Source organism: Cryptomeria japonica, chromosome 7 (genome assembly GCF_030272615.1).
Source record: "Cryptomeria japonica chromosome 7, Sugi_1.0, whole genome shotgun sequence".
Classification (NCBI taxonomy): domain Eukaryota; kingdom Viridiplantae; phylum Streptophyta; class Pinopsida; order Cupressales; family Cupressaceae; genus Cryptomeria; species Cryptomeria japonica.
The window spans coordinates 642,342,898-642,919,613 of NC_081411.1; positions in this window are offsets into that span (position 1 = coordinate 642,342,898).

Sequence of the window (576,716 nt, forward strand, 5' to 3'; positions counted from 1 at the left end):
AATAAATAAGATATCTAATCTCCAACAAAACATCATTAACATACTGGTCTAAAACCACCTCTACAGTTTCACATTTTTCAATCCCAGATGCACTATACGGATCACGGAAATATAATTTTAAAAAGAAGAATCTAAAAGGAGATAATCATTCCCAAAAGCATATCGTTTCAGTTTCTAATGATCAATGGTAAATTATCTCACTTACTTCTCGATTACTCAAATGATATGTTCTACGATAATATTTAACATCATCAATTAGTAATTACATCATATTTCAACGATTTTCCAATAACATATTATTCTCTATTTTGTTTTTTAAACAATACTACCTTAATTAGCCAAATGCTCTAATCATCTAGAAGGTAAGATCTAAATTTATTAATCCAAGATCAATCAGAATATAATCGACAATATTAAATTGCAATATTACAGTTGTAGAACTTAATTAAAAGGAGTGCATAAGCCATAAAATGAAATTGAATAATAGTTAACTTATAACTTCCATTATAAAATTAATTAATATCCAATTAACATAATCAAGATTCATGCAACCTTAATCATAATTAAGAACTAATTAACACTTAACATTAAAATAATATTTAACATATTATAAGCATTTTTTTTTTTGAATGGTAAAAAAAAATACATAAAAAAAAAACCAATTTAAAAACTATGTTTTAAGAAAAAAAAAAATGCATTAAAACACAAGAGGCGAGGGCGGGACCCACCTCCCAACTGGGATGGCTGGGCGCCCAACCCTAGCTGCAGGCGCGGGGAAAACTCATGGGCGGCGCTCACGGTGGTGCCCGCAGGTGTCGCGGCGCCCTGTGGCCTCCGCGGCCCCTGCGGCCACCACCGTGAGCCGCGACCGCCACGGCCACACACACCAATGCGGAGAACCAGGGAAACGGGGGGAGCAAGCGGGGGACGCGCAGGGGAAGGGACGAGGAGCGGGTGGAGCTCCGCTCCCCGTCCTCCAAACCCCAAACCCACGGTTCGCTTAAAATACAAATGCACAGTTCGGTCTTTTTTAATATATTTGCTATTGAATACACACAGTCCAAAACTTAACACAAACAAAACGTCCAGAAAGAGTTTGTTGAAGTTTTCGATTTAAGAAAAGTTCAGATTAAAAAGGGACTATGTTCTGGAATAATATTAAACATCCTTCCCAGTAACAAAGGGTTTCAAACACCCAAATAGAAATGAGGAAATGCACATCTCAATTAAAATCCCAGCCAAACTCATATTGGACAATCAAATTAATTTTTTTTCAATAAGAAATTCATTCCTTTCAACCAGAACAGTAAATTCTTTTGGCAACAAGAAAACAATTCAGAATCCTACCTTCATACGCAATCCTGGAATAGCTAAAGGAGAGCTCACTTGTCAGATCCAGCAAAATTCCTTCCCAAAACCCCCAAAATTTCTTTCCAACCAAAAATTCTCCAAAAATGTGCATCCTCCAAAATTTCCCCAAATTTTGGGTTATATGGAAGAGTTGACCAAAATTCCATTTTTGGAATTAAAATTTTCATTTAAAAATAATTCTCAAATTTAATACTTTTCTAACTATAGCAACAAATTAACTTGCTTTTCAAATCAAAATCGATTTCTTCCTTTAATTCAATTTAGCCTTTCTAATTTCAAAAGCCAACAGAACACAATAAAATCTATTGTGATAAAATACAAAACTTTCTTTTCAACAGCATATACGAAATGCATTTAATATTCAAAATCAGTCATTTAATCTAACTCACTCCCAATTTAAAACGAGTAATCCAAAATCACGAAAATCGCATAACGACATATCCAATTAATTTAATCCATTAATCTGTAATGCACAAATACATATTTAGTCAAAATAATTACTAAGGACTAATTAATCAATTTAACCATGCACACCAAGCACGCAAACCGAGAAAGTCAACCAAACAGACGACTCGCAAACCCAAACAAAAAGGGAACATCGACGACGACTGACGATGCTCACTTGAGCATGACGAAGGTCAACCAGGGTCTTACGACCACCTAATCCAACTCTAAGGATTAAAGAGGTACACTCAAACCTGTACATCCAGGTGAAGACGAACCTCGCACTCATGCGGCGTTGTACCTGAAATTTCCTACAACCAAGAGTCATACATGCATACATATAGAAACTTAATGAAAGCGTTAGCTCAATATTAATACCACGAAATAGGTACACTCAACAACTTGCATACAACTAGTGTGAAAACCACATCAATAGCTATGCGTTAAATCAACATCTGACTATAACATTATATTAAGATAAACTAACCAAAATTAAACCCAGATTAGAAATAGATTAGGGCAGGGGTACTACACAACACAAATAACTGATCTATTGGCAATTGACACTCATTTGATTGGTTTCATATGTTGTCATTGATGACAACATGCTTTGGCTTTATTCTTTGGTTTCGTACATTACCGAAAGACACTTCACCAACACCGACGGGTATCTTCACCAATAGGAAGGATTCTATGATTACTGGTATAGGAGGTCAATATCATTGGGAGATCCGACAATAAGCAATTCATTTTGTTGTTTATGTATATATGTAATGATCTGACATGTATAATCATTTTTGTATTATCTATGTAAGCCAACAATGAGTCATGAAGGACTGTAAGGGTATATAGTTTAGTTATTAGATCGTTTTATGACATGATGTTGTGTGATTAGATCAATAATGCAAAGATCATGTATATGGGGTCATTTATGTAGAAGATCAATATTTTGTAATGTTTTGTAGATGATTTTGGATGCACTCACAGAGAGAAGGTTAGTCCAGTAAGGGTTTAAGGGTTTCAGAACCAGAATAGTTAGAGCTTGAACTAGAACTCAATCAGGCATAACAGATGCATTAAATGAGTTCAATTTTATGTTTCATTATTCAAAGTGACTGTAGTCAGTGATACTCCTTTGTGTTGAGTAGTGTGCTCTAGGCAGTAAGCCTTCCTACATGTGCAAGCCCCCATATTATGTAATATCTTTTCATATGGCTAGTGGATTGATATTGTAGGTCACAAATCCCATTGTGCTTTTTCCTCTTTGAGTTTTTCCATGTATAAACTCTCTGTGTTATGGTGTTCATTTGTGTGATTGGTTCATTGATTTCTTTACTTCTTTCAATTATATATGTATCGGTTTACCAGTTGGTGAATGCATGTTATAATAAGGTTAAAACTGTACATTCTAGAAGAACATTGATTCATCCACCCTCCCAGTGTTCTTGGATTCCAACAATTAGTATCAGAGCCTTGTGCCTTGGAGGAAGCCTAACAACTTGAGGGAGATCTTGAATCTAGAATCCATGGATATGAGTATGGAGAACCAACTTGAGGTAGCACTTGAATATTATGATGTTGAAAGGATGAAGAACTTAAAGTTACAAGATGAATTAAATTTTGCAAAGGAATTCATTCTTATTCTACAAGAGAGGTTGTCATGTGTTCAAGCTAGGAGGAACTTCTGCAAAATTAGGATAATGAAGAGAAAGGTGCCCTTAATGAAAAATGTCAGAAGCCGAGTCAAGAGAATGTTTTCATGAGGAATGAAATACAAGTCCTAAATATGAGGATGTCAAAGGAGATTGAAGACTAGAAGATGAATGAAGAAAACCTTGGGAGATCTCTAAAAGACAGATCTGAAGAATGCATCTAGTTGGCTCATGAAAATGATGTGTTGAGAACAGAATTAGTACAATCCCAAAGAAATGAACAAGAACTTGAAAGACAGGTGATAATCCTAAGTGATGATCTAACTATTGTAAATGAGTACAAGGACAAATTCAAGGTTAGTTCAACAGAACTTGATGAACTATTGAAAAGCCAAAGATAGAACGAAGATTCTAGTGGACTTGGATTTGAACAAGGTCAAAGCTCTAGTACTGCAAATGAAGATTAGAACAACTAGAACCAGAGGACACTAGTAAGGCAGCTCAATGCTTACAAATTCAATGGTAGATGCTTTGTTTGTAATAAGTTTGGTCATATGGCTAGGCAATGTAGAAATAGAGTTAATCAAAACTATAATTCTACTCCCGGTCAATGTTCTAAATGAAATAAGTATGGCCATAAGATAGAATATTGTAGAACGAATGTAAAATATCATGCATGTGGAAAATTTGGACATATGGCTAATCAGTGCAAGTCAAGCAATTATTCTAGTTATAGCAAAGAAATTCAAAAGAACAATGTTACATGTTATGCATGCAACAAGATTGGACAATAGCCAAGTTTTGTAGAAGAAAAAATCCACCAGTTAGCAATGATGGATCAAACGATAAAGGGAAATAAAAGATCAATGAAATCTAGCAAGATCATACCAAGAAATGGGTAAGGAAGTGAGATGATCACTCAGCAAATGGAACTTTCTCTAGTTACTCAACTAGCAGAGCAGATTGCTCCTACACTGACATGAAGCTCATTCAGTAATTGAGGTAGATACCTTAGGGGTAGGCAAATTTTATGAAAATATTGCATAAGCCCCGGGAAGGAGATTTGGAAGAAGTTCCAGACATTGGAAAAGGTTTATCCGGCATGGAGATGTCCAATCAAGATCTGATATGTTCCACCAGAAGTCATTTATATCAATGACAGATTAGGGTTTCTTGAAGGTTAAAACGTTGAATCCACTTTATTATTTATCACCTTGTATTCAAATCAATTAAGAGAGATACAGAGCGATTCTAAGGTGATTCAGAGCGATAAGAAATATTCATCAATGATTCCTCTAGCACTCAAAATAATTCTTTAGGGTTATTTACCGGCAACCATTTCTCAGGTATTTATCACATTCATCTCTCATCATGGAAGCTAGATCATCCTCTACACCTAATTTCATTGCAAATTCAACTATTGTCTAGGTTAAGGATCGTCCTAGGCCAATTTTCAAGCCATGCCTACTTATTGCCACCTTGGATGACTCAGTTGGTGCATTTTCATATGTTCTGAAAGGAGTTGTTTATGTGGAAGACGTTAGAGCATATATTCATTTCCACATTGAGGATCTGGGTACTAGTGAGATCAAGAATATGTACATGAATGAGTTGATGGGTGACTCTGGAAAGATCAAACCCGAATATAAGCACATTGAAGATCTAGGGTTTACTGGCATTCTTGATATCCTTGAATTTGAAGATGAGATCATCTAATATGTACTAAGCAGGGTTCATGGAGAGTTCATTTGGTTGGGCAGGCCATATAAGATCACAAAGGAGGCCATTAGGGCCATCACTGGTTTGCCACAAATTGGTCAGTGTGTGGAGAAAAAGATTTCAAATGATCAAGTTAACAAACTTACAGGCACAACTTCGGATCATCGATCGATGAGGGTCAACACCATCATTGGTCGAACAACAAATTTGGTTGCATGATAATTGGGTATAAGGTAACTCAATCCAACCATTTCAATTTTGTTTCTAGCTCCTACATATATGTCGAACATAAAATTATGAGGGAAAATGAGAAAAATAGATCTATGTGGACAGATGAATGATGAGCTGATCATTAACCTTGGAAAGATTAAAAGAGAGAAAAAGGGGATATTCTAGTATGGGAATCTCATTGTCTACTTAATTCTATTTCCTTAATGAAACTTTTGGTTTTGGAAAGAGACAGTGGGCATTTGACATCTCAGTAGGAAGATAATTGAAAAAATCCATTGCTAGCTTGGGAAGCCTGTGAAATGATAAGGTTTGGGGTTATTTCAAGGCATTTCAGAAAGAAATGAAATCTAGAGAGATGGTTCCCAAACACATTTTTGATAAATACTCAACCGAGATATGCTTTATGGTCAAAAAGGATGAAACCTTAATGGAAGTAGTTAAACCCCGGAAGATATGGATAGATGTGATGGGGTATGAGGTTGATGTTGTGATTTTGGATGCTTATGCTAAAATTTTGATTGATGCTCCAATTGATGAGGCTGAAAAGACTTTTGGTACTGCAAAGCAAAAGAAGCAAGAGGTTCAAACTAAATTCAATTAGAAGAAGAGGGAGAAATAACAAGGTAAGGCCAACAAATTTGTTAAAAAAGTATCCCAAGACATCAAGGTCTTAATGGAAGTTGTTCTGACAAAAGGAAGGAAGAGGAAAGAGCCCAGAATCTTCATTGAACCTATTCCATCAAACTCTGGAATTGAAGATGACACTCCTCTAGCATTCAAGAGGGTATTGAGAAAGAAAGGTGAGGAGTCTAAGGAGGAGGCAAGGAAGCAACCGATAAGAAAGGTCACAATCAAGGTACCGGCCAACAAACCTGAAAAAAAATGAGCTCCAAAGGAAACATCTCTTACACCTTATGCACCATCTAGTACCGATAGAAGAAAGAAGAAGGAAGACATAGACCTTGCTATTGTAACCGGTAATGTATCTATAATCCCCCCTAAGACTTGTGTAGAACTGATAGATGAAATCACCAAATATGGAATTTTGAAAAATATACAATACTATTAGGAACTCTTAGATGATAATGTGCCGAAAGAATTTGAGGAAGCAGTCTTGTTACACCTAGATATATTTAAGAAGGCTTTATTAGGAATTGAAAAGAAAATATCGACATAACTGTATAATAATATAGATGCTAGGAGATTATCCGCTATGGAGGAGGACAAGTGCATAAAAATCCAAACGTTATTAACTACTTGTTGTTCAATTACTCTAAATGAATTGGATATGACCCTTGAACTTGCAGACAGAATAATTTTCCATAGCAACCATGGGATAATTAGTTCTATGGTAGGCAGGGTTAATGAAATAATAAGTGAAACTCACAAGGCATGGGTACAATTCTTTGTTGACAACCCTGGTTTCTTCTCTTCACTGAAAGCTAAGACCGACATTACTGACATCCTGACTAAAGGGAAAGGAAAAGGTGTAGTGGGTGCCCCACTCATACTTTTGAGAGATTCTAAGGAATTGGATGTAGAGCCCCCGACATAATATAATGTACATGATAGAGAGGAGATGCCAGAAAAAGTAAATATTGTATATATACCGGCAGATACACAAAATGTATAGGTTATAGATGTTGATGACAATAATCCTCCATATCAAAATGTATAGATTGTGGATACATTTAATGAGGAATAGGCAGTAATAGATACTGCATCAAGTGGCGAAGCAACTAGTGCAAAAGAGGATGTAATTAAAGGTAATCAACCATCAGAGGAAAAGGGAGAGGAATCCGACAAGGAACCGATAGCTAGCACATCTTTGTTGTCAATTGACACCTCCTAGGTAGAGAAGAAGAGCATAATTGAGATGAGTTCTACTGAGCTCATGATGATTGTTGCTCAAAATATGATGAAGGAAGGATCAGTGGACAAGGGAATAATTGATCAGTCAATTCCAATTTTGCACAGACTTGTCTCGGAGTGCCAGTTTGACAAAGGAGCAAGCCCATCCAGTAAGCTCAAAATATTTACTGAGCACATTTCTAAGGATTTTCAATCATTGAAGCAAATATCTAACCGTCAGGCATTGGAAAGATTCACTCAAGCTAAGAAAGCCACTTTTGATCAATTGATTGAATTAGAAAAGAAAGAGATTTCTGACAAATTGAAGTTAATTGATAATGCTTTAAGGCAATGTACAAATATATATAGAGTATGTTGTAACACTATATTACTTACTATAGATATAGATAAAGGCATTAAATATTCTCAGGATAAAATTGTAGGTATAGTCAATTCTTTTGATGGTTCCAATTCTTTGACTACAAATATTGATGGGCATATTTTGTTGTTAGAAGCTCAAATTTCAGCTCTTGAAAGGGATAGAGACAAAATAATTAGGAGAACCAAAGGGCTTAGAGGATTGGCGAGTCCCCGGTTGGACTCCTTGAGTGTACATAAAAAGGAATGCATAGATTTGGTTGACAAGCCCACACCAACAGAGATTAAGGAGAAAGAGTCACATGCACATATACTTAATGGACTTGTATGAGTATCCGACACATTCAAATCTAGTTGGAACACTTATCTAGAGATTTTGGAGAAAGCCTATCCAGAAATATTCAAGTATATTCAGCTCTGGTAAGGTGTTTTGGGACACATTCTTTGTACAAAATTTCATTCTTCATCTCGGTTTTTGGTGTGTTTTTTTGGCATTGATGTCAAAGGGGGAGGAGTATAGGTAAAAAATCAATCATTGACATCAACAGATAAGGAGTATTTGTATATATCATGATTACAGATGAATATTTAGCTTAGGGGGAGCAGCCTCAGGGTGAATCCGACAGATAGAAACCATTATCAGTTTTCACATGAGTGTTTCCATCAATGCCAAAGGGGGATATTATTGGTAGTTGACACTCATTTTATTGGTTTCATATGTTGTCATTGATGGAAACATGTTATGGCTTCATTCTTTGGTTTGGTACTTCACCAGCACTGACAAATATCTTCACCGGTAGGAAGGATTCTATGAGTACTAGTATAGGAGTCCGACATTGTTGGGAGATCCAACAATCAGCAATTCATTTTGTTGTTTATGTATATATGCAATGAGCCAACAAGTATAATCATTTTGGTATTATCTATGTAAGCCGACATGTGTCATGAAGGACTGTAAGGGTATATAGGTCAGTTATTAGATCATTTAATAACATGATGTTGTGGGATTACACCAATAATGCGAAGATCATGTATATGAGGTCATTTGTCTATAAGATCAATATTCTGTAATGATCTATAGATGATTTTGGGTGCGCTCATAGAGAGAAGGTTATTCCAGTAAGGGTTTAAGGGTTTCAGAACAGGAACAGTCAGAGATTGAACCAGAACACAATCAGGCATAACAAATGCATTTAATGAGTTTAGTTTTATGTTTCATTATTCAAAGTGACTGTAGTTAGTGAGACTCCTTTGTGTTGAGCAGTGTGCTCTAGGCGGTAAGCCTTCTTACATGTGCAAGCCCCCATTATATGTAATATATTTTCATATGGCCAGTGGATTGATATTGTGGGTCACAAATCCCACCATGGTTTTTCCTCTTTGAGGTTTTCCACATATAAAATCTCTATGTTATGGTGTTCATTTGTGTGATTGGTTCATGGATTGCTTTACTTCTTTCAATTATATATGTACCCGTTTACCAGTTGGTGAATGCACGTTATAATAAGGTTAAAATTGTACATTTTGGCAGAACACTAATTCACCCCCCTGCCCCCTCTCATTGTTCTTGGATTCCAACATGATCATCAAGTATCATAGTTATATCATCACCAATAGTCCTTTACCGATATACCATCATCTCCATCAGTTATGCCAACATGCCAACAACCCATTGTCTACATACTTATTTAGAGGTCAAAGTTTAATTTCTACAATTTAAAGATCATTTCAACACAAAAATCATTTAAGAGAAAATTTGATACAATTTTAAATTATATTAATTAAATCATATTAGTTGTAACATTTATACAATATAATTTTAGTAAAGACATTAAATAAAATCATTTTATTTTTTAATTCAAATTAAACTTTCTCTAAATTTCCTCATACAAAATATATTTTATTTGTTATAAAGTTTTTAAAATATATTCTAGTTGTTATAAATATTTAAAATTTATTAAAACACTCAAATTTCTTTAATCTAATTTCAGACTTTCACAAAATTTAACAAATAATATATATATATATAATGAAGTAAGTTGTTTAATTGCATAATAATTGTTGTAATATTTTTGCAAACATTCAATAGAAAAAGAAATCACAAAATTTAAGATAAATATATAAAACATATTATGAAAGATGCTATCACTATCTTTAAAAAGAAAACCTCTTCAAATTTCTATATGATATATTTATTATGTAATTTTTTTAATAAGATTTATGCTAAAATAATAACTAATGGCTAAATTATTATTAAAAAACTAATTCCCTAATCTTATATACATATTTCATAGAATATAGAAACTAATATACATCAAGATTTTCAAATATTTTTAAGGCCTATAATTTTCATAATTTAAAAACTTTATATTTCATTAAAATAACTCTTTTCATCAGAAATTTGTAGTGATTTGATTTTATTACACGGACAATAAATTATTCAAACTGAAATGGCAAGAAGAGAAGGCGAGTAAAAGGGTGTTGTAATTTTATGGGAAGGAAAACTGACAAAGCAAACAAACATTAAAGATGAGATAATTATAAATAGTTAATGATTTAAGAAGCCAATATGTCCTCCCTATAATTCTAAGTGAATGAGTCACGGAAAAGGACATGTGGTTTTCTAGGTCAGTGAAAATGAGCAAAGCCGTAAAACAAACATTATTCATGGTATAATCCGATAGACTTTGAACAAGTGCATAAATTTGCATAACTTCATTAAATGGTATTCATTGTATTATACGATAGACTTTGAACAAGTGTAGGAATTTGGAAAAATTTAATAAATGGTATTTATTGACTATCCAATAGACTTTGAACAAGAACATAAATTTATAGAACTTTAATAAACATCACACATTTACATAACTTCATTAAACATGACAAATTAAAAGAAATGTGGAAAATTGAATGGACGATATTTCACCCCACTTTCATCGGTATAATAAATGTAGAATAAGTTTCGAGTTTTGGGAGTAATACTATTATAAATCAACTTTATTTTTCTCTTCTTTACTGCATTCTCTACTTATCTGCAAAATTATTTTGTCTTCCACCTCTATTTTTACCTACTCTTTCTTCATACCTGATAATTAATAAAAAAGTTAAACCCTATCAACACAAATGCAAGTGCAATGGCCAAAATATAAGACTGAAAATAAAGATCAAGGAATATCTCCTAACAAAATCGCTACTTGGTGGATCAACCTTGAAAATATGAGCATCGACGGTCTCTTTCCATTCAATTTCTGAGAAAGGAGCCATTTTCTCTACAAACATTTAATTCCCCTACGATTATCATTTCCAATCTATTTAGAAAATGTGATAAGTTGAAGAATGATGAGATAATACCTGAATCTGAGGCACCCGATTGGCGACAATAAAGTTGCATCTTTGTATACTAGTTTTCCTTTCTCTCATGGCTTTCCTTTCACCGTTGCAGCTTGCATCACAAATGGGAGAAATTATTTTGAAATAGGTTGAGATGGAAAGGAATTTAAATTAGAAATTCCTACGTTGTTATCTATTGTTCCAGCTTGCCATGACCGTGAGAGTGGCCGAAAAATGTTAGCCGTGTGCAAATGGTTTCCGTCAACCGCAAAATGGCAATATTACTCCATGTCATCAAAATCCTGATGGTGGGTCCCAAACATGGGTCTCATGGTATCATGCAAGGGAATGCAATTTTGGAGCCGCATCATGGCATGGCATGCCAATTTGGAGCCAGAATAGCTACAGTCATGTATTACTACTCTTGGTGGGACCCCTCTAAAGACTCTTACATTCTTGGTTCAATAGATACTTACATACAAAATCTAACTTTGTGTGATAAGTGGATAATTTATGTACGAGATGGTAATTAGACTTAAAATACTCCTCTAAAATTTTATTATTTGGGTGCTACTCATCAACGAAAAGACTAGAAAGATTTACACTTTCATTCCATCATCATCATACAGTAACCTATGAAAATTGAAAGCACTTTTATTACTAAAAATGTATGTTAGGCTTAGGAAGACAACATGTCATTGCTTATCTATAATAGAAATAAAACAGGACTAATGTTTTTATTAACTAGTCATCTCTTTGGTGGTCTCCTCTAATTAATTTTTATGATACTTTTTCTATGGTTTAATATTTTGCAAGAATATTTTTTTACAATTTTAGACCTTTTTTATTTAGCTTCTTATAGCTGATTTTATTGGTTACAATTTAAAGATAAGTATAGGCTTGGTAATCATGAAATTGAATCATTTCAAGAAATTATAGAGTCAACATTTCTTGATACCAAGTTTGGTATTGATTACACTAAATCTTGTTAGAAAATTTGGAAATGTTATTTAGATGATCCTTTCATAGATTACAAGCCCTTCAAAGGATATGGTTTTGTTTCTCCTAAATCAACCATTTGGTTGAATCCTTATGCAAACATCTAACCTTTAGTCTATTGCAAATGAATGGCATCATAGGTTTCAATGGTATGGATAACAAATGTGAAGCTCAAACTAGCTTATTTTACTTGGTATATCCTTTATTAGTGTTGGAAGTATGTGGTGTTGTGGTTGTCATTGATGTCAAACTTGTTCTAGATAGTTGTTGGTCCATAGTGTCTATGGTATAGAGATATCTTGTTGTGTTGGTGTTGTAGTTCTTCTAAAAGTGTTGTTGATATTGTTTTATTTTTTTATCTTCTTTGGTTATGTTTTTGGTATTATGGATGAGTTGGTTTTGTGGTCCATAAATATCTTTGTGTTCTCTAGATGTTGTGGCCCATTATTCATACCCAGTTGCGATATTCTATGTTAAACCTATCGTTGGGTAAGGATATGATTTGTGGAATTTATTGGATGTGTTATGGGTCTCACTGTAGCATTTGGAGATCTAGAGTAGAGTTATTTAAATTGGAGGATATGTTTTGACTATTAATTACTTATATGGACATGTTCGGTGTTGGTATGTTGTTAGTTATGTTTCGATGATTGCAAATCGATGGGTTGATATTTGGAAGATGTGTTTTGGTCCCCTCTTTCTCCTAAAGTGGATCAACATGTGTGTTTTTGGTCTGGAAGGTATATTTTTGTTTCAAGCCAACTTGATTCAAGCATTGATGATCTATCTTGTATATAATAAAATGTTGTGTGTGTTGAGAGTATGTGTGGAAGAGAGAGGAAGTATGTGATGTGAAGATAGTCAGAGAAATTTGATGAAGAGAAGAGAAGAAGAGTTGTGATTGAATGATATGCAAGTTGTTTGAGACTATGGTAGAGGTATGAGACAGAGTGTTGATAGTTGAGGTTTGAGTTGTGTGAGTTGATGGTGGTCACTTCATGTAGTGTTCAAGGATAGCTTCATGATCAAATATGGACTTCTTTTTGAATCTTTTTTATATCTTTCCCTATTGCAATTAGCTTCAAGTTTGCAAGTAATCTTTTGCATCATGTCCCAAGAGCAGTTAGCCTTCGTTTGTAGTTCTAGAGTAGTGAGCTACTTCATTGTAATCAGATTTACATAGTGGATATATTTTTGTGGGTAAGTTCTCACCATGGTTTTTCCCTATTTGGGTTTTCCACATAGAAAATCTTAGTGTTCATGCTTGTATTTGTGTCATTGATTAATTGTCTATGTGTTGAATTAATTTTTGTTCAAGATTGATTCACCCCCCTCCCTCAGTCCTACCTTAGGTTCAACTATTGGTATTAGAGCTAAGTTCCTCTTCAGTAAGATTAATCACTTGAGGTAGATCCGGTATGGCATACGACATGCATTACAAGGTTCCGATCTTTGATGGTACAAAATTTCCATAATGGAAGGAGAGAATGGAATTTCATTTCGAGACATTGCAAAATGGAATATGAGAAATCATTCAGACTGGATATACTCCTCCGTAGGGTGGTCTTCAAACTCTAGATGAGATAATGTTAAAGGAGACTAATGAAAAGGCTAGAGCTATAATTTTTAGTTGTATAAGTGGCTCAATATTTGGAAGAGTAAAAGGATTGAAAGAATCTAAAATGGTGTGGAACATGCTATGTTTTCAAGTTTAAGGAGATCTGAAGATAAAATAGGCTAGGCTGGTGAATCTAAAGTAGAAGTATGAATATCTAAGAATGTTTGAAGATGAAGGTATTGAGAATTATACTCATAGAGTGATTGATCTTGTCGATGGTATTAGAGATCTCCATGGGCATTTGGATGAATTTGATGTTTTTCAGAAGATCTTACGACCCTACCAAAATCCTACAAAGCAACAAGGTGTGCCATTCTAGAAAGCAATGACTTGAGAAAGTATACTATTGATCAACTTACTAATACCTTAGCAACCTTTAAAATTATAAAAATGGAGGAAGAGAATGTTGGAATCAAGGAACACTGAGAGGGGGGGTGAATTGTAGGATTTGAGAAATACAAATCCACAGAACCCAAAGAACACCTGCATGCAAGAAACCTATCACAGAGAAAGAGAGAGAACAAAACAAGGGTTTTGGCTCTAACAATGTGCAAGATGTATTATCAGAGAAAAAATGAATCAAAAAGAAGAATACAATACAAGAGATCAATCCTTATAAAGGAGATCAACACCAAAAGGAAAAACTAACCCTAAGGTGAGTGCATTTAATAATTAAATATTAATTATTAAATGCCTAATATGTGTGCATAAAGTGAAATCTTAAGAGGAGAGTAAAGTTAATTAATTACTTTACTCTAACACCCCCCCTTAAGATGAGATACAATGCAGCTACAAACAATGCAGAAGAAAGCAAAGGAACTACAAAGCAATAGAGGGTCCCGGCAACATGGCCTGATCAGGTACCCGAATACAACAAAATCTCTATAAAGCGGAGTAAAGGAGAAAACCCAGTGGGAAAAAACTCCTCTCCAAAAAGAGATAAAGAAACATGCTGAAAAAACATGAAGGAAGGAAGGCCTCACTGAGACCCCCCAAGGACAACTTCCTTCACCCCAAGCATGGAGCACAACTACAGATAGCGCGGAGATGCCAAAAGTTTAGTGAAGATGTCTGCAACCTACTCCTCTATAGGAATGTACTCCAAGATGAGAGAACCATCCTGAATCAACTGCCTAATGAAGTGCATGTGGATTTCAATGTGCTTTGTCCATTTATGCTCCACTGGGTTGCGAGAAATGTGAATGGCACTTTGATTGTCACACCAAAGAATAGTGGGACAATCTGGAGGAAACCCAAATTCAGTCATCAACTACCGAAGCCATAAAACCTCCTGACTAGCTAACACTGCTACACGGTACTCAGCCTCTGTAGATGATAATGCAATAGCAGACTACTTCTTGCAAGACCATGTGATAGGACAGGAACCAAGGCAAAAAACAAAGCCAGAAGTAGACTTTCGATCATTGACATCACCAGCCCAATCGGAGTCAGTGAAGCCAATGGTGTGAGGGGATCCTAAAGTGTAGTGAATGCCATAATGAGTGGTGCCCCGAATGTATCTCAAAATACATTTGGCTACTTGCTAATGGCTCTCATGAAGATCATGGGAGAACCGGGAGACAAGGCCAACCGCAAAGGAAAGATCAGGACGAGAATGTGTCAAGTACAACAAACTGCCAACCAACTGCCTGTATAAAGTGGGGTCTACTGAAGGAGTAGAGCAAGTGGAAGACAAAAAAACACCTGACTGAAATGGAGTGGGGGAAGACTTGCAGTCAAGCATGCCAAATCATTGAAGCATATCAAGAGCATACTTCTCCTGAAATATGGAAATCCCATCCGAAGACTGAATAACCTGAAGACCCAGAAAGAAGTGCAAGAGACCAAGATCTGTCATCTCAAACTGCTCCATCAAAGCTCTTTGAACACTCTGAATCATGGAGGATGAGCTACCTGTAATGATGAGATCATCTACATATAGCATAAGAATCAAAAGATCACCCTCCTGACGTTGAATATACACTGTGTGATCAGAATGACAACGTGTGAAGTGAGAGGAAAGCAAGAAAGAGTCCATCTTCTCATACCAAGCCCGAGGGACTTGTTTGAGACCATACAATGAACGCCAAAGTCTGCAAACCAAAGAAGTGTCCTGCACAAATCCTTGAGGCTACTCCATATAGATCTCCTCATGTAGGTCTCCATGCAAGAAGGCACTCTTCACATCCATCTAAAACACTGCCCATCCCTGTGAAGTTGCAAGTGAAAGTACTAGGCATATAGAATTCATCTTGGTGATAGGAGCAAAGGTCTCAGAGTAGTCAATACCCTCTACTTGAGAAAACCCCTTCACAACAAGACGTGCCTTATACTTATCAATAGAACCATCTGCAACATATTTGGTACGGTACACCCACTTGCACCGAACCTACTTTCTTCCCTTAGGAAGAGGACAAAGATCCCAAGTATGATTCTTCATCAAAGAAGAATACTCCTCATCCATGGCCCTATCCCACTCAACGTGACCTATTGCCTCTGAAAACTTTTGAGGATCATCTGAAATGGCATGACTCAAAAGACTAGAACCAGATGTCTGAGCATGAGTACGATGAGTATCTGAAGGATCACCTGCCAAAGAACCAGCTGCATCAACAGTGACATGGGCCCACCTAGGCAAAGACAGAGCAACTGGTGGTGGTGGAGATGGTGGATCATCATCTACATCATCCTCAAGAGATAAGTAATCCTCAAGAGGTGAAGAGGGAGGAGTAGGCAATGAGGGAGAAGCTGGTGATGGAGAAGCCATCTGAGGATAGCACTCATCAAACTGGACATCCCACCGAAACAAGACCTCTCTGGAATCAAGATCAAACAACCTGTAAGCCTTAACATCCTCACAGTAGCCAACAAATATGAGTGGTCGGCTCTTCCTCTCCATGGATTTCCACTGAGCATCAGGAATAAATGCCCAAGCCTCACTACCAAAAACTCAGAATGTAGAAACATCAGGCTTGACATGGGTCCAAGCCTCCTCAGGAGTCATATGTCACAATGCCTTATGAGGCATCCGATTCTGAATATAATTAGCACAATTGATTGCCTCAGCCCAAAATAAAGAACTCATAGCTCAAGACTGTATCATACAATTTTCCATCTCCCGTAAGGTTCTGTTCTTTCTTTTAGCGACACCATTCTATTGAGGGGTGTAAGGGACTGTAAACTGATGCTGTAAACCATGCTCAGTGCAAAAAATTGTAAAAGCCTGATTAACATATTCCCCCCCATTATTTGTGCGTATCCTCTTGATAGAAAGTCCAGATTGCTTCTCCACAAATGTCTTAAAAGTCCTGAAAGAGTCAAAGACATCAGACTTGTACTTAAGAAAGTACACCCATGTACGTCTAGAGAAGTCATCAATAAAAGTGAGCACATAGCAGGCCCCTAAAAAGGAAGGAGTTGGAAAGGACATAAGATCACTATGTACCAACTCTAGGGGTGCCCTAGCACGAGTGGCTCGACCCTTAGGAAAAGGATCTCGATGATGTTTGCCAAGAACACAACCTCGACATACACCATCAGTACAAGAAATCTGTGGGAGCCCAATCACAAGTGCCTGAGTACTCATTTACTGTAGATATCAGTAATTGACATGGCCAAAACACTCATGCCAAAGCCTACTCACTAAATCAGCATGTGCTATAAGAGAGTAACCAATAGTGTCTGAACTCTCAAAGCCATCAAATCTGTATAAGTGTGATGCAAAATCCACACTCCCAGTAGCCACAACCAAGTCAGGATCATGAAGGTCTCGAATAACCATATCATGTGGTGAGAACTCAACTATCTTACTAGAGCCAGAGTGGCAAATCTGATAAATGGATAGAAGGTTTTTCGAAATGTCAGGAACCAGAAGCACATCCTGTAAACAACCACCATCCAATGAAACAGTACCAGAACCCTGAACTGTAAGTTGTGCTTAGTCACCAACTGCAATATGTCTAGTGCCTATAGGGGCAAGAGCGGTGACCAAATCCTCTGTGTGTGTCATATGGTGAGAGGCACCAAAATCTAGAATGCAAGTGGATTCTGAGGACAATGCTCGTGCAGAAAGAGCATGACCTTTCCCTGTGGGCTATGAAGGAGGCTGAGGTGCACTGATATTATGCTGCTACATGGCTTCCTCCAAAGCCTCTAAACATTTCCAACACCTAGAAATTGGATGTCCTTCCTTGCCACAAAAACTGCAAGGATCTCCTGATTTCTTCTTAGTCTTGGAGGAAGACTCACCAGACTTTGAAGATTTGCCCTATTTAGAATTCGACTGTGGTTTTGAATCAGACTTAGGTGGTGGCTTGGAGGGATTCTCACTAGCCCCTAAATCTTTCTTAGGCTTCAGTTTCTGCTTCTATTTTCCTTTGGAGGACTGGGCTACCAATGCTTGGTTCTGTGAACCTGAAAGTGAATCCAACTGCTTGAGCTTAGCTTGCTCATGAGTCAAACAATCACAAAAGACCTCAAAAGAAGGCATGACATGTCGAACACCCAAGGCATCCATGGTGGAATAGAAGGTTGAAGAGAAGATCTGAAATGGACCCCAAAGCTTGGAAAGAATCAGAAAGATGCACTCTGTATCAGTCTTAACTTTTCCACAACCCTGCAAGATAGATCTTTGTTGTTTGAACTTCATCAGAAAGTCCTCAATGGAGGGAAATGAATCAGGTACCAAAGAAGTTAACTCAGCCTCAAGCTACAAAGCTCTGAACTGATTAATAGCACCAAAAAGTCCATCGAACTTGGTCCAAATTGCTCGAGGAGTGAGACAACTTTCAAGATGAAACATGAGACTATCGGAAATGTGTAAAGCCATCAATCCCATAGCCTGATCCATATTGTTCCTATGCTACATAACCTCAAAGGGGTGAGTCAACTGAGGCTGAACCTCATCCAAACAAGACCATAAACCTCAAGATTGGAGAAAAGTCATCATGCGACCCTTCCAAGTGTGATAATTATGCGGTGTGAGAGGTTCAATAGATCTGTCGGCCATCTTGTGAATTGTGCCTCAACTGCTCTAAATTTTTTTTAATTATTATTAAGTGGTCTTTTAGAACTAGACGGAAGATGCAGAAGGGGTTTGTTTGCTTTGTTTTGGTGTTTGTATATTCTGGTTTTCTGATGTAAATGACAAAAAGCAAGAAAGAACACCCCCCCACAATGCAAAAATCCAATCCCTAGTACAAACTGAAAGCTAGAAAATGATAGAAAGTAGTAACTGGCTGAGACAAATTTTTGAGTACCTAAAGCATTTACTAATGAAATAGATGGAAGATCTGGAAAGTTCATGAAACCACCTTTCCGATGCCTATTCGTTTGCGAAAAAACGGAGTCCGTATGCAAAAGATATGGCTCTAGGAGTGCAAAAAAAAAGTTCTGAATTTGAATGAGGAAAACAACATCAAAATGGAAAAACTAGGAAATCAGACCTGATCCATCAGAATGGCACCAGAAGCAGCTTTCCAATGACTATTTGTTTGCAAAAAATGGAGCTCGTACGCCCATTTTATACCCAATTTCGTAAAGTTGCTCAATAAAGTCCAATTTGGCCCTTTTGGCCCTTGGGAGCTAAAAAAAATAGGACTTGGTCACTTGGGTGGACCAGGGGGCTGAAGTGTAGAGCTTTGGGTGCAGCCCCTGGTCACAAATATGACCGTCGTGGATTAGGAATGAGCCCGCAGGGCTTGTGCAGGCGGACTGACGAAGTAGCAAGCGGAACTCGGCAAAGCGCGGCGGGGAAGCTCGGCGGAGCGTGGCGGGGGTTGAGCAACGAGCTCCCGATCATGGATGTGACCTCATGGGAGAGCTACAGGGCCCACGGGGGCTGAAGCCAGGGAGTGGTGGAGCGGCGGTGGCTCCTCTTGAGCCCACTACTAGGGGTGGCCGCCAGGCGGTGCAGGGGTGGTCGCTGGGTGGTTCCCCCTTTTGAACGGCAAGCGCAGAAATGAAAACCAAAAAATTGGTGTTTTTTTTAAAAAAAATTTATTTTCGATGATTTTCAACCTCGATCTACGTGCCCTGGGGCCGTACGGCCTTGGGGCAAATTTTTTTTGCCTTCTGGAGCAACTGTGTCCGAATCGGACGTATATTATATGAAAATAGGGGTTTTTGGATGCTATGAGCTCAATGGTGAAGTCCGTTTGGGCTCAAAGTGCTCCAAAAAAAGAAACCCCCTATTCCAAATTAAAAAAAAAGACAAACTCAGATCTAATGCAACCAAAACCTAGATCTCTAAATCTTTGAAAAACTGAACAAGTTGCAGCAGATCTGGCTCTGATACCATGTAGGATTTGAGAAATACAAATCCACAGAATCCAAAGAACACGTACATGCAAGAAACCTGTCACAGAGAAAGAGAGAGAACAAAACAAGGGTTTTGGCTCTGACAATGTGCAAGATGTATTATCAGAGAAAAAATGAATCAAAAAGAAGAATACAATACAAGAGATCAATCCTTATAAAGGAGATCAACACTAAAAGGAAAAACTAACCCTAAGGTGAGTGCATTTAATAATTAAATATTAATTATTAAATGCCTAATATGTGTGCATAAAGTGAAATCTTAAGAGGAGAGTAAAGTTAATTAATTACTTTACTCTAACATGAATCAATGTTCTACATTTTTTAACATTCTTAATCTATCCTTTAAACCACTTAATGCAAATGAATAAAAGTAGAGTGCACAAACACAAAGAAAATAACCACAACACCATAACACCATGAATTTTACATGGAAACCTGGTTAAGGGAAAAACAATGGTGGGAGTGAGACCCAAAATATTAATATACCTTGTTAGAAGTATAATAATATTACATGAGGGGAATGCACATGTATTCAAACACACTTCCTAGAGCTCACTCATCAAATTACAATAAGGGCTACAACTCTAGAAGGCTCACTGCCCTACAAATGATTACAGATAATAATTGAAGTATTTGAACTAATAAACAACATCTAAATATTTCAAAAATAGTTTCGGTTAAGCACAAATTACATAGTCTTACTCTGCTCTACTACACTACTCTATTCTGATATTCTATTGTATTCCAGAGCTCAAATCTTTCAATTGTGCATTTGAAACTGCGTACAATCTCTCATGCACACTTCACACATAACTACTGATATAAAAAATGATCAAATCAATCAATCTTATATAAACGCAACACCAATTTAGGTCTTCTTCCTGTCAGCCCAAAAACACATAACACACAAATGAAACGTGTTACTCAAGTCAACTCAATTTGATCCAAAACAATCATGTGGACCAAAACAAATTGTCTACATGCTTCCCACATGTCAGCTTAACATCCTTGAACACACAAACAATCACCAAAATTTCTCTGCACGATCCACACAATGAATTTTCATATGTTACTACTGATGAACACTGTTATACCTAAAAAACCTATATTCGGACCTTCCAACTCTGTCAAGAATCATCACTAAAGGCCACAAACTTGGAATAAGGCATATTACACATCCATAATGCTCTCCAAGATCCACAACATAAAACGTTCAACACAGCTAATCTGCCAACCAAAATACTGTACAATGTCTGATACATTGCTCTATCTCATCGAACCTCACCGAACCTTAGTCTCTCTTTCGATGTGATTGACTCATGAGATGCAGATTGGATATCTGACTCTACTTGTCATCAATGACAATATCTGAACAATAATGCAATGTCTCTTTCCAACAAATAAAAGAGAAAAGAAAGAAGCAATATTTAATGTTTCAAGACATGATGATCTGGAATGTAGTGGAGATTTGGATGAAGCTAAAACAAGCATTGTGAGAATATTGCAATGAGGCACTAGAAAGTACATAGGTAAGTTACCTCTGAACTATTTTTCTTGTGGTAGAATTGGAAATTATGCTTCTCACTAGAAATATAGGGAAGATTATAAGAGATTGGATAATAATGAGAAGAAGAACAAAACTAGGAAACACAAATTTAATAGAAGAGAGAAAAAGAGCTTATGTTACATACAGGAACATACATCTAAAGATGAAATTGATGATGTATCGAATGAAGAATATTTTTTTTGAGGAATTGAATTAAAGGAGAATGCTTTGGAGAAACCAGAAGAGGAGAAGACATTCAAGACTACATTACATGCCAAGATAAAATCAAATGCATAGATCATTGAATCTAGATGTTCAAATCATACAATCAGTGATAAAGATAGGTTTATTAATCTCAAGAAATATGATGATGGATTAGTGAAATTTGCTGAAGAAGATGGTTCCTATATTTGAGGCATTGAAAGTGTTCTATTGATGGTAAGCATAAAACTGATGACATTTATCATGTTGAAGGATTAAGACATTGTTTATTAAGTGGTAGTCAGATGTGTAGAAAAGGCTATGAAGTTTTGTTTAGTAGCACTAGATGTGTGATAAAAAAAGATAAGATTGGTTAAAGAGTTGCAGAAGGAGTTAGAACATGTGGAAACGTATACTATATCAAGGATAAGAGAGAAAGAAAATGTCTTCTAGGACAAAAGTTTGATATTGTTCTAGTGATTTCAGAGAAGACAAGTGATTCGAAAGAGAGAAAGGAAAAGGAATCAAATGAAGAAGAAGAAGAGGAAGACCCAACAAAAGTTCTTGCTAAGTATGTTCAGTAGTGTCAATTAAAAAACCAGATAATTGGAGACAACAAAATGTTGGGATCTGAGAACACTAAGAGAGGGGGGGTGAATCAGTTTTCTACCAGAATGAAAAGTTTTTAACTTTTCTAAACCATGCATGTATGTACCGGTAAACAAATAAGCATGTAACAAGAAGGAAAAAAAACCATCCACATAAATGAACACCATAACACAGAATTTATACATGGAAAACCTCAATGAGGAAAAACCATGGTGGGATTTGTGACCCACAATATCAATTCACTGGCCATATGAAAAGATATTACATAAAACAGGGGCCTGCACTTGCAAGAAGGCACACTGCCTAGAGCATACTACTCATCACTAAAGAGCTTTACTAACTACAAGCTTTCTGCCAAAGTAAATTACTGAAATTGAACTCAAGAATCCATCTTCTATGCTAGATAGAGTTCTGGTTCTGGTTCTGCTCTGTACCGGTTCACAAATTTGAACTATTACCGGTATTACTTCTCCTCCAAGAATGCTTTTCAAGCTATTTATAGATCATTCATGATATAATGTTCGCATACAAAAATTATCTCCATAAATATATTTCACATCTCATGGTTCTGCTATACCTATATATGTTTATCTCTATTCCATAACAATACCATCATATATTAAATTGACCTAGCAGACTGACTTATATACCTATTACACATGATATGCCTAATGTCAGCTTACAATGCATTTACAAAAGATATTCAATGTCAGCCTCGACAATAATTATAAAATGATTTACTAAATAAATCTTCCTTGATGTCGGCTTCCTTGAAGTATTGGTGTCAGTGCCAGTGCCAGTGCCAGTGCCGGTGTCGGTGCCAGTCTAGGCCTGAATGCTTCCAATGTTGGTATCTGTCAGCATATGACTCCTAGTGCCAGTTTGTGACTTCCATCAGATCTTGTTGCCATCAATGACAACAAAATGAATCCAATGAGTGTCAATTGCCAACAATCCCCCCCTTTAGCATTGATGGCAACACTCATGTGAAAAATGGATTCCCTGTCGGTGTGCTCCCCCTGAGCAATACACTCCATATAATCCATCTGATAATATTTTCTTTGATTATTTTCACACATCTACATACTCCCCCTTTGACATTAATGCCAAAGATCGGTGAAAGAATAAAAGAATGAAAGAATACTATTAGTGTCACTCGAGCTTAGTCATCTTTAGGATTTCTGGGTATGCCTTTTGTAGCAACTAAAGATACGTGTCACAGCCTAATTTGAAAGTATCAGATACTGATGCAAGTCCACTGAGTAAGTGGACAAGTGATTCCTTCTCCTAGGTATCTATTGATGTGGGTTTTGCTAGCATATCCATGCATTATTTCTTGTAAACACCCAATGAATCAAGTCTAGGGCTTACCAATCCTCTTAAATTTCTTTCTCTCCTTATTATTTTATCTTTCTCCTTCTTAAAAGAAAAAATTTGGCTCTCCAAGGACAAAATTTGTCCATCAACAGATGTAGTTAGTGCAGTCAGTCCATCAAAAGAGTTAGCAATATTAACCATTTTGTCATATAACTATTTCAATCTACTATCTACATTGGCTATAAGATTTCCTAAATTACAACATACTCTGTAGATATTAGTACATTGTTTTAAACAAATTTCAATGGGAATAAGATTGTCTTCTATTTTCTTCTTCCTAGTTTCTATAAGCTAATCAAAAGCTACTCTTTCTATTGCAGAGAAATTGTCCAAAGCATGTCGATCTATAATCTATCTCAAAGATTGAAAATTATTTGATATGTACTTTGTTAAAGTCTTGAGCTTACCAGAAGGATTTTCTCCATCCTCAATCTGACAGTCGGGCATTATTGTGTGTAGTATAGAGACCAGTTGATCAATTAACCCTTTGTCTATAGTTCTTTCCTTTAGCAATTTCTGAGTGGCCATCATCATTAATTTTGTTGGACTTAACTCAGAGACTGATTTCTTCTCGACCTGAGAAGTGTCAATTGCCAAAACTCTTACCGGGGAATCAATTTTACCTGTCGTTATGGACTCAGTTGATTTTCCCTCGTCCATCTCAACCTCTTTTGCACTGGTGGCTTCGCCACTTGGTGCAGTATCAGTTACTGCCAGTGGAGTATCATCCACAGTGTTTCCAATGCCCTATACATTCTCTTGCTCAAAATTGGGTTGTGGTGGTACATACTTTACACTCCCTTTAACTACTGGTTGTGGTTGTGCCAAAACTGAAGTTGAACTACCCAAAATACCCTTTCCTTTTGATTTGTCAGGAATGGTGGAAGATGTTGCCCCTGCAAATTCTTCTTGAGATGTGAGAAAGTCTAGGTTTTTCTGAAAGAATTTTGTCCATCCCTTGCTTGTCTCATTTATCACCTCATTTACTCTTCCCATCATAAGGCTTATTTGTCGGTTTTTACTACCTAAAAATTATCCTATTAGCAGTATCTATACATCTTTTCATCTCTTCATTATTTATAGTACCAAATTATTCCAAAAGTGCAACTTCCTTGATTTCCCTATCCCTCTTGATAGCATAAAGTCTTCTAGCCTCACTTTATTATACAGGGATAAAAGTATCTCCTTCAAAATTTCAACTAAGGCTTTCTTATAGATGTCTATATATGATAAAATAGCCTCTTCTAACTCATTTTGCTCATTTTCTTCAAAATCTTCATAACACTTTGATATATTCTTTAATATTCCATCTTTTGTAACTTCATCAATAATTTCAGCATAGGTCATTGTTGTCTTACTAGTTACAGTATCATCACCCTTCTTCTTTTTGCTTGTGATTGCCAGTGTGACTAGTTTCCTCTTCTGCATAGGATTCCTTACTGGTGGCAGAGGTACAGTAGGTTGAGTTGCTTTTTTAACAAGTCTCCTCCTAGGTTCTGCCTTTTGTTTCTCTACCACTGGTTTTACCACATTCTTCCTTTACACCCTTCTGAAATCCAGAGGCTCATTATCCTTAGAGTCAAAGTTAGAAGTGATTGGGGAAATGTGTACTTGTGGCTTCTTCACTTCTTTAGTAGCAACCTTTGTCGGTTTGACTGCCTGTTTAGATTTGGAGCCCAGCTGAGTGTCTATCTTGTGGATCACATCTTGAACATATGTAGACATCTTCTCTATTTTCTTTTCTCTTCTTTTTCTGTTAAAACTTGTTTTTACTTCAAGAGCCTTGTCTCTTGTTGTACCGAAGTGCTTTGTTTTATCATCTAATGGGGCATCTAACAACATTTTTGCATAGAGTTGAAAAATGATGTCATCTACCTCATATATAAGCTCAGTAATCCAAATTTGCCTGGGTTCAACTACTTCCATGAGAGTTTCATCAGTTTTCACCATGAAACATATGTCAGTGGAATACTTCTCCACAATATTCTTTGTAATTCTTTCCCTTTGCCTCATGTTCTCCTGGAATGTCTTAAAATAACCTCAAATTTTCTCATCTCTACTCGTACCCAGACTGGTTATAGCTATCTTGATATGCATACCTACTGATATGTCATGAGCCCATTGCTTCTTTCCTAAACTAGGTAGCTCATTTAGGAAGTAAAGAATTAAATAAATAATTAAGTTTCCATATCTGAAGGTTCCTTTCTTGGTTCCTTTTGATCTTAGTAAGGTTTAACATTAATTCACTCCTCATCCATTCACATAAGTCATACTTCACATTATTCCTTAGCATCTAATATGTAAAATGAATGCATGAACTTGCAACAGAATTAAATCGGTTGGATTGTCTTACCTTATATCCAATGATCATGCTTGCAAACTTTATGTCTGTGTCGGTTATTGTGCTTATCCTCATTGATCTATTATCAGGTGTAGAACCGGTGAGTTTTTGATCCTCTGTGATGGAAATTTTCTTACCAAGTTCTTGTTCGACCCTGGGTAACCTGGTGACAACTTGAATAGCTTCCTTTGTGATCATGTAGAGTCTGTCTAACCAAATGAATTAGTTGTGAACCCTTCTTAGAATGTATCTGATAACTTCATCCTTATATTCTTGTAAATACAGAATACCAGTTAACCCTAGATCTTTAATTGCCTTGAATTATGGTTTGATCGTTCCTATACTCCTAGTATCATTGATTGATACATGATTTTGATGTCTTCAGTGCCCAAATCCTCAAGAGTGTAGTGAATGTATACCCTCACATCTTCAACATACATCACTCTATCAGGAACCCTAGAAAATGCTCCCGCAGAGTCTTCCTTCTTGGCAATTTCGAGAACCTTCTTAAAGACTAGCCTTAATCTATTCTTGACTTTGACGATTGTGTGATTTGAAATAAAAGTAGGAGTAGAAGATCCAGATGCCATTTCAAAAAATACGTGAAAGTGAATGCCGGTGGAGTAATACCTTTACTTCACTCTGATTGCTTGAATGCTCGGTGAGTGAAAATGAATTCACTTACCTTCTTTTATCAGTGAATAAAAACCCTAACTTTCTATAATTAATTCTTCACGAACAACCCTACGGATGTCAGTTTCATAGTTATGTGCCAGGGTAACCTTCATTGATGAGGAACACATTCTCTAGATCTCTTTCCAGATCTCCTTAGGTCTCTTCCGGGGTAATATGCAAAATTTAGCAATGACTTTGCCAACCCCTAAGGCTTATGCCTCTGTTACTGGTGGAGGAATACCCTGTTCTAACAATGGATTTATCGGTATAGATCCATCTCCACTTTGTTCTTAAGATTTTCTAACCCATCTCTTGGTGTGATCTTGTTGTATTTCATCTACCTTCTCCTTTCCTTTCTCATTGTCTTTATCATTATTAGCTAGTTGAGTCTTGCTTCTGCAATACTTAGCAATATGACCTATTTTGTTGCATGCATAGCATGTAACATTGTTCTTCTAAATTTCTTTGACATATCTGGTATTATTTCTTGACCTACAATGATTAGAAAATTTTCCAAACTTTCCACATGCATGACATTTAACCTTCATTCTACAATCTTCTGATCTATGACCATATTTCTTGCATTTTGTGCATTAATTGGGAACAAAATTGTAGTTTTGATTTTCCTTATTTCTACATTGTTTAGCCATATGCCCAAATGTATTGAAAACAAAACATCTACCATTGAATTTATAAGCATTAGATTGCCTTACCAATTTCCTCTACTCTAATGATTTCTACATACCGGTTGTCTGATCTTTATTAGCAGTACCAGAGCTTTCACCTTGTACAAATCCAAGTCCTCTAGAGTCATCAATCTATCTTTGGGTTTTTAATAAGTCATCCAACTGTGCAATACTAATCCTAAAATTTTCTTTATAGCCACTTGCAGTAGTCAGATCTGTTGGCATTTTGATGATGTTGTGATTGTCATTGATGGACACACACTTGTTTTATGATCACTTCCTTATGTATGAGTTATGCTTAACCGGTAATTTTTCCAACTGGTATTATGTATTATAGTCTTTAGACTATTGGTATGTTGCAGAAGGTGTTTACTGGTCACAAACTAGCTGAAGACCCAAAGCGGTATGAAGACCTCAAGAAGTTCGAGGATCCCAAAGCGGTACGAAGGAACAAAGTAGCGGTTAACATTTTTCCAGTCTTCATTGTGACAATCGATAATTGGTAAAATGTATGAACCGGTAATCAGTAATGAACTGGTATTAATCTATGATGAGTTACCAATTGGTATTTCTGTGATGAGTTATCATCCACCGACACTTTGGCGGTGATTTTGTGTCATGTTACCAAATGTGTCTAGATGCACTGAACCTAGCAACTTGCAATGTAATCCTATTGGACTGACATGAAATCAGATTCCTTTATAAGGACATCATGTTTAGGGTTTTGAAAGAGATAGGGTTTTAGTTGATGAGGGTTTTTTATGTGTGATCATAGAAGAGAAGATTAGGTCTATGTGAAGAAACAGAGTGTAGAAATATTGAAGACTGAAGTAAAGCTAAATGTGCATTAACAATGAGCTATCAAGGATCTAACCAAGAATATTGTCCTAGTATCTAGATCACTCACTGGTTGATTACTCACATCTTCGACAAGTCTGAAACCCTTAACCGGGTAGGCCCAACAAAGCCTTTGTAAATCCTCTAACAAGGTGGTTCATAGCTATGAATCTGAAATCCTCTCACAAGGTAGTCTTTAACAGTACTTATCTCCTAACAGAGATCTAGATTCCTAACAGGATCTATTCTGGTAAAGAACATTGTATGACCTTAACCGGTATGGTTTCTATTCTGCAGATAGTTACTTGTGAGTCTTTGCTCACCGTGGTTTTTCCCATTTGGGTTTCCACGTCAAAACCTCTTGTGTTTTGGTGATTGTGCTCTTGTGGGTGAATGCTTTATTTATTGTTTGGTTTGCATTTGTCTTAACCAGTTTGTTAGCAAATATGTTATACCGGTTAACTGGTAAATTGTTTAAGAGTTTAAGTTTAGTATTTTTTGGTATACTAATTCACCCCCCCCTCTTAGCATTCATCAAGATCATCTCTCAGAGTAGTTACTTGCCTTTCAAGTTCTTGTTCATTATTCCGGGAGTGTGCCAAATCGGTCCTCAACATATTATTCTCATGAGTCAATCTTCCACATTCATCAAACTTGTTCTTCAGAGATAAAATAAACTTATCTTCCTCCTTCTTTTTGTCCTCAATATCTTTTGATAACCTCATGGTCAGATCTTGCATTTCATTTTTCATGAGCATTTTTGCATGACTTAGTTTCTGACATTGTTCCTTATGAGAATTCTTCTCCTCATCATTTGGTTGTTGCAAAAGTTCTTTTCTCTTGGCTTGAGCAGATGATAACCTTTCTTGCAGGACAAGAATGAATTCATTTGCAGAATTCAATTCTTCTTGCAATTTCAATTTCTTCATCCTTTCAGCATCATAATCCTCAAGAGCCATCTCAAGTTGCTTCTCTGTAGCCATGTTCAAAGATTCTAGGTTCAGGATCTTCCTCAAGCTGTTAAACTTCTTCCAAGGTACCAAGCTCTGATACCAATTATTTGTTATTGAGAACTGTTGGAAATATGGATGGAGTAACTGAGAGGGGAGGGGTGAATCAGTTACCACAAAAATATGTCCACAAGTCCCTTAGATGTCTTAAATGTAAACTGATGAAACTCGGTAAATTAACTTATCATTGTTCATAAAACATTAACATGCATAAGACAAATAACATGAACATAAGTAACACCAGATATAACGTGGAAACCCAATTTTGGGAAAACCACCAATGTAACTAGTTACTGATTTTCACTCTTCTGAAGTGAGCCCTGTTAGGAGCCAACCCTGTTAAAGGTTACAAAACACACTATTAGGTGTGACCCTGTTAGAGGATTTGATCACCCTGCTAGGAGTGGCCTTGTGAAAGATCTTAAGAACAATTCAACCGAATTGTCACCTTGTCAGAGGATTTACAAAATGGTTGTTAGACCAACTCTGTTAAGAGATTTCGGTATCACTGCTACAATGGTTAGAAAGCAACAATGAAGTGATCTGAATTAAATACAACTTATCTTGCTGATACAGATCTCTGTTCTGCGCCAATAGATCCTTACTGATCACATATATCTTTTCTGCACCTCAAGGATATCACTGATCCTTCATCAGAATTCGCACATTTCTGCTCCTTCACATTTCCATACTTTTCATACTTCACCACACTTCGAAATCACAACTTGATCTCTCATATATACCATTCAGGTTACCAAGTCGGCCCAATTACAAGTTAAAATGAATATTACATAGGTCGGCTATATACAAGTTTCAATAAATAAATATTGCTTCGGTCGGCTGCATAAACATTTCACTGATGCTCGGTGAACACTGTTGATTCTTCGGTAACCGACTGAACTCGGTAAGTACTGCGAACTCGGTAAAGACTGACTTTCTTTCACATATTCTTTGAAGACCGACTTAACTCTATAAATACTGCGAACTCGGTATAGCATACTGGAGTGCTAGGTAGACTCTGTAACTTGCTTCTCTTACCGTCTGAACTCGGTAGACTCTGTCTAACTGCTTTGTCGAACATTCTGAACTCGGTAGACTCTGTCTAACTGCTTTGCCGAACATTCTGAACTCGGTAGACTGATATGACATTTGTGTAACATCAAAGACAATACACAATTAAACAATTGTATCCAACAATCTCCCTCTTTGGCATTGATGGCAACACAACATGTCATAGCAGAATGAAATTTGAAAACAGGTCTTTTCTTTTATGACAGCAACATGCCAACATATCACTCCTTCTTTCAATAATCTCCTTCTGTGAAGTAACTTCATCTTTGGATGGTAAAACTCTCCCTCTTTATCAAACAACTCTCCCTCTTTATCTTAATGAACTTTCTTTCAAATTTTAGTAGGATATGACAGTAACTCTCCCTCTTTGACAACACATGCCAAAGACAATAAGACTTCATCTGAGTTATAATGTACCTTTTGTACTGATTCATATGCAATATTTTCCTGATTATACTGCATCAACTAGTAGATTTTTCACTTAGGATGAGTTGATGCATCACTAAAACTTTTCTTTAGTGAATTTCAGATAGGGGAGTGACCCCTAACTTACCTCTTAGATACAAGAATGCATCCTTAGCCAATGGTTTTGTGAATATGTCAGCAATTTGTTCCTTTGTGTGAATATATTCCAATCTGATCTCCTTGTCCTGCACCAATTCTCGGACAAAATGATATTTTATTGCAATGTGCTTGGTTTTGGGATGCATTACTAGATTCTTGGACATGTCAATTGCACTTGTATTATCACAGAACATAACAATTGGTTCTTTGATTTCCATTTTCATGCCTGCCAATAGCTGTTTAAACCAAACAATATTTGAACAATTTACTGCTGCAGCAACATATTCTGCCTCTGTTGTAGATTGGGATATACAGTTCTGCTTTTTGCTTGTCTAGGAAACCAATCTCTTTCCTAGAAAGAATGCTCCTCCGCTTGTACTTTTTCTATCATCAATGTTTCCTGCCCAATCAGCATCAGTAAATACTTTCAAATCAAAATTTCCTTCAAATTTGTACCATAATCCATACTCTTCAGTTCCTTTCAAATATCTCATTATTCTTTTGATTGCCGTCATGTGACTTTCTCTTGGCTTTGCTGAGAATCTTGCAACAATACCAACTGCAAGAGCAATATCTGGCCTAGTATGAACAACATACTGCAGCTTTCCAATCATAGATCTATACAGTGTTTGATCTACTTCTTGTGATTCATCTTCCTTGGTAAGCTTTAATCCAGTACACATAGGAGTTCCAACTGGTTTACAATCTTCCATACCGAACTTTTTCAGTATCTCTTTGATGTATTTTGATTGTGTAATGTAGATACCATTTTTGTTCTGTTGAATTTGAAGACCAACAAAGAATTTGATCTCACCAAACATAGACATTTCAAATTCCTTATTCATTTGTACTGAAAATTCTTTGCAAAGATCATCATTTCCTGTGAAAATAGTATCATCTACAAATATTTCTGCTAAGACAATTTTGTTATCTGATCCTTCCTTGATATACAAGCTACTGTTATCATTAGTTCTTTGAAATCCAATCTGAATAAGATAGTTATGCAATCTTTCATACCATGCTCTAGGGGCTTGTTTTAGACCATACAATGCTTTATGTAATTTGCAGACCATGTCCTTCTTTTGTGGATCAACAAAACCTTCAGGTTGTTCAATATAAACCTCTTCATCCAATATACCATTAAGAAATGCAGATTTAACATCCATCTGATAAACTTTGAATCCTTTGTAGGCGGCATATGCAAGTAAGGTTCTGACTCCTTCCAATCTTGCAACAGGAGCAAAAGTTTCTCCATAGTCTATTCCTTCTTGTTGAGCATATCCTTTGCATACTAGTCTTGCTTTGTTTCTTGAAACTTTGCCATCTTCATTCAGTTTATTTCTGAATACCCACTTAGTTCCAATGACATTTTTATCCTTAGGTCTCGGTACAAGAGTCCATGTCTTGTTTTTCTCTATCTGTTCTATCTCTTCTTTCATAGCCTCTGTCCAACTATCATTTCCCAATGCATCTTTGACATTTCTAGGTTCAAAATCAGCAAGTAAACAAGTGCTTTTCAACTTACCTCTTGTCATGGTTCCTTCAGATTTGTCTCCAATGATCTGATCTGCTGAGTGATGTCGTTTGACATACTCGGCTAATATAGGTTTCTTGCCTTTAGAATGAATTTCATCATTGTCCTCTTGTTCTTCAACTGGTTGGTCCGGCTCGGTAAATATTGGCTCGGTTTCTTCAGACTCGATAGACACTGGTTCTGGTTCATCAGACTCGGTAGATACTGGCTCAGTTTGCTCTTTCTGTAACTCGGTTACTGATGACTCGGGAGTAGAAGATTCCTGATTTGCAGATGTATCTGGTATTGTATCAGGTTCAATAGACACAAATCTTCTATAATCTTCTGGTTCTCTTTTGCTTTCTTCTTCAGATCTTTCTGCAAACTCATCAACTTTCACATGTGCACTTTCTATAACTTTATGAGTAGACAAGTTCAAACATCTATATGCTTTACTCTTGCAAGAATATCCGAGGAATATACCTTCATCACCTTTCACATCAAATTTTCCTTTTCTAGATTCTTTCAAAATGTAACATTTACTTCCAAATACTTTTAGGTAACTTACATTAGGTTTGTAGCCATACCATAATTCATAGGGGGTTTTGAATGAGTCCTTCTTCAGCTATACTCGGTTCAAGGTATGAACAGCAGTGATGATAGCTTCCTTCCAGTATTTAATAGCAATATTCTTTTCAATCATTAAGGTTCTTGCACAATCCATGATAGATCTGTTCCTTCTTTCAGCTATTCCATTTTGCTCAGGAGTTCTAGGGGCTGATACTTGTCTTTTGATTCCTCTTTCAATGCAAAAGTTATTGAATTCATGAGAGATAAATTCACCACCTCTGTCTGACCTTAGACATTTAAGTCTTTTACCTGTTTCTTTTTCTACTCTAGCCAAATACCATTTGAACTTTTCAAATGCTTCTGATTTGTTCCTTAAATACATGACAGTCATCACTCTTGAGTAATCATCAACAAAAAGAATGAAGAACTTTTCTCCAGTATAACTTTCAGTTCCTATGGGTCCACATAAATCAGTATGCACAATTTCTAATATATCTTCAGATTGATAGTTTTTGCTTTTGAAACTAGTCTTTCCCATCTTTCCAATTTGACAATTCTTACATAGACCGACCTCAGGTTTCTTTATATCTGGAATACCTCTTACTTTTCTGAATTTACTTATTTTCACTAGGTTATCAAAATTTACATGACATAACCTTTTGTGCCATAACCAACTTTCTTCAATTTGAGCAATAAAACATAAATTTTCACTTGTTTCAAGTTGGAACAAATTACCTTTTGTTTGAGTGCCTGATGCAATCAGCTTTCCTTGATTATTTAGCAGTTTGGCCTTTCCATGCGTGAATTCCACCTTGAGTCCACTATTAAGTAGCTGTGCCACACTCATCAAGTTGTGATTGAGACCTTCAACCCAGTAGGCATCATCAAATACAAGTTCTTTGGTTATAGGGATTCTACCTCTTCCTTTTATGTAGCGAGGTTCATTATTACCAAATCTTACACTACCTCCTTCATAGTCTATCAGATGTTCAAACTTGGTTTTATCACCAGTCATATGATGAGAGCAACCACTGTCTATGATCCAAGTATCATTTTTGCTTATATGAGAAATAAGTGCCATCTTATCTTCCTCATCATTATCAGAATCATCTCTTATAGCAATATAAACAATTTCATTTTCACTATTATCAGAATCCTTAGCCATAAAGCATGTTTTCTTACCTTTGAATGATTTGTAGTCCTTTTTGCCATTCCATTTGTGATCTTTCTTCTCATCTTTGCTCTGCTTGTTTGGGCATCTAGCAGCAATATGACCGACTTCATCACATGAAAAACAGATTAGAGGAACTTTGCCTCTGTATTTTCCTCTGCCTTTGGAATATTTCTTTGCTAGAAGAGCTTCAATTATTTCAAGATCACTGTCTGAACTTGGTTCTGATTCATCTTCACTTTCTGACCGAGATTCCTTTTTCTTTTTGCCTTTCTCCTTGAGTGAAACCTTAGCTTCAAATGCTGATTCCATGTTCTTGGAAGCTGGAACATAGTTGTCATAGTTGTCTAACTCAAATGCAGTTAATCTTCCAACTATGGCCTCTAAATTTATCTTGTGATTTGCTTCACATCTTCTTTCCTGAATTGCAGAAACTCTGATTGCATAAATGGGTAGTAATGTTCTGAGAACTTTGCTTATGACTGTTTCCTCTGAGATATCACCTCCAGAAGCTTTGATTGCACTGACACTGGCTTTGACTCTTTCAACATATTTTGCAATATTTTCATCCTCACTCATTTTTAATTGATCAAACTGTCCTCTCAAGCTTTCTGTTTTGGCTCTCCTCACATTGTCATCACCACCATAGATATCTTTCAGCTTGTTCCACATTTCAAATGCAGTTTTGCAATCTTTGACATCATCAAACTCTTCATAGCTTAGGGCAGATGCAATGTCTATCATCATGGTGTTATGAGTCTTCTTTGCAGCAATATCAGCAACAGTTAGTGTACCAGTGGGTGTCACACATTCTGTGTCAAGATGTGTCAATCCTGTATCTCCAATGGAAGCCAAATAGAGTCTCATGAGACCTTGCCATGCTGAAAAGTAATTTCTGTTTAGCCTTGGAATTTCCCTCTTGTAAGACATCTTGATCTTTAGCTTAGATCCTTGAAATCCTTCCTATAAGCACCGAAAGCTCTGATACCAATTGTTGGAAATATGGATGGAGTAACTGAGAGGGGAGGGGTGAATCAGTTACCACAAAAATATGTCCACAAGTCCCTTAGATGTCTTAAATGTAAACTGATGAAACTCGGTAAATTAACTTATCATTGTTCATAAAACATTAACATGCATAAGACAAATAACATGAACATAAGTAACACCAGATATAACGTGGAAACCCAATTTTGGGAAAACCACCAATGTAACTAGTTACTGATTTTCACTCTTCTGAAGTGAGCCCTGTTAGGAGCCAACCCTGTTAAAGGTTACAAAACACACTGTTAGGTGTGACCCTGTTAGAGGATTTGATCACCCTGCTAGGAGTGGCCTTGTGAAAGGTCTTAAGAACAATTCAACCGAATTGTCACCTTGTCAGAGGATTTACAAAATGGTTGTTAGACCAACTCTGTTAAGAGATTTCGGTATCACTGCTACAATGGTTAGAAAGCAACAATGAAGTGATCTGAATTAAATACAACTTATCTTGCTGATACAGATCTCTGTTCTGTGCCAATAGATCCTTACTGATCACATATATCTTTTCTGCACCTCAAGGATATCACTGATCCTTCATCAGAATTCGCACATTTCTGCTCCTTCACATTTCCATACTTTTCATACTTCACCACACTTCGAAATCGCAACTTGATCTCTCATATATACCATTCAGGTTACCAAGTTGGCCCAATTACAAGTTAAAATGAATATTACATAGGTCGGCTATATACAAGTTTCAATAAATAAATATTGCTTCGGTCGGCTGCATAAACATTTCACTGATGCTCGGTGAACACTGTTGATTCTTCGGTAACCGACTGAACTCGGTAAGTACTGCGAACTCGGTAAAGACTGACTTTCTTTCACATATTCTTCGAAGACCGACTTAACTCGGTAAATACTGCGAACTCGGTATAGCATACTAGAGTGCTAGGTAGACTCTGTAACTTGCTTCTCTTACCGTCTGAACTCGGTAGACTCTGTCTAACTGCTTTGTTGAACATTCTGAACTCGGTAGACTCTGTCTAACTGCTTTGCCGAACATTCTGAACTCGGTAGACTGATATGACATTTGTGTAACATCAAAGACAATACACAATTAAACAATTGTATCCAACAGAGAACATTGAGAGGGGGGGTGAATCAGTGTTCTACCAGAATGAATAGTTTTTAACTTTATAAACCATGCATGTATATACCGGTAAACAAATAAGCATATAACAAGAAGAAAGTAAACCATCCACATAAATGAACACCATAACACACAAAATTTATACATGGAAAACCTCAATGAGGAAAAACCATGGTGGGATTTGTGACCCACAATATCAGTTCACCGGTCATATGAAAAGATATTACATAAAACGGGGGCCTGGACTTGTAGGAAGGCAAACTGCCTAGAGCATATTGCTCATCACTAAAGAGCCCCATTGACTACAAGCTTTCTACCAAAGTAAATTACTAAAAATGAACTCAAGAGTGCATCTTTATACTAGATAGATTCCTAGTTCTGGTTCTTCTCTGTATCAGTTCACAAATTTGAACTTTTACCAGTATTACTTCTCCTCCAAGAATGCTTTCCAAGATATCTATAGATCATTGCATGATATAATGTTCACATACAAAAATGATCTCCATGCATATATTTTGCATCTTATAGTTCTATTATACCTATATATGTCTATCTCTATTCCATCACAATACTGTCATATATTAAATTGACCTAGCAGACTGACTTATATACCTATTACACATGATATGCCTTATGGCGGCTTACAATGCATTTACAAAAGATATTTAATGTCCGCCTTGACAATAATTACAAAATGATTTACTAAATAAATCTTCCTTGAAGTATTGATGTCGGTGTCGGCGTCGGTGTCGGTGTAGGCTTGAATGCTTCCAATGTCAATATATGTATGTATATGCCTCCTAGTGTCAGTTTATGACTTTCATCAGATCTTGTTGCCATCAATGACAACAAAATGAATCCAATGAGTGTCAATTGCCAACAGAAAAAAAAAAGTGTTCAGACAAGAAGGAAGACTGCAAAAGCTTAAGAACAAGCCAATAACTATTTTCTATCAATGACTAAGTTGAAGACTTATGAAGAAGTGAGTAAAGATGGGAGTTGGGTAAAAGCAATGGAAGAAGAACTAAATCAGATACAAAAGAACAAGACTTGGGAGATGGTAATTAGGCCTGTGGACAAGAATGTGATAGGAACTAAATGGGTGTTTGGGAACAAGCTAAATGAGCAAGGAAAAGTTACAAGGAATAAGGCAAGACTGGCATGTAAATGATATTCTCATATGAAAGGAATAGATTTTGAAAAAAAATTGCTCTAGTAGCAAGGATGCAAGCTATACATATGTTTCTTGTATTTTTTACTTACAAGAACTCTAGAGTTTATCAGATGGATGTCAAATCAACATTTTTTAATAGAGATCTAGAAGAAGAAGTATACATTGAGAAACTAGATGGGTTTAGACTGATAGAAGACCTGGATATGGTGTGTAGATTGAAAACAACATTGTATGGACTCAAACAAGCACCTAGCACCTAGTATGAAAGATTAGACAAGTATTTATTTCAACAAAATTTTAGGAAAGTTACAAAAGATAGTAATCTTTATTTCAAGATTGATGGAGATAAGTTGTTTATTGTGATAGTTTATGTTTATGATATTATATTTGGAGGAAATGATAGCTTGTGCAAATAATTTGAAATGTCAATGATTAGTGAGTTATCCTTATTTCTTGGGTTGCAAGTTATTCAATTTGAAGATGGAATTTTTATCTCACAAAGCAAGTATGTGAAAGAGATGTTGAAGAAGTTTAGTTTTGATGATTGTAAATCGATTACAACTCCTTTAATTGTTGTATGCAAGATGAGAAAGGATGATAAGTATCCAAAGGTTCAATAGAAGAAGTATAGGTTGATGATTGGTGGATTTATATATCTAACTATGTCCAAGGTAGATATCATGTAGGTTGTTTGTCTGGTAGCTAGGTTTCAAGAAAATCTAAATGTGACACATGATTAAACTATGAAAAGAATTTTCAGATATTTAAAAGGTACTATGAATTTTGGACTTTGGTACAAAAACTGTGTAGATTTTATGTTGAAAGCTCATACTTATGCAGATTGGGCTAGAAGTAATGATGATCAAAACAATACTACTGGTGGTGCTTTATTTTTAGGAGACAAATTGGTCTCCTAGTTCAATAAGAAACATGATTTAGTTTCCCTATCTACTACTAAAGCAAAGTATATTGTAGTAGCATCTTGTTGTACTCAGGTAATATGGATGAGACAAAATCTTAAAGATATCAAGGTAACATATGATGAAACAATTCCTATTATGTGTGACAATACAAGTGCAATAAACATTTCAAATAATCCAGATATGTATTCAAGAACAAATCACATTTCAATCAGCTATCACTATTTAAGAGAGAAGGTTGCTAAGAATAAAGTTTGAATGGAATATATTTCTACAAAGGAACAGGTTGCAGATATTTTCAGTAAGGCATTGGCAAAGGATATATTTGAGTTTCTTTGGAAGAAGTTGGGGGTTATTGCCCCTCTTTCTTCTAGCTAGGTGCATTATGGAGATGCCTCTTTCCATGGGGAGCTTTCATGCCTATTTCTTTTCCTAGATTATTATTATGGCCGCTCTTAGGCGGACCACTGGAGTGTGTAGTTATGTTGTGGCCTTCATCTTTGATGACAAAAGATAGAGATATTGATTAGTTTTGAGACAAATTAAGTAGTTTTGGGAGAGATGGAGAAGTATTGTTTTGCAGGGAGGTTAAGTGTTGAGTTTAGTCAAGTGTTGTCTTCAATGACAAAGGGGGAGATTGTTCAAAGTAGTTGTTGTTGTGGTTGTCATTGATGTCAAACTTGTTGTTCTAAATAGTTGTTGGTTGGGAATGTTTGTGGTACAGAGATATCTTGTTGTTTTGGTGTTGCAGCTGTTTTATTGGTTGTTCCAAAAGTGTTCAGGTCCGAAAAGTGTTGTTGATATTGTTTGATGTTGTTATCTTATTTGGTTATGTTCTTGGTATTATGGATGGATTGGTCTTGTGGTCTAGAAATATCTTTTTGTTCTTTGGATGTTGTGGCATTATTCATACCCAATTGTGATATTCTATGTAAAACCTATCTTTGGGCATGGATATGATTTTTTGAAGGTTATTGGATGTGTAATGGGTCTCATCGTAGAATATGGAGATTCGAAGTAGAGTTATTTGCATTGGAGGATATGTTTTGATTGTTAATTTCTTATATGGATGTGTTGTGTGTTTGTATGATGTTAGTTATATTCTTGTGATTGCAGATGGGTGGATTGATATTTAGAGGATGTGTTTTGGTCCCTTCTTTCTCCTAGACTGGATCAGTGTGTGTGGTCTTGGTCTATAAGGTATATTTTTGTTTCAAGCTGACTTGATTCAAGCATTGATGATCTATCTTGTATAAAATGAATGTTGTGTGTGTTGAGAGCATGCATTGAAGAGAGAGGAATTATGTGATGTGTAGATAGTCAGAGAAATTTAGTGAAGAGTTGATTGAATGATATGTGAGTTGTTTGAGACTATGGTAGAGGTATGAGATAGAGTGTTGGTAGTTGAGATTTGAGATGTGTTCAAGTTGATGTTGGTTGCTTGATGCAAAGTTCAAGGACAACTTCATGATCAAGAGATCCTTCTTTTCAAATCATTTTTGTATCGTGTTGTGTTGTTGTTAGATTCAGGTTTGCAAGTCCTCTTTTGTATCTTGCCCCAAGAGCAGTTAGCCCCAAGAGTAGTAAGCCTTGGTCTACAAGTCCAAACTAGTGAGCTCATTCATTGTAATCTAATATACATAGTGAATGTATTTTTATGGGCAAGTGTTCATCGTGGTTCTTCCCTGTTTGGGTTTTTCACGTAGAAAATCTTGGTGTTCATGTGTTGTGTTTGTGTTGCTGATTAATTGTTTATGTGATGAATTAATTTTTGTTTAAGACTGATTCACCCCCCCCCCTCTCAATCTTTCCTTGGGTTCGACAATTAGGATTTCCCTATTGGATATCCTCATATCCATTAGGTTATTTTTATTCTCTTGTATCATTTGTGCATGAAAATTTGAAAATTCTAATCCATATTTTTTGAGTTTTTTTTCATGGGCCCAAGGCACTTGGACATATAACCATGACCCCTTAAAGCCTTTTAGACTAAATCATCTCTTGGCATATGATTCATTCAGTTCATTAGCTTAAAACACCTATGGTATTTATATAATTTTTTTATGCTTTTAGAATGAAGGTCCTTTTTATAACAAGAAAAGGTAGGATATTTTTCATTATTTTCTAGAGCTATTGTGGACACTTCTCTTTCTATGTACATGAAAACAATCACTTGCTATAATTTATGTTATAGTTTGAGGTCTAGGCTAATATAGTGACTCTATATATTTCACACCTGGGTGAACTCACAATAGTGGTTCCAACTTTTTTGCCACTTTTGACACTGAGATGAACATTTTTAAAATAATCTTCAACTTCTGAGAACTATAAATTTTAAACTATTAAAAATTTGAAGATGATGTAAATTAGTGATTTGTAGCATTTTGTTTGTAGATTCTATATTAATTTTTTTTAAAAATTTTTAAAGGATTTTTTTGAAAGTTTTCCATCTCCCTCGAAAAGTAGTTTTTTACAACAAACTACATTTTTAAGAGTGATGTGCCTCCCGAAACGTATAACTTTTTCTCCATAAATGATAAAAAACTAAATTCTTTCAAATTTTGGTTTGTAACATCAATATCCAGGGCTTGCAATTGGTTTGACAGCAATATGTTCAATTTTTTTCATTTTATGAAGTTTTGAAGTCCGACTAGTCATAATTCAGACATAGGTTTAAGTTTGAACACATAACTTGTTCTATATATATCTAAATTCAATTTTATTTTATTTTGTTAGAAAGAAGACATCAATACCTAGGGCTTACATATTTTTCAAAAAAAATTTGAATTAGTTTCCTATTTTTCCCAATGCGTTGAACAGAGAAGTTCATGTTCCGTGAAAAACCAATATTCCATAAAATTAAAAAAACAAGAACATAGTAAATTCAAAATATAACAAAATTATACTCGTTGGAAAGCTTTCTCCAAGTACTACCATCTAATATTTTTGGGTTATCAAGATTATTTCATTCGTGCTTTGAACCAGAGCTCCGAAGTCATATATTCTTCAGAACTTTGAAATTTTTTGGGAGAAACCTCTAATAGCACGGTTCGAATAAACACCGGTTCAAGCGAATTGGGTTCGCTCGAACCATAATGGGTTCAAGCGAACCCCTACACTTAATTGTGGCCTGTAATTTTTGGTAACAATCAGGTTCAAATGAACCCAACCATTTTTAACTATTGGGTTTTGTTCAAACCCAGGCCGACACAATTTTTTTTTTTTTTCATTTAAGGTGGAGTCGTATAAATGTCCATAATTTTTTTCATTTTTTATCACACAAATGATTAAAATAATTTGCTTTTTTGGATGAGAGAAGACATTTGAAAATTATTTTAAGGGCAATAATTTGAAGATATTTGAAGGTTTTTTTAAAAGCATGGGGAACAAGAAGAGAAGGCAAAATAAGACTTCAAGGAATTATTCTCCTGAAATGGAAGAAAGATATCGAGAACAAAGAAGACAAAGATATTATGTTGCAAGTATGTATTTTTATTTTTATTTCTATTTAATTTTATATGTATTACGTACCAAAAATAGTGTTTATTTGTTAGTATTAATTAGTTCAATATTTTTTATCTAATGTTTTTAATTAAAATTAATTTAAAAAATCTTAGTTACATTAATTGGAAATAGTCTACTAGGATTAAAAATAATCTCGTTTTAATTGGAAAGCATAATTAATTTGAGATAATATGTGTATTTGCAAATTTCAAATTCCATTAACTTTCTTGTTGTGTAATTGCATTTTTCTCCTAGTATATAATTAAGTCCATTTATAATAGATAAGACCTATTAAGTAATAAAATTAATAAGACCTATTATGTCATAATTTAGGTTCTAACTTAAATATATATTGAATATTTAAGACATGTACTTAATTTCATGTGATAGGAAGTTAATATCACATAATATATATGTCTTAAGGGGAGTCAAGTATATTAATGTGAAATGTTTTTGCATACGTGGTCATATTAATTTTAATAATAAGGCCTAGATTATGTGATAAATTAGGACTATTACATTGATTATAGGTCTTAAATGTGACATAAATTTAGAACCTATTACATGTCATAATTTAGGTTCTATTTATATGACTTCACGTATGCAAAAACATTTTAGATTAGGAGGTCTATTATGCAATAATAGGTCTTAAATACATGTATGTGACAAATTATAGTCCACCTGTTATGACAGAACAAATTAATATGAGGTCACCTTTATTGTATGCATGCATCAAAATATTTGTACTTTTAATTTTTAAAATTGGAATTTCTAATTTATATCAAAATTTCATTTTATGTGTTATTAGTGAGAGATTAAGGTTTTAAAAATAACTCATCAATATTTATTTCCACTTTATATGTTTATGTTTATTTGTTATATTAGCGCAAAACAAAATTTAACCTTAACACTATACGTAAGGAATAACATAAATTAAATGATAATAATTTAAGCTAATTATAATTCTTCATGTGTAAATCTAGAATTAAACATCAGAAAAAAAATTATTAAAATAATTATCATCTTCTTGAAATATTAATTACTGAACAAAATTTAACTCTAACTCTAAACCTACTCAAGCACACTAAATAAATTTGAGCCCTAATCCTAACCTGAGAAAAAATTGAACTTTAAACCTAAACCTAATTTAATTAGAGTTATAACTAAGGTCCTAAAAGTAATTAAATTTAATAAACCCAATTGAACCCTAATTTTAACACAAAGCTTTAATCCAATTTCACCCCTATCTTTAAACCTAATTGAATAATCTATTAATTTGAACCTTACACCAACTCTAAAATTATGTGCAGAACGGGCTCGAGAAGAAGGGAGTTTTGAAGTGGGAGCTGAGGCAAACAAACTTGTTGAAGAACATGATATAGTTGATGAACATAGGGAGGAGATTGTCCAAGTTGAACCAATGGAGGTTGAAGGAGAGGGGTCAGGCTCCTTACCTCCTACCACTAATATGGATGAGCATATTGTGGATCTAGCTAAACAGGTGAAGAGAAATATTTCTTATAAAAATTTAGATCATTTACTTGAAATGGATGTGGATGAGTTGAAACATCTCAGTGAAGAACCTAGACATACTAAAAGGAGGTTAATGAATAAAAGTGCAAAAGAAATAATGTCTCATTTCAACAATCTTGATACTACACTAGAAAAAGCTCAATTGTTATCAATTGTACTTACTCGTAAAGACTTAATAGATCCACTAAAATTGTTGGGTATAGATACAACAAGTCAAAACATGAAAACTTCTTAGCTACAAAAATCTATTGTTGATAATGTTAAGAAAGGTTTGGTGAACATTGCTAAAAAATATTGAATAGTAGATAAGACCATTTCAAGAAGAGTGATGTTGACATCTTTAGTAAATGAAAGATTGCCTCAAAAAAGACAAATCTCTTCACTCTCATCTGAGTTTGGTTTTAGTAGAAGGACAATATCTAAATATGTTAAAAGGAGAAAGAGTTTGGATGATACTACCTCAGAAGGGAATTAGGCAATTATGTGTAGAGCTCCCTGTTCTGATAGAATTGAAGATGTTGTTAGGAACTTTGTGACAAGTTTTTACAATGATAATTCTCGTCCTTCATCAAACAGTAGAGGTGTTATCAAGCAAAGAATTGGTCCTGATCGTTATGATCTCCATGTAAAACATTGGATAGACACAACAAAACATGAATTGTATGTGTTGTTTACTAAAACAAACCCTCATATAAAGATTGGACAAACCATGTTTGAACGATTAAGGCCATATTATGTGAAGTTAAATAAAGTATTTGAAACTTGTTGTTGTCGTTATCACATCGAATTTGACTTGTACTATCAGGTGTTTCGAAAGATTAGAGAAGATAGTGATGGTTATGAAAATGCTCCTCCTAAATGAACAAGTCAATTCATAGCATCCATCTTATGTGATAAATCAGATGATAATGCAACTGATCAAATAAATTGCATAAAAGGAATTTGTGGAACATGTGAGGACTTGGCTAAATTGCCTTTGAGAGATGAAGATACTGACATGAGGAAGATGGTAAATTGCAAGAGTTACAAGTACAAAAAATTTGAAACAAAATTTGGAAAGGAATCTACAAGGCTAGATTATGTAGAAGAGGAAATACCTATTGGAACATTTATGGAAAATTTTCATAATTTGATAAAACCATACATATGCTATGGTTTTTTTGCCAAGTGGCAAGCAGAACAATTTAAAAGATTAAGAGACACTTTCCCACTTGGAACTATTCTATCTGTATTACTCTTTTGCACATCAAAAAGAGATTCAATCAGAGTATTACTTTTCAAAGCAAATCACTATTTTGGTGCATGTGTGTTATCGACATGCACAGATGTATTTGGATGGTGTTGATAGTACATTTGAAAATTGTGTCATTAAGAAAGAGTACCACTTCTATATCAGTGATGATAAGGAGCATGAGACACTTTTTGTACAACATTGCTTTAAGAAGTTTTTTGAATATTTGAAGGATAGAGGCATAACAATAGTTAAACATTTTGTTTGGTTTGATGGATGTGCGACACAATTCAAATCTTCAAGGCCATTTTATGCACTATGTAGATATCATCGAAATGACAAAATACCACATGTTTGGAGTTTTTTTTAGAGTGGTCATGGAAAGGGCGAACATGATGGTGCAGGAGCTTGTATCAAACGTGCTCTAAGAAAGCATCAAATAAAGTACACAGGAGAATGTATAGAAGATGCACATGATGTTGTTGAATGGTGTAAGAAACACTTTGAGCAACCTAACTATCCTGGGGAATCATCATCGAGAACATACATACCCATTCCATATAAAGTTTTTTGGGAGATAACCGGTACGTGTTCTCTTTTAGTGTTTTATTTAAATTTTTTAAATTTTTTAAAAAATGTTCCTAGTTCAAATGTTTTAATTTAACAACTTGATCTACATGTACATGTTCTTGTACACATGTATAGTTTGCAGATGTGGATAGAAGATCAATGCATGGATGCAAGAGCGTGGAGAGGACAAGATCTTTGCATTGTGTCATGAGTATAAATAATCGCCCATGGACATTATACACTAGGGATTATTCATGTTTTTGTTTTGAATGCATTTTTGAAAACTATGTTCATTGCAAGAACCAAGAGCTTGGATATGTTAGTGAATGGAAATTGGTGCCACTAGATGTTTCTGACACATACGAGGATTCAAATGAGGATGAAAACTTTGAAGACATTCCTTTGATTTTTGGTGATTATGATCATATTTCAGGATTGATTAAAAAAGTTACATATGACATACACATGTATATATTTCCTTAAAATATGTTGCTTACATGTAAATATTTCCTTAAAAATGACATGTACAACATAGAATTTATTTAACTTGTGTCAAATTGCAGGAGATATTTTTGCAGTCATAGTAGAAGATGGAAATATAGAAGGTGTTAGTTATTACTTATTGTGTTGCATAGAAGAGAGAAAGAAGTTATCGAAATCTAAAATTAGTGTTGGAATGTCATTTCCCACAGGTTTGAACTGATTTAAATATGTATGTACAAATCACTTACGTGCAAATTTTTAATGAAGTGTGAGAAACTAAACGGTCCCTCAATGTTCGTAAACTAAAAAAAATGGATGTGCATGTACTCTTGTACACGACATCAATATAGGGGTCATCTAATATGACCCTCAACCTATGCAACTCAAGATCACTATACTGGAAAATAGTAGCAATGTCGGGCAAGGGGGGATCCTACTGTGGAGGATCAAAATCATCAATGTGTGGCTCCTAATCAGGAGCCTATGGAGGTGGATCTTGATCAGGAGCCTGCGAAGGTATATCCTGGGATGCCATCTATCTAGGTACATGTCATAAAATTAAAATAAATACGTAAGCACACATACACATGAAGTGCATTCAATTTAAAACATTAAAAATTAAAATTAGTTAAATTGTAGAGAGAGAGAGAGAGATCATTTTCATTTTCAAAAAATTAAATCTTCAAGAATACATAAAAAATTCAAATATTTGAGAGAGAGAGAGAGAGATAACATATATTTCAGATCTAGAGATAACATATATATTATTTTAGAGAGATAGAGAGATCTAACATGTGTATATTTAAATCTTTGAAATACATAAAAAATTCAAGAACATGATTTATAACACTAGGAATGTCATATGTACACTAGGATGTTATAAGGGGTCATATGTGACCTACTAAGGGGTCACACATGTTTTAATGCATGTGTGACCCCTTAGGACCACATACGACCCCTTAGTACACTATGTGATGGACTAAGGGGTATGCCGTTCACACTAGGATTTTATAAGGGGTCATATGTGGTTCTAAGGGGTCACGCATGTGTTATAACACACGCGTGACCCCTTAGAACCGCATATGACCCCTTAGGACACTATGTGATCGTAAGGGGAATGTCATATGTACACTAGGATGTTATAAGGGGTCATATGTGACCTACTAAGGGGTCACACATGTGTTAATGCATGTGTGACCCATTAGGACCACATACGACCCCTTAAGACACTATGTGATGGACTAAGGGGTATGTCGTTCACACTAGGATTTTATAAGGGGTCATATGTGGTTCTAAGGGGTCACACATGTGTTATAACACATGCGTGACCCCTTAGAACCGCATATGACCCCTTAGGACACTATGTGATCGTAAGGGGAATGTCATATGTACACTAGGATGTTATAAGGGGTCATATGTGACCTACTAAGGAGTCATGCATGTGTTAATGCATGTGTGACCCTTTAGGACCACATACGACCCCTTAAGACACTATGTGATGGACTAAGGGGTATGTCGTTCATAGTAGGATTTTATAAGGGGTCATATGTGGTTCTAAGGGGTCACACATGTGTTATAACACATGCATGACCCCTTAGAATTGCATATGACCCCTTAGGACACTATGTGATCATAAGGGGAATGTCATATACATACATGAGGATGTTATATGTGATCCTCTATGGTCCTAAGGGAACATATAGTGTCATTAGGGGCATATGTGGTCTTAAGTGGTCATGTTGTGCATGTAATAGGATGTGAATACATATATACAGTTATGTAATTTGAAAAACAAATTGACACATTTCAATCAAAACATTAAATTATCAAACATTTTTCTAAAATAATGAAAATCAATAAATTATCAAACATTTTTCTAAAATGATGAAAAACAATAACTATACAATTATTTAATTAAAAAAATAAATTAACAAACAAATTATTTATTAATTTAATGAAAAAAATACATTATTAAACCAAAAAAAGGGTTATTTTGTGCACCTGAAATAATGAAGGTCGAAAACTGAAATATGAGAGACGCTAGCTGCTACAGACAAAGCATGGTGACGTGATGCTGATGGCTGGTTCGATCTAACCCCTACTGGACAAGAAAAGACAAATTTGACAATGACACTTTAACTGTCAGGATCGCTATTTATAAAAGTTTTTAAAAAACCTAATTGAAATAGGGTTCGAGCGAAGGGGGGGTTCACTCGAACCCCTTTAAATATTAATATTTTGGGGGTTCGCTCAAACCAAAAATTCACCGGCGGTTCGAGTGAACCCACGACCGTAAGCAGGTTCGCTCAAACCGGGAGGGGTAGTTCGAGCGAATCATGGTGTTTCGCTCTAACCTCGCAAAAAATAAACTCCCTGCTTTCACCAATTTCCTTTGTTGGTGAAAGTGGGAACCATTAATGTGGGAGTAACCACCTATAAATACTCATATGCCATTGGACCAATACCCCTTGTATTATTTTCCATGTATTACCATCTATAAAATTCCTTACTAGGGACTGGGGACGGATTTTAATAAAATGTTTATGACCAGATTGTGCAGAGAGGTACTATTTAATTTAATCAGTGAATTTCATTGGTATAACCCATGCAAGCAAATTAATCTTCATGCTTGTTATTCAACATCACATTGATTGGATAGCTATTATATACATTCAATATTTAGAATCACATTGATTGAATAGACATTACATTCAATATCATTTGATTTAAGCAATTCTGGGTGCACTTGTTAATTCGCAGTGCTGACGATGCCAATTTTGTCATTGTGATCCTCCTAGAACGTCATCGTGTACTCACTGACTGGCTATGTGAAAGACTTCTACTCCCAAACTTTGATTCCATTGTTTGCTATTCTTACGCGGAGGGTATTATATCCTGATATCGGGCCTTTGCACACGTTGACAGTATCGTTTCCTCTGCATCCGGACCATCTCACCCCGTCACGGCATAAGTATGTGTTGTCAAGGACTTACGTCATTATAACACTCCACGATGTATGCCAGCACGGCTCCCGTCTCCACTCCACTGCTTACACAGGTTCCTCCTATAGACCAGTTCTCTAGTTGTCTGCAAATGAGGAGCACCTATATTCGTTGTGTGGTCACGATGTTCATGTTCTTCAGAGTCCTTTGAAGTAACAAGCGAAAATGGGATGTAGTCTGTGTGCAATATTTTACCCATGTCCACCACCAATGCCTTAATCTTTCTCTTGAATGGTGTGTAAAATAGACACGTCTCTGCAATCCCCTTCAAATGTTCACGCTAATATATTTCTTCTCGGTTCAACATTGTGATTCCAGTAGGCCAGGAATGACTAGCGAAAGGAATAATTCAACTAGTGTTGATATCATGTAGATATCCAATCTTCACTTCTAGGTCTTCTGTTTATTAAAAATCACATATCCCCCTCCTTATTTGTTAGACATTATTTAAAGGACAAAATGGGTAAAATTCCTGTAGGAAACCAACTCCCACAGATTAGATAATTAAATAATAGTTATGCAAAGTATTTAGGTAAATAATATTTAACTTTAATCTTTATAAAAATAAAATCAAAGAACTCTTATTATGATATATTAGTCAACATTAGTACTAATATAAAATAAGGAAAGTTCACTTTATTCATAATTAATACCAAATAGTATTAATTTGACGGGGACATCACAGTCTCCCCTGCCCCATGTTGTTTGCCCTCAATCAACTCCAAAACTCTTTCATTTTCCCAGGTGGCATCATCCTGAGACAGATTTTTCCATTTGATGAGATATTCCCTGATAATTGTGTTCCGCAGTTGCCTGTCTCGTGTGTCCAAAATTACTTTTGGAATCATTTCAAGCTTTCCTTCCTCATTCAAAGGAGGTAAATCTTTGGAAACTGACACTTGCTGCCCCAAAGATTCCTTGAGACAATATACATGAAATATATTGTGTATCTTGGTATCCACTAGTAAATTAAGTTCATAGGCTATTGCACCAACCTTCCAGACTACCTGATATGGACCATAAAACTGAGGTTTTAATTTTTTAGACCCACTATGTTTGAGAGAAGATTGTCGATAAGCTTGCAACCTGAGAAATACCAAATCTCCCACTTCGAAATGACGTTCAACTTGCTTTTTATTTGCATAGAGTTTCTATTGATTTTGAGCACATTGCAAATTCTCCTTAAGAGCTGACAAAATTTCTTAGTTTTCTTGAAGCCAATCACGAGATTTAGGTACATTGCTCTACTCAAAAGTGAGGTCAAGAAAAGAGAGTACATCATAGCCATATAATGCTTTGAAAGGAGACATACCAATTGACATATGAAAGGTAGTATTATAGCAATATTCACCCAAATATAACCACTGATCTTAAGCCTTCTGATGACCGGCTACATAGTTATGAAGGTAACCTTCGATCCACTTGTTCACTATTTCTATCTGTCCATTGGTTTGCGGATGATAGCTGGTACTATGATTCAACTCTGTACCTATCAATCTGAAAAGATTCCCCCAAAATATACTCAAAAACCTGCTATCCCTATCACTGATTATAGTCTTTGGTAAACCATGTAAATGAGAGATTTCTCTGAAGAATAACTCTACAATCTGAACTGCTGTAAATTCTGTAGTGATAGGAAAGAAGTGTGCAAATTTAGTTAATCTGTCAACCACAACAAAAATACAATCTTTACCTTGGGATCTCGGTAAACCTATGATAAAATCCATTGATATACTTTCCCATTTCTGATCTGGTATAGGTAGTGGTTGTAATAACCCCGCAGGGTAAGTTTTCTCTGCTTTATTTTGCTGACAAGTGGTGCATTCCTTGATATAGCGTAGAACATCATTTTTTAATCCTTTCCAAGTGAATCTTTCTCTTACCTGTCGATATGTTTTGAAGTATCCAGGATGCCTTCCTAGAGGTATATCATGCATAGCTTGGAGGATTTTTTCTTTCAACTTCGAACCTGGAATTAAATAAATCATGTCCTTGTAATAGATAACATCATTAACAACTTTATATTTGTCATCTTGTAAATTACCATCTAGCAAATCATATGAAAAAGAATCTTTTGAATATTCAACTAGCAATAAATATTTCCAATCAGCTATTACTACAGAGAATGTATTGATTTCAAGCCTTCTAGATAAAGCATCTGCAACAATATTATTTTTACCCTTTACATATTCAATCTCAAAATCGTAAGCTTGGATCTTACTGATCCATTTCTGTTGCCTGTCATTTAAATCCTTTTGTCCCAAGAAATATCTCAAACTGTTATGGTCAGTTTTCACTACAAATTTGCTATGAACCAAATTTTGTCTAAATTTTGTCAATGCATGCATGATTGCCAACATCTCTTTATCATATATAGAATACAATTTCTCAAGTTTATTAAGTTTCCTGCTTTCATAAACTATAGGATGTTTGTTTTGCATTAAAACCGCCCCTATTCCATCACCAAAAGCATCACATTCCAACACAAAAGGCTAATTAAAATCTAGAAGAGCAAGTACTGGGAAAGAACTAATTACCTCTTTGAGTTTCTCAAATACCTGTTGAGCTTCCTCAATCCATTAGAAGGCCCCTTTTTGGGTAAGATTTATCAAGGGAGCCCCAAGCTATGAAAAACCTCTGACAAATATCCTATAATAACTACATAAACCAAATAATCCTCTTAATTCTATAAGATTTCATGGTGGTGGCCAATCCAAAATGGCTTTTATCTTTTCTTGATGAACCTGTACCCCTGTTGTACTGATCATATGCCCTAAATATAAAATTCCAGTCATTCCAAATTCACATTTAGAAGCCTTTGCATATAGTGATTGAGATTCCATAGTACCCAAAACTATGTCAATATGTTTCAAATGCTCTTCCCAAGTTTTTCTATAAATCAATATATCATGAAAGAACACTAGCAAAAATTTCCTTAACTGTTTGTTAAAGATATGATTCATATAGGACTGAAATGTTGTCAGAGTATTTGTTAGACCAAAAGGCATAACCAAGAATTCATAATGACCATAATGACAGCGAAAAGAAGTTTTATGAATATCTTATTCTCTTAACTTAATTTGATGATACCCGGATCTCAAATCAATTTTAGAAAAATAGATAGCACCATGGAATTCATCTAACAATTCATCAATTCGAGGAATTGGATACCTGTTTTTGATTGTTTTCTTGTTAAGTTCTCTGTAATCAATACACATACAAAGAGTTCCATCCTTCTTTTTTACCAATACTACAGATGATGCAAAAAGACTAGAACTAGGTCTGATATGCCCCATATCCAATAATTCCTTAATTTTCTTTTCTATTTCATCCCTGAATGTTTTAGGGTGTCTATAAGGAGTAGTGATAACTGGTTGAGCACCTTCTTCTAATTCAATAGTATGTTCAAATCCTCTATCAGGTGGGACTCCTGAAGGAATATCATTAAAAACCACATGATGTGAATCTAATACTGTTAACAAATCATTTTGATAAGATTTAGATTCAAAGCCTGATACCTTGTTGGAGATTAAACATTATGCTGACCATGCCACATCTCCATGTCTGAAAATAGCCTCCATTCTTTTAGCACTGATGATCTTGGGACCACTGTTAGACATACCACGTAGGACTACCTTATCATCAATTTTTAAAGAGAATTCTATTCATTTAAAACTCTTTGTATATTCATCTAATGTTTCCATCCACTATATTCCCAAGACAACATTAGTGTCAGCCAAGTCAATCACATAAAAAGCATCAGTAACAGTGTAATTGCCAAGTGTAATATTTAATTTAGGAACTTTATGAGTACTAGATAAATTAGTTCCACCTGCTACTCTAACATCAAATCCCTCATGTTTTTTAGTCTGCAAACCACGTCTTTCCACAAGTATTGCATCTATAAAATTATGAGTAGAACCACTATCAAGCATAACAATTACACATTGTCCATTCAAAACTCCTCTAACTCTGAAAATATTATAATGTGGAGTTCCTATCATGGATGATATTACTCCTCCTTGTTTAGTACTTGTTTCTGACTCTATGTTTTGTGATGCTCATTCTATGTTAGGATCAACATTCTCTCCATCCTCACTGTCAGACATAACCTCAATATAATGAGATTTTCCCTTCCCTAAACATCTATGTCTAGGCTTCCATGCTTCCCTACAACTCAAACATAGTTTTTTCCTTCTGAGCTCTTCCCTTTCCTCTTTATTTGACCCATTTTTAGGGAAATTATCTTTATTGAAAGATTGTTTGTCTTTTTATGGTTTAGGAGGCGGTCCTTTATTAAAAAATTTCCTTTTGAAGATGGCTCTAATTCTCTTGCTCTTTTAACAGTGGTTTGTAAGGTAAGAGGGTTTAAGGACTTAACCCAACCTTTGAGGGAATCAGACAATCCATCTATAAATACTACAATCTTGTGTCTTTCTGAAATTTCAGTAACTAAGACTGCCAATTTTTCAAATTCAGAAATATACTACTCAACGTTTCCAATTGCTTAAGCTAAGTCAAATCTTTAAGATGTAATTCAGGATCTTTAGAATCACACCTATCAATAAGTTTCTCAGTGAACTCAACATAAGTACCTATCAAATTATGACCCAAGGTTATTTGTCCATGATGCCACCATTCATGTACTACACCGTCAAGATGTAATGCAACATATTTAATTGCCTCCTCTTCCAACATAGGGTTTAATTGCAAGTATGTGTCTAATTTTTGCACCCATGTTCGAGTAGTTGTTTTACTTGTTCCATCAAAATAAGCAATGGAAATTTTTCCAATTTTCCTTTGCAATTCACTATTGTTTCCTCGCTATCCTCTTGGCCTATGTTTCATTTTGACATCTAAATATTCTCTAAATGTCATTGTTGATTTGAATTCTTCTCTAGAACCTAACCAATCCTGGTGTATTTTGATAATTCAATGATGAACCAATAGTACCAGACCAGTACTGAGAGGGGGGGGTGAATCAATACAAACACAAATATAGTCCAAAACTGGTTTGACAGCAAATACTCCAAATGACTGGCAAACAGGGATATTTGTTAAAACAAAGAGCAACTGGTACCACCCTGAACAACTCAAATAGTCATAAACTGGTCACTCACTAAGCTTTCCTCTTAGCTCAATACTATAGTGCCATTACACTCTCATGCATGAACAGGTAAACTAACATCAGATTTTCATAACAATTAGTTCAATATGTTTTATAGATAGGCATAAAACATAGAACCATCATATGCTCAATAGGTAAAAACAAAGCATCACAAGATAAAAGCATTACACATGACACAAATATTTTTCACGTGGAAGCCCAATTGGGAAAAACCACAGTGGGGATGAATACCCACAAGTTGCTTTTGAACTCTTTAGAAGTCCGCTCTGTTAGGATCCTTGTCCAGTTAAAGACATTACAATAGGTTCTGCTAGGAATCGATCCTGTTAGGGATCACCCTGTTAAGGGATGGCTATAATACTCGGTTAAGGGTTAAACCTGATTAGGGTTACCTTGTTAGAGGATTTCAAGAACTCAATAGCTAAAGGATCTCCAGAGCTCTATAGCTTCTCAGAAGTCATTAACTTCGAGTTACCCTGTTAAGGGATTTGAATCAAGCCAGTTAAAGCTACCTTGTTAGGGGATTTGTATCAAACCCAGTTAAGGCTACCTTGTTAAGGGATTTCACAACTGTTGAAATGGTTAAAGATCAACAGGAATTACAATGATCTAGTAACAGCACTCAATGCTAATGCAGATCCATTTTGGCTCCTTTTCACCTTCTGCACATTCACTTTGCAGGTATCTCTTCTCTCCTTTGGTCTAGCAAGAGCAACATATCACTTCCCTTGGATACACACTCACAACTTTTTCCAACAACCTTAGAAAGAAACACAACATCGACCTTATAGGAAATAGATAGGTCGATAGAAAAAAATGTAAACCCTAAACTTGTTAGGTTAAGCAATTCAAGCGGTTCAATCCTGACCGTTGAATCATACTGCATTAAATGCAATAATCTTGAATCAATCTCAAGACATTCTCCATCATCCATTATCCACCGATTTCATTGCGGCTGATAACGCATCACGCGTTATCACCGTTTGACAAACTTCGCACATTCCCGAGATAGATAGAGATAGTCTTCTTCATGCAAGATCCTTCATGCGCACAGAGCTTATGTGGCAACACGATCTGTTCTCCATTATACTACTTACTCATCACACAAAGATCACCGATTGAGTCACACAGGCTTGAGATACTCCAACCCGAAATCCTGAAGTGGAAACTTCCTACCAACCACTAGTCACACAATGCTTCCATGTGTCGGTTCCCATAACTACATGCCGGTTCATCTTTGAACAAATATGTCGCTTCACTTTGGCATATAAACTGGTTCATACCGGTTCACATCATGTCACATATTGACATCAATGACAACATACAATATCATTATGTCTTCATGTCGATTCACATAATGCCAACAATCTCCCCCTTTGGCATTGATGGCAATTTACAAAGATATCTCTCCGCTTCACATCTTCTCCCCCATTTTCTGCAGATATCTTTTTCGCTTTACTCCTTCTCCCCCTTTGACAACAATGCCAAAGTGGAGGCACAAGCATCTCTATTTCATTATGCTACTCCCCCTGAGGAGTAGCATCCTTCAACACATCAATCAATAAAAATTTGATTATGCAATACGTGACTGATGTGGATCAATTACTTTTAGTTCACCTCCTGAAGGGGCAGTACCCCTAGTTCACCTCTTAAATGCTCAAATGTCATCTTTGGGAGAGCCTTTGTGAATATGTCTGCTAAGTGCTCCTTACTGGAAACATGTTCCAGTGCAATCTCTTTATTCTAAACCTTTTCCCTCAAGAAATGATACTTAAGCTCAAAATGCTTGGTTCTAGAATGTAAAACTAGATTCTTTGAAATATTGATAGCACTTGTATTATCACAGAATATACTTACCGGTTCAGATACAGGAATTTTCAAGCCTTCCAGTACATGCTTCATCCAAATTGTCTGAGTGCAGTTCATGAAAGCTGCAACATACTCCACTTCCGCTGTAGACTGAGAGATACAACTCTGCTTTTTACTCATCCATGAGACTAGTCTACCACCAAGAAAGAATGCACCATCGGTTGTGCTTTTCCGATCATCCACATTACCTGCCCAATCAGCATCTATGAACACTTTCAGATTGAAATCATTGTTGTATGGGTACCACAATCCATAGTCAACTATTCCCTTCAGATATCTAAGAATCTGCTTGACTGCAATCAAGTGGGATTCTCTTGGACTTTTCTGGAACCTTGCAGTAATGCCAACTACATGTGCAATATCCGGTCTGCTATGCACTACATAATGCAACTTGCCAATCATTGATCGGTATTCCTTCTCATTAACCAGTGCGAAATCATCCTCTTTTGTCAATTTGCAACCGGTCACCATCGGTGTACCAACCGGTTTGCTATCTTCCATGCCAAAGGTCTTCAACACCTCTTTGACATATTTGGACTGAGTGATAATGATTCCATCTTTCATCTGCTGGATCTATAGTCCAATGAAGAACTTAATCTCCCCTATGAGTGACATTTCAAACTCTTTCTTCATCTCATCAGCAAACTCATGACTCATCTTGTCATCTCCTCCAAAGATAATGTCATCAACAAAAACCTCACAAATCAGGATCTGATCTCCTTCTAACTTCAAGTAGATATTGCTATCTTCACTTGTTCTCTCAAATCCAATCTTCACAAGATGGGAATGTAGGCGCTCATACCATGCCCTAGGTGCTTGCTTTAGACTATAAGGCTTTATGTAGCCTACATGCCATGTCACTGTCTTCAGATAGGGCAAACCCATCTGGTTGCTCAATATACACCTCCTCTTCAAGTACACCATTTAGGAATGTAGATTTTACATCCATTTGATATACTTTGAACCCTTTAAAAGCTGCATATGCAAGAAGCGTATGAACTCCTTCCAATCTGGCTACAGGAGCAAAGGTTTCTCCATAGTCTTCTCCTTCTTCTTGAGCATATCCTTTGCACACCAATCTGGCTTTATTCCTACTCATTGTGCCATCCTCATTCAGCTTGTTTCTGAACACCCATTTGGTGCCAATGACATTTTTATGCTCTGGTCTGGGTACCAAGGACCATGTACCATTTTTCTCTATCTGGTCAAGTTCCTCTTCCATTGCCTTGATCTAGTCTTCATCTTTATGAGCCTCTTTGAATGATTTAGGCTCAAATTTAGAGATCATACATGAGTTTTCTCTGATTTTTCTTCTTGTAAGGATTCCTGCATCCTTATCTCTTATGATCTGCTTAGGATCATGATTCAACTTGACATACCGAGGAATGGTCTTGACTGGTTCTTCATGCTTTTCCTCTTCATCCTCATCTTCATCTGTATCAGCATTCATCGGTTCAGGAACACTGTTACTGGTACTTGGTTGACTAACAACCAGTTCCCAGAAGGTTGTAACTAGTTCATTTACAGCTTGCTCACTGTCGGTTTCCTCAGTTTTCTCAAAGGATTCATCAATTCTTACATTGATACTTTCCATAATTCTCTGAGTCCTATTGTTGTAACACTTGAAAGCTTTACTCTTGGTGGAATATCCTAGGAATATTCCCTCATCACATTTAGCTTCAAATTTGCCCTGATGTTCACTCCTCTTGATGTAACATTTGCTACCAAATACCCTAAATTAGCTAACCACAGGCGTCTTACCAGTCCAATACTCATAAGGAGTTTTGTCCTTACCTTTCTTAATGAGTACGTGGTTCATAGTGTAGACTGCAGTGCTCACCGCTTCTCTCCAAAAGGTGTGAGCTACCTTTCCTTGAATCAACATGGTTCTAGCTGCTTCAACCACAGTCCGGTTATTCCTCTCTGCTAGGTCATTCTATTGTGGAGTCTGGGGGGCAGATAGTTGCCTCTTGATGCCAAATTCTTCACAATACTTATTGAATTCACCGGAAGTGAATTCCCCTCCTTGATCAGTTCTGAGACACTTGATCCTTTTACCGCTTTCCTTCTCCACTAATGCTTTGAAAGCTTTGAATTTCACAAAAGCTTCAGACTTGTCTTTCAAGAATGTGACCCACATCATTCTTGAGTAGTCATTAGTGAGAATCATGAATTACCTATCACCCTGCACACTTCTAGTTTTCATAGGACCACACAAATCAGTATGCACAAGATCAAGCAAGTTGTCAGTAGTGAAAGATTTATGTTTAAAGGTTGAGGAAGACATTTTCCCCAATTGACACTCTCTACACAACGTATTATCTGGTTTGCTTAGCACCAACAACCCTCTAACTGCCTTGATCTTACTAGCCTTCACAATGTTATCAAAGTTTACATTATAGAGTCTCCTATGCCATATCCAACTATCATCAAGCTTAGCCATAAGACATGTACTTATATTTGCATTCAGATGAAATAGGTTACCTTTGGTCTGCATGCTGGTGGCCACTAGTTTACTATCTTTTCCTTTGATTTTGCAAACTCCATTCTTGAATTCCAGAGTGAGGCCACTATCATTCAGCCGGGCAACACTAAGAAGGTTGTGTCTGAGACCATCAACCTAGTACACATTGTCAGCACTGCTCTTTCCATTTAGAGAGATGGACCCTCTGCCTTTGACCATGCATGGTGCATCATTGCCAACGTGAACCACACCACCATCATACTCCTCCAAGGATAGAAACTTTCTCTAGTCACCTGTCATATGGTGAGAATAGCCACTGTCAATGATCCACTCATTGGAATTATCAAACTCGGAGACAAGAGCTTTCTTGTCTGCCACATCTTCCTTTACAACAACAAACATAATGTCTTCATTCTCTTCATCTTCTGATTCCTCATCTGTGACACCTTCATCAACTGCCACAAAATAGTTTCTCCTATTTACTCCTTTGAATTTCCTGAACCTTTGTGGTTTGTCCTTGTTATTGCCATTAGGACAGTTTATAGCAATATGTCCTATCTAGTTACAAGAATAGCATTTCAAAGGTAGCTTACCTTTGTATTTACCGGTTCCTTTAGGAAGCTTCCTGGCAAGGAGAGATTCAAATGCCATCAGAATCTCCTCATCATTCATTTCTCTGCTCTGACTAGGTTCCCCACTAGTGCTAGCCTCTTTTCCTTTTCTGGATGGTATAGCAGAGGCTTTAAATGCTGATTCAGTCTTTTGAACACTGCCATCAAAACTATTTAGCTCATAGGATGTTAACTTGGCTATGATGGAGTCCAAGGATACTTTAGACTTGTCTATTGATCTCAGCTCTTGAATAGCAGCAACCCTTATTGCATAGATCAGCAACAGGGATCTCAAGACTTTACTTACCACAGTGGAATCTTCTATTTTACCACCTACACTCTTGATTTCTCCAACAACCATTTTGATTCTTATTCCATACTGCTGAATGGTCTCACCTTCAACCATCTGCATATCTTCAAATTTCCCTCTTAGGCTTTCTTCCTTAGCCTGTTTTACATGTTCATCACCACCATAGATATTTTCAAGAGCATCCCATACCTCTTTGGGATTTGCCTTGTCTTGAACATCAATAAACTCAATGTCAGATAGACTACTAATGAGGGCTTCCATGACTTGCCCATTTTCTTGTATTTCTCTCTTTTGGTCATTGGTGAGAGTATCGGTAGGGACAACATATACATTCTCAACATAACTCCAGTGTTGAACACCCATGCTTTTGATGAATATCTTCATCCTGTCTTTCCATATACCAAAATTTTCCCTGTTAAACTTTGGACCTTCCCTCTTCATCATTTGACTAGGATCTTTACCTCAAGCAGTTAAGCTTACAACATAGAGGACCTAGAGCACTCTGATACCAATTGATAACTCAATGATGAACCAATAGTACCAAACCAGTACTGAGAGGGGGGGGTGAATCAGTACAAACACAAATACAGTCCAAAACCGGTTTGACATCAAATACTCCAAATGATTGGCAAACAGAGATACTGGTTAAAACAAAGAGCAATTGATAACACCCTAAACAGCTCAAATAGTCATAAACCGGTCACTCACTAAGCTTTCCTCTTAACTCAATACTATAGTACCATTACACTCTCATGCATGAATAGGTAAACTAACATTAGATCTTCATAACAGTTAGTTCAATATGTTTTATAGACAAGCATAAAACATAGAACCATCATATGCTCAACAGGTAAAAACAAAGCGTCACAAGATAAAAGCATTACACATGACACACATATTTTTCATGTGGAAACCCAACTGGGAAAAACCATGGTGGGGATGAATACCCACAAGTTGCTTTTGAACTCTTTAGAAGTCCGCTCTGTTAGGAGCCTTGTCTGGTTAAAGACATTACAATAGGTTCTTCTAGGAACTGATCCTGTTAGGGATCACCCGGTTAAGGGATGGCTATAATACCCGGTTAAGGGTTAAACCCGGTTAGGGTTATCTTGTTAGAGGATTTCAAGAACTCAATAGCTGAAGGGTTTCCAGAGCTCTATAGCTTTTCAGAACTCATTAACTTTGAGTTACCCTGTTAAGGGATTTGAATCAAGCCGGTTAAAGCTACCCTGTTAGGGGATTTGTATCAAGCCCAGTTAAGGCTACCCTGTTAAGGGATTTCACAACTGTTGAAGTGGTTAAAGATCAACAGGAATTACAATGATTTGGTAACAGCACTCAATGCTAATGCAGATCCGTTTTGGCTCCTTTTCACCTTCTGCACATTCACTTTGCAAGTATCTCTTCTCTCCTTTGGTCTGGTAAGACTCACGTATCACTTCCCTTGGATACACACTCACACATTTTTCCAACAACCTTAGAAAGAAACACAACATCGACCTTATAGAAAACAAACAGGTCGATAGAAAAATCCCTAAACCCTAAACTTGTTAGGTTAAGCAATTCAAGCATTTCAATCCTGACCGTTGAATCATACTACATTAAATGCAACAATCTTGAATTGATCTCAAGACATTCTCCATCATCCATTATCCACCAATTTCATGGCAGTTGATAACCCATCACACGTTATCATTGTTTGACAAACTTCACACATTCTCGAGGTAGATAGAGATAGTCTTCTTCATGCAAGATCCTTCATGTGCACAAAGCTTACGTGGCAACATGATCTGCTCTCCATTATACTGCTAACTCATCACACAAAGATCACCGATTGAGTCACATAGGCTTGAGATACTCCAACCGGAAATCCTGAAGTGGAAACTTCCTACCAACCGGTAGTCACACAATGCTTCCATGTGTCGGTTCCCATAACTACATGCTAGTTCATCTTTGAACAAATATACCACTTCACTTTGGCATATAAACCGGTTCATACATATGTCGGTTCTTTCTTCTCACCTATCACATGTGCCGGTTCACATCATGTCACATATTGACATCAATGACAACATACAATATCATTATGTCTTTATGCCGATTCACATAATGCCAACATATTTCCTCTTGTATTTCTCTTATTGTAGGTTCAATTTGAGGTGGCTAGTTTCTAGCAGTAAATGTGGGCATAAATGGTCTAGTTTTTTATTATGGAAAAAAAGTTTTGAGGGGACCTGAAACCCTCAGATTTTACCAGGATCTGGAACCCAAAGAACAACGCTGCCAAAGAAAATAAACCAAGAAAACCAGTAGCCTAACCAAAGCTGAGTCGACAAAAGCTAGCAAAAGCCAACAAACACCAACAAACACTAGCAATAAGAACCAGCCAAACACTTAAGATATAATCAAAATAGATCAAGTTGGCTACACCAACTAGGCTAAAGATTCAGACTATGATAAGGGCATACACCCTTAGCCAAACAACAAGGATGTTTCCGGCTCCCTTGATCTGAAACAAATACTTCAGACAACAAAAATGATGATTAGCCCATAACCAAAAACAACCACAATCTGGACTGGGCCCTTGAAAACTATCAGCAACCAGCCAAATAAGAAAAGACAAGGAAAAGGGATTTTGAAAGGCTTCCCTAACCTTAAAACTAGCTTTTAAAATGACTCGTAGAACCATTTCAAAGGGTTTTGCAGTGGTACCCTCAACCACCTTGAGTTGAAACAGAGGCCCTATTAGGAAAGCATCCATCCAGCCAAGCTTCCCCACATTCTCCACCTCAATAGGAGAATACAAAAAATAGCTTGAGAGAAAAGATCCAGCAACCAAAAAATCACTAGCCTCAAGAGAAAGGTCCTCCAAACCATGAGAGGAAGCACCAAAAAACTCCTTAACCACCCAAACACCAAGCAGCCACTCCACCTCCATAGGAAGGCACAACGCCTCAAGAAGAGATCCATGGGACTAAGTAGTAAGAGAAAAAGCCCTCAAAAGGAAACCATTCGTGGAAGCACCAAGGGCCCACATAGAAGAAACGAGACCACCAAAAGTGTTACCAAACTCCAATAGCATAGAAACAACCCCCACCTCAATAGGGAGATAACAAAGTTTCTTCAAAAGGAGAGACCACACCAACTGCAACACAATACCAGAACAACCTCTGCCCAACATAGCGACCTCAGAACAGTAGCACCCAACTCCTTCCCCGAAAGATATCTCCATCTCTATAGGAGATAAACCCTTCTTAATAGGCACATAGAGAGAAGAAGGTTGCTAAGAAACAACCCAAAACCAAGGCATATCCACCCAAAGGGCATCAGACAAGCTCCACAAATCCCAGCCCGAGATGAGGAAATGAAAGAAGAAGCACTGCAAGCACAAAATCCTTCGACCCAACAGGGAAAAGGGTGCAAAGAAGGGACACAAGCCAAAGCAGAGCAAAAAGGCCTTACAAGACTGACCCAGCAGATAGGAGAGGAAGAGAGAGCCGCCAAAAATCCCCACTAAGCCCGTAGTTGCAACAGCCCAAGCAACCACCTCAGAGAGAGACCCCAAAATCCAATGCACCAAAAAGAGGGAACGAAGGGGGCATCGTGAATCATCCACATCAAGCCAGACAACGATGCCCATAGCCAAGGCTCCCAAGCCATCGTCCTCATCATCGTTTGAATCCTCCCCTTCCTCCGCACCAACCGAAACCCTAGCTCCCGCGCTCCCGCTCCCGCTCCCGCTCATTCTTAACTATGTTTAATATTCATGTTCATGTTCTTTCTGGCTAATTATTGATGGACTGTTCATCTCTACCCCCAATGTTTCCCCCATTATTTTGATGTTGATTATTCTGTATTCCATTATTTTGGTGCTAACTTATATTATTAGCCATAAATTGGGTCATCAAGTTGGTCATCTTGTTAACATTATCTTGCATATCTAGCTGACTTCTTATTAATGGAGCCAATAAGTTCCTATTGTTATCTAGATCTCCCATGTTGGTTTCAAAAATAAATTCCTCGTCGGTTTCGGTGTGGCTATCCTCAATTTCAAGAGAAATAGATGAACTACTCTGTGCTAAAGGAGAGTTTTGAAATATGTTTTGACGGGCCCTAGTACTTCAGAAATTATAATTTCCCTGGTGCATACTCAACTATGCATTAAATTTTCATGAAGTTTCAACACCCTACAGGCTAGCAAGATTCAAAAGCTCTGATACCACTATAAAATTCCTTACTGGGGACTAGGGATAGACTGTAATAAAATGTTTATGACCAAATTGTGCAGAGAGGTACTATTTAATTTAATTAGTGAATTTCATTGGTATAACCTGTGCAAGCAAATTAATCTTCATGCTTTTTATTCAACATCGCATTGATTGGACAACCATTATATACATTCAATATTTAGCATCGCATTGATTAAATAGACATTACATTCAATATTATTTGATTTAAGCATTTTTGGGTGCACCTGTTAATTCGCAGTGCTGACGATGCCAATTTTGCCGTTAGGATCCTCCAGGAACATCATCATGTACTCACTAATTGGCTGTGTGAAAGACTTCTGCTCCCGAACTTTGATTCTGCAGTTTGCTATTCTTACGCGGAGGGTATTATATCCCGATATCAGGCCTCTGCACAAGTTGACGGTATCATTTCCTCTGCATCCGGACCATCTCACCCCGTCAGGCCATAAGTATGTGTTGTCGGGGACTTACACCGTTGTAACACTCCACGATGTATGCTAGCCCGACTCATGTCTCCACTCCACTGCTTACGAAGGTTCCTCCTATAGACCAGTTCTCCGGTTGTCTGCAAATGAGGAGCACCTATATCCAACCTTCACTTCTAGGTCTTCCGTTTATTAAAAATCTCATATCCCCCTCCTTATTTGCCAAACATTATTTAAAGAACAAAAACAAGTAAAATTCCCATAGGAAACCAACTCCCGCAGATTAGATAATTAAATAATAGTTACGCAAATTATTTAGGCAAATAATATTTAACTTTAATCTTTATAAAAATAAAATCAAAGAAACTCTTATTATGATATATTAGTCAACATTAGTACTAATATAAAATAAGGAAAGTTCACTTTATTCATAATTAATACCAAATAGTATTAATTTGACGGGGACATCACACCATCTCCTAAGATATGAGATGCTCTCCTTTCACTTGGCCATCAATGCACTGTTAATGACAATTCAATACATGCCTCTCATCATTTGTAGTGTTTCCCTATCAGCAAAGTTCTCGGTAGTCTTTGCCCACCATGTGGTTAGTCTTTTATTTCCATCATTAACGTGGAAATCTTGGTTGGCTTGATAAAGGGAAATTTTCACACCTAGACCTTGCTATATCTCTAGTTCATGCTAATCTTGTTCAAGAAGGAAAAGAAAATGATGATACCATTATGAGTTGGGAGCACATTTCAAATGACTAGGGTTTCTCAAATCATTGGTGCCCAACCTCTAGTAAGAATCCCCTTCCTTCTTATACTCATATAACCCTAGCAACTTAATGGTGCGATCTTTCTTCTTTGTGTTGTAATTCCAACCTTAATTTTTAAGGCGTCACACCTTATCTAAACAATTATTATTTAGTATAAACTACAACACTATTTATCAAATAATTAGTAGTCTAGTTATAAATTTTTCATTGAAAATGCCACATTAATGATAGTTTTATATAGCATGACAAATATAGAAATTTAGGGTTTTCATCTCTTTTACTCTATCGCTTGTCCATCGTGCCTTTCTGGAATTGTAATGTAGCGTCTCTATGAACGAGGCATTTGTTATCTTTGTACTGTCACCGTGTCTAGTTGACACATATCATTTATAACTCTACATTTACAACACGTGATTTGGCTCTTCGGAGAGCATCTCCATTGAAGCAGATGAGAAATTAATAGAAATCCATTTGAGCGGCCATTATAAATGAATCTCCACATCATTACCCTTGACAATGAATGCTCCCTCAGCAAAGCTATGCCCAGTATTGAATATCAATTTTCAAAAATGGTAAAAAAAGCAAACGCCTCGCTGTTTACTTTCGCTGAAATGGCGTCACAGCCTTATCTTTCTTCTGTCATTCTGCCTGTTAACTCATATAATTTGCCCGGTTCTCTCTGTCGAAGCAGTTGCGAAATAAATAAATAAACTCCAGTTGAGTGGCTCCTTTCTTGCCCCTCCGCATTATGGGCCTCTATAATAGACACTATTTTGCTTTGTATTGAATACCATGTTGGAGCTAGGTGATTCATTATTCACACTCGTGCCACCCATCATTAATTTGAATAAATACGGTTTCAATTAATTGGATTTCTGATTAGATTCTAGTTAGCCTTATCATTTAATCTACAAAATAGAAATACCATGCAATGCTGAAACTTTTCCATTGACATTTCTTATTTGATATCTTTAGTGTATCGGAATGCCTTAAGATATATGATATATAATCAAATATAATAATTTTGGCCAAATGTCATTTAAAAAATGAATTTCTTGGATCTTAGTTTTGTTGTGTGCATGTCATACGGGAGATTATTGTAGGGTTTTTTTAGCGCTTGTTTTATATTTATTGTGGATCCTTTGCATTTGTTAAGTTTGAAGACCTTTTTTATCCCTTTTTAATGGCCTTAGATTATCATTCCTCTGCAATTGTTGTTGTTGGAATTGAAAGCCTGATGATGATATCACATGGCTCTTTCACTCAAATGACCTTGAAAATTCATCATGAAGGTGTTTCATGATGTAAGTCCTAACCCACCTCCATATATTATTCTTCCAATTCTAGAGTTTGATGAAGCTTAAAAATGCTTTGAGAACTTCAATCTTGTTGGCTATTTGATAGGAAGGGTTCCCCCTAAAAGTGTGCTTTGTGATTGAGTTAACAAATTTTGGACCCCACATGGATTCAACTTGTCATCATAAAAACCTTGCAAAAGTATTTTTTCCTTTTCATTTCATCGTGTCCAATCACACTTAGGTTGTTCTCACCTAGGGCCCATAGCTTTTCAATTCTTCTCCATTAGTGTTTAAACCTTAGAGCTATGACTTGTTAGTCATAGATGAAAATTTTGTTGAACATAATGTACCACTGAGAGGGGGGTGAATCAGTGGTTCCCAAAACTCTTGAACCCTTTCATACTAAGAGAGAGTACCAGTTAGTAAAACAAACACAAGTAAACCTACCAGTGAGATAATGAAAGACTTGACAATGCAATCACACAAAGGCACATCACATGACACCAATATATACGAGAAAAACCAAAGATGAGAAAAACCTCAGTGAGAAGTGGTGTTGGAGTCTATTGCTCCAATCCAACCTCACAATGAAAACCTTCATTTACAACATTTAGGGCACCAACCCAAGGAGCACCAATCCTTGCACTGAGCTCCAACTCAGTGATCTATCATGTACATAATCAATTACAAAAGTAATAGACCGATTACAAGTGAATCTTGTAACCACTGCATACACTTTACCCTATCGATTTCTCACCTCCTATGCCTCACCAGTTGACTTCTACTCTTCCTTCTATCTCTCTTTCAATCTCTCTGCTCACCTTCACTTGCTGTTGTTGACACACTGGTCCTACCTCTACCTGATGGATGATTAGTCAAGAAATACACCTGATGTCGATTACTCTACTCATCGGTTTATCCTTTCTCTACTCACTACCTATCGGATCTTCTCTCTCATACACACACATGCAGCTGCTTCACTCTTCACTACCTTCCAGTTGGCTTGAACACTATCAGTTTCCACCTCTGCAAATCACTTTGCAGTTTGTTGGTTTGTTTGATCTTGCCGGTTAAGCCATTGTTAAACCCTCTCACTGGTTTAACCTTCCCTGCTAGCTCTTTTCTTTAGAAGCTGAGTTCCTTGACTCTTCTTAGTCTTATCTCCTATTTTCTATGCTCGAGATCACTCTCCTTCACTAACTAGCATCATTGAATATGGTCTTCTGCCTTTATTCTTATTACTGAGATTTCCCACCAAAATGCAGCTTCAAACTCTTGGTGCACAAGGGTTTCTTCCACTTAACACGAGGTCAATTAGATCCAATTAGATCTTGTTCTACATGAGGATGAACAACCTGCAAGCAATCGGGCATCACCTACCATATCTTCTTCCTTTCATGGCATGTTTGCTAAACTTAGCAAACACAGACAGTCCGTCGGCAAGGCACATGATCAATCACCATAAATGGTTCAATAGATTGCATCACCAACCTCATTCTGCAACTGGACACTTTGCATCATTCGATGCATCCCATTGATCACCTCTGTTCGACCTTCCTCGAGCTGCACACCTCTATAACACCTCCCATGATTTACGAGGTCTATAATTAATGTCGACTGAATATGTAACAACCTCTTCGATACACACTCCATCTATCGGTGCATGCATCTCTTCCACCTTGACACCACATGGCACCTTTATCGACATCCACCTTAGCTCACCAAGTCGGTCCGACTTGGTCACTGACAAGTTACACACAATTGGTGTGTGCATCATACCACCAGTCCCTCTTTGCCTACCGGTTCTCTAACCTTGGTGGCATGCCTTCCCTTACCGGTTAACCTTCCTGCCTTCTCCTTCCTTGTGCCGGTGGATCTTGTCAGCCCAGTCATCAACCATGTTGGTCCTCAGTAGAAATCTAGGATGACTCATCATGTGCATCTTCATCAGATTGAGAGCACTTCACTTTTGTCTCTCTGTTCACTTGGCTACATGTCGATATCCACCTTGTTTACCGATTGACATGTTGCTGCCTTCATATCGGTAATGTGCATGATATCTTCATGCCATCCATCTCCAACTATTATGCATTTGTGGCAACACAACTTTCCATCTGCATACCAATTACTCAATGTGTGCAACTATAGAGCCTTATCTTCATTTGACTGGTTCTCTTCTCAACCGTTTTGCCAAGGAGGCAAACTCACCATCTTAACTCTTCCTTCTCTGTCCTAGTAGGACATCATGTCTTTGTTGGCAATTGACACTCTATTGGTTAAGTTTCATTATAATGTCATTGATGGCAACATGTTTTTGGGTTGAGGCTTCATATGGTATACCAGCAGGCACTTCACATACTCTACACCGACACCGACAAAATAGAAGATTTATTTGGTCACTGACAATGTAGGGCAACATGGTATGAGAAAGGATATCGGTATTGAAGGCCGACACATCTTGGATTCGACATCGACACCTTCACATAGGCACTTCACATACTCTACATCGACACCAACACCGACAAAATAGAAGATTTCTTTGGTCACCGACAATGCAAGGCGACATGGTATGATAAAGGATATTAGTATTGAAGGCCGACACATCTTGGATTTGACATTGACAACTTTTTTAATGCTTATTCATTTATATTATAAGGTCGACATGTATTATGTAATTATATATATATCCGTGTAAGCCGACATAAGGCATAAATTTGTATAGGGTATATATAGGATATGCGTAGATAGAAAAAAGAATGGATATGTGTAAAGTTATGGATGTAAATGCAAAATATATTAGAGAGACTATGTATGTAAGGAATTCATTGTAAGGGTTAATCTGGTACTAAGGTTTTAACCGGAACAAACAGAGCTTAAACTGGAATTGTATTCTAGCATAGGAGATGCTATACTAAGAAGTTCACTATTCTCTGGATTGTAGTCTTGATTATTATGTAGTCAGTGAGACTCCTTTTGTGATGAGCAGTGTGCTCTAGGTTGTAAGCCTTTCTGCAAGTGCAGATCCCAACATATATTGTAATATCTCTATTGGCAATTGACACTCATTGGATTCATATGTTGTCATTGATGGCAATATGGAAACATGGTATCTTGGCAACAAGATTCATAAGGAAGCATACACCAGCATACACCGACAGACACCAGCATTGGAGTATCCATGGTTACACCGACACCAACATCACATCCAACACTTCAGTGAAGCTGACATCAGTCTTGGACCCAAAGGAAGTTTTATTTGTAAAATCATTTTGTAATTATTAAGGCTGATATTGTATATCTTTCGTAATGCATTGCAAGCTGACATAAGGCATATTGTTTGTTAAGGGTATATAGGTCAATTTGTTAAGGTCGTTATAAAAAGTGATGTGATAGATTGTAATAAGGACATAGGAGACTGTGTAATGTGAAGTATATGTATGTAGATCATTTGTATGCAATGATCTGTAGATAGTTTGGAAAGCATTCTTCGAGGAGAGGAGATACTGGTAGAAGTGTTCAGGGTTTATGAACTGGTATAGAGCAGAACTATAACCAGAACTCTTTTTGGCATAGCAGATGCATTTTGTGAGTTCATTATTACTATTTTATTTTAGTAGAAGCTTGTAGTCAGTGAAACTCTTTTGTGATGAGTAGTGTGCTCTAGGCAGTGTGCCTTCTTGCATGTGTAGACCCCCATTTTATGTAATATCTTTCATATGGTTAGTGAACTGATATTGTGGGTCACAAATCCCATTGTGGTTTTTCCTCTTTGAGGTTTTCCACATATAAATTATGTGTGTTATGGTGCTCATTTATGTGGATGGTTTATTTGCTTCACATTATATGTTTCTTCATTTACCGGTTTATGTGTATGTTATAAAAGGTTAAAATATTGTGTTACTAGCAGAACACTGATTCACCCCCCCCCCCCCTCCCCCCCCCGTCCCAGTGTTCTTGGGTTCATTGTATTGGTATAAGAGGCTAGTTCCTCGGAAGAAGTTTAATAGCTTGAGGAAGATCCTGAAATCGAAATCATTGAACATGGCTATGGAGAAGAAACTTGAGATGACTCTTGAGGATTATGATGCTGAAAGGATGAAGAATTTAAAATTGCAAGATGAATTAAATTCTATTAATGTATTCATTCTTTTCCTGCAAGAAAGGTCATCATCAGCTCAAGTGAAGAGAAAGGAACTTTTCCTAAACCAGGATGATGGAGAGAAAAATGCACTTAAGGAGCAATGTCAAAAACTGAGTCAAGCAAACATGCTCATGAAGAATGAAATACAAGACCTGACTATGAGGTTATCAAAAGATATTGAGGACAAAAAGAAGAAGGAAGAAAATCTTGTTATATCTCTGAAGAACAAATTTGATGAATGTGGCAGATTGACTCATGAGAATAATCTATTGAGAACTAATTTGGTACACTCTTGAAATAATGAACAAGAGCTTGAAAGATAAATAACTACTATGAGAGATGATCTGACTACTACAAGTGAGTATAAAGAAAAATTTAGGATTAGTGTTGCACAGTTGGATGACTTATTGAAAAGACAAAGGCAAAATGATGATTCTAGAGGACTTAGATTTGTACAAGGTGAAAGCTCTGGTACGACAAATGAAGATTAGAAAACTGGTATGCAAAACTCATCATACCTGAGGAAACCGATAAGGCAATCTAATTCTTATAAATTCAATGGTAGATGCTTTGTTTGTAATAAATTTGGGCATATGGCTAATAAATGTAGAAATAGAGCAAATCAAAACTACAATTCTATTCCCAGTTAATGCACAAATTGTAAGAAATATGATCATAAATCAGAAGATTGTAGAAGGAATGCCATATGTCATGCATGTGGAAAGCTTGGTCGTTTGGATAATCAATGTAGGTCAAGGAATGACACTGGATATGTTAAAGAAATTCAAAAGAACAATGTTACATGTTATGCATGCAACAAAATAGGTCATATTGCTAATTACTACAGAAGAAAGCCTCAACTGATTAGCAATGATAAAGCAAATGAGAAAGGAAAGTAGAAGGTAGATGAAATGCAACAAGATCACACCAAGAGATGGGTTAGAAAGTGTTAAGAACCAAGTGGAGATGGATCTACACTGGTAACTCCACCAGTAGAATAGAGCATTCCTGCACCAACAAGAAATTCCACCGGTAACTGAGGCATACGCCTTAGGGGTTGGCAAATCTATTGCAAATCTTGAATATTCTCCAGAGGAGATCTGAAAGAGATCTGGAAGAGATCTAGAGAGTTGTCTTCATCATTGATGAAGGTTTACCTAGACATAAGACTGTGAAACTGACATCCGGTAGGGTACATCACGAAGCATTTATGATAGTGAAGGATTAGGGTTTACTCATTGATAAAAGGGGAAAGTGAATTCATTTTCACTCACCTAGCATTCAAGCAATCTAGAGAGAAGCAAAGGTGAATCTCAGGCGATTAAGAGCGAGTAAAGTCATTCTGAAAGGATTTCCAACAATCATCTGAGAAGCAATCAAATCTTCACACCGACAATCATTTTCAAGTAATTCTTCGAAATGGCATCTGGATCATCTGCTCCTACTTTCATTTCAAATCCCAACATTGTTGAATTTAAGGATAGGCTAAGACCCATTTTCAAGGAAGTTCCCTAGATAGATAAGAAAGAAGACTCTGTGGGCGCATTCTCTAGGGTTCCTGATGGCGTGATGTATGTTGAATATGTAAGAGCATATATTCACTATACCTTGGAGGACCTAGGTACATAAGAGATAAAGGGCATGTATTGATCTGTGATACTGGGAAGCTCTGGAAGAATCAAACCGGAATATAAGATCATCGAGGATCTAGGGTTAATCGGTATCCTATACATAGTAGAATTCAAAGATGAGGTGATCAGATATGTTTTGAGCAAGGTTCACGATGAGTTCATCTAGCTGGATTGGCCCTACATGATCACAAAGGAAGCAATTTAAGTAGTCACCGGCTTACCTAAAGTCGGACAAGAACATGGCAAGAAAATTTCCAACACAGGGGTTGAGAAGCTCACCGATGCAACCCATGACAAAAGATCAATGAGGATCAACACAATCAAGGAAATAGATGTGAAGTTTGTCAGCATGATCATTGGTTATAAGGTAACTCAATCTATTTGACTGAACTCTATTTCCAGTTCTTGCATTCATGTTGCACACCAAATGCTAAGGAATAATGGAAAACATGACTTATGTGAATGGATGAGAAGTGAACTAATGTTGAATCTAGGAAAGATTAAGAGTGTTAAGAAAGGAAATTTTAGGTTTGGAAATCTCATTGTTTGTTTAATCTTTTACTTCATAAATGAGCTACCTGGTCTAGGGAAGAAGCATTGGGCTCATGACATACTGGTAGGTATGCAAATCAAGGAAGCAATCACCGGTGTTGGTACCAGTAGGGATGAAAAGCTTTGGTGCTATTTCAAAACATTTCAAGAAAATATGAGACAAAGGGAAAGAATATCAAAGCACATTGTGGACAAGTACTGCACTGATATCTATTTTATGGTGAAGACTGATGCAACTCTTATGGAGGCAGTAGAACGTAGGACCATATGGGTCACTAAGCTTGGATATGAAGTGGATGATAGAATTTTTTAACTTTATGCAAAAATGTTTCTTGAAGCTCCATTGGATGATAAGATAGAACACTTTGGTACTACTGAAGAAAAGGCTCTTGAAGTCAAGATTGGCTTTGACAGGAAAAGAAGAGAGAAGAAAATTGATAAAATGTCTACATTTGTACAGAATGTAATCCATAAGATGGACACTAAAATGGGTTTTGGATCCAAATCAGCAAAGGAACCGACAATGGTTAGTACTCTTGAGGAAAAGAGGCCTGAAACTTTCATTTCTTTTGTCACTTCTAACTTTGATCCAAAGGATAATGAACCTCTATAATTCATAAGGGTACAAAGAAAGAAAGCTAACCAGCCTCCGGTAGAGGAGAAGAAGGTGGAGCCAAGGAGGAAGCTTGTGAGAAAAGTAACAAAACCTACTGCACCCCCACCTCCAGCAAGGAAACCTATTCAGAAGAGGAAACTAGTCACATCCACTCCGACAACCCACAACAAGGAGAAGAAGAGTGATGATGCTACTGAATCTAGTAAGGCTACAATGACCTATTCTAAATTAATTGATTAAATAACCAAGGATGGAATTTTGAAGAATGTATCCATTTATTATGAATATTTAGAGGATAATGAGTAGAATGAGATTAAAGAGGCAATTTTGTTACACATAGATATATATATAAGAAAGCCTTAGTAGAAATTTTGAAGGAAATTCCTCTATCACTGTACAATAGATTAGATGCTAGAAGACTTGATGCAGTCATGAGGGATAGAGAAATTAAGGAAGTAGAAATTTTGGGTATGTGTGGTTCAATAAACAATGAGGAAATGAAATGATGCATTGATGTTGCAAACATAATAGTTTTTAGTAGCAAACCCCAACAGATAAGCCTAATGATGGGCAGGGTAAATGAGGTAGTAAATGAGACCATAGATGGTTGGACCAAATTCTTCCAAAAGAATCTTGATTTTCTCACCTCCCAAGAAGAATTTATAAAAGCAACAACTTCCACCATCCTGTACAGCTCTAGAGGGAAAGGTGTTTTGGGTAGTTCAGCTCCAATTTTGAATAAACTGACAGATATTATAAGTATACAAACACCACCGATAGTAAAGGAGAAAGTACAGTCAATACCGATAGAGACAACTTTTAAACAAGGCAATGTACTCAGTACTAACAATATTGTGGATAATACTCCATCGACAGTAATTGATACTGCACCAAGTGGCGAAGCCGTCGGTGCTAAGGAGGATAAAGTAAAGGGAATTGAGACTATACTGACAATTAATATTGATTCCTTGGCAAATGTTTTGGCAATCGACACTTCTCAAGTTGAGAAGAAATCAATCACTAAGATGAGTCCCACTGAGTTAATGATGATGGCTACTCAGAAACTAATAAAGGAGAGATCAACAAATAAAGGAATATTAGATCACTCAATCACAGTTTTGCACAAACTAATCCCTGATTGTAAGATTGAAAATGAAGCAAGCCCTTCCGGCAAGCTTAAGGCATTAACTGAGCATATATCTAACAACTTTCAATATTTGCAGCAAATTTCAGACCGACAGGCACTTAAGAGATTTACTATGGCTAAGAGAGCCGCTTTTGATCAGATTATTGAAATAGAGAAGAAGAAAATTGAAGGAAAATTGATTCTTATAAAGATTTGTTTGAAATAGTGTACAAATATCTACAGGGTCTGTTGTAACATAGAAACTCTTATAGAAAATGTAGATAGCATATTAAAGGAGTTACATGATAAGGTTGCCAATAGTGCAAATTCTTTTGATGGATTAACCTCATTAACAACATCTGTTGATGGACAAATTTTATCTTTGGAGAACCAAATTTTTGCTTTTGAAAAGGAAAGAGACAAGATCATTCGGAGAGCAAGGAGTCTAAGAGGATTGGTGAGTCCAAGATTGGATTCACTTGATGTACATAAAAGGGAATGTATGGATATGATTGCTAAACCCACACCAACAGAAGTCAAAGAGAAGGAAACACTTGCACACTTACTGAGTGGACTTGTATCCATATCTGGAACCTTCAAAACTGGCTGGGATACATATTTACAATTGCTAGACAACGCTTACCTGTAAATTTTGAAACTGGTCAAGCTTCAGTAAAGTAATTTGTATTTGTTCATTCTTTTTCTACACCAAATTCTTTCAATTCTTTCACCGGTCTTTAGCATTGATGCCAAAGGGGGAGTGCATATAATGTGAAAAATATCAGATAGAAAAATATGGGAAGATATAAAAAAGGAGTGTATTGCTCAGGGGGGCATACTTCAGGTTGAACTGGTAGGGAATCCATTTTTCACATGAGTGTTTCCATGAATGCCAAAGGGGGAGATTGTTGGCAATTGACACTCATTGGATTCATATGTTGTCATTGATGGAAACATGGTATCTTGGCAATAAGATTCATAAGGAAGCATACACCAGCATACACCGACATTAGGAGGCATTCACCTAAAGACACCGTCACCAACATGAGCATCCAACACTTCAGTGAAGCTGACATCAGTCTTGGAACCGAAGGAAGTTTTATTTGTAAAATCATTTCATAATTATTAAGGCCTACATTGTATATCTTTTGTAATGCATTGTAAGCTGACATAAGGCATATTGTTTGTGAAGGGTATATAGGTCAATTTGTTAAAATCATTATAAAAAGTGATATAATAGATTGTAATAAGGATATAGGAGACTATGTAATGTGAAGTATATGTATATAAAAAATTTGTATGCAATGATCTGTAGATAGTTTGGAAAGCATTCTTGGAGGAGAGGAGATACCCATAAAAGTGTTCAGGGTTTATGAGCCGGTACATAGCAGAACTATAACCAGAACTCTTTTTGGCATAGCAGATGCATTTTGTGAATTTTGTGAGTTCATTATTATTGTTTTATTTCAGCAGAAGCTTGTAGTCAGTGAGACTCTTTTGTGATGAGCAGTGTGCCTTCCTGCATGTGCATGCCCCCATTTTATGTAATATCTTTCATATGGCCAATGAACTGATATTGTGGGTCACAAATCCCACCGTGGTTTTTCCTCTTTGAGGTTTTCCACATAAAAATTCTGTGTATTATGGTGTTCATTTATGTGGATGGTTTATTTGCTTCAAGTTATATGTTTCTTCATTTACCGGTTTATATGTGTATGTTATAAAAGGTTAAAATTTTGTGTTACCGACAAAACACTGATTCACCCCCCCCCCCCCCTCTCAATGTTTTTTGGTTCATTGTATTCCAACAATCTCTTCATATGGCCAGTGAATTGGTATTGTGGGTCACAAATCCCACCATGGTTTTTTCTCATTGAGGTTTTCCATGTATAAATCTGCGTGTTATGGTTCTCATTTATATGTTTGGCTTATCGATTGCATTACTTCTTTCAATTTTGTCTATACCGATATACTGATTGGTGTATGTATGTTTTGTTAAAGCTAAAATATTTTATTCTGGTATAAGACTCATTTACCCCCCCCCCCCCCTCTCAGTGTTATTGGTTTCCAACAATTGGTATCAGAGCCTTATGCCTCAAAGGAAGTTTAACAGCTTGAGGAAGATCTTGAAACTAGAATCATTGAATATGGATTTGGAGAAACAACTTGAGATAGCACTTGAAGATTATGATGCTAAAATATTGAAGAACTTAAAGTTACAAGATGAGTTGAATTCTGCTAAAGAATTTATTCTTGTCCTAGAAGAGATATTTTCATCTGTTCAAGCTAGGAGGAAGGAACTTTTGCAAAATCAAGATGACGAAGATGCATTAAAGGAACACTCTCAGAAATTAAGTCTAGAGAACATGGTTATGATGAATGAAATGCAAACTATGACTATGAGGTTATTCGAGGATATTGAGGACAAAAATACAAAGGAAGAAAATCTTGTTGTATCCCTGAAGAAAAAATTGACTCATGAAAATAAGATATTAAGGTCTAATTTGGTACAATCCTAGAGAAATGAGAAAGAGATTGAGAGACAAATGACAGTACTAAGAGATGATTTTATTGCTGCAAGTGAGTACAAAGAAAAATTCAAGATTAGCTCAACACAACTTGATGAGTTACTGAAGAGACAGAGGCAGATTGGAGATTCTAGTGGCTTGTATTTGAGCAAGGACAGAGTTCCGGTACTGCTAATGAAGATCAAAACCATAAGACACTGGTAAGGCAATTAAATGCTTATAAATTCAATGGTAGATGTTTTGTTTGCAATAGATTCGATCACATGGCTAGGCAATGTAGAAACAGAGAAAATCATAACCCTGATTCTACTCTCGGTAAATGTTCTAAATGCAATAAAATTGGTCATAAGACAAAAGATTGCAGAATGAATATAAAATTCTATGCTTGTGGAAAATTTGAACATATGGCTAATCAGTGCAAGTCAAGTAATTTCACCGGTTTTAGCAAGGCAATTCAAAAGAACAATGTTACATGTAATGCATGCAATGAAGTCGGACATATTGCTAAGTTTTGTATAAGCAAAAATCCACTAGCTATCAATGGAGGAATAAATGATAAAGACAAAGAGAAGTTTAATGAAATCCAACAAGATCATACTCAGAGATGGGTCAGAAAGACTGAAGAGCAATCATCAGATGGAAATGTCCCAATTACCTATCTGGTAGAATAGGTTGCTCCTACACTTGCAGTGAGCTCATCTGGTAACTAAGGTAGATGTCTTAGGGGTAGGCAAATTTCATGAAAGATAATGCATATGCTCTTAGAGGAGATTCTTGAAGATGTTCCAAATATTGGAAATGATTATCCGACATTGATATATTCAGAGTGAGATCCCGGTATCATTCATAGATAGTCATTTATGTCAACAGAAAATTAGGGTTTTCTCAATGGATAAAAGGTTGATTACACTTCATTATTAATCACCTAGCATTTAAAGCAATTTCAGAGCAATTCAGAGTGACTTAGTGCAATCAAAAAGTATTCAGAGGCGATCAGATTTTATCTTGAATGATCACACTAGCATCTGGAAGGATTTGATAAGAGGTTTTTCATCGGCAGAGTTCTAAAGGTATTTTTCTTGAATCATGGAATCGGGATCATCTTCTGCTCCTATATTTGTTGCAATTCCAACTGTAGTAGAAATTATGGACCGCCCCAGGCCAATTTTCAAACTGTATCCACATGTGGCTACCAAGGAAGATTCGGTTGGAGCATTTTCTCACATCCTGGAGGGAGTGGAATATGTAGAAGATGTTAGGGATTATATTCATTGTTATATAGAGGACTTAGGTACTTTGGAAATCAAGGGGGTGCATATGAATGAACTCATGGGAGAATTTGGTAAAATCAAATTGGCATATAAACACATCGAAGATCTAGGGTTCACTAATATTTTAGATATTCCAGAATTCGAGGAAGAGATTGTCAGATATGTACTAAGAAGAGTACATGGGGAATTCATATGGCCAAACCAACCCTACAAAATCACTAAGGAAGCCATTTGGGCAATTACCAGTTTACCATCAATAGGGAAACATCCAAATAAGAAACTATCAAATGAATTAGTAAGGAAGATCACCAACACTACATCAGACAAGAGATCAATGAAGGTGAACACTATCACCAACACCGACATCAAATTTGGAAGCATGATCATAGGTTACAAGGTAACTCAGTCTAACCGACTAAATTCAATTTCTAGTTCATGTATTTTGGCCACTTATAGAATGATAAGAGAAAATATCAAGTTAGATCTCTATGACTAGATGCTTGAGAAGTTATTGATCAATTTAGGAAAGATTAAAGGTGAGAAGATGGGCACCTTTTGTTATGGAAATCTATTAGTGTGCTTAATTTTATACTTTCTAAATGATACCCCCGGTTATGGAAGGAAGCAATGGCCTTTTGACATCCCAGTAAGAAGACAACTTAAGCAATCAATTGTTGCATTGGGAAGTCTTAGAGATGATAAGGTATGGGGTTACTTCAAGGATTTTCAAAAATCTATGAGGTCTAGAATAAGGATACCTAAGCAAATTGTAGAGAAATACTCTATTGACATTTGTTTCATGGTTAAGAAGGATGTGACTCTCATGGAGGTGGTTAAGCCTCGAAAGATTTGGATAGAAGAAATGGGATATGAGGTGGATGTATTAATCCTTGATGCTTATGCAAAAATTCTGATTGATGTAGAGATAGATGAAGTAGAAAAACCTTGTGGAACAACACAACAAAAGACTTTTGAGGTTGAATTTGAGTTCAACTGGAAGAAGAGGGAAAAACAAGAAGGTTATCTGTAATGCAAGAAGACAAACACATTAAGATATAAGAACTATTATCTATATGTGTTATTATAACTCCAGATGAGATGGAGAAGACAATTGAGGCTCCAGATAGGAAAGTATTCAATAGCAAACATAGAATAACTAGCCTGATGTTAGGAAGGATGAATGAGATAATAAAGGAAACACAGAAGGATTGAATAAAATTTTTGGGAGATTATAGAGGATTCTTCACTTCATTGGAGATGAAGACTGATACTATAGATACATCGGTTAAGGGGAAAGGTAAAGGAATTATGGGTGCACCACCCTCAATTTTGAAGAATATCAAGATAGTGGAAATTGAGCCAAATGCACAGACAAATACAGAGCCACCGATAGAACTTTGTACATGATATTAACATTGTAAACACTTGTCCTCTAGATACTAATGTACGGGTTGAGGATATTGTTCCTAGAGAGGAACCGACAGTTGAACAGACTGCACCAAGTGGTGAAACCACTGATGCAAGTGAGGAGGTAATAAAGGATAAATCACCAAAGAAAATGGGGGATTCCGGTAGGGAACTAGTTGATGACACATCATTATTGACAATTGACACTTCTCTAGTGAAAAAGAAAAATGTCACAGAGATCAGTCCCACATAACTGATTATGATGGTTGCTCAGAAACTGATGAAGGAAGGAAACACAGAGAAAGGGATTATAGATCAATCCATAACTATTTTGCATAGATTGTTCCTAGAATGTAAGATTGAGAATGAAGCAAGCTCTTTTGGAAAGCTTAAGATAATAACATAACACATCCCTAAATATTTTCAATCATTACAATAGATCTCTAACCATCTAGCACTTGAAAAATCCACTTTGGCTAAGAAAGCCTCTTTTGATTAGATCATTGACAGAGAGAAGAAAAAAATTGAGGAGAAGTTAATTTTGATAAAAAAATCTTTGAAACAAAGTACAAATATATATAGGGTATGTTGCGATATAGAGATTCTAATAACAAAAGTAGATGAAAAGATAAAAGAGGTACATGACAAAATTGCTAATATTGCTAACTCTTTTGATGGACTAAATTTACTGACCACATCCATAGATGGACAAATTTTAACTTTGGAGAATCAAATTTCTGCTCTTGAAATAGAAAGAGATAATATCATTCAGAGAGCCAAAAGTCTCAGAGGTTTGGTGAGTCCAAGATTGGATTCACTTGGTGTTCATAAGAGGTAATGCATGGATATACTTGGTAAGCTCGCACCATTAGAAGTTAATGAGAAAGAATCACTTGCATATTTATTGAGCAAGCTCCGGTAATACATTTTTTTTGGGGAGATATTCAGTGTACAATTATCATTCTTTGACATTTATTTTTACAATTTTTAGGAATTGATATCAAAGGGGGAGTAGTATACATGTGAAAAAGAATGAAATGTTTCATAGTGAAAAATAATGAAGGGTTGCATACATTAGAGGGGGTTATAGATTTCTTGGAATTCTGGAATATTGGAGCATTTTGCATATTCAGCTCAGGGGGAGCAGGGCAAAATGAAATCAATAGTTGAAACCATGACCATTTTTCACATGAATGTTGCCATTAATTCCAAAGGGGGAGATTGTTGGCAATTGACCCTCTATTGGTTAAGTTTCATTATGTTGTCATTGATGGCAACATGTTTTTGGGTTCAGGCTTCATATGGCATACCGGTAGGCACTTCACATACTCTACACCGACACTAGTATCGACAGGATAGAAGATTTCTTTGGTCACCGACAATGCAGGTCAACGTGTTATGATAAAGGATATCGGTATTGAAGGCTAAGAAATCTTGGATTCGGCATCGAAAACTTGTTTAATTCTTATTCATTTATATTATAAGGCCGACATGTATTATGTAATTATATATATCCTTGTAAGCCAACATAAGGCATAAATTAGGAATAAGGAGTCCTTTGGGAACATCTTTGCTTCTAAAGCTACTATTCTCTTAGATTTGAAAGATATCCAGGATGAGATTCAAAATAATGGCTACACAAAGGTCTCTAGAGATGTTGAAGAGGAGATTCTCATGAAATATCATGACATAATAGCAAAAGAAGAAACTTTCTAGAAATAGAGGTCAAGAAATATTTGGTTGAAGGAAGGGGATAGAAATACCAAATACTTTCATATGTCCACTCTGAAACACAAGGCCATCAATAGGATATCCCATCTTAAAGTTAATGGTAGAATTGTTGAAGATAAAGAGTCTATGAGGAAGGCAGCCCTGAAGTTTTTCTCCAACCTTCTGACCAAGGAACAAAATTTGGACTTGCAGGCCCAAAAAGACCTTATGGACTATATCCCCTCTATCTTGGACGCAGATCAGAATTCATATCTCACTACTATTCCATCCAACGATGAGATTATGAAAGCCATCAATTCCTTTGAAGGTAAAAAGGCCCCGGGCCTAGATGGTTTTCCCATGTTCATTTTTTCAAATGTACTGGCATATTGTTGGAGGTGATGTTTCTAGTGTTGTGAAATAATTCTTTGGTGCAAGAAGAATTTTGAAAGAATTGAATGGCACTTTCATTGCCCTTATTCCCAAAAAGATGGGTCCTGATTCCATGGATCTTTTTAGACCTATCAGCCTTTGCAACTCTTTGTACAAGATCATCTCTAAGGTTTTGACTTCTAGAATCTTGAGTCTACTCCCCTCTATCATTTCTCTCTAGCAAAGTGGCTTTGTCCTTGGGAGACAAATATTGGATTCGATAATATCAGTCCATGAAAATATTCGATCACTATCTAGTGCTAAAAAATAAGGCTTTCTTTTTAAGATTGACTTATCTAAAGCCTATGATAGAGTGGACTGGGGATTTATGATGGATATTATCTCTGCTTTTGGTTTTTGCTCTAGAAGTATCTGTCTTATTATGCAATTGGTTTCTTCTTCTTTTTTTTGTCTTAATCAATGGGTCCCCTTCCCCCTTTTTCAAATCCTCAAGGGGTCTCAGATAGGGGGATCCTCTATCCCTAGTTCTTTTCATTATCATGGCAGAATGTCTGGGAAGATTTATTAGAAATCTTGATGAGAAGGGAGAGTTTTGTAGGTTGAAACCTTCTTTAGCGGATCAAGTTTTCTCCCATTAGCAATTTGTGGATGATTATATTATTATGGGGAATACTTCAGTGAAAAACTCTAGGAGCTTAAAGAAAGCATTGGATAGTTATAGGGTAGCTACCGGTCAATTGATAAATTGGTCTAAAAGTTTTGTCTATTTCATCAACACTTTGGAAAGAAGACAGATAAAAATTAGTAACATTTTGGGGTGTCAATTGGGGAATCTTCCAGCTTCCTATCTTGGGCTCCCTTTATGTCAAGTCCCTCCTGATACTTTCTAGGGTGCTCTTGTGGATAAATTTCATATGAGGTTAGCTGGTTGGAAAGGCTCTCTACTTAGCCAAGCTGGTAAGGTCCAGCTTTTGAAATCTACTCTTCAGAGTATTCCACTTTATGCCATCAGCCTTTTCAGAATTACAGCCAAGTTTGTGGAAGCTATTGAAAAAAATCAAAGAATTTTTCTATGGACAGTGGTTGAGGAGAAGAAGAGAATGAATCAGATTGCATGGGATAAGGTTTGTAAACCTATAAGAAAGGGAGGTCTTGGCCTTAGAAGAATAAGAGATATGGATGAGTTTCTTATAGCTAAGCAGATATGAAGAGGTTATAACACCCAGGGAGAATGGAAATTGATATGGGACAACAAGTATAAAAGACAATATCCTACCCTTCAAAGTTTCCTCAATGTTGAAGATATCCCAATTGGCTCTAATATCTGGAAAAATGTTTTAAGAACAAGAGATCTAATTGCCAAAGGTGTTAAATGGAAGGTGGGGAAAGGAAACTTTATTAAATTTTGGGAAGATTCTTGGTTGCTTGATTCCTCATTGAGTGAAAGTCCTAATTGGGGAAAATTTCAGAATAAGTGTAAGGAAAAATATGGCAATATGGTGGGTGACTACTGGAATGATGGACAGTGGAAGGAATTATCCCAAGTTGATCCCTCCCTTGGTAATCTAAACAAAATTATGAATTCCATGGTGGTGGTGGATGATGATGATCAACTCATCTGGAAACTTACAACAAATGGTAAATTTTTTGTTGCCTCTCTCTATAATCAACAGTTTTCTAATTTGGAGAGTCCTTGCTAGGCTAAGGCTTGGGTGAAAGGCCTAATTCCCAAAATTAATATTTTTTTTCTGGACTGTCCTTCAAAATAATTTTTTTACTATTGAGAACCTTAGAATAAGAGGAATATGTATTCCTAGTGTTTGTTTTCTTTGTACACAAAATGAGGAAACCATTAACCACTTGTTCTTCCACTGTCCCTTCTCTGCTGATATCTGGGCTAGATGTCTGGATTACTTCAATATCAGTTGGGTCTTTCCCAAATCTGTCCAAGAGGTTTTTAAGTCTTGGCATCATCCCTCAAGGAATAAGATAATAATTTTGTTATGGAGACTGGATTTACCCCATATTTGTTGGGGAATATGGAAAGAGAGAAATGAAAGAGTGTTCAGAGAGAAGGCATCTAAGGCTCAAATAATTTTTGAGAAAATCAAATGAAATATAGTGGAGAATATTAACATCATAGGTGGAATAGCCAACCCCGAAAATCAGGATGATCATATTATTTTCAAGAATTGGAGATTAAAGGGAAGAGACATCTTTCGGGCTAATCCTAGAGAAGATGTGAAATGGGAAAGCCCTCCTCATGGTTGAGTGAAAATCAACTTTGATGGCGCTTCAAAGGGTAACCCTAGCAATGCAGGGTGTGGAGTGGTTTTAAGGGATGAATGGGGAAAATGCAAAACCATTAAATGTATCCCTATTGGAGGTCAACCTAATCATTTTGCTGAGGCTATGGCAGCTTATCATGGGATGGTGCTAGCAAAGGAAGCCAATTATACTAGAGAATGGTGTGAAGGTAACTCTTTGAATATCATAAATTTTTTGAATAATGTGTTCCCGCCTTCTTGGTCAATAAACAATGCTATTAAAGAAGTGAAGAAAATAAGTGAAAACTTTGATATGTGTGTTTTCACACATGTGTATAGGGAAGCTAACTCGTGTGTTGACTGGGTAGCCAACCTGGCCTGCCGAACTAAGGAAATCATTACTATTAATGGGGAGATTAGACTTGTATGTGAGGCAAAATCCTTGTTTGATCTGGACCATATCCAGATGAGACAACGTGGCATCATCAATCATAATTCTTAATGCTTTTCCCCCTTTCTTTGATGAAGGTTTACAACGACGGTGATGAGCATTTATTTAATAGTCTTATCATATTAACAAGGCACAAATTTCAGGTTGTTTTTCAGAGCAAGAATAGAAACCACAGAAAAGAAAACAGAGCAGAGAATAGGAATTCCAGAGATTTTGAAGGAAAAATGGGAGGGAACAAAAAAAGGTTTGAACCAACCTCATGTTTGGATTGGAAGAAGAACACAGAGGGTTGGAAGATTCTACAAGAGTTGGGCTTCAGTGTGTCCGTGGAGAGGATATGTGATAAAGATCCCATAGTTACCAAGCACTTTATAAAGAATTGGATGAATGGCAAAGTTTTGGTGGGCACCCAGATGATGACGGTGGATGAAGATATTATTGCAGAAGCTACAAGGATGGTGACTGATGGTATTAAGTTCTATAGAGATCATAGCATCTCTGATAAGGTAGCGGAAAGATTTCCTATCATGGATGACGAAAAGATGAAAATGGTGAAGGTGGATAACTCCTATCACTACCCAAAATGCATCTATAGGCCATGGAGATCTATGTTGTTTTCTACCATAACCTACATTATGCTGGATGGAAGATTTACAAGAGCTTACATACACCATTTCATGTTGCTCAACCACTTCCACCATGGTGAAAAGGTAAGCTTTCCCTATTATTTAGCTTGTTCCATGGATCACACCATTAAAGAAATGTAGAAAGACCCTCAAGGCGATCATGCTTTTCATCAGGGTCTTATGGTTTAGTGTACAAATTGCTGAAAGGGAAATGCATAGAGAAACCAATTAAAGGTAAAAATACTAGGGATGATGACATAGAAAGTGAGTATAGTGGTTTCAACTTTGAATCAGAAACTGAAGATGAGTCAGAGGAGCTTAGAAAAAAGGGGAGGAATAAGGGGAAAAGAAAAAGGATTGTGGTCGATTCTGATCTCTCAGAATCCGAGGATGAGTCCTTTGAGGAAAAATTCATCTAAATAAAGGAAGGTAAGGGAATGGGAAATAAAACCCAGAGGAACAAGAATACCTATAGGGGATTTAACAAAGATGAAAAACAAATTCTGATAGCTTCTGATGAGGATGCAGAGGAGGAAAAAAATGACAATATGAAGGGTAAGGAGGGGGATGAGATTCTGAATGTGGGTCATGGTGAGGATTTGAGAACTCAAGGATTACAGAATGATGGCCAAGAGAATAAAAGGGGAAATCCTAGTGATTGTCATGGGGATAATGATAATATTAAGTGATTTTGTGATACTATCAGTAGAATTGTGAAAGATATCGACAACCTGAAGAATGATATTAATGTTATAAAAAATGCCACGATAGTTTAAAAGCCTCTTTCGGAAAATGTTAAAGAATCAGCGGTGGCAATCGACAATGTCGAAGCTATTGAAAACATGGTCGATAAAATTCTTGAAACTAAAAAGAAGGTTAAGGAAATGGAAGGGAATAGAGAGGTGAACAAGCTGGAAACTACCATGAAAAATCTAGGCAATAGAGTTGACAAGATGGAATTAACCGTGAAGAGGATAGCTGAATAGAATTTCCAGATTCTTAAAACCTCTGTGGACAATATGAATATTCTGATTAATAGATTTGATAACATTAAAGACAAAGAGGGCGACAATGACCAGATGGAGAAAAAAGGTCATGAGAAGAGACCTAGGGCCAACACCAAGAATTAGGGTGACATCAAGGGACGAGAGCTAGATGATTTGAAGACCTCTGTGGACAACATGAAGCAGATGGTGGTTCATGCAGAAGATATTATGAAAAATATTTAGCTATCTCAGTCTTTGTCTTTGTCTTTGTGCGGCTCTATGTGTTTTGAGATCCTTTTTTGGTTTGGATGGGATCTATTTTTTGTTGGTGTGATCAAGCAGGGTTCTTTTCTGCTTTAATACTTTATCTATTTCTTGATATGTAAAAGGTTCGGGTTCCTTTCAAAAACTTGTTTTTACTTATTCAAAACTTAAGGCATAAATTTGTATAGGGTATATATAGGATATGCATAGATAGGAAAATGAATGGATATGTGTAAGGTTATGGATGTAATGTAATGCAAAATATATCAGAGAGACTATGTATGTGAGGAATTCATTGTAAGGGTTATTCTGGTACTAAGGTTTTACCTGGAATAGAGAGAGCTTAAACCAAAACTATATTCTAGCATAGGAGATGCTATACTAAGTAGTTCACTATTCTTTAGATTATAGTCTGGATTATTATGTAGTCAGTGAGACTTCTTTTGTGATGAACAGTGTGCTCTAGGCTGTAAGCCTTCCTACAAGTGCAGGCCCCAACATATATTGTAATATCTCTTCATATGGCTAGTGAATTGATATTCTGGGTCACAAATCCCACCATTTTTTTTCCTCATTGAGGTTTTCCATGTATAAATCTACATGTTATGGTTCTCATTTATATGTTTGGATTATTGGTTGCATTACTTCTTTCAATTCTGTCTATACTAGTATATCGTTTTGTGTATGCATGTTTTAATAAAGCTAAAATATTTTATTTTGGTGTACACTGATTCACCCCCCTCCCCCTCTCAGTGTTATTGGCTTCCAACAGTCTTCACATGTTGATCCAGTGCACATCTCTGATCTCAACCTCAGGAGGCTTCCTCATCTTCTACATTAGCCATCTAGTCTATGTATCCAATCACCTACCTTTGTTTATTATAAATATCTTATCTTGGAGAGTCATGATGTATGCCATGTAAATTGTGGGATAAGCAAGGTATTATCACTTACCGGGGGGAGGAATAGACAACGACACTTCAACCGCCAAACACTGGTAGAGGAAGATCTATGTCACCTAGTAGTAATAATGTGACTCCACTAAGGAGAGGATACCTCTTCAACTTTACATATATCCCGATAGATTTTCCATATGTCATCCTTTCTCACTGAAGTAGCACACACTTTGTCAACCTTCTCTTTCTCGGTGGGAGTCCTGCTAGTTGACAACATACTAGCATACTGGTTTCACTGCTGACCCTTTATTAGTTCATACTGCAAAAAAATTTACCAGTCACAAGCTTGTCAGTTCATAGCACTCACCGATCACATCTCTATCATGTTTGTTTAGCATCAACATGCATACTCACAAACTAGTTCCTTCTTCCCAATACTGACATGTAAACTGGTTACTCCAACATGCTTACCTGGTGGCTTCACTATCCACACTATTGGTTGATAGCACTAACAACATATTAACTATTCTCCCATACCGGTTGTCCTTCTTTATGCTATACCGGTTGACATCAATGACAACACAATGCCAAAAAATTCTCTTTGTGTTTTGATTTGGGATGATTACCCATATCTCCATTTGTCTTTTTTGCTCTTCCTTTCTTAGATTGTTTCCATAGTGAGAAATGATGTTTGTGTAGAACCTAAAAATTTATATTCATCTCACCCTAATTTTTATGCCTATGTTGAGGTTGTCCTCTTAAAGGACCTCAAAGTGACAACAAATATTCAAATGGGCTATGCCCATTATTCTAAAAAAATCTAATATATTAACCTCATGAACACTTTCTATCGATGCCAAGAGTTTTATAATAAGATCAAGGATTGTCTACTTGTTTCATACTAGTCCAAACCTACTCCCTAGCCCTCTACACAATTTCCACCTCCTATAAAGGATGTACGCTTGTCTATAATAGTTAGCAACAAAACAAAAAATGCTAGTCACTTCAAAACCTACCCCAAATCCTTAAGGCAATGAGTTTCAATTCCATAGGGTTCAAAGTTGGTCAACACATCTGTGTTAGACATGACAATGAATTATAATTCCAAGTCAATGTTTGTTGCTTTGCAACCTTTAGCTATTTAAGCTCAAAATACTTCCCCATGTGTGACAAGCCAAAGGAAATCTTGTAGCCCATTTTAGAATTTAGAAGATTTTATGCCACAAAAAACACTATCAAACTAGATCAATTTTTAAATTGGTAGCTATGCAACTCCAAACACCATTGTTCAAAATAGCTATTTTTTCCATGATGGAATGTATAACGACATAATGCCTCTTGATTATTAAATGAATTGTATTTCTTGAAATGTGAGAGGTCTGATAGACCTCTATTATGTTAGTGTGAATAAGCTTATGTACCTAACTAATTAATTAGTTGGGATCTATTCATATGTTAACTTAGTTCCTAGGTGCTATTTCTATAGGTTAGTATTAAATGGGTTCATGCACCTCAAATTTACTTTTTGTGTCCTAGCTCATTTAATATTTGTTTGAGTTAGTTTTATCATTGCATAGGATTAGGAGAAGTTGCAATCTTCTCTAATCCTATCCTTCTACCTTGCCTATATAAGCAAGGCTTTTTATGTTCATTTTCATCATTGAAGCATCCATAATCAAGAAATTTGTTATTGCTATTTTATCTCATGGACTATTATTTTGTCTTATAGGTTTTCTTGTACTTTTAGTAGTTGACCATTAACTCCTACACATTGCAAATACTTTATTTGTGATGTTTGTGTAAATTTATTTGAAGTGGATATTCTTTTCCTCCAAGAGGTCAAACTATCTCATATTTTTTTGCTTGCTACACCATTTGTCCTTCTATTTTTCCTTCCTATTCCAACAATGAGATTGTCCATGGTAGAGTTGTCTCCTTTCTCTTACCTATGTATCATAAATTTTTGGCTGATCATGGTTATGACTTGACTAATTGTGTTGTTCAAGATTTCTTCCAAACCAATAATAATTCCTTTGGGGTGAACAATGTTTATTATTTTAATGATGTTAAAATATTTTTTTCTCTCATAGTGGATATTTGACTCAATTTTGATTGACACTTGGATCTTGTGCAAGGATTTTAGCATGATTGAGGTTTCCCATTATAAATTGGTAACTTTTCCCATGTGATAGATAGTAGGAAATAGTAAGGCATGGTTTTATATGCACAATAAATTGGATCCCTTTGAATCTAATCCTACCTACCATCTTAATCATTCTTCTAAGTATACATGGGCCAACTCATAGTTTGGTACTGAAAAAGTGTTAAAGTAACTGTATTATACCATGATCATGGAATAACATTTATTTACATTTTCTAGTTATTCCTTACTTGTCAAAGTATTGGTAGATGTTGACTTGTTTGATCACTTTCCCATATGGCTTTGCATTGAATGGAAAGTTTTTATCTCCAAAACTATGAAGAGTTAATTCTTCCTAAACACTTCTTTTCTCAATTGAAGGCCACACCTACTCATATTTACCATGTCCAGAATCTATATATGTTTCCCATTGATGGCATTAGGTGGATCAAGTTTAATAATGTTGTAACTATTAGAGTAAAGGTATTAGTTTACTTAATTACTTAAATCATATCGATTTAATAATTAAGTCACCTTTTCTCTATTTCACTTAAGCTAAATTTAAGAATATTAATAATTAATTTATTATTAATTATTAATGGCTTTTGGGGTTTTCCCTTTTTAGGTTTGATCTCCTTTTATAAGGATTGATCCCTTTGTATTCCTAAAACAATCTGATTATTATTATTGCATATTCTTGCTCTGGATTTTGAAAGCAATCTTTGTTTTTTGTGTGAATCTTCCATTGTTGTGATAGTTTATTTGCATACAGGTGTTCACTAGGTTTTGTGAGGTTGTACTTCACAACTTTAACATTGGCTCAAGTTTGCTTCTTTCTTTTATGCTAGATATATTTTATTTTGCAGAGATAGCTACAAAATTTTACATGGTATCAGAGCTTCAGACCTAAGGCTTTGATATTCTTCTGATTGGGAGATTCTACCCATAGAAGGTTTTTTGTGCAATTCGGGTTGATTTGGACCTCACCATTGAATCTGACACATGTCAAATAGTCAAGATTGACCTTTTATTTGTCAATTTTTTATTCATGGGGCCAGATCTATGAGGGTTTTAAAATTCAACTTTTTTTCTGCTCCAGGGGACACCTATTTTTTGGAGCAATTTGGGCCCAAAAGGACCTCATGGTTGGCTTCAGGAGGTTAGTTCCACGAATTTTTATTTAAAATTCAATAAATTTGGGCATCGTTAACGTTTGAGGCAAAAAAAATTATTTGTACGACTGTACCCTCTGTGCACGCAGTTCAGAAAAAGAATTGGTAATTTTCTTTGTGCCCTTTCTTATTTTTTAATTTTATTAAAAAAAATATAATAAAAATTAAAAAAAGCATATCAAAAAAAATTTTATGTAAAAGTTTTTTCTTTTTTTAAAAAGTTTTTAAGGGGGGAGTACCCCCTGCTGTAGTTTGTACAGAATATAGTCATCCAACTTGTAGCTGTATGGCCTACAACAGGATGAATGGTACTACCCCCACCTAGGCTGCCGCCTCCATGCACCCGACTAGTTTCTTTTTCCAGACCACTGTCACTAAAGCCCTGCTCCATCGCCTTCATGTCACTTGCCACCTGAGACTGTCGCCGGGTTATTTTTTCCGGCCATCGCACAAATTTTCCAGTTGTCACTAGAGTCCTCCACTATGGCCCTTTTCTAGCCCCTTACTGACTTTCCGACGATTGCCAAATTTTTGCGGTGAATATTTTTAGTGAAATTTTTTTTGGCAGGCAAGGAAGTTTTTTTGGCAAGCAGGGAATATTCTGCTAACGTCACCAGTATGGACCGCACAATGGCCCCACTTGACCCTCTTTGTGCTTTAAAAGAGGTGTTTTTTTCATTTGGCCATAACTTGGGCATACGATATTATCATTATATGTTGGTATTTTGGATATGTTGATATGGTTTTGTCATTGATATCAACACTTTTCAACTTTGGTCAGCCTACTGGCACTTGAAGATTTGACAATGTTCATCGACAAGCAAGTGACTTATGCATAGTCACCGGTATCTGGTTCACTGGCACTTGGAATGACTTGGAAAATACTTGGTTATGTCAAATACATCATTTGGACACTATGTCTTGGAGATTTATTCATTGGTATATTCGTGTTTGCATATTTTCTATTACCGACAAATAGGTCTAGGATAGGCACCGACAGGATTATCTATTCTAGATCAGCTCGGCACGCTATGGAGATGATTCATTATTGTTGTAAATGCATTAAGCCGACATGTTGAATCAGATATTGCATCGGTTATTGTTTTAATTGTAAATTGTTTTATTGTAATATCTTTTAGAACCGACCTACTTAATTGGTCTTAGGTTATGGTATAAATGTAAGATCTTATTTGTAAGATCAATGTGCGAATGTGAAGAAAGGATTGTAATTCGGTATATGCGAGAATAAGTAGAGCTATACACATAGATATCATTTCAAGCTTGAAGGAAGGTTTTTGTGAAGGCAATCAGAACTACATTGGTATTGAATCTAGCATGTGAAGATGTTATTTTGAGTAGTACATCATTATTGGATTTAACCATCCTATTGTAGTCAGTGTGACTCCAATTTGTGTTTGAGCAACGATCTCTAGGCGCTTGGCCTTTCTGCATGTGAAGACCCCCTATTGTATACACATACTATCTATAGTAGTATCATTTGATTGTGGGTAGGGTTTCCCACCATGGTTTTTCCACTTATAGGGTTTCCACGTACAAATATTGGTGTTATGTGTTGTGGATGTTATTGTCTTTCTATTTCATGCATTAATCTTTACCAGTACTACAATTAACTGATAAACTATCTACTAGAATTAGGTTTGGTCTTCAAAAAAATTTCTTCGGACATGTAGTGTTGTGGTTTAAACACTTAGTTGGTGAAGCAACCACCAAGGTTCAAATCCTTGCTGGGTCATTGTGCTCGCAAGGCCTTGTGCCTTCGCTGGGCCATTGTGCTCACATATTTGAACAAGTGAAGTGTGGGGATGAGGTCCCCCATTTGTGGCCTCACCGGTTCATAGCTCCGGGTCAAGAGATTCCACGTGGAGCTGGAGGGCGTGTCGTACCAGTGTCACCGGTCACATTAAAAAGTTTACCAAGCATAGTTCAAAAAACAAAACCCCCCAAAAAACTACATGTTTCATGATCCATATTACTGCATTTAAGATTAACATCATCTAAAATCACATTATACATTTTAACCATAATGTCATCCACACATGCTAAATAAAGAGGAAAAAGAATAACACAAACATCACATAACATCAAAATGATATCGGAGTTCACCCCTAGTGGGCTACATCTCTGGGTCTGCTCAACTGCAAGACCCCTCTAATAAAAATAGGTTGAAGAATACATAAGGTTCACATCAATTACATCCTACCATCAAGGCGTACATAAACCAACAATACATACGACTATATCAGTCCAATAGATACATGAATTATCCCAAAGAAAGGAAAAGGATCCATCTTAACATGATAAGAAGCAAATATAAAAGAACAACTCGAGCACCCATGAAACTAAATCCTTGAAACCCATCATGAGAAACCCATGGTCTAACATGAATATTAGGTTCTCACAAGGGCATAAACAAACGTATACGACTCCACAAAAGTGTTCATAATTAAGACAACACAATTGCACACTAGTGAACATAAGGGACATGTGTCATCACATAACTTGGTATGGATGCCCTAGCAGGTCTCCATAAGTTTCGGACCCACCTATTGGGTTACCTTGGTAACCTTTCCCAAACCTCTAGCCCATCCATGTCCCATGTGGACCCAACACATCCTTTCGTGAAGACAAGGTTGTTGGTTTGCCATTTCAGGCCTTCTCACTGCATGCTGAGTCTGTACTAGCACTCATCCCATGCGTGAGGCACAATTACCTTACTTAGTGTTTCATTAACTAAACTCTCAAATAGGCTATTAGTTTATTACTTATTTAGACACACTTTTGATAGGTTACCTTGCATCCACTTTGGGTGTGGACCCCACTCAAAAGCCACTTTCCCATATGACACTAGACCAAATCTAACGAACTCCTAAACCAAGGAATACACTAGGTCAAGCATACAAAGTTCAATACAGTAGGAATACCCACTTGGTCAAACAAGTCTTCATACGAGGTGCACTGACTGACGATACTCTGACTAGAGACATAACCAACTATGGTCAACCACACACCAACATTTCAACAGTTGCATAAAGGACATGACCAGATACAAAACCATCACATGAAAACAGTCAATACTCGAGATCAAGGACATAAGTAGATACCCAAATTGACATACAACAATATCCAACAGTCACAATCATGGACTTGCCATTTTTTTAAGCAAATGCAAATACAAGAAATTAAACATGCATAGGCATAAATCGAAAATGACAATCTTCCTCCATATTGTTTAAACACTACAATCGATCCAATTTTCTAATAGTTCTAATTTCCATATATAGTTTTAGACAAATCACCATTACATAACAATTTCAATACCAAAATAGCAATCATATGATTGTGCCTATAATCCAATACATAAAAAAAAATATTATTAAATGTATTTTCTCATCTAATATCCATGTTTTGTTAGGAGAAAATGTCATGAATTCTCTAACTCTATCCATCTATCTTCAAAATTCTCCAATTAACATATCATTAAAACTCAGAAATTTCCAACTAATATATTGTTTTAATTTCCAAGAATTAACCAATAATATACTATTTATTTTTCCAATATTCAAATACTATACTATTTCCTTTCTTAAGATTTTCCATCTAATATAAATATATCATTTCATTTCTTTGAAATTTACCAAATAACATAAATTAATTCACTTTGCAAAATTCATAAAAAATATATGTTATTTTATATTTTTACAAGCTATATTTAAAATATACAAATTTAATATCAATTTTAAAATATTTTAAATTAAAATTAAAAAGTATATATTAAAATATCTTTCTTTATTTTTTTTTATTTTCACGTTGCTGACATGGACAAATTGGTTCATGGCAAAAAGATTTAGCGGGGGAGGGAGCTACTACCATTAGTAGTGCTACTACCATATGGTAGCAGTCCGCTACCCTTGGTAGCGCTGCTACAATACAGTAGCAGCACGCTACCATTGGTAGCACTGCTACCATACAATAGCAGCATGCTACCATTGGTAGCACTACTACCATATGGTAGTAGTCCGCTACCTTTGGTAGCGTTGCTACCCTATGGTAGCTGCCTGCTACCATCCCACATGGTGGGGGGTTTTCCTTGCCATGTGGGGGTAATTATATTTATTTTATTTTATTTTTATTAAAAAATTTAAAATAGAATACCCCCAAATAATGCATAGTTATAGACTAAGGCCCCCCCCAAAAAAAACAATTTCCAGAACTTCATGGTTTTCAAAATATTTACATTTTCAGAATAACCAGACCCAGAAAATGTAAATTTTTCCAACCAAACACCATATTTGGCAAATAAGATTGATTTATACACATTTATCCAATCCATTCAACCAATCTTGCCCAGAACAAATTAATTTCTCAAATTAAAACTTGAATCTAAAAACATTAAATGGAGTTTAGACAAAATTTTATTGAGAACCAAACCCAATCTTTGGTTTCTAAAAATCAATCTGAGCAACCAATATTAAATTTGAAGGTTTGGAAAGAAAGCAATGAGGGTTTGGATTGGATATTTAATTACAAGTCTTCCATATTTCCCAAAATATATGGGATTTTCAACATTCACAACCAAATTTCTTCAAAATCCAAAATAATTTCTATTAAACAAAGAAACCCAAGAGATACACAAGAATCCTACCTTATTAAGCAATCCTGGAAATGATTTTGATGAAGAGCCCAACCTGCAAGCTCATGAAAATTCTTCTCCTCCAAATGCCCAGAATTTTCATTCCCAAAAATAATCTCCAAAAATATTTTTCAAACCTAGGTTAAAAGGAAATGTTTGACCAAAATTCATATTTTTGGATTTAAAATACTTTTCCCCAAATAAAAATGAAAATCATTCTTCCCAACAATTCAAATATGCAAAGACTTGCTTTTCTTCTAAAAATTGTTTTTCTTAATTGAATTAAAACTAACATTCTTTTTTCAAAATGCCAAAGAGGGTACATTATTTTTATTTTCGAATATAATTTAACCTTTCCTTTCAAAATGCATAAACTGAATAAGTTCATTATCTAAAAATAAACATTTAATCAAACTTGCTACAAACATGAATTGAGAAATTCTAATTAATGATCAATCACACAAAAAGGGGTCCTATTTAATATAGTCCCTTCATTACTAATGCATAAAAACACATTTAATCAAATTGAATACTTAGGATTAAATACTCAATTTTACCACATGCAAATCATGCAACCCAAGAAAGCCAACGAGATACACGACCCGCATACCCAATCAAAGGGGAAATTAAGGGATGACTGATGACACTCATTTGAGCATGACTAGGGTAAAATGAGGGTCTTACGACCACCTAATCCAATCTATTAGGGCTGATGAGGTACACTCAAACCTGTGAATCCAAGTGGAGACGAACCTTGTACCTATGCAGTACTATACCTACAATCTCCTACAATCATGAACCACACATGCATACATATATATTTAATGAAAGTGTTAGCCCGAGATTAATAACATGAATCAAGAGAACAAATAAACTTACATAAGAATCGATGTGAAAGAACATTTATGGGTACGCACAATAATCATAAAATCTGACTATAACATTACATCATTGTAATTCAACCAAGGTCAAACTAGAATTACAAATCTGATTAGGGCAGGGGTACTACATTGCAACTTCTTCATGCTTCAATGATTCTTGATGCTCGTCTTTTGTTCCTATCTTTCAGAACATTCTTGTTTAGAGGCTTCTTAGTCCTTCACTTGAGCGTTCATCTTTTCTTGGAGAGGAGTTTTGTTCCCACTGGGTTTTCTCTTTTCCTCCACTTTACAGAGATTTCATTGTACTTGGGTACCTCATCAGGCCTTGTTGCCAGGACCCGCTTTTTGCTTTCATGCATCTAGTCCTTAGTTGTTATTTATCTTCTCCCTAACTTCATCTTAAGGGGGGTGTTAGAGTAAAGGTATTAGTTTACTTAATTAATTTAATCGTATTGATTTAATAATTAATTCACCTTTTTCTCTATTTCACTTGAGCTAAATTTAGGAAGCTAAACTTATGAATATTAATAATTAATTTATTATTAATTTATAATTGCTTTTAGGGTTTTCCCTTTTTAGGTTTAATCTCGTTTTATAAGGATTGATCCCTTTGTATTCCTAAACCAATCTGATTATTATTATTATATATTCTTGCTCTGGGTTTTGAAAGGAATCTTTGTGTTTTGTGTAAATCTTCCATTGTTGTGATAGGTTATTTTCATACAGGTGTTCATTGGGTTCTGCATTTCTCATACATGTGTTCACTAGGTTCATACCTTTCTCATACCTTTAATAGTAACTTGTACATATCAATTTCTCTGCATTGCCCCAACTAATTTGCTTTCACCATTTCTTGTCCAAAGATAGTACTTAAGACCTCTATCAAACCACCACCTACTTTTAGCTATGATAACTTATAGAATAGAAGAAAAATATAGATGCTCAAATGACTATAATGTCCCAAATTAAATTAATTATGTAATTTAATAAATACACAACAAAGGGAAATCTAATGAATTTAATTTATCAATATGAAACCCTTAAGATTTAAAAAATCTTAGGAACTTCTTTATTAAATTCAACAAACATGAAAATAGGGCGAGTAAAAATTTTCATCGAACTTAAAAATGGAATTAAAAATTCATGCAATTAATTTTTTTGTTTAAAATCAATTCCCAACATGGAACACATCATATTTTCTATTAAATATTGCAGCCAACAACAACAAAAATCTGCAACAGCTTATCTCTCAAATAGATATCCAAACTAAGCCCAAAAATCACTCTACATTACCACAAACTTAAGGAAATATCACCAAACTTTATACCAAGGTTCTTATTGATTATACATGAAAATAAATATAAGAAATAGAAAACCTATAGCCTCCAACCTTCCATGAAATTCTACAACACTTATAAACTCAAACTAAAGAAATCCTTGGCAAATCAACATAATGATAACCTTCAAAATGAGATTATTCAATGGTAATCTTGTTGGAATCAATGAACACTAAGAGAAGGCGGGGGTGAATCGGTGTTCCAGTATTTATAAATTTGTCAATCTAATTCTTAATCAACTGAATGCACAAATAAGAAACTGAAATACAAAAACACAAAATAAACAAGCACATAACCATAACAACAATAATTTTATGTGGAAACGCGGAAAGGGAAAAACCACAGTGGTATTTGAACCCACAATATTATTATACTATGGTTAGTAGTAAAACAATATTACATGAGTTGGAATGTACATGCATTCAAGCACACTACGTAGAGCTCACTGCTCAATTACAAAAGAGCTACAACCCAAAGGAAGGCTCACTTCCTTAAAGGCTAATAGAGAATGATAACAATGAGTAATGAACTGAATAAAAAATCTAACTATGCCAAATAATAGTTCTTGTTAGGCACAAAGTGATCCATTTCACTATTATGATAAACGACTCTATTCTGCCTTGTTACTGATTACCAAATCAACAAAACTCATGGTGTGCATGTGAAACTATGCTCAATCTCTCCCAAAATCATCTCACATATCATATCCACACCCAAATGCATTAACCAAGTCGATCTTATATATCTACACTAGCAAAAATGATCTCCCACAAGTCATCTTCACAAAATATCAAAATATGAAATGTGTAGCTCCAAGTCAGCTCGAATCTTCTCAAAACAATATTTTGGATCCAAAACATATAGTCACATGCTTCCCATGAATCAGCCCAATTACCTCGAACTTACCAAAAACCACCAGAATCACCTTAAGAAATCCGGTCCACATGATACATCACCAATAATGAAGATAATCTTATTTTACTGCTCTACTAGATACCAGACTTTCTAACATGTCGAAGAATCAACACCAAAGGATAATATTGCATGATAATCTACTTCTCATACTTAATCAACTTAACTCAAATTATGGGAACCAAAAACACATCACCAGAAATGCAAACTATTCACCAAAACTGTACACAAAGTATCAATAACAGACTTGCACCAAAAATCCATACGGGATATCCCAACCTCCATACCAGATAAGATCAATAGGCTGAGTTGCCAACAATGACAACTCCTAAGAAATATCATGTAACAAACATCATCAATCTTCATAGGATAGTACCTTATGCCAACAAATCCTTGACTTGCATCTTAGATCACCTAGTAATCCTTTGACTCACATCCTTAGATACTTGGAAACCTTCAAAATCCAATTCTAAAGTCTCCTTCTTCACTATTTTATCAACCATTGAATAAACATGTCAAATGTTGGAAAAATTCTAAAAAGTGTAGAATAATTTCCCAAGCCCAAATTCTCAATATATATCAATGCAAACCAAAATTAGTGCCAAAATATAACTTCCAAGAAAAAGGAAACTTTCCTTTGCCAAGTGTCTCCAACTTTACCAAAACTGTAAATGAACACTAAAAGCCAACAAACCATCCAAGTGAAGTTTCCACATATCCTCATCCCAAAAAGGAGAAAAAATATTTAAATTAAATATCTTTTGAGAAGGAAACAAAATCAAACTTAGTCAGAGATTCCAAGAAAACTTTCCAAAAATCAATGCCAACAAATAACACATTAACTTAACATTTATTTGTTTGATAAATTTGGTTTGCATCAAAATAAATAATATATTTAAAATAATAGTCTTTTTTTCTTCAAACTATCCTATAACCTTGACTTACTATGTCTTGATAGTGGGGACTTACTATTTTTAGTGAGTTTCTATTTTTGGAAAAAAGGGACATGACATGTGCCCCCTTCCCAAATTTTCTTATACTCAATCAATTGCAATCATGATGCTCCATGATTATGGTTCCAACATAAGTAGTAATATCCAATCGCATATCAAATTGTGATCTTGTACCTATGTGATGTTGCCTCTTTCTCTAACACATTTGAAGGTTCCTTGGAAATTATACTTGTTCTCTGAAATAATGAGAATATGATGTTTTATATGCAAACTCTTACTCGATATTATCCAAGGTTTAATTCCATACCATGCATATTTTTCAATCAAAATCCTCCTCTTTTTAGCTTCTTTCCAATATTGTATACATGTACCATCACTAAGAAAACAAGTCTAAAATCTATTTCAACCTTTCTTTAAAATATAATTCTTATTTATGCAACACATGGAATGGTCACAACATAGATATTATTCTTTGTAATAATTACCTCTTTTACCTTGGAGCTGTGGAGACACTCCCTATTTGGTACATTACAAACCGCTTCAAACTTTGCCACTTCTTGAAGGATGCTTGCTGCAACTTTAGAAACTGATTTGGAATAGTAATGGCACATGTATGAGGGTCAACAAACAACATCATAAAATATAATTTCACACTACACCAAACTTTGGGTATTGATGTTGCAAACCACAACCCCTTTTGATGGATGACTATGCACTTTTAGAATCCTTCCACAAGCACAATTTGATCTCCACATAAAATATTCAAATTGAAAGTAGAAAACAATTTTAAGTCATATTCTACAATTTAAGGAAACTTACTAATATTATTCATCGTTTCCTCCTTCAAACACTTTCAAGACATTTTCTCACTACAATTCAAATAATGTCTTGGATATCTAGCAAGAAATGCATTGTCATTGGGAAACTTGAATCTAAGTCTTCTGAAACATTTGCTAATGCTATCATGGATCTTATTTTTTGTATCATTATCACTATTATAATAGACTTTGCAATCAACACCATAGCCAATACATATTGTATACACATAAAAATGGCTATTTGATTAAATAAATATTTCTATTTATTTAATATTTATTTTTCTATTAAATAGTTAATTTGAAAAGGTTAATTTATTTAATTCATTTTGTGTCTTTCTATTAATTAATTTAATTGAAATATTTTATTAATTAATTCATCTATCCTATTCCTCTAATTAATTAAATATCTAATATTTAATTATTCCTCCAATCATTTAAATATCTAATATCTAATGATTATTCTCCTATCCTATAGTCTCAAATATTAAATGATTTTTTAAATTATTTAATCTATTATCCAACTCACCTTCCATCTCCACTTCATCTTCCCTTTGCCAACTCATCCATCATGTGGCTAAAGATATTAATATTTCTTAAATATTAATTCATCATTTATCTTCAACCTCTAAACTTAATTAAATATTGTGTACGTACACATATTTCATAACCTCCTTCTATATTCTCTCCAACAACCCTACATGTTAGGAAGGACTTGAGTCCACTTGTCCTCTCATGCCTAAATTTTCTCCAACCATCCCTAGATTCCCTCAATCAGCAACCCAGTCAAGGTGAGACGAGTGACACTTGTCTTCTCCTTCCCCCTTTCTCTCAACCTTCACCTTTGCTCACAGCCATCCAAATCTCCAGATCTGATCATGACCGTTGATCTGAGCCACATCATCTTATCCTCTCAAGGTCTATAAAATCAAGAATTTGAGTTGAGAGAGAGTTAGACTTCAAGTGAATTTTCAAGCCAATCATTTGTAAAACTTATGCATCCATGAGTTTTAATCTTGAAGAAAATAGAATAATCATATAGCATAATCATTTTAGCATAATCATTTAGCATTGCATATCATAGTATCAGTTAACTACTAGTTATCAGTCCATTCTTCATATGCCATCTTGGAAGCCATCAGTGCTTGTCTAAGATCACACCATCTACAACTAGGAACAGTGGAGTTAGGACACAAGGAGATTTAAACCATGAAGGTAACAATAATGTTTTATTTTAATATGTATTCCATGTAGTTTCATTGGTTGAGTTTGGATTTTCTGTAGCATTTCCTTTGTATTTTGTGAAACTAACATGTTGCAGGTAGCATTTTGAGGATGAAATTCAAGTTGACACACATATTTTATAAGAAGATCTTTCATTCACCATAACATTGTTGAGATACATAACATGAAAGTGCATAGCCAAAGACCCAATTATTACCTCAATATACAAGAGGTCATTTTAAGCCTTTTGGATTGGTCTAATGTACCCAATATTTAGTAGAAGTGTGATCATATAGAAGGAAAATTCATTTTGTGTCATTCTAGGTACCCCAAAGATAAACAAGAATTTATTTTGTAGAAAGATGATGAACTCCCTAAAATCATCCTTTGGTATATGCTTGCCACACTTCATATTTCCATTTAAAATGTTAGTGGAAAAAGAAACATTAACAAAATATACCATATTGGAAATACCATTTCTTCTATGGAAGGTAAGCAAACACTAAGACGTAAACATACTAAAAAATTAATCTATTAACTTCACTTGTAATGGCCATCTCTATAGCTCATCACTCCAAAAATAACAAACCCAAAATATTCTTCATTTTAATGCAGCTAATCTCCCAAACATATCTAACATGAGACATGGGAAATATGAATAATTTCAAAGCACAACTAGTATTTAAGTCCTCAACATACCTTTTGAACCAACCTCTTGATATTTTGAACTTATTCAACTCAAATTCCTTGGTTTCCCATATTTGGATTGAAATCCAAACCATTCCTTTTCTTGAAACTTTACACTCTAAAGAAAAATCACATGAAATATATGGATTGGTTAGTACATGAAATGAGATGAGTACCTTATCAATAACCTTCCATGCTTCTTGTGTTGTAACCTGAATTCCTTGGATACTTTTGACCTTCAATTGGAATGTCAAGCTATAAGGAAAAAAATTGAACTTTGTGTGCCCCTTGCAATTAAATCTCAATAGATAGCTTGATAACAACTCAAAATATGAAGCAATATTTGTGTGTTCACAATTAATAACATATCAAATTCTCCTCTCTATAGATGATCCTATAAGAACATATATGTAAACTCTCCTTTATTGATTTGGAAGAAGAGGAATGATAGACTATGGATCACCTAAGAATAACAAAGCTTGCATATTCTTCACCACCAAAAAACTTGATCCCCAATTATATTCCCATGAGACACTATACTCTTCTATAAATGTATGTAAAAAATTAGAAATGTAAAGTAGAAAACATGAGTTGATTATCTCCATATATCAATCAAATGCCTCAAGCGTTGCATTCCATTGCAAGTCAAGATTTTGGATGTTATCAGTTGAGTATAAAAAGTCTATCACCCAATATTTTTTCTATCACATCACCATTGCAGACCTTAGACTCATGAAATAGAAGTCTTCAAATATCCTTTCTTCACTCCAAAGGATATACAATACCCTTTCCTTCATGATGCTAATGATTCATAGTATCTTTTTCTTAATGAATCCTCTTATTTTTTGGTAACTTAATTTCCAAAGAACCATTGAACAATAGGGATCACAAAATCTTGAATACCAAGATGAACCAACTTTTCCTACCATGGAAAAGATTCAAGCAATTCAAATTTGTTAGCTCCTTCTATTTATCACCAAAAAATCTATCTTCAATAGGGATATGTGGATCCCATGAATGATATATAAGATATGGACATTTATCCTTAACCACATAGTTAGAATAAAAATAAGACCCAATGTCATTCCAAATGTAATTGATAGAGAGGACAACAATAGTTCCTCTCTGAATCTTAATCTTCAAAACATTACTTGGATCCCATATATAAAAATAAAATAAAAAATTGGAGAATGATCTACCCCTTTAGCTTGCTCTCAAAAAAGACAAGAAGAAAGTGATGAATATGAAATATTATCATACCTTTGTCAGCAAATAGAAAGCTCATCCACATTTGTAAAAGGAGATTTTTAAACGACTCCATTTCTATGATCTAAAACCCATAAGGGCTAACCACAATGCTTCACATAAAATAATATTCATCCCAAGTGCTACTGTGAAGATCAATTGATGGCTCACCATGTACATGATTCAAAACATTTTTCTCTATCTTGAACTCTTCACTTTCAACAAGTGAATCTGTTTCTCTATGCTTTACATTAATATTTTGCTACCACATGCAATCCTTAGAAAATAAAAATATCTTTAACATATAATGGTTTCCTTTCTTCACCATTAGAATCCATTGACACAACTTCCTCAATTTTTGAGGCTTCGCATTCAACATATAATGATAATTTTCATTGCTTTCATCAAAGAGATTATTTCCTAATATGAAATCTTGTTAGATACTGTAGACATAAATCTGACCACTTTCCTAAATAAATATTTGATATTTATTTTAACCCCATCCCCCCTATTAATTAAATCTTATTTAATCAATTTCTTCATTTTCATTTATTTGATTAAATGAATTACTCAATTTATTTAATTAAATTCACCTAAACCTTTTCTAGCCTTTTATTTTTTTATTTTTTTTAAAAGGTGGCAGTGCCACTTAATATATTATTTATTTATATTTCTTTTACAAAAGTTGATTCAAAGAGCTCCCGGAGAAAAGAACTAGTAAGAAAAAATCCGATCCTTGCTCTATAATAGATAGAAAGGTTGTGAAACTTAAATCCCTAGTATGCCAAAAAATACAATATATCTTATAATGTCTAGAATACCGAGTGCCACAAATCATCCCCAAGTATCAAATGCTTTCTGGAATATGTTGAACAAGGTAAGGTTCGAACCAAAACATCACAAGAGCTGTACACATTTACATAGGAGTCCATAGTCTATCTCACTTATGCATTTATTCAACTTGCAATCCAAAATGCTTCTTGGATGCTCAAATCAACATCCATTCACATCATACAGATACAACATAACCACGAGACCCTACACTTATAATACCTCACATACCAATTTTTATCATTATGAAAAAGACTACTGCATAGCCATGTGTAATATTATCCTGTACCCATGTCCTCCAAAAATTTTTCCTTAAGAATTGGATAAGAATCTAGATATTCAAACCCATCATATTAAGTTCCACCTTGGAAATTCCCATATTTGCCAAATGATCTGTAACCCGACTCCCTTCTCTATACACATGTGAAATGGTAAAGTTTACAAATGTATCAATAAATGTCCATGCTTGTTCAAGTAAATATCTTATTTGCCAATTATCAATATTTCTCTTTATGCAAGTGTTGATAATAATAGTTGAATCACCTTCAATGTGTATATAAGAGATGTTCAATTTTTTTACTAGTAGAATTCCTTGAAGCAAAGCATATGCCTCTGCAAAGTTGTTAGTACCCGGTGGAATAGAAGCAGATTTCAAAGTAAAAAAACATCCTATGTGGTCCCTTATGCATACTCCTATCCCTACATCACCCAGGTTTCCTTTAGAGGAGCCATCAAAATTCAATTTGAAATGCATTGAATCCGGAGGACACCATTTCACTTTATTTCTATCAATTTTACTAGTTCTCACTCTCAAAAAACAAGGTGATACAGGAATAGAAATGCCCTTCCAACAATTAATAACTTGACCATCCTAAGAAGTAAATTCCGTATTTGGATTGAACTGATTTGAAACATGAGCATAAACCAGTTCTGATACTAAATTTTCAATATAATTGAAAACATCAGAAAGAGGAGATGTTTGCTTTCTAAAAATACGGTTATTTCTTTCCCACCAAAGTGACCATACTACTGTGGACGGGAACACTTTCCAAATGCATGCAAAAATAGAGGATGAGTATAAGACTAGCCATGACTGGAACAAATCCCATACATTATTTGAAAGAGGGATGCTAAAGGAAAGCTTATCAAGGACAAACATCCAACAATAATGAGAAAAATCATATTGGAGGAGGAGATGATCTAACATTTCACTATGCTTACCACAAAGTGCACAAGAAAATGGATGTGCAATATTCAATTTATCAAGTCTCTCACTGGTGAGTATTCTCTTGTGTAGTGCAAGCCAAGCAAACATCCATACCTTGGGAAAAACCTTGTCGTTCCAACATAAATTATAAGATCTTTGTGAATAGGATTGAACAGACATCTAATGAATTGCCTTATATCCTTCCTTGATAGAGTACTTTCCATTCTTCGTAGGGCACCATATCAATTTTTCCAAACCATTAGAGATAAAAATAATGTGATTCTTGAGAATCAAAGAAAATTTTACCTTTTGACCCAAGGAGATTGGGAGTAGAGATGGCTTCTTTCAAATGACATGATTTGAAGGCTTTTCAAGATCATCTATGTATTCATAAAGGTTAGAACCCCATTGAGCAATAAATATAGGGATCACATCTACTAGAGATTCCTCAAGATTAAGAGGGAGACCACTCCATGAATCATGCCAAAAGTTGACATCTTTGCCATTATGTACTTGCCACGATAAATATCTAGTAATCACATTCCTAGAAGCCATTATGAAGTTCCCAACTCCAAACCCTAATGGAGGATCAAGGATAGTAAATATATGTGATGAGGCAGAAGTATCTAAATACTTTTCTTGCATAATTTGACACCACAAAGCATTTGGTTTTACATAAATATTCCAAACCAACTTTCCCTCAAAGGTCTTATTCCTTTTTGAAAGATCATGCAGACCAACCCCGCCCGTAGCTTTACTGGGAGTCATTTTGTTGAGAGACACAAGCGATATCTTTTTATCTTCTAAAAGATTATCTTTCCAAATAAAATTTTGAATAATTTTCTCGATATGGGAAACAATACATTTCAGGGCTTGAAGGACCGAAATGTAATAGTTTGGAATTGTAGCCAAAATAGTTTTGACAAGAAGGATTCTGCCTGAAAAAAATAACCATCTATCTTTCCACACATAAATTCTTCTTTTTAATCTATCAATCACATAATTCCACAAAGAAGGTTTCCCTGCTCCCATAAAGAAAGGGATACCCAAGTACGATGATGGAAGAGAATCCACAGGAAAGCCCAGTGTCTGGATAATGTTGTTAGATACCATTTCAGAAGTATTGAATATGAATAATTTAGATTTCTGAGCATTGATTTTCTGTCTAGATCCAGAAGTATATATGTCCAATATTTTCTAAATATGCCTTGCTTGTTGAATATTGGAACAACCCAATAAACATGTATCATCTCCAAATAAAGTGTGAGCAATAGAAATTGAGGTATTAGGGATGCATACCCCCTTCCAAAGACCCAAAATCAATTTCTTATTGACCAATCTACTAAAATCTTCTACCATGATAATGAAGAGAAAAGGTGATAGTGGGTCACCTTATCGAACTCCTTGAGTGGCTTGAAAAAAATGAGAAGGATTACCATTAACAATAATTGAAAAATGTGCCCCAGAGAGACAATTTTTGATCCATTTGCACCACTTATCCGAAAAGACAAACTTTATAAGCACTCTCAAAAGAAAAGACCAACATACTTTATCATATGCTTTCAACATGTCTAATTTAGCTATGAAAGCAGGGGACTGTGAAGAGTTAATTGAGCGCAAAACTTCATGGGCCACAAGCACACCATTCCATGTTTCCCTACCAAGAACAAAACCTCCTTGTTGAAGAGATATTACTTTAGGTATCAAGGATTTTAACTAGAGGTAAATAGCTTTTGTGAAAATCTTGTACACTATATTACACAAGGAGATAGGCCTAAATTCTGGAAAAGATTGAGGGTTATTGGATTTGGGGATAAGAGAAAGATGGGTTAAATTGAAGTTCTTGAGAATAAAAGATTTTTTTCTTGACTCCTCCAAAGCCATTAAAAGATCAAAGCTTAAAACATCCCAACACTTTTGAAAGAATAGTATGGTGAAACTGTCAAGGCCTAGAGAATTTTCAAGAGCCATCAAAACTACGACCTCTTGTAATTCAGCAAGAGAGAAAGGTTGCATCAAATAACCATTATCACACTATGAAATCAGACAAGGAATGGAATCTATCAATATCTCAACACTGGACTCATCAGGAACAAAAGGAAGGGAGGGAACAAGAAGATTTTTATAGAAGAGTTCACCCTCTTCCCTAATCTCTTGTTCATTAGTTAATTTTACCCCTAAAGAAGAGGCATTTATAGAAAAGATAGTAGATGTAGCTTTCTCAATCTTTGGAGATGCTTGGAAGAACTTAGTATTTTTGTCCCCTTCTTTTAACCATGGCTCTGTTGATTTTTTTATCCAATACTCCTCCTCTCTAGAGCATAATTATTCCCAGTAACTTTGTAAATGCTTTGGTTTTGAGAAGGTTTCTGGATTACTCCTAGTAGAAAAGATAAGTTCATTGACATCCTTTAATTCCTTCTCTACATTTTATTTCTCTGCAAAGATATTTTTTGAATACTTCCCTATTCCAGACTTTGATATTTGCTTTTACAAACTGCATTTTCATATAAAGTTGAAACATTTTGTTCCCCTTACAGAAGGGGGCACTTACCCACCATTGACAAAGCAGAGCATGAAAGTGTGGGTAGCAAAACCACATTCTTTCAAACTTAAAAGAAGGTCTATGATAAGAAGATTCATGTTTATCCAAGCATAATGAGATAGGAAAATGGTCAGATCCAGAGAATGATAGAATTTTAGAGCTAAAAGTATATTTCTGAAGGATCCATTCATATGAAGTGAAAAACCTATCCAATCTACTTGCAATTTGAAGGGAAGTTCTATGGTTTGTCCATGTAAATTGATCATTAGAAGGTGAAATGTCAGAAAGGGCATTATCAGACACGAAAGATCTAAAGTCTTCAATCACCTTAGACATAGTAGGATTGCCTCCCCGTTTCTCATCCTAAGACAAGATGGCATTAAAATCACCTCCTAAGATGATTTTATGAACTCCCTATTGTTGGATCTAACAAGATAAAGTATTCCAAAGAGCATGTTTCTCTTAAGGAGCTATTGGACCATAGATATTAATGAGAACAAAGGATAAATCAAAATTTTCAATGAGAATAAGATGCCAATTTGTCCCTTGGTTTAAAGTTTTTGCTTTGATTGTCCTAGAATTCCACAAGGTCAAAATACCACCGGAAGCCCCTACTGCAGGAATATGTATGGAATCTCATAAAGTCCATTTTTTAAAAATATTTTGAGAGGCTTCATATTAAAGCTTTGTTTCTTGTAATAAAATGATGTCTTCTTGGGAGGAATCCAATTGTTGCTCGATCTGTCCCCTCTTGTCAGGGGCATTCAAACCTCTAACATTCCAAGTTATGATCCTCATTGCATCCAAGAAGAACAACATGTTCTTCTCGATCTTGTGTGGGGTGAAAACTTATCTACAATTGTAGTCTGGATACTTGTTGCAGTCTCTTCTTGGATTTTAAGAATCTTTGGCTTTTGAACTTTTTTTTTAGGTGTTTTAGATAACAAAGGAGATGAAGAGACTATTTGAGTAAGAGAGAGATGTTGAGCAAAATTGAAGTCAAGCTGTGTGGAAGGTTGAAAGGGCTGGATATGAATTTTCTTCAGCCACAAGGTGTTCAACATGACTAGATTCTAATAGGGGTGAGAAAATGGGTGGTGAAGTATTGAGAGCAAGAGGCATAGCATCAACAAAAGGGACATCCTGAATTTCTAGAAATTCCTCAAGAGCAATTTCATTTATCAAGTTCGATGCAACAGAGATAAGGATATCATATGCCATTAATTCAATATTTGGAGTATCAGATGAGGATCCAGCAGTGGGAAGACTACGATCAACCACATGGAAAGGTTGGCAATTAAACATCAAGCTATGAATCAAGTTATCCTTTGCATTATGTGATAAAGAGATTTCCTAGGATTGAGTATCTGAGGTTCCCATGGAAGTTAAACTCAGAAAGAAGAAGTGAGTTGCCTAAAGAGAGAGGAAGCCAATATTTTCTTATACAACCAATCAACTAGGATTGAAGGGCAGTGGATCTTAAAAGATTTTTTCTTGTATCGACCCCAAAAATTTTGCAGAGAACTTGAACCAAAAATAGCAACCTGATATTGAGGAGATTTCTTCCAATTTGTTCTTTTTTTTGCTGGAAGTAAAATGTCAGCCTTAAAACCCAAAAATAATTGAGAAGGAATCAGAGAAAGAGGAGGAACTGCCTAAAACTGAACACCCTGGAAAGGTCTTGTAATATTATCAACATTACTTAGAGGTACAGAGCTCTCTGTTGAGTCAACTATACTTATTGTCCCACTTGGTGTAGAAGGAGGAGAATAAGCAAACTGATAAAAGGAACATTTATGGAGATCAGTCACAAAATCCTTGTTGACCCTAATAGCATCAATACCTGATCCTTGACACTACGAATTAAAATGACCCAATTCATCTATACGGTCATCAACATCTCTAGTACCCTGTATGCAAATGTCTTGATTCGATTTCCCTGTGGAGGAAGTCATTATAATGGACTTGGGAAGTGGCTTTGTGAGGTTTAGCAATAAGCATACCCTGATGGTTAAATGGGAAAGTTCATATGGGATAAGATCATGCTTGATTAAAATACCCATTTGATTAGCCAAAATTTCCATAATATCTGGATCACGATATTCAAGCGAGAGCCCCAGGAGAGTAATCCAAAAAGGAATGAAAAGAGGGGGAACTGAATCTAGACTAAAATTTAGAACCCATGCCAAAGTGATAATACCAACACCCTTATAGAATCATCCCTTATATCTATGAACATAATTTTTATGTTCTTTGGAATAAAAAATGGCAATAAAAAAGAGAGATTGCTTATCCATCAAAAACATATCCTTCAAGCCTAGCCAATTTTGTTTAGCCCAAAATTAAATTTACATAAAGGAAATAGTAGAATGAAGTTTACCAATGAGGGTTGTGGCATGTAGCAAATCTATTTGAGGCTCAATAAGGTGGTCCAGAAAAATGATCCTATACACACCTTCAGATTTGCCCGATTTTCCAGTATTAGCAACAATCGTGATCTTTGGCGAGACTGGAGCCCGACTACACTCTTTAGCTGTATCATTTAAACATTTCCCATTACCTTCTGCATCTAAGTTTTGTGCTAGTGGATCGGGAAGAAATATGCAAGGGGTTTTCTTTCTCTAGTTCTATGTAATTTGTTTTGGTTTGAAGGGTGCTCCTTGGCGCAAGTTGTTTTGGAAGATTGTTTGGGATTGTAGAAATTTGGGGTTTATCAATTGGGTATTGTTTGGCCAAGTCACATATGATGGAATATTAGCAAGATTATCCTACGATTTGGATAGAGAATGATGTGACAATGGTGGTGTCCCCTCGCAAATGTCAAAGGGGGGCTATGGTGTTTGATCTAGTCAACATGCAAAATGATGTCGCAAGAATCTTATTTCTCTCCCCTTATCCTACAACCTGCCTGGAAACTGTAGGAATCCATCAAAAGAGTTCCTATTCTCTGATATACCATCATGTAGCTTCCATGAAGCCCTCCTAACTACCACGGGTCCAAATCCTAGCAACCCTAGTTGCATGGTTCTCCACATCACTCCGACTTACTCAATGCATGTTTTCACAATCAAGAGGCGATCTATGTTACTTGTTATCTCCACTGTTTGGTAGAGGGCATAAGTCTCTCCACCGCCACCCAATATCACTATCACCCAACCTGCAACTCCCGCTACCGCCCCCGTAGGTCTTGTCAAATCTCAACCTCTCAGTTTGGGTTTAGTATTATTGCAATGGCTTCATCATAACTTCCACTTACTGGAGAATACCCTAATAGGGTCTACAAGAAGAATACCTAATCTTGAGAATCACCGCAGACCCTAACAACCATTGATGTTGTTTAGTATCTTTTGCAATCACTCACCCTGCATCTTCCATTCACCTTGCAATGTTTGATTGCCTCTCGACCTCTAGTGATGGCCGCTCACCCTCCAGCTCCCGCCGCCATCCCTTGCAACTTCCGCTCACCCTGCAAGGTCTCGTTGCCTCTTGACCTCCACCAATGGCTTCCTGTAGCTCCCATCACCAACCCTGTAGGTCTCACCACCTTTGACTTAGGGTTTATGGCCACGATGGTTGTAGAGATTTTTCCTATTCACTTTATCTAAACATAACACTTTTTCTAGCCTTTAATTAAATATATCACTTTATTTAATTAATTTCCCTTTCTCCCTTTTTAATTAAATTGATCCTTGCAAATAAATAAATCTAATTTATTTATCAAATCCCCCATTTGTATTTATGCAAGTTACATCTATTTTGGTTGAAATAAAGTAATTTTATTTTAATTAAAATCCTTCTCCCCCCACTTGCATTTTCCTACATGTCCCACTTGCCTCCTAAACCCCTTCTAGATTCTTCTAATCACTCCCAATTTAGCCTAATTCATCTCCTAATTATTGTCACATTCCTAAGCAAAGAGAAGTCACTTCTCAAAGGCTCCAAAGCCTTCAATAACCATTAAAGGCTTTGTGTCTTCAAATGGTTAACCTCTAAAATTCTTCCAAACCATTAAAGGCTCTTACATAAACATTTATTATTAACTCAACCTTCTTGCATGGTTACATACTTTCTCTCTAACTTAACCCTCAGCTAACCCAAGGGTCTCATCAAGTATTCATGGATTTAACCTTGGTTATCCTATTAACCCTTGCACAAGAGTTTACCTCTTGGGTAAAAGTTTTCTCCATTGGATAAACCTAACCTAACCTTAACCCTTACCTCCTAGGGTAACCTTCATGTCTTCTCAGACATTTAATGCTTCTTGCATCTCCTCTCAAGAAACCCTTTGTTGACAATTGTCACCATTTCATTGGTGAGAATTGTAAACATGGATTGATTAACTTTCAATCCTAGTCTTTGTTAAGATTATTCAATCTTAACCATCCATTGCCCTATTTTTCCTATAAATAGAGCTCTCACTCTTCATTTTTCATATATCAAAGTTTCATTTATCCATATTATAGTCTAATTTACTAAATATTGTAGCCTCTTTGTTAGAATATCATCGTACAATTTAGGAATATTTTCCATATCATAAGATATCCATGTTAGGATAGTATATCATGCTAGGATATTTTTCTAATCTTTTATCATATCATCATCTTCATACTATCTTAATCATCATAGTTTTAGCATCATATATATCTTAAAATGAATTCATGCATATAAATCAAATATCACTCGTTCTTGGAGTTGTCATTCCTAAGTCATTTGGTCAATGATATGAGAGAAAAACATTGACTCTAGGGATCCGGTGATATATAGAACAATGGGACACCCCTTGGGAGGTTGAAATAATTGGATTAGTTCACATACTTGCACCAAGAGTCTCATTGGTGTGTTGGTCTTTTGGATTTGATTTATTAGTTTGCGTCACCACATTTTCCCGCATACATTTCTGGCACCCACCGTGGGTCACATCCCCATAAATAACATTGATTTTTGTGTAGGCTAAGGATTACAAGGATGCTAGAATATTGTTTTAGCACATCTAGAGTATACTTTAGCACATTTGTGGAAAACAGTAGAGCATTCATCGCACTATTTAGGGCATAGGACCCATCTTCTAGTGCTTTTAAACTTCCTTGTAGTGCATAACCTTCTTTATTTCTTTCTGACACATAGAAGTATCAGCATAGTGCATTCAAGAATTAGGGTAGCGCATAAGAGTCATCTTTTAGCCCTTTTATACTATTTTGTAGTGTACTGTGCAGAAGTTTAGCACATGATTCTGACAAATAAAAAGAAAGTTTGTAATAGAGTTAGAAAAATTAGGCTTGTCTAAGTCCACCTAAAGTTTTGATTTTTCACTAACTTCCTTTTATTGCAGGTTACTAATCATTTCTTGCAGGTTGGAGCAGTTAGATTTAGGAATTTTGATTTCTTTCTATCTTTTTAAGTTGGATTAAAAAGAACTCATTTCCCTTTGGTTAAAAAGAATCTCATTTTATTTTCGGCTTAAAACAAATCAAATTTTCTTTTTAACTTGAAAAGAACCTCATTGCAAGGTATAAAGAACAACAAATCAAACACATTTACTTTCTTGAAAGATTAGGGAAAACACTTCATTTGGGATATAAAAAGAACAACAAATTTTCATTTCCTTGCAAAAGTAAAATAAACAATCAAATTTTCTATTTATTTCGCAAAGTGATTTCCATTTCAAGTAAACGTGCTTTACTTTTTGTTGACCAGGATTTCAACTTCCTAGTTAGACAACAAATTGCTTTGTGGGGTAAAAATAACTCCATGCTTGTTGGAACAACATCTCCGAATAGATCTTAGCTAATTATTTCCTTGAAAGTTTAAAAAGAACATTGTTTGCCTTGTCATGAAAGTAGAAGGTATATGCTCTCCCATTAATTGGGTGACCTAAAAACGAAACCACTCTTTCATATTTTCTTTTACTTCAAGAACTTAAAACCTTTAGAAGGCCTACCCTCCTGAGTTTCCCATAGGGTGCCATTAATGGTCGGTGAGAGGGGAATGACCTAAGTGGGAAATGGTTTTATCATCAAGTGTTCCAACCCACTATAATCAAAAGTGGAGGCTGATGAAATCCCCTCCAATTATTTTTCTCAGTGATTAGTCTTCCCCCAGTATCTTTAAGATACGTAAAGCCTTTATTCTAAAGGTTGGGAAGCTTCCCGAGGGAGTTTATCACTAAAGATTGAATGAAAGCCCGATTAAGAACCTTATCATTAGAAAATTATAACCGAGTTAGTTGCCAAACATTGGCAATATCATAGTGCAAGGGTGGGGAAGAACCTACCCCCAAGATCACACCATATATCTCCCAAGATAACTACTCAATTGTGAAGCAATTCACTTTGGGTTAATTGCTGGTAAAAGGAAACAAAATGAGCACCCTCTAGAGGGTGACAAGGTTGTTTAAGCTAATAGAGTATCGAGACTAGTGGGCTATGATATTGTCAATGACCTTTGAATAAAGAGTCTGCTTGATGTGTCTTCTTTGTAATCCAAACTAGTGAAAACATCAAGGATTTGAAAACATACTCAAAAAAAAATACACTATTTGTTTAGCATAGGAAAGTTGTTAGCTCTTCTATATGCCGTGTTTTCAAGTCATTATTAGAAAATCATCCATCAAATCACAAGTGTTATTTTTTAACATCACAACAAAAGAATCAAATGGATAAATAAGGATAGTTAGCGCATAGGAGCAACATCCTAGTGCATCTAAAACATTTAGTAGCACATTCAAACCAAAAATTAGCACTTTCATCAATCAAATTAGTGCATGACTAGTATCATACTGGTGAGAATTTAGATAGTGCCTATCAACATCACTGTAGCGCATACAAGCATCAACCTAGTGTATTCAAAGCATATTATAGCACTTTCATACCAAACATCAGTGTGTAAAAGGGACATATTAGTGCATAACCTATCCCACAATTGTATTATCCAACAGTCTACAATAGCATGTTGGAGAGGCAGCATAGTGCATAGTGAATATTCTGTAGCACATTGAGAACATCATTTAGTGCATCAGGTCTTTGTCTTAGTGCATGGTCAATAGTAGTGAAAAACAAAGAGCAAACTAGTCACTTTGGAAAAATTTTATCAATAGTTTCAAATACCCTTTTGGGTCCTCTAACAAATCCAATAACAAAACTTAAAAAAAGGATCATAAGTGAGAAAATTCTGAATCCAACAAAGCACTCTTCAAAACAGTTTTCTAATCATCAACTAGCTTGAGATCAGATTTCATCCAACAAAATTAAAGAGTATCAGAACACTGATCAAAGTTACACCATCCAACGAATCCTATTAAAACAATACCTAGTTAGGTCCTCAAGTTGTCAAATTAAGTTTCTATAGCACGAAACTTGACTCATATCATTTGACACACTTTGTCGTGGAGGCGAATCAAACTAAACCTGTACTTGATAAAGTAAACTTGAGTTTTCAAATGAAGTATCCATATCCAACATCAACATTTGATCATTTGTGTATGACCACTCATATTTTGAGAAGAAGAAGTCTTCATCAAAAGACTAAGTTGAAGAAGGGGATACCTAGTTCTAAGGCACTTATCAAACAAAATAAATTTCTCTATATCAACCATCAACTCTTTGCATCACATCACACATTATTGCATCATATGTGGTTGTATTTCCAATGAAAAACAAATGAATTTGACAGAGAGCCTTTGAGAAGTAGGTCTTATGTTCAGAAAATGGCATTCAACCAGTGCCTTAATAGTGGAGGAAGGATTAACCCCGCTTTGTTTACAAAATTCCTTATCACTTACAACAAAGCTCGGTCTGAGCTACCAACTCCACCAAGAAACCCAATAGAAGAAGAGGAATTCATCACGGTAGAGATATTAATGCCCATTGTCACTCAATCTCAGAGAAACAAAAAGAATGAATAACAACCAGAATCAAGTATGGGTCGTAGACTATCCAGTCCTTTTGATGAGCATGCAAATATGGGAGAAACATAGATCACTGAAGAAATTCTCCAAGAATGTCAAGAGAACGCGTCTTTCCAAAAACTTGTAGAAAGACTTATAGAAGCAAATAACGAAAAATATCTACTCATGCTAACTAGCAAAGGAGTCAACATTCCTTAGAATTTCAACACAAAAAACTTAAGGAATATAAATGAGAGAATTTCAAGAACAAAATCAAGAAACTATGCCTATCAAGAACAATGAAGAGAAGAAGAGGCAAATGATCAAGAAAACATACGCAACCAAGATCGCACCCATGACCAAGACAACACCCACGAACAAGACCATGCTCACAATCGAGACAATCTTAATGAATGAGAGGAAGCTCCCCATTGAAGGACAAATGCACCCATGACTGCCCTCACACAACAACTACAAACACTGTAAAGACAAATGCAGGACATGCAACAAGGAACCATAGTACGATAATCCTTGGATGAAATTTGACCTTATCCTTTTGATAGGAGATTGAACATGGTACCTTTTCTTCCAAATTTAGATATACCAAAGTATGACAAATACGATGGTAAAAGTGATCCCCATGATCACATTCAGGAATTTTGTACCTTGAGCTTAGAGTTTTCTCATGATGACACATACTTAAAAAGATTATTGCCAAGAAGTTTGGGAGGGCAAACAATGGAGCGGTTGTCTAAACCTACACCTCCCATCAGATCATTTTTTGAGTTGGTAAACAAATTCATAACACAATACTCCTATAACATTTAATATGCAATCAACATGTTGGATGTGTGTAACACAAAACAAAAGAGAAATAAAACATGCATGGTATTTCTGCAATGGTGGAGGCACATGGTCTTGAGATATCCCTGAGATGTGCCTGAAAAGGAAAAGAAGGAAATATTCATCAACAATTTAAATAGTGAGATGAGTTATCAACTCAAACTCCAATGCATACCATCTTTTGCAAAATTGATAGAAAATGGTATCCAAGTAGACTAAGCTTGCATCATGAAAAGAACATTGAAGTTCTTTAAGAAAGGTGTTAATTCATCAGACACTAACAACTTTAATAATTGAAACAATAACTACACTTTAGACAAATCCATATTTTGGACAAGGAACAAAAACATTGTTAATGATGGGTTAATTGATGCCAACAATGTGAAATCTAAACAACCAGTGTTGACTTTATCAGGCAACCCACCATCCAATAATGATAAAAAGAGTGCTAATAAAGGCACTAACACTTATCAGTTAAATACCAACCAAGGAGCTTCAACGTCAAACACCAACAAAAATCATCAAGGCAACAACAACACCAACTAGGGAAACAAAACAAACTAGAGAGGCAACGCTAATATTCTCCCATATCGATGCATATACATGCCATTAGGACAAGCCTTAGAATCAACATTTTGAGAGCTAATTGCAAATAAGATCATCACATTACTAGCTACAAGCAACTTTGAACCCCAAGTCAAACCACGCTAGTGGAATGACTCACATTATTGTGATATTAATTAAAACAAAGGGGCATAACACAAATGATTGCATGAGGCTTAAGAACATAGTTTAGGACATGATAGACAATGGCGATTTAATAGTTTGATGGTCATAAAATGAATGGTGAGCATGAATCCTTAAAAAATCCTCTTCCAACTTACGACAAAAGAGGAGCATCGACATCAAACAATACCAAGAGAGATCGTATTAATCACATATATGAAAACACCATCAATCACATATCGGCATATGACAATCAAGTAAATGTCATAAAAATCAAAGACAAGCAAGAACATGTGTCAATAAACATGACAACTAGATCGCAGAAATATGTCTTGAAAGGGAACACATCAACATCGACAACTCTCCAAAACTCAATATAACTTGTTTTATCAACTACGAAGAACTCTCACTCAGAAATCTATACTTGAGTTACTCAAACTTTTGCCAAAATACAAGGATATCTTAGAACAAGAACTTATCGAAACAACCATTCCAAATAATCTGGATATTGATCGATTCCAATCCATGGTGGCCCATATGATGGTACTGCACAACATATTTTTTTTTGAACATGATGATGTCTCCTTGAATCATTCGCATTACACCCCGCTCCATATCGAATTATTAGTCTATAAACATCGAGTAAAAAGAGTGTTAATAGATGGAGGAGTTGGTCTCAATATCTATACTCTAAAGCTTATCCATGCATTGGGATTATTTGAGCGGTATATTGATCCAAAAAAGAAAATCACCATCAAAGCCTATGATTATGAAGAGAGATCATCTGAGGGAACTATAATATTACCCATTCACCTAGGTCTTGTACAAAGAGACACCATGTGCCAAGTCTTAGACATAGACTTGACATATAATATAAGATTGGGCCATCCATAGATCCATGAAATGCAAGCCGTGCCTTCCATGTACCATCAATGTATCAAGTTCCACTACAATAGACAAGAAATTTCAATATCTGCAGATAATAACCCTTTTTAGTATTGCAATGCTATGGGGGCAACTCAAGATATCCTAGTTCCACACAACAAGGAGGCCCAAGCTTCCTTATCATCCAATCATTATCAAGAAAAAGATGAAAATCAAGGACCAAGGCATGGGGGACTACTCTTTTGAACCCTTATGTCTATCTAAATTGCCCACGTCACCAAAATCTTATGGACAACCTTCCACGTCAAGACATCAGGCAACACAACCTATCACCAAGTTGATGAATAATAATGAACAGTAAATACCCAATAGGTACTGAGAGTGGGGGGGGGGGGGGGGGGTGAATCAGTATAGACAAAAATTTCCCTGACAACTTAAACTATAAAGACTCCACTAACTGGCAAAAATAATCATCAACCTAGATCAAGACAATACTGGTAAAACATAATAACACTATAAAAACATAAACTGGTAACACTTGGAACTCAACAAAAACTAATATCTCATCTCAACTTCACCCATATTCTTAAGCAGGCAATACATCAGAAATACAATGACCATTAGATTAGCATGCTTTACCGCTTAACAAAAAACACTAAATCATCACATGAAAAAGCATCACACATAACACATTGATTTTTCATGTGGAAACCCAACTGGGAAAAACCACGGTGGGGATGAATACCCACAAGTTGTTCTTGAATTCTTCTGAAGTCCACTCTATTAGGAGCCTAGTCCGATTAAAGACTTTAAAATAGGTTCTACTAGGAACCGATCCTGCGAGGGATCACCCAGTTAAGGGATGGCTAAATATCTGGTTAAAGGTTAAAACCTTGTTAAAGGTTACCTTGTAAGAGGATTTGAAGAACTTAATGATTTTGAGTCACACTGTTAAAGGATTTACAAAAATCCTATTAAAGCTACCCGGTAAAGGGATTTTCCATCTACTAAAATGGTTAGAAATCAACAGGTAATACACTGATATGATAACAACACTTAATGCCAAGGTAGATCCACTTCAGTTTCTTTACATCTGCAATCACACTCTGCAAATATTTGCTTACTCCTTTGGTCTAGCAAGAATCACCTCAGATATAGTCATTTGCCAACAACTTCAAATCAAAATCATCATTGACCTTATAGACAACAATTAGGTCGGTGGCCAAAACCTAAAACCCTAAGCATCTAGGTTAACGATACAGTCGGTTCAATCCTAGCCATTTAAACATATTACATAGGGTAAAATAATCTAGAACAAATCTCAAGATGTTCTCCATCGTCCGTTCTTCACCACTTCTAGAAGCTCATAACCCATCACACGCTCTCCACCATTTACTAAGATTTTGCACATTCCTGAGGTAGATAGAATCAATCTTCTTCATGCAAGATCCTCAAGGAGATCCTTCACGTGCACAAGGCTGACATGGCAACATGATATAATCTTTATTTCAATGCTAACTCATCATAGGATGTCATCCGTTGAATCACACAGACTTGGAATGCATCAACCGGAAACCCTAAAGCTAAGACTACCAACCGGTAGTCATATCAAATGAAACCCGATACAAACTTTGCATATACTAATTCACACTCCAACATAGTGGTTCACTTTTTGCATATACCGGTTCATACTCCAACATACCTATTCATACCATCATACTGGTTTACTTGCTAGGTTGCTTACTTCAATATACCGGTTCATACTTCAGCATATTGACATCAATGACAACATACAATCCCATCATGTCATCAAACTCTACACATATGCCAACAATCTCCCCCTTTGGCATTGATGGAAATACACAAAGATATCTCTACTTCTTCATCCATATAATATGTCTTCAATACTCCAGATATTTTTTCTGCTTCACATCTTCTCCCCCTTTGACAACAATGCCAAAGTGGAGGCACAAACATCCATGATCTACTATGTTGCTCCCCCGGAGGAGTAGCATCCTTCAACACATCAATTCTAAAAAGATTTGATAATGCAATACCTGACTGATGTGGAGCACATACCTTTAGTTCACCTCTGGAAGGGGCAACACCCCTAATTCTCTTCTTAAATAGGTAAATTTAGCCTTTGGTAGAGGCTTGTTGAATATATCTGCTAACTGCTCTTTACTAGAAACATGTTCCAATACAAACTCTTTGTTCTGAACTTTCTCCCTCGAGAAATGATACTTGAGCTTGAAGTGCTTAGTTCTAGCATGCAATACCAGATTCTTGGAAATATTAATTGTACTTGTGTTATCACAAAATATACTAACTGGTTCAGATACAGGGACTTTGAAACCACTTAATACATGCTTCATACAAATTGTCTGAGTGCAATTCATAAATATTGCTACATATTCTGATTCTGCTTCTGCTGTAGAATGAGAGATACAACCCTGCTTCTTGCTCATCCATGGGACTAGTCTACCACTAAGAAAGAATGCACCACCAGTTGTGCTCTTCCAGTCATCCACATTACTAGCCCATTCGACATCAGTAAACACTTTGAGATTGAAATCATTATTATATGGATACCACAATCTATAATCTATAGTTCCCTTTATATATTTAAGAATCCGCTTTGATTTCTACCAAGTGGGATTCTCTTGGACTTTTCTGGAAATGTGCAGCAATGCCCACTACATGTGCAATGTCCGGTCTGCTATGTACTACATAGTGCAACCTACCAATCATTGACTAGTATTCCTTCTCATTCACCAATGTTGAGTCATCTTCTTTTGACAATTTACAACTAGTCATCATCGGTGTACCAATTGGTTTGTTGTCTTCCATGCCAAAGGTCTTCAACACCTCTTTGACATGCTTGGACTGAGTGATAAAGATACCATCTTTCATTTGTTGAATTTGTAGTCCAATGAAGAACTTAATCTCTCCAATTAGTGACATTTGAAATTCCTTCTACATTTCATCTACAAATGCATGGCTCATCTTGTCATCTCCACCAAAAATTATGTCATCAACAAACACTTCACAGATCAGAATCTGATCTCCTTCTATCTTTAGATAGATATTGCTATCTTCACTTGTTCTTTTAAATCCAATCTTCACAAGATTGGAGTGTAAATGTTTATACCATTCTCTAGGTGCTTTCTTCAATCCATACAAGGCTTTATGTAGCATACACACCATATCATCGTCTTCTGATAGGGAAAACCCATCTGGTTTCTCTATATACACTTCCTCTTCAAGTATTCCATTCAGGAATACAGATTTTACATCCATCTCATACACTTTGAATCCCTTGAAGGTTGCATATGCAAGTAGCATTCGAACTCCTTCCAATCTAGCTACTGGAGTAAAGGTTTCTCCATAGTCTTCTCCTTCTTCTTGAGCATATCCCTTACATACCAATCTTTCTTTGTTTCTTACTACTATGCCATCTTCATTCAACTTGTTTCTAATAACCCATTTGGTGCCAATAAAATTTTTGTGCTCAGGTCTAGGTACCAAAGACCATGTACCATTCTTTTCTATCTGGTCAAGTTCCTCTTCTATAGCCTTAATCCAGTCTTCATCTTTGTGTGCCTCTTTAAATGTTTTGGGCTCAAATTCAGAAATCCTGCAAGAATTCTCTCTGACCTTTCTTCTTGTAAGTATTCCTGCATCCTTATCCCTTATGATTTGATTTGGATCATGATGTAGCTTTACATACCTAGGAATGATCTTAGCTAGCTCCTCTTTCTTTTCCTCTTCATCTACCACAACATCTATTGGTGTAGGAGCACTGTTACTTGTACTTGGTTGGTTTTGCAATTGTTTCCCAGAAGGCTACACCCAGTTCATCTACCGCTCACTCACGTCAGTTTCCTCAGGTATCATAGAGGTTTCATCAACTCTAACATTGATACTTTCAACAATTTTCTAAGTCCTATTGTTAAAACACTTGAGAGATTTTCTCTTGGTGGAATACCCTAGGAATATTCCCTCATCACATTATGCTTCAAACTTTCTCTGGTGTTCACTTCTCTTGATGTAACACTTGCAACCAAACACTCTAAAGTAGCTTACTACTGGAGTCTTACCGGTTCAATACTCATAAAGAGTTTTATCCTTACCTTTCTTGATGAGTACCCGGTTCATAGTGTAGACTACAGTGCTCACTGCTTCTCTCCAAAAAGTGTGAGCAACCTTCCCTTGAATCAGTATCATTTTGGCAGCCTCAACTACAGTCCAGTTGTTCCTTTCTGCTAGGCCATTATGCTAGGGAGTTTGGGGGGTAGACAGTTGCCTCTTGATCTCATTCTCTTAAAAATACTTATTTAATTCACTAGAAGTGAACTCACCTCCTTGGTCGGTTCTAAGGAATTTAATCCTCTTACCGCTTTCCTTTTCAACTAGTGTTCTGAAGGCTTTAAACTTTCCAAAAGCTTCAGACTTGTCTTTCAAGAATGTGACCCACATCATTCTTGAGCAATCATCAGTAAGAATCACAAAGTACTTATCTCCCTAAACACTCCTAGTTTTCATAGCACCATGTTGGCATTTCAGTAGAAAGAAAGATTGTTAGCATTTCAATAAGGATATTGAGAAGGTTATTGAAGATTATTGATATAACTGAAGAAGGATGATTACTATCTTAATAATATTATTTTGTCATTGATGTCAAGAAATTGATTTTTTGATTCAGTTTGATGTTGCCATATCTTGAGAAGTATGTTTTGATGAAAATTAAGAAGTCGGTAAGTGACACAGAAAGAATGTGATAATAAAGGGGAGAAATGAGTTATTCAATGGGCAACTATTACTGTACTATGTCACCGAGCAAAGAACCTAGTTGGTAGACCCTAAGGAACCTAGTTGATAAACCCTAAGGAACCTAGTTGATAAACCCTAAGGTTATCGATATCGGTTAAAGAAGGCAGAATGTCTACTGAGTGAAGTTCAGTGTTAATCGAGTAACAACTGAGTTATAACATATTGTATTGGATGAATACAAGCATTATTTAATGAAGGACAATGATGAGTTGGAGTTGATTAAATGATTGTTATGTCATGCATGAACTTTGTTAAGGATCTATGGCAATGGAAGGTCGGGAGGAAGATCTATAGCTCAGATTGAACCGCAATAATCTTGTGCAAGTTGTAAGAAAGGAATGCAAGTCCCAAGGCAAGGTAAAAAAATTTCAGATCGAAGGATACATTGAACCTAGTCAAGTTTGAAGATGTGATGGCTAAGATTGATCATGGGAAATGTGATAAAGGAGATTAAGTGGTTAGAATTGTTTATAAATAAGGAATTGTTGATGAACAATGTGTTGTTCACCAAAAGTGATAACCCAAGACACCTATAAATCTATCTATGAGATAGCCAATCTCAATCAATGAAACACCTCAGGGCTTGGACAACATAACATGGGATCCTAATGATCCTCCTGCACTTCAGGTTCTGCTAGACCTAGGGGGGGACACCCTTTTGATGCATTGAATACAACAATCACAAACATAAGACTGCATCAACAATGAGCAGACAAACCATTCCACAAGCTCACCAAATTAGGTAACATGTACAGATGGGCTGGATCTTATACAAATAATAGGTGAAATAGAGCTTTGGAAGGATAGAACATTAACCCCTAAACATAAAGGGAAATAGATTTATCTTTTAAAATGTATATCTGAGACCATTCCCAAATCTGTCAAAGACTAGTGCCTTGTTCATTGGGCAGTAGAGTCACTCACAGAACTACAAATATGAATCATAGATGCAAGTTTGTTCTCCTTAAACAAGATATTCATGCATCAATACCTTATATTAATGCACTATTTGATTCATTCACAAATTCATCAGATCTGGATACATATTTCATTATTTATGACTGACTATAGAATTTAAACTCTTCATTGAAGAATGCCTACAAACAATCATACAATCTCCTTGAGATGACAAATTTCATCCTCCTTGAGGATTGAATTCATAATAATGAAAAAAACATATCACAGAGACAATCTTGTGGGAAATTACTCATGCCTGACACCAGTAAGACCTGCAATTAAAACCATATTTACAACACTGCACTGCAATCTCTATACCCTGAAACCAAATAGAAGCATTTACAAACTTGGGTCAAGATCTTCAGAAAATGGAAGCCATCAAATCTGGAGCATTTTCCAAATTTCTGGAACCCTTACAACTGAGAAGAATTCGGAATAAAAAGAGGAGGGAAGAAAATCAAATCTGCAACTGAATTGCGAAGTGTCTTCTCTCTAATTGAATTTTGTTCCCATGAAAACTGCCTCCAAAATATCCCACATTTGTCAAAATTAACCTCATAATCAGATTCCTCACTTTGAGAGCTTTCCGGCGATATATAATACTTTATATTTTGGCCAAAATTTAGACCCTGGGCGAATTAATTCCCATTTGTGCTCAGTCATTTAAATATTTCGAATTTTAATATAGTTAGAATTATATCATTTATTCATTTTAATTTTGATTTTTGCCTCCATTTGTGCTCTGACGCCTTGCCACGTGGCGGCCTTTGATTGGTCGATGGGGTTGATCGGATGCCACCTGGGATGACACCTCATCTTTTGCCACCTGTCGGCCATGTCACTGCCACTGGGCTGCTTGCTTGTACGCCACTTCATCGGGACCCGCCTGCTGGACTGCCACCTATCACGACACGTGGATGGCTCTCGTTCACTTTCGCTATTTCGCTGGTTTTAAACAACGTGCATCTTCCTTTCGCGAAATAGCACGAGCTGTTGATCTCTCTCGAACCTGCTCACTCGTTAAGCTGACCTTCCTCTGCAAAATTTTGCCTATCTGCCTCGAGAAGCGTGCCTACGTGGGGTCCACCTAGTCGCCATCCAGTCAACTCCTCTATTGCCTCGAGAAGCGTGCTCACCCGTGGGCCCACCTTGGGCGCCCATAAGGCACCATCCATCAAAATCCTTTATGGCTTAGACATTATAGATGGGTTTGGCATTGCATTTAAATATTAAAAAAGACAATTTCTCAGCCAATGTGGGATATATGCATCTTCCTGGGAATGCATTTTTTGAAAGTTTTTTTTTGAGTCTTTTCATGGTTGCCTTTGCATTTGCTGAAGACTAAACGCTGCCCTTACCACTTTCTACGTAGGAGAATATTTGGCTTTAATGCCTGCCAATACCATTTGTTTGAAAAGTTTCATATTGTGCCCTCTTTACCCAGCCACTTCCATGCAGGGCAGATAAGAGATGCTGGCATTTACATCTGGTAATGTTGTTTGCTTGGGAGTTTTTGCAGCCTGTAGCACAAGGGATTCACATCCTGCACTTTGCGTTTACTGAAGACTTTTCTAAATTCTCCAAACACCCACCATTCTGCGTAGGGGAAAGCAATGGCTAATTTCATTTGCTGTTTGTTTAACATGGGGTTTTATTGCCTCTTTACATTGCTTTGCACCATACTCCATACACCACGCAGGAGATTAAGCATTGGATTTACCACTGCCAATGCATTTGGTTCTGTTTTAACATGGCCTCCAAACAACCACGTGAGGGAGGAGAGACTACAGCAATTGTTGTGGAGTTTGTTGCTGCTGTTATAAGTTGCATTTCAAATGCCCTTCTCCAGCTACCACATGCCATAAACAAGGAGGAGCTACCAATGTATTTGGTTGATCTCTCTGCAACTTCACACAGGGCCACGCACAGGAGGAAACAAATTCAAACTTTGGCATTTGCTTGATGGTTTTTATTTTTTGTTGCTTTCAATTGCTATGTGGGAGAGATGCTGGGATGGTTGGAGTCTTGCTTGCTGCACATTGCATTTGTCTGATTTGCTTTTGTTTGGGAGTTTTAAATTGCCCTCCCAGCCATCACACACAACAAAGAGGATAAAAAGGCACGTGAGGGAGGGAAGACACAATCTGATTTGCATTTGCTGTGAATGTATTTTGTAACCCCCTTCACGAAGCAAAAATAAAATCCTTCCAACTCCCATTTGCAAATGAAAACTATGCCACATCACATCATTGATTTGCATAAAGATCTTCTTCCAGCAAATCAGATTGAAAAATTTGAAGTTTTGGCACATTACTAAGTTGAAAACCTATTGATCTTCATTTTGGCTTATATGTTGTTGTTCAACATCATTATCTCTTGTAGGCTGGATGGACACAAATACTCTAGCTCTTATCTTATTCTCATAATTGAAGTCACTTTGTGGCATTTTAATCACCTCAAGACAAAATGGATTTGGTCTTCATTTGTTTGGAAATTTAAATGACTTCTCACATTTGCCACTTACCAACTTGCACTTGATTTTGAACTTTCTCTGCTCTCTCACTGTCCAACTGGCGAATCGCAGTCGAGCCAGGTCGGGCCCCAAAGTGGGTCTGACTAAAAAAAATTTCGTTTTCATGCAACTGACCCCTGGAATGCTTCATGGACATCAAACATACCTCTGGAAATGATCGGTGCCATTTTCGGATCATAAAATTGCATTTTACATCCTTCAGGCAATTACGCCACAATTTTCGCATTTAATCGCGAAGATGTATTTTTCAAACCTGTCAAAACACCTTTCTGGAGCTCTCCATCTGACAGGCATGTACTCTGATATACAAGGATGACATCTACCAAATAGTTTCTCAAGACAAGTCCCGAGCGACGGGATATTAATTTCTGAAAACGGCCAACTAGCTTTGTCGACACTGCGGACCTGATGAAGTCAATGTTCTGGCAACACATGATGCTTTTCTCAAAAATATCAAACGACCTCCGTGGGTCCTCAAATTTGAAAAATAGGTACCTTAAATTACATATTAAATCTTTGAATTCTCAGTTCGATCACCAGACTGACAGGATGCAAATGGTGCGCTCACCAAAATGGCTACATTAACTGATATAACACTGGAGTGCGGATAACTGAATTTTATGGCAAAATGACCTCTTTTGAAAACCAATCAAACGGATTGGTAGAGCCTTGAAATTTGAAACGTAGCTCACCATTTATACCAACATTAGCCCGGAACAAACATTCTGACATGACGCTCACCAGGACATTTTTACACTTGTGCAAACATCACAAACTACAAACGGATTGAGCTTTGAAAACTGAGCAAACGGATTCATAAGGACTTGAAATTTTGCATGTTGACTCACATTTATGCATAAAATTAAATCCATTTTGAAATTATTCATGATAATAAACATGGAAAAAGATATAAACACCCAAAGTAGGCTACTTAATAAAATTTGCACTTGTGCCTAGAATGCACTTTCAGCTCACCCCTCGAAATGGGTACCTAGTAAACTTATCCAAACTGAATTCTGAAAGTTGCACATCACTGCATAGGCCAAATGAAAGGTGTGGGACATGAATCTCGAGCCTTACCCTCTAAAAATCAACCGGCTCCATTTTACCCCCTTGCTAACTAGGCCATTCAAACTGACTTATTTTAATCATTTGGAAATGCAGGGCAAAATTTTGAAATGGGCCTATAAACTTGACTCAGTTTTAAATACTCCCAACACAATGAAGGTGGGAAAGTGTAAGCACATTGATGCTACAGTAATGTTTACCGAGCACAAAAGCTTGGAGATCTGATTGAAGAATAGATTGAGGAGCCCAACAAGCCCAACAAGGGACAAGATAAGTCTTATGACAATTTTTTTTTGAGAAAATAAGATCTGCTTTAGCATTTCAGATGTGAAGTTGCAAATTTATTTTATTACTGTTGTTTATGTTGTAAGTGACAAAAAATATCTTAACCGAGTGGACTTAATAGTCTTATTTGTAAATCCTCTAGCAAGGTAACATTCTAAATGAGTGTTTGAAATCCTTTGAAGAGGTCACTTCTAACAAAGTGCAAGATCCTAATAGATCTGAGGGAAATCCCTTAACCGGGTCACATCTTGCAATGTGTTTGTAATCTTTAACAGGATTGTCTTTTAACCGAGCATCCTCTAGAAGAGTATATTTCTTAGTGGGTCCAAAATCCCACAGTGGTTTTTCCCTATTTAGGTTTCCACATTAAATTTGGTGTTATATGTGTTGTGATGTTATATGTTCATGAGTTTAAATGTTTTACAGTTTTCTGTAGTATATGCTATCGAGGTTGAATCTGTTGAATATCTTGAATATTAAGTGTGTATGATTCACCCCCCCCCCCCCCCTCTCATCTTATTATCTATTGAATTAGAGCTTTAGAATTGGCATCTGTACTTAACAATTGGTATCAGAGCTTTGGACTCCGGAAGGAAAGTTTAAAGGAACTTGAGGCAAAGATTTTAAGATGTATAAAAGGGATGCACCAAAGCTGAACAAGTCAAGTTTCTCCACATGGCAGAAAAGGATGAAGCTGCACTTATCAAGAATTGGATAATATGCAACATATTATCTGTAGAATGATTACGTTGCACTGAGCACCTACCCTATGAAAATGGAGGAGATAAAAGCAAAGAAAGAACATACTCAAGCTATGATTGAAATAACATCAACATTGACCGACTCAGAGTTTAATGATCTAGAAGGCTGTAATGATGCAAAGGCAATGTGGTCTAAGCTCATATCTATATATGGTGGTGATGAACATGTTCAAAGAGAAAAGGTAGATAGTCTAAGAGGATAACTTGAACCCATGAGAATGAATGAAGGAGAAAACATAACACAATACAGTACAAGATTAAAGGAGATTGTCAATCAAATTAAAGGAGCAGGTGGAACTATTGAAGAAAAGGATGTAACAAGTAAGTTATTGAGAACCCTTCTACTAGCTTATGCCATTCGAGTCTCTGCAATCAATGAATTAAGGTTTGTACCAAACATGCTAGTCTCTTTGGATGCCACTATCGATAAGCTACATGCATTTCAATTAAGTAATTTTGATAACAGTGGGTCTTCAGTAAATAAAGTTGAATCTACATTCAGTTCTTTTCATCTTGGTGAATCTAATGATTATAATGATATAGCAAATAAGTATTCTGAAGGAAATCACAGTGGAGCAAGTGAAAGATTTCATAAAAACATGGAAGAAGTACACAAAATATATGAGGAAATAAGAAAGCAAGAAGAGTTTGAAGCACTATTGGCTAGGAGGTTACCGAGAGGCAAAGGTAAGTATAAAGGGAAGCTACCTTTTAAATGTTTCAATTGTGATAAAATAGGACATATGGCTTATAACTGTCCTGACAGAGAATCTAGTGAAAAGAGAGAATACCGATAAGACAGACAGAAAGACAATCACTACAGAGGACATCGAGACTTCAAAATGAGAGATAGAAAGACATGCTTAGTTGCTGATGAGGAATCCAATGATGATAAATCTGATAAAACTGAAATAGAGGAAGTTGTTTATGTGGCTATTAAAGATGGATCAGATGAAGAAAGGTATGAAGAAAAATCCCTAGTATCTCACATAAATAATAATGATTCTTGGATCATTGACAGTGGATGCTCTCATCACATGACAGGTGATAAACACAAGTTTGTTAAACTAGAAGATTATGATGGAGGTTATGTAAGATTTGGTAATGATGCCCCATGTCCAGTGAAAGGTAAAGGTTCTATCACACTTCTTGACAATGCTAAATGTAATGATGTATACTGGGTTGAAGGTTTGAAATACAATTTGTTGAGTGTAGCACATCTAAACAATACAAGATACCAAATAGAATTTCAGAAGGGAATTGTCAAAGTTCATGACAAACATGGAAAGTTAGCTGCTCCCTGGACTCAAACAAGAGGTAATACATTTTATCTTGACTCAACTTGGAACAAATGTCTATATGCTAAAATAGAAGAAACTTGGTTATGGCATAAAAGGTTTTGTCACGTAAATTTTGATAATCTGATCAAAATAAGTAAGAAGTATCATGTAAGAGGTCTACCGAGCTTGGAAAAACCTGAGAATGCTATGTGCCGAGGATGCCAGATGGGTAAGATGACAATATCAAGCTTTACATGTAAGTCCTACACCTCTAAAGGAATTTTAGATCTTGTACACACCGATCTTTGTGGTCCCATGAAAGTTCAGAGTTATTATGGTGATAAATATTTCATATTATTTGTGGATGATTACTCAAGAATGATGTCAGTAATGTTTTTAAAAGAAAAATTAGAAGCTTTTCAAATGTTTAAATGGTACAAGGCAAGAGTTGAAAATGAAACAGGAAGATAGCTGAAATGTCTTAGATCTGATAGAGGAGGAGAGTTTACTTCTGATGAATTTAACTTATACTGCAATGATCATGGTATAAAAAGGCAAGTATCTGCACTGAGAACTCCATAGCAAAATGGGATAGCTGAGAGAAGAAATAGATTTATTGTAGATTGTGCCAGAACCCTGATGATTGAAAAGAAGGTACCTCAAACATTCTGAAGAGAAGCAATAAGCACTGCAGTCTACACCCTAAACCAAGTACAACTAAAGAAAGGAACTATGAAGACACCATATGAAATCTGGTATGACAAGAAACCTAATGTAAGTTACTTTAAAATCTTTGGAAGTAGATGCTATGTTCACAAAGATGACAGAAATGGGAAGTTTGATCAGAAAAGTGAGGAAGGAACATTCCTTGGTTACTCTTCTAGAAGTAAAGCATTTAAATGTCTGATCAAATCATCTAACAAAATAGTGGAAAGTGAAAATGTGAAAATTGATGAATTTGCAGAAAGAAATGATGAAGGAAATTCCAAAGAACTAGAGAATTATGAAGAATTTGTGTATGTTCAACCAAGAAGTCCTACTGAGAAAGCTATTGAGGAACCTGAAGATTGTATTTAGTTACCGAGTGATGAAGAAGATCATACAAAGCCTACCGAGCCTATATTAGCCAAATATGTCAAAAGAAATCATGCATCAAGTCAAATTATAGGAGATAAGGATGATCCAGTAATCACAAGGAACAAACTGAGATAGAACACATATCTGATATCTAATTTTGAACCGAGAATAGTAAAAGAGGCATTTAACAATGAAGATTGGGTAAATGCTATGACAGAAGAGATTGATCAAATCAAGAAGAATGAAACATGGACATTGGTTCCAAGACCAAAGGACAAAATAATAATCAGTACAAAATGGATTTTTAGAAACAAGATAAATGAAAAAGGTGAGGTCATTCGGAACACAGCAAGACTAGTTTGCAAAGGTTATGCTCAAGAAGAAGGAATAGATTATGGTGAGAATTTTGCATCTGTGGCTAGACTTGAGGGAGTAAGAACATTGTTGGCATATGCTGCTTTCCAAAATTTCAAGGTATATCAGATGGATGTTAAATCTGCATTTTTGAATGGTATACTAGAAGAAGAAGTTTACATTGAACAACCTGAAGGATTTGTTGAAGACAAGAATAAAGATCAAGTATGTAAACTGAGCAAAGCTTTATATGGTCTAAAGCAAGCACCCAAAGCATGGTATGAAAGACTGAACTCTTACTCAATCAAGATTGGTTTTATAAGAACAAGTGAAAACAACAACATGTATATGAAAAATGATGAGAACAATGGTATATTTCTTTCAACCATATTTGTTGATGATATTATTTTTTGTGGAAATGATTTTGAATGCAAGAACTTTGGAAATGAAATGTGCAAAGAAGTTGAGATGTCATTAATTGGTGAGATAAAGTATTTCATAGGTTTACAAATACTACAAATGAAAAATGAGATTTTCATTACTCAATCCAAGTATATAAAGGAAATCCTAAAGAAATTTGGAATGGAGGATTCAAAACCAGTAAGTACTCCTATGACTACTAACTGTAAACTATCAAAGAATGATGAATCTGCATTTGTTGATGAGACACTTTACCAATCTATGATTGGAAAGTTGCAATATGTTGTTCACAGCAGATCGGATATACCACATGCTGTAGGTATAGTTGCAATATTTTCTGTGAAACCCAAAGAAACCCATATGACAACAATCAAGAGAATTTTTAGATACTTGAGAGGCACTGAAGATTATGGTTTAGTATATGAAAAGAGGAATGATTTTGATTTAAAAGTTTATACTGATGCTGATTGGGCAGGGAACATTGATGATCGGAAAAGCACAAGTGGTGGAGCTTTCCTCTTAGGAAACAGACTAGTAATTTGGTTTAGCAAGAAACAAGGATGCATTTCATAGTCAACAGTTGAAACTGAATGTCGCTACAGCATTGAATTGTACCAACATAGCATGGATCAAACAACTGTTGGAAGGTATAAATAAAAAGGTTACCAAGCCAGTAACTATATTTTGTGATAACACTAGTGCCATTAACATTTCAAAGAATCCAGTAATGCACTCTAAGACAAAGCATATCTCTATAAAGTATCATTATATCAGAGAAGAAGTTCAAGAGAAGAATGTTTTGCTGAAATATATTAGTTCAAAGGAGCAAATTGTAGACATCTTCACCAAGCCACTACCAAAAGACACTTTTGAGTATCTCAGAAGCAAGTTAGAGGTCCTACCCCTATCTTCTACTCACTAACAAAGTTCGGTGAAAGCATCAATTAAATGAATTTACAGAATATTATTTGTGGATTGATGCTGATTTACGCACTTTAGGAGATTTTCTAAAAGTGTGCAGGGAATTATGAATAGAGACAAGTTGCTCTGACTGAGTCTAAAATGATACATGTGTAACACAGTGAGAAAATCACTTCACAGGAGAAGGAACCCTGAATAAGTTTTCTTTTTGGCATTGTTGTCAAAGTGGGAGAAGACTAATTGGAGTAAATGGAGAAGATAACAGAAGACTAATGACTGAGGGAGAAGACTTCAGAAAAGACTTCAGACATAGCTAAAGAAGTTGATACAGCAATTAGAATCCGAATCAATTAAATCAAATCAAGATGGTTTTGCAATCAATGCCAAAGGGGGAGATTGTTGGTATTTCAGTAGAAAGAAAGATTGTTAGCATTTCAATAAGGATATTGAGAAGGTTGTTGAAGATTATTGATATAAATGAAGAAGGATGATTACTATCTTAATAATATTATTTTGTCATTGATGTCAAGAAATTGATTTTCTGATTCAGTATGATGTTGCCATATCTTGAGAAGTATGGTTTGATGAAAATTAAGAAGTTGATAATTGACACAGAAAGAATGTGATAATAAAGGGGAGAAATGAGTTATTCAATGGGCAACTATTACCGAGTTAGACAATGATGAGATCATGTTGTTTTGATATCCTAAATATGATGTTTAATACTGTACTATGTCATAGAGCAAAGAACCTAGTCAGTAAACCCTAAGATTATTGATATCGGTTAAAGAAGGCAGAATGTCTACCGAGTAACAACTGAGTTATAATAGATCATATTGGATGAATACAAGAATTATTTAATGAAGGACAATGATGAGCTAGAGTTGATTAAATGATTGGTATGTCGTGTATGAAGTTTGTTAAGGATCTATGGCAATGGAAGATCGGGAGGAAGATCTACAGCTCAGATTGAACCGCAATAACCTTGTGCAAGTTCTAAGAAAGGAATGCAAGTCCCAAGGCAAGGTAAAACATTTTTAGATCGAAGGATACATTGAACCTTGTCAAGTTTGAAGATCTGATGGCTAAGATTAATCATGGGAAATGTGATCAAGGAGATTAAGTGGTTAGAATTGTTTATAAATAAGGAATTATTGATGAACAATGAAGGCGGGCAGGTGTAAGCATATTGATTCTATAGTAATGTTTACCGAGCACAAAAGCTTGGAGATCTGATTGAAGAATAGATTGAGGAGCCCAACAAGGGACAAGATAAGTCTTATGACAAGATTGTTTTGAGCAAATAAGATTTGCTTTAGCATTTCAGATGTGAAGTTGCAGATATATTTTATTATTGTTATTTATGTTTTAAGTGACGGAAAATATCTTAATCGAGTGGACTTAACAGTCTTATTTGTAAATCCTCTAGCAAGGTAACATTCTAAATGAGTGTTTGAAATCCTTTGACAAGGTCACTTCTAACAAAGTGCAAGATCCTAATAGATCTGAGGGAAATGCCTTAACCGGGTCACATCTAGCAATGTGTTTGTAATCTTTAACAAGATTTTCTTTTAACCGAGCATACTCTAGAAGAGTATATTTCTTAGTGGGTCTAAAATCCCACAGTGGTTTTTCCCTATTTGAGCTTCCACGTTAAATCTGGTGTTATGTGTTGTGATTTTATATGTTCATGAGTTTAATTGTTTACAATTTTCTTTAGTATATGCTACTGAGGTTGAATCTGTTGAATATCTTGAATATTGAGTTTGTATGATTCACCCCCCCCGCTCTCATCTTATTATCTATTGACTTAGAGCTTTACAATTGGCATCTATTCTTAACAGACCACACAAATCAGTATGCACAAGATCAAGTAAATTATCTGTTGTGAAAGATTTACCTTTGAAGGTTGAGTAAGACATTTTCCCCAGTTGACATTCTCTGCACAAAGGATTTCCCGGTTTGTTTAGCACATGCAATCCTCTAACTGCCTTGATCTTACTAGCCTTCACAATATTATCAAAATTTACATGGCCGAGTCTTCTATGCCATATCCAGCAGTCATCAAACTTAGCCATTAGACATTGACTGATATTTGTATTTAACTGAAATAAGTTGGCTCTGGTCTGCATACCAGTGGCCATCAGTTCACCACTCTTTCCTTTTATTTTGCACACTCCACCTTTGAATTCCAGAGCGAGTCCTTTATCATTCAGTTGGGAAACACTCAAAAGGTTATGCATGAGACCTTCTACCCAATACACATTATTAGCACTGCTTTTTCCATTTAGAGAGATGGACCCTTTACCTTTTACCATACATGGTGCATCATTACTAAATCAAACTACACCTCCATTGTACTCTTCCAGTGATAGAAACATTTTCCGATCACCAGTCATGTGGTGAGAACATCCACTATCAATAATCCACTCATTAGAATTATCAAAGCGGGAGATGAGCCTTTTTGTTTGACACATCTTCCTTAACGGCTACAAAAACTATGTGTTCGCTTTCTTCATCTTCTGATTCATCAGGAGTGACACCTTCATCGACTGCAACAAGACAGTTTCTCCTATTTCCTCCTTTGAACTTTTTAAACTTCTCCAGTTTGTCCTTATTATCACTACTAGGACTGTTAATAGCAATGTGTCCTATCCTATTGTAAGAAAAAAATTTCAAAGGGAGCTTACCTCTGTATTTTCTAGTTCCCTTAGGAAGTCTCTTAGCAATAAGAGCTTCAAATTCCATCAGGATCTCCTCATCATCCATATCTCTATTTTGTCTAGGTTCATAGCTAGTACCAGCTTCTTTTCCCTTTCTAGATAGTGCAATAGATTCTCTAAAGGCTAATTCAGTCTTCTGAACATTGCCATCATAACTGTTTAGCTCATACATGGTCAACTTAGCAATGATGGAGTCTAGGGATACCTTTGTCTTGCCAATAGATCTCAACTCCTAAATAGCAGCAACTCTTATTGCATAGACCAGTAATAAGGATCTCAAAACTTTGCTAACAATGGTGGGCTCATCTATTTTGCCTCCTGCACTCTTGATGTCTCCTACAATAGTTTTAATTTTTATCCCATATTGTTGAATGGTCTCCTTCAACCATTTGCATGTCTTCAAATTTTCTTCTAAGGCTCTCTTCCTTAGCTTGCTTCACATGCTCATCACCGCCATAGATAGTCTCCAGAGTATCCCATACATATTTGGGATTGTCTTTATCCTGAACATCTATAAACTCAATATCAGATAGATTGCTGATAAGAGCTTCCATGACTTGCCCATTCTCCTGAATTTCTATTTTTTGATCATTGGTGAGAGTACTAGTAGGGACAACATAAGTATTCTCAACATACTTCTAGTGTTGAGCACCCATGCTTTTAATGTAGATCTTCATTTTGTCCTTCCATATCTTAAAGTTAAGATTATAGCACTTAACACCTGGAGGATGCTCTAATACCAATTACTGAATAATGATGAACAATAAATACCCAACAGGTACTAAGAGGGGGGGTGCATCAATATAGACAAAAATTTCACCGACAACTTAAACTGTAAAGACTGCACTAACTGGCAAAAATCATCATCAACCTAGATCAAGACAATACTGGTAAAACACAATAACATTGTAAAAAACATAAACCGATAACACTTAGAACTCAACAAAATCTAATATCTCATCTCAACTTCAACCAAATGCTTAAGCAAGTAATACATCAAAAATACAATGACCATTAGATCAACATGCTTTACCTCTTAACAAAAAACACTGAATCATCACATGAAAAAGCATCACACATAACACACTGATTTTTCACATGGAAACCCAACTAGGAAAAACCATGGTGGGGATGAATACCCACAAGTTGTTCTTGAACTCTTCTAAAGTCCGCTCTGTTAGGAGCCTAGTCCAGTTAAAGACTTTACAATAGGTTCTGCTAGGAACCGATCCTGCTAGGGATCACCCGGTTAAGGGATGGCTAAATACTCGGTAAGAGTTTAAAACCTTGTTAAAGGTTTCCTTGTAAGAGGATTTGAAGAACTCAATGATTTTGAGTCACCCTATTAAAGGATTTACAAAAAGCTTGTTAAAGCTACCCAGTAAAAGGATTTTCCATCTGCTGAAATGGTTAGAAATCAATAGGTAATACATTGATCTAATAACAACACTTAATGCCAAGGCAGATCCGCTTCAGTTTCTTTACATCTGCAATCACACTCTGCAAATCTCTTCTTACTCCTTTGGTTGGGCAAGAATCATCTCACATATAGTCATTTGCTAACAACTTTAAATGAAAATCATCGTCGACCTTATAGACAACAATTAGGTCAATGGCCAAAACCTAAAACCCTAAGCATCTAGCTTAATGATATAGTCAGTCCAATCCTGGCTATTTAAACACATTACATAAGGTAAAATAATCTTGAACAAATCTCAAGATGTTCTCCATTGTCCATTCTTAACCGCTTCTGGAAGCTGATAATCCATTACTCGCTCTCCACCATTTACTAAGATTTTGCACATTCTCGAGGTAGATAGAATCAATCTTCTTCATGCAAGATCCTCAAGGAGATCCTCCACGCGCACAAGGCTAACATGGCAACTCAATCTAATCTTCATTTTAATGCTAACTCATTACAGGATGTCGTCGGTCAAATCACACAGACTTGGAATGCATCAACTGGAAACCCTAAAGCTGAGATTGCCAATCGGTAGTCATATCAAATGAAACCCCGATACAAACTTTGCATATACTGGTTCACACTCCAACATACCAGTTCACTTTTTGCATATACTGGTTCATACTCCAACATACCAGTTCATACTATTATACCAGTTTGCTTACTTCAATATACCAGTTTATACTTCAACATATTGACATCAATGACAACATACAATCCCATCATGTCATCAAACTCTGCACATATGCCAACACAATTTTTATGGTAAATTTATCTAGCTAGACACACTGGCTAATGAATCACAAGAGAAAGATATCCTTAGCTAGTGATACAAAGATGAAGAAGAAGTCATGGCTGCTACCATAGAAGTGGTCGTACCAACAAAACAATATGGAAATGGGTTCTATATCATGCAACAGATGGGATACAAAGGAAAAGGACCTATTGGCAAGCACCAAGAAGGCATTATAGAACCACTGCAACTTCTTCACAATTTGCAAGAGACAAAACAAGACTTGGGTATGAACAAAAATGTTCCACCTAGGCAGAAGAAAAATCACTAGCAAAAACCTCAGTGGAGAGAGAAGAAAAAATATAATGAAGAATCATGGAAAGAAGCACTACACCAAGCAACAAAAATGACAAGGAAGGAACAAAAGCATCAAGAAAATGAGAAATGACAAGAAGAGCTCACTATTCAAAAGGAGGAATCTTCTTATAAGAAAGTACGTCATGTACAAGAACCTAATCAATCCAAGGTTGAGCCACAACCTAAATAAATTGTTACTCATAGAAAAGAAACAATGTACGAACAAATGCAAAGAGTACAAACCAGCACCAATCTCAAATCAGAAAAAGCTGCTAAACTGGTGTTAATCATTAATGATCCTTTCTCACCATACAACATACCTATCAGATACAATGAAGTAACCTGGGATAGTAATTCTAAAACTGATTCTAATGAATACGAGTGGGGTAGTTGTTTTGATGTGACTGAACAGATTGGGGTGGATACCATCCACACATGCACACCCATTTCTCAAGAGGGATGAAGCTTAGAATCTTGATCGCTTGATTTCAGACCACAACATATCTATGAGGCTAGTGAGAATGAGTAGTGACAATATGAACAAGGCAATATCGAAGATAATACCATCGAAGACCTTGAAAATATCATAGACCTCACCATTATCCCAAACAAGTATAACGATGACTCTATCATGACACTTACAACAACTGATCTTAACCCACCAAATGACTCCTTACCGCTCATATATCTCAATCTCATAGATTGGAAAGAACCCAAACATCATGATATACCAATATTCCCAAACAATGAACCAATTGTCCAATACCTATGCTCAATCAACCCAGAAATATGCTCCACTAGTAAACAAAGTAACAATATCTACAATCAGGGGAGTGCCAAGTATCTCAATCGTAAAAATGAATTAAACAAAGGATCTAATGGTGAAAACCAGTCAAAGGTAGTATTGGATCATGAAAAAGTAAAAATAAAGGATGCATCTGAAGGTGAAAACCTTTTTGAGGCACCTAAAGATGGGAGACTTGACACTCTTCCTGAACATTTTCAAGAAAGGTCATCAATATTTATTGAGCCAACTCAATCAATAAACATCAGCACTCAAGCAACAATCAAAACCATGCATTTAGCAGAATCACTCATAGAAGAAGAAGAACTATATTTTATAAAATTCTTCAAGGAAAAGAAAATCAATTTTGCTTGGTCTTATGCTGATGTGCTAAGGATAGATCCAAATCTAATCATGCATTACTTATCCATTGCTCCTAGAGCTAAACCAGTCAAGAAGAAACTAAGAAAGATGAATCCACATGTGGAATTGTTGGTCAAAGAAGAACTAAAGAAGTTATTAGATGTCAGATTCATCCAACCTATAGACTATGTTGAATGGATCTTGAACATTGTACCAATTTCCAAACCAAATAAAAGTATCAAAATATGCACAGACTTTAGGGATGTCAACAAAGCATGTCTGAAGGATGAATTTCCTTTGCTAAGCATTGACATTATTGTGGATCTAATATCAGGCCACACAATGTTATCATTAATGGATGGCTTCTCTTGTTATAATCAAATAGGATAGCCCCAAAGGATCAAGATAAAACCGCGTTCACCTATCCATGGGGAATGTATTGTTGGAACGTCATGCCTTTTGGCTTGAAAAATGTTGGGGCAACTTATCAAAGAGCCATGACAACAATATTCCATGACATGATGCATACTTTCATGGACAATTATGTGGATGATTTTCTAGCTAAATCATTCACCTGAGCATAACACCTGGGCATACTAGATAAAATCTTTCAATGATTGGATCAATTCAAGGTTAGACTAAACCCTAAGAAGTGTGTCTTTGGGGTCACATCCGGCAAAATTTTAGGCTACATTGTATCAGAAAAGGGCATAGAAGTAGATCCAACAAAGGTATTGGCTATCATGGAAATGCCACCTCTTAAGAATATTAGCCAACTCAGATCTCTACAAGGACGAGTGTAATCCATCAAATGATTTATCACTTAACTAGTAGATAAATGTCTCCCATTTAATCATCTACTTCATAAAAATACACCTTTCAGATTGGAAAAGTTAGGACAAGTGTGCAGAATCATTTCACTAGCTCAAACAATATCTGATAAATCTGCCAGTTTTGGTACCTTAGATAGAAGGCAAACCACTTATTCTATATATCAACAAAAAAAGTATCATTGGGGGCACTGCTAGCACAAGAAGATCTAGTAGGCAGAGAAAGGGAATTCTATTACATCTGCAGGACTATGAATAGATTTGAACTAAATTACACATTCATTGAAAAGGTTTCCTTAGCAGTGGTATTTCCTTCTCAAAAGTTCTACCACTATATGCTAGCCCACACAATCAAGCTGGTAGCAAAAATTGATCCTCTCAATATCTACTTAGCAAGGCAGCTCTCAGAGGATGATTACCTAAATGGGTCATGATTCTGAGTGAGTTTGATATCCAGTACATAGAATGTTGGGCTATCAAAGGACAGGTAATTGTAGATCAACTGGTAGAAGCACCACTACCAGACCAACAACCACTGCATGTGGAATTAATGGACATAGATGTACTCACTATCACACTCAAGTAATGGAACCTATAATTTGATGGATTCTATACACAACATGGATTGGGTGTTGGCATTGTGTTCATCACTTTAGAGGGGCACACAATTCCAAGATCATATAGACTAATGTTTCCATGCACCAACAACATTGTTGAATATAAAGCCTTGGTAATAGGAATCAAGGTAGCCGAGGAATGGAGAATCACAGAATTGAGAGTCTATGGAGATTATCAATTAGTTATCAACTAAATCAATGATGACTATCAGACAAAGGATGATATACTAATGCCTTACAAGATAATGGTGGATGATTTCAAAAAATACTTTGTAAACATCACCTTTGAGCAAATCCCAAGATTGGACAAGAGAGTTGCCGATTCAATGGCCACTATCACTTCACTTCTACAAATTCTAGATAAATAGAGTCGTTATGAGTTCTTGGTAGAGCAAATTTTTTCCCCAACCTCTGACAATTTGGCATCCCAAGTCATCTACGCCCTAACTGGTTATGACTCCCCTCTATATAGGATGATCTATAATTATCTCAAAAACAACACTTTCTCTTTCGACCTATCTCACAACCAAAAAAAAAGCTTCATTTGACAAGCCACCCACTATATCTTAACCACTGACACACTTTACCACCGAGGTCTAGATGGTGATGGACTTGAAAAGCACTAAGAGGGGGGGGTGAATCAGTGACATCAAAAATAAAAATACTTCAAACACTAACCGGTAGATGAACTTAAAAAAAATAATTAAACACAATGCATGTAATCCAAAATGATATAATAACATCCACAATAAGTAAAACATCCACCATAACACAAGTGTTTGTATGTGGAAAACCCAAATAGGGAAAAACCACAGTGAGATGGAACTCACAAGTTAACTATCTATAGTAATAGATAACTGATCAGTTAGGATCTATAAAGTGCTCTACTAGGAGCGAACCTTGTTAGAGATCCTAAAGCTTGATTAGAAGCTTATACCTTGTTAAAGGTAGTACCGTATTAGGAGTAACCTCGGTGGAGGATTTTTGAATCCAAACTAATGGATCACCCTATTAGAGGATTTGTACAAACAAGTTTGTTAGAGCTTACCTAGTTAGGAGATATGAATTTTGTTGTGATTGTTAGAAAACAATAGGATTGGTTTTATTTGTCTGAATAGCACAAAAATTGCTTGATTAGATCCTTCTAAACATATTCAACACTGCTCTTTTGCATACTCTGCAACTTAACTCTTTTTGTGTCTTGCACACAACAAATCACTTTTTCTCTTCATACATCATATAAAATAATTTATTGTAATGTGAATATATAGACATTAAGATTTCATGTCAGCCCAAAGAAATCATAACACAATTTCCTAGGTGTAGTGTATCTGGTCAAGTGATCATAATTCATCACAAAAATATCGCCAAAATTTGTCGGTGGGATAACTCATCACGATTTATGGTAACTCATCACAAAATCAACAAATACTGGTTGGAACAATCAATACCAGTTGGAATTAAATATATGAACCATTATCCTTGAATCTCCTGATATAATCTCAACTTGATCTTCATATTGATGCCCACTAGTGTGTATCCACTAGTTGTCTTCTATGCATATACCAGTTGACACAAAGTACCGGTTAGAGATAAACCTCTAAGTATAACCTCTAGCATACCAGTTGTAGTATAAACAACTTGACCTTATACTAGTAGACAATATAAACATATGTGTGTGAGTGTTTCATCAATGACAATATATGATGAATATATTACAATCATCATCAAGCTAACAATCTCCTCCTTTGGCATTGATGGCAAGACTTAGAAAATTTTACACTAATACCGCTAAGTGTGCATACAACAAAACTTTTTTATGCATATACACATGCTCCCCCTTAATACATACATTATACAAGATTTTCAAAAACACACATACATATTTCTACTCCCCCTTTGATAACAATGCCAAATTGAAAAAGCAATATATATATATATATATATATATATAGAAAATTTGTATCAAAGTGTTCAGTATATTCAACAATAACTTTAAAAAAAAGTTCATGCATTCATCAGTCTCATGAAAATATGATTAAAGTTCTGCTTCAACTGTGATATGGAATTTGTCCACATTGCTAGCACGTTCTCAGTGTAGTCTCTTGTAGATGTAAGCTATGTATGAAATTCTTCCATTGAATCCAGTGTACAGGTTTCTGGAGTTGCTAAGATAGCTTCCGCATTTGAGTAGGCTCTCTATAGTATATCCACTTGTGATGTGAGTAGACTCTTGAGTTCCTTTATAGACTGGAGTCTCTTTACCTTCTCATAACCATAAGTATCCAACCTGTTATGCAGATCATCTATATATTTTCTAAAAGAAAATATAGAGTCCTGAAGTGCGATATATGCACTGCATATCCTTTCTAGCTCTTGCTCTATTTCTGTTTGTCTTTTTGTGATATTAGAATAACAAAATGAAACATTAGAGGTAGAAGCAAGATACTTTCCTCTTGTTTCAATAGCTTTTCTCAACAAATCTTTATTATGTGATAGAGCTATTTTCCTAGTATCAATGTCCTTTGCAAGTTTCTCTCCATACTTCTTCTTGTGACTCTTCTCAGCATAGGTTAGTGTTGCTTCCTCAAGTGACCTGATTTGGTCAGATGTGTCGGTAACCAACTGACCAAGTTTGCTAATAGGGGATGTCAGATGTGCTGTAGAAGTTTCTAGTAGAAGAATAGATAGAATATCTATTGCATTCTGAATTATTTCAGCTTCAACCCTTTTCTCTTTAAGTCTCTTCTTATGTGCTCTAGATTGCATAAAACTTGCAATTTTCATCATTTCAGATGTGCTCATGTTGTCAACATCGATAGGCCCTAAAATGCCTAATGAATCATCATCATCCTCATCAGTTTGCGGAGTGACTAATGGCTTTGTTGGTTCAGAGGAAGTAACCTTAATGATTTATGTCTTTGGATTCTTCTCTGCTTCCTATTTAGAAGTTTGTGTGACAACATTTTCCATAGACTGGTGGAGATTGGGATTTCTTTGGTTGTCCCGTTGCTGATGGATTGTCTACTTTTGGTTGAGTTTCTGGTTGCTCAACTAAAGTAAGCTGTGTATCAACGATTTTAGGAGGTTCCATATCTGGTGCAACATTGTCTCCAGATAGATCAACTGAATAACAGTATCATCCTTCTTCTTGACAGGATAGACCACATCTGCTTGAACAATCTCTTCTTCATCCATTTTTGGTCAATTTACAACGTCTTCCTCATTCTTAGAGGATTGGATGAGCTCTTGCATTCACTTGATATTGTAGGCTATTTGATGGGTCTCAGCTTCAATAATTGACCTCTTTCCATTAAGAATCTTCAGTCTTCTTGCTTTGAAAGCAATCTGAGTTTTGTATTGATCAATTAAAGCACTAATCTCATCTTTAGACAAGTTGGGATAATATTGTACAAGGATCTCATCAATAATTTCTCTTTCCAACTTAACAGCTTCTTCCCATTTATTTACAAGAATAGTGTACAAAGATTTTGAAATATCCTTTTCAATATCTTGAGGCAATGTAATATAATGACACAAACGATCAATTACCCGATGAATAACTTTCTCTTTCTCATATTCACTAAAAGAATCAAAATGTTCTTTTACTAGTTCAAATCTATTCCTTTCTAATTGATTCATTGTCCTTTGTGTTGGCACATATTTTTACAAAATATTTTTTTGCTATATATGGATGCTTTTGCTTATGCTTCCATCATAGGAGAATTTATTGCTGGATTGTATGTTCAGTTGACATGATTACAGTGTCTTCATGAAAAGGCATCACTTGGGCATATTAAAAGGAAGTGTTGAGTGAAATAGTATTATGCTAATCCTCATCTTCACAATTAGTCTCACTGCAAGAGCACTTTTTGGAAAGTGAGCATAGATCAGGGTTGTGAGCATGTTCAGAGAGGTAAATGGTGTGGCAGAAACCCTTTACTATGATTATTAAAAGTTGCATCCATAAAGAGGGCCTTCTTTTGCAAAAATTACAAAAAATTTCTTATCGGCATAACTCATCCTAATGAGATCGCCTAAGGAGGAAATAGTATGTTAATCAGAGTAAGTCACGTCGATGGTGTTTCCTAAAAATTGAGTGGTGGGAAAAGGTGCGACTAAGTGGAAATCCATCAGGGCAAGTTATGGTGATGAAGTCTGAGTCATCGGAGTAACATACACTATTGGAAACAAGGAAAAAATGTCACTCTGATGCCCGATGAGGTTATCAGTGGAGCTCTTGCCGACAACCGATGGGGTGATGTCGTCATAGCAGTAACATCGAGTTATCATGAGGTCCCAATTTATGTTACCCTGATACCTGATGAACTAAATGGAGAAGGTGCCTCTATCGGAGAGACTTCTCTGATAAAGTGATACCAAGCAAGAAAGGGAGTTAGACTCATCGAGATAACATACATTGTCAGGGAGATGTGTTTTGGCTTATCCTGATGCCCGATGAGGAAGATGAGCTCAACACTAACAAAGTGACTATATCAGGAAAGCCTACACCGATAGACCAAAGTAGTCCAATAAGGAGAGTAAGATGCAAGAAGACTAGTCGGGATAGCTTACGCTACTGGAGAAACATTTTTAAAGTTTTTCTGATGCCCAATGGGCATAATGCCACAGAGGGTGGATCTATCAAGGAGATTATAACTATCAGAAGTAAGGGAAATACGCTACTCTGATGCCAACTGAAGCAATTGATGAAAGTTACATTGATCAAAAGAAAGTTAGATGTCATGGGACCATCAGATGAATTGTTAAGTGATTTCATTCCAAAGGTCGATGGAGCAACTGAAGGAATGAATAGAAGGAGGTTTCATCGAAGAGACATACCCCAATGTAATATAAAGAATCACTAACTAATAAAAAGGAAAGGTGGATCCATCATGATAAGTCAATCCTTGAGGAAAAAAGTGAAATAGAAGGGGCGAGATTAGATGGATTGATCGGAATGACTTATACTGATCAGAAAGACAAAAAGCTAATTAAAGGAACACAAAATATTGATGGTGCCAAGTAATTGAATTATCGAATGGGGTTATGCTGATTAGCTATTAGAATGTCTGATACAGCAACCATTATTTAATGCTCGCGATTAGGTGGGTTGGATCTGCATGAAGAAAATCTGATAAGTTTTGATCATTACAGACTCTAGCCATTGCATATCCAGCATAAAGAAGGAGTTTTCATGCCAAAACTATTCACATTTTCTTTAGTTGTCGACATTGAAGTTGTAGACAAGAAGCATGGGTAATTTAAGAATCCAAGCATTTAATCATTAAGGCTTCTTGTTCATAAGGAAAGAGAAAGATCATAAAATTTTTAGATACACATTCAACTAAATAAAAAGAAAAGATGAAGTCTATGGAGGGTGTGTAGAAGTGAAAGTTGAACTAGGACATGATTGAATAGATGGAGTCATCTGGTGCTAAGTCGAGAAGGTCTAAAACTAATTTTCAGCCCAAGGATTAGTTAGAAGATAAGTACAAAGGGGTTGGAGATATCTAGACAACCATAAGGGACCACAAATTGTTTTTATATCACTACCTCAAGAAGAACAAGGAGATGCCATTGTCAAACCCTTCGATGAAAAATTAGGGCAGATTGGTGGTCCCAAATTTTTTTTTGAATCTTAGATTATTGGAATTTCTCACTAGGAAATACAACAAAGAAAAAAGATACATCCCATTTCCCAATGGGGATCCATTCATTTGAATATCTTCTAGGTCTATTCAGGAGCTTTTCGTCATGACATATGAGCCTTACGTGCCCCTATCTTTTACAGAATTAGAAGGAGAATATACCCAAATGGACATTGCTCACATAGTGTGGAAGTTGGCGATTCACAAAAATGAGAAGGAATGACTCATGGAGTAGGATGGTCCCCCTTTTGAGATTACCCTGTTCAGACAATACTTGTAGTATACATATTGGGCATGTGGCTAGGTCTATGGGGAAGAAGTTCCCGATGTTACAAGAATAGGCCCATTGTTGTTGGCTGAGGACATTCAAATGCATGAGCCAAGGCCATTTGATTATGCAACTTACTTGGCAGAGAAGCTGCATGATGGGTTTTTTAGTTTGCAAACAGATCGTAACCCTACTTTCAAGTTTTACTCATTACTAATGCATATGGTTTTGTTTCATGGTCAGATGCAAGGTTTGTGTCTGGGACAATTGAAAGTGACTTCCAGGAACAAAGAGCGACATGACCAATCAATTCAATTATGGGTATCCCTATGGGACTCAAGGTTTGACAAATCACATTATGTGTTGTGTGAAGAACATTTTATCAAGCCCTTGTATAGATTGTTTGGGGTAGAATGTGAGGGGTCTATCTCATAGAATATTAAAATATTCTTGAGACCCCATACTTTTGGAGACACTAGGGTCAACTACAATTGGGGTGACTAGTTTGTATGCCAGAATTTCACCTTTTTCGAGTTTTATAGTTTTGAGGGTGTTCCATATATGTTGCCTACATTAGTTCCTGATAGGATTTCTTATCTATAAATTGTTAGGAAACTTAGTATGTTAAATGCAAAGCATTTGGGTGGTGCACACAAGTAGGTATTTGTTCCTGGCACTTTGCATTTTGGAGATTTCACCATTGTATCTACCAAGGCTTATGAGATGATAGAAAAGAAGCTGGTAGAGGAATACAATTTGTATGGACACCAAGCTCGAAAAAATTATGATCCAGAGCGATACATCAACCATTGTAGGAAGAGACAAAACTAGGGAGAATATTTGCATATACCCATGGATGCTGAGGATTTATTTAGAAACAAGGAACAGGGTCAGTCTGATGCAGTCTTAGAAGAGTTGAACCAAAAATTGGAAGAGCGGAAGTAGAGACTTCAAGAACTAAAAGAAGGAGACTCTAAGAGCGAGTAAGATGAGAATGTAGTTGTATCTACCATCTGTTTACCTGAATTAGAACAAGTGGCAGAGAGCTAAGAGCAAGCCATGGTGAGAATAAATGCCAACACATATGTGAGAATGGAAGAACATACAACTTTTGTTCCATATAAAGATTTTGTACAGTCCAAAGAGTTTAAATCATTCATGTACCATTACAAAGGGATGAAGTTGAGGGAAAGCATCCCAAATGTTACCTCAGAAAATAGCAGAAATGCTTAAGAAATTGAAAGGAGATACTGATGCAGAAGTCGCCACAATGACACCACAGAGAGGGAGGCAACTTATTAGTGAGGCAGGTATCATTTTGTTCCTAGGATGGGATCTAAGTGCTTCTTTCATTTTTGACAGCTTATTACATTCTGATGGAAAGGATGTAAAGTTAGACATATAGGGAGTTGAAGACATTTTTATTAGATCAAGATATGATCCAAATGAGGATGAAATGTTTCTTTGGGCCCTATACCCCCCAAATAAAAGACCCAAGATTATAGATGTAGATAAGGCATTTTGGCATATGATGAGGCTGAAAGTGGGAGAGGTTAATCCAATTGTCACTACAGATTTGGGGATTGATATTACAAAATTGAATAAGGCCTAAATGTAGTGGGTGTTAAAGGAAGGTCAAAAATATAAAAAATTATATGAAGACCTGTTAAGAAGTTGTGATCATGAAGTACCATAGATAACTGATATTGGTGTATAGTGGAAAAAGAAATATGAGGACCAAATGAAAGAGAATATAAAGCTAAGAAGGCAAATCAGGACTACCAGGGTTGATGCTGTTTGCATTTTGTTGACCAACTGGTTTGAGCATTTGTTGGAAGTTTTCAAAGAATTATTGACCAACTGTCAGAAGACTTAGGATAATATGGCTTCTCATGAAAGACTTTTGAAGAGGTTGAAGGCATTGTTGAAAGAGAAGAGTACCGATTATAAAATTGTTGAAAATATCTAGAGATGGTTGAACAAGCATAAGGCATTTGGTGTGGACATCAAGCAGGAATTTACCAATTGTAAGGATATTATTAGATATGGTGTACTAGATATTGTGGATGAGGCAGAGCAGTTAAAGGACAAAGGGATTTGGAATGCAGAATGCTAGAATGTACTCAACACATCCCTTAATGTTTCCCGGGCAGATGTTTTGGATATGAAGGAGATAGGTGAGAAGATGGAGAGAATGGTTACCATGGAGATCGCTGTCATGCATACTGTATTCAACACCAGCACTCATCAGAACAACAATTATTTGGAGCACATACAAAAGTGTGATAAAATATTGGACAACCAAGACTAAGTTTTATATTTTGTATCTAGTAGTTAAGTAGTTAGGTGTTAGGTTTTAGTCAAGTTTAGTTTAGCAAGATGAAAGGGTGTGTCCTTTCATTTGAATCCTTTGGCTCACATATATGTAATAAGTCATTTTTGTATCATAAGGAGATGGATAATATTCTGCCACTAGCTAGGACCAAGTGTTATGTTTTAGAAAAGTCTAATTGGAATTAGGAGTTTATTTTGTGCAAACTGAATATATTGGAGTATTTGTAAGTGTATTTTCTATGTACATTCTTATTCCAGAGGTTAATATACAAGATTTCATGCTTTTATCTTCAGACTATTATGTGTAATTTTTTGTTTGATGGAATCATATGTCTTCTTGAGAAATCTTTTAGATTTGTTGTGATGTACCATCACATGATGTTGTAACAAATATAAGATTGGGTTTTTTATTGTTCATGCAACACATAATGGAACTTTCATAGTAATGGTCTTATAATTGTCTCTTGAGTTGATAATGATTCTTCTCCACAAATTTATTCATTAATGGTCAGATAAGGCATTGGTCTATTATTAATCTTTATTGAATAAGTTTGTAGGTATTAGATCCTTATCAAAGAAACAAATCTTCTAATTTCTATTAGTACTTCTCTTTCTCATAGTGGCTTAAAGTCCTAATAGTAATCTTTTTCATAACACAACTATATTCACAATCATTTTATCAGTTTTAAAGATATTCAATAAAAGGTATGTTTATTAGCATAGTTGTAGGAAAACCTTTTTCCATCACTGCAATTGCTAATTCCCATAGTTTAAATCCACTGAAAAAAACCTCTTTTGTGCTTGAGAGTGTAAGGTACACCCACCTGGGTTTAGTGGAGCCTAAAGTACAGAGGGATTTGGTCTTTGACCATCCCCGTTCATTGGCCAAGGTTGAATGGGTCAACTAATGATTAGGCAAGTCTTTGGTTTTCCAATCTGTGTTTTTGGGAACCAACATATTGGTGACTCTATCGGGGAGTTGTCTTAAGAAGTATTCTGAGTCTTTGGTGGTTTGTTTTGGATTCTACTGGAGGAAATAACCTAGAAGATTAATAAAAGATATTGTTCCTCTTAGGAAGTGGTGACTACATTTTAATACATGAATAATGGTTGGTATTTTGTGAAAGTAAGAGAAAACCCTAGGCATTTATCAATAAAATTTATGCAGGGGAGAAGGTCTCCGCATAATGGACAAGATAATCTTGTTCAATTGAGTCCAAAGAAAAAGTATAAAGAAAAGAAATCAACAACAAGCATGGCATCTGGGGGTTATAAGAAGTTTCCTAGCAGAGAGGATGGCTCTTCATCTAGTGATAAGTTTGAAAATATGGAGGAAAATCCATTCTATGCCTTAAATGCAAAAGATAATAATGTTGGCCATGATGAAACCCTGACTACTGAGGAACATGAGGAAAGGCAATGGGATGAAATAATACTAAAAATGGCTGACTTAAATGGTGATGAATCCAAAATGGCAAAGGCTCTTAGGAGACAACCACATTGGATATTGCAAAAACTAGGGTTACAAAGAGATACAATTCAAATCCCTAGGTCAAAATGGATAGAAGACAAAAGTAAAGGTGAGGGAGGTAGACCAACAACTCCTAAATATAAACCTCCTCATATGAGAAGAATAGAGAATCCTTTTGTAACCTTTGATAACCCGTTATTGAATGGAGGTAGAAGTTGGAGGGATGTGCATAGGGATCAAAGTGAAGAAAGGCAGAGAAATGACCAGGATAATGGAGGAAGAAATGGAAATGGGGAAAATGATGTAAGATGCAATAACACAAATAGAGGTAACAATATAAATAATAGAGGAAGTAATAGGTATGGTAGCAACCAAAATAATGGAAATAATAGAGGTAACAATGACAATTATGGAAATGGTAATGGTGGAGATAGAAAAAAAATAATGGCAATGGAGGTAATAATAGAAATAATGGCAATAATAATGGTAGTGGAAACAATGGGAACAATGGTAATTACGACAGAAATGGTGGATTCAATAGAGGAAATATGAAAAATCAAAACAATAATCAGGGTGACAGACGGCCTATGATCATTGAAAGATATAGACAATTGGATTTCATTAGCATCGTTGGTTATCCAAATCAGATCACCAATGATTTAAGATTAGCCATCCCTAAATTCTTAGGAAATGGAATTGATTCAACAGAACAAAATGTAGTTAATGTAAAAAATACCATTGAAGAATTTGAGGTTCCTCATGAGGATGTATTCATGAAGTTGTTTTTTGAATCTTTGATAGAAGATGCAGGAGAATGGTATAGAAGCCTTCTCGATGGATGTATTGGTAGCTGGTAGGAATTTGTAACGTTGTTCTTGGAAGAATTTGGAGATCACAATGATCATTCATTTGCATCCTATGAATTGAAAAGTATAAAAAAAATCAAAATGAATTAGTGCTTTTGACAACAAAACCCATTATGAGATTTTGTCTCATAGACCTGATACTCTACAACAAGCATTCAAGACAACTTCTACCATTGAGAATAATAGGAAAGTTGCTGGGAAGGTTGCCAAGAGAGATGATCCAGAGTTGTACAACATCAGGGTTCCCAAGAAAGATGACCTTACTCAAATCATGGACATGATTAAGGACCTAAAGGGTAAAAAGAATCCTAATAAAAAGCCACCATATAGAAACAATAAACAAATGAATTACAATAGACGGAGACTACATGATATGCCATATAACACAAACTAGAAGGATGGGAAGCTAGTGAAGCCTAATGTAAGAAATGAAACTCCTGATCCACTAAAGAAGACCACAAATTTTGTAGATGAATATCCATGGTGTGATGTGTGTAATTTACCTCATGTTGTTGAACAGTGCATGATTTCCCAAGGTTTGATAGAGGAGGAAAATCATAATGAGGAGTGTGAACCTATTGTAAATTTACTTTCATTTGATCCATATTGGGGAAGGGATGAAGACTCATCTGAGGGGAAGCATTTTTCTGATGTGCAGAAAATGAGAGGAAACTAGCATTATAGTATACAATAGTTATTTTTAGATGATGATGATGAAGACATTCTAGCTTTGAGAAGATTATTTCAAGATGATACAATGTCTTTACTAAGGAACTTGAGTGAGGAAGAAAAGAAAGCCTTCACTATTGCAGCAGTAGAACAAGTTAAGAGCAATTATCAGCTAAGAAATAGGAATGTAAATAATAAGCAAGGCAAGCCAGCAAGTATGTTTGCCAAAATTAAAAAACCAGATGGAAACAAAGACAACACTTTTAAAAATAAGGATGCAAATGCCAAAAAGGGAAAGGAAGCAATACTAGAATAGACCAAGAAAGATGAAATGCCAAAACTAATTAAGCTTGTGGAGAAGAAGCAAGTAAGAAAGCCCACTTTAAATAGTCATTCTTTCATATCTCAGGCGTTGTCTCAAGTAAAGACATCTATGCCCCTGCTAGAAGTAATGAAATTCCCATACTACAAGAATGAGACGTTGAAAATTATATCCAATGTTGGAGAAGTAAGTAGGGAAGGTCTTAATACTAAAGAAGATCCTCCTGTGGTGTATCTTGGCATGTCTATTACCAAAAATATCACTCAGGTAGATCCTTTCTATTTAACATTGCTGATAAACACAAAAATGCTAAAAAATTGCATGATAGATTTAGGAGCAGCAGTAAATATCATGCCAAAGGACATCATGAAAGAATTGGGAATGCGTGTTGATTCACCTTCTGGTAAATTCTATCCCATGCACAATAGGTCAGTTCCTGTAGTAGGAATTATGAAGGATGTTGAGTTCAGATTCCCAGCCTGCCCAGACACTGCATACAAGACAGATATCATAGTTGTACAAGTACCTGTGAACTATGGGACGTTGTTGTCCAAGAAATGGTCTAACTTGGTGGGTGGATATGTCCATCTTGACTTATCATATGCCACTATTCCAGTGAAAGGAATAGAGGTGAGGATAAATAGAGAACCAAGATCTCCCTACCCAATAGAAGAAGTTGATCCTGATGAACTGACTTGCTTTTACCACATAGATATGGACAACTTTCAAGTAAGTATTTCTAAACCTTTAAAAGTTGATTACATTATAGAAACAGTTAAAGAAAATGAAAATTTAATTTGGAAATTATATTTTGGTGGTGCCTATAGTAAGGATGGAAATGGAGTAGGAGTTGTACTTATTTTGCCTAATGGAAAATCTTTTAAATACTCTTTCTTGTTAGCTTTTGAGTGTACTAATAATATTGCTGAATATGAGGTCCTATTATTAGGACTTAAAATAGAAAATAAACATGGAATTAAGTTACTAACAGTTTATGGTGATTCGGAATTATCTATTTCACAAATTAGAGGTAAATTTGCTACAAAAAATGCAAAATTAAGAAGCTACAGGAATGAGGTTTGGGATTACATTGAACTCTTTTATGCTTTGTCCATAAATTGGATTGAAAGGGCCAATAACATTTTGTTAGACTTCATGGCTAACCTAGCAATCAAACATAATGATATCCCTTTTAATGATATCACCCAAGTAGAAATCAAGACCAAACCATCAGTCCCTGATAATATAAAGAGTTGGCAAGTATTTGATGATGGCAGGGATTTGCTAAATTTTTTATTTTGTGAAATCAGTATGAGAACCAACTGATTGATTGGAATGAACTTGTGGAGGACAAGGATGGAAATGGGGCTGTACTTAGGCAAGAGGTGTTGCAGCTGAAAACAAATAAAATTCCAAAAGGATTGATAGAGCTTGAAAGAATGTTTGATGATAAAGATATAGAAATTTTTAGACCTAATTCAGGAGGATGTGAGGATGTTGAAAAAATAAACTTGGGAAGTGAAAGAAATCCAAGAGAAGTATATATTGGAAAAAGGCTCACACAAAAAATCATAATAGTATTGATTAATCTGCTAAGGAAGTACACACATGTCTTCGCTTTGTCATATGATGACCTTAAAGCATACATGGAAGACTTGTTCTAGCATGAGATACCCTTGAAGCCTAATGCAAATCCTTTTAGACATAAGAAAAGGCCAATAAACCCTACTTTGGCTCCCAAGATGAAAGAAGAGCTGATGAAAATGAGAAATGCTAGTATTATTGAGCCCATAAGGTACTCAACATGGGTGTCCAATTTGGTCCCAATCAGAAAAAAGAATGGTGATATCAGATTGTGTGTGGAATTTAGGAATTTAAATGTTTCATCTTTAAAAGATAATTATGCTTTACCTAAGATGGAGGCTCTTTTGCAGAAAGTCACTGGAAATGAATTGTTATCTATGATGGATGGTTTCTCAAGCTATAACCAACTCAAAGTTAGGGAAGTAGAAAAGTTCAAAATTGCTTTCACCACACCTTGGGGCACCTATGTCTATGTTAGGATGCCTTTTGGACTGACAGATGTAGGAGCCACATTCCAGAGAGCTAAGGATGTAGCCTTTGAGGGGTTGATTGATTACATCTTGCCAGTTTATTAGGATGATATGGCTGCTTATTCTAAAAAGGCAGAAGACCATTGTAATGACCTAGAAAAAATCTTTATTAGAGCATTAGAATATGGCATATCTTTATATCCCAAAAAGTTTCATTTTGGAATTATTGAAGGGAAATTGTTAGGTCATATTGTTTCAAAAGATGGTGTGAGAGTTGATCCAAAAAGAATTGCTGCTATTGATAAGATTCAAATCCCTAACACAGTTAAGGCAATTCAATATTTTTTTGGTCAAATTAACTTTGTAAGAATGTTTGTTTCAAACTTCTCTGAAATTGTAAAACCTATTGCTAAAATGTTGAAAAAGGGTGCTGAAATAAAGTGGAATAATGAAGTCCTTGAAGCTTTTGTAAACATCAAAAGAGCCATCAAGGAAGCCCTGTATTAAAATCCCATGATTTCTCCAAACCTTTCCAAATATTTTCATTTGCTTCATTACATACTATTGCTACTGTCATGTTACAAAAGAATGATGATGACCATGAACAACCAATGGCATTCTTTAGCAAAACATTGCAAACATCTGAGTTGAACTATGACTTGAATGAAAAATAGGCTTATGCTCTTGTGAAAGAAGTAAAATCTCTCAGACCCTACATGGTTGGTGGCAATGTTATTGCATATGTACCAAATGTTGTTGTTAAAGACATCTTCAGACAATCAGAGACTACTGGAAGGAGATGCAGATGGATAAACCAGATCCAAGAATTCAATATTGATATATAGATCAAAAAGTTGGTGAGGGGCCACGGTTTAGCAAAATTGATGATAGAATCCAATCTTGAAGCAACACATGTAAATCAAATAGAGTTGGAAGATGCCCAAATGAGCATTGAGAGGTTCCCTTGGTATACAAATATTTTTTATTACTTAAAATACATCAAGTGTCATAATAGCTAAAATGATAGTTAGAAAAGAACTTTAAAGCTTCAAACATCTAGGTATGTATTACTTAATGGAGATTTATACTGGAAAAATAGAGATGGTATTATCTTATTGTGCCTAGATGAGTGTCAAGCATATGTTGTTTTAAAAGACTTAAATGAAGGTGTATGTGGATGCCACTTCTTATCCAAAACCACTGCTCATTAAATTCTTAATGCCAGTTATTATTGGCCCCAAGTTTTCAAGGATTGTCATACTTATATCAGAAAATGTGAGGCTTGTCAAAAGTTTTTCAGGGAAGCTCAAGTATAATGGAGCTATTCCTCTTAGACCCATGCATACAGAAGAACCATTCTAGATGTGGGGTATTGACTTCATAGGGGAAATAGCAAACAAATCTAGTGGTGGGCATAAATGGATTTTGGTGGCTACTGATTATTTTACTAAGTGGGTTGAAGTTCCACAAGATAGGCTACAAGAAAAGTCGTGACAAAGTTTCTCTTGGAAAATATTCTAACCAAATTTGGAGTACCTCAGAAGATTGTGGTAGACAATGGGATGTGTTTCAAATCTAAGGAGTTCTCTGATTTCTGTGAAAATTATGACATCACTTTGTCCTATTCATCACCTTACCATCCCCAAGGAAATGGACAAGCAAAATCAAGCAATAAGAACATGTTGAAGATTATTAGATGGATGTTGGGTGAAAATAAAAGAGCTTGGGATTCAAAATTGATCTTAGCAGTATGGGCTGACAAAGTGACAGTCAAGAAGTCCACAGGATTTGCTCCATATGAGCTTGTATATGGAAAAGAAGCAAGATTACCCTTGAATAATTTTCTTACAGTTTATAAATTTGTTACAGAAGAAGTAGAGTTCATGGGGGATTGATGGTGTTGGCTGAGTTGGATGAATGTACAAAAGAGACTTAGGAAAGAAACATTAAGACAAAACAGATGGTTAAGACTTTACATGATAAAAAGGCTTGTGAAAGAACATTTGAAGAAGGAGAATGGGTACTTAAATGGAATTCCAAAGACCAAGACAAAGGAAAACATGGAATATTTGATGCACTCTAGATAGGACCCTATATCATCTTGGAAAAAAGTGGGGAAACTTCATATTACTTGCAGGATACTGATGGCGAAGTGTTGGAATTTCCAGTCCATGCTCAATACGTCAAGCATTTCTTCTCTTGATAATCAGGGAGTAATTCTTGTATCATAGTAATATAGTTTTTCTTTTGTTTCCTGTTATGTGTTTTCAATTTTCTATTTTTGGTCTTCTTTCCAAAGATAGCTGAGATCTTGCTATGTCCTTAAAGAGAACATACTGTTGTCACTCAAATTGCACCCATAATGCACAAGCTGAAAGCTCAAGCAGCTTGGTGCCACATGGGATAATTCTCAGGCCTATGGGTTGCCTATAGTGAGAATTAACCTCCAGATGAAAGGATGGTTCCCTGTGAATAACTCTAAATCTTTACTGAGAAAAGGGATAGGAAAACTAAAAATGAAAATAGAATGACTCGCAAATGATAAATGAAGGTGAAGCATCAATAAGATATCTCAAAATGAGAGAAATGCCATGTGTAAACCTCTGGTTATCTTGTGGGTCCACCTTGTTTTCCATCTGGACTGCCATCTTAACCACCAATCGACCTGGACCCACCTTGTCACCAAGTTGCAATGATAACTGGGCATGCAACTTTTCCTTATGCCTTAGTGACATCAATCGAATCTTGGTTATCATCGTTGACCTTTCCTGATCTGCATGCTCATTAACTTCTCTGAGTGGCTTTCTTTTATGCCACAGTGTCACCACATGTCACTTCTTGATTAGTTTGCTCATGAGATCCGCGTGTCTTGCCACTTGCACTTGGATCCACTAGAATTGGACCCACTAGACTTGGTTTGCCTTGGTTTTTCATCTACTCTCTATCACATGGTGCATCCTCACTCGTTCTTAGCCCACTTGGACGACCACCAAAAATGCCACATCATCAATCGCCATGTCGCGTGAGATATTCGGTGAGCATTTTCATCATGCGATATAGCAACGACCATTGATCTGCCTTCAAATTGCTTGATCTTTATCACCTTAGCTGCCAATCGGTCACAAAATTAGGACAACTTGAGATGTGCATGCATGCAGGGTCCACTGGGCGATGACCCTCTTCTTGCCAAAACCTTGTAAGCTTTAACACTATAGTTATATGTGACTTTAGTTTTAAATACAAAAATGCCTCCTCGTGACCAATGTGGGATAAATGTTCTTCATGCCTCGCGACTGAAAATGCTTTGAAGTTCTCTGGCATTTTAAAACCCTCTCTGGCGCCTAAGGAAAAACTTTACACAGGCCGATTGCATTTGATCTAAGTTTCTTTTGGCCTTACATCAGCAACACAGGGGATTAGGTAATATACCTGCCAACATGAACTTGCTTGAAGGTTTTAATAGGCCATGCTATTTCATTTGCAATGGAGCATAAATATCTTGGTGACTCTGTGACCTATAGTCTCCTAAGCTCAACCCTCATGGTAGCCACATTTTAACCCGCATGTTGTCTTATTCTCCTGTATCTACACAAGAAGAAAACAAGTTAGACAGAAAGAGTGCATTTCTGATTTCTCGTTCATGATTTGACCTTTTCAAAATGAATGAATGCAAGGCTTCATTAGGTCACCAAATTTAGCATGTGCAAAATTTGGTAACATATTTGGCGACCTCTCAGGGGTGTTTGTCTGCTAAACACTATAGACTAGTCATGGTTTATCCATTGGGCTTATAGAGTCATCTCAACCCTCTCTCAAAATGGAACTTGTTGAATTTCAGCTGCTCCATAGCATGACAACAAAACAAAAATAGGTAAACTAGGAAAAAGCAAATTGTGCTGCCTAAAATAGGAACCACAAAACTGTGCATATGCACTTATTGAAAAAAAAATAAAAAAATAGAAAACAAAGAGTGCATTGACACTTATTAACTAAAATGAAATCTCAAAGGAAAGCTTTGAGATGAATCCCATTAACAGGGATTGGAAGGGTTTCACCACTCATCTTTGAAAGCTGAAAAGCATTATGCTGCTTTTTCTCAGTAATGATGTATGGGCCATCCCATATGGCATCAAATTTAGTATGCTTTCTAGGCTTACTCTTTAATTCATCCCACTTCAAAACCAAATCTCCCTCACTAAAAACTCTCAAAGCTACCTTCCTGTCAAAAATCCTCTTCATCTGAGCTTGATGATTTTCAATAGACATCAATGCTTGTTTTCTTACCTCCTCCAACTCCATTAGTTCTGCCAACCTAAGTTGCATGGGTTCTTCTCACAATATTTCTATCTCTTTAATCAGAGTTAGTGTAGGCATTTCAACTGAAATTAGGAGTCCTGCCTCTTTACCATAAATGAGGACATAGGGAGATATACCTGTAGCTCTCTTAGGGGTGATTCTATTATCCCACAATGCATGTTTTAGCTAAGTGTGCCTAGTTTTCTGATTATCTTCAATTGTCCTCTTGATTAACCTAATCAAGTTCTTATTAGTAGACCTAACTTTTCCATTACCCCGAGGGTAATAATTGGACAAAGTACTAAAACATATGCTATTCTGGACAGCCCAATCAGTAATCTTAAATCCTACAAAAGCTAATGCATTGTCTGAAATAATAGAATCAGGGATACCAAACCTTGATACTAAGTCCTGATAAAAGTTTAGGACTGCACTTTCATTTGCCCCCTTCAAGGGTACAACTTTGGTCCACTTGGTAAAGTAATCGGTGGTTGTCAAGATCCATTTATGCCCAGAACTTGAAGGTGGATTGATAACTCCAATAAAATCAAGACCCCACTTCATAAATGTTGTTCAATTTGAATAGGTTGTAGGGGTAAAGCTGCCATCTTCTATTTGCCTCCAAATAGTGCACAATTCTTACATTTCCTTACCCAAGCATATGCATCTTTATACAAATCAGGCCAAAAACATCCTACCCTCATGATCTTTAATGCTGTAGTTCATGGTGCAAAGTGACCACCAATTAGTCCATTATGGAATTCCTCTAATATTCTCTCAGTTTGATCCAAATTTATGCATCTTAAAAATACACCATTACAATCTTTTCTAAACAAAATTCCATCCAAAATGATATAAGGGATAGCTTGAAGTCTATAATATCTTCATTTAACATTGTTTAGGCCTTTAGGACACTCACCAGTATGAAAAAAATTCATCATTTCTTGCACCCAACTTGTAGGAGGTGTTGCAAGAACAATTGGCTCATTATCTTCATGAACTAGGACAACTTCTTCATTCTCTTGTTCAATGTTTTGTGTGTGACCAGAAAGCTATTTGCATAATCCCTTACCTCTAATCTTCTTCATTACCTTTATATTGACATCATACTCCATCACTTTCATGATCCAACCAACTCTTTTGTCATTAAGATCTCTATTCAACAAAAAATCTTTTATACTAGGATGAGAAACCATTAGGTAAATTTTTTTATTTGAAAGCATGTGTCTAAATTTCTTTACACTTCTAATGATTGCTAATGCATGTTTCTCAATAAAAGAATAATTTTTTTCATACCCTTCTAGGCCTTGGTTGAAGAATTATATTGGCTGCTCCAATCCCTCATCATTTTGCTGAATCAACATAGCTGAAATAGTATCAAAAGTACCAGAAGCATATAATATAAAATCCTTTGCAAAGTCTCGATTAATAAAAGTAGGTGCTGATGCAATGGAACTCTTAATTTCTTCAAAGTTATTCTTAGCCTCTTTGGACTAGTTGAAAGTAACATTTTTCTTAAGCATGCTAGTCAATGGCTTCAAAAGAAATGCTATATTGGGGATGAATCTTCTTACAAAATTGATTTTGCCTATAAAGCTTTGAAGGCCTTTCTTATGTGCTGGTAAAGGAAAAGCTAAAATAGCACTTACCCTCTCCGAATCTATGGTTATTCCATGCTTGGAGACAATATAGCCCAACAACTTACCCTCATGTATAGAAAAAATGCACTTTTTTGGATTCAAAGATACTCCATATTCTCTACACTTTTCAAAAATCTACCTTAAGTGAGAAAAGTGCTCTTCCACATGCTTTGCAAAAATGGTTATGTCATCAAGATAAACCAAAACAAATTTATGTATAAGACCTTGGAAGGCCATATCCATTGCCCTTTGAAAGGTTTCTCTTGTATTAGACAAACCAAAAGGCATTTTCCTATATGCCATTGTTCCCCATTTTGTAGTAAAGCTAGTTTTAAATTGGTCATCCTCTTTTACCAGAATCTAATTATAACCAGAATAACCCTCAAGTAGTGAAAATATATTTGAACCTGAAACTACTAGTAAGATCTACTCCATTGAGGGCAGTGGGTAATGATCTTATAGAGAAGCTCTGTTAATATCTCTAAAGTCTACGCAAAGTCTAAGCTAACCATTCTTCTTTCTTATGGGAACCAAATATGAAACCCAAGATGTATGTTTTATAGGAAAGATAATATTACCTTGGATCAACTTGTTTAGTTTTGTCTTCATGAGATGCTCGAGTTTTCTATTAAGGGGCCTTTTCTTTTGTCTTATAGGCTTGGCATTATCTTCCAACTCTATGGAGTGTTTGGCTAATGCGGGGTTAAATCCCTTCAAATCTTCATACTGCAATGCAAAAATGTCATTGAACTCTTGACAAAGCAAAACTAATGTCTATTTCTCTTAAGCTGTACATACCTTTCCAAGCTTTAATAACTTATCTCTAAAGATCTTAATAGGTTCGTAGTGCTCTTCTTTAACCACCATGCTACCTTTTTCCTTTCTAACCTGATCATTAGTGTTAAATATTGACTCAAGGGTTACCAATCCCTTTGACAACTTATTACTTTTCAATTGAAAGATCTGATTTTCATATTGCTTTACAAATTTATGCTAATTACCAGCTGCAAATTCAGCCTCTTCAATAAGAAAATTAATAATTTGTTCATCTGAATCAAAGACTTGCCAATTAACACTAATATCTGGAATTGAAGGCCTAACAACCACTTTGACATATTGTTGTCTTTCAATACTGCTTACCTCATTTGGTATGTCAAATTGAGCATCCAAGGCAGCCAACTTATCTGCTTGCTTATTCTAATTTCTAGGCATGGACAACAGATTGAAAGCATCAAATTCTTCAATTAAGTCCCATATCCTATGCTTATACATTTTAAGGACATCTTTTTTAGTCACATTGACACCTCTTACATGATTTACCACTAGCTCACTATCCCCAAATACTTGCAAACATTTTACATTTCTTTTTCTAGCCCATTCCAATCCATGTGCAAGTGACTCATATTCAATTGTATTATTAGTACAACTAAAAGAAAATCTAAAGACTGAAAAGTATTTCTTACCTCCAGGAGAGATTAACATAACACCACCTCCGGAACCAACCTTGCTCCTCAATCCATCAAAATAGAGTTGCCACAATTCATTGTTCTGTTGTTCACTTTGCTGATTGGATAATTGATTGTCATCCTTTGGAAGATTAGGGACAATGACACCTTCTTCATGGATTATGTAGACACTTAGCTCTAATTCTTCCATATTCTTGAATGGATCTTCTTCATCATTCTCTACTGCCCATTCATCTAATACTACATCAGGTATCCCTTCTATTGGGGTGTTTAGATCTGGGATATCAGATTGTTCATTAGGTTCTTGTATAGACAAATTTACATTAACGACACTTGGGATGTATGGTTCTATATGATCATTAGCTAACAATTCTGATTTTATGGTCACTTTGGTAGCATATCTTGTTCTAAAAAACATGTGTGACCAATCAAAAGAGAAATAACCACCCAACTTGGTTGTGAAATCTTTTGACAAGCATAAAGCAAAGTAAGGTGGAAGATCTATGATGTAGACATCTTGTGAAATTGAGAAGTTTGGGCATGCATGCAATATGAGATCCAAATTTTTAATCACACCTATTGTGTTTACTGCTGTCCCATCTAGTTGGACTACTCCTTTTGAAAGAGGCTCATATGTCAAACCCAACTTATCAACTATCTTCTTTGGCATGCCAGAACTACTTGCACCTGAATCAATCATACAATTATGCACTAGGTGTTGACCTATGATTAAAGTCAGATAAAAAGGAGGGGGTTTAACCTTTTGAGTTTTTTGTTTGCCCTTGTTTTCTTGAGGGGCATTGGATAATACTACTTTGGGTTGCTCATTAGGAAGATCTTGTGACAAAGAGATGTTAGACAAGGTATTTCTAAGAAAATCCTTTTGCTCTGGAAGAGCTAAGAAATCCCACATTGAGACACTAACATGCATCTTTTTCAATTGAACCAAAACATTAAATGAGCTTGTAATAACCTTCTGCTGCTTTCTTTTAAAAACAACATCCTCTTGAACTTGTGCTGTATGTAATTGACCTCTTGGCTGATCCTTGTTGACCACTAGTTTCCCTTTTGGTAAGATTTGTATATTTAGAGTGGGTTGAGGTCCAGGTGGTGCTTGTTAGCTTGTAGAAGCCCAATTGATGCCTTTATCAACTTGTCCTATATCAATGGCTCTCTTTTTGGACCATGTATTGGATGCAATAGAGGTGTAGGACTAATTCTGATCTTGTGGCTAATTTACTCCACATAATTCTTCACCTTGCCAATTGACCAAGGTAATATCTGGGCCTTGTTCAGAATGAGAAACTTGTTGATCATGAGCTCCATGAGTACTATCTTCTGAGACAACAACATTATTTTGAACCATGAGTGCTTGATGTAGCATACCATTCAGACAAGTGGTCTGATTATGAGGTTGGTTGCAAGGATAACACCAATAATAATACAATGCCATGTTGTTTTGAGCTGGGACGATATCTTTGGATGTGCTGGTAGTGCTGGGATTGTAAGGTATATTGGATCTTTGGTTATAATTTCTTCTTTGATCCTGAGGGTCAACTTGATAAGGAGGCATGTTCTGCTGGTTATTCTAATAAGGGGCTTGATAAGGCTTGGTTTTCTAGTAAAATTACTTCTCAATATTGGTCATTTTGTTACCAAAGCCTTGGAACATGGTTTTCATTTCATTTTTAAACTCCTGAAACTCTTGATTTGGGAGTGTGACAGGATTTTCTTGGGCTGCAACTTGATAATTTAGTTTTGGTAAAGGTGGGACAATGACTAGAGGAGACTCTAAAAGAGGTACAATAGACTTTATTACTAGAAATATGGGCATTGGGGGCCTAGGAGCTATTTTACCAACCTGAATTAGGCAGTTTTATGCTCTAATAGCAACATCAAATGCATTTGGTAAAGTATTTGTACCCATAGACTAAATCATGACCAGAATGTGACTATTAAGGGCCCTAAGATATGATAGAAATGCATGAGCAGGAGTAGGCCTTACCATGACAGGGATTCTATTGTGAGTCTTTTGGAAATGAAAATTGAAGTTGGTCATTTGTTCTTGAGGGGATCTCTTTATGGTACTCGATTGTTCTAATAGTGACAAATGGTTAGATTTATCGTCAAACTGTGAATTTAATCCATCACCCAGCTGATTCGAGGTATCAATTGAGTTTATAGGTAGTCTTCTTAACCACTAAAGTACTTTCCCTTTAAATGAGGCAGCCAAGAGTTTGATTGCAACATTCTCTTGTGTGATATGACATACACCACATAATGAAGCTACATCCCTTATATGTTTGATTGGAGTGGTTTGATCTTCTCTTATGAAAAAAGGTAGGCTTTTCAATGCTGCTACAAGAATATCATCATAATGAGTAAGATTCAAAGGACTACCTTGATTAAAAGGTACAAAAGGCTAAGCTCTTGGTAGAGCGATTAGGATAATAGGTGGATTTATTTGTTCTATTTGGGTAATAGATGGTTGAATTGGAGTAGTTGCAAAAAGAGGATTTATGCAGGTGCCAAAATTAGGCTGAGAATTAGGTAGAGGAGAAGAATTAGACAAGAGATCAGAATCTGGAGTTTCTTGAAAAACTTTGATTGACAAACTTTCTGGAAACTCAACTGCTGAATTTGTTTCTTTCTTTGTTTTTTCATTGTCCTTGACCTTCTCTATGATGGTGGTAGCTCAATATGCTCAACTGGATCCTTGCTTTGTCTGGTTTGATACTTTTTCATATGCTACAAAATATCACTAGATCTGCATAGAAACCAAGAAAATGAGTTGCCAGGCATAAAATTGTTGCCTCTAAAGGTTGGAATTGCTGCTCCTCACACCAAAAGCAGCAAGAGTCAATATTTGTTGAACTGAGATATCTCAAACATGTCCTAACATGCATGCCAAAAACTGTTGTCACTCAAATTGCACCCATAATGCACAAGCTGAAAGCTCAAGCAACTTGGTGACACATGGGATAATTCTCAAGCTTGTGGGTTGCCTATAGTGAGAATTAACCTCTAGATGAAGGGTTGGTTCCCTGTGAATAAATCTAAATCTTTATTGGGAAAAGAGATAGGAAAGCTAAAACTGAAAATAGAATGACTTGCAAATGCTAAACAAAGGTGAAGCATTAATAAGATATCTCAAAATGACAAAAATACATTCATAAAAAACACCAATCTGCACAAATAGACTTATGGTTCATAACATATAAATATTTGATGTAAAGGATTTAAACTTCAAGAAATTAAAAGGAAAGAGAACTTTCACAATCAACCAAATGAGCCAATTTCTCACAATGCACAACCTATGACTTACAAATGAGATTGAAAATTTAAAGGTTATCTAGACAATAACACAATAAACTAACTCTCAATCATGAATAAGAAAATGAACTATAAAGACATAAGGCATAAGCTGGTAATTTTTTATTTAGAATTTTGTCATAAAACTACATATGAGCTACAAGAATGTATTCTCTTCTAAAACTAGCAAGAGAATCATCAAGAACTAGTGGAGAAAGATAAAACTTTTTCACTTTGTACCAAAACCTTCCAAAAGGTAGAGGAAAGATAACTCTAGAATGACTGAAGATGAACACCCACTAAAAATATCTCTACTGAACATTGATCCTCTCATAGAAATAAAAAGCCACCAAAAAAGGCTTCAAAACATGCAAAAATAACTCATGCAATTCAGTTCAAACTCTTATTCAACTAAAAGTTGACCCATATGGCACTCAAAATCAATCCTTATCACCTCAAGATCATGAGAAAGATTCATGTAGACTTTCTTTGAGCTGGGTAACTAAACCTCAAACTATCTGATGACTTTTCTTCTCATTTTGCATGGATCCATGGATGGTACTTTGCCTGCCATCACTTTTGGCTTCTGACTGTAACTAGCATTTCTTTCTTCATTGGGTCATAAGGTTAGCATTGAAGCACTTATTCTAATGGCTGATGATACACTTGCATTTCAGTAGCTTTTTCTATCGGGTCATTAGAGTAGCGTCAAAATACTTACTCCGATGTCTGATGACATTTTCCAAGCTGCACTCCCTCAACGGTTTCCATCGGGCCATTGGAATATCACTGAAATAATTATTTTGATGGCCGATGATGCACTCCCTCACTGAATGTTGTTGTATCGAATTATCGAATGACACCTAAACATGTTATATTGATACCTCATAGCTCCACTCCAGCTCACTCCAAATCCGTTGGTGACCTCATCGGGATATCAGAGTAGGTGGAAAATCGGTTGTTCCGATAGCCGATGGTAGCATTCCATAGATTTCTTTGATGGGCCCCACCACTTGGTCCCCAAGTCACAGTGAATGAACACCACTCATCTTTCAATCGCGGTATAACAACTACTACTATATCTTCTGGAACTTGTTTGGTATTTATCTCTTCTGAGTTGCTCTCTTCGTCTATGTAATGTGTCATCCTTTGGTTCACTTGGGGGTCCACCTTGTTTTCCATCTAGACTACCATCTTAACCACCATTGAACCTGGACCCACCTTGTCGCTAAGTCATAGCGATAACTAGGCATGCAACGTTTCCTTGCGCCTTAACGACAACCATCGGATCTTGGTGATCGTTGTTGATCTTTCCTGATCTGCATGCCTGTTAACTTCTCTGAGCAGCTTTCTCTTATGCCACGGTGTCACCACATCTCACTTCTTGATTCGTTCGCTCATGAGATTCGCATGTCTCATCACATGGACCTGGACCCACTAGACTTTGTCTATCTTGATTCTTCATCTACTCTCTATCTCATGGTGCATCCTCATTGGTTCTTAGCCCACCTGGATGGCCACCTCAAATGCCATGTCATCATTCACCATGTTGTGTGAGATATTTGATGAGCATCTTCATCATGCGGTATAGCGAAAGTCATTGATCTGCCTTCAAACTGCTCGATCTTTAGCACCTTAGCCACCAATCGGTCACAAAATTAGGACACCTTGAGATATGCGTGCATGCGGGGTCCACTATGAGACGAGCCTCTTCTTTCCAAATGCCCATAAGCTTTGATACTATAGTTATATGTGACTTTAGTTTTAAATACAAAAATCCTCCTCCCCGCAACCAATGTGGGATAAATGTTCTTCATGCCTGGTGACTGAAAATTCTTGGAAGTTCTCTAGCCTTTTAAAACTCTCTTTGGTGCCCAAGTAAAAACTTTGCACAGGCCGATTGCATTTTCTCTAAGTTTCTTTTGGCCTTACATCAGCCATGTAGGGGATTTGGTGATACACCTGCCAACATAAACTTGCTTCAAGGTTTTAATAGGCCACACTATTTCATTTGTAATGGAGCATAAATATCTCTGTGACCTACAACATGTCGAGCTCAACCCTCATGGGAGCCACAGTTTAACCCACATGCTATCTGACTTTCCTGTATCTTCACATGAAGCAAACAAGTTAGATAGAAAGAGTTCATTTTTTATTTCTCATTCATGATTTGACCTTTTCAAAATGAATGAATGCAAGGCTTCATTTGGTCACTAAATTTAGCATGTGCAAAATTTCGTAACACATACATCCCCCAAAAGAGCCACTATTAGCACATATTTTTATAAAATATTTTTGTGCTATATATGCATGCTTTTGCTTATGATTCCATCATAGGAGCATTTATTGTTGGATTGTATGTGTAGGTGACATAATTGTAGTGTCTTCATAAAAAGGCATCACTTGGGCATATTCAAAGGAAGTGTCGAGTGAAATGGCATTTTGGTAATCCTCATCTTCACAATTAGTCTCATTGAAAGAGCACTTTTGGAAAATTAGCATAGAGAAGGGTTGTGAGCATGTTCAGAGAAGTAAATGGTGTGGGAGAAACACTTTAGTATGATTATTAAAAGTTACATCCATAAAGAGGGCCTTCTTTTTCAAAAAATGCAAAATTTTGCTTATTGGCATAAGTCATCCCGATTAGATTGCCTGAGGGAGGAGTATGTTAATCGGAGTAACTAATGCCAATAGTGTTTCCTAATGAGTAAGTGGTAGGAAAAGGTTTGACTAAGTGGAAATCCATCAGGGCAAGTTACGACGATGAAGTTTGAGTCATTGGAGTAACATACACTATCGACAATGAGGAAAAAATGTCACTCCGATGCCCGATGAGGTTATCAGTGGAGCTCTTGCTGACAACCAATGGGGTGATGTATTCATAGTGGTAACATTGGGTTATCCCTAGGTCCCAATTTATGTTACCCTGATACCTGATGCACTAAATGGAGAAGGCAACTCTATCAGAGAGACTCTCTCCGATAAAGTGATATCAAGCAAGAAAGGGAGTCAGACTCATCGAGATAACATACATTGTCAGGGAGATGTGTTTTAGCTTATCCTCATGTCCGATGAGGAAGATGTGCTCGACACTAACAAAGTAACTACATTAGGAAAGCCTATGCTGTTAGACCAAAGAAGCCTGATAAGGAGAGTAAGGTACAAGAAGAGTCATTGGGATAGCTTACGCTACCGAAGAAACATTTTTAAAGTTGTACCAATGCTTGATGGGAAGAATGCCACAAAGGGTAGATCTATCGAGGAGACTATAACTATCGAAAGCAAGGGAAATACGCTACTCCGATGCCTGATGAAGTAATTAGTGAAAGTTATGCCGATCAAAAGAAAGTTAAATGTCATGAGACCATTAGATGAAGTGTTAAGTGATTTCATTCTGAAGGCCGATGGAGCGACTAAAGGAATGAATAGAAGGAGGTTTCAATGAAGAGACATACTCCAATGTAATATAAAGAAACACTGACTAATAAAAAGGAAAGGTGGATCCATCGAGATAAGTCAAGCCTTGGGGAAAAAAGTGAAGCAGCCTCGGCAAGATCAGATGGATTGATTGGAATGACTTATATCGATCAGAAAGACAAAAAGGTAATTGAAGGAACGCAAAATACGAATGGCACATAGTAGTTGAATTATTGGGTGGGGTTATGTCGATTACCCATTAGAATGTTTGATATGACAGCCATTATTTAATGCTCACGATCAGGTTGGTTGGATCTCCACGAAGAAAATATGATAAGTTTTGATCATTACAAACTCTAGTCATTGCATATCTAGCATAAAGAAGGAATTTTCATGCCAGAATTATTCACAGTTTCTTCAGCTGTCGATATTGAAGTTGTAGACAAGAAGCACAAGTAATTTAAGAATCCAAGCATTTAATCATGGAGGCTTCTGGTTCACAAGGAAAGAGAAAGGTCATAGAAATTTCAAATACACAGTCAACTAAATAAAAAAAGACGAAGTCTATGGAGGGTGTCCAGAAGCAAAAGTTAAACTAGGACATGATTGACTAGATGGAGTCATCTGGTGTTGAGTCAATAAGGTCTAAAACCAATTTTTCTCTCAAGGATTAGTCAGAAGACAAGTACAAAGGGGTTTGACATATCTGGACAACCATAAGGGGCCATGAATTGTTTTAATATCACTACCATAGGCAGAACAAGGAGATGCCATTGTCAAACCCTTGGATGACAAATTTGGGCAGATTGGTGGTCCCAAATGTTTTTCTGAATCTAAGATTATTGGAATTGCTCACCAGGAAATACAACAAAGAAAAAAGATACATCCAATTGCCTAATGGGGATCCATTCATCTGGATACCTGCCGGGTCTATTCAAGAGGTTTTTGGTATGACATATGAGCCTTACATGCCCCTATATTTTACAAAATTAGAAGGAGAATATACCCAAATGGACACCTTCCACACAGTGGATCTTATCGCCTCAACATAAACTGAAAAAATCAAGGAATGCTTATGCTTATTTTTAGTATTGATCCTTAAGAGATGCAGAAAGAGAACTACAATTGATACCAGTGCCTTATCCAGGCTATAGAGTCATCTAAATTAAACAAGGATTTCACAATTAAACATCTCCATATGTCTCATCACTTTGGCTTCTATCAACCCCATACATGCCTGACATATATAAGAGTCCTTCCTTGTTAAACTAAACAATGTTCATCAAATTCTAAGTCTCCAACAAAATAACCTACTGACAGAGATATTTCATGCATATTTAATTACCCTCCTAAAGAGGAAAGCTAAGAAACATATCTATGAAGACTGCATTACAATCCATGTTCAATTGAATAACCCTAGATTACCCAAATGAAACCAGTAAATTATTGAAAGCACACCTGAAGACAACACAAATTCTAGGATCGAAAGTTTATGGTCTGTATATTGATATTCATTTTGAAAAATCTTACAAAAACTCAGAATATTCTCTATAAACTTAGAAAAACCCAGATATATTTCTGTAGAGCTTCTTTACAAATTCTTGTGATCCCTTTCTAACTAGTCCTAGTGTAGACACCCAAAAATGGTCAACGCTTGCGAGGTCATACTTTAACATTTGCGCATTGCCTCATTTTAGGTTTTTGCGTCGCATTAACATTTCTCCTATGTCACGCACTTGATTTTTATCATTTGCGAGCATCGAGTCATTCTTCTACATTCTTCAATCATCTCATCTTCGAATTTGGTCTTGTCGATAACATTATCCAATCATGATTTTGATTAATTTTACCTTGTCGCATCAATGTGCGTATTCATTTGTCATCATTTTGGACATCATCAATCCTAATTAGGGTTTTGTCCTCCTGTCAATCTTATCAATCTTATCATCAATCTTATCATTTTGGACATTGTCAACCCTAATTAGGGTTTTGTCCTCTTATCAATCTTGTCGTTTTACGATCGATTTGTCATCGATCGTTGTCATGTTCGATCTTGTCATCTTGCGATCAATTTGTCATTGATCGTGGTCGTTATCAATTTTATCATTTTGCGATCGATTTGTCATCGATCGTGGTCATTATCTTATCATCTTGCAATCCATTTTGTCATCGATTCGTGTCCTTTTGTCAATCTTGTCATTTTGCGATCATTTCACTATCGATCATTGTTTGTCTCGATTATGTCAATTTGGATCAATTTGTCATTGTTCCTCGTCAATTGGCGCATTTTTCAATCAAATCGTTTATCGCATTGATCATTCATCAATTCAAAATCACGACATTACTTATCTTTAATCAAGACCTAATTGCCATTTTTCGCATTTCTAATTCGTCTTCTAGGGTTTTATGATTTATTCATTTAACCTAATTTGCCATTTCTTCCTCTAGGATTAAATAATTTACTTATTTATCCTAAGTCTTCTCATTACAATTAAATCTTTATTTAATTGTCTAATTATTCTTCTTTGTGAATTGATTAATAAATGAAAAATTATTAATTAATTCACTAATTCTTAAATCCTATTTTTCATCAATTTCTAATTCCAATTTCTTAATTTGTCATCAATTTCAATTTCCTATTTTTCAAATTTCTAATTCCTTTTCCCTCCTAATTCATCTCCTAATTCTATGGGAGTGGCATTTCAATTTGTCATGAAATTGTCATAATTGATTAATCAATCAATTTTGACATGAAATGTGTCATAATCAATCAATCAAATTGTGCATGGAAATGCATAATTTGTCATAATTTGTCATATTGATTTGCAATTTCTATTTGAATTGCATCATGCCAATCTTGTCACTTATCCAATTCTTCTATAAATTGGATGATTTTCTTGAATCAAAGCTAATAACCCTTCGAAATCCTTACCCTTGAATCTTCATGAACCCCGAATTGCTATCAAACTACCGAATTTTCGTTTCTAGTACTCTTGAGCTTTTTTTGCTTTCAATTGTGTGAGCACTTGTAGGTGAGATCCACAAACCCATTGAAGAGGAAAGAACAACAATGGAGCCGCATGGAAGAAGCATATGGTTTGCATGATATTTTCATTTTGAATGCTTTGTTTCCATACCTCTATTGAATGTGCTTTGGAATTAGGTTCATTTCATGAGTATTCTTTTGATTATGTTATCATATTTTGTGTTTTGATTGATTTACTTATCTTGTGATGATTCCTAATTTCTTACGCTACATTAAATGGTGAACCCGACGTGAATACTAACCTTCTAACCCCTTTACTATGTTTTGGAGTGCTTCTAAGTTGATTTGCAGGTCAAAAAACCCAAAAACAGGGCCGTGCAGTGCATTCTGGACACTTCTGCGCCTGTGTGAATCATTCTGCGCCTGTGTTGAGACATCTTGCGCCTGTGTTGAAACATTCTGCGCTTGTGTTAGACATCTTGCGCCTATGTCATGAGTTCTGTGCTTGTGTAAAGTCCAGAACAGAGGTGAAAAATGCAGTTTTTTTGCTTTCTAATTTTTCCAAAATTTTATATGTTTTAGTAAATTGCAATTTTGAGGGTCTTCGGTGCATTTTTGGACAAATATGGTGCCCGAAAACATGATGAGATTTCATTGATGTTTCCAAAATTTGGTTCTAGATTATTTGAATACCTTTCCAACGCATCAAACGGTTTGTAATTTGGAGCTAGGATGAGAAAGTTATGCCTTCTCAAAGTGGACTGAAATTTTGATAGTTTTCATAAATCAAATCATCTGTGCTTTGGATTTTGGTATTTGTGCAGGATCTTGACATACGCATGACAAAGACTAAAAATCAAACTACTAACATGTGTTATGCAGATTCGATGGTCAAAGACAACAAATCAAACATCTAACTAGGGTTTTGCAGGTTGCCTTGGAGAAACAACCAAATTGTGTGTTTGAGATTTTTAATTAGGCACTTAGTGATTTATAAATAGGAGGAAATGAACCTTTGTTTGCTTTTTTTGTTAAGTATGACATTGGAGTAGGAGAGTATGCTCTCATCCTTCATAGGGTAATCAGAAATCCAGATCTTCGATACCATGCTTGTGTTGTTGATTGTTTGTCTCCATTAGAGGGCCTGCCTTCCCGACCACTTTGCTTTAGCAAGCAAGTGATAATCGTGAGAAGGGAACGACCCAAAGTGAGTATGGCTAGAATTCCTAGGCATTCTAACTCACTATAAAAAAATACCCGATAAGCGAAAGCTTTCAAGGAAGTGTTACGTGGGAATTGCAGTTACTTGGGAAGTGATGACCCTTGAACTCTTTCTCATATCAACATCTAAGTAGGGCCTCTTGGTCTAAATCGCGCTTGCGCGACTACATTTGTTTGGTATCTTGATGGGCTTAATGTCTAAATCATGCTTGCATGACATCAAGGAGTAATGCTTAACAGAAATCCTTACTACATACCTTGTTTTTAGAGGCCAAAAACCCTTCTAGTTGCTTGAGAAGGACAAGTTCGGATACTTGGAAGAGATACTAAGTTCGCCATGGGGAGATTCCATGGGGACTGATGCTTGGCTTCCCTGAGAAGTGAGTGCCGTGGAGGGGAGCCCATGGGGTCAAGCATCTATGTATTCTCCTTGAATCCCATAATGAGTCTACCTCTCAAGTACCTAATGTCTTTGCCTACCCTAAGGAATGTGGAAATGAGCATGATTGTCTTGAGTCTAAGTTATAACATCTTGTATTCTTTGATTGTCAAAAGTTGAATACCATTTCAAAAGCAAAACACATTGATTAAAACAAGATTAAACCCAAGATATTCATCCAACAAACATTCAACAAGATTCAAAGATCATCTTCTTCAAACATGGTTATCCAACATTGTTCAAAAACTTGTCTCAACATTTATGTCACTTACATTTAGGTTCATCCTAGGTTGCATTTTGCAAAGTCATTGTCAAATATCAAGGTTAGGTTTCACCTAAGTCATACTCCTTTGCATATCAATAAGGGTCATCCATTTGCATGTGTCCTCTTACATTAAAGTCATACCATTGTCATACATTTGCATTTGCATATCCCAAGTCTCTTCATTAAGCCTAAGTCATTGTCATATCATATTAAGATCATTTGCATATTAATTGTCCTTTTGCATATAGTGCCAAAACTAGGTTTTGTCATACTTGAGTAATCCAAATCTTTGATAAACCCTAAGTCATTGTTAAGAAGTCTAGACCTTATCAAATCATTTGTCCTTTTGTCATCAATATCATTTCATCAAACCTAGCTTAGTATCCAAGCATATAGGGGAGACATCGTCATCTTGTCCTTTGTCCATTAAGTCCGTTTGTCCTTTGAGGTCTAGACATCATTTCAATTTCCTAAGGGTCTCTTTTAGATTTGCATTCCAAAAGTTTGTCAAAATCTTCAAAAACACCAAAAACATAGATTGCATTTTCATTTATTTAGGTTGCATTTAATTGCATATCATACATTATACTTGAAAAATTCCAAAAATATTGCATTTGCATAGTGACATGTCTATTGAAACAAGGTTCCAAGCACCAATGATGCAACAAAGTTTGACATATCAACAAGAAGTTACAAATCTTTTCCATTTTCTAATGACCCCCTTTCACCGGTTATCATTCTGCAGCTTCTTCTTGAACTTCTGCATCTAGCACCGCATACTTTCTTGTCCATTCTTGGTACACGTCATCAGCAGGCCATGAGAAGTTAATAACTTTCCCTTTTGTCTTGGCCAATCTCTTCTAAGAGTTTCTCATTTTATTGACCTTGGAGTTTAGAAAGTCATAGTGTGATTTTATTTTCTCTATCTCCTCAATTGTTCTAACAAATAGGGAAGTATCATCTATGTTAATGATTCCCTTTATCCTTAATGATAGGTTGTGTTAGGTCCTGAAGACAACTAAGAGGGGGGGGGTGGTGAATCAATTGTCTTAATAAATTTAAACCAAAAACAACTTAACCAATTTACTACTTAATACCGGTGAACTAGTCTGTTATACCGGTGGACAAATTTAATAGATAATTGCAATACCGGTAAATATTAATGCATGAAACAAGAAGACAAAGTCATCCACAACACATAACACCAATATTTGTATGTGGAAACCCTGTAAGGGGAAAAACCATGGTGGGAAACCTTACCCACAATCAGATGATATTACTGCAGATAGTAAGTGTACATAAATGGGGTCTGCACATGCAGAAAGGCCAAGTGCCTAGAGCTCACTACTCAAACACAAATGGGAGTCACACTGAGTACAATTGGAGGGTAAACTCACAATACTGGTTTCCACTTGTTGAACAACTTTGACACTTAGATGAACATTTTGCAAAAAGCCTTCACTTTTCGACACCTATAACTTTTAAACTGTTAAGAATTTGAAGATGATGTAAACTACTGATTTGTAACATCTTTTTTGTAGATTCTAAATGTAGTTTTTTCAAAAAAATTTGAATAAAATTTTATTAAGTTTTTCATCTCCCTCAAAAGTAGTTTTTAACAACAAACAACATTTTTTAAGAGTGATGTGCATCCCGAAATGTATAATTTTTTTTCTATATATGATAAAAACTTATCTTTATTAAATTTTGGTTTGTAACATCAATACCCAAGGCACGCAGTTGGTTTGATAGTGATATGTTGAATATTTTTTATTTTATTAAATTTTTGAAGTCTGACTAATTATAATTTAGATATAGGTGTACGTTTGAACACATAACTTGTTCTATATATATCAAAATTCAGTTTTATTTTTTTTGTTAGAAAGAAGACATCAATACCTAGTGCATAGATATTTTCAGAATTTTTTTGAATTAGTTTACTATTTTTCCCAATGCATTGAACAAAGAAGTTCATGTTCGGTGAAAAACCTACATTCATAAAAAATAAAATAAAAATATATTAATGAAATTAAATATATTAAAAATTATACTATTTGGAAAGCTTATAATAATGACTAAATCCTTATGAAAAAAAACTTCTAAATGAATTCGTTTGACCCCTCAAAAGCTAATGTAAAATTGATTTTTTATCAGCATTTGATAGATGCAAAGGAGACTCCATTGCAAGTATGATTTAGAAGTAGAGAGGTTCTATCCAATAAATTTTGATCTAAGAGCCTTTGATCTAACTGTCTTCAATTAATTACTTCAAATGGGACCTCTTAAAGCTTGAATCATTATATTTTCTAAAAAAATTATGATTTCAACAAAAATCAAGATGTACCAAAAAGTGGGAACCAACTATGTGAGTTCACCCTGGATGGTTAAATCCAATAAGAATGTACTTCTCAAAATAGCATCTTCATATGCTGGATTCAGTACCGGTGTAGTTCTGATATGCTTTCACAAAAACCTAGCTTCACCTTCAAATGATGTTTGCATGTATAGCTCTGCTTAATCTTGCATATACCTTCTCATAATTCCTTTTTGCATTCCACACTCGATCTTACAATTAAGACCTTACATTTATACCATAACCTAAGACCAATTATAGTAGGCCGGCTCTACAAGATATTACAATAAAATCATTTTACAAACAATACAATATCCGATGCAATAATTGATTCAACATGTCGGCTTAATGCGTTTACAACAATAATTAATCATCTCCTTAATGTGTCATGCTGATCTGGAAAAGATAAACCTGTTGGTGCATAACCTGGACCTATTTGTTGGTAACAACAAATATGCAAATACGAATATGCCAATAAACAATTGTCCAAGATAATATGTCCAAACAATGTCTTCGACATTACCAAGTGTTTTCCATGTCATTACAAGTGTCGATGTACCATATACCGGTGCCTATGCAAAAGTCACTTGTTGTCGGTGAATGTTGTTGGATCTCCAGAGTGCTAGAGTTTTAGTAGGTGTTGACATAAATGACAAAACCATACCAAAATACCAACAATCTCCCCCTTTGGCATTGATGGCAACACAAGATGGAAAAACCATCAAAGTGCCAAAACAGAAATGCCAAATACAAAAACCAACAATCTTCCTAAAGTAACAATCTCTCCCCCCGAGAGTAACATGAGTTTCCTTATGTTTTTCTGTACCAATCTCTCCCCAAAAGATAATGTGTTTTTCCATAGACATCACTCCGTCTTTGACATCAAATACCAAAGTTGCAACAAAACCAAGTTCATATGCAAAATACCAATTAATTTCAAAATACCAACTACTCCCCCTGAGAAGTAGTTTCCTCATCAAAGCCGGAGTAAAAATATTTCTTTGTTAATTCTGTCGGTTGATGACAAACATCAACTCTCTAAGTATCTACTGGTGGGGGTATGACCCCAAGCTGTTCTCTAAGATATTCAAAAGTCTCCTTAGGCAAAGGTTTAGTGAAAATATCTGCAAGCTATTCTTTAGCATTCACATAAACCAGTTTTATTTCTTTTGCTTCAACATTTTCCCTTAGAAAATTCAGTTTGATGGAAACATGTTTTGTTTTAGAATGTAATACCGGATTCTTAGATATATCAATTGCTATTGTGTTATCACAATAGATAGTTATAGGTTCCTTGTATTTTACCTTTAAATCTTTCAATATTTGTTTAAGCCATAGTACCTGTGTATAGTTAGGTGTTGCTGCTGCAACATATTCTGATTCTGCTGTTGATAAAGATGTACAACTCTGTTTCTTACTCAACCAAAAAACTAATCTGCTTCCAAGAAAAAATGCTCCACTAGTGGTGCTTTTTCTATCATCCACATCTCCTGCCCAATTTGTATCTATGTATGCACATAGTTCAAAGTTTTCATCTCTAGGATACCATAATCCAAGATTTGTAGTGCCTTGTAAGTACCGAAAAATCCTTTTTACTACTGATTCATGATTTTCTCTAGGATTACTTTGAAATATTGAAACAATACATACTGCATTCATAATATCAGGTCTTGTTTGTGTCAAAAATAGTAAACCTCCTATCATAGATTTGTACCTTGTTGGATTAACAAGTGTAGATTCATCCCTTAAAGATAGTTTGTCATTTGTAGTCATAGGTGTGCTTACCGGTTTAGAGTTCTCCATTCCAAATTTATTAAGTAACTCTTTTAAGTATTTTGATTGACTCAAGAATATACCTTTGTTAGTCTGTAAAATCTGCAATCCTAAAAAGAATCTTATCTCACCAATCATAGACATTTCAAATTCTTGCTGCATTTTAATAGAAAAGTCTTTACAAAATCCATCTTCTCCTCCAAATATTATATCATCAACAAAAACTTCTATAGCCAAGATGTCATCATTAGTCACTTTACAATATAAATTACTGTCAGCATTACCTTTAGAAAAACCAATTTTCAAAAGATACTTATCCAATCTTGCATACCAAGCTCTTGGAGCTTGATTCAATCCATACAAAGCTTTCCTTAACCTGCAAAACATATCTTTGTTATCTGTCAAAGAAAATCCATCAGGTTGTTCAATGTAAACTTCCTCCTCAAGATCTCCATTCAAAAATAAACATTTAATATCCATTTGATAGACTTTGTAGTTCTTATGTGCTAGAAAAGCCAAAAATAATCTAATTGCCTCAATTGTAGCTACCGGTGCAAAGGTTTCATCATAGTCAATTCCTTCTTTCTGAGAGTATCCCTTACACACTAGTCTTTCTTTATTCCTGATAACCTTACCATCTTCATTAATTTTGTTTTTGAATATCCATTTGGTTCCAATTACATTTTTATCTTTAGGCTGGGGAACTAATGTCCAAGTGTTATTTTTCTCAATTGGTTCTAATTCTTCTTCCATAGCTTTAGTCCAATATTTATCTTCACATGCCTCATTAACTGATGATGGTTCAATTTGAGAAATAAGACATACCTCTTCATTTGCCAATCTTCCTCTTGTCATAACTCCTTTATGCTTGTTTCCAATTATTTGATCTTTAGAATGATTCAATCTTACATACCGAGGTGTCTTTGTTTGTTGTTGTTCCTCAGTCACAGTGGAATTTTCAGATGATACCGGTGTAATTGGATCTTCACTCTATATCGGTGGATTCAATGTAGGTTCATTTGTTAGAATTTCTGTTGCTGGTTCATAATCTATATACCTTGAAGTTCCTCTGAATTCTTCATCAATCTTTACATTTTACTCTCAACAATTTTCTACAATCTCTTGTTAAAACATCTATATGCTTTACTCTTAGATGAATAACCAAGAAATATTCCTTCATCACTTCTAGGATCAAATTTCCCAATATACTCATCTCTTCTAATGTAACATTTACTTCCAAATAGTTTGAAATATTTAAGAGTAGGAGTAATACCAAACCATAGTTCATGAGGGGTCTTACCGGTTTCACCTTTGATGTGAACTTTGTTGAATGTATAGACCATTGTACTTACTACCTCTCTCCAATATACATGTGGTAGATTTGCTTCTGATAACATACATCTAGTTGCATACAAGATGGTTTTGTTTTTCCTTTCAACAACTCCATTCTGCTGTGGTGTCCGAGGTGCTGATAGCTGTCTTTTGATTCCATTCACTTCACAGAATGCATTAAATTCCATAGATGTAAATTCTCCTCCTTGATCTGATCTTAAACATTTGATTTTCTTACCAGTTTCATTTTCAACCATTGCTTTGAACAGTTTAAACTTCCCAAGTGCTTCTGATTTTTCTCTAAGAAAAGTAACCCAACACATTCTAGAATAGTCATAAATGATTAGAATGAAATATATATCACCTTGTAAGCTTTTAGTTCTAGCTGGACCACATAAATCAGTATGAATTAAATCAAGAGCATTATTGGATTTTTCTGGAATACTTTTGAAACTATCTCTAACTTGTTTTCAAAATTGACATTCCTTACATATTGTATTGTAAGGTTTGACAATTTTAGGTAAATCTCTAACTGCCTTAGTAGTATTGATCTTTACCATGCAATCAAAGTTTACATGACAGAGTCTCTTATGCCATAGCCAACTTTCATCGATATGTGCAATCAAGCATGTCTTTTTACTGTTATTCAAATGAAAGATATTACCTCTAGTTTGATTACCCTTTGTAATTTCTAAACCAGTTCTATTCATGATTTTGCATTTTCCATTTTTGAATTGTAACTGAAATCCTTTCTCAACTAATTGACCAACACTCAAAAGATTATGCTTTAAACCTTCAACATAGTAAACATTGTTAGTGTTATGCTTACCATCAAGAGATATTGAACCTTTACCTCTGATTTGACAGGCTTTGTCATCTCCAAATCTTACTAAGCCTCCATTATATTCTTGAAAGTTCAAGAATTTACCTTTGTCTCTTGTCATATGATGTGAGCATCCAGAATCAATGATCCATTCATGCTTAACTTCAATTTCAGCTACCAAGGCCTTCTCTACCAGTAGAACTGTAGGTGCCAATTGGTCTTTTGTTATAGCAACAAAAACCCATCCATTGTCTATCGGATCTTCATCAGAATCATCAGTCACTCCTTCATCAACAACATAACAAGATTTGCCTTTATTCTTCTTAAATATGTATCTCTGATATTCAGGGTTAGGCTTGTATGTTCTTCTAGCTTCTTCTCTTAGTCTAGCATGTCTATCAGGGCATCTTGAAGCCATATGACCAATCTTATTGCAGTTAAAACATTTAAAGGGTGCTTTACCTTCATACTTACCTCCAACTGGACCTTTAGGCATTTTCCTTGCAAATAGTGCTTCAAGTTCTTCATTTTCTCTCCTGCTTTCCTCAAGTTCTCTTGCATAAAAGTCTTTCCAATCAGATTTGTCAAATGATGATGCAGATGATGTTGATGCTTTGAAGGCTAAATCTATCTTTATAGTAGCAATAGGACCAAATTCCTCAATTTCAAAGGCTGACTGCTTTCCAGTCATTGTATCCCTAGTTACTGATGTATTAGGCATTGTTCTTAACTCATTTATAGTAGTAACCTTCATTTTATATGCCGGTGGCATTCCTCTTAAAACTTTTGAAACACTTTCATCTTCACTTAAGGTTCCTCCACAACATTTAATACCCAAAATAATTTCATTAACTCTTTCCATTAAAGCAGAAATCCTTTCATCTTCTTCCATTTTCTGATTTTCATACCTGACCGGGAAGCTTTCAAGTTTTGCAATTTTAACTATGGAATCTCCTTCATTCAGTGTTTCCAAATGATCCCAAATATCTTTATCAGTTGACCTGTCTAATAATCCCATGATTTGTTGATCTATTAATGCGCTCAAAAGTGCTTCTCTAGCTTTGTAATCATTTTCTTCATCTCTTCCTAAGGTAGGTGGATTAGGTTGACCAGGAGTAGCAGTAGTATAACCATTCTTTGTAACTTCCCAGATGTCTTTTCCAATGCAATTTAGATGTGTCTCCATTCTGATCTTCCATATGCCATAGTTGGCTCCATCAAGTTTAGGACTGTCCTTTCTGAAATAGTTAGTAGACATTGGATCTCCTCAAGCTGTTAAACTTCTGCAAAAAAGGACTATGCTCTGATACCAATTGTTAGGTCCCAGAGACAATTGAGAGGGGGGGGGGGGTGGTGAATCAGTTGTCTTAATAAATTTAAACCAAAAATGTAATAACCCACCATAATTGATTCAACAAAATTGAGTATTCTTTTTTTTTTGTGTGTTTAATTTAATCATTATGTTTTATTCAATTGCATACTCTGGGCACCCATCCATTAGGATTAGGCATTCATCCATCCGAGATGAGCATCTAACCATATGAGTTAGGCAATTTTCCATACGGGACATAAGATTCCATCTATCCAATATGGGATAGGCATCTACCCATACGGGGTAGGCATCTATCCAAACGGGATAGGCATCTACCCATATGGGGTAGGCATCTATCCAAATGGGATAGGAGATGCTTTGGCCAGAGACTTAGACTCATCAGAACCATTTGGGTCCTGAGCCACTCGCTAAGTACTACACTCTTCTAACATAAGTGCACCAAGGTCGCCATCCTTAGGAGTAATTAAATAATACAAGCTTGAATTCCACCTCGGAATTTGGCTTAAAGCCTCGGGAAGTCAAGCGAATCCATATGGGATTCCTTCCGAGTATGCATTGAATTTCTTTTTCCAATTTAATTATCTTATCTTTCAAATAGGATTCTTACTCAACCAAGCCTAGACCCCACCCACGAACGCCTGAGTACGAGGGACAACTCCATCCCAAGACTGCCTACATACCCGCTTCGGCACGGGATCAAGGCGTAAAGTATGTAGTTCTATTTTCTATTCTATGGTTTGATGTAAACTGATTTGTGGGTACGCAACCCTTTCTAGGGTCAATGTCCCAAATAGTTTCTCTATGGTTTCTACCCACGATGGTAGCGCTTAAGCGAAGGCTCAAGATGGCCTATTGCTTGTGGCCTAAAATAACTAGATCCTAATTCTTATCATGAGCGTCACCCTTGACCAAATTGCAAATCACCAATATCTCTTCAAGATTAAAAAAAGAAATCAATTTCATAAGAGCATTTAACTTGACCTTCCCTAAAAGGGATTTACTATGGTTTATCTCAACAGATGTGAAATCATTTAAAAGTTATCTTATTAGATTATCAATCCAAGGGGGATTACCCGCCCCTTGGATTTTAACTTCCAAGTGTCCCTTATTACTCCCCGATGATTTATAGGGATGATGCCACAGACGTCGTTGATGCAGCTTTATTAGGCGTTAAGTGTAGTAGTTCAACACGATGACATTACCCGTAAGCGTGACCCAGAGGCACCGTATATACCGAATGCTGCTAGTTTTGGTTTTCCAACTTCCTTTGTTTAGTTTCTAACTTATAATAACATCATGTTGAAAAATAATTATGAATTTAGACATTACAAAGCCAAATTAATTGAAATAACTATGGAATAAAAAGAACCATAACTAGAATCATTTATTCAAAAACTTGACTATAATTTGCGAAATAATGAAAGTTAGGTAACTTGTATACCAACAATTAAATGTATAATTTGCATGAAGATGGAACACCAATATTTGATTCAACGTAAAGATATATGCATGAGCGAAGGTAAGGTAAGTTGTACACGAGAATGCCGCTTATAAATCACTAGCCCCAACATAGAATTTAGCTTATGTCATTAATTGCTAAGTGGGTCTTAAGATGACTTAATATAAATTTATTAAAAATAGTTTATAAATTTAAAAAAAAAAAGATTTCTTAAGTTAAAAATTTTCATTAACTAAAATTTATTTACATATAAAAAAAAAGAATTTTTAATTAAACTAAAATTTTAAATATATATAAAAAGGAATTTCAAAAAAAAAGAGTAATCATTGCCATCGAACTAAGTTTGAATGGCATGCATGCGGGTTAATGGGAGTGGGACCCCACGGTCCCCTCCACTAACCTGCGGCCACTGCCGCAGCAGTGACCACAAGCTAGTGGAGGGTACCATAACGATACCACTCCCCCTGCAGAGTACTATCTCCATCCTCCACCTACGAACCGATACGCACAGGCCCGTTGTCATGCAGTGCGACATCAATCACTTCGCATTTGTTAATACAAAATGCATTAAGATTAAAATGCTAATACTATATATATATATATATATATTTATGTCTAAAGTTCCCAGTTTAATTTTATTTAAAACCAGAATATGAGAGGTAAAGTATTAATGTGAACAATAAGAATTTACTTACAGTAGCAAATACAGAGAGAGTAGTAATAAACCAGAATACAAAAATGAAACAATATGGATTTACATATTGGAGCGATCAACACAGAGAGTAGAATTTAACCAGGAAGCAATAAGGATTTACATATTGGAGCGATTAACACAGAGAGTAAAACTAAACCAGAATACAAAGATGAAGCAATATTTTTTTGCATATTGGGATAATTAATACAGAGAGTAAAACTAAACCAGAATACAAAAAAAAATGAAGCAATATGGATCTGCATATTGGAATACAGAGAGTATTTCACAGAGGGACTCATTCCTTGGTTTTCAACTGTTATTTTTCTAGAGAGGAGTAGATAACCAAACTAGAACAAATGAGAATATTGCAGAAAATTATTCACAGCGAATCCTATCCTTTCTTTCAACAATTTTTCATAGAAAATATATAACCAGATAATGGAAAATATGTATAGAATCAAAAGAGAAACCTAGAGAAATATCCACAGCGAGATCTATGAGATTCAGATTTTTATTTGAAAACTAGGGAGATGAATTAGAGGGAGAAATAAAAATTGATCTAATCTAGTTCTCAACAAGAATTGAAACAATTTGATTTAGTTGAAACAAGTTGATCTAATCTAATTTGCAGCAAGAATAAGATGCATGATAAAGTAAAACTAAATTGAAAGAACCTGGATGCTTGAAATTGATGTAGAATCCCCTATGAATCCTTCAATTAGTCTCCCTTGATCCTTCAAACTTGAAAGAAGTCCTCCAAAGCAATCTTAGTTATTTTCAAAATGAAATATGACTACAAAAGAAAAATTTACTTGAGAGAAGAATTTCTTTATGGAATAACCAACTCCCATTTTTGAAAACTTGCATATCATTTATAAGAAAAATCCCTCTATTCCACTACCTAAATTTTTAATTAAAAAAAGAGATTCTTTCCCAATTTTGGACTTCATGCAAAATTGATTAGACTTAGTGGGAGGAGTTACATGCAAGGTGGTGGAGAATCCTCTGGAAGCTTCTTATTCTTCCTACAACATGTGCCATAATTGGGTGAGGAAAATTAAATAAATAATTAAGAAAAAAGTATAATTTCCATGTGTGTGTGTGAGTTTTATTATTTTATCCTTTTATGATATTCATTCAATCATTTAAATAGTTTATCTAGAAATATAATAGAGTTTGTATTTTAAATCCAAAAGTGATAAAGGAGGGTTGTGACAAAAAACAACTTAACCAATTTACTGCTTAATACTGGTGAACCAGTCTGTTATACTGGTGGACATATTTAATAGATAATTACAATACCGATAAAGATTAATGCATGAAACAAGAAGAAAAAGTCATCCACAATGCATAACACCAATATTTGTATGTGGAAACCCTATAAGGGGAAAAACCACGGTGGGAAACCTTACCCACAATCAGATGATACTACTGCAAATAGTAAGTGTACATAAATGGGGTCTGCACATGCAGAAAGGCCAAGTGCCTAGAGCTCACTACTCAAACACAAATGGGAGTCACACTGACTACAATTGGATGGTTAAATCCAATAAGAATGTACTGCTCAAAATAACATCTTCATATGGTGGATTCAGTACCGGTGTAGTTCTGATATGCTTTCACAAAAACCTAGCTTCACTTTCAAATGTTGTTTGCGAGTATAGCTCTGCTTAATCTTGCATATACCTTCTCACAATTCCTTTTCGCATTCCACACTCGATCTTACAATTAAGACCTTACATTTATACCATAACCTAAGACCAATAATAGTAGGTCGTCTCTGCTAGATATTACAATAAAATGATTTTACAAACAATACAATATCCGATGCAATAACCGATTCAACATGTCGGCTTAATGCATTTACAACAACAATTAATCATCTCCTTAGCATGATGTGCTGATCTAGAAAAGATAAACTTGTCGGTGCATAACCTGGACCTATTTGCTGGTAACAACAAATATGAAAATACGAATATTCCAATAAACAATTCTCCAAGATAAGATGTCCAAACAATGACTTCGACATTACCAAGTGTTTTGCATGCCATTATAAGTTCTGGTGATCATTATATCCTGCCAGTGTACCATATACCAGTGACTGTGCAAAAGTCACTTGCTGCTGGTGAATGTTGTTAGATCTCCAGAGTGCTAGAGTTTTAGTAGATGTTGACATCAATGACAAAACCATACCAAAATACCAACAAGTTGGCCCCTAATTCATTAAGCCATACTTGATTGTCCTTCAATTGAGCTAGACTAGCAAAACCTCCAGGAAATAATTCAAATTCCTGCTTAGTGTATTCCTTTTTATACAAATTGATCTTCCTCTCTACATTATCTATTCCTTCTGCTAGTTTTGTCAAATCCTTTGTTATGTCACGGGTGGACTTGATAATGGGGTCAGCCCTTGCCTCATCATAGGATACACATATAAGTCCTAGGTCCACTGCCCTAGGCATCCACTTGTCCAAAATGGGCATTAGAATAGCCTTGTCTCCATTGAGCTCATTCCACATATCCAAAACTTTACTCATGTTGTTATACACTAATGAGGGTCCTATGGTGTCAGCAAAACTCAAAATTGCAGCCCTCACTATCTCTTCATAATTATTTACAAACAGGGTTTGAGCCTGTTTTAACTTTTCCAACTCTTGTTGAGTGATCTCAATTGATTGGGAACCAACAGGTGTAGGAGAAGGTGGGAATTCAATGATAGGGCTAGTAGATGGAGGCTATGCAGGAGAAGAAGCAATCATTAAGGTTGAGGACTCACCTTGATGGTATTGTCCTGCCAATTGGCTTTTCAATTTAGCAATAATGTTGTCTCGGTTTATTACCTCTCCTTTGGCATCATTGTAAGCTTTTAAAATAGTCTCTAACTTAACTTGGAGAGCTTCCTTTTCCATTGCTTCTTTCTCTGCCACTGCAACATTAAATTTTGTAGTTTCCAAGACTATGCTAGTAGCCTCCACCACTCCAGTATTTTGTACCCTCTTTACTATCATACCTCCAAGGTAGCTGGACTCTGGGGCATCCTTTGTCTTTTTATTTTCATCTCTTTTCAAGGACCACATGACTAGGGTAGCAATATCCTTGCTGAAGGTTACTCTTTCCATAGTCTTGGTCTCTTTCGTGACTACCTCTTAAACCAAGGCATTTGCCATATCCCATTCTGGGAGGATGAGAACACCAGCCTTTGCTACCATTTCCCTTCCTTACTCAGGAGTGATGGTCTTAAATTCAGTGACCATTTCTTGTTTTATTTTCTCCTCCACCATGGCTGCATCCTTATGCGGCTGGTCATTCTTCCTCTTCTCACATCTGGCATTAAACTTATCAATATTCTACTTCCACACAAATTGCATGAAAGCTCCTGAGGTAACAAAGTTACTATCAGCTAAGAATTCTTCACTGGCCTATTTAATAGCAGGATCCAGTTCCTGGCCTTTGAAATCATTGGTGGTTATGTCCATCTTAGCATCCTCTAGCTCCTTAGGCATTCCATCTTCTGCTTCATCATATGTATAGGTGATCTCCCTGAGACTCCCTAACTGCAACAATTGTTCAGCTACTGCCTACTCATCTCCTATATGAATGGGGGATTGAGATGGGGAATACAAGGGCTCATTAGTTTGCACTTCCTTTCCCACCCTTTGCCTTTTTGGGGAATCTTGAATGTCAATGACATCTTGTATTTTCCTCTTCCCTCTCAAAGTAGAAGGCTTCCTCATTGTTGGCACCAACACACTATACTTGGATTTTCTATGTAGAACATAATCACCAAAAGGGATTGCTTTAGTAGATGCAGACCTAGCTAGAACTAGTCTTGCCTTTTCAGTGTTGTTTTTAATCATTGCTTCCCTCTTCTCCTTTAGTGTTTGCATTACATCCTCAAAACAAAGAATTAGGAATTTATCCTTTTCCTCAAAAGGGTGAAAACTCGATAAAGGGTCATAGCTGCTGTCAAATTGGTGTACAAAATCAAGAGCCTTCTTGTAGGCCACTTATTTCTCTTTCCTCAGCTCTTGCTCATCCAAATCAAACTCATTTTTGATGAGGTCTTCAGGGGATTGGAATTGGTGAGGTTTGCCTTTACATACTACCCTTTTCCTAAACATACCATTAAAGAAGTCTTCAGGGTCAGAAAACCTTGACACTACAGTGGACAAATGGTATGGTTGAAAGAATTCCTCAAAGCACTTACATCCATCCTTAGTAATTACAAACTGATGTGCTATTGTTACTATTGGGAAAATGGTCCCTTTTCCTCTATTGGATAACTCCGCCTCTTGCACACCTCCAATCTGACTCAGGACCTTTGCAATTCCTATTTTCAATGGGACCTGATAAGGTAACTAAAATGGAGTGCCTTTGAAAACTGTGGAAATAGGGTACAAGTATATGTCACCCCAATTATAGAAAATTTTAATTTCTTCAACAAACTCCTTAGGCCTAAGAAACTCCAAAAGAGCTTTAGGGACCCTTGGATTCTCTAAGCGTAAGAGAATTCTAATTTTGGATGCAAAGCACTTATCAAACTTTAGGTAGCTGGCATCCTCCCTGTCTCGTGACAACACTGTGCTCCATAATTGAACTGGCATTTTCTCTCCATCCTTTTCCTTCACTAAATCCATTTCATTGGCAAAGTAGTCACCACCCTTGAATAGAAACAGATGCATGAGGAGGGAGTACCATCCAAAAGGCCTATCCACCTTACCATTCTTTATCCCTATCAAGCCTTCATGAATTGCATCAGTAATGTAGGGGGCATAATCAAATGTCACTGCCAAAGAAGGATTTAAAATTTGTCCTATCATTAACTTGTAACGAGTTGGCATGTTCACTTCAGAATCCTCTCCAAAAATCTGGCAGAGTGACCAGTATAATCCTTTGGCTCTAAGAGTGAACCAATTTAGGAAGAAAGGCTCCATGGTATTAGGTCCTACAACAGTCAATCCCCCTATTTTGACAAAAAATTCTTTAAGAGGCCCATATCTAAGATGATTCCTCTGTGTAGTGTAGACCTGAGAAAATGATTCAAATTTAATGGGCTCCAAATAATTGGACACCTCACTGAGCCCAAATTCATTTTTGAATTCATCATCATTGACTTCAATGAGGGTTTTTCCATTTATATCCCTAACACTTTTGGTGAGAGGGTCATAATTGTGTGCAATCTGAGTCAGGAGATCCACATCCATGAAAACTCCAGGGACCACCAATTTACCTACATCCAACTCCCAAATACTATTCATCGGGGTAGGGGAGTGTCTCATACCAAAACCAACCTTGATAAACCTAAACCAGACAACCCTATTTGTGGATCTCTCAGCCAATTGCCCTTGTCATACAATCATTCTCCTATTCTCAAACGAGGAGCGTTGGGCACTAATTCCTTAACTTTAGCTGCTACATTTGTGGATATGGACAATTGTTCTAGGAAGTCATCACAAATTTCTCTCTCCTGGTAATTAACCTTCCCTGTGAGGTCCCTTCTAGGTGCCATCTCAATGATTACAAGTATTTCAATTACTAATCAAAGCAATTCCTTAATAGAACAAAACCACAGTTCATCAATTTTTAGGTAACTGGTAAGCAAAACACAAGAAAACCTACTTTCAGCATGAAGAACTCTACTCTGCACCAGCTTTTCTGCAACAACTCTTTGAAATGATACCAACATTCAATTGATGTGAGCATATATATGGCAATCGGGCTCTTAACTATGACATTAACACCACATGCTTCGACCATCACCTCATAATTGAATTCACAAATGAATTCAAAAATTTGGCTCCAACAGATCACAAACTGTCTGAGTGTTTCTATCACTTTGTTGTTTTGCCATTTTGTGAAGCGTAAAATCTGCACATCTTCATCAAGCAAAACCACGCCAACCGTTAGATCAAGCGGAACTTGCACAACCTTTACCTTTTTGACTATTCTTCATTTGGCGATGGGCTCAGATCTCTTTCACTATTTTGTGAAAGCTAAACATCGTGCACATTCATCCAGCAAAACCACGCAATCCGTCTGATCAAAAAAAACTTGATCGGTCTTTACCCTTTCCTATGATTGATGGTTTACCCCACTAACTGTGCACCAAATGTTTAAGGCTAACAGTTTTTGCCACTTCACGAACGGTAATTACCCTGCATCTTCAGTCTACAAAATGGCACGAACCGTTAGATCCTCCTTGAGATACCCACCTTTTAACAAATCTAACCCGGGAAGTGGGCCCTCTGACTCAGCACCATCCAACTTGGCAATCGACTGGGAAAGGAAATAGATGTGTCAATCACCTATTTGCCAAAAAACTTCCATGGGATCCACTTCGGGACTGCCATGTGCATCTGACAAGTTGCCTTTTCATCCATAGTCTGATCCATCTATTCTGCCATGACATCGACCAATTGGCTACCATGTCACTTCAATATTATGCGAAGGTTAACTTTCGGTCACCTCAGGGCTACGAAATAGCGCCGACCGTCCGATCAAAAGGAACTTAATCGGCCTTTACCTTCAATCTTTACTACCTCATGGGAAAATTTTCCTTTTCACCATTTTGCAAAGCCTAAAACCTGTGCACTTTTGTAACTCATAGGCATCTTTGAATCACGAATTCACATGCACCGTTAGATTAAAAGAACCTATGCAATGGTTAAGGAGTCCGATAAAAAATTAAAATAGAGCCTAGCCCTACTTTCAAGTTTTACTCATTGCTAATGCATATGGTTTTTTTTTATGGTCAGATGCAAGGTTTGTGGCCAAGAGAATTAAAAGTGACTTCCAGGAGAAACCAATTCAATTATGGGTATCCCTATGGGACTCAAGGTTCAACAAATCACATTATGTGTTGTTTGAAGAATATTTTGTCAAGCCCTTGTACAAATTGTTTGGGGTAGAATGTGAGGGGTCTATCTCATAGGAGATTAAGAGATTCTTGAGACCCCATGCTTTTGGAGACACTAGGGTCAACCACAATTGGGGTGACTAGTTTGTATGCCAGAATTTCACCTTTTTGGGGGTTTATAGTTGTGTGGGTGTTCCATATATGTTGCCTACATTAGTTCCTAACAGGATTGCTTATCTAGAAATTGTTAGGTTGTTGGCAAATGCACACTCCAATGAGATATTGTAGGTGATTCAAGGTTTTGTCATTGATGGCAACCTTGCAATCCTATGACACTGGCAAGACAATTTACTGGCACTAGCAAGGATAGACTCTACACCGGCACATAGACCACTAGCAGTGAAAGAAAGTATACCGACACCTAGGTCGATAGGATTTTTGTTTAAAATATATTTTGTAAATTATTGTAAAACATTGTAAGCCGACTTGGCATGTCATGCCCTGCCAGGGAACTCGGTAGGACAAGAACAAAAGTTCCAAAATATGCTACAATATATTTTTTTAATATAGCATACATCTACCACCTCAAGAAATTAAACATACTTAATGCCCTTATAGGTTCCCTTTAATGTTCATCAACATAATTGAAAGATATAACAGCTTAACACATAACATAATATGCATAAAATAAACATACAATGATCTTCTTAATTATGAGCATGATATAATATTTCACAACACATTAACTTTACTATCTATTGAATGCACTACAAAGATTTTATCATTTCATTTGAGACCAAAGTAAAAGTACATAACAATCCCATTCCCACTATAGAAAGAAAATAACTATCCTTTGCATCATTTTCCCCTTGATTATTATTTACAACATCCATACAATTAATACTTTTCATTTGATAACAACATATATAATAATGCAATTGCAATTTCTATTAATGCCTTCTACTCAATTTTCATAACAACACAATAAGATCATAAAGGGATAGGTTAGGAAGGGTAACATAACTTTTAAAAACATTGTTTCAAATACAAAGTAATCATCCCTTATCATAGTTCCTATAAACTACCCTCCCTTTTACAATGTTTTTCATAAAATTACATGTTTATTATGGGTCCATTCGTGGCTTACAAATAATCTTTACAATATTTGAATGTACTAGCTCAAAAGAAAGGTCTTAAACATCTTCAATCAAGGGTCAAGAAGCATCATCAAAAGAGATCACGAACACACCTTGAAAAATATTTATCACCCAACCATGTGGAACCACAAAGGTCCACTCCCCCATGCTAGGAGATAAAACCAAGGTCCATGCAAGTACTAGGGCAATACTAAGGCCATGAGACATGTTTTCCCAAAACAATAAACAAGAACCACATATCACATAACAACATCAAATAACATCACAAGAGAGAGAGAGAACCAGAACACCTGCTAGGTGGGTGTCATCATATAGCCTTAATGTTGGGATCCACCCTGCCTACCATGTACCACGGTCCCCTCTCAAAAGGATCCACCCAGCCTGTAACAATGGTCGTGATACTCCAACGGGGCTATATGGACTAAAATAATCATTTATCTTGTATTATTGTGTTATAGCCCAACCCAACCCAAGTTCATTTTTAAGAAGGTTATCACTTGAATTAAACCCACTCATAGGATCTCCTAGCAACCACTTTGGGTCCTGGCAACCTATAGTGAGTCACCCACATAGGGTATCTAGTTACCCTACTCAAACATTCATCAAATAAAATAATAATAATTCATCTCACACAATAAGAATATAAGCTCAATTACTCTCCCATGTCCTCCAAATCATAAGGATGAGTCTGACCCTTATCTCTAAGCCACAATCAAGTATGAGAAGGAGGTGGCCAATGCATAACATATATAAAACATTTTATTTAATTTTTATCATGAACATCTCACATACATGAATTAGAGGTCTTTAAAAATACAGGTACCTACTATAGAAAACACCCAAACCCCTAAGAAGGAAAAGCAACCCAAAGAACAACTCAAAAACCCATAAAAATTGAACCATGTTTCCATAGATATTTATCTTGATAATGGTTTGAGTGAAGACTAAAATATATTTGATAAAATAGCATAATGATTTATATTTAATTTTAGCCTCAACCAAAGATTATAATAAAAGTTTAAATAAATTTTCTTATAACTATTTAAAACCCTATTTGATAGAGTTGTGTAAAAGAGTATGTTCATAAATTCATTTTAAACCATTAAAAGATGAAATATTTTGGATTATTATAATATTTGGAGTTATCTTTCATATCTATTTATTTTAGGATCATTCGGTTTTAGTTTGAGGAAGATATTTGATACCTTAGTGACACAAACAATGAATTTGTTTGAGTTTTGATTGACAAAAAATTAGTCTCGGTATGGGTAACTTAACTTTCAATCTAACCGTTGGATGCTCATAAATTTTGGATATGTTTTAGTACGCTTATATTTCTATGTTTTCACTAAAGTGATTTGACAAATAATATCCGTAGTGAAAGTTATGAATAACAAAATCAGAACTAACAAAACTGGGACAATCACAAGAATGGAAATCATGTTTGTTGGGTTGATACTTGACACTTGAAGAATTGTTGTTGGTTGAAATATGAAATTTAATTAGAGATGTATTTTTATATTTGAATCACTACAGATCATAAATAATTTTTATATATAAAAAATAAATAAAAATAAAACTAAAAACAAATACAAGAGTTATTACTCCCAACATGACACTCATTTTCTCCAGGCCAAAGCATATCCCTTACACAAATAAGGAAAGAAGCAGAAGAAAGTTTTTCCAAAATAACACTCAAATTTTTAAATTAAAATTTTCATCTAATATTTATTAAAATTATGCAAGCATAGTAGAAGCAAGCCACATGGATTCTTCCTAGAATGAGGCCTACCTTGGTTCCTGCGGAGAAAATCCTTTGAGAAAGAACAAGCAAAAATCCAACCTCTTCCTACAAATCTCTCTTCCTACTCCTAAACCTTCAAATTCCTTCTGATTACCTTCCCGGAAAATACCAACTCCCTTCTCCAAAAATACAAACTTCAATAAATAATACCAACTTGTATAGTTGGAAAGGTTGTTTTATGGGAAGCAACCGTTCCAACCTATGGTTGGTATTATTTATTAACACTAACTATAATGGTTTATTTAAAATTTAATAGATACCCCACGTAAATAAGCATACTAAATACTAGATAGCTAATAAAAATCTTAAATAACACATATAGATCAACGATAACTATCAAGACTCATACAAGAGAAGTCATAGGTTCAAAACTCATTGACTAATATAACATTTTTTTAAACCTTGATCTTTTTATTTTATCCTCTTTTTTTAATATATAGAATTAATAAAAACAAATCTTATATTACACATACATACAATATATATATATATATATATATATATGTAGGCATATATGTGTGCACCCATATATGTGAATATATATATATATATATATATATATATATATATATATATATATATATATATATATATATATATATATATATATATATATATATATATATATATTAATAAATCTTTATTACTATTTTTTCATCTTTTTAATGCAACATAACATAGACCACTTAAATCATTTAATGTGTAGGTATCCTATCAAAGAAATAATCAAACATTATATAAACATCATTACGAACAATATAAATCATAACCAATCAAAATACTCAACCCAATACCCATCATAAAAATGACATTGCCCAACCCTCAAGATAGGGTGATCTTCCTAAACAAGAGACCTACGTCCAATAGGTTTACTTGTGGGAACCTTGGTGTTATCTCTACAACAACAACATTCGAGGATTTAGAGGCACACTCAGACCTGTGTAGCCAGGTGGAGTCGATGCCCAGTACCTGCAATCCTACATCACCAAAATATATATCCATATACAAATGATAAACAAAGAGGGGGAGTGTGACATCATGTGGGTCTCTATAGAGTAACTATAGCTACCTCCCCTCATCCTACAAATATCTCATATAGTAATCTATTCCAAGCATGGTTGGGTTAGCATTGTTAGCTCAAGATAATAAATATAAAATATAGTAGCCATATGAAAAGATTATAATCAAATAATGTACATAAACCAATGAACCCCTAACTCACTAATGCATCAGATAACATACTGAACCATAAAGGTGAAAATATAACTAAATATGTCTCATCATCTATTCTAACAAGGAAATATAGAGTCCAACACCACCAAATATAACAAATAATTTCCATGCCAAGAAAATTCGCTAGGGTGGGCATTACATGGCATGTTGTAAAATGACTCATATATGTATGAGATCATTATAGAACCTTTTCTAAGGAAGAAGATAAGAGAAATAAGGCAGACCTATTATGCAAATTATAGGTTAAGGGTTTATGTATGAAACAGAGCTAAAACTGGTACTAGATCTGGCATAGTAGATGCTATTTTAAAGTAGTAAAACACATTGGATTTACATAATCCATTTTGTAAGTCAGTGAGACTTCCCATTTTGTAATTGAGTAGTGAGCTCTAGGCACTTGGCCTTCCTATTACTACTTATCAAATTTCCATTAGTTTTATATCCAAAGTCATTCTATATACTATAATCGGTTGCTACTACCGAAACATTCAGTCGGTATGCACAGAACAGTTGGTTATAGAACAAAGTAGTCACGGTGCCTAGTATGCACCGAGCTGTCTACCGAGTATCATTCCATGTCTACCAAGCAGCAATAATGATACACCGAGTTGATATACACCAAGTGAAATGTGTTACTAGATTCATTGAATCTACACATACATGGGAAAATGTGTTACAAGATCAAGGAACATAGAACCGTTATCACATTGGAAATTGCACTTAAAGATTGTGTATGATTTTGAGGTCATCTAACCAATGAAATATTTTATATAGTTATTCATTCGATAAATCATGTTTGTAAGATCAAAGCAATGAATCAGATCACTGACATAAGAGATCTATTTATATAGAGGTGTATGAAGCAAGCTGTGTGAGAGACAGAGTTATACAGAGGTGTATGAAGCAAGACATGTGTGATACATAAGAAAGCACTAAGTATTGTGATTGTTATAGAGACATAGAGGTCATCAAGAAGGATTTCAGAGAACAGTCAAAGAAGAAAGTAAACAGAAGGGTTTATCAAGTTATTCTATGGGTTACCGAGGTATGCTATAAGAAAGGTAATCTTATTTCGAGCACATAGAATCTGCTATAACATTCTAGATGTAAAGTTGAAGATATTTGTAAAGATTTTATTGAAATATTTTGAAGTTGTAAGAGAAACCTTTAACAGGGTAAAAGACTCTAACTAAGTCTATAAATTGTAAAGCCTCTAACCAAGTGCAACATTTAGTTTAAGTGTTGTAAAATCCTTTAGCAAGGTAGATCTAATAGATCTTGATACTCCTAATAGGGTAAGCTATCATAAATAGCTAAACATGTAGCTCTAACCGAGCACTCTTTATTATTCTAGTAGTGAAGTTGTGGGTGCTATCCCCACCGCAATTTTTCTCTCTAACCAAGAGTTTCTACGTAACCAAAATATATGTGTTATGGAGTGAATCATGTATGATTGTTATTTATTTGTTCTAGCTTTATGTTATGTTGCAGCTATTTTTGGTTTATACATAACAGTAAAATTATTGTTGATAAAAAGATTTAATGTACCTATTCACCCCTCCCCTCTCAGTACATTAGCTTTCCATATTGGGCCTAACAATTGGTATCAGAGCTTTAATCTTGGAAAAGGGTTTAATAGCCTAAAGAGAAAGATCTTATCAATGGAAGGCTATAAACAATCTCGGAGAATTGTGTATCTGCAAGAAGAGTTGGATCATGCTAATCAAGTGATTGTAGACATGCAAAGACAAATGCAAAAATAATTGAAAGTTAGAAGAAGATTATCTGATGATTTGCAGGACTCTCAAGAGTTAGTGGAACAAATTGAAACATCATCTGAGAACAGTATATCTAAAGATACTGAAGAAATGATTGGAGTATTGAAAGAAAAGAACAAATCACTGGTTGATCAGCTAAAAGCAATGAAAAGAGGACATGAACATTTCAACACACAGATGACTGAGAATCTTGATGCATTGAGGACAAATGAAGATAAAGTAAGAGATCTAGAAAGAGAAAAATAACAACTTGAAGCTTTAGTATTTGAAAAGAATGAAGAAATCACAAGGTTGACTGGGATTCAACAAAATCTGCTAGATCAATTAGGTTATGAACATCATGAAGCAAATCTGAAAGATGATGAGAATCAAGCATTGAAACTTGAAATATATGTTAGGTCCCGGAGACAACTAAGAAGGGGGGGTGAATCAGTTGTCTAATAAATTCAAACCAAAAACCATTTAACCAGCTTAATGCTTAGTACCAGTAAACCAATTAAGTATTCCGGTAGACAGTGTTAACAGTAAATTGCTATACCGGTAAAGATTAATGCATTAAACATAAACATAAAGTCATCCACAACACATAACACCAATATTTGTACGTGGAAACCTTGAAAGGGGAAAAACCACGGTGGGAAACCTTACCCACAATCAGATGATACTACTGCAGATAGTAAGTGTACATAAATGAGGTCTGCACATGCAGAAAGGCCAATAGCCTAGAGCTCACTGCTCAATCACAAATGGGAGTCACATTGACTACAGTTGGATGGTTAAATCCAATAAGAATATATTGTACAAAATAGCATCTTCATATGCTGGATTCAGTACCGGTGTAATGCTGATATGCTTCTACAAAAACCTAGCTTCACCTTCAAATGATGTCTTCATGTATACCTCTTCTTAATCTCGCATATACCTTCTCACAATTCTTTTTTGCATTCCACATTTGATCTTACAAATAAGATCTTACATTTATACCATACCCTAAGACCAATTTTAGTAGGTCGGCTCTACAAGATATTATAATAAAAACATTGTACAAATAATATAATATCCGATGCAATAACCGATTGAACATGTTGTCTTAATGCATTTACAATAATAATAAATCATCTCCATAGCGTACCATGTTGATCTGCAAAAGATAAACCCGCCGGTGTAACCCTAGATAACCCTAGACCTATTTGCCGGTAAAAGTAAATATGCAAATATGAATATACCAATGATTAATTCTTCAAAACAAAGTCTCCACATGATGTCTTCGACATTACCAAGTGTCTTCCATATCATTCCAAATACCGGTGAACCATATACCAGTAACTATGCAATAGTTGCTTGCTGGTGAATGTTGCTTAGATCTGCAAAGTGCTAGTGCTCCAATAGGTGTTGACATCAATGACAAAACCATACCAAAATACCAACAATCTCCCCCTTTAGCATTGATGGCAACACAAGATGGAAAAACCATCAAAGTGTCAAAACAGAAATGCCAAATACCAAAAACTAACAATCTCCTTTAAACAACAATTTCTCCCCCTGGGAGCAACATGTGTTTATCCAAAGATTTTTCAATACCAATCTCTCTACAAAAGATAATACATTTTTCCATAGATATCTCTCCCCCTTTGACATCAAATGCCAAAGTTACAAAAATCAAGTTCATATAAAAAATATCAATCAATTCAATATACCAACTACTCCCCCTGAGAAGTAGCTTCCTCATCAAAGACTGGAGTAAAAGATTTGTCTTTCAATTCTATCGGTTGATGACAATCATCAACTGTCTAAGTCTCTACTGGTGGTGGTATGACTCCAAGCTGATCTCTGAGATATTCAAAAGTCTCCTTAGGAAAAGGTTTTGTGAAAATATCTGCAAGTTGTTCTTTAGTATTCACAGAAACTAGTTTTATCTCCTTTTCTTCAACTTTTTCCATTAGAAAATTCAGTTTGATAGAAACATGTTTTGTTTTAGAATGTAATACCGGATTCTTAGATATATCAATTGCTGTAGTGTTATCACAATATATAGTAATAGGTTCTTTGCATTTTACCTTTATGTCTTTCAACATTTGTTTAAGCCATAGTACCTGTGTATAGTTAGTTGTTGCTACAACATATTCTAATTCTGCTATTGATAAAGATGTACAACTCTGTTTCTTACTCAACTAAGAAACTAATCTCTTTCCAAGAAAGAATGCTCCTTCAGTGGTTCTTTTTCTGTCATCCACATCTCCTGCCCAATTGGCATCTGTGTATGCACATAGATCAAAATTTTCATCTCTAGGATACCATAATCCAAGATTTGTAGAGCCTTGTGAGTACCAGAAAATATTTTTTACTGCTGATTCATGATTTTCCTTAGGATTACTCTAAAATCTAGAAACAATACATATTGCATTCATAATATCAGGCCTGGTTTGTGTCAAATACAGTAGACCTCCTATCATAGATTTGTATCTAGTTGGATTAATAGGTGTAGATGCATCCCTTTGAGATAATTTGTCATTTGTAGTCATAGGTGTGCTTACTGGTTTAGAGTTCTCCATCCCAAATTTCTTTAGTAATTCTTTCAAGTACTTGGATTGACTCAAAAATATACCTTTATTAGTCTGTGAAATCTGCAATCCTAAAAATAATTTTATTTCTCCAATCATAGATATTTCAAATTCTTGCTGCATTTTAATAGAAAATTCCTTACATAATCCATCTTCTCCTCCAAAGATTATATCATCAACAAATACTTCTATAATTAGGATGTCATCATTAGTTATTTTGTAATATAAATTGTTGTCTGCATTTCCTTTAGTAAAACCAATCTTAAGAGATACTTATCCAACCTTGCATAACAAGCTCTTGGGGCTTGTTTCAATCCATACAGAGTTTTCTTAACCTGCAAACCATATCAATGTCATCTGTCAAATAAAATCCATTAGGTTGTTCAATATATACTTCCTCTTCAAGATCTCCATTCAAAAATGCACATTTAATATCCATTTGATAAACTTTGTAGTCCTTGTGAGCTGCAAAAGCCAAGAATAATCTGACTACCTCAATTCTAGCTACCAGTGCAAAGGTTTCATTGTAATCAACTCCTTATTTCTGAGAATATCCCTTACACACTAGTCTTGCTTTATTTTTGACAACCTTACCATCTTCCTTAAGTTTGTTTCTAAATACCCATTTGGTTTCAATTACATTTTTATCTTTAGGCCGGGGAACTAATGTCCAAGTATTATTTTTCTCAATTTGTCCTAATTCTTCTTCCATAGCTTTAATCCAAAATTTATCTTCACATGCCTCATTGATAGATGATGGTTCAATTTGAGAAATAAGACATACCTCTTCATTTGCCAATCTTCCTCTTGTCATAACTCCTTTAAATTTGTTTCCAATTATCTGATCTTCAGAATGATTCAATCTTACAGACTGGGGTGTCTTAGTTTGCTGTTGTTCTTCAATTACTATGGAATCCTCTGATGGTACCAAGGTAATTGGATCTTCATTCTATACTGGTGGATTTAGTGTAGGTTCATTTGTCACAATTTCTATTGCTGGTTCAGAGTCTATATACCTTGAAGTTCCTCTGAATTTTTCATCAATCTTTACATTTGTACTCTCAACAATTTTCTGCAATCTCTTATTAAAACATCTATATGCCTTTCTCTTAGATGAATAACCAAGAAATATTCCTTCATCACTTCTAGGATCAAATTTCCAATATACTCATCTCTTCTAATATAACATTTACTTCCAAAAATTCTGAAATACTTAAGAGTAGGAGTATTACCAATCCATAGTTCATGAGGGGTCTTATCGGTTTCACCTTTGATGTGAACTTTATTGAATGTATAGACAACAGTACTAACTGCTTCTCTCTAATACACATGTGGTAGATTTGCTTCAGATAACATACTTCTTGCTACATCCAAGATAGTTCTGTTTTTCCTTTCAACAACTCCATTCTGCTATGGTGTCTGAGGTGCTGATAACTATCTTCTGATTCTATTCACTTCATAGAATGTATTAAAGTCCTTAGATGTGAATTCTCCTCCTTGATCTGATCTTAAACATTTGATTTTCTTACTGGTTTCATTCTCAACCATTGCTTTGAAAAGTTTGAACTTTCCAAGTGCTTCTAATTTTTCTTTGAGAAAAGTAACCCAACACATTCTATAATAATCATCAATAATTAGCATGAAATATCTATCACCTTGCAAGCTTTTAGTTCTTGTTGGACCACATAAATCAGTGTGAATCAAATCAAGAGCATTATTGGATTTGTCTGGAATACTTTTGAAGCTAGATCTAACTTGTTTTCCAAATTGACATTCCTTACAAATTATATTATGAGGTTTCACAATTCTAGGTAGATCTCTAACTGCCTTAGAAGTACTAATTTTTACCATGCAATCAAAGTTTACATGACATAGTCTCTTATGCCATAACCAACTTTCATCTATATGTGCAATCAAGCATGCCTTTTCACTATTATTTAAATGAAAGATATTACCTCTAGTCTGATTACCGGTTGCAATTTCTAAACCAGTTCTATTCATGATTTTGCATTTTCCATTTTTAAATTGTAACTGAAATCCCTTCTCAACTAATTGACCAACACTTAAAAGATTATGCTTTAATCCTTCAACATAGTAGACATTGTCAGTGTTATGCTTACCATCAAGAGATATTGAACCCTTACCTTTGATTGAATAGGCTTTATCATCTCCAAATTTTACTAAACCTCCATTGTATTCTTGAAAGTTCAAGAATTTACCTTTGTCTCATGTCATATGATGTGAGCATCCTGAGTCATTGATCCATTCATCCTTTACTTCAACTTTAGCTGCTAGGGCTTATTCTACCAGTTGAGCAGTAGGTGCCGGTTGATCTTTTGTTATAGCAACAAAAACTCATCCATTGTCTGTTGGATCCTCATCAGAATCATCAGTCACACGTTCATCAACAATGTAACAAGATTTGTCTTTGTTCTTCTTAAATCTGTCTCTTTGATATTCAAGATTAGGCTTGTATGTTCTTCTAGCTTCTTCTCTTAGTCTAGCATGTCTATCAGGGCATCTTGAAGCCATATGACCAATTTTATTGCAGTTGAAACATGTAAAGGGTACTTTACCTTCATACTTACTTCCAACTAGACCTTTTGGCATTTTCCTTGCAAATAGTGCTTCAAGTTCTTCAAGCTCTTCATTCTCCTTCCTAGTTTCTTCAAGTTCTCTTGCATAAAAGGCTTTCCAGTCTGATTTGTCAAATGATGGAGTAGATGATGTTGATGCTTTAAAGGCCAAATCTGTCTTTATAGTAGCAACATGACCAAATTCCTCAATTTAAAAGGCTCAAAGTTTTCCAATCAATGTATCCCTAGTTACTGATGTATTAGGCATTATTCTCAACTCATTTATAGTAGTAACCTTCATTTTATATGCTGGTGGCAATCCTCTTAAGATTTTTGAAACAATTTCATCCTCACTCAGGGTTCCTCCACAACATTTAATACCCAAAACAATTTCATTTACTCTTTCCATAAAAGCAGAAATTCTTTCATCTTCTTCCATTTTCAGATATTCATACCTGACTTGGAAGCTTTCAAGTTTTGCAATCTTGACTATGGAATCTCCTTCATTTAGTGTTTCCAAATGATCCCAAATATCTTTAGCAGTAGACCTATCTCAAAATCCCATGATTTGTTGATCTGATAATGCGCTCAAAAGTGCTTCTCTTGCTTTGCAATCATTCTCCTCATCTTTAGCTAAGGTAGTTGGAGCAGTCTGACCAGCTATAGCAGTAGTATAACCATTCTTTGTAACTTCCCATATGTCTTTACCATTGCAATTTACATGTATCTCCATCCTGATCTTCCATATCCCATAGTTGGTTCCATCAAGTTTAGGACTGTGCTTCCTGAAATAATTAGTAGACATTGGATTTCCTCAAGTTGTTAAACTTCTGCAAAAGAGGACTAGGCTCTGATACCAATTGTTAGGTCCTGGAGACAACTGAGAGGGGTAGGTATGCCAGTAGACAGTGTTAATAGTAAATTGCTATACCGGTAAAGATGAATGCATGAAACATAAACATAAAGTCATCCACAATACATAACACCAATATTTGTACGTGGAAACCCTGTAAGGGGAAAAACCATGGTAAGAAACCTTACCCACAATCAGATGATACTACTATAGATAGTAAGTGTACATAAATGGGGTCTGCACATGTAGAAAGGCCAACAACCTAGAGCTCACTGCTCAATCACAAATGGGAGTCACACTGACTACAGTTGGATTGTTAAATCCAATAAGAATGTACTGTACAAAATAGCATCTTCATATGCTAGATTCAGTACTGGTGTAATGATGATATGCTTCTACAAAAACCTAGCTTCACCTTCAAATGATGTCTTCGTGTATACCTCTACTTAATCTTGCATATACCTTCTCACAATTATTTTTTGCATTCCACATTTGATCTTACAAATAAGATCTTGCATTTATACCATACCCTAAGACCAATTTTAGTAGGTCGGCTCTACAAGATATTACAATAAAAATATTTTACAAATAATATAATATCTGATGCAATAACTGATTGAACATGTCAGCTTAATGCATTTACAACAATAATAAAGCATCTCCATAGCGTGCCATGCTGATCTCGAAAAGATAAACCTACCGGTGTAACCCTAGATAACCCTAGACCTATTTGCCGATAAAAATAAATATGCAAATATGAATATACCAATGATTAATTCTTCAAAAAAAAGTGTCCACATGATGTCTTCAACATTACCAAGTGTCTTCCATATCAGTCCAAGTGTCGGTGAACATTATATCTTGCCAGTGAACCATATACTAGTAACTATGCAATAGTTACTTGCTTGTCGGTGAATGTTGCTTGGATCAACAAAGTGCTAGTGTTCCAGTAGGTGTTGACATCAATAATAAAACCATACCAAAATACCAACAATATCAAGGTTGACCAATGAACTTGAAACAAAAAATAAATCCAAGGAAACACTGAAGAAGAGCTATGAAGCATCAAAAATGTTGGATGAGCAACTGAATACAAGAAGACCCAACAAAGAAGCAGGACTCGGTTACAAAGAAAAAGACTCTACTGAGAAGGGAATTCATACAACCGAGAGAGGAGAATCATCAAAGCAAGATGGAAACAAGAAGCACATCAAAAGAAAGAAGCCTATTTGCAACTACTGTGGAAATCAAGGACATATTGCTAACATGTGCCAAATCAGAAAAGGTAAGCAACTGAATATCACTAAGTCTAATGGTTATTGTTACAATTGCAATAAATATGGTCACACATTTAACCAATGTAGGACAAAGTCTGCCAACAATCATCAGAAGGCAAAATTCAAAGGGTTTTATAAAAATTGTAATAGATATGGACATAGTACCAAGGAGTGTTGGTTTAAGCAGAAAAACTATATGTGGTCTGCACACCAAGCAAATACTGGAGGTTACCAAACTCACATAGATCCTTATCGACAATATTCTGTAGTACCATGGGATTAGAATACAAGGATATGGTGTGAATGTTGTGGAAGATATGGACATATAAGTGCCAACTACTTTATAAGGTTTGGAATGAACAACTGAAGATCATGGAGAAATCCTGGTATGGCATGTTTTCATTGTCACAAAGTTGGACACTTGGCTAGAGATTGCAGAGATCAACCTAGAGGAGACATCGAAGAACTAAAAGACAAATTATAGATGATTTGGAAAAAGAAGGAAATTGTGTCAAATGAAGAAATCACCTTACCTACTGAGTTAGGTGCACCTATTCCAAATTAATCGGTAAAGGTATGAAGGGACTGCATTCTCTCAAAGATTAAATCTTAACAGTTCCTATTTTATTATGTACTTAATTCAAAATCTGCATAACTAAGATGCATTAGAAAGTTTGAAATTATATCAAAGTCTTTTGGAGCACTATACAGGAAAACTGTCAAGTTGGTGAATACAGGAAGCCTGTCAAGTCGGTAAATGAAGTCTGGTTACTCGGTTAAAGCACAAAAAGGAAAGAAAGTTTAGTGGAACTAAGTGCATTTAATGTTTTGACCTAACTTGCACGAAGCCAGACAAGGTATATTATGTACTTAAAGCATTTACGCGGTCATTTTTCACTCACCAATTTTTTGAGAGAGCAGAGCAAAGCGAATCAAAGGCGATCAAACCACCTCCAAAGAAAATTTCAAAGGTATTTACATCAATCTCAACACATTGTTAAGTTGGTTTACCAATCATATCAAGTTGTTATTACCTGCTAAGTGTGAAGCATCTGCCATTTGAAAATCTTCAAACCCTAAGGATCTTGTGTTAATTCATATCTAAAATCTGCAATGGCACCTAAGATCCAAGATCCCGTTGTTGTTGGGAACATCGAAAAGCCCTCACTAAAATACTCTTTAACCCCCAAATTGCATCTGAACTGGATGACAAAACTGCATTTTCACTCATTTCGGATAGAGTTTTATTAGTTGAGGATGTGAGATTCTTTACCAAATGTTGAGTTGAAGAACTAGGCCATGTTGAGATCAAAGACACATATGATGAATTATGCACCGATGGTAAAATGGATAGCAAGTATGAGCACATTAATATCAAGGGATTGACTGAAGCCCTAACCTATCACCGTGTCTTCAAACCCCAATGGGTCAAGTTTGTTTTGAGCAGAGTTCATGATGACTTCATGTGGCTAGAAGAGCAACTGTTTAAGATCACAAAGGAAAACATTCATTTGATCACCGGTTACCCTATTTATGATCATGCTCGAGCTCAGAAAATGATATCACAGAAGGAATTGATCAGTTTAACTGGAGTAGAATCTGATTGTAGGGGACTGAAATTGAACAATGTCAATGATGCAGAGCTAAAGTTTTCCATTAGAGTAATAGGTTATTGTTTCTTCCAATCAGCAAGGGAAAATAGTGTACCCTGTGCAGGAGTAGACTTAGCATATAAGATTGTGAAGAAAGGCATGAAAATTGGTTTATGAGAGGTATTGCTAAAAAGCCTGTTTGAGAATCTGAACACCATAAGGAAGCCAAAGAAGAACAATTCGGCCAATACACTAAAGTTTGGATCAATGTTAATGTGCATGTTTTTCTATTTTGAAAAATTCTTTCCATCAATCGGTAAAGTTGTTTGGGAACTACACCGACCAATCACCCATCAAATCAATGACTTCATCAAGAAGCTAGGTGATAACTTTAATGATATTATGGATGATTACATTAGAAAGTTTTAGGAAAGGATGCATAACAGGTACCGGATTCCACCCAAGCTAGTGGAGAAATACAAGGATGACATATGTTTTGAAGTGGACACTGATTACTATTATGTGAATGCTGTGGAACCAAGAATTCAATCTTTTCCACCTATGGGTTATGAGATTGATTTTGACATCTCACAATAGTAGATAGATGCATTTCTAACATTACCTAGGCATGCTACCGAGCTGAGGTATGGAACGTATGAAGAAGTAAAGGAAAAAGTAAAAATGAGCATTGTAGTACCCAAAGCTACAAGGAAGGCAACAAAGATGATTAAGACATTAACAGAGAAATTCAGAGAAGGTTCTTCCTCCACACCTATAAAAGGAACTATAGCCATTACCGAAGAGGAATCTGAAGCCCAAGAGGCAGCTATAACACTAAGCATTGAATTTCCTAAGGGAAAAGTATTGAAAAGAAAGAAACATGATACATCAAAGGTATCACTGACTCCTCCTGCAAAGTGACCTAACACCAAAGCACCTGTAGCTTCACCGAGTAAGAAAACAAAGAGTGTTGCCGCACCCAAGGTAACAAAAACTTACAAGAAATCTACTTGGAGACTCATTTTGACAAAAGAGTCTAGTGACACCGAATCTGAAGATGCAAGTAAATTTCAGATTGTCAAGAGCAAGAAGGTAAATGTACATAGTGTTGAAATTTTTTGTGCTAATCTGAAGAAATATGGTGGATTTGGATCATTCAGATATGTAAAATACGAATCCAGATCTAATGATGAAAAGAGACAAATAGAAGAAGCTGTCATCTGCACACTATTGAAATTCTGATTGGTCCCATTGGAAGTATGTAAATCTCTTCCAAATGAATTATATTTGCATATTGACAACATGTGGAAATATGCAATGGACTCAGAAAAATAGATTAGAGAAAGAAGTCTGGTACATCTTTTCCCAGACATGTCGGTAGATGAGATTATCGAACATCTGAAAAACTGCCACACAAAATTCCTAGTCAAGCAAAGAGCTTTGAAATTGATGAATGGACTTTACTTGGATGTAGAGAATGAGACCAAGGAAAAATGGCAAGAAATATTTCGAATCAAGAATGCTGATGAGAAAGATGAAGTTGAAATAGTTGATGTCACCGAGAAAGATCCTGATATCACCGAGCAAGACCCTGCTGACACCATACAAGTAGATGAAGATATCATGGATACAGAGGCACCGGAACAGGAAATGATAGAAGGGAATGCTTATGCCCAGCTTGTATCTAGTGAATCAGTTTTGGAACAAGTTCAGCCCTATCCTCCGGTCAATCAGCCTATTTCAACCGAGGCCCCTAAGGATATGGAGCAAGGCACAGAAGGTTACAAATCAACAGTAGGAGAAGGTACTTCTCAAGAACAGACCTCTCAAGCTCCCTCGAGCACTAAAAATGTTGTAACCGAGACACCAAAGGACACTACAGAGGCTAAAGAAACTGACCAAAGTGTTGCCTCTATCGAACAACCTACCAAGGGTCAACAAGCCTCAAAAGCCATTGTTTTAGTCTAATCGATGAAAGGTAAAGAAAAGAAGATGAAAAAGCATAGTTTCAAAATAGATTTGTCAAAACCAATAGTGTTGCCCAATGTTGATATATCCAAATTAAAGGGGCAAGAACTCATTGAATTCGGTAAACTATGCAAAGCCAAAGTTGAACAGGAGAAGCAAATGGCTATTCAAAAGAAAAATAAAGTACTTCAGAAGGTAAAAGCACTCTTAACCGATATGCTACCTGAAGCTACAATAACCAAAGATGCAGCCATCCACATTCAATTGGATGAACTCCTAACCAAGATAGAGACATCTGGAGTAGATGCATCTGAATATTTGAGCAAGTTAAAAGACAAGGAGCTCACTACAAAAGTGATTTAAGAAGTACAAAAATCTATTGCCATTGGCAAAGTTAAACTTGTCAAATTTATTGCTGAGTTGACCCCTCAACTCAAGCACATTCTTTATTTATTTCAGAAAATCTATACATTCTCTTTATTTATTAAAGATATCAAGAATAAAATAGAAGCAATTGAGAAAGAGATCACCAATCTCTCAAATAAGTTGACCACTGAGCCACATTTAATTCAGAATTTTTATACCAAGCTACAACAGCTCATGGCTCAACAATTGGAACTAAGGAATGAAGAACACAAGATAAGGATGGAGATAATGACACTTCAAACATTATTCCTTCCTCATCTTTCATCCGTCCAAGAGAAGATCAACAAAGCTACCTCCCTATCCACTCAACAAGAGGGAATCACCTTAGATGGACTCATTTCATTGTTAGCTGACATTACAAATCAGAATTCACTTATGGACAGTGTTAAGGATGCCCTCTCTGCCACCCTTACCAATGCCAAGACAAAGTACAAATCCATTTTTGACCAGTTGCCACCACCGAATGGTAACTAAGTTTAGATGTTTGTCAAAAAGGGGGAGTGAGTATCATATCAAAGTATACAGGGGATTGTAGAAAAATGGAGTATATACCGAGCAAAATGGAGTATATACCGAGCAAAACAGAGTATTATAATACAGAGTCAATTTTGAATAGAGAACAGAGCAGTGAACCGAACAATTTTCACAGAACATTGATCACCGAGCATGCAAACTCAGAGTTTTGAATAGTATATTGATAAGGGGAGTATATCTGAATATACTATTTCATTGACTAATGTATATATTGTCTGTTTAAGTAAAAATTTGTAAGTATATAGATTTTTGAGTTATGACTTTGAAAATAGTTTTGTCAAACATCTCAACTAATGTCAAAAGGGGAGATTGTTACTACTTATCAAATTGCCATTAGTTTTATATCCAAAGTCATTCTATATACTCTAGTCGATTTCTACTACTGAAACATTCAGTCGGTATGCACAGAACAGTCGGTTATAGAAGAAAGTAGTCATAGAGCCTAGTATGCACCAAGCTGTCTATCGAGTATCATTTCATGTCTACCGAGCATCAATAATGATACACCGAGTTGATATACATCGAGTGAAACATGTTACCAGATTCATTGAATCTAGACATGCATGGGAAAACGTGTTACAAGATCAAGGAACATAGAACCATTATCGCATTGGAAATTGCACTTAAAGATTGTGTATGATTTTGAGGTCATCTAACCAATGAAATATTTTATATAGTTATTCATTTGATAAATCATGTTTGTAAGATCAAAGCAATGAATCAGATCACCGACATAAGAGATCTATGTATACATAGGTGTATGAAGCAAGGTGTGTGAGAGATAGAGTTATACAGAGGTGTATGAAGCAAGACATGTGTGATACATAAGAAAGCACTAAGTATTATGACTATTATAGAGACACAAAGGTCATTGAGAAGGATTTTTGAGAACAGTCAAAGAACAAAGTAAACAGAAGGGTTTACTGAGTTATTCTATGGGTTACTGAGGTATGCTATAAGCAAGGTAATCTTATTTTGAGCACATAGAATGTGCTATAACATTCCAGATGTAAAGTTGCAGATATTTGTAAATATTTTATTGAAATATTTTGAAGTTGTAAGAGAAACCTTTAACAGGGTAAAAGACTCTAACTAAGTCTATAAATTGTAAAGCCTCTAACCAGGTGTAGCATTTAGTTTAAGTGTTGTAAAATCCTTTAGCAAGGTAGATCTAATAGATCTTGATACTCCTAACAGGGTAAGCTATCAGAAATAGCTAAACATGTAGCTCTAACCGAGCACTCTTTATTATTGCAGTAGTCACTAATACATTCGGGTCAAAATTTTGACGGCAAATCGTCGTAATTCTAACATAATTTCGTCGCACTACCGACAAAAAAAGCCATCAAAAACTTTGTGTCAAAAGTTTTGACTATCCTTGTGGTTGTCGCAATTTTGACATCACCTCCATCCTTTCCGATGGCCGCCATGGATGCTCATACCCTGAAAGAATACCATCGCGATCTCGGCCTATTGTCGGAATTCCAACTCCAAAGGATAAAATTCCGATAGAGGAGTGTTGTTGGATGCACAACATCCTCGTCGGAACTCTTCTGGAGTCCATCATTTTGACGGACTCCAAAAGAGTTTTGATGAGGATTTTGTGCATCCGATAGCACTCCTCTATCCGAATTTGGAGTCGGAATTCCGACGAAAGGCTGATTTTTTGGAAAAAAAATTTTTATAGAAAAAGATTGACATTGGTATCTCTCTTCTATCTCTCTTCTCTATCCCTCTCTACTATCTCTCTTCTCTCTCCCCTCTCTAGGTCTCTTTCTCCATCCCTCTCTTCTTCTCTCCCTCTCTACTTCTCTTTCTCTACCCTCTCCAGGTCATTATCTCTTCCTCCCACCCTCTCTCTCTCTCTCTCACCTCTATAGGTCTCACCTTCCATTCCTCCATCATTACCCATGTTGTCAAGTTGCAAGATATTTCCCAAAGTACTTGGTTGCTAAGGTTGATTTGCTTAAGTGTTGGAGTCGGAGTTAGATGAGACCTACATGATTAAGCTGTATTAAGTGATCAAGTCACCAAGATCTCAATTGTAAACATGACTAGGTTCTAGGGTTTTAGGGTATAACATAGGTCAAGATTGAGGTATGGTGGTCAAGAATTACCTTCCAATGATGAAAGACATCCAAATGATGAAGAATGAAGGTGATGAACTCATAGAAGTTTGGAGGAGATAATTTGACTAAGTTAAAATTTTGTTTAAGTCATGGTCATGATACTAGCTTGCTCATCAAGAGCAATTTGTGTGAATGAACCCTAGAAATGTGCCCATGCTAGAGAAGCAAGAATTCCAATAAACAATGCTAGTAAGGGGTCAAAATTAAGGAATTAGGGTACAAAAAACAAAATTTGGCTAAGTCGAGATGTTGCTCAAGGATGACCTAAATCATGGAGTGTAAATCAATCATGAAACATGAGAATGGATAGGTCTTGACCCAAGCAACGCAAGTCTACCTTGTGATTCCAGAAGATATCACATCACAATCATTGAGTCTATCTACAATATAAAGTCAAGACCTAACTATTGGAATCTTGGAGTCATCCCATTTGATCATGTAGTTTAGCACTTGGGAGGATTTTGTTCAAGAGAGGATATAATACTTAGTATTTTATTTTGTGTTGCATAGTGCATAAAAAACACATGAACAAAAACCATTGAAAGGTTTGGTTAAAGCCTTCAAATCACAATCTCTATGAGAAGTTATCAAGAGTGCCCAGAATTTGGAAACTTTAGTATCCAAGAACACAATTCATAAGGCACCACTTTTAGAGCAACCAAAGAAGCCTATCAATGTAATATTTTATTTACCTTGGATATGTTTTATCGTAAGTGTGATATTCCACTATTAAAAAGCTTAATTAGGTAATATTTTTACTTAGGTAGAATAAGACAATGAGTTGCACATTCTCCTTCTTTGATTGAGATTCTACTTTTTCCTTGTCACAAATTTGGAAACTTGGATAAGCAATTTCTTTTTTTGGTTTTCTACCTCTTCATGATCCTCATGGATTTGGAATCTTGGAAGCTATTTATTGTAGGTTTTTCCTCGATTAACATATCAAATGAAACTATTGTGAGCTTTAATATCTTAACATACCAAGGGCTTAAGTTTGGGGATGACAGGAGGATGACGAAGGGGGCGGGGTGGGATGCAAATATATACAACTTAGAAAATTAATTATAAAAGGATGTGTATAGAATAAGTATAACAACGGTAAATAAAACTTTGCCACACTATGTAAATTTAACAATAAACATTAAAAATATGTCAATAATTGCATTGAAATTTGAACATTAACAATGGTGGTAGAGTTTTGGAACTTTGGGAACAAACTAAGAATAAGTATAAGAATTGCATATGAAACTTTGGCATACTAAGTTTTTAAACTAGTCAACATAAAAAAAATGGAAATGATTGCGTTAACAATAAGAATGGTGGGTAGAGGTTTGGGGTCAATGGGTAGTGTCCCTTGTGAGGGGTTTGGGGCAGAGCCCCCATCAAGGTTAGGGGGCATTGCCAAACCTTTAATACGGATGACATTTTCACAATAATTTCACCATTTTTGTTTAGAATTGGAGTTTTTAATTGGGGGCCATGGGAGACTCATAGGCATCCTCAAGATGGCCAAGAGACTCCTTGGAGTCCCTAGGACGTCCCTAAGTGGTGCGGCAAGGGGATGTTTCCCCTAAGTATTGCATCTTGAAAAAATAGGGATTTTGGAGGGGGGAAAGGGGTCCCCATGTTTGAATGGTTTCAAAAGATTCTAAGTTTTTTTTTTATCTTGTCATAACAAAATATACTCCTCTTGCATCCTTGGATGATTTGAAAATTGAAAACAATTTGACAAGAAAAAACTAACTTCTAAAGTTTAGACTTAGTTTTCTTTTTTTATCAAAGTCACTACAAAATTTCAATGATCAAAGTAGCTTTTTTTTGGTGGTTTCAAAGCATCCAAAAGGCTTGAGAAATTCAATATTATCTTTCAGTCCACCAAAATTGGAGATCAAGAAGCATGCTCACAAACAAGGATTTGTTTGTAACTTAAGGCAATCGACTAGTTTTTGGGGCATTTTTAGGTCTAAAGAACCTACCATTGTGTCAAAAAGGCCCATAAGACCCCATTTTCATCTAAAACTTGTCTCTTTTGGTCGTAGAAGCATTTAAGGAAAAAAAAAATCACACAACCAATGATATGCCTATACCATACATATTTGAGTTAAAATAAAAATAAAAAATTGACAAGGTTTGAAGAACATTGAACAATTTGGGAGATTGCTAATACATACACTCAATTTATAAAGTCTCAATTTGATGTACTTAATCTTCAAGAGGCCTATACAAAAGCATTTTGTAATTGTGAACTAAGATAAATTTCCATTTTTGGCAGTTTTCATCATGGATTATGGTATTAAATTCCGACATTCTATTGTCAAGATAAATTCAGAGAACCATTTGTACTCGAAAAAAGGGATAGTGAAAAATTACATTATGTAGGATCTCCTACCCTATCTCATTGAATTCATTCCTACACCAAGTGACTATGAACAAAAGTGTAGGTATTTAACAATAATGACATGGTCCATGGACTATTGATCCTCCTCTTGATACTCCATCTACAAATGAGAACATCTCTTATACACGTTGCTACTTCAAAATTAAAAGTTGCTTCTTCTAGAACTTTCCATGATTCTTTGCAATAGGATTATATGTCTTCTAGATTCACCCCACTATGACACATTCCTATCAAGCATCTTTACTTTTTTGAAAAGTAGACCACATTTCAGATCTAGATGACACCATAATGACTTTGATTTCCTCTTGCAAGATATTCCTCCATCATGTATTGCTTCATCGAAGTTCAAATTTGCTTCTTCAAGGGCTCTCAATGATTCTCTATATAGGATTCTTCATGTCTATGAGACCCACTTAATTGGGAGGCATACTTAAACATTTCACATCTGTTTGTGGACTCTCACCTTTCAAATATTGATGAAACAATTGAGAATATTTGTCTTCTCATTGATGACAATGCCCATCGAGTTACATCGTCTCCCATTGTAAATTCACTTGTTCTATCCCCACCATATCATGCAACATGACACATTCTATTTCACATTAATTAAGGTCTCACACTTCAATGATTGTGGTCCCTCAATCTTCTATGGAACAATCATAGCTTAACATCAACATCAAGACACATGAGTTGCTTCAAAAGCCATACATATGAATTCCTTTCTACATTCCACTTGAATGGGAATTCAAAAATTTGACAACTCAAGATTTCCATATTGTGAAAGGAAGGTACATCATTTGTTGCAAATGAACATACTAAAACACTCACCATTCAACATTTTACATTTCTTTTATCTCTTCTTTGTGGAGGCACCAACTTTAGGGGATGGGGTGGGTCTATATTATCCTTCACATATGTCATTTGGGATGGAGTTTTGTCCTATGGATTTTCTAGTCTCTACTTCAAGAGGGTACACTCTCTTTATAATTTGGGGTTATTTCATACTTTACATGGATACCTAGCCTTGTGACCCATTTCTTCTTACCTCAATTGCACTTAAGGGGGTGTTCCAATGTACCATTTTATTCACCAAGTGGATATGTTTTATCATAAGTATGATATTGCATTTGTTTGTTTAGTTTACTTAAGTAATTTCTTTCAACTTGAGATAATGACTTGCACATTCTCCTTCTTTCATAGGATTATGTTTTTTTTCCTTATCCTCAAAAATTTGGAAACTTGGATAAACAATTCCTTGTCTTCTGGTTTTCTATATCATCCTCATCTTCATCCTCATGGATTAAAAATCTTGGATATCGAGTGAAGATATTGTGAACTTTTTCATTTTCTCTCTTATGAAATCAACTATGTTATGCTATTTTGATTTTATTATCATTTATATTTAACAATTTTAAAAATGTTATCACTTACATTAATTTCTAGGTTAATATTTATTTTGTAGATTCTAATAGAATTGAATACCATACCCAAACAATATCTAGTATGAACTAGTTAGTTACAGGCTAGGTTCCAAGCATACTTGGTAACACAATTTTTGAGCTTGTGTTTGTTTATGATTTAATGATTGATGCATCTAGCTTTGCTACGCATCTACTTTGAATACAATGAGAGGGTTATTTTGTCTAAGCCAAAAGACCCTGCTATCTAATATCACCCAAGAAAGATACTAATATTTTACCTTGGAAATATAAGCCTTTTGTAAGTATAATTCAATGAATTGTGATAATAACTTAAAATGAAGTGAATTAAAATTTGATTGAGTTCCCCATTGTATTTTAACAAATCACCTAGAAAGATGTTCGTTCCTAACAATTTCCAATTCTCTTTCCAAAAGGATGAAAAAGAAGAGAAAGGAACTAATTAATGTTGGGACAAAATTTAGAAGACCTATGTTTTGTGTCTGAAAGCTACTAGCCTAGAGAGCATGGAAACAATCTGAAGTCATGGGAGAGAGTTTCAGTTCTATCTCCAGAAATTATGTCTAGTACTCTTGTATTGAATTTTTAAATCCTTCTAAGTGTAAATGTTCATGAGGAAACTCTAAAATTTTAATAAAATACATAAATGAAAACCAATTTTGTTTTCATCGGAATACTTTTGAAAATCACATCACCTCAATAATTGAACTGTAACAATAAGATTGCATACAAAGTGTAGGTTTGCTATGAAACATGTTAAAAGGGTTAAATTGTTTCAATTAATACAAACACTGGAACTATTAAACAACAATATCTTGTTGGTAATCAAGATTTTGGACTATACCCACATTTTACACATTTTCATACAGTTACAAAGAACATAGAAAACATGTACGTGGAACTACAAATTCCAACATATGTAAAACTGCAACAATCTAAATAAGAATGAGAAGCATGTGGAGAATGGTTAAGACATGCATAAATAAAAGGAAAACAAAAATCTCTCAATGTGTATCACAAACAAATCAAGGAAAAAAGCTTTTAGGCAGGGGACCGATATGATCATAAAAATTTCAAAAGTTCCAAAGTATAGAGCATTTGAGATTTTAAAGAGAATGCGCTAATTTAGCTTTATTCATGATGAGGCATATTCACAACTTTTGCAGTCGCACCATGGTGTTGTTCGTGTTGGCTGTGTTGGACCCTACAATTAAGATTCAATATACGTACATTATTCAATAAGATTAACTATGCAACATAATGAAATATTGAAAAGTGTGTTATCTTATTGAGCTTCGCTTTGATTCGAGAATAGTTTAATATTCTCTAGTTAACAGGGCCAACCACGTGAAGGTGGCAGCCAATTTGGCCCCTCCCCCCCGACTAACATCACTCTAAATTCCCCATTAACATCTAACATTCATTCATTCATTCTTTCATCCATTATTAAAATATAACATTCATTCATTATCACATAATGTTCATTAACACATAAAATTCATTAACTTTCATTAACACACAACATTCATCAATAATCATCAACACATATCATTCATGAACATTCATTAGCACATAATTACATTTATTAACACATAAAAATCAGTCATTATCAAATAAGGTAGATTACAATCATTTCTTTCTTTGTTTTTTTTTTGAAGCTATGTAAAGTCTAAGTGGAGCATCGTCTTCTTCACCATTTCCCCCATCTTCAGATGTTCTGCCCTCTTCTCGTGCTCTTGATGTATGCCTAGTCCTATACAAAGGACGGGGATGCTGAACCAAAGTGGGGTCCTTTGCAATAACAAATAATTGGGTTGAATTCAAAACATTTCTTTATTATTGTTACAAGTATTTCATTAATTTAAAGAACACAACCATTACACTCTTTACCTAATGGGGCCACATCATCTTCCACATCATTTTTTCTAGCCTCAACCTCGACATGCTGAACACCCTCTAGATCCTCTGGAGTTGAAATACAAAACGTTACATTAATCAATACACCAATTGCAATTAAATTTGTTTAAAGGAATAACAGTGGTCTTCTTTACCTGATTGGGGAACATCACATTCCTAATGTTGTCTACCCAGATCATGCTCCACTTGGTCACCACTGACTACATGCTCTAAAATATTAACAATAAAGGTTACATTAATTACTACACTAATTTTCAATTTAAGATGTTTAATTGTATTAATAATTAGATAAAAAAATTTGAATAGCAAATGAATACCTCCACTACTAGGATGCACATCTAGACCTTCATGTACAAGTTCTGTTCCACGATTATCATGTTGCATTCCAATGTCACGCGCAGTGTTATCATTGCTTGCTTATTTTAAAAAAATATAGTCACTTTATGTTGAAACTTAACATCAAATAGATTATTGGTTAAGTATTCAATTTGAAATAATTTTCATTTAGCTTATTTACCATTGTGACAGATGCATAAGAATCTTGTGTTTGCCCACTCAATTCTCATAGCTGTTCAGCCATGGCTATATAGCCTTGCTGGTAGCCAATTCTCTTATCATCTTCTATGGGCACTCAATTGAATTCAGAGCCCTGCATTTTTGCTTAGTATTGTAAATTTTGCTTGTATTGTTTGATAAAAAAAAAATTGTTTACAATTTATAAATATTTTGATGTGATACTTAATTTAAAGATTCTTACAATTCATGTGGCAAGTTTCATATAACCACCAGAGCCGAGTTTGTGTTGCCAATGCTTTTCTTGTCTTGCCTTGGTTGCCTTTGACGTGTCACTCAATCTATGAAAAGTTTGAAATATGTTAGATTATATAAATATAATGAATAATTAGTACATATTCACATTCTTAATAGTATCACATACCTTCTTCTGGTGTCTGGTGGTGTATTTCCTTTTTTCCTTTCAATTCTCTCCTTTGCATCCAAAATCAGGTCCTTCCACTCCCTCTCTGGAATCATGGGGGGATGCTCATACTTTACGTTCTTCTCTAAATGTGTCTTGTATTGGTCCCTCACATACTTTAGATATGTGCCAACTTTTTCCAGGAGCTTAGTCTTGTCGAATGTGTCATTTCCAAACAACCCTAACATACAGTTTGTGAGTTCATCTTTTAACTTTTTTTCTTGGTCATTCCACCTTTAAAGCAAAAACAAACCTATTAGATTTAGAAAGAAACTGAAGCTACCTTTGATATAGTTCAAGAAATGGATAAAAGGAAAACTATTCTAGCAATGATATGAAATCAAAATAGTGGATAAGGGTTAGTTCACATATGATGCTTCACCTTTTACGCACGGTGGGCCCAAATATCTGCAATGTCATGTCATTAAGATTTTTATAAAAAAATATCATTTCCTGCAAAAAAAACATGGGATCATTAGTCCAAAATGAGTGATCAGTAAGTAAATTACAATTAGACTAGATATAATAATAATTTGTATTCATTCGTAGCCTATACCATTTGACGACGAACAAAACTAATTTGAAGGAATTAAAGTCACACTCAAGTATATCATCCAAAATGCCATAGTATCTATTTTGAGACTCTTGAGGATGTATGTCATTTCTAGATGAAATATTGGTCACCTCAAAGACTATAGTTATCCCAGAATCACAAGTTTTCTTCGTGTCATCCAACTGTTTGATGCAAAATTTATGACCATTGCAACACATAACCTTGTGGTATTTGACCTGCAATATGTCTAACATATTAAAATTATTGCATCATGAGTTGATAAACATATAGGTGATTAATAAAATTATACGTACCTGTTGATCTCTTAAACCATATGCTAAATCAATTTCCCTTTGTGTAACATTGGAATCTCCATTACGATGAGCTTCTTTAACCAATGAAGTGACACCATCCCATATTAATGTGCAACCAGAATGTTGACATCATTCAATCCACACCATCATCCAATCAAGCTTATTTGCAATATACAAATGTAGCGCATCCCACTCCTAACCAGCTGTACAAATAATTAATAGACCACTTACAACTAATTTATTTAGAAGATGAAGAATTAATTTACTACAATAACATCATATAATTACCTCTCACTTTCTTCAATCTACCTTTCCTCATCAAGTGCTCCCCTTTGAATTTATTAATGGGGTTGGGATCCCAAATGCGATCTACGTGGATTTTTGTTGCAAACTTAGGAAGATATTCAGTAATGTACACCATAGTTTGGTATACCATATATCCCTCCACCATAGAACCCTCAGGATGTGCTCTTTGTCGAACCAAAGCCTTCAAAAATTTCAAGTGCCTCTCAACCATCCACATTGACCTAGTGTGTACAGGTCCACACAATTCAATCTCCTCAACTTGGTGTATGAGGTAGTGTTCTTGTGCATTGAAAAAAGTTGAAGGTAGACACTTTTGCATTTCACACATTAGATGAGGGATTTTTCTCTTCCAATATTTTATATCTTCCTTGTGGATTTATTTAGATGACAACCACCTAAAAGAGATTGAAGACACAAAAATATATAAATGAGACTTTACAAAATAATATACAATATATTGCATAACAAGTAAAACAAATGGCAAATATAATATCTGTACAACAAATTGAACAAACATCACTAGTTACCTCATGTATTTTCCAAGATCATATATGACTTGCTTGATATTATTGTTGAAGTGGTCTAGGAGAGATAGAGGTAGAACATACTGCAACAATTATAAAATGATCTTTTCATTGTTTTCTAACATAATACAATGAAAAGTACATGTGCAGTATACAAATATATAGTAAATACACAAGAACGCGAATTACCTTAATGAAGGTATGCCAATCATGTGTTTTCATCCCTGGCCCAAATTCACTCTTCTTTGATATGAGATTGTTTATGTTCACAGCAAATCCTGTGGGAAATCGAATTTTTCATATGAATTCTTTTATAGAATTGCTTTGCTGCTCCGTTAATAACCAAGGAAGGGCACTTATATTAATCTGATCTCCATTGCTATTTGATTGAATGACATTTTTCATTACATGATTGGATTCCACAATGTCACTACAAATTTTGACAATTTTTTCTTTGTCACGCCTTCCATCCAATATTTTCCATAATGTCTTTGTTATATTCTTTCCAATATGCATTGTATCAAACAAATGCACAATTTGTAGCTGCTCATAGTAAGGCAACCTACTGAATTGTCTGGGATAAATTTTTAGTCCCTTTGGAAGGTGGTCATCCATGCCTTGACGACCTTCAATATCATCAATTACATCATCAGTAAACAAAACACGATAGAAAAATTCAAATTCCAAATATAAACCATTAGATGGAATGACATTACCTTGATGATTAATTCTATTATATTCCAACTTCCATAAGTGAGGAGTCATTCTTCGTGGCTTTGATGTAGTCTCTTCTTTCCCATTGAAAAGATGTTTTTCAGTATTCCGGTACTTATGATTTTTGTGAAGGAAGTGCCTATACTCATCAAACACCTGCTTTCCTAAACTTTTTGAATGACGGGATTTCATCTTTGGACCACAAACTGGACATGCAAATTTTCCCTTTGTTTGAAGACCTACAAGATAATGTATAATTCTATTAAATCTGTTAATTTTTATAATTATAATTATCATGCGCAACTTGAACACTATAACGTACCACAAAAATGTGTTAGCCCTAGGGCATCATGTATTGTCCATACAAGCATTGCATGGAATTGAAATTGTCTTTGTCCTATTGGTCTAGAGATGTCATACATGGTCACACCATTCCATAACTCTAGCAACTCATCGAGAAGAGGCTCAATATATACATTCATATCTTTAACTTGGTACTTGCCTAGTGGAATGAACAAAAACATTACATAATTATTATGACCATTTTACTGCAATATTTATAATTAAATGTAGATGACTATTAAATGATAAAATACCTGGAACAATCATTGCTAGCATTATGTGCTCCCTCTTTATTGACATCCATGGAGGAATATTATTATTGATAAAAAAAATAGGCCACACCGAGTAAACAGATCTCAACTCTCCAAATGGATTGACATCGTCCACTGCCAATGAAAGCCTGAGATTACGAGGTTCTTCTTTAAAGTGTGGCCACTTTTCCTCTATGTCCATAAATGTTGAACCATCCGTAGGCATTTGAATAATGTCATCTCAACTTCTATTGCGTGCATGGTAATCCATAAATTGTGCCAAGCTAGTGCACCTGAATAATCGTTGCATACGTGGAATAATGGGAATATAATGAAGAACCTTGCGAGGCACCTTTTTTGTTAGTTGATCTGTTCGATATCTACTGATATGACATTCAGGCATTCTATTCCAAATTCATGTTGTTTATAATATATAATATGATCATTGGGACAAGAATCTATTGTTTGATACTCCATTCCAATATCTTTCATAATGGCAGATAATTCTCGGTATGAGCGAGGTAGAATATTTGATGGTGGTAAGAAAAACTCACCTATCAATCTACAGCAAAAAAAGAGAAGTTTGAGGTGTTAATATAAAGAATATTAATGGTACATGATTCACCATTTATTAACTGTAATGACATGTATGACACACCTTAACATACGTGAGATTGTTATGTTGGATAAACCATTCATAACCTTCAAGTTCACTGACAACAATACAATAGAGAGAAGAGTTGTTTGGGAGCCTTTGTAAAGGGGCTCATATGCCTTCTCAAGAAGAGGTAAATCATGAACATCAAGGTCATCCTAATCATCATGATCAGTTGTGCCAGTATTGAATGTGTCATGGATCAATGTATTTGTACCGTCATCTTCAATTGTGTTTTTTGGTGCATGATCGTCATCTTCCATGGATCATTATCTTCATCTTCGATATTCACACCTGCATGTTCCTCCACTTCGAAAACCATATTCTTCGGGTTGTGTTGGTCCATATCATGTGCCCTTGGGTGTTCAACCTATATAAAAATGATCAACATAAATAAACCATGATCATGATCTCATTATCAAGTGATTTCTTATGTATATAAATTGTTAAAACGATATAATGAACAACTTACCAGTGGATGATAATCATGTCCCCCTTCAATGTGACCATGTTGCCTACAATGTTTCTTAGTTGTTTTGATTAGAAGTCTTCTAGTCTTTAAGCCCTTACAAATTTTGTAGGGACAATAACATTTCCCATCACCTTTTCTTTTCAAGTTAGACCATAATCTAGCAATTGTCTCCTTATTTTGTTCTTCGCTGATATTACTAACATGGTCTTTCTTCACAAGCAAAAAAATCAGGCTATGGAAACTTTAGTGCAAAAGCTTCACAAAAATTGCAAATCGAACCAAAACCATTTAACTCTTCTTTTTCATCTTAAAACATTGAACTTAATAGAGAATGTATTTAATGTAGCTGATTGTGTGAATTTCTGAGCATTGTGTCTACAAATTCTTACTAAAAGTTTGCCTATTGCAGACTTTCTGAGACACATTTTTGAGTATTCTAAGCCTTGGTTCTTGTATTTTCACTGGTGATAAGTTGGAAACTTTATGGCAGACCTGTAGCCAGTCGATCTAATTTTGACAAGTTATACACCAAGCAAACAAGCATCTAGAACTAGCATTGTTTGCAAGTCACCCCTACCCTATGCCATGGGTATATGACTACCCAGAACTCCAGTTTAAGCATCAATCCTGGAAATGATCGGTATATGACTACCCAGAACTCTAGTTTAAGCATTAAGTTACATCATTATTGACCTTACTTTGGGATGCTATGTATGAGATTGGAACCTTTTGTAAGGTGTGATCAATGTGCTATCATAAATGCAAAGCCAAAACCATTTTGATGAGATCATGATTCGACTAATACTATTTTGCCTTGTTAATTTTGCACCCACAAAAATGATAGAACCAGATATAATATGCCATCAATGCCCATATACCGACAATGCTCAAGATGAGCCACTTAGAGGTAGAGTTTAACCACTTTCCATATAGGTAGATTATCTCTAACCCCATTTTCCCTATAGGTAACTGATTAGGTTCATTTTAGAGTCTTACTTCCAAATATGTACCTCTATGTTAGCTTTTTGCTTTATTATTTTCCTGTTTATGCTTAATCTTGTCAATTTTGCATAATTTTACTTAGTTCTTGCATCTTCAATGAAATTATATCTAATCATATCCAATCACATCAAAATGGAACAATTAATCATATTGTTGGTCTCTCCTAGAGGAATTAAATTGAACCAAACTGACTATTCCCCAATAAAATGTTTTGAAATGGTGAATGTATAAGTTTGTAGTTTACTTTCCTAGACTAGGACCCCATTTCGTCAACATTTCACTATGAAAGCATAAATATTTTTTCTTGAAGAGAACATCTTACAGATTATGCTTCAATGTATAACACATTTTCATAATCAATCATTCGACTTCACATGGATAAAAGAATTCACATATTCTAAATTATGATCTGATGATGTGAACAACTCATATGCAACTATATGGCATGCAAAGAATTTATTTTAACATACACTTATTCATCCACATTGCAGGGATAACAATACAAGGCTCACATATTGGTCTAAGAGGATGCCATGGTCTCACAAAGTAACCAAGAACCATATGAAATTATGGTCTTGAATCCACACACAACTAGGGAGGATCCATACGATTATGTATGACTTCCCCCTTGTTTGTTTAATGGGATTAGCCTCCAAGACATAGCCATGAATAATCACTAAGAATGTACAAGTGGATCATAGCTACCCATACAACAAACACTTACCCCTATCCTCAAATTTTCCCAATGTTTGATTCCTTATATACACTCATCCAAGGTTATCTATGTCAATCTTGGTGAGGAATCACATCACAACAAAGAAGGCAACATTTAAAAATAGCAAGAGTTTCACTAAACTACCAAAGACCATAAATACTGAAAGAAAGAAAAAATAGTACCAATAATAAGTCAAATAAATGTGTTCAATTCCAATAGAAAATCAAACATAGCCACAATAACTACACAATAGAGAAAACTCACAATAGTGATTGAACTAATTCAAACAAGATAAAATAGAATTATTGGCCCATGCAACAAAGATGAGAGATCATCAATAATTGAAGGAAACTTCACAATCCTTAAAAGTGCACATTCCATAACTATACGACTAGAAATTGTGGCTAAATAGAGTGAAGATTCATCATGACTCCAATAATAGTCCCTCATGTGTGCATTTGTGGCATGAACACAAAAACTCCCACATGGCATGGCCATGTACCTAATGGAGAAGACATGCCTAGGCTACATGCCCAAAAAATATGACTATAATAATAGTCCCTCATGCATGCATTTGTGGCCTGCACACTACAAATGCTAACATATCATGGCAATACACCTCATAGAGAAGACACACCTAGGGCCACATTGCACATAGCAACATGCCTCACAAAGAAGACATGCATAGGGCACATGCCATATAGCAATGTGTCTTATGGAAAAATGTGCATGCATGTCACACACTAAAGCTATATGTATACATCATGAGGCACATTCATATGTTATCAAACACAACCTATTGTATCTAACATGAGTTCCTCTCTACATGTGTGCAAATCTTCTAACACTAATCACCACTAAGAAGGAATAATATAAAATGCATCTTCAAATATTTGTGTGTGTGTGTGGAATTGTGTCTTTGAACCCAAATCGCTACCATCAACAACATGTAACCATCGGCTACACTATATCAAAACATAAGTATGGTGTGACATCATATCTATTTGCATAATGTCAAAACACATGCAAACATGAAAATCATCATAGCATGACAAAAATCAATCTCCACATGTTGGAACAAATATATAAATAAGATAATAGGATAAGAGGAAACCCATACCAAGAACCACATACCAACTATCGGCAATGCCATCAAGATAAATGTAGGATAGGATACCACTGTGAGCCATCCAATGGTCCATTCTATGAGGAGAACTAGGGGATACTATCTTTGAAAGGTGTGGTCAATAGAGATAATCCCCACTAATGCCACAATATGTCACCATAGCTTCTTGAGTTTTCCATTCTTCTACTTAACACTACATTTATTGAGTTCCTCAACAATGAGGCTGGTTCTCAATAGGATGCACAAACATGTAAACACACAATCATGGTTTCATCATACTTGTACAACAATACAAATTCATTTTTCTAGTTAATTACTTAGTGTAAAAATAACTCCATTACATAACATAGGGCAATAATCACCATAAGTTTTCAAATAAACTACCCAAACATCAATTGGAGTTACCCTTTATAAGGTACAAACATAATTTATTTATAACTTCAAAATTAAAATAATCACAATACATCAAAATAAGTTCAATAGTGCATGGAAATAGACAACATGATCCATAATTAAACCCATAAATTACCCTAATTGGATATGCTAATAAAATGGTGTCTCAAATAATAGAGATTATGTTGGACCTATAATAGAGATTTGGACTTTGTTTCATCATACACAAGCATGGTTTCATCATACTTGTATCCAAATACACCATCCATAGATAGGTACTCAGTACCACAATCTCATGGGTACCCTTTTAGCTGAATTTACCCTATATTTAGGTGAATCTACCCTTGTATCATTCCTTGATCTAGTATGTCATTCCACCAATCAATAATTTTGCCATATTCTTGGGAGAATACAATATCCCATAGGTGAATATGCCATATCCTTAAATGAATCCTCCTTGTCATCATCCTAAGTCCTCTTTTGTTAAGTCTTATCCCTTCATCTTTAGGAAAATCCACCTATCCTTATGTTAATCTACTTTCTCTTAGGTGAATCTATTTCACATAAATCGTTTATCTTATCCATCTTTCTTATGCAAATGGTGAATTTTTCCTATCCTTAGATGACTACACTCCCATTTAGGTGAATCTATCTAGTTTTAGTCTCCTTCCATTATTTTGTCCAAATTTGTATCCTCTAGTTTACATGAATCTACTTGTTCTTAGGAAAATCAACCCTATCATTCTAAGGAAAATTCACCTTGTCATCATCCTTAATCATCTACCTTTCAAGTGTATAGTCCATCCATCCTTGGGAGAATCTAACATATTATTGAGTTCAAATCCTCATGAAATACAGTCATGTTTATCTCAATGATGGCTCCAAGTGCATCTACTTATTGCTTGATCTTCATGGTGATGGGATTCACTTTCATGAATATGATGGGGTGTTCAGCAGAATAGCATGTGGTGGGGGATGACAGAGGATGGGATCCTGCCTCAGATTTCAAAGGATGGGCTTCCTACAAGATCTTCCATGTTGGAGATAATCTCTATAATATTGCCCTTCCCTTGTTATAAATTTGTTCAGAAATTTTAGTAAGCCCTTTGATTAGGGTTTATAGGTTATATATGTATGGATGCTATTGGTTCTTTCATATCTTTTTAAATCCCATCTATACATATTAGATTGGATCTTTCACCATGCCCTAGGCCATGGTGAGTGCCTACTTTTAGATCTTGTCAATCTCTTTTGAGTAGCTCTTTTAATCGACTTATGGCAGTCAAAATTGGGTTTGTGGAGAACTTAAAGAATAGATCTTTCTTCTAATGAAAATTTTAGGTTAGATAAAGTTTGGCCTTTGTGCCTAGAAAAATGATGGCAAACAACTACATTTTGACATTTGATAGGGTTTGCTTATGCTTCCTCTCAAAAAAGCATATTGGAGCTGAAGAGCCGAGAAGAGTTTGAGAATTGTGATGTGAGCAATCCAATCAAGCTATATGATGGAGGGCTTGATGCAGTCCCACTCATTGAAATGGGTGACAGATATTTTACCAGTGGAAATGCAGAAGACTGTCAACGTGGAATGAAAGTGCACATTAATTTTTTATTTGATGGACTTGACAATGGCCAATCTGACAAATTCGATGTAGTTTCAAATGGGCTTGACAATGTGGCCAAAGATTTGGGTTTAGATTTATTATCAGATGGAATGGAGCATTATATTATTGCTTCTGCTAGTGATGATTTGATGGAGGAGGGGGAAATAAAGGAGGTAATTGTTTAAGGGCCCACATCATCACGAAGGCAATTATGTGATTGCCCTCCATCAATTCTCATAAACCTCACACTCTCCATTTGTGGCACTATTATCACCATGCTTATCTATGCCATGCTTTACCTTATCAACTCTTTATTTGATTAAGAACATATATATATGTATCTTGTACAATGTTTGCCAACATCCTCCCTACATGTGCCAAAATAGGAGCTTTGGAACAAGGTATGGACATCCATCAAAGCATAATCAAAGGGGTTTTTTTGTCAGAAATTAGTTGCAAATGCTCCAATAACAAAAATCACAAAATGGGGTAGCATACACATGGCATGTGAACTGTATGATGGAATACCTCAAAGAGATGTCATTTCATGGAATTTTAATATCATAGGATATGCACAAAATGGATTAATTCAAAAAAAAACTAGTTGCCCTTGATTGCGAAAAAAAATTAGTTGCCCTTCATTGAAAAACAAAGAGTTCCTTTGATTGCAAAAAAAACCTTACCTTGCTTGTGTAGAGATCGCTCCGGTGGGGGGGGGGGCAGGGAGGCAAGATGGTCACCACTTGCTTTGATTGGTTTGCTTTCAAAATGAAAATGCGTTGTGGTTTTTTTTTTAAATAAAATGCCCAAGGTCATCAGAATTCTGACGAACACGAGCATTTAAAAAAAAAAAAATCAAATTTTCACACAATGCTCCTTGTCCATCAAAAATCTCCATCGGAATTTGGCCCCAAATGTATTAGTGAGTGAAGTTGTGGGTGCCATCCCCAACCATAGTTTTTCTCTCTAACCAATAGTTTCTGCGTAACCAAAATATATGTGTTATGGAGTGAATCATGTATGATTGTTATTTATTTGTTCTAGCTGTATGTTATGTTGCAACAATTTTTGGTTTATGCATAATAGTAAAATTATTGTTGATAAAAAGATTTAATGTATTGATTCACCCCTCCCCTCTTAGTACATTAGCTTTCCATATTTGGCCTAACACTTTGTGCATGTGCAGGCCCCCATTGTAAGAGTAATATTCAGTTATCAGCCAGTAAGTGAATATTGTGGGTCACAAATCCCACCGAGGTTTTTCCCACACCGGGTTTCCTCGTTAAACTACTGTGTTATGGTGTGTTTTCTTGTGGTTTTTGCTATTCTTGTTTACTACACTATTTTTGTTTACCAGTAGATAGTATTGATATGCTTTTCATGTTTTAATTGAAGTAAATTTAATAAACTAGTAATATACTGATTCACCCCCCTGCCCCTCCCTCTTAGTATCTTTGGGAATCCTAATAATTGGTATCAGAGCCCAGTCCTCTATTTTTAGAAGCCTAACAACTTGAGGAAGATCTTGACATCGGTAGAGATGGAAAACTTGATGAAGCAATTAGAAGCAACTCTCTCAGACTATGATGCAAAAAAGTTAAAAAATATCAAACTTGAAGATGATCTAAAGGCTGCACAGGATATTATTCAAGCACTTCAAGAAAATCTTACCACTACAAGAAACAAGAGAAGAGAACTCTGTGAAAAGATGCAAAATGAGAATGATGAAAAGGAAACTCTTAGTGATCTGATAAACAAGCTGAAACAAGAAAACATGACAAAAAAGAATGAGATGCAGGATATGACTATGAGATTTTGTAAAGAAATTGAAGATAGAAAGAAGAATGAAGAAGACTTGACTAGAGGACTGAATGATGCTGCAAATGAAAATAGAAGACTTAGTTATGAAAATGATATGTTGAAAACAGATCTGATGCATGCACAAAATGAATCAAATGAACTCATGAGACAGAAAGGTATCTTGGAAAGAGAACTGGCTACTGCAAATCAACACAAAGAAAAATTCAAGAAAAGCTCAGAAGAACTTGGTGACTTGCTAAAGAATCAAAAACCAAATGGTGACACTAATGGCCTTGGTTTTGAAATTGGTGAAATCTCCAGTACTGCAAACATACAGGATCATAGCAAACCGGTAAGACAACCTAATGTTTATAAATTTAATGGAAAATGCTTTAATTGTAACAAGTATGGCCATAGAGCAAATCAATGTAGATCTAGAAATTATCAGGGCACTAATACACCCACCGGTCAATGTTCCAAATGCAACAAAATTGGTCATAATTCAGAGAATTGCAGAATGAATGTAAGATGTTATGTTTGTGGAAGATTTGGACACTTATCTAATCAGTGTAGAACACAAACTAACATAGGATATGGGAAGGCTATTTAGAAAAAGAATGTGACCTATTATGCTTGTAACAAAATTGGACATATTACAAAATTCTGCAGAAGTAAGGCATCACCGGCAAGTAACATTGGTGCTAATTTGAAGGGTAAAGAAAAGGTTGAAGAGGTAAAACAAGAATTCTCAAAAAAATGGATCAGAAAGTCAGATTTAAATAGTGATAGGAATACTCCTCCACTGGCAGAACAGAGTAACACTCCACCGACAGGAGACTCTTCATCTAACTGAAGAAAATTCCTTTGAGGGTTTGGCAATTAAATGTGAAACATGTTATTATTTCCCTCAGTTGATGGTGAGAAGTTAAAATTACTTCTATACTGGTAGATAAGTTAAGTCATTACTTAACCGACAAGCATTAAATGTGGTGGTTGGCAAAATTAACATTATAAAACAAGTGTTTTGGCTCCATTTTCATTTCACCGAGCATTCAAAACATCGAGAGCATGAGAATTCTAGAGCGAAGGCATTTCAAGCAAAAAAGTTAAGCAATTAATCAAGCAATCATTCCTAAGGAAGATAAAGGTATTTATAACTATGGCTTCTTCATCTGTTCCTAAATTCATTTCAAACCCTACTGTTGTCGAAGTTATTAAATGCCCTAGACCCCTATTCCAGTTAGTTCCCGATATTGCCAAGAAAGATGATAATATTGGTGCATTTTCTCAAATCCCTAAAGGAGTAGTATTTGTTGAAGACCCTAGGATGTATATACATTGTCATATAGAGGAATTAGGTGATGAGGAAATCAAGAATATGTATAAATCTGAAATTTGTGATGAATCCGGAAACATCAAACCTGAACACAAGATAGTAGAAACCCTAGGTTTCACTGAAATTATCAATATCCTAGATTTTCCCAAGGATGTCATAAGGGTAGTACTAAGCAAGGTACATGGTGCATTCTTCTGGTTGGACTTAGTTCACAAAATCACAAAAGAAGTAGTAAAGGCTGTGACAGGCTTACCCTCCACCGGTAACAGACCTGATAAAACAAAGGTGGTCTCAAATGACCTAGTGATTAACCTAACCGACGCAACATCTGATAAGAGATCCTTAAGGGTAAATGATGTAACAGATATCAATGTCAGATTTATTAGTATGATCTTAGGCTACAAAACCACACATGCAAATAGGTTAAACTCAGTCTCTAGCCTATGCATAAAGAGTGCCTATGACATGATTAATGATAATGCAAAAATAGATGTATGCGAATGGCTTAAAGATGAACTAATTGACAATCTGGGAAAGATAAAGAAAGACAAAAAGGGGACATTCAGATTTGGAAACCTACTTGTCTGTCTAATGCTACACATAACCAAACAAGTACCCGATATCGGTAACAAAAATCTTGGTTTTGATATACCAGTAGGCAAATAGTTGTCAGATTTACTAAACAACATGGGAGAGAACAAAGAAAAGAACATAAATGAGTATTTTTCAGGCATTGAAGGCCCGGATGAAGATCAAAGTTAAATTGTCACAAGCAATTGTGAACAAGTATAAGGATGAAATCTGTTTTGTTATAAAGAAGGATGAAATTTGGATGGAGGCAGTTATCCCAAGAACTATCTGGGTTACTGAAATGGGATATGAAGCTGATGACCACATAATAGAAACATATGCAAAAGCCCTCCTAGAAGCACCTAATGAACCTAAAGAAGAGGTATTTGGTAGTGCTGAGACTATTGAAAAACAAATTCAATCAAATAAAAATGTTAAAAAGGTTGAAGCAACAATTAGAAAAGGATCAAGGCAAGCAAAAACTATTAAGGAATATGTACATAAACAAACTGCTATTACTGAAGATGACTTAGAAGCACTTCAACCAAAAACTCACCTTTCACTGGTTAGAACTTCTTCAGAAAGTGATATACTAGCTGCATTCAAAAGAGTTGAGAGAAAAAGGAAACCTTCACTAGTATCTTCACCTTCTCCTAAAAGAATCAGACAGAAACAACAAGCAATAAGGCCCCCAGCAAAGAAATCAACTCCAAAGAAGAAGTTAACCCCTAAGAAGAAGACTCAACAAAGTGTTGCTCCAATTGACAAACTTCTCAATGAAATAACAGAGGATGGAAAGATGAAAAACATTAATAGATTATATGACTCATTATCAACTGATGACAAGGAGAAAGTAGAAAACAATGTAATCCTACACTTGGATATTTACAAGAAATTTTTGATGCAAGTTGTTGATGAAATACCGGCAGAACTGTACAAAAGACTTGAAGCTAGAAGGCAAGTTGTTGAACTTGATAAGAAAATAAAAATTGAAAAACTACTTGTTGTGCACCCTGTCAACTCACCTAAAGAGATAGATGAACTAATCTATGAGGCTAACCGGTTAGTATTTTCAACTACACACTGGCATGTAGCACTTATGGTTGGTAGAGTGAATGAGGTAATAGAGGAAATAGCTAATGCATGGGATATATTCCTTGTAGAGAAGGAAAAGAAGGAAGAATATCGAAGCCCTAAACCCATCAAGGTATATCAAAAGGATTAAGGAAAGGGCAAGGTTGGTGGACCACCTAGCATAAAAATAACAAATAACTTATCCCCACCACCTCTAGATACTCCACCAGTAGTTAGCACTAACAATCAACCGGCTAGTGAGAGTATGGGCATACCACATGAGGACAAAAATCCTGATTCTGAGGTGTTATATACAATGAACATTAACACTCAAAAAGTCAATATTGTGGTAGATAAGGATTCAACAGGGAAAACAAATGTGGCAAATGAGCCACTGGCAACAGATAGCACAGAAGATAAACCAACAGGTGAGAAAATTGAGAAACTGGCTCCCTTACTGCAACAGGTTCATGCAGAGACAGTACCACTGACAACAACTGAGCAAACACAAACTGACCTACCATAGGTCACTACAAGCAAAGAAATTACTCCCACCGGTGGATTATAGATTGTTGGTTCTTCTAATGCAGAATTCAAACCAACAAATGTGACATAAGTTATTTTGGATTCCATCAAGAAGATAACAGAGTGTAGTTCACAAACATACAAGGCAATTGATGAAACAATTCCAATTTTGAAAATGATAGCACCCAAGTGTAATGTAGATAATAAAGATTCTTTGAATCAACTTGACACATTGTCTAAGTATATTACTGACAATACTATGAAGTGTATGAGACAATTTGATGCTCTTTTACTGGAACTATGTAGTCACTAAAAGAATTTAAAACTTTGTACAGAGATACATGTAAAACTAACCTTTTGATAGTAGATATAGACTGGAAGATCAGCAAAGTACAGGAAGAAATAAATCAACTAGTTGATAATTTCATTAATTAATCTGAACCATTATCAGCTCTTGAACAAAAAATAACAGGTTTTGAGGAGGAACTTCTAAAATTGGAAAGAGAAAAGGAAAGAATTAAAGGAAAGGCAAAAGATCTAAAATGGAGACTTAGTCCAAAATTGGAATACCTAGCCTCCCTAAGAAAAGAGATATCTGAGGCTTTAATTCAAGGACAAAAAACACCAACACAACAAATGCAACACCTCACTGGTATAATTCAGAGGATAGAGGCTGCATTAAAAGATAGCAAATGGTTCACTGAGAGCCTGAATCTGGTATTGGCAGACCTTTTTCAGATTGTAACCAACTGGTTACAAGGATGAAACTGGTAACCTCACTCAATTGACACTTTGACAACCTTTGTCATTGATGCCAAAGGGGGAGTAGTGGTAATGAGAAAAATAATCAGCAAATGGCTCATCAACTCAGGGGGAGCACATATTCTTTTGGTACACAATTTTTGGTAAGACAATTCTAGCAGATTCTTTTTTGGATGACAATTTTTGGATTTTTCTCATGAGTGTTGCCATCAATGCCAAAGGGGGAGATTGTTGGAAAATGCACACTCCAGTGAGATATTGTAGGTGATTGAAGGTTTTGTCATTGATGGAAACCTTGCAATCCTATGACACTGACAAGATAATTTACCAGCACCAGCAAGGGCAGACTCTACACCGGCATGCAGAACACCGGTAGTGAAAGAAAGTATACCAGCACCCAGGCCGACAGGATTTTTGTTTATAATATATTTTGTAAATTATTATAAAACATTGTAAGTCAACTTGGCATGTTGTAAAATAAGTCATATATGTATGAGATCATTATAGAGCCTTTTGTAAGGAAGAAGATAGGCAAAATAAGGTAGACCTATTATGCGAATTATAGTTTAAGGGTTTATGTATGAAACAAAGCTAAAACCGATACTAGATCTCGCATAGTAGATGCTATTTTAAAGCAATACAAGACATTGGATTTACATAATCCATTTTTTAAGTCAGTGAGACTTCCCATTTTGTAATTGAGCAGTGAGCTCTAGGCATTTGGCCTTCCTACATGTGCAGGCCCACATTGTAAGAGTAATATTCAGTTATTGGCTAGTAAGCAAATATTGTGGGTCACAAATCCCACTGAGATTTTTCCCACAATGGGTTTCCTTGTTAAACTATTGTGTTATGGTGTGTTTTCTTGTGGTTTTTGCTATTCTTGTTTACTGTACTATTTCTGTTTACCGGTTGACAATATTGATATGATTTTCATGTTTTAATTGAAGTAAATTTAATAAACCGGTAAGATATTGATTCACCACTCCCCCCTCTCAGTATCTTTGTCAAGGATACTATATTCAACACTAGCACTCATTGGGACAACAAGTATTTGGAGCACATACAAAAGTGTGATACAATACTGACGACCATAACTAATTTTTATATTTTGTATCTAGTAGTTAAGTGTTAGGTTTTAGTCAAGTTTAGTTTAACAAGATGAAAGGGTGTGTCCTTTCATTTGAATCCTTTGGCTGACATATATGTAATGAGCCACTAGGGTCAACCACAATTGAGGTGACTGGTTTTTATGCCAGAATTTCACCTTTTTTGGGTTTTATGGTTTTGAGGGTGTTCCATATATGTTGCCTACATTAGTTCCTGATAGGATTGCTTATCTACAAATTGTTAGGCAACTTAGTATGTTAAATGCAAAGCATTTGGGTGGTGCACACAAGTAGGTATTTATGCCTGGCACTTTGCATTTTGGAGACTTCACCATTGTATCTACCAAGGCTTATGAGATGATAGAAAAGAAGCTGGTAGAGGAATACAATTCGTATGGACACCAAGCTCAAAAAAATTATGATCCAGAGGGATACATCAACCATTGCAAGAAGAGACAAAACTAGGGAGAATATTTACATATACCCATGGATGCTGAGGATTTATTTAGAAACAAAAAACAGGATTAGGTTGGTGCAGTCTTAGAAGAGTTGAACCAAAAATTGGAAGAGCGGAAGCAGAGACTTCAAGAACTAAAAGAAGGAGACTCTAAGAGCGAGTCAGATGAGAATGTAGTTGTATCTACCATCCATTTACCTGAATTAGAAGAAGTGGCAAAGGTAGGAGAAAGCCATGGTGAGAATAAACGCTAACACATATGTAAGAATGGAAGAGCATACAACTTTTGTTGCATATAAAGTTTTTGTATAGTCCAAAGAGTTTAAATCATTCATGTACGATTACAAAGGGATGAAGTTGAGGGAAAGCATCCCAAATGTTACCCCAAAAAATGAAGTAGAAATGCTTAAGAAATTGAAAGGAGATATTGATGCAGAAGGAGATATTGATGCAGAAGTAGCCACAATGACACCACAGAGAGGAAGGCAACTTCTTAGTGAGGAAGGCATCATTTTGTTCCCAGGATGGGATCTAAGTGCTTCTTTCATTTTTGATGGCTTGTTACATTCTAATAGAAAGGATGTAAAGTTAGACATATAAGGAGTTGATGATATTTTTATTAGATCAAGATATGATCCAAATGATGACGAAATGTTTCTTTGGGCCCTATACCCCCCAAATAAAAGACCCAAGATTATAGATGTAGATAAGGCATTTGGGAATATGATGAGGCTGAAAGTTGGAGAGGTTAATCCAATTGTCACTGTAGATTTAGGGATTGACAGTGCAAAATTGAATAAGGCCCAAATGCAGTGGGTGTTAAAGGAAGGTCAAAAATCTAAAAAATTATATGAAGACATGTTAAGAAGTTGTGATCATGAAGTACCATAGATAACTTATACTGGTGTATAGTGGAAAAAGAAATCTAAGGACCAAATTAAAGAGAATATAAAGCTAACAAGGCGAATTAGGACTACCAAGGTGGATGGTGCTTGCATTTTGTTGACCAACTGGTATGAGCATTTGTTGGAAGTCCTCAAAGAATTATTGACCAATGGTTAGAAGACTTAGGATAATATGGATTCTCATGAAAGGATTTTGAAGAGGTTGAAGGTATTGTTAAAAGATAAGAGTGTCGATTATAAAATTGTTGAAAAGATCTAGAGAAGCTTGAACAAGCATAAGGCATTTGGTGTGGACATCAAGCAGGAATTTACCGATTGTAAGGATATTGTGGATGAGGCAGAGCAGTTAAAGGACAAAGGGATTTGGATTGCAGAATGCCAGAATGTACTCAACACATTCGTTAATGTTTCTCGAGCAGATGTTTTGGATATAAAGGAGATAGGTGAGCAGATGGAGAGAATGGTTACCATGGAGATCGTTGTTAGGGATATTGTATTCAACACCAGCACTCATCAGAACAACAAGTATTTGGAGCACATACAAAAGTGTGATACAATACTGGATGACAACTAATTTGTATATATTGTATCTAGTAGTTAAGTAGTTAGGTGTTAGGTTTTAGTCAAGTTTAGTTTAACAAGATGAAAGGGTGTCTCCTTTCATTTGAATCCTTCGGCTCACATATATGTAATGAGTCATTTTTGTATCATAAGGAGATGGATAATATTCTTCCACTGGCTAGGCTACAAGTGTTATGTTTTAGAAAAGTCTAATTGGAATTAGGAGTTTATTTTGTGCAAACTGAATATATTGGAGTATTTGTAAGTGTATTTTATGTGTACATTCTTATCCCAGAGGCTAATATACAAGATTTCATGCTTTTATCTTCAGACTCTTATGTGCAATTTTTTGTTTGATGGAATCATATGTCCTCTTGATATATCTTTTAGATTTGTTGTGATGTGCCATCACATGATGTTGTATTGAATATAAGATTGGGTTTTTTTATTGTTCATGCAACACATAATGAAACTTTCACAGTAATGGTCTTATACTTGTCTCTTGACTTGATAATGATTCTTCTCCACAAAGTTATTCATTAATGGTCAGATAAGGCATTGGTCAATTATTAATATTTGTTGAATAAGTTTGTATGCATTAGATCCTTATCAAAGAAACAAATCTTCTAATTTCTATCAGTACTTCTCTTTCTCATAATGGCTTACAGTCCTAACAATAATATTTTTCATAACACAACTATATTCACATTCATTTTATTAGTTTTAAAGATATTCAATAAAAGGTATGTTTATTAGCATAGTTGCAAGAAAACCTTTTGCCATCACTGCAATTGCTAATTCCCAAAGTTTAAATCCACTAAAAAAAAACCTCTTTTGTTCTTGAGAGTGTAAGGTACACCCACCTGGGTTTAGTGGAGCCTAAAGTACAGAGGGATTTGGTCTTCGACCATCCCTGTTCATTGGCCAAGGTTGATTGGATCAACTAAGGATTAGGCAAGTCTTTGGTTTTCTAATCTCTAGTTTTGGGAACCAACACTTTGAAAGTTAGATACCAGCTTGTAGGTAGATATATCAAAAGGTATAGTTGCCTTTGACACTTCCTTTACTATCATTACTGACTTTGCAACTATGTTAGTTGCCTTCATTTTTTTAGGTTCTTCTTCAATGTTAGTTCCTTCATATTCTTCTTGAAGAATTAAATTTTGACTTCTCTTCTTTGTCACATTCTCCTTCTTTGTATAGACTTTAGGTGTCAGTTTCTACTTGGTTTGGAAACACTGAGTCACCCTTGTATTCTTTATTGCCAGAGGTGCTTCATCAATTTTCTTTTTCTTTCCTTTCCCACTTGTGGCAGGAGCAATACTAGTTTTGTCTTGTGCATCTTGGAATACTACAATATCCAGTTTTGCCTTCTTTTTATCTTTAGGAGATGCTAAAAGGTTATCAGCATAACCAACTAGTAAGTCATGGTTCACCTCATAACTCATATCTTCCATTTCTTCTTTTCTTATGTCAATTTCTTGCATCAAACAAAAATCAGTGGTAATAGTAAAAACAATGTCTTTAGCAAAATGACTTACCACATCTTTAGGCAATCTCATTCTCATGCTCATCTTCTTCTAAAACTCATTGAAATACGTATTCATAGCAGTAGGAAAAGTATTCTTTATAGCCTTGATGTTGTTCTTGATTTTTGTAGATACCGGTAGGTCCTTTGACCATTCAATATCACCTATTCCCGATAAAAAAATTTAAAAATAAAAGAATAACCCAACCAATAACTTTCCATACTTGAACTTTAGACTGTTGTCGTTCTTGATAGATTGTAGATTTAGAAACAATTGTCTCCTCATAGCCTCATAGAGATCATAATCTGCATTTTCAACTATCATCTTGCAAGCTGTGTGAATTGTTGTAGATGGAACACTATTTAGTGTACTCAAGTTAAATACTCAATAGCCTATCACCATTGCTACCATTTTCATAGCTAGGTCTCCAATATTGTTAACATAAAAAGCATGCTTGTCAGATGTTGAACCGGTTAGAGAGAATACCGTCTCTTTTGAAATTTGTCTTAGCTTAGGTACTTCACCAATTGAGAAATAACTAGTTACAACTTGAATGGCTTCCTTGGTGATTGTATGAGTTCTCTCTAAGTACATGTCCTCACCATGAACCCGACTCAAAATAATTTTGATATGCTCTTCCTCAAAATCTTCTAGAAAATAAGCGGAGTTATGAAAACTCTTCTCGAAAAACCCTAGCATACTATGTTTGAATCTTTCTATTCTCATCAGAGAGGGATATCAATTGAGTGTAAATATATAGTGATCCTAGATCCTCTATCTTAAAATCAATATAACCCGACAAATCTCCTTTAACCAAAAATCCACTAGAAACTTGTGATAATGCATTATACAACACAATTCATTCTGCTTCTACAACTTCCATTGGCTCAGATGTAATCATTAACCTTTCTATAGTCTTTGAAGATGATTCCATTATAGATGAACAAGATTCAAAGCTAGATTTTCAAAGAAATACCCTATTTCACACACACTGCCCCGTTTATCGGTTGAATGCTCAAGTGCACACTAGTTCAATCTTCTGCAACCTTCAAATCAACTTGATTGCAAATCACAATGAAACTTCAAAATTTATCAACCAACAAATTCTCTTAGCTCAGCAACTGCTCCAAATTTCTTTCTTGAATGCGTTAGGGTAAAATTAACAAAGCAAAAACTTGCTTTTATCCTTTTTACCTACTGCATTAAATGCTCACCTATTAGGATTACAAACCCTAATTTCACCACTCAAAGAGAAAACCGGTTGTTAACATATTGGCAAAAAGTTCCCAAAATTTCATGCTTCAAAAATCTTTTACAGCTCATTTATCTCGAGGGGTATGAAGGCTAGTTGACCGTTAAGGTCCCCTTGGCCATATGAAAAGGCTTAATTCACCAGTGCAAGGTTCTCTTCATTGGGTGAAGGAACCATTTCTTCTCTAGGTGAGTCATCACACTTTTTCTTTCATATCTAGTTCATTTCCTCTCTGGTTTCTTCAACATTGATTATTTGTCTTCCTTTCTAATCCTTAGAAGAATTGACCGGTTTGCTATTTCTAGATCTATAGAATTTTGCAAGGTGCCCTGGTTTGTTGCAGTGATAGCAGACCATACTAGATGATTTCCAAGGTCTTGCATTTCCTCTCCTAGTTCTTGTTCTGCAGTTCATAGCCACATGACCAAAGTTATTATAGATGGTGCAAATGACATTTGTTACTTTTTCCATCTCAAATGGACTAAACCGGTTGCGGTAGGGTCTTTTCTAGTTCATTTTGACCTGGTTGTCTAAATTCCTCATCCAGTTGCCATTTGGTCTTGGATGCATATGTGGTATAGGATTGTTCGCTCAATATCTGCACTCAACAAATCTATGTCTATACATTCCACATGTGAAAAAATGACCTTCAAATTTCTTGGACATGTACCTACCATTAGTATTGTAGCTTGCATTTCTGTTAGGTTTGTCTTTACAAACATTTGTAGTGTGACTAGATTTATGTTAAGTAAAACAAACAGGTTTAAAGACCTTCTTACCGGTAGGCTTCCTGATCTTAGGAGAAGATTTGTTCTTAAGAGTGTTACTCTTAGTACCAGAGGATTCACCTTTTTCAGTCATATGAAAACCAAGTCTAGAGGTATCACCTTTCATCCTTTGTGACTTAATTTGTTCTTCAAGAAAGGTAGAACTCTTGTTGAACTTTTCTAGTTTCTCATTAGCTTCGGTAAGCTGTTTGGTGAGATCTTCATTATGCTTTGATAGGTTCTCTCTTAGAGATAATGCTATTCAAGATCTAGTTGTAGGTTCTCCTTCTCTTCTCTTTCAGCATTCAAATTCTCATGCAAGGTAGCATTTTCTCACTTGATCTTGGAAATGTCTTGATCTCTTTCCTTGATGAGATCTTCAACAGCTCTCCTAGCTTCCAGTTCCTCACTCATGCGGATAGTAAGACCTTCCAGCTATCTCCTTAGGTTTATCTTATCATCATTTATCTTTTCAACCTCCTCAGCTAAAGCATCAATATTGGCCTCATCTGAAGAACTATTATCAGATATCTCTAACAGTTGTTCAGTTAGCTCTCTCCTTTTAACTTGTGAAGCTTTTAGTTTGATCCTAAGGGTTTCAAGCTCATTTATGCTAGCTTCTAGCTCTCTATCCGTCTCAAGGTAGCTCATGTCCCCCATGGTGGTTTCAAGGTTCCCTTCTAAGCGATAGGCTTCAAAGAAGTTAGGCTCTCATACCAACTGATAGACTTGAAAAGAACTGAGAGGGGGGGGGGGGTGAATTAGTGATAGAAAAAATAAAACTACTTCAAACACTAACCGGTAGATGAACTTAACAAAAAATTTAAACACAATGCATGTAATCCAAAATGATATAAGAACATCCACAATAAGTAAAACATCCACCATAACACAAGTGTTTGTATGTGGAAAATCCAAATAGGTAAAAAGCACGGTGAGATGGAACTCACAAGTTAACTATTTACAGTAATAGATAACTAACCGATTAGGGTCTACAAAGTGCTCTGCTAGGAGTGAATCTTGTTATAAATCCCAAAGATTGATTAGAAGCTTATACCCTGTTAAAAGTAGTACCCTGTTAGGAGTAACCTCAGTGGAGATTTTTTGAATCTAAACTAATGGAGCACCCTGTTAGAGGATTTTTACAAAGAAGCTTGTTAGAGCTTACCCAGTTAGGGGATTTGAATTCTGCTATGATTGTTAGAAAACAACAGGATTGGTTTGATATGTCTACAACTTAACTCTTTTTGTCTCTCGCACACAACAAATCACTTTCTCTCTTCATACATCATATAAAGTAATTCATTTTGATGTCAAAATATAGACATTAATATTTCATGTCGGCCCAAAGAAATCATAACACAATTTCCTAGGTGCAGTGTATTTGGTCAAGTGATCATAACTCGTCACAAAAATACCACCAAAAATTGTCAGTGGGATAACTCATCATGATTTGTGGTAACTCATCACAAAATTAACAAATATTAGTTGGAACAATCAATACCAGTTGGAATTAAATATATGAACCATTATCCTTGAATCTCCTGATATAATCTCTGCTTGATCTTCATCATGATGTGGACTAGTGTGTATCCATTGGTTGTCTTATATGCATATACTAGTTGACACAAAGTATCAGTTAGAGATAAACCTCTAAGTATAACCTTTAGCATATCGGTTATAGTATAAAAAACTTGAACTTATATCAGTAGACAATATAAACATATGTGTGTGTGAGTGTTTCATCAATGACAATATATGATGAATATATTAGAATCATCATCAAGCCAAGATGGTACTCTTCTTCGATGCCTCAATCATAACGAATCTGACTCTTCCTTACACAAGCTTCATGAGGGTATCTTTGGTGTGCATTCAATTGTCCTACTCTTGCCAAGAAACTTCTGAGAATGGGATATTACTGGCTGACAATGGAAAGAGAGTCTTATCAATTTGCTAAGAAATGTCCTAAATGTCAAATTCATGACAACATTATCCATGCACCAGCGTAGGAGCTACAGTCATTCACCACATCTTAGCCTTTCTATCAATGGGGACTTGGTTTGGTATAAAAAAATGATCCATCCTCTTTAAATTGGCATAAGTTCATTATCACCGCCATAGAGTATTTCACCAAGTGGATTGAAGCAGTCTCAATGACCACTATAACAAGAAAACAAGTCTCATCATTCATCCTCAACTATCTCATTTGCAGATATGGCATTCCTAGTTCCATCATGATAGATAATGGACATCCTTTCAAGAATCAAGATGTGCAAGAGCTATGCAAATGATTCAAAATCCAACATCACTTCTCCACACCATACTACTCGCAGGGGAATGGCCAACCGGAAGCATCAAATAAAACAATCCTAAAAATCCTCAAGAAAATAGTAAATGATGTTGGTAAGGGTTTGCATGTACAACTCAATCCAACACTTTGGGCCTACATAACAAGTATCCAGACACCTACAAGAGCTACACCATATTTATTGGTGTATGATTCAAAATAAATTCTACCTCTTGAGGTCAAAATCCCACCTCTCCAAGTATCTTTGAAGGGCCTCATACCAGATGATGAATATCGAGTAAACAGGTTGCAGGAAGTAGAAATTATTGATGAAAAATGACAACATTCCTATGACCATCTCAAGGCATATCAGTTCCAAATGTGTAGAAGATATTATCACAAGGTCATCCAAAGGGCTTTCAAAGTTGGTGATCTTGTCCTGAAGGAAAATCCCATAAATAAGCAAGATTGAGAAAAGAAGGGTAAATTTGAACCTAACTAGTTGGGACCCTTTGTCATCATATCATCCTACGGATCAAGAGAATATCAGTTGTCAACTTTAGAAGGGGATGTGCTTGGTGAACCAACCAAAAACATCCATCTAATGAAGTTCTACACTTGATTTGTTCAATGCACGAATCAAGCAAAAAAGCAAAAAAAAACAAAAAAAAAACAAGAAAAATACAAAAAAATCCAAAACAATCAAAAATTGCAATAAAAACAAGTGGTGAAAACCTAGCAACAGGCACTATTTGTGAGAGAATAGCTCTTCTATTTATTAGTACTCATATCTTTTATCCAGCTAGTCTCAGCTAATATCTATTGCCACACTTATGCACGCAACAGTATCCCAGACATACTTAGCGTAGTCCTTGTCCTTGATTATCTAAACAGTTATCCATATCATATCCCACCATGTCTTAGTCATCAACGTATATATCTACATCAACAAATATCCATAACTGGGGAAGAAATTCCTCTCACTTTAGCATTCAGACAACAAACAAGGATCACAACATACTGGGGAACCAATGTCAAAATTGCTCATTGGGCTAGAAAATAGGATCATTATCCAAATACAAGTTCATCACACACATGATGGATGATTTTTCTAAATTATAATTTGATTACATTTAGCATGAAGTTTTGACTATTTGTATATGGATTTGAATCATTCGATCTCCTGAGCTACTCAAGGATGCACTGAGATAGAGAAGCAAGGAAGGAATCTGACATTTCTTTGGTTTTTTGTTTGTGAGGCGATCATTTGTATGGTGTAAATTTGACTTAGGAAATGATTGGAAACATATCATTGAAGACATTTTCCACTTTGCACATAAAAATGGTTAGCTCTTGTCTATTTTATGCAAGCAACACTCAGGTCTTCTTGGTTCAATTATACCTTGATGCTTGTGTCATCTTGCAATATCAAAAATCATGTAAGTTATACTCAGGTCATTACGGTTCAATTATACCATGATTCTTGTATTAACTTTCAACATATCAAAAGTTCAATGATAGAGAAAAGAGCACAAACAAATGACTAATGAGATTGACAATGATAGAATAAAAGTGATCAGTTAGTTGCATATCATTTTAAACTTGCATTTAGTTGCATATCATTTTAATCCTCCATTAGTCTCACATCTCATTATCATTATCATACATCTCATTTTCAAGATACATCTCACATCATTATCATTATAATACATCTCATTTTCAAGATGCATCTCATATCATTATCATTATCATTTACATCTCATTTTCCAAATACATCTCATCATCATCATCTAGTCGCATTCATCATTGCATCCCTCACATGCATATCTATCGCATCATCACATAATCTTTCTTCACTTTCATATCTTCATCATTCATCCAACTCTCATCTATCATTCTTATACATGATGTATCTCTCCTGAAACCAAAAGTTTTGATGAAGTCTTATATAAGATATATCGTTCCTCCAACTAGACGTTTTGATCATCTTTGTCTTATACAGGAGGTTCCATCCCTAAAACCAAACTTGATCCCAATCTTATCAATTCTATCAATCCATTTCATTTGATCCATTCTATCATGTCTTATATAGGATGTATTTTTCCCGAAACCAGATGTTTTGATCATCTTTGTTTTATATAGAAGGTGTCATTCCTGAAACCAGACTTAATCTCAATCTGATCAAACTTATCAATCTAATAAATCTAATCAATTTTATCAAACCTGTGCATGTCATCAACTATCTACTCCTCTATCTTCAAAATAATATTCTTCTTCTTTCAAGAGATTATTCATGCCTTTGGCGCATGAACGATCTCCCGAGGGGGCATTATCATATCAAATCTTCATTCAATTTCATATCAGTTTCATATTGACACAAGCTTCAAATCAATTCTACATTTGAGGCATCATATCAACATTTTGATACACAATATCATATCGATCAAATTTTGGCAGTATATCCAACAAATTTTCTTTGAATCAACATGTGCACACACATGACTTCAAAGAGGGAAAAAATGTAGATGTATAAATCTGACAACTTTCCTAAATAAATATTTAATATTTAGTTTTACCCCACCCCCCATATTAATTAAATCTTATTTAATTAATTTCTTCATTTTCATCTATTTGATTAAATGAATTACTCAATTTATTTAATTAAATTCACCTAAACCTTTTCTAGCCTTTAATTAAATATATCACTTTATTTAATTAATTTTCCTTTCTCCCTTTTTAATTAAATTTACATTTAATTAAATCGATCCTTCCAAATAAATAAATTTAATTTAATTATTAAATCCCCCACTTGTATTTATGCAAGTTACATCTATTTTGGTTGAAATAAAGTAATTTAATTTTAATTAAAATCCTTTTCCCCCCACTTGCATTTTTCTACATGTCCCACTTGCCTCCTAAACCCCTTCTAGATTCTTCTAATCACTTCCAATTTATCCTAATTCATCTCCTAATTATTGTCACATTCCTAAGAAAAGAGAAGTCACTTCTCAAAGCCTCCTAAGCCTTCAATAACCATTAAAGGCTCTATGTCTTCAAATGGTTAACCTCTAAAAGTATTCCAAACCATTAAAGGCTCTTACATAACCATTTATGGTCAACTCAATCTTCTTGCATGGTTAGAGACTTTCTCTCTAACTTAACCCTTAGCTAACCCAAGGGTCTCATCAAGAATTCATGGCTATAACCTTGGTTATCCTATTAACCCATGCACAAAAGTTTACCCCTTGGGTAAAAGCTTTATCCATTAGATAACCCTAACCTAACCTTAACCCTTACCTCCTAGGGTAACCTTCATGTCTTCTCAGGCATTAAATGCTTCTTGCATCTCCTCTCAAGCAACCCTTTGTTGACAATTGTCACCATTTCATTGGTGAGAATTGTAAACATGGATTGATTAGCTTTCAATCCTAGCCCTTGTTAAGATTATTCAATTTTAACCATCTATTGCCCTATATTTCCTATAAATAGAGATCTCAGTCTTCATTTTTCATATATCCAAGTTTCATGCATCTGCATTATATTCTAATTTACTAAACATTTTAACCTCTTTGTTAGAATATCATCATAGCATTTAGGAATATTTTTCATATCATAAGATATTCATGTTAGGATAGTATATCATGCTAGGATAATTTGCTAATCCTTAATCATATCATCATCTTCATAATAGCTTAATCATCATAGTTTTAACATCATATATATCTTAAAATGCATACTTGCATATAAATCAAATATCACTTGTTCTTGGAGTTGTCATTCCTAAGTCATTTTCTCAGTGATCTGAGAGAAAAACATTGACTTTAGGGATCCTGTGAGATAGAGAACAATGAGAAACCCCTTGGGAAGTTGAACTAATTGGATTAGTTCCTATACTTGCACCAAGAGTCTCATTGGTGTGTGGGTATTTTGGATTTGAGTTATTCATTTTCGTCACCATTTTTTCCTGCATAGAAATATTGTTGAAGAATATATTCCAATTAATATGTCTTTACCTCCATAATGTTGGATACAAGTTTCTTGCGCTTCCTCCTTAATTGGCTCAATGATGGCCTCTATCTCTACTTTTATATTCTCTTTTTGTTTCTTGATATTTGAAGCCTTGTCTATTTTTCCTACTTCATTTCTCCTTCTAGTTAATTACTCATCAAATGGTACTTCAAATCTGCCCTCAAAAAGGTTCTCCTTGAAAGTTCTAAAAGCCTCTCCATCCTAAGGCATAACTTTTCTTGTAAGCTCTACAAATTTGTAAAATGTATGGGCTTCCTTATAAATTATAGGTTTCATTAAATATTGATCAAACTATGTAGAAATATTGGAAACTAAAATACCATTTTCCAAACCCTTGAAAATAGATTTCTGAAAACCTCTCATGATTAGTGACTCAAATACCTACAAGTTAGAATGATCTTAGTTGTGATACAATTGCAATATCCTAGATTAAATTAATTGAGTAATTTAATAAATTTGAAGAAAAGTGGACATCTAATGAATTTAATTTATCAATACAAAACATTTTACATTTTAAAACTCTTAGGGACTTATTTATTAAATTCAACAAACATGCAAATTGGGTGAATAAATTTTTTCACTAAACTTCTAAAAAATTCAACTAAAACTTCATGCAATTGATTTATTATATTTAGAATTGATTCCCAACAAGAAATACAATGATCATTTTTTTTATTAAATATTGCACTGAAAAATAATGAAAATTTGCAACAACTTATCTCTTAAAAAGAGATCCACAATGAGTCCAGAAATCACTTTACAACACTACAAACTTAATGGAATCTCACCAAACTTCATACCGAGATTATTATTGAAAAAATAGATAAAAATTCATATAAGAAATAGAAAACCCATAGCCTCCAACCTGTCATGAACTTCTACAAAATATATAAATTCAAACCGAAGAAATTCTTAACAAATCAACAAAATGATAACCTCTAAAATGAGATTATTCAATGGTAATCCTTGACTCCAATCTAAGATCACCTAGTAATCCTCTGACTCTTTTCCTTAGATCACCTCAAAACCTTAAAACTCTCATTCTAAAGTCTCCTTCACTAATTTATTAATGTGAGGCCCTACCCCAACTCATCCTAGCATTTCAGTGATTTTCATGTTGAGACTATTATGGATGCTTTATTTTTATGCATTATGGATTTAGAACTTATATGATTCCATGATTTGGATAACATTGATGTATATTGATGTTTCATCTATATGCATTATGGATATAGAACTTTATATGATTCTATAATAGGATAACTTCGAGATGATGTATGTCATTATTGGATTTGCAGGACTTTATTATGATGATAGAAATATGATGCATATCTTATGAATGGATCAAATTTTGAGGATTATGATAATTGCTTATGTGGATTTATTTGGATATAAGATGTATTGATTTGTTTAATGTCAATTATATGCAGAGTGTTTGATGTATATTCTTATTCATGTGCTTAATATTATGAGATTAATTGGAATCACTAATGTGTAATTGGGATGCACAGGAAAATTATCCATGTGACCATGGAAACATTATGGAGAACCAAACCTAGACCAATGTATGTTTGAAAAACCAGGGGTTGTCTATTTAGAGAGAAAACACCCCGTATGTATCATTTTTTATTCGTGAAAGTAAATGTTGAATGTGTGTTAAAGTGTATTTATTAATTTGTTTAAATCCAACAAGAGACAATTTCCATGTGTAATTTTGTAATGTATTTTATTGTCACTTGACACATGTGCTGATTAGTGTCTTGATTTTGAATTGTCTCTTGGAAGGAGTTTGTTTCAACCAAAGCCCTTTCCAAACATTTAAGTGTGGTCCCAAATTTGCCTTGGGTAGAGAGTCTTGGGAGTGGTCAACTCAGGTTTGACCCGTAGGTTAACTTCAGATGGGTTTCTAAGAGGTCAAATTGACTCCCAGGGTTAGTTTAAGGGTTTTTCCAAAGGTCCATAGGGTATACCTATGGGTTAGGGGTATTTTTAAACATGTAACTACTCCCATGTGACTATTTCGTCACCTCAAAAAGTGGTTTTCCCAATATGAGCGAAAATACAACATAGAAGGTTCCTCTTAGGATAGATAACCTTCCTTTCTTGTGTCAGTTTCTCTTCCCCACCTTCTCTTACCTTTTCTCTTTCCAGTTTTAGCAACCTGTAAGAGGTTGGGAAGACCAACCAATGGGAACTCTCACTCTATCCAAGGGATTGGGAAGAGTGAGAGAAGCCTTCTTAGGCAAGGATTAGGGACTTAGTGAGTAATCACCCACTCTCCATCTTTGGAGATCTTGAATTTTTGGAAAAGAATAGTTTTATGATAGAATTTTGGCTAAGCATTGGAGGAAATATTTGTGGAATTTGGTTGCTCTTCCTCAAACTAGTTCTAGCAAACCTTTGTGCAGATTGAAGGTTGGTTCATCTTCTCCCTTTCATGTTGTATATTTATGTTTAAAAGATTGCTTGAATGTAAATGTTGTTTTCTTGTAATTCCTTTCTAAAAGATTATGTGATCTTCCTTTTATTTCCTTTATTCATTTTTTCTTGTTTTGGGAGTATCCAAGGCCTTCTACCCTTGGGAGAGTAGAATGGTCTTGGGGGTGGAAGGAGTTTGATAGCCTTAGAGTGAGAGGCTCTCATTATGAGAGTGATCTCAAGGGTTGTTTATGATACCCTTGCTGCATACCTTTGTTTATGCATTCGGGGGTCATAAGGGGAGAAAGTATGGCATGTATGCCTTGGGTGGCATAAGAATGTGGGGTTAATGGACTTATGTTGTATTTTTGGTTGTCATGAGATGGCTTGTGATCTACCATTCTTGTAGTCTCCTCAAGGTATTTTGTCCACTTCCACCCTTGTAAAAACATCACATTTTGTGATGAAGTTTAGCCTTGGTTGGGAAAGTGTTTGTTGAGTTTTGTTTTTCCTTTCTTGTTGTGTTTGCCTGAGTGGAACCTGTCTAGGGCTTCGTTCTCTAAGCTCGGGGGCAGCTTCTAGTAAGCCTAGGCTGGGAGGTGAGCTCTCCATGGTCATAGCCTTATGATTTGTATGCAGGTTGCTTGGAAAAGAAAAGAAAAAGACAAACTAGGAGTTGCTGGTTTTACTTTAGTCGCAGAAAAAGAATAGGGAATGGGATATTGTATTTTAGTTGCAGAAATGTAAATGAAAAGTTACATGTAATTATTTTGAAAAAGAAATGTAATCTTTTTATTTTAAGTCCTCATTTACTAGGAATGAGGGACTAGTTGGGTATCTCACCCATTTGTAATGTTGACAATATTGTATTTTAAGTATTCTTCAAAGAAAAGCATTCTTTTGTTAAGTTGTTATTGCAAATTAAAATATATATTTATGGGTTAAGTTTTTATAGTATGGATAAGATCCATTTTCTTTTATTCATGAAAATAAAGAAAGGCATTTTATCAATTTATGCTTATTGAAAATAATGGAAAGGAATGAGTACAAAAACATAAAAGTTAGTAAACTAGAAAGGACTCTCTTAGCCCCATTTATTTATGTCCAAATACAGATATGGTTTACTAGAAATTTGGAGAATAATAGTTTTGCTTATTTAATGTTTTAAATGATTTATTTTAGGCTATTTTAGTTGTTGTTTTAATTTAATATATTCTATCATTTTTCTTTTCTTTTTTACTATTGCAGAAAATAAATCTAGGATTTATAGACTATCTTTAAAGTTAGCAACTAGATATTTAAAAGAAAAAAAGAAATACATTATTTAAATCAGTTAGTTTAGATAGTCTGCCTTTATGGGATTAGAAGATGCAGAAATCAGATATGGAGAAGAGAACTAAAGACTTTATTAGATTTAAACAAAAACAATAGATATATTTAAGATCTATTGTATCTTCATCTAATTGATTTGCACTTTAAATCTAATGAAATGAAAATGCATATCATTTTAGAGCTGCAGTTTTGTTTTTCTTTATGTCTTCATTTATTATTCAGACATATTTAGACAGCATGTAGTATATCCAAATGTATAACAAAAAAATAAATGTATATATTCCTTAATGTTGTGTAATCTAACTGCAGGATAAGAGGAAAAAACTAAAATAATAATATACACAGATCTAAACATATATATATATATAGAAATGTATATACATATATATATATATATATAAATATATATATACTGAATGTTGTTTATTTTAAGTTGTTAAAAAAATAATAAATAAATTAAAATTAAACTAAATAAAAAAATACCCCACCTGAGGGTCCCGCAGAGCCGAGCTCCATGCGGGAGTCCCTTGGTGAACCGAGCCCCCTCGGAGGCGCCGGCGGCGCCGCTATGGGACGCGACCCGTAGGGGCGGCCTTGGCCACCACTGCGAGCCGTGCCCCACAGGGATGTTGCGGTGCCACTGCGGGTCGTGACCTGCAGTGGCGTCTCAGCGCCATTGCGGGTGGCCCCGCCCTTGCACACCGCCTCTATGTGCGCAGCCCCCGCTGAAAACCACCACTCCCTGCGCAAACCCCCCCGCGGCCCCTCTCAATCGCCTCCACCATTGTGTCTGCCCATCCCTGCATAACAAATAAAAAACAACCCTAACCCGATTCGGATTAGGGTACATAGATATGATGGTAAAAAAAATACTAGGCTACAGATTTATTTTATAACTTCTTTTACTTTTTTTAGGGTTTCATATGAATATTAAATGGTTTAAGTAGGTAAAAAGGGGGGAACCCTATTCAAAATTTGAATAGGGTATCCCATGTTTATTTTGGATACTAATTGATTATATTGAAATTCTTCAATTGTATGAATTCATATAGACATAAATATATATATTTTAAATGTATATATATATATAAGAATATATAAGAGTGCACTTAGTTAAGGCATTTTCTAAATTATATATATAAATATATATTACATATATGCTATATATAAGCATATATATATATTCATAATAAGTTTAAATTGAAAACGAATGGGTTTTATTTTTTTATTAACGTGTTTTAATCAGTGCCTTGCTAGTATTTTGACCTTAGGAAAATTTTTTATTTGGTCAACATTAACTAGAGTTTATAGGGCAAATTTTATTAAAGATCATTTTAGCCTCTAGACGAATTTTAAATGCATTATAATTATCGCTCAATTTATTATTAAATTTGAATAATCTATAGACTAGAATTAATTTGATTAATTCTGGGAGCAATTAAAAGATTATTTGATGATTAATCTTACCCCTTGTCAATAAGTCGTAGATTATTGTATAATTAAATTTATTAATTAATGATAAAATAATGATTCTTTTTGAGAGTTAATTTTCCGTATTTAGTTTAAATTATTTTTTTGCATACTTGATTTAGTTGTTTAGATTATTCTTTGTTGAAAAGAATTCAAACATAGTTAAGACAAGACTTGTTATTGTGTTATTTTAGCAAATTTAGTTTTATTAGGTTATGTTTTAAAAAAAAAAATTATTCCGTTTGTGCCCAAAAGTTTGGGCATGACATTTTGGTATCAGAGCAAGGTTTACAACACTAGGAACCTTTCTCCATTATGTTTCGCTTTTTTCTCCAAAAGTTATTTATTTATTTCATTTTATTTTATTTTCTCATAAGGTTGGCTCCGACTACGCGACAAGCTTGTAAACATGATAGAGGTCCTAGGCATGTACGCATGACACGTGAAGAGGTCGATAGGGAGGAATCGGTTCCGGAAAGGAACATAGAGGCTCCTCCTGTACGGCCGGTTGACCCAAACCAAGACATCTTATTAGCACTTCAGAACCTGATTTGGATATTCTAGGATAGGCTTCCAGTAGTGGATCATCATGTTGAAAACTAGAACTCAGGGAGCCATAGATCAACAGATAGGGAATAGAGTAGGAGTCCACCTCCTAACCCCGTAGAGAGTCAGGCTGGGCATGAGCCTGATTCCATTCACCTACCAGGACCACCTCTAGTGGTAGCACCAGTGTATTATGAGAGATCACGTTGTGATCCAGGGGATTTGATTAGAGAGGTTATGCACCTCCAGCCACCATCTTTTGGGGGATCTACCGACGGGTTAGAAACTGAGGCTTGGCTTTTGAGCCTAGATAGGTGCTTTGCATTGCGCTCTTATGAGAGCAATCTGAAGGCATGTGTATCAGTCCACCTATTGAGAGGAATGACCTCCACATGGTGGAGATAGGAGGAATACAAGTGTGGCCTAGTCGCAGACACCTTCACATGGGAGATTTTCACAGAGAGGTTCAGGGAGAGGTACTTGTCAGAGCATTATTGATAGTGTAGGGTAGATGAGTTCCACGATCTCCAGCAGAAGGATCTCTCAGTGACCCATTACGAGAGCAAGTTCTTTGAGCTCTTACCATATGTGGACTACCTGAAAGATGAGATGCTTCTCATCAACTATTTCATTAGAGGGCTGAATGTGGGCATAGCAGGACCAGTGAGGATGGCCACTCTAGGGAGCCTTCGGGTTTCCATGGAGAAGGCCTTGATAGCAGAGGAGATTTAGGTCAGGCCATAGGACACAAGGGATTGGTTCTAGAACTGAAACCCTATACCCCAGACTTATGGGTTTCAGAAACCCCATTGGAAGGGTAATAGCAGAAACACATCGGGGTTCTCCAAACCCCCTCCTTCACAACAGTCATATTAGAACTAGAGGCAGAGGCCTCCACAAAGTCAGCAAGGTGCAAAGCCCAAGTAGTGGTAGTCTCAGGGTTAGAGGTGAGACCAACGATCCCAGGTTCCTTACACACCTTCAGCAAGGACTCAGCAGTCCTCGAGGGGTGGGTATAGTGGTTCTAGCAGGATAGGGGGACAATTTTTCTCTAGGCATCAGGGCGTACAGTTTCAGGCACATGGTGCTTGTTTCACATGTAGGGCTATGGGGCATATGGCGAGAGAGTGTCCACAGGGTTAGATGGTAGGTAGTCAGAGGATGATGGCATCAAAGCCTACAGTTGGGGATATGGGTAAGTCCCATAGGGTCTTTGCAATGGTTGACAACTGCCAAGCAGAGCACCACGCCATAGTTATCGAGGCTTCAAGTATGATCAATGGAAGCAGTGTATCTATATTGTTTGATTCAGGAGCTACTGACTCCTTTATATCTCCATTGGTTGTGGAGCATTGCGGGCTACTAGCAATTAGAAAAGGTGTCAGTTGGGAAGTGGAGTTAGCTTTAGGGGCTAGAGTGTCAGTGGAATCAGAGGTTAGGTGATGTCAGCTTTAGATCGTTAATACCACCACCTTAGTAGACCTTAGAGTTACACCACTTGAATCTTATGGCATCGTACTTGGCATGGATTGGATTTATGCCCAGAGAGCCAAGATGGATTGTCACCTGAAAGAGATTGAGTGTGAGGATGATCATGGTTCACCCATAGTAATCATCGGGATTCAGAGACCCATGTCTCTTCGTATGATTACTGCAATGCAGCTTAAGCGGAGCATGCAGAAGGGGTGTCAGTTATTTACCATCACCATCAGTGATAGAGAGGAAGAGGATGAAAAGGAAACATCTATTGACGACCATCCTATCCTTAAGGGATATTCAGACGTGTTTCCTTCAGGGCTACCTGGAATGCCACCCCATAGAGAGATTGACTTTCATATAGACCTTGTACCAGGAGCTGAGCCAGTTTTGAGAGCACCTTATAGGATGACCACAAATGAGCTTAATAAGCTCAAGGTGCAGCTTGAGGAATTCCAACAGAAGGGCCACATTCATCGTAGTGTATCCCCTTGGGGTGCACCAGTCATCTTCATGAAGAAGAAGGACGGATCTCTTTGGTTATGTATAGATTACCGTCAGTTGAACAAAGTAACCATCAAGAACCGATATCCTTTTCCCAGGATCGATGATTTAATTGACCAACTTCAGGGTGCCAAAGTATTTTCCAAAATTGATCTGAAGTCAGGGTACCATCAATTGAGAATAGTGGAAAGCGATATCCACAAGACCACATTTTGCACTAGATATGGCCACTATGAGTTCACCGTGGTTCCATTCGGTCTTACAAATGCTCCAACTATTTTCATGAGCCTCATGAATGGGCTATTCCACACATTCCTTGACCGTTTGTGATTGTGTTCCTTGATGACATATTGATATATTCTTGGAATGAGAAGGAGCATGAGGAGCCCCTGACACAGGTTGTGCAGTGTTTGAGTTGCAATCAGTTGTATAACAGTTTGTCGAAGTGTGCTTTCTTTAGATTAGAGGTCAAGTACCTTGGGCACGTTATATCTGGTGATGGGATCTTAGTTGACCCATCAAAGATCAAAGCTATTATGGATTGGCTAGCACCAACCATTATGACAGAGGTCAGGAGATTCATGGGCTTAGCAAGTTATTACCGATGCTTTGTTGAGGGATTCTCTAGAGTCGCACATCCTATTGTTGGTATTTGGTATGGTTTTTCCATTGATGTCAACACCTACTAAATACACCTACTTTGGAGATCCAGCAACATTCATCGACAAGCAGTAATCTATGCCATAGTTACTGGTATATGGTCAACCGGTAGGATATAATGTTCACTGGTACCTGGAATGACATGGAAGACACTTGGTAATGTTGAATACATCATGTGGACACTTTATTTTGGAGTAATAATCATTGGTATATTCATATTTGCATATTTGCTTTTATCGGCAAAAAGGTCCAGGTTATCTAGGGTTACACTGATAGGTTTATCTTTTCCAGATTAGCATGGCACGCTATGGAGATGATTTATTATTGTTGTAAATGCATTATGCCAACATGATTAATCGGTTATTGCATTGGCTATTATATTATTTGTAAAATGTCTTTATTGTAATATCTTGTAGAGCTGACCTACTAAAATTGGTCTTAGGGTATGGTATAAATGTAAGATCTTATTTGTAAGATCAAATGTGGAATGCGAAAAAGATTTAAGAAAAGGTATATGCGAGATAAAGTAGAGGCATACAGGAAGACATCATTTGAAGGTGAAGTTAGGTTTTTGTAGAAGCATATCAGCATTACACCGGTACTGAATCCAGCATATGAAGATGCTATTTTGTGTAGTACATTCTTATTGGATTTAACCATCCAACTATAGTCAGTGTGACTCCCATTTGTGATTGAGCAGTGAGCTCTAGGCTGTTGGCCTTTCTGCATGTGCAGACCCCTTTTTGTACACTTACTATCTGTAGTAGTATCATCTAATTGTGGGTAAGTTTTCCCACCATGGTTTTTCCCCTTACAGGGTTTCCACGTACAAATATTGATGTCATGTGTTGTGGATGACTTTGTGTTTATGTTTCATGCATTAATTTTTACCGGTATAGCAATTTACTGTTAACACTGTCTACCGACATACTAAACTGGTTTACCGGTATTAAGTATTAAGTTGGTTAATAAGTTTTTGATTTAAATTTATTAAACAACTGATTCACCCCCCCATCTCAGTTGTCTCTGGGACCTAACAATTGGTATCAGAGCTTAGTCCTCTTTTTGCAAAATTTTAACAACTTGAGGAGATCCAATGTCTACTAATTATTTCAGGAAGGACAGTCCTAAACTTGATGGAACCAACTATGGCATATGGAAGATCAGAATGGAGACACATCTGAATTGCATCGGTAAAGACATCTAGGAAGTTACCAAGAATGGTTATACTACTACTGTAGCTGGTCAAACTGCTCCAACTACCTTAGCCAAAGATGAAGAAAATGATTGCAAAGTAAGAGAAGCACTCTTGAGCGCATTATCAGATCAACAAATCATGGGATTATCAGTGTGAGGCCCTACCCCAACCCATCCTATCTCTTCAGTTATTTTCATTTTGGAACTATTTTGGGATACTAGTTTGGACACACTATGGATATAGAACTTTTCATGATTCCGCGATTTTGGTAACATTGATATATGTGGATGCTTCATTTCTATGCCTTGTGGATTATAGAATATTATATGGTTCTAGATTAGGGTAATGTTGTGATGATGCAGGTTATTATCTGAATTTCAGGATTTAATATACTGTTTGGGAAAATGTTTGCATATATTGTAGATGGATCAAATTTTGAGGATTATGAGGAAATTGCTTTGAATTGTGACAAATTATATTTCATAATGTCAAGTCTTTGTAGAATGAATGTATTGTATTCTGATTATGTGATTTTATATATTATATGAGGCTATTTGGGAAGTACTAATGTTTAAATTGAGATGTGCAGGAAAATATCCATGCGACCATGGAAACATTAGGGAGAATCAAGCCTAGGCCAATGTGCATTAGTAAAACCAGGGGTTGTCTATTTGGAGAGACAACACCCCGTATGTACTGTATTTTATTCGTAAATGTAAAATGTTGCATGAGTGTAATTTGTATTTATTGGATTGATTAAATTGTTTAAGGGACAATTGCCATGTGGTTATTGTGATGTGGAATTATTTTGTAGTGTCACTTGACACCTATGTAGTATGTTGTGTTGGCAATTGTCATGTCACCTTTTTTGAAAGTTTTATTTTTGTTAATGGTTATATCCCCTAATTATCCTTGAAGGAACCAAGAAATCTAGGTTAGAGAGCCACAAGGAAGGTCAACTCAGAGTTGACCCGTAGGTTAACTTCAGGTGGACTTTCTGAAGGTCAAATCAACTCCTAGAGTCAATTTTAGAGCTTTTCTATTAGGCCTCATGGGGTACCTATGGGTGAAGGCCAAAATTGGCCATGTGTCTTTCCCTTAGGACTTGTTTAACCACCCAAAAAAGTGGTTTTCCCAAGATGGACGAATTCCATCTATAGGAGTGCCATCCTTGGTAGGATAACCTTCTTGGAGATAGTAATCCCTCTTCCCCATTCCATTTCCCTTCTCTAGGCACCTAGGTTAGGGAGTGTGTAAGACCTAGGGAAGACCAACCCAATGGGAGATCACTCACTCTATCCAAGAGGTTGGAAGGAGTGAGAGAGGCCTTCTTAGGCTAAGAATGGAAGCTTAGTGAGGTAATCACCCACTCTCCACTTTTGGAGATTTTTGGAAAAATTTGAAAGGAAAAAAACCAGTTTTAGAAAATTTTAGAGGAATTTGGTGGCCAAGATTTGCAGAAAAGTTGTGTGGATTGGGCAGCTCATCTCCAACCAAGTTTAGAATACCTATTGGCAGAATAAGGTTGGTTGTTATCTCCTCTTGTTTATGTTGTTTATGTTAGCTATGTTGTTTTGTTGAAGGAAAGATTTGCTTGTAAAGGAAGTGTGTATGTATAATGTTGTAGAAGAAAATAATGTGTAGTTTTATTCTATGTTTTTCTGTTTTGTGTTTTTGTTTTGGGAGTGTCCAAGATCTCCTACTCTTGGGAGAGTAGGATGATCTTGGGGTGGAAGAAGCATGACAGCCTTGGGTGAGAGGATCTCCTTAAGGAGAGTGATCTCAAGGGTGTCCTTTGTGACCCTTGCTGCATAGCCTTGTGTATGCATTTGGGGGTCATAAGGGGAGAGAAATGGCTTTGAGCCTTTGGGGGGGCATAAGGTGGTTGGGATGAATTTTGATTGAGTATTTTGTGTTGCCATGAGGTGGCTTGTGATATTTTTTTTGGCTGCAGTCTCCCCAACGGTACTTGGTCCACTTCCACCCATAGATTGATCTCCACAAATGTGGTGATAGTGTAGCTTGGGATGGGAAAGTGTATGTGTTGTGTGTTTGCCCTATTGTTATGTTGTATTGCTTGGTTGTAACCCGTCTAGGTCTTGATTCTCCTAGCTCGGGGGTGGCTTCTGGTAAGCCTAGGCTGGGAGGTGAGCATCCCATGGTCACAGTCCTAAAACTTTACTTGCAGGTGGCTTGGGGAAAAAGACTAGGAGTTGCAGATTTTGGTGTTGCAGACTTCTATTCAGATTTCTTATTTTTTATTTAAATGCTGAAAGGAAGAAAGAAATGTAAACTTATGCTTTGTAGCAAAAGAAAAAGAAGAGAAAGTGCATATGTAGATATAGGGCTTAAAATGATTCTGTTTCTGTTTAAACAAATGTAATTATTATTTTCTGTGTAAAGATTAGAAAAAAAAAGGGGACTGTTAGATTATCTACCCATTTTCTTATTTGGGCTATTGTAACTAGCATTCTGGAAAAACAATGTAAATGTAATTCTTTTTATTATATTTTTATGTCTATTGTGTTTGCTGTAGTCTACATTTAAATCTGGTCTGTAACATGTTTATTTACTGCATTAGTAAGGAAAAGAAAAAGAAATGCAGTAGGGTTATTATTTACTTGCATAGCTTAAATTCTGTTAATTTTATGTCTGTTTTAAAAAAAAGAGTGAACTAGTATTGTTTTTTTATTTCTCACTATTTACTTGCATAGTCTAGATTCTGTTATTTTATGACTGTAAAAAGAAAACCAGAACTATTTTATTTCTGTAGCAAGTTTTAATGAAAGGAAGAAGAAGAAAATAGATCTATTCTAAATGCTGTTAGAAAACAAAAAAAACAAAAACAAACAGAATGTAGATGTTTGAAATCTCAAAACGATATAAGGGTTTTTAACCCTATTACTTCAACATTTAGTCATATATACATTTCTATATGTATATAAGTATATATATTGAAAATATATACCTATATATATAGAGAATATATATATGTATAAGCTCCCTGTATGTGCATACCCCTGTAACAACAAAATAAAGGATGCATTTTGGACTTGTGCATCTCTGTTTCAAACATACAAAAGAATTGCAGAATAAACTTCGTATATATATATATATATATATATATATATATATATATATATATATATATATATATATATATATATATATATATATCTGCATCTGAAAAAAAACATACCCTGTAGATGTCTGTAGAACAAAACCAACAAACACATTTATGTTATGATCTGATCATAACAATGGATATATGTGTATTAAAACATATATATACAAATATATATATATATATATATATATATATATATATATATATATATATATTCGATATATTCAAAAAATCACATCTTATAACATGTTTTTATCAACCCACGAATATATGTAAATGAATAACAAAAAAAAAATCTTGTAATAACATTGTTGGCCGAACCACTGTGTGTAAACACAGTGGACGGCTCTCGGGCCGCGCCACTGTGTTTACCCACAGTGGACGGCACGGCAAGGCCGAGCCACTGTGTGTAAACACAGTGGGCGGCGCTCGGGCCGCGCCACTGTGCTTACCCACAGTGGACGGCACGGAGGGTGCCGCCACTGTGTGTAAGCACAGTGGACGGTCCGCGGCCGCCACTGTGCTTATACACAGTGGACGGCAACTGCCGTCACTGTGTATAAACACAGTGGCGACCGGGAGAGCCCCGCGCCGCCTCCTCTTTGCGAAACCCTCCGCCGTGCCCTAGCTTGCCGTACCTGCAACCTCCAAAACCACAAAAAAAAGGGGACACTCAATAAAATATAGACGTTTAATAAACCCTAACCCATTTCGGGTTAGGGTATAAAAGGATAAAAAAATAAAATAGGTCAAGTGTAAATTATAAAAATGCAACCCTAACCCAATTTCGGGTTAGGGTTAGCATTATAAGAATTATATATATATATATATATATATATATATATATATATATATATATATATATATATATATATATATATATATATATATATATATATATATATATATATATATATATACAAATAAATGTATTTATATATATATGTATATATATATAAGTAAGAGAATTAAAGTAGAGCATCATAATTAATTTTGAAATTATAATGAGGGTTAGTATTTAAAAATATATATATATGATTTTATATATATATATATATATAAGGAACTTAAATGGGGATTTTTTTTAAACATTGATTTTAATATATATATATTTTGGGGGCAATTCAATAATGGGATTTTCTTTTATATGACCATTTAGATTGGAGTTTTAAACTTGGTTTTAATATATGAAATGGGGTTAATTAATGATAGGATTATTATACGTCCATTTACTCCTTAGGAGATTTGAAATTTTAAAAAGGGATTTAAGAATGAAGGGGTTATCAAAATCGGAAACACCATACATCAACTCGATTAATTTAATTAATTAATCAATAGACTTCCCTAATTATATTTGGGGTATTAGGAAAATTTAAAAAGGGGAATTTGTAGAACCAATTTTATGGACCATAAACCCTTGGGGGTAAGCTTGGGCCAAATTTAATTTAATCGACAAATTAAGAAGTTAGGGAAAATTAGAATTGGCCTTAGCTTATTGTCGGTTTTAGTGGACAAACGACATTGTAGTAATTCGAACCCTCATCAGTTGGATGTATATAATAATTTCGCAGGTGTATCAATTAATCAATAGCATTATCCTTATATGGATTGGGAATGATTTAATACCTTAAGGTAACCAATTATTCCTTGATTTAATTAGCGACAACTTGTCTTAGGTAATTGAGCTAGCTAACTAATCGGCAATGCAAATTAATCTTCACCAATCAAGTCACTCGCTCGAGTTGGTTATTTAACTTAACCTTAGTAAGTAAGTTAATTACATCCTAGATAAGACAAAACTTTAAATACAGTCGTTATGTATTAGGATTTATAGCGAGTTCATGACGTCAAAAAAAAATTTGTTGTTCTGTTTTTGTGCCCTAAAGTTTGGGCACGACAATCAGATAGGTCTACAACTAAAGCTATTTGGGATCATTTGGAAACACTGAATGAAGGAGATTCCACAGTCAAAATTGCAAAGCTTGAAAGCTTCCGAGTCAGGTATGAACATCTGAAAATGGAAGAAGATGAAAGGATTTCTAATTTTATGGAAAGAGTAAATGAAATTGTTTTGAGTATCAAATGTTGTGGAGGAACCTTGAGTGAGGATGAGATTGTTTCAAAAAATTTAAGAGGTTTGCCACCAGCATATAAAATGAAGGTTACTACTATAAATGAGTTGAGAACAATGCCTAATACATCAGTAACTAGGGATACATTGATTGGAAAACTTTCAGCTTTTGAAATTGAGGAATTTGGTCTTGTTGCTACTATAAAGACTGATTTGGCCTTTAAAGGATCAACATCATCTACTCCATCTTTTCACAAATTAGACTGGAGAGCCTTTTATGCAAGAGAACTTGAAGAAACCAAGAAGGAGAATGAAAAGCTTGAAGAACTTGAAGCACTATTTGCAAGGAAAATGCCAAAAGGTCCAATTGGAAGTAAGTATGAAGGTAAAGCACCCTTTAAATGTTTTAACTGCAATAAGATTGGTCATATGGCTTCAAGATGCCCTGATAGACATGCTAGACTAAGAGAAGAAGCTAGAATAACATACAAGCCTAATTTTGAATATCAGAGATACAGATTTAAAAAGAACAAAGATAAATCTTGTTACATTGTTGATGAAGGTGTGACTGATGATTCTGATGAGGATCTAGTAGACAATGGATGGGTTTTTGTTCCTATAACAGAAGATCAACCAGCACCTACTACTCAACCGGTAGAACAAGCCCTAGTAGCTAAAGTTGAATCAAAGGATGAATGGATTATTGACTCAGGATGCTCACATCACATGACTGGAGACAAAGGTAAATTCTTGAACTTTCAAGAATACAATGGAGGTTTAGTAAGATTTGGAGATGACAAAGCCTGTTCAATCAAAGGTAAGGGTTTAATATCTCTTGATGGTAAACATAACACTGACAATGTCTACTATGTTGAAGGATTAAAGCATAATCTTTTAAGTGTTGGTCAATTAGTTGAGAAAGGTTTTCAGTTACAATTTAAAAATGGAAAATGCAAAATCATGAATAAAACTAGTTTGGAAATTGCAATTGGTAATCAGACTAGAGGTAATATCTTTCATTTGAATAACAGTGAAAATGCATGCTTAATTGCACATATAGATGAAAGTTGGTTATGGCATAAAAGACTATGTCATGTAAATTTTTATTGCATGGTAAAAATTAGTACTTCTAAGGCAGTTAGAGATCTACCTAAAATTATGAAACCTCAGAATACAATTTGCAAGGAATGTCAATTTGGAAAACAAGTTAGAGCTAGTTTCAAAAGTATTCTAGAAAAATCCAATAATGCTCTTGATTTAATTCACATCGATTTATGTGGTCCAACTAGAACTAAAATCTTACAAGGTGATAGATATTTCATGCTAATTATTGATGATTATTCTAGAATGTGTTGGGTTACTTTTCTTAGAGAAAAATTACAAGCACTTGGGAAGTTCAAACTATTTAAAGCAATGGTTGAAAATGAGACCGGTAAGAAAATCAAATGTTTAAGATCAGATCAAGGAGGAGAATTCACATCTAAAGATTTTAATACATTCTGTGAAGTGAATGGAATCAAAAGACAATTATCAGCACCTCAAACACCACAGCAGAATGGAGTTGTTGAAAGGAAAAATAGAACTATCTTGGATGCAGCAAGAAGTATGTTATCAGAAGCAAATCTACCACATGTGTACTGGAGAGAGGCAGTAAGCACTGCTGTCTATACATTCAACAAAGTTCACATCAAAGGTGAAACTGGTAAGACCCCTCATGAACTATGGTTTGGTAATATTCCTACTCTTAAGTATTTCAAAAAATTTGGAAGTAAATGTTATATTAGAAGAGATGAATATATTGGCAAATTTGATCCTAGAAGTGATGAAGGAATATTTCATGGTTATTCATCTAAAAGAAAGGCATATAGATGTTTCAATAAAATATTATAGAAAATTGTTGAGAGTACAAATGTAAAGATTGATGAACAATTCAGAGGAACTTCAAGATATATAGACTCTGAACCGGAAACAAAAAATATGACAAATGAACCTACAATGAATCCACCGGTATAGAATGATGATCCAGTTACTCTGGTATCATCAGAGGATTCCACAGTAATTGAAGAACAACAATAGACTAAGACACTCCGGTATGTAAGACTGAATCATTCTGAAGATCAGATAATTGGAAGCAAATTTAAGGGAGTTATGACAAGAGGAAGATTGGCAAATGAAGAGGTATGTCTTATTTCTCAAATTGAACCATTATCTATCAATGAGGCATGTGAAGATAAATTTTGGATTAAAGCTATGGAAGAAGAATTAGGACAAATTGAGAAAAATAATACTTGGACATTAGTTCCCCAGCCTAAAGATAAAAATGTAATTGGAACCAGATGGGTATTTAGAAACAAACTTAATGAAAATGGTAAGGTTGTCAGAAATAAAGCAAGACTAGTGTGTAAGGGATATTCTTAGAAAGAAGGACTTGATTACAATGAAACCTTTGCACCCATAGCCAGAATTGAGGCAGTTAGATTATTCTTGGCTTTGCAGCTCACAAAGATTACAAAGTTTATCAAATGGATATTAAATGTGCATTTTTTAATGGAGATCTTGAAGAGGAAGCTTATATTGAACAACCTGATGGATTTTCTTTGACAAATGACAATGATATGGTTTGCAGATTAAGAAAAGCTCTGTATGGATTGAAAAAAGCCCCAAGAGCTTGGTATGCAAGATTGGATAAGTATCTTTTAAAGATTGGTTTTACTAAAGGAAATGCAGATAGCAATTTATATTACAAAGTAACTAATGATGACATCTTGATTATTGAAGTATTTGTTGATGATATAATCTTTGGAGGAAAAGATGGATTATGCAAAGAATTTTCTCTTGAAATGCAGTAAGAATTTGAAATGTCTATGATTGGAGAAATAAAATTGTTTTTAGGATTGCAGATTTTACAGACTGATAAAGGTATATTTTTGAGTCAATCCAGGTACTTGAAAGAACTACTAAAGAAATTTGGGATGGAGAACTCTAAACTGGTAAGCACACCTATGACTACAAATGACAAATTATCTCAAAGGGATGAATCTACACCTGTTAATCCAACTAGATACAAATCTATGATAGGAGGTTTACTATATTTGACACAAACCAGACCTGATATTATGAATGCAGTATGTATAGTTTCTAGTTTTTAGACTAATCCTAGGGAAAATCATGAATCAGTAGTGAAAAGGATTTTTCGATACTTACAAGGCACAACAAATCTTGGTTTATGGTACCCTAAAGATGAAAATTTTGATCTATGTGCATATACAGATGCAAATTGGGTAGGAGATGTGGATGATAGAAAAAGCACCACTGGAGGAGCATTCTTTCTTGGAAAGAGATTAGTTTCTTGGTTAAGTAAGAAATAGAGTTGTACATCTTTATCAATAGCAGAATCAGAATATGTTGCAGCAACAACAAATTGTACACAAGTACTTTGGCTTAAGCAAATGTTGAAAGACATAAAGGTAAAATGCAAGGAACCTATTACTATATACTGTGATAACACTGTAGCAATTGATATATCTAAAAATACGGTATTAAATTCTAAAACAAAACATGTTTCTATCAAACTGAATTTTCTAAGGGAAAAAGTTGAAGAAAAAGAGATAAAACTAGTTTATGTGAATACTAAAGAACAACTTGTAGATATTTTCATAAAACCTTTGCCTAAGGAAACTTTTGAGTATCTCAGAGATCAGCTCAGAGTCATACCACCACCGGTAGAGACTTAGATAGTTGATGATTGTCATCAACCGACAGAATTAAATGGACAATTCTTTATTCCGGTATTTGATGAGGAAGCTACTTCAAAGGGGGAGTAGTTGGTATATTGAATTGGTTGGTATTTTGTATGAACTTGACCTTTTGTGACTTTGGCATTTGATGTCAAAGGGGGAGAGATATCTATGGAAAAATACATTATCTTTTTGGTAAGGAAAAGAGATTTTAGGGGAGAGATTTTGAAAAACACATTTAAGAAGAAATTGGTATGAAAGATTGTTACTCCCAGGGGGAGAAATGGAGATTGTTAGTTTTTGTATTTGGCATTTTTGTTTTGGCACTGTGATAGTTTTTCCATCTTGTGTTGCCATGAATGACAAAGGGGGAGATTGTTGGTATTTTGGTATGGTTTTATCATTGATGTCAACACCTACTAAATACACCTACTTTGGAGATCCAGCAACATTCACCGGCAAGCAGTAATATGTGCAATAGTTACTGGTATATGGTCAACCGGTAGGATATAATGTTCACCAGTACCTGGAATGACATGGAAGGCACTCGGTCATGTCGAATACATCATGTGGACGCTTTATTTTGAGGTAATAATAATTGGTATATTCATATTTGCATATTTGCTTTTACCAGCAAAAAGGTCCAGGTTATCTAGGGTTACACCAGCAGGTTTATCTTTTCCAGATCAGCATGGCACACTATGGATATGATTTATTATTGTTGTAAATGCATTAAGTCGACATGATTAATCCGTTATTGCATCGGCTATTATATTATTTGTAAAATGTTTTTATTGTAATATCTTGTAGAGCCGACCTACTAAAATTGGTCTTAGGGTATGGTATAAATGTAGGATTTTATTTGTAAGATCAAGTGTGGAATGCGAAAAAGATTTAAGAAAAGGTATATGCAAGATAAAGTAGAGGCATACAAGAAGACATCATTTGAAGGTGAAGTTAGGTTTTTGTAGAAGCATATCAATATTACACCGGTACTGAATCCAGCATATGAAGATGCTATTTTTTGCAGTACATTCTTATTGGATTTAACCATCCAACTGTAGTCAGTGTGACTCCCATTTGTGACTGAGCAGTGAGCTCTAGGCTATTGGCCTTTCTACATGTGCAGACCCCTTTTTGTACACTTACTATCTACAGTAGTATCATCTGATTATGGGTAAGGTTTCCCACCATGGTTTTTCCCCTTACAGGGTTTCCACGTAAAAATATTGATGTCATGTGTTGTGGATGACTTTGTGTTTATGTTTCATGCATTAATTTTTACCGGTATAGCAATTTACTATTAAAACTGTCTATCGGCATACTAAACCGGTTTACCGATATTAAGTATTAAGTTGGTTAATAAGTTTTTGATTTAAATTTATTAGACAATTGATTCACCCCCCCCCCCTCTCAGTTGTCTCCGGGACCTAACACCTATTACTTCTCTTTAGTGTAAAGGAAATAAATTTGAGTGGACAAAGAAGTGCAAGAGGGCTTTTCAAGAACTCAAAAAGGCACTTACTAGCGCACCTATCCTTGTAGTGCCAGATCCCTCAGCTAACTTCATGGTTTGCACAAATGCTTCCCTAGAGGGTTCTGGAGTAGTCCTCATGTAGGATGGTAGGGCTATAGATTTTGAGTCTAGGAAACTTAAGACTCATGAGCTTAATTGCCCTACTCATGACCTTGAGCTTGCAGTAGTAGTGCATGCACTTGTGAGGTGGAGACACTTCCTTTTGGTTCATCATTTTGAGCTTCATTCAGACCATCAGAGCCTTTAGTACATATTCACTCAGCCGAATCTTAAAGCACGTCAAAGGAGATGGATGGAATTCTTATGTGAGTATGATTTTGATGTTCACTACATCAAGGGGAAAGAAAACATGGTTGCAGATGCCTTGAGTAGGAGATATCATGTGCTATACTCCATATCTATGGGCACAAATTTGAGAGATCGTGTATTGCAGCAATTGCTAGAGGATGGATGGTACTTAGAGGTTTGTTAGATGATTCGATCACACGAGACCCTGGAGGGAAAATATGTTGATTATTCCTTAGAGTCTGATGGACTACTACGCCATAAAGGGTGCATCTATGTACCTTCTTTCAGGGAATTGTGAGAGTTCATTTTCATGGAGGCTCATAGAGCTCCTTATGCAACGCATCCTGGAGTTAAGAAGATGCATGCAGACTTGAGACAGTTATATCATTGGCCAAGAATGCGGCAACTTATTGCTGAGTTAGTAGCCCAATGCCTTAAGTGTCAGCGAGTCAAGGCAGAGCACCGCCATCTAGGTGGGTTGCTCCAGTCTCATGCTATACCAGAGTGGAAGTGGGATACTATATCCATGGATTTCATCATTGGTCTCCCCATGTCATCTCGTCGCCATGATGCCATCTTGGTGACAATTGACAAGTTGACCAAAGTGGCCCACTTTTCACCAGTTTGGACTACCTTCATAGCACCAGCGGTAGCACAGGTGTTCTTGTGAGACATCGTTAGACTTCATGGCATTCCATGCAAGATTATTTCTGACAGGGATTCCCTCTTCACTTCTTCCTTTTAGAAGGCATTACAGGTAGCTATGGGCACCAAGCTCAATTTCAGTACAGCCTATCATTCGAAAATGGATGGTCAGACAGAGAGGGTTAACTAGGTGTTAGAAGATATGCTTTGCATGTACATCATGGATCACCAGACCAGATGGGAAGAGTACCTTCCCTTAGTGGAGTTTGCCTATAATAATGGGCATCAAACTTCCTTGGGGATGCCACCCTATTAGGCATTATACGACAGGCCTTGTAGGACACCATTGAGTTGGGATCGCACAGAGGACAAACTTTCTATTGGTCTTGAGATAGTTCAAGATATGGAGTAGCAGGTGGATTTGATTAGGCAGCATCTTAGAGAGGCATAGGATTGACAAAATAAGTATGTAGATGCGAAGAGGATAGATTGTAGCTACTTGGTTGGAGACAGAGTCTTCTTTAGAGTACGACCACAGAAGAATCCAATCCATTGCAAAAAGGGTTCTAAGTTCACACCTCGCTTTATAGAACCATTTGAGATCCTTGAGAGGATAGGACCAGTTGCCTATCATTTAATATTGCCACCTAGCTTGTCACGCATCCATGATGTGTTTCATGTATCAGTTTTTAGGAAGTATATCTATGATGAGTCTCATATTTTAGATTGGGATGCCTTGCAGGTGGAGTCAAATGTGCAACTATCTTTGGAGCCCATTCGCATTTTGGCATGCCATACGCTAGCCCTTTGAGGTTGACAGCTTGACTAGGTTAGGGACTAGTGGGATTGCTATGATGAGGTTACAACTTCATGGGAGGACGCAACACATATGAGATCACAGAACCCCCATCTTTTTGTTGAACTCCAGGAGGAAGTTCATGCCTAGAGTGGGAGAGTGTGAGGCCCTACCCCAACTCATCCTAGCATTTCAGTGATTTTCATGTTGAGACTATTATGGATGCTTTATTTTTTATGCATTATGGATTTAGAACTTATATGATTCCATGATTTGGATAACATTGATGTATGTTAATGCTTCATCTATATGCATTATGGATATAGAACTTTATATGATTCTAGAATAGGATAACTTGGAGATGATGTATGTCATTATTGGATTTGTAGGACTTTATTATGATGATAGAAATAGGATGCATATCTTATGAATGGATCAAATTATGAGGATTATGATAATTGCTTATGTGGATTTATTTTGATATAAGATGTATTGATTTGTTTAATGTCAATTGTATGCAAAGTGTTTGATGTGTATTATTATTCATGTGTTTAATATTATATGAGGTTAATTGGAATCACTAATGTGTAATTGAGATGCGCAGGAAAATTATCCATGTGACCATGGAAACATTATGGAGAACCATGTTGTTCACCAAAAGTGATAACCCAAGTATACCTGCAAATCTATCTATGAGATAGCCAATCTCAATCAATGAAACACCTCAGGGCTTGGACAACATGACAAGGATATGAATCCTTCTACTCTTCAGGCTCTGCAAAACCTAGGCAGGTATACCTTTGATGCATTTAATCAGACCTATTACACACAAGACTGCATCAATCAAAAGCAGATGGATCTCAAAAGGTTCAAAAACTAAGAGATAACTGTAGATGGGCTAGATCCACACTTGCAACTCAACATTTTGAATCATGAGATGGAGGGACACTTCCACATAACATAAAATATAAAAAGATATTCTGATTTTTTATTTTTAAAAGGTGTTCTGACAACCTTTCAATATTATGCTTTTGCCACGTGGCGGCATCTGAATGGTCGATGGGGTTGACCGGATGCCACCTGGGATGACACCTCATCACCGCCATGTCATCTGCTTCATCACTTCCACTTGGCCGCCACATCATCGCCATTGGACTGTCAACTGTGCGCCAACTATGTGCCACCTCACCGGGACCCACCTACTGGACTGCAACCTATCACGACACGTGGACGGGTCTCGTTCACTTTCACTATTTCATAGGGTGTAACTCGCGTGCATCTTCCTTTCGCGAAATAGCGTTCAACGTCGATCCATCTCGAACTTGCTCACTCGTTAACCCGACCTTTCTCTACAAAATTTTGCCTACCTGCCTCGAGAAGCGTGCCTACGTGGGGTCCACCTAGTCGCCATCCAGTCAACTCCTCCATCGCTTCAGGATCCGTGCTCACGCATGGGCCCACCTTGGGCACCATCCGTCAAAAGCCTTTAAGGCTTTGACATTATAGTATGGTGGAGTCTTATATTTAAATACCAAAAAGTTACACTTCCTAGCCAATGTGGGACAAATCGATTATGCGTGAGAATGCATTTTTGAAGCAATTTCTGAGTCTTTCATGGCTGCCATTCTTCTAAATTGGAAACTTCTTCAACTCCATTCCATCTTCAATGCTTTTACCTGTCCATACTGCTGTTGAATACATTGGTTTTAAAACTGAAACTATTTCATATTGTCTCTTCTCCAAACGCTACACAAGGGGGGGTTATGCATTTGCTGCTCTTTATTTGCTTAGTATTTCATTGCTGCCCTCCAAACTCCACGCAGGGAAGCCATTTCATTTGGTTTTAAAACTGTGATGTTCTCCCACTCTCCACTCAGGGACAAAACTGGTAATTGCACTTGGCTGAAAGTTTTTTTTTTAATGCCCTTTCATTGTAGGGAAGCTGCTGGCAAAGGAGACTGGGCTCTGCACCACGTTGGGGAAAGAGGACATTTGCAAATTGCATTTGATTCCATGCTTCACTTCCCATTTCATTTAGAAGGTTTATAAAGCTTCAAACATGCCACGTGAGATGGGAGGATCTGCCATTGCTATTTGCTTGAAAGATTTAATTAATTTTCTTCAATCACCATTCCATACAAAGGGAGAGTGCTGCCAATGTGCACTTGTCATTTGCATTTACTTCAAAGTTTATGCATTTTCTGAACTTTGAAAACCCCCATGTTGGACAAGGGAGGAGCCACGAGCTACTGGTATTTTCATTTGATAGAGTCTGAAAACCCCCACATAGCATTTGCTGAAAGTCTCTGTAGTCTACTCACCTTGCTACAACAGAGAGGAATTATGGTTAAGAGATTGCTTGGAGGCTTCATTGTGCTACTCCCACATGGAGGGATTTGCTTGGCAATTGAAACTTGATATCACATTTGCTTTGTTTGGAGCTGCTCACACATTTGCCAATATGAATGTTATTGAATTTTTTTTAAAAAAAACTTTACCATACTCCAGTCCACGGCTGCCAAGTGCATTTGCATCAAAACATGGCAGCTCTATTTAATTTGAAAACCTTTTGATTTTCCACATACCAATTTGCATTTGGTATTGGAGTTTCTCTTCTCTCTCACTGTCTGACTGGAGAATTCAAATTGATCCAATATGGATACACATATATTGCCAGGAGAAAAGAACATTTCACCATTAAAATTAAAGCACAGGCATGAGCCAGGTCAGGCCCCAAAGTGGGTCCAACTAAAAAAAAATTTCGTTTTCAAGCTACTGGCCTCTAGAATATCTTCACAGACCTCAAACATACCTCTGGGAACGATCGGCACCATTTTCGGATCATAAAATTGCATTTTACATCCTTCGGGCAATTACGCCACAATTTTTGCATTTAATCGTGAAGACGTAATTTTCAAACCTGTCAAAACACCTTTCTGGAGCTCGCCATCTGACAGGCATGTACATTGATATACAAGGATGACATCTACCAAACAGTTTCTCAAGATGATTCTCGAGCGAAGAGATATTAATTTTCGAAAATGACCAACTGGCTTTGTCGACACTGTGGACCTGATGAAGTCAATGTTCTGGCAACACATGATGCCTTTCTCAAAAATATCAAACGACCTCCGTAGGTCCTCAAATTTGAAACACAAGTACCTTTAAGTACATATTAAAACTTGGAAATCTCAATTCGATCACCAAACTGACAGGATGCAAACGGGGCGCTCACAAAAACGGCTACATTAACTGATATAACACTGGAGTGCGGATAACTGAATTTGATGGCAAAATGAGCTCTTTTGAAAACCGATCAAACGGATTGGTAGAGCCTTGAAATTTGAAACGTAGCTCACCATTTATACCAACATTAGCCTGGAACAAACATTCTGACATGATGCTCACCAGGACATTTTTACACTTGTTGAAACATCACAAACTATGAACGGATTGAGCTTTGAAAACTGAGCAAATGGATTCATAAGGACTTGAAATTTTGCATGTTGACTCACATTTATGCATAAAATTCAATCCATTTTGAAATTCTTCATGATAATAAACATGGAAAAAGATATAAACACCCAAAGTGGGCTACTTAATAAAATTTGCACTTGTGCCTAGAATGCACTTTCAGCTCACCCCTCGAAATGGGTACCTAGTAAACTTATCCAAACTGAATTTTGAAAGTTTCACATCACTGCATAGGCCAAATGAAAGGTGTGGGACATGAATCCCGAGCCTTACCCTCTAAAAATCAACCGGCTGCACTTTACCCCCTTGCTAACTAGGCCATTCAAACTGACTTATTTTAATCATTTGGAAATACAGGGCAAAATTTTGAAATGGGCCTCTAAACTTGATTCAATTTTAATCAGTCCCAACAGTGGCTCTAACTGGGGATGGTTGATTGCAAGATCAACACAAGAATCTGGATATCTTTGGTTAAGCAGACCGCCCAAAAACGGATCATCCTTCTCTCAAATCTTCTCTTCTCATCTCATTTCAAAAATAGGGCTTCCTTATTCTACCCAAACAGCAGGGCACCTTATTGAAAACCACACAATTGAAGCAAAGCGACTATACAATAGATACAAACATGCTTAAAACTGAATACAAGCTGCTCAAACAATCTTTAATATTTACCTCTATCAAAAATCTGATTCTCATCACTTAATACCATGATCCAAACAAAGGCACCTTCCAGTAGCAACTGAGCATAGCTTTTAAAATCCACCTCTTTTGTCTCATTACTGAAACAGTTAGTGTGCTTACCTCTTGTCTGATTCTGAACTTTGTAACCATGCACTACTTCAACACAAGTAAAAATATGAGACAATTCACCATAGAGGCCTTCCCACAAGATACCATGCATCTCATTATCCCAATCAATTCTACCATTTGCAAGGACATCATCATGCTGAACTTGAAAAATAAAACACTCATTCTCAACATTGCAATTCCTATCAGCACATGTCTTATTACCATTTAAATTAATAGAACAAGGGACACTACTAACCAGCTGATGCAAACAAGGAACATGAATGTTACAATTTGGGTGTGATACTTCACTATGCTGATCACACTCTATACTCTCCTTGTTTATCAAACTCAAAACTTCCGCATTCTCAAAATCCCATTTATGGAAAAGAATGCATACCTCCGGCTGAAGCAAATCCTCAGCTAAATCTTCTTCATCTAGACTTATATCCATCTGAAACACTTCCATTTGTGGTTTTAAATGATCATCACATAACCCATGCCTCTTACCTTCATCATGAAACAATTTTTTACAACCCATGCCATTGTTGTTCAGAATTTCATCAGTATTATGGACTGGTTCATCATTTACAACATCTGGCTGATCAATTATCTCTTCATACAAAGGGTTAGAAACCAAATGGACAATCCCTTTATGAACATTATGGCACTGAAATGGTTGGTCCATATCTATATCAACATTGAATAGAACATTAGTAAAATTGCTAAAGATACCATCCATTCGATCTTCATAATCATATTCATCAGACAAAGAAGAAAATGAAACTTGGCTGGAACAATCCTCAGTGTTCCATGTTTCACATTCATGAGATTTTATTCTATGACCATCATTCTGGAAATCAAGATAATCAAACTTATCTTGCCACAACTGATCTTCTTCACCAATTGAACACTCCTCATCAGCCAAAGAATGAAAATGAACATCGCTGCAATTTACTTCATCTGATGAGTTTTCAGCATGTTCACTAAATCTTTCTGTCATAAAACCATCTGTTAGATCAGCATGTTCATCAAGTATACAAACATTCAATTCATAGTCCTTTTCCGAAGAATCCTCTTCACTACATTGTAGAAGGTCTTCATCAATAGCTCGAAGGCTCTCCAACATTTGAACCTTCTTATCCACAACCTCAAGAGCTTTTCTAAGTTCTAAAATCTCCTTAACTTGCATTGCACTTTGCTGTTCCATGTGATATTCCCCAAAATTTTCTCCATCCATGTGTGTTATATCTTCATTGCAATCATGCATACCAACACAATTTTCTGAATTTACTTTGTGCATAACTTTCAAAATAGAAAGATTATCAACATGATTACAAGAAGTGAAATCTGAAAATAGATTTACTTCATCCTTAACACAATTAAGATTATCAATATCGAAGTGAGGATCAACTATTGTTTGCACTAGACAATTCTGATTTTCATCATATGGCACATTTTCGCTTGCAAAAACAGCAACACTTAGTAATCCCTTTGTATTTGGTATTTCAACATCAAATACATCAGCAACATGTAAAGATTGATGGTCATCACCATCATTATTTTCATTAATATTATCCTGAAGAGATGCATGATTCACTTGGTAATTGGCAGTCACATAATCAGCATAACTGACATACAAATCAAATGGTACATATCCCTTGTATATATCAATCTTCGTATCAACATTTTCACAACACTTCCCACTGATCATTCCATCACTACTGCGAGAGACAATTGACATTAACGGCAAAGGCTCTTGACTCTCATTTAAATCTGAAACACATGCATCATAAAAGCCATCTGGAACTGCAAAGCTTGATGCACCTAGACAAGGAATGATTTTCTCAACTTCGTATGGTATTCCACCATTGAAGGTGCTTTGGTATGAAACAACAGTAGACACGAATCTCTTCGAGATTCCAAACTTCAAGTTATTTTCCATATCCCTAGCTGTGTTAAAGGCTTCATACAAGGTTTTGGGTTCTTTGTTTCTCAATAGGAAACCCATCTTCTCATCAAATGCACTCATATAAACATCCAGACATACTTTATCATTGAGTTTATACTTTCTGGAAATTTTAGACAAAGCTTGTGAAAATCTGATATTAAATGTTGGTACCAATTCATCTTCCCTGATTTGTATACAGGTGAATTCTTTTAGCAAGTCGGAATCACTCACCTTCTCATCGAATTGATCCATGAAATCTGAAACCAATTCCTCCCATGAGGTAATAAAATTCATTGGCAAAAAAGAGAACCAATCTCTTGCATCCTCTTTCAATGACTGAATAAACAATTTCATGCATACATCTTCCTGACAAATTTCAAATTCTCCTACCAAATCTGAAAATCTTTTCAAATGTTGACATGCTGATTCTAATTTCTTCCCGCTAAATATGGGCAAATACTTTCTAATTTTTGTGGGTATGGGATTTGGGTAACCTGGAATATCTCTGAAATTTAGAGCAGTATAATGGTTCATGATGAAACTTCTCCTATTATACGGTTGTGACACTTCACCAGGCATGGCTCTATGTGGAAATACACAAGACTGAAAATCTTTACTATTCATTTTCTCCTACTCCCACAAATGATTATAAAATCTTGGATAAAGACCTCAAGCACATATCCTCATTCAAATCTATTCCTTAACATTGCTTGACTTAAATTTCTTCCACATTTGCATACTACGGAGGATAACATACACTGAATATTTTAGCAGCATAGATATGCAAATCAATTTTGAGATTCTCTCTTTCCCTCTAGACTAGTGTTGTTCACTAAATGGGAAAACGACATTACACATTCTAATTTTCAGAGCACATATCTTTGCATTTGAAACCTCTGAAAAAATACCTGGAGATTTACAGCTGTAAACTCTTGTAGATCTGGAGATTTACTTCCACTTTCAGCACTGTCTTTTACATCAGAGTCGCCACCTCTTGCATAGAGGATATTTTGAACAATAGAACGCCACTCAACACTTATTAAATTCTTTGTTACTCCTTCGATCTCGCTGCAATCAACACTCTTCTAGGCTTCTTAATATGAACCACAGAGTCACCACCCAATAAGGAATTGGGGAAAAATTCGCACACAATTGCAAGAGCTTCTTACAACTTTGAACAAATACAATTTACTGTTACTCCTTCATAAACTATGACATGATACACATATCATTATGCAGATCCAGAGCAAGGAGCATTTTCTAACTCATAAATTTACTTTCACACTCTGTGCATACACAATGGATAGACTAACTGGATGAATTTTGGCAATTTCCATTTAGCTTCCCCAGCAGAGTCACCATTTTTGTTGTTCACCAAAAGTGATAACCCAAGTATACCTACAAATCTATCTATGAGATAGCCAATCTCAATCAATGAAACACCTCAGGGCTTGGACAACATGACAAGGATATGAATCCTTCTACTCTTCAGGTTCTGCAAAACCTAGGTAGGTATACCTTTGATGCATTTAATCAGACCTATTACACACAAGACTACATCAATCAAAAGCAGATGGATCTCAAAAGGTTCAAAAACTAAGAGATAACTGCAGATGGGCTAGATTCACACTTGCAACTCAACATTTTGAATCATGAGATGGAGGGACACTTCCACATAACATAAAATATAAAAAGATATTCTGATTTTTTATTTTTAAAAGGTGTTCTGACAACCTTTCAATATTACAAGAGACCAGTGCCTTATCTAGGCCACAGAGTCATGCATAAAACTGGATGAGAAATCTCAGATGCAAGTTCTTTTCAACATTAAATTTTCATGTATCAATGCCTTACATTAATACAATCCTTTTCTCTGTCACAAAACCATACTTATATGTAGATATCCAATATGCATTCAAAATCATTAATGTTGGGTTTTAGGATTTAAATCCTTCCTTGAAGAATACCCAAAAGACAACATTACACTCTTAGAGGAATCTAAAAGAGACAACTCAAATTATCCTTGATAATATGAAATTATATGAATCTGAGTACATTTTGGAGATAATTTCATGGAAACTCACACATGCCTTGCATATGTGTGAACCTGCAAACTGAATCTAAACCTACAGTAAATACAACACTGAAAATATAGACGAACACACTGTCATTTGCATTGATAAAAGGATGCCATCACTCGAACCTGCAATTTTGGATTTCTCCCTTGGAGCAAATCTCTCAAAAACAGGAACCCCTACAACTAAGAAGAATTTGGAATAAGAAGGAGAGGGAAGAGAATCAAATCTACAACTGAAAATTGCCAAGTGTCTCCCCTCTAACTGAATTTTGTTCCCGTGGATACTGCTTCCAAAATATCCCATATTTGTCAAAATTAACCTCATAATCAGATTCCTCACTCCGAGAGATTTCCGACGATATATAATACTTTATATTTTGACCAAAATTTAGACCCTGGGCGAATTAATCCTCAACATGGATCCATCATTTAAATTTTTCGAATTTTAATATAGTTTGAACTATATTATTTATGGATTTTAATTTTGATTTTTGCCTCCATTTGGTCTGACGCTTTTGCCACGTGGCGGCATCTGATTGGTCGATGGGGTTGACCGGACGCCACCTGGGATGACACCTCATCACCGCCACGTCATCTGCTTCATCACTGCCACTTGGCCACCACGTCATCACCACTGGACTGTCACCTGTGCGCCAACTGTGTGCCACCTCACCGGGACCCGCTTGCTGGACTGCCACCTATCACGACACGTGGACGACTCTCGTTCACTTTCGCTATTTCGCAGGGTGTAACTCGCGTGCATCTTCCTTTCGCGAAATAGCGCGCACCGTCGATCCATCTCGAACTTGCTCACTCGTTAACCCGACCTTTCTCTGCAAAATCTTGCCTACCTGCCTTGGGAAGCGTGCCTACGTGGGGTCCACCTAGTCACCATCCAATCAACTCCTTTGTCACCTCGGGATCCGTGCTCCTGCGTGGGCCCACCTTGGGCACCATCGGGCACCATCTGTCAAAAGCCTTTAAGGCTTTGACATTATAGTATGGTGGAGTCTTATATTTAAATACCAAAAAGTTACACTTCCCAGCCAATGTGGGACAAATCGATTATGCCTGGGAATGCATTTTTGAAGCAATTTCTGAGTTTTTCATGGCTGACATTCTTCAAAATTGGAAACTTCTTCAACTCCATTCCATCTTCTTCAACGCTTTTACCTGTCCATACTGCTGTTGAATACATTGGTTTTAAAATTGAAACTATTTCATATTGTCTCTTCTCCAAACGCTACACAAGGGGGGGTTATGCATTTGCTGCTCTTTATTTGCTTAGTATTTCATTGCTGCCCTCCAAACTCCATGCAGGGAAGCCATTTCATTTGGTTTTTAAACTGTGATGTTCTCCCACTCTCCACTCAGGGACAAAACTGGTAATTGCACTTGGCTGAAAGTTTTTTTTTTAATGCCCTTTCATTGTAGGGAAGCTGCTGGTAAAGGAGACTGGGCTCTGCACCACGTTGGGGAAAGAGGACATTTGCAAATTGCATTTGATTTCATGCTTCACTTCCCATTTCATTTAGAAGGTTTATAAAGCTTCAAACATGCCACGTGAGATGGGAGGATCTGCCATTGCTATTTGCTTGAAAGATTTAATTAATTTTCTTCAATCACCACTCCATACAAAGGGAGAGTGTTGCCAATGTGCACTTGTCATTTGCATTTACTTCAAAGTTTATGCATTTTCTGAACTTTGAAAACCCCCAAGTTGGACAAGGGAGGAGGCACGAGCTACTGGTATTTTCATTTGATAGAGTCTGAAAACCCCCACATAGCATTTGCTGGAAGTCTTTGTAGTCTACTCACCTTGCTACAGCAGAGAGGAATTATGGTTAAGAGATTGCTTGGAGGCTTCATTGTGCTGCTCCCACATGGAGGGATTTGCTTGGCAATTGAAACTTGATATCACATTTGCTTTGTTTGGAGCTGCTCACACATTTGCCAATATGAATGTTATTGAAGTTTTTTAAAAAAAAACTTTACCATACTCCACTCCACGGCTGCCAAGTGCATTTGCATCAAAACATGGCAGCTCTATTTAATTTGAAAACCTTTAGATTTTCCACATACCAATTTGCATTTGGTATTGGAGTTTCTCTTCTCTCTCACTGTCTGACTGGCGAATTCAAATTGATCCAATATGGATACACATATATTGCCAGGAGAAAAGAACATTTCACCATTAAAATTAAAGCACAGGCATGAGCCAGGTTGGGCCCCAAAGTGGGTCCGACTAAAAAAAAAATTCGTTTTCAAGCTATTGGCCTCTGGAATATCTTCACAGACCTCAAACATACCTCTGGGAATGATCGGTACCATTTTCGGATCATAAAATTGCATTTTACATCCTTCGGGCAATTACGCCACAATTTTCGCATTTAATCGTGAAGACGTAATTTTCAAACCTGTCAAAAAACCTTTCTGGAGCTCGCCATCTGACAGGAATGTACTTTGATATACAAGGATGACATCTACCAAACGGTTTCTCAAGATGAGTCATGAGCGAAGAGATATTAATTTCCGAAAATGACCAACTGGCTTTGTCGACACTGTGGACCTGATGAAGTCAATGTTCTGGCAACACATGATGCCTTTCTCAAAAATATCAAACGACCTCCGTAGGTCCTCAAATTTGAAACACAGGTACCTTTAAGTACATATTAAAACTTGGAAATCTCAGTTCGATCACTAGACTAACAGGATGCAAATGGGGTGCTCACAAAAAAGGCTACATTAACTGATATAACACTGGAGTGCGGATAACTGAATTTGATGGCAAAATGAGCTCTTTTGAAAACCGATCAAACGGATTGGTAGAGCCTTGAAATTTGAAATGTAGCTCACCATTTATACCAACATTAGCCCGGAACAAACATTCTGACATGACGCTCACCAGGACATTTTTACACTTGTGCAAACATCACAAACTACGAACGGATTGAGCTTTGAAAACTGAGCAAACGGATTCATAAGGACTTGAAATTTTGCATGTTGACTCACATTTATGCATAAAATTCAATCCATTTTTAAATTATTCATGATAATAAACATGGAAAAAGATATAAACACCCAAAGTAGGCTACTTAATAAAATTTGCACTTGTGCCTAGAATGCACTTTCAGCTCACCCCTCGAAATGGGTACCTAGTAAACTTATCCAAACTGAATTCTGAAAGTTGCACATCACTGCATAGGCCAAATGAAAGGTGTGGGACATGAATCCCGAGACTTACCCTTTGAAAATCAACCGGCTCCATTTTACCCCCTTGCTAACTAGGCCATTCAAACTGACTTATTTTAATCATTTGGAAATGCAGGGCAAAATTTTGAAATAGGCCTCTAAACTTGATTCAATTTTAATCAGTCCCAACAAACCAAACCTAGACCTATGTACATTCGTAAAACCAGGGGTTGTCTATTTGTAGAGACAACACCATGTATGTATCATGTTTTTTTTGTGAAAGTAAATTCTGCATGTGTGTTAAAGTGTATTTATTAATTTGTTTCAATCCAACAAGAGACAATTTCCATGTGTAATTTTGTAATGTAATTTATTGTGTCACTTGACACATGTGCTGACTAGTGTTTTGATTTTGACTTGTCTCTTGGAGGGAGTTTGTTTGAACCAAAGCCCTTTCCAAACATTGGAGTGTGGTCCCAAATTTGCCTTGGGTAGAGAGTCTTGGGAGTGGTCAACTCAGGTTTGACCTGTAGGTTAACTTCAGATGGGTTTCTAAGAGGTCAAATGGACTCCTAGGGTTAGCTTCCAAAGGTCCATAGGGTATACGTATGGGTTAGGGGTATTTTTAAACATGTGACTACTCCCACCTCAAAAAGTGGTTTCCCAAGATGAGTGAAAATTAAACTTAGAAGGCTCCTCCTAGGATAGATAACCTTCCTTTCTTGTGTCAATTTCTCTTCCCCACCTTCTCTTACCTTTTCTCTTTCTAGTTTTAGCAACCTATAAGAGGTTGGGAAGACCAACCAATGGGAACTCTCACTCTATCTAGGGAGTTGGGAAGAGTGAGAGAAGCCTTCTTAGGAAAGGATTAGGGACTTAGTGAGTAATCACCCACTCTCCATCTTTGGAGATCTTGAATTTTTAGAAAAGAATAGTTTTAGGATAGAATTTTGGCTAAGCGTTGGAGGAAAGATTTGTGGAATTGGGCTGCTCTTCCTCAAACTAGTTTTAGCAAACCTTTGCACACATTGAAGGTTGGTTCATCTTCTCCCTTTCATGTTGTATATTTATGTTTAAAAGATTGCTTGAATGTAAATGTTGTTTTCTTGTAATTCCTTTCTAAAAGATTATGTGATCTTCCTTTTATTTCCTTTATGCAATTTTTCTTATTTTGGGAGTATCCAAGGCCTTCTACCCTTGGGAGAGTAGAATGGTCTTGGGGGTGGAAGGAGTTTGACAGCCCTAGAGTGAGAGGCTCTCATTATGAGAGTGATCTCAAGGGTTGTTTATGAGACCCTTGCTGCATAGCCTTGTTTATGCATTCAGGGGTCATAAGGGGAGAAAGTATGGCATGTATGCCTTGGGGGGCATAAGGATGTGGGGTTAATGGACTTATGTTGTATTTTTGGTTGCCATGAGATGGCTTGTGATCTACCATTCTTGCAGTCTCCTCAAGGTATTTGGTCCACTTTCACCCTTGTAAAACCATCAGATTTTGTGATGAAGTTTAGCCTTGGTTGGGAAAGTGTTTGTTGAGTTTTGTTTTTCATTGCTTATTGAGTTTGCTTGACTGTAACCTGTCTAGGGCTTGGTTCTCCAAGCTTGGGGGTGGCTTCTAGTAAGCCTAGGTTGGGAGGTGAGCTATGCATGGTCATAGCCTTATGATTCATATGCAGGTTGCTTGGAAAAGAAAAGAAAAAAGAAAACTAGGAGTTGTTGGTTTTACTTGAGTCATAGAAAAAGAATAGGGAATGGGATATTATATTTAAGTTGCAGAAATGTTAATGAAAAGTTACATGTTGTAATTATTTTGAAAAAGAAATGTAATCATTTTATTTTAAGTCCTCATTTAATAGGAATGAGGGACTAGTTGGGTATCTCACCCATTTGTAATGTTGACAATATTGTATTTTAAGTATTCTTCAAAGAAAAGCATTCTTTTGTTAAGTTGTTATTGCAAATTAAAATATATATTTATGGGTTAAGTTTCTATAGTATGGATAAGATCCATTTGCTTCTATTCTTGAAAATAAAGAAAGGCATTTTATCAATTTATGCTTATTGATAATAATGGAAAGGAATGAGTACAAAAACATAAAAGTTAGTAAGCTAGAAATGACTCTGTTAGCCCCATTTATTTATGTCCAAATACAGATATGGTTTACTAGAAATTTGGAGAATAATAGTTTTGCTCATTTAATGTTTTAAATGATTTATTTTAGACTATTATAGTTGTTGTTTTAATTTAATATATTCTCTCATTTTTCTTTTCCTTTTTACTATTGTAGAAAATAAATCTAGGATTTATAGACTATCTTTAAAGTTAGCAACTAGATATTTAAAAGAAAAAAAAAAACATTATTTAAATCTATTAGTTTAGATAGTCTACCTTTATGGGATTAGAAGATGCAGAAATCAGATACGGAGAAGAGAACTAAAGACTTTAATAGATTTAAACAAAAAAAAAAAAGATATATTTAAGATCTATTGTATCTTCATCTAATTGATTTGCACTTTAAATCTAATAAAATGAAAATGTATATCATTTTAGAGCTGCTGTTTTTTTTTTTTCTTTGTCTTCGTTTATTATTCAGACATATTTCGACAGCATGTAGTATATCCAAATGTATAACAATAAAAGAAATGTATATATTCCTTAATGCTGTGTAATCTAATTGCAGGATAAAAGAAAAAATAATAATAATAATATACACAGATCTAAATATATATATATAGAAATGTATATACATATATATATATACCTATATATATATATATACATATATATATATATATTTATATATATATATATGTATATATGTATATACATATATACATATATATATATATACATATATACATATATACATATACATATATATATATATATATATATATACTGAATATTGTTTATTTTAAGTTAAAAAAAATAAAAAATAAAAGTTAAACTAAACAAAAAATACCCCACCAAGGGTCCCGTGGGGCTGAGCTCCACATGTGAGTCCCTCAGTGGACTGAGCCCCCACAGAGGCGTTGATGGCGCCACTATTGGATGAGACCCGCAGGGGTAGCCTTGGCTGCCACTGCGAGCCGCACCCCGCAAGGATGCCTCAGTGTCACTGTGGGCCGCGACCTGTAGTGGCATCTCGGCGCCGCTGCAGGTGGCCCCACCCTCACACACCACCTCTCTGTGCACAACCCCTGACGAAAACTGCCACTCCCTACGCAAACCCCCCCGCAGCCCCTCTCAATCGCCTCCGCCATTGAGTTCGCCCATCCCTACATAATAAAAAAAAAACAACCCTAACCCTGGTCGAGTTAGGGTAGATAGATATGATGGTAAAAAAAATACTAGGTTGCAGATTTATTTTATAACTTCTTTTACTTTTTTTAGGGTTTCATATGAATATTAAATGGTTTAAGTAAATAAAAAGGGGGAACCCTATTCAAAATTTGAATAGGGTATCCCATGTTTATTTTGGATACTAATTGATTATATTGAAATTCTTCAATTGTATGAATTCATACAGACATAAATATATATATATATATATATATATATATATATATATATAAATATATATATATATATATATATATGTATATATATGTATATACATATATATATATATATATACATATGTATATATATACATATGTATATACATATATATATATATACATATATATATATATATGTATGTATATGTATATATATATATATATGTATATACATATATATATATATACATATATATATATATATGTATGTATATACATATATATATATATATACATATACATATATATATATATATATGTATATGTATATATGTATATATACATATATATATACATATATATATACATATATATATAGATATATGTATATGTATATACATACATATATATATATATGTATATATATATATATATATGTATATATACATATATATATATATATATATATATATATATATATAAAAGAGTGCACTTAGTTAAGGCATTTTCTAAATTATATATTCATAATAAGTTTAAATTGAAAACTAATGGGTTTTATTTTTTTATTAACGTGTTTTAATCAGTACCTTGCCAGTATTTTGACCTTAGGGAATTTTTTTATTTGGTCAACATTAACTAGAGTTTATAGGGCAAATTTTATTAAAGATCATTTTAGCCTCTAGATGAATTTTAAATGCATTATAATTATCGCTCAATTTATTATTAAATTTAAATAATCTACAGACTAGAATTAATTTGATTAATTTTGGGAGCAATTAAAAGATTATTTGATGATTAACCTTACCCCTTGTCAATAAGTCGTAGATTATTGTTTAATTAAATTTATTAATTAATGATAAAATAATGATTCTTTTGGAGAGTTAATTTTCCGCATTTAGTTTAAATTATTTTTTTGCATTTAGTTTAGATTATTCTTTGTTGAAAAGAATTCAAACATAGTTAAGACAAGACTTGTTATTGCGTTATTTTAGCAAATTTAGTTTTATTAGGTTATGTTTTATAAAAAATATTATTCCGTTTGTGCCCAAATGTTTGGGCATGACAATCAACCCCTAATGAAATAAGCTAAAGCTTATACAAAATTTACAAAGTGTAGAATGATTTCTAAAAGCCCAATTTCTCAATATATATAAATTCAAACCAAAATGGGTGAAAAAAATATAATTTCCAAGCAAAAGAAAACTTCCCTTTGCCAAGTGTCTCCAAATCCCCAGGATTTGCCAACTTTACAAAGCTGTCAATTAACACTAAAAGCCAACAAACCATTTAAGTGAAGTTTCCCCATATGTATCCTCCTACCAAAAAGGGGGAATATATTTAAATATATTTTGCCAAGGAAATAAATTTGATCTTAACCAAAAATTCCAAGGAAACTTTCCAAAAATCAATGCCATCAAATAGGACAATAATTTAATATTATGTGTTTAATAAATTTGGTTGGCATCAAAATAAATAATATATTAAATTAATAATTTATTTTTCTTCAAATTGTCGTATAAACTTGATTTACTATTTTTAGTAAGTTTCTATCTTTGGAAAAATGGGACATGATAGTGAATTAGTCAAGACCTTAACACTACTTAGTTATAATCCTTTGAACTTCAAATCACAATTAATTATCTCTACAATTATGAAACATGAAACCATCAAGCACAATACACATAGGAACACCATATTTATGTGGAAAACCCAAGAAGGGAAAACCATTGTGACAATCACACTCACAATATGAATAATTGATTATAATGTTTTAGGATCAAGGCCAAGGTAGTTTGCTGCACCCTATTAGACTTGTAGGAATAAGTCACACAACCTTAGGATAAGAAATGAGGGAATTGCATTAATGAGACTACTTTTGATTAAAATAGAATAAGATTATTAATTAGGACCTAAAACCACTTCCACACAAATATTGCAATAGGAAAACACCTAGAAGAGAGATCCTCATTGAATAACTCTTACGAAATATAGTCAGGGGATACTTCTAGTGTTTCTATTCCTATACTACTATGGAAATGGATGTGCAAAGTATAGGAGAATGTACAAATATGATGAATGTACAAAGAAAAGTGAATGTAAAGGTATTGTAGAATATTGACACATAATAGTATTAAGACAACAAGTATAGAAATGGTAGAAGGTTTTGAGAGTGCACCTAATCAAAATTTGGTATAAAATTTACAAGATTAGGGCACTAGACACCTTGGTTTGGTGAGTTGTGAACTAGGAATCTTATCTTTGATGTAGACTAAGTTGAAACCCTAAAATCTAGGATTGAACTACGAGTACTAGGGTGTTGGGAACCCTAGTCTTGGGACAGGGGTGTTGGACACCCTAGTCCCTAAAAATTGGGCTAAACTTTTCACAGTAAACCTACATGTGTTTCTTGAGATATCTTGGAATCTTCCTACTCTATTGGATAACTATTAATGCACCTATAGAAAAAAAATGGTTTAGTTCTGGCTATATAGAAGTTTTTCTTAGTCAACCCCCTTGTTTTGGTGATTTCCACTTCCACAAATAGTTAGTATTGTAGCTAAATATGTGTTTTCTCTTGAATATTATATGTAAGTTAGATTAGTATGAGATAAAATACAAACTATAGTTCTACCTAAGTGTATTAGTGTAAACCGTAAAATATTGTAGTAAAAATTATTTAAATCACAATCAAAATGTATAATGAAATAATATAAGTCTTAAAACTAATGCGATGTAGATCTAAAGGTCTGTGTAGAGGCATATGAACAACATGAAATCATATCAAATCCTATGGAAGAGGTGTTACAAGCTCTGGTTACCATTGCACCAAACGATTAACCCATCAATACCCAATACAATCACTAGACTTATAGAATCCACAAGAGGCTGTTAAACCATGTCATGAATCTTGACAAGGGACATTGGCCCAGTGCCAACAATCCCCCTCCCAGCATCACTCATCACGGCCTGCGTGATTCAAACCTGTGACCAAGCTTTGATACCACTTGTTAGGATTCCCAAAGATACTGAGAGGGGGGGTAAATCAATATCTAACTGGTTTACAGATTTTCCGATCTTATTAAATAAATTACATTCCAAAACAATGTACTGCTAAACCAAAATTAATGCAGTAAATAAGAACAATAAGCACAACATAGAAAGCACACCATAACATAATGTTTTTAATGAGGAAACCCAGTGTGGGAAAAAAATTGGTGGGATTTGTGACCCACAATATTCACTTACTGGCCAATAAATGAATATTACTTACTATAGGGGCCTACACATGGAGGGAGGCCAACTGCCTAAAGCTCACTACTTAATTACAAAAGGGAAGCCTCATTGACTTACAAAATAGATTATGCAAATCCAATATAATGTACTTCTTTGGTTCATCATCTGCTATGCCAAGTTCAGTACCAGTTTAAGCTCATACAATAACTATAAACCTTGCTCCAAAATCTGCCTTTATATTCGCATATTACTTCTGCAATAATCTAACCATGTCCACATCTTAAATGATCTACAAGATCTCATACCTATATATGAGTCCTATTAAAATTATCCTTTTCATCTCATAAAAAGATATTACAATTAAATATAAAATGTAATAAACAAAATCTTGTTGGCTAGGGTGTCGGTAATCATCTTTGTTGCTGGCGGTAAACTAACTGCCGGTGTAGAGTCTGTCGGTGCCAGTGCCATAGGATTGAAAGGTTGCCATTAATGAAAATACCTTCAATCACCTTCAATTTCTCATTGGAGTGTGCATTTTCCAACAATCTCCTCCTTTGGCATTGATGGTAACACTCATGAGAAAAAGTAAAAAATGTATCCAAAATTTGAAGTCCAAAAATTGTACCAAAAACTGTGTGCTCCCCCTGAGTAGATGATCTCTAAGTCATTTGTATTTTTCTCATTCCCACTACTCCCCCTTTGGCATCAATGAAAAAGGTTGTCAAAAATGTCAACTGAGTGTAGTTCTCAGCTAGAACCCTGTAACCAGTGGGTTAAAATTTGATATAGATCTACTAGTGCAAAATTTAAGCTCTTAGTGAACCTTTCATTGCCTTTTAATGTTGCTTCTGTACTTTTAATTGTACCAGTGAGTATGTGCATTTGCTCTTCCGGTGTCTTAATTCTTGGAACAAGTTCCTCTAAAATCTCTTTTCTCAAAGAGATGAGGATATCAAGTTTCAGACCAAGTCTACATTTAAATTCCTTAGCCTTGTATTGTATTCTTTCCTTTTTATTTTTCAATTTTTCAAGTTTTTCCTCAAAACCTACAATTTCTTGCTCTACTACCAATATGGGTTCTGATGAACCAATGAGATTTGTTAGCTATATCATTTATTTTTGTATGTACCATGCTGATCTCCTTGTCTATATCTACTGTCAAAATATTTATCTTACATGTGTCTCTGTACAACTCCTTAAATTCTTTTAATGTTTTTTTTAGTGCCGATAGGAGGGTGTCAATGTGTTCCATGCACTTCTTTATTGTCTCATCAAAGAATTTTTCTTTTTCCTCAATCATTTTCTCACTAAAAGTCTCCTCATTAATTTGATCAATTGTCAAAATATTATTGGTGATATACTTAGACAATGTGTCTAGTTGACTCAAACAATCTTTTTTTTCACATTGCACTTGGGTGCAATCAATTTCAATAAAGGAATTGTGTCATCAATAGCCTTATATGCAAGTGCATTGTAATTTGTGATTTTCTTGATGGAATCCAATAAACCTCTGTTACATTTGTCGGTCTGAATTCTATCATGGAAGAGCCAGAAGATTATCCAACTACCTTAACAATTTCCAATCTGTCAGTGTGAGTAACCTCTTTGCTTGAGTTGACCTTTGGTAGGTCATTCTATGTCTGCATCTCAACCAGCAAAGGTTTGGGTTTGTCAGCTATTGTCAATGGCACTGTCTCTGTCTCAACCTTTTTCTCTTCAAGTTTCTTGGTGTGTACCTGAGTATATTTCTCTGTGCTTTCTTCTGCTGGTTTCTCTGATTGTGATTCAGTGTTATCTATCGGTTTCTTTGTATGTACCTCTGAACTATCTACTGTCGGTATCTCAACAGATTTCTCTATGTTATCAGCCGGTTGCTCTAACTCAGTAGGTTTTTTAGTGTGAACATTAGTGGTATCTGTCTTTCCTGTATCCAGGGGATCAGTTGATTGTTTAGTGTGTGTTTCAATCTCAATCTCAACATTTCCAACTGTATCCTTAATATGTGTTTCTACAACAATATCTTCAGTCAGTGGCTCAGTTGCCACATCTTTCTTTTCAGCAATTTCCTTACCAACCACAATGTTGACCTCTTGTGTGTCAATATTCATAGTTTATAACACCTTTTAATCAGGATTGGTGTCTTCATGTGTTGTGTCCATACTCTCAACATTATCAGTTACCGGTGGTATATCAACAGTCTCAACTGATGGAGTATCAGAAGGAAGTGGGGGCAAATTGTTAGTTATTTTTATGCTTTGAGGTCCACCTACCTTGCCTTTACCTTTATCCTTATCCTTATCCTTTTGATAGACTCTGAAGGTTTTGGGCCTTTTAAGTTCTTCTTTCTTTTCCTTCTCCATAAAGAAGATACCCCATTTGTCCGATGTCTCTTCAATGATCTCATTCATTTTGCCAGCCATTAAAGCTACATGTCGATGACTAGTGGAAAATATAGTCTTGTTTGCCTCACTTATCAGTTCATCAATTTCTTTCACTGATTTCATTGGGTGAACTGTAAGTAATTTTTCTACCTTTATCTTCTTATCCAATTCCACAATTGCTAATCTCTTTTCATCTAGTCTTCTATACAAGTCACTTGGTAGATCATCTACAACTTCTATCAAAAATTTCTTATATATGTCAATCAATAATTGGTGATTCCCTTATTATCCTTTAATGTCTCTTGAAAATTACATGGTGATGATGGATTGATAATAGATGAATTTTCAAGTCTAAAACTTCACTTAAAAGAAGTACTTTTACCCCATAAGGATCTCCTCTTGAATTGCTAGATAAAATCCTAAAATGGGGAAAAGACTTGCCCTAAATATAAAATTGTAGGTTTGAATTTAATGAAAAGCTGACCTAGAATTGATATAATTTAACACAAAGAAGGATTTGAATTAGAAAATACTAACAAATTATCCTTCCAAAATTCAAGGAAAAAAGTGTGGGAATAGGTAGTATACTACCTAGTCCTATCAACATTTTTTTGAATATCTAGGGATGCAAGATAATGGGATTGTAATGTCAAATCCATTTCGGTGCCTCAAACCATAATGTGTAGATATGTGGGATGTTCTTTGAATATTTAAATTAGGGTAAGATTAGGATTAAATAAAAAGGGGTGCACCTAGAATCAAGGGCCCAATTTTATGATATGTGTGAATTGATGAGAGAGGACATAGGTTTAATTAAATTATTAATTAAATGCCTAAAGAATTCATTTGATGCAAAATGCAATGGGACACTCTAAGGTGAGTGATAACTAAGCATGGAATTGGACAACCTAATTCAGGGTGTACAATTTATGACACTACATTTATCCTCTAGTTTAGTAGTCATATGATGTGCTATGTGCATTTGCAAGCTAAAGTACAAAAAAGTAAGTTCACTAATGAGAAAATGGATATGTTTGTAAATTTTGAAAGCAACCGCCAACAATATTTGTAGTACAACGTTCAAAATTTACAAAACCATATTGTTATTTAAAATCACAAAATCTTCAAAAATGTTTACTAAGAGTGATGAAATCTAAGGGTACCTATATGCCCCCTATTTCAGCTTGCTAATTAGGAGGTTAAAATAATGTATCATGCTTACCACTTCGAATTGTGAAGGACAATTGATGACAAATTCTTGCAAAAAGGTTTGATATAAGATAAAAACTAATTGAGGATCATTTGGTAAGATAGAGATCTAAATCAGAATTCTAATGCAACCAATAGTGTAGGAATCAAATCTCCTTAACTAAAGATGTGAAAGATAAAGTGCAAAATGTAGAATTAGGCTTTTAAAAAATAATTACTTTTTAAAGTGACAAAGACACTATTCATTTTTCTTATTCAAATTTTATCTCAAAGTGTAGAAGGGGAGCCCACAGAGTGAATAATGCCACATTGATGATTAGATGTACCCACAAGGATGGAGAACCTGAGGAAATCAATCTTAGAGGACCTTGTACTAGACAAGGTAAGCTTGCTAACTATACTCTATTGATTTGATTTCATTTGATTGGTTGATTTGTTGTTTATAGCCCTAAATTAAACATGGGCCACCCAATATGGGCACCATTGTCCCAAAAAAGAGGCAACAAATGGCACTCATGGGGCTGGGATGGGTTTTGAAGATGAGGATATTGATGTATATTGTGTAGGTTAATTTGGGAATACCTACAAAGAACCATTAGGCAACCACGAAATCAAGTTCTAAGAAAATAACCTAAACAATAAATGAAATATGAATTCAAAATTTGCATTTAAATGAAAATCAAAATGATTATTCCTAACATCAAATTCATGGCCTCCATTGTTCTTCTTAATCTTCTTATATGTTGGCTCTCAAAAATTATGTGTGCATACAACAAATTTAATAGCAAGTTGTTGATTTGACAACATGAAGATATTGAGTGTGGTTGTCAAAAATGAGCAATGAGAGCTCAATTTGTAGATAAATTTGATTGATTGGATGACTAAGATTGATTTGGGATTGAAAGTAATCAACATATGATATTAAATTAGAGGACTTGTCAAGTGATCATAAAAAGGAAATTGCACTTCCAAGTGGAGGAAGAAATGGAAATGAAATAGAGAAGTGAAAAAAACTATTGGAAATTTATTTTCAACAAAATATTCCATTTGAAAGTGGAAGAAAGGAGTAGTAATGAATAAGTTGAGTGGAGAGTTAAGTGAGAGCGGAATTAAGAAGTGGAAGAAATAAGTGGGAATGGAAATTGGAAAGTTGAAGAGATAAGTGAAAGGATATGGAAGAGTTAAAGGCAAATAGAAATTAGAAAGTGGAAGAGTTAGGTGGGGTTATAAATAAATAAATAAAATTTGTTTATTTCACCCACACATGTAATCAAATAAATTAAAAATTTATTTAATCAGAATATTCTAGAGAAAGGGATTAAATAATTAAAAAATTTAATCATGGAAGAGTAATTAGCTTAGAATAAAGAGATTAAATAATTAAGTTAATTATTTAATCGAAGTGAAATAGTTAGGATTAGTTGATTAAGATCAAAATTAATTTATTAGAAAGAGATAATGATGAATATTAATTAAATAATGAAGATTTTTTATTAATGGTATAGAAAATAATTATTCAATAATAAAAAAAATTTAATTATAGGAAATTAGAAGAAGAATATTAGTACTAATTAAATAATTAAAATTATTTAATCCATTTAGATGAAAAAGGTTAGTGAAAAGTGTCATTGAAGACTTAGGACAACTTTTAGTGTCTACATTTTTCCCCTTTTTGAGACAATACGATTTTGAGCATTGTTTCAAAGAAAAACAAAAAAATCATGCCCCATCAAACCGCGAGATGGAGGTAGGATGCCCCCCATAGAGATTGGTTATGTATGAAAGAAATAAATGATCTATCAAAAGTAGAGAAGAATGTTAGATGAAAGAGGAAATATGATGAAAGAGAAAAATGGTTAGTAAGAAGTGAATAATGTTAATTGATTGTAGAAAAGGGTTGATTGATATCAAATGAATAAAATTATCGATTGATTAGCTAGAATATATTTCATGATATTGATTGATTTGATGAATAGATAGAATGATTGATGGGATAGAAGATATATTAGCCAAAAGAAATGCAAGTGAGAAGTGAAGAATGATTAGTGTGATGAAATGAGCTTACAAATTAGTGCACTTTTATCATCACTGAGATTTATTATGCGGCAAATATATACGTCACATCATGACATAGAAATCCAGAGCAATAATGTAATCCCTTTGTGTAAAAACAAACACTTTGCAGAGAAGGAATGTTTCAATCCATCTTGAAATGTGGCATATATTAAAGGTCAAGGTATGTAAGACAGTCACAAAGTGAAATGCCAACATAGACACCCAAGACATACTTTCCCTAGAATGTTATGAAAACATCCCAATAGGAGAAAAAAGAAACAAAAGATCTTTAACCATCTTGACCACTCTCATTACTTGTGGATATCATTGAGTAGCATAGGAACATTGATCAAAGATAAATCAATAAAATTCTAAGACTCACCAATCCAATGAGTCAATAACCTTTCTGATCTTATTGTCAAAAGTGATAATTTATGTTTGATGGATTGTGTATGATTGATAGGATGATCATGTTGTCTAGTTTCAGGAGTGAAGTGACCCATCTAAGAGAGGACACAGTCTGGTTTTGAGTATACAACACCTTGTATAAGACTCATTATAATTGACAAAAGGATAGACAATGTTGATTGATTGATAAGACAAGTTGACTAGTTCAAATGTTGACTAGGTTCGATAGTTTGTATGTGAATGTGTGATTTGTGAAGTGTAATGTTTTAGGTGTTTTTTCATCTATGTCTCCTTAGATGTTTGTATTTGCAAGAGATGATTTATTGATGAAATGAAAAAAATCATTTTTGTATTTTGATGATTTTTCAATTTTTATGTGTTTTTGGACTTTGATTGTTTTCCAGCTTTTAGGGTTTTATAGGGTTATTTGTTTTTTTGTGCTTTTTTAGGACATTTTACGAATGTTTTTGGATTATTTTTTTCATGACATTATTTGACTTTTAGGATTTTTTAAGGACTTTATTTTAATTTTAAATATTTTAATTATTATTATTTATTTTTTGTCCCCAGTGTCTAGCAAGGCAAGGAATTTGACAAATGGATAAATAAGCTTGCTGAAATGTTGGTGGATAGAGGGAAGACAAAGGCCATTTATTATGGAGATAGAGTGGATTCAATTTACAAGAGCTATCACATGATGGGATAAGGGATAAGGGGTTGGATATGGTCCAATGTAAAGCAATGGCATGGCATGAGGGACATGTCAAGAGGTTTTTAAAACCATGTTTTTCATTTTACGTCCTCATGTTGGATCAAAGTCAAGAGATGGAAAAGAGAGTATGGATAGTGATAGGATATGGATAGGATAAGAAATATTAAAAATGGATAAGGGACATGTATAGGATAAGGGATACGGACAAGGTGAATCCCATAAGATGTATGATGCTCATAGAAAATCCCCAGGCTTGTCAAGATCAAAGGTGAAATAAGGGATATGGATAATGGATAATAGATAATAGAGGATGATGGATGATGGAGGATGTCAACACCTTGGAGGCAACTGAGAGGGGTTTGGGGGGAGTGAATCAGTTGTCCTTAAAATTTAAACCAAAAATAGTTTAACCAATTTACTGCTTAATACCAGTGAGCCAGTCTGTTATACCAGTGGATAGATTTAATAGATAATTGCAATACCGGTAAAGATTAATGCATGAAACAAAAAGAAAAATTCATCCACAACACATAACACTAATATTTGTACGTGGAAACCCTGTAAGGGGAAAAACCACGGTGGGAAACCTTGCCCACAATCAAATGATACTACTGCAAATAGTAAGTGTACATAAATGGGGTCTGCACATGCAGAAATGCCAAGCACCTAGAGCTTAGTGCTCAAACACAAATGGGAATCACACTGACTACAATTGGATGGTTAAATCCAATAAGAATGTACTGCTCAAAATAGCATCTTCATATGCTGGATTCAGTACTGGTGTAGTTCCGATATGCTTTCACAAAAACCTAGCTTCACCTTCAAATGATGTTTGTGTGTATAGCTTTTCTTAATCTTGCATATACCGTCTTATAATTCCTTTTTGTATTCCACATCTGATCTTATAAATAAGATCTTACATTTATACCATAACCTAAGACCAATTTTAGTAGGTTGGCTCTACAAGATATTACAGTAAAAACATTTTACAAACAATACGATATCCGATGCAATAACCGATTCAACATGTCGGCTTAATGCATTTACAACAATAATTAATCATCTCCATAGCATGTCATGCTGATATGGAAAAGATAAACCTGTCGGTGCATAACCTAGACCTATTTGCTGATAACAACAAATATGTAAATATAATTATGCCAATAAACAATTCTCCAAGATAAGATGTCCAAACAATGTCTTCGACATTACCTAGTGTTTTCCATGCCATTCCAAGTGTCGATGATCATTATATCCTACCGGTGTATCATATACCGGTGACTGTGCAAAAGTCACTTTCTTGCCAGTGAGTGTTGTTGGATCTCCAAAGTGCTAGAGTTTTAGTAGGTGTTGACATCAATGACAAAACCATACCAAAATACCAACAAAATAAGGGATATGGATAATGGATAATAGATAATGGAAGATGATGGATGATGGATGATGGAGGATGTGTTAGGATATCATGAATGAAACATGCCTCCGAGTGTGAATTCAAGGAGATGAAGGATTACACATGATGCCCGTTTGCTAGGTTTTCATCATGGCACTTGCCCAAGGCACTTGTTTGCCAGGTTTTCACCAGTGAATGAATTAATTTTCTTTACTTTTTTTTTCTTTTCGATATTTTTTTTTGGTCATGCAAGATGCCTATTTGTTAGGTTTTCATCATGGTGGCAATTTTTTTTTAGTGTTATTTTTTTGTATTTTTGATATTTTAGTAGAAAATGGACACATGATATAGGATGGAAGAAGGACTCAATCATCTTTTTGTCTGGATAGTAGCCTTGAAAAATGGACCGTGACTATTAAAAGTTTTGAATGGTTGAATGAATCAAAATACTAAGAGGGGGGGTGAATCAATATTCTCACACTTTAAAACTTTTACTGAATTGTTAACTTTAGCAATTAATCTCAAAAACATGAATCAACAAATACATAATATGCAAACAACACAACCATAAATGAAACATGAGATTTTATATGTGGAAAACCCAAAAGGGAAAAACCACAGTGAGGGATAACTCTCAAGATAATATAACTAGTTATATGGTGTTTACAAAATGGGTGGCTCACTGTTGAATGACTCATTGTCAGATTACAAAGTGGCTCACTACCAAAATGCTCACTACAATAGAAAATAAATGAACTAAGGAAAATTGCATCTCCTAATGCATGAGGTTAGTTCTAGTATAAGAATAGATATCAACTCACAGAAACTCATAGTAGATCTAGTAAAGGATCTCTTCAACCTATCCACAACTACCTACAATAGATCTAGTAAAGGATTACTGCAACATTGTTTGTACTCTGACTCTTCTTCACACACACCTTTTCTCATATACTGCTCACACTGTATACTGCTCTCCTATTTGTAACTTTTTCATTCTTACACTTCATACTCTGCTACACATACTACACTCTTAATTCCAAATAATACAACATACTCACATCCTCACATGTTGTATGTATATATTTATATATCAATAAGCACATACACCAAGATAATATGGCATCCAAGCATAAATGATTTACACAATAATACACTGCTCAAATTAACATGTTATCCAAAACATTCCTTGACCAAAAATAGGATAATCGGGTCAACCTTTAGAGATTTTCCACATGATTCCATCACACACTTCATTTACCAAAATGTACGCCTCAATTACTAGAATTGAACAAGGGTTTATCAAATCCATGGACTCAGACCCATAAGCTAAAATTCAAATCACAACAACTCCCAAACTTCAAGATATAGATGGCACAAATTCTGAAAAATATAGTCATCCTAATATCAATACCAACTAATACAACTAATATAATTGATATAACTAATCATATAACTAATATCGAAACTAGATACAAACCATGATAAGAAAAACACAAAATTTCAAAGAAGAGGATCTTCTGGAAATGATTCTTGTGAATCTTACATACCTTACTACTCCATGCATATCTTCAACTATTGCTCAACATGCCATATCTGGTCCTAACTAGATTATTGAGTTTGACGTCAATGACAACATTCACACAAATCTAACAATCTCTTCCTTTGTCATTGATAGAAAAAAAAATCTCAAAAACATATATGCATATTAATCATGAATGTAACTCCCCCTTACTCGTATATCTCTATTTACATTTCTCCTTCTCGCTCCATCTCCCCCTTTGGTATTAAGGACAAAGGGTTCCTTTGATCAAAAAATAAGGAATGAAAAAAATGAATGTGTTCATCAATAAAAAAGAATGTCAAAATTATAAGCCAACAAAAAAATGATTCTTAACTGATTTTCTTTTGAAATATCTTCTTGTATTTCTCCTTGAGCTCTGAAAGGAGATCCTTTGAGGACTAAACAACCAATTTAATGCTAATCGATAAACTTCTGCACTCTACCAACACATCAATAGCATGGGAAAAATTGTTTGTAATAGATGGATTCTACTCATACTCATCTGCATCACCGAGCAATGCTAAAAAAATTTCCAGCTTAGCTACAACAATCTCCTTAACTTTCCAAAAAAAACTTACATAATCTTCCTTTTTCCTCTGGAAAAATAACAACTTAGAATTTAGAGAATTTACCTTTTTCCTTTGCGCATCATCTTTGTCACTTAGAAATTCAAGTCTTAATTAAAGAATTCAGTTCTTATTCAACTAAATCAACTTTTTTTTGTGCTTCATCATAGTAGCTAGCCATTTTAGACAGTATCTGTAAAATTTGTTGTCACTGTTGATACAATCTCTCATCTCATTTATGCATGTTTCTAAAGTTCATTTAGCATCATTACATATTTCCAACATATCTTGCATGCTATCTGCTTCATCTTTTGAATCATCTTTTTCTTGTTCTACAAACTCACATTATTTCTTAAGCACAGGGGATTTCAGATTATCTAGCTCAATTACTTCTTCCTATTTCTACTTCTTCTCAGGTTCTGGAGAATTAGAAGACTCAATCCCCTCTAACTTCCTCTTTTTGGAGGTCAGACCCTCCTTAGCTGAATCAGTAGCAGGGGATATCATACCAATACTCTACATATCCTTAAATGATTTGAAGTAATCATCAATAGCTTCTTCTCTTTTTCCAATCCATTAAGATATCTCTAATTTTGAAAAAATAGGGTTTCCACCACAACATATAGTAAAAACCACTAATTTTTAATTAGAGACCATTACATTCAAAAGAGGGTTATAATCCAATAGATTCAATCACAAAACTAGAAGGATTAGGACTAAATACTAATTGGATTAAACATATGAATTTGTTTAACCTTCTTTGTAAGTTTAATTGCTGAAATTAGGGTAAAGTGTTGAAAATGAAGGTAAAAACATAGATACAACAAGTTGTACGATCGTTTGATTGAGCCATATGTTAGATTCAATGATAGTCCCAAAGACACTGAGAGGGCGGGGGGGGGTGAATCACTGTCTAACCGGTTAATGGAATATTTAAACTTATTTATAACTTTGCAACCCAAATCAATGTACAAGTAAACAAGAAATAATGTAGTAAAGAGAAACAACAGAGACAACATAAATGCAAACCATAACACATAATATTTTGGTCAAAAAAATTGGTGTGGGAAAAACCTCGGTGGGATTTGTGACCCACAACATTTACTCACTGGCCAATATGAATAAATATTACTTACAACATGGGCCTGTACATGTAGGAAGGCCAACAGCCTAGAGCTCACTGCTCAATAGAAGAGTCTCATTGACTACAAAATAGATACTTAAATCCAAGATAATGTACTACTCAAAATAGCATCTCTAATGCCTAGTTCAGTACCATTTTAAGCTCAGTCAAATACCTTAACCAAAAGCCTTTTGTTGTTTTTACATATACCAATAATAACAACCTATCCTACACTTCATCATATAAAATGATCTATAAGATCTCATACATATATGAGTCTTTACAATACATCATGTCGACTTACAAATAATTAATTACATTTACAATACAATTTTTATAAACAAAACTTTGTCTCATGTCAGCCTAAGAGATGGTATGCTTCATTGTCGATGTAATCTGGATGCCGATGAATGTGCCTATCGGTGCTAGTGTCTGTCGATGTATGATGTCTACGATGTTGGTGCCTATGTAGAAACTTGTTACCGGTTAGTTGTCATCAATGAAAACATCAACCATATTCTTATAAATTGTAGAATGCCAATAATCTCCCCCTTTGGCATTGATTGAAACACTCATGAGAAAAATCCAAAACTATTATCCAAAATTTGATCCCAAAAAGAGTGTGCTCCCCCTAAGCAAGTGACTTCATCTATGCATTATTTTTCTCCATACTAATTCCCCTTTGACATCAATGGCAAAGGATGTCAAAAAGAATCAAAGAATACAAATTTTTTTCCTCATATCGTGTAACTAGTTAATTATAATTTGAAAGATATCAACCAAAAGTAGATTTAGGCTCTGTATGAATTTGTTACTATCAGAAAGAATAGTTTTTGTTTGCTGGATCATGTCGATCAGATAGTGCATTTGCTGCTCCGGTGACCGTTCTCCTTGAATTGTTGCCTTTGATAGTTCAACCCGTTGAGTGATAAGATTATCCAGTCTTGGACCAAGGTTTCTTTTTAGTTCCTAGGCCTTTGACCTTATCCTTGCTTTCTCTTTCTCAAGTTTTTCTAACTTTTGCTTAGAAACTACCATTTCCTGCTAAAAAACTGAGATAAGTCCCAAAGAACCTATCATATTATCCGTAATGTCATCTATTTTCTTCTGTGTCTTGTTAATTTCCTCATCAATATCTTCAGTTAGGTGGTGAGGTTTTCAAGGTTCTCTATACAATTCCTTATATTCCAAAATTGTTGAGTTAAGTACCACTAATAATGAATCCATGTGTTCAATATAGTCTTTGATGGTTTTCTCAAAGAATTCACCTTTCTCTTTGTCTACTCTTTCCTCTACAGTTTCCTCATTCACCTTATCAATGGTTAGAACATTTTCAGCAATGAATTTGGACAATGCGTCCAATTTACCTAAAGAATCATTAATGTGATTTATCTTATAGGTTGGTGCAATCATCTTCAAGATAGGTAATGTGTCATCAATATCCTTAAATGCTAAGGCATTGCAATCTATTATCCTCTTAATAGAATATAATAGAACATTTGTTACATTAGTGGGTTTGAATTCTCCTGTAGATGTGCTTGGTTTTACAATAGATTTCCTTTCAACGGATACTTTCCCAGTTACCTTCACTATTTCTTCCTTATTTCCATCAATTGCCTCCTATTTATTTACATTTTCAAATAGTTTATCTATCAGTGTAATTACTTCTGCTTCTTTTGGTTTTTTAGTTTGTATAAGTACCTCTTCAATTGTCGGTTTCTCTGATTCCAGTTTCTCTGTGTTAGTTACCTTATCCTCTATCAGTTTCTCAGTCTCCAATTTCTCAGCTTGTGTCGGTATCTTAGTGTTCTGAGAGTCAACAGTGTGTGCCAGTGACTCAGAGATCTCACTGATCTTAGCATCATCTACCTTAACCTCTGTAGTCTCTTTATCCATAACAATATTAACATCTTGTGTATCTATATTCATGGTGAAAAGAATTTCAGAATCAAGGTTAGTATCATCATGTGTAACTTCTTCAGTTGCCTTATCCGATTGATTTTCTGTATGTATCAGTGTCTTAGAAGTTATTGTTGGAGTATCCTGTGTTGGTGGAGGAATTTTATCTGTGACCTTTATGACAGGTATACTACCAATTTTTCTTTTACCTTTGTCCTTCTAGTATACCTTAGCAAAAGATTTGTCCATTTTCTGTCTCTCCCTTTCCTCTTTCATTTATTTTTCCACAAAAGATGTGTCGCATTTGTCTACCGTTTCATCAACAATCTCTTTCACTCTCCCAGCCATTAGGCTAACCTGCCAATGTCCACTCACAAAAACTAACCGGTTTTCTTCATAAATTATTTCATCAATTTCCTCTTTAGAGTTTATAGGGTGTACTACCAATAATGCTTCAATCTTTAACTTTTTCTCTAGTTCCATCACTGACATTATTTTAGCTTCTAACCTTAAATACAAGTCATTCAATAGATCATCTACAACTTCAATCAAAACCTTCTTGTAGATGTCCAAATGAAAAATAATACTAGCCTCTATATTCTCCTTGTCAGAGTCTTTGAATGAATGATAATATTTATTTACATTACAAATATTACCATCTTGAGTTATCTCATTTACCAGTTCCTCCGGTGTAAGAGTATCTGATGTCTTTGGTTGTTGTTTCTTCTTTCGTGTTAGCTTCTTCTTAGGCTCCCTTACAACATGCTACTTTTTCCTTAATGTCCTTGCCTTTTTAGGAGCAGGAGAAGGTACTGGTGAGGGTTTTCTCTTCTTCCTCTCTACTCTCTTGAACTCAACTTCTTTTCCACTATCTGTATCCGAAGATGTGACAACTGGTGAAACATGAGCTTCTGGTTTCAGTCCTTCCAGTTCACTAGCAGATATACCACTCAAGCTCATTACATTTTCTTTAACCTCCTTAGCCATCTTGGATGCATCTCTAATAAACTTTTCTCTTCTTTTTCTGTGCTTCTACATCGAAACAACACTCTCAATAGTCTCAGCACTACCAAAAATTTCTTCAGATTGTTCTTTAGGTACATCAAGGAGTTTTTTAGCATATACTTCAAGAATATTTAGGTCAACTTCATAACCCATTTCTATTATCCAAATAGTTCTAGGAGTAATAGCTTCCATCCATGTTTCATCTCGTTTGATTACAAAACAAATTTTATTATCATACTTATCTACTATGCTCTGATACCAATTGTTAGATTTAATGACAGTCCTAAAGACACTGAGAGAGGGGGGGGGGGGGGGGTAAATTAGTGTCTAAATGGTTAATGGAATATTTAAACTTATTTATAACTTTGCAACCCAAATCACTGTAACGGTAAACAAGAAATAATGCAGTAAAGAGAAATAAAAGAGATAGAATAAATGTACACCATAACACAGAATATTTTGGCGAGGAACCCTGATTTGGGAAAAACCTCGGTGGCATTTGTGACCCATAATATTTACTCACTGGTCAATATGAATAAATATTACTTACAACATGGGCCTACACATACAGTAAGGCCAATAGCCTAGAGCTCACTGCTCAATAGAAGAGTCTCACTGACTAAAAAATGGATAATTGAATCCAAGATAATGTACTTCTAAAAATAGCATCTCTAATGCCTGGTTCAATACCGGTTTAAGCTCAATCAGATACCCTAACCAAAAACCTTTCATTGTCTTTACATATACCAATAATAACAACCTATCCTACACTTCATCATATAAAATGATCTATAAGATCTCATACATATATGATTCTTTACAATACATCATGTCGGCTTACAAATCATTAATTATATTTATAATACAATTCATATAAACAAAACTTTGTCTCATATAGACCTGGGAGCCGGTATACTTCATTGCCAGTGTAATCTAGATGCCGGTGTATGATGTCTGTGATGTCGGTGTCTATGTAGAAACCTGTTACCGGTTGGTTGCCATCAATGACAACATCAACCATATTCTCATAGAGTGTAGAATGCCAACACCATACACCTAGATCTGAGAAATATAAGTAGACTCGGATCTGATCCCCAAAGGAGCTCCTAAAATGTCAGGACGATGGTGGTGGTCACCCTGGTCCTCCAAACTTTTTGCACAACAAAGGGGGATTTATTTGTCACTGTTAATAATGCTTATTCTAAATATGTAGCTCTGTATCTATTTCCTACACATAGAAATAAGGAGAAATATGTTGGTAATAAGGGTTTGCCTAAGTCAAACCCAAGTTTAGGAATTAACCATGATTGAAATATTGCAAATTTTATAATAAATAATGGAAGGATATACCTTAGATCTGCAATGACTAATAATGATTCTTTGCTTCTTGAATGTGATCACATTGTTAGAATAACCGGTGGACACTGAGAGGGGGGTGAATTAGTTGTCAACAGATTATTAAATTTAAAGCACACAAAATATTTTACTGGAATAGAAGATATAACAATTAAGCATAAACATAAATCATAGAGTAATTACCAACCATCCATAACACATAACACTAGGATTTGTAAATGGAAAACTCAATAAAGGGAAAAACCACAATGGGAAGCCTACCCATAGTCAGATAATACTTCTGCAATTAGCATGTGATTACAATAAGAGGGGCCTGCACATGTAGGAATTCCAATAGCCTAGAGTGAACTGCTCATCATAAAAGGAGCCTCACTGACAGCAAAAGAAATCCATACTACAATCAGGAAAGATGAATGAATTGCAAGAATAACATCTCCTATGCTCGAGTACAATTTTGGTTAAGCTCAATATCAGAGGTCTTAAACCTCTTACACAAACCCAACTCAATCACCTATGACTGACCAAAACCTTTGCATATGATTACAACTTTATTCGCACACAGATGATCCCATGATCCACAAAGATATCTTACATCATATTTATACCAACCCGTGACCTAAACAATTAGGTCGGCCACCTAAAAGATAATACAATTGTGATGCTAAAAATGTGGTAAATAAAAAGTCATATATAATAAAATTGTGATGCTAAAAATGTGGTAAATAGAAAGGCATACACATATAATGAGACAATAAAATACAATGGAAAGCTTAATTGAAAACTAAATTTAAGATGCAAACCATAAGCCTTCCTTGAATGTCCCATTTTTCTCTATTCTTGAGGACCTTGAACGTGTTAGATTGATTGGCTCTCAGCGGAGCAATGACCTCCAAAGTGGCAACTCATGAGTTAAATAGCTACCTGATCATGATTGATTATGCAAATGACATGAAATGCATGATCTAAGAAACTATATTAACATGCTATGATTAATCCAAAATGATAATTACTAGATGATTGAAATCAAAAATTCCTATAGTAATGATGCTAAAACTTTGAATGCAAGGGATCCTTATTGCTCCAAAATGGGGGATATTTATAGGAATTCCAAGGCCAAAGCTGAGGTGGTAGGAATCAACGATCCAAATCTGATATGAAGATATCAAGGGCCAGGATTAAGGAAGTTGGAGAAGAGGTTGGAGGAAGGGACACTTGTCATCTCTATGGTGACAAGTATCAAGGATCCTTGCTCATGATAGGGAAAGTGTCCAAGGGAGGAGACATGTGGAAAATGTTCCATGTGTCTTAAGGGGAGAATATCCACACCATAGGAGGTTAGGATAAGGAGGTTAGAATGTGCAAGATATGACAGGGTTAGTTAAACCCAAGGTTAGGTGGAATGGGTTAGGTTAGGTGGTTAAAAGGTAGGGGCCATGTGCTCATTTGAATTTATAAATTCAAATAATTTAGAAAATGATAATTAATCTCAACAAACTTGAGTTTTTTAATCTTAATTAGGAATTAGAAGAATTGATTAAAATAAGGGGAATTCATTAATTTAGAATTAATTAATCAAAGGGGATATGAAATGAACTATATAAATAAATCCTGTAGATTTATTTACTAGTAGATGAATAGAGAGATTAATCAAATTGCTTGTGAATTCAATTAATTGGGAAGGGGGATTAATCAAATAACTATGTATTTAATTGTAGCGTCCTGAAATTGCGACACTTGCAATTTCGACTGCATTTTGGTCTTCACGATGGCGACGCAACACGCAACTTGAATGGAGACCCCGAAACCTGATTATGACACTGAAAACTGCATTTTTCAAGTACCCTGGCCTGAACCTCCTTGCACCCTGCTGTCCCGGGAGGTGGGACCAGAGCGCCCAGCGCCTTGGTCCTTCAGGACCAGGGCGCCCAGCGCCCTGGTCCCTGGGTCCTATTTTGGGCCCGGTCTCCTAAGGGGTCTCGGGTCATTACGTTTGCAATTTGGAAATTATCTTTCCTGGTCGGCCTAAGGTCGGGAAAATCAGTCTATCAGCCCTAAATGACAAGTATATAAACTACATTTTTCTCTCTCATTTGGCATGAAGAGGATATGTGTACAAAGAATGGAAACTATACTCAAGCATTCAAGCATTCAAACATTCAAGCATTCCTTCTAAGTCTCCATTCAAGGCTAAGTGTTGCATTCAAGACAAGGATTCAACCATTGAAGAGGAGATCACATACAACATACTACAACAACATACAACATCTATACCTTCACACATAAGGATACAAACATCCTTAGAACAAGGTATTAGTACTTGTTTTACAGTCATTTACATTTACAGCACTTGCTCATTTCTTGGTTAATTCCAAAACCGGGGTTTGACCTAAAGGAAAACCCCTAATCCCTAACCCCCTAATCGTCTTCGCTTTTCTGTGTGTAGGTTGCAGGTATGCGGCTGAAATTGAAGATCTAGAATCCTTGTGCAGAGACGAACAGATCCCCCTTCGTTTCGTGGATTTTTCGGAGGACCGTGGCGCTGGGCGCCATCGTCCTGACAACTTTTGCTCAAATTTGCAGGACAGCGCCGTATCGACATTTTACTGCTAATTCCGGGTCCGCAGCTTCATCCTATATCCTTATCTCAGTTTATAAGCGAATCTTTGTCACTTTCTATGCATTCCTAGCTTAATTCTTCTATGCACTTTCTTTACAAAAGAGGGTAGCCTTGCTTTCTTAACCCTTGAAACACATTTAGCATCCAATCTTGCATTGCGTGGGATTGGATCTTTTGGGTTTCAACCCCTCTTTTGAATGTAAAGTCTCTCCCCTAAGTGAAAACCATCAACCCTAGTGAATCTCCCTTCTCTCTCCTCGGAGTTGGAAGAGGGGAGAGCAACTAGGGTTCGATCGCGATTTTCCGCTTTACATTTTGGTGAACCCAACGTGAACATCCTTTCTGATTATTCATGATTAGATCTGAAAATTGGATTCCTTGATTACATTTCCATGTTTGATCTTTTGCAAAATTTTAGAGGTGATTGCATAAAAACCCTAAATTTTCTTTTTAAGTAATTAAACTTGTGAAATGTTTAATTATTAATGCTTGTTTCAGATCTGCACTTCTATTACAAATTATCAATTCATATTTGTGCTTTAATTTTGAAAATTAAGTGGTTAAGTGTCAAAACCCTAATTTTTTAAACCCTCTTGATTCAACCTTTGTCCGACAATTTCACTAATCTAAACATCTCCAAATCAGCTGTAACTTTGGATTCCACAATAAAATCACAATATCTTTCATCCCTGAAAATTTGGAAAAAAGTTGCGAGGACCGTGGCGCCGAGCGCCATCGTCCCTGACATTTTTTCCGAAATTTCGGGAGCTAGATCTTACTGTATTTTCCTGCTAAAATCCAGAATTTTGGCTGATTTTATCAAATGTAACACTTTCAAAATTACAGTCAAAGTTGGTCTTGTGATTGCTTGGATTAAGGCTTCTAAACATTCAAAAATCATCGAAATTGAAATTTTGTGTCAAAATTGTGTTCTTACTATCCTAAATCTGAAAAGTGTGTTAACATTCATTAAAAATTTCAGTGCTTTATTCAAATTCTTGCATTTTGTGACTTTTGAAATTAAGTGCTTAATTACAACAACTTTAATTTCCGCTTTCAAAATTGAATTTTGCGTGAAATTGAGTCAATTTTTAAATTTCAAAGTTTGCATTGCTCTTGGCATTCCCTTTAAAATCATAACATTCAAAATTTCAGTTTCCCTCTCTTTTCCAAAATTCAAATTTTTGCATTTTTCGACAATCTTGGTAGGGTTCAATTTCGAGATTACAACTTTAATTTGGCCTATCTACAGATCGTAAAATCACTCAATTTTTTCAGATTAGCTCTAAAATCATCATACCTTTCATCCCTGCAAATTTCGGAAAAAGTTGCAAGGACCGTGTTGCACTCCGAGCGCCACGGTCCCGGACATTTTTTCCGAAATTTCGGGAGACTGTCGTGATTGCATTTAACAGCTTAAATCCAGAAGATTGGCCGATTTTACTGAAAATTGCTACCTCTAAATTCAAAACTTTCTCTCTCTCTCTAGTGCATGAGTTTTACAACAATAAGCCCTACTTACACTATTCCCGTTAGGCGAAGCCTTAGAATTAAATCCTTCCAAGGTTTAACTACTGAGGAGATGGAACCTAATTTGAATAGCCTTTTTAACGAGGACATGGGTAATTCCTCTAATCCTCCTAATGATGAAGAAGCTCTCCATGAGGTTTCTGTAGAACAACTTTCGAAATTGGATAACCAATTTGACGATTTTCGACAGTGGATGTCTCAAGAATACCCTGATAGTCAAGCTCTTCCTTTAATTGAGGGTCTAAAACGTATGCTTCAAAGTGATAAGAATGGAATTGATATTTTGCGTGGTATTGCACACATTGTGGATTCGAATGTGATGCCTATGAAGAGTTGTGCTGAAAATTTGGGTTATACACAACCTCCTACTCAAGTCAATCATTCTATTCCTTTGATGACTTCTATTGCTAGCATACCTACCTTTACATCAAACATAATGGCTACTTCTACACAAGACATTCCTCCTATGATCACCAGTCATGGGAGGAATCCTTCCTCTTCAATTAACACTATTCCTGTATTTAATCCGATTTCTTCATTCATTCCTTCAATGAGTGTTCCTATTACATCTTCACAAATGAACATGACGCAAGGGGGCAATTCATTTAACCATTCCATTCCTCCTTGTAGTGTTCCTCCTGTCCAATCATCTCCTATGACTAATTATCATAGAGTCCCACCACCTTACTCTTTACCTTCTTTCAATAACATAACACCTCCATCTCAATCTAACACATCTAATATGAATTCTTCGACTGAAGCGACCATTAACAATCTTGCACAAACTGTCTCCTCTTTACAGCAACAAATTGCCTCTATGAATCAATCTAAGTTTAGTGTGCCCACATTTGATGTTGCGAGCCCACTTTCTCTTGACATTGTTTGAGCTATTCCCCCTAAACATGTTGAAATCCCGCATTTGGAGCTTTATAATGGTAAGGGTGACCCTCTAATGCATGTTAAGACTTTTCAAACAATATGTACTGATTTTGCTTATGACCAAAGGTTGCTTGCAAAACTGTTCACTAGAACATTAAGAGACAAAGCCCTACAATGGTATTGCTCGTTGCCTTCTTATGCTATTACTTCTTTCGAACAACTTGCAAATGCTTTCATTCAGCAATTTCAAAACAATATAAGTCCTAAAGTTACTTTGATTGATTTAATGCATTGTAAACAAGGTGTTAAAGAAAAAGTGACTGATTTCATTGGTAGATATAAGCATTTGTATGCTCAAATTTCTTTTCCAGTGCCTGACAATGATATTCAAAGAATCTTTATTTCTAATTTACAAAAAGATATTCGAGACAAACTTCTATTTTCTGAGTTTACTTCTTTCCAACAGTTGTGTGCAACTCTTCACAATTATCAACTAACTGTGAGTCAAATGGAACAATCACATCCTATGGCTCCAAGTGATAAGGGTGATAGCAGTCAACAACCATTTGGAAAGTTTAAACCAAACAGAGATTCCATCAAATTCAATGAAAACATCATCAACAACAATGTGAATGCAGCATCAGGTGTGCCTCCTATTTCTAAATTTTTCAAGAAAGAAAGAAAGTATACTCCTTTGAATGAATCATTGCATAGTATCATGAATAAATTATTGGAACAAAATGTGCTTACTCTTCCTCCTATAAGACAAATTGATCTTGCAAAGATTACTTCACCTTATTTTGATAACAAATCTTTTTGTCAATTTCATCGTCAGCCTGGGCATGATACTGAAAAATGTTTTTCTTTAAAGGGTAAAATTCAAGATTTGATTGATAATAATACTATCTCTGTTTCTGGAGTGAATGATAAAGGCAACACATCTGTAGCTCCTCCTAACCAAAATCTTCAGATTTTCACTGATCCATTACCTTCTCATACCTCTAATGCAATTGAGGCTAATGATTCCTCTCTCTCATCTGATGGTCTTGTGTCTATGACTCTGAATGTGATTAACTTTGTAGAGCAGCAAGAAATCCCTAAAGAACCTTCCATCACATTTGATTCCAGTGAAACCATTAGGGCACCTAATGGTCCTTTATACATAGTTGCAAAAGTCAAGAATATACCTTGCCGTGGAGTGCTTATTGATCCTTCGTGCATGATTAATGTTATTACTGAAGAATTTCTTTTTACTTTGCAATTGAATCAAGTGATCTATGACAAAAAAGATGTGATTGTGAAACTATTTGATGCATTTTCTTCTCCTACAATTGGTTCTATTACATTGCCTATTGAGGTCCATAACAAATCTCTTGATGTGAACTTTGCTATTATTCCTTCATCCGAACAATTTCGTGTGAAGCTTGGCTATCCTTGGCTATCTTCCATGAAGGCTATTGCTTCTCCTATTCATAAGTGTTTGAAATTTCCCCATAATGGTGAAGTTGTTACTGTCAATCATAGTCTCTTTAAACCAGCTGAAAGAACCTCTAGCGTTCCTATTGATTACTTTTGGCCTAAACAATTCCAATCTCTTCCTCCGTGAAGTGATCATCTTTTCAAATCTTATCAAAAGTGGAAAACAGATATGATCCTGTCTCTAAGTGAACCTAGAACACCTAAACTTGATATTCCTATCATTCTTGAGAAGGAAGTTCTTCCTTTGAAAGATAAAACTAATGTCTTTCCTCAAGAAGATTCCCAACCCGTCCCTATGGATGTGACTATGTCTATGCCTAATAAACTTCCTAAGAGTAGACCTATACCTCCTTGTCATGATGGACTTGGTCTCCTTCCTAAACCAAAAATTCCTCCTTTATATGGAGCAGTTCCTCCTCCTTCCTTTTATAGAGAGAAGAGACTTTCTTCTTCTCCTATTATCCAGCCTAAGAGACCTCAACCTAAACACCCAAGTGATAAGGATGAGAACATCCCTCCTCCTCAATCTTCTCAACTTCCTACTAAGAATAGACGAAATCGTTCTGCACGTGAACGCCGACGAAAGCGTCGTCTTAGGGCTCAAGTAGCTGCTTCTCAAACTTTACAATCTCCAAAAACACCTTCAACAAGCATTACTCCATTTTCTCCTCAGCCGGAAATTGAGCCTAAATCTCCTAAACATAAGATGCATGATGGTCTTGATCCTGTGCGAGTTAAAGATCCTATTTTTATAAATCTTGATGATGATATAGATGAAAATGCTACTTCTCCTGTTCATTCTGATAGTGAATATGAACTTGTTGATATTGATAACCATTTATCTAATGAATTTTCTAAAGCACTTATCCTAGCTCCTAGACAAGAACACCGCGGCTTGGGATATGAACATAGCCCTTGTTTGGATCTAGTGATAGCTCCATCTGCTATGTTGGATGTTCTTCCTCTAGCGTGTTCCCTGCCTTCCCGAAACATTGATCAGCAAGATCGGGGGGCAGATGACGTGCTAGACTAGTTACATTACCATAGCAGATTCTCTCCTCCTCTCTTGTGTTACTTCTTCTATATGTTATTCTCATTTCTTCTATTTGTTGTCCTTAGTGTTGTCTACTTGAGGACGATGCAAAGCATTGAGATCTCTCGATCTCTCTCATGTTGACTCAAAAGACACATGTGTTCCCTTCTTCTAGGTGACCTTCCTTGATTGGGGAATGAAGAACAATTATGCATACATACATATGATATACATGAATAATCATACAGCATACTGACCCCGAGGAAAGCGAAGTCACCTCATGCTTTGTGTTTTGTGTCTATTATCCTTGGGTTTATCTCACACTTAGGGGCTAAATCCCTGTGATAACGTGCTCCTTTCCCTTCTCATTCTTATATGTATCACTACCTTAAACCAATCACCCCCGGTGAGGCGTGTGCGATCGCTTTAACGTAGGGGGGCATACATCCCGTTCATATCTTTTCAAGATACTTGAAAATTTCTTGGCAAATTTAACCTTGCCTTGAAAATTTTTGATATCTTTCTTGCATGACTCATAGTGAGGGAACCTTACTACTGACAGTCATGGTTCTCCCTCGTGATCTTCCCTTTTACTTTGTCAATCGAAGTTGTAAGATCCTTAGTCCACTGGGGGCTTGGTGTATCTTGCCTCCTTGACGTGGTGAAAGTCTTTCAATGTTGTTTCCTTGTACTTTACCGGAAGTATGAGCATACATACTCCCGCTAAAGTGGGGGCTAAATGTAGCATCCTAAAATTGTGACACTTGCAATTTCGACTGCATTTTGGTCTTCACGATGGCGACGCAACACGCAACTTGAATGGAGACCCCGAAACCTGATTATGACACTGAAAACTGCATTTTTCAAGTACCCTGGCCTAAAACTCCTTGCACCCTGCTGTCTCGGGAGGTGGGACCAGAGCGCCCAGCGCCCTGGTCCTTCAGGACCAGGGCGCCCAGCGCCCTGGTCCCTGGGTCCTATTTTGGGCCCGGTCTCCTAAGGGGTCTCGGGTCTTTACGTTTGCAATTTGGAAATTATCTTTCCTGGTCGGCCTAAGGTCGGGAAAATCAGTCTATCAGCCCTAAATGACAAGTATATAAACTACATTTTTCTCTCTCATTTAGCATGAAGAGGATATGTGTACAAAGCATGGAAACTATACTCAAGCATTCAAGCATTCAAACATTCAAGCATTCCTTCTAAGTCTCCATTCAAGGCTAAGTGTTGCATTCAAGACAAGGATTCAACCATTGAAGAGGAGATCACATACAACATACTACAACAACATACAACATCTATACCTTCGCACATAAGGATACAAACATCCTTAGAACAAGGTATTAGTACTTGTTTTACAGTCATTTACATTTACAGCACTTGCTCATTTCTTGGTTAATTCCAAAACCAGGGTTTGACCTAAAGGCAAACCCCTAATCCCTAACCCCCCAATCGTCTTCGCTTTTCTGTGTGTAGGTTGCAGGTACGCGGCTGAAATTGAAGATCTGGAATCCTTGTGCAGAGACGAACAGATCCCCCTTCGTTTCGCGGATTTTTCAGAGGACCGTGGCGCCGGGCGCCATCGTCCCGACAACTTTTGCTCAAATTTGCAGGACAGCACCGTATCGACATTTTACTGCTAATTCCAGGTCCGCAGCTTCATCCTATATCCTTATCTCAGTTTATAAGCGAATCTTTGTCACTTTCTATGCATTCCTAGCTTAATTCTTCTATGCACATTCTTTACAAAAGAGGGTAGCCTTGCTTTCTTAACCCTTGAAACACATTTAGCATCCAATCTTGCATTGCGTGGGATTGGATCTTGTTGGTTTCAACCCCTCTTTTGAATGTAAAGTCTCTCCCCTAAGTGAAAACCATCAACCCTAGTGAATCTCCCTTCTCTCTCCTCGGAGTTGGAAGAGGGGAGAGCAACTAGGGTTCGATCGCGATTTTCGGCTTTACATTAATTAACTATCTTCAAACCATTTTTAGGTGTATACATTTTGCCCCTCTTTGAAGCGATGTGTGAGGACGCATTGGTTCAAAGAAAACTCAATTGATGATGGTTTTGATATTGATTTTGATAGGATGAATATTTGATCTTGATTTGATGCAGATTTGGTTTCGATATGATACTGATTCAATTTTGAGATGATAAATCTCAATATGATGCAGTTTTGATGTTTGAGATGATAAATCTCAATATGATGTCTCAGACGCTGACTGATAGATATTGATGCGAGGATGCCCCCTCGAGAGATGAATCGGATAATTTATTCAATGCTTTTGAATTTTTCGCAATTTTTTAATTTTATTGAATTTTTTGAAATTTTTACGATATTTAGATTTTTAACGATTTTCTGATTTGTAGAGATTTTTAGAGTTGATCCGATTCATTTCTTGATAAGAAATTTGAAAACGTTGCCTTGCGAAGTTGATTAGATGAATAAAAATTAGTGGAATAAAAATCCCACTTAAATGCCTCATTGGGAGCTTAAAAAGGTGAATTCCTTTTACCAGTCTTCATCTGTTCACTTTAGTTGCCCTAGAGGAAGAAATGGCAATCTCGTACCACTAGCATAGGTTCGCGTGAGTTTGGTGACACGAGCATCCTCTGCCCTATGGTACATCGATACGTACTTTGAGAAAACCTAACTTTATTATTTTTTAGTTGATTTTTGAAAATAGCTATTTGTAGAAAAAATCATGTTTTATCATTTTCTCCATGTGGGTTTGTAAAAAAATTACATTTTTGACATGGGCTTTTTGAATTACAAAATGGGTTTTTAGGATTTTTCTTTTGATTTGCGAAAAAATCTTCAAATTTTTGAACTTTCGCTTTGATTTTCTAAAAAAACCTTCAAATTTTTTAAATTAAAAAAAAAATAAAAAAGTTAGCCTTTGGAAGGGGGCGGTGGTGCCATGGCAGCTCCACTGTGGGGGTGGTGGATGCCACAGCAGGTGCCATTGCTAGCACTATGAGCAGTGCCACTGGCATCATCGCAAGCGCCAAGGGAACCATGGGCAATGCCACCTTGAGCACCAGGGGGGGGGGAGGGGGGTAGGCCCAACCAAATTTAATTTTTTTTTTGGGTGTTTTTCTAGAGTTGTCTATTTGTTTTTGCATTTTTCTCGATTAGTCGGGTTTTTGTGTTTTTTCCGATTGGTTGGTTGATTTTTTGATTGGTTAGACAATTTTTTCTCAATTTTGGCCATTTATTGAATTTTTCAATTATTGATGAATTGATTTGATTTTTGATATCAACTTTTGATGACTTGATCACTTAAGTGTTTTTTATTGCGATTGAATTTTGGTGTTTATCTGATCCCCAACTATCATGATGCTCCATAAAGAGGTTGGATTGCTATCGATTCGATTTGATTTTTTTTTTCGATAGGGTAAGATTTGATTAGCTGTCTAATTGATAAAATTAGACACTCTTGATTGATGAAATTTGATGATCAATTCTGATTATCTTGATTTATGCGTGAGATGAAATAGGATTGATAATGACCTCATGATAGATGAGTGTCATTGATAGGGGCCCAACGAGATTTGATAAAAATCTCAATTGAGAAAGATAGACTGATAGATAGATTGATTTGATCGATAGATAAATCAAGAGACTGATATGATGAGAGGATTTGATTGCAGGAGAACTTTAGTGTCCTCCGGTCTTGAGAGCGCTTCACGAAGACATGGATGTTGATACCCCACCTTAGCTAGGTGTGTTTTATCTTCCCTTCTCGACATGCCCCGACCCTTGATTAACCAAGGATTATTGATAGCCTTAGCAGAGTGTTGGCATAATGAGAACAACACTTTTCACTTAGTGACGGGCGAGATGATGGTTACACCTAAGGAAGTATACCGGATACTTTGCATCCCCATGATGGGCGAGCTAGTATACTATAATCTTAGTGAGAAGGGTGGGATAGATGCACTTCACCGAGTGTTCGAGGATGATGAGATAGGTGGATATGACATTGTGTGGTAGGAGATGCTAGAGCTAGGTTATGCCACATTACTCACTATTCTTGCTAGATTTATTGGAGGTTTCATTTGTTCTGATCATAGGTTGAAGTGATTATATGTTGGATGGGGTCGTCTCCTTGAGAAGATGATGACACAAGGGACCCAATTTTCATGGGGGTCATGTATGCTGGTGCACTTGCATCATGACCTACACTGAGTTGCGTACGAGAGATCGGCTGCATTATCAACAGGAGTGACAGTTCTCTAGATATGGGCCTAGGAGCACCTACCTATCACATGACTATTGGCTGATAGAGATAGGCCTGTAGGCAGGCCTTATGCTGATGGGTATCCAGACATCATTGTCTAGTGAAAGATAGGAAAATTGGAGTATTGGCGACAGACCCTAGATGATCTGGATACTGTGATATGGAGACCATATAGAGATTGTGAGATCTACCCCGAGGTTGTAGTGGAGATGTCATATGTATTTGTGACGTGATACCTGATTGGACTGATACCCTATGTTATCGAGTGATTCCTTTGTATGAGGGTGTTGAGACAGTATGGCATGATACAAGGGATACCATAGGGTACAACTCATTATGCTCGCAGGAGACTGGATGTGGCAACTTGGGGGCCCTCTATTTTGTATGACTAGGCATGTGCAGAGTATCGATCATTGTGGCCATTGGATTGGGATTATCTTTTAGGTATGATAGATAGTGGGATGACAAATGAGTATGACATATATAGTACTGTACATAGATTTTTGAGGCTGACATGTCGAAATGAGCCAGAGCTAGTTCTAGATGAGGATGATGAAAGGCTATGATGCAAAGCTCCTAGATGACCGAGGGATGGTGGGGGGAGAGGAGGTAGGGGTAGAGATGATGGTGTGGATGCAGGAGATCATGGTGTTGGAGATGCCGATGGAGGAGATGATGATGGGGGAGATGATGATTGAGGAGATGGCCAAGTAGTGGTACTGGTAGTGGCATACACACTAGGAGCTAGTAGTTCTAGATCCGTTAAAGATGTATATATGGATTAGATGACCCAGGTAGTCAGACGGAGGAGATCAGGTCCATTAGGGAATTAGGTCCCAGAGCAGGAGGTTCCTGAGGTTGAGTAGGTATCTATGGTAGTATCACAGGTTGAGCAGCCACAAGAAGAGGCACCTCGACAGATCTTCATTAAGATGTCATATCATTAGAAGTAGGCTCAAATTATTGATTTATAGTGTCAGGCTCAACAACTAGAGAGTCAACTAGCAAAAAGGGAGTCTCAGATATCCTAGCTAGAGGTTAGGATGGTTTCACTCATGGTCGAGAGAGATATAGCTAGGGATAGGTGATGGCAGGCTGAGGCATAGGTATAGGTATCAAGAGAGTCTAGTTCAGGGAATGCTGCCCTGAAGATGATGCATTAGACAATCTTAGAGGCTGAGTATTACAGGACCTTATACTATACTATTGTTCCTGCTGATCAGAGGGCTCCAAGATTTTCATAGCTGAGTAGGAGATCAGGATAGAGCCATTCTGAGAGTCGAGGAGTGACAGGGACACTTCAAAGAGATCCTCTAGGTGGGGACCCAGGTACAGGGTTATCAACTGGTGTTACTAGACCCGCCACATCAGGACAGAGTTTTGCTTCATGTCCTAGTGGTCACATTGATATGAGACATTGATCCATTTATGTACACACCTTTTGTGATGAGATATTGATGATTCTCATGATGTATACTTGCGATGTATCTCATATATTTTTGTGATATCATTGTACCTTGGACATTGATCTTTTTTATGATATGATATGTAGTCAATCCTATTCCCTCTACATGACCTATGAGATGATGGATGCATTCTATTTGATATGTGATTATGTTGTGTAGTTACCTTCATGATGTATGTTTTATTTTCTATATGCTTATGGATTCTAGATGATGGATGCATACTTCTTATATGATGATGTAGTATTTACATGATGTTATGGAAATGTGAATATGTATGGTGATGCCTATAAGTACTATGTGATGTATGTGCAATGCAATGATTTCTATGTTTATGATATTTTTATGGTTTTCTCATGCATTTTAATACAAGATTGATGCAATGCATTGCAATGATGTTACTTCATTTGATTTGAGATAAAATAGATGCAATTCAATAATCTAACTAAATGAATGAATTATTGGATGCTTTATATGATTGATGTATTAATATGCAATGGTTATATGAGATGAACTAACTTATCATGCAGGATGAATGAAATAATTTTTTTTGTTATTGTCCAATGTAATCAATCACGTAATAAGAGAGATAACACCATGTTGAAGTCTTTGGCCTTGGAAAAGATGAGTGTTGTGATCCCATAAAAAATGAAATGCAAATCTACTTTAAAAATGTAAATGCAATATAAAATGCAATATAAAATGCAATGCGGCGATCAGACTGGTCATGTTGTCATAGCTTTGTTTTGTCATTGAGCCTTTAAAATGTGGGGAGTGAGTGCAAACATCAATTGTATAATTGAACCATGGTGACCTGAGCACTACTTTAACCAAGATGACCTAAGTGTTGCTTGCGTAAAATAGACAGTATTAACCATTTCTATATGGAAGTCCGAAATGTCTTGTATGATACTTCGATGATCATGTCTTGAGACAACTTTGTAGATATTAATGATTAATTTATAGACAATAGACAAGAAAAATATCATGTTCCTTCCTTGTTCCTCTAGTCAAAGACATCCTGGAGTCACTCAGAAATCATGATAGTGAAAATCAAGATAAAATAGTTGAACCATTATTGTCAAAGTGTTAAAATCATGAGTCAAGATATATCATCCATTGATATGTGTTTGTCATGTTTAGAATGATATGTGTTGGTATTATGGATGACTTCTTCATGTGTTGCATTGGTTTTCCATTGATGTCAACACTTATCTTCTTGGAGGTCTACATTGTATTCACCAGTATGGATATTGGCTTATGCACAATCACCGGTATATGATCACCAATAGGTTAATTTGTTCACCGACAATGATGATGACTTGTTATCATCTAGAGATCAATTGGTTATGTCGAAGACATGGATTGGATGTTTGGATTTGGTGTTTTTCTTATTGGTCTAATCAGGTTGATAGATTTGCCTTTACCGACATAGAGGTCTAGGTTATGGACCGGTACATGTTATCTATTCCAGATCAGCACGACATGTTTTGGAAATGGTTTATTGATTGGATAAATTGGTAAATGTATTGAGCCAACATGTTGTATCATATCAAGACATTTGTAATTGATTTAATTGTAATATCTTTAGTGAGTTGGTCTTAGGTTTTGTATATATGATTGTAAGATCTTATTGAAGATCGAGATATAGGATCATATGAGTGTGTTTGAATATTGAAGAGCGAAAATAAGCAGATCCTTGTGCAAATCACACAGACATTATTTGAAGGTTGAAGGAAGGTTATGAAGGTGTTTGGCACTCATGTTTAGAGCTTAAACCGGTACTGAATCCAACATTACAGATGCTATTTTGAGCAATACATTGTTATTGGATTTAACCATCCAGTTGTAGTTAGTGTGACTCCTATTTTGTGATTGAGCAGTGAGCTCTAGGTGGTTGGCATTTCTACATGTACAGACCCCATTTGTATACACTTACTATCTATAGTAGTATCATCTAATTGTGGGTAAGGTTTCCCACCATGGTTTTTCCCCTTACCAGGTTTCCACATCAAAATCTCTATGTCATGTGTAGTGGATGTTGTTTCTCTTTCTGTTTCATGCATTAAGTAAAACCGGTACTACTATAATTGTTAATTTGTTTTACCAACACTTTAGTTTACCAGCACTAAGTTTAAACTAGAATAATTTTCATTTGGATTATAATTATTTGACAACTAGTTCACAACTAATTTAGCCCCCTTTCTCTCAATTGTCCTTCTCAGGTCCTAACAATATGTGATAGTTGATGGTTGAAAATGTGATCTTATGTTCAATGTTGGATGTGTCTCAATTTTTGTTTGACAAGTGTTGCCTAACTGTTGTTCTACCTATTTGATTAAGCTCAAAACGATGAAAATTTTTGCCCCCATCTAGGTTCAAGATTTTGCCCCCAGTCTAGAAACAAAATTTATTATGATATATACAATGATCCAAACCATGACAAGAAATCACTTGCGATGCCTATGTATGTACAAAGGCATTATGATGGATATGAATAGAGCTGATGGAAATGAATGCAAGTGGAAGGATGCATGAACCAATAGATGAAAGAGTTAGCTGACAGATAGCACTTATTTGCTAGGTTTTTACCATCTGTTTTTATTGCACTTTTTCTCATATTTGATTTTTTAAATTATTTTTCATTGTTTTTCACTATTTTTGTATTTTTTTGTTTTTTCACTATTTTTTAATTTTTCGCTTTTCCACTATTTTTGAATTTTTCTTCTTTTTCAGTGTTTTTGGAGTTTTCTTCTTTTTCAGACATAAAACTTCTTCAGATGCATGCTATTGATGGGTTCCTCAAGCTGATCCCCATCATCTATTGATAGCTGATATGCTCCTGACCCAAATACTATTGTGACCACAAATGGACCTAACCAGTTTGGTTCAAACTTCCCTTTCTTATCTCGATCTGACTAGTTTCATGGATTTTCCTTTAGTACTAGTTCACCAACTTGAAAGACTCTTGGTTTAACCTTATGATTATAGCTTCGACACATTCTTTGTTGATATACCTTTAAATGATCAAAATCATTTTGTCTTCATTCATGGATTAATTCTACTCCTGCAATCTAGATACTTGTTGTTCTTCATCTGGGATAAGACCTTTTAATGATACTCGTAGAGAAGGTATCTCTACTTTTATTGCCAGTATTTCTTCTGATTCATAAACAAGAGAGAAAGGTGTGGCATCTGTTGGTGTGTGGATACTAGTACGATAGGACCATAGAGCAGGGTTCAATTGAATATGTCAATCTCTGCTAGCATCATTCACTGTCATTTTGAGGATTTTCAAAATAGTTTTGTTTGATGCTTCTGCTTGCCCATTTCCTTGTGGATAGTAGGGTGTGGAAAATCTATGTTGGATCTTGAATTTCTCACATAGTTCTTGGACATCCTGATTCTTGAATGGTCGCCCATTATCAGTGATAATGGTCATGGGTATTCCATAGTGACAGATGATGTAATTCCAGATAAATGCAACAATTTTTTTTCCTATGATATTGTGAGAGGTAATGCCTCAATCCATTTTGTAAAATGTTATGTAGCTACAAGGATGAATTTGTGACCATTAGATGAAGAAGGATTTATCTTTCCTACTAGATCAAGACCCCATTGGTAGAAAGGCCAAGATATTGCCAAAGCATGAAGTTCTTGTGTTGGTACATGAATCAAATTCCCATGGATCTAACATTGTTTGCATGTTTTAGCTATCTGAAAAGAATCTCGTTCCATAGTTGGCCAATAATAGCCCAAGCATATGAGTTTTTTTGAAAGGGTAAGACCACTTGAATGAGTGCCACAAATGTCATTGTGGACTTCATTTAAGGCCTTCTCAGATTCTTCTTATTTGAGACATCTTAAAAGAGTACCATCCAGACCTCATTTAAAAAGGGTATTCACGAAAAGAGTATAATGGGAGGATTGGCAAATAAAGTTTGTCTTTTGATTTTTTGACAAATCGGGAGGTAGGGTGTTATCTTTCAGGTATGTATAAGTTTGACCATAGTAGGAAGAATCATGCCCAACAAGGTGACATATAGTTTGGAAATTAGGACAATTATGAGCAGGGTAAAATAACTCTTCCACCAATAATTCACAATGCTCTTGATTTTCCTGTGTCTGAAGTAGAGAAGCAAGTGTTGCCATGGCATCTATTGCTTTGTTGTCATTCCTTGGAATTTTCTCAAAAGTTATTTCTACAAAATACTTCTTGAAATCATCTACCATCTTTTTGTAAGGCATTAGTTTATCATCCTTTATTTGGTAATCATCATTAATTTGATTGATGATGATCTGAGAGTCTCCAAAGACTTGGAGTTGTGTAATGTTCCATTCTATAGTCATTTTGATACCTGTAACCAAAGCTTCATATTTTGTTGTATTGTTGGTGCATGGAAAGCTTAATTTGTATGCTTTTAGAATTGTATGACCTTGTGGTGTGATGAACAAAATACCTTCTTCTAATCCATGTTATGTATATGAACCATCAAAGTATAATTGTCATGCTTTTGTGGTGACCGTTAGGATATCAGCATCGGGAAACTTAATGTGTAAAGGATGATCATCTTGAAGTGGTGCCTTAGCTAGTTGGTCTGCAATGACTTTCCCCTTGATAGATTTTTTGTCTACATACTCAATATCAAACTCACTTAGGATCATGATCCATTTTGATAATTAGCTTGTTAGTGTTGCCTTGCTAAGCAAATACTTCAATGGATCAATTTTATCAATCAACTTGATGGAGTGAGATAGTAGATAGTGTCTTAATTTTTGAGAAGTAAAAACTACCGCCAAGAATGCTTTTTCTATTGGGGAATAGTTGAGCTCATATCCCACTAGTGTTATGCTGATGTAGTAGATAGCCCATTCTTTTCCTTCATTATTCTATTGTGTGAGCTAGACTCCTAATGATACTTCGGTGGTCAATATATAGAGTAACAATAATGTTCCTAGAATTGGCAACATTAGGACGGGTGGTTGTATGAGATATGCCTTGATTTTGTTGAATGCATCCTCACATTGATGGTCCCACTTGAAATGAACATTTTTGTGCAATAGATGAGTAAATGGTTGACATTTATCTGCTAGTTGAGAAACAAATCTTCTAATTGATTGGAGTCTTCCTTGGAGTGATCTGAGTTGACTAGTATTCTTGGGAGATGCCATTTCCATGATTGCATTGACCTTATCTAGATCTACTTCGATACCTCTAGCTGAAACAATGTATCCCTATAGCTTGCTTGAAGTGACACCAAAGGCACATTTCTTAGGATCTAGCCATAGCTTGTACTATTCTAACCAGTCAAAGATATTTTTCAGTATCCCTATATGTTCTTCTCTGTTGTATGATTTTGCCAAGATGTCATCCACATAGTCTTCCATGAATGTATGCATCATGTCATGGAATATCATTGTCATAGCTCTCTAATATGTGGCATCTACATTCTTTAGTCCAAAAGGCATGATGTTTGAGTAGAAAGTACCCCATGGACATGTGAAAGTTGTCTTTTCTTGATCTTCAAGTGCTATTTTAATTTGATTGTATATGGAGAAACCATCTATTAGAGAAAACATGGAGTGTCCAGCAGTTAAATCTACAATGATGTCAATGTTAGGCAAAGGAAAGTCATCCTTTGGACATGCATTATTAAGATCTCTAAAGTCTATGCATACTTTGATACTTTTGTCTAGTTTGGAAATAGGAACGATGTTTCATACCCATTGAGGATATGCTACAGGTCTGATGAATCCTACATCTAGTAATTTCTTAAGTTCTTCTTTGACTAGGAGAGCAGTATGTGGATGCATCTTCCTTAATTTCTATTTAACTAGTTTGGCTCCTGGACTGACATTTAAGTGATGCATAATAAGCTCTGGATCCAATCATGGGATGTTTGCGTATGGCTAGGTGAAATTGATTTTCCATCATTTGAAGAATTCTATATATTGTTGCATTTCTTGTTCTGACAAAGAAGTTGTTGGATGTAGGATCTTTGGTTGCTCTGTTGTCCCAATGTTAATTGCCTCTGTTGGTTCAATCAAAATTGATGACCTTTCTTGATAGTACTCAGGTAAAGTATCAAATCTCCCATCTTCTGGCACCTCAAGTAGGTTTTCACCATTAGATGCGTCCATTCTTTTCACTTTTTCCTAATCTAATGTTGCCAAGAAATTGTTTTCAGCATTAGACCTAATATTGTTTTCTTTATTTTCCTTTTTGCAACTGGGAGATTTGGCACCCACTTGACTAGAAGATGCGTTGTTGAAATTCCTGGTGAAATTTGTTGCGGGTTCGATTGCATTAAGGTATACAGATATGGCTTGTTTATTAGGAAAGGTATCAATGGTAGTATGTCTTTCATTTTCCCAATCAATAAGTTTGGGGTGGATTAGAGGTAAGGGGTCCTTAGGTTGAGATGTTTCGAGGGTATCAAGGGTCATGATAGATATGTCAAATTTTTTGATATGTATGTCAATGTCTAGAATGGTACTCTCATTAGAATGACCTTGCACAAGGAGCTCCTGACCATCCTCGATTGAGTCTAAGTCACCTAGATGTGATTCTAATTCAAGTGGGCTAGTTCCTAACATTTTCCCTACATATGTGTGAACTACATCGACTCCTACATCTTCTTCAAAGCAATTTTCTTTAGCTGATTCTTTAGAATGATAGGAATCTAATTCCAATTCATTAGAATATGTCTCACTTGTAGCTTACAATCTATAGATTTATTCATATAGTGTTTGATTTGTTTCTTCTATTTTTCTTGCTATATCTTTTCTTCTTTGATATTTAGCTTCTTCTGGACTGAGATTGAGTTTTTTCAACCTTTTTTATGAGCTCTCCTTGATTATTACTAGGTTCATGCTTCTTTTGATTGAGGGTTAAGGATGCTTGGGAGGTACCATTAGTTTGTTTTTCCTGTTGATTTGAGGCTTGTTTCTTTTGCCATTTCATGTTTGTTTGTTCTTTTTTCTTGGTATATGCTTCTTCCCTTTCAATTGCAAGTTGTTCTTGTTTATTTTCATATTCCTCTTGTTGCTGGCTAGAAGATGTGTCTTTTGGTAGAGTAACTTTTCCATACCCTAAACCTACTTTGTCTATAGCCTATTGAGTGTGAGGTTGGATAGGTTTTGAGATACCTTCTTTTCTTCTTCCTATAGGACCTATTCTAGTGTATCCCATTTTTTTAAGAATGTTAAATCCTTTTCCATACAAGTTTCAGTGGGTATTCTAACACTATTGATCTTTTGTTGGACTTCATCTTTGTATAGCCACTGTAGCACATCTTTGTCTTTTGTTTCCCCTGATAAGGTCCCAGTGCTAACAAATGCTCCATCAAATATTGGAAGATGTTTCACAATTGGTTGTTGTTTAGAGTTTGATGGTTTTCCATAGGTTTTATGAGAAAGTAGTAATTGCGATAGTGAATATTTTTTGTTCCCTCAATCTTTTAGCTACATTTGTTAATCCATACTTGACAAAAGTGAGACAAATGATTTTTCTTTGGATTGTGTGTTCAAAGATGATGCCTCCCTATTATGAGGAACAATGACCTCTTGAGCTAGTTTTAGATTACTTAAGTACTGAAATGGATTTGAATCTACTGAGATTGTGATTTCCTACCCATTGTAGGGAAATTTTAGGCACTGATGATATGTTGTTAGAACAAATTGTATGTCATGTATCTAGGGTCTTCCCAAGAGTTTGTTGTATGATAAGTCCAAGTCTAGAACTTGGCATGTTGTGTCTCTCTGCAAAGGTCCCACTCTAATGGGTAATATCACAATTGCTTTAGAGGAACATTATTCTTCATCATATGCTTTGATGGTGATCTTTTTTTGGGGATCCACTCCATCTTGTGAATAACCTAGAGCATAGACAAGACTCAATGAGAAAATGTTTAAGCTAGCTCCACCATCTATTAGGACACATTTAATGCATGTCTTGTGAATAAGGACTTCAATATGCAAGGAGCGTTATAGGGATGTTGCAAGGACATGTCATCTTCTTTGGTAAATGATAAGCAGTGAGGGGTTGTGAGGTGTCCCACCATGGTTTGGAATTGATCCATATCAAGATCTTTGGACATTGTTGTATCTACTAATGCTCTTTCTAGAATTTCTTTGTGTGTAGGTGAAAGCCTTAAAAGTTGTAAGATGTATATTTGTGCGGGGGTCTTCTATAGTTGATCTACTAGACTGTATTGTTTTGTAGTGGATGACGTGTTAGTTGTAGGACCCAACAAAACAACTTTGGCTTTGCTTCTTGTGATAGCATGAGTGGGTTCTTGATGTTATTTCTCTTTAACCACATTCACATTACCACATTGTCATATGCATGAGCATAGTTCACCTTTGCTTTACCTTGACCATTATGCTCTGTTGATGATTCACCTTTCTCATAGTTAGGAAGTAGAGTTTTGAAAGTTGTGTGAGATTTGTTTGGTGTATGTCTATCCACAGTTATCACTCCATTATCAATCAAATATTGGATGACATATTTTAATCATTAACAAGCATCTATTTGGGTGTCCTTTATTTCGATGGAAATCACAATAATGGTTGTCATTCCACCAAGAATGTTTTACCCTGGGTTCAAAGTTTCTTGCTTCTGGCAAGGTACTTAACTTGTTTGCGAGAAGCGTCTATAATGCTGACCCAAGTGGTTCACCAATGTTTGTAAATTTCTTTTTAAAGAAGTTGTTGAGAGTTAATTTTTGGTGATTGTTGTTTTGTTGAGCCGCTGCTGAGTGATTGGATAAATTAAAAACTGATTGTTTTGGTTTTACATTGTTGTTATCCACTATCCCATCATTGAAAACATTATGATTTCTATTTCATATTTTTGGCTTATCATTGTTGTTGTTGTCAGTGTTGTTAGGAGGATGAACTCCTTCTTTGTATATTTTCAACTCACCCTTCTTTACAAAGGCTTCCTCCATTCTGATTCCGTTATCAATCATCTTTCCAAAACTTTCATGGCCTTGCATTTTTAGATGATAACTCATTTTATCATTTAGGTTGTCGATGAATATGTCCATTTTCTCATATTCTCATATCATAGGAGGATATCATGAAGATAACCGTCTCCACCTTTGTAGAAATGTCATGAAAGGTTCTCCACTCTTTTGTTTGGCATTACATAGGTCTAGCATTGTTACTTCATGTTGTATGTTGTAAGAGTATTGTGAAACAAACTTATCCACCAATTCTGAGAATGATCTGATTCCAGGTGGAAGTTTGGAGAATCATTCCATAGCTAGTCCACTTAAGCTTTTTGGAAATAATCTCATCAAGTAGGTATCCTTATGTGAAAAATTGTCGTATATGATCTTGGGGATCAGTGCTTCCATCATATTTTTTGCATCTAGGAGTTTCACACCCTGTAGGAAATGGTATCATGTTTAGATTTTTGTTGAATGGGTAAGGACAAATTTCTTGAAGTGAGTATCTTCTAACATTTCCTCTCTACATATCTTGAATCTGTGTTTGTAGTGTTTGTATTTGTTGTGTAAGAGACATGATAGGATTATCAACATGATATATTCTTGTATAACAATGAGTTTGCGTTCTAGTGGGATCTTGATCTCTTCTTGTATCTTCCTGACCCTTGCTTGTATCTTCATTGGATTTAGCTTTGTTGAGAATTTATACATCATCCCTTTTGGGAATGTAAGTTTCCTCATTAGTTCTTGTGTTATTAGGAATTGACGTGTCATCCTTTTTGTGACCAAAAATATCCTCATGTCATTCATTATCATGGAAAGGGTCACTTCTCTTTTGTCATAAACTATTCATATCAAAATCTTGGGGGACTATAGCACCAGATTTAGCTAACATTAGGAAGTATTTTTCTTTTTCTCCCTCCAATATTTTTTCCATAAATTTATCTAATTTAGGATCTTGTTTGATTTCTCTGAGATATTGTTCTGTTATTTCTCCTTCTTGTATTTCATCTTCTTGTCCCATGTTCCTATAATCTTCAGTTATTTCAAATGTTTTAATTTCCATTTCTGCGATCTTTCATCTCTGAGACCTGGTTAAAACCGGCATACATGTGTTCTGAATGTTTTGTGTGGTTTAAATCTTCTATAATGTTTCAGAATAAGTGATCAATTGTTTAGGTAAATAGTATAGATGGATAAGACATGAAATGATCTTTTCAAGTATTCGCTTGTTTGCAAGTTTTTCGATCTTAGTTTTGGAGTGAAAATTTTGTGAGTTTTGATATGACCAAATTCAATAAGAATGATATATTGTATGATAAAGAATGAGGTTATTCTAATCAAGCATTGTAGTTTCATGATAAAGGATGATAGATCTTGATGAGAAACTAAGTTTGAACGACGAGTTTATTAAATAAAATGTGATGTTGCACTTTAAGATGTTAGATCTTGAACTTGTTTGAAGTGAATAATTGAGAACCTTTAGCATGTCTAGTCTTGAATTTATTTTGATAGAAGATAGCCTGATTGAATGACCTAAGAAGATGACCTAGTGTCTATGTTTGACTGTTTGAGAAATGGGTTGTTTTTGTTTTTTGATTTCAGTGCAATTTACCAAAATCACTGATTAAATGACTAGGAACACTGCTATACTGACCGGAAACACTGACAAACTGACTAGAATGCTACTATATTGACCAGCAACACTGACAAACTGACCAGGAATGCTGCTATACTGACCAAATATGCTATTATGCAATGCAATGACTCTAAAGTTCAAAATAATGATGTGTAGACTCAGCAAATTGAGTGTTTGAACTTAGGAGATTGTAATTTTGACCCAACTTTGTGATTTTTAGACTCAAAGAACTGATATTTAGACCTAGAAAGTACAAACTAGGAGATCTAATATTGAAACATGAGCAATTTGACATTCAACTCAAAAGAGTTATTGATTAGACCAAGGGAGCTAACATTTAGACCAAGAGAGATACTGTTTAGACTAAGAACTTTGTTGTTTAGACAAGGAACTCTATTGTTAGGACCAAGAGATTTGTTTGATCTAGAAACTCCATCATTTGAACTAGGAACTCTATTGTTTAGACCAGGAACTCTACTGTTGAGATGCAAAGAGCTGCTATTTGGACTAGAAACTTTGTTGTTGAGACCAGGATCTTTGTTGTTTCAAATTAAGATGTTGGAACTTAGATGAAGGTTGTTTTGACTCCAAGAGTTGATGTGTAGATAGAGAAACTTGATTCTAATACCTAGCAAGTTCAACCTTGGAAAGTTAATGTTGAAATATGAGAAAGTGAACATTTATACCAAGAGAGTTGACATTTGGACCAAAAGTGTGACTGTTTGAACTGAAAAAGCTACTGTTTGGATTGAAAGTGTGACTATTTGGACTATAAGTGTGAATTTATAGACTGAAAGTGCAACTATTTGGATTGTAAGTGTGAGTGTTTGGACCGTAAGTGCGAGTGTTTGGACCGTAAGAGCTAATTTGCTATGAAACTTGTGAATTTGACAATTTGAAGTTTGAGTTTGCAATTTTGGTTGTATTTCAATGGATAATATCTTGACTTGACTTACAAATACAAAATTTAGATTGTATTTTTGTCCCAAAGAACACATAAAGTGTATGTTCAAGAAGCTTTAAAGAAAGCCCAATTTTTCATGGGTTTTGAACAATTGAAAACAAATCATTCAATCTATCCTAAGGAGATTGGATTCATTATTAGTTCTTAGCCCACACTTGGTACCCTATCAGCTCACACAGCCTTGTCAGCCCCTAAAGGGCACCCGTGTTTTTGCCTTTGCGAGAGCTAGTGGAGTCCCATTATGAGCCTAGCAATAAGGTCTCAAAAGGGGAGTTCACACATACGCTCAAGAGGGACATATGGTGAGTATCTTAAGAAGAGATTATTCCCCCTCCATGCACTAATAATTTAATAATGTTCGGAGGTAAAATGGGTATCTTCTAATTTTAATTGGAACTAGTAAGGGATCCGTTCGGTGCATCGGGGTATAAACTCAATTAAGAGGTCTCCCAACCTTGAAAACCAAGGTTTGATATACCCAAAGGTACGAAGGAGAGATATTCTCAAGCACTATCATTAACTTGATTTTCATCAAATCACATATATTTTATAGTGGGTTGGAGTACTTGGCATTAGCCATTCACACCTGGGTCATTCCCCTCTCACTAGGCTTAATGGCTTTGGCCTTATAGGCTCCTCGAGAGGGCAAGCCCACTAAAGATATGCACTATTGAAAGAAAAAGATGAGTCTGTCTTTCTGATCACCTAAGAAAGGTGAGAGAATACTCTCCTATCATCAAAACACATAAGACATGTTTGTTCATTTCCATTGTAATTAGTCTATGTGCCTAATTTAACAAAAATAAGTGCAAAATCCCGCAGCTACAAAAAAAAGTTAGTAGTTTATATTGCATTTTTATGGCAAAATCATTTATGCCTTCGGTCTCTCACAATGAAATGAGTACCTACAAAACCAATAATATGCAAATTAGGTTTAGGAAATTGATAGTCCAGAAGCAGAAATAAGGAATGCAACATACAACATTTGCAAAATCAATAAAAACTGAAAACATCATCCAATTGACCAAGAACACCATCATATGTGCCAAGAAAGATGCCAAATGGACCCAAAATGCTATTATGCACACAAAAAATATTGTTAAACCAACTGAAAACGCTATCAAATATACTAGAAATGCTACAAAACATACCAAAAATGCTAAGGTACAGACTGAAAAAATGCTAAAAAAGAGAAAAACACAAAAACAGAGCTGAGGAATCTCCCATAAACATCATTTTAAGTGTCGGGATGCTACAATAGAGACCAAGAATGCATTTCGAGAGCCCGAGAGAGCTAATCTACCCACCGAAAGAGCTAATCAACCTATCAATAAAATTTCTTGAAAGCAAACACGTTAAATATCAAAGGGCCTAGGCCCCATGGTGGGCGCCAATTAATGTGATGGTAAAAATGTGGTAAATAGAATGACATACACATATAATGAGACAATAAAACATAATGGAAATATTAATTAAAAGCAAAATTTAAGATGCAAACCATAAGCCTTCCTTGAAATGTCCCATTTTCCTCTATTATTGAGGACCTTGAAGGTGTTAGATTGATTGGCTCTTAGCAGAGCAACGACCTCCAAAGTGGCAACTCAAGAATTGAGTAGCTAATTGATCATGATTGATTATGCAAATGATATGAAATGCATGATCTAAGAAACTAGATTAACATTCTATGATTAATCCAAAATTCTAATAACTAGATGATTGAAATGAAAATGCCTATAGTAATGATGCTTAAACTATGAATGCAAGGGATCCTTATTGCTCCAAAATGGGGGATATTTATAGGAATTCCAAGGCCAAAGCTGAGGTGGTAGGAATCAACGGTCTAGATCTAATCTGAAGATATCAAGGGTCGAGATTGAGGAAGCTGGAGAAGAGGTTGGATGAAGGGACACTTTTCATCTCTGTGGTGACAAGTGTCAAGGAGCCTTGCTGATGAGAGGGCAAGTGTCCAAGGGAGGAGACATGTGGAAAAAGTTCCATGTGTCTCAAGGGGAGAATATCCACACTAGGAGGTTAGGATAAGGAGGTTAGAATGTACAAGATATGATAGGGTTAGTTAAACCTAGGGTTAGGTTAGGTGGTTAAAAGTCAGGAGCCATGTGTACATTTGAATTTAGAAATTCAAATAAGTTGGAAAATGATAATTAATCTCAACAAACTTGAGTTTGTTAATCTTAATTAGGAATTAGAAGAATTGATTAAAATGAGGGGAAATAATTAATTTAGAATTAATTAATCAAAGGGGGATATGAAATGAACTATATAAATAAATCATGTATATTTATTTACTAGTAGATGAATAGAGAAATTAATCAAATTTCTTGTGAATTCAATTAATTGGGAAGGGGGATTAATCAAATAATTGTGTATTTAATTAACTATCTTCAGACCATTTTTAAGTGTATACAACAATAAATCCATTACATAATCCCACAAACCAATGATAAACCAAGTCGGCCTAAAACCGAAACAACATAAAGAAAACAATAAATCTAAATGGTAACGCATCAAGAGCATCAACCAACACATTATATAAACTAGTGCATAACCTAATAGAATAAGATTAAGATAGAATAGGTCCATTCCTAAATGCAAACACCACCGATCAACTAGAACACAAACAATATAACCATTAGCATCCTGATAACCTTCTAGAAGTTGCACGAACACCACTTATCATATTCACCAAAAGATCTTCAACAAAGCTCTACTAGTAAAACCCTTACAGGTAACCAAAAGGATCACTAGAACAATTGATAGCATTCTAATCATCAAATACAGAACCAACTGAATGTGATACACATCAAGAACACATAAATAACCAATCGAAACCAATTACAATAGTTGAAACATATCCTTGGTATGTTCATCACAATCCAACCACACTACTGGAACCTAGTAGACAAAAAAACAACTAGTGTTGACATCAATGACAAACATCAATGTAACACATAATCAATTCCTCCAAAATTCCAACAATCTCCCCCTTTGGCATTGATGGAAGCACTAGATGTGAAAAACATCCAAGTACCAATAAATGCCAAACAAGTCTCCCCCAAAGGAAGACATCCAACAATTTCCCCAAAATGAAATGACAATGAAGTTTTGAACCAACAAACGAAACTGCCCCTGTGAAAGATATCCCTATTAAGCTCTATTTTTCACATAAACATCTCTCCCCCTTTGACATCAATGCCAAAAATCTGACGTAAACATCAAATAAAAATCATTAAACCTCTGAACCACATAGCTGACTACTCCCCCTGAGTAGTAGCACCAACTCATTAATCCAAAATGAATGATAGCTCTGATACCAATTGTTAGGATAACCGGTGGACAACTGAGAGGGGGCGGGGGTGAATCAGTTGTCAACATATTATAAAAATTTAAGTACACAAAACCTTTTACCAAAATAGCAGATATAACAATTAATCATAAACATAAATCACAGAACAATTACCAACCATCCATAACACATAACACTACGATTTGTAAATGGAAAACCCGATAAAGGGAAAAACCACAATGGAAAGCCTACCCACAATTAGATAATACTTCTGAAGGTAAGTATGTGATTACAATAAGAGGGGCCTACACATGTAGGAAGACCAACAACCTAGAGTGCACTGCTCATCACAAAAGGAGCCTCACTGTCTACAAAAGAAATCTAGACTACAATCCAGAAATATGAATGAACTACAAGAATGGCATCTCATATTCCTGAGTATAGTTTCAGTTAAGCTCAATACTAGAGGTCTTAAACCTCTTACACAAACCTGATTTGATCACCTATGATCGACCAAAACCTTAGCATATGATTAAAACTTTATTCACACATAGATGATCCCATAACCTTCATCCCATGATATACAAAGAGATCTTACATCATATTTATACCAACACGGGAGCTAAACAATTAGGTCAGCCACCTAAAAGATAATACAATAAATATGTTACATAATCCTACAAACCAATGATAAACCAAGTTGGCCAAAGACCAAAACAACATAAACCAGACAATAAATCCAATTGGTAACACATCAAGAGCATCAACCAACACATTACATAAACTCGTCCATAACCTAACATAATAAGATTAAGATAGAATAGGTCTAGTCCTAAATGCAAACACTAGTGATCAACTAGAACACAAACAAGATAACCATCAGCATCCTGATAACCTTCTAGAATCTACACCAACACCACTTATTGAATTCACGAAAAGATCTTCAACAAAGCTCTATCGGTAAAACCCTTACTGGTAACCAAAAGGCTTATTTGAACAAATGATAGCATCTAGATCATCAAATGCCAAACCAACTGAATGTGATATGCATCAGGAACACATGAATAACCAATCTAAACCAATTCCAAAAGTCAGAACATATCCCTGGTATGTTCTTCACAATCCAACCACACTATTTGGAACCCAGTAGACAACAAGACAGCTAGTGTTGACATCAATGACAAACATCAATGCAACACATAATTAATTCCTCCAAATTACCAACAGACATATGTTGCATGAAATGGCATGAACATTACAAACCCCTAACCACAAACACATGCTTGCATATGAATTGTGTAATGTCACTCCACAACTGATGAATGAAGAATATGCAACCTTGAAGACCTCTAGAACACTAATACATTTGGTCTAGATTTTCGATGGAGGTTTCTGATGGAGAAGGTATATTGTGACCAAATTTGATTTTTTTTTTTGAAAATACCCGAATTCATCAGAATTCTGATGGTAATTTGACATTTGGTTTTGACAGAGAAGGCATTAGTAATGAAATTTGTTTTTTTTTCAAAAAAGTGTCTGCATTCATTGGAATTCTGATGACAATGGGCATTACTTAAAAAAAAACAAAAGAGGGCAAGTCATTTGTGCATTGCAATCCCACATAGGCATCTGCATCGACTTCAACCCTTGACAAGATTAAATCCATGCGGGAGGTATATTCTTGACCTTAATTTCATCATGCAAAAAATTACACCATTCAAGAGATTCCTTTCAAGAGATTCTACAACTTTTTCTTTTATACATGCTAGATATGCCTACATTCTTGTGGGATATTGATCTCGTATTTATATTAATTATCCAATCTCCATTCGGATGGCTCCTAGTCAAAGGTGTGGTTCTCTGAATACGTAATCCCTGTAGGAATCTACTCCTCATTAAATCATAGATTTGTGATTGAGGAGTGAGCGTTCAACTTTGTCAGAGCAATACCTTCCTCATGTATACGTGTTGATTGATCATTATTGTATGAGCTAATATATAGGGCAGTGTCTGCCTTTGGCTGCTGAATCAATGGAGATCAAACCAACACACAAGAAAAAAATGGGAATGAATATTATTTAAGTGATTCACAACCTTCATTCAGTGTTGTTCAGGTAAGCCTTTCTTTCTCTTGCCAGCCAGCCTAACACACCTGACCTAGAAGCTAACAGGAAGGAAGCCCTTCTTCAAAAATTTCATTGTTCTAGGATTGTTGTTGGAACCTTGCATTTCACCAAAACCTATGCAATTAGATGCAAATTCTTCTCAATCCTAGCTTTGGGCTTCCCCCTTTATCACTCTTCAAGGAAGACAATTGAGAATCTACTAGTGAAGAATCTTGCCACAATGAGATGTATGGAAATCTTTTGATCCTTCCACCTAGCTTGTAGGAAGGATCATTGCAAAGACTATTAGAATGGATAATGACTCGTTGGCATTATTTGTGGGGAAGTAGCTTTCCTTATATTGTCCCCATTACACCTCATCAATCTTTGTTAAATAATTGAAACTCTAGGGAGATACAATTGTGTTCAGTTCAGCAAAATCCCAACCTAGAAGGAGTGAACTGAAAATCTCCAACCACACAACTTATCACTTTGTGTTTGTCTCTATTCTAGCCCATGCTCTCAACAATTGTTTTGAAACCTAGAGAAGTGTGTGGTACAACATAGGAGTCCCATCCTGATCCACAAACTAAAGAAATGACAGTTTAAATGCTCAGAGTGGGAGGTAGATTAATATCACATCGCATGCCAAAAAGTATTAACCACATTTTCATCATGAAAGATATCATTAGAGTAAAATATCACACTACAACATTAGTGATTAATTGTTGAGGGTGGTTGCAATTTCTAGGTGGGCAATAGCTAGGTGGATGGATTCATATTTGCTCTAGGTCAATAGGTATGTTTGGCCTTTAAGAATTTCCAATCTCTTATAAATCTTGGTGTTGGGGTCACGATTTGTAATTAACATACAACATAAAGCTAGTCTATATGAGCCCCAAACCATTTTCTTACTGTCTCAAGTTACCCTAGTTTAGGGTATTGGCAGTTTTTACTAAATCTTCTCTAGTTTAGGGTATTGGAAACTATCTCTCCTTTTGCATAGTTTTAGGTGGCATACAAATTCATTGCATTCTTTGTCTTCCTTGTGGCCTCAACCTCAATGATCATCTTTTGAAAAATTACTTTCTTCAATACTCTCTTCTTGATCCTTTCAAAGTTGAATTGTAGCCACTTAGGAGAATCTAGAATCTCGTCACTTTGGATGGATGGGTTCATGGTAGTTACAACCTACTTTGGTCTTTGTTCTTTATCTTGTTGCTTGTGCACCTAAGTTTAAAATTTTGGAGGAGTCATCTTGGGGGTGGGGGCCTAGATAGATCCTCTTTTTCTTGTTCTCCATGCTTCTTTGACTCCATATTCTAAGTTCCTTCTGACTAATATTTCATTTTCATGAGTCAACTTATAGTTCTTAATTGAGTTATAGGCTAGTATCTTGTGTGTTGATTTTACCTCTTAGTTTGATAAGGTTTTAGGTGGATTTAATCTCTAATTTTGAGGAAAAAGTTTCCCTATAAATTAATTTCAAAATTCATTTTGAGGGTCTAAGAATTGATTATTTAAGGTCCAAGTTTAGTAACACTACTTAGTTTGTTCTCTTTCAAAAGACATTTAGCAAGAGGTTGTAGATTTAATACTTGTGCTTTGCTGGTATATTTTGAAGAATTAATGGAAACGAAGTTCATAGTTTGCAATGGTATTGGTATTCTTTTTTCATTGCTTGGTATTCTTCTATTTCTTTCATTTTACTTAGACCTGAATTAATAGTTACATTTATGAAACATCTTCTTTGTTATAATGAATTTTTGCATCTTTCATGGTGATTGAGGTTAATAATGAACATGTGAATGAATAGTAGTAGTTATTCTAGAGTTTTCCTTGGTCTCATTTTCATGTTAGAATTGGCAATTTTGGCATGATAAATTATTTATATATAAGGTTATTTCTAGATTTTGTTGATAATGTGGGTTTAGGTAATACTGATGATTCATTTTCTCATAGCCTTATTATATCTTTTGCAATTTATTTTAACCTTTTCACTTAGGCAGATTGAAAAATTGACATTTCAACTTGATTAGTGACATTTCCCCCTTGAACAAACTGGCCACATGAACACTTTTTTATCTTGTATCATTGTTCCCTTGGGAGGTATGGTTTCCTAGGAAATTATAAATTCTAAAGGAAAGCTAACTTAACTCAAGGGGCTGAGATGGTATCCTACCATGAAAGATGATAGTTCTAAGCAAAAGACTACCTAGTGATATGAAAGTTGATGCAAGATAGTAAGGACAACAAGGAAATTTATTTTTAACTTTGACAAGATTGAATCTTTGGGTGGAAGTTTGAATGGATTCATTGGAAAAAGGCATGGTGATGTAGGAGAATCCAATAAGCTCGACCAACTAGGGAGATATTTCTCCCAACTCACCTATTCAATTAGGTGTCAACCCTCAATCACTCACAAGACCCCTTACAAGGCCACGAGTTACTCAAAATGATTCAATACCCAAAAAACACCCATACTCACCAAACCTCACCCAACCATTGAATCACACTCAAATAAGACAAATAAACATGTCTAAGTCACAATCCAACTCTCCAACATTCAGTCACCACCAACACCCTCAACCCTTATTCATACAAATCCTCCTTCAATTGGGTCTTCTAATCCCCTCTGGTACTCAACTCACAAAATGTATTCTATATCCAAAAACAAATTTACTCTTAGACACTCTTACAAGGACCATTCAACATATACCACCATGGGTCTTTACCCTCCCAACCACCCAAAGGTCAAAGGAAGATTCACTACTGCAATACTCACTTTTTGTGATAGTCTCAAGCACTTAGGATAGTCACTCCTTTCAGGGCCATTCTTCTTCACAACACTCTCTAACATTAATTATTATGATAGTGTACATCCTTAAACCTTCCACCAACACCAAACTCAATACCAAACTCATTCCCAATCTTTCGAATGGACTAACTCAACTCACTATCAAAATATGATAGTCAATGCAAGGTTTAGGACAGTCATACACCCTCACGGATTGATGGGTTTTTTGGTCACCAAACAATTGGATTATGTTTATAACTCCCTAAAAAATTCCCCAATCCCTTAAAAAGACCATTCAAGGACCCTTGAGTCAATTACATCATCCAAACTCCATGCATACACTGTGTTCTCAAATTAAGACACAAAAATCAACACCTTCCACATATTTGCATGTGCCAAAATGATCATGAGACCCTGCAATGATTAAGAAAACAAAATACATGATTTTATGGGTCATCCCATGCCTTGAAATGGATTTATCAACATGGAAATGACCCCTAATGTATTTTAGTTTGCCTCGGGTTACCCTAGACTAGGTTTTTTATAGTTTTCACCAATTTGGCTATAAATTTTGCAATACATAATGGAACAAGATGAAACCAAAGGGATATTGAAGATTATTTACCCCTATAACACATTAAAGATATTTTTCAAGAAAAATAGCATGCTAAGGAACGCCAAACTCCAATATAGAAGTTTGCAACGTTAAAGAACTTAGAAATTACAAGGTAAAACTAAGATATTCATTAATTGTGCTTAATTACAATGCTCAACCGACCCTTGGTCATGGACAGTACCTTATGAAACAACTAAAAATCCTCCCTCAATGGTTATAACCACCTTTTAAACTTGTCTCAACAAACTAACACCTAATTGCTCATAAAATGCACAAAACGTTGCTTTAACAAAGTTGAAAATATTAGCAACTTTGTCAAAAGTTGTTCCTAGACTCAACCCAAGACCACTATAACTCAAAAATGATAGAAATAGGTTCAAATATGTCTATAATATTTTTACATATCATTAAACATCACATTTGACCCACTGAGACATATTTGCAACATAGTGACAATTTTGTCAATATTGATCATCATGACCCCCACTAGGACTCAATACACCATCTAATGGTCTTAATGAAAATTATTATGTAAAATATGGTCTTATAAGACATAATTCATAAACAAACTCAAAAACCTTGACCTATTACTAAATTGGCTTCATGGTGGCCATCTTGTGGTAGGTGCTCTTTCTCAAAATGATGATATGATATGGTGGAGAGAAATGTGAGGGGGGAGGGGTAGGAAATGTTAAGGGTATATTCTACATGATGTGTGTGGGGAAAGGGGGACATAAGGGATATAAATTATGGAAGAAGGAGATACATGGGGGGAAAGAGGTTTAGGATGTGGGAGGTAGAAGGGTTTAGAAATAGGATATATTGGGGAATAAAGTGGAGTGGGAGGTATAAGGGGGTAGTGAAAGGGTAAAGGGGATGTAGGTTATAATGGGAGTTATAATGGGAAAGGAAAAGGGTAAGGGGGTAGGGTGGTAGGTTAGGATAGGGATAGGATATGGGTAGGATAGGATGGGGCTAGGTGATAAGATGGAAATTATAGGTTAATAGGTGTGTGGTAGAGGTAAGCTTGGGGAAATAAAGGAAGTAAGACTTATGGGATGTGGGTTAGAATATGTGATTTTAAGGGAATAATGGGGTAGGTATTATGGAGGGTACTGTGAGATATAAGGTATGAGGGGAAGGGAGATTGTAGGGTAGAATAGGGGTAGGGGTATGGTGGAAAGGAAGTTAGTGGAGGGCGGTTAGTGGAAACAATCTTCAAGTGTTAGGGGGTACGCGGCCTTGACCAAGGGATGAAAGTATCAGGAAAGTAAAAGTGATTCATGTGTAGATCAATGTATCATTCACCTATTAATTCCTAGCAACATTCTCAAATAAACAAGAAAAGAGGTATGTTGAGTGCATATATACATTTTATGTTGCCATGATATAAGTAAGATATCAAACATGTAACTTAGATTGATTTGCAATTTCATTCATAAATATTAGATCTTCCTTGTGGATTTTTGAATGCATAATGTCTCGTTGATTTCAATATCTTTATTGCAAGTACTTTTTTCATCATGAAACTCCACTCATTGAGGTCTCTTACTAAATGCAAGTCAGTTATCCTATCAATGATGATATGTTTTGCATGCATTTAATGGGGAAATCTTATTAATAGCTATGGTTGGGTTGTCCATTGATTTGTGAAAATATATATAAGTAGATTGGGACATTAGAGTTATAATGATATTACATTATCTAGAAATTCAATAAATAGAGTAGTTTAAAGTTAGATAAACATAAACATCTAACTCATGTGGCAAAGTTATGTGACAATCTCTTCTTACTATAAAGGGCTTGGTATCAAAACTAGATAGGCTTTATAGCTTATAAGTCCTCACTAGATAGTTATTAATTAGTGAGTATATTATTAGGAGGGCATGAAAAAAACTTATGAACAAATTAATAGAATGATCATGTAGTGATGTATCAAGTATAACACAATATATGACCGTGATTGTGCACTCAACTAATTGTTTCAATATTGTAATTTATAAATGATTATATAGTATAAGTTATATTATTCTAACTCATATTTTTAGGGATATATAAGATATGATAAAATAAGAATACTATATATATATATATATAAATGAGGTAGAGTAAATATTTAAAGATGATGAAGATGTAGAGTTGGTAAAATTTAATGATGGGGCATAGAGCTATGACTCTTCTCAAGTCAAGACTTCATGACTATGTAAACATTACACCTTATCAAGTACAAGGGTGGAGCACACCAATGTACCATTACATTTCAGTTGCTCATGGTCTTAGAGAGGCCATAAATTTATTACAGTCCAACTCCTACAGAGGTGATGGTCTTGTAAAAATAAGTAAAGACTAAATCCTTGCTATGCATAGGTTGTTATGTTGGCATGCCATGGAGTAGATAAGGTTGAAATAGGGTTAATGTAAGAGTGATGGACAACTAAGAGAGAAGGAAATACATAGGCATTTAAGGAAATCAATTTCCTCGATTCCAATGGGCAAACATAAGGCATTTATGAGGCATGGAGTCCCACGATTGGGATAGGGGGATTTTCTAGGTCAAGGACTAAGGATACTGACAATGAGCATGTAGGGGATGGGTGCCCTATAACTCAGTATGGTCTACTTAATTTGATGGGATATGAACAAAGAAGTTTAGGGGAAGGAGATTAATGGTTGATAGTGAATTGTAGGAGACAAATTTCCTCCGGGGGCATCGACTTAATAGATCACATTGCCCTACCTATGCTTCCACGTTTTGCATACATGTCTGCCAGGACATAGGAACAATGCTAGCAAGGGTTGTTGAATCTGGTTTTATACCTGCCAATCACATTTTCTTGAAATATTCTAAAGCCTTTTTAACAAACCCATCCTATGCTTATCTTGCAATCGTAACGTTTCATGAGGTGACAAAAACTATGAGTTTTAGGGGTGGGTACTTTGAGAGTGTCGTCTGGTGTTGGTGTAGCATTCAAGCCCATATTCAAATATTCTAAACAAAAGAGGACTTTGGAGCCATCATCAAGTGACCCCTTCAAATTTACAAGGTAGGCTTTGTCTGGAAAACCTTATTCTCTATCAATATCATAAGCTACTCATGCATAATTAAAAAAAATAAAAAATTAAAATAAGGTTTTAAGAAAATCAATTTATTAGTACCTATTCTGGTTATTAATGGAAAGTGTGTTTATTATAACAATGGATCATATGGGTCCTGGCCCATGATTTATCAACAAAATGAGACTAAAATATTGTGTATTACTAGTTGGACATGACTGGAAGAATGTTTGAAATGGTCATGGCCGGAAAATAAATTATGTAGTGTGGAGTTAGACTAAATGTGTGGGTGAAACTAATTAATTCCCTAGTTGTCTGAAAAATATATAATGGGCTCTAAGAATTGAGAAGCATATCACACTGTCATATATCTTGACATTGGTTAGTGCTTCTCAATGAGCATTTCTAGCAACCATTAAATATCAACTTTGTCATAGACACCATTGCTTAAGAACCCTCCCTGTGTTGTTAGTTAAGATGTTATGACAATCAGTGACACTATTTTTATAGAACCTTCCATACTTATGGTAAAAATTCTATTATCTACTGAGAATTGAAACCACATTTAATATGATCTCAAGCAATGCTGATTTTGTATTTTGAGCAAGAAAGCTAAGTACACAATAGTTCGCATTCAATTGGACTAATATTTAAAGTCATAGAAATTAATTATTATTAAATCTTGACACATTATCATTCTTTATCTTTATTATAATAAGCTTTTATTCCAAGTTTGAGATCCTTAATAATTCTCATTCTTCTCAAGGTTCCTATGTAGCAGATTCATAATGTCATATGTTGATTTATTATGATGGTCTTGGACCATTGCTTTCTACTAGATGATTGAAATGATGTCAAATTTAGGTATATTATATTGATATCATTTTGATTATCAACATTATTATATGATGTCATGATGCAAATTGAGTGAGGTATTCATTAGGGGGTATCTAGTATTGGTTAATGATCATGTTTTATAGATATGAGCATAATCATGTACTTTATATCACTTGAAAATTGTATGATTTAAGAGTCATTCTTATCATGAGAGTTGTAAGAATCAAAATTGTGTTGATAACTCTTGGGAGATCACATAAGTATGGTAGAGATAATCCACTAATGAAGCATATAGACTGGTTTTACTTTTATCACTATTTTACAATCAACATTGGTTTATGGGTTATAGATGGAACTTTTGTTTTAGCTAGGTCATCATCTCTATTTCACCTAAGTGGGTGGCAGCCGATGAGAAAACTGTCTAGAGTAAAGGGAGCCTAGAAAGGGTTGCATACCCACTCCTTTATATACCATCATGTTAGATGGGTTTTAAATAGTTTCAAGAACTACAAAGTCTACGTGCCTTCACATAGGCAAGGCCATCTGTGATGAGCCCCCGAGACACTAGGTCTGGCCCTTAGGTTTTGCAATTCTAAGTTTTGTTTAGTCTCACCACTCCTTCAAAATCTTATGTATTCTCTATTTATCTATGCCCTCTTGATTCAATTGTGATATCTTTTTGAAATAAATTTCTCTATCCTTTCTATCGAATCGCTTTATCAATGTCTCGCTGAAATTGTCTAAGGTAGTGATTAAATCTTTCCCTTGGGCCATCATGCCATGATACTACCATTTGTGAGTCATCCCCTCAAGATGCAAGTTGGTAAAATTGATGGCCTCTTCTTCAAACTTAGGATTCAAAAGGAAACATGCATCCAATTTTTGCAACAAAGCTCTTGCTGAAGAGCTATCAGATACAGTAAAGGTGGGAATGGTGATCTTTCCAAAGTAGTGTTGAATGTCCTTTTGGGGCTGCTCATCACAACTTCTCCTCCTATGCCCATTCCTTGTCTTCATCTCATATTATTTTATAAAGGAAGTGTCTCTTCATATGCTATCACTTAGGGCATTGTATTTATCATGAAGTCTTGTCATTTCATCTCCCTGATTGGGTTGCTCTTCTTCCATTGGTGTTGTCCCTTCCTTTTCCAAAAAATTAGCTTTAAAGGCTCTTGTATTTGGGTTAGCTAATTCCCTATCATCACTAGAGCTTCTCCCTTTGATCTCATCTTTAATAGGTTTACCAGTACTCAATGGTTGATATAGTCCTCTTAGGAGTTGGACCATCTCTACCATGTTGCCCCTCATATTAGCTTGAAACCAGTGTCCCTCATATGTGTATTTTATTATTTAAAAAAAATAAATATCCATCAGAATTCTGACAACAACTAAACTTTGCACCAACGGCCAAACCGTCAGACCAACAACATCCTCATCGGTGCAAATTTTCTAGTAGCTGTCGTAATTGCGACACCAATTGAAGAAACATTCAACAAGCATGTTGTAGTCTGATGACACTTTCTTGTCAGATGTTTTTCGATGCATTTCATGGGGAGCTTTGGAATTATGATGTCCATCCGATGATATTTTTGGCTAGAGGAGCAATCATGGCCATCATTGGAAGAGTTCACAATGTCTTTAGAATTCTGATGTTAAATGACATCATTGGAAAGTCTGACAACAAGTTTTTGATGGTTTCATTTGTCGGTAGTCCGATGAAAAGTAGTCAAAATTCTGATGATAGGCTGTCGGAAATTAGCCCTGAATGTACTAGTAGAAATGCTTGATGATGAATACTTCAATGCTTGATTCCTTGTGTTATAATTTTGTTGTCCTCTTCAGAATGAGAGAGGAGGTCCTCCTTATATACTTTCCTATTGGGAAAACATCTTAGTTATCTGACATGGGCCTACATGGAGATCACATTCCCTCCAACTCATTATGACCATTATGAGGGGCCAAATTGAGGTCCCATTTGGGAGGAGGAAGACACCATTCCCTGGTCCCAATGAGGATGATAGTGCCATGCCCTATTCCTACCCCATTTTAGTGTTACTACTTATCAGATTGCCATTAGATTTATGTCAAAGTTATACTATATACTCTAGTCAGTTATCTATTACCAAAATATTCAGTCGGTATGTACAGTCTAATCAGTTACAGAAGAAAGCAGTCACAAAACACTATATACACTAAGCTGTCTACCAAGTATCTTTACATGTCTACCGAGCAGCAAAGATGACACACCGAGTTGATTTACACTGAGTGAAATGTGTTACCAGATTCATTGAACCTGGACATGCATATGAAAACGTGCTACAAAATTGAGGTACATCTAACTGTTATCACATTGGAAATTGTACTTAAAGATTGCGTATGATTTTGAGGATATCTAACCAATGAAATATTTTGCATGGTTATTCATTCAATAAATCGTGTTTGTAAGATCGAAGAAATGAATTGGGTCACTGTCACAAGAGATCTATTTATATAGCATCAGTTAAGAGTTAAAGGTGTGTGTGCATGAGTGTAAGAAGACTATTATAGAGACACAGAGGTCACCAAGAAGGTTTTTAGAGAATAGTCGAAGAACAGAGTAAATAGAAGGGTTTACCAAGTTACTATATGGGTTACCAAGGTATGCTATAAGCAAGGTAATCTATTCTGAGCACATAGAATTTGCTATAACATTCTAGATGTAAAGTTGCAGATATTTGTAATGATTTTATTGTAATATTTTGAAGTTGTAAGAGAAACCTTTAATAGGGTAAAAGACTCTAATCAAGTCTATAAATTGTAAAGCCTCTAACCAGGTGCAACATTTAGATGAAGTGTTGTAAAATCCTTTAGCAAGGTAGATCTAACAGGTCTTGTTACTCCTAACAAGGTAAGCTATCAGAAATAGATAAACATGTAGCTCTAACTGAGCACTCTTTATTATTCCAGTAGTGAAGTTGTGGGTGCCATCCCCACCGCAGTTTTTCTCTCTAGCCAAGAGTTTCTGCGTAATCAAAAGATATGTGCTATGGAGTGAATCATGTATGATTGTTATCTATTTGTTTTGGTTTTATATTATGTTACTGCACTATTCGGTTTATGCATAACCATAAAGATATTGTTGAAGAAAAGTTTTGAAATACTGATTCACTCATCCCCTCTCAGTACATTAGCTTTCCATATTGGGCCTAACAATTGGTATCAGAGCACAAATTTTGGAAAAGGGTTTAACTACCTAAAGAGAAAGATCTTATCAATGGAAGGCTATAAACAATCTCGCAGGATTGTGTATCTGCAAGAAGAGCTAGATCATGCTAATCAAGTGATTGTAGACATGCAAAGGCAAATGCAAAAATCTCTGAAAGTGAGAAGAAGATTATCTAATGATTTGCAAGACTCTCAAGAGTTAGTGGAACAAATTGAGACATCATCTGAGAACAGTATATCTGAAGAAACCAAAGAAATGATTAGAGTATTGAAAGAAAAGAACAAAGCACTGGCTGATCAACTAAAAGCAATGAAAAGAGAACCTGAACATTTCAGCACACAGATGACTAAAAATCTAGATGCATTGAGACTAGCTGAGGATAAAGTAAGAGATCTAGAAAGAGAGAAACAACAACTTGAAGTCTTAGTATCTGATAAGAATGATGAAATCATAAGGTTGACTGGAATTCAACAAAACCTATCAGATCAACTAGGTTATGCACATCATGAAGCAATTCTGAAAAATGATGAGAATCAAGCATTGAAACTTGAAGTATCAAGGTTGACCGATGAACTTGAAATAGAGAAGAAATCCAAAGAAATACTGAAGAAGAGCTATGAAGCATCAAAGATGTTGGATGAGCAACTGAATACAAGAAGACCCAACAAAGATGCAGGACTCGGTTACAAAGGAAAAGTCTCTACTGAGAAAGGAATTAATACTACCGAGATAGGAGAATCATCAAAGCAAGCTAGAAACAAGAATAACATCAAAAGAAAGAAGCCTATTTGCAACTACTATGGAAATCAAGGTCACACTGCTAACATATGCCAAATCAGAAAAGGTAAGCAACCGAATGCCACTAAGTCCAATGGTTATTGTTATAATTGCAATAAATATGGTCACACATCTAATCAATGTAGGACAAAGTCTGTTAACAATTATCAAAAGGCAAAATTCAAAGGGTTTTGTAAAAACTGCAATAGATATGGACATAGTACCGAGAAGTGCTGGTTTAAGCAAAAGAACTATATGTGGTATGCACACTAAGCAAATGCTAAAGGTTATCAAACTCACAGACCCTTACCGAGAGTATTCTGCAGTACCATGGGATTACAATACAAGGATATGGTGTGAATGTTGTGGAAGATATGGACATATAAGTGCCAATTGTTTTATAAGGTTTGGGATGTACAATCGAAGATCATGGAGAAATCCTGGTATGGCATGTTTTCATTGTCACAAAGTGGGACACTTAGCTGGAGATTGCAGAGATCAACCTAGAAAAGACACTGAAGAAATAAAAGAAAAATTAAAGATGATTTGGAAAAAGAAGGAAATTGTGTCAAATGAAGAAAGCACCTTACCTACTGAGTTAGGTGCACCTATTCCAAATTAATTGGTAAAGGTATGAAGGGACTGCATTCGCTGAAGGTTAAAATCTTAACAGTTCTTATTCAATTATGTACTTAATTCAAAATCTACATAGTTAAGATGTAATAGTAAGTTTGAAATTCTATCAAAGTCTTTTGAAGCACTTTACAAGAAGCCTGTCAAGTTGGTAAATGAAGGAAGTTTGGTTACTTGATTAAAATGAAAAAGGAGAGTAAATCGGTTAAAGAGGAACCGAGTGCAATTTAATGTTTTTAACCTAACCCGCACGGAGCCCGATAAGGTATTTTGTGTACTTAAAAGCATTTTTGCAGTCATTTACACTTACCAAGTTTTCGAGAAAGCAGAGCAAGCGATTCAAAGGCGATCAAATCTCCTACAAAGCAAATTCAAGGTATTTACATCAAATCTCAACACATTGTTAAGATGGTTTACCGAGCATATCTAGTTGCCATTATTTGCTAAGTATAAAGTGTCTGTCGTTTGAAATCTTGAAACCCTAAAGACTCTTTGTTAGTTTTTTTATCTGAAATATTCAAATGGTGCCCAAGATCCAAGATCCAAGATCCCATAGTTGTCAAGAATGTAGAGAAGCCCTCACTGAAATACTCTTCGACCCCCAAAGTCACTTTTGAACCGGATGACAAAACTGCCTTTTCACTCATCCAAGATAGAGTGTTACTAGTCGAGGATGTGAGATTCTTCACCAAATATCATGTTGAAGAACTCGGTCATGTTGAAATCAGAGACACTTATGATGAGCTATGTACTAATGGTATATTGAACAGCAGGTATGAGCACATCAAGATCAAGGGATTAATTGAAGCCCTAACCTATCCCCATGTGTTCAAACCCCAGTGGGTCAAGTTTGTTCTGAGCAGAGTTCACAATGATTTCATGTGGCTAGAAGAACAACCATTTAAGATTACCAATGAAATCATTCATCTGATTACCGGTTACCCTATCTATGATCATGCCCAAGCCCAGAAGATGATATCACAGAAGGAATTGATCAGTTTAACTAGAGTGGAATCTGATTGTAGAGGATTGAAACTGAATAATGTCACAGATGAAGAACTAAAATTTGCCATCAGAGTAATGGGCTACTATTTCTTCCAATCGGCAAGGGAAAATAGTGTTCCTTGTGCAACAGTAGACTTGGCATACAAAATTGTGAAAAAGGGAATGAAAATTGACCTATGTGAGTTGTTTCTGAAGAACCTATTTGAAAATCTGAACACCATCATGAACCTGAAGAAGAACAACTCAACAAATACTCTAAATTTTGGATCACTACTGGTATGCATGTTTTTCTACTTTGAAAAATTCTTTCCATCAGTCGGTAAAGTTGTTTGGGAGCTACACCGACCTATCACCCATCAGATTAATGACTTCATTAAGAAGTTAGGTGATAATTTCAATGATATCATGGATGATTACTTCAGTAAATTTCAAGAGAAAATGCATAACAGATATAGGATTCCACCCCAGCTAGTAGAGAAATACAAAAATGATATATGTTTTAAAGTTGACACTGATTACTGTTACGTGAATGTTGTGGAACCGAGGACTCAATCCTTGTCACCAATGGGTTACGAGATTGATTTTGACATCACAAAACAACAAATTGATGCATTTCTTACATTGCCCAAACATGCTACCAAGTTGAGGTATGGTACCTATGAGGAAGTAAAGGAAAAGGTAAAGATGAATATTGTAGTACCCAAAGCTACAAGAAAGGCAACAAAAATGATAAAAGCATTATCTAAGAAATTCGGAGAAGACTCTTCCTCTACACCTGTCAAAGGCACCATTGCCATTACCAAAGAGGAATCTGAAGCCCAAGAGGCAGCTATAACATTGAGCACTGAATTGCCTAAGGGTAAAGTGTTAAAGAGAAAGAAACAAGACACATCAAAAGTCTCACGGACTCCACCTCCAGTAAAATGACCTAACACTAGAGCATCTGCAGCTTCACCGAGAAAGAAGAAAAAGAGTGTTACTATTCCCAAGGTAACAAAGACATACAAGAAATCTACTCAGAGACTCATTTTGGCAAAAGAGTCTAGTGATACCGAATCAGAAGATGCAAGCAAGTTTCAGATTGTCAAGAGCAAGAAGGTAAATATACATAGTGTTGAAAACTTCTATGCTAATCTGAATGGTGGATTTGGAGGATTTAGATATGTCAAGTATGAAACCAGGAACAATGATGAAAAGAGACAAATTGAAGAAGTTGTCATCTGCACACTTCTAAAGTTCTGGTTAGCTCCATTAGAACTAGCTAAGTCACTTCCAAATGAGTTGTATCTACATATTGATAATAGGTGGAAGTATGCAATGGAATTAGAGAAACAAATCAGAGAAAGAAGTCTAGTCCATCTCTTTCCTAATATGTCAGTAGCTAAAATAAAGGAACATCTGACAACCTACAATTCAAAGTTTCTTGTCAAACAAAGAGCCTTAAAACTGATGAATGGGCTATATATTGAAGTAGAAAATGAGACAAAAGCAAAGTGGCAGGAAATCTTTAAAATCAAGGATGCGGGTGAGCAAGCTACAGTTGAAATCATTGATATCATCGAGCATGATCCTAATGTCACCGAGCAAGGTCCTGATGCTACCGAACAAGACCCTGCTGACACCATTCAAATAGATGAAGATGTCATGGATATAGAGGCACCGGAATAGGAAATGATAGAAGGCACTGCATATGCAAAACATGTATCTAGTGAATCTGTTTTGGAACAAGTTTAGCCTTATCCATCGGTCAAGCAACCTATCTCAACCGAAACTCCTTAGGATACAGATCAAGGCACCAAAGGTCACAAGTCTGCAATAGGAAAAGGTACTACTCAAGAATAGACATCTCAAGCACCTTCTTGCACTAAAAATGTTGCAACTGAGATACCAAGTACCGAGACATCGAAGGACTCTACAAAGGCTAAAGGAACCAATCAAAGTGTTGCCTCTACCGAGCAACCTATCAAGGGTAATCAAGCAAAACAAGCCATTGTCTTAGTTGCATCGGTGAAAGGTAAAGAAAAGAAAGTGAAGAAGCATAGTTTTAAAATTGATTTGTCAAAACCCATAGTGTTGCCCAATGTAGACATAGAAAAATTAAAGGGGCAAGCACTCATTGATTTTGGTGAACTGTGCACAGCAAAGGCCAAACAAGAGAAGCAAATGGCCATTCAAAAGAAAAATAAAGTACTTCAAAAGGTAAAAGAACTCCTAATAGATATGCTACTTGAAGCTACAATATTAACTGATGCAGCCATCCACATTCAACTAGATGAACTCCTAACAAAGATAGAGACATCTGGAGTAGATGCATCGGAGTATTTGAGCAAGCTGAAAGACAAAGAGCTCACTACCAAAATGATAGAAGATGTACACAAAGCTATAGCTATTTGCAAAGTTAAACTTGTCAAATTTATTGCTGAGTTGACTCCTCAACTCAAGCACATTCATTATTTATTTTAGAAAATCTACACATTTTCTTTATTCATTAAAGACATTAAAAATAAAATAGAGGCAATTGAGAAAGAGATCACCAATCTCTCAAATAAGTTGACCACCGAGCCAAATTTAGTTCAGAATTTTTATACAAAGTTACAACAGCTCATGGCTCAACAATTGGACTTAAGAAATGATGAGCACAAGATCCGAATGGACATAATGATCCTTCAGACATTATTCCTTCCACATCTTTCATCAGTCCAAGAATAGATCAACCGAGCCACATACTTATCTACTACTCAAGAGGGAAGCACTCTAGATGGCTTAATATCACTATTGGCTGATATTCAAGCGCAAAATTCTTTAATGGAAAGTGTAAAGGATGCATTCTCTATTGCTCTCACCGACGCCCAGACCAAGTACAAATCCATTTTTGATTAGTTACCACCCCCAATTGGTAATTAAGTTTTTGATGTTTGTCAAAAGGGGGAGTGATACTATACTTGTGGAGTAATATGTTACAGTACTAGGGGAGTGATATAGTATTAATTCAGTATTGAGAGAATGGTATAGTTTTCAGAGTATAGTATATAGGGGGAGTATACCGAGCAGTGTAAGCAGAGTATCCAAGAGCAGTGAACCAAGTAGTATACAGAACAGTAAGCAAAGCACAAGAACAGATCACCAAGCATGCAAAATCAGAGTTATGTACAGTATATTGATAAGGGGAGTATATCTGATATATTATTATTGACTATTGTATATACTGTCAGTATAGTCAAATTTTGCAAGTATATAGATTATTGAGTTATAACTTTGAAGTAGTTTTTGTCAAACATCTCAACTAATGTCAAAAAGGGAGATTGTTACTACTTATCAGATTGCCATTAGTTTTATGTCAAAGTTATACTATATACTCTAGTCGGTTATCTATTATTGAAATATTCAGTCGGTATGTACAATCTAGTCAGTTACAGAAGAAAGCAGTCACAGAACACAGTATACACCAAGTTGTCTACCGAGTATCTTTACATGTCTACCAAGCAACAAAGATGACACACCGAGTTGATTTACACTGAGTGAAATGTGTTACCAGATTCATTGAACCTGGAAATGCATATGAAAACGTCTTACAAAATCGAGGCACATCTAATCGTTATCACATTGGAAATTGCACTTAAAGATTGTGTATGGTTTTGAGGATATCCAGCCAATGAAATATTTTGCATGGTTATTTATTCAATAAATCATGTTTGTAAGATCGAAGCAATGAATTGGATCACCATCATAAGAGATCTATTTATATAGTATGAGTTAAGAGTTAAAGGTGCGTGTGCATGAGTGTAAGAAGACTGTTACAGAGACACAAAGGTCACTAAGAAGGTTTTCAGAGAATAGTCGAAGAATAGAGTAAACAAAAGGGTTTACCGAGTTACTATATGGGTTACCGAGGTATGCTATAAGAAAGGTAATCTATTCTAAGCACATAGAATCTACTATAACATTCCAGATGTAAAGTTGCAGATATTTGTAATGATTTTATTGTAATATTTTGAAGTTGTAAGAGAAACCTTTAACAGGGTAAAAGACTCTAATCAAGTCTATAAATTGTAAAGCCTCTAACCAGGTGCAACATTTAGATGAAGTGTTGTAAAATCCTGTAGCAAGGTAGATCTAATAGATCTTGTTACTCCTAACAGGGTAAGCTATTAGAAATAGCTAAACATGTAGCTCTAACCGAGCACTCCTTATTATTGCAGTAGTGAATTTGTGGGTGCCATCCCCACCACATTTTTTCTCTCTAACCAAGAGTTTTTGTGTAATCAAAAGATACGTATTATGGAGTGAATCATGTATGATTATTATCTATTTTTTTTAGTTTTATATTATGTTACTGCACTATTCATTTTATGCATAACAATAAAGATATTGTTGAAGAAATGTTTTGAAGTACTGATTCACCCCTCCCCTCTTAGCACATTAGCTTTCCATATTGGGCCTAACATTTAGGACTAGAACCAAAGGGCCATGCAAGGTGTAAGGTTAAAATAAGGCATGTTTTGCATGATATAAGCATAAGTAGGTCTTAATTAATAATTGGGGTACAAACACTAAGGTGAGGGCCCCAAATGTGGACCAAATTGTAAGGGAGTACAATTTAGGATGCTACATTTATCCCCCACTTTAGGGGGAATATGAAAATACTCATTGTAAAGTACATGAAAAAGAGATAAATAAGAGGAGCAATGAAGAGAAAAATCACAAGGAGTATAGATTATCACTAATTTTAAGGAACCAAGCCACAAATCTTAGTATCTTAACTCCTCAAAAATATGAAAGGGCACACAAAAATATAAACAAAGACAAAAGAAAAAAAGACACACATGACACAAAAGATAAGAACCAAAAACAAGACCTCGGGTCAACTAGCCCAAGAGACCTCGATATCAAAATATCTCAATCACTTATATAATTATTGAAAAATTCCATCTCAAGAACACATGTGATCACATAAAAGAGAAAAGCACGCATCATCCATGAACTACAGATAGCTAGGCTATGAGCTCATGAGAAGAAGGAAAGAGAGAGCATGGATACACAATCTAGATGTGTTTTTCTAGGCAATCCATGAGAAGAAGAATGAGAGAAGACACAAATAATTGCCCCTAGATTTGTTTTTCTAGGTGATCCATGTTGGGGAGGAGAATAGGAATAGTTTAGCTATTTTTTTCTAGTTCCAATCATCCTCATGCATGTGTGCAAGTGATGTCTAGTTTCAAGTATATAACACCCCATATAAGAGTTTGTTTCCTCTAGTTTTGAGCGTGTATCAACCTATTTAAGACATGTAATGTAAATGAAAATGCCAAGTAGGAAATTTGTAAATTCCAAGGGGCGAATGTGTAAATGCCAAGAGGTGAATGTCTGGTTTCAAGAACATCTCTCTTAAGATTTTTTTTTCTCTAGTTTCGAGGTTGTATAGCCCTATTTAAGATAGATACATGCCTGGTTTCAAGGACATCCAATGTAAGAGTTTGTTTTCTCTAGTTTTGGTGATGTATAACCCCACTTAAGACATAGATCAATGTTGCATCTAGTTTTGGGCATGAAGCATCTCGTATAAGAGTTTTTTTCTCTATTTTCCAGGATGAACAACCCATTTAAGAAATGCAAAGATATGATACAATATAATACAAGGGAGGGATATGGGATATGGGTGCCCCCCCCCCCCTTAAGATGTCAACATAGCCCAATGTTGATATCTTAAGAAAGCCTAGAGACAAGGGTACCTAAACTTCAACACCAAAGAGATATCCTTTGGGTAGAAATCTTCATAAATCCAAGCCAAAGAGGGAATAATATTAAATAAAGTATAAGATATTTGAAAAGATATCTTGCAACAAGTGTAAAGAGGATACTTGGAGGAGAAGAGATCTTAGCTTAAAATACATCTAACTCCAAAAGGAGTTTTGTGAAAAATATAACATCTTCTACCAAAAGAAAGGAAGGGGAACAAGGATTCATACCTTCCTCCTATTGCTCGGTGGAAGAGATCCTTGATGAAGGATGACATACTTTTTACCTATTTCTAGGTGGAAGAGATCCTTGATGAAGGATGACATACTTTTTACCTAATGCGATGGGTAAGTTAATGATAGATGTATATTTCCAAGTGAAAAAAAGGTTGTAGCCAAGGAAATACACCCCTTGCATAAGAGAGAACCCTTGGGAAAACAAAAACATCACACAAGGAATGACATCAAATCATAAGAAAACACCACCCAGGAAAGGAACAGTAGATCCTTAGAAAGGATAGGAGAGAGAAATCATAGCCCCCCAAGTGTAAGGACAATGAGAATAATTACACAACTTCCAAAGAGAGATTGTTTATAAGAGACGTACTATTTAAAACAAAGAATATGTCCTAATTAAGGAACACACATATACTCACATGAAGGATAACTCTATGCAATAAAGGACATCACGTTATGAAGAATGCAATAAAAAAGAAGAGGTAATCTTTAAAAAGGAGAGAGAGGGAGAGAAAAGGAAATTCCATCCTTTCCCCCCAAGCAAGAGGACAAGGAACAATTAGGATGAAGGATTACACACTCCCTAAGGAGAGATTATTCATAAGAGATGTGTTGTCTATGTAATGACCACCAAAATGCCCTAGAGAAATAAACATAATCTAACCACAAATAGAGAATTTTTTTTTAAACATCTACTAATCAACATATTCAACTATGAACAAATACCATATATATATACCAAATATATCATTTACTAGTTACAAGGATGCATATAACATTATAAACATGATCATAGTATCATATAATGCAAGTGGAAGTAAAAATAACATAGCATCCATTCCCCTAGTGTATCTCAATGTCACTACTTAATGAATAACATCTTCATACTATTATACTTTCCATTCATCCTCAATCTCTAAGTTCATCATACAAAACCAAACCAAATGTTCCAAATAACCATTATTACATCATTCATCTAGAAAATCATAAATATATATATCCATTTCTATGAATACGACTAGATCCTTTCCTTAAGAATTACATTACATATCATCAAGATTACTATTCATATGCATGTACATGAATCATAACAACAAGTATTAACCTTTTCTAAACATGATTCTATATAGGTTTACATATAACAAGTCTATCTCAATCCTAAACATAATGAACATTTTCATAATATAAACCATATGATATTATATCATCTTATTACATTCCAAGATCATAGTCTTTACAACATCATATTACATGATATTATAAATACAAGAGTACATAATCTTCTTTAACATTTACAATGCCATCATGAATACAATATTGTTTTAGTTACATAGAAATCAGCTCCATAGATCACCTGCTTAAAGAAGAATAATAGAATCCATAGCCACACATACTAATACCAAAGAAGAGCATCCCAATGGAAGAAGTCATCAAACCATCCTACCATGTGGAACCAAATAGGAACCACCCCGGTGCTAGGAGATGACATGAGGTTCTAACTCTCACTCAAGACAGAAGATGACACCTAACTATTGGTGTAATTATTTATTCTTATATGATATAATTACACTTTACTTAAGTTAACTTAGGATAATGCATCTCATCATAGTTTGGATATGAGACACTTAGGGAAGTGTGCACATAGGGATGTAGCTTGTAGGATAAATTCCACCTTTTGTGGTCTTATCTTGCTGTTACACTCCACATTTTGTGGGTTATCCACCTCATGTAGAATATTATATTATTTGTCCTACCTACCCCTCTTGTTTCTCATTGAGCCACATGTCATGATTGTGTTCTCACATATCCATTTGGCCTTGCCTATATATGCAGGCCTATATTCAGTGTATTGATTAATCCACTTGATCATTTGTATATTGATGAGAATACAATTTGTTCTTGTCATATTGTTGTCTTTATTATATGCTTTTCATTGTGCCCTTGATTTTGGTAAAATCTCACATGGTATCAGAGCCATTGGAGCTTCATTGTTTGGTTTTGGGAGACATCTTAGAAGGCTTCTATTTTAGGATCTGAAGTACTGCGCATTTTGTAGGCATCCTAGAGAATTTTTGACCTCACCATTGCATCTCAGAGGCCGTTTCCATAAAAATCTAGTATAAACTTGACCTATTTTGGCGAAAGTCATATTTTGGGTGTTGGAGGAATTTTTTACCCAATTTAGGTAGTACGGTATGAATTTTCAGAATTTTTTTTTTATTTTGTGAATTTTTTTATTTATTTGAAAAAAATATAAATATTCACAGATTTGTTTTAATAAAAAAAAAGCGAAAGAAAAAGTTGTTTTTGCAGGGGTCGTACCCTATGCAACACGTAGGGCCATACCACCTGTAGGTAGCTTGTAGCAGCAATTGCCATAGTTTGTACCAGTAGTGTTGTCCCAACACTCGGCGGTGTTGACACCAATAACTTTTTGATAGCTCTATCCCCATCTCGCTCCTCTCGCTATTCACTTCGCCCTCGTCGGCCACCTCATGCCAATCAGCTACTCCTCCTGACCACTAGCGGTCCTCGTTGGCCCTGCCACAACAACCTCTTGCCGGCCACCAACATGTCACTAGCTTCAGCCACTAGCAGCTACTGGCAACCTTGCCTCCAGCTGTGACATGTCACCTCTCGATGAACCCACGTCCGCGACATGGTAGGAGGCCACTAGCCCATGGGAAAACTCTAACATGTCAGCAGCACAGTCATATGTCTAGTCAGCAGACCGTACTGTGCCATGTGCATGGCACTTCAGCTATCCGTACAGCTAGGGAGAAGGGTGTGATGACCATTTTGATGGTCATACAACCATCAAATTTAACACAGTGTTTTGCTAACATTGGCTTGCGTCAGCACTTTTTTGAAAATTTTAGAGCCCCCTCCGATGAGTAGTTTGGTTTTTTGGGTCAACTTTGGAGGCTCATAACTTGCTCAATTTTGCTCCTCTTTGGGTGTAATGTTTTTTTATTTGGGCTAATTTTTAGTTCTCTCTGCAGTGGTGTAGGTTTTTTTCTAATTTTGGTGCACAGGTTTTTTAGAATTTTCAGATTCTCTTGGCTGTACTTGTCCAATCATCAATTTTGCAACTTCAAAGGCTTTGTTTGGGATCGTACGACCTCCTTTTCAGGTGCTATTTTTTTTTCTACTTTCATAATCTATGATCAATTTTCAAAGATTTTGAGTCCATATTATACTTTCAGATATTGGTCATTTTCGGCCTACTTGGTACTTGTAATTTGCTTGGATCTTAGTTAGATCTCTTGCATTTTTAGTTTGAGTCTCCTTTGGCCTCTTTGAGGCAATTGTAAAGATGAAATCAGAAGTCCACTTTACCATTTTTTGCAAGTGGCCCATTGTACATGCACAAAGTATAAAGTGTCAAATCATGATTTTTTGGAGGGGGTTCTTTGATTAAGTGAATTTTGGGGGCTGTCTTGTGTGATTGTGCCTCTCTTTCCTTGTGCTCTTTCATTTTTTTTGCTATGATTCCTCATTAATTTCCACCTTTAACTCCACATAATTATGCATCTTGGAAAATTAAATCATGGAGCAAACTAATGGAAAAAGGGCTCACGCATTACATAGATGGAACAATAGCAACACCACCAGATCCTAAGGCTGATCCTAATTCTTAGTTAGAATGGATCACTAAGAATTGCATGGCTCTTGGGGCTCTTGGAGCTTTGTGTATGTATGTATTAGATGACCTCATTTTTTACATTGAGAAGTGTTCTACAATCAAAGAGGCTTGGGACATCTTTCATAAATTGTATGGTCAAGTTGAGGAAATTAGAGGTTACAAGATTGACAGTGAGCTCACCAACTTGGATCCCAAGAGTTTGGATACAATCCAAGATTATGTCACCAAACAAATGAGCTAAGAGAAAAGCTTAAGGATTGTGGAATTGACAAAAAGGATACTCAGTTGAACTTCAAATTTTTGGACAAGCTTTCACCTAAATATGCAGTATTTGTTTCAAGCTTCCAAACTCATCATTTGAGAGTGGGGAGTTCCTACACTATGCCTTCATTTGATGCTTTCACAAAAATGATAATGTTGGAACAATCTAAGTTGTTGAACATGGGAATTCTCAAGTCTTCAAGTCCAAGGCTTTGGTGGCTAATCAAGAGAGTCAAGGGAGTCAAGGCAAAGATTCCAAGAAGAAGAAGAAGCAATCTAAGTCAAAGTCACAGTAGGAAAAAGGACAATAAACCTCTCCATCTCTAGGAAATGTTTCATCCTCTTCCAAGAAGGGGAATCCACCTAAGAAGGATAAACTAACTTGTTCTTATTGCAAGAAGTATGGTCATGATGAGCATCGATGCCACACCAAGCAAGTTGATGAGTTGAAAAATCTTCTTAAGAAGAGCAACATCAATTTTCCATTCGCCTACAACAAGAAGGATTCATGTCCTTCTACCTCACAAACTAAGGGAAAAGGGTAAGAATTTGTGGCTAAAATAAGTTCTTCATAGTAGTGGATACTTGACTCGAGTGCCTCTTATCACATGGGTTCTATAAAGGAGTAGTTTTCTTCATTGAAGCCATGAAAGGTACCTCACATTTACATAGGAGATGATACACAAGTTGAGGTTGAAGGGAAAGGTTTGGTTGAAATGGATGATGGAACATTTGAGAATGCTCTTTATGTTCCTAAATTGTCTACCAATCTTCTCTCTATCTACCAAATCACTCACTATGGAAATGGGAAAAAGGTTGAGTTTACACCTGATTCAGTTGTGGTAAAGGAACTTGATAATGATCCCTTGGTAGCAGTGGGACAGTCCAATGAAAACTCAAGACTTTATTCATTCTCCCATTTTATGCCAAGTTATCCTTCTAGGGCCTTGCTTACTCATTCAAATTTAGAAAGTAAGTTGTTGCATGAGTGGTTTGGTCACCTCAAATACCGTTATCTTCAATAGCTTAGAACTAAATACATGGTAATGGGTCTACCTCAAATCTTTTTTTCAAAGGGTGTATGTTCAGGATGTTCCATGGGAAAGCATCCCGAGGAGAAGTTTGATAAGGGGAAATATTGGAGAGCTTTGGAATTTCTTCAACTTGTTCAAAGTGATGTAGCAGGTCCATTTCCATCACCTTCATTTAGTAGGTCCCTCTATCTCCTCACCTTCATTGATGACTACTCATGCTTCACTTTGGTCTATTTTCTTGTTCATAAGAGTGAAGTGTTTGACAAATTTCTAGACTTCAAGGCTCATGTGGAGAAGCAATCAAGGAAAGTGGTCAAGATTCTTTGCACAGATAATGGAAGTGAATATGTGAAGAAAAGATGAGGATTTTGGTACATTTGAGGGGATTGATCTTCAACATTTTGTTGTTTACACTCCATAGCAAAATGGAGTTGTAGAACAGAAGAATAGAACTCTTAAAGAAATGGCTAGATGTATGATACATGCACGTTCTCTTGATCCCGCCTTTTGGGTAGAGGCTATCAGTTGTTCCACACACATCCAAAATTAGGTTCCTCACAAAGCTTTGATAGGTATTACTCTCTTTGAGGCTTGGGCTGGTAGGAAACCAATTGTGAGACATTTCAGAGTCTTTGTGTGTCTAGCATGGGCTCACATTCCTCCGTAGAAACACAAGGCATTGGAACCTTAGAGTAGGCCTTTTATTTTTGTTGGATATCCTGAGGGTGTTAAGGTATATCGATTGATGGATCCTGAGACACATGAGCTATTTATTGAGAGGAGTATTCATTTTGAGGAAATCTCTCTTAGCTTAGCCTCCCTTCCTCCTCTACCTTCCTCCATTGTGGATAGTGATGAGAGTGATTCAGATGGTGAGAATCCTTCAACTTTGACTCACAGGGTTACACCTTAGCAGGGTCCACTTGGAGTTGAGGAGCCTTGTTCTCCACCTCCACCTAGACCTTGTTGGGCTCAATAGATACTTGAGTCAGTGGGTTCTCTTATTGGGGATCCTTCAGATACATAGAGAGCTCGATCACAACATTAGGACCTTCCACATGCATATATTGATACCAATTCCAATCTACAAACATTTTAGGAAGCATCAAGGGTTCCCGAGTGGGACCAAGCTATGGAGGAAGAGTATAGTTCCTTGATGAGAAAAAATAAATGGGAGTTAGTCCCTCTCCCGAAGGGGATAAAAATGGTTCGATGTAAGTGGATCTATCAAACCAAGTTGCAATGGATGGTAGTGTGGATAAGTATAAGGCTCAACTTGTTGTGAAAGGTTTCTCTCAGGTTCCAGGTGTTGACTATACTAAGACCTTTGTGCCTGTAGCCAAGATGAACTCCATTTGTTTGACACTTTCTATTGTTGCAGCTCATGGTTGTGTTGTACATTAAATGGATGTGAAAAATGTCTCAATGAGGAGATATATATGGAGCAACCATAGGGTTTCATCTAGGATTCTTCATTGGTTTGCAGACTGAGTAAATCTCTTTATGGCCTTAAGCAGGCCCCCAGAGCTTGGTACACCAAGATGGGTTCCTTCCTTCTCTCAGTAGGGTTCACTAGGTGTCATTCCAATCTGAATGTATACATTTTGCAACAAGATGATTCACACTTGATACTTGTGATCTATGTTGATGATTTGATCATTATAGTGAGTACCACATCCATCATTAGTAGTGTCAAATATGCTTTGCATGACAGATTTGCTATGACTGACTCGGGTATTTTGCACTACTTTCTTAGGATATAGATTTAACAGTCATCTTCCAGGATTACACTATCATAGACCAAGTATGCTCTTGATCTACTTGCATGCTTTTATATGGTTGATTGTAAGCCTACATCGACTACCTTTTGGTCAGGAGTCAAGATAGAGGCTAGGTGCTCTTCTCCACTAGTTGATGCCACATTGTATCGTCAACTTGTGGGTAGTCTCATCTACTTGACTCACAAATTCCTTGACATTTCATTTATGGTTGGAATGCTTTCCCACTTCTTGCAAGAACCACATGAGCTTCATTGGAAATCCACCAAACGCATCCTACACTACATCCAGGGTACACATCATTATGGGATTCACTATGCAACAGGAACATGACTTCACTTGGTTGGTTACACAGACTTTGATTGGGTTGGCGATCTTGATGGTCACGAGTCTACTTTTGGCTATAGATTCCACCTTGGTTTGGGCCTCATTTGTTGGTAGAGCAAGAAGAAGCATGCTATTTCTCTCTCTTCAATTGAGGCAGAGTATCAAGGGGTTGTTAACATAGCGACTGAGACTATTTGGCTTCATCATATTCTCACAAAGTTTGGGCTCTCCACTCCATGGCCAACAGTTATGCATTGTGACAATCAAAGTACCATTGCAATCTCAAAGGATCTGATTCAGCATCAATGAATCAAACACATTGAGATTCATATGCACTACATTCAAGAGCTCTTTTAGGAGTAGGTCATTGATTTGTAGTATTGTCCTACAGTGGAACAGGTTGTAGACATATTCACCAAACCCTTTACTAAGAGTAAGTTCCAATAGTTGCAAGCTCTCTTAGGGGTGTGGGATGTTTCATTAGGGGGGTCATCTGATTTCTCCTTCCTCTCTAATGGGAGGGACTTTTTCGTCTTCAAGGTTTTGTTGTTCTTCTTTGAGAGTCTTTTGTAAATTTATCTCTCTTTTGAGGGGGAGTTTTTTCCTACTGGGTTTTCTCCCTTTTTCCATTTTTGAGAGATTGCATTACATAGGTTTGCTTCCATTTGCATATTGTACATGGGTACCTATCATGGCCTAGTAGCTAGGACCCATCTTGCATTGTTGACTTGAGTCTTCATTTCCCTAAGTTGCACTTAAGGGGGGCTATTGTTGTAATTATTTATTCTTATAGGATATAATTACACTTTACTTAAGTTAACTTAGGATAATGCATCTCATTGTAGTTTAGATATGAGACACTTAGGCAAGTGTGCACATAGGGATGTAGCTTGTAGGATAAATTCTACCTTTTGTGGTCTTATCTTGCTATTACACTCCACATTTGGTGGGTCATCCACCTCTTGTGGAATATTATATTATTTCTCCTACCTACCCCTAATTTTTCTTACCTACCCTTGTTTCTCATTGAGCCACATGTCATGATTGTGTGCCCACATATCCATTTTGCCTTGCCTATACATGTAGACCTATATTCATTGTATTGGTTAATCCAGTTGATCATTTGTATATTGATGAGAATATAGTTTGTTCTTGTCATACTATTGTCTCTTTTATATGCTTTTCATTGTGCCCTTGATTTTGGAAAAATCTCGCACTAACAACCAAGGGACTCAACGTGACATCACAAGGGTAAACAACAAGAGTAATATAGCCAATTCTCTTCACAAGGCTAAATAAACAAAACCAATAAACTCTCCCAAAGGTATAACAACAAATCAAGGTATAAGGACCATGGTCATATGTAGGAGTGGAGTGTCATCACATGCTATCATCACAAAGAAGGGAACAATGCCAAACCATGATAGACACATCACTATGTGTTATCCTCACAAATGTAATAACCCAACATAATTCATCCAACAAAAATTGAGTATATATATATATATTTTTTCTATTTATGTTTTATTCAATTGCATACTCTGGGCATCCATCCAAATAGGATTGGGCATTCATCCATTCGGGATGAGCTTCTAACCATACGGGTTAGGCAGTTGTCCACACGGGACGTAAATTCCATCTATCCAATACGGGATAGGCATCTACCCATACGGGGTAGGCATCCATCCAAACGGGATAGGAGATGCTCTAGCCAGAGACTTAGACTCATCGGGACCATTCGGGTCCTGAGCCACTCACTAAGTACTACATTCTTCTAACAAGAATGCACCGAGGTCGCCGTCCTTAGGAGTAATAAGAAAATAATACAAGCTTGAATTCCGCCTCGGAATTTGGCTTAAAGCCTTGGGAAGTCAAGCGAATCCATACGGGATTCCTTCTGAGTATGCCTTGAATTTAACTTTGATTATCTTATCTTTCAATTAGGATTCTTACTCAACCAAGCCTAGACCCCACCCACGAACGCCTGAGTACGAGGGACAACTCCATCCCAAGACTGCCTACATACCCGCTTCGGCGCGGGATCAAGGCGTAAAGTATGTAGTTCTATTTTCTAATCTATGGTTTGATGTAAACTGATTTGTGGGTACGCAACCCTTTCTAGGGTCAGTGTCCCAGACAGTTTCTCTGCGGTTGCTACCCACGAAGGTAGCACTTAAGAGAAGGCTCAAGATGGCCTATTGCTTGTGGCCTAAACAAAATAACTAGAACCTAATACTTATCATGAGCGTCACCCCAATGCGAATCACCAATATCCCTTCGAGATGAATAAATAAATAAATAAGAAAGTAAATTCCACGAGAGCTTTTAACTTGACCATCCCTAAGAGGGGTTTACTATGGTTTATCTCAACGGATGTGAAATTCATTAAAAGTTATCTTATTAAATTATCGATCCAAGAGGGATTACCCGCCCCTTGGATTTTAACTTCCAAATGTCCCTTATTACTCCCCGACGATTTATAGGGACGATGCCACAGACGTCGTTAATGCAGCTTTATTAGGCGTTAAGTGCAGTAGTTCAACACGACGGCATTACCCGTAAGCGTGACCCAGAGGCACCATATATACCGAACGCTGCTAGTTTTGATTTTCCAACTTCCTTTATTTAGTTTTCTAACTACGAATAACAAATGAAAGCGTAAGTAATCGAAGTAACTACTTGACGTGTAATTTGCATAACAATGAAGCTCGCATAATAGTAAATTCATGAAGATATAATTATTCTATAAATAATTCGCATGCTATGCATCCAAAAATAACGATTACATTTAAGCATTTGTAATAAAGACCATTCAACGATTCTTAATGGTTGAGTAACTTAAATTTTAAAAAGGAAATAGTCTACGATTTAAAAAAAACTTGCTAAGGCAATTCAATTATGAACTTGCTACATATTAGCCCAATTTTTTCTAAGTCGAAATACAATATCTCAAAGTTAATCAAAATAATTAAAGGAAAACATTATTTCCTAAATGCCATTATTATCAACAAAAGAAAATTTAACTAAATAACCTAGAGATTGACTTAAGAAAAATATTAAATAACTTAGCAACTAACACTTGTATTAGTCTATAAAATAAATCCCCAAGAAAAATTTCGATTACAACTTAGAGGGAGAAAAGGACTTATTTAACGCACAGATTTTGGTTTAATGCAAGGTGCGGGGTGGGGACCACGGGTCCCATCACCCCTGTGGCCCTGCATGCGCAGGTCCGCAGAGATGAGGGGACCCGCGGGCCCCTCCGTACTCTGCGACGGTTCAACGTAACCGTCCATGCACACACAATGCCGACGTCCAACGAAAACGCCATGCGTTACGGGAGTTTTTGGGAGGCTTTTTCCCTACGTTCGATATGCTTTTCTCATTTTTTTTGGGTTATTTGATTATATATATATATATATATATGTATGTATATAATATATATATATGTTGTAATATTATTGTCATTTTTCCTATATAGGAACATTTATAATTTCTTCTTTTAATCTTATTGAAGATTACTCAGAGCAGGGTAATAATGTTTGAAGATAAATTTTCCAGAAATAAAATGAAGCAGTAACCAGAGGGGTTTTCCATTTCTTTGTTTTCTACAGGGAAATACATTTACAGATAAGGAGAGTTTATTTCTTTTCTCCATTTCTTCTGTTTCCTACACAGGGAAAACTTATTCACAGAGAAAGGAATTCATTTCTTTACACAGGAAAAATTTCATTCACAGAGAGAGTTATCCATTTCTTTACACAGGGAAAATTCATTCACAGAAAGAGAGTTATTCATTTCTTTACACAGGGAAAATTCATTCACAGAGAGAGGAGATTTATTTATACACACAGGGAGATCTAATTTTTATCAAATTAAACTGAAGATAATGAATCTAATTTCCATTTACTCTGAAACTAATTTCTTGTCAGAATTAAAACAATAAATCTTATTTTCAAAAAAAATGAGTTTCATTCTACAAAATCTAAAACAATTTTCTTATCAAAACAATAAAAAAATCTGAAACTAATGAATCTTATTTTCAAAAAAATGAATTTCATTCTACAAAATCTGAAACAAATTTCTTATCAAAACAATGAATTAATTTTATTCTCTAAAAATCTGAAACTAATTTCTTATCAAAAATTTAAACAATGAACAATAAATCTCAAAATCTAAAAACTAATTTCATATCAAGAAATTTAACAATGAATCTTATTTAAACCATGACTCTCATTCTCTACAAAATCTAAACTAATTCTTTAACAAAATACAAATAAATTTCATACTCATAATTAATCTAATCAAATCTAATCTATCATAAAAATGAGATGCATGAACTAAGTTGGAGGAACCTGGATGCTTGAAGATGGTGTGGAGTCTTCCTTGATCCTCCAAATTGAAGAGAAATCCTCCCAACAAAAATCTTAGCTGCCAATGAAGTGGACTACAAAGGAGAATTCAACTTGCAGAAATTTCTTATCAAGATTAGCTAGCTTTTTCTTTGAAACTTGTTCCCATTTTATAAAAGAAATTACAAATTCCCACTACCTATTTTTTTTTTTTTTTAATTGAAAAAAAAAAGAGATTCTTCTCCCAATTTGGCCTCCATGCAAATTAATTAGGCTTAGTGGGAGGAGTTACATGCAAGGAGGTGGAGAAGCCTCTAGAAGCTTCTTATTCCTCCTACAACATGTGCCTTAATTTGGGTGAGGGAAATTAAATAACAATTTAAAATATATATATATGCATTTTCCATGTGTGTGTGGTTTATTAATTTTATTCCCTTACAATATTCATTCAATAATTCATCCAAAGAATATAAGTAGAGTTTTGTATTTAAATCAAAAAAGGTGATAAAGGAGGGTTGTGACAACAAAGAAGGTAAATGCACACCCATAGTACTCATGCATGCTATCCTCACATAGAAAAGTAATCCATACTCCCGATATACATACAAGCTACTCTCACATAGAAGGGTAAAACCAATCCCTAATAGACATGTGGAGCCATCTAAACCTATATGAGAATAAGGGAGATTATCTTTCCATCTCAATGTCCTCAAACCAATTATTATTATCTTATTAATTGAATCCCAACCCAATCAATTAATTGTTAATTTTATCACTTGTTAATATCAAGGAAACTTCCAATGCACCTTGGTGGTCTAGGTTCCAAGCAACCTATCTCACTTGACCCCAATCATAACATGAAAGCTCTCTACCCCTATCCATATTCCAAGACCTTAGGGTATAACATATATCAAAATAACATCATAACCACATAATGAAGGATCACAAATGACATAAAAATACTCTCAACATCACTGAGAACATATTGAACATCATAGGGTACATATGGCCACATACAATGAAAGAGCCTTTTCCAAAGAATAGAAACCAATGAACTAGAGCATAACATGATTCAAAGGTCATTCCATAAACATTTCTACATTGTGAACAGTGAGGCAATATGCATCCCATTGGAGCTTTGATAATCAATCCTCAGCAACAAAGAGATTCTTTCGCTTGCTATCTAGACTCCATAACAATATAACATATATGAAACCTCTTCAGTAGTAAAGCACAAAACCTCTCATCGGAGCACAAAAATCTTTATGCAATATCAAATAATACCATAGACAACTTAGAGAATCTCAATACAATCCAAAAGTACCTCTGGGAAAAGCACTCAAACAAGTCAAACTACCCTTTCTTGCACCTCTAGAGTAGATTAGCACTCCTGGTTTCTAGATTAGCACCCTTGGTATTTAGATTAGCACTTTGGGTAGTTTACCCAATGTTTTGGGTTAATTCCACAGTGTTCTGGGTTGATAAAATGGTGTTTTGGGTTTAAGTACATAAAATCAAGGAAATCTAAGAAATAAGGGAGGGGCACTTGCCCAAGTCTGCACAAGAGATCATAAATTACCCAAGAGCACTCCCAAAAGGTATGGGAGATCAAAAATAATAAGGGAAACACCCATATAAGGGATTACATACTCATAAAAAGAATAATAATCCATTGATAGTCACAAACTCACTCCAAAATTGCTCAGAATGATACCTTGTTTGCACATCAATAGGGGAAGACATAGTAACACCATAATAGCTACAAAGAAACATTACTAAGGCTATTGCAATCCCATACACTTCTTCATACCTTCAAAAATGATCTATGGCCAAAATGCAAGTGACAGGAAAAAACAAAAACAACTCCTGACAAGCTACAGGAGACCCAAAAACTCACAATTACAACACTAAAGTAAAGGAGATGTAGAAAGCACAATAAAAGAGAAATCAAAACACCATTCCAATATTGGTAACCCAAACAATTCACATAGATTTGGAAGTATGAATCACATAGATAAAAGACACAGAAAAACCATTCACGACAAAGCTTCATTCCCAAAATTTGCAATTAATCCAACACTGATTCCAACTTCCCCAAATATTTCCCAAATACAAATTTAATCCTTAAATATCAAACCTAATCATCAAACAATCTTTAATAGGAATTATGCATACAATCTTTACCAAAAATGAAATTTGGTGAGAAAAAGCCATGAGCTCCAACCTTGAAATGTAACCCAACCAAAAGAAGATTTGATGAAGAGAAATCTATTCCCACAAGCCAAGCAGTCCAATCTTCAAACCAAGCTCCCAATCAAACTTGAAATACAAATAAAAAATATTATGGATGGTAACCCGACAACATTCCAGAAAGCCCAATAAATTAAAAAATCAAACTCCAAACTATAGGAAAATCTTGACCAATCAGAAAATTTGAAGATACAATATATTATACCTACCATGCAAGATTTTCGGTAAATATTATTTAAGAATATTATTTAATTACCCATTGAAAACTAGCCAATTAGAGAAAAGGGTAGGTAAACTTTATATAATATCCAACTATGCAAATAATATTAATGTAACCATACAAATATAGATGGGATAATAATAAATCAAATCCCAATAATAAAATTCTTGTATAAATAGAAACTAATAATTAAACATAAAAATCATATCAATAATAAAACATAAACATTAAGTAATTAATAAATCAATAGATAATACAACAATAAATAATTAACACAAATTAATTAAACATTAAATCAAATAAATTAATAAATTAATCTCAATAATAAAATTATTACCAAATAAATCAAAATAATAAATAAATAATAAATAGATCATTAATCAATAAATTAAATAGATCAATTAAATTAATCTCAATTAAATAAATACAAACCTCAACAATAAATAATTATCAAATAAGTAAATAACCAAACAAAATAAATGATAGTCATACTACATGATCGATTAGTTTAAACATTTATAGATTACATTACTATAATTATTAATTAAATAATAACACACACTCACACTAGCTCAAGAAACCCGACAAAAAGGTCAACATCGACACAAGACTATAACCACCGACTTGTGTTGTGGCACAATTTGACAAGGTGAACAACTAATCCTAGAGTGAGTGAAAGAAACTTATGTGATCTCCAATAACTTGTCATTGGGATAGGACACACTCAGACCTGTGAGACTAGGTGGAGTCGATGTCCAGTACCTACAATCTTGCAACCACAATATGATACATATACAACATATATCCATCATGATAAATAGGCAAGTGAAAAGAGAATCACAACACCTTATCATGTTCACAATGAAAGATAAGTAATCATCCCTTTCATGGAGACAGTCATACAATAACAACATCAATACATTAAATGAAACCATAATTACCAAATAGGGGTTAGAACCATCATAAAATAAAAAATCATATAGTCCACATAGGAATATCAAGTGCATATAATCTATCCAATGTAAATCCATCCAAGTAATCTAGAATGCATCATCAATTATATGATTCACTAGATAGCACATGTCCATATAAGGTATCTAGCATCATCAGTATCATCTGAATAGAAATAGAATCATAAGTAAGCATCAAAATATCATCCATATGTCTAAATAGGTCTATCCAAGAATAAATAAAAATGTGAGTCTAGGAGGGACACTATAGTTTTAAACAAAGAACATGTCCTAACCAAGGAACACACATGTATTCACATGAAAGATAATTCTATGAAAGAAAGGACATTAAGTTATGAAGAATGCAATCCATAAAGGAAATAATGAAACCTTGGAAAGAGGAAACATAATATTCTTGCCCCCCAAGCACTTGAAATTGTACCACCATGAATGACAATGAGCCCCCAATCAATAGGCTAACAATGTCACATAGTGTGGAGCAAGATAATAGAAACTTGAACATTATTTGAAATGATTATGAGAAATATGACATTCATCATCACATGTTACTTTTATAATCCCTAAATCAATATAATGTAATTTTTTCAAATCTCAACACTCATTAGTAGAATGGCAATGAATTTTTGAGATGTTGTCTACGTTTCCTTGTTTTAGGCCAAACAAGAGAAATTAAATTGGCATGAAGAAGATCAGACAAAACATTATCTTGTTGTAATACCATTGGAATGAGAAGATATGGATTCACTAGACAATTGAGGAGGGGATGCTAACAAAGGAAGAGGTTGGAGACCTAGTTTTTCATTAGAAAAGTGTGATTTCTAATGACTTTAATGACTTTGTTGCACACATCCTAAAGCTTGTCCATTGTATCCTTGTGTGGCATAAAGAGAGGGTTCACTCTTAGGTGGAAAAAGATTGAAGTTTAAAGAGGCCCAATCAATTTCTAGACATGGGTAAGGATAAAATTTTTGAGTATCAAATTCAGTCATCTTAGATCTTTTACAAAAAGAAGGTGTGAAATCTAATGACCCCCAATCATCCTCCTAGATTTATTCTTCTTTAGTAACTTCGTTAGTAGGAGATGGTGTTATTTTTTTTATTGGAGAGAGGATTTTAGGAAATAACAAAGCACAGTGTTCTTAAATTCATATGTTTTCATCAGTTTCCAAAGCAAACACTTCATTATTATATGTGTAAGGCATGACATGCTAATTAGGAACAATCTTAGGGTTCTCAAAAATATGAATGGAATTGATTTGATATTTTCTAGGATCTTCATTTTTAGGAGAGAGAACATTGGAAACATTATAATGATGGGAAATAGGATCATCCTCTTTCTCTAATGTATCTTTGTGATTAAGACCAATTTTAGGAAAGGGATTATTGTATGTAATTATTTCTTCATCTCTAGGAGGGAGATCATGAAAAAAGGGTATGGTATTGCTAGGAAAGGTAGCTACAATATCATCAGTATAGTTTAGGAGAAGGATGAACATCATTCTCCAAAGATTCATCTTTGGGAGGGAGATGTTTGAAAGAAATGTCAATATTCCCTTTTTGCACCAATGCACCCTCATTAATGAGATCAATTTTGGGAGAGGGTAGATCATAGCTATGAATGAAAAGGGGAACTAGGTTATCATCATATGCATAAAAGGGAACATCATGAACATCTTTTATGTAACTTGAAATTGAACTAGAAAAATAAGATAAGAACTCCATATACTTATGATAAAACAAGAAACTCATATGTCATGTAATCAAAGTAATGTTCACTCAATACATGCATGCAAATTTAATAAAGGAGGGAAATTTTGAATTTCAAATTTGAAAGTTGTGATTAAACAATACAAAATTTTATAAAAGTGAATGATTAACCAATTAATTGAGAGATTTGATATGTTAATTTTAAAAATAAATTCCTTTCAATCATAGCATAACATATCATATCTGAAAATGGATTCAAAAAATTATGTAACCCAAAAATCAAATTAACAAATTATGGTTTTTGTGAATTAAACCTCTTAATTTATATAATTTAATTAAAATAAGATCTATGAATGAAAAATTAAATTTTAAATTGCATGAATAATCAGATTTGAAATAATTAATTAAAATGACCCACAAGCTCAATTTTAAATTAAAAAATTAGGATTTTTTTGAAATTAACCTCTAAAGTTTTAAAATTTAATTGGAAATTAAACTTGTAGGTGAAAATTTGAATTTAAAATGTACAAAGAACTCATATCTAAGAACATAAATCATAAATTAAGGTGTATGTAGTCGAGTTCACCAAAATGTAATGAGGAAAAATTAGGATTTCCACCAGAAGATGTAGTTAAAATTAGTACTGTTTACTTAGAGACCATTACATTCAAAAGAGGCTTAGAATCCAATAGATTTGGTCACAAACTAGCAAGGATTAGGACTGAATACTAGTTGATTAAACGGATGAATTTGTGGTGCAGGAGCACCCAAGCCAACCTACAAAACCAAGAAGACAATGAAGATGCCAGGAAGGTTTTATGAGGGACATCAAGTTGATTGGAGAGTTTTAGAGCCAATAGTGGCTTTTGAAAGCAATAAATCATATGTAATGTGTAAAAGTCCTAAAGGTCCTGATAAAGGCCTAAGGACCAAAATGCTATGTAAATGGGCTAATGGTACCTAGGAGTTTAGATAGGTTGGTTAAGGGTCTAATATGCTTTAAATGATCATATCATGATTAAAAATCCATTGATTAGATAAGTTTTAGTTGATAGGATACATTAGAAGGAAAGTTTAAATTCAAAATTTGACTTCCAACAGTTAGTTACAGTTTTGGAGGGAAAGTAGATTATGCCTTATTTAAACACTTTAATCATTCCAATTAGTTGAAGAATGGTTGGAGGTGGTTTGGAAAGGTGTTATAATGTTATTGAATTCATTTTGGAAGGGATAATGATGCCTGGTATGGATTTGTACAGACTGTAACAAAGGACAGCAATAAAAGTTCTTTTTCCTAGCAAATGCCCTATGTTTCTCATGCTTTCTTTGCATTGATAGGCTAAGGGATCACCATTTCTGTACATTGGGACTTAAATTGTTATTCCTTTTATGTGTTGAATGCATTTTGAAGTCTTGAAAGTGTAATATTTTCATTTATTGCTGATTGTCCCAGAAAAGACAATGATTTTCTCTTTGAATTTGTGAAGTTTGAAGGATGTATGGATCGATCCCATGAATGATGTCTCTGATTCTCATGGGATGGGTTCATTTTGAAATGTACAATAATTTCCTAACTCATAATTGATAGGAATTAATGAGATTGCAGGTGTACACCATGGGAAGTGACTGAAAATGCATGAAGTTTCATGGCTATGGTATAGCAGCAGAGGATCTGATTCAACAAGGGGGGTATTTTATGATTTGAAGTGTCTAGAAACACCATTAGGAAGGTGTATGAACTTTTGTTGAACCTCAAAAGTGATTGGAGGTGGGATTTTGAGCAAGCCCTAGGTTTAAGGGTGATTTAAGGAGGGTTTTGGTGTTTGGGTATCTAGGAGTGCAAAAAAAACTTGAAACCTGGAAAATCCTTGGATTGGGACCATAATTGAAGACTGTACAAAAGGGTTTAAACTAGGAGTGAGTTTGGAGGGTACTTCCTTAACAAAACTGTCCTAATTAGCCCTCTCGGTGACTAAGGACAACAAGCTTTTGAATGATTTGTTCCAAAAAAACCATAGGCAAGATTTTAGGTGTTGATAGGGGTTTATATTGGGTGTCTAAATCCATCATAACATCAACCAATGTTTTGGAGAATGTGTGTGAAAAGAGCCTAAAACAACGCAGGCAGGGCTACTAGGAGACTAGGCCTAGTGAAGTGCTAAAATTGGGTTTTTGTATCAGTTGATGGGTTAAGGGTATGAAAACCTTGGAAACATGTTAGGTGAAGTTGTTTGAGGTGTGTGGAGGTAGGAGAAACACCCGGTTAAGGTGGAGACAAGATTAAAGCCTATTGAGCCATAGTGAGGACTTGAGACACCATAGGAATGTTGGGGGTTTGGGTCTATAGTTATACATTCATCTGTAAATAGTGTTGATCCTCCTACATCTGCATCAAAGTGGTATCAGAGCAAGAAAAGATTTGGATAGGAAGTTGGAAGTAGGGATGGCACTAGAGAACCAGTTGGTTAAAGATATTGAAGAGTTGAAGGAAACCTTGGAGAGGGAAAGAAGAGAAAGAGAACAGAGCAAGGCTAGGGAAGAAAGAGCATGGAGAAGGGAGAAAGAGAGTATGCAAGCCAAGATAGAACAATATCAGAAAGAAAGAAGAGACAAAAGGAGGGAAGAACACAATGATGAAGAGCAAGATGAAGATGATGGAGATGAACAACTAGGGGGTCCAAAACATAGGAGGGTTGAAGATGAAGTGGACCCTGAGGAGAGGAGGTTGGTTAGACTCTTGAAGGTAGTAGAAAACAATGCAGGGAAAGGACATGTGGATGTTCCTATCTATCAGGGAAAGATGGATAGTGAGGAAGTGTTTGGTTGGCTTGATGCCTTGGAGAACTACTTTGAGTATGAGGAGATGGAGGATGATAAGAGGGTTAGATTTGCAAAAACAAAACTAAGAGGTACTGCTTTAACTTGGTGGACAAGTTTACAAAATGATAGAATGTCTAGGGGTTTGACAAGAATCACAAATTGGGCAAGGATGAAGAATTTGATCAAAGAACAATTCTTGCCTTCAGATTATAGTATACATGGGAGAAGGATGAGACAAAAATTGAAGCAAAAAGACAGGGATGTAATCTCTTATACTGAACAATTTCACAAATTGAGTATTAGGGGAGGATATGAGGAAGAAGATGAGAAGGTAGCCAGATATATCAATAGCTTAAGGTATAAATTGCAAGATGAGATTGGTCTACAAGTACTAAAGACCATTGTGGAATGCTTTCAGTTGGTTGTCAGAGCAAAAGAAAAGGTGAAGAGGAGACAAGAAAGATCAGCTAGAGGAGGTAATGCAAATAGAGGAAGAGGTGGAAGAGTACAAGGACCAAGCCATGAGGATAAAGGCAAGGAGTCATTTTCAAATTCAAGAGGTGGATACAATCAGAGAGGAGGAAGAGGATTTGGTCAAGGAAGAGGCACATTTAGATGCTACAATTGTAATGAACAAGGGAACCCATCATTCAAATGTCCTCAATGGAATGAGGATAAGAAGGAAAGGAGGGTTAATTTGACACAAGAACACAAAAAGGAAGAACAAGAAGAAGAAACCATGATACCACTAGATGAAGGAGATTTTTTACTCATGGGGAAAGTACAACCATCACAAAAAAAAAGGAACTTCAGGACAAATTGTAAGATCCATGGCAAGGTATGCAATTTGATTGTTGATTTAGGGGCTTGTCACAATTTGGTTGCTTATGAAGTAGTCAAAAAGTTAAATTTATAAACTCATACACATCCTAATCCATATTTTGCTACATGGGTGAGTGAAGGTCAGAATATGTTGGTAAAGGATCAGGTAGTCCTTAATTTCTCCATTGGTCAATATAATGATAGTATTTTGTGTGATGTCATCGATATGAGTTGTGGTCATTTGATTTTGGGCAGACCTTGGCAATACTCTAGAAGGACTATAGATGATGGGTATCAAAACACCTATGTAGTTCATAAGGGTGGAAGGAAGTACAAATTGAGCCCATTGATGGGGAAGGGAAGAGACAATATTGTAATGTGTTTTGGAAATGAGTTTTTAGTCAAAGAGCAGGGTAAGAAAAGTGTAGATTTGGAGCACTATGATAGTCCATTTCATAAAGGACTTTGGAATCTTGATCATGTAAAAGTTGGTACAGTCGAGTGTCCTATCATTGGAAAAAGGAAGGACAACAAGTTGGAGGAAATGTAGATGCCTCAAGATAGAGGAAAAGAGGCCGCCATGAAGCAAATATCAGCCATGAGTACCATTGGTTTGGGGCAGCCAAATCATGATGTTTTTGTTTCTAATACATGGCGTGTGAGTGCAGGTCATTTCAAGAAGAAACCAATCACATTTGGGGACTATCTAGGTCCTAAGAATAAGATACAAGAAAGAAAACATGAAGGAAAGGCATAAATGACTTCTTGGTACAAAAAGACTTTCATTCATGTGGAGTATGGTGCAGGAGCACCCATGCCAACCTACAAAACCAAGAAGACAATGAAGATGCCAAGAAGGTTTTATGAGGGAAATCAAGTTGAATACAGAGTTTTAGAGCCAATAATGGCTTTTGAAAGCAATAAATCATATGTAATGTGTAAAATTCCTAAAGGTCCTGATAAAGGCCTAAGGACCAAAATGCTATGTAAATGGGCTAATGGTACCTAGGAGTTTAGATAGGTTGGTTAAGGGTCTAATATGCTTTAAATGATCATATCATGATTAAAAATCCATTGATTAGATAAGTTTTAGTTGATAGGATACATTAGACGGAAAGTTTAAATTCAAAATTTGACTTCCAACGGTTAGTTAAAGTTTTGGAGGGAAAGTAGATTATGCCTTATTTAAACAATTTAATCATTCCAATTAGTTGAAGAATGGTTGGAGGTGGTTTGGAAAGGTGTTATAATTTTATTGAATTCATTTTGGAAGGGAGAATGATGCCTGGTACGGATTTGTATGGACTGTAACAGAGGACAATAATAAAAGTTCTTTTTCCTAGCAAATTGTTTGTGTTTCTCATGCTTTCTTTGCATTGATACGCTAAGGGATCACCATTTCTGTACATTGGGAGTTAAAATGTTATTCCTTTTATTTGTTGAATGCATTTTGAAGTCTTGAAAGTGTAATATTTTCATTTATTGCTGACTGTCCCAGAAAAGACAATGATTTTCTCTTTGAATTTGTGAAGTTTGAAGGATGTATGGATCCATCCCATGAATGATGTCTCTGATTCTCATGGGATGGGTTCATATTGGCATGTATAATAATTTCCTTACTCATAATTAATAGGAATTAATGAGATTGCAGGTGTACACCATGGGAAGTGACTGAAAATGCATGAAGTTTGATGGCTATGGTATAGCAGCAGAGGATCTGATTGAATAAGGGGGGTATTTTATGATTTGAAGTGTCTAGAAATACCATTAGGAAGGTGTATGAACTTTTTTTGAACCTCTGAAGTGACTAGAGGTGGGATTTTGAGCAAGCCCTAGGTTTAAGGGTGATCTAAGGAGGGTTTTGGTGTTTGGGTATCTAGGAGTGCAACCAAAACTTGAAACCTAGAAAATCCTTGGATAGGGACCATAATTGAAGACTGTACAGAAGGGTTTAACTTGGGAGTGAGTTTGGAGGGTACTTCCTTCACAAAACTATCTTAATTAGCGCTCTCGGTGACTTAGGACAGCAGGTTTTTGAATGATTTGTTCCAAAACAACCATAGTTAAGAGTTTGGGTGTTGATAGGGATTTATATTGGGTGTCTAAATCCATCATAACATGGACCTATGTTTTGGATAATGAGTGTGAAAAGAGCCTAAAATAGTGCAGGTAGGGCTACTAGGAGACTAGGCCTAGTCAAGTGCTAAAATTGGGTTTTTGTATTAGTTGATGGGTTAAGGGTTTTGAAAACCTTGGAAACATGCTAGGTGAAGTTGTTTGAGGTGTGTGGAGGTAGGAGAAACACCTGGTTAAGGTGGAGACAAGATTGGAGCTTATTGAGCCATAGTGAGCACTTGAGACACCATAGGAACGTTGGGGGTTTGGGTCCATAGTTATACATTCATCTACAAATAGTGTTGATCCTCCTGCATCTACACCAAAGTGGTATCAGAGAAAGAAAAGATTTGGATAGGAAGTTGGAAGTAGGGATGGCACCAGAGAACCAGTTGGTTAAAGAGATTGAAGAGTTGAAGGAAACCTTGGATTTGGAAAGAAGAGAAAGAGAATAGAGCAAAGCTAGGGAAGAAAGAGCATGGAGAAGGGAGAAAGAGAGTATGCAAGCCAAGATAGAACAATATGAGAAAGAAAGAAGAGACAAAAGGAGGTTAGAACACAATGATGAAGAACAACATGAAGATGATGGAGATGAACAACTAGGGGGTCCAGAACATAGGAGGGTTGAAGATGAAGTGGACCCTGAGGAGAGGAGGTTGGTTAGACTCTTGAAGGCAGTACAAAACAATGCAGGGAAAGGACATGTGGATGTTCCTATCTATCAGGGAAAGATGGATAGTGAGGAAGTGCTAGGTTGGCTTAATGCCTTGGATAACTACTTTGAGTATGAGGAGATGGAGGATGATAAGAGGGTTAGATTTGCAAAAACAAAACTAAGAGGTATTGCTTTAACTTGGTGGACAAGTTTATGAAATGATAGAATGTCTAAGGGTTTGCGAAGAATCAGAAATTGGGAAAGGATGAAGAATTTGATCAAAGAACAATTCTTGCCTTCAGATTATAGTATACATGTGAGAAGGATGAGACAAAGCTTGAAGCAAAAGGACATGGATGTAATGTCTTATACTGAACAATTTCACAAATTGAGTATTAGGGGAGGATATGAGGAAGAAGATGAGAAGGTAGCTAGATATATCATTGGCTAAGGTATAACTTGCAAGATGAGATTTGTCTACAAGTACCAAAGACCATTGGGGAATGCTTTTAGTTGGCTGTCAGAGTAGAAGAAAAGGTGAAGAGAATAGAAGAAAGATCAGGTAGAGGAGGTAATGCAAATAGAGGAAGAGGTGGAAGAGTACAAGGACCAAGCCATGAGGATAAAGGCAAGGAGTCATTTTCAGATTCAAGAGGCGGATACAAATAGAGAGGAGGAAGAGGCACATTTAGATGCTACAATTGTAATGAACGAGGGCACCCATCATTCAAATGTCCTAAATAGAATGAGGATAAGAAGGAAAGGAGGGTTAATTTGACACAAGAAGACAAAAAGGAAGAACAAGAAGAAGAAATCATGATACCACCAGAGGAAGGAGAGTTGTTACTCATGGGGAAAGTACAACCATCACAACAAGAAAGGATCTTCAGGACAAATTGTAAGATCCATGGCAAGTTATGCAATTTGATTGTTGATTCAAGGGCTTGTCACAATTTGGTTGCTTGTGAAGTAGTCAAAAAGTTAACTTTAGAAACTCTTACACATCCTAATCCATATTTTGCTACATGGGTCAGTGAAGGTCAGAATATGTTGGTAAAGGATCATGTAGTCATTAATTTCTCCATTGGTCAATATACTGATAGTATTTTGTGTGATATAATGAATATGAGTTGTGGTCATTTTATTTTGGGCAGACCTTGGCAATACTCTAGAAGGACTATACATGATGGGTATCAAAACACCTATGTAGTTCATAAGGGTGGAAGGAAGTACAAATTGAGCCCATTGATGGGGAAGGAAAGAGAAAACATTGTAATGTGTTTTGGAAATGAGTTTTCAGTCAAAGAGGAGAGTAAGAAAAGTGCAGATTTGGAGCACTATGACAGTCCATTTCATAAAGGACTTTGGAATCTTGATCATGTACAAGTTGGTATAGTCAAGTGTCCTATCATTGGACAAAGGAAGGACAACAAGTTTTAGGAAATGCAGATGCCTCAAGATAGAGGAAAAGAGGCTGCCATGAAGCAAATATCAGCCATGAGTACCATTGGTTTGGGGTAGCCAAATGATGATATTTTTGTTTCTAATACTTGGTGTGTGAGTGCAGGTCATTTCAAGAAGAAACCAGTCACATTTGGGGACTATCTAGTTCCTAAGAATAAGATACAAGAAAGAAAACATGAAGGAAAGGCATGGATGACTTCTTGGGACAAGAAGACTTTCATTCATGGGGAGTATGGTGCAGTAGCACCCAGGCCAACCTACAAAACCAAGAAGACAATGAAGATGCCAGGAAGGTTTTATGAGGGACATCATGTTGATTGGAGAGTTTTAGAGCCAATAATGGCTTTTGAAAGCAATAAATCATATGTAATGTGTAAAAGTCCTAAAGTTCCTGATAAAGGCCTAAGGACGAAAATGCTATGTAAATGGGCTAATGGTACCTAGGAGCTTAGATAGGTTAGTTAAGGGTCTAATATGCTTTAAATGATCATATCATGATTAAAATTCCATTGATTAGATAAGTTTTAGTTGATAGGATACATTAGAAGGAAAGTTTAAATTCAAAATTTGACTTCCAATGGTTAATTACAGTTTTGGAGGGAAAGTAGATTATGCCTTATTTAAACACTTTAATCACTCCAATTAGTTGAAGAATGGTTTGAGGTTGTTTGGAAATGTGTTATAATTTTATTGAAGTCATTTTGGAAGGGAGAATGATGCCTGGTACGAATTTGTACGGACTGTAACAGAGGACAGCAATTAAAGTTCTTTTTCCTAGCAAATGCCCTGTGTTTCTCATGCTTTCTTTGCATTGATAGGCTAAGTGATCACCATTGTTGTACATTAGGAGTTAAATTGTTATTCCTTTTATGTGTTGAATACATTTTGAAGTCTTGAAAGTGTAATATTTTCATTTATTGCTGACTGTCCTAGAAAAGACAGTGATTTTCTCTTTGAATTTGTGACGTTTGAAGGATGTATGGATCCATCCTATGAATGATGTCTCTGATTCTCATGGGATGGGTTCATGTTGACATGTACAATAATTTCCTAACTCATAATTGACAGGAATTAAAGATATTGCAGGTGTACACCATGGAAAGTGACTGAAAATGCATGAAGTTTGATGGCTATGGTATAGCAACAGAGGATCTGATTGAACAAAGGGAGTATTTTATGATTTGAAGTGTCTACAAACACTATTAGGAAGATTTATGAACTTTGGTTGAACCTCAGAAGTGACTGGAGGTGGGATTTTGAGCAAGCCCTAGGTTTAAGGGTGATTTAAGGAGGGTTTTGGTGTTTGGGTATCTAGGAGTGAAACCAAAACTTGAAACCTAGAAAAGCCTTGGATTGGGACCATAATTGAAGACTGTATAGAAGGGTTTAACTTGGGAGTGAGTTTGGAGGGTACTTGGTTCACAAAACTGTCCTAATTAGCCCTCTTGGTGACTAAGGACAACAGGTTTTTGAATGATTTGTTCCAAAACAACCATAGGAAAGATTTTGGGTGTTGATACGGGTTTATATTGGGTGTCTAAATCCATCATAACATGGACTTATGTTTTGGAGAATGTGTGTTAAAAGAGCCTAAAATAGCGTAGGCAGGGCTACTAGGAGACTAGGCCTAGTGAAGTGTTAAAATTGGGTTTTTGTATCAGTTGATGGGTTAAGGGTTTGAAAACCTTGGAAATATGTTAGGTGAATTTTTTTGAGGTGTGTGGAGGCAAGAGAAACACCTGGTTAAGGTGGAGACAAGATTGGAGCCTATTGAGGCATAGTGAGCACTTGAGACACCATAGGAACATTGGGGTTTTGTGTCCATAGTTATACATTCATCTACAAATAGTGTTGATCCTCCTGCATTTGCATCAATTTGTTTAACCTCTTTTGTAAGTTTAATTGCTGAAATTAGGGTAGAGTGCTAAAAATGAAGGTAAAAACATTGACGCAACAAGCTACAATCGTCAGATTGAGCCACATACTTGGATCTAAGAAATATAAGTAGACTCGGATCTGATCCCCAAAGGAGTTCCTAAAATGTTGGGATTGTGGTGGTGGTTTCCTTGGATCCTTCGAACATTGTTCACACCAAAGGGGGATTGATTCGTCATCGTAAATACTGCTTATTCTAGAGATCGTAGCTTCACACCTATTTCCTATACACAGAAAGAAAGGGAAATAGATTGGGAATAAAGATTTGGCTAAGTCAAACCCCAATTTAGGAATTAAACTTGATTGAAATATTGCAAAAACTAAAATAAATAATGCAAGGATATACCTTGGATCAATAATACCTGATAATGATGGTTTGCTTCTTGAATGTAATCACATATGCTGCATGAAATGAAATGAACATGTCAAAACCCTAATCACACACACATTCTTGTATATGAGTGATGTAATGTTGCTCCATAATTTATGAGTAAAGAATATGTAGCCTTGAAGATCTCTAGAAATGCTTGATGATGAATACTTCAATTGTTGAATGCTTAAATGCTTGATTCCTTGTGACTATAATTTCGTAGTCCTCCTCAAAATGAGAGAGGAAGTACTCCTTATATACTTTCATATTGGGAAAACATATTAATTTTCCAACAAGGGCCAACATGGAGATCACATTCCCTCTAACTCATTATGATCATTGTGAACGGCCAAATTGGGGTCCTATTTCGGAGGACCAAGGAACCATGCCCTCATCCCAATGAGGACCATGACACCACACCTTGGTCCTACCCCATTTTAGGATTAGGACCAAAGGGCTATACAAGGTTTAAGGTGAAAATAAGGTTTGATTTGCATGATATAAGCATAGTTAGGTCTTAATTCAGCATTGTGGTACAAAAACTAAGGTGAGGGCCCCAAATGTGGACCAAATTGTAACGAAGTGTAATTTAGGATGCTACAATATCAAAAGATCTTTTGTTCTCAAATTCTGATTCCCCCTATCCTCTCTATTAAAAAAATTGATAACTCTGTTTGTATATGAAGAGGACAACAAGAAAATAGAATTCCAGAATAACATATAACAAGGTTTCAGCAAAACCTTCTACACTTTGAACTTATCCAAAGCACAGGTGGGTATACCTTTTGTGAATACTTGCACACTTTTAAATTGAGATCCACACTAAACCAATGCTAAAAACCTATGGACTTCATCACCTCAATAAAACTGAAACATTAAAGAAAACTTGTGCTTATTTTCAGTCTTGACCCCAAGAAAGATAGAAAGAATTCCGCAACTGATATCAGTGCCTTATCTAGGCTACAAAGTCACCCAAACTAAACAAGAGTTCCAAATCTAAACATTCCCATACATTTTATCACCACAACTTTCATTAACCTAATACATGCCTGACATATATATAAGTTCTTTCCCTTTGAACTAAAACCGTTTATCAAATTCAAAGCAACAAACAATTGATTTACTGATAGAAATATTTCATGCATATTTAATTCCCCTCCTGAAGAGAAGAGCTAGAAACATGTCTATAAGATTGCCTTACAATCCATGTTCACTTGAATAATCCTAAATTATTCAAATGAAACCAGCAAACTAATGAATGCACACTAGAAGACAACAAAGATTTAGGCCTGAAAAGCTTTGATCTGTATATTAACATTCATTTTTGAAAAATCTTACATAACTCAAGGTAATTTTGAAATAACCAGAAAACCCTAGATATATTTCAGCAAAGTTTCTTTACAAATTCTTATGATCCCCTATCCTTAAGTCCTCGTATCCATTTATAAGAATATTGATGAAAAACAAGCTTCGAACTTTCCTAAGAATAGTTTGTTACAACTGCAATTTTCTTCAAAAAGAAGTTACAAGTCATTTTCAATCCTAGTGGCTTTTAAGTTTGTTATTCTGCTGCAACATCTTCTAACTGTTCTTGGACTTCCTCTTCTTGCACTGCATACTTGCTTTTCCATTCTTGGAACATGTCATCACCAGGCCAGGGGAAGTTTGTTAGGGTTCCCACAGATACTGAGAGGGGGGGGGGGGGGGGCGGGCGGGGGGGGGGGGGGGGGGGGGGTGGGTGAATCAGTAACTAACCGGTATTCAAATTTTCTTAAGATAAAACATGCAGAACATAAAGTAACAGTGTACCGGTATGCAAGAATTAATGTAATAAATAGAATCAAAAACATCCACATGAAAAGAACACCATAACACAAGATTTTTAACGAGGAAACCCGGTGTGGGAAAAACCTCAGTGGGATTTGTGACCCACAATATTCACTTACTGGCCAATAAGAGAATATTACTTACAGTAGGGGCCTACACATGCAGGAAGGCCAATTGCCTAGAGCACACTGCTCAGTGAGAAGTCACACTGACTTACAATGAGGATTATACTAATCCAATATTCTGTACTACTTTATAATAGCATCTCCAATGCCAGATTCAGTATCGGTTCTTTCTCTATTCTTTACATATACCCTTGACCTATAATTCGCACATTAGGTCTATCTAATAATTTTCTTTATGCTCGCTTACCTATCCCTACAAATGTCTATAATGATCTCCTTTATATACAAGAGTCATTTTACAATTTCCCAAGTCGGCTTGCAATAATAATTGAAATATTACATATCAAAAATCCTATCGGCCTTTGTGCCGGTATACATCTTTTCTTCTGTGCTGGTGTCAGTGCCGGTGTAGAGTGATCTTGTTGATGTCGGTGCACTGTCTTGCTTAAATAATGCTTTGCTGGTATGATGTCTTGCCGGTGCCATAGGATTGCAAGGTTGCCATCAATGACAAAACCTTCAATCACACACAATGTCTCATTGGAGTGTCCATATGCCAAAAATCTCCCCCTTTGGCATTGATGGCAACACTCATGAGAAATTCCAAAAAGATGTCCAAAAATGTGTAAACAAATAATTTACCAAAAAAAAATGAGGGGCTCCCTCTGAGCATATGATCCCTGTGTTTTGAATTTTCTCATCCTACTACTCCCCCTTTGGCATCAATGACAAAGGTTTAGTAGAGTTTGTAGTTATACTAGTCCATATCCTCAACCTTGTAGTTGGGTAGTTATTATCTGAAAAAGATTGCCCAAAATTAAGTTTATACTATCCATAAACTTTTTGCTATCTTTTATTGTTGTTTCAGTCCTCTTCATAGTGCCGGTGAGATACTGCAATTGTTCTGCTGGTGTTTTACTTCCCGGTGTTAATGCCTCTGAGATTTCCTTCCGTAGAGATGCTAGATAGTCCAATCTTGGACTTAGTTTAGATCTCAAGTGTTTTGCCTTATTTATTATTGTCTCTTTCTCTTTCTCATATTTAAGTAATTCTACCTCAAAATTTGCTAACTTATCTTCAATAATAGATAATGAATCCGGTGAGTTGACAAAATTGTCTGCAAGCTTGTTTATCTCTTCCTGTGTCTTGCTTATTTTCTTGTCTATATCTACAGTCAGGAAGTTTGTTTTGCATGTGTCTTTGTATAGGTTTTTGTACTCTTTTAACAAACTACATAGTTCCGGTAGAAGTGTGTCAAAATCTCTATTACACTTCTTAATTTCTTCCTCAAAGAATTTCAGTTTCTCCTTTTCTACAATGTCCTTTATAGATTCTACCTTTATTTGCGCAATATTTCCAGAAATGTATTTACATAGTGTATCCAACTGTCCTAAAGAATCTTTATTATCTATATTACAATTAGGAGTGATTGTTTTCAAAATTGGTATTGAATCATCTATTGCTTTGTAAGCTTGTGAACTATAGTTAGTTATTTTCTTGATGGATTCAAGTAATACCTTAGTCACATTTGTTGACTTTGATGGTGACCCAACAAACTGAGTACTGGTGGAAGTGACCATGCTTATATTGACCTCTAGCAGGTCAGTTTGTGTCTCCATTTCCTTTAGCACTGGTTTTCCTGCTTCATTGCTTACCGGTGGCATCTGTTCTGGAGCCTTTAGCTCTATCGGTTTCTCTGTTTGTGCTTTAGATTCCATCTTTTTCCCTGTATCTGTTGCCAATTGCTCTGTATTTCCTATTACCGGAGGTTCTTTGGCCATATCTGATTTTTCACTTGGGTCTTTATCAACTGTTATGTTGATCTTTTGGGTATCAACATTTACAGCGAATAGGACTTCAGGATTTGTATTGCTATCCTCTGCATCCATGCTTTCAGCTGTCGGTTGGTTTTCAGGGATTGTAATTTTTACAAGTGGAGGTAGGTTATCTTTAACCTTTATGCTTGGAGGTCCACCAACTTTCTCTTTCCCTTTGTCCTTATCCTAATTCTGATATACCTTAATAGGCTTGGGATTCCTATATTCTTCTTGTTTCTCTTTTTCAACCAAAAATATGTCCCAACCATCTTCTGTTTCCTCTTAAACTTCTGTAACTCTACCTTCCATCAGTGAAATATGCCGGTGTGCAATGGAAAAAACTATCTGGTTGGCCTGAGCTGTCAGATCATCAATTTCTTTTGGGGAATTTACCGGATATACAACAAGTAGTTTTTCTATTTTTATTTTCTTGTCCAGTTCAATTACTCCTTGCCTTCTGGCCTCAAGTCTTTTGTATAAGTCATCAGGAATTTCATTTATGACTTCCATCAAAACCTTTTTAAACATGTCCATGTGTAGTATTACACTCTCCTCAACTTGCCCTTTCTCATCAACCGATAGAGTGTCATAAATTTTCCTTTTGTTCTTCAGTTTTCCTTCCTCTGTGATCTCATTTAACAAAATGTCTAGAGGTGCCAAGTCAATTTTTGCCTTTTCTTTTTTCTAGGAGTCAGCTTCCTTTTAGGTGTGACCTTTTTGACCGGAGATCTCACAGCTTTTTGCTTCTGCCTTGTCCTTCTAGGTAAAGGAGTGGTTGTCGGTGAGGGATCTCTTTTCCTAACAACTCTTTTAAAAGTTTCTGGCATATCTCCTTTTGAAGAAGTACCTACCGGTGATAGATGAGCTTCAGGTTGTGGGGCTGCCAACTCATCTTCAGTTATGCCGGTTTTCTTTAATACATCTTCCTTAATGGCTTTTGCTTGTCTGGATCCTTTCCTCACAACTGCCTCAACCTTTTTCACTCTTTTCTTTGATTGAATTTGGCTTTCTATGGTTTCAGCACTACCAAATATTTCTTCTTTAGGTTCATTGGGGGCTTCCAGAAGTGCTTTGGCATAAGTTTCAACTATGTGGTCATCTATTTCATAGCCCATTTCTGTTACCTAGATTGTCCTAGGGATGACTGCTTCCATCCATATTTCATCCTTTTTGATAACAAAGCATATATCATCTTTGTATTTGTCTACAATCTTCTGTGTTAACCTTGTCCTTTTCTTCATTTTCATCTTTAGTGCTTGGAAAAAGTCATGAATGTTGTTTTCCTTATTCTCACCCATGGTATTGAATAGTTCTATCAGTTGCTTTCCTACTGGTATGTCATATCCGAATTCTTTATATCCTATACTGGGAACTTGTTTTGTTATATGAAGCATTAGACACACTAACAAATTTCCAAATCTGAAGGTTCCTTTCTTATCCTTCTTTATCTTTCCAAGGTTGTCTATCAGTTCATCCTTTAGCCATTCACAGATGTCAATTTTTGCATTGTTGGTTATTATGTCATAAGCACTCTTAATGCATAAACTTGAAATTGAGTTGAGTCTATTGGCATGAGTGGCTTTGTAACCTAATATCATGCTTATGAATCTCACATTTGTATCCTTTACACCATTAACCCTTAAAGATCTTTTATCAGATGTTGCACCTGTTAGGTCAATGACTAAATCATTTGAAACTTTCTTGTTTTTATCTGGTCTTTTACTGGTGGCCGGTAACCCTGTGACAGCCTTTACTACTTGCTTGGTGATCTTATGAATTGCATCTAACCAGAAAAATTATCCATGAACTCTGCTTAACACTATCCTAATCACATCCTTAGGAAATTCAGGAATACTAAGGATTTCTGTGAATCCTAGGGTTTCAATGATTTTGTGTTCAGCTTTGATATTGCTGGTATCATCACATATCTTGGTTTTGTACATGGTTTTGATTTCCTCATCTCCTAGCTCTTCAATATTGTAGTGAATATACATTCTAGGGTCTTCAGCATATACAACACCTTTAGGGATTTGAGAGAATGCACCAAAGGTATCAACTTTCTTTGCTATTTCGGGGACCAACTGAAATATGGGCCTAGGTCTTTTAATTACTTCCACAATAGTAGGGTTCGCTATGTATTCAATTGCAGAGGTGGATGCCATGATAAAATACCTTTTTCTATCTTGGATGAATGATTGCTTGGAGTGTGCTTTCTTCTTGCTCGAAATGCCTTAGCTTGGAAATCTTCGTGCTCTCTGAAAGTTTGAAATCATGGTGAAATGAAATGGAGCCAAAACCTTATTTTATAGTCTTTTTTGCTACCTACCACATTAATTGCATGCCAGTTATGTATTCACTTAACTTTATTTGCTGGTAATAAGTGATTTTCAACTTCTTTTCTCTAACTGAGGGAATAATAGCACATGTGTCATTAGATTGCCAAACCCTCAAGACAATTTTCTTCAATTAGATGAAGAGCTTCCTGCCGGTGGAGCACTGCTCTGTCCTACTGCTGGAGCATCACATTGTCCTGCCGATGGAGCATTTGTTGGTTCTACCGGTGGAGGAGTATTCCCAATATTTAGATCAGCTTTTCTAATCTATTGCTTTGAGAATTCTTGCTTAACCTCTTCAACCTTTTCTTTACCTTTCAAGCTAGTGCTTTTGTTATCTATCGGTGTACCTTTACTTCTACAAAATTTAGCAATATGCCCAATCTTGTTACATGCATAACAAGTTACATTATTTTTCTGAATAGCTTTCCCATAACCTATGATGGTTTGTGTTCTGCATTGATTTGATAGATGTCCAAATCTTCCACAAACATAACATCTTACATTCATTCTGTAGTTTTCAGAGTTATGACCAACTTTTTTGTATTTGGAGCATTGACCAGTGGGAGGATTGATATTTTGATAATTCCTAGATCTACATTCATTTTCCCTATGACCATATTTATTACAGTTAAAGCATTTTCCATTGAATTTATAAGTATTAGGTGGTCTTACCGGTTTGTTGTGACCCTGAGTATTTGCAATACCAAAGCTTTCTCCAACTTCAAATCCAATTCCAGAAGTGTCACCTTGGGTTTTTCATTCTTCAATAAGGTACCAAGTTCTTCTGAGCTTTTCTTGAATTTTTATTTATGTTGATTTGCAGTTTCCAATTCTCTTTCCAAGATTTCTTTTTGTCTCATTAGTTCATTCGAGTCATTCTGAGTATGCATCGGATTTGTCTTCAACATGTCATTTTCATAGCTAAGTCTTGTGTTCTCATTTGTTGCATCACTTAGTCTTCTGGTCAATTCTTCTTCATTCTTCTTTCTATCCTCAATCTCTTTGCAAAATCTCATAGTCATATCCTGCATTTCATTTTTTGTTGTCATGATCTCTTGTTTCAACTTTCTTATCATATCATTAAGTGACTCCTTTTCATCATTCTCATTTTGCAATTTTTCACAAAGTTCTCTTCTCTTATTTCTTGTAACAGTAAGATTTTCTTGAAGTGCCTGAATGATATCCTGAGTTGCTTTTAAATCATCTTCTAATTTGATATTTTTCAACTTCTCTGCATCATAGTCAGTAAGAGCTCCTTCAAGTTGCTTCATTAGATTTTCCATCTTTACTGGTGTCAAGATCTTCCTCAAGCTATTAGGCTACTAAAAATAGAGGACCAGGCTCTGATACCAATTGTTAGGGTTCCCATAGATACTGAGAGGGGGGGGTGAATCAGTATCTGACCGGTATTCAAATTTTCCTAAGATAAAACATGCAGAACATAAAGTAATAGTGTACCGGTATACAATAATTAATGTAATAAACAGAATCAAAAACATCCACATGAAAAGAATACCATAACACAAGATTTTTAGCGAGGAAACCCGGTGTGGGAAAAACCTCAGTGGGATTTGTGACCCACAATATTCACTTACTAGCCAATAAGAGAATATTACTTACAGTAGGGGCCTACACATGCAGGAAGGCCAATTTCCTAGAGCACACTGCTCAGTGAGAAGTCACACTGACTTACAATGAGGATTATACTAATCCAATATTTTGTACTGCTTTATAATAGCATCTCCAATGCCAGATTCAGTACCAGTTCTTGCTCTATTCTTTACATATACCCTTGACCTATAATTCGCACATTAGGTCTGTCTAATAATTTTCTTTATGCTCGCTTACCTATCCCTACAAATGTATATAATGATCTCCTTTATATACAAGAGTCATTTTACAATTTGCCAAGTCGGCTTGCAATAATAATCAAAATATTACATATCAAAAATCCTATCAGCCTTTGTGTCGGTATACATCTTTTCTTCTGTGCCAGTGCTGGTGCCGGTGCCACTGTAGAGTGATCTTGTTGATGTTGGTGCACTGTCTTGCTTGAATAATGCTTTGCCGGTATGATGTCTTGACAGTGCCATAGGATTGCAAGGTTGCCATCAATGACAAAACATTCAATCACACACAATGTCTCATTGGAGTGTCCATATGCCAACAAAGTTAACAATTTTCTTATTCAGTTTGTTTAACCTTTTCCATGTGATTGTTAATTTCCTAACCTCTGTCTCCAAAAAACCATAATGTGACTTCACTTTCTCAATTTCCTTAATTATCTTAAGAAACAAAGATGTGTCATCTATATTAGTGACCTCATTTACCCATTGAGACAATTTATATGCTAGCTCATCAAGCCATGCCTTTTCATCTTTAAGCTAACTTGGACCAACAAAACTCCTGGGAAACAATTCATACTTATGTTAAGCATATTCCTTCTTGTACAAGTTTTCTTTTCTCTTTACACCGTCCCTTTCTTCTGCTAACTTGGTCATGTCTTTTACTAACTCACAAGTGGATTTGATATTGGCATCAGCCTTTTCCTCTTTATGAGATGAACACATAAGGTCCAACTCCACTTCCCTAGGCATCCAATTGTTCAAAATTGGCTCCAAAAAAGCCTTATCTTCTTTCAAATCAATCAAATATCCAAAATTCTTTTCATATAAATGTATACAACTGAGGTTCCTACTGTGTCAGCAAATTTCAAAATTGTGCCTCTAACCTTTTCTTCATATTTACTTCCAAACAAGGCTTGAGCCTGTTTTAACTTTTCCATTTCATCTTGTATGGTTTTTGTTGCTTGAAAAACCAAAGGTCATAGGAGAAAGGGGAAGTTCTATGATGGGACTGGTGGGTGGAGGCCTTGCTAGAGAAGAGGCAATCATTAGAGTAGAGGACTCACCTTTCTGGTATTGCCCTACCAATTGACTCTTTAATTTGGCAATGATGTTATCCCTATTGGCTATCTCCCCTTTGGCCTCATTATAAGCCTTTAAAATTGTCTCTAGTTTTACCTAGAGATCAGCCTTCTCCTTAGCTTATTTCTTAGCTACTACCACACTAAATTTTTCTATCTCTAGAACTATGCTGGCAGCTTCTGCAACCCCTATGTCTTGCACTCTCTTCACAATAATACCTCGAAGGTAACTAGACTCTGAAGTGTCCTTCCTTCTTCTACTCTCATCCCTCTTTAGGGACCACATGACCAAAAAAGCATTGTCCTTGCTTAATGTCACTCCTTCCAAGGGCTTGGTTTCATTCCTTACTGCTTCAAGCACTAAGGCATCTGTTATGTCCCACTCAGGAAGAATTAGCACACCAGCTTTCGCTACCATTTATGTCCCCTTTTTCAAGAGTAATGGTTTTGAACTCTGCCATTATTTCTTGTTTCACTTCCTCCTCCACTATAGTTGCATCTTTGTGGGGCTATTCATTCATTCTCTTCTCACATCTTGCTTTGAATTGTTCAATATGTTGCCTCCAAACAATTTGCATAAAGGATCCTATTGTAACAAATTTATTATCAGCTAGGAACTCCTCACTGGCTTGTTTAATGACAGGGTCTAACTCCTTTCCTTTAAACTCATCTATAATCAAGTTCATCTCAGCACTCGGTGGATCTTTAGGCATTCCCTCTTGTGTTTCCTCATAGGTGTAGGCAATCTCCCCGAGACTCCCTAGTTGCAACAACTGCTCAGCCACCGCATGTTTATCTCCCACATGGATTGGGGATTGGGATGGAGTGTATAAAGGTTCACCTGTTTGCACCTGTTTTCCCATCCTTTGCCTTTTAGGGGAATCTTGGATGTCAATGACATCTTCTATTGGTCTTTTCCCTTTTGAAGTGGAGGGCTCACCAGTTACCGGCACTAACACACTGTACTTTGGCCTTTTGTGCATCACATACTCGCCTGGAGGGATGGCCTTGGCAAAGGTAGGCTTGGCTAAAACCAACTTAGCCTTTTTAGGGTCATTTCTCATTATAGCTTCCATTTTCTCCTTCAAAGTTTGCATTAAATCTTCAAAATATAGTATCAAGAATTTAACCTTCTCCTCAAAGGGAGTAAAACTAGACAAAGGGTCATAACCAATATCAAATTGGTGGATAAAACCAAGAGCTCTTTTGTATGCTATCCATTTCTCTTTTCTCAATTCCTGCTCATCAAGACTAAATTCATTTCTAATCAGATCCTTAGGGAAATGGAACTAATGTGATCTACCTTTACATATGGCTATTTTCCTAAACATGCCATTAAGAAATCTTTAGGGTTAGCAAATCTTGACACTACAGTAGACAACCTGTAGGGTTGAAAGAAATCATCAAAATGTTTCCAACCACCCTTGGTGATTACAAATTGATGTGCAATGGTGACAGTTGGGAAAATGGTGGTTGGACATGAGTTTTCCAACCCCCAATTTGCCTCAGGACCTCTGTAATTCTTATCTTCAATGGGAGTTGATAGGGAAGAAAATATGGAGTTCCTCTGAATCCATAAACTCTAAACATAGTAGAGACAGGGTACAAATATATATCACCCCAGTTATGCACAATCTTGATACCTTCAACAAATTCTTTAGGCCTCAAGAATTCTAAAAGAGCCTTAGGGATCCTAGGGTTTTGTGGGCACAAGAAGATCCTAAGCCTAGATGCAAAGCATCTATCAAACTTAAAGTAACTTGCATCCTCTTTGTCGCAAGACAAAATTGTGCTCCAAAATTTCACATGCATCTCTTCACCATCCTTCTCCTTAACTAGGTTGATTTCCTTAGCAAAATAATCAGTATGTTTGAATAGAAACATGTGCATAAGAAGAGAATACCACCTAAAAGGTCTATCGACCTTAGCATTTTTTATACCTACTAGCCCTGCATGAATTGCATTAGTGAGATAAGGTGCAAAATCAAAATTCACTACCAGAGAGGGGTTCAAAATCTATGCTATCATTAGCATATAGTGGGTTGGCATGGTTGTTTTAGCATCTTCCCCAAAAATTTGACATAGGGACCAATACATCTATTAGCATTTGGCATTATAATAGACAATGGAAGATTGTTGGCATTTCAATAAGGATATTGAGAATGTTGTTGATGATTATGGATATAACTGATTAAGGATGTTTACTGTCTTGATATTATTATTTTGTCATTGATGTCAAGAAACTGATTTTCTAATTTAGTATGATGTTGCCATATCTTGAGAAGTATGATTTGAAGAGTATAAAGATGCTGGTAAAAGACACAGAAAGAATATGATGAATAAGGGGATGAATAAGGTATTCAATGGGAAACTATTACCGAGTCAGACAATGATGAGATCATGATGTTTGGATTGTTTTGACATCATACATATGTTGTAAATTGTAAGGTTAATACTATACTATGTTATCGAGCAAAGAACCTAGTTGGTAAACCCTAAGGTTATCGCTATCGGTTAATGAATGTGGAATGTCTACCGAGTGAAGTTTAGTATTCATCGAGTAATTATTGAGTTGTAACCGAGCTAAAACAAAATACATTAAATGGTTACGTGCGTTACTTAATGAAGGAAGCTGATGAGCTGGAACTGATTAGATGATTGGTATGTCGTGCATGAAGTTTGTTAATGAATCTATGGCAAAGAAAAATCGACATGAAGATCTATAGCTCAGATTGAACCGCAATACCCTAGCACAAGTTCCAAGAAATGTATGCAAGTTCCTAGGCAGGGTAAAACATTTTTTAGATCGAAGGATACATTAAACCTAGACAAGATTGAAGATCTGATGGCTATGATTGATCATGGGAAATGTGATCAAGGAGATTAAGCGGTTAGCTAATTGTTTATAAATAGGGAACTATTGATAAATAGTGTATGCGAGCAAATGTATGCACAGGGATACTACATAGTGATTACCGAGCACAGAAGGTTGAAGACCTATTTGAATAACAGAGTATAGAAGCCCAACAGATGGACAAGATTAGTTCTATGTCTAGATTGTATTGAGCAAATAAGAATCTGCTTTAGCATTTTAGATGTGAAGTTGCAGATAGATTTTTATTACTGTTATTTTGTGAAAGTGATAGAAAATCTCTTAACCAAGTAGACTTAATAGTCTTATTTTTAAAACCCTCTAGCAAGGTGACATTCTGATTGAGTGTTTGAAATCCTTTAACAAGATCACTTCTAACAAGGTGAAGATCCTAACAGATCTGAGGGAAATCCCTTAACCGGGTCACATCTAGCAATGTGTTTGTAATCTTTAATAGGATTTTCTTTTAACCGAGCATACTCTAGAAGAGTATATTTCTTAGTGGGTCCAAAATTCCATAGTGGTTTTTCCCTATTTGGGTTTCCACGTTAAATCTAGTGTTATGAGGTTTATGATGTTTATATGCTTTTGAGTTTGCATGTTTAGTATTTTTGGTTATATTATTGAAGTATATGTTACCGAGGTTGAATCTGATGTTTTTATGGAAGATTAAGTTTGTATGATTCATAACCCCCCCCCCTAATCTTGTTGGCTATTGGATCAGTACTTACATTAAGTATCAGAACTATCAACATCCCTTTAGCCCTCAAAGTGAACAAATTTATAGAGAAGGGTTCCATGGTACTAGGGCCTACAATGGTTAGTCCTCCTATTTTGACAAAAAAATCTTTTAAAAGGCCGATCCTGAGGTGATCTCTCTACACATTATAGACCTGTAAAAGTGTGTCAAAATTGATGGGCTCCAAATAATTTGACACCTCACTGAGTCTGAACACTTTTATAAATTCATCATCATATCTCTCAATTAAAGCTCCTCCATTTACTTATCTAACATACCTAGCAACATGGTCATAATTATTTTCAATTTGGGTTAACAAATCTACATCCATGAAAACCCCAGGGACTATGATCTTTCGCGCATCTAACTCCCATATACTATTCATTGGAGCAAGGGAATGTCTCTGGCCAAATCCCACTTTCAAGAGTCCCAGATCTGATATCCCTGTCTATGAATCCCTTAACCAATTTCCTTTATCATACAAATCATCTCCAATTCTTAGACGGGGGGCCTTGGGCACTAATTCTTTCATTTTGGCAGCAACATTAATAGACATAGTTAATTGTTCTAGAAAATCATCACATATGGCTCTATCCTGATAATTTACCTTCCCTATGAAATTTCTTCGAGGTGCCATCTTTGAATTACATCTATTTCAATTTAAACTTAAATAGACTTCTGAGAATTTAAGCACCCAATGATATCAATTTGAACTGTTACTATCAAGCAATATGCAGAACTTACTTGTTGCCTGAAGAAATTCACTCTACACAATGGTTCCTTTGCAAAACTCTTTGAAATGATGCTAAAATTTAGTTGATGTGAAGCTTAATACAACAACTAAGCATTGAGTTGAAACATTAATCCACATGCTTCAGCAATCAATTTGCAATTGAATTTGAAAATTAGCTCCAACAGACCACAAAGAAAATGCTAAGTGTCTTGGATTTTCATTATTTAGCGAAGGCTAAAAACCTCCCATCTTTACCATGCAAAACAACATCGTCCATCAGATCCTAAAGAACATGCACATTCTTTACCTTACCTGGGTCATCCTACTTAGAAACAGGTCCCATCTTCCTTTCGCTTTTTTGTGAAGTATAAATCTCACGCATCTCTTCCATGCGAAACAATGCTAGCCATTGGATCTTCTACCATCCACTCGATCTTTACTCTCCATGGTGACCGCTACTATTTTTAATTAACCGCATGAAACCATCACCTCTAATGGTTTTTGTTGTTTTGCAAAGGTTAATCACCTTGCATCTTTGGGCTGCAAAACAATGCTCATCATTGGATCACTTTCGAGATATGTGGCCTTTAATATCATTTGTCCTTTAAAGTGGGCCCTTTGTGCGGAATCCACTTGCCCTATTGATTTCTGACAAATAGCTCCTATGTGTCAGCCATTCATTTGTTCAAGAACTCCATCGGACTCCACATCTAAACTGCCATATGTTTTATTTAGCCATGAATTTCATCACCATCGCCGCTCAATCAAAGTGGGCCCTTCACAATCCTTTGGAGCCATGTGTCCTACCAACAAATCACCCTTTTCCCTAGCTAGACATCTAGTTGTATTGCCACATCATCTACCATGTAATCGCCAACTCCTTTATGCCACTTTGCAAAGAGTAAACTTCATGTTGCTTCTAGCTACGAAACAAAGCGGGTCATCCGATCAACTCTAAGTTGATCGGTCTTTAAAAAATGGGAATTGTCTATCTGTTGGGCCTACCATCCTTTCACTATTTTGCAAAGGATAAAAGGCATGCTATTTCACCAAGTGAAATAGCATGGACCATTGGATCTATCTCAAGATGCACAGTCTTTAACCCACCTGTTGGGTCCACCATTCTTTCACTGCTTTGCAAAGGATAAACCTCGCCCATCTTTGGGCTACAAAACAACATGGTCCATTAGATCTACCATGAGATACTCATTCTTTAACCTTCCTTGCAACCACTTTATCCAGGCCTGCCACCTTTTCACCACTTCGCGAAAGGTAAGTTTCGCACATCTTCCCTTTGCGAGATTGCGCGCACCATCAAATCAACTAGAACTTGCATGATCTTTAAAAAGCCTGACAAAGAAATAAAACTTAGGGGAAGGCATAAAAATAAAACATATTTAAGGACCCACCTAAGGAAAATGAAAAAAGGGGGGACCTCTTTTCACGATGGAGCGACCCTTCCACTTAAGTGGAAAAAGTAACATGGAAATAGAATGAATGGACTTCAAGATAGAAAATGGTAAATTGTAGAACCTTAAACCCCTAGACCAAAAACCCACAGAGGCAAAAATGAAATACAAAGCACAATTTTGCAAATTACAATGGATTAGAGAACAAAATCACCCAGTGGTCAAAATAGTGATAACAATGGCTCTGACTGGGGATGGTTGATTGCAAGATCAACACAAGAACACATAAAACTCTAGAAAACAAACCAAAAACAAGCCCAAAAGCAACCAACATTAAAAAACGTAATTATATACAAACTAAAACCTACTGTGCATGGACTTAAGAGAAGTAATTCTTTAGGAATTGTCCATGCACTAGGAATTCTTGTACCTCACCATTCATTGTCTACAAGAAATATGAATCTTTTCCATTAAGATCACAAACAATAGAAGGGCCCATCCATAATGACTCAAATTTTTTGTGCTTTCCTTTATCCTATCCTCTTGCATTCCATTGAAGAACCAAGTCACCAATTTGAAACTTTCTCAATATGGTTCTTTTGTCAAAAAGATACTTGGATTGTAACTGAATCTTCAAATTTCTTTTTTGAGCCAAAGTTCTGATTTCTTCCACTTCCACCATTTGAATCATTTTGTCTTCCATGGTTTCTAACAACTCCATCTCCTCAACTTGTAGGAACTTATATACAAGAAGAAGGTTATTAACTAGCACCTTAGATTGTGTTCCATAAACCAATTCAAATGGAGATACACCAATTTCTTTCTTAACAGTAATCCTATTTGCCCATAGGGACAATTTTAATTTCTGATCCCAAGACCTTTTGTTCTCCTCAAGAATTTTCTTGATAATATTTAAAAGGCTTTTGTTGCTAGATTCTGCTTGTCCATTACCTTGTGGATGGTATGGTGAAGAATAAGACATGATTATTCCATGACTGGTACAGAATTCAGTGAACTCTTCTGATCTAAAACTCATAGCATTATCCATTACCAGTTTCACAGGAACACCAAATCTTGTTATAATATTATCCATCAAAAAATAAGTGACAACTTTACTAGTGGCTCTTTTAGTAGGTATAGCTTCAATCCACTTAGTGAAGTAATCAGTGGCCACTATGATCCACCTGTGAACTCTTCCTGATGGAGCGACCCTTCCACTTAAGTGGAAAAAGTAATACGGAAATAGAATGCATGGACTTCAAGATAGAAAAGGGTAAATTACAAAACCTTAAACCCCTAGACCAAAAACCCACAGAGGCAGAAATGAAATACAAAGCACAATTTTGCAGATTACAATGGATTAAAGAACAAAATCACCCAATGGTGAAAATAGTGATAACAAGATCTGCCTAGCAATTGGGAGACTATATTCCCATATCACATTCTCCTTTGTTCATAAAGATCCCATACAATACATAACCAAACATACAATCAATAATCTAAAGAAGAAAGGGTAACCTTGATCTTTTGTGATGTTGATATTCTCTAACAATTGATTCTTTAGCAATTCACACATATTGAACATTGCATCTTCCATAGCAATCATGTGTGCAACATATACTATAATAGCCGATGTAGAACCTTCCCTATTCCTAAAATAAATCTTGTATTATATATGCAACATACCTCACAACTAAATTATTGATTTTATCGATCAATAGCACTCTCTGATCACCCATCACACTGATTAGGGTTTCGACCTCTTTATTCTTTATAGTCTTCTTAACTGATACACTCCCTCTATCACATAGACTAGTAACAATTGAAATAATGTCATTCATGATCGGATAGGGTTTATCTAGCATGATACAGTCATTTTGCATGTGACTCAAGATTAATCTAATCACATATTCATTGTTTAACCATGATAACTCACTCCAAAAATCCATTCCTTTATGACCTAATTCCTTAACTTTTGGTAAACCAACTTCACTTAAACTTCTTTCCATCTTTCTGATCTTTTCTATGTCAAACTCATCTAGACATACCTTTTCTAAAGTCTGAAAACTTTCACAGCTTGATTCTTCGATAACCATCTTTGATTCCATGCTTACTTGTTTTTCTCTCTACTCTTTAACAACTGCTCCACTCCTTAAACAATTATTTTTTGCATAATGGTGAAAATGATCTCAAATTCCCAAATTTATCTTGCCAAAATCTCCTAGGGTTTTGCTGCCAAAAAGTGTTTTATCAATGACCTCAACACAAACCTTGAGTTACCAGATTGCTTCTCAAACACAGTTTGTTGGACTAGCAACATGAACTACTTTAGAGAGAGGGGTGTTTGAATAATTTTCCTTGAAAACTCCCCTTGATCCGAAGTAATAAGCTCAATTATAAAAGGAAGAGGTGCAAGCACTAGATTCTGATACACCAGGATTCCTCTCATTGTTTACCTTTTTATTTCTTCTAACCATGACTTACTTTTTCCTTGATTCACCAACCTTCATCACATTCTTCTCTATTAAATTTTCCATACCAACTTCATTTTTGCACTGATTAGCATAATGTTCGGATTTCTTTCACTTGTAACAATTGATGTTTCTTTGTATTGAACTTGTTGAATGTTTTCTAGATCTGCACTAATTAGCTTTATGACAATATTCATTGCATATATTACAATATCCATGAAAGTTACTATTCATCCTACTCATCCCAATCGGATTATGATTCTGACTCACCATGTGATGATTTCTACAAAAATTTGATTTATGACCAAACTTCTTGCAATTGTAACATTGAATGCTTCTACAAACTACAACCTTATGACCAAAATTATTGCATTGAAAATAATAACCATTAAATAATGGGTACCTGTTTGCATTCAGTTGATGAAACAATAATCTCCTTGTAGTAGATCTTTGATTTTGGGTTTTACTTGAATATTTCAGTTTCTTCTCTGCTTCAACTTTGACTTCCTTGACTTTGTCTTTATCATTCGAATTTGAATATTCATCAGTTTGAAATCCTAGTCTAGTCTTGTTTAAATGAGATTTCTACATGTTAATCAAATCTTCCAATAGTTTTCTACTTTCAAGATCTTAACTTTCTACCTTCATCTTATTTATTTCTTGTTCCAACCTCTCACATTCTTCTCTCTTCAACAAAATTAAATATTTCAAGGTTTCTTCTATCTGGTTCTCCTCAATATTTAGCATCAAATCTTTAATAGTTTCATTAACCTACTTCAACTGATTATTAACTTCTTTATGTCTCAACTTGAACTTTTAGATTTGTTCTCTCATCTTATGCACACATTCATTTTCTACCTTCACATTCTCTTTCAACTTGACATTTTGAGATTCCACACTTTCTAGATCTTCAAGAGCTATCGTCGATTCCTCGTCTAGATAATACTCTTTGGTCATTTTCATCGGTGTCATGTTTCAAACAATAAGGATCTCCCTCAAGTAGCTAAGATTTCAAATAAGGAAATTGTATCTGATACTAATTGTTGAAAGGTTGAATGAACCAAAATACTAAGAGGGGATGTGAATTAGTATTCCCACTTTAAAACTTTTACTAAATTGTTAACCTTAGCAATTAATCTCATAAACATGAATCAAGAAATACATAATAAGAAAACAACACAACCACAAATAAAATAATAGATTTTATAGATGGAAAATCCAAAGGAGAAAAAACATGGAGAGACTTAAATCTCAAGATAATATAACTAGTTATATGGTGTTTACAAAATGGGTGGCTCACTGCAATAGAAAATAAACGAACTGAGGAAAATTACATCTCCTAATGCATGAGGCTATTTATAGTATAAGCACAAATATCAAATCATAGTAGATCTAGTAAATAACATCTCCAACCCATCCTAAACTACCTACAACAGATCTGGTAAATGATTACTACACCACTGTGATTGCAGTCTTATAGACCAACTGCTTGTAGCAGATCTAGTAAAGGATTATTGCAACAGTTTATGCACTCTGACTCTTCTTCACACACACCTTCTCTCATATATTTCTTACTATTTATTTCTCTCCTATCTATAACTTTTCCATTCACACACTCCATAGTCTACTACATATACTAGACTCTTCATTCCATAAAATACAACATACTCACATCCTCACATCTTCTATGTAGATCGACAGTTCATTGTAGCATCATGTCTGAGAGAAAAAATGGTAATCCAATAATGAAATAAATAAACACAACATCCCATTTCCACTTCAGAACAAGGGTTTATTGCAATAACCCTACTGGATTTTGTTGATCTACCTTAACTCTCTGGCACTACAAACATCTACATACAAAATATATGATATTACACCTCATACTGAACTAGTTGTACAACTGTCGTAGGTCCACATGCATCTTCTTGACACCTACATGTGTTGAGTAAGGTGCATGATGTGTCTCTATCAAGATCAATGTGTGAAGTCCCTCAAATGGTATAACATATATATGGCCCAAATGGCGAAGGAGTCCATCTGCCTCCAAGGAATATCCTACAAATCTATCTTCCAGAACTATCCCAAAGTCAATCTCTGCTCTCACCTCTGGGTAACAAGCATTTGAAGGAAGAGCTATAAGAATACAACTCCTAAAATATATCTCAAAGACACCACTGACATTCTCCTTTCCCTGAATATATCGGACATCAAAGTCATACTAAAAAATAAATTCCATCCATCATTGTTGCCTTGAATTCGGGTTTGGCTATGTGAAGATATACAACAAACTCTGATGGTCTATATGTAACTCAAATTGATGGCCAATTAGAATTTGTCTCCACCCATGGAGGCTTCACTTACTAGGCAATATAATATCACGTGTGTTCATATTGGGGGGGTTAATATCACAAAAATCCAAAGAAATATATGATGAAATAACTTTGATAATTGACAGACAATTGAGAGGGGGGGTGAATCAATTGTCTCACAAACTTACACAAATAAAACTTATTCTTAGATATAATTTTAAAGGATGAAAGAATGAATCAACAACACATCAAGAACACACATAATACCAAGATTATTGATGTGGAAAACCCAGTTAAGAGAAAAACCATGGTAGGAGCCTACCCACAATATGATGATACTATGTTAGAAGTACATGAAATATTACAATGGAGAATGTACATGCATTCAAGCACAATAACTAGAGCCCACTACTCGAAAACAACAAGGGCTACAACTCAGGGGAAGACTCATTTTCTTACAAACAAATTCAAATTACATATTGAAGATCATGAACTGAAGAAATAACATCTCCTAATGCCTAGTTATAGTTCCAGTTAAGCACATAATAACTTTCTTCTTCTCACACTTCTTCTCTTCCTTTAAAAGATGTCTACATTCAATGCACATAAATTCTGATTCTCATTCATACACTTGGCACACAAAGATATTACATTTATTTATACATTACATCAACATCATCAAGGTTGGCTCAACTCTCTTCACCTAATTACGAAAATATAGCCACACATGCTACAAAAACAAATGTAGACCAACCAATGTCAACTAAGACATAACACATAACCATATCACATGCCTTCAATGTGAAACACCTCCAATAATTATGCATCAAATATCCACAACATGCTACAACCATCTAGTCAGCCAAAACAATGAATACCACTACCATACTGAAGAAAAACATCAATTATGCGCATAATGATCAATGTGGACTATAGACACAAAAGACACACAATACAGAAACATCCACAAGCATCATGAATTACAACCACAACATCCACAACAACTCAAATTACTAGAATCATGTCATCATATAGAACTTCAATAACACTAACTGTAACGACTGTCAACCATGAAAAATAACTTGTGGAGCTCCAAACCATGAACCTCTTGAACTGAAGACACACATCAACATCCCAAACATTCCCACAAATCCGAAAAACAAGATATTACAATGCGGAGCAATACAAATCAAAATATTGAATACTACCATCATAGAAAAAACCAACCACAACATAGTTACCCATAACTCACTCAAATATTCATGTGGACCTCTGAAAATCATATTGAATCATCTACACACAATCCTCTACAAAACCTTTGAACTGCAAACTTTGATCATCAACGTACATAACAAATCAACTCACTTAATTCACTGCATCGTTGTCACAGATAGAGAAATATGTTGACATCAATGACAACACATCTCTTAGGTATCATAAAAACACATATTTGCAGCAATCTCATCAAACATTCGACAATATATTGCAGATATATAGAGGACTTAAGTTTTTATAATTTATTATCTTGAATATGAATATTCAGAGGTATATTTTATTTGTCAAATGTTAGAAGTAGGGGCTAGACACAAGAATTACACATGTGTCATCATTCTAGTGGATCATAGGAGTAAAAAATTTCTTTCAATGATCCCACATGTCTATCATGGTCATGCAACCTCCTCCATCACAAAGTCATTGTAAATATGAGAAGAATCACTGACATTTCGAGAATCATCTTCACCATCTACTCTACACATGTGTACATCGACATGGGCTTCCCTTTCTATAGCCAAGTCACTTACAACCTTCTCATTGGGTCATTAAGTTATTTCAAAGTCTTTAGCTATAAGAAAAGATTTTGTCAATGATCATTCCTTCTAATGTGTGCATCCATGTATGTGTTGTCAAGTTGGAAAGATGAGATTTGAACATTACCAGAACTCAGAATTTCATCGATGAGCTTCATTTTGCTAAGTGTATTTCACTCAGAAGTATGGGCAAATAGAAAGAACAATTTCAACATAGTCATGAATTGGTACCATGAAGAACAAGTTGGATGCACTAAATGCATTTTTGAATTCAGAAAATTATTTATTTTGAGTCAAAGTGTTCATTTAGAAGGTGGGAAGTGGCTAAGCAACAAAGTGGAAGGAAACCTCATGGAAACCTGTAACTTCAAGGAATTATCAAGATTTATAGTTGTAGAGGACCAAGAAACAATACTTAATCATGTATTTAAAAAAAATATTTTCCCCTATATTGAAATATTATTCTCATTCATCTATTTTAACTTAGTAATGCTGACCATGGAAATCACTATTGTGTCTATCAAAACAATTGGTAAACTAGGATGAAGAACACATGAAGAACCATCATTTGATCTATAACCAAGAGCTATTGAAGATTGATTACCATTTACAATATCTAACAATACCAATATAAAAAAAACAAGAAAAAATACCCATGAGAGAGTATGGAGACCTCAAATAGAGCAAAAGAAACTAAACAACAACATAATATATTAGAAAACTATAAGGTTATTTTTTACATAAGTATTTCCATAAGGGGGTAGCTCCCATATGTTTAAAAATAAAAAATGAGTACATAGATAATAAGAGGGGGGACATAAGGGGGATTAGCGACAAGAGTGGGGACATAAGGGGGATTAGTGATAAGAGAGGGGATGTGGAGGATCGGTGATATAGATAACCAATTCCTTTTCCAATGACTCACAATGTTTATACAATCTCTTTAGGGAAAAAATCACCATTATCCCTCATGAAGGGCTCACAATTATCCATTTTGTATTTCTAGCATACCCAAAGGGTCTCCAGTGCAGTCTTGACACCTTCAACATTCTCCTCCTTCACTATGCAAGCACAATACCATAGGCGTTAATGACATGTCCCAAAATATAGATTATAGGGAAAAATGGGTTCACATAAATAATTTCATAATGAACATGCCTATTAGCCTAGAAATCTATCCCTAATGACATATTCTCCTCCTTGTTCCCTTTACTCAATAGGCAGGCAGTCTGCTCCTTCGAGCATTCTATGAGATTGTTCAATCATAAAAAACAAACACTTAGCATAAAAGGAGTTTGCCACTTTCTATACACAGACTTGATGAAGGCATCACAACTTTATAGCCTTCATATCCTAACAGTTGAAACAAATCTCAAAACATAGCTCTTCATCATCACTTTGTAAAATGTGTGTCCAAAACTTGAGTTTTCTTCTATCTATCTATCTTGGTAGATCACTAAATTTTTATTTGAAAGGATAAGACCTGTAAGATTTTGCCAAGATCAAGAGCTCAATGAAATGTACAAAATAGAGAGACAAAATATAAGACAAGAATAAACTGTATTCTCATCAATAGATAGATGATCAAAAGATCAAATAGTTCTTACATAAAATGAATATGAGCCTGCATATATAGGCAAGGCTATATGGATATGTGAGCACACAAGCATGACATGTGGTTCAATAAAAAACAAGGGTAGGTAGGAGAAACAATAAAATATTCCACATGAGGTGGATCACCCACCGAAGGTAGAATTATCACTCTACAATAAGTGCATATGATAAAGTAGTAACAAGATCACACCATAAAAGGTGGAAATTCTCCTACACACACTATCCCAATGTGGCACAAACACCCAAGTGTCTCATACCCAAACTAATATGAAATGCATTTGCTAAGTAAACTTAAGTAAGGTCTAATAATATCCATGATGAATAATTATTTAAACCAACACTCCCCCTTAAGTGCAACTTAGGGGAATGTACTTAAGTCTACAATGCAACTAATGCGAGACAAGATGGGTCTTGACTACGAGGCCATATTAGGTACCCATGTACAAATGCATGCAAACCAATGCAATGAAATCTCTCACAAAGCGAGGAAAGAGAGAAAAACCCAATGGGAAAAAACCCTCCCCCAAAAGAGAGATGAAATCTAGACAAGAGAAATCACATAGAAGTATGTGAGGAACAAAACCCCATGTGAGGAAAAAATTCCCCCCCATACGAGAGAAGAAGAGAAGCTAGGAAGCCCCCCCTTAATGTAGAATCTGCACCAATTATAGAAGCTTGATGATGTATGAAGAAACTGCTCCATGATTGTCGAACAACATTCCTCCCCTTAGGAAGAAACAAAACCAAAAGTGTATCCATGAAGTCTCCCCAATCATGAAAGGAAGATGTAGGAAAAAAACTCATGATGAATGGAATCTTTGAAAACTACTCAAGTATCTCCATGTCAATGCTTAAAGATACCCCCTCCAAACGTGGTAAATTGCTCCACGCTACTGAAAAAGGCACTCCAAGATCTAGTGGAGAAGAATGTAGAACAATATCCAAAGACTCACATGTCTCCTCTAAATATAAACAGACCTCGTCCAACTGATGTACATAAGAATCTGTTATCACTGTTTAAAAAATGGGTTTTCCTTTCCCATAATTGGCTATGATTTTGAAATTTTGAATTAGACATGCTATCAATTGTTTCAGCTCTATGTTAGGTCTTAAAGGTTTAGGGTTTTTAGTTTCAAATCATTTAATGTTTTATCAAAAAACCCTCTGGTTCTATTTCTTCATTACTTTATCCACTTAAGTAATGGGTCCTAGGTTCGTTAGAAGTGTCCCCCCCTGTCATTTGCCTAGGCGGTCTTTTGAATTAAATCATAAAATTTTATGCCTTATATATTTCCCTCCTAATGTTGTCAGGCCGAGTAAGTGGTGCACACTTCTCAGGAAGATCTATGGTTTTTGCTATTTCGTTAGGCGAAGTTGCGCATGGTTTAAGACCCATGAAATGGTGAAAAGGAAATGTGTTCTAAATGGTGATTTTGGCCCAGTTTAAAAAGGTCTCATCTTGTCCAAGATCCAACGACTGGCGTTATTTCACAACCTGAACTTGCAAGTGAAATACCTTTCATGAAATGGCGAAAGCTTTTGCTGGGACCCTGCATGCGAGGATTTTAAAAGTCACTAAAAGGTGATCAAGTCCCATTTGATCTGACGGTTCGCGCTATTTCGCAGGATGAAAATGCTTGACAATTATCTTTCGCGAAGTGGCAAAATGATGTGACACTCCAAGTAGATAGTCCAGCAGGCCTAGAAAGCAAGTGAAATGGTTGCACGTGGGAGAGGCCACAATAGTCAGTGAGGCAGGTCCAAGGGTTAAAAGAAGGTGGGTCCCAGAGGTGAGTCATGCTGCGGGATAAGAGGTGACATGGCAGATGTAGGTGGTAAAAATTAATTGGAACCCAGTGTTTTCTCTCAGCTAATGAAAGACTGACATGTGAGCTCTAAAAGTGACTAGATGCCAGGTGTTTGAGGTCGACTCAGAGGGAACACGTCTGTCGGAGTCTGTTCAGATGGTTAAGCATCGAGCAAGTAAAAAATAATCTAACGGCCCACGTGAATTCGCAAGGGTAAGGTGCTCGTGCTTTATGCCATACGAAATGGTGAAAAGGTTTTTCATCCCCAAAGGCAGATAAAACATAAGATTAAAAGAGGATCGACATTGTTTTGATCCAATGGTTGATGCTATTTCATGGTTGCGAGATGCACGAAGGATATGCTTCGCAAAATAGCGAAGGTAAAAGAGGTTCATCCAGGTGTCAAGCTAGATGGTGACGTGTCGGTGGACACATGGTTTCAGAAGAAGCTAAGGGCCCACCAAGGTGTAACCGGCAGTAAAAGGGAGAGACATGTGGCCAACGTGGAACTAGGCTTGAACGGTTTTCTAAAACCAATGGTTGAGTGCCATGTGGTAATCAATAACGAATAAAAGGTGACGTAAGTAAAGCAGAGATAAAGGGTTTCCCTTAAAGGATGGTCATCTCCGAATTAATCCAACACTTCACATTGTTTCGTAGCCTGAAGTTGACAGATGTTTGAGCTCCATGAAATAGCGAAAGACCGCTAGCAGTCAAGGTAAAGGCATAGTTAGTAAATATGTCGGCGGTCCCGGTGAGAGTTAAATGTCATGCAGTTAAAATTCCATCTAACGTCTGGCCTGGTTTCGCAAAGGAGAAGTGCTCGAAAGATAAAGTCTGCGAAATGACAAAAAGGAGGTGGGAACCAGTGTGAAGGCAAGACTGTTAAGTCAGTATAATGGCCGATCAAGTCTCTTTTGATCAGACGGTTGGCGTGATTTTGCTTAACGAAATCGCTTGAACATTATGCTTTGTGAAATAGCAAAAGAGAGAAAGGAAAGAATTGCAGGAATGTTGTGGCCCGTTGGAGTGAAAAATATGAATTCTCTCATGAATTCAATTCTGAAAGGATGACCAAAGCATGTGGAATCAATGTTGCAGTTAAGACCCTGGTTACCATATATGATCTCCTATCGATTGAGTAAAGGTATCATTCAAAAGAATTGTTAAAGAAGAAGACATATAGAGCTTTTATCTTCAGATACAAAGCGAGTCAATTCAGTTGTAGAGAAGATTCCTTCGAGCTAAAATCAGGTTTTCTTGTACTCCTGTGTGGCAATTGCTTAGTAGTGTTTTAATTGAGGTCTTGATTTGTCGTTGAATCTTTTGGGGTAGTTTTTTTTTATTGCTTGCATTTTCAAAATGGCACCTAAGAGAGTGTTCTCCAGGAAGGTTAATTATCAAGAGAGGGCCATTTGTGATGATTTTCTTGAGCAGTTGATGTTGTCAACTAACCAGGCATCAAAAGTAAAAGAGTTAGTGCCTAGAGCTCCTCGTTTGAAGATAGGAGAAGGGATATATGACAAGGGCAACTGGTTGAGAGATCCACTGGTTGGATTATCTGGGTTGGGGTTATTTAAGGTTGGATTTGGAATGAGGAATTTTTTGGCCCCACAAAATAGCATCTGGGAGTTAGATGTAGGGAAGTTGGTAGTTCCAGGGGTATTCATGGACATGGATCTATTGACTCAAATTGCACACAACTATGATCTAGTTACCAGAAGCATTAGGGACATAAATGGAAAAGCCCTTATTGAAATTAATAATGAAGAGTTCAGAAGTGCTTTTGGGCTCAATGAGTTTACAAATTTTTTGGAACACATAAACTTTAAATCATTAGCTCAGGTATATGGTGCACAGAGGAATCACCTTAGAAATGGGCCTCTTAAGGAATTTTTTGTGAAGATAGGTGGGTTGACAGTTGTATGACCCAACACAAAAGAGCCCTTCTCATTGAATCTATTCACCCTCAGGGCTAAGGGAATGTATTGGTCACTCTACCAAGTTTTGGGAGAAGATGCTGAAGCAAATATGCCCAATCACTACTTGCTAATGATTGCTCAGATTTTAAATCCTTCCCTTGCAGTAACATTCAATTATGCTTCTTTCATTACTGATGTTATCCATGGAGGGTTAGTAGGAATAAAAAAGGGAAAGGTGGATAGGCCTTTCAGATGGTATTCACTCCTTATGCATCTATTTCTATTCAAAAGAGAAGGAAGGAGAAAAGATGCCAGTGCAACTATGGAGTACTGTCTTGTCATGGGATAGAGAGGATGCCAATTTTTTGAAATTTGATAAATATTTTGCATCCAAGATTAGGAATCTCCTCTACTTAGAGAACCAAGAATCCCCAAGTTTCTTCTAGAATTTATTAGACCAAAAGAATTTGCAGAAAATATAAAGATTGTTCATAATTGGGGTGACATTTATTTGTACCCAGTCTCAACAGTTTTAAGAGTTTTTGGTTTTAAAGGCACTCCATTCTTGTTACCCTATCAGGTCTTTCTCAAAGTGGGAATTGCAGAAGTCCTTAGATAGATTGGTAGTGTACAAGAGGCAGAGCTAACCGACAGGGGTAAAGGGACTATTTTCCCTACGGTTACCATAGCCCATCAATTTATAATAACCAAGGGAGGTTGGAATTGTTTTGAAGACTTTCTCAAACCCTATCATTTGTCAACTATAATATCCAGGTGTGCAGATCCAGAAGACTTCTTCAATGGCATATTCAGAAAGAGGGCAGTGTGTAGAGGAAGATCCCATCAATTTCAGTTTCCTGAGGACCTCATTAGAAATGAATTTGATTTGATGAGCAGGAACTAAGGAAAGAAAAATGGGTGGCTTATAAGAAAGCCTTAGACTTTGTGCATCAGTTTGATGCCAGCTATTACCCATTGTCTAGCTTTTTCCCTCTAGAGGAGAAAATAAAGTTTTTAATTGTTTGCTTTGAAGATGTGATGCAGACCCTGAAGGAGAAGAGGGAAGTTGTGATTAAAAGAAACTCTGAAAAGGAAAGAATGATTCTAAGTAGGTTTGCCTCCACCAAAGCAATCCCTCCTGGTGATTACACACTGCATAATAAATCTAGTTATAGTGTGCTAATGCCTACAATAGGGGAGCCCTCTACCTCCAAAGGAAAGAGGAAAATACAAGATGTCATTGACATCCAAGAGAGCCCTAAAAAGCAGAGAGTAGGAAAAGAAGTACAATCTGATACACCTTTGTACTCTCCATCCCAATCCCCTATCCACATAGGAGATGAGCAAGCATCAGCTGAGCAACTTTTACAGTTGGACAGTTTAGGGGAAATTGCCTACAGCATGATGGGGTAGAGGAAGGACTGCCAAAAGAACCTCTTGCTGCCAAAATGGACATTACCACCATTGAACTTAAAGGCCAGGAGTTGGATCCTGAGATAAAGCAAGCCAGTGATGATTTCTTGGCTGACAACAATTTTGTTACCTCAGGAGCATTTATGCAGTTTGTATGGAAACAAAACATAGATAAATACAATGCAAGATGCGAGAAGAGAAAAGGTGAGCAACCCAGCAAAGATCCAGCTCTAGTAGAGGAAGAAATAAAACAAGAAATGATGGAAGAATTTAACACCATCACTCCTAAGCAAGGAAGAGCTATGGTGGCACAAGATGGAGTGCTTATTCTCCCTAAATGGGAGATAGCAGATGCCCTAGTACTAGAGGCAGTGAGGAAAGAAACTAAGCCCATGGAGGGAATCACTTTCAGCAAGGATAATGTTGCACTCATCATGTGGTCTCTCAAGAGAGATGAAAATAAGAAAAGCAAAGATACTCGAGGGTCAAGCTACCTTGGTGGAATGATAGTAAAGAGAGTGCAGACCACAGGGGTGGTAGAAGCTGCTAGCACTGTGTTAGAGACTACAAAGTTTAGTGTTGCAGTAGCAGAAAAGGAAGCCAAGGAAAAAGTAGACCTCCAAGTCAAGTTGGAGATAATTCTGAAGGCCTATAACAGTGCTAAGGAGGAGGTAAGAGGTAAGGATAGCATTATTGCTAAGTTGCAGAGCCTGTTGATAGGACAGTACCATCAAGGTGAGTCTTCAACACTGATGATCTCCTCCTCTCCTACAAGACCTCTATCTAGCAGCCCCATCATTTTGTTCCCACCATCTCTAGCACCTTCCAACTCCTAGATGATTGAGATTGCTACTCAAGAGCTAGAGAATTTGAAACAGGCTCAAGCCCTGTATGCCAAGAAATATGAGGATAGAGTAAGGGTTAGTATTTCAAGTTTTGTAGATACAATGAGTGCCTCATTGCTATATAATAACATAAGTAAGATTTTGGATATGAGAGATGGGCTCAATGGAGATAAAGTCATTCTGACACCTAATTTTGACAAATGGAGGCCTAGAGAGCAGGACTTGGAGTCTATTTGTGCATTTTATGATGAAGCAGGGGCCAATCCTATCATCAAATCCACTTGTGATACCACCAAGGATCTAGTGAAATTAGCAGAAGGGGTGGATAATGCTGATAGGAAAATTAACTTGTACAAAAAGGAGTATACTGATTAGGTTTTTGAGTTGCTCCCAAGAGTTTTTGCTAGCCCAGATCAACTAAAGAACAAACAAGTGTGGCTCAATTAATTAGAGGCCAAATTGTCAACCAGGATTAAAGGAATTGTTGATCTAGATGATGCTTCCTTCTTTGTTGTGACAATTCAAGAGATAGAGAAAATCAAGTCTCATTATGGTTTTCTCAATTCAGAAGTCAACAAGATGAGAAATTCCTAGAAAAGGTTGACCAAGGCTAAGACAAAAGTGATTAATTTCACATGGCCCACTGATGATGTGTACAATGAATGGACAACAAAATGTGCCATCCAGGATGCAGAGTAGTTAGAGGGTGCTCCTGAATAGTTAAAAGAGGTTGCAACAGAACAGCAAGTTGAAGAAGTTGCAGAGGTCGAAAAGGACTTGTAACTGTTTTTGCAAAAGGTTTTGTAACTTCTTCTTGAGAAGCAACAATTGTAACAAATTCTCCTAGGAAAGTCCGAAGCTATGTGCATCCATATTGTTATAAATGGATACCAGGACTAAGAAAAAAAAGATCACAAAGAATTGTAAGAAAATGCTGGAGAAATTTATTTGAGCTTTTCTAAGTGTAATGGAGAATATTCAAAAGTTTTTGTAATACTCTCTTGAAAATATATCAATATATAGACCATCAGTTTTGAGTAAAACTTTGTGTCATCTTCGAATGTGCTTGCAGTTGTTTATTGTTTCATTCTGAATAATCCAGGGTTATTTTGTTTGAATGGGGATTGCAAGGCAATTTTCAGTAGATGTGCTCGCTAGCTTTTCTCTTTAGGAGGGAAATTAAACATGCAGGGATCACCTCTACCAGTAAATTCTTCATAGGATATTTTGAATGTTGATGAGCATAGTTTGATTTAGTGTGCATAAATTCTCATGTATGTCAGGCATATATAGGGATTAACAAAAGCCGAGCCAATGGGATGTGTAGAGATATTCTGTTTGGGGAGTATTGTTTGAATTTTGATGACTCTGTGACCTTGGCTAAGGCACTGGTATAGATCAAGGTCTTCTATTGCATGTTTTGTAGATCAAAATACTGAATATGAGTATAATTTTCATTCCTTTGTTTCAATTGGTTTCAAGGTGATTAGATCCACTGGTTTTCTAGACTAGTTTGTTGTGGATTTATCTTTTGAAAGTGTGAATTTAGTTCACAAAGGTATACCCGCCTGGACTCTGAGTAAGTCCGAAGTGTAGAAGGTTAAACCAAACCTTGTCATATGTTGTCCTAAGAATTTCCTTCCCTTTAATATCTCTTTTGCACAGAGTTTAAATCATTTTATTATAAGGATGTTGAGGTGAATCAGATTTTGAAGACAACAAAAGTGGCGTCTCTACTGGGGGGAGTCACATTAAGTATCCAAATGCAGATTTGTGCTCAAGTTGTAAACAAAATCATTGTGTTTGTGTAATTCCTACGTATTATTCTAAAATTTGTTGTCATAATTCCCATACTCTTATGGGTGGTGACTCTGTTATATTGGAACCAATCCTTCTGAATTATAAATCATTTCAAAAGAAAACAAGCATAATGCAAGGAGGAAAAAGCACTAGGTCATTCATGAAGAAGCATCCTCATGAAACTTTGCAAGAAGGTTTGCTAGAGTAGTCACAAAGAGGTTAGAAGAGATATGTGCTACATGAGCCATCAAATGCCGCTTGGGTACAAAAGAATAATAATACTGGTAAGATGCCCGATCGACCTGTTTATGAAAAGTCTAATTCTTCTTCTAGGGATTCTGAACAAGATATATTAGGTTTCCATTCAGGATTGTTTGGAAATATTGATAATGCACATGTCTTAAATCAAGATCTATCCCATGCTAGTGTTTCTGCAAGAGATAGGACCAGTTCAAATGCAATTAGACAATTTGTGCCTAGAACAATAGATGGAAACATTAGTTTGATTGACATAGACCAAATCAATATATCAAACTCTGAGGAAAATTTCCCTGATGAAGATAAAGTGTCCCAAGAAATTGAAGATCTGAATAAAAGAGTTAACCATCTAATTTCCCTAAGAGCCCAAAAGGAAGCAAATAGGGAGAAGGAAGTCAAAGCTAAATTAATGGAGAGAGATAAGCTTCTTAGATAGATAGCTGATCTTGAGGTATTGGCCGAAGAAAAAGAAAAAAGTGATGAGGAAGGCCCTGTAATTAGAGAAATCCTAATCCCCAAGGCTAAGCCAGCATATAGGTCAGTGGTCCAACCAAATAGGGAAGTATTTAGTGATTCTCAGCTTCCTAGGACTAATGTGGATAAAGGAAAACAAAAATGGGTGGATGATGGAATTGAGTCTAAAACCGTGGAGGAGATTTCTCATAGGTTGTCAGCACATGAGAGAGAAATGGAGAGAATGAGGAAAGAAAAAGAGGAGCTCCAAATGGAGTTGGAAAAGGCTGAATTGGAAGCCGCAAATCAGGAAGTTAAAAGAAAAACCAGTTACTTAAAGGCTCCCCCTATCTCGTTTCCATCAGAAGACCTTAGTAAGCCTGATCCTCAACAAGTTTCCCTTCCCTCAGTTAAGATTCACCCTACAGTGCCTGCTAATATAGCCTCAGTGAGTCAAATCCCTGTGAGTAGTCACCATACCCAAATATCTTAGCCTCCAATTCCAACAATTAGAATGAACATGGGAAATAATAATGCTATTACCCCTTTTCAAAGGATATCCAAATCATGTTCCTACTGAGTTAAGAGACAAACTCCATAAATTTGCTGGGAACAATGCCATTAGTGCTGAGGAACATCTGAAATCTTTTGGGCATCTAATAAATGATTATGAGATAGTGGATGAAGATGTCATCATGAAATTGTTTGTTCAATCCCTAGTTGATGATGCAAGAGATTGGCTCAGAGGTCTTCCAGTTAATAGCATAGGGTCATGGGAGGATTTTAAAAATTGTTTTCAAGAACAGTATGGTGATAAGACTAATGTGAGCTTTATGCTCAATTAATTCAATAACATCAGAAAGTCAGATAATGAAATGGTCATTGATTTCAATGCCAAATTCCAAAAGGCCATGCACAGATTATATCAAGTGATGAGATTAGATGATAACATGTGTTTAAATACTTATTACAATGCATTTGATTCTAAGATGGCCTATATGCTGAGAGATAATAATCCACATAACTTGAGAGATGCTTTTAGAATTGCCATAAATGTAGAAAGTAATAGAAAAGCATCCGAGAAGTTAGGAAGAAGAAAAGATGGTAGATTATGGCAGGAAACAAAACAACAACCGAATAAAGTTGCCAAGGAGGATGATAAGATAGAGAAATTGGTTATTACAATGAAGGATCTGACTACCAAGGTAAACAAAAATGACAAGCCTCATTATAACTAGCAAGATAGACCCCCTAGATTGCATGACATGCCATATAATACCAATTGGAAAGATGGCAAACCCCAAAATGAAAAGCCGAAAATCGCCCAAAATCAGGATACTCCAGATCCCTTGAAAGGGAAAACTGTCCATAATATAGAAAATACTCGATGGTGTATTGCTTGTGATGGATCACATTCTCCTCATCAGTGTGCAGTGGCTCAGGCTCTTGAGGAATCTATGAGACAAGAAGCTGAGCCTGACATCAATATGTTTGAAACCATCATAGAAAGTGATGAGGAGTCCGTGCAAAGTGAATACAGTGATGTGCTAGATAATGAAAGGTTTGTTCAAGGACAACTAACCTTAGATTGGCATCCTACATCGAATGTGGTGATAATTGAGGATGAAGAGGTTCATCTTAGAAGGCCTAGTGAGGAAGAAGTTAAAAATCTCACTAAAGTTGCCATTGCCAAAGCAAAACATAACTATAACTTGAGGAGCACAAAGAGAGACACTGATCACGGTGAACCGGGTTCCATGTTCATAAAAGAGGTCACTCAAAAGGGGGCAGCGAGTAATGCTACTACTATTCCTAAGATTGGTCAAGAAAAAGGGGAACAAGTTAAAGATGTACCCAAGAGTGCAAATGATAAAAACACAGGTGATATACAAGGAGTTGCCACAGTGAAAAAGGCAAGTTAGCTCAAGACAGAAAGAGTTAGAGCTAGTACTGAAACAAGTAATAGTTCTACATTTGACATGGCTCAAGCTCTTACTCAAATGAAGGTCACTGTCGCATTAGTAGAAATACTAAAGAGTAAAGAACATAGGGATGCAACCTTGCCTTTGTTTTCTAGTATATCTGATAGTGACATAGTCTTACCGACTAGTTCTTCAACTAGAATTGGAAAGGATCAAGAGTTCCAAACCCTAGAATTTTATGTTGGAACCACTATCACCCAAGAGCCTTCACAGGTAGATCCCTTCTATGTTACTTTGTTAGTAAACAACCGGTTGATTAAAAACTGCATGATAGATTCAGGAGCTGCTGCTAATGTAATGCCCTATGGTGTTATGAAAGAATTAGGACTGTCAGTAACTACTATATATGGAAAATGCTATGCTATGGATAACAAGGAAGTACTTGTGATAGGTACAATGAAAGATGTTGAAGTAAAGATAGAAGCATTCCCTAAGGCAACCTATAAAATGGATGTTATTGTTACTGATACCAAACCCCATTATGGTATGTTACTTTCCAGGTAGTGGGTAGCAGTAGTAGGAGGGAATGTTCAACTAGACTTATCCTATGCCACCATTCCAATCAACGAAAATCAGGTCAAATTGTACAGAGAGCCACGTGCTCCTAGGGTAATTAAAAATGTAAATCCAGATATGCTCAATTGTATGATTCATGTAGATCTTGATAACTTTAGACTTCAACCAATTTTACCCCAATTGAAGAATACTGATCCCATTGTGGTTGAATTAGAAGCACAACGAGTTGGATTATGGAAGATGTACTTTGATGGAGCTTGCTCCAAAGAAGGATTTGGAGCAGTGGTTCTTTTTGTATCCCCATCAGGTATAACCTTCAAGTATTCATTCTTATTGGCCTCCTAGTGCATAAATAATACTGCAAAGTATGAAGCTCTATTGTTGGGGCTTGAAGTTGCAAAGAAGCATGGAATACGACTGTTGACAGTGTTAGGGATTTAGAATTGGTTGTATCTCAGGTAAGAGCCAAATATGCATCCAAGAATGATAGATTAAAGAGATATAAACATACAGTTTGGGATGTTATTGAGCATTTTAGTGCATTTTCTATTAATTGGATAGAGTGGTCAAAGAATATTATGGCAGATTTCTTAGCTAATGTTGCTCTGAAGAATGATGATGCAACATTAACCAGTATTTCCACTGTGGAAATAAAATCTAGGCCTACTATTCCTGATAATGTGTACAATTGGCAAGTTTTCGCTGATGATGACTACATTCTTAGGTTCATCCAATGTGTTGATGATTATGATGGACAAAAGATTGATTGCAATGCATTGGTGGAGATGGTTCACAGTAGAGAAACAATATTTGGAAATGAGTTGGTCCAGTTCGAAACCAATGAAATACCTAAAGGGTTGGTAGAGCTGGAAAGCATGTTCAGTTATAATGATAGTCACTTACATCAAAAGTCTACCACCAAGTTGGAAGAGCTAGAGGAGGTAAACCTGGGGACTAAATCATCCCCTAAGTTAGTATACATTGGAAAGAAATTACCCCCTCATGTCAGGACTAACCTTATTAATTTATTGAAGAAATATAGACATGTTTTTGCTTGGTCTTATGAAGACCTAAAGGCATATAGACAAGATCTTTTTCAGCATGAATTTCCTCTACTTCCAGATGCTAAGCCTTTCAGACAGAAATAGAGACCCATCAATCCCCTATTGGAAACTAAAATGCAGCAAGAGCTGACCAAATTGAGAGAAGGGGGGATTATCAAACCAATAAGGCATTCTTCATGGGTCTCCAATTTAGTCCCAATAAGAAAGAAGAATGGGGACATTAGATTGTGTGTAGATTTCAGAAATCTAAATGTTGCTTCTTTAAAGGACAACTACTCCTCTCCCAATATGGAAGCTATGTTGCAAAGGGTAACAGGTTGTGATCTTTTGTCCATGATGGACGGTTTTTCAGGATACAATCAAGTGTTAGTGAAGGAATCTGAACAGTTCAAAACTGCTTTCACTACTCCATGGGGGACATATGTCTATGTGAGAATGCCATTCGGTTTGAAAAATGCTGGAGCTACATTTCAGAGAGCAATGGATGTAGCTTTTAAGGAGTTCATTAATATTATCATGGTGGTCTATCAAGATGACCTAACCTATTTCTCCAAAAGGGCTGAAGATCATTATAGACATTTGGAAAAGGTATTCAGTAAAGCCTTGGAATTTGGTGTGTCACTAAATCCCAAAAAATGTCATTTTGGAGTTACTGAAGGAAAATTATTGGGACACATTGTTTCCAAGGAAGGGGTAAGGATGGACCCTGAAAGAATTGAGGCAATAAATAAGGTGTTTGAATCTAAGAATGTAAAAGGTATTTAGTCCTTTCTAGGAAAAGTGAATTTTGTTAGGAGGTTCATTGCAAACTTTGTAGAGATAGTGAAGTCTATCGTCAAGTTGCTCAAGAAGGATACCAAATTTTGTTGGGATCAAGAAGCCTCAAAGGCTTTTGCTGAAATTAAGAAAGCCATTCAAGAAGTACCAGTGGTAAAATCTCCTAATTATAGTAAGCCTTTTTCACTATTTTCCTTTACTTCATATCATACAGTAGCTACAGTGTTATTAAAAAAGGATAATGAAGGATATGAACATCCCATAGCCTTCTACAGCAAGTCTTTGCAAGTAGTAGAACTAAAATATGAGACCATGGAGAAACAAGCTTATGCTTTGGTTAAAGCTGTCAAGGCTTTTAGGCCATATCTGGTGAATGCAAATGTCATTGCCTATGTCCCACATGTTGCAGTTAAGGATATTTTGTCTCAGTCTGAAGTTACAGGGAAAAGATGCAAATGGATTAATAGAATCCAAGAATTTGACTTGGAGATAAAAATTACTAAATTGGTAAGAGGTATAGGTCTGGCTAAGCTTATGATTGAGTCTAATCTTATGAATGTTGAAATACACAATGTTGAAATCAAAGATACTTCAGTCACTAGTATTGAAAGACAACCTTGGTACTCAGAGATAGTTTGATTCCTAAGAGATGCTACATTCTCAGAAGGAATGACACATAATCAGAAAAGAACTTTGAAACTCAAGTCACAAAAATATGTGCTCATTCAAGGTGATTTGTTCTGGAGAAAAAGAGATGGAGAATTACTAATGTGTTTGGATGAGTTCCAGGCTAAACAAGTGTTGACTGAAATGCATGATGGAGTATGTGGAGGCCATTACTCTGCTAAGACCACTACTGGTAAGATAATATAGGCTAGATACTTTTGGCCTACTTTATTTAAAGATGCTCATGCATATGTCCAGAGATGTGATCCCTGTCAGAAGTTTTCATCCAAGCTGAAGTATGAAGGAGCCTTACCCCTAAATCCAGACTCTGTGGAAGCTCCTTTTGTCTAGTGGGGCATTGATTTTATTGGAGAGATTGTTGAGAGATCAGGAAGAGGTCATAGATGGATCATAGTAGCCACTGAATATTTCACTAAATAGATAGAAGCTATCCCTACAGGAAGAGCTACAAGTAAGGTTGTCATTGATTTCCTGATGGATAATGTTGTAACCAGATTTGGAATACCTGCAAAATTGGTGATGGATAATGCCATGTGTTTCTGATCAGAAGAGTTTGTAGGCTTTTGTACTAGTCATGGAATACTCATGTCTTACTCTTCACCTTATCACCCTTAGGGGAATGGATAAGAAGAATCCAGTAATAAAAGTCTTTTGAACATCATCAAGAAAATCTTGGAAGAAAATAAAAGATCTTGGGATCAAAAATTGAAGTTAGCTCTGTGGGTGGATAGAATAATAGTTAAGAAGGCCATTGGTATGTCCCCTTTTGAACTGGTTTATGGTGCTCAGGTCAGATTGCCAGTGAATAATCTTCTTCCAATTTACAAGTTCTTGCAAGATGAGGATATGGAGCTATCTGAACCTATGGAAGACAGAATGATCCAAATTGTGGAGGTGGAAGAGCTCAGAGCTCACAAAAGAAATCAGAAGATCCAATTGCAATCCAAATACCTTTTTGATAAAAGGACATCATTAAGGAAGTTTCAAATTGATGACATGGTTCTTCAGTGGAATACAAAAGGACAAGACAAGGGAAAACATAAAAAAATTGAATCATTATGGATTGGCCCTTTTGTGTTCTGTGACTTAAATGGTAAGGATTCATATTTTGTGAAGAATATGAATGATGAAGTACAGGAATTTCCAGTGCATGGACAATTCCTGAAGCATTATTTCTCTTGAAGTCCATGCATAATAGGTCCTTTGTTTGTATATATTTTGTTTCTTCCCTGTTTTTCTGTTTGGGTTTGTGTCTTGGTCTATTTCTCTAGAGTTTCTAAGTTTTCTTGTATTGATCTTGCGATCAACCATCCCCAGTTAGAGCCGCTGTTATCACTGTTTAAAAAATGGGTTTTCCTTTCCCATAATTGGCTATGATTTTGAAATTTTTAATTAGACGTGCTATCAATTGCTTCAGCTCTGTATTAGGTCTTAAAGGTTTAGGGTTTTTAGTTTCAAATCGTTCAATGCTTTATCAAAAAACGCTCTAGTTCTATTTCTTCGTTACTTTATCCACTTAAGTAATGGGTCCTAGGCTGGTCAGAAGTGTCCCCCCTTGTCATTTGCCTAGGCAGTTTTTTGAATTAAATCGTAAAATTTTATGCCTTATATATTTCCCTCCTAATGTTGTCGGGCCCAGTAAGTGGTACGCACTTCTCAGGAAGATCTATGGTTTTCACTATTTCGTTAGGCGAAGTTGCATGTGGTTTAAGACCTACGAAATGGCAAAAAGGAAATGTGTTCTAAATGGTGATTTTGGCCCGGTTTAAGGAGGTCTCATCTTGTCGAAGATCCAACGGCTGGCGTTATTTCATAGCCTGAAGTTGCAAGTGAAATACCTTTCATGAAATGGTGAAAGCTTTTGGTGGGACCTTGCATGTGAGGGTTTTAAAAGTGACTAAAAGGTTATCAAGTCCCATTTGATCTGACAGTTCGTGCTATTTTGAAGGATGAAAATGCTTGACAGTTATCTTTCGCAAAGTGGCAAAATGATGTGGCACTCCAAGTAGACAGTCCAGCTAGCCTAGAAAGCGAGTGAAATGGTTGCACATGGTAGAGGCCACAATAGTCAATGAGGTGGGTCCAAGGGTTAAAAGAAGGTGGGTCCCAGAGGTGAGTCATATCGTGGGATAAGAGGTGACATGGCAGATGTAGGTGGTAAAAATTAATTGGAACCCAGTGTTTTCTCTTCGCTAATGAAAGACTAACATGTTAGCTCTGAAAATGACTCGATGCCAGGTGTTTGAGGTCGAGTTGGAGGGCCCATGTCTGCCAGAATCTGTTCAGATGGTTAAGCATCGAGCAAGTAAAAAATAATCTAATGGCCCATGTGAATTCGCAAGGGTAAGGTGCTCGTGCTTTATGCCTTGCGAAATGGTGAAAAGGTTTTTCATCCCCAAAGGCAGATAAAACATAAGGTTAAAAGAGGATCGACTTTGTTTTGATCCAATGGCCGGTGCTATTTTGTGGTTGCGAGATGCTTGAAAGATATGCCTTGCGAAATAGCGAAGGTAAAAGAGGTTCATCCAGGTGTCAAGCTAGATGGTGTTGTGTCGGTGGACACATGGTTTCAGAAGAAGCTGAGGGCCTACCAAGGTGTAACCAGTAGTAAAAGGGAGAGAGACGTGGCCAACGTGGAACTAGGCTTGAACGGTTTTCTAAAACCAATGGTTGAGTGCCACGTGGTAATCAATAACCAATAAAAGGTGGCATAAGTAAAGAAGAGATAAAGGGTTTCCCTTAAAGGATGGTCATCTCTGAATTAATCCGATGCTTCACGTTGTTTCACAACCTGAAGTTGATAGATGTTTAAGCTCTGTGAAATAACGAAAGACTGCTAGCAGTCAAGGTAAAAGCGCGGTTAGTAAAAATGTCGACAGTCCCGGTGAGAGTTAAATGTCATGTAGTTAAAATTCCATCTAACATCTGGTGTGGTTTCGCAAAGGAGAAGTGCTCGAAAGATAAAGTCTGCAAAATGGCGAAAAGGAGGTGGGACCCAGTGTGAAGGCAAGACTGTTAAGTCAGTATAACGGCCGATCAAGTCTCTTTTGATCGGACGGTTGGCGTGATTTCGCTTAACGAAATTGCCTGAACATTATGCTTCGTGAAATAGCGAAAGAGCGAAAGGAAAGAATTTCAGGAGTGTTGTGGCCCGTTGGAGTGAAGATGGCCGAAGCATGCGGAATCAATGTTGCAGTTAAGACCTTGGGTACCATATATGATCTCCTGTCGATTGAGTAAAGGTATCATTCAAAATAATTGTTGTAGAAGAAGAGATAGAGAGCTTTTGTCTTTAGATATAGAGCTTTTGTCTTTAGATACAGAGTGAGTCAATTCAGTTGCAGAGAAGATTCCTTGGAGCTAAAATCAGGTTTTCTTGTACTCCTATGTGGCAATTGCTTAGTAGTGTTTTAATTGAGGTCTTGATTTGTCACTGAATCATTTGGGGTAGTATTTTTTTATTGTTTGCATTTTCAAAATGGCACCTAAGAGAGAGTTCTTCAAGAAGGTTAATTATCAAGAGAGGGCCATTTGTGATGATTTTCTTGAGCAGTTGACATTGTCAACTAACTAGGCATCAAAAGTAAAAGAGTTAGTGCCTAGAGCTCCTTGTTTGAAGATAAGAGAAGGGCTATATGACAAGGGCAACTGGTTGAGAGATCCGCAGGTCGGATTGTCTAGGTTGGGGTTATTTAATGTTGGATTTGGAATGAGAAATTCTTTGGCCCCACAAAATAGCATTTGGGAGTTAGATGTAGGGAAGTTGGTAGTTCCAGGGGTATTCATGGACATGGATCTATTGACTCAAATTGCACACAACTATGATCTAGTTACCAGAAGCATTAGGGACATAAATGGAAAAGCCCTTATTGAAATTAATAATGAAGAGTTCAGAAGTGCTTTTGGGCTCAATGAGTTTACAAATTTTTTGGAACCCATAAATTTTAAATCATTAGCTCAAGTATATGGTGCACAAAGGAATCACCTTAGAAATGGGCCTCTTAAGGAATTTTTTGTGAAGATAGGTGGGTTGACAATTGTACGACCCAATACAGAAGATCCCTTCTCATTGAATCTATTCACCCTTAGGGCTAAGGGAATGTATTGGTCACTCTGCCATGTTTTTGGAGAAGATGCTGAAGCAAATATGCCCAATCACTACTTGCTAATGATTGCTCAGATTTTAAATCCTTCCCTTGCAGTAACATTTGATTATGCTTCTTTCATTACTGATGCTATCCATGGAGGGTTAGTAGGAATAAAAAATGGAAAGGTGGATAGGCCTTTCGGATGGTATTCACTCCTTATGCATCTATTTCTATTCAAAGGAGGTGACTACTTTGCCAGTGGATTGGACCTCATCAAAGAGAAGGAAGGAGAAAAGATGCCAGTGCAACTATGGAGTACTGTCTTGTCATGGGATAGAGAGGATGTCAATTTCTTGAAATTTGATAAATATTTTGCATCCAAGATTAGGACTCTCCTCTGCTCAGAGAACCCAAGAATCCCCAAGGTTCTTTTGGAATTTATTAGACCAAAAGAATTTGTAGAAAATATAAAGATTGTTCATAATTAGGGTGAAATTTATTTGTACCTAGTCTCAATAGTTTTTAGAGTTTTTGGTTTTAAAGGAACTGCATTCTTGTTGCCCTATCAGGTCCCTCTCAAAGTGGCAATTGCAGAAGTCCTTAGATAGATTGGTAGTGTACAAGAGGCAGAGCTGACCGACAGGGGTAAAGGGACTATTTTCCCTACGGTTACCATAGCCCATCAATTTATAATAACCAAGGGAGGTTGGATTTGTTTTGAAGACTTTCTCAAACCCTATCATTTGTCAACTACAATATCCAGGTGTGCAGATCCAGAAGACTTCTTCAATGGCATATTCAGAAAGAGGGCAGTGTGTAGAGGAAGACCCCATCAATTTTAGTTTCTTGAGGACCTCATTAGAAATGAATTTGATTTGGATGAGAAGGAACTAAGGAAAGAAAAATGGGTGGCTTATAAGAAAGCCTTAGACTTTGTGCATCAGTTTGATTGCAGCTATGACCCATTGTCTAGCTTTTTCCCTCTAGAGGAGAAAATAAAGTTTTTAATTATTTGCTTTGAAGATGTGACACAGACCCAAAAGGAGAAGAGGGAAGCTGTGATTAAAAGCAACCCTGAAAAGGCAAGAATGATTCTAAGCAGTTCTGCCTCCACCAAAGCAATCCCTCATGGTGATTACACACTACATAAGAAATCTAGTTATAGTGTGTTGATGCCTACAACAGGGGAGCCCTCTACCTTGAAAGGAAAGAGGAAGATACAAGATGTCATTGACATCCAAGAGAGCCCTAAAAAGAAGAGAGTAGGAAAAGAAGTACAATCTAATACACCTTTGTACTGTCCATCCCAATCCCCTATCCACATAGGAGATGAGCAAGCAGCAGCTAAGCAAATTTTACAGTTGGGCAGTTTAGGGGAAATTGCCTACACATATGATGATGTAGAGGAAGGAATGCCAGAAGAACCCCTTGCTGCCGAAATGGACATTACCACCACTAAACTTAAAGGCCAGGAGTTGGATCCTAAGATAAGGCAAGCCAGTGATGATTTCTTGGCTAACAACAATTTTGTTACCTAAGGAGTGTTTATGCAATTTGTATGGAAACAAAACATAGATAAATACAGTGCAAGATGTGGGAAGAGAAAAGGTGAGCAGCCTAGCAAAGATCTAGCTTTGGCAGAGGAAGAAATAAAATAGGAAATGATGGAAGAATTTAAGACCATCACTCCTGAGCAAGGAAGAGATATGGTGGCACAAGCTGGAGTGCTTATTCTCCCTGAATGGGACATAGCAGATGCCCTAGTATGAGAGGCAGTGAGGAAAGAAACTAAGCCCATGGAGGGAATCACTTTTAGCAAGGATAATGATGCACTCGTCATGTGGTCTCTCAAGAGAGATGAAAATAAGAAAAGCAAAGATACCCAAGGGTCAAGCTACCTTGGTGGAATGATAGTAAAGAGAGTGTAGACCACAGGGGTGGTAGAAGCTGCTAGCACTGTGTTAGAGACTGCAAAGTTTAGTGTTGCAGTAGAAGAAAAGGAAGCAAAGGAAAAAGAAGACCTCCAAGTCAAGTTGGAGACAATTTTGAATGCCTATAACAGTGCTAAGGAGGTAATAGGTAAGGATAGCATTATTGTTAAGTTGCAGAGCCAATTGATAGGACAGTACCATCAAGGTGAGTCTTCAACACTGATGATCTCCTCCTCTCCTACAAGATCTCCACCTAGCAGCCCCATCATTGAGTTCCCACCATCTCCAGCACCTTCCAGCTCCCAGATGATTGAGATTACTCTTCAAGAGCTAAAGAATTTGAAACAGGCTCAGGCCCTGTATGCCAAGAAATATGAGGGTAGAGTAAGGGTTACTATTTCAATTTTTGCAGATACAATGAGTGCCTCATTGCTATATAATAACATAAGTAAGATTTTGGATATAAGGGATGAGCTCAATGGAGATAAAGCCATTTTGACACCTATTTTTGACAAATGGAGGCCTAGAGAGCAGGACTTGGAGTCTATTTGTGCATCTTATGATGAAGCAGGGGCCAATCCTATCTTCAAATCCACTTGTGATACCACCAAGGATCTAGTGAAATTAGCAGAAGGGGTGGATATTTTTGATAGGACAATTAACTTGTACAAAAAGGAGTATACTGATCAGGTTTTTGAGTTGCTTCCAGGAGTTTTTGCTAGCCCAAATCAACTGAAGGACAAACAAGTGTGGCTCAACAAATTATAGGCCAAACTGTCAGCCAAGATTAAAGGAATTGTTGATCTAGATGATGCTTCCTTCTTTGTTGTGACAATTCAAGAGATAGAGAAAATCAAGTCTCATTATGGTTTTCTCAATTCAGAAGTCAACAAGATGAGAAATTCCTGGAAAAGGTTGACCAAGGCTAAGACAAAAGTGATTAATTTCACATGGCCCACTGATGATGTGTACAATGAATGGACAACAAAATGTGCCATCCAGGATGTAGAGCAGTTAGAGGGCGCTCTTGAATAGTTAGAAGAGGTTGCAACCGAACAACAAGTTGAAGAAGCTACAGAGGTTGAAAAGGACTTGTAACTATTTTTGCAAAAGGTTTTGTAACTACTTCTTGAGAAGCAACAATTGTAACAAATTCTCCTAGGAAAGTCCGAAGCTATGTGCATCCATATTGTTATAAATGGATACCAGGACTAAGAATAAAAAAGATAACAAAGAATTGTAAGAAAACGCTGTAGAAATTTATCTGAGCTTTTCTAAGTGTAATGGAGAATATTCAAAAGTTTTTGTAATACTCTCTTGAAAATATATCAATATACAGACCATCGGTTTTGAGTAAAAGTTTGTGTCATCTTTGAATGTGCTTGCAGTTGTTTATTGTTTCATTCTGAATAATCCAGGGTTATTTTGTTTGAATGGGGATTGTAAGGCAATTTTTAGTAGATGTGCTCGCTAGCTTTTCTCTTTAGGAGGGAAATTAAACATGCAGGGATCGCCTCTACCAGTAAATTCTTCATAGGATATTTTGAATCTTGATGAGCATAGTTTGATTTGGTGTGCATAAATTCTCATGTATGTCAGGCATATATAGGGATTAACAAAAGCCGAGCCAATGAGATGTGTAGAGATATTCTGTTTGGGGTGTATTGTTTGAATTTTGATGACTCTGTGACCTTGGCTAAGGCACTGGTATAGATCAAGGTTGTCTATTGCATGTTTTGTTGATCAAAATACTAAATATGAGTATAATTTTCATTCCTTTGTTTCAGTTGGTTTCAAGGTGATTAGATCCACTAGTTTTTTGGACTGGTTTGCTGTGGATTTATCTTTTGAAAGTGTGAATTTAGTTCACAAAGGTATACCCACCTGGACTCTGAGTAAGTCCGATGTGTAGAAGTTTAAACCAAACCTTGTCATATGCTATCCTAAGAATTTCCTTCCCTTTAATATCTCTTCTGCACAGAGTTTAAATCATTTTATTATAAGGATGTTGAGGTGAATCAGATTTTGAAGACAACAAAATCTACATGATGAGAAGGCTCTGAATCTAGAAGCCTTCTCCCTAAATCATGACTTGTAGTAGCACAAAGAGATTGTCCTTTTCTTGTCCAAAAAGAGTGAGTCTTCCCACTTGTAGAAGCCATGAATGCTTGCCCTTTCCCTTTTGATTGTGAGGAATTGTAAGTTGATGAATCATCCTTCTTGTAGGCATTAGGCAAATCAATGTTATACTTTTTGAGGATATGTGTGAGCTCATGAATCTTCTTAGAATGGCAACGATGCTCCTCATGACCAAACTTTTTACAATAAGCACAAGTAGGTCTCTACCTCTTTGGTGAATTGTCCCTCTTGGAAGAGGATGAATCTCCTTGTTGTCGAGAAGGTGATGCTTTGTGTTAGGATTCCCAAAGATACTGAGAAGGGGGGTGAACCAGTATCTAACTGGTATATATATTTACTTGACTTAAAACATGAAAAGCATATCAAAACTGTGTACCGGTAAACCAAAAATAATACAGTAACTAAGAATAATAACAACATGAGAAGCACACAATAACACAATATTTTAACGAGGAAACCCAGTGTGGGAAAAACCTCGGTGGGATTTGTGACCCACAATATTTGCTTATTGGCCAATAAGGGAATAATACTCTTACATTAGGGGCCTGCACATGCAAGAAGGCCAAGTGCCTAGAGCTCACTGTTCAAATACAAAAGAAGTCACACTGACTTACAAAAGGATTATAAAAATCCAATGACTTGTACTGCTTCAGATTAGCATCTGCTATGCTAGGTTCAGTACTGGTTTAAGCTTTGCTACATACATAAACCCTTAACCAATAATTTGCATATTAGGTCTGCATAATTTCACCTATCACCTTATTACAAAATGATCTAAAATTATCTCATACATATATGAGTCATATTACAACTCGCCATGTCGACTTACAATGATTTTACAATTAATTCCAAAATATATTTTAAACAAAATCGAAGTCGGCCAAGGTGTCCGTATCCTTCCTTTCACTGCTGGTGTTTTGTAAGTCGGTGTACAGTCAGTCTGTCGGTGTCGGTGCCAGTATCATTGTCTTGCCAGTGTCATATGATTTCAAGGTTGCCATCAATGACAAAACCTTCAATCACCTACAATTTCTCATTGGAGTGTGCATTTGCCAACAATCTCCCCCTTTGGCATTGATGGCAACACTCATGAGAAAAATCATGTGTCCAAAATAATATCCAAAAATAGTCTGCCAAAATTGTCTTACCAAAACTATGTGTTGAAAAAATGTATGCTCCCCTTGAGCAGATGATGTCCTTTCTTCTGACCATTTTTCTCATCCCACTACTCCCCCTTTGACATCAATGACAAAGGTTGTCATTCGGTGTCAATGGAGTCCTGCTGGAATTCTTGTAACCGGTGGGTTACAATCTGAAATATATCTATCAAGATCAAATTTATACCATTGCTGAATATCTTGCTATCTTTTATTGCCTCTTGTGTTCTCTGCACTATACCAGTGAGTATGTGCATTTTCTCTTTCGGTGTCTTCAGTCCGGGAACTAGAGCCTCAGATATTTCTTTTCTGAAGGAAATAAGGTATTATAGTCCTAGACTAAGTCTACATTTCAAGTCCTTTGCCTTATCATTTATTCCTTGTTTGCCATTCTCTAGTTTCTTGATTTTCTCTTATTGCTCTGCAATTTTCTTCTCTAACTCCAAAAATGAATCTGATGCTCCTATCAAATTGTTAGCAATATTGTTTATCTTCTCTTGTGCTTTGCTGGTCTCCTTGTCAAGATCCTTTATTAATACATTTGTTTTGCAAGTGTCCCTATACAGTTTCTTGAAGTCATAAATTATTTCTCCAAGTTCTAGTAGAAGGGTATCCATTTCTTCCTTGTTCTTCTTCATAATATCCACAAAGAATTTCTCTTTTTCTTTTATCATTCTTTCCTTAAATATATCCTCATTTATTTGATCAATAGTCAATAGGTTGGCGATGATGAACTTAGACAATGTGTCTAGTTGACCTAAAGAATCCTTATTATCAACTATGCACTTTGGTGAAATCAATTTAAGAATTGGTATTGTATCATCAATAGCCTTATAGGCTTGTGCATTGCATTCTGTGATCTTTTTTATTGAATCTAACAGGACCTCTATTACATTAGTAGGTCTGAATTCTACCATAGTTGTACTAGATGTTTGTCCAACAGTCTTTACAATAGTCATGCTACTGGTTGTGGTAATTACCTTTCTTTATTCGACCTCTGGTAGGTCTATCTGTGTTTGCGTTTCTACAAACAAAGGCTTGTGCTTTTTAGTTTAGGCCAGTGGCACTGTCTCTGTCTGAACTTGTGCTTCAACCTATACCGGTTTTGGTTTCTCTATATGTATCTTAGAAGGCTTCTCTGAGTTTTCAATTGCTGGTTTCTTAGATGTAATCTTAGTTTGTACCTCTGAACTTTATTTTGCCAGTTCTTCAGATGGTTTATTTGTTGTATCTACCGGTTCCTTAGTGGTTTCCTCTGTCGGTTGCTCTACCTATGAAGGTTTTTCTATGTTCAACTCAACCTCTACATCTGGTGACTTAGTAGTCACATTTTTCTCCTTATCATCAATGGTCTCTATGTCAACCACAACATTAACTTTCTGAGTGTCTACATTTACTATATACAAAATTTCTGATTTAGGATTTGTATCTTCTACTAGAGTCTTCATACTCTATGTGGCCGGTTGTCTGTCAGTAGTGTCTACTGGTGGAGTATCTGAAAGAGGTGGGGGCATATTGTCAGTTATTTTTAGGCTTGGTGGTCCACCTATCTTACCTTTCCCCTTATCTCTATCCTTTTTATATACTCTGATAGTTTTAGGCCTAAGTAATTCTTCCTCTTTTTCTTTTTCCACAAAGAATATATCCCATCCATCTATTGTTTCCTCAGATACTTCATTTACTCTACCAACCATTAGTGCTACATGCCGATGAGCAGTAGAAAATACTGTCTAGTTAGCCTCACTAATTAATTTGTCTATTTCATCAGGTGAGTTGACCTGATGCACTGCCAGTAATTTTTCAATCTTAACCTTTTTATCTAGTTCAACAATAGCTAATCTTCTAGCTTCTAATCTCCTATATAAGTCATTTGGAATTTGATCGACAACTTCCATTAAGAATTTCTTGTATAAATCTGTGTAAAATTACATTGTTCTCTATACTTTACTTGTCATCTATTGATAGTGTGTTGTATATTTTGTTGATGTTTGTCAGCTTACCATCCTTTGTTATTTTGCTAAGAAGTTTGTCTAGAGGAGTAATAGTCTGTTTCACCTTTTTCTTCTAAGGAGTCATTTTCTTTGTCGGAGGCCTTACTGCCTGTTGCTTCTATCTTGTCCTTTCAGGTGTAGGAGAGGGTGCCAGTAAGGGTTTTCTTTTCCTTTCAACCCTTTTAAATACTATCGGTATATCACTCTTAGAAGAAGTTCCAACCAGTGAAAGATGAGTTTCCAGTTGAGGTGCTTCCAACTCACTTTCACTTATACCAATTTGTCTCAAAACATCTTCCTTCATTGCCTTTGCCTGTCGGGTTCCTTTCCTTACGGTTGCTTCAACCTTCTTAACCCTTTTTCTAGAGTGAATTTCACTTTCTATTGTTTCAGCATTTCCAAACACTTCCTCTTCCGGTTCCTTTGGAGCTTCAAGGAGGAATTTTTCATAGGTTTCTATGATGTTTTCATCTATTTCATAGCCCATTTCAGTTACCCAAATAGTTTGAGGGACAACTACTTCTATCCAAATTTCATCTTTCTTGATCACAAAATAGATTTCTTTCTGATACTTATCCATGATAGCTTGTGACAGTCTTACTCTAGTCTTCATTCGAGCCTTCAATGCTTGAAAATACTCATTTAGGTTTTTCTCCCTGTTTTCTCCCATATTGTTTAGTAAATCTAATAGTTATTTTCCTACCAGTATGTCAAAACCAAAATATCTAGCATCAATATTGGGCACTTGTTTGGTTATGTACAACATCAAACAAATAAGTAGGCTTCCAAATCTAAATGTTCCTTTCTTATCTCTTTTGATCTTACCCAAATTGTCTATCAACTCATCTTTAAGCCATTCACATATATCTATCCTTGCATTATCATTGACCATATCATAGGCAATCTTGATACATAGGCTAGAAACTGAGTTTAACCTATTTGCATGTGTAGCCTTATAACCTAAGATCATACTGATAAATTTGACATTTATATCCTTTACATCATTTACCCTTAGAGACATCTTATCAAATGTTGCACCAGTTAGGTTTATCACTGTGTCATTTGAGACCTTCTTTGTTTTGCCCAGGTTGTTACCGGTGGAGGATAACCCTGTTACAGCTTTTACTGCTTCTTTTGTGATTTTATGAATTGAGTCCAACCAAAAAAATTCACCATGTATTCTTCTTAACACAATCCTTATGATATCCCTGGGAAAATCTGGGATACTAAGAATTTCAGTGAAACCTAGGGTTTCTACTATCTTATGTTCAGGCTTGACATTTCTAGATTCATCACAAATCATGGTTTTAAACATGTTCTTAATCTCATCATCACCATATTCCTCAATATGACAATGTATATACATGCTAGGGTCTTCAACATATACTACTCCTTCAGGGATTTGAAAGAATGCACCTATGCTATCATCTATATTTGCAATTTCAGCAACTAGCTGGAATACGGGTCTAGGGTGCTTAACAACTTCAACAATAGTAGGGTTTGTAATAAATTCAGGAGTGGATGAAGATGTCATAGCTATAAATACCTCAATCTTCCTTAAGGATGAATGATTTGATGGATTGCTTCACTTCTTCGCTTAGAATGCCTTCACTTGGGAATTTTCACGCTCTCAAAGATTTGAATGCTCGGTGAATGAAAAAGGAGCCAAAACACTTTCTTTATAATGTTATTTTCTCCAACTACCACATTTAATGCTTGTCAGTTAAGTCACAACTTAACTCATTTGTCGGTATAGAAGTAATTTCAACTTCTTACCATCAACTGAGGGAATAATAGAATGTTTTTCATTTTGTTGCTAAACCCCCGAAAGATTTGCTTCAGTTAGATGAAGATTCTCCTACCAGTGGAGTGTTATGATGTTCTGCTAGTGGAGGAGTATCCTCATCAATATTATGATCTAACTTTTTGATCCATTATTTTGAGAATTCTTTCTTTACCTCTTCAACTTTTTTTTTACCTTTCAGACTTATACATTTATTATTTGTCGGTGAGGACTTGCTTCTACAAAATTTAGCAATATGTCCAATCTTGTTACAAGCATAACAAGTCATATTATTTTTTTGAATAGATTTCCCATATCCTATGCCGGTATGTGTTCTGCATTGGTTAGATAAGTGTCCATATATTCCACAAACATAAAATCTTACATTCATTCTACAATTTTCTGAATTATGACCAACTTTGTTGCATTTGGAACATTGACCAGTGGGTGTATTAGTGTTCTGATAATTTCTATATCTGCATTAATTTTCTCTATGACCATACTTGTTACAGTTAAAGCATTTGCCATTAAATTTGTAAGTAGTAGGTTGCCTTACCGGTTTGTTGTGATCATGATGGTTTGCAATACCGGAGCTTTCACCAATTTCAAAGCCAAGGCCATTTGCATCCATTAGGTTTCTGCTTCTTCAGCATATCACCAAGTGCTTCTGAACTTTTCTTGAATTTCTCCTTGTGCTGATTTGCAACAGTCAGTTCATTATCCAAGATTCCTTTCTGTCTCATGAGTTCAGGTATGTCATTTTGTGTGTGCGTTATATCTGTCTTCAACATATCATTTTCATGGCCGAGTCTTCATTTCCAACATCATTTAGTCTTCTAACCAAGTCTTCTTCATTTTTCTTTATGTCTTCAATTTCTTTACAAAATCTCATAGTCATATCTTGCATCTCATTGTTTGTTGTGCTAATTTCTTATCTTAGCTTGTTTACCAAATCATTAAGAGTTTCCTTTTCATTTTCCTCATTTTGCATCTTTTCACAAAGTTCTCTTCTCTTGTTCCTTGCAATAGTAAAATTTTCTTGAAGTACTTGAATAATATCCTGAGCAGCCTTCAGATCATCTTCAAGTTTGATATTCTTCATCTTTTCTGCATCATAGTCTGTAAGAGTTGTTTCCAATTTCTTTCTCAAGTTTTCCATCTCTACGGGTGACAAGATCTTCCTCAAGTTGTTAGGCTTTTGAAAATAGAGGACTAAGCTCTGATACCAATTGTTAGGATTCCCAAAGATAGTGAGGGGGGGGTGAATTAGTATCTAACTAGTATATACATTTACTTGACTTAAAACATGAAAAACATATCAAAATTGTGTACCCGTAAACTAGAAATAATGCACTAACTAAGAATAATAACAACAACATGAGAAGTACACTATAACATAGTATTTTAACAAGGAAACCCGGTATGAGGAAAACCTCAGTGGGATTTGTGACCCACAATATTCACTTACTGGCCAATAAGGGAATATTACTCTTACATTAGGGACATGCACATGCAGGAAGGCCAAGTGCCTAAAGCTCACTGCTCAAATACAAAAGAAGTCACACTGACTTACAAAAGGATTATAAAAATCCAATGTCTTGTACTACTTCAGATTAGCATTTTCAATGCCAGGTTCAGTACTAGTTTAAGCTCTGCTACATACATAAACCCTTAACCAATAATTCACATATTAGGTCTGCATAATTTCACCTATCACCTTATTACAAAATGATCTACAATGATCCCATACATATATGAGTCATATTACAACTCGCCATGTCAGCTTACAATGATTTTATAATTAATTCCAAAATACATTTTAAAGAAAATTGAAGTCGGACAAGGTGTCGGTATCCTTCCTTTCACTGTCGATTTTTTGTATGCCAGTGTAGAGTTAGTCTATTGGTGTTGGTGCTGGTATCATTGTCTTGTCAGTTTCATATGATTGCAAGGTTGCCATCAATGACAAAACCTTCAATCACCTACAATTTCTCATTGGAGTGTGCATTTGCCAACACTTTGTCCTCAGGCTTTGATTGCCATTTCTTCTTGTTTGAGATGTCCTTTCCTTGATTTCCTTTGTTCCCTTGATTTGCCACTAATGCTTGAGAATTAGAAGCCTTAGGAATTCCCGTGCTTATCAACTTAGTTTGTTCCATCATCAACATTTCAGCGAAAGCATCAAATGTAGGCATTGTGTAGCTTGAACCTATTGTCATCCTATGGGTTTGGAAACTAGAAACAAATGCTGCATATTCTTGTGGAAGCTTTCCCATCAAGTTGAAGATCAACTAAGTATCCTTCTTATCAATGCCACAATCCTTGAGTTGTGCCCTCAACTCTTCTGCCTTAGTGACATAATATTGTATAGTATCAAAGTTATTGGGATCTAACATGGTGAGATCACAATCAATCTAATATCCCCTAATCTTATCAACTTGACCATACAAGTCTTGAAACTTTTGCCAAGCATCCTTGATTAGAGTACGTTTCTCAATATGAAAAATGAAATCCTTTGATACATACTTCCTTTAGGTACCAATTTCCATGATATTTTTAGTGAGCCAATCCAAGTGACTAACAGGATCAACCTTAGGATCAATGGGAGCAACAATAGTTCCATCAATATAATGAGTTAGTCCTTTTTTCCATAAGTTACTCCATACATCAATTTTCCAAGTAGCATAATTATGAGGAGTTAAGAGAGGAAAGTTAACCCATAGCAGCAAAAAGGAAGGAACACAAGAGCACAAAATCATAAGACAAACCCCCTGTGAGGCCCTACCCTGACTCATCCTAGCATTTCAGTGATTTTCATGTTGAGACTATTATGGATGCTTTATTTTTATGCATTATGAATTTAGAACTTATATGATTCCATGATTTGGATAACATTGGTGTATGTGGATGCTTCATTTCTATGCATTATAGATATAGAACTCTATATGATTCTAGAATAGGATAAATTTGAGATGATGCATGTCATTATTGGATTTGCGGAACTTTATTATGATGATAGAAATACGATGCATGTCTTATGTATGGATCAAAATTATGAGGATTATGATAATTACTTATGTGGATTTATTTGGATATATGAGATTTTGATTTGTTTAATGTCAATTGTATGCAGAGTGTTTGATGTGTATTCTTATCCTTGTGTTTAATATTTTATGAGGTTATTTGGAATTGCTAATGTATAATTGAGATGCATAGGAAAATTATCCATGTGACCATGAAAACATTATGGAGAACCAAACCTAGACCTATGTACGTTCGTAAAACCAGGGGTTGTCTATTTGGAGAGACAACACTCCGTATGTATCGTATTTTATTTGTGAAAGTAAATGTTGCATGTGTGTTAAATTATATTTATTAATTTGCATAAATCCAACAAGAGAAAAATTTCATGTGTAATTTTGTAATGCATTTTATTGTGTCACTTGACACATGTGTTGATTTGTGTTTTGATTTTTGACTTGTCTCTTGGAGGGAGTTGTTTCAACCATAGCCTTTTCAAACATTTGAATGTGGTTCTAAATTTTCCTTGGGTAGAGAGTCTTTGGAGTGGTCAACTCAGGTTTGACTCGAAAGTTAACTTCAGATGGGTTTCTAAGGGGTCAAATGGACTCCTAGGCGTAGTTTAAAAGTTTTTCCTAAGGCCTATAAGGTATATGTCATGCCCAAACTTTTGGGCACAAACGAAATAATTTTTTTTTTAAAACTTAACCTAATAAAACTAAATTTGCTAAATAATGCATTAACAAGTCTTGTCTTAGCTAAGTTTGGTTTCTTTTCAACTAATAGTAATCTAAACATTAGAACAAGTAAGCGAAATAATCTAAATTAAATACGGAATATTAATTCTCCAAAGAATTATTATTATCTCATCAAATAATAAATAATAATAATTTTGTTTCAACAAAAATCTCTAAATAAATTTGCAAGAGATATTATTAATCTCAAATAGCCTATTAATTGCCTAGGAATTAAATTTATTAGCCCTAGCACTTAGATTTAATAAACTCATTGCTTATTATATCAATATACATAATTTGTCTAACATTTATCGAATGGGGTCAATGAAGTCCATAATATAATTTACCCTTTTACTATTTGGCTAATAAAAATTAATTAATTCCACTGAGGCTAAATACTAACAAAAGTAGTTATTATTATTCTCCCATGAAATTTAAACCCAAAAGGATACTAAAACTAGCTTCTAAATAAAACCCTTAAAAAAAAACTCTACTCAATAACAATTGTAATTTCACTAATTGATGAATAATCCAATTAAAATCTTAATTTATAAGTCATTTTTATATATATGTGACTACATATATAACTATGTGCTATTACTCCATGAAGTTATATATATATATATATATATATATATATATAAAGTTGCAAGGAGTTGTTAAATAAAAATATAATCATGTTCAAAGTCTATGGGGATACCCTATTCAAAATTCAAATAGGGTTTCCCCCCTTTTTATTTTTTTAATTTGTAAAATAATAAATCCCTAACTTATTTTTTTAAAACATATCCCACACATATTCTTTTTTAATAAACACTCATGAGTGATTTGCCCTAACCTGAAAGTTGGGTTAGGGCATGTGTGTGTGTGTTTGTGTGCAGGTTGAAAGGGGAGGCGACAGCCATGGCGAACGGCAGAGGTGCTTCTCACGGGGAGAGGCGGTGGAGTTTTTACGTAGGGTGGCGATTTGTGCAGGGAAGGCGGGGCCTCTCGCAGCGGCACATAGGTGCCACTGTGGGTCGCGGTCCGCAGCAGTGCCGCAGCGTCTCTGCGAGACGCGACCCGTAGTGGCGGCCAAGGCTGCCCCTGCGGTTCACGGCTTGCCACGGCGCCGCGGGTGCCTCTGTGTGCCTCGACCCATAGTGGCACCTCGACGCCTCTATGGGTCATGGCCCACAGGGGTCCCGAGTTGCCCAGGCCTTCCGTCGAGGGTTACAACACAGTTGTTTTTTTTTTTTTAATTTTTTTAAAAAATACAAACACTTATTTATATATACATATATATATATCTACATATATGTATATATATGTACATATATATATGTACATACATGTACATATATGTACATATATACATATATATATTTATATATAAACATACTTAAGCATTTTGTTTATGTTTAATCTCTTTATAACATGCAAAAAATATTAAATTATTAGTAGCATGATCATAGATGCAAAGTTCTTTTTTTTTTCTTTTATGCTAATATTGAGGCTTTAATTTATGTCCTAATCTTTTTATATACAAACCATGAACTAATTATTTCCCTAGCACATTAAGCCTAGCATAGTGGGAAATATTATATTTTTTTTTGTTTAAAGCATTCTGTATATTTCTTTTCTATTTAAGAAAAAACACTAACAACAAGCTCTAATGTATATTTTTTTTAAGTCTAGATGCTAACTTTAGAAGTAGACTATTACTTTTAGATTTAATTTCTGCAATAAATAAAATGACAGAATGTAATAAATTTTAACAGCAACTATATTAACCTAAAAAACATTTTAAAAACCAATTTAGAGATAGACATATTAAACCTATTTAACCATAATTTGTATTTGCTTTTAACTAAATAGGTCTAGATGTAGCTTTTATAAATCCCATAATTTCATTTTGCATGATGGAATAAAATAAAATTTTATTCTTCAATAATAAGAAAGCAGCAAATATATTAACTCAACAACTATAGGAACTTAATGCATAAATAACATTTTTTTTTGCAAAAATAACTTAATAGGGAAAAATACATATTTCTTTCAAGAGCATATAGAATACAAGGTAGTCAATATTACAAAAGGGTGTGATACCCAACTAGTCTCTCATTCCATTAAATGAGGACTTGTGTAATGCCCCGCCAAGAAACCCCTAAGGGTTTAAGTTAAAAACACTCGAATAGAGTGTAAATATTTTTTTTTTTATAATAATAGTTAAGAGTATTACTGATAAGTTACAACATTAAGATAATTTGGAGTTAACAAAAACTTAGATAGCACAGCGGAAGGCTAAACGATCCTAAGGAGTTTCCCAACGCGATTACATGACCTTACACCTAACTCAACTTTCGTCATTTGATTCATTAAACTGGATATCTTAATTGCGAGGTAATGCATACGACATGGTCATATGTATGTTCAATGAATTGACATCTTAGAATTTTAGGAAGCGTTCATTTACTTTGGGTGGTTAGGAGGCCATCGAGAGGTTATTTATTCATTGCACTTTAATTCATAATTACATTATGAGGCCTCCCAAAAAGGTTCAAAGCATTTTAAATAAACGGAGTTCATTCATTTGATTTTAAGATAACCTCCCACATTTGAAAGCTTTGTTAATTATTAAAAGTTTGGTTAATAAGATGAGATACATTCATTAAGGATTAAACTACAATTAATAGAGTGTGGTCCCTTTCATTTGATTTCATGCATAGCCAACTAATGAGTTGTAGTTCTTTTATGAAAGATAAAATGTGAGTAGCCATAGAATTCATTCATTGAAGTTTTAATAATACTAATAGAAGGACTAAATTCATTAAGGTGAAAATGTAATAGGTAGACATGAGTGCATCCTTTAAATTAAAATATAGTTAGCAAGATGATATTCAACATTGTAGGATTAAAATACAAGTTCATAATGACGTTCTTTCATTAGGATTAGATTATAACCATCTTATTGCATGCCACTCCTTTTAGTTAAATGAGGTTATTATGAAATATACATTTACTAAGATTAAGATATAAACAACTACACAAATACTTCCCATTTTAGTTCATTTTTAGCAATCTTAAGAGATTCTTTTATTAGAGTTATAATTATGGATAAATAGTTGAGATTCACCCATTTATCAAGTTAATTTGGTAGGGATTATTTGTTGAGATAAAAACTTGAAATAACTAAACAAATTTATCCAATATAGTGAAACATAATTAACATGGCATTACTCGTTTACTAAGATAAAAAGGTAAATACCTATATGATGTTCATCCTTTAGATTTCAATCTAGGAATTATAACATTAATTCTAACTTTGTTTTCCATTCACATTTGTTCAATTTACATGCTTAATAATCAAGTTAACCCAATGATGGTAACCTAGCAAGATCCTTTCCACTATTACTACTTTTAATAAACATTATCAGAATACTTTTCCATAATCTTAATTACAAACTTTTATGGTCCTGATTACTACATTTGTCAAGATGAATAATTTTATGCACTTAGATTTAAGTTCGTTAATTTCCCATCGTACACTATTTCAAGATAACAACCATACATGATACTTAAAGCATGAAGCAAAGGAAGCTAAAACATCGCATAACACAGATATGATCTCGGAGTTCACCCCTAAAGGGCTACATCTCCAGGTCTACTCAACTGCAAGACCCCTCTGGCATTCAATATAGTTAGGAATACATAATTACATGTCTTTTACATCTTTGCCACTTAGGCGAACAAATCCAGTATACAAATGACCACCTCGGTCCATAAATACATCTCTACAAGTTTTCCAACCAAGTTCACATAAATGAGCATCACTCATCCAGATATGTTACTTAATCCTTAGATGAACATCTTTGACATATTGGTCTAGAACTATACACTAGTACCCCTCTCGAGCAACACAACTATACCCTATTCAAAAGAAAATATACTTTGAAAGGAGACTTTGAAATGAAAGAAAACGCTCCCCATTGATTTATAAATTTCTTGCGTATATATATGAAGCATGTATACATGAATCTCAATTTATATTTAACCAATTAGAAATAACACCCACATTTATCCATAATTATTAATTAATAATGCTATATATATAAATCAAAATGTAGCAAAAAAATCAATATATGATTAATAATATATATTACTATATGAGTTATCTAAATATCACTTATCTAAATCCCAAATATTATTAATACACAAATTAAATAATATTAAATGAATAAAGGAAAAAAAAACTAAATTTAAATAATTAAAAACTTCATTTAAAATTATTATTTATTTTTTTTATTTTTTTTACTTACTATTATATTGACACTTTATTGTCCCTTTTTAAAAAAAAAAAAAAAACAATAATAAAAATAAATATTAAAAAAAGAAAAAGAAAATGCAAGTTTGGGGTTACCCACGTGGACCCCACGTGGGCCCCCTTGGTAGCCCACACTACCATTGGTAGCGCTTCTACCAAATGGTAGTAGGCCGCTACGTTTGGTAGCGCTGCTACCATTTGGTAGCAGTTCACTACTAGTGGTAGTGTTGCTACCAACTGGTAGCAGTTGCTACCATGGCAGCCCGTCACCTCCCAGCCATGGTTGGGGGTAGTGATAATAAATTTTTTTTCTTATTTTTTTTTTAAATTTTTTCTGTTGAAATAACAATAACAGACCCAGTCCAAACTGCCAAAATGTGCAGTCAGAATTTAATTTATTGAATATAAATATATTTTTTTTCTAAAAAAATAGTATAAGTAAGTATAACAAAAAATATGAATAACTCACCAAATCACACAATCTGAAAACACAAACTTATAACATTTTCCAGCAAGCCCCATTTTTTTTGAAAGAAAATCACAGTCACATACACATTTATTTTATTTTTTTTCAGAATGTCAAGGGTTTCAAAACAATAGAGGAAATTTGTTGAATAACCCTCCCATTAAGAAAATCTTTGGCACAAGGAAGCTCTCTTCTCACACAAAAATCCAACCAAAAGCTAATCTTTAACAATTTTCTTCAATAAAACTTACTCACAAACATCAATGGAAAATCTGAAAACCAATGTTGCAAGAAAGAAAAATACAAAACCCTCTTTTTTTTGTAAACATTTTAATCAAGCTGATGATTAGATTCCTACCTCAAAACGCATTCTGGGAAGAATATTTTTGAAGAAGAGCTCCCAAATCTGCTGCTCTAAAACTCCATCTTTTTCAAAACCTCCAATCCCTCTTTCAAAAACCATTTTTTTTTCCCCCCCCAAAAAAAGACCAAAAGAAAAGAACCCCCAAAAACATTTCAAAACTAGGTTAAAATGAGAAACCCTATTTTTGCCTTAATTTTCAATTTCCAATTTAGGCATTTATTTTTTTTTTTAAATAAAAGGAACATGAAAATGGAAATCATTATTTTCCACTACTCAATAAATCTAACTTGTTTTATTCTAATTAAAATTAACATGCTTCTATTTCTTATTTAACTCTAATTTTAATCTCTCAATATCAATTTAGGCCTACATTTATATTTTGAACTGTTAACAAAGGTGAGGTATTTAAATTAATTTAAATTTCAAAAATCAATCCTTTATACTATATCAATTTTGCAAGTAAAAAGAATAATTTCCTTTTAAATAATAAAATCTACCCTTTCTATTCCAAAATGCGAAAATGATAAATTTATTTCTATTTCCCCAAAGACTTTAGATCTTTCCTTTCTAAAACGCATAACTCATTAAATTCATTATTATTAAAATTAACTATTAAATCGACTCGCTATAACATAATAGAGTGACCTTTTTAATAATGACTACTCTCATGAAAGAAATCTATTTACTCTAATTTCCTCAACTAATAATGCGTAAATGAACACATTAATTCAAGTTAACTACTTTAAGCTTGCTACAATTATAATTAAAGCGATCTCTTTAAATTAACGATTAATCATATAAAAGAAACTACCTATTTAAATTTCTAAATTACTAATGCGTACATCTACTCATTAAATTGAATTAAATACTTAGGATAACAAACTCCACTTACCCCACACAAGGCACGCAAATCGAGGAAGTCCACCAAATCACATGACATGCAATCCAATGAAAAGAAAGGCCCACGAACCACACACGCGATGCTCACCTGACCATGGCTAAGGCAAGACAAGAGTTTTATGACCCCCAAATCCGAATTCTAAGGATGGAGGAGGTTTACTCAAACCTGCGAACCCCGAAGGAGATGAACCTCGCCTTAGGTGGTGTCGTATCTGCAATCTCCTGCACTCATGAATCACGCAAGCATACATATACATATACATATTCAATGAAGGCGTTAGCTCAAGATTTATCACAAGAGTTAGGAAACAATTACATACACACAAGAATCGATGCAAAAGCACAATAATAGGTATGCACGATTATTTATATTATCTAAACTACACATTGCATCACGGTTAACCTACCATTCAAGAATGCCACATAGGAAGCCAACCAAGGTCAAATGGGTTTTACAAGTCCGACTAGGGTAGGGGCATTACATTCTCCCCCCTAGGCTCCAACTTACTCCTGGAAGTCGCAAAGCTAAACGGAAGTCCTGCAACACTTACTAGCCCTTAAACTCAATTAACAATCATCAATTTGCACAACCAACTATTTTGCCATCAACTTAGAACATTATTCATAAATCGTCTATGAGTGTCATCATCCATTAACAAAAATGCATCTAACATCATTCACATCTTAGAATATTCTAGAATTTACACACAACCATGGTAGAGAATGAGACTTTTTTCTCTTTTTATTACACCAAATTTAAGCAATTTAAAATATATAGACACAGTTATCATACTCATTTATCAAACATGACAAGAAAATATGCTCTCAAGGTCAATTTCTTTCACCAATTCATCTCTTTCACAAAACTTTATTGCATAGAACTAGTTTCAAATATCAATTTCTACAACCAAGTTAACTTCCGACAAATAATAGCAACATAAGAACTCAATTGTTTACACTTTTCAGACGTACAAGAACCTTTCCAATGACTATGCCCCATAACATGGTGACAAGTTAATACCATTTAATCCATGATTGCACATAATATCCATCCACAAGACTAGTTTGCACAACACAATAGGCCACATGTGAGCATGTCTAATGCTTGGTCAAAGGTAACATATATGATCCACATCTCTATGCCTGCTCTCAGAATAAATACATGATCAACCAATATCCAACATCTCACTCAAGGGCTTGATGGTGCTAGGGTACACCATAGCGGTGCTACCTTCGATACAAGTCCCTCGTGAATATCCCTTGTTGTGTAAGATGTTTAGCCTCCAAGAGATAGTCACCACTCATAGGTAGGTAGTGGATCCTAGCTGTTTTACAGCCTCACATACCTCCATCCTCAAGGTTCCCTGCATCTACTTCCTCGTATACACTCATCCAAGACCGTCTCCTACGTTCTTGGAGAGGAATTCACATTACAACACAAGACCAGCATATGAAAACAACAAGGATAAACCGGTTTAGCCACCAAAGTACAAAAGAGTAAAGATAATAATTGTCAATTCCAATAATAAGACAAGAAAATAATTTCTGGATTTGCAACATCAAATCAAGTAAAATCAAGATTGCAAGATCGTGGCTAAACTGTCAAGGTCAAAGTAAAATAAATTGCTGGCCCACAAGGAAATAAATAAATAAATAAAAGAAAATCATAATTGCACATTACATCACTACATGACTAGTAGCTAGCCACCAACAAGGAAGGAAGGAACAATCATCTAGCTATCCTAGTAGCTCATCATGTGGTGTGGTCAAGTCACACATCCACATGGCATGGCAGTGTACACCTCGGCATCACCTCGCATCACGTCATCACATGGCATGGCTCTACCCTATACCTAGCGGTAGGCCACATGGAAATGTCTACTACATCTCGCATCGTGTCTCAGCACGGCATGGCAATACTCCAAGCGGACAGGGCATGCAATGGACATATCCCGCATGGCAGTGTACCTCGCAGATAAGGCACGCACTGGTCACACTCCGCATAGCGATGTTCCTCTCAGGATACTCACCGTAAGCCAAAGGTATACATGGCTAAGGTCTACCCACAAGTCTACCAATACTAGTTAGTTGGCAACTTATGTAAGAACAATAACACGCCTCTCATGAAGACAAGGCGATAGATGCTCCAATAGAATCCATCAATATGCTCAAAAACTATCATCTATATGCTCAAAATAAAGGATAGGAATAAGGTTGGCACACATGAACCTCGTAAATCGGTTCATCACAAGGGGAAGTATAGAGTACACCTACGTTATAGTTCATTACAAAACCATACTTTTCCTCAAAATAGGGAAGCTAAAGTCGCTTCGCGTCAACATTACTCATACGCTGTTCATACTATTCAAGGAATGGTGACTTCTACTACTACCCCTTCACATACTGACTTATCAACAACCCATGGGTTGGCACTCAGTAAGGAAACAAATAAGCAACATCACATAGATAGGTATGGTTTCCCATACTCATAAGCAAACATATCCCCCATGGTTGATTACTTCACCATCCCATGGGCACACAAAACAAGTACGGGTTTTCTCACAACACACACAGAATAGCACCATTACTGGTTTAGTCACATTTATGGGGATTACTTTACATTATGCTAACATATACTTAAGGGAAGTTTTAATTATGCTTTACACATGAATCACTAAACAAAGTTTACTCTAGATACATGTTCTGAAATTCTCAACAATTCAATTTTGCACAAAGAAATTACATCATTCTGATATCCTTCTCAATCTTCCCTAAGCATTTTCGTTCACATTACTAACTATGCAATTTCTTTTTTTTTTTTTTTCCAAGGCAAAAACTTTCCCCTTTCAATTAGAAGCCAAAGCAAACATACAATTTCATATGCGTTGTAACAAAATTTCTTTCGAATCACTGCATTCTAAATGATATTTCAAAAACAACAATTCCTATATTTTAAACAAGAGGAGGAAGAGGGTTGGAAAATCAACTATTTCCTACGAATACACAAGAATTTCAAGATCACACCATATTGCTTGGATATAGGTCTATCATTTTAGTTGCACGGTTTTCATTTCGCTATCTTTTAGGAAAGTGCCAAGGCATCGTAACATGACATTTCTAATCATTATTGTTGCACTATATTTTTCTAGTTTTCCGAACCAGAATTCAAGACAATCAAATGTTCTTTTGTAATACAAGTCTTCTTGAGCACAATCACTATTCGTAATACAATACAATACAATAATACATCAAATTTAACATTGAAAATTCATAATACGACAAGGAGGTAAATGAAGAGCTATCTACTAGATATTACACACTTAATGCATACAATTCAACAAGTCTTTCATTTACTCTTTCTTAAACACAATAAGGCAATTATCTAAATCCAAAGAAAGTTAAATGGTCTGTCACTTAATAGGTCTTAAATCACACTAGTTGAATAAGCACATAAAACAATCTTTTGAGGAGCACATTAATTCACTCTTGAAGCTACTACAACTTGTCCTCTCTTGGTATTCCTTTCACATCAAGCAATTTTCACAAAATCACTATGCGCATTTTAATGCACCTTACTTAAGATGGATTTTAATCATATTACTCCTACCAAGCACATGGAGAGTCCTTAATACAAACATACAATTCTCTATAATTAACCAAAAATTAACTCCCAAACCATTCCCTTTCACAATCTAAAACACAAAAACATTATGAAGCTCACACAGGGGCTCAAGATATATCATCCTTTCTCTTGCAATACGAAAACTTAAATAAGAGATAACTACACATATCAATTCCTTTTAATTTATTAGAGAGAGAGGAGGAAGAGTCATAATCACTCAATTTACTACATAATAAGCATTAATATTTGTCATACTAGTCTTTCAAGTGGACAATCATTAAAACCGATCAATACCATAAACAAGCACATACCGTACTTTTAGATTCAAGACATTAACAACCAACCCAGATGGACTAGTCAAAAGAGTAAAATAAATCAAGAACAAAGGTACATACGACTCCCTTTCAAAGTAAGAGAAATTGTAGACCAAGACCTCAATAAGCAGACAAAACACCTACAATTATTCCCAAAACACCCACATCAATAAGGTGAAAACAAGGTGTGAACACACACGTTACACACAAGTAGGGTTTGTTAAATCACACCCTCACATCAAGGAGGACAAGAATACAACATAAGGTAGACACACACACACCAACTAAGGGCACAAGCGAAACAAGAGATCCCAGTGTTGCAACATGGGCTCTTATACCAAGTGTAATGCCCCGCCAAGAAACCCCTAAGGGTTTAAGTTAAAAACACTAGAATAGAGTGTAAATATATTTTTTTTTATAACAATAGTTAAGAGTATTACTGATAAGTTACAACATTAAGATAATTTGGAGTTAACAAAAACTTAGATAGCACAGCGGAAGGCTAAACGATCCTAAGGAGTTTCCCAATGCGATTACATAACCTTACACCTAACTCAACTTCCGTCATTTGATTCATTAAACTGGATATCTTAATTGCGAGGTAATGCATATGACATGGTCATATGTATGTTCAATGAATTGACATCTTAGAATTTTAGGAAGCGTTCATTTACTTTGGGTGGTTAGGAGGCCATCGAGAGGTTATTTATTCATTGCACTTTAATTCATAATTACATTATGAGGCCTCCCAAAAAGGTTCAAAGCATTTTAAATAAATGGAGTTCATTCATTTGATTTTAAGATAACCTCCCACATTTGAAAGCTTTCTTAATTATTAAAAGTTTCATTAATAAGATGAGATACATTCATTAAGGATTAAACTACAATTAATAGAGTGTGGTCCCTTTCATTTGATTTCATGCATAGCCAACTAATGAGTTGTAGTTCTTTTATGAAAGATAAAATGTGAGTAGCCATATAATTCATTCATTGAAGTTTTAATAATACTAATAGAAGAACTAAATTCATTAAGGTGAAAATGTATTAGGTACACATGAGTGCATCCTTTAAATTAAAATATAGTTAGCAAGATGATATTCAACATTATAGGATTAAAATACAAGTTCATAGTGACGTTCTTTCATTAGGATTAGATTATAACCATCTTATTGCATGTCACTCCTTTTAGTTAAATGAGGTTATTATGAAATATACATTTACTAAGATTAAGATATAAACAACTACACAAATACTTCCCATTTTAGTTCATTTTTAGCAATCTTAAGAGATTCTTTTATTAGAGTTATAATTATGGATAAATAGTTGAGATTCACCCATTTATCAAGTTAATTTGGTAGGGATTATTTGTTGAGATAAAAACTTGAAATAACTAAACAAATTTATCCAATAGAGTGAAACATAATTAACATGGCATTACTCGTTTACTAAGATAAAAGGGTAAATACCTATATGATGTTCATCCTTTAGATTTCAATCTAGGAATTATAACATTAATTCTAACTTTGTTTTCCATTCACATTCGTTCAATTTACATGCTTAATAATCAAGTTAACCCAATGATGGTAACCTAGCAAGATCCTTTCCACTATTACTACTTTTAATAAACATTATCAGAATACTTTTCCATAATCTTAATTACAAACTTTTATGGTCCTGATTACTACATTTGTCAAGATGAATAATTTTATGCACTTAGATTTAAGTTCGTTAATTTCCCATCGTACACTATTTCAAGATAACAACCATACATGATACATAAAGCATGAAGCAAAGGAAGCTAAAACATCGCATAACACAGATATGATCTCGGAGTTCACCCCTAAAGGGCTACATCTCCGGGTCTGCTCAACTGCAAGACCCCTCTGGCATTCAATATAGTTAGGAATACATAATTACATGTCTTTTACATCTTTGCCACTTAGGCGAACACATCTAGTATACAAATGACCACCTCGGTCCATAAATACATCTCTACAAGTTTTCCAACCAAGTTCACATAAATGAGCATCACTCATCCAGATATGTTACTTAATCCTTAGATGAACATCTTTGACATATTGGTCTAGAACTATACACTAGTACCCCTCTCGAGCAACACAACTATACCCTATTCAAAAGAAAATATACTTTGAAAGGAGACTTTGAAATGAAAGAAAACGCTCCCCATTGATTTATAAATTTCTTGCGTATATATATGAAGCATGTATACGTGAATCTCAATTTATATTTAACCAATTAGAAATAACACCCACATTTATCCATAATTATTAATTAATAATGCTATATATATAAATCAGAATGTAGCAAAAAAATCAATATATGATTAATAACATATATTACTATATGAGTTATCTAAATATCACTTATCTAAATCCCAAATATTATTAATACACAAATTAAATAATATTAAATGAATAAAGGAAAAAAAAACTAAATTTAAATAATTAGAAACTTCATTTAAAATTATTATTTATTTTTTTAATTTTTTTTTACTTACTATTATATTGACACTTTATTGTCCCTTTTTAAGAAAAAAAAAAAAAAATAATAAAAATAAATATTAAAAAAAAGAAAAAGAAAATGCAAGTTTGGGGTTACCCACCGTGACCCCACGTGGGCCCCCTTGGTAGCCCATGCTAACATTGGTAGCGCTGCTACCAAATGGTAGCAGGCCGCTACATTTGGTAGCGTTGCTACCATTTGGTAGCAGTTCACTACCAGTGGTAGCACTGCTACCAACTAGTAGCAGTTGCTACCATGGCAGCCCGTCACCTCCCAGCCATGGTTGGGGGTAGTGATAATAATTTTTTTTTCTTATTTTTTTTTTAAAAATTTTTCTGTTAAAATAACAATAACAGACCCAGTCCAAACTGCCAAAATGTGCAATCAGAATTTAATTTATTGAATATAAATATTTTTTTTTTCTAAAAAAATAGTGTAAGTATAACAAAAAATATGAATAACTCACCAAATCACACAGTCTGAAAACACAAACTTATAACATTTTCCAGCAAGCCCCATTTTTTTTTGAAAGAAAATCACAGTCACATACACATTTATTTTATTTTTTTTCAGAATGTCAAGGGTTTCAAAACAATAGAGGAAATTTGTTGAATAACCCTCCCATTAAGCAAATCTTTGGCACAAGGAAGCTCTCTTCTCACACAAAAATCCAACCAAAAGCTAATCTTTAACAATTTTCTTCAATAAAACTTACTCACAAACATCAATGGAAAATCTGAAAACCAATGTTGCAAGAAAGAAAAATACAAAACCCTCTTTTTTTTGTAAACATTTTAATCAAGTTGATGATCAGATTCCCACCTCAAAACGTATTCCGGGAAGAATATTTTTGAAGAAGAGCTCCCAAATCTGTTGCTCTAAAACTCCATCTTTTTCAAAACCTCCAATCCCTCTTTCAAAAACCATTTTTTTCCCCCCCCCAAAAAAAAAAGACCAAAAGAAAAGAACCCCCAAAAACATTTCAAAACTAGGTTAAAATGAGATACCCTATTTTTGCCCTAATTTTCAATTTCGAATTTAGGCATTTTATTTTATTTTTTAAATAAAAGGAACATGAAAATGGAAATCATTATTTTCCACTACTTAATAAATCTAACTTGTTTTATTCTAATTAAAATTAACATGCTTCTATTTCTTATTTAACTCTAATTTTAATCTCTCAATATCAATTTAGGCCTACATTTATATTTTGAACTGTTAACAAAGGTGAGGTATTTAAATTAATTTAAATTTCAAAAATCAATCCTTTATACTATATCAATTTTGCAAGTAAAAAGAATAATTTCCTTTTAAATAATAAAATCTACCCTTTCTATTCCAAAATGCGAAAATGATAAATTTATTTCTATTTCCCCAAAGACTTTAGATCTTTCCTTTCTAAAACGCATAACTCATTAAATTCATTATTATTAAAATTAACTATTAAATCGACTCGCTATAACATAATAGAGTGACCTTTTTAATAATGACTACTCTCATGAAAGAAATCTATTTACTCTAATTTCCTCAACTAATAATGCATAAATGAACACATTAATTCAAGTTAACTACTTTAAGCTTGCTACAATTATAATTAAAGCGATCTCTTTAAATTAATGATTAATCATATAAAAGAAACTACCTATTCAAATTTCTAAATTACTAATGCGTACATCTACTCATTAAATTGAATTAAATACTTAGGATAACAAACTCCACTTACCCCGCACAAGGCACACAAATCGAGGAAGTCCACCAAATCACACGACACACAATCCAATGAAAAGAAAGGCCCACGAACCACACACGCGATGCTCACCTGACCATGGCTAAGGCAAGACAAGAGTTTTATGACCCCCAAATCTGAATTCTAAGGATGGAGGAGGTTTACTCAAACCTGTGAACCCCGAAGGAGATGAACCTCGCCTTAGGCGGTGTCGTACCTGCAATCTCCTGTACTCATGAATCACGCAAGCATACATATACATATACATATTCAATGAAAGCGTTAGCTCAAGATTTATCACAAGAGTTAGGAAACAATTACATACACACAAGAATCGATGCAGAAGCACAATAATAGGTATGCACGATTATTTATATTATCTAAACTACACATTGCATCACGGTTAACCTACCATTCAAGAATGCCACATAGGAAGTCAACCAAGGTCAAATGGGTTTTACAAGTCCGACTAGGGTAGGGGCATTACAACTTGAAATAAAAATGAATACATATCTTTTTTAAATAAATACAATATATAACTTTCCTTTTTACATTGCTGCCATTAAAAATACAGTATTCCCTTTCCCAACTTTTCTGCAAGTCAAATAAAAACCAGCAACTTCTAGCTTCTTTTTTTTTCTTTCTCCCAAGTAACCTACAAATAAAACATAAGGCTGGACCATGGAGTGCTCACCTCCCAGCCTAGGCTTACTAGAAGCCACCCCTGAGCTTGGAGAACCAAGCACTAGATAGGTTACACACATGCAAAACACAACAAGGAAGGGATAAACACACCACAACCAACTTTCCCAACCAAGGCTACACTTCACCACAATTTGTGATGATTTTCCAAGGGTGGAAGTGGACCAAATACCATTGGGGAGACTGCAAGCATGGAACATCTCAAGCCACCTCATGGCAACCAAATACAACACAAGTTTATCCCCACATCCTTATGCCCCCCAAAGGCATATAAGCCATAACATCTCTCCTTATGACCCCCAAATGCATAAACAAGGCTATGCAGCAAGGATCACAAAAGAACACCCTTGAGATCACTCTCTAAATGAGAGCCTCTCACCCAAGGTTGTCAAACTTCTTCCACCCCAAGACCATCCTACTCTCCATAGATTAGAAGGCCTTGGATACTCCCAATACAAGAAAATGCATAAAAGAAATGAAGGGGAAAAATCACATATTCTTTCACAAGGTAAAATACAAATAAACAACTCTTTCATACAAGCATTTATTCAAACATACATATTCAACATAAACAAAAAGAGAGTAAGAACCAACCTTAATCTACCCAAAGGTTTTGCTAGATCTAGTTGGGGATGAGCAGCCCAAATCCACACAATCTTTTCACCAACACTTAGCCAAATTTCTATCCAACAACTATTCTTCAAAATTGCATAATCTCCAACAATGGAGAGTGGGTGATTAACTCACTAAGTCCCTAATCCTTGCCTAAGAAAACCTCTCTCACTCTTCCCAACCCCTTGGATCGAGTGAGAGTTCCCATTGGTTGGTCTTCCCAACCTCTTACATGTTGCTAAAATTGGAAAGAGAAAAGGTAAGAGAGAATGGGGAAGAGAGTCTGACATCAAAAGGGAAGGTTGTCTATCCTAGGAGGAACCTTCTAAGTTGAATTTTCGCTCACCTTGGAAAAACTACTTTTTGAGGTGACTAAACAGTCACATGGGAGTAGTCACATGCTTAAAAATACCCCTAACCCATAGGTATACCCTGTGGACCTTTGGAAAAGCCCTAAAACTAACCCTAGGAGTCCATTTGACCCCTTAGAAACCCAATTGAAGTTAACCTACGGGTCAAACCTAAGTTGACCACTCTCAAGGCTCCCTACCCAAGGCAAATTTGGGACCACACTAAAATGTTTGGAATGGGTTTTGGTAGAAACAAACTCCCTCCAAGAGACAAGTCAAAATCAATGACACTAATTAGCACATGTGTCAAGTGACACAATAAAATACATTATAAAAATTACACATGGAATTTGTCTCTTGTTGGATTTACACAAGTTAATAAATTCAATTCAACACACATGCAACATTTACTTTCACAAATAAAATATGATACAAATGGGGTGTTGTCTCTCCAAATAGACAACCCCTGGCTTTACAAATGTACATAGGTCTAGGTTTGGTTGTCCATAATATTTCCATGGTCACATGGATAATTTTCTTGTGCATCTCAATTTACATATTAGTAATTCCAAATAACCACATATATTACTCAACACATGAATTTGAATACACATCAAACACTCATACAATTGATAATAATAAATCAATATCTCATATATCCCAATTAATCCACATAGGCAATTATCATAATCCTCATAATTGATCCATGCATCCTATTTCTATCATCATAATAAAGTCCTACAAATCCAATAATGACATACATCATCTCAAAGTAATTCTATTTTAGCATCATATAAAGTTTCATATCCATAATGCATAAAAATGAAACATCAATATACATCAATGTTATCCAAATCATGGAATCATATAAGTTCAAAATCCATAATGCAATAAAATAAAGCATACATAATAGTCTCAACATGAAAATAACAGAAATGCTAGGATGAGTCGGGGTAGGGCCTCATAGTATACCTATGGGTTAGGAGTATTTTTAGGCATGTGACTATTTAGTCACCTCAAAAAGTGGGTTTCCTAAGGTGAGCGAAAATTCAAATCAGAAGGTGCCATCTAGGTTAGATAACCTTCCTTTTTGATGTGAGATTTTTTTTCCCACTTTCTCTTACTTTTTCCTTTTGCAGTTTTAGTAACCTATGAGAACTCTCACTGAGGTCTTTTTAGGCAAGGAATAGAGACTTTGTGGGTAATCACCCACTCTCCTCTTTGGAGATCTGGCAATTTTGAAAAGAAGAGTTTTGGGATAGAAATTTGGCTAAGTGTAGAAGAAAGGATTGTGGAATTGGGCTGCTCATCCTCAAACTAGTTCTAGAAACCCTTTGGGCAGATTGAAGGTTGGTTCATCTTCTCCTTTTTTTTCTTTTTACATTGCATGTTTATGTTGGAAAGATTGTTTGTATGTAAAAGTTGTTTTCTTGTATTCTCTTTTGTGAAAATTATTATGTGACCTATCTTTTATTTCTTTTATGCATTTCCTATGATTTGGGAGTAACCAAGGCCTTCTACTCTTGGGAGAGAGGATGGTCTTGGGGGTGGAAGAAGTTTGACAGCCTTTGAGTGAGAGGCTCTCATTATGAGAGTGATCTCAAGGGTGTTTACGTGACCCTTGTTGCATAGCCTTGTTTATGCATCTGGGGGTCATAAGGAGAGAAGGTATGGCATGAATGCCTTGGGGGGAATTCGGGTGTGGGGTTAATGTACTTATGATATATCTTTGTTGCCATGAGATGGCTTTGTGAACTACCATGCTTGTAGTCTCCTCAAGGTATTTGGTCCACTTCCACCCTTGTAAAAACATCACATTTTGTGATGAAGTGTAGCCTTGGTTGGGAAAGTATTTGTTGTGTGTTTTTCCTTGCTTGTTGTGTTTGCTTGAGTGTAACCTATCTAGGGTTTGGTTCTCCAAGCTCGGGGGTGGCTTCTAGTAAGCCTAAGCTAGGAGGTGAGCACACCATGGTCAAAATCTTATGATTTATTGCAGGTTGCTTGGAAAGAAAAGAAAAAGACAAGCTAGGAGTTGTTGTTTGTACTTGATTTGCAGAAAGAGAATAAGAAATGGGATGCTATATTTTAGTTGCAGAAATGTAAATGAAAAGTTGCATGTTGTATTTATTTTGGAAGAGAAATATATTCATTTTGAAGTCCCCATTTAATAAGGATGAGGGACTAGTTGGGTACCTCACCCCTATGTAATGTTGACTATTTTGTATTCTAAGTATTCTTTGAAAGAAAAGTATTATTTTGTCACAAAATGAAATATTTGTGTTGGGTTTAAGTTATGTATTGTTCTTGATATATTATTGGTTGTATAGATGTTATTTTGAAAATAAAAGTTCATTCTATCTCCTTATGCATATTAAAATAATGGAAATGAGTAAAGTAATAAACTTGCATGTTAGTAAGAAAATATTAAGCATTTAGTACTAATTATTTATTCTCAAATACAAATCATGGCTTCATAGATTTAATATGTCTATCTCTAAGGTTAATTTAAATGATTTTAAGACTATTATGTTGCTATTGTAGTTTAAGTAATTCTGTCATTTTTTTTATTTATTTATTGTAGAATTAAAATCTAATATTTGCACTATAGATTTATGCCTAGATTTAAAAGAAGAAATAAAAATATTTGGCTAATGCTATGCTGCCATTTATTTTATCAATTTCTTGCAAGTAAAAAAAAAATAACAATATTTACCTATAAAAAAATCCATATTAAACCTACCCATGATTTAACAAATGATAGATTATATATATATATATATATATATATATATATATATATATATATATATATATATATATATATATATATATATATATATATGATTCTATATATATAAATATATATATATATATACACTTATAAAGGTGAATATATATATATATATATATATATTTAATTTTTTATAACAAAAAAGGAATTTTTAAATATTTAAAAAAAAATATCAAGGGTTTCGGTGAAGGCCGAACCACTGTGTAAGCACACAGTGGTCAACGTGGCTCGGGCCTCCACTGTGCCTACCCATAGTGGATGGCATAGGGGCCGCCACTATGGGCAACCATAGTGGAAAGGCACTTGGCCGCCACTATGTTTACCCATAGTGGGCGGCGCCCAGCCGCCACTATGGGGAAACACAGTGGCATCTGGGGATGCCTCCTACCCAATGCCCATTCAGCCCTCCTCTGCTCCTCCACTCCTCCCTTCATGGCCGCCGCCTCCCACACACCCCACACACACATAAAAAAAAGAATATCATAGTTAATCCCTAGCCCGAAAATAGGGTTAGGGCAAGACAATAAGATGGACGAAAAAAATAGGGTTGTGGGTGTGGGGTAATTTAATAACATTTTAGTTAGGGCACATGGGGTATTTCTATAATAAAATTTGTTTAGAAAATAAATATCCACATATGCAAATATATATGTGTTTAATGAATATATATATATATATATATATAGTTAAAAATATGAATGTATAAATTCAACTTTAATTTAATTAGTTTATTTAAACATTCATATTTTATAAACGATTATATAAACATTGAATATGATGTTTTAAATTCTAATTATTTTGGAGTTTAATCTTTTAGGGAATTTCAATGGCTTTGTAAGTTATTTTGGCTATAGGGGGATTATTGTAGTCCACCTAAATTTAGGCTTGCTGAGATTAAACTTTATAGGGCAATTTTGATTATGAATTTATTTAGCCCTTTAGTCGAATTTTAAACACATTATAATTATTGTTAAAATAAATCATGGAATTTAGAATGATCCAATTGCTAGAGTTGATTTAATTAATTCCTACAATGGTTAAAAGATTAATTGAGATTAATAATATCTCTTGTCAATTAATTTAGAGGTTTTTGCTTTTAAATGAATTTACTATTTAATTAATTAATGAGATAATTATAATTCTTTTAGAGAGTTAATATTTTGCATTTAATTTAAATTATTTTCGCTTACTTAAGTTAGTGGTTAGAGTTAACTCAAACATAGTTAAGACAAAACTTGTTATTGCATTTCATATTAGCAAATTTAGTGTTATTAGGTTATGTTTTAAAAAAAACATTTATTCTGTTCATGCCCAAAAGTTTGGGCATGACATTTTGGTATCAGAGCAAGGTTTCTAACACTAGGAACCTTTCTCCATTATGTTTCGCCTCAATTAATTGAATTAATTAATTACATTATATTAATTTTTATGATATTTAGTTTTTAATAATTAATTAAATATTTCTCCAAAAAAATTATTTATTTATTTCATTTTATTTTATTTTCTTATAAGGATGCCTCCAACTATACGACAAGCTCGCAAATGTAGTAGAGGTCCTAGGCATGTATGCATGGCACACGAAGAGGTTGGTAGGGAGGAAACGGTTCCAGAAGGAAACCCAGAGGCTCCTTCCAAATGGCCGGTTGACCCAAACTGAGACATCTTAGTAGCACTCCAGAACCTAATTGGTATAGTCTAGGATAGGCTTCCAGCAGGGGATCATCATGTTGAAAATCAGAACTCACAAAGCCATAGATCGACAGATAGGGAATGAAGTAGGAGTCCACCTCCTAATCCCGTAGAGATTCAGGCTAGGCATGAGCCCGAGTCTATTCACCTACCAGGACCACCTCGAGTAGCAGAGCTAGTGTATTATGAGAGAGCACGTCAGGATCCAGGGGATCTAAACAAAGAAGTTATGCGCCTCCAGCCACCATCTTTTGGGGGATCTACCGATGGGGTAGAAGCTGAGGCTTGGCTTTTGAGCTTGGATAGGTGCTTTGCATTGCGCTCTTATGAGAGCAATCTAAAGGCATGTGTAGCAGTCCACCTATTGAGAGGAACAACCTCCACATGGTGGAGATAGGAGGAATACAAGCGTAGTTTTGTTGCAGATACCCTCACATGGGAGATTTTTACAGAGAGGTTCAAGGAGAGGTACTTGTCAAAGCATTACAAATAGTGTAGAATAGATGAGTTCCATGACCTCTAGCAAAAGGGACTCTCAGTGACCCAGTACGAGAGAAAGTTCTTTGAGCTCTTACCATATGTGGACTACCTGAAAGACGAGAAGCTTCTTGTCAACAGCTTTATCAGAGGGTTGAATGCTAGCATAGTACGACCAGTGAGGACGTCCGCTCCAGGGAGCCTTTGAGTTTCCGTGGAGAAGGCCTTGATAGCAGAGGAGATTCAAGTTAGGCCACATGATACAAGGGATTGGTTCTAGAATCGAAACCCTATACCCTAGACATATGGGTTTCAGAAACCCCATTGGAAGGGTAGTAACAGACACACATTAGGTTTCTCCAAACCCCCTCCTCTGCAGCAATCATAGCAGAACTAGAGGCAGAGGCCTCCACAGAATCAGCAGGGTGCAAAGCCCAAGCAATGGTAGTCTCAAGGTCAGAGGGTGATCTCAAGTTCCTTACATACCTCCAGCGAGGACTCAACAGCTCCTCCAGGGGTGGGTACAGTGGTTCTAGTAGGACAGGGGGACAACCTTTCTCTAGGCCTCAAGGCATCCAATTTCAGGCATGCGATGCTTGTTTCACGTGTGGGGCCATGGGGCATATGGTGAGAGAGTGTCCTCAAGGTCAGATGGCAGGGAATCAGAGGATGGTAGCATCAGAGCCTATAGTTGGAGATATGGGCAGGTCCCATAAAGTCTTCACAGCGGTTGACAACCGCTAAGCAGAGCACCAAGCCACAGTCATTGAGGCTACAGGTATGATAAGAGGTAGCAGTGTATCTATATTATTTGATTTAGGAGCTACTGACTCCTTTATATCTCCATTGGTTGTGGACCATTGCGAGCTAGTGGCAACTAAACAAGGTGTCAGTTGGGAAGTGGAGTTAGCTTCAGGGGCTAAAGTGTTAGTCGAATTAGAGGTTAGGGCATGTCAGCTTCAGATTGGCAATACCACTACCTTACTAGACCTTAGAGTTACACTACTTGGATTATACGGTATTGTACTTGCAATGGATTGGCTTTATGCCCACAGAGCCAAGATGGATTGCCACCTAAGAGAGATCGAGTGTGAGGATGATCATGGTTCGCCCATAGTAATCACCGGGATTCAGATACCCGTGTCTCTTTGTATGATTTTTGCAATGCAGCTTAAGTGGAGCACGTGAAAGGGTTGTCAATTATTTGTCATCACCATCAGTGATAGAGAGGAAGAGGATGAAAAGGAAACATCGATTGATGATCATCCTATTCTTAAGGGATATTTAGACGTGTTTCCGTTAGAGCTACCTGGTATGCCACCCCATAGAGAGATTGACTTTCATATAGACCTTGTACTAGGAGCTGATCCAGTTCCAAAAGCACCATATAGGATGACCACAAATAAGCTTAATGAGCTCAAGATGTAGCTTGAGGAACTCCTAGAGAAGGGTCACATTCATCCTAGCATATCCCCTTGGGGTGCACCAGTCATCTTCGTGAAGAAGAAGGATGGATCTCTTCGGTTATGCATGGATTATCGTCAGTTGAACAAAGTAACCATCAAGAACCGATATCCCTTGCCTAGGATCGATGATTTATTTGACCAACTTCAGGGTGCCAAAGTATTTTCCAAAATTGATCTGAAGTCAGGATACCATCAGTTGAGAATAGTGGAAAGTGATATCCATAAGACCACATTTCACACTAGATATGGCCACTATGAGTTCATCATGGTTCCATTCGGTCTTACGAATGCTCTAGCTATTTTCATGAGCCTCATGAATGGGGTATTCCGCACATTTCTTGACCATTTCGTGATTGTGTTCCTCGATGACATATTGATATATTCTTAGAATGAGAAGGAGCATGAGGAGCACCTGAGATAGGTTTTCCAGTGTTTGTAGGACAATCAGTTGTATGGCAGTTTGTCAAAGTGTGCATTCTTTCGCTCAAAGGTCAAGTACCCTGGGCACGTTACTTTTTGGTGATGGGATCTCAGTTGACCCATCAAAGATTAGAGCTATTATGGATTGGCCAATGCCAACCAGTGTGACAGAGGTTAGGAGCTTCATGGGCTTAGTAGATTATTACCAACGCTTTGTTGAGAGATTCTCTAGAGTCGCACATCCTATTACTTCTTTTTAGCGTAAAGGGAAGAAATTTGAGTGGACAGAGAAGTGCGAGAGGGCTTTTTAGGAACTCAAAAAGGCACTTACTAGTGCACCTATCCTTGTAGTGCTAGATCCCTCAACTAATTTCATGGTTTGCACAGATGCTTCCCTAGAGGGTTTAGGAGTAGTCCTTGTGTAGGATGGTAGGGCTATAGCTTTTGAGTCTAGGAAACTTAAGACTCATGAGCTTAATTATCCTACTCATGACCTTGAGCTTGCAGTAGTAGTGCATGCACTTGTGAGATGGAGACACTTCTTTTTGCATCATCATTTTGAGCTTCATTCAAACCATCATAGCCTTCAATACATATTCACTCAGTCAAACCTTAATGCACATCAGAGGAGATGGATGGAGTTCTTATGCGAGTATGATTTTGACATTCACTACATCAAAGGGAAAGAAAACATAGTTGTAGATGCTTTGAGTAGGAGGTGTCATGAGGTATACACCATATCTATGGGCATAGATTTGAGAGATCGTATACTATAGAAGTTGCTAGAGGATGGATGGTATTTAGAGGTTTGTCAGGTGATATGGCCTTAGGAAACTCTAGAAGGGAAATATGCAAATTATTCCTTAGAGTCTGATGGACTATTACACCATAGAGGGCGCATCTATGTACCTTCTTCTGGGAGATTGCGAGAGTTCATTGTCACGGAGGCTCATAGAGCCCCTTATGTAGCACATCCCGGAGTTAAGAAGATGCATGTTGACTTGAGATAGTTATATCATTGGCCAGGAATGCGGCAGCTCATTGCTGAGTTAGTAGCTCGATGTATTGAGTGTTAGAGAGTCAAGGTGGAGCACTGCCATCTAGGTGGGTTACTCCAGTCTCATGCTATACCAGAGTGGAAGTGGGATACTATATCCATGGATTTCATCATTGGTCTCCCTATGTCATCTTGTCGCCATGATGCCATCTTGGTGATAGTTGATAAGTTAACCAAAGTGGCCCACTTTTCACCGGTACGGACTACCTTCATAGCACTAGCAGTAGCATAGGTGTTCTTGCATGACATTGTCAGACTTCATGGCATCCCACACAAAATTATTTCTGACAGGGATTCCCTATTCACTTCTTCCTTTTGGAAGGCATTACAGGTAGCTATGGGCACCAAGCTTAATTTCAATACAACCTATCATCTGGAAACAGATGGTCAGATAGAGAGGGTTAACCAAGTGTTAGAGGATATGCTTCACATGTACGTCATGGATCATCAGACCAGATGGGAAGAGTACCTTCCCTTAGTGGAGTTTGCCTATAATAATGGGCATCACACTTTGTTGGGGATGCCATCCTATCAGGAATTATATGGCAAGCCTTGTAGGACACCGTTGAGTTGGGACCGCATAGAGGACAGAGTTGCTATTGGTCCTAAAATAGTTTAGGATATGGAGCAACAGGTGGATTTGATTAGGCAGCATCTTAGAGAGGCACAGGATAGACAGAAGAAGTATGCAAAAGCAAAGAGGATAGATCATAGCTACTTGGTTGGAGACGGAGTCTTCTTGAGAGTGCGACCGCATAAGAGTCCAATCCGTTATGGAAAGGGTTCTAAGCTCACACCTCGCTTTGTAGGACCATTTGAGATCCTTGAGAGGAGAGGACCAGTTGCCTATTGTTTAGCATTGCCACCTAGCCTGTCACGCATCCACAATGTGTTTCATGTATCCGTTTTGAGAAAGTATATCTATAATGAGTCTCATATTTTAGATTGGGATGCCTTGCAGGTGGAGTCGGACAGATAACTAGCTTTGGAGCCCATTTGCATTTTGGCATGTCGGACACTGGCCCTTCGAGGTCAAGAGCTGGACTAGGTTAGGGTCCAGTGGGCTTGCTATGATGAGGTTACGGCTTCATGGGAGGATGCAACACGTATGAGATCATAGTACCCCCCATCTTTTTGATGAAATCCAGGAGGAAGTTCATGCCTAGAGGGGGAGGGAGTGAGGCCCTACCCCGACTCATCCTAGCATTTCAATGATTTTCATGTTGAGACTATTATGGATGCTTTATTTTTATGCATTATGAATTTAGAACTTATATGATTCCATGATTTGGATAACATTGGTGTATGTGGATGCTTCATTTCTATGCATTATAGATATAGAACTCTATATGATTCTATAATAAGATAAATTTGAGATGATGCATGTCATTATTAGATTTGCAGGACTTTACTATGATGATAGAAATAGGATACATGTCTTATGTATGGATCAAAATTATGAGGATTATGACAATTACTTATGTGGATTTATTTGGATATATGAGATTTTGATTTGTTTAATGTCAATTGTATGCAAAGTGTTTGATGTGTATTCTTATCCATGTGTTTAATATTTTATGAGGTTATTTGGAATTGCTAATGTGTAATTGAGATGCCCAAGAAAATTATCCATGTGACCATGGAAACATTATGGAGAACCAAACCTAGACCTATGTACGTTCGTAAAACCAGAGGTTGTCTATTTGGAGAGACAATATCCCATATGTATCGTATTTTATTTGTGAAAGTAAATGTTACATGTGTGTTAAATTAAATTTATTAATTTGTGTAAATCCAACAAGAGACAAATTTCATGTGTAATTTTGTAATGTATTTTATTGTGTCACTTGACACGTGTTCATTTGTGTCATGATTTTTGACTTGTCTCTTGGAGGGAGTTGTTTCAACCATAGTCTTGTCAAACATTTGAATGTGGTTCTAAATTTTCCTTGGGTAGAGAGTCTTTGGAGTGGTCAACGTAGGTTTGACCCGAAAGTTAACTTCAGATGGGTTTCTAAGGGGTCAAATGGACTCCTAGGGGTACTTTAAAAGTTTTTCCTAAGGCCTATAAGGTATACCTATGGGTTAGGAGTATTTTTACACATGTGACTACTCCCATGTGACTGTTTAGTCACCTCAAAAAGTGGGTTTCCTAAGGTGAGAGAAAATTTAAATTAGAAGGTGCCATCTAGGTTAGATAACCTTTATCTTTTATGTGAGATTATTTTTCCCACTTTCTCTTACTTTTTCCTTTTTTCAGTTTTAGTAACCTGTGAGAACTCTCACTAAGGTCTTTTTAGGCAAGGATTAGAGACTTTGTGGGTAATCACCCACTCTACATCTTTGGAGATCTGACAATTTTGAAAAGAAGAGTTTTGGGATAGAAATTTGGCTAAGTGTAGAAGAAAGGATTGTGGAATTGGGCTGCTCATCCTCAAACTAGTTCTAGCAAACCCTTGGGCAGATTGAAGGTTGGTTCATCTTCTCCTTTTTTTTCTTTTTACGTAGCATGTTTATGTTGGAAAAATTGTTTGTATGTAAAAGTTGTTTTCTTGTATTCTCTTTTGTGAAAATTATTATGTGACCTATCTTTTATTTCTTTTATGCATTTCCTATGATTTGGGAGTAACCAAGGCCTTCTACTCTTGGGAGAGAGGATGGTCTTGGGGGTGGAAGAAGTTTGACAACCTTCAAGTGAGAGGCTCTCATTATGAGAGTGATCTCAAGGGTGTCTATGTGACCCTTGCTGCATAGCCTTGTTTATGCATCTAGAGATCATAAGGAGAGAAGGTATGACATGAATGCCTTGGGGGGCATAAGGGTGTGTGGTTAATGTACTTATGATATATCTTTGTTTCCATGAGATGGATTTGTGAACTACCAAGTTTGCATTCTCCTCAAGGTATTTGGTCCACTTCCACCCTTGTAAAAACATCACATTTTATGATGAAGTGTAGCCTTGGTGGGGAAAGTATTTGTTGTGTGTTTTTCCTTGCTTGTTGTATTTTCGTGAGTGTAACCTGTCTAGGGCTTGGTTCTCCAAGCTTGGGGGTGGCTTCTAGTAAGCCTAGGCTAGGAGGTGAGCACTCCATGGTCAAAATCTTATGATTTATTCCAGGTTGCTTGGAAAGAAAAGAAAAAGACAAGCTAGGAGTTGCTGTTTGTACTTGATTTGCAGAAAGAGAATAAGAAATGGGATGCTATATTTTAGTTGCAGAAATGTAAATGAAAAGTTGCATGTTGTATTTATTTTGGAAGAGAAATGTATTCATTTTGAAGTCCCCATTTAATAGGGATGAGGAACTAGCTGGGTATCTCACCCCTATGTAATGTTAACTATTTTGTATTCTAAGTATTCTTTGAAAGAAAAATATTATTTTGTCACAAAATGAAATATTTATGTTGGGTTTAAGTTATGTATTGTTCTTGGAATAATATTGGTTGTATACATGTTATTTTGAAAATAAAAGTTTATTTTATCTCCTTATGCATATTAAAATAATGGAAATGAGTAAAGTAATAAACTTGCATGTTAGTAAGAAAATATTAAGCATTTAGTACTAATTATTTATTCCCAAATACAAATCATGGCTTAATAGATTTAACATGTCTATCTCTAAGGTTAATTTAAATGATTTTAAGACTATTATGTTTCTGTAGTAGTTTAAGTAATTCTGTCATTTTTTTTCTTTTATTTATTGCAGAATTAAAATCTAATATTTGCATTATAGATTTATGCCTAGATTTAAAAGAAGAAATAAAAATATTTGGCTAATGCTATGTTGCCATTTATTTTATTAATTTCCTGCAAGGAAGAAAAACATAACAATATTTACCTATAAAAAAATCCACATTAAACCTACCCATGATTTAACCAATGCTAGATTATATATATATATATATATATATACACACTTATAAAGGTGAATATATTTTATATATAAATATATTTTTTTTTATTTTTTTATAACAAAAAAAAGATTTTTTAAATATTTAAAAAAAAAATATCGAGGTTTTTGAGGAAGGCCGAACCACTGAGTAGGCACACAGTGGTCGGCGTGGCTCGGGCCGCCACTGTGGCTACCCACAATGGATGGCACGAGGGCCGCCACTGTGGGCAACCACAGTGGTCGGCATGGGGCCTCTCATTGTGGGTAACCATAGTGGAAAGGCACCTGGCCGCCACTGTGGGGAAACATAGTGGCATCTGGGGATGCCCCCCCCGACGCCCATTCAACCCTCCTCCGCTCCTCCATCCATGGCCGCCGCCTCCCTTGCCCTGCAGAAAATGACACACACATACACACACCCCACACACACATAAAAAAAAGACTATCATAGTTAAGCCCTAGCCCGAAAATAGGGTTAGGGTAAGACAATAAGATGGAAGAAAAAAATAGGGTTGTGGGTGGGGGGTAATTTTATAACATTTTAGTTAGGGCACATGGGGTATTTTTATAATAAAATTTGTTTAGAAAATAAATATCCACATATACATATATATATGTGTTTAATGAAAATAAATATATATATATATATAGTTAAAAATATGAATGTATAAATTCAACTTTAATTTAATTAGTTTATTTAAACATTCATATTTTATAAACGATTATATAAACATTGAATATGATGTTTTAAATTCTAATTATTTTGGAGTTTAATCTTTTAGGGAATTTTAATGGCTTTGTAAGTTATTTTGGCTATAGGGGGATTATTGTAGTCCACCTAAATTTAGGCTTGCCAAGATTAAACTTTATAGGGCAATTTTGATTATGAATTTATTTAGCCCTTGAGTCAAATTTTAAACACATTATAATTATTGTTAAAATAAATCATGGAATTTAAAATGATCCAATTGCTAGAGTTGATTTAATTAACTCCTACAATGGTTACAAGATTAATTGAGATTAATAATATCTCTTGTCAATTAATTTAGAGGTTTTTGCTTAAATGAATTTACTATTTAATTAATTAATGAGATAATTATAATTCTTTTGGAGAGTTAATATTTTGCATTTAATTTAAATTATTTTCACTTACTTAAGTTAGTGGTTAGAGTTAACTCAAACATAGTTAAGACAAAACTTGTTATTGCGTTTCATATTAGCAAATTTAGTGTTATTAGGTTATGTTTTAAAAAAAAAAATTTATTCCGTTCATGCCCAAAAGTTTGGGCATGACACTCCCCAAATTCAATCAATCAAAGTACGCCCCAAAAATGATGATTTTGGCACTTTATATGTAGTGCGTGTACAATAGACCACTTGCAAACAATGGCAAGGTGGAATTCTGATTTTGTTTTATAACTGCCCCAATAGGCTAAGAACTACAAAGCAAAAGACCAGCAAGATAGATCTATGCAATAGAAATGCCAAATTGGCCAAAAAGGACCATATGCTGAAAGTACAATTTCTACCCAAAATTTTTGCAAAATCATAGGATATTATGAGAGTAGACAAAAAATCATGCACTTTAAAAAAAACAACACCTGAAAAGGAGTTTGTATGAGCCCAAACAAAGTCCTGGAATTTGCAGAAATGAGGATTGGACATGTACAGTATCCAAAAACTAAGATTTTAAAAAAAATTATCCATCAAAATTAGAAAATAATACCACCATGAGAAAGTACATGAAATTATAGCCCATTTCAAAAACAATTGCACCAAAAAAGGAGCAAAAATGAGCAAGATATGGCCATTTGAAGTTGAACTGCAAAATTAAAAAGCTCAATGAGAAGGGTCTGCAAAACTTTCAAAAAATTGATGACATCATGAAACTGCAAGTCTAAATTTGATGGTCATCTAGCCATTGCAAAAAAATTGCCTTCCTACCTACATGGCATTCGTACTGTACAGACGGATAACATGACATAGGTTATGTGGTATTGTTGATGTGGCATATGTTTCAAATATGTAGGTGACACATGGCAAGGTCTCTGTGTGGTAGTGGGGTCCATGTGGTCCGAGTGGAGGCTGGATAGAGAGCCATTGGGAAGAAGGTTGCCAGAAGGAAATCTAGTCGCCAATGGAGGGGTCGGTGGCTGGTGAGGCTGGTGCCAACGGTGGAGAGGCCAGTCACAAGCGGTCAGCAATGGGGCTGTCATTGACTTGTCAGTTGGCTGGAAGGAGTTGCAGAAGCCGGTGAAAACACTGGAGGAACTGGAGGTGCAGAGGGGGCATGGAATAGCAGTCGGAGGGTGTCGGAGGAGGCATGACACGACATGTCCTGCAGAGTACATAGGTCATGAGGGAAGTACCCCACAAAATTTTAATTTTTTTTCTTCAGAATAAAAATTTTGTTGCAGAAAAAAAACAATTCTTTTTTAATTTTTTTGTTGAAATCCATACCGTACCACCCAAATTGGGCAAAACGTTTCCGCCAAGCCTGAAATTTGACTTTCACCAAAATAGGCTGAATTTATACTCAAAATTCATGGAAACGACCACCTAGACACAATGGTGAGGTTGGATCTGGTATAGGATTCCCCCAAAAGATGTCTCTCCTTAGATCTGCCTCTTGATGTCGCAATAATGCCTCTCAAGGATGAATCAATGATGCTCTAATGGCTCTAATACCATGTGAGATTTTGCCAAGAACAAGAGCTCAATGAAATGTAAAAAATAAAGAGACAAAATGTAAGACAAGAATAAACTGTATTCTCATCAATAGATAAATGATCAAAAGATCAAATAGTTCTTACATACAATGAATATGAGCTTGCATAAATAGGCAAGGCTATATGGATATGTGAGCACAAAAACATGACATGTGGCTCAATAAGAAACAAGGGTAGGTAGGAAATAGGTGTGGTAGGTAGGAGAAACAATAAAATATTCCACATGAGGTGGATCACCCACCGAAGGTGGAATTATCACTCCACAATAAGTGGATATGATAAAGTAGTAACAAGATCAAACCATAAAAGGTGGAAATTCTCCTACACACACTATCCCAATGTGGCACAAACACTCAAGTGTCTCATACCCAAACTACTATGAAATACATTTCCTAAGTAAACATAAGTAAGGTGTAATAATATTTATGATGGATAATTATTTACACCAACAAGACCCTTTCATCATTCTACCACTTGTTATGTTCAAACCTACATTTTGTACCTTGGACTACAAAAATAGATATGATTGGGGAATTTAATTAATTACTTTTTTATTCTATTATAAAATCAACTCATCAATCTCATATCAAGCTCCAATGTAATATTCTTTTATCCTTTTTGTTGCCTCACAAATGGTAGACTCTACCACGAAAATAGAGATTTGGAATCTTATGGAATGCAATTATAGTTCCCAGTGAAGCCATGTCATTCTTTCTAGGTAACCAATGTTGATTTGTACTTATCTCAAACCAAAAGATCTCATTTCATGCCTCAGTAACCTCATTTAGAATAGAAAGGAAAACAAATAGTTCCTTGGGGCAACTGGCAAGGAAAAGAAACATCTTCATTGACTCTTAATCTCTCTGTTTCCAAATTAACCCCTTCATGTGTAAATTTTACTTTCTTTTTTCATTTATGTATGGATGCTCTAGGATAAACATACACATCATTTCATAGCAATATTATAACCAGATTTTTTAATTTTTTATTATAATTTTATCCATTACTTAACCAACTAATAGGTACATGTGGATTGAAATGCAAATAGATCCAATTATAGATATTGTGTAATGTCCTGCAAGGATCCCGAAAGGAAAAACATTCAACTAGGCAACTAAGGATGAAATAATTTTTATTTTTTAAAAGTATAAATCACATTAAGTTCTTTTAATTACTACATCACACATAATAACACAAGTCGAAGACTAACATACGAATTCCTAAAGGGTTACCAATAAAGAATTAAATGAAAGGTTAAATTCCTTAATTATGATTAATCTAATTACCCATCATTTACTCATTAAGTATAATAAACCATATACATAAATAAATTATACCATTTAAAGATTGAAAGAATAAGAATATAGTTTTCTCTTCAATAAAGCATTTGCACAAATCATAAGGATAACTAATAAATAACATCCAAAACTTAAGATTACATTGATCATAAAATACATGGCTTCCAATAATACATATAAAGTTTACATCTTTGCCAAATACAAGGCTACATAAATCCATTAATACAATTGACCACATAGATCTCAAAAGGCAATAATCTCCAACATGAGATGATGCATGAATCATGAACCACAAGAACACATGTGAAGCCAATCCTCACATGAAGGCATGAACAAGAACATTTGATGGGAAGTGGCACTACCACCCGACTATGTGATCCGAAAATGGAATCACCCCACTATGCTAGGAGATAGTAGAGGACCCTCAAACAAGCATAAGTAAGACATAGACAGTACAATACTACTCCACAATACTTCAAGTGAACTTGACATCACAATACTCAAGTGACCCTAAAGAGAGAGTGTCATCGCATAACTTATTATGGTTACCCTAGGTAGGCCTCCATAGGTCCCAGCCCCCATCCTGGGTTATTTTGGTAACCTTTCCTGAACCCTCGGTTCCATCTAAGTCTCATGCTGACCCTACCAACCCTTCATGAAGACAAGGTGGTTTGTTTGCCATTCCAAGCCTTCCCACTACATCTTGAGCCTATACGAGCACTCAACCATGCGCAGGGTACAATATCTTAATTAATATTAAAAACTACCCACCCCCTAATCAATTATTAGGTTATCACTTATTATCTAACTTTCGAGGGGTTATCCTACCAACCACTTTGGATGCAGCCCCCACTCAAAATCCGCTCTCTCATAAGACACTAAAGGAACATGGTAACTCTACGAGGACCCTATGGTGAAACAGAAAACCATAACATCACTATCAAAATACAGGTGGCCAAAAACAAAGACTTACTAACCCTTGGTTAACCATAAGGAATAAGCACAACATGGTTAAGACAATGAGGTCATAATACATCACTTGATCAAGAGATACAAAATATGCCCCAACAGGACGACTAACAAAGATGAGAAATTAACAACTAAATAAACCCCTTGCAAGAAAAGTTAAATTCACTAAGTTCAAGCTCAGTCAATCTTTGAGAATAATATCATATTCACTCGCAATTTCATCATTTAAATTAAAAAAAAACATCACCATGAAGATTATGAGAAATTCAAGTCATCATTGAACCAATAGGACTAGAAAACTAACTAATCATAAATAATTAATTTACATCTTTTAACTTGAACCAACAAAAATCATAATAACTAAATGAACAAACACTCCAAAATAAATATTACATTTAATCTAAAGGCATCATTTAATTTATAACTTAAACCATATCATTAAACTACAAATAAATTAATAAAAACTTTTATATATATATATATATATATATATATATAGATATATATATATATATATTATTAACTATTAATAATGATCAAAGAACTAATATTATATTATTATTATTTAGTTTAAATATTAAAAGATATAAATTAAAAAAAACTTAATAAATAAAAAATAAAATGACCCATGGTGGGTCCACAGGCCCACCGCTGCTACCACATATATGTGGTAACAACGCTTCCTGCTACCAGATATATGTGGTAACAATGTTGCTTGCTACAACATATATGTGGTACCAATGTTGGCTACTACCACATGTATGTGTGTGGTAGCAGCACCACCTACTACCACATGTATGTGGTAGTAGTGCAAGCTGCTAGGGGTGTGTGGATGGATCGAGCCTAGCTCCCCACCAAGCATCCCTTAATAAAATTAAAAATTTTAAACTATAATAAAAAATAGATTTTCATTATTTTTTTAAAAAATCTCTACAATAAAACAGAGAGCAACATATATATAATTTTTTTAAAAATTTTCCCCCAAAAAAGATTTTCTGAAAACCAAATGAAATACACAAGACCCAAATAAAAAATCTTAGGCAAATTTAATGAGAAATAAACAGAAATAGAGGGAATTAAATCAATTCCTACATTTCTTCACACACATGAAGAATTTTCGCATCAAATAAAACAGGGCAAAATTCACAAAATTTTGCCAGCATAACCCCCAAATTTGGACAAATAAATACTTGCAAACACTCAAAAAACCAATTCCATTCCATACTACACTAATAGAGGAAATAATCAAAAACCAAATTTTTGCAAGAACTTGAAAACACACATCCAACAGAAAATTAGAAAAACTCTTCAACAAAACATATTAAAATGGAATTTAATTGAATCCAATAGAAAACTACTCCATTTTCTAGATCAAGCCTCCCACAAGAATCTCAAACAAGATTTCACCATTTAAATCAAACACACAGGAAGAAAGATCAAACATTTAATTTTTTTTAATTGAAACATAAGAAGAAAACTACCCAACCTGCAAAGCAATCCAGGAAGCAAATTTGTGGAAGAGTTCCAACCCTGCATACCAATTCCAAATCCAGATTCCTCCTTCCAATAGATTTCCAAATTTTTGTATTCAAAAAAATATCCTCCTCTCTACCCGTGAAGTCACAGCCAATATAGCAAAAAATATTTCAACCTAAACTTTTAGGTTAAAAAGTTTTCCAACCAATAAGAATAAACTATTTAAAAATTAAAAGAAATCTAATTTTCTTTTTCATGACACAATCCCTTTTTAAACAAAATAAAATCTAAAAGTTAAATAAAAAGGGTAAAAGAGAATGCCTTTATTTGTTTTCCATTTTCTTTTCCCATGAGACTTTAACTCAGCATTAGCATTTAAAATTTAAATAGCAAAGCATTTACTTATTTATTTTTTGTCTAATAATTTAATACAACTATAACATAATATATTATGCAAATTTAACCATCTAAATCTAGCAACTCCATTTATTTAATTAAATCAATAAACTCAAGAGCATATTAAATAACTAATTATACCAACACAATAACATCATTCACTCAATTTTAATAACTATTCAAATAATAGAAAGCACACAAAATGAGGAATGATCAAATGATGACTCACAAAGCAAAAATACCAAAGCACTATGTCTCGCATACCAGACAAACAGGAAAGATGACCAACTGGCAACACTCACATGAGTGTAACTATGGTCAAGTTAGGGTCCAACAACTATCTCCTCCACTCCCATTAGACAAATAAGTCATGCTTAAACCAGTGAAACTAGGTGGAGTCGATACCCCGTACCTACCCGATACTTGTACCTGCAATGTCCTGCATCAACGAACCAAACGTGCATATAGACAAATATATAAACAGACACGGTATGCACATCAATGAAGGAGAATCATGACGTTCCCTATCTCACTAGAGTGAGTGAATGAAAATCATCCCCTCGCATCCCATACACTTGAAAACACAAAACATGAAAATAATGCATCGCACATATAAAGTAAATACCAGTCCATGTCAGTAATGCATAAAAATCACATTTAACTTAAGTAATGAAATATTGCATGAAAGAATACACTACATATCAAGTTAAAACATGTAATAACATCGCATAGGATCTGAATAAAGTATAATAGTAATGTATCCACTGAACAACCAACTGAAGTCAAACATAAGTCCAAAAAGAGTCTGACCGAGAAGGGGTACTACATTCTCCCCCCCAAAACTAAGCTTACTCCTAGAAGCCTAAAATAGATTAGAATAAAGCTCTCTAATATTCGCTGCATCCTCCCATGTCATCGAGGTCTCATCATTTGGGTCCCATAGGACCCTTACCTAGTCGATGGTACGAACCTTGAGGGTCAGATCCTAATGCTGAAGAATGTGTATGGGCTCCATGGAAAGTTACCCGTCCTTGACTTTCAAAGCATTCCAATCAAGAACATGAGTCACATCAGGATGATAAGGTCAAAGAATAGAAACATGAAAGACATCGTGGATGCGGGATAGATTCGATGGAAAGGCAAGTCGGTAGCAATAGGTCTTATCCTCTCAAGGATCTCAAAAGGGCCAACAAAATGAGGTGGCAACTTAGAACCCTTTCTATAATGGACTAGACTCTTCTACGGATGTACTCTCAAAAACACATGGTCACCAATTGAAAACTGATGATCCACTCTATGAGCATCAGCATACTTCTTATACTTATCCTATGCAACAACCAAATGTCCACAAATCTACTTAACCTGATGCTCCATCTCTCAAAGCATATCTGATCCTAAATGCACCCTATCCTCTAATCGATCCCAACTCAAAGGAGTATGGCAAGGATGGACCTACAATGCCTGGAAGGGAGACATTCCTATGGAGCTGTGATATCTATTTTTATAAGAAAACTCCATAAGGCAAAGATATTCCTCCTAGCGCAACTTCTGGTCCATAACATACATGTGGAGCATGTCCTCCAAGACCTGATTCACATGCTTAGTCTAACTGTCGGTCTCTAGGTCATAAGCTGAACTGAAGTTCAACTGGGTCTCCAAAGCATGCTAAAGTGAGGTCCACAATGCTAAACTAAAGACATGATCTCTATCAAAAATGATTTGCCTAGGAATCCCATACAACCTCACCACATCTTCCAAGAAAACGTGTGCCACCACTGCTGCTGTATAAGAAGATCAAATAGGAACAAAATGAGCAACTTTGGTCAATCTATCAATAATGACCATGATGGAATCATGATGACATGAAGAAACATGCAACCCCACTATGAAATCCATGGAAATGATATCCCATTTCCAATCCGGTACCAAATTAGGCTATAAAAACCCTATAGGGTGCTGATGTTTCGCCTTCACCCACTAACATTCTAAACACTTCGACACAAAATCAGCAATGTCACATTTCATACCAGCCCAATGATATATCTGTCTAAGATCTGTGTGCATTTTCTTGACACTAGGGTGTGCCGAATAAGGTGCACAATGGGCCTCAGTCATGATCAAAATGTGAAGACCCTCCAGAGGATGTACATAGATCCATTCAAGATGTCAAAGAAGACCATCTACCTCAAGATTACATCCAGAATATCTACCCTCTAATGGTCTTCTAGACTCTATCACGGCTCTAACATCTTGATACCAGGTGTCCTGAGGAAGAATTCCAATAATTCTCTCTCAAGTCCACTCCAAGGGACAATGCTGCAACCTCTTACCGCCTACAACTCAAAGCATCTCCCATTACATTCTCTTTCCCCTAAATATATCGAACCTCAAAATCATACTCCCAGAGGAATTTCGTCCATCTTCGTTGTCAAGCATTCAAGTTGGCTATGTGAAAATATACTGCAAATTACGGTGATCACTATGGAGCTCAAATCGATGCCCCAATAGAAAATGTCACCATCTAACCAATGCATGCACTATAGCTGCCAACTCCAAGTCATGAACTGCATAGTTCATCTTGTGGTCCTTGAATTTGAGAGACCCATAAGCAACCACACAACCATCCTGCATAAGGATTGCTCCTATACCTTCTAAAGAGGCATTTGTGCATACCATAAAATCTCGAGATGGATCTGGAACTACCAGAATCAGAGCACTAACAAGGAGTTCCTTCAAGGTACTTTGACCAAACAAACTTCTTCCCTTTCCTTTGGAGAGAAGTGATCGAGTGACCTATCTGAGAAAAACATTGAACAAAGCGATGGTATTATCTGGCCAAACCCATAAAAAATTTGAACCTCTCAAACATTGGTCAGTGTTGGCCAATCTACAATGGCTTGGATCTTAGAAGGATCCATGGATAGACATTCTCTCGAAACTATATGACCAAGATAGTTCACCTCTGACTGGAAGAAATCACACTTCGCCAAGTTGGCATAAAGTCGATTCTCCCTCAAGCACTGTAATACCTATCACAAGTGGCCCTCATGCTTTTCCATAGATCTAAAATAAATCAATATGTCATCCAAGAACACAAGGAAAAAATGATCAAGGTAGGTGCGGAAAACCCTATTCATGAGGCTCATGAAAATTGAAGGCGTGTTTATCAACCCAAATGACACCACTGTGAACTCATAGTAACCATAATGAGTATGAAAAACTGTTCTATGAATGTCTACATCATGAATGCACAATTGATGATACCCAGATTTTAGATCAATCTTAGAGAACACCTTGGCTCCCTTTACCTAATTAAAAAGATCATCTATAGGAGGCAATGGATATCGATTCTTGATGGTTACCTTATTCAGCTGTCAACAATCAATCCATAACCAAAGAGAACCATTATTCTTCTTAATGAAGCTAAAAGGCACACCCCAAGGAGAAACACTAGGATGAATGAACCCCTTGGCCAACAATTCCTCCATCTACAACTTTAACTCACTCAACTCCTGAATAGTCATCCAATATGGAGCTCTCGAAATAGGCTCCACACTAGGAACCAAGTCAATGCAAAAGTCTATCTCGCTTCAGAGGCATACCAGGAATATCCAAAGGAAACACATCAGCATACTCTCGAAGAATAGGGTTACCATCAACAGCGATTTCTCAACTCTCTTCCTCATCCACATCCTCAAGAGAAACTACAAAAAGATGACACCCTCAATGCATACACTACATAAGTTGCATAGCAGAAATCATACATAAGGATATCAATCTATGAACTCCAACGATCCCCACTTTCCTACCATGATCATCTAAACACTCTACTATCTTCTGATGAAAGTCTACATGAGCACTGTGAGATGATAGCCAATCCATCCCCAACACAACTCTATAAGACCCCAAAGGAATGACTTGAAGGTCAACTGAAGTAACAAATGGTCCTAGGTCCAACTCACAACTGGGAATGAAGGCATCTATGGACACATGTACACCTGTAGCCAACTCTACTTGCCACCTATCCTCCTGCTTAGTATATGCAAGCCCACATTGCTCCACAATGGATGAAGAAATGAAAGAATCTGAAGCACCAGAGTCAAAAAGTATAGAGATAGGAATATCACCCAACACACCTGCAGTCTTGAGCACTATACCTTGATGCTCATCCTAGCGGTCATCAACTGCTTCAAATACTCTATGGGATCTACCTGCATCCCCCACTGTCAGCTCTGATGTTGTTGGCTTTTGACTACGCATCTGGTGAGAACACTTAGGGCACTAAGTGGCTATGTGGCCAAACTAACCATAGGAGAAGAAATCTCCCCTACCAACTCCTCTACCTCCAGATGGCCCACTAGATTGCTAGAAGCTTCCCCTACTAGGGGCCTGAGATGCACCCTGAGAGGACTACCCTAGGAAACTCTACCTACTTCTCTACCAGTTCCCATTCTTCTTATGCTGAGATTTGCCACCCTGTTGGCCCCAAAATTGCTTCGACCTTGGCTAAAAACTCTACTACTGCTACCCACCTTTAGCAAGTGCTTGAGAACCCCTAAAAGGTGCAGCACTCTGGGACTGATTCCCTCTAACTCTGGACCCACTAAAAGGCACACTCCTGATCTACACTCTAGATTGTTCACCATGAGCATAGCTAAGATCCTACTCTAGCAGCCTGGCTTTCGACATGGCTACCTCTATTGAAGAAGGCTCAAACACTCTCACTCCTTCACTGATGTGGTCATTTAGACCCCTCAAGAAGTGTTGAACTAGCATCACCTAATTTTTGCCAATACTGACATACTGTTTGAGCTCATAAAACTTGTGCTCAAACTAATCTAGTGACATACCAAACTGGTGCAATGCATAGAACTCGTCTGCCTGAGACTATCTCCACTGAGGTGAGAGAAATCATGCCTTGAATCTCTCAAGAAAAATATCCCATGATATAGTGTTAATTCTCACACCGATCCTCTCCTCCTCTAACCTCCACCAGATAGTTGCAAAACTCTCAAGATGCATGATGGCTCATCTCACCTTAGTGTTGCTGCCATACGAATGCATGGAAAAACACTAATCTAGACTAATTATCTAGGTCTCTTCCTCGAGACCAATAACCTTACCATCAAAGTAAGGAGGATGGGACCTCATTAAGTCTCTCATGTGCCCTATGGTAGTTGAGTCCTGGTCTACTGGGACCTCTCTCCTTCTGGGAGACCTCTCTCTCTCTCCTCCATAATCTACTGATGTGAATCTCCTACTTGAGCATGGATGGGCTGATCAGCCTCAGATTTGGGGCCTAGTCTTGCTAGCACATCCTGAAACATCTACCTCAACTCTTCCCTTTAAGGAAACTACTCTTCTGCATGCTGCTCATCCTGATGAATAGACTGATCCTAATCCACACTCACATGAGTGGGTGGTGGCGAAGGACTATGATGGTCAGAACCTTGACCACATCCCCCACCTCTACTTCTATTGAGGCCACCAACATGGCCACCTCCCTTGGCCATCCTAGCCATGACCTAACACTACAAAAGAAAAAAAGGTTTAGTTCTATGATAAGGATAATAACAAGGGAAACACAAACACTAAGACCTACACAAAAGGTCAAGCTGAATGGGCTCAATATAAACCAGAGTACCCAGTGTTGAAACATGGGCTCTGATACCAAATGTAATGCCCCACCAGGAACCCCAAAGGAAAAACATTCAACTAAGCAACTAAGGATGAAATAATTTTTTTTTTAAGTATAAATCACATTAAGTGCTTTTAATTACTACATTGCACATAATAACACAAGTGGAAGACTAACACAAGAATTCCTAAAGGGTTACCAATGAAGAATTAAATGAAGGTTAAATTCCATAATTACAATTAATCCAATTACCCATCATTTACTCATTGAGTATAATAAACCATATACATAAACAAATTACACCATTTAAAGATTGAAAGGATAACAACATAATTTTCTCTTCAATAAAGCATTTGCACCAATCATAAGGATAACTGATAAATAACATCCAAAACTTAAGATTACATTGATCATAAAATACATGGCTTCCAATAAAACATATAAAGTTTACATATTTACCAAATACAAGGTTACATAAATCCATTAATACAATTGGCCACATAGGTCTCAAAAGGTAATAATCTCAAACATGAGATGATGCATGAATCACGAACCAAAAGAACACCTAGGAAGCCAATCCTCACATGAAGGCACAAACAAGAACATCTGATGGAAAGTGGCACTACCACACAACCATGTGATCCCAAAATGGAATCACCCCATTGTGCTAGGAGATATAAAAGGACCCTCAAGTAAAGCATAAGCAAGATATATATGATAATATAATATGACTACACAATACTCTAGGTGAACTCGACATCACAATACTTAAGTGACCCTAGAGAGAGAGTGTCATCGTATATCTTATGATGGTTACCCTAGGTAGGCCTCCATAGGTCCTGACCCCCATCCTAGGTTATCCAAGTAACCTTTCCTGAACCCCCAGTTCCATCTAAGTCTTATGAAGACCCTACCAAACCTTCATGAAGACAAGGTGGTCGGTTTTCCATTTCATGCCTTCCCAGTACATCTTGAGCCTATATGAGCACTCACCCATGTGTGGGGTATAATATCTTAATTAATATTAAAAACTACCCACCCCCTAATCAATTATTAGGTTATCACTTATTGTCTGACTTTTGAGGGGTTATCCTGCCAACCACTTCAGGTGCGGCCCCCACTTGAAAGGTTACTAGGATAACACAACATAGGGGTTAGGACCTATGGAGGCCTATCTAGGGTAACCATCATAAGCTATGTGATGGCACTCTCTCTTCAGGGTCACTTGAGTATTGTGATGTCGAGTTCACCTGGAGTATTGTACTGTCCTCTATGTCTTTCTTATGCTTGCTTGAGGGTCCTCTACTATCTCCTAACATGGTGGGGTGATTTTATTTTGGGATCACATGGTCGGGTGGTAGTTCCACTTCCCATCAGATGTTCTTGTTTGTACCTTCATGTGAGAAATGGCTCCGTAGGTGTTCTTGTGGTTCATGATTCGTGCATCATCTTATGTTGGAGATTATTGCCTTTTGAGACCTATGTGGTCAATTGTATTAATGGATTTATGTAACCTTGTATTTGGTAAAGATGTAAACTTTATATGTATTATTGAAAGCCATGTATTTTATGATCAATGTAATCTTAAGTTTTTGATATTAATTATTAGTTATCCTTATGATTTGTGCAAATGCTTTATTGAAGAGAAAATTATATTGTTATCCTTTCAGTCTTTGAATGGTGTAATTTGTTTATGTATATGGTTTATTATGCTCAATGAGTAAATGATGGGTAATTGGATTAATTGTAATTATGGAATTTAACCTTTCATTTAATTCTTCGTTGGTAACCCTTTAAGAATTATTGTGTTAGTCTTCTGCTTGTGTTATTATCTGCAATGTAGTAATTAAAAGCACTTAATGTGATTTATACTTTAAAAAAAAAAAAATTATTTCATCCTTAGTTGTTTAGTTGAATGTTTTTCCTTTGGGTTCCTGGTGGGGCGTTACATTTGGTATCAGAGCCCCCATGTTTCAACACTGGGTAGTCTGGTTTATATTGAGCCCATTCAGCTAAACCTTTTGTGTAGGTCTTAGTGTTTGTGTTTTCCTTGTTATTATCCTTGTCATAGACCTGAACTTTTTTCTCTTTTGCAGTGTTAGTTTATGGCTAGGAAGGCCAAGGGAGGTGGATGTGATGGTGCCCTCAATAGAGGCAGAGGTGGGGGATGTGGTCCAAGTTCTAACTGCCATATTCCATAGGCTTGTGCTGCTAGGGGCATGTGGCTAGGTTGAGCCCAACTCCCCGCCAAACATCCCTTAATAAAATTAAAAAAATTTAAACTATAATTAAAAAATAGATTTTCATTTTTTGTTTTGGAAAAATATCTGCAACAAAACAAAGAGCAACAAATTTTTTTAAAAAAATTTTCCAACTAAAGTCAAACATAAGTCCAAAAAGAGTTTGATCGAGAAGGAGTACTACATATAGAATATGTAATTGTTACTAGTGAAGAAAATTATGTTGTTGGCACTATCATTTGTCGAAAAGGTTGTACACTTGCTAACATCCATCATGAAATTGACGATGATGAACTCATTGAATATCCTTTCAATTTTATTAGTGGGCTTGGACATCCTATAAATATAAAGAAAGAATAAAAAGGAAAGCTACAACAACACTTATAGGAATTAAGAGGAAACATGACACAATGGATGTTGGTACACTTGAGTAAAACATAGTGGAAAGTACACAAAACCCTCAACACAATAAAGAGTGTGTGGAGGAAGATATGAATAAATATCCAGGAGTTGGAGATGGGTCTCAACTAGTGGAACAAACATTCCAAGTTGATCCTGATGTAGTAGCATCTTGGAATTCGAAAGTGAATAGTATAATGGAATAATTTTTCAATGAGAAACTTGCTCTCAAAGTATATTAAAAAAAGGGAGAACCTAAAATAAAGATCCATTGTGAAATATGTGGCATTCATTATGGAACAAGGGAAGTATGTTAGGTATGTTTGTCATTGTGACAAAAGCTCAAGCTATCAACGCCCTCTACAAATGCCAGACTTACCTAGATCCATGGGAGGCGGTTTAAGCCATGTCATGAATCTCGAGGGAAAGTTGAACGCCTCACTGACCAGGGGGTAGCTCACTACCAACAATCCCCCCCCAATGGGATTTGTGGGATTCAAACTCATGACCCAAGGATCTGATACCATTTCTTAGGTATGATTGTCGTTGTGCCTAAAGCTCGAGCTATCAACGTCCGCTACAAATGCCAAACTTACCCAGATCCACGAGAGACGGTTAAGACATGTCACGAATCCCAAGGGAAAGTTGAATGCCTCGTTGACTAGAGGGGAAGCTCACTACCAACAAAGTATCCATGGTGGTCCCATCAACATCACATTTTAATGGAGGGAAATGGTGAAAATCATTCAACTAGCATAGAAAAGAAGAAATTAATGGTTAGAGATTGATTTGAGATTGATCAAACAATTAAACATCTAGGTGATTTAAATAAGACACAAGAGCCTAATTTGTTCAAGGTGGTGGAAGAGACACTTGCAGGCTATGAGGATAAGAAAAAAGTATGAGTGGAATGCACAAGATGCAATAAATGGGTTTGTTTGGTGCCAACAAGTGGTAATATTGTCAGTTCTATAAATGAACACATGAAACTAAAGAACCACACCACTACTATAGATGAGGCTTCCCATGATAAAATTATTTTAAGGAGTGGCATAGCCAGGAGACACAAGAAGCCTACCAATGATAAGTCCCAATAGAGTTTGACTAGTTTCTTGCTCCCATCATCACCATCTATATTACATAGGGTATTAGAGCCCATGTTTCAACACTGGGTACTCTGGGTTTGTAGTGAGCCCATTTGCCTTTACCTTTTTGTGTAAGTTTTGTGGTGTGGCTTCCTTGTGTCTTTCTTTTCCCTTGATCTGAACCTTTTTCTCTTGTGCAATGTTAGGTCATGGCTAGGAAAGCCAAGGGAGGTGGCTGCATCGGTGGCCACACCAGAGGTAGAGGGGGAGGAAGGGGTTGAGGTCCTGACCGCCACAGTCCTTCCCCACCACCCACTCATGCAAGTGTGGATAGAGATCAGTCGGTTCATCAGGAGGAACCACATTTAGTAGAGAAGGTTCCCAAAAGGGAGGAGTTGTGTCAGATGTTTTAGGAGGTGCTAGCTAGACTAGGCCCTAGACCCGAGGTGGATCAGCCCATCCATGGCCGGGTAGAGGAATCACTTCAGCAGATTCCAAAGAGAGAGAGAGATCTTTGAGGACCAGGATCCAGCTGTCATAGGGCACATGAGGGACTTGATGAGGTCCAATCCTCCCTTCTCTAATGGCAAAGGTACTAGTCTTGAGGTAGAGATCTGGCTTATCAGTTTGGAATGGTGTTTTTCTATGAATCCTTATAGTAGAAACACCAAGGCAAGATGCACGATTATGCATCTTGAGAGCTTCACACCTATCTGGTAGAGATTAGAGGAGGAGAGGATCAATGTGAGCATTAACACCACATCTTGGGAGATCTTTTTGGAGAGGTTTAGGGCCCAATTCCTCTCACCCCAATGGAGGCAGTCGTGAGCAGATGAGTTCTATGCTCTGCGCCAATTTGGGTTGTTAGTGGATCAATTTGAGCAAAGGTTCTATGAGCTCAAATAGTATGTTGGGATTGACAATGATGAGGTCATGCTTGTGCAACACTTCTTGTGTGTGTGAAAAGTGGACCTGTATCTATAAGAACAACACTTCAAACAAGTCATTACATGCATGGTTAGATAGATATAAACATGAATATGAAAATAATTAGAAATTGACCCATTACCTTCTAAAAGATGCGAGTATAAGATTTCTCTCAAATTATAAGCAATACCAGTGACTAGACTACACCAAGACGAAGGATTTAATCTATATGAGCATGATATTAATGCTAGATGGATGCAAGATTAATCTAACAAGATTTAAGGAATAAATGAGATAAATGATCTAAATATGTATGCAATATTCTCAATGAACCTAGAGCAAAAATAGTATAATAACAATATATTCTCCAAGATTTTTTAATGAGAGATGAGAGCTTGAATTTATAGAAAATTCAAAAAGAAACCAAAGGCTGAGATCAAATGATGATGAGTGGTCAAGATTTTCCAAGAGGAAGCACAATCTAGGTGAATTGATGTGATTGGATGCTTTTCTCAGTTTTAAAGGAAATTGAACTAAAATTAAGATAAAATCAAGAAAAAACTGATTTATTCTCTATTTCATTCAATTTGGAGATTTAATTGTTTTAATTGCTTTCTTTGAGATTATCTATCAATTTTAAATTTGTTTTTTTTCAAGATTATCTCCAAATGATTTCTTTTCTCATTTTTTAATTCTTTTTTGTCAATTAATTCCTTTTTTGATTTATTTCCTTTTTTGAAGATTTGTGCTCATAATTTCCAATTCCTTTTTCTTGATTTGTTTCCTTTTTTGAAGATTTATGACAATTTTTATTTATTTTTCAAATTAATTCCTCTTTTTTGATGATTTAATGGCAAATTGATTTATTTAATTAAATATGCTAGGATATTTAATAAAATAGATAAGATAATTGTTTAAAATGATTTACATGGATGATTTAATTAATTAAATAAATATTTAATTAATATTGAGTGATTAATTTTGCCATGTGGCATTTGATGATTTTAGAAATTAATTGTGTGCTCAAGATTGATTTAATTGCCTTTGGTTAGGACCTTGGTGATGTTGTCGAGATTAGGGGCCCATGGTTTAGATGACCATTTTTAGGGTATTACATTTACCCCTCTTTGAATTAATGTAAGAGCAGCGCGTTGGTTCAAAGAATAGTTGATGTCTAGGAGATACCAGTTCTGAACTTGATTGATCATGAACTAGATGAAAAGCAAGGTGTTTAGCTTGATTCAAAGCGACAAAGCTGAATGAAGTCTAATTAAAGAAATACCATTCCTGAACATGATTGAACTTAGGAACGATAGAAAACAAAAGATACCGAACTTGAACTTGATTGATCAAGAAGTGGTTCTTACTGATCTAGAACTTTATTGAACTCAGATACAACGAGTGATGATAAAAATCGATCTTGAACTTGATTGATCAAGATACGATGAAGATAAATTGTCCAACTTGATCCAAAGCGACAAATACTAAACACCTGCTTAGATTGAGCGTGATCAAAGATACTCTTTAAACCCTTGATTGAGTTTAAACAAATAATCAGCTTGATGAAAAGTGATGAAACTGATTAACGTTAAGAGATTGATTCAGATAAAGACAACATCAGCTTGATATAAAGCGATGAAACTGATATGCCCCTAGAGATTGATTTGATTTAGATGATCAAGAGATCTCAACTTGATATAAAGTGATGAAGATGAGATGCCCCTAGCAATAAGAATTTGATTGATTTTCTTTAGTTGAAAAAGATGTTTTGCTCGACTTTCGATGAAGATTTGAAAATTTTCTCGACATTTGATGTCATAAGGTCATGAGTATTCCCCCTCAGGAGTGAAATCGAAAGATAGCGAGGGTACATGATGATAGACAATTTTGAGCGATGATAATGATTTGAGCACAAATTGATGTAGAGGAATTTTTGAAAATTTTTCGTTGATTGACAAGAGATTGAGCGCAAATTGAAGAAGAGAATGTGTAGTTGATGAAAGTGCTAAGTGGTCAACATCATGAAATTTTGATGAGAGAATTGATGTCAGATTTTGATTTCGATCCCGAAAATGGACTCAGGATGGCCGATTTATTAGTTCTTGATTTGATTTCATCGAACTTGTGTTGATTGATTATGAGATGTTGTTCAATATGCTTTAATCTATATGTATGCATTTATTTTCAGTATAGATGAATGAATACAAATGGAATATGGATGTTTATTTTTGTTTCTTTTTATGCAAATAATTTATGATGCAAATAAATGAGGAGAATGAGTAACTATTAATGCAAATGTTTATTTTTCTTCATGTAATAAATATGAATGCAAATGAATGAAAGTGAATGTATGAATCTATATAAGATGCTCATGTATGCAGCTAACATCTCAATACACAAGTACTCGATCAGAAAAATGATGATGAAAAAGAGACAACTTAGCTGAGAAATGATGAAGCTTCTAACTCTCATTTAGAAGATAAAGAGAGCATTGTTATTATACCGAAATCACTCAAAATTCATGAGATGGAAAATGAAATGCAAGATGAGATGCAACCGAAACCTAGTCACTGAATTTGAAAAGCTTAATTTTCATCATTGAGCATTTTACAATTATAGAAGCAGAGTAGAGTTCCTTTCTTTGCATGTGCAATATTAATTATCTTGTCCACAATGACCCTTTTTTTTTGTTCATATCCTTGGACAGATTACACATGGACCTGGATAGGACAATAAAGAAATTCCCTCAAAACAGACAAAGAAATGATGGGAATCTCCCTGTAGCATTCAAAATAAGCAGAGTTGAGGTATGTGTGGTGATTTCAGCTTAATGTGAAGGCACTTGTCATAGACACCCAGCTGATTAGATGTTTTCAGATCATCAGAATCATTCCTACAAGTAGAAAACAAAGAAAATATAATGCCCCCAATCCTTGCTCCTCTTAGTCACAATAGACTTCCTCGAGTTACTCAGAGGGATAATAATCGAAAACCAATATAAAAGACAACACACAAAGAAAATTTCCATGCATATCTTAAATAGTTTAGTGATTGTTTTCAGTAATGTTTTGCTTGTGTACTCAGTGATAAAACTCTTTAGTAGTCAGGAGACAGGTGACTGACTCGGAGTGAAAGACCAGGTTTGACTGACGTAAGGTTGACTTGGTTGACATTGCTTAGGACATGTAATGTGCTTTTGTTGGTTAACCTAATACTACGACAATGATCGGTTTCAAGCCATGAGGGTTCCAACAAACTAGGATGTCACGAAAGTGACCAAAAGATATGTACAAGTGAAAGCAAAGATGCATGAAAGTAGGAATACCAACGTTGCGTTGATAGATGGAGCGCTTGAGTACAAGAGGCGCCTATTTTCTAGGTTTTCACCTGCTTGGCAAAGATTCTTTTTTTTTTTTTTACCAAGGTGCCTATTTACCAGGTTTTCACCAAGGCATTTTCTCTCTCTTCTTTCCTTTTTTTCTTCTATTTTTCTTTTTCTGAATTTCTTCAGGACTTTTTCTGATTTTTAGGATTTTTTCAGGAATTTTTCTGATTTTTAGGATTTTGTAATGTTTTCCCCTAGTGTCTAGCAAGGCAAAAGGGATTTTGAGTACATGAATGGATAAGCGAATGATGGTGGATGTTTTCAAGGACTATCTCACAATGTTAATCCAAGCACAAGGTCCAGATATAGCAATGTAAAGCAAGGATTTTAGCGATGTAAAGAAAGGATTTTAGCAATGTAAAGAATGGATATAGCGATGTAAAGCAAGGATTTAGTGCAACAAAGAAAGAATATAGCATAATGAATCTATATGGTCCAAAAAAGTGGCCATGTCAAGAGGTTTGTAGAAAGCATGTTTTTGCATTTTGTCCATAGTGTTGATCAAGATCAAGAAATAGATCTAGATAGTGGACAAATAGGATAAGCAAGATCAAAGGTAGTAATGAAGGATGTAAGCGAGCAATGGATAGGAGCTAAAGGGTGTGGATCAAGTGCAATATATAGGACATACAAAACCTATAAATATCCTTAACCTTGTCAAGATCAAAGGTGGAAAAGGGATATGAATGTAGATAGAATGGATGAGGGATAATGGAGGATGAAGGATAATGGAGGAAGAAGGATAATAGATGGATGTACATGGATGGAACTTGCCCCCAGTGTAAAGTGAAAAAGGATAATGGATTACGCATGACACCCATTTGTCAGGTTTTCATCATGGTACTTGCCCAAGGTGCCACAAGAAGTGGTTTTCACTCATGGACGAAATTATTTCTCTTTACTTTTTTTTCTGATTTTTTTTTTCAGTTTTTTTCTTTTGGAAGATAATGGAGGGATGATAGGGGATGGAAGAAGGACCTTGACATCTCACTTTTTTTGGATGGTACCACTAGAATATGAGTTGCAATAGACCATGGCTATAAAGGTATGCTCAAAGATGTTGGTAGGATAATGAAATGAAACTAGGGTAAGGATTTATGCAAAGGATTGGATAAGAGGGATGGAAGGGTGAAAAAGATGTGTTGGATAATGGATGGGATGTTGGAAGAATTGTGTATGGATAGATGGAAATTCTTTAAAGATCAACATTGGCACACACCTTGAGGGATGGTGGACATATGGAGGAGAAGTGAATCTTAAATTTTGAGATTTGGATGGAGGAAAGGTTACAAATTTTGGGGCATAAGAACCCAAAATGGATGAAGGAGGTGATGGAGGAATAGACTCGGAAGGTTTGGATGGAGGAACAACAATTTTGGATGTCGATTTTGATTTTTCTTTAGATTTTTGTGCTTCAACCAGTTGCTTAGGGATCCACATGGTTTTTTATTTTTCATGCTTTTGTAGTTCCTTAGAGCGCATTGCTTGTACAAGTTCCTTAGGAACCCATATAACTTTTGACTTTTCTTCTTTATTTGTGGGCCTTTGTGGCGTTTTATATTTTTCTTTTTCTTTTTGGATCATATTTTCCTTTGTTTTGACATGTCGATTAGATGGGACATGTTGATCCTTGAATACATGTGGATTGCTTGATTTATGACTTTTATGCTTGGCATCCAAATTGCTTGGAGGGAGATGTGTGGATAGATAGGAATGATATGGAGGTCTTTTAGATGGATGGAAGGTACTCGAAGATGTGTTCCTTTGTTGATCCCGCATAAGGGATGGAGGGATATAGGGACCTAGAATGGATGGAAGCGATGAAGGGGAAGGCATGTATTTGGATTTAACTGGATAAATGTAGGATTTATGAGAGATACCAACATCTTGAGAAATGTCCCTGAGGCCATGACCTTTAACACTTTCTTTAATATGGAGGGGTTCTTGCTTGTGGAGATCTATCCCTTTGCCTTTATAAACATTTTGACTTGTAGGATACACTTTTCTTTGGAAAGAAGGCATGAGTCCATTATGAGATGGAGGTGGAATGTAAGGAATGATAGGATCATGAAGTGAACATGGAGGATTAAGACAAGGAGATGAAGGTATACTTTGATCTTGACATGGAAGAGGACCATTGGATAGAATAGAAAGGGTGTTTAACTCTTCATTTTGAATAGGATCATTTGAAAATATGGTAGAGGCATCATGATCTTACTTAGGAATTAGACTAGGAATGAGATTTGGAAGGATGGTTTTCTCTTGAGATGGAAGGGGGTCATCTTGGAAGAAATGGAAAGGTATAAGGGGATCATCATGGGATTTTAGGGAGGTAGGATCTTTTTCATTCATTAGATGGGATTGAGGAGTTTTGGTGTCTTGATCTTGATTTATGATAGGACTTGTTTCTTCATTTTCCAGATTATCCTCTTGACATGAAGCCATTTCTAAGGAAGAGGTAGTGTTTTTTATATGCATGGGGGATTCTTGGAAGGTCTCCATATTTTGACATGATGGGGAAGCATTTTGAGTGGGACTCTCTAGAGTGGGTACATTTGGAATTGGAGTGCATGATGTCATAGGATTTGGGATTTTTAAATCTTTAGAGGAACATGTATCAATATTGGCATTAACTTGGATTTCCATAAGAGATAGCCCTTGAAGGTAAACATGAGAAGCTACATTGTTTGAAGGAGATGGTATGGATTGTTGCTAAGAAGTTTTAGAAGATGAATTCATCATGGAAGGGATGGACGCTACATATGGAGCCTTGCTAGACATAGGTTCATGATTTTGATCATGCTTAGAAATAATTCCTTCTTTTTCTTTAGGTGAGTCATTAGGATCTTCAATTTCAATGATACCATCATCAAGGAGATCTTGAATATTATGTTTTAATTCCATACACATTAAGGTCTTATGTTTGTTATGCCTATGATATGCACAATAACTACTCAAAACTGCACATCCCCATGTGGTCTTTTTAGGGAATATGATAAGATTGTTCTTAAGAAGCTCTTCCAAAGTTGACTCAATAGATTTCCCCAAAGGTGTAAATTGTATATCTAGGGAATATATATCTTTTTGTCTTGGTGAAGGTGTTTTGTGATCTTGTATGAGATCTAGTCTTTGATTGTCAATTATTTGTTGGTATTCGCTTGTCAAATCACATAATCATTTTAGCATTCCTTGAAGTTTCTCACACTTGATATCATATATTTGTTTTTCAAATGGAGTCATTGATTTATTTTGTTGGATTTCCATGTCAGATATTTTTTCCTTGATATCTTGAAGCATTTGAGCAAAGGTAGCCATGGGAATTGGAGCTAAGGTATCCATGAGATTCTTACTTTTGTCAAAAAAATTAGAAGAGCTTTTGGTTTGAACAGGCATTTACAATCAACAGGACCAAGAGATAGATGTGTTGTAGAAGTCAAGATCAAATTGTAGCTAGCAGTTCGTTTAATGTAGTGATTGAGAGAAGTAACTAAGATCTAGTCTGGTTTCAGGAATGATCTATCCTATGCAAGACATTATCCAAGTTAACTTAGGTTTGATAAGATGTTGTTTGAACTAGCTGAGAGATGATTGACAAAATCATGCAACACAACGACAGGGGTACACTATCAAGGTTGTTTATGCTCAGGAGGATGATAACCAGTTTTAGGCGTGTTGTAGACTGATCTAGGCAATTTTGACTATTTTGACTGACAAGATCAGGAATTCATATGATAGAGGATTGGACAGAGACGATATTCTGACAGATAGAGTTTCAATGACTGATGACTACTAGTTTTTGATAAGCATTGATGTTTCAATGACTGACAGAGACCAGTTTGGACATAGGCAGAGTTTATCATTGATTTTGTTTGTTGTTTTCTCCAGTTTTGGTTTTAGGGATGAAAACATAGAAAACACACAAGATATATAATAATTCAATCACAACAAGCTAACCCTATGGAAGTTGTCTTAGAGAAGAAAACCTTTGCTTGCTGACTTAGGTACACACCCAATAGCTAATCAGAATACGATCGTTGAGTCTCACGCAATGGATTCTCAACATTGTATTAGCTGACTCCAAATGCTAATGGGGGCACAATATGGAAAGTGTCTTGGGAGAGTTACTATCTCTCTTGCACAAAGATTATCAACCTTTTGGAGGTGAATTGGGTAGCTTCTAATCTTATAGTTCTTAGTCAGGAATTCCATTTGAAATTACCCCTTGAAGTCACGCAAGCATGATTGAGGCCTAATGCCCAATAAGGTACCAAAACAAGTTGTAGTCACGTAAACATGATTGAGACCACGAGGCCCTACAAAATGCTCGATATGAGAGATCTCAAAGAGAAAACTCAAATAATCCCATCCTCTGAGACTTTAATAACCAGAGGCCTATTTATTATAGTGAGTTGGAATGATCAGGTCTAGTCATACTCACTTGGGTCATTCTCAGAGGGTCATTACTTTTCCCCACTATGACAGGCCCCTAAAGGTACTCAAATCTCAAAAATTAGAAAAAATCTTCAAGGGTCTAGATTTCTGATTGTCTATAAAAGACGAGCATACTCTCCTACCTCTTAGATTTTTTTGAAAACATGAAAGACAGATTTGTTCTTTAACCAAATAGCAATTTAAGTGCCTAAGAAAATACTAAATGAATACACAATGTTTAGTCGATTCTCCTTAGGCAAACTGCAAAACCAATATGTCAGTAGTCATTTTCTTCTTGATTCTTTGGCAGGCGTATGTTTGATTGATAGATTCTTTGACAAGCATCCTGCAAACATTAAAAGACCAAAACTAGTTGCCAAAATAACATAAAAAAAAATCATCAAAAGAAAATTCTATCATGCAAACTATAAATTAAACTAATTTAACAAGAATTTCCATTTTTTATGACTATCCTAGATATGACAGTTTTGATAGTACTATACTCGATCATTTGTAACTTTTTACCCAAAGATAATTTGGCAAATCACTTCAGTGGAAATGTGAAAACCATAGTTTTACAGAACATATTAAAATGTGGCTTAGATCCAACGGTTAAATAAAAAGTTATGCCCTCTGAACCGAGACCATTTTTGACTGTCATAGAAGAATAAGTAAAATGATAGGCCTGCAGTCTGTCAATCATAACTTTCAAACCCAAAATATTTAGGGAAATCCCATCGGTGAACCTATATAAAACGTGATTATAAAAAACATATCAAAAATTGGTTGAGATCCAACGGTTCAATAAAACGTTATACTCTCCAAACCGAGACCATTTTTTATTGTCATAGAAGAACAATAAAAAAGAAAGATTTTTATTTGCAAATTTAACACATGTTTATTAGTTATAAAAACCAAACATTAAATTTGTTCAAGAAACATTAGAAATATTGTAGTTGTGGGTTCGAGCCCCACGGTGGGCGCCAGAAATATTTGTGTGAAAAGTGGACTTGTATCTATAAGCACAACACTTCAATCAAGTCATTACATGCATGGTTAGACAAATATAAACATGAATATGAAAACCATTACAAATCGGCCCATTGCCTTCTAAAAGATGTGAGTATAAGATTTCTCTCAAATTATAAGTAATACCAGTGACTAGACTACACCAAGATGAAGGATTTAATCTATATGAGCATGATATTAATGCTAAATGGATGCAAGATTAATCTAACAAGATTTAAGCAATAAATGAGATAAATGATCTAAATATGTATGCAATATTTTCAATGAACCTAGAGCAAAAATAGTATAATAACAATATATTCTCTAGGATTTTTGAATGAGAGATGAGAGCCTGAATTTATAGAAAATTCAGAAAGAAACCAAAGGATGAGATCAAATGATGATGAGCAGTCAAGATTTTCCAAGAGGAAGCACAATCCAGGTGAATTGATGTGATTGGATGCTTTTCTCAGTTTTAAAGGAAATTGAACTAAAATTAAGATAAAATAAAGAAAAAATTGATTTATTCTCTATTTCATTCAATTTTGAGATTTAATTGTTTTAATTGCTTTCTTTGAGATTATCTATCAATTTTTAATTTGTTTTTTTCAAGATTATCTCCAATTGTTTTCTTTTCTCAAATTTTAATTCTTTTTTGTCAATTAATTCATTTTTTGATTTATTTCCTTTTTTAAAGATTTGTGCTCATAATTTCCAATTCCTCTTTCTTGATTTGTTTCCTTTTTTGAAGATTTATGATAGTTTCTATTTATTTTTCAAATTAATTCCTCTTTTTGATGATTTAATGGGAAATTGATTTATTTAATTAAATATGCTAGGATATTTAATAAAATAAATAAGATAATTCTTTAAAATGATTTACCTGGAATGATTTAATTAATTAAATAAATATTTAATTAATATTGAGTGATTAATTTTGCCATGTGACATTTGATGATTTTAGAAATTAATTGTGTGCTCGAGATTGATTTAATTGCCTTTGGTTAGGACCTTGGTGATGTTGTCAAGATTAGGGGCCCATGGTTTAGATGACCATTTTTAGGGTATTACACTTCTTGAGGGGTCTTAATGACTACATCAGTGGAGGAGTGAGAGTTTTTTATCCTTCTTCAGTAGAGGTAGCTATGGAGAAAGCCAGGTTGGTAGAGCAGAACCTTAGTCGTCCTCATGACGGCCAGTCTAGAGTTCAGATTAGGGGTGATCCTTTTAGTGGGTCTAGAGGAAGAGGGAATCAGTCCCAAACTAATGCACCTTTTAGGGGTCCTTAGGTGCCTACTAAGGGTGGTTAGTAGTAATAGCTACTGACACCAAAGCTATCTCAGGGCCAACAGGGTGGAAACTCTCAGTTCCAGAAGAACAGGAGATGGCAGAAGGGTAGGCAGACCTTTCCAAAGCAGTCTTCTTAGGGAGAATCTCAGGCCCCTAATGGGGAGAGCTTTCAGCAATCCAGTGGACCACCTGGGAGTAGAGGACCGGTTAGGGGAGCTTGCTTCACTTGTGGTTAGTATGGCCATAAGGTCACTCAGTGTCCTCAACATCCTCACCAGATGGGTAGCCAGAGGACAGCCGCATCAGAGCCAATAGTGGGGGATGCAGGTAGATCCCATAGAGTGTTTGCAGCGGTGGATGACTACCAGGATGAGCATTAGAGTATTGTGATTGAGACCACAAGTGTGTTGTGTGGTACCCCTATCTCTGTACTTTTTGATTCTAGTGCTTTAGATTCTCTTATTTCTTCATCCATTATGGAGAGGTGCGGGCTCATGTCTGCTAAGCAGGCAAATAGGTGGCAAGTAGATTTGGCTATCGATGTGCGAGTGTTGGTAGATGCCTTTGTTCCTAGTTGTGAATTGGACCTAGGACCCTTTGTTACTTCAGTTGACCTTCGAGTCATTCATTTGGGGTCCTATGGAATAGTGTTGGGGATGGATTGGTTATCATCTCACAGCGCTCATGTAGACAATTATCTGAAGCTAGTAGAGTGTGTAGATGACCTTGGCAGGAAAGTGGGGATCGTTGGAGTTCAACAATTGATATCCTTACATATGATTTCCGCTATGCAACTTAGGCGGTGCATGTGTCAAGGGTGTCATATTTTTTTAGTTGCTCTTGAGGATGTAGATGAGGGAGAGAGTTGAGAAATTGCTATTGATGGTCACCCTATCCTTCAAGAGTATGATGATGTGTTTCCTTTGGATATTCCTGGTATGCCTCCGAAGCGAGACATAGATTTTCGGATCGACCTAGTTCTTGGAGCGGAACCTATCTTGAGAGCACCATATCAGATGACTACTCAAGAGTTGAGCAAGTTGAAGTTGCAATTTGAAGAGTTGTTGGCCAGGGGATTCATTCATCCTAGTGTTTCTCCTTGGGGTGCATCGGTTATTTTCATCAAGAAGAAGGATGGTTCTCTTTGATTATGCATTGATTACCGACTGTTGAATAAGGTAACCATCTGCAACTGATATCCATTGCCTCAGATTGATGATCTTTTTGATCAGGTAAAGGGAGCCAAGGTGTTCTCTAAAATAGATCATAAATCTGGGTATCATTAGTTGCGCATTCATGATGCAGACATTCATAGGATGGTGTTCCGTACTCGTTATGGACACTATGAGTTCATGTGGTACCATTTGGTTTGATGAACGTGCCTTTAGTGTTCATGAGTCTTATGAATGGGGTTTTTCACACCTACCTTGACCACTTTGTCATTGTGTTCTTGGATGACATATTGATTTATTCTAAATCTATGGGAGAGCATGAGGGTCACTTGTGTTAGGTATTGTAGTGCTTGAGGGAGAATCAACTTTTTGTGAATTTGGTGAAGTGTGATTTCTTCCAGTCAGAGGTGAGCTATCTTGGTCATATAGTTTTTGGAGAAGGTGTATCCATGGATCCTTCTAAGATCCAAGCCATTGTTGATTGGCCAACACCGACCAATGTTTCTGAAGTTCAAAGTTTCATGGGTTTGGCTGGGTATTATCGTCATTTTTTTCAGAGCCTTTCTCGGATAGGCCATCTGATTACTTCTCTTCAGAGGAAAGGGAAGAAGTTTGTTTGGTCAGAGCAGTGTGAATTAGCTTTTCGTACCTTGAAGGAACTCCTTGTTATTTGTCTGATTTTGGCAATTCCTGACCCATCCAGAGATTTCATGGTATGCATAGATGTCTATTTAGAAGGTATAGGTGCGGTGCTTATGTAGGATGGACGTGTGGTTGTCTATGAGTCTCACAAACTCAAGGATCACAAGTTGAACTATCCAATTCATGAATTGGATTTGGCAGATGTAGTGCATGCGTTGGTTCGTTGGAGACATTTCCTATTGGGGCATCGGTTTGAATTGCATAGTGATAGCCGCAGTTTTCACTATATTTTCACGTAGCCAAACTTGAATGCTCGACAATGAAGATGGATGGAATTCCTTTGCGAGTATGATTTTGAGGTTCATTATATTTAGGGGAAAGAGAATGTAGTGGCAGATGCTTTGAGCCATAGGTGGCATGAGGTTGCAGCGTTATTCCTTCGTGTGGACTTGAGTGAGAGAATTCTTGGAGTTCTTCATCAGGAGACTTGGTATCAGGATGTTAGAGCCGCGATGGATTCTGGAGGACCATTGGAGGGTAGATATTCTAGTTATACTCTTGAGTCAGATGGTCTTCTTAGACATCTTGGATGGATCTATGTACCTCCTTTGGAGGGTATTCGCATTTTGATCATGACTAATGCTCATTGTGCACCTTATTTGGCACACCCTGGTGTTAAGAAGATGCATGCATATCTTAGAAAGATATATCATTGGGGTGGTATGAAACATGACATTTCTGATTTTGTGTCCAAGTACTTGGAATGCCATTAGGTGAAGGCGGAGCATCAGCACCCTACGAGGCTTTTACAGCTAAATTTGATACTGGATTGGAAATGGGATATCATTTCCATGGATTTCATAGTAGGGTCTCTTTGCATCGTCATGATGCCATCATGGTCATTATTGATAGATTGACCAAATTTGCCCATTTTGTGCCTATTCCATCTTCTTATACGGCAGTAGTGGTGGCACAATTCATCTTGGAGGATGTGCTGAGGTTGCATGGGATCCCAAGGCGGATCATTTCTAATTGAGACCCTATCTTTACTTCAGCCTTGTGGACTTCTCTTCAACATGCTTTGGGAACCCAGTTGAACTTCAGTTCATCTTATCACCTAGAGAACGATGGTTAGACTGAGTGTGTGAATCAGATCTTGGAGGACATGCTTCACATGTATGTTATGGACTAGCAGTTGCCCTAGGGGGATTATCTTTACCTTGTGGAGTTTTCTTATAACAATGGATATCACAGATCTATAGGCATGTTGCCCTTCCAGGCATTGTATGGTCATCCTTTCCGTACTCCTTTGAGTTGGGATCAACTAGAGGATAGGGTATGTTTAGGCCTGGATTTTCTTTGTGAGATGGAGCAACTGGTTGAGCAGATTCATGGGCATTTGGTTGCTGCTCAGGATAGGCAAAAGAAGTATGTCGATGCTCATAGATTCGATCACCGGTTTTCTATTGGCGACCATGTGTTCTAGAGAGTATGTTCGCGGAAGAGTCCAATCCATTTTGGAAAGGGTTCTAAGTTGGTGCCTCATTTTGTAGGCCCTTTTGAGATCCTTGAGATGATAGGACTTGTTGCCTATCGTCTTACCTTGTCACCGAGTCTATCTCGCATGCATGATGTCTTTCATGTTTATTTTCTTCATCCTTATCATTGTGATGTGACCCATGTTCTTGATTGGAATGCCTTGTAGGTCGAGGACAAGCAACTTTCCATGGATCCCGTGCACATCCTTCAACATTGACATTTGACCCTCAAGGGTCATACCATCGAATACGTAAGGGTCCTATGAGACCCCACTGATGAGACCTCTACAACTTGGGAAGGTACAGCAAAGATGAGAGAGCTTTATTCTTATCTATTTTAGGCTTCCAAGAGTAAGCCTAGGCTTGGGGGGGAGGATGTAGTACCCCTCCTTGATCAACATCTTTTGTATGTTTTGATATACTTTAGTGACTATTCAGTGGAACATTATTGTATATTGATTCAGATGCTATGCAATGTTATTTCATGCTTTATCTGGATTTATGGTGTATGATTTCATGCAGTATCTCAATGCTTATGATTAATGTTATGTTATGGATCATTATCATGGACTAACACTTTTCCCTTATATTGCAATGTGTTATTTGTATGTTGCGTGTTTGCAAGTGTATTGGGATGCAAGGGGATGATATTCCTTCACTCACCCCGATGAGATAAGGAGCATCATGATTCTCCTTCATCAGTGTGTGTGTCATGTCTGTATATATATATATATATATTGGTCTATATGCACGTGTGGTTCTTTGGTGCAGGACATTGTAGGTACTAATACTAGGTAGGTACGGGGTATTGACTCCACATGGGTTCACAGGTCTGAGCATGCCTTATATATCTGATGGGAGTGGAGGAGATAGTTGTTGTACCCTAGCTTGACTGCAATTACACTCGTGTGAGTGTTGTCAGTCGGTTGTGTTTCCCCATCTGGCTGTTATGTGTGTCATGGTGCCTTGGTTTGGTCATTTGAGAGTCGTCATTTGATCATTCTTGGTTTGCATGTTTCTGTTTATTTAGATGGTTATTTAATTTAAATGGATGATGCTATCTTATGTTGGTGTAATTATTTAATTATTATTCTCTATGATTATTGATTTATTTAAATTAATGATTGCTAGATTAAATTATTAAATAGCTCAATTTATTGTGTAAAGTTGCATACTGTGTTTTGTGGAACAAAATAAATATTTGCCTAGCCATTTAAATGAAAATGATTATGTTGAAAGAAAGTATTTTTGGAAATAGAAATTAATAAAAACTTTCCTTTTTACTTTTTCATTTTAATTGTTGGAAAATAATTATTTTTGAAAAAAGGGTAAATTTGATTCTTTTTACTTTTTAAATTTGATTGGTTGGGAAAATTTTAACCTAGAAGTTTAGGTTAAAAGATAATTTTCCATCTATTCTAGAGGATTCACGGGAAGGAAAAGAAGAGAATTTTTGGAGAGAAAATTCTGGAAAAACTTACTGGAGGAGTTGGAAAATTCGACCTGGTTTACAAGACTGGGATTTCTTCATCTCTTTGCTTGTTAATTGCTTCAAGGTTGGAGGTTCTCTTCTTTCTTTGAATTTTTTATTTGAAATTTTTAGTTTGTTTCCTGTGTGTGGAAATTTATGCAATCTTCCTGTAGATGTTTGTGGAATGATTTGAATGGAAGAAATAGTGTTTATTGTTGTTGGTTTTGTGAAATCTAGATCACATGTTTTCTTTTAGGAAGGAAATGATTCATTTCTCTATTTGTTGTGTGTGTTGATCTTGGAAATCAATTTCTTTTTATACCTCTTCAATTTGGAAAAATGAACTAGATTTAGCTTGCTATGTGCTTTCTAGTTTTATGTTGCATAGAATTGGGGTTTCTTGTGGGACTATGTTTCATCTTCTACCTTACTAGTAGATATCCATTTGAGAAAATTGGATTTGGCACTGTGTATGTGTATGCCCGTGAAATGTTCTAGAAAAGAATCATTTTCATGTTAAACGATTGGGTGTATGGAATTTATGCCTTAGAAGGCATGTATTTTAATTGTTTTATTTTCTTGCCTTTCCCTACCACGTGGCAGGCTAGTCCCACCATGCAGGACGATAATCTCTACTGCCCGTAGGTAGCAGTACTACCGGTTGGTAGTACTAGCAGTACTACCGATTAGTAGTACTGATACGTGGTAGCAGTACTACCAATTGGTAGCTACTGCTACCGACGGTAGCAGCGCTACTGGATAGTAGTCACTGCTATTGGTTGGTAGAAGTGCTACCAGACAGTAGTGCATCCTACCGGTTGGCAACAATGCTACCAGTGAGTAGTGCCTGCTACTAGTCGGAAGCAGTACTACCGGCAAGTAGCTCCTACGGCCCCCGGTAGTGGCACTATTGTGGGTTGGTTTAACCCCCGCATTACCAGGTACTTTACTGGTTCAAACCGGTTAATGCTTTTATGTTAATTTTTAGTAAATTAAATTTATTTTAGAGTAGTTTTTGGTGTTAAATGAAATATATTTTGGAATGAATTTTTGTGTTGAATAAAATAAAGGTGATTTTCATGTAATTTTATTATGTGGTTAATAAATTTATCAATGAAAATCAAGGCTTGAATTAAGAATTCAAATTGGTTGATTTGGGTATATTCTAGAAATGAATTAAAATGCCTAGTTGGAATTCATATTTTTATTCAGTTGGATGTTTAATATGGATTTCATTTCTGATAAAATATTGATTTGGAAATTGAATAATGTGATTGCTGGAAAGAGTGTTTTATTTCATTTTTTCAATCTATGATGTTGCAAGTGTATTATGTGTTATTTTGGTCTGTGGTTCAGTCATCCTGTGGTGGCATATTTGGTACCTTTGACCAAAAGATATATGTTGGCTTTGTTGTTGTAACCATGTAGTGTCTTTTCCTTATGGTTAGCCAAGAGTCAGTATGTCCTTGTTTGACCACTTGTTTCTGATAGTGGTGCTATGGCTGCCTGCTTCTCCATAGGATCCTCAGGGAGCACCCTTGTTTGTTTAGTGTCCTTTAAGAGAGTGGCTTTTGCTTGGAGATTGCACCCAAAGTGGTAGGCATTACGACCCAGTGAAAGTCAGATAATAACTGGTAATCTAATGAATTGACTAGGTGGGTAGTATGATAACATTAATAAAGATAATTGTACCTCATTCATAGGTGAGTGCTAGTACAAGGCTCATAATGTTGCAAGGTCTAGAATGGAAGACCGACCACCTTGTCTTCACAAAAGGCTGGTAGGATTTCCATGAGACTTAGTTGGAACTGGAGGTTTGGGAGGGGTTACCAAGATAGTGAGCCAGGACCTATTGAGGTTGTACCATGGTATCCATCTTAAGCTATGCGATGGCACTCTCTCATTTGGTTCACTTGTGTGTTTGTCATGTTGAGTCACCTAGATTTTGTGGAGTCGTATTGTCTTGTTGACCATGTCATGCTTATGCTTGTTTGAGGATCCTCAACTATCTCCTAGCATGGTGGGTGATTCCATTTTGGGAATTACATGGCTAGGTGGTAGTGCCACTTCCCATCAGATGTTCGGATTGGCTTCGCAAGTGTTTCTGTGGTTCATGGCTCATGCTTCTCTCATGGTTAGAGATTATTGTTATTTGGAGACCTATGTGGTCATTGTATTATTGATCTTTTGTATCCTTGTAATTTGATAAGGTGTAGCCTTATATGTATATTGAGAAGCTATGTTTTGGAAGAGCAATGTAACCCTATGTTGGGATGTTTTTATTAGTTCCCTTTATGATGTTTGTAAATTCTTATTGAAGTGGAATTATATTGTATCCTTTCAATCTTTCAATGGTGAATCTTTATTTGCTTATGGCTACTTGTGATCATTGAGTTAATGATGTATATGTGGATTTATGGTTTTGTGAAATTTATTCTTGAAGTTAATTCTTCGTTGGAAACCCTTAAGGAATTATGGTGTAAGTCTTCCGCTTGTGTTATCGTGCATGTTGTGTAAATGCACTTATGATGTTTATACTTAAAAAAAAAAAATTGTTTCACCCTTGTCGTGGGTTTTCCTTCGAGGTTCCTGGCAGGAAATTACATAGGGCTTCTACAAGTGTAGATCCTTCTACTTTAGGTGTGTTAACTACCCAAGTTTAAATTTATTTTGAATATGATCTATTTTAATTTGTACATTATTTATTTTATCATCTTATTAAATATCATTCATCACCATTAATGCTGCAATGTTGGGGCTATTGGTATTACAATATTAATAGAAATGGGGAGAAATTAGACACAAAGGTCCTAATGGATTATCAAACGGGTGGAAAATTATGGGTCATAGAGAAGAATTACTAAGATGATACTATTGTATACGGATAATGAATATTACATTGATGACACATATAGGCATATTCATTGCAAGAGGGCTTTTGAGACAGGGATCTCATTTGAAACATTGACATGAAGATTTAATAAGATGATTCTAGAATCTATTGAATTTAGGATATGTTCATATCACGAATCAAAATGTTTCAATAAAAGACATGGGAGGGCTATAGAGAGAGAGCAAAGAATAGACTATTTGACTCAAAATAAACTCAGAATAGCTACTATGGTTTCAAATGATAGACAAATATCAACAATGTGAGCTCTTTGGTGGGAAAATACAAAGGTTGTTATACTCTTTATTAGAATGATATCCCTAAAGGAGAAGATATTTGAATCAACAAAAAGGAAGCATATATTTAGGTTTTGCAAGAATTTGTGTGAGGAACATAAACAAGGAAAATTACAAGGTAAAGAAGCAATTTTGGATTTTTTCAAGAATACCTTTCACGACCTAATGCATCCAAAGATAGGGAGAAGGTAAAGTACATCCACTAAATCCCTTTATGAGATGATAAACTTAAGGGGAGGTCTTATATTACATAGCTTTATTATCTTGGAAAGTCTTTGGCATACATCCTAGGGGAACACAACTACATTTTTTAGATAATAGGAAAACCTTATTATTCCTATAAAACCAAACATGCTATAGATGACCCAATTCTTGTCTACCTTGTTGAAGATGAAATTATTGTAAGGAAGTATGTTAGGTGGGTAGAAAAAATTGATACATTGGTGAGTTTTTGTGGTAATAAATAAGAGCATCAATGCCAATCATATTTCTTGGTGATAATTGGTGAGAAATTTCTAGGCTATGATATCATAACATATTCTTTTAAGAACAATGTTATTGCCCACTATGCACGTGTTATTATTGCAAACCCTTCATATGAAAATCTTCCTTGTGTGGTTGTGGTTTCTCATCCAACATATAATAGGTTCAATGCAAATTTGTTCCTCAATAATAGGAACGCATATAATTTTTGTGGAAGAGACGTGTGGAAAATAATTTGGGACCCATTGTTGGCCATTCCTCAAGTGGGGATAGTAGAAGAAGACAACTTATATTGATGAACTATTGTTCAACAGAAGGTATTTGATATCAAATTCCTTGGGAAGGGTGGAGTCTAAGTGGTTTGTCCAATGGTTGTAATGTAACAGAATTGCATGAACAAGACTACATCTATAACAACAAAAATCTAGTGAATCCTTTATCTAGTGATTGACGAGATTTGATTTTAGGAGAAGAGTTGATAAGTTTTTAATCATGTTAGGATGGTTTATAAAAAAATTAAAGTGGATGATCACAACCTTAAAAATGAAGATATATAGAGGATAGATTAGCATAATTGGGCAACGACACAGTGCTCTGCTTTGAGGCATATTTAGAGATGTTTTAAAGAGATGAGAAGTACATCCAATGGAAGCGTAGAGAGGACACTAGGCATACAGACATATCTAATGATTTTTGTTGACTACATTGACATTTTTTATGTCTCAAAGTTTGACTCTTTGGGAAAGAGTGTGAAATGCTTCACGTGTTCATCATTTCTTCATGCTATGGGTATGTTAACAATGCAAAAATCTAATAATAATGTCAACATAAATTTCATCAGTAGAGAGGCATATCAAGATATGAAAATTTCTCGCCACTTTGTAGTTTTGTTGTTGAAATTGTTTCAAGATTACTACTCTCACTTGTCATGTGTTTTGCACTTGACTGGGTCAAATGTATGTGAGAACTTCTTTAGCAAAGTTAGTGAGATGGTTGGAGCAGAAAGGGCCTATTATTTCACTAATTTTCTTCACATCATTGGAACCCTAAATAGAGTTGCAGAAGAAGAATCAAATCCCCAAAGGCTTCATTTTAATAAAGCTCATAAGAAGCAAAAAATTATCTACAATAGATTGTACCAAGAAAGGATACAAAAAATTAAAATATTATCAAAGTATGATTCAATATATACAAATGATAAAATTATAGAATCCCTCCAGCTAGGATTGAAGGACGCACAAGATATTTAATCATCTCTTGGCATGTAACTATAGAATCCAACACAATCTTATTGGTGGGTTAAACTATGGATGGAGGAGAAAAATTATCCAAAATTCCATGTTGTAGATGAAGTAGTTAATGATTCTCCACCAAAAAATTTCAACTCTATGTCTTCAGTGGCTCAAAATAATGGTGAATTGCAAATAATGGAAAGTGAGTGGAGGCATGAGTTTGGACAAAATTTTAGATTTCATTGATGAAAATATAAAAGAATAAATGTAAAACTAGTGGTAGAGCTAGATGGTAAGGATACATTTAAATCTTGTTGGGTTAATCAGTTGAATGTAAATCTTACATTATCCAAAGACAAGTTGACTAAAGTGGGGAACGGGGTTTAATTTAGGTAAGATGAGAGGGTCCCACAAAATGGTGTTTCAATTATCTTTGGAATTGGATCAGATTGGAGGGAGTTGTTTGACAATAATTTAATACCTCCCACTGAACGTACTACAAGAAAAGGTGTTTCTTGTCGAACATGGCACATTGGAAGGGCTCAAATAATAAAAAGGAAGGATGGTACTAGGGTGTTTGATTACCATAATGACATTGACCTTTTCGATAGTCTAAAAGGCATCAAGCTTCAATTATTTTGGTACAATAAAATAAAGGAGAAACACATGTAAATGTATGATTTGATAGAACATTCTTTTGTGGAACTTGGTTTTGTTATAGAAACAACCAAATTATCTCACAATTCTAGGAATGATACATACAAATTAGAAGAAAGAGATCACAAATTTTGTTCATATTTTGTTAAAAAATTAAACTTGGTGTAGTTTCAAAACATTCTACTTTCTTCTTCCTTATGTATTCACATATGTTAGATTGTTTTAAAATATCAAATATAATATTATTTTTGTACTTTTTGGCCTCAAGTGCAATGAATATTCTTGAAGGTGAATGTTTGGGATAATTCAACCAGTTTTTTGCTACCTACTTCTTGGTGTAAGTTTCTTTCACTAGCCATTCATATTTTATAGTGAAATTAAATTGGAGAAAAGATAAAATATGTTCTAAATATAATTTCAATTCAAATTTGTGTCCCACATGGGGACCAAATGTGTAGGTGCATGGGTTGATGAAAGTCATATGTCATTCATGATGTTAATGGGGATTTCAAATCAAATTTAAAGGTTCTAGAAGGTCATTAATCAAATAGCTTCAAATTGTGGAAGATGTACAACTTTCCTTTCTCAATACTATTGTTCATATTGCACTAATGTCAATGGTGCATACTCTTTATATTTGCATGTATTTAAAATTATGAAAATACCCTATATGAACTTAAATGAGACCAATTAGGTTTTCCTATTACAAGTTGATTGTTGGTGTTAACTGTTGAAGGTAGACGTGAGTTTTTCTAGCACTTTGTTACACCATTAATTTGTATCCCATTTTAACTTTGTCTAATAATAAATAAATTGATAAATTGTAGATGCTTCCTCATGGATTTGTTGTCTTTACTTAAGAATCACTATAATATATGCCTACCTTACTGCAATATAATTATAGAATTTAATTCTTTCCTTGAAAGAAACCTACAATTCATACTACACATTCATAATTGATTGTGAAGACAAATTAATGAACACTAGACACATCTATTCATATAAGTAAACACATAAAGTAGGAGACAATCTGAATTAGCATTGTGCATATATAATTTTATAAAGTAGTAAAGACTCTACAACTATCTTTTATTATTAAAAAGATAAAACATAATGCATTATACCTACCCAAGAGAATTTTCAGAATCCCTTGTAGATGGCCTTGAATTCCTTTTTATAATAACAAAGGAGTCAAACAAGCTTCAAGCCATCCACATGTGTTGAAATCTAATTAGCCTCGACTAGAATATTCTCTTCATAAGCAATCATTTCTCCTTTTGTAAGAATTCAGTGCAAGTATTTATATGCTCTTCATAAGCTTGAGTAGCAACCAAAGAATTTTGTTTATTCAATATCCGCACCCTTTACACAAATTGTGACATTCCTTCTAGCTTCTTATGGAAGTTTTATTCTACTTGGTCACCATCATCAAACACTTTATTCATTATGCAATAGAGAAATACTTTCCTAGGATCTTCTTTCCACTCAACTTCATTTTTATCTTCTCTCATGTCTTTGAAAAATGTTGGTGGTTGTGTACCTTGTAGTGTAATGAATATATTCAAAGCTTTCCCTGCATGTCCATGATATTTATGATGCTCATTTAACAATATATTGATATCTAACAACATAGCCTTTGTCTCATCCATTATAGTTACTAGTTGCAATTAAACATCATTATTAAAATGACTTCCATTTTGCTCAAAAATTTGTAACAATTGTTGCTTTGTCTTTATGTGCCTCTGAGTCAATTTCAATAAAAGCTCTGCTTTCCTTTGTCTTTTGACAAGATCAACAATATCTTAGTACCTATTCCATATTATTTTCAAATGAGGTAGCAACTATGAAAATTTAGCTTGAATCAATTTTTGAGCCATTTTAAACTTATGAATTCTTAGATCATTACTAAGCCTTTGGGTTTCCACTTGATCCTTGGCTAGTCATCTTTATTCTTCTATCCTCTTTTCCTTCTCAATGACCAGGTTAGTCTTCAATTTAGTGGCATCATGTTTTATACATAATAGAAGACCTTATTATGAAGAGGTTCTTAATCTCTCATTTAGCTCATGATTCTCCCTCTCTAGCTCCTCTTTTGTAGTTGTGAGCTTCTCTACTACGACCCTAGTAAATAATGCAGTATTTACATTCAAATTTGTATATTGTCTTGTAGTGACATCTTCCAAACTATAAATGATAAAGGGCCCCTAATTTTTTTGTGGATCAACAATGGTGATATGTCTTTTGTTAGGTGGATACAAACACCACCTAGCCAACACTTTCTCACTAGGCATAAAATATAAACCATAGCACAACTTATCTGTTCCTTCACCACTTAACTTCAAATCCAAATCTTGATATCCTCTGAGGTTATCAAAGGTAATTCAAGAGGACATAGCTATCCTTGGAAGGAGCATACATCTTTCTTCTTATAGCAATTCTCTTCTCTTCTTTGGGGTCATGTCCTTGGTTTCTTCTTTGACCTCTGCCCAAAATTGTTTAACAATTTTATCTATTTTTTGGGGGGTATTAAGAGTTATTTAAATCAATTTCCATTGTGGGGGGTATTATGAGTTCTTTCATTCAATTTCCTTCCCTTAAATGTATAAATAAACACTTTGAACTCACTCGTATTGATGAAATCATCATCAGATACAAACTTCTTAGAAACCAAAACTCTAACTTCATCTGTTAAAAAATCAATTTCATCATATTTGCCATCTTGATCATTTGGGGGTTGGTAAGAAGGCACATTCACTTTCATTTTCATTTGTTGCATAACCTATTTCTCTCCCTCATGGGGTGTTGCACTTTCTCCCACATCTTGCAATACCTCCATTACTACTAATGGAGTGGGAGGCATTTAAGATAAAGGAGAAACAACCCTATTTCCTTTCACCCCAATGGATGAGACACTAGGTGAAGATGGGAAAATGATTAGGACATTTTATGTCAACCTAGATTTATGCTAGAGGAACAACTCCATTCTTATTACCTTATCATCCTCATTTGGAAATGCACACTTGAATGTAGGGTCAGACTACTTTCTTTCTTTTTGATCCTTTCACATTCTTATCCATACTTTAACCCTTTGTGTAGTGGCTTCATAAGTGGGGCAATTCCTTGCTAATTTCTCTTTGAGCACAAACATGTGATCGTATATGCTCAAACCTACAAAGTTCCTAGCAAATATGATGTATTGTTCAGGATTAAATCTCCTGCCCTATAACTTATAGCTATCCAAGATATTGAATGCTTGTGCAAATCCATTTGATGAAAAAACCTGAACATATCTACCATAAAGATACGAAGGGATAAATGAACCCTTATGTGACTTATCAAAAGGATCATCTTCCTCATATGTTTGTCTAATTATTTCTAGATATGCCAATATATCACGAACTATCAAAGGTAGAAAATGTGGTTGTCCCTCAAATCCATAGATTCTTATGTAAGTATTCTTCTCTATGATTTACATGTATTAATTAGCCTAATTATGGTTTATTTTAACCTTTATCTCTTGTTCCCTTCCTTTAGGAATCAAGAATTTCATGATCTTATCTAATAGTGTTAAAGGGTTATGACCAAATAAACCATTTTTTTTTAATCAAAATTCTCTTTAAAACATAAATATTGGGCATGCATTTAACCACAGTCCCAAATAGATGTCCATGCCTACACAGGCCGCCTTGTTCCATTATCATCAAATTCCTTAATGAACAAATAATTACTCCATAATCTATTTATTTATCCATTAAATAACAATATATACATCAATAAGGAATACAATTTGAATGTGACAATTTAACTATCCCTTTGGATACTGATAAGGGTGTTGTGAATCCCTTATGCTAAAAAGAGAGGATAGTCAAAAGGTCTATTTTCAACAGTATGTTGGATATTAAAAATCAACACAATAAGTACCCTAGGCATGTTTTCATGTCTCTCAAAACCAAGCACTTGAAACAAAGCATAATAAGTCATCTAAAAATACTTGTGAAACAACTCACCACTATAAGGTGGTAGGTCTATTTTCTCAAACTTTTGAAGTTTTTTATCTAGCCTAGGTCTGTGAAGTGGTAGCCACTTTCTCCTATAAATTCCCTCCTCACTATGGTATTCTTTTTTCAAGCTACCTAGGTCGATAATCATGTCATTACCTACTACATCCTCCATGCCAAACACTTGACAAATAGTGGCTTTACTGATTTCAATTAGATTCCCATAAATTGATTGAATGCATCTTGTATTGGGATTGTATTGCATTTCAACTACTCTACTTAATTCCACATTTACAAAGACATTTGGGAGTACCAATCGAGCCAACCCTAGTCTCTAGGGATTACACTCAGGCTATTCTGTATTTGATTTGATGTAAAAATATCTAAAAATGTTATGGCCCCTAATTGACATATAATCTTCTTTAAAATTCCTTAGAGAGTCATATAGTCTCTCTGCATGACCTAGAGTTCTTAGTCTCCAAGAAGACCCTAGAAATTGAGAAATTATGTCATCATAGAGGTTTGAATCATTTTGTATTTTGGGTTTAGGTCCCTTTGGTGTAGAGGCTTTGGATGAGGTTGACATGTTTTATAGTTTCTTAATTTTATGGAGGACCCTTAAAGATTGAATCAATCCTATGGCTAGGGTTTCTAATTTCTTTAGCCTCTAAAATTTAAGAAATCATAGAAAGATAAATGAAAATAGGAAGGAAGCCAACTCACTATCAAAATTCCCTTGTCTACAATTCATCTTCAGCTTCTCTACAAAACAATCTATAGAGCTTGCCTTTTCTTCCATCTTCAATGGACTTCTTTCTGAAAATTGAGAAAATCTACTCAAATTGGAGCTTTTATCAACTATTTATATGCCATTAATATCCTTTGTATGATATTTCATTCCTTGGAATGAGCAATTAAACAATTTTAAAATTTCATCATTGATTTAATTTGATCAATGATTGCTGACAAAATTTGATTTCTTTTTACTAATGGTCGGCTTTGCAACACAACATTTTTGGGTAGTTGAAACATTTTAAAACCAACACCAATGAGTTTTTATGCTACATAAAACTAATTAGGAAACTCCACTTTGTCTTTTTGTCTTGGCTGGATATATAACTTTCCCTATGTTTCATCATCAGTGGATCGTGGTAATAAAAAATCTCTCCCATTGATCTCCCTCCCAACATCATTTTATTTTTTGCACTATTTGATGACATGGATACCATATATATGTCATGGTTTAGATACTTCCTCCATCACTGAGTCATTGGCATGTGTAAGAACATTTTGTTGATGGTCATTTCTTCTAATGTGTACATCCATGTATGCATTGGGATGTCAAGATGAAATTTAAGTGTCACCAGGATGCAAAATCTCACCAAGAAGCTTTCTCTTTTTGAGTGTCCATCCACATGTACATCGACAAGTAACCAATATAGAATTAGAGCCTCCCCTAAGTGCAAGATCTCACAAACAAGATCTTGTTAGGATAACCAGTGAACAACTAAGAGGGGGGGGGGGGGTGAATCAGTTATTAATAGATTATATAATTTAATCCACTTAATAACCTTTAACTAGATTAAGTACTAGTAAAGCAGAAACAGATCCTGATAAACAATACAACTTAACAATTAAACAGATAATCAATGCAAGGCAACTATACCACATAACATCATGATTTATACGTGGAAAACCCAGAAAGGGAAAAACCACAATGGGAAGCCTACCCACAGTTAGAAGATACTTCTATAGAAAGTATGTTATACAATGAGGGGCCTGTACATGAAGGAAGGCACACTACCTAGAGCATACTTCTCATTACAAAAGAGTCTCACTAACTATAGAGAGGTTAAAACCACCTCAAGATAAATTGACAACAATCCAGAGTAATGAACTTCTAGAGATAACATCTACCATGCCTGATTACAGTCCTGGTTAAGCTCAATATTGGAGGCCTTTGATCTCTTCATTAATCCCAAATTGATCTCCTATTATCGACCAAATCTCCTTCGCATATGATATTGCATTTCAAGACCATGAAGATCTTTTCATTCCCATCCTATATCCTAATCTACAATGAGATCTTACATCATTTTATACCAACCCTAAGGCCTAAACCAATTAGGTTGGCCACCTAAAAGATATTACAATAAGATCATTACATAAATCCATATTACAATGATATGCCATGTTGGTTTAAGACCAAAAAAACAATAACCAATTCATAGAACATCTCGAAACATCTCGGTAACGTATAAAGTACACGTTAACATGATACTGGTCCATAACCTAGATAGGCACCAAACCTATTCTGGGTTCACCATGCCAAAGGAATGTCTTCAAGGACTTGAAGCACACTCAAAGAACATCTTTAGCATCCTGAAATCCATCTAGAATTCATACCAACACCACTTACGCATCCTGTCAAGATTCCTCAGTAAAAGCTCTGTTGGTAAAACTTTAAACCAATGTCGGTAAGGGTTTACAAGAGTGTATGATAGTATTTAATTACCAGGTCAATACCAACTGACCAAAACATTCTCAAGGAACATGTAACACATGAAGTCAAACATATTCCATTGATCCAAACACATTGGAAGTGTCCAATAGATAGTCTCTTCTACCAGTAACACTAGATCTTCTACTGGTAACCAAAACCTATCTGTCAGTAACCAACCATAATAGCTAGTGTTGACATCAATGTAACACATAATCAATTCATTCATAATTCCAACAACTTCTCTTTTTGAGTGTTCATCTGCATGTGCATTGATGAGTCATGGGATAAAATCAGATCCTCCCCTAAGAACAAGATCTCACAGATAAGTGGTTTACATTTGAACACTGTCCACATTAGTATTGTCAAGTTGTTGGGGTATAAGAAAGCTCCTAGCAAACCTTTGAAATCATTCCTTCAGTGACTCCTTATTGATAGGTGGACATCATTAGGTTAGTGATACTTTGAGAAAGATATCATAAACACCACCAAAATATTCTTTTATTACATATCTTTCATGATGTGGACTTCCAAATTGGCTCAGTAAATTGGTGGAACATGATTTATACTTCTACAACAACCCGATGAACTTCCAATGGGACTGTGACTTAGGAGTGACTTAAAGAACATGCTTTAAAGATGAAGATACTAGGACATAATAGGGTACTGATATGTGCTACCACATGACTTAAGAAAAATTAAAAATATGGTTATGAAGAATTAAGGAAAATATATCGACCAACAAAATAACACAAGACTAGGCACGAGACTAGTTAATGAAACGACATAGAACCCTTACAACTTAATAGGAAAATATTACCTGCCAAGCCAGTCATCTTAAACATAGATAGAGTGGAGATTGAAGGTGACTCATCTTTGGTAATTGGAGACCCTAAATTTTTTTGAGGCATAAACCATCAAAATTAGGCACTCCTTTTATTCATTCTCCTCAAAATTCATTTTTTCTCATTTAATGTTTGGCTGAACTTCTTACATTCTTACCTTCCTACCACACATGCCGATGGAAAAATGATATACAACATGATTAATAATGATTATTTTTCCTATAGAGACTATATGTTTTTAGATTTCCGGGACCTCTACTCATGTCACATTTATTTTGCATTTATGATCTCTTTCTTGATTATTTCAGGTGAAGCTAGTTAGGTCTCCATATATTTATTCACAACTTCTCTTTTTGCATTCCATTTCGGTTCCTTCATTTTCCCACCATTTCTCCTTGCTTCTTTCTTTCTACTTTACATCTATGAATTCTCCTATCCGCTTGATTTTTACCAAATGACAAATGTCTTTTTTTAGAGAAATTTTAGATAAGCACCTCTTAGGGGTTTTATATTATTTCAACCCCCTCATCATTCATGCATTCAAAAAAATCTTGGGGGATGATTTCATCGTGACTTCTCATAAATACAGAGTGAATATAGACATCCATGTTGTATTCCTAGCTTTGATTATCAAGGTGGGAGAAGAAGAGATGATGGCCATGCGCTTATGTTAGAAGCTCTCTGAAGATGCTTTTTTATGAGAAATTGAAATAATCGTTGCTAATATTGATGATCATTTCACCATTTCATTCCCATAGGACTATTTTGCAACTCCTCATGAATTTCGGCAAGTTCTTAGGACTCCTATTCTTTTTTAGGAAATTTGTGGATGTGTTTGAAGCAAGAAGACCATAAATTCTCAAGCATATGAGATTCATGCAAAAAATTCTACGTCTAAAGTTCAAGAAAGGCAAGGATTCTTTTGAGGAATACATCAAGGAGGAAGGGTTCGACACAAACTATGAACCTAAGCATCATGGGGTGGTTATTGAAGAAGAAGTTTGGCCTTTTGATAGTGAACCATGGCCGAGATGCTAGGTGTGGTAGGGGCAGACATTCCAAGACCAATCCATCACTAAGGTCTAAGAGACGCTCTTTCCCTTCATTTCTTCTTCTTACATGTCACTAAGAGTTTCAATATTTGGTTTTTTTTGTTTACAACCTAAAGAATGTATAAGGACTTTTCATGAGACTTTCTTTGTTTTTCTTCTAGATATTTAATGTCTAGATTTAGAGAGAGGATATGGGTTATGTTAATCAATTATGTTGATTGTGATGTATTTTGATTTAACATGAACTTTTGAAAAAGATGGAGATACTATAGACTAGTGTGTTCAATTTTTTTTTTAATATATGGTTCAATGGTTATAAAAAACTGATTGAGTAGACAATGTACACATTTTAAATTTTGTACATACTATTCTCAATATTAAAAAAAAGTATATGGGTTATACAGTAAATCACTAATTTTGATATGAGTCTTTCTAGAATTCTTACAAAATTTTGTAATACTTTTAAAAGTAAACAATATTGCCGCTTGACTAAGTTTTTATCATTAATCATACATTGTGATAACTATATTGGTGCTTATCATGGTAGAAGAAGTAAAAGAAAATGTTTCACATTCTCTATTTTATTCAAATTACAAACCTACCTAACTAGTAGTTGCCAATGATCCTCCGAGTGACTCCATCTACATATTTATATATGATATGATCAATGATTATAGATCATTTCTGCCATTGACAACTGATAAGTATTATAATAAATCTCATAGGTTTAATTTTTATTGTCTTTATTTAAGGTTTTATCTACTAATTTATAATTACAAATGTCTCAATTTATTAAGCCTACTATTACTTTAAAATGGACATTTCTAATATAAAATGTATTTCATCCCCTACTTCATTTAACTTGTATACTCTATATTTTATTACTTCATCTACAAATTATTTGATCCCATTAATTATTTGTATGTTTCCATCTATTAGTCTCTTTTTAAGTAATCTAACTGATTGAAGTGATAAATTTCAATCAAATCTAATTCTTAGTCAAAAAATATACAAAAATTAAATTATAGGGAAAAAATGCCTCAGTACTCTCGAAATACTTTATATAGATTAAAGTGAAGATATATAGGCTAGTATACATCTCTCGCAGCTCTGTTGTGTATTTCTAATAAAAAAAGTGAAAAATTATAGAGATTATGAATACTTCTTTTATAATTGGACAAGTTAGCCCTGCAATGATTGTTGACAACATCAGCCAATAGGAAGATGAAGGAATAATTTTATTAGACTTATTTAAATGTTTCAAAAATTGGAAACTTTAGAAATTTTCAAGTAATGCAAAAACTATCTACAATGATAGGTTGATTGAAAAGAAGAATCACATTGAATAAATGAATTAGTATCTCGTTAGACAACTAGTGAACAACTAAGAGGGGGGGTTGAATCAATTGTTAATAGATTATAGAACTTTAAGCATTAAAATATTATTACCCAAATACATAAACCAAATACTAGAATAACAGATATAATAGTTAAGAACAAAAATAAACCACAAAACATTTACCAACCATCCACAAAAGAAAACACAAAGATTTGTACATTGAAAACCCAGTAAAGGGAAAAATGTTGGCATTATACACTCAGATGAGAATAGTTGATGTTGTCATTGATGGAAACCAACTGGTAATATGGTTCATAGGTTACACCGACAATAGACATCATCTACCAGTACCGGTAGACACTACAAGTGTATTCTCACCGGCATCTAATCTACACTGACAGAAGATCTTACCAGCACTCCTAGCTGACATGGAAATTATATTATTTGTATTGTAATATTATTGTATAGCCAACATGATGTATTGTAAAGACTCATATATGTATGAGATCTTGTAGGTCATCTTAAAAGTAAGTAAGCAAGTAAGGAAATGTAATTAGGTAATGAATACAAGCGGTCTATGAGAGTGAATAACTGTATATGCATTATGATGTAATTATTTTATGAGAGAATAAAGAGAAGAGCAGAGTGAAGCAAGGTTTATGGCAGAGGTGTCTAACAGAGCTTAAACCAGTACTTAATCCAACATTGCAAATGCTATTTTGAGTAGTACATTATCATTGGATTTAACCATCCAATTGTGTAGTCAGTGTGACTCCTTTTTGTTGAGCAGTGAGCTCTAGGCTGTTGGCCTTCCTGCTTGTGCAAGACCCTATTGTATAAGTAATATTTATTGATATTGGCCAGTGAGTAAATATTATGGGTTACAAATCCCACTGAGGTTTTTCCCCTACTGGGTTTCCTCGCCAAAAATATTTGTGTTATGGTTTGCATTGGTGGTTATATTGTTATTTCTCTTTATTGCATTATTACACCGGTATATTAATTTGGGTTATAATATTGCAAAATAGTTTAAATATTTAGTTAACTGGTTAGACACTAATTCATGCCCCCCCTATGAGTGTCTTTGGGACTGATCAAGTATCTAAGAATTGGTATTAAAGCCTAGTCCTCTATTTGTAGAAGCCTAACAACTTGAGGAAGATTTTGAAACTGGTACCGATGGAAAGTTTGAGACAATAGTTGGAAGGAGCTATTGAAGATTTTGATGCAGAAAAAACTGAAGAATATCAAACTGGAAGATGAACTCAGAACTGCTCAAGGATTCATCAAATCACTTCAAGATAACCTAGTCATAGCAAAGAATAAGAGAAAAGAATTACATGTGCAATTGCAAAATCAAGATGATGAAGAAAAAGAAACTCTCAGAGATATTCTAGAGGAATTGAGACAAGAGAACAATAACATGAAGAATGAGATGCAATATTTAACCATGAGACTATGCAAGGATATTGAAGATAGAAAGAGGAATGAAGAAGATTTGGCCAGAAGACTTAATGAAAGATCAAATGAATCTCTAAGGCTTAGTTATGAAAATGATATGCTTAAAACTGATTTGATTCACATGAAACATGACAAAGAGGAACTTTTGAGACAAGTTATCACTTTGGAAAGTGAGTTGGTCATTGGAAATGAATACATAGACAAATTCAACAAGAGTTTAGATAATCTTAATGATATGCTGAAAAGTCAGAAACCTGATGGAGAAACAATTGGACTTGGATTTGAACATGGAGAAAGTTCTGGGACTACAAATTATGTGAGCTTGAATTTCATCCTTATAATGTTACTTGCAACAAGTTAGTTTCACAAAATACAAATGGAAATGCATATAGGAAATCCAAATTCAACCAATGAAACTACATGAAGTACATATGAAATAAAATACTAATATTACCTTCATGGCTTATGTCTCATTGTGTCCTAACTCCATTGTTCTTGGTTGCAGATGGTGTGCTCTCAGACAATGCACTGTTGGCTTCCAAGATGGCTTATGAAGAATGAACTAATAACTTGTAGTTAACTAATACTATGATATGCAAATGCTACATGATTATGCTAAATGATTATGCTAAAATGCTATATGATATTTTCTATTTTCTATTTGCTTCAAAACTCATGGATGCATATGATTAGCTTGCAAAATGCACTTGAATTCTCTTGAAGTCTAACTCTCTCTCAATTGAAGCTCTTGATTTTATAGAGCTTGAGAGGATTAGTGGCTTAGATCAATGGTCATGATCGGATCTGCAGATTTGAATGGTTGTGAGAAAAGGTGAAGGTTGAGAGAAAGGGGGAAGGAGAAGACAAGTGTCACTTATCTCACCTTGACTGGGTTGCTGACTGAGGGAATCTAGGGATGGTTGGAGGAAATTTAGGCATGAGAGGACAAGTGGACTCAAGCCCTTCCTAAGATGTAGGGGGTGTTGGAGAGAATATAGGAAATGGCTATGAAATATGTGTACGTACACAATATTCATTGATTTTGGAAGTTGGAGATAAATGATGAATTAATATTAAAGAAATATTAATTTCCTTAGCCACATGTTTGATGAGTTGGCAAAGGGAAGATGAAGTGGAGATGGAGGGTGAGTTGGAAAATAGATTAAATAATTTAGAATTATTTAACATTTGAGACTATAGGATAGGAGAATAACCATTAATTATTGGATATTTAATTGATTGGAGGAGATGATTAAATATTAGATATTTAATTAACTTGGTTAGAGGATTTAATTAAATATTAGATATTTAATTGATTAGAGGAATATAATAGATGAATTAATTAATAAAATATTAATTAATAGAAAGACATGAAAATGAATTAGATAAATTAATCTTTTCAAATTAACTATTTAATAGAAGAATAATTATTAAATAAATATTAAATATTTATTTAATTAATCATAGCCAATTTTTAAGTGTATATATTTTGCCCCTCTTTGAAATAATGTTGAGACACCATTGTTTTGAAGATTAAATCAAGTCTCGATAATGGCTGATAGAGATTGAAAATCCTGATTGTGTGCCTCGGATACTAATTTTTGGATATTGATTTGATGATGATGCACCCTCAAGAGATTGTTTGTGCATTAAAGGCATGGATGATCTCTCGATAGAAGAAGAATGCTATATGAAAGATAGATGATGAATAGATTGCAGAGTGATCAGATAAATTAGATTGATCAAGTCTGGTTTCAAGAAGGACACATCTTGTATAAGACAAAAGATGATCAAAACGTCTGGTTTCAGGAAAGATACATCCTGTATAAGACATGATAGATGATCAAAACATTTGGTTTTAGGAAAGATACATACTGTATAAGATATGATAAATGATCAAAACATCTGGTTTCAGGAAATATACATCTTGTATAAGACTTGATAGATGATAGTTGAATGAATGATGAAGATACTAAATTGAAGAATGATTCCATTGGATGATGATGTTGGTGCAGGTATTGCAGGTGATCTAGTTGTTAGACCCATAGGCTCAAGAGGCAGTCATGATTCTTGACTTGATTTGTATTGATGAGGGACTTGTATTTTTGATCTGATATCATTGTATACTTGGACTTTTATTGTTTTATGATGATCTATATGCAGACATGGACTCTATATGATGATAATATTTTATTATGCATGTTATTCTATTTGATGATGATGCTTTATATGATGATGATCTATATGGATGCAGTGCTTATATGGATGATGTTATGGTCTTTTATTTTCATTATGATAATGCAATGATAAATGCTTTTTTTTTTATTTTATTTTGGATGATCTTGGATGCAAATGGAAATGATTTCTAACTTAAATGATATGAATGAAATGATCTATATGGAAATGAAAATGAATGATTGATTTTTTATTTTTTTCTTATGTAATGTTTATGATGATTATGAATCTAAGTGCAAAGATGCAACTAAATGATCATTTATAAAATGATAATGCAAATAATAATGATGATACGCTACATGATAAATGAAATGCACTTAATTGAATGCAAATTAATGCAATGATTGAATGCAACTAAATGAAATGGATAATGATTTAAAATGATTCTAGAAATGAATGTACCTATAATGATTAAATGCCAATTGTTTTTGTTTGTCCAAGTATAATCAATCTTTATTTATGACCGTTGATTTGTGAATGAAATGAAATGCTTATAATGCAACTAACCATGAATGCTTATAATGCAAATGAATAATGAGCTAATGAAATGATCTAACTAAAAATTATATTGCCATTCTTCATATTCTATCAGGTAACAGTGCATGATTTCATCATTGAGCTTTAAATGTTGTAAGAAAATACAAGCAACTTGACATAATGATTCAAGATGACCTGAGTATTTGCTTAAATGGATTTTGATATAGAAATTTAATACAAGCAACATGATATAATGGATCAAGTTGACCTAAGTATTGCTTGCAGAACAGACAAGGATTATCTCCTTTCATGCATGACTTGGAACGTCCTCCTTGATCTTTTGCCGATCATATCCTGAGACAAGTTCATACCGTAGTAAGAGATAAACCATAGATAGCAATCAAAGAAAATAGTCATGCCCCATCATAGCTTCTCTAGTCATGGACATCCTTGAGTTGCATAGAGTACATGATTATAAATAAAATCAAGATATAAACACTGAATCTTGTATGTCATTCACATGTTTTAATGGTCATTAACTGCTATAATCATCTTGATGAATGATCTTGGATAATCTCATATTACTTGTTGATTGATTCTTCATTTTCTAAGTTTGATGATTCAATTGTTATGAAATGCCTTGATTTTTGTTTCTTTGTTTCTTGTTATCTATTTCAAAATCCTAGGTGTTTTTGGTTTTTCTAAGTTTTTCAAATGTTTTGGGATTTCAAAGATTCAAAAGATCACCTTAGCAAAAGAAATTAGGATTTTTCCCCCAGCGAAAACAAAAATTTATTACGGATGTATGAATTGATCAAGATCCAAACCATGGTGAGATAGAAATGCAGATATGATTGATTTTGATAAAATCTAAGACAATGACAATGAAAAGTATGTCAAAGATTGATAATTGTTGATAAGCTGCATATTTCCTGCGAAATGATTCAGAGCAATGGATGCGAAGGATGGAATGGATAAGCTAAGATATATGGAATCGAAAGATGCGATAGGATGGAGTGGATAGGTGTGTAAAGCGATCCCATAGATGGAGGAGCTTACTTCTTAGATAGCACCTGTTTACCAAGTTTTCACCATCTAAATTTATTGCATTTTTTTGGATTTTATATGCTTTTTATTGATTTTTTCAGGACTTAATATGCTTTGTATTGATTTTTTCAGGACTTTATATCTCAAGCATAGAATTTCTTGAGATGGATAGAATTGATAGGTTCATCAAACCAATCACCTTCAGGGGTAGATAACTTGTATGCTCCTGATCCATATGCTGCTACTATGAAAAAAGGTCCTAGCCAATTTTGTTCAAATTTTCCCTTCTTTTCCTGGTCTTGCTAATTTCTTGGATTCTCCCTTAGAACTATATCTCCAATCTGGAAAATATGTGGATTGACTCTATGGTTATAGATTCTTGCCATTCTTTGTTGGTATACCTTCAAATGTTCTATTGCATTTTGGCAACGTTCTTGAATCAGTTCGAGTTCCTAGAGTCGAGATACTCGTTGTTCTTCTTCTGGTATAAGACTATGCAAGGATACTTGTAGAGAAGGTATTTCTACTTCTATAGGCAATATAGCTTTTGATCCATAGACCAAACAATATGGAGTTTCCCCTCTTGGAGTGCGGACGCTAGTTCAATATGCCCAAAGAGTAGGATTTAGCTGAATGTGCCAATCTTTTCCAGCTTCATTAACTATTTTCTTCAAGATTTTCAAGATGGTTTTGGTTGATGCCTTAGCTTGACCATTTCCCTATGGATAATATGGTGTAGAGAACCTATTTTGGATATGAAACTATTCACATATCTCTTTCACATCTTGATTTTTGAATGGTCTTCCATTATTAGTGATAATGGTCACAGGAACTCCATAGCGACAGATTATGTAATTCAAAATGAATGATGATATTTGTTTTCCTGTCACTGCTGTTAAAGGCATTGCTTCAATCCAATTAGTAAAATATTCAGTAGCAATTAGAATAAACTTATGTCCGTTAGAAGATGAGGGATTGATCTTTCCCACCAAATCAAGGCCCCACTGTGAAAATGGCCATGATCCTATCATAGGATATAACTCCTGTGCTGGTGCATGAGTTAGATTTCCATGGATCTAACATTGTTTACATTTTCTAGCATAGGTGAAAGAATATTTTTCCATAGTAGGCCAAAAGTAACCCATATGAATAAGTTTCTTAGCCAATGTTAAACCACTTGAGTGGGTACCACAAATACCTACATGAATGTCATTAAGAACTCTCTCAGATTCATCTTTTTCAAGACATCTCAATAACGTACCATCTAGACCATGCCTATATAGGATATCAGCAATAATAGTATAGTGAGAGGACTATCGGATAAAGTTTCTTCGTTGAATACGAGATAATTCAAGAGGAAGGATATGATCTTTCAAATATTGGTAGGTTTGACAGTATAAGGACTGACCGGTTCCTGATATATGGCAAATTCAATAGGTATGCTAGGATTGGATGGTAGGGGTTAAGATATCTTCCATGAGAAATTCGTAACGTTGTTGATTCTCTTTATTTTGTAAGAGATGCTATTGTAGCCATTGCATCTACTACTTTATTCTCATTTCTGGGAATTTGGGTGAATGTGATTTCTTTAAAGTGTTCTTTAAATCCCTCTATCAGTTGTTTGTATGGCATAAGCTTATCATCCTTTGTTTGATATTCATCATTTATTTGGTTAATGATAGGTTGTGAATCACCATAGACATGTAGTTCTTTGACATTCCATTCAATGGCCATTTTAAGCCCTATAGCCAATGCTTCATACTTTGTAGTATTATTGGTGCATGGAAATCATAGTCTATACAATTTTAGAATTGTGTGTCCTTGAGGTGTGATGAAAAAGATTCCTACACCTAATCCATATTGAGTATAATAACCATCAAAGTACAATTCCTAAAAGTTTGTACTTACTGTCAAGATATCTGCATTAGGAAATTCGATGTGCAAAGGCATGTTATTTGTAAAGGTGCATCAACCAATTGATTAGTGATGACTTGTCCCTTGATAGCTTTCTAGTCAACATATTCTATGTCAAATTCACTCAGTATCATAACCCATTTGGATAGTCTCCCTATCAATGTTAACTTGCTCAATAGATATTTGAGAGGATCTATCTTTGCTATTAGTTTTATGGAATGAATCAACATATAATGTCATAGCTTCTGAGTTGCAAATACAACTACTAGACATTTCTTTTCAATTGAGGAATAATTTAACTCATAGCCAACAAGTGTTCTGCTGATATAATAAACTATTTTTTCTTTTCCTTCATCATCATGTTGAGCTAGGAGGGTGCCTAATGATACACTTGTTGCTAAGACATAGATTAACAATAGTTTCCCCTTGGTTGGTGATATCAGTACTGGAGGACTCATAAGTTATTCTTTTATTTGCAAGAAAGCTTCTTCATAATTTGTATCCCATTTGAATGGAACATTTTTATGTAGAAGATGGGTAAATGGAAGACAACTATCAACCAATTGAGAAACAAATCTCTTAATTGATTGTAACCTTCCTTGTAAAGATCACAATTGACTTATGTTCTTAGGTGACTCCATCTCCATGATAGCTTTAACTTTTCTAGGATCTACTTCAATGCCACGACCTGATATAATGTACCCAAAGAGCTTTCCAGAGATTACCCCAAATGCACATTTCTTTGGATTTAATCTCAATTGATATCTTTCCAGTATGTCAAAAATCTTGCTGAAAATGTTCAAATATTCTTTTCTTGTGTGAGATTTTGCAAGTATGTCATCGACATAGTCTTCCATGAATGTATGCATCATGTCATGGAAAATTGTCATCATAGCCCTTTGATAAGTCACTCCTACATTCTTAAGCCCAAATGGTATAACATTCCAGCAATATGTTCCCCATGCACATGTGAAAGCTATTTTCTCTTGATCTTCAGGTGTGATTCTTATTTGATTATATCTTGAGAAGCCATCCATTAATGAAAACATCTCATGTCTTGCTGATAAGTCTACTATGATATCAATGTTTGGTAGCGGGAAATCTTCTTTTGGACATGCTTTATTCAGATCTCTGAAATCTATGCAGACTCTTATGCTCTTGTTTGGTTTTAATACTGGTACAATACTTGAAACCCATTCTGGATAAGCCACTGGTCTTATGAAACCCACTTCTAATAGTTTCTTGAGCTTAGTTTTGACAAGGAGAGCAATATGTAGATGCATCTTTCTTAGCTTCTGCTTAACAGGTTTTGTTTTTAAATCCACATTAAGATGATGCATGATAAGATCTAGGTTAAGTCCTGCCATATCTGCGTAAGACCAAGCAAAATTTATTTGTCTTTTCTTAAAGAATTCCATGTATTCTTTCCTCTCTCTTTCTGATGAGGCAACAAAATGAAGTATTTTAGAATATTTTGATGTATCAATGTTTATTGCTTCTGTTGGCTCTATGAGGATAGCAGATCTCTCTTGAAAATATGCAGGAAAAATGTCAAACTTTCCATCTTTTGGTGCCTCAAGGAGGTTTTCAGCATCATATATGCCCTTTTTTTTCTCTTTTGATTGATCTAATGTTTCCATGAAATGGTTTTCAATAATAGGTCTCTTTCCTTGTTTTATTTCACTTTTACGATTGGAAAGTTTGGCATTTCCCTAACTACGAGAAACATCACTTGATTCTGCCATGGAAGATATCTTAGGATGGATGGGTTCAACAATGTTAAGGTATACAGCTAAGTCATGATCATTCAAAAAGACATTTAGTTCAGGGTTGTCTAAATTATCCCAATCAATTAGTTCGGGATGCAAAAGGGGTAAATCATAATCACTATCTTCATTAGGTGTTTCAATGTTCATGACATAATGATCATAACTTGGTGTAGAATAGGTACCGTCATAGATTAAATGTTTTTGAGAATTGTCTTTCTCAAGCGTTTCTGAATTAGTCTTAACAACATTGATATTAGTATCTTGTAGTTCACACTCAAGTGGTTCTTCAACTGACGTTTGTCCCTTAAACGAATGGATTATATCCACATGCACATCTTTGATACTACAAATTCCTTCTTGATTGACCTCATTTGTATTTTGGAGTTGACATACTTGTGCACATGATAAAGGGGATTCTTTTAATAGATTTTGTCTCCTTTCAAACTCAACTTTTTCTAGACTAATAGTCAATCCAACTTGACTATCTCTTAGTTCTTCTATGGTTCTTCTATATCTGATCTTTGTTTGTGCTTCTTGTGGCATTGCTTCTCTGTCTTTGTCATTCCCTTTTCTTTTTGCATACACCTCTTTTCTCTGAATTCTGAGTTTCTCTTGTCTTCTTTCTAACTTCATCTTTTGTTCTGCAATAGACAAGTCTTCTTTCGTGATAGCTGTATGATCTTCATTATGTTCTTTACTTGATGTAGTGGATAAGGTATCTGGACTCCATTCATATTCATTGGAATCTTTCTCTGAATCCTGATCTAAGATGACTCCACTATACCATACTGGAATGTCATGTGGTGCAAAAAGTTCCCTAATTTTTGTCATCCCTATTTTTACTGCTTCTGGAATATCTTGTTCAAATTTTTCCTTTGTTTGTATTTTCAAAACTTGTTGACAAGATTTTTCTTCACCTTTGATGGTAGTCTCTTCTTCTTTCTTTGCATGTTCTTCTTGCTTCTTTTGTTTATTGGCTACTGTTTTGGTCGCTTGATGTAGCTTCTCTTGCCAATTTTCCTCTTTAGAAACTGATTTCTTTCTCCATTTTTGTTGTTGATGATTATGCTACTTTTGATTAGACTTTAGATATCCTAGCCTGGATTTATCTCCTATGGATTGTGAGTGTGGACAAATAGGTTTTGAAATATCTTGATGTTGCTTACCAATTGGTCCTTTTCCTTCATATCCCATCTTTTGTATGATTTCATATACTTGGCCATATTGTTTTATGGGAATATTGACTTCTGTTGCTATTGCTATAGTTTTATCTTCATCCTTGTACAAGCAACCAAGAATGTCTTTGTCTTCATTTTCTTCTTTAATAATTCCAACACTAACAAAGGTTCCTTTAAACATAAGTTTTGATTTTTCTGATGCCTTTGATTGAATATCTATAGGTTTCCCATATGACTTAGGGGAAAGTGGAAAATTTTGCAAAGAATATTTTTCCCATTCCTTCATCATTTAACTTGAGTTTTTGTTCAAATGTTTCCCATAACTTTGCTTGAATTTCTTTGGTGGGATATACTGATTCTCTATTATGTGGAACTCTTGTATCTTGTGTTGGCTTCAAATTATTGCAATATTGACTGGAGTCTGCAATTATAGTGATCTCTTTTCCTTCATGAGTAAATTTTAACCATTGATGATATGTAGAAGGACTTGCTTACATTTTGTGAATCCATGGTCTTCCTAGAAGAATGTTGTAGGAGAGGTTTAAATCTAAAACCTAACATAATGTATCCTTTTCTATAGGTCCTATCCTTATTGGTAGCACAACAGTTCCTTTAGAAGAACATTCTGCTTCATCACAAGCCTTGATGGTTATTTTCTTTTTCGGGTCTACTGCATTCTCTGAATATCCCAAAGCTTTTATCAAACTTAATGCACAAATGTTTAAGCCAGATCCTCCATCTATGACCACACATTTGACATGAGTTTTATTTATGGAGACTTCAACATGTAAGGGAGCATTGTGAGGATGTTGTAAGGATGCATCATCATTTTTAGAAAAAGACAAGCAATGAGGAGCTATAAGGTATCCTTCCATGTTTTGGAACTGATCTACATCCAAATATTTTGAAACTGTTGTTTCCACTAAATCTTTCTCCAAAATTTCCTTATGCATGTTAGGATTCCCAAAGATACTAAGAGGAGGGGGTGAATCAGTCTCTTACCGGTTATTTTAATTTACTTCAATTAAAACATGAAAAGCATATAAATACTATCTATCGGTAAACATAAATAGTGCAGTAAACAAGAATAGCAACAACCACAAGAAAACACACCATAACATATTAGTTTAATGAGGAAACCTAGTGTGGGAAAAACCTTGGTGGGATTTGTGACCCACAATATTCGCTTACTGGCCAATAAGTTAATATTACTCTTACAATGGGGGCCTGCACATGTAGGAAGGTCAAGTGCCTAGAGCTCACTACTCAATTACAAAATGGGAAGTCTCACTGACTTATAAAATGGATTATGTAAATCTAATGTCTTGTACTGCTTTAAAATAGCATCTACTATGCTAGATCCAGTACCAGTTTTAGCTTTGCTTCATACATAAACCCTTAACCTATAATTTGCATAATAGGTCTGCCTTATTTCACCTATCTACTTCCTTACAAAAATTTCTATAATGATCTCATACATATATGAGTCATTTTACAACTTTCCAAGATGGCTTACAAATATTTTACAATAATTTTTCAAAATATATGATAAAAAAAATTCCTGTCAGCCTGGGTGCCGGTATACTTCCTTTCACTGTCGGTGGTCTGTGTGCCGGTGTAGAGTCTGTCCTTGCTGGTGCCAACAAATTGTCTTGCCAGTGTCATAGGATTACAAGATTGCCATCAATGACAAAACCTTCAATCACCTACAATATCTCATTGGAGTGTGCATTTTCCAACAATCTCCCCCTTTGGCATTGATGGCAACACTCATGAGAAAAAACCAGAAATTGTCATCCAAAAAGAATTTGCCAGAATTGTCTTACCAAAAACTGTGTACCAAGAGAATATGTGCTCCCCCTGAGTTGATGAACCATTTGCTGATTATTTTTCTCATTACCACTACTCCCCCTTTGGCATCAATGACAAAGGTTGTCAAAGTGTCAATTGAGTGTAGTTTCTAGTTTCATCCTTGTAACCGGTTGGTTACAATCTGAAAAAGGTCTGCCAATACTAGATTCAAGCTCTCAGTGAATTGTTTGCTATCTTTTAATGTGGCCTCTGTCCTCTGAATTGTACTGATGAGGTGTTGCATTTTCTATGCCAATGTTTTCTGTCCTTGAATTAAAGCCTCAGATATCTCTTTTCTTAAGGAGGCGAGGTAGTCCAATTTTGGACTGTCTCCATTTTAGATCTTTTGCCTTTCCTTTTATTCTTTCCTTTTCTCTTTCCAACTTTAGAAGTTCCTCCTCAAAAACTGATAATGGTTCAGATGAATTAATGAAATTATCGGCTAGTTGATTTATTTCTTCCTGTACCTTGCCGATCTTCTGGTCTATATCTACTGTCAAAAAGTTAGTTTTACATGTATCTCTATACAAAGTTTTAAATTCTTTTAGTGTACTACATAGTTCTGGTAAAAGAGTGTCAAATTTTCTCATGCACTTCTTTATTTCTTCTTCAAAGAATTTGTGTTTTTCCTTCTCTAGTTTCTCCTTGAATGCTTCCTCATTTATTTTTTCAACTATCATAGTGTTGTCAGTAATGTACTTAGACAATGTGTCAAGTTGATTCAAAGAATCTTTATTATCTACATTACACTTGGGTGCTATCATTTTCAAAATTGGAATTGTGTCATCAATTGCTTTGTATGCTTGTGAATTACACTCTGTTATCTTTTTGATAGAATCCAAAAGAACTTTTGTCACATTTGTTGGTTTGAATTCTACATTAGAAGAACCAACAATCTGTATTCCACCGATGGGAGTAATTTCTTTGCTTGTAGTGACCTCTAGTAGGTCAGTTTGTGTTTGCATTTCTTTAAGAAAAGGTTTGGGTTTCTCAGTTGTGAGGAAGCCTATTGTTCTACATGAACCTGTTGTTGTGAGGGAGCCTATTGCTCTACCTGTTTCTCAGTGTTGTCACCTACCGGTTTACCTTCTGTGCTATCTATTGCCAGTGGCTCATTTGCCACATCTATTTTCCCTATTGAATCCTTATCTACCACAATATTGACTTTTTGAGTGTCAATGTTCATTGTATATAACACCTCAGAATCAGGATTTGTGTCCTCATGTGGTATGTCCATACTCTCACTATCTGATTGATTATCAGTGGTAACTACCAGTGGAGTATCTAGAAGTGGTGGGGATAAGTTATCTATTATTTTTATGCTGGGTGGTCCACCAACCTTACTTTTTCCCTTATCCTTTTGATATACCTTGATGGGTTTAGGGCTTCGATATTCTTCTTTCTTTTCCTTCTCTACAAGGAATATGTCCCATGCATTAGTTATTTGTTACCTCATTCACTCTACCAACCATAAGTGCTACATGTTGGTGTGCAGTTGAAAATACTACCCAGTTAGCCTCAGAGATCAGTTCATCTATCTCTTTAGGTGAGTTGATAGGATGTACAACAAGAAGTTTTTCAATTTTTATTTTCTTATCAAGCTCAACAATAGCTTGCCTTCTAGCTTCAAGTCTTTTGTATAGTTCTGTTGGTATTTCATCAACAACTTGCATAAAAAATTTCTTGTAAATATCCAAGTGTAGGATTACACTATTTTCTACTTTCTCCTTGTCATCAGTTGATAATGAGTCATATAATCTGTTAATGTTTTTCAGCTTTCCATCCTCTATTATTTCATTGAGAAGTTTGTCAATTGGAGCAATGGTTTGTTGAGTCTTCTTCTTAGGGGTTAACTTCTTCTTTGGAGTTAATTTCTTAGCTGGGGGCCTTACTGCCTATTATTTCTATTTGGTTCTTCTAGGAGAAGGTGAAGATACCCGTGAAGGTTTCCTTTTTCTCTCAACTCTTTTGAATGCAGCTGGTATATCACTTTCTGAAGAAGTTCCAAATAGTGAAAGGTGAGTTTCTAGTTGAAGTGCTTCTAACTCATCTTTAGTAATACCAGTTCGTTTAAGTACATCTTCCTTAATAGCTTTTGCTTTCCTAGATCCTTTTCTAATTGTTTCTTCAACCTTTTTAATAATTTTCTTTGATTGATTTTTTTTTTCAATAGTCTCAGCACTGCCAAATACCTCTTCTTTAGGTTCCTTAGGTGGTTCTAGGAGGGCTTTTGTATATGTTTCTATTATGTGGTCATTAGTTTCATACCCCATTTCAGTAACTTAGTTGGTTCTTGGGATAACTGCCTCCATCCAAATTTCATCCTTCTTTATAACAAAATAGATTTCATCCTTATACTTGTTCACAATTGCTTGTGACAATCTGACTCTGGTCTTCATCTAGGCCTTCAATGCCTAAAAATACTCATTTATGTTCTTTTCTCTATTCTCTCGCATGTTGTTTAGTAAAGCTGACAATTGTTTGCCTACCAGTATATCAAAACCAAGATTTATGTTACCAATACCAGGTACTTGTTTGGTTATGTGTAGCATTAGACTGACAAGTAGATTTCCAAATCTGAATGTCCCCTTTTTGTCTTTCTTTATCTTTCCCAAATTGTCAATTAGTTCATCTTTAAGCCATTCGCACACATCTATTTTTGCATTATCATTAACCATGTCATAGGCACTCTTTATGCATAGGCTAGAGACTGAGTTTAACCTATTTGCATGTGTGGTTTTGTAGCCTAAGATCATACTGATGAATCTGACATTGACATCTGTTACATCATTTACCCTTAAGGATCTCTTATCAGATGTTGCACGAGTTAGGTTAATCACTAGGTCATTTGAGACCTTCTTTGTTTTATCAGGTCTGTTACTGGTGGAAGGTAACCCTGTCATGACTTTTACTGCTTCTTTTGTGATTTTGTGAACTGAGTCCAACCAGAAGAATGCACCATGTACCCTTCTTAGTACTATCCTTACAACATCCTTGGGAAAATCTGGGATACTGAGAATTTTAGTGAAACCTAGGGTTTCTAATATCTTGTGTTTAGGTTTGATATTTCCTGATTTATCACAAATTACAGATTTATCTATATTCTTAATTTCCTCATCACCTAATTCCTCTATATGACAATGTATAGGCATTATAGGATCTTCAACAAAAACTACTCCTTTAGGGATTTGAGAAAATACACCAATATTATCATCTTTCTTGGCAATCTTGGGAAGTAACTGGAATAGGGGTCTAGGGTGTCTAATAACTTCGACAATAGTAGGGTTTTCAATGAATTCGGGAATAGATGAAGAAGCCATGGTTATAAATACCTTTATCTGCCTTAGGAATGATTTATTGATGAATTGCTTTACTTCTTTGCTTGAAATGCCTTCACTTAGGAATTTTTGCAGTATCGAAGGTTTGAATGCTTGGTGAAATGAAAATGGAGCCAAAACACTTGTTTTATAATATTAATTTCACCAATTACCACATTTAATGCTTGTTAGTTAAGTAATGACTTAACTTATCCGTCGGTATAGAAGTAATTTCAACTTCTCACCATCAACCAAGGGAATAATAGCATGTTTCACATTTGATTGCCAAACCCTCAAAGGAATTTTCTTCAATTAGATGAAGAGTCTTTTGCCGGTGGAGGAGTATTCCTATCACCATTTAGTTTTGATTTCCTGATCCATTGTTTTGAGAATCCCTGCTTTACCTTTCCAACTTTTTCTTTACCTTTCAAACTAGGACCTTTGTTACTTGCCAGTGATGCCTTACTTCTATAGAATTTTGCAATATGTCCAATCTTGTTACAAGCATAATAGGTCACATTGTTTTTCTGAATAGCCTTCCCATATCCTATGCCAGTTTGTGTTCTACACTAATTAGCTAAGTGTCCAAATCTTCCACAAACATAACATCTTACATTCATTCTGCAATTCTCTAAATTATGACCAATTTTGTTGCATTTGGAACATTGACCGGTGAGTGTATTAGTGCTCTAATAACTTCTAGATCTACACTAATTTTCTCTATGACCATACTTGTTACAGTTAAAGCATTTTCCATTAAATTTATAAACATTAGGTTGTCTTACTGATTTTCTATGATCCTGTGTGTTTGTAGTACTGAAGCTTTCACCAATTTCAAAGCCAAGGCCATTAGTGTCACCATTTGGTTTTTGATTCTTTAGCAAGTCACCAAGTTCTTCTGAGATTTTCTTGAATTTTTCTATGTTGATTTGAAGTAGCCAGTTCTCTTTCCAAGATACCTTTCTATCTCATGATTTCATTTGAGTCATTTTGTGCATGCATCAGATCTGTCTTCAACATATCATTTTCATAACTAAGTCTTATGTTTTCATTTGCAACATCATTCAGTCTTCTAGTCAAGTCTTCTTCATTCTTCTTTCTATCTTCCATTTCTTTACAAAATCTCATAGTCATATCCTACATCTCATTCTTTTTTTCCATGTTTTCTTGTTTCAACTTGTTTATTAGATCACTAAGAGTTTCCTTTTCATCATTCTCATTTTGCATCTTTTCACAAAGTTCTCTTCTCTTGTTTCTTGCAATGTTAAGATTTTCTTGAAGTGCTTGAATAATATCCTATGCAGCCTTTAGATCATCTTCAAGTTTGATATTTTTCAACTTTTATGCATCATAGTCTGAGAGAGCTGCTTATAATTGCTTCATCAAGTTTTCCATCTCTACTGGTGTCAAGATCTTCCTCAAGCTGTTAGGCTTCTGAAAATAGAGGACCAAGCTCTAATACCAATTGTTAGGATTTACAAAGATACTGAGAGGGGGGGTGAATTAGTATCTTACCTGTTATTTTAATTTACTTCAATTAAAACATGAAGAGCATATCAATACTGTCTACCGGTAAACAGAAATAGTGCAGTAAATAAGAATAGCAACAACTACAAGAAAACAGACCATAACACAATAGTTTAATGAGGAAACCCGGTGTGGGAAAAACCTCAGTGGTATTTGTGACCCACAATATTCACTTACTGGCCAATAAGTGAATATTACTCTTACAATGGGGGCCTACACATGTAGGAAGGACAAGTGCCTAGAGCTCACTGCTCAATTATAAAATGGAAAGTCTCACTAACTTACAAAATGAATTATGTAAATCCAATGTCTTGTACTGCTTCAAAATAGCATCTACTATGCCAGATCCAGTACCGGTTTTAGCTCTGCTTCATACATAAACCCTTAACCTATAATTTGCATAATAGGTCTACTTTATTTTGCCTATCTACTTCCTTACAAAAAGTTCTATAATGATCTCATACATATATGAGTCATTTTACAACTTGCCAAGTTGGCTTACAATGATTTTACAATAATTTTACAAAATACATTATAAACAAAATTCCTATCGGCCTAGGTGCTAGTATACTTCCTTTCTGTCATGCCCAAACTTTAGGGCACAAAAAACGGAACAACAATTTTTTTTTGACGTCAAGAACTCGCAATATATCCTAATAACATAATAACTTTATTAAATTTTTTTTTGCCTTATCTAGGATGTAAATAAACTTACTTCTAAGGTTGGGTACATTAACCAACTCGAGCGAGCGACTAGTTTGGTGGAGATTAATTAGCATCGCGGATTAGTTAGCTAGCTCAATTACCTAAGACAAGATGTCGCTAATTAAATCAAGGGATAATTGATTATCTTAATGTATTATATCATTCCAAATCCATATAAGGATAATGCTATTAATTAATTGATGCACATGCGAAATTATTATATACATCCAACCGACGAGGGTTCAAATTACTACAATGTCATTTGCCCACTAAAACCGACAATAAGCTAAGGCCAATTCTAATTTTCCCTAAATCCCTTGATTTTGACAATTAAATTTCAATCCGACCAAAATCGGTCTCAAGGGCTTAAGGTTCATAAATTTACAAATTCCTCCTTTCAAATTTTCCTAACGTCCAAATATATTTGGGGAATATCTATTGATTAATTAAATAAATTAATCGATTTAATGTATGGTGTATCCAACTATAATAACCCCTTTGTTTTTAAATCCCTTTAATTTTAAAATTTTAATCCCCTAAAGAATAAAAGGACATATAATAATTCCATTATTAAATTAACCCCAAATATATATATATTTAATCCAAGTTTAAAATTCCAATAAATGGACATATAATAATTTCATTATTAAATTAACCCCAAATGTATATATATTAACATCAAGGTTTAAAATTCCAATTTAAATGGACATATAATAATTTCATTATTAAATTAACCCCAAATGTATATATATTAACATCAAAGTTTAAAATCCCAATTTAAATGGACATATAATAATTCCATTATTAAATTGACCCCAATATATACATTAAAACCCAAGTTTAAAATTCCAATTTAAATTTCTCATACATATATATATATATATATTCTTAAAATGCTAACCCTAACCCGAAATTGGGTTAGGGTTGCATTTTTATATATTACACTTGTTTTATTTTTCTTTTATCATTTTATACCCTAACCCGAATTGGGTTAGGGTTTATTAAACCCCTATATTTTATTGTTCATTTTCTTTTGAGCGAGGAAGATTGCAGGTACGGCGGAGGGTTTCCAAATGTGATGAGGCGGAGGAAGTGGGGAGAGGTTCTGGGCACCGCTGTGCATACACACAGTGGCGGCAGCGCCGCCCACTGTGTGTACACACAGTGGCGGACGGCATAGCCGCCGCCCACTGTGTATACACACAGTGGCGGGCGTCGTTCACTGTGCGTAGCACTGTGGCGGCCGCGACCGCCCACTGTGTTACACACAGTGCGGTGCCCTTCGACGCCGCCCACTGTGTGTAGCACAGTGGCTCGGCCATGGCCGTCCACTGTGTTACACACAGTGGCCCGCGTTTGCCCATTTCCCCTTTTTTTTTTTTAAAACAACATTTTAATATTTCGTGGGGTAAAATTTATGTGATGTGATTTTTTTGAATATCAAATATATATATATATATATATATATATATATATATATATATATATATATATATATATATATATATATTTTATATACGGTGCACAACATCTTATACGAATATGTAATATCCCCTTTTTCTTTTTTTCCTACAGGCATCCACAGAGCATATTTTTAGATGCAAAATATATATATATATATATATATATATATATATATAAGAAGTCTATTCTGCAATACTTTTATATGTTTTGTAACAGGGATGCACAGGATTCAAAATATATATCTTTTATTTCGTTGTTACAGGGGTATGCACATACAAGAACTTATATATATATATATAGGTATATATTTTTTTTTTTTTTTTACTACCAATCATAAAAATTACATTTTCTTTTTGCTTTTCTGCTTTTACATAGAAATCAGAAATCTAAATAAAAGTCTGCAACACAAGAATCTGCAACTCCTAGTCTTTTTCCCAAGCCACCTGCAAGTAAAATTTAGGACTGTGACCATGGGATGCTCACCTCCTAGCCTAGGCTTGCCAGAAGCCACCCCCGAGCTAGGAGAATCAAGACCTAGACGGGGTTACAACCAAGCAATACAACACAACAATAGGGAAAACACACAAACATACACCTTCCCATCCCAAGCTACACTTTCACCACACTTTGTGATGATCAATCTATGGGTGGAAGTGGACCAAGTACCATTGGGGAGACTGCAGCCAAAATATATCTCAAGCCACCTCATGGCAGCACAAAATACACAACAGATTCATCCCACACACCTTATGCCCCCCAAAGGCTCAAAACCATATTCTCTCCCCTTATGACCCCCAAATGCCTACACAAGGCTATGCAGCAAGGGTCACAAAGGACACCCTTGAGACCACTCTCCTTAAGGAGAGCCTCTCACCCAAGGCTGTCATGCTTCTTCCACCCCAAGATCATCCTACTCTCCCAAGAGTAGAAGATCTTGGACACTCCCAAAACAAGAACACAAACAAAAAACATAGAAATGAAACTACACTTTTTTTTTCCAACAACAATTTACATAAACACTTCCTTTACAAGCATTTCTTTCCTTCAACAAACAACATAAACAAGAGGAGATAAAAACCAACCTTATCCTACCAATAGGTATGCTAATTTTAGTTGGAGATGAGCTGCCCAATCCACACAACTTTCTGCAATTCTTTGGTCCCCAAATTCCTCTATTCCTAAAACTGGTTTCTTTTTTTTTCTCCCAAGTTTTTCCAAAAATCCCCAAGGATGGAGAGTGGGTGATTAGCTCACTAAGCTTCCATTCTTAGCCTAAGAAGGCCTATCTCACTCCTTCCAACCTCTTGGATAGAGTGAGAGATCCCCCATTGGGTTGGTCTTCCCTAGGTCTTACACACTCCCTAACCTAGGTGTCTAGAGAAGGGAAATGAAATGGGGAAGAGGGATTACTATCTCCAAGAAGGTTATCCTACCAAGGATGGCACTCCTATAGATGGAATTCGTCCATCTTGGGAAAACCATTTTTTTGGGTGGTTAAACAAGTCCTAAGGGAAAGACACATGGCCAATTTTGGCCTTCACCCATAGGTACCCCATGAGGCCTAATAGAAAAGCTCTAAAATTGACTCTAGGAGTTGATTTGACCTTCAGAAAGTCCACCTGAAGTTAACCTACGGGTCAACTCTGAGTTGACCTTCCTTGTGGCTCACTAACCTAGATTTCTTGGTTCCTTCAAGGATAATTAGGAGATATAACAATTAACAAAAATTAAACTTTCCAAAAAGGTGACAAGACAATTTGCCAACACAACATACTACATAGGTGTCAAGTGACACTTCAACATAATTCCACATCACAATTACATACATGGCAATTGTCCCTAAAACAATTTAAACAATTCAATAATTACAATTTACACTCATGCAACATTTTACATTGACGAATAAAATACAATACATACAGGGTGTTGTCTCTCCAAATAGACAACCCCTGGTTTTACTAATGCACATAGGCCTAGGCTTGATTCTCCCTAATATTTCCATGGTCACATGGATAATTTCCTGCACATCTCAATTTAAACATTAGTATTTCCCAAATAGCCTCATATAATACATAACACAAAATCATAATACAATACATTCATTCTGCAAGGACTTGACATTATAAAATACGATTTGTCACAAATCAAAGCAATTTCTTCATAATCCTCAAAATTTGATCCATCTACAAGATATGCGAACATTTTTCTAACATTATAACAAATCCTGAAATTTAGATAATAACCTGCATCATCACAATATTACCCTAATCTAGAATCATATAATATTCTATAATCCACAAGGCATAGAAATGAAGCATCCATATATATCCATGTTACCAAAATCGTGGGACCATGTAAAGTTCTCTATCCATAATGTGTCAAAACTAGCATCCAAAATAGTTCCAAAATGAAAATAACTGAAGAGATAGGATGGGTCGGGGTAGGGCCTCACACCCTCCCCCTCTAGGCATGAACGTCCTCCTGGAGGTCATCAAAAAGATGAGGGTACTGTGATCTCATACGTGCTGCATCCTCCCATGAAGCTGTGACCTCATCATAGCAATCCCACTGGACCCTAACCTGCTCCAGCTCTCGACCTCGAAGGGCCAATGTCCGGCGAGCCAAAATATGAATGGGCTCCAAGGCTAGCTGCCCGTCCGACTCCACCTGCAAGGCATCCCAATCTAAAATATGAGACTCATCATAGATATACTTTCTCAAAACTGACACATGAAATACATCGTGGATGCGTGACAGGATAGGTGGCAAAGCTAGGCGATAAGCAACTGGTCCTATCCTCTCAAGGATCTCGAAGGGTCCGACAAAGCGAGGTGCGAGCTTAGAACCCTTTCCATAGCGGATTGGACTCTTATGCGGTCGCACTCTCAGGAAAACTCTGTCCCCAACCATGTAACTCCAGTCTATCGTCTTTGCATCTGCATATTTCTTTTGCCTATCCTATGCCTCTCTAAGGCACTATCTAATCAAAATTACCTGCTGCTCCATATCATGGACCATCTCAGGGCCTATGGCCACCCTATCCTCAATACGGTCCCAACTCAAAGGTGTCCTGCATGGTCTGCCGTACAAAGCCTGAAAAGGTGGCATCCCCAAAGAAGTGTGATGCCCATTATTATAGGCAAATTCTACTAAATGCAGGTACTCCTCCCATCGGGTCTGATGATCCATGACATACATGCGGAGCATATCCTCTAACACCTGGTTAACCCGCTCTATCTGTCCATCTGTCTCTGGATGATAGGCTGTGTTGAAGTTGAGCTTGGTGCCCAATGCTGCCTGTAATGCCTTCCAAAAGGAAGATGTAAAGAGAGAATCCCTATCAGAAATAATCTTGCGTGGGACACCATGAAGCCTAACAATGTCTCGTAAGAACACCTGTGCCATTGCTGGAGCTGTGAAGGTAGTCCGGACTGGTGAGAAGTGGGCTACTTTGGTCAATTTGTCAACTGTCACCAAGATAGCATCATGGTGACGAGATGACATAGGAAGACCAATGATGAAGTCCATGGATATAGTATCCCACTTCCACTTTGGTATAGCATGGGACTAGAGTAACCCACCTGGATGGCGGTGCTCTGCCTTGACTCTCTGACACTCAAGGCATCGGGGGGCTACTAACTCGGCGATAAGCTGCTGCATTCCTGGCCAATGATATAACTGTCTCAAGTCAGCATGCATCTTCTTAACCCCGGGATGCCCTGCATAAGGAGCTCTATGAGCCTCCATGATAATGAAATCTCGCAAACCCCCAGGACAGGGTACATAGATGCGCCCTCTATGGCGTAATAAACCATCGGACTCCAAAGAGTAGTCCACAAACTTCCCTTCCAGGGTCTCCTGATTACGGATCCTCTGACAAACCTCTAGATACCAATCATCCTCTGGCAATCGCTGCAAAATACGGTCTCTCAAATCTGTGCTCATGGATATGGTGTAAACCTCATGTCGTCTCCTACTTAGAGCATCTGCGACCACATTCTCCTTTCCTTTGATGTAATGAACATCAAAATCATACTCACAAAGGAACTCCATCCATCTCCTCTGATGTGCATTAAGGTTAGGCTGGGTGAAGATGTACTGCAAACTCTGATGGTCTGAATGAAGCTCGAAGTGATGACCTAAAAGGAAGTGTCTCCACCTCACAAGTGCATGTACAACTGCTGCAAGCTCTAGGTCGTGCGTAGGGTAGTTAAGCTCGTGAGTCTTAAGCTTCCTAGACTCGTATGCTATAACCCTACCCTCCTGCATAAGAACTGCTCCCAATCCATCTAAGGAAGCATCTGTGCATACCATGAAGTCGGCCATGGGGTCTGGCACTATAAGAATAGGTGCACTAGTAAGTGCCCTTTTTAGACCCTGAAAAGCCCTCTCACACTTCTCTGTCCACTCGAATTTCTTCCCTTTTCGCTGGAGGGATGTGATAGGGTGTGCAACTCTAGAAAATCCCTCAACAAAGCGTCTGTAGTACCCTGCCAAACCCATGAAGCTCCTGACCTCTGTCACACTGGTAGGCACTGGCCAATCCATGATGGCTCTAATCTTTGATGGGTCAACTGAGATCCCATCACTGGATATAACATGCCCTAGGTACTTGACCTCTGATCTAAAGAAAGCGCACTTCGACAAACTGCCGAACAACTGGTTATCCCTCAAACACTGCAAAACCTGCCTCAAATGCTCCTCATGCTCCTGCTCATTTCGGGAATAGATCAATATGTCGTCGAGGAACACTATCACAAATCGGTCGAGGAAGGTGCGGAATACCCCATTCATGAGACTCATGAATACTGCTGGAGCATTCGTAAGACCGAATGGGACCACAGTGAACTCATAGTGGCCATATCTGGTGTGAAACGCGGTCTTGTGGATATCACTTTCCACAATCCTCAACTGATGGTATCCTGACTTCAGGTCTATTTTGGAAAACACCTTGGCATCCTGAAGCTGATCAAACAAGTCATCGATCCTCGGCAAGGGATAATGGTTCTTGATGGTTACTTTATTTAGTTGTCTGTAATCCATGCACAACCGAAGGGATCCGTCTTTCTTCTTCACGAAGATGACTGGTGTGCCCCAAGGGGAGATGCTAGGACAGATGTGACCCTTCTCTAAGAGTTCCTCTAGCTGCATCTTGAGCTCATTAAGCTCATGAGTGGTCATCCTATAAGGTGCTCTCGAAATTGGCTCGGCTCCTGGTACCAAATCTATGTGGAAGTCAATCTCCCTGCTAGGCGGCATACCGGGTAGCTCATCAGGAAACACATCTGCAAATGCCTCAAGGATGGGATGATCATCTATGGAAGGCTCCTTCTCATTTTCTTCCTCTCGGTCACTGATTGTGATAGCAAACAACTGGCATCCCTTCCGCATGCTCCGCTTAAGCTGCATAGTGGATATCATACGAAGAGACACAGGTCTTTGAATCCCAGTGATTACTATGGGAGCTCCATGATCATCCTCACACTCGACCTTTTTCAAGCGACAATCCATCTTGGCTTTGTGGGCGTAAAGCCAATCCATGCCAAGTACGACGCCATAAGATCCGAGTGGTGTAACTCTAAGGTCTACTAAGGTGGTGGTATTACTAATCTAGAGCAGACATCCCCTAACCTCTGATTCCACTGACACTCTAGCCCCTGAAGCTAACTCCACTTCCCAACTGACACTTTGCCTTACTGCCACTAGCCCACAATGCTCCACAACCAATGGAGATATAAAGGAGTCAGTCGCTCCTGAGTCAAATAATATAGAAATACTACTACCTCTGACCTTACCTGCAGCCTCGATGACTATGGCCTGGTGCTCTGCCTGGCGGTTGTCAACCGCTACGAAGACTCTATGGGACTTACCCATGTCCCCAACTGTAGGCTCTAATGTTGCCATCCTTTGATTCCCTATCATCTTTCCCTGTGGACAGTCTCTCGCCATGTGCCCCATGGCTCCACATGTGAAGCAAGCACCGCGTGCCTAAAACTGTGCACCCTAAGGCCTAGAAAAAGGATGCCCACCTGTCTGGCTAGAACAACTGTACCCACCCCTGGAGGACTGCTAAGCCCGTGTCGGGGGTGTGTATGTACCCTGTGCTCTCTGGTCATGCCTGGGACCCTGTGACTGCCACTGCTTGGGCCTGGAGCCCTACTGTCCCTAAGGTGGCCTCTGTCTTTGACTCTATTGTGACTGCTGCGGAGGAGGGGGTTTATGGGACCCCGAAACATTCCTGTGGTTGCCCTTCCAATGGGGTTTCTGAAACCCGAAAGGCTGGGGAGATGGGTTTCGGTTCTGGAACCAATCCCTTGTGTCCTGTGGCCTAATCTGAATCTCCTCGGCTATAAGGGCCTTCTCCACGGCAACCCGAAGGCTCCCTGGAGCGGCCATCCTCACTGGTCTTGCTATCCTAGCATTGAGTCCCCTAACAAATCGGTTGACGAGCAACTTCTCATCCTTCAGGTAATCTACATAAGGTAGGAGCTCAATAAACTTACTCTCATACCGGGTCACTGAGAGACCCTTCTTCTGGAGGTTGTGGAACTCATCGATCCTATGCTGCCTGAAGTGCTCTGACAAGTACCTCTCTCTGAACCTCTCTGTGAAGATTTCCCATGTGATGGTATCTGCCGTGAGTCCACACTTGAACTCCTCTTGCTTCCACCATGTGGAGGCTGTCGATCTCAGAAGGTGGACTGCAACTCGTGCCTTCAGATTGCTTTCATAAGATTGCAATGCGAAGCACCGATCTAGGCTTAAAAGCCATGCCTCAGCCTCTACTCCATCAATAGTCCCTCCAAAGGATGGTGGCTAGAGGCGTAAAACCTCTCTAATCAGGTCTCCTGGTTCCTGACGGGCTCTCTCCAAGTACACAGGTGCTGCTACTGGAGGGGGTTCGGGCAGGTGAATGGACTCTGGCTCATGCTCATTTGTCCACTAAAACCGACAATAAGCTAAGGCCAATTCTAATTTTCCCTAAATCCCTTGATTTTGACAATTAAATTTCAATCCCCTAAAGAATAAAAGGACATATAATAATTCCATTATTAAATTAACCCCAAATATATATATATATATATATATATAATCCAAGTTTAAAATTTCAATAAATGGACATATAATAATTTCATTATTAAATTAACCCCAAATGTATATATATTAACATCAACGTTTAAAATTCCAATTTAAATGGACATATAATAATTTCATTATTAAATTAACCCCAAATGTATATATATTAACATCAAAGTTTAAAATCCCAATTTAAATGGACATATAATAATTCCATTATTAAATTGACCCCAATATATACATTAAAACCCAAGTTTAAAATTCCAATTTAAATTTCTTATATATATATATATATATATTCTTAAAATGCTAACCCTAACCCGAAATTGGGTTAGGGTTGTATTTTTATATATTACACTTGTTTTATTTTTTTTTTTATCATTTTATACCCTAACCTGAAATGGGTTAGGGTTTATTAAACCCCTATATTTTATTGTTCGTTTTCTTTTCAGCAAGGGAGATTGCAGGTACGACGGAGGGTTTCCAAATGTGATGAGACGGAGGAAGTGGGGAGAGGTTCCGGGCGCCGCTGTGCATACACACAGTGGCGGCAGCGCCGCCCACTGTGTGTAGACACAGTGGCGGACGACATAGCTGCCGCCCACTGTGTATACACACAGTGGTGGGCGCCGTTCACTGTGCGTAGCACAATGGCGGCCGCGACCGCCCACTGTGTTACACACAGTGCGGTGCCCTTCGGCGCCGCCCACTGTGTGTAGCACAGTGGCCCGCATTTGCCCATTTCCCTTTTTTTTTTTTAAAACAACATTTTAATATTTTGTGGGGTAAAATTTATGTGATGTGATTTTTTTGAATATCATATATATATATATATATATATATTTTATATACGGTGCACAACATCTTATATGAATATGTAATATCCCCTTTTTCTTTTTTTCCTACAGGCATCCACAGAGCATATTTTTAGATGCAGAATATATATATATATATATATATGATTAAGAAGTCTATTCTGCAATACTTTTATATGTTTTGTAACAGGGATGCACAGGATTCAGAATATATATCTTTTATTTCGTTGTTACAGGGGTATGCACATACAAGAACTTATATATATATATTTATATATATATAGGTATATATATATATTTTTTTTTGTACTACCAATCATAAAAATTACATTTTCTTTTTGCTTTTCTGCTTTTACATAGAAATCAGAAATCTAAATAAAAGTCTGCAACACAAGAATCTGCAACTCCTAGTCTTTTTCCCAAGCCACCTGCAAGTAAAATTTAGGACTGTGACCATGGGATGCTCACCTCCTAGCCTAGGCTTACCAGAAGCCACCCCCGAGCTAGGAGAATCAAGACCTAGACGGGGTTACAACCAAGCAATACAACACAACAATAGGGCAAACACACAAACATACACCTTCCCATCCCAAGCTACACTTTCACCACACTTTGTGATGATCAATCTATGGGTGGAAGTGGACCAAGTACCATTGGGGAGACTACAGCCAAAATATATCTCAAGCCACCTCATGGCAACACAAAATACACAACAGATTCATCCCACACACCTTATGCCCCCCAAAGGCTCAAAGCCATATTCTCTCCCCTTATGACCCCCAAATGCATACACAAGGCTATGCAGCAAGGGTCACAAAGGACACCCTTGAGACCACTCTCCTTAAGGAGAGCCTCTCACCCAAGGTTGTCATGCTTCTTCCACCCCAAGATCATCCTACTCTCCCAAGAGTAGAAGATCTTGGACACTCCCAAAACAAGAACACAAACAAAAAACATAGAAATGAAACTACACTTTTTTTTTCCAACAACAATTTACATAAACACTTCCTTTACAAGCATTTCTTTCCTTCAACAAACAACATAAACTAACATAAACAACATAAACAAGAGGAGATAAAAACCAACCTTATCCTACCAATAGGTATGCTAATTTTAGTTGGAGATGAGCTGCCCAATCCACACAACTTTCTGCAATTCTTTGGCCCCCAAATTCCTCTATTCCTAAAACTGGTTTCTTTTTTTTTCTCCCAAGTTTTTCCAAAAATCCCCAAGGATGGAGAGTGGGTGATTAGCTCACTAAGCTTCCATTCTTAGCCTAAGAAGGCCTCTCTCACTCCTTCCAACCTCTTGGATAGAGTGAGAAATCCCCCATTGGGTTGGTCTTCCCTAGGTCTTACACACTCCCTAACCTAGGTGTCTAGAGAAGGGAAATGAAATGGGGAAGAGGGATTACTATCTCCAAGAAGGTTATCCTAACAAGGATGGCACTCCTATAGATGGAATTCGTCCATCTTGGGAAAACCATTTTTTTGGGTGGTTAAACAAGTCCTAAGGGAAAGACACATGGCCAATTTTGGCCTTCACCCATAGGTACCCCATGAGGCCTAATAGAAAAGCTCTAAAATTGACTCTAGGAGTTGATTTGACCTTCAGAAAGTCCACCTAAAGTTAACCTACGGGTCAACTCTGAGTTGACCTTCCTTGTGGCTCACTAACCTAGATTTCTTGGTTCCTTCAAGGATAATTAGGAGATATAACAATTAACAAAAATAAAACTTTCCAAAAAGGTGACAAGACAATTTGCCAACACAACATACTACATAGGTGTCAAGTGACACTTCAACATAATTCCACATCACAATTACATACATGGCAATTGTCCCTAAAACAATTTAAACAATTCAATAATTACAATTTACACTCATGCAACATTTTACATTTACAAATAAAATACAATACATACGGGGTGTTGTCTCTCCAAATAGACATCCCCTGGTTTTACTAACGCACATAGGCCTAGGCTTGATTCTCCCTAATATTTCCATGGTCACATGGATAATTTCTTGCACATCTCAATTTAAACATTAGTATTTCCCAAATAGCCTCATATAATATATAACACAAAATCATAATACAATACATTCATTCTGCAAGGACTTGACATTATAAAATATGATTTGTCACAAATCAAAGCAATTTTACATAATCCTCAAAATTTGATCCATCTACAAGATATGCGAACGTTTTTCTAACATTATAACAAATCCTGAAATTCAGATAATAACCTGCATCATCACAATATTACCCTAATCTAGAATCATATAATATTCTATAATCCACAAGGCATAGAAATGAAGCATCCATATATATCCATGTTACCAAAATCGTGGGACCATGTAAAGTTCTCTATCCATAATGTGTCAAAACTAGCATCCAAAATAGTTCCAAAATGAAAATAACTGAAGAGATAGGATGGGTCGGGGTAGGGCCTCACACTTTCACTGCCGGTGGTTTGTGTGCCGATGTAGAGTTTGTCCTTGCTGGTGCCGATAAATTGTCTTGCCAGTGTCATAGGATTACAAGGTTTTCATCAATGACAAAACCTTCAATCACCTACAATATCTCATTGGAGTGTGCATTTGCCAACAATGCATAGGTGAAACCTTGAGAAGTTCCAAAATTGATATTTGAGCAGGTATTCATTGTAATTTCTCTACTAAATTATATTGTTGTGGATTGGATGTTGTGTCTTTTGCTATACCTGGAAAGGTAACCTTTTCTTTGCTTCTTGTGATAACATTAATTGGTTCTAAAGATGAATTTTCGTTAACAATGATCACATTCACCACATCATAGTATGTATAAGTATAATTCACCTTGGCTTTTCCTTTGTCATGTTTTAATTGGGATGATTCACCTTTGTCATAATTTGGAAGTGGAGTTTTGAAAGCCAAGTGTGATTTGTTTGTTTTATGGCTATCCACTATGATGGTTCCTTTATCAATTAGATCTTGGATAAGGTGTTTCAATCTCTGACAATCATTTGTTAGGTGTCCTTTATTCCGATGATAATTGCAAAAATGATTGTCATTCCACCAATTGGGCTTAATTGGTGGTTCATAACTTCTTGCTTCTGGTAAAACAATTAATTTGTTGGCAAGCAAAGTTTTTAGAGCTAATATCAAAGATTCCCCAATGTTTGTAAATTTCCTCCGAGGATTGGAGAAAAAGGACTTAGCTTTATTGTTTTCTGGATTATTACTGCTTGGATTTGACTTGATAGATTGAAAATTGGTTGTTGTTTTTGTTTTGTAGTACTATTATCATCATTCCCTTCATTGCTGACATTCCTATTCTTTGACCAAAACTTGGGTTTGTCATTGCTGTTGTTGTTGTTGTTGTTGTTATTGTATGTATTATTATAAAATTTTAGTTCTCCTTTCTTTACCATTGCGTTCTCTATTTTTAGACCATTCTCGATCATTTTGGAAAAAGAGGGAGGACATTGCATCCTTAGTCGATAACTCATTTCACTAATAAGATTATCAATGAATATATCCATTTTTTCTTGATCAGGTACATCTCTCGGATACCTATTAAATATGTGTTTCCATCATTGTAAGAAAATCATAAAGGATTCACCATTCTTTTGTTTAACATTACAAAGATCCAACATTGTTATTTCATCCTTATATTGTAGGAGTATTGTGAAATAAACCTATTCACAAGTTCTTCAAAGGATTTGATTCCAGATGGTAATCTTGAAAAGCACTCCATTGATTGTCCATTTAAACTCCTAGGAAAAAGACACATAAGGTAAGTTTCATCATGAGCAAATTCCATGCTCATAGTACAAAATTCCCTAATGTGATCTTGAGGATCAGATTTTCCATCGTATTTGTCATATTTAGGAATCTCGCAATGTTGTGGAAATAGTATCATATTCAGATTTTTATCAAAGGGATATGGGCATATATCTTCTAATGAATATTTCTTGGAGCTTGTCCCATTTTGCATGTCTTGTATCTGTTGTTGTAGAGTTTGTATTTGTTGAGTAAGGTTTGATAATGGATTATCCACATAGTTTCTCCTTGTTTCTTCATGAGTTCTCTTATCACTATGCTTTTTTCTTTTGTCATCCTTATCTTTCCTTATTTCTTCATTGCTTTCTTTGTTCACATCTTCATTATTTGGCTCATCTATGTTTTGGGAGTTACTTGTCTCCATATCTTGTTTCAAGATTTCTATGTTAAAGTCTTGTGGTAGTTTAGCTCCAGATTTTGCCAACATCAAGAGATATTTTTCTTTTTATTTTGCCAACAATTTTTCCATTAGCCTATCAAATTTGAAATCCTTCTTCTTTGTCAACAATGATAAATCCAAAAGTTTGGAATATAGGAGCATCTTCTTCCTCCATTTGTTGTTTCTTTCTAAGTTGCTCATGTTGGGCTCTAGTCCAAACTGACATGTGATTATTTTAAAGTTATTGAAAGTTCCAAAGGACAAAGTCAATAGGTGATTATTGGTTTAGGAAGATATGCTTTGTTGATCTTACCACTATTTTTTTTTCGTTGGGATAAAACGTCTCTTTGTTGAAAGGCACATCTTTGTAAAGTTTCACCATCAAATTATGTACCACAACCACGTAAGTAGTGACAAAAATGGTGTAGGAATGTCCTATGTTTCAATAAGATCTTGCGATTGATATACAAGAATCTTATTCTTTTCTCATTAGTTTTATAACTCGGTTTTCTTTTCTTAAGGTGATACTTAAGAGTCATATAAGCATTTGAAAATTTACAAGTTTGTTTGATTCCAATGTTGGTGCAATTTTGGTTTTGATATGACCTAGGTTGAAAATAGGAAAGATATATCCAAGATTAGGAACCTAGTATAGATTTGATCAAGCTTTGTGATAGAGGATTTGATTATCCTGATGAGAAACTTGACAAAGATGTTGATTTTTGTACTTAAGATGGTTGAATCGATAGCTTGTTAAATGTTGATACTTATAGAAACTTTTCAGTATAACCTGTTGGATTAACAACCTAGTTGTTTGAGCTAATTTGAAAATATGTGATGGTTTAGAGACAAACCTACTTCAAGATATTGATTTTTTGACACTTTGATTTTGATCTAGTATTTCAAGTGTTGGAAATCTTTTTGTATTTCCCTTTCGATCACACTTTTTTAGTAATTTGTTGGATTTTTGCTCTCTTGTAGATGATAATTTTCTTCAATTTTTGACCATTTGGAACTTGTTATAGACATAGAAGACACAATGTTTAATTAAAAAAATGTACAAGCAAGTACAATCCCTATGGCAGGGTGAGACAATAATTGTTGAATCTCACATGGAGTTTCCCTCGAGCCTATGCTATTCAAAGCAGATATTTAGATGCTTGACCCCACTGGCTCCACCCTTGGCACTCACTTCTTTGGGGCAGCCAAGCATTAGTTTCCATGAAAACTCCCCATGGTAAAATTTATATCTCTTCTAGGAACCGTATGTATGTGAGCTTCTTTAGAGGTCCGACCTCCTACGCCAACAACTAGAAGGATTTTGGCAACTAGTACAAGTGGTTTTTAGTAAAGGCTTTCAGTCATGTGGCCATACATGTGGCACTTTCAGCACTATAAATACAAAAGGTTCCTAGCCTATAGAGGTTATGCTCCATAGGGTTTATGGGGAAACATAGTGTCGGTATGAACTTATCAGCACATGTTGTTTGGGACTTTCGTCACAAACATGATTTATTTATAGTGGATTGGAAGAACTCGGTATTAGCCCACTTCCACTTTAGGTTCTTCCACTCTCACTAGCCCCCTCAAGGTAGCTTGGGAAGGCAGGCCCTCTAAAGGTTTTAATTGCTTTGAAAGTAAAGAAAGCATAAAAGAGTGGGTTTGGCTTTTTTATCACCCAATTAAGGGGAGAGCATATACCTACCACTTTCGAAACATGGAATACAGGTGTTCTTTTTAATTCCATAGCATTTGTTGGCTAAGTCCTATTTGGAGATGTTGCTCCAACAATCATGATGTTCATTTTAGCCCTCTTAAAAGTCTATCTACAACTATTTTAGAGAAAATACCAAAAATCCAAGTTGCATGTTGTCAATTCATCTTCTTAGTTAAACTAGATGAACAAGATATGACATATTACTTCCCAAATGAAGACTTTTAATTAGCTAGATGATAAAATGCATAAAATTTGCCTTAAATGCCATCCTGCACATGAATGTTAGTGATCTGAAAAATCTAATTTCTTGGACATTCGGACCTGCAAGAAAATTTTGTCAGTTTAATAAGCAAAAGTGCTAATCTAACATATGCGCTATCTTTTTGCTCAAAAGTGCTAACTTGTAGATCATAAGCGCTAACCAAGACCACAAAAGCACTGCTCTATGGATACTAAAGCGTGATTTCCTTGACATATCCACTAACCTAAGACACAAATGCATGAACCTATAATGCAAATACATAGAATTTAAGACAAAAATGCTAACTTATATGACATATGCACTAACCTATGATGCAAATGTGCAGTTTTTTAGACAAAAGCACTAACCTATGATGCAAATGCGCTACCTATCAAATAAAAGCACTGTCAGAATTCACACATGCGTGAATCTGCATTATAAATGCATTAATTTTACTTTTGTGAGATTTTTAAAGGTATATGCGAAGTCTATCAAGCCCCATGGTGCGCGCCAAAATGTGTGAGCTTGAATTTCATCCTTAGAATGTTACCTGCAACAAGTTAGTTTCATAAAATACAAATGGAAATGCATACAGGAAATCCAAATTCATCCAATGAAACTACATGAAGTACATATGAAATAAAATACTAATATTACCTTCATGGCTTATGTCTCATTGTGTCCTAACTCCACTATTCCTGGTTGTAGATGGTGTGCTCTCAGACAATGCACTGTTGGCTTCCAAGATGGCATATGAAGAATGGATTGATAACTTGTAGTTAACTAATACTATGATATGCAAATGCTAAATGATTATGCTAAAATGCTATATGATATTTGCTATTTTCTATTTGCTTCAAAACTCACAGATGCATATGATTATCTTGCAAAATGCACTTGAAGTCTCTTGAAGTCTAACTCTCTCTCTCAACTGAAGCTCTTGATTTTATAGTCCTTGAGAGGATTAGATGATGTGGCTTAGATCAATGGTCACGATCAGATCTATAGATTTGAATGGCTGTGAGCAAAGGTGAAGGTTGAGAGAAAGGGGGAAGGAGAAGACAAGTGTCACTCATCTCACCTTGACTGGGTTGCTGACTGAGGGAATCTAGGGATGGTTGGAGGAAATTTAGGCATGAGAGGACAAGTGGACTCAAGTCCTTCCTAAGATGTAAGGGGTGTTGGAGAGAATATAGGAAATGGTTATGAAATATGTGTGCGTACACAATATTCATTGATTTTGGAAGTTGGAGATAAATGATGAATTAATATTAAAGAAATATTAATTTCCTTAGCCACATGTTTGATGAGTTGGCAAAGGGAGGATGAAGTGGAGATGGAGGGTGAGTTGGTAAAGGGATTAAATAATTTAGAATTATTTAACATTTGAGACTATAGGATAGGAGAATAACCATTAATTATTGGATATTTAATTGATTGGAGGAGATAATTAAATATTAGATATTTAATTGATTAGAGGAATATAATAGATGAATTAATTAATAGAAAGACATGAAAATGAATTAAATAAATTAATCTTTTCGAATTAACTATTTAATAGAAGAATAATTATTAAATATTTATTTAATTACTCAGCCAATTTTTAAGTGATACACAAACAATCATGATCACAACAAACTGGTAAGGCAACCTAATGCTTATAAATTTAATGGGAAATGTTTTAATTGCAGCAAATTTGGTCATAGAGCAAATCAATATAGATTTAGGAATAAACAGAATACAAATTTACCCACCAGTCAATGTTCCGAATGCAATAACAATGGTCACAACTTAGACAGTTGCAGAATGAATGTGAAATACTATGTTTGTGGTAGATTTGGACATTTATCTAATCAATGCAAAACTCAAACTGGTCAAGGTTATGGAAAGGCTATTTAGAGAAACAATGTAACTTGTTATGCATGTAACAAGATTGGGCATATTGCAAAAAAATTTAGAAGTAAGACTGTATCAGTGAAAAATAAAGGATCTAATGATAAAGGCAAAGAAAAGGTGACTAAAATCAAGCAATAATTTTCTAAATAATGGATTAGGAAGAGAGATCAAAGAAGTGAAGAATCTGTCACTGCATCGGCAGAATAGGGTAATCCTGCACTGGCAGGAGATTCTTCATCTAACTAAGGAATAATCCTTAGGGGTAAGGCAACAAATTGAAAATCATTCATTTACCCTCAGTTGGTGGTAAGAAGTTATATTTCTTCTTTACCGACAGATATGTGTATTTTTCACTTCACTAGCGAAGCATTTGTAAGTTAAATTTTTGGTTATAAAGTTTGATAACTTCTCATTTCAACTCACCAAGCATCCAAGCATTTGAATAGAGTGAAATTGAGAAAAGGCATTCTAAAGGAGAAGCAACAAATGTCTTTTTAGAGCATTCAAGGATTTCTCAGTTAAAAGGTATTTATCTTTCGCAATGGCATCTTCATCTTTTGTTCCTGAATTTGTAGAGAACCCTACCATTGTGGAAAACATAAAATGACCTAGACCCGTTTTCAAGATCATTCCTAAGATAGCAAAACTGGATGAAGCTATTGATGCATTTTCTAGAATCCCAAAGGGAGTCGTGTTTACTGAAGGCCCTAGGGCATACATACATTGTTACATAGAAATTTTAGGGTCCAAAGATTTGATGAACATGTACATGAGTGTTATTACTGACAAGAATGGGGTAATGAAACCAAAACACAAGGTAGTTGAGTATTTAGGTGTCATTGATATCCTCCATATGTCAAAATTCTCAGATGAAGTCATCTACTATGTCCTTAGCAGGGTTCATGGTAATTTATATGGTTTGACTCAGTATTTAAGATTACCAAGGAAGCTATAAGGGTTGTTACTAGTTTACCCTCCACAAGCAGTAGGCTTGACAAGAAGAAGAAAATCCCTAACAAAGAGGTTATGAGCTTAACTGGAGCTACATTTGACAACCAGTCACTTAGGGTCATTAATATAAAGGATAAAAATGTTAAATTTTCTGCATGGTTAATGGCTATAAATTTGGTCATACTAATAGGTTGAATTATGTATCTAGTTCATGCATTCATAGTGCACATGAGATGATATTGAACAATGAAAAGATTGATACTTGTGAATGGTTAAAGGATGAGCTGTTAGAGAATTTGCAAAAGATCAAAGGTGATAAGAAAGGAACCTTCAAATTTGGGAGTCTGATAGTCTGTTTAATGCTTTACTTTTCAAAAGAGATCCCCGATATAGGACACAAGGATTTTGCCTATGATATCTCTTTTGGAAAACAAGTAAAGGAAGCAATTACCGATATGGGATCTAATGGTGATGAGTTGGTAAAAGACTATTTCAAGAATTTCCAAGCTAAAATGAGACAAAGGGAAAGGATACGCCAAATCATTGTCGATAAATATGATAAACAGATATGCTTTGTAGTGAAAAGAGATGAAATTTGGATGGAGGTAGTTAGACCCAGAACTATCTAGATTGCCAAAATGAGATATGAGTGTTAGGACCTGGAGGTAACTGAGAGGGGGGAGGTGAATCAATTGTCTATTAATTTCAACCCAAATATAACTTAATCAAACTTGATACTTAATACTGAAAAACCAAACTTAATGTCACTTAACAAATTAACAGTTAATATCAATACTGGTGAAAATTAATACATATAACTAAAAGAGAAACAACATCCACAACACATAAAACAAAGATTTGTACGTGGAAACCCTATGAGGGGAAAAACCATGGTGGGAAACCTTACCCACAATCAAATGATACTACTACAGATAGTATGTGTATACAAATGGGGTTCTGCACATGCAGAAAGGCCAACCGCCTAGAGCTCACTGCTCAATCACAAAATAGGAGTCACACTGACTACAATTGGATGATTAAATCCAATGATAATGTACTGCTCAAAGTAGCATCTTCAATGTTGGATTCAGTACCTATTAAGCTCTGATAATCTCCTTCTAACCTTCCCTATGGTTTGCTCATAAGATCTTCAATATTCGCACATACAATGTTACAATGTCATAACCTTTCATACCACATATGACATCTCATAATTGAGATCTTACATATATACCAAAACCTAAGACCAAATGTGTAGGTTGGCTAATAAAGAATATTATAATTAAATCAATTACAGATAAGTCAAGATGTGATGCATCATGTCGGTCAATGCAATTACAGCAATATCCAATTGACTAAATCATCTCCATAACGTGTCATGCTGATGCGGAATAGATAATGCATGCCGGTCTGTAACCAAGACCAATTTGCCCGTAATAGCAAATATGTCAACCCGATTAGACCAATAACCAAAATACCAAAACTAAGTGTCCAAACCATGTCTTCGACATAACCAAGTGATCTAGAAATGATAATAATTAATCTTTAGTGCTGATGAACAATATAACCTATTAGTGAACAATATACCGATGACTGTGCATAAGTCACTGATCTTGCCAGTGAACATAATGTGTCGATTCAACATAACCAAAGATCTCCAGAAGGATAAGTGTTGACATCAATGAAAAAACCAATGCAACACATCCATAACACCAATAATCTCCCCCTTTGGTATTGATGGCAACACAAGATGGAAAAACATCTAAGTGCCAAAACAGAATGCCAAAATCAAAAAAACCAACAATCTCAAGAAAAGATCAATACCAGAAATCAAAATATAAATGTAGAGAGTAGATATCACTCCCCCAATGAATAATCTCTCCCCAAAGGATAATGTTTGTTTTTCCATATATATCTCTCCCCATTTCACATCAAATTCCAAAGCAATATAAACACTAGATAAAACCAATTCATACAACAAATTGTTATAACCAACTACTACCCCTAAGAAGTAGCTCTCCTCCATCAAAGCCAGAAAAAAGTTTCTCTGTAAATTCAGTATGTTTGATGTCAATCATCAACTGTCTAAGTCTCTACTAGCAAGGGTATAACCCCAAGCTGCTCTCTGAGATATTCAAAAGTTTCCTTAGGAAAAGGCTTGGTAAAGATATCTGCAATTTGCTCTTTAGTATTCACATAAACCAATCACACTTCTTTTTCTTCAACATTCTCTTTCAGAAAATTATATTTGATAGAAACATGTTTAGTTTTAGAGTGAAATACCAGATTCTTAGATATATCAATTGCTACTGAATTATCATAGTAAATGATTATAGGTTCTTTGCATTTTACCTTTATGTCCTTCAACATTTGCTTAATTCATAATACCTGAGTACAATTAGTTGTTGTTGGAACATATTTTGATTCTATTGTTGATAATGATGTACAACTCTATTTATTGCTCAACCATGAAATCAATCTGGTACCAAGAAAGAATGCCCTGCTGGTGGTTCTCTTTATGTCATCTACATCTCCTGCCCAATTAGCATCGGTGTATGTACATAAATAAAAATATTCATCTTTAGGATACCATAAACCAAGATTTGTTGTGCCTTGTAGATACCATCAGGTTGTTCAATGTAAACTTCCTTTTCAAGATCACCATTTAGAAATGCACATTTAATATCCATTTGATATACTTTATAGTTCTTGTGTGCTGCAAAAGCTAAGAATAATTTGACTACCTCAATTATAGTTACTGGTGCAAAGGTTTCATTGTAATCAATTCCTTCTTTCTGTGAATATCCCTTACACACTAATCTTGCTTTGTTTCTAATTACCTTACCATCTTCATTAAGTTTATTTCTAAATACCCATTTAGTTCCAATTACATTTTTATCTTTAGGTTGGGGAACTAATGTCCATGTATTGTTCTTTTCATTTTTTTCTAATTCATCTTCCATAGCTTTAATCCAATGTTTATCTTCACATGCCTCAATAACAAATGCTGGTTCAATTTGAGAAATTAAACTTACCTCTCCATTTACTAGTCTTCCTCTTGTCATAAATCCTTGATACTTATTCCCAATTATCTGACTTTCAGAGTGATTCAATCTTACATACCTGGGTGTGTTCACTTGTTGTTATTCTTCAGTCACTGTAGAATTCTTTGATGATGTTGATGCACTCTGTATAGGTTCATTTATGATCATCTCAACTACCGGTTCATAATCCATAGACCTTGAATTTTCTCTAAAGTGTTCATCTATCTTCACATTTGCACTCTCAATAATTTTCTGCAATCTTTTATTAAAAAATCTATATCCTTTGCTCTTTGATGAATAGCTAATAAATATTCCTTCATCACTTCTAGGATCAAATTTACCAATATACTCATCTCCCCTAATGTAGCATTTTCTTCCAAATATCCTGAAGTATTAAAGAGTAGAAATATTACCAAACCATAATTCATAAGGTGTGTTATCGGTTTCACCTTTGATGTGAACTCTGTTGAAAGTGTAAACCATTGTATTCACTACTTCTCTCCAGTACACATGAGGTAGATTTGCTTTTGATATCATGCTTCTAGCTGCATCCAAAATAGTTTTGTTCTTTCTTTCCACAACTCTATTTTGCTGAGGTGTCTGGGGTGCTGATAATTGTCTTTTAATTTCATTCACTTCACAAAATGTATTGAACTCCTAAGATGTAAATTCACCTCCTTGATCTAATCTTAACATTTGATTTTCTTATTGGTTTTATTCTCTACCAGTGCCTTGAATAATTTGAATTTCCCAAAAGCTTCTGATTTCTCCCTAAGAAAAGTAACCCAACACATTCTAGAATAATCATCAATGATTATAATATAGTATCTATCTCCCTGTAGACTTCTTGTTCTTGCCAGACCACACAAGTCAGTATGAATTAAATCAAGAACATTATTGGATTTCTCATAAATACTCTTAAAAGTTGTTCTAACTTGCTTTCCCATTTGACATTCCTTACATACCGGATTATGAGGTTTTATAATCTTAGGTAAATCGCTTACTGCCTTAGATGAACTAATCTTTATAATGCAATCAAAATTCACATGACAGTCTTTCATTCCATAACCAACTTTTATCAATATGTGCAATCAAGCATGTATTTTCATTGTTATTCAAATGAAAGATATTACCTCTAGTCTAATTACCAGTTGAAATCTCCAAACTAGTTCTATTCATGATTTTGCATTTACCATTCTTGAATTGTAACTAAAATCCCTTTTCAACTAATTGACCAACACTCAAAAGATTATGCTTCAAACCTTCAACATAATAAACATTGCCAGTATTGTGCTTACCATCAAAAGACATAGTGCCTTTTCCTCAGACCAAACAAGCTTTGTCATCCCCAAATCTTACTAGACCTCCATTGTATTCCTGAAAAGATAAGAATTTACTTTTATCACCAGTCATATGATGTGAACATCCAGAATCTATAATCCATTCATCATTTTCTTCAATTTTAGTTGCCAGGGCCTAAACTACTAGTGGAATAGTAGGTGTCGGTTGATCTTCTTTTATTGCAAAAAAATCCCATCCATTGTCTCTCGGTTATTCATTAGAATCATCAGTAACTCCATCATCAACATAGTAACATGATTTGTCTCCATTCTTCTTAAATTTGTATCTCTGATATTCAGGGTTAGGTTTATATGTTCTTTTAGCTTCTTCTCTTAATCTTGCATGTCTATCAGGACAACTAGATGCCATATGACCAACTCTATTATAGTTAAAACATTTAAATGATGCTTTACCTTCATACTTACTACCAATAGGACCTTTAGGCATTTTCCTTACAAATAGTGCTTCAAGTTCTTCTAGTTCTTCATTTTCTTTTTTGATATCTTCAAGTTCTATTGCATAAAGTGCTTTCCAATTAGATTTATCAGATGATGATGATGATGCTTTGGCTAAATCTGTCTTAATTGTAGCAACAGGACCAAATTCCTCAAGCTCAAATGCTGAAAGTTTTCCAACCAAGGTATCTCTAGATACTGATGTATTAGGCATTGTTCTTAACTCATTAATAGAAGTTACTTTCATTTTGTATGCCTGTGGAAATGATCTCAAAACTTTAGAAATAATTTCATCTTCACTCAAGGAACCTCTACAACATTGTATTCCCAAAACAATTCCATTAACCCTTTCCATAAAAGCAAAAATTCTTTGATCTTCTTCCATTTTCAGATTGTCATACCTGACCTGGAAGCATTCCAGTTTTGCAATTTTGACAGTGGTATCTCCTTCATTCAATGTCTCCAATTTATCCCAAATATCTTTAGCAGTAGATTGGTCTAATAATCTCGTGATTTGCTAATCTGATAAGGTGCTCAAGAGTGCTTCTCTTGCTTTGCAATCATTCTCTTGATCCTTACCCAATGTTGGTGGATTATGTTGATTCAGTGTACGACCAGTATGACCATTCTTTGTAACATCCCATATGTCTTTTCCAATGCAATTTAGATGTGTCTCCATTCTGATCTTCCATATACCTTAGTTAGTTTCATCAAGTTTCAGACTGTCCTTCCTGAAAAACTTAGTTGCCATAGAATCTCCTCAAGCTATTAAATTTCTGCAAAAAAAGGTCTAAGCTCTGATACCAATTGTTAGGACCTGGAGGAAACTGAGAAGGGGGTGTGAATCAATTGTCTATTAATTTCAACCCAAATATAACTTAATAAAACTTGATACTTAATACCAGTAAACCAAACTTAATGTCGGTGAACAGATTAATAGTTAATATCAATACCAGTGAAACATAATACGTATAATAGAAAGAGAAACAACATCCACAACACATAACACAAAGATTTGTACATGGAAACCCTGTAAGGGGAAAAACCACGGTGGGAAATCTTACTTGCAATCATATGATACTACTGCAGATAGTATATGTATACAAATGGGGTTTTGTACATGCAGAAAGGCCAATTGCCTAGAGCTTACTGGTCAATCACAAAATAAGAGTCACACTGACTTCAATTGGATGATTAAATCCAATGATAATGTACTACTCAAAGTAGCATCTCCAATGCTGGATTCAGTACCGGTTAAGCTCTAATAATCTCCTTCAAACCTTCCCTATGGTCTTCTCATAAGATCTTAAATATTCACACATACCATGTTACAATGTCATAACCTTACATACCACACATGACATCTCACAATTGAGATCTTACATATATACTAAACCCTAAGACCAGATGTATAGGTCGGCTAATAAAGAATATTACAATTAAATCAATTACAAATAAGTCAAGATGTGATGCATTATGTCGGCTCAATGCAATTACAAAAATATCCAATCGATTAAATCATCTCCATAATGTGTCATGTTGATCTGGAATAGATAATGCATGTCAATTCATAACCTAGACCAATTTGTCGGTAACAACAAATATGTCAACCCGATAAGACCAATAACCAAAATACCAAAACCAAGTGTCCAAACCATGTCTTCGACATAACCAAGTGATCTCCAGATGATAACAAGTCATCTTCAGTATCGATGAACATTATAACTTGTCGATGAACAATATATCGATGACTATACATAAGTCACTGATCTTGCCAGTGAACAAAATGTGTCGGTTCAACATAACCAAAGATCTTTAGAAGAATAAGTGTTGATAAGTGTGGACATCAATGACAAAACCAATGAAACACATCCATAATACCAACAATAAGGTGGATTCTCACATCTTAGATTCATATGCTAAAATACTTTTAGATGCTCCACCAGAACCATCAGAAGAAGTTTTTGGAAATGCTGAAACAATTGAGAAGGATGTAAACATGCAAAAGTAGAGGAAGAAAAGAAATAAACTTATGAAATATGCTTCTAAGATGGTAAAGGATTTTATAGAAGGATTGATGAATCTTGGCGGTATTGCTGCTAGTGTGATAGAAAGTCAATCAGAGCAGAAACCGGTAGCTCACATTTCCCCTGTGGCTACTTCATCTGATTCTGACATTGATCAGGTAGCTGAATTCAAGAGAGTGGACATGAAGAAAAGAAATCCTTCACCAACACCTGCTCTATCTCCCAAGAAGTCAAGGACATAGAGAAAGAAACAACAGGATGTAAGAGAGCCCAGTGGTCTGAAGAAGAAAGTAACTCCAAAGAAGAAATTTGAACCTAAGGCACCAGATACTCTTTCACCAGAAGAGTTGATCAATAAAATTACCCAAGATGGTAACCTTAGTAATGTAAATAAACTTTATCATTCTTTCAAGGATTCAGATAAGGAAACCATAGAAGAAAGTATTATTTTGTACCTAGATATATACAAGAAAGTTCTTATTGAAGTTGTAGATGATCTACCAAATGATTTATACTTAAGTTTAGAGGCTAAGAGAATGTCTGTAATGGAGCTTGATAAGAAATTAAAGGTAGAATCTCTACTTGTTGTACATCTTGTTAATTCTGTATACACCTAAAAATGGTCTAAAGATAATTAATTAAATAAGAAATTATTTAATTAATCCCCCTTCCTAATTTAATTGAATTCACTAAGTAATTTGATTAAATTGCCCCTTTCATCTACTTATTAATAAATCTAAGGATTTATTTAATAAGTTCATTTCAATAATCCCCTTTAATTAATTAATTCCCCCCATCAAATTCATTTATTCTAAATCCCCTAATTAATTAAAACAAATCATTTATGAGTTATTAAGATTAATTATTCTTTTCCTATTATTTGAATTTTTAAATTCAAATTCTCCTAGCTTCTAACCACCTAACCTAACCCCTTCTAAACCTAACCCCTTTCCATCTAGCCCTAGGTTTAATTAAACCCACCCTTCCCTTGAGACACATTTCACATCCTAACCACCATGTCCCCTTTCCTCAAACACTTGCTCTCTCATGAGAAAAGCTTCTTGATACTTGTAACCATAGAGATGACAAATGTTCCCTTTCATCCAACCTTTCTAGAAGCTTCTTGACACTTGTCAACATGGAGATAAAAATGTTCCCTTTCATCCAAACTCTTCTTCTACCAATCTCCAATTGTCCCCTTTCATCCAACCTCTTCTTCAACCTCCTCCAATTTCACCATTAATATCTTCAGACTTAATCTTGACCATTAATTCCTACCACCTCACCCCTGGCCTTGGAAATCCTATAAATAGATCCCATTTTGGAGAAATAATCATCCCATCTCATTTGCATTTTAGGCATTGTTACTATAGGCATAATATTTATTAGTTTATCATTTGACCATTGTTATCATAGCTTAATTGCATCATTTTAGCATATTTTCTAGCATAATCACGGAATCATGTAGCTTAATCATTATCATTGCTAGCTCATGCATCTTTGTCATTTAAATCCTCCATCTAGGTGTAGTCAAGTCACTAGAATTTTCCTAACCAGATCTGAGAACAAAATTCATACTCGCATTTACTAGGAGGCGATAGATCGCTTAGTTATGGTTTTATCTTTCTTTGCTTTAAATTCATTAACCATGATTGTAATGATCTATTGAGTGTTTTGTGTTGAAGCTGCAAGTATACACTTCACAGGCACAGCAAATTCCAAACAAGAAATTGATGATTTAATATCAGAGGCAAATAGAACAAATTTTGTGAGTGATCACCGATAGATTAGCCTTATGGCAGGCAGAGTTAAGGAAATTGCAGATAAAACAATAGACAAGTGGGATATATTTTTTGTTGAAAGAGAGAAGAAAGAAGAGAAGGAAAGACAAAAAATAGATAACTATTTTACTAAATTATATTAGAAAGATAAAGGTAAAGGGAAAATTGGTAGTGTACCTGATATCACGGTCAAGGATAACCTTCCTCCACCGGCATAGGACACCCCTCCAATAACTGCAGAGGCACCAATAGAAACTGAGAGTCAATCTAAAGAAAGGGTAGAAGAAATGAAAAAAGATAACAAAGATCCAAAGTCTGACATTCATTTTACTATGAATGTAGACACTTAGGACTTTAACATCATCATGGATAAGGAAACAACTGAAGGTAAGAAAACTGATGATACTCAACCTAAAATTGAGAAACCGGTAGAAGCACAAGTGGAAGCAGTAGCAGAAAAGGGACATAAATAGAGTGTATCTAAACCGACAGTCAGCAAGGTAGTCCGTAAGGATGAAAAAAAAGTTGAAAAACAGAGTTTTCATAAGGAAGAAACAGTGAATAAGGAAGATGTTACGATGGAAACAAGATAGCAGAAGTGGTTAAAAAATCTAGAGATGAGAAGAAACCAATTGCAAAACCTCATACTCCACCTAGCACCTCCACTATGGTTTATAGACCTACTAATGTGATAGATGTACTATTAGATTCCATAAAGAAGATCACTAAATGCAATGCCTTAGCATTTAAGGCCATTGATGATACTTTTCCTATTTTGAAATTCATTGCACCGGATTGTAAGATAGATCATATTGCTGGATCTTTAGGTAAATTGGACACATTGTCCAAATTCATTTCTTCAAATATTCTAACTATAGATAAAATTAATGAAGAGACTATTAAGGAAAGGGTGAATAAGGAGAGAAGTGAATTCTTTGATAATAATATTAAGGACTATACAGAGCATATTGAATCTTTATTACTGGTACTTAATTCCACTATTTTGGAATATAAAGAATTGTATAAGGAAGCATGCAAGCCTCACCACATAACAAAGGATATTGATGAGGAGATAAGGAAAAGAAAAAAGGATGTTAATGATATAGTAGATAACATGATATGTTCTTAGGAACTTACTTCAATTTTTGATCAAGAAATGACAGTTTTTGAAGAAAAGATTGGGAAATTGGAAAAGGAAAAAGAAAGGATAAGAATGAAGGCTCAAGAGATGAAAAATAAACTTGGTCCTAGATTGGACAACCTTCTAACATGGCAGATTGAGCTTTCTAAAGAAAACACTCAAGGAGAAAGATCACTAGAGCAACAGATGCATTATCTGACTAGTATGATCAGATAGAATGAAATCATTATTTCTGACAGCACTAAATTTATGCAGAGTCTTAATCTGATTTTGGCAGATATCTTTTAGATTATATATAACCAGTTATAGGCTTTAAGGTAGAAATTTGAATTCTCTGATTCCTTTTGACATCATTTGTCATTGATGTCAAAGGGCGAGTAGTGTGGGAGAAAAATGTACAGAAGGGATCATTTGCTCAAGGGGAGCACTCTTATTCTTGGATCAGTTTTGGGCTTCATTTTTTGATATCAGCTATTGGATTTTTCTCATGAGTGTTGCCATCAATGCCAAAGGGGGAGATTGTTGGTATTATACACTCAGATGAGAATAGTTGATGTTGTCATTGACGGCAACCAACTGGTAATATGGTTCACAGGTTACACAGGAAACATACATCATCTACCGACACTGGTAGGCACTACAAGTCTATTCTCACTGGCATCCAATCTACACCGACAAAAGATCTTACTGACACTCCTGGTCGGCATGATGTATTGTAAAGACTCATATATGTATGACATCTTATAGGTCATTTTGTAAGTAAGCAAGGAAATATAATTAGGTAATGAATGCAAGTGGTATATGAGAGAAAATAAATGTATATGCATTATGATGTAATTATTTTATGAGCGAATAAAGAGAAGAGTAGAGAAAAGCAAGGTTTATGGTAGAGGTATCTGACAGAGCTTAAACCGGTACCTAATCTAGCCTTGCAAATGCTATTTTGAGCAGTACATTATCATTGGATTTAACCATCCAATTGTGTAATCAGTGTGACTCCTTTTTATTGAGCAGTGAGCTCTAGGCTATTGGCCTTCCTGCAAGTGTATGCCCCTATTGTATAAGTAATATTTATTCATATTAGCGAGTGAGTAAATATTGTGGGTCACAAATCCCATCAAGATTTTTCCCCTGCCAGGTTTCCTCATAAAAAATATTTGTGTTATGTTGTGCATTGATGGTTATATTGTTATTTCTCTTTATTGCATTATTACTTGTTTATCGGTATATTAATTTGGGTTATAATATTGCAAACAAGTTTATATCTTTAGTTAACTAGTTAGACACTGATTCACCCCCCCCCCCCTCTCAGTGTCTTTGGGACCGATCAAGTATCTAACAAAAAACCATGGTGGGAAGCCAACCCACAATCAGATAATACTTCTACACTAAGTATGTGATTACAAAAAGAAGGGTTTGCACATGCAGGAAGACCAACACCCTAGAGTGCACTTCTCATCACAAAAAGAGCCTCACTAACTATAAAATAAATCTAGACTACAATCTAGAAAGAAGAATGAGCTACAAGAATAGCATCTCCTATCCCTGAATATAGTTCTAGTTAAGATTAGTACCAGAGGTCTTAAACCTCTTTCACCAACCTAATTTGATCACCTATGATCAACTAAAACCTCTGCACATGATTACAACCTTATTCGCACAGAGATAATCCCGTATTCTAAAAACCCATGAATATGCCCATGATCTACAAAGAGATCTTACATCATATTTATACCAAACCGAAACCTAAACAACTAGGTTGGCCACATCAAAGATAATACAATAAATTCATAACATAAACGCACAATCCAATGATCAACCAAGTCATCCTTAGACCAAAATGTTACTACTTACTAATATTTCCATTAGTCTTATGTTCAAAATTATTCTATATACTCTAGTCGGTTATCTCTACTGAAACATTCGGTCGGTATGCACAGTATAGTCGGTTAAAGAAGAAAGTATTCACAGAGCCTAGTATACACCAAACTGTCTACCGAGTATCATTCCATGTCTACCGAGCAGCAACAATGATATACCGAGTTGATATACACCGAGTGAAACGTTTTACCAAATTCACTGAACCTGGACATATATGGGAAACGTGTTACAAAGATCAAGGAACAAGTAACCATTATCACATTGGAAATTGCACTTAAAGATTGTGTATGATTTTGAGGTCATCTAACCAATGAAATATTTAGTATAGTTATTCATTCAAAAAATCATGTTTGTAAGATCGAAGCAATAATCAGATCACTGACATAAGAGATCTACTTATACAACATGGATTAAGATCAGAAAACATACATGCAGTGAAAGAGAGAGATATAGTGGTGTATGAAGCAAGACATGTAAAAGCACTAAGTGTTATGACTGTTACAAAGACACAGAGGTCACCGAGAAGGATTTCAGAGAACAGTCAAAGAACAGAGTAAACAGAAGGGTTTACCGAGTTACTTTATGGGTTACTGAGGTATGCTATAAGCATGGTAGTCTTTTTTGAGCACATAGAATCTGCTATAACATTCTAGATGTAAAGTTGCAGATATTTGTAATAGTTTATTGTAATATTTTGAAGTTGTAAGAGAAACCTTTAACAAGGTAAAAGACTCTAACTAAGTCTATAAATTGTAAAGCCTCTGACCAGGTACAACATTTAGAATAAGTGTTGTAAAATCCTTTAGCAAGGTAGATCTAATAGATCTTGATACTCCTAATAGGGTAAGCTATCAGAAATAGCTAAACATGTAGCTCTAACCGAGCAACCTTTATTATTGCAGTAGTGAAGTTGTGGGTGCCATACCCACCGTAGTTTTTCTCTCTAGCCAAGAGTTTTTGCGTAACCAAAATATATGTGTTATGGAGTGAATCATGTATGATTGTCACTTATTTGTTTTAGCATTATATTATGTTACTGCACTATTCAGTTTATGCTTAACAGTAAAGTTATTGTTGAAGAAGAGTTTTGAAGTACTGATTCACCCCTCCCCTCTCAGTACATTAGCTTTCCATATTGGGCCTGACAATTGGTATCGGAGCTTCAATCTTGGAAAAGGGTTTAACTACCTAAAGAGAAAGATCTTATCAATGGAAGACTATAAACAATCTCAGAGAATTGTATATCTGCAAGAAGAGTTGGATCATGCTAATCAAGTGATTGCAGACATGCAAAAATCTTTGAAAGTGAGACATCATCTGAGAATAGTATATCTGAAGAGACTAAAGAAATGATTGAAGTGTTGAAAGAAAAGAACAAAGCACTGATTGATCAACTAAAAGCAATGAAAAGAGAACATGAGCATTTCAACACATAGATGATTGAAAATCTTGATGCATTGAGGACAACCGAGGATAAAGTAAGAGATCTAGAAAGAGAGAAACAACAACTTGAAGCATTGGTATCTGAAAAGAATGATGAAATCATAAGAATGACTGGGATTCAACAAAATCTGTCAGATCAGCTAGGTTATGCACATCATGAAGCAAATCTGAAATATGATGAGAATCAAGCATTGAAACTTGAAGTATCAAGGTTGACCGATGAACTTGAAATAGAAAATAAATCCAAAGAAACACTGAAGAAGAGTTATGAAGCATCAAAGATGTTGGATGAGCAACTAAATACAAGAAGACCCAACAAAGATACAGGACTTGGTTACAAAGGAAAAGACTCTACCGAGAAGGGAATTCATACTACCGAGAGAGGAGAATCATCAAAGCAAGCTAGAATCAAGAAGAACATCAAAAGAAAGAAGCCTATTTGCAACTACTGTGGAGATCAAGGTCATACTACCAACATGTGCCAAATCAGAAAAGGTAAGCAACTGAATGTCACTAAGTCCAATGGTTATTGTTACAATTGCAATAAATATGATCACACATTTAACCAATGTAGGACAAAGTCTGCTAGCAACAATAAGAAGGCAAAATTCAAAGGGTTTTGTAAAAACTGCAATAGATATGGACACAGTACCAAGAAGTGTTGGTTTAAGCAAAAGAACTATATGTGGTCTGCACACCGAGCAAATGCTAGAGGTTACCGAGCTCACACAGATCCTTACCGATAGTATTCTGCAGTACCATGGGATTACAATACAAGGATATGGTGTGAATGTTGTGGAAGATATGGACATATAAGTGCCAATTGTTTTATAAAGTTTGGAATGAACAACCAAAGATCATGGAGAAATCCTGGTATGGCATGTTTTCATTGTCAGAAAGTTGGACACTTGGCTAGAGATTGTAGAGATCAACCTAGAGGAGATACTGAAGAAATAAAAGGCAAATTATAGATGATTTTGAAAAAGAAGGAAATTGTGTCAAATGAAGAAAGCACCTTACCTACCGAGTTAGGTGCACCTATTCCAAATTAATCGGTAAAGGTATGAAGGGACTGCACTCTCTCAAAAGATTAAATCTTAACAGTTCCTACTTTATTATGTACTTAAGTCAAAATCTGCATAGTTAAAGATGTATTAATTAGTAAGTTTGAAATTCTATCAAAGTCTTTTGAAGCATTATACAGAAAACATGTCAAGTCGGTAACTACAGGAAGCCTGTCTAGTCGGTAAATGAAGGAAATCTGCCTACTCGGTTAAAGCAAAAAAGGAGAGTAAATCAGTTTAGTGGAACTGAGTGCATTTAATGTTTTAACCTAACCTGCACGGAGCCCAATAAGGTATATTGTGTACTTAAAGCATTTGCGTAGTCATTTTTACTTACCAAGTTTTTGAGAGAACAGAGCAAAGTGAATCTAAGGAGATCAAACCTCCTTCGAAGTGAAATTCAAGGTATTTACATCAATCTCAATGCATTGTTAAGCTAGTTTACCGATCATATCTATTGAACATTTCTGTTTCATATTTGTTAAGAGGAAAAGCGTCTGTCGTTTGAAAGTTTTCAAACCCTAAGGATCTTTTGATAATTTCTATTTGAAATCTACAATGGCACCGAAGATCCAAGAACCCGTTATTGTTAAGAATGTTGAAAAACCCTCACTAAAATACTCTCTAACTCCCAAAGTAGCATCAGAACCGGATGACAAAACTGCATTTTCACTCATCCTGGATAGAGTTTTACTAGTTGAGGATGTCAGATTCTAGACCAAATGTCGAGTTGAAGAACTAGGTCATGTTGAAATCAAAGACACCTATGATGAATTGTGCACCGATGGAAAATTGGATAGTAAGTATGAGCACATTAAGATCAAGGGATTGACTATAGCCCTAACCTATCCCCATGTCTTCAAACCCTAGTGGGTCAAGTTTGTTTTGAGCAGAGTTCATGATGATTTCATGTGGTTAGAGGAGCAACCATTCAAAATCACCAAGGAAATCATTCATCTGATCACCGGCTACCCTATTTATGATCATGCCCGAGCTCAGAAGATAATATCACAAAAGGAATTGATCACCTTAACCAGAGTGGAATCAAATTGCAGAGGACTGAAATTGAACAATGTCACTGATGCATAACTAAAGTTTTCTATTAGAGTAATAGGTTATCATTTCTTCTAATCAGCAAGGGAAAACAGTGTACCCTGTGCAGTAGTTGGCTTAGCATACAAAATTATGAAAAAGGGAATGAAAATTGATCTTTGTGAAGTATTGCTGAAAAACCTGTTTGAGAATCTAAACACCACCAGGAAGCCGAAGAAGAACAACTTGGCTAATACACTAAAGTTTGGATCATTGTTATTATGCATGTTTTTCTATTTTGAAAAATTCTTTCTAACAGTCGGTAAAGTAGTTTGGGAGCTACACTGACCAATCACCCATCAAATCAATGACTTTATCAAACATCTAGGTGACAACTTCAATGATATTATGGATGATTATTTCAACAAGTTTCAAGAGAAGATGCATAACAGGTATAGAATTCCACCCCAGCTAGTGGAAAAATACAAAGATGACATATGTTTGGAAGCAGACACTGACTACTGCTATGTGAATGTTGTGGAACCAAGAACTCAATCTTTGCCACCTATGGGTTATGAGGTTGACTTTGATATCACACAACAATAGATAGATACCTTTCTTACACTACCAAGGCATGCTACCAAGCTGAGGTATGGAACATATGAAGAAGTGAAAGAGAAAGTAAAGATGAGCATTGTAGTACCAAAAGCTACAAGAAAAGCAACAAAGATGATCAAGGCACTATCAAAGAAATTTGGAGAAGGTTCTTCCTCCACACCTATCAAGGGCATGCTGTAATCACCGAGGAGGAATTAGAAGCCCAAGAGGCTGCTATTACACTAAGTACAGAGTTGCCTAAAGGGAAAGTTCTAAAGAGGAAGAAACATGACACATCAAAGACATCACCGACTCCCTTAGTAAAGTGCCCAAACACGAGCATCTGCAGTGTCACCAAGTAAGAAACCAAAGACTTTTGTTGTTCCTAAGGTAAAAAAGACCTACAAGAAATCTAATCGGAGACTCATTTTGGAAAAAGAGTCCAATGACACAGAGTCTGAAGATGCTAGCAAATTTCAGATTGTTAAGAGCAAGAAGGTAAATGTACATAGTGTTGAAATTTTTTGTGCTAATCTGAAAGAATATGGTGGATTTGGATCATTCAGATATGTAAAATATGAATCCATATCTGATGATGAAAAGAGACAAATAGAAGAAGCTGTCATCTGCACACTTCTAAAATTCCGATTAGCTCCATTGGAATTATCTAAGTCATTTCCAAATGAACTATATTTGCATATTGATAACAGGTGGAAATATGCAATGGACTCGGAGAAACAGATTGGAGAAAGAAGTCTGGTGCATCTCTTTCCAGACATGTTGGTAGTTGAAATAAAAGAACATCTGACAACCTACAACACAAAGTTCCTCATCAAGCAAAGAGCCTTAAAACTGATGAATGGTCTATATGTTGAAATAGAAAATGAGACAAAAGAAAAGTGGTAGGAAGTCTTTAGAATGAAGGATGCTGGTGAGCAAGCTGAAGTTGAAATAGTTGATGTCACTGAGAAAGATATTGATGTCACCGAGCAAGACCATACCAACACCATACAAATTGATGAAGACATCATGGACACCGAGGCACCAAAACAGTAAATGATAGAAGGCAATGCCTATGCAAAACTGGTATCCAATGAGTCAATTTTGGAACAAGTTCAGCCTTATCCTCCGGTCACTCATTCTGCTGCAACCGAGGCCCCTCAAGATACTGAACAAGGTGTAGAGGTTCACAAGTCTATAGAAGGAGAAGCTACTCCTCAGGCCACCAGGGAACAAACCTCTCAGGATACTCCTAACACTAAAAATGTTGCAACTGAGACCCCGAGCACCGAATTACTGAAGGACTTAGCAAAGGCTAAAGAAACCAACAAAAGTGTTGCCTCCACTAAGCAACCTACCGAGGATCCACAAGCCTCCCAAGCTATTGTATTGGTTCAACTAGCCAAATCTAAAGAAAAGAAGATGAAAAAGCATAGTATCAAGATAGATATATCAAAACCAATAGTGTTGCCCAATGTAGACATATCAAAATTAAAAGGGCAGGAACTCATTGAATTGGGTGAACTATGCAAAGCAAAGGCTGAACAGGCAAAACAAATGGCCATACAAAAGAAAAATAAAGTACTTCAGAAGGTAAAAACACTATTATTAGATATGCTACCCACAACTACAGTGTCAACAGATGTAACCATCCATATTCAATTGGATGAACTCCTTAATTAGATAGAAACATCTAGAGTAGATGCATCTGAATATTTGAGCAAGTTAAAGGACAAAGAGCTCACTGCAAAAATGATAAAAGAGGTACAGAAAGCTATTGCTCTTGGCAAAGTTAAACTTGTCAAATTTATTGCTGAGTTGTCCCCTCAACTCAAGCACATTCTTTATTTATTTCAGAGACTCTATACATTCTCTTTATTCATTAAAGATATCAAAAATAAAATAGAAGCAATTGAGAAAGAGATCACCGATCTCTCAAATAAGTTGACCACCGAGCCTAATTTTGTTCAGAATTTTTATACCAAGTTACAACAACTCATGGCTCAACAATTGGAACTCGAGAATGAAGAGCACAAAATAAGGATGGACGTTATGACTCTTCAAACCTTATTCATTCCACACTTGTCCTCCATTCAATAATAGATCAACCGAGCCACTTACCTATCTACTACACAAGAGGGAAGCACATTAGATGGCTTAATTTCTCTACTGGCTGACATTCAAGCACAAAATTCTTTAATGGATAGTGTCAAGGATGCACTCTCTGTCACCCTCACCGAAGCAAGGACAAAGTATAAATCCATTTTTGACCAGTTGCCTCACCAAATGGTAACTAAATTTTGATGTTTGTAAAAAATGGGGAGTGAGTATCATATCAAAGTATACAGGGGGAATGTAGTATACAACGGGACTATACCAAGCAATGAAGATAGCAGTAAGCAATGAACAAGAGCAGCACATAGAAAATTGATCACAGAGCATGCAAAATCAGAGTTTTGTATAGTATAGTGATAAGGGGAGTATATCTAAATATACCATTTCATTAACTAATGTATATATTGACAGTTTAGTCAAATTTTGCAAGTATATAGATTTTTGAGTTATAACTTTGAAAGTAGTTTTTGTCAAACATCTCAACTAATGTCAAAAGGGGAGATTGTTACTACTTACTAAGATTGCCATTAGTCTTATGTTCAAAGTTATTCTATATACTCTAGTCGGTTATCTCTACCGAAACATTTAGTTGATATGCACAGTACAGTCGGTTAAAGAAGAAAGTATTCACAAAGCCTAGTATACACCGAGTTGTCTACCGAGTATCATTCCATGTCTATCAAGCAGCAATAATGATATACCGATTTGATATACACCAAGTGAAATGTTTTACTAGATTCACTGAACTCGGACATATATGGGAAACATGTTACAAATATCGAGGAACAAGTAACCATTATCACATTGGAAATTGCACTTAAAGATTGTGTATGATTTTGAGGTCATCTAACCAATGAAATATTTTGTATAGTTATTCATTCAAAAAATCATGTTTGTAAGATCAAAGCAATAATCAGATCACCGACATAAGAGATCTATTTATACAGCATGGATTGAGATTAGAAAACATACATGTAGTGAAAGAGAGAGATATAGTGGTGTATGAAGCAAGACATGTGAAAGCACTAAGTGTTATGACTGTTACAAAGACATAGAGGTCACCGAGAAGGATTTCAGAGAACAGTCAAAGAACAGAGTAAACAGAAGGGTTTACCGAGTTACTTTATGGGTTACCGAGGTATGCTATAAGCAAGGTAATCTTATTTTGAGCACATAGAACCTGCTATAACATTCTAGATATAAAGTTGCAGATATTTGTAATGATTTATTGTAATGTTTTGAAGTTATAAGAGAAACCTTTAACAGGGTAAAAAACTCTAACTAAGTCTATAAATTGTAAAGCCTCTAACCAGGTACAACATTTAGAATAAGTGTTGTAAAATCCTTTAGCAAGGTAGATCTAATAGATCTTGATACTCCTAACAGGGTAAGCTATTAGAAATAGCTAAACATGTAGCTCTAACTGAGCAACCTTTATTATTGCAGTAGTGAAGTTGTGGGTGCCATCCCCACCGCAATTTTTCTCTCTAACCAAGAGTTTCTGCGTAACCAAAATATACGTGTTATGGAGTGAATCATGTATGATTGTCACTTATTTGTTTTAGCATTATATTATGTTACTGCACTATTCAGTTTATGCTTAATAGTAAAGTTATTGTTGAAGAAGATTTTTGAAGTACTGATTCACCCCTCCCCTCTCAATACATTAGCTTTCCATATTGGGCCTAACACAAAATAACATAATCCAATCAATAGATCCAACCAAAAAATGCATCGGGATCATCCACCAACACGTTACATAAACCGGTCCATAACCTAGCCGAATAAGATAGCATTAGGTCAGGACCTAAATTCGACACTACTGATCAACAGGAACATGATCAAGATAACCATCAACATCTAAAAATCCATCTAGAAGCCATGCCAAAACCACTTATCAAGTGCATGAAAAGATGTTCAACAAAGCTTTGTCGGTAAAACCCTTTTCGGTGACCAAAATGCTTACTAGAAAAATGGTAGCTCCAGATTCATCAAATCTTGAAACAACTGATCGTGATACACATCTTAATAGTATGAATGACAAATATAAACCCTTTTCACAGACCAAAGCATACCAGAGCATACCAGATCAATATTATAATCCAACTGCTCTACCAGAACCTATTAGAAACCAATAAACAACCAAAACAACCAGTGTCGCCATCAATGACAAAACATTAATGCAACACATAATCAATTCCTCCAATTTGCCAACATATCTTGCCTATCGATAGGAATTAAAAAAAAAAGGTTTTGCAAATGTCTATTCTTTCTAATGTGTCCATACACATGTGCATTAGTGAGTTGGAAAGATGAACTTTTAACGTCTTTGGGACACATAATATAGAAATATAAAGGGGTATAAAAAAATATTAAAGAAAAGCTTGATACATACAATATTTGGTGAAAATAGGGGGGTTTTTAATTCAAGTTATATATTGGGAGGGGTGACAAAAAATGAGTTTAGGGCAATATTTTTTGAAAATAGGGGGAATTCTTTAGTAGTCATGAATACACATGATATATGTTAATCCTATGAGGATCTAGTTAATACTAAGAGGGGGGGTGAATAAATATTAAGAACAATTGAAACTTTAAACCCAAAATCAAACTTATATCAGAACTGAAACCATTTAACAAATATCTCAACTTCTTTTATCAGATCTAACAACCTCTTTATCAGATTTTATTAATACATTAATCAAATCATTTATCACATCAATCAATTCTTTCACCACTTAAGAAATCATATAGATTTGATCATTTACTAACTTAACTTATCAGATCAATCACTTTTCTTTATCAACTCTTATTAGTACTGGTAACCTTTGATAAACTTCTAATAAAACATCATAATCGGTGTCTCAAAAATAATGCATGAAATGAAACATAAACAAGAACATCACATGAAAAACATTCCACACATGAACACCATAAGCTTTTGATGTGGAAACCCAAATAGGGAAAAAACATGGTGGGAGTTCTCACCCACAAATATTTGTACTCTTTTGAAGTACACCCTATTAGGAGCTTACAATACGCCCTGTTAGGAGTCACTCGGCTAAGGGGTTTTCCTAGCAACCCGATTAGGAGCTTGATGATCTATTAGGATTAGCCTCGTGAGAATATTTAACACTCATTTGAGAGTTGCCCTGTTAGGGGACTTAAATGTTTAAGGCCTGTTAGGACCTACCCGGTTGAGGGATTTAACTTGTTGCAACTATTAGGGAACAACAGTAAAAATTGATTTGTTACTTGCACTTCTCTGCTTACTTGATCAGATTGAGTGATGCATGTTAGAGTATTCAGGTATTTACTTGATTAATTAAACATTATTTGTTTAATTATTTAAGTTCCCTTTATCTCTTTTACACTTAAGCTAACTTTAGGTGCATATAATTAATTATTTTAATTAATTATTATGTGCAAACCTAGGTTTTCCCTTTTAGGGTTTCTTCACCTTCTAAAGGTTGAGTTATTTCTTTTCATTGTATGGAGAAGGATTATTATTGACAATACATTTTGGAGATTATTGAGCTCTGATACCATATAAGAGTTGAGAAATACAACACCACAGTAGCCTGAAGATCTTTTGCAAGCTGAATAACCTGTACACAGGAAAAATCTGCTCCAAAAGATGATAGCTCAATAATCTCCAAAATGTATTGTCAATAATAATCCTTCTCCATACAATGAAAAGAAAGAACTCAACCTTTAATAGGTCAAGAAACCCTAAAAGGGAAAACCTAGGTTTGCACATAATAATTAATTATATGCACCTAAAGTTACCTTAAGTGTAAAAGAGATAAAGGGAACTTAAATAATTAAACAAATAATGTTTAATTAATCAAGTAAATACCTGAATACTCTAACACCCCCCCTTAAGATAGACTTAGGGAGAAGCTAAAACCTAGAACAGCTACTGAAAGCAATAAAGATGGGTCCCGACAATAAGCCCTGATCAGGTACCCAAATACAATGAAATCTCTATGAACTGGAGAAATAGAGAAAACCACGTGGGAACAAAATTCTACTCCAAAAAGAGATGAAAAAGAATATCACTAAAGAATGAAGACCCTACAAACTTTGTCGAAGAATAACTGTTGATCTGAAGAACATCCACTGAACTAGAACATGACCAGGTAGAGAAGACTATAATCTGCATGAGTGCCCTCAAATGACACTACTCGAATCAAGAGGCAAACAAGGCAAAAACAACTGAAATCAAAGATACAGATGACATGAGAAACCAAAGCCTGAAGAGTTGATCAATCGAACCATGGAAGCAGTAGAACCAATAGGATAAACCTCCCCATAATGCGGAAGTGGGAGAGGGACAAGAACACTGAAAAGGACATCCAAAAATAATTGCATGACGAAGAACCAAGAACATCAAAGGTGCTGAGACACATCATCATGAGGTGAATGTCATGGAAGGAACACTCACTAGACAAAGGAAGATGGCAAATAACAGGCAAACATCAACCCCCTCATGGCACTTGATCAATAGTGCATGTACAACAAGATACAAAATATGCAAGATTCCAAGTAAACAATGCATGATGGCACTTTATCTTAGTGTGTCTGCATAGATACAAGCTACAATGATAAGAAGACTGGAAAGAGAAAGTAGAACAAAAGATAGAGACATCCTACCCAAAGAAGAGATCCCAGGACCTGAAACAACCAAGATATCCTCCAGAGTGCTGAAAAGAAAAAAATTGAATAAAATATGCATGGAGTAGAATCTGGAAATAAAACCCATATATCTGGAAATTACAGAGCACACGCTTTCCAAAAATATAAAGTTTTCAAAAAATGGAGTTCAGATGCTCATTCTACGTCTCCCCGAGTGCAAAAAATAGACCTCACTTTGACTGGAAAAAAACACAGTCAAATAGCAAAATTGGAAAAAAATTACCAACACCATGAGGTCTGGCTCAAAACTAGCTTTCCGACACCTATTCGTTTTCAAAAAAATGACTCTGTATGCGCAAGATAGAGCCAAAAAACCAAACCCCCCTTGAAAAAGCCAAAAAAGGGAGTCTGGTGACTTGTTTGGGCAGAGGTGGCTAGGGAGCGGCACTCCGGTGGCTCTCCGGTGGTGGATGGGCGGAGCAGGGAGGGTTTGGTTTTTTGGCTTTTTCAAGGGGGGTTTGGTTTTTTGGCTCTATCTTGGGCATACGGAGTTGTTTTTTCAAAAACGAATAGGTGTTGGAAAGCTGGTTCCGAGCCAGACCTCATGGTGTTGGTAATTTTTTTTCAATTTTGCTGTTTGACTGTATTTTTTTACAATCAAAGTGAGGTCTAGTTTTTGCACTCCGGAAGATGTAGAATGAGCATCCGAACTCCATTTTTTGAAAAATTTATATTTTTGGAAAGCGTGTGCTATGTACTTTCCAGATATATGGGTTTTATTTCTAGATTGTGCTCCATGCATATTTTAGTTAGTTTTTTGCTTTTCAGTACTCTGGTGGATATCTTGGTTATTTCAGGTCCTGGGATCTCTTCTCTGGGTAGGATGTCTCTATTTTTTGTTCTACTTTCTCTTTCCAGTCTTCTTATCATTGTAGCTTGTATCTATGCAAACACACTGAGATAAAGTGCCATCATGCATTGTTTACTTATAATCTTGCATATTTAGTGTCTTGTTGTACATGTACTATTGATCAAGTGCCATGAGGGGGTTGATGTTTTCTTATTGTTTGCCATCTTCCTTTGTCCAGTGAGTGTTCCTTCCATGACATTCGCCTCATGATGATGTGTCTCAACACCTTTGATGTTCTTGGTTCTTCATCATGCAGTTGTTTTTGGCTGTCCTTTTCAGTGTTCCTGTCCCTCTCCCACTTCTGCATTATGGGGAGGTTTATCCTGTTTATTCTACTGCTTCTATAGTTCAATTGATCAGCTCTTCAAGCTTTAGTTTCTCATGCCATCTGTATCTTCGATTTTAGTTGATTTTGCCTTGTTTGCCTCCTAATTCGAGTAGTGTCATTTGAAGGCACTCATGCAGATTATAGTCTTCTCTACCTGGTCATGTTCTAGTTCATTGGATGTTCTTTAGATCAGCAGTTATTCTTCGACAAGTTTGTAGGGTCTTCATGCTTCAGTGATATTCTTTTTCATCTCTTTTTGGAGTAGAGTTTTGTTCCCACGTGGTTTTCTCTATTTCTCCAATTCATAGAGATTTCATTATATTTGGGTACCTGATCAGGCCTTGTTGTCGGGACCCATCTTTATTGCTTTTAGTAGCTGTTCTAGGTTTTAGCTTCTTCCGAAGTCTATCTTAAGGGGGGGTGTTATAGTATTCGGGTATTTACTTGATTAATTAAACATTATTTGATTAATTATTTAAGTTCCCTTTATCTCTTTTACACTTAAGGTAACTTTAGGTGCATATAATTAATTATTATGTGCAAACCTAGGTTTTCCCTTTTAGGGTTTCTTGACCTATTAAAGGTTGAGTTATTTCTTTTCATTGTATGGAGAAGGATTATTATTGACAATACATTTTGGAGATTATTGAGCTCTCCTATTTTGGAGCATATTTTTCCTGTGTATTCTTTCCTTCTGTGATTTGCTTCATTGCTTCTCCTTGTAACAGGTTATTCGGCTTGCAGAAGATCTTCAGGCTACTGTGGTGTTGTATTTCTCAACTCCTATAATGCACAACACTCTAAAACTCTTAGGAAGATCTCACACTTTACTTGGACAACTTAACACATTCTCTATGACCATCGACATCATAAACATCAACTGTATCATCCTAATTAGCCATCTCAAATAGGTCGGCCACTAAACCCTAATTACATCATGAATTTACAATAAAAATCATAAGAGATCATCATAGATCGATATACAGATCATTACAACAAATTACAATGCAATATCAACCATTGGTTGATTGTAACCCATCACGTAAATCCCATTTGTACCAAAGTCAAAACCTTAAAACACTCCACTAAGAGTTTCACTGATTCCCAGGAAATTCTACCTTGAATCGCATGCCAAAACAACAATCAATATTTTCACGTGAGTTGTGTCGTGTTACCACCTTCATGTAGACTCACCGTTGATCACCTCCATAACAAAAATCATTATCGGTTTGATGATATCTTCACCGCTCTTAAACCCTACTAAAACCATAGCAAAACTTCATTAGAAATTTGAAACATGCCTTTCGGTAATCAACACAAGTTTCAGTTCCGGACAGATACTCCTTTCCATGACACAAGTTCACAACCTAAACCACAAATCACCAATCATCACCAATCGTACGACTCAATCAAAACATCTCTGCTTTACCAGTTAAAGTCCTATTTCATAGACTTCAGTTCTCTACTAGTAAACCTTGTCTTTTGGTAAGCCAAATCACTTAGATGACAAAAAAAAAATTCAGGAATCATCATTTGACATCATTTTCCATCAATGAAAACACAAATAACTGATTAGGTCATCTAATCATAGAATCTCAATCTGTTCATCATAAATATACTTCTATCCTTTATCGGTGTAGTCATCCATCTTCAACTGCATCACCTGATCTGCATCAATTATGCTAAATCCCAACAATATAACCCAAGTTCACTAAGTGAAGCCCTCATGCCTCCACCTCACTAAGGCATGAACCTATTAGGTCCCAGTGACAACTGAGAGGGGGGTGAAATAGTTGTCTAATAAATTCAAACCAAAAACAACTTAACCAATTTAATTCTTAATACTAGTAAACTAGTCAAATATGTCGGTAGACAGTTTTAACAGTTAATTGTAATACCGGTAAGATTTAACGCTTGAAATAAAAGAACAAAGTCATCTACAATACATAACACCAGAAATTATACGTAGAAACCCTGTAAGGGGAAAAACCATGGTGGAAAACCTTACCCACAATCAAATTATACTACTGCAGATAGTAAGTGTATACAAATGGGGTCTGCACATGCAGAAAGGCCAAGCGCCTAGAGCTCACTGCTCAATGGGAGTCACACTGACTACAATTGGATGGTTAAATCCAATAAAGAATGTACTGCTTAAAATAACATCTTCATATGCTGGATTCAGTACCGGTGTAGTTTTGATTGCCTTCAAAAAAACCTAGCTTCACCTTCAAATGATGTCTGCATGTATAGCTCGGCTTAATCTTGCATATACCTTACTACAATTCCTTTTCACATTCCACATTCAATCTTACAATTAAGATCTTACATTTATACCATAACCTAAGACCAATTTTAGTAGGTCGGCTCTACAAGATATTACAATAAAAATTTTACAAACAAAACAATCTCTGATGCCATAACCAATTGAATATGTCAGCTTAATGCATTTACAACAATAATTAATCATCTCCAAAGCATGTCATGCTGATTTGGAAAAGATAAACCTATCGGTGCATACCGTGGACCTATTTGCAGGTAATAGCAAATATGCAAATGTGAATATACCAATAACCAATTCTCCAAGACAAGATGTCAAAATGATGTCTTTGACATTACCAAGTGTTTTCCATGCCATTCCAAGTGTTGGTGATCATTATATCCTATCGGTATACCATATACCAGTGACTGTGCAAAAGTCACTTGCTTGTCGATGAAAGTTGCTGGATCTCCAAAGTGCTAGAGTTTTAGTAGCTGTTGACATCAATGACAAAACCATACCAAAATACCAACAATATCCCCCTTTGGCATTGATGACAACACAGGATGGAAAAACCATCAAAGTGCCAAAAACAGAAATGCCAAATACCAGAAACCAATAATCTCCCAAAAAGAAATTATAACCATAATTCAGATATGAATAGTCTCTCCTTAAAATAACAGTTTCTCCCCCTGAGAGTAACATGTATCTTTCTTGTGTTTTTCTTGTGTTTTTCCATACCAATCTCTCCCCCTTTGACATCAAATGCCAAAGTAAGAACATTTACCACAGATACTAAGAGCGGGGGGGTGAATCGGTATCTAACCAGTATGAGCAATTTCTTAACTTAAAACATGTAGAACATATTAATACTGTATACCGGTAAACATAAAGTAATGCAATAAATAGAGATAACAACAACCACATGAAAATCACACCATAACACAATATTTTAGCGAGGAAACCCGATGTGGGAAAAACCTCGGTGGGATTTGTGACCCACAATATTCACTTACTGGCCAATAAGAGAATATTACTACTACAATAGGGGCCTACACATGCAGGAAGGCCAAGTGCCTAGAGCTCACTACTCAAATACAACATAGGAAGTCTCACTAACTTACAAAATGGATTATATAAATCTAGTGTCTTGTACTGCTTCAAAATAGCATCTATAATGCCAGATCCAGTACCGGTTTCTGCTCTGCTTCTTACATAAACCCTTAACCTATAATTCACATAATAGGTCTGCCTTATTTCTCCTAGTTACATTACTCCATACTTACCTAAATGTTCTACAATGATCTCTTATATAGAACCATTGCTACTAACTCCAAGTCGTGAGTTGGGTAGTTTAGCTTGTGATTCTTTGAATTTGCAAGACTCATAGTCTATCACACAACTATCCTACATGAGGATTAACCCCAAACCATATAAAGAATCATCCTTACACAAAATAATGTCTTCTACTAGATCTAGTACTACTAGAATGGATGCACTAGTAAGTCGCATCTTCAAAGTCTGAAATGGTACCTCACACTAATTTTTCCACATAAATTTCTTCCCTTTCCTTTTAAGAGAAGTAATATGATGGGATATCCTCAAGACTCCCTATACAAACAACTTATAACATCCTATGAGGCCCATAAAGATATGAACCTCAGCTTAGTGCAGGAGGGATCGCTACCCAAAAAGGTTCATTGCCAGAAGAGAAAGAAAGAAAAGAAAATCCACCAAGTGTTGTGATACAAATGCAACTAACAAAAAATCCAAAATAGCCTCTGGTACCCAACATCACACTACACATCTTCGCACAACTTCTCACAGCAATTATCAGTTAGATTTATCTTTTCAATCTAGCATATCTTTTATACCTCATTCATTCTAATCATCCTTTACTTGTACTATCCTCTTGACTACATAACCTTCTAAGTCAACCAAACATAATTTGGAATAGGTCTGCACTAAATATTCTTGTGGTGGAAAGGAATGAGAAGTGGACCAAAACACAACATAGTTCATTGGTCAAATCAACACGTTACACATCCCTCATAAATACTGTAGCCAAAACAAGATTCATATGCTACAAAAATTTTATTGCACAATCTCCAATTTGGATCAGATCGGATCCAAAATAACACTTTCTCAACTCAAGATAAACATGAATCTAAGAAATTAACATAATATCCAAAAAATGGAGAAATTAAGATCACAAAAACACTATCAATTACCATACGGAGCACAACTTTCAAAGCACCAAATAGTTCAGGAAACATATTCTGGATCACCAACTCAAAAAAAACAATACTAGCTCCATATGTTGACATTAATGACAACCATAACAACACCATCAACATCACATTTGCAACAATTTCCCCCTTTTTCATTTATGGAAACATCCATTAAAAACAAACAAAAAAACTAACAAAAAAACTCTCTTTTTGTATCTTTGCTACTCTGCAACTCTCTCTGCATCATCACTTATTTGTATCTCTCCCCCTTTGACATCAAGGATGAAGGTAGACACATCTCCCTCTATGAAACTTACTCTGCTCCCCCTAAGAGGAATTCCCCAAGCATTAGTCTAAACAAGAATGATCATACAATTTAATAGAACAATGCACATCCAAATGTACATCAATTCAAACTAGGAAGGTGTATACCCCTAACTTCTACTAGAGATACTCAAAAGTATCTTCACACAACACCTTGTGAATATATCTGCAATCCACTCTTTCATAGGTACATACTCAAGCCTTCATTATCTAACACCTTTTCCCCCAAGAAGTGATATTGAATAGATATATGCTTTGTTCTGGAATGTTGTACCAAATTATTAGAAATGTTTATTGCACTAGTGTTATCACACATAATTGAGATAGGTTCATCAAACAACACACCAATATCCTTCAAATTTTGTTTCATCCAAAGTACCTAAGTGCAACATGAAGATGTTGCAATACATTCAACTTCAGTAGTAGATAAAGACATAGAATCATGCTTCTTACTTCACCAAGAAACTAATTAGGATCCCACGAAAAATGCTCCACCACTTGTACTTTTTTTGTCATGAACACTTCTTGCCCAATCTACATCTGTATACATTGTCAAAGTGAAATTTAAATATTTGGGATACCATAATCCAAACTCTTTTGTTTTCTTAAAACATCTGAAAACTCTTTTTACTACAACAACATGTGATTATTTTGGTTCTTGCTAAAATATTGCTATTAAACAAATAGCATACATGATATCTGGTTCAGTTGCAGTCATATATAACAGTCCTCCAATCATTGAGTTATGTACTTGCATCATCTTTAGGAGATTTTTCATCTTTTGTTAACTTGCATCTAGTTGTCATAGGTGTACACACCAGTTTACAATTCTCCAACCCAACTTTCTTCAATAATTCTTTGACATATTTATATTTAGAAATGAAAATTCCTTTACTATTTTGATTCACTTGCAATACAAGGAAGAAATTTAACTCATCAATCATGGACATCTCAAATTCCTTCTACATCTCACTAGCCAACCTTCTACACATACCATCATTTCCTCCAAACATTATATCATCAACATACACTACAACAATTAAGATTTTAATTGAATCAGCATTGAAATAAAGATTACTATCAATAGATCCCTTTTGAAAACCTTGACCAATCAAGTACTTGTCTAGCCTTCTGTAGTGTCCACCCTGGATTTGACTTATTTTGACTAGAGTTGACTTTTATATTATGCTTGATAGACTTATTTAGACTATATTTTGATGATTTGGATGGTGATTACTCATGTTCTTCTGTGACTTATGATTGCAGTTAGACAATATTGGACATATGCTATTTTGATTATCTATATGGATGTTGGTACTATCATGATTGATCATATGATTTGATGATATATGTACTCGATGGATTTTATATGCTCACTATGTGATGGATTATTGATAGATTAGATTTATCATGGTTTTGATGATGATTACGATTAGACTAACCCTACTTTATGTTTACATATGATAAGATGTTTATGAGATGTGTTTGACTATTGTTTGACTGTCTTCGTGATAGAGACAATTCCACATCACTCATTGCGAGCAGGATGTGTTGTCGTGATTCTCTATCACTTGCTTGTTCTATATATGTATATGTATATGTTGTGTTATCATTTTGTGGTTGTAGGATTTTGTAGGTACCAGATATTGACTCCACCTGGCTTCATAGGTCTGAGCGTGTCTTTAGTTCTAATGGCTTATGTGGTTCGGAGATGGCATGAGTTTCCCCTCACATACTCTAGGTCTAAGTTGTTCACTGTGAGTAGTCAATGTCTTGGCATAATTCACCATGTTAGTTAGTAAACTTGGTCCTTTGGTATTGTGAGTCCAATTTATTCTGGTTGATTTACTTGATGATGTTAGAGTAATTATGTGTAGTTTTCTATTTGGAAATGTTTATTTTAATGTATTTAATTTATAAGTTTTGAATATTTAATTATTTTATATTTATATTTATTTGATAATTATCATTTATTGATTTTATGATTATTTTAATATTTGATAAGCTTTATTGTTGTTTTATATTTATTTAATATTTGCGATTTAATCTTTAATGGTATTTGACTATTTAATTATTTATTTGACTTTCTATGGTTTAACATTTATTTGATATCTTTTATTTATTTGGTTCTTTAATTTATTTTATTAGCTTTTGGTTTATTTGATTTTAATTCCCTTTTGGATTAAATTTATTTTCATCTTATATTTATTTAATAGTTTGACATTTTATTTCTAAGTGGGGTGTATGAGCACAATAAATTAAATAAAGAAATAAAAAACAATCCCACTTAGTTGAATAAGTATATTTTATTTACTTTACCTACCCTTCACTCTCATTGGTTAAATTCAAAATGGGTGAATAAATTATATTATATGGTGGGTTGGTAAAATATACTCCAAAATGGAATATTTTGATTGACCAAAATTGAGGCTAGGGTTTTTGGATTATTGTTGCTTTTAATTTTCATTCCCGTGAGGTTTTTCGGTTGGATTGGCTATTCTCTAGAAATTTCTCCAGCAAGTTTTCTTCCTTGGTTTTGGATTGTTTCACTCTTGGTTTTGGCTGGAGCTTGATTGAATTTTGGTTTGTCTTGTGGGAGCTCTTCTTCAACTACAAACCATCACACAAGTTGCAGGTTGGAGGCCTCTCCATTGGTTTCTTGTTTTGCTTTCAAAGTTTGAAACTTGTATGCTTCGTGTTTGATTTGGTTAAAAAAAAAAAAATTTGGTTTATGCATTCTCTTTAGTCTTCCTAGATTTGGAATGGGTAGCCATGGGATTCTAGATTCTTTGCTTGGTTTATAGTTCTGGAAATAATGCTTCCTGTGCATTGTCGTGAATGTTCAACATGAGGAATATCTTCCAGATTTTGTATATGTCTTGTGTGAATTATTTTAATAATATTTCTATTGTATATTAAGGAGATTTTAACCTGGTAGATGATTTCTTATGGAGATCGTGAATCTGGGAAAGAGGAGAGTCTTTGTGAGCTCCCAATCTAGCTCTGCTGTAGAGGAGACTCACAGGACTTTTTCCCCTTTTTATTTTCACACATCCCCTTGTGTATGGATGTTATTGGTTATGTGGAATGTCTTTTTAAATGTATTTGAGTCATATATTATGCTTTCTATATTTTAGATTCAAGGTTCTGGAGTATTTCCTCAGTTTTGACACTGCTGGAGATGTTCTTCCTCCAAAAGTCTGCATTATGTTTTTAATTGGAGTTCCTTGGGTGAATTTTATTATTTTATTTTGTTCACATATTCTTATATTTTATTTTGTGCCAATTCCAACGAGTATAAATACATCATATTTGGCTGATTATATTTCAAGCAGTTTTGATTCTGCACTTAAGTAGTTTTCTGCCAAAATTTACTTCTTTTAATCATATGCGCCATTATGTGTATTTTTAAGGTTTTGTCTAGTTTGAAGTCTGTTTGATGTCAGTTGGATTTGGGGTTGTACCAGAGGCTTTTTGAGGGTATTTATGATGTTGTCTAATGTTTATTTATGATTGGTGATGTTTTCATATGATTTATTTTTTTAGTTTTGTATGCTTTTTACTCCATTTGAGTTGTTTGTGCTTCCTCTCTTGTTGATGCACCAAGAGAGAGATTGAGATTCTTGTGATTGTGTGCCAGCAAGTGGATATGCCTTGCTGAGATTATGTGATGATTCATTTCAGATTTGATGGTATTTCTTATGACCTTGATATGTTTATTTGGCCAAGAGGCTCATTGATTTTTGGTTCTCATGATGTTAACTTTCACATGTTTCATGATTATGAGATGATGTTGCTGTTTGCATATGGATTATTTGTGATTTCAGTTTTATGTATGTTCTCAGATCCAATTATGATTCTAGAGCCTCTTGTGTTGTCATGTTTGAGACCATGTTAGGGGGGACTAGGCTTCCTTGTGATGACTGGGGTCACGAGAGATAGGCTTGCATGAGGTTCCTTGTAAGGATGCATGAAGTCTAGACCACCAGAGCACATTGGAGTTTTCCGTGATTTGTAAATAAGTGATAACCTAATAATTGATGGGTTGGGTAGTTAGATTAATTAATAAGATGATAAATTGATTGTGCCTCATGACTTAGTCCTAGGGAGGATGTTTTAGGATAAGCATGAGAAGGGCGTGAAGATGGTAAGTTAATCTCCCTTAGTCTCTCATAGGTTGAGATGGCTCCACATGTCCATTAGGCTAATGCCTTGTGTTATTATGTTATTGTGTTATGAGGATGGCATATGATGACACTCCACTCCTACATGTGTTTCCCCTTTATGATTTATGATTATGCTTATTGGATGCATTTATGTTTTGATGAGTTTTATGCCTCTGGGAGTTCATTCTTGTTGTATTGTGTAAGTTCTTTCTTGAGAGTCCTTGCGTGGTTAGTCTCCTTGGTTATAGGTGTCAACTTAGGTTTGGAATATGTATTGGGACCTTGTGTCATCTCCTAGCATGGGGGGTGGTTCCCTTGGTTCCACATGGTCGGGAGGTTGGTGCTTTTTAGCCATTAGGATGTTCTTTTAGATTCTTCTTGCATGGATGTGGACTCTTCTTCATGATGTACTATGGATGTACCTTATAGCATATTTATGTAATGGATAAGATAAAATATATGTAATGTAATACTTTTGTATATCATAGATGGAATCTTGTAGTAGAAAGAGCTATGCTCATGATGCATTTAATGTACTTATATTTGTAGATGAATTGTAGTTGGAAATTGGAATTAAGGCCTAGTTGTATTTTACTATTGTAGAGAGGTGATCTTATGAGTAATGGAAATGAATGGATTATAGTTGGAATAGAATAGAATTGCATTGTGGATCAGTTGTATTATCTCATGGGATGATTAGAGGCTAGTTAGAATGTTAAATAATCTTGAAAGGGGAATGTTCATGGAGTAATAAATCAATATATTATAGGATGTTAAATGGATTTAGTAAACATGAATGATTCATATAGATGCATTGGTAGAAAGAAAATTATGCATATCATGGGAAGTAAGTAATGTTGTAGGTTGCATATCTCATGAGTAGATAATTATGTTATGATGCATTAATGAAGGTGAAATATACCTTTCACGTGCGTAGTATGCTATGTGAAAATGAATTTAAGTAATGATGCTAAACTACCCTAGGGAAAGATTAATGATGTTGTGATATTTCCGCTTGCATTAATTCATGAAATGAGTAATGATATATGTTCATATTGGTTAATTGATGAACAAATGTAAATAGATAGAGATGTTATGTGTTGCATTAGTTGTTATTAGATGTTAATTAAAATAAAATATTATCTCCATTTGTATATTATTGTTTAGTTTCTTTAGGGTATTTTGGCGGGCATTACACCTTCTATACCAAGCTCTAGGAGTTTGTTTCAATCCATACAAAGTATTCTTCAACCTGCAAATAATATCTGGATCATCTCTCAACTTAAATCCTTTTGGTTATTCAATGTCAACTTCTTCTTTCTATTCTCCATTCAAACATGTTGATTTTACATCCATCTAATAAACTTTGGAGTCCTTAAAATTTGCAAAAGCTAAGAACATTCTAATAACTTCCATTTAAGCAACTGGACCAAATGTTTCCTCAAAGTTAATTCCTTCAACTTGATTGAACCTTGCTTTGTTTCTTTTAACCTTTCCATCTTCATCTAGCTTGTTCTTAAATACCCAGTTTATTCCAATTAAATTTTTATATGTTGGTCTGTGTACAAGTTCCCATGTCTAATTTCTCTCAATCTAGTATAGTTATTCTCTTATTGCCTTCATCTAGTTTTGATCATTGCTAAATTCTTCTACTAACTTTGGTTTAGTTTCAGAAATTAAACATTATAAAACTTGTTCTTGAGTCACCTTATGTGTAAGAATTCCTCTATTCTTGTTTCCAATAATTTCATCCTCAGAGTGATTCCTTTAAACATACCTTAGGGTCTTTGATGTAGTTGTTGGAACATCTTGAGTTTCATTTTTCTTTTCTTCTTCTTTATTTTCCTCTTTCCTTGTTTTGTCAAAGGACTCATCTAGTTCATATTCTACTAATTTATCAAAGACTTTAGAAATGTCTTCATCAACCTTCACATTTTCACTTTAAACAATTTTATTTAATCTTTTGTTGTAACACGAGTATGCCTTACTCCTTGTAGAATATCCTAGGAATATGCCTTCATATTCTCTACTGTCAAATTTTCCAAGATTATCCTCATCTCTTTGGATATAACATTTTCTTCCAAATACATTGAAATACTTCACTGTCAGAATCCTTCCATGCCATAGTCCAAATAATGTCTTCCCATATCTTTCTTAAAATGGAATTTTATTAAGGGTGTATATTGTTGTATGTATAGATTCTCTCTAGTATATCTTTGGTAGTCTTTCTCCTTTGATCATCATTCTATCTACCTCTTGTATAGTTCTACTCATTATTTCCACTACACTATTTTGTTGTTGTGTCCTCGGGGTGGATGATTGTCTTCTAATTCCATATTTCTCATCAAAAATAAATTCTCCTCCTCTCTCAAATATCAAACACTTAATTCTTCTATGAATTTCATTCTCAACTCTTGCCTTGAATATTTTGAATTTTTCTAATTCTTCTTATTTTCTTTTGAAAATGCAACCCATGTCATTCTAGAATGATCATTAATTCAGAGCATGAAATATCTCTCACATTGTATACTCCTTGTTCTAGTAGGACCACATAAGTCTTTGTGCACCAAGTCCAATAGTCTAGTAGAAGATTGTTCCTTTCCTCTAAATGTTCCTTTTGTCTGCTTTCCCTCTTGACATTATTTACAAATATTGTTATTTGGTTTGGTTAGCCTTGGTAAATATTTGACTAGACATGTTGAACTAATCTTTACCAAGCTGTCAAAGTATATGTGACACATCCTCCTATGCCAAAGCTATCTAACATTGTACTAAGATAACAAAAAGTGTCTTGTAGCTCCTTCTAGCAGATACATGTTTCCATTAGTCCTTTTCCTTGTTACAATAGCACTTCTAGATCTCTTTTGGATCTCACAACCACCATCCTAAAAACCAACATTGTAGCCATTTTCGCACATTTGTCCAAAACCTAGGAGATTATGATGCAAACCATTCACATAGTAAAAATTGTTAGTATTATGTTTTCCATCAAAGGTAATAGAGCCAATTCCCACAATTTGTGTTATCTAATCATCTTCAAACCTAACAGAACCTCCACCATATTTCTCAATTTTTACAAATTTACTCTTATCATTGGTCATATGATTTGAATAGCCACTGTCAATCAACCAATCATTTCTATCTCGGCTAGGATATAAAGCAGTAGAAATAGTTCTAACAATCTCAAAAACATCAGCCTTAGGTACATCATTTTCTATCAAAAACAAAGAGTCATCTTCATAGTTTGTTTCATCATCTAAGATACCAACATCATATTTAACATAATACGCTTTCTTATTAGACTTCCCTTTATTTTCTCTAAATTTTTGTCTTGTTCCTTTTTCTAGACATATAGTAGCTATGTGACTAATCTTTCCACATCTAACATTTAAGAGGTAACAAAACTTTTATATTTTATGTTGCCTCTCTTCATTTTCCTCGCAAAGTTTTCTTCCATCTCATCTAAGCTTTAATCATCCAGGTCTTCCTTAGTAGCTTTAAAGGTTGTCTCAGATTTAGCTTTATCTTTTCCAAACTTCCTCATCTCAAGCGTGGTTAGAGTGCCATATAGTTTCTCCCTAGTGAACTTCTTTGGATCATAGACATCTTCAATAGCAGAGATCTTATCACTGTATCTTTTTGATAGGGTCATCAATATCTTCTCTATTATGTCATTATTATTTAAGGTGTTGCCAAGTTCTCTAATTTCTCTTACTACACTATCAAGAATCTAAAAATATCTTGCTATGTCCTCTCCTTCTTCCATTATCAATTTCTCATATCTATTCTTAGCAGTCAACTTATTTGATAATTTAAGTCTATCATTTCCTTCATAGATTTCCCTTAACTTTTCCCAAACTTCATGATCTATATTTAATGAAATAACCTTTGTTTGTTCAGTTTTTGATAAAGCACTAAAGATGGCATACCTTTCTTTTTCATTCTCTTCATAGGCCTAAACCTCATCTGTAGTAGTAAGACCATTTTCTGGAAATACATACTTAGTCTCTACCACTTTACAAGTGTTGTAACCCAAGAAGATCAGGTAACCTCTTTCCTTATCTTTCAAGAAGGTATAATCGGATCCCTCAAAGATATGAATAGTTAGTTTATGCACCATTAGATCTACCTCAAGCAGTTAAGCTCTTTTTCAAGGAACCAAAGCTCTTATACCAATTATTGAATGTCTGGAGAACTAAGAGGGGGGTGAATCAGCTGTCAATTGAACTTTCAATTCTTTCATAGATCCAAAATAACTAACTTATAAATTATGAACAAATGTAAACATGAAAGAATACACATGCACAAAGAAATCATACATAATTAACACTAGATATGACATGGAAACCCATGAAGGGAAAAAC